The sequence below is a fragment of the Nomascus leucogenys genome, chromosome 16 (assembly GCF_006542625.1).
Source record: "Nomascus leucogenys isolate Asia chromosome 16, Asia_NLE_v1, whole genome shotgun sequence".
Classification (NCBI taxonomy): domain Eukaryota; kingdom Metazoa; phylum Chordata; class Mammalia; order Primates; family Hylobatidae; genus Nomascus; species Nomascus leucogenys.
In genome coordinates, this window is record NC_044396.1 from 77,062,823 (window position 1) to 77,639,538 (window position 576,716).

General features: G+C 42.3%; 4 protein-coding genes across 10 annotated transcripts; 3 read left to right on the forward strand and 1 right to left on the reverse strand.

The window, feature by feature from the left end:
* The first annotated feature begins 6,233 nt into the window (after positions 1-6,233).
* On the forward strand, positions 6,234-30,656 carry SQLE (squalene epoxidase). The gene is made up of 11 exons (XM_012508233.2): positions 6,234-7,424; positions 10,891-11,143; positions 13,235-13,415; positions 15,046-15,142; positions 16,664-16,777; positions 16,864-17,035; positions 19,216-19,311; positions 26,369-26,511; positions 26,936-27,032; positions 29,157-29,244; positions 30,131-30,656. Exons 1-11 carry the CDS (start codon positions 7,134-7,136, stop codon positions 30,321-30,323), a joined length of 1,725 nt encoding a protein of 574 aa, XP_012363687.1. The 5' UTR covers positions 6,234-7,133; the 3' UTR covers positions 30,324-30,656.
* WASHC5 (WASH complex subunit 5) lies at positions 11,058-100,712 on the reverse strand. Of its 5 annotated transcripts, none has more exons than XR_004026218.1 (30): positions 100,486-100,712; positions 92,590-92,899; positions 91,991-92,136; positions 91,262-91,346; positions 90,540-90,640; positions 87,297-87,489; positions 84,894-85,046; positions 83,564-83,677; positions 81,725-81,896; positions 76,191-76,318; positions 72,108-72,237; positions 69,661-69,773; positions 67,952-68,118; positions 67,798-67,873; positions 66,427-66,537; positions 65,535-65,675; positions 64,449-64,529; positions 59,499-59,600; positions 57,945-58,124; positions 56,128-56,252; positions 53,517-53,679; positions 52,972-53,074; positions 52,804-52,883; positions 48,754-48,857; positions 47,731-47,860; positions 46,134-46,230; positions 40,625-40,778; positions 36,984-37,071; positions 32,830-33,030; positions 11,058-11,208 (listed from the first exon to the last, which is right to left on the reverse strand). XR_004026218.1 is itself a non-coding variant. In XM_030795267.1 (29 exons), the coding sequence occupies exons 2-29, from the start codon at positions 92,773-92,775 to the stop codon at positions 32,974-32,976; spliced, it is 3,480 nt and encodes a 1,159-aa protein (XP_030651127.1). In that variant the 5' UTR covers positions 92,776-92,899; positions 100,486-100,712; the 3' UTR covers positions 32,619-32,973. The 5 variants fall into 5 exon arrangements, 3 of the variants coding, with proteins under 3 accessions (XP_030651127.1, XP_030651128.1, XP_030651129.1); XR_004026219.1 differs by lacking the exon at positions 11,058-11,208 and adding an exon at positions 18,473-18,515; XM_030795267.1 differs by lacking the exon at positions 11,058-11,208 and having other exon boundaries at positions 32,619-33,030.
* On the forward strand, positions 100,695-388,816 carry NSMCE2 (NSE2 (MMS21) homolog, SMC5-SMC6 complex SUMO ligase). 3 transcript variants are annotated; one of them, XM_003256196.2, is made up of 8 exons: positions 100,695-100,830; positions 110,890-110,985; positions 111,156-111,326; positions 165,952-166,058; positions 197,016-197,169; positions 378,784-378,884; positions 379,277-379,383; positions 388,459-388,816. In XM_003256196.2, exons 3-8 carry the CDS (start codon positions 111,170-111,172, stop codon positions 388,574-388,576), a joined length of 744 nt encoding a protein of 247 aa, XP_003256244.1. In that variant the 5' UTR covers positions 100,695-100,830; positions 110,890-110,985; positions 111,156-111,169; the 3' UTR covers positions 388,577-388,816. The 3 variants fall into 3 exon arrangements, with proteins under 3 accessions (XP_003256244.1, XP_030651130.1, XP_030651132.1); XM_030795270.1 differs by having other exon boundaries at positions 100,701-100,830; positions 110,853-110,985; XM_030795272.1 differs by having other exon boundaries at positions 100,722-100,772.
* A 58,744-nt stretch (positions 388,817-447,560) lies between these two features.
* On the forward strand, positions 447,561-455,662 carry TRIB1 (tribbles pseudokinase 1). Its single transcript, XM_030795253.1, has 3 exons — positions 447,561-448,502; positions 450,555-450,847; positions 453,251-455,662. Exons 1-3 carry the CDS (start codon positions 448,143-448,145, stop codon positions 453,714-453,716), a joined length of 1,119 nt encoding a protein of 372 aa, XP_030651113.1. The 5' UTR covers positions 447,561-448,142; the 3' UTR covers positions 453,717-455,662.
* Positions 455,663-576,716: the final 121,054 nt, after the last annotated feature.

A 576,716-nucleotide genomic window follows, 5' to 3' on the forward strand; every position in this document is an offset into this window, starting at 1 on the left:
ATACATTGTTTTCAAGGCATATTGCTTAATTACTTTCAGAAATTTTATCAATTTAAATTACCCCAGTGAAGTAATTTTGTTAAATCCTTTTGGGGAGAGGGGGAGAACAACAACTAATAGGTAAATAAATTACATATTATTGGAATTCATGGCCAATATATTAATATGATGAAAACCTTCTTTTAAGGCAGATTTTTTAGTTAATCTTTTTCCTCCTCCTCACTCCCTTTCTCCTTGGCTTAGGATCAGCTGAGATTCACCTTGCATTGAATCATTTTAATAATTACTCTGGCTTTTTCTTTTGCTGCCCTTGGCACAATTCCAGTGGATATCACTAGGATGTGCTCCAGGAACTAGGGAAATGAGCCAAGGCTCAAAGCCCGAAGTGCCAAGAGGAAGAATGCTTGAGGAAGAGGCTGGCTAGTTCAATATATATTGCCACCCAGTTCAGAAAATGAAGTGCACTCCAAATCTAGGAGACTAGGTTCAACTCTGATTTAGCAAATGAATATTTTCTAGTTTTTAAAATCGATATTGTGAAAGTTGAGTGTACAAAATGGAGTCAGTCTTGTCATTAGCAACTAAAATAGAGTTCATAGGTCATACGAAAGGGCACCCAGTTCCCATACACCTGTTCCATAAACTATTTTTGCAATTCAACAAAAAACCCGCAGAGACCTACCTGTGGCTTTAAGATTATGTCTTACCTGGTAACTGCTGCCACTTCATCAAGCAGAACTTGCCAGCTCCTGCTGGCACCAGTGAACTTTCTTTCAAAACAGTGTACCTTCCTCAGTTTCCCAATAAAACCTCAGCCTTTCCCTTTGTTCTTTGGACACACCCAGGTGCTGCCCAGGTCTGGGTGTCCTGAATTGCAATTCCTGCATTTTCCCAAATAAACTCTTTCTTAGAGATTGACCTTTATATATTATTTCAAATTAACAATATTGAGGAAAAAAACAGAATGGAGACTTATAGAAAGCTACCAAATAAGACTGCTCAGAAGAATAGAACCTTCATCTTTCCAATCATACTGCCATCAAGAGTAAAAAACTTACTTTGTTGGCTGTATACTTAATGTTTTAGTAAGGGGAAAGGGAAGAAGAAAGGTAAGGTGTGATCACTGACATTGACAGAGGTTATACCTGCCTACCCCTACTAATTCTTCAAACCTAACTTAAAAGTAACATCTTCTGGTAGGCCTTTCTTGGCCTTTAGTTTTGTTTATAGCTTCTTACCCTCCAGAGCAACATCTGCTTGCTGGTGGTGCTCTTCTCCTTCTTTCTTCCTCTTCCTCTCCTCTTCCTCCTCCTCCTCCTCCTTCATATACATGACATCTGTAATTACTTGTTCACTGCTGTTTTCTCAATACACTCTAAACTCCAAAATGACAGGTACCATGTCTGCCTTGTTCACTGCCTGAGTCCCGGCACCAAACACAGGGCCTGACACAAAGTAGACACTTCTTACATAATTACATTAAATTGGATTGATGGTCACTCTAACTATGGTTTTATGAGCCATAAAGGAGAAAAAGAAAATGAAAACAATGTTCCAAATTAATACTGTTGGCTCCATCACTTGCAACTAGAATTTGCAAAAGATTATGTAAGTGCTGAGGGGATGTCCAACAATTACATGATTGGGGTTAAAAGTCTTTGGATGAGGTAAATGGTGAGTGATAAAAAGTTTTGAAGGGCTGGGCATGGTGGCTCACCCCTGTAATCCCAGCACTTTGGGAGGCCAAGGCAGGAGGATTGATTGAGGCCAGGAGTTGGAGACCAGCCTGGGCAACAAGGCAAGACCCCGTCTCTATGAAAAATAAATAAATTAGCCAGGTGTGGTGGCACACATCTATGGTCCTAGCTACTTCCGAGGCTGATGTTGGAGGATGGCTTGAGCCTGGGACATCAGGGCTTCAGTGAGCTATGTTTCTGCCACTGCACTCCAACCTGGATGACAGAGCAAGACCTTGCCTCAAATAAAAAAATAAAAAATAAAAAATGAAAGAAAATTTTGAGAAGACAGTTACTTCATTTGCTACCAAAACAATGGGATAACATTTTTAAAAAGAAAGATTGTATTCAATACATTGAGGAAATGCTTACCATATGCCAAATACTGAGTATACAACTGTGAATAAGACATGGTCCTTGTCTTAAGGAGTTGAATCCCTTGTGTTAGGGAAGCAGGAGCCTAGGAGAGCCAGAGTGGCACCACTTTAAAAATCAGCTCCATCTTGAGACTAACAAGCCACATACCTTTTCGGGCACAACCCATAATCATAACACGTTTATAGTTGAGGAAACAGCCTAAAGATACCTACAAGGACACACTCCTGCAAAAGCAGAAAGCCCAGATGTCCCAATACCCATAACAATATATGTTTTCAAGATAATTACAGTTAAGCTTTGATGTATTCACACACTAGAATATCAAGGATAGTTATCTTTAAATCAATAGAATAATTTGTAATGCTGTCTGCTCACCTACATGTAGACACAGCTTAGCTTTTTACATAGATAAGACCTCTGTATAAGGAAAGCTTAAAGACAAGACATGCCTCCTCTTGCTCTCTGGGGATGCCCTACTTTGTAATGGAGTAGCTTTTAATAAACTCTCTTCTCACTGCACTCTGCTACTAGCCTTGAATTCCTTTTTGCATGAGATCTCAGAACCCTCTCTTGAGCTCTTTTTCGACAACTTGGAAAAGGCATTGTGAATAGATAATTATAGTACAAATTGGTAAGTGACTGCTACAACAAAGAGGTGGAATTATGAAAACTTGAGAAAAAAAAAGATGATTAATCTGAGGTCTCAAAGCATGGGTAGTTGAGGAAAGCTGGGCGGGACTTTTTCTGGCATTGAGAATGGCACTTAAGACACAAATCTAGCCTGGTGTGCCACACTAGGCTAACAGTGAAAACTCAAAACCTTAAGCAAGAAAGAGATCAGATGTGCTTGTTTGTTTCAAGATAACTAGATCTTTGTGTGGGGAGAAAAACCAAAAGTCACACATTCCTAAATTCCTCACATACATTTTCTGGGCTTGGATTCAGACTCTGCTAGTCACTAGCTGTGACCACTTCCCTGTGCATGAGTTTTCTTGTCTGTAAAATGGGGCTAAACAAATAGTATCTTAGCTGGGTGTGGGGGCTCACGCCTGTAATCCTGGCACCTCGGGAGGCCGAGGCGGGCTGATTGCCTCAGCTCAGGAGTTGGAGACCAGCCTGGCCAACACAGTGAAACCCGGTCTCTACTAAAATACAAAAATTAGCCGGGCGTAGCAGCCTTCGCCTGTAGTCCCAGCTACGCGGGAGGCTGAGGCAGGAGAATCACTTGATCCTGGGAGGCGGAGGTTGCAGTGAGCTGAGATCAGGCCACTGCACTCCAGCCTGGGTGAAAGAGCGAGACTCCATCTCCAAAAACAAACAAACAAAAAAGTAGTATCTCCCTAAAAGTGTTGTCAGGAAGCCAAGACGAGCTAATATATGAAAAGTATTTAGAACGCTACCCGTACTGTATGTGTGAGCTCTTGTACGAAAGTATTTCTCATGTACCTGCTTGATAGCATTATGGCTTTCTGCCAGTAAGCAGCTGATTTTGTCTCATCTTTCATAGCTTTTGCTTCAGGTCTCAATGACAGATTTCTGTTTTTGAATAAATGAACCATGGCAAGATTCAAAAATATTTAAGCAATGCTTATATAACATTTAATTCAGTTCAGAAGATATAGGCATTCAGAGTGTGCTCTGCGGTAGGTATTACAAATGCTCTTTTCGCCCCAAATTCAGAAGTGGATCTTGAACTGCCTAAAGGATTGAGACCTGACATTGTAAGAATGACTTTGTGAAGATAAAAACATGAAGAAAGTTGCTTTCCAGAGATTAAAAAATTATCTACTTAATAAGAAAAATTCCTTTAATGATAATCTTGAGTACAGAGTAAGCAGGTAACAACCATCCTGGTGATAACCGTATTCCCATCTGTAAGAGTCAGTTGGCCGGGCTTGGTGGTTCATGCCTGTAATCCTAGCAATTTGGAAGGCTCAGGCGGGAGGATCACTTGAGGTCAGGAGTTTGAGACCAGCCTCGCCAACATGGTGAAACACTGTCTCTACTAAAAATACAAAGATTAGCCAGCATGGTGGCACGCGCCTCTAGTCCCAGCTACCCGGGAGGCTGAGGCTCGAGAATCGCTTGAAGCTAGGAGGCGGAGGTTGCAGCGAGCTGAGATTGCACCACTGCACTCCAGCCTGGGCCACAGAGCAAGACTCTGTCACAAAAATAAAATTTAAAAATAAAGAGTCAGCTGCTCCTCTATTATTTTAACAAAACAGAACTCACAGATACCAATAAGCAGTTTATTGAAGAATTCTCTTCAGGAAATGATTTCCCATACATTGAACTGATTCTCTTTTCTTGAGTCCTTTTAAATTTGATGTACAGTTCAGACAGCCAAACTTACTGATAACAGTGAGGAATATTGTAGAGGAAAGAATAAAAGTCTTGGAAAGCAAGGCAGTTATTGATAATTATGCATACTGGGGAACCACAAGATTTGGAGACCAGGACTTTGACTTTTGGTTTCATCATTACGATTTAATCACAGCTGTGATTTAGTCAAGCCATTTAACCTCTTTAATTTTCATTTTTCTCATTTTAAAAATCAAAGTTGTTTTGAGGGTCAAATGAACGCCTGTGCAGGTGTTTTACCAAATAATTATTTTATTAGCAGATAAAACATAATATTGGGGTGAAAAGTTATGAGAGGTGCCATGTTTTTTTAAACCCTGCCAAGTATCTGATATAGAATTGCAAAGGATGTTAGACTTCATGAAGAAATTGCCTTCTCCCCACAGAGGCAGAGTGACTTGTAACATCTGTAAAAGGTCACAAGCTGGTTAGCGGTAGCCAGAATCTAGGTCTCCTAACTCTAGTTGCCTAGTCTTACTTTTATACGCCAGTGTTGTTCATCATTCATTAAATACATGTTATGGAGGACAAATTAAGGGCAGAGCATTGTGGTAGGTGCTGTGGGTGATCTTATCAGACACAGATCCTTCCCTTAGGGAATCTAGAGATTAAAAAGTATGAATAAACAGTTATGTGACTTGGTGAAGGTCAGTGGCGATTTGGTGGAAGAGGTGACAAAGCAGCCACGCTCCAAAAGGCAGAAGGGATTTGCACCTATTATCATAGGGGTTAAAGAAGGCAGTCTAGAGTTAAGAATGAGAGTTAAGGATGAGCAAAGACATTGAAGTCTTAAGCCTCAATAAATTTTAGGTAAGTTTCATCGTAGTATAATAAGGGCTGTCTCACTCTGAGACTTTTGCACACTTTTGCTCCCTCGGACTGCTTGTCCTGGACACCGTGTAACCTCCCCCTGGGCGCCTCACCAGACTCCTCCAGGCCGAGGGAAGGACCACCTCGTTTCCATGGCTCCCTCTCTAACAACCCCCTTCTCAGGACACCTGTGACACAACTATTTGACTTCTTTGCCTCCGAGCCCCCACCCCCACATTTCTGGTCTTGAGAGAACAGGGGCTGGGCGCATCAGTGTGTCTCTAGCCTGAGCACCTGGAGCGTCCTCTCCTTTTCTTCTTAAGGCAAACGACTACTCAATTCTTCCAGCTTCAGCTGGAACGTCAGGCTCTCCACGCACTCATGGCCCTCCCTTCCGCCCTCTCCACATACACAGGGCAGGGAAGCTGTGTCTGATTCCTCTTTCGGACTCCAGGGACTGACACATCATAAGCGCTCAGTAAGTGCTAGCGGAATGTATAGAAACGTTCAGACCCGAGGCAGCGGATCACCCCAGGCTTCTCCTCAAAGCGAGCACACCTCAGTCCAGGGAGGGCGCAGGAGCTGGGGCTGCTACGGTGAACCAACCCCGACCCCGACGCCGATCCCGGCCCCAGCGCGCCTCCTAGGCGACCCCTGGCCCCACCCACGCCGAAGCCGGCCCGCGCCCATCTCCACGCCCCAACCGACACCACGCAACATCGCCCTAGCGCCTTTCGGGGCGTCGCCGCGCAGGTTGCGCCGCCTCCGATTGGCCAAACGCGGCATAGCGCCATCTCGGCCTACCGCGCGGTGCGCGCCCTCATTGGCCGGCGGCGGCAGGAGCAGGGGTGGGGGGCGGGGCCAGCACGCGGGGCGCGCGGGACGGGCGGACTCGCGCCTGAGCCCCGCCTCTGGTACCTCGTCTGGGCCGAGCCCGCCCAGGCGGCTGAGACGCGTGGGGCCCGGCGGCGAGCGGGGGCGCGCGACGGTTACTCTGGTTACTGGGGCCGCGCAGCGCTGGGGAGAGCCGCCGCCTGCGAGGGATGCTGGTGAGGAGGCCGTCGGGAGCCGCCGCCGCCGTCTGAGGGAGGTACCCTGGAAACCGCCTTTCATAGGTGGGGAAGCGCAGTCGCGGTGGGCGCGTCTAGGGGGCCAGCGAAGCGGGAGGCCTCTAAGTCGCGAGGTTGGGGCTGCACTGCCCTGGAGCCGCACTCTTGAGTCCGAGGCCATCTTTTGTTGGAGAAGGCGTCGGCGTTTTTTCGAGGTTGGGCTGTACAGTGTCTCCGTCCGCGGAAAAAGAAGCCTCTGAGCCCGCGCCGGCCCGCAGTCCCCGTGCCTTCCGGCCGCTGCTCGCCATCGCTGTCGCCAGAGGCGAGGCCACGTTTCCCCCAGTGCCGAGGTGTCTTTGTGATCCTCGCTCCACTCCCATTCCCTTCTGAAAGGGCACCTGCTCTTGGTGAGAAAAGAAATTATAGCACGAAGAGCCAGTATCAGAAGAGTATCCATCACCCGCAGCAACCGCTCAGGGAACACCATCAAAAAAGAAAAAAAGGGCATATCTGGATTGCCTGGGCGAGGAGGAGCAAGTCTGCTCGGGAGCTGTTGCAGCAGGCGATTTTTAAATACTGCTTTCTACGTCCTATACAACTTGGCTTCACATACTTTTACACTAACTTTATATGATTTTTAAAAACTGGTCTGATCGGACTTCTCGTCCTGGGACACTGTTTACTGGAGTCTGGCCGGCTTCCCGTGCTCCTCTTGGTACCGCATTTTGGGGAGAACCTTAAACCCACCCGAGCAGAGAATCTCCGCCTTGACCGGTGCCATCAAAGAAGCCTTGGAACCATGTGGACTTTTCTGGGCATTGCCACTTTCACCTATTTTTATAAGAAGTTCGGGGACTTCATCACTTTGGCCAACAGGGAGGTCCTGTTGTGCGTGCTGGTGTTCCTCTCGCTGGGCCTGGTGCTCTCCTACCGCTGTCGCCACCGAAACGGAGGTCTCCTCGGGCGCCAGCAGAGCGGCTCCCAGTTCGCCCTCTTCTCGGATATTCTCTCAGGCCTGCCTTTCATTGGCTTCTTCTGGGCCAAGTCCCCCCCTGAATCAGAAAATAAGGAGCAGCTCGAGGCCAGGAGGGTAGGTTGATTTCAAAGCGGGCAGATGAATGAGTGTCTTATTTAGGAGTAGGATTGGGTTCACTCAAATGTAAGTTTTATTTGAATTGCAAAAGGCGGCAGGTTAGATGCTTGTATAAATTCTCATGTTATTTTTTATTTTAAACTCTTTGCTATGCCTTGGTTACATCTTTGACCTTCTTAAGAATGAGTGAAAACATTTGTTTCATTTAGCATTGGTTGAGCCTCAGATGGAGGTTGGATATTTGATTATGAAAGATGGAACGAAATGTTAGAATTTCATTTTGAAGGAGAACAACCACTTTTCATGATAAAAAAGTTTTTTAAAAATTCTTGGGTAAGGATTGGATTTGTGCCTGAGGAAGAAAGAAACGTGCTGCGGGTAAGTCCACTGCTTGTAAGAAGTGACAGCTGACTGGGGAAAGTGACAGAACAGTTTGAAAAGCAGGCAGAAGGAGAATTCTCAACATTTTGAGGCGTTGGGCTCAAAGTCCTCCTCCCCCGAATATTGGAGCATTGAGTAAATGCTTGTAGTAATGTCCTAACATAAAGGCCAGGTCTTCAAATAAGGGTGTAGTTGGGATTCCTGCAAAGGGAGCAGAGGCGGCCAGTGGGAGAAGATGAGGGGGAAGAGTTTAGGCCAGATCATTTAGGGCATGTTGGCAATGAGTGTTTGGGCTTTTTCCCAAGAGTTCTCCCAAGAGCACTGGAGGATTTTAAGTATGGGAGTAACTTTATTTGATGTTTACTTTTAAAAAAATTTTTGTTTTTTTGAGACAAAGTCTCGCTCTGTCACCCAGGCTGGAATGCAGTGGCGTGATCTCGGCTCACTACAACCTCCGCCTCCCTGGTTCAAGGGATTCTCGTGCCTCAGCCTCCCAAGTAGCTGCGATTACAGGTGCACGCCACCACTCCTGGCTAATTTTATTTTTTGTATTTTTGTGGAGACAGGTTTCACCATGTTGGCTAGGCTGGTCTCGAACTCCTGACCTTAAGTGATCCGCCCGCCTCAGCCTCCCAAAGTGCTGAGATTACAGACGTGAGCCACCGCGCCCGGCCTGACTTTTACCTTTTAAAAAGAACATTGCAGTTGCTGTATGGAGAATGGGTTGTAGGCGTACAAGAATGGAAGCAGGGCTATCAGGCAAGAGACTATAGCAGTAAACCCACACTTGCTTTTTAAATTTTTGCGCCACCATTTCTGAATGTGAGATCTTTGGCAAATTGCTTAATTTCTGTGAGAATCTGTTACCTTTCCCATTAGACGGGAATGGCACCACCCTTGCCGGTAGTTAATACCTAGTCTATAACCGCCTGATAATAGTAGCTGTTAATATTGGCCTAGAGGTAATATACATCTCTTAGGATGAGCCTTATGAATAGCGCTGAGTTCAGTGACATGGTGCATGGGTTTGAGGAATGGGAAAGGAGGGAGAGAGAATCCTTAATGTTTAATTTGAACTCCTTCGTATTGTGGTCTGAAATAATTTCCCTTAAGGTCACTGAGCTCTAGTTCAGGTGGCTGGAATGCTGTTCCTGTTTTCATGCTGTGTAGAGAAATTTTGGAGTAGGAAAATTGGGTTACCAGCAATCAATATTGGTTCCATTTTGTGAACGCCCCAGGCTTTCTCTTTATTTTTTTGTGAACCAGGGAGTTGTTAGATTGTGATCTATTGAGGACTAAGCTCCCATTAGTGCTTACTCTACTGATCAGGCTCTGCAAGGCCTGTTTTCCTCCAGAGCTCTCCTCTCAGGGTGTGTGTGTGTGTGTGTGTGTGTGTGTGTGTGTGTGTGTGTGTGTATAAAACAGGAAAAACTTATGAAGAAGCACATTTTTGGTTAAGATGACAAAAGGGGCTTGTCTTGCCCCCTACAGTAATTTAAATATAGTCAGTTCTGGCCATTAAGACATACTAATGGGAAGAGTAGAATATTGACATCTTTCCATAGTAAAGGACAGAAAAGTATTTTTCTAAGAGAAATTTAAATAAAAAGAACAGACAAATTCCCAGTCCACTATAGAGGTAAAAGAATGCTGGGTGGATATTAGAATCACAGAGTAAAGTTCTAAAGGATTTTAGGCTTCATCTTCCTTTTTGCTTGATTATTTTTTAAAAACCCCTTCAAATGGCATTTAGTCTTACCTTAATCATTAAGGTCAGAGAACTTAAGGAAGGTGGTTCCATGCAATTCTGTATCTGAAATGTATTCAAATGTGTGAATCCACCTACCAAGAAGAAATACTACAAAATTGAATTGTTCATTTTAAAAAGCCAGTGTGCACTATTGTTCTTAGTGGTTATAAATCTCTCAAAACAAGAGTTTGCATCTTTTTATGATCAAAGTTAAAGTTTTGTTGTCAGTTCGGCCAGTGATAGGTTTAATGTTTTTCCTTGTTCCTTTTTTGGGGACCAAATGTTTGACTAGGATCTCTTAGAGTATCAGGATGGGGAAAAAGGGATAAATTAAATATGTGCTTATATGTTAAGGACCAAAATTGTAAACAAGTCAAATCTAAGGGTCAGCATGAGTTATTTGTTCTCTTGTAATTTTGTTTAGATAATCTTCAATTAATAGATTGGTAGGCAGGATTTGACAATCCTTTTGTCATATAAAAGTGATATTAAGATAGATTTTTCAAATGAAAATCCAGAAAGAGAAAATAAAGATGAATAATGAAAATATCTAAGGCCACGCGCGGTGGCTCACGCCTGTAATCCCAGCACTTTGGGAGGCTGAGGCAGGCAGATCACCTGAGGTCAGGAGTTCAAGACCAGCCTGACCAACATGGAGAAACCCAGTCTCTACTAAAAATTAGCTGGCCATGGTTGCACACGCCTGTAATCCCAGCTACTCTGGAGGCTGAGGCAGGAGAATCGCTTGAATCCAGGAGGCGGAGGTTGCAGTGATCCGAGATTGCGCCATTGCACTCCAGCCTGGGCAACAAGAGCAAAACTCAGTCTCAAATAAACAAACAAACAAAAAAACAAACAAAAAAAAGAAAATGTCTAAAAGGTGTTGAATAGTTTGTAACACGAAGTCAAATCAGAAGTTGTAAGTGATTTGCATCTTGTCAATTCCCAGGATATATTTGAAGAATTTAGTTATTAATGGTACAGTTTGCCCTATAAGTCGTCTTTGAAGCCCCTTATGAGCATTTATTATATTCGGCCCAGTGTGGATTTCTAAATATGTCTGTATAACATTTTCCAAATATCACATTTAGAAAACAGTAAATATTTAATTTTACTGGGATAATATGACACACTTTTATTTAACGAATATTTTGATATCATTGATTTTTATATATTATCTAGATTTTAAAATGTAACAATTTGTTTGGTTTGATAATATTTAGTATTTAGCTTTAGCCTAGTATGCAAAAGTCCAGTGTGTCCACATAGCAGTAGCATGATTTGAATCTAGCAAATCTGGATACATAGTTTACCTTTCTTTTTTTTAAACAGCGCAGAAAAGGAACCAATATTTCAGAAACAAGCTTAATAGGAGCAGCTGCCTGTACATCAACATCTTCTCAGAATGACCCGGAAGTTATCATCGTGGGAGCTGGCGTGCTTGGCTCTGCTTTGGCAGCCGTGCTTTCCAGAGATGGAAGAAAGGTGGCAGTCATCGAGAGAGACTTAAAAGAGCCTGACAGAATAGTTGGAGAATTCCTGCAGCCGGGTGGTTATCATGTTCTCAAAGACCTTGGTCTTGGAGGTACGTTCATATTGATTTTCAGGAGAGTTACATGGTATAAACAAGCACTCTTCATTTAGACCATCCTATGACCAGTAAGAAGGTATTCCATTTTACTTTCATTTATAAAATTTTCTATACTCATTTACCAACAAATTTGCATGAAAATGAGAGCAAAGGATAAAATAAGCATTTAATAGTATGATTAGATGTGAATTAGACTTAATGAGATATAATAAAATGGCCAAAAGATTGTAGTGGTCAAAATTAAGGACTGGAAAATCCTAGAATGAGGGCATTAAATTTTGTGAAAGGCAAAGGGAACTGTCATTTGTAGAGGGTATGTTGTATACTTGTTACGGTGTTATTACGTAGAATCTTTTATTTAAGCACCATTCATCCATTCAACCAGTGCTTTTTAAGCACTGACTATTCATTTAGGAAATATTTATGCACTGTCTACTTTGTGTGGGGATGGGGTGGTGGGGTGGGGTGGGGTGGGGAAGGTGGGAGAGAGACAAAGAAGCAAGCCCTCCCCTGTCTTTTTTTCCAAGGGCACTAATCCTATCATGAGAGTCTACCCTCATGGCCTAATCACCTCCTAAAGGCTCCATCTCCAAATATCACATTGGGAATTAGAGTTTTAGCTTAGGAATTTTGGGAGGACACAGACATCCAGTCAATACCGTATTTGAACATTTTATGTCACTAATATATATACTAGAGTCCACTTTTTCACTTGACAGAAACATATTTCGAATACTGTTAACCATTGTTTATCATTATCATTTTAAGCCCAAGCATAGTTGTTTTTCAGTTGACTTCATAATGTACTTGACTTTTCAAACTTAGATGAATGTTTAGGTTATTTTCAGTTATCCTTTTTTAGATAACCCTATAGTGAACCTATTCTTGCATGTAACTTTAAAGATTATTAAATATTATATCTTTAGGATGAATTTCTTACATGGATTTCCAAGAGTAAGATTATTACATCGAAGGATGCTAATTTCTTCATGGTTCTTGATAATTATTTTTATATTTTCTAAAATATAATATTAGTTCATAGTATCACCAGTAATATATGAATTTATCAGTTTTATCATAATCTCGTCAGTGATTTTGATGGTGTCCTATTGTTTCAATTTTTACTTAATTTTTTTATCGTTTGAACATTTTTTCTGATTTGTTCACTGTTTCTATATTGCTTTATATGAATCATCCATACATGTTTTTGTCCATTACTATTGGCATCTTAATATTTTTCCAGTGGTTTTTAATGAGTAAATTTTATTATATATACATGTATTAATCTTTTGTTCTATTTCATATGTCTTTCCCCAAGTATTGTTTTAGTTTTTATTTTTAAAATTAATTTTTTAACTTTCTAATTTTCAGTTGGCACTTTAAAAATGTTATATTTTCTATTGAAAGTTTTTTCTTTTTCAACTGCTTTTGCTGCTTTAGATTTAAGAAAGCAATTTTTACATGATTCTGATGAATTCAATGTTTTGTTTGCTGCCATTTAAATTATTTGATGTACTAAAAAGTTCTTTGCAGTTTGTCCTGAGTCAATTTTGATGGATAGTATGTAATCATCAACAGTTGGGGGATAACTCTGCCCTCTCCATTTGGTTTGGAAAATCTACTTTTTCATATATTCAGTCATTATATATAAATTGGGGTTTTTTTTTTGAGTTTCCATACTGGTTTTCTTTTCTTTTTATTTCTTTTTGGTGACAGATCTACATATTGATACATCGAAAGAAGTGTTAAGAAGGACTGAATGTGTTCCTATGTCTTTATGGCAGAACAGGTTTACTCAGGAGAGGATTATGGTTTATTTCATGTTGCATTTTCTTTCTGAAGTGAAGTGGAATTACAGACCTGAAATAGTTATGTTTTTATCTTTAAATGATATTACAGATTTGCTAAGACTCTCATTGACTTCCAGAAGCATCATGGTTTCTGAAATAGTTACATTAGTTTTGTTCAGTTCTCCAGATTTGAAGGCAGAGACTCATTTTTGATGTGTGTGTGTCCTCTTTGGTTCTTAGTTTAATGCTGGGTGTGTTAACAGAATTGATTGTTTTGAACTCGATTGCTTTGCAGATACAGTGGAAGGTCTTGATGCCCAGGTTGTAAATGGTTACATGATTCATGATCAGGAAGCCAAATCAGAGGTTCAGATTCCTTACCCCCTGTCAGAAAACAATCAAGTGCAGAGTGGAAGAGCTTTCCATCACGGAAGATTCATCATGAGTCTCCGGAAAGCAGCTATGGCAGAGCCCAAGTAAGACCACAGTTTCAAATATATAATTACTAAAGAATCAATACATTTAAATTTGACCTTTGTACAAATAAGATTTTATAGATTTTAATGAATTTTTGGGGCATAGTTCTAGAACATATGTATATTAAAATAAACTGTCAGAAGAGTGTTAGATATTCAGTGCTTTTGTTAAGAATATCATATAGAGAATTTTCCTTTGACATGGAACTATGAAGAGTTCTCCTTTGACTAAATGAAAATTACATAATTTTTATGTGATTGGAATTTAGAGGATATATTTGTAACTAGGCGTAAGTCCATTTGTGCACATTTTGGAGTTTGGGTTTGTGGTTATGATACTTTCTATTAGAAGTCAGGATACAAAACTGCAAGGAGAAACCCGTTTCATTCTCACTAAAGACCCAGTCTGTTAGGACTGGCTTCTTCTCTTGTTTATTAACTTATATTTACCAATAACCTTTAAAACACTAACTGAAGAAGTTTTAAGCATGAGAATCCTCGTGTGACTGACACAGACTAAAGTATTGACAAAGCAAATGAAGAAGTCAGTGGACTTATCCTTCGGACTAAAAAGACTTGATATCCATGGAAGAAGAGTATGTTCATGGTATGAAAATGGAAAAATCAGCCAGGCGCGGTGGCTCATGCCTGTAATCCCAGCACTTTGGGAGGCTGAGGTGGGCAGATCACGAGGTCAGGAGTTCGAGACCAGCCTGGCCAATATGGTGAAACCCCATCTCTACTAAAAATAAAAAAATTAGCCAGGCGTGGTAGCACGCACCTGCAGTCCCAGCTACTTGGGAGGCTGAGGCAGGAGAATTGCTTGAACCCAGGAGGTGGAGGTTGCAGTGAGCCGAGATAGCGCCACTGCACTCCAGCCTGGGTGACAGAGCAAGACTCTGTCTCAAAAAAAAAAAAAAAAAAAAGAAAATGGAAAAATACTCCCAAATATAAAGATTATAAAAATTACCTGTGATCTTTCTGACTAGAAATAATTAGTCTTTTTTTTTTTTTTTGAGACCGAGTCTTGCTCTGTCACCCGGGCTGGAGTGTAGTGTTGCAATCTCGGCTCACTGCAACCTCTGCCTCCTGGGTTCACGCAATTCTTCTGCCTCAGCCTCCCGAGTAGCTGGGATTACAGGCACATGTCACCACGCCTGGCTGATTTTTGTATTTTTAGTAGAGACGGACTTTCACCATGTTGGCCAGGATGGCCTTGATCTCCTGACCTTGTGATCCGCCCACCTTGGCCTCCCAAAGTGCTGGGATTACAGGTGTGAGCCACCACGCCCGGCCAGAAATAATTACTCTTAACAGTTTGCAGGATGCATTCCAATTCTTGTTTTCCCCTCTGTGTATGAGGGTATGTAAAGTTTCTCTGCCTATATTTTATTTTTTAACAAATTAAGATAAAAATCCAATGTTACTTTTTAAGATATTTTTAAAATCATTACATTAGTAATATGTATTAAATGTTGATAAATTAGAAAATAAAAACCACACATTGGACACGTGTTTGCACACACATGCATGTCCAGTTTATATGGATAAACTGGAGATAAGGAATTTATATTTAATTTAAATTGCTGAAGTGTGCTGCTTTAGAAATGTATTTTTTTTTATTCTTTAGTGCAAAGTTTATTGAAGGTGTTGTGTTACAGTTATTAGAGGAAGATGATATTGTGATGGGAGTTCAGTACAAGGATAAAGAGACTGGAGATATCAAGGTGAGAAATGCCAAATGTCACCTCTTCCTAAGAGATGTTGTTTTTCCTGCCTTTTCACTTACCCCTTTAAAAAAGTAGGCTTACCAGTTTACATGTTGAGTATCTCTTATCTGAAATGCTAGGGATCAGAAGTGTTTCAGATTTTTGATTTTTTTCAGATGTTTGCATTATACTTAACAGTTGAGCATCTCTAATCTGAAAATCTGAAATTTGAAATGATCCAATGAGTATTTTCTTTGTCACATTGCTGCTCAAAAAGTTTTTGAGTTCAAATTTTTGGATTAGAGATACTCAGCCTGTGTTATTTAACAGATGGACTGAGTTCTTTCTAAGCCCTATGCAACAGGATGGGTTTCAGATTGCAACACATTGTTCTTTAGAGGACCTCAGAATGCTATGCAAAAACTTTTTAAACAGAACTAATATGAATAGTTTTTGAAACTGAGTAATACATCAGCAGAGAAGCAGAGGGGAACTAGCAGGGGAAAGAAGGCAAGATTCAACAAAATAAATGATTCAGGTAAAATGAGCAATTTAACTCAGGCAACAGTACGAGAATCTTTTTAAAAACAATTTATCCTTTTATTTTATTTTATTTTTTATTTTATATTATATTTAATTTCATTTCATTTATTTTTATTTTTATTTTATTTTTTGAGATGGAGTTTCACTCTTGTTGCCCAGGTTGGAGTGCAATGGCGCGATCTCGGCTCACTGCAACCTCCACCTCCCGGGTTCAAGCGATTCTCCTGCCTCAGCCTCCTGAGTAGCTGGGATTACAGACATGCTTCACCGCATCCGCCTAATTTTGTATTTTTAGTAGAGACAGGGTTTCTCCATGTTGGTCAGGCTGCTCTTGAACTTCCAACCTCAGGTGATCTGCCCACCTCAGCCTCCCAAAGTGCTGGGATTACAGGCGTGAGCCACTGCGCCTGGCCAATTTTTCCTTTTTTTAAAAAAAATTTATCATAGTAAAAAACATGTAATTCTGGACTGCTCCCCATAGGGTTACTACCTCTTAGAAATTGTACTCTAATGAAGGTGACTGGAATGTTCTCTCTGCTCATATTGTAGTATTATAAATACATGTAGTCATTTGTACAAAAATTCTTCTAAGCCCTAGCTGCTGACTAAAAGCACTATATGAAGTTCGAAAACTTTAGAATGAAAGAATCTGGCTAGTCCCTGGAATTTGTAATGAGAGTCACTGCTCTGTGTTACATGCCTGCCTTGTAGTTGTTTCCCCCATTGTCTGTCAAAGTGGAGAGTAATCCCAGATGGTTTGCATGGGAGGGCTACAAAGGGAGATCATCCTCAGGGACTCAGAGGAAGTGTCTAAACACTGCTCATGCGTTATCTGAAGCCCACATAACAGTTTCTTCAATAGTATTATCTTCAACTACTCTCTATAATGCTATCTGATAATATATCTAAATCTCTTCACACACATTTTTTAAGAATGGCTTTTTTTTACTGTGTGTTTCTAACTACTAAACTGAGTAGTCTTCATTTCTGTTATAGGAACTCCATGCTCCATTGACTGTTGTTGCAGATGGGCTTTTCTCCAAGTTCAGGAAAAGCCTGGTCTCCAATAAAGTTTCTGTATCATCTCATTTTGTTGGCTTTCTTATGAAGGTACTGTAGGAGTGTGTTATTGTAATTTCAATAAAAGAAACTTGAAATTTGAAAATTATTAAAGCATTTTCTTTTTATTTTTTTAGAATGCACCACAGTTTAAAGCAAATCATGCTGAACTTATTTTAGCTAACCCGAGTCCAGTTCTCATCTACCAGATTTCATCCAGTGAAACTCGAGTACTTGTTGATGTTAGAGGAGAAATGCCAAGGAATTTAAGAGAATACATGGTTGAAAAAATTTACCCACAAATACCTGGTAAGAAATACCATCTTCAGTTCTTACAAAAGCTGTGTCTAAAATAGGCCAGAGATAAGGATGGCAGGTGAAACATTCATCCAGTCAACCAGATAGTCTGGAACTGAACTATTTAAACTAGCACATAAAAAAAGCAAAACAAACTCCCAAATTAAAAAAAAAAGTTTCGGGCTGGGCACAGTGGCTCATGACTGTAATCCCAGCACTTTGGGAGGCTGAGGTGGGCAGATCACCTGAGGTTGGGAGTTCAAGACCAGCCTGACCAACATGGAGAAACCCCGTCTCTACTAAAAATACAAAATTAGCCAGGTGTGGTGGCACATGCCTGTAATCCCAGCTACTCAGGAGGCTGAGGCAGAAGAATCACTTGAACCTGGGCGGCAGAGGTTGCAGTGAGCCGAGATCGCGCCATTGCACTCCAGCCTGGGCAACAAGAGCGAAACTCCGACTCAAAAAAAAAAAAAAGTTTTGATTTGTTTTTGTCACATAATAGCATAATTTTTAGAAAAATTGTTTTTATTGGCGTATATGGTATTTTTAAAGGTAGCCTCTGGACAGGAATCTGTCTCTGAATTCTTTAAATATCTCTTATACCTAAATATTTTTGTGCTTGGTTTTTGTAGTAATGATAGCTACCATTTCCTGAATGCTTACTATAAAGTGTTTAGCAAACATAATTTCATTTAATCTATGTAACCACTCTGTGAGGTAGGCATTATCATTCTCATTTTACAGATGGGAGAACTAAGGTTCAGAGAGATTAGTTAGCTCCTGCAAGTATAAACTATTAGTAGTGGCAGAACCACCAGGGTTGATATCAGGTCTGTCTAGCTCATATGTGCCTGTTTGAATAGACATGTCCTGTCCGCAGAATGTGAGAATTGTAAGGGATCTTCAGGATCATGTTAGTTTTGAGTTGAATATAAAGGCTTCATGAGATTTAGATAGCTTTGTGAAAACATTAATAAAAATTACTTTTTCACAAATCTAAAGTTTTCAAGGTACAGTTTTTAGGATCTTTTTTTGAGAATGCGATGATATAGGAAAGAAAGGTAAAAAAAATTTAAGAATTTTGATAAAATTGAAGGGAAACCCTGATTGTCAATTATGATATGATTAGAGTAATAGGAAACTATTTTTGGTATGAGTACATTCTGTTTAAATATTCCATTTTTTTCACGTTATTTTTTAAACTAAGTGAAACCACTTTAGTAACAAATTATTAACAGAAATGAAGTGAAATGAAGTGGGCAAACTTAGATTTTAAATAATGTCATTTTCAACATGTACATGGAAACATTTCAATAAATTTTCATTTAGTTAAGCCACTTTTGAAGCTTTAAGATGGGGAAATTACAAATATTTATGAAAAGGGTCATCCATTACCTGATATTTTTAGCATTTATTTTTCTTTTATTGTAAATGTGGTGGTTTTTCTTTTTCTTTTTTCCAATCCAGAGGTTAATTGGAGTAGACTGCCCTGAAATTATGGAGAGAAACCATTGGTAGGTTTATATTAATATTAGTTAGATTACCAAGATTCTACTCCTTAATATGAATGGAATAATTTTTAACAGAGGCTTCTTCTGCTCCTCTATTCCCAGATCACACTGGGAATTGTATGACAGTTCATTTTCTATGTAAGTAGCACAGAAATTTAAAGCTTGCTTGGAAGTATCTCAGAGATGAGCTGATCCAACCATTTCATTTTTATAGATGAAGAAATTGAAGCTCAGAGAGGTAGGGCTGGCCTCAAATTCTTTTTCTAGTGTACATACCCTCCTGCTGTTTGTGAATTGGTAGTGTATTTCATCTGATTACAAGAATAATACATATTAAATATTAAATGTGACAGTAGTCTGTTAACATTTGGAAGAAAGGTAGGTGGTTTTCTCCCTGTTTCATTTCATCTGAATTTGCCTCATTGTTTTTTCATTCAGTTGTATGTATGTTTATATTAATGTTCTCTTAGATTCCTTAGTCGTTCCTTAGCATTAATAGCTAAGTGCTCAATAATTTTATTAATGAAATAATTAGTTCTTGATTTATCACAAGGGATATATGTAACAACCATAACAGATGTATAGTAGGTATTTGTTTATACTTGATAAGAAAATATGTGATACTTTGAAATTAAAGTGTTATAACCCATTTCTTTGGGTGGGTGGGATTTATTGCAGATCACCTGAAAGAACCATTCTTAGAAGCCACTGACAATTCTCGTCTGAGGTCCATGCCAGCAAGCTTCCTTCCTCCTTCATCAGTGAAGAAACGAGGTATTACTTTTTGGGCTTATTTTATAAAGGAATCAATATTCCAAATGACAAATGCATGATTAAATTTATACTGTTAGGAATAACATCTGGGACAGATAGTTTGTTACTGTGGATTAGTGCATCATTAATACCAAAATTAGTTTTATGATCTATTTAGTTATTAACATTGAGTGTATAGAAGTACTATGCTAGTCAGGGAAACAACAGGTAAAAAACTGACCTTGACCTAGAGAAGGCAATTTTCTTTTTTTTTTTTTTTTTTTTGAGACGGAGTCTTGCTCTGTCACCCAGGCTGGAGTGCAATGGCGCAATCTCGGCTCACTGCAAGCTCCGCCTCCCGGGTTCCCGCCATTCTCCTGCCTCAGCCTCTCCGAGTAGCTGGGACTACAGGCGCCCGCCACTGCGCCCGGCTAATTTTTTGTATTTTTAGTAGAGACGGGGTTTCACCGTGGTCTCGATCTCCTGACCTCGTGATCCGCCCACCTCGGCCTCCCAAAGTGCTGGGATTACAGGCGTGAGCCACCGCGCCCGGCCGAGAAGGCAATTTTCTACTTAGGAATGTAGACAGATAATTTTACAACACTGTTGATAAATTTTGTAATAAAACCCACAGATTCAGTGTCAAGGAGTGTGCAGAGCAGGGAGGGAAGCTTGTGAAATGGGAGGGGTAGTTAGGGAGGATGTTGTTCAGGAAACAGTGGAAACAAAGGACCTTGGACCTGGAGGATGAGTGGGAGTTCATGAGGTGGACAGTAAGATGAGGAACTTCTAGGTAGATGGAATAACATTGCCAAGGGATGAGAAATGGTGGCACTTTCAAGGAACTCAAGCAGTTTCCTATGGCAGGAGTATAGGGTGGGTGTCAGAGTGGTAAACAGACCATTAACATTTAATCTTACAGACAATGGAAAGTCATTTGAAGTGTTTTCTTGTTACTAACTTTATTGATATGTAATTCACAAATCAGTTTGCCCATTTAAAGTGTACAGTACAGTGATTTTTTTAGTATATTCACAGTGTGTGCATCACTACCACAATCAAATTTAGAACATTTTTATCTTGCCCAAAGAAACCCTGTACCCATTGGTATTCACTCCCCATTTCCTCCCAACACTCAGCCCTAGGCTACCCCTAATTTACTTTCTGTGTCTAGATTTGCCTATTTGGGATGTTTCCTAAAGGCATTGTATAGTAAAGCCCTTTGGAACTGGCTTTTCCTTTAGCACAATGTTTTTGAGGTTCATTCATGTTGTAGCATGTTTCAGTTCTTCATTTGTTTTTATGGCCAAATAATCTTCCATTGTGTGGCTATATTACATTTTGTTTAGCCATTCATCAATTGATAGATATTTGGGTTGTTTCTACTTTTGGTTATTACAAGCAATGCTGCTATGAACATCTATGTGCGAGTTTTTGTGTGGACATATATTTTCATTTTTCTTGGGTATATACCCAAGAGTGGTATTCCTGGCTTACATAGTAGTTCATGTTTAACATTTTGAGGAGCTGCTAGACTTGTTTTCCAAAATAGCTGTCCCAGTTACATTTCCTTTCAGCAGTGTGTGAGTTCTAATTTCTCCATATCCTTGTCAGTGAACACTTGTATTATCATTGTGTGCATAGCCATCCTAGTAGGTGTGAACTAGGCCTTTTATCATTGTGCTTTTGATTTGCATTTCTCTCATAGATAATGATGTTGAATATCTTTTTTTTTTTTTTTTTTTTTGAGACGGAGTCTCGCTCTGTCACCCAGGCTGGAGTGCAGTGGCGCAATCTCGGCTCACTGCAAGCTCCGCCTCCCGGGTTCACCCCATTCTCCTGCCTCAGCCTCTCCGAGTAGCTGGGACTACAGGCGCCCACCACCACGCCCGGCTAATTTTTTTGTATTTTTTAGTAGAGATGGGCTTTCACCGTGGTCTCGATCTCCTGACCTCGTGATCCGCCCTCCTCGGCCTCCCAAAGTGCTGGGATTACAAGCGTGAGCCACCGTGCTCGGCCTGAACATCTTTTCATATGCATATAGGCCATTTGTTGTTTGGAGAAATGTATATTTAGACTTTGCATATTTTTTTAATTGGGCAGATTTAACATTTATTTATTGTTGAGTTTCAAGAGTCCTTTATATATTTTACATACAAGTCCCTTATTAGATATGTGATTTGCAAAATTTTTCTCATTCTGTGGGTTTTCTTTCCTTTCTTCTTGATGGTTTCCATTGAAGTACAAATGGTTTAAATTTTCATGTTTATTTTTTCTTTTGTTGCTTGTGCTTTCGATGTCATATTTAGGAAGCCTTTGTCCAATCTAAGGTCAAAAAGATTTACTCCTATATTTTCTTTTTCTTTTTCTTTTTTTTTTTTTTTTGAGATGGAGTTTTGCTCTTGTCGCCCAGGCTGGAGTGTGATGGTGCGATCTTGGCTCACTGCAACCTCCGCCTCCCAGGTTCAAGCAATTCTCCTGCCTCAGCCTCCTGAGTAGCTGTGATTATAGGTGCTCGCCACCATGCCCAGCTAATTTTTGTATTTTTAGTAGAGACGGGGTTTCACCATGTTGGTCAGGCTGGTCTCAAACTCATGACCTCAAGTGATCCACCCACCTCAGCCTCCCAAAGTCCTGGGATTACAGGCGCGAGCCACCATGCCTGGCCCGTTACTCCTGTATTTTCTTCTAAGAGTTTTATAGTTTTACCTCTTAAATTTAGGTCTTTGATCTATTTTGAGTTGAATTTTGTGTTTGTTGAGAGGAAGTGGTCCAGCTTGATTTGTTTGTGTGTGGATATTCAGTTGTCCCAGTATCATTTGTTGAAAAGACTACTTGTTCCCCAGTGAATTTTCTTGCCATTGTGGTCAAAATTCCCTTGACTGAAAGGTAAGGGTTTCTTTCAACAATATTTTGTAATTTTCAGAGTGTAAGTTTTGCATTTCTTTTGTTAAATTTATTCTTAAGTATTTTACCTTTTTTGATACTTTTGTAAATGGAATTGTCTTAAAGAGGCAGTGGTGTGATTAGACTTTTATTTCAGGAATATACTCTGACATTTTTGTGGAGGATGGTTTGGAGGAAAGTCCAGTAAAACATATACTAAGATTAATTATTCTGTCAGTGATGATAAAAGGCCAGAACTAGGGTTGTAAAATGAAAGGTAATGAATAAGTTTGGGTAATATCTAGGACTAGGATGTAGAATGTACAAAACGTGATGATTTGGATATTGTAATAAGAGAGTGAAATCTCTTGATGTAAATTCTAGGTTTCTGGCTTAGATAGTTTTGCCAGCCATTTGCTGACATAGGAACAGGAAAAGGAGTTAATTGGGTTTTCTTTCTTTTTTCTTAGTTTGTCTTAAAGGTTTGCTGATTTTATCTTTTCAAAGAACCAACTTTTCATTTTGTTATCTTTTGTATTTTTTTCATTTCATTTATTTTGGCTCTGATCTTTTATTATTTTCTACTAATTTGGGGTTTGGTTTGCTCTTGCTTTTCTGGTTGAGATGCACTGTTAGGTTGTTTATTTGATGTTTTCCTGCTTTTTTGATGTAGGCACTTACTGCTAAAAACTTTCCCTTTAAGTATTGCTTTTGCTGTGTCTCACAGGTTTTATATAGTCTTTGCATTTTTATTTCTATCAAATTTTTATATTTACTTCTTAATTTCTTCATTGACCCACTGGTCATTCAAGAGCATATGGTTTAATTTCCATGTGTTTGTATAGTCTCCAAAGTTCCTCATAGTACTGATATCTAGTTTTATTCCATTGTGGTTAGAGAAGATACTTGATATGATTTCAATTGTTTTTTGAATTTTTTAAGCCTTGTTTTGTGGCCTACCCATGATCTATCCTTGAGAATGATCCATTTGCTGAGGAGGAGAAGAATGTGTATTCTGCAGTTGTTGGATGAAATGTTCTGTGAAATTTGTTAGGTCTGTTTGGCCTGTAGTCCAGATGAAGTCTGATGTTTCTTTGTTGTTTATCTGTCTGGATGATCTATCATTGCTGAAGGTGGGGTGTTGAAGTCTCCAGCCATGATTGTGTTGGGGTCTATCTCCTTAGCTCTAATAATATTTCCTTTATATATCTGAGTGCTCCGGTATTGGGTGCATATATAATTGTTACATCCTCTTGCTGAATTGACTCCTTTATCATTATATAATGACCTTCTTTGCCTCTTTTTATAGTTTTTGTCTTGAAACCTATTTTACTGATGTAAATATCACTACTGCTCTTTTTTGTTTTCCATTTGCCTGGAATATCTTTTTCCATCTCTTCATTTTCAGTCTCTGTGTGTCTTTATAGGTGAAGTGTGTTTATTTTAGGCAACAGATCGTTGGTTCTTTTTTTAAATCCATTCAGCCACTTTATGCCTTTTGAGTGGAGTTTAGTCCATCTACATTGAATGTTATTATTGGTAAGTTCGTACTATTGCCATTTTGTTATTTGTTTTCTGATTGTTTTGCTGTCTTTTCTTCCTTCCTGTTTCCTTTTTGTGAAGGTAATTTTCTCTGGTAGTATGTTTTAATTTCTTGCTTTTAATTTTTTTGCCTACCTCTTGTAGGCTTTTGATTTGAAATTACCATGAAACTTGCAGATCATATCTTATAACCCATTATTTTAAACTGATGACACAGACAAGCAGAGAAAACTAATAAAAACTCTATACTTTATCCTCCTTGCTTTTTAACTTTTGTGAGTTTTGTACCTTCATGTAATTGCATACTGCTCGTTAATGTCCTTTCCTTTTAGATTGAAGAACTCACTTCGGCATTTCTTGTGGGAAAGTCTGGTGTTGATGAAGTCCCTCGGCTTTTGTTTGGGAAAGTCTTTATTTCTCCTTAATGTTTGAAGGATGTTTTCACTGGATATACTATTATAGGATAAAAGTTCTTTTCCTTCAGCACTTGCAGTGTGTCTTGCCCCTCTCTCCTGGCCTGTAAGATTTCCACTAAGTCTGCTGCCAGACATACTAGAGCTCCATTGTTTGTTGTTTCCTTTCTCTTGTTGCTTTTAGGATCTTTTCTTTATCCTTGACCTTTGGGAGTTTGATTATTAAATGGCTTGAACTAGTCTTGTTTGGATTAAATCAATCACCAATCCTTGCTTGGTGTTCTGTAGCCTTCTTGTGCTTGAATATTGATATCTTTCTCTAGATTTGGGAAGTTCTCTGTTATTTTTCTTCGAATAAACTTTCTACCCTGATCTTTCTCTCTATCTCCTTTTAAAGGCCAAGAACTTAGATTTGCTCTTTTGAAGCTATTTTCTAGATCTTGTAGGTGTGCCTCATTCTTGATTATTCTTTTTTCTTTTGTCTCTTCTGTGTATTTTCAAATAGTCTATTTTCAAGCTTACTAATTCTTTCTTCTGCTTGATCAGTTCTACTGTTGAGATTCTGCCATGTTCTTCAGTAACTGAATTTTTTATCTCCAGAATTTCTGCTTGATTCTTTTAAATTATTTCAGTTATTTTGTTAAACTTATCTGATAGCATTCTGAGTTCCTTCTCTGTGTTGTCTTGAATTTTGCTGAGCTTCTCCAAAACAGCTATTTTGAATTCTCTGAAAGCTCACAGCTCTGTTACTCTGGGATTGGTCACTGGTGCCTTATTTATTATTGTTAATTTAGTGAGTTCATGTTTTCCTGGATGGTTTTGATGACTGTGGATGTTCGCCAATGTCTGGGCATTGATGAGTTAGGTATTTATTGTGGTCTTCGGAGTCTGGGCTTGTTTGTATTCATCCTTCTTGGGAACGCTTTCGAAGTATTCAAAGGGAAGTGAGTGTTGTGATCTAAGTCTTTGGTCATAGCAGCCGTATCTGTATTAGGGGGCACCCCAAGCCCAGGGAACATTGTGACCCTTGCAGACTTGTAGAAGTACCGCCTTGGTGGTCTTGGGTAATATCTGGGAGAATTCCCTGGATTACCAGGAAAAGAACTCTTGGTTCTCTTCCCTTACTTTCCCCCAAACAAATAGAGTCTGTCCTTCCATGCTGAGCTGCCTGGAGCTGGGGGGGGACGGGTGACACAAGTATGCCTGTGGCCACCACCACTGGGCGTGTGCCGAGTCAGACCTGAAGCCAGTACAGCACTGGGTATTGGCGAAAGGCTTGTGGCGATGACTGCCTGGTCACCGCTGATGTTCCCTCAAGACTCAAGAGTTCTACAGTCAGCACAAATCCAGCCAGGCTTGTGCCCTTCCCTTGAGGGCAGTGAGCTCCTGGGGGCCCAGGACTGGTCCAGAAATGCTGTCTGGGAGCCAGGGCCTGGAGTTGGGAACCCTAGGAATCTACTTGGTGCTCTATTCTACTGCAGCTGAGCTGGCACCCAAACCTCAAGATATATTCCTTCCCACTCTTCCCTCTCCTTTCCTCAAGCAGAAGGAGCCTCTCCCCATGGCCACCAGTGCTCCAGGCCTGCAGTGAGTACTGCCTGGCTGCTGCTGGTGTTCACTCAAGGCTCCAGGGCTCTTCAGTCAGCTGGAGGTGAATGCCGCCAGACCTGGGTCTCTCCCTTCAGGACAACGGGCTCCCCTCTCACCCAGGACGGATCCAAAAATGCTGTCCAGGTGCCAAGACCTGGAATCAGGGACCCCAGGAACCCACTTGGTGCGCTGTCTCACTGGCCAAGCTGGTACCCAGGCTGACTTTTGGTTCTTACGAAGGTGCTTTCCTGTGTGGGAGGGGGATGATCGCCAGAGGACTTGCTTTGTATACCTGGATACCTGTAGATTCTTTTTATTTTCTTCATATTTTAAGGAGGCCTTATAAATGTATTGACATTGTTGGATTTGTCATTAGGTTTGTATATGAGCTTCATGAGGGCAGAGGCCATACTCTTGTTATTACTGTATCCCCAGTGCCTGGCCACCTATTAGGTACCCAATATTGATTCAAACAACTCTTGAATTTTTGCCTCAGCAAATTTTAATAATGATTTGTTTCCATGTATTTTCACATTTTTCTTATTATTAGCTTACATCAGTAATCTTTATACATTGAGTTGTCCTTTTCTCTTTGTTTTGTCTCAAGGGATGCTCTAAGATAAAATCTTCATTACCTCTCTTCATAGGTGTTCTTCTTTTGGGAGATGCATATAATATGAGGCATCCACTTACTGGTGGAGGAATGACTGTTGCTTTTAAAGATATAAAACTATGGAGAAAACTGCTAAAGGGTATCCCTGACCTTTATGATGATGCCGCTATTTTCGAGGTAAGATCAATTATTTTGACAAAAATGTCTCAAAATGGATTTATTTCTGGGGGTTAAGAGCAGTGGGGCTCTGATGGGGAGATCTGTACTAAGGAACCTGATGCTTTATAATAGCTCTTAGGCATCTTGCTTAGGCTTAAAGAACCTGACTTGCAACCTGCGAATCTTAGAGAATTTGTAAATTTGAATATTATGTAACACTCGATTGCTATGGGCCACTTAGCTCATAGTGGTTGTAAATTTAGCTTCAGTGTCATATAACCCATTGCTCTGAAGGTGATTTTTTTTTTGTAAATGATAAACATAAGGCAATATTACTTGCAGATAGTCCTTAGAAGGATAACTATCAGTTTGAGGGGATTATAAACATCAGTTTGTGCTTTTTTATCCTTACCATATAATAAATGAGCTATTTCTTTTTTAGGCCAAAAAATCATTTTACTGGGCAAGAAAAACATCTCATTCCTTTGTCGTGAATATCCTTGCTCAGGCTCTTTATGAATTATTTTCTGCCACAGATGGTAAGTGTAGACACTTTATGAATTATTTTCTGCCACAGATGGTAAGTGTAGACAGAGCACCAGTATTACTCAATTGCAGACTTTTAGCATAGGAAAGGAATAAACAAGTTAGTGATTTGTTCAGAAATAAAAATGTTACCTGAGTTTGCTAACTCCCAAGTTGGTGGTTTTTTAAAAATTCCATTTTGAGCAATAGTTGTAGTTTTAGTTTTAGTTTGGAAGGCAGTGGAATTTCCTTAGACAACATTAATAGCAATGCCTCAGTAACATGCATTATTTTGAATTCCTCTGGTGCAGACTAGATCATGCTTGTCCCCACACACAAAAGATAGTGATGGAAGGTGTTTTTGGCCATATATTAAAAGGCAATGTAGTCTTTTTCTTCCTAACACTAGTTTCAATTTCTTTTTAAAGTAGTATTTTATAATGAATACAAGCTGTTAATCTTGTCCCTGTTAAAAAGCACAAGTAACAATGCATTCATCCTTTACTTATTTGGACTATTTTGATGCTTTTGTTTCTGTTTCCATATTATAGAGAGGTCACGGTCAATGTATATATTAGAGAAAACACAACTTAGCAGAAGCAGTGTTAGAAATGGAGGAAAAGAGGCCAGGCGAAATGATTCATGCCTGTAATCCCAGCACTTTAGGAGGCCAAGGCAGGAGGATCACTTAAAGCCAGGAGTTTCACAGCAGCCTGGACAATAAAGCAAGACCCCATCTCTACAAAAAATTAAAAGATTAGCAAGACATGGTGGAGTGTGACTGTAGTCCCAGCTATTTGGGAGGCAGAGGTGGGAGGATCACTTAGGGCCAGGGGTTTGAGGCTACAGTGAGCTATATACAGTGAGCTAAATACAGTGAGCTATATGAAGTGCCACTGCACTCAGCCTGGGCAACAGAGTGAGACTCCATCTTCTAAAACAAACACAAAATTAAAAGAAATGGAGGAGAAAAGGCAACTGTGCCACCTCCTCACCACAGCAGTGTACACATCAGTTTAATAGTAGGTTAATGAAACTAGGCTTTTCAGTTTTCAAGAATAAATACTGACTCAAATGCCACTACTCTAGTATATTTGCAACATAGCTATTTGTTTGATCTGGCTGAGGCCCTAGTGATAAGTGCTGTGGTTATAATTACAAAAGATGATACAATAAAAATGCTTTCTGTAGCCTCTATAACCATTAACTCTTCCTAAGGAAAAAAAAAAAAAACCCCACCAATCTCACTGGTTGTGATTTTTCCAAACAAATTTCTCTTGCTAAATTGGCATAGAGGTTAAAATGGCTGGTTGGGCAAATGAAAGTAATTAAGTTTAGAGTTTTGGGCAAATAAAAAGAAAAGAACTAAGTTTAGAGTTTTGGGCAAATAAAAAGAACTAAATTTAGAGTTTTTCTGAGCTCTTCTTTCTAAGCTTTTCTAACTTCTTGAGTTCTTACATTATGAATTTAAATCTACCAACAAAACAACATTTTTTAAAAGTTACAAGATTGGAGGAGGAAAGACCTTTATTGGAGCAAAAGTTTACCTGTTGCATCCTTTACTTTTTAAAACCTGTTGTAAAGAAAAATCTGGGCATACCTGAACAGAACATTGATTCTAAATGGTTAAAAAGGTTATCAATTGATTACACTACATTGTGAGGGTTTTATGAGTTACTTTGAAAGGTATTAAAAACTTTATAGATATAAGGAATTATTATTTATCGCTACTCACAGCTCTTTTCTCTTGATAATTTACTGCTTAGAGATACTGGTTGGACATCTTAGAGACTGGGAATTTGGTTTCTAGAATTGTGTTAAAAAGAGCTTCCAAAGTATTTTGCATCACTTAATGCATTAACAGCAAAATCAAGGAAGTACCTTTTAAACAACTCTTCCAAGAACTAAATATTAGTAGTTATTTACTAACAGAAAAAAGTTTATTCATATTTATATTACTCTCCATAATGCTGATTATGGAATTTAAAAGAAATCCTGGTTGTTGAAATTCTAGGACTAGATATTTAAAAATTATCTGCAAGATGTAGCGTTTGTTATTTCTCATTTTTTCTGACATATCATTAGCATCCTACATAAGTGTGTACACATATTTGATTTATTTTACAATTTTGTTTTAGATTCCCTGCATCAACTAAGAAAAGCCTGTTTTCTTTATTTCAAACTTGGTGGCGAATGTGTTGCGGGTCCTGTTGGGCTGCTTTCTGTGTAAGTTGTGATGGCACAGAGGATACAAATCTGCCAGATTTTCTTAGGACTGTTCAGTTGATGAATTACTGCAAATCTTTCTTCCTTACACATTTTGATATTTTATTATCTATATTAGTATCCCAATGAGAAGGTGGCCCAAAGAAATGAAGAAACGCAATATTTAGTACTGTTTTCTTTCTAGGTAACAGCAGTTAAAGATGGTGGTAGAGGAAGCTATAACCCTTGATTAAAATAGAAGCTTGTTTTTTGCCTATGGATGTATCCGTTATGTTCTGGTCTGTGGGAGCCAGGAATAATTGAGAAATTTTAATTTAAGAATTAGTTTCATTGAAGTACAGGGACTTATACAACCCAGTATTAGTTTTGAGCGTACAGACATATGTGGAACTGTTCTTGGAAGGTCTACAAAGTGAAATCTATCGAGTTATTTCACAAAGTGATCCTTTGAGTCATTTCTCATGAACCTATAATCTGAATGTTAATACTGGTATTTTTAAAAGCCCTACATCCCAACAGACCAGGCCATCTAGGTATTTCAGCGTGGTGTCTCAGGTTGAGTAAACAAAACAGCTACAAATATATGACTTATGTAAACTAGAGTTACAGGAGTTATTAGCTTCTCTGAAAGGGATATAGTCTAAGTATTATTTTTTTCTTTAAAAAAAAAAAAAAGCAGGGGGGGGGTTTGCTCCTGCCATCAAACTTAACATGCAGTCATATTTGTAAAGTCCTCTAAAATGTAGAATGTTTGATACAGAATTATGATGCTTGGGTAAAAAAAAAGTAGGATGTTTGTTGAGCTTCATAGATTATATGTAATGGGAACCTTTGGAGTAAATTTTAGTTTCTGAGTCTTACCAATATGTATTTTTTTCTATTACAGATTGTCTCCTAACCCTCTAGTTTTAATTGGACACTTCTTTGCTGTTGCAATCTATGCCGTGTATTTTTGCTTTAAGTCGGAACCTTGGATTACAAAACCTCGAGCCCTTCTCAGTAGTGGTGCTGTATTGTACAAAGCGTGTTCTGTAATATTTCCTCTAATTTACTCAGAAATGAAGTATATGGTTCATTAAGCTTAAAGGGGAACCATTTGTGAATGATATTTGGAACTTACCAAGTCCTAAGAGACTTTTGGAAGAGGATGTATATAGCATAGTACCATACCACTTATAAAGTGGAAACTCTTGGACCAAGATTTGGATTAATTTGTTTTTGAAGTTTTTTGTATATAAATATGTAAATACATGCTTTAATTTGCAATTTAAAATGAAGGGGTTAAATAAGTTAGACATTTAAAAGAAATGATATCATAAATTAGTGCTAATACTGAGGAAAACTACAGTTTTTCTTTTGAATTTAGTATTTGAGATGAGTTGTTGGGACATGCAAATAAAATGAAGAATGAACATCCGTGTCTTTGTTTCTTGTGGGCTCGTTTACATAGCTTCATGATAATGAAAAAGAAAACCAAAGTGGGATGAAAAGTGCAGAGGGAAACCTGTTCTATTAAATAACTGGGGAAGTTGCCTTAATGTCTTGACCTTGATTTCCTCATCTATCCAGTGAAGCAATTTGATAAGGTTATTTTCTTTAAAAAAAATTACTTATTTATTTTATTTTGGGGCTGTGACTCAGATTTGAACCAAAAGGTTCTTTGCTGAGTTCTCTGAAAATACCAGATTCTGACAGGAAAGGCAATCAAGGGCTTTATAAAAGTTCCACTGTATAACAACATTTATAAAGCAGCCCAGGATGACATCAAGAAACAGTGACTGAACAAATAAGCACTTGTAATACCCGGCATAATACCTTAAAATCCATTAGGATTTACTGAGTTTATCTACAGTAAATTTGAAGAGCCTATGGATGTTCAAAGGGTATCATAAAAGTTCAGTAAATCTCCAAATACCATGAAAGTAAATTGTTACTTCTGAAAGAGCAGTAAAATATAACCTGGCAAATTAAGTTACTACTTGAGATTCTAACAGGGCTAATATAACTTATAAAGCTTTTACAATAACAATTTCAATTTTTAAGTTCTTTCAGTTGAGAAGAATTCTTCACTGGCCAAATCACTAGCAAAATCAGTTTCAAACATCACTGCCTTGTTTTAGCAGAGCATATGGTGGACCCATTTGCTTGGTTTCGTAAGATTCCCATCTAACTGACCCTAAACTTCTATTTTCTGGTTAAAAACTCACTTTCCCAGATCTGGCCTTCTTAGCAGTTAGCTTTCTTTTTCGAGAACAAAGATCTCACTTCATGTGGTTATTGTTAACAAGATTACAAATGAAAAATAACAAGGTATCTTTGACATATAGATGTTCCCACACACCATCTTTGCAGGGGTTGAGACTTCCAAGCTCCCTACATACCAAGCAACAGTCCTCTTAAAATTCTACCCTGGCCTCGATGCTCTCATGGCCAGGATTCCAGGTTACCCTTGTTCTCCACTGAGACTCCTTTAAAATCCTTTCTACTATGATAGTGAAATAATCAAAGCCTGTAAAGTCTTTTCTTCCCTTCAATATCAGAATTTGAGGCCTTCTGACAAAAGAAATAACATGAGAAAACTGAAGGAACCTGAGAAATCCTTTAGTCTTAATTTTACAGATAATGCCAATGGGCTGGCTTGGGACAAGGTGTAGCTTGTGGCAGAACCAGGACTCAAACTTTGCCTCCTGACTGCAAATCAATACATCTTCCCCCACCACTAGCAAAATGACTGTCAAACAGATTTTGGCTTCTGGGTTTGGTTTGGTTTGTTCCTTCCTCTCCAGGGAAGGACATAACCATAGAGATCTAGGGTGGAAACATCTGTCTTGCTCTCATCCAAGTTGTTGATACCCAAGTTACCACAGTAGGATGGCAGTGATATGGTGTGGCTCTGTGTCCCCACCCATACTTCTTCATAGCAATGTGAGAACAGACTAATATAGGCAGCTTCCTTTTCAGGGTAATTTTCATGCAGAAATGATTTATGATTTTGAGGGAGTTAAGCTTATGGCAAGGCTATTACCAAAAAGGACTGGATAATGATACAGTTGTGGGGACTTGGGGCAGGACTCAGGTTGCTGAGGAAGATACTAGAAGGAGCAGCTTTGTTAAGGAGTCCTACAGAAGGAATGCTGTGGACCCCCTAGGGCATCTGGGATTGGAAGAGGATGGTGAGACACCGAGAAACTTCAATGGTACATGACACAGATTGTGTGGCCACTACATTTGCCACTAGTCTGGCTATCACCACGTGCCTGCCAGCTTGTTGGGGGTGAGCTATTACACCTAGCAGAGTCATCTCTTAACTCCAAACAGGGTTTTTTACAGGGTGAATACACAATTTTTGAATCATAAGCAGAGATGACTTTGGGTACTAGTAATACTATTTTACTGAAAATCTGGAGTTGCACAAATAGTTCTTCAGAACATAAAACTAAATGGATTTATACATAACAGTTACATTCGGCATTTATGAGAGGCAGTACAAAAATTTGTTCTGCTTCTACATGATATAAATTGCATGTAATACCATGATTTAAACAATATCAGTTATATTAACTAATGCCATGAGATACATCTTACCCGGAACGTCTGATGTTTCCCATAATAGATGGCAAAAAATGCAGTTATATGAGCGACTGAGTTTCTTTTCACCTTCAAATTCATTTTAGTGATGGTGGGAAGATCTAAGGACAATCCTTCCATTGAAGAAGTAGGAAAAAACAGTTATAGCACTGTTCTGAACTCATCAAAAATGAAATTAGGCACATGTGCTTCAGCAACCTGAAAAATAAAAGAATTAAATTATTCATGGTGTTATAGTTGAACAATTACAAAATTTTCATACGAAAAAGAAAAGGTATCCTTGGAGCAAGGTGAATAGAAGAGGAGACTCCCATGGGCAGATGACTCCTTGAAACAGCCCCTTTCTGCTTCTGGTGCCCCCCTGGACTAGTGTCTTATTTCTGGGCACTGCTAACATTTGAGGGGATGCAGTACAGCTCTCCTGCCTCCAAATGTGAGCTTCTTGGCTCTTAAAGGTACCTCGATCTGTGAGGAATGTTCATGCCTCTGGGAAGTACCGACAAGTACTCAGGTCACCTAACACACTTTATTAACTGATGACCAACAAAGAAGAACAGGATGGCTGGCAAGTGATGGGGTTGGAGAGGTAGGGGAGGGCAGGAATGAGAATGAGATACCAAGGCCAGAAGGGGAAGAGCAGGAAGGCCCTCAGAGGCATGCATTCCTGAACTGTTCTTAGGCAAAGTCCTGAGAAGACTAAATTGGGTTGAGTTGGGTAGAATGTAGAGGTAGGTGATCTCCAAGTGCTGGAGATGAGTATTTTTTAAAAGCAGTGTTTAATTTTTTTTCTGATCATAAAGGTATCACCTGCTAATGAGAGGAAATTTAGCAAATGCAGAAAAGTATAAAAATTATTTTTACAGTGGGTGGTAAGCAAGGGGAGGGAGAGTATTAGTACAAATACCTAATATATGTGGGGCTTAAAACCTAGGCTGGGCGTGGTGGCTCACGCCTGTAATCCTGGCACTTTGGGAGGCTGAGGTGGGTGGATCACGAGGTCAGGAGTTCAAGACCAGCCTGACCAACATGGAGAAATCCCATTTCTACTGAAAATAAAAAAAATTAGCCGGGCATGGTGGTACACGTCTGTAATCACAGCTACTCAGGAGGCTGAGGCAGGAGAATCACTGGAACCAGGGAGGTGGAGGCTGTAGTGAGCTGAGATCTCACCAATGCACTCCAGCCTGGCGACAGATGGCACGTGTATAATACCTATGTAACAAACCTGCACGTTCTGCACGTGTAGCCCAGAGCTTAAAATTAAAAAAAAATTTTTTTAAATCTTAATCCCTTAGAGAAAATAAAAACTGGTAACTTTTGTACTGAATTCTTCCAGTTTATTTACATATGCAAACACACACACACACACACACACACACACACACACACACATAATCAAAATTAGGATCATATAATATTGTGTCCTTCTTTACCTCTGCTAAATCTTACATTATGAACATCCTTGTGCACATATCTTGGTAAACCTTTGCACATATATCCAGCAGGTAAAATTCCTAGCAGTGGAATTGCTGGGATCAGGGTAAGTATATTACAAATTTTTTTAAAAATAGATAAAGCTAAATTGCCCTCCTCAAAGGCTGTCAATTTACATTCCAATTAACGGCACTTACAAGTCCCATTTCTCCAAATGCTTCCAAATAGTGGGGGCCCAACATTTTACTTTCACCACCCTGATAAGTGGAAACAGTAATTTTCTTATTCTTTGGATTTTTGTCCCTTGAATCCAAAGGTTTGTCATTTCTATTTCTTTTCTTGAAAACTGCCTCTTAATTTCCTTTGCCCTTCCCCTGCTTTTTTTCTATTGGCTTGGACATCTTTTTCTTACTGAACTTGAAGATTTGAAGAGCACACTATAAACCAAGAAACTAGTCCTTTGTTGGTATTTCCTCGTTTGTCTTTTGTTTTTTAATTGAGACGCTGACACAGAATTAATTACATTCAGCATTTATAAAAAATCAAATCTCTAAATCTTTTTCTTTATGGTTTCTTCTTTTGGTTTTATACTTAGGAAGTTCTGAGAGCTGATACCTATTTGCCTAAAATTTCAGCTAATTTATTTGTTTCATATTTCACACTAACCCTTTATCTGTAATTAATTTTGATAACACAGGAGATGTAAAGGGGACTAAGTTGCTATTTTTTAACTGTGTGAACTTACATCTATTGACTAATATTCCCTTTCTCCCTTAATTTGAGATGCTACTTTTCCTTATGTACCATTGTATGCATAGGGTGTGTTTCTAGGCTATATATTCTTGCTCATTGTTCCTTCTATTTAGTTGCATACCAGTACCACCCTATTTTGGTTTCTACAGTTTTACAGTGTTTCAGTACTTGATATAATGTTTTTAAAATGTTTTTTTAAAAAAAGGACTTGCCTAAGTCCTATGACATTTTAAAAAATATATTCTTTGAAGTTAAAAAAGTACCTGAAATCTCGATTGTAACTGCAGTAAACCTATAAACTAGAAAGAACTGTTATCTCTGTAATATTAAAGGACCCTCATTCAGAAACATGGACTTTCAAATTTTATATTTAAAATTTTTATAGTTTTTTAATAAAGTGTTCTTTCATATTTCTTGTAGAGGTTATTCTTAGCTATATTATTTCCCTGTTATTTCTGTGAATAGGTCCTTTTTCACACTGTATTTTTTAATCGATTAGTGTATTTATTTTATACATTTATTCTGTAGCCAGCTTGTTTTCTGATCTCTGTATTATTTTGATAGTTTTTCACATGATTCTATTGGGTATTCAAGGAAGACAGTTATCCAGCAATCCCACTACTGGGTAACTACCCAGAGGAAAAGAAGTCATTATTCAAAAAAGATACCTGCACATGCATGTTGACAGCAGTACAATTTACAATTGCAAAATCGTGGAACCAACCCAAGTGTCCATCAATCAGTGAGTGGATAAAGAAATTGTAGTACATACATACCATGGAATACTACGCAGCCATAAAAGAATGAATTAACAGCATTTGCAGTGACCTGGATGAGACTGGAGATTATTCTTACAAGTGAAGTAACTCAGGAATGGAAAACCAAACATCGTATGTTCCCACTGATATGTGGGAGCTAAGCTATGAGGACGCAAAGGCATAAGAATGATACAATGGACTTTGGGGACTTGGGGGGAAGAATGGGGGGGGTGAGGATAAAATACTACAAATATGGTGCAGTGTATACTGCTCAGGTGATGGGTGCATCAAAATCTCACAAATCACCACTAAAGAACTTACTCATGTAACCAAATACCACTTGTATCCCAATAACTTATGGAAAAATAAAAAAGGAAGACAATTAATCTCAAATAATACAGAGTTTGCCTTCTTTCTAATATGCATTTTATTTTCATTTCATTTCTTACTGTCTTGCACCTGTATAACAAAAGTAGTTGCAAGAGTCTGTATAATTGTCGTGACACTGTGACAGTCCTGACTTTAATGGGAATGCCACTAACATTTCACTATTATGTACTGACATTGCTAGTTAATTTTAAAAGTTCATCTTTGGCTCATGTTGTAAGAAAGTATCTTTGATTCCTTATTAATTTTTAAAAATCAAATGATTTTCAGTATCTACTGAAAGTTGTATTTTTCAGTATTGAGCTCTCCACTTTGAGCTAAAATTTAACGAAGTGGAATTACTAATGAGAAAGGGAGAGGAAAGAATGTCTTGGCAGGTAAAAAGTAGTCTGCCATTTTTGGAAACAGTGCTCATATATACATTCAGTTGTGAACTTAACTGTACTTGCTGTGGGAACCAGGTCAGTGGAGAGAGAAAGAACAAACCACCATGATTATTTCTTTCCTCTGGCCACTTAAGGAATCTCTCCTGGCTTGCCTATTTCACTTAACTCCTGAACCAGATGAGCTGCTGACAGGAGTACATGGTGGAGAGGAAGAAGAGGCGGGAGGGGCATTGTGTTAAACTCTGCAAGGCACTTCCCATGGTGGAAAAGGCAGGGACGTTTCAGAGCTGGGGGTAGAGCAGTGGCGAGAGGCGCAGAGGCATCTGCTGTGAACGACCTATTGGACTTCACTCCTGATGAATCCAGGGCCTCTATTATTAGCATCTTTTTACAACTAGGTCATTAATATTGTTCTTTACTATCTATCACTTACCCTCCTGGGTAGCTTTGTGTACCGAACATAATCCTCCAGGAACAGAAGGGCACCCACAACATCTGCGGGAATTTCAGGTATCTTCTGGCTGTGATAGAGAACAGTTTAGATCAATTAACTGCTTTGCACATCATAAGCCCTTTTGGTCAGAATCCTGAAAGACTAAATTACCAACAGATCACCTAATGAAGTCAAAGATGAACAAAAACACTAAGCATGCTCTTGATTCCTGTCAAGTTGTTACCTTGCTCATGTGTTTCCAGGAGCCTACCTTATAGGGTAAATGTGAGCTTCTCTATACAGTTTCCATGAGTGTTTACAACACGATCCCTGCTATCTATCCAGACTCATCTCCCTCTGTTTACATGATTCAACACCTAGCAGGTCCCATACTTTCCCATCCCTGCACACTTTTTTTTTTGTTGTTTTTTTTTTTTGAGACAGTTTTCACTCTTGTCGCCAGGCTGGAGTGCAGTGGCATGATCTCGGCTCACTGCAACCTCCGCCACCCGGGTTCAAACGATTCTCCAGCCTCAGCCTCCTGAGTAGCTGGGATTACAGATGCGCACCACCAGGCCTGGCTAATTTTTTGTATTTTTAGTAGAGACGGGGTTTTACCATGTTGGCCAGGCTGGTCTTGAACTCCTGACCTCAGGTGATCCACCCGCCTCGGCCTCCCAAAGTGTTGGGATTACAGGCATGAGCCACCGCACCCAGCCTGCACACTGATTTGAAAGTAAACTTCTAGACATTGTTCAAGTCTCAGCTTGGGTACTTCTCCTGTGGAATCCTCCCTGATTCTCCTGGGCTCTCATAATAGTTAGTAGCATTCTCCAAGTCTCTTAATTTTTCAATTGTGTGCTGGGTTCCCATCAGCAATATAAACTCCTTGAGGGCCTGGGTCATATATTCGTCTTTGTTTCTCCAGCATCTGGAAATGTGCTTGGCATGTACTGCATATTTGAGGGTATCAAATAAATACAGCATCTAGCAATTTTTCATATGGGATTTTACTCATGTATTCATTCATTCAGCAACTACAGTGCCAAGCACTGTTCCAGAGCTGGGAATACAGCAAAGTACATGCCAGGCTCCTTATAGAGCTAACGTTCCTTCTTGTTTACATCAAAAGGAGTTTTTAGGTGTTAAAATGATTTCCAATTCCTGTACCAATTGGCATTTTCTAATTAACAAATAACTTTTAGTACTATTAATACATTACTGGTTAATTTTGCTGATGAACTGTTGCTTCTGAATGCGTTAAGAGTGACTGTACCTGGAAAAATTCTCCTTGCTCTCAATCTTTCAATCTGTGACCAGGGCTATATTTGCTCTGCTTGGAGCAAGAGAAAGGAAGGAATTCCCGTGCATCACAGGTTCCTTAGATTCCTTTGCTCTGCTGAATCAGAAAGCCTGAGTTACAGCTGGTCTCCTGTAGCCTGATCACCACCCTCAGGGTTGCCAATAACATGCTGGACTAGAGCCACACTTAAGCCTTTACTGCCATTAGTGAAAAAGAAATAGAGGAAGAAGGACCTGTCCAAGTTGACAGCTAGGGAGCTATGATTGGGACAGCCAGGTGTGTGGAGGTTACTTGCTAATCACCCCCGCACCATGTGAGCTGGAGTCCTTCACCTCCTCTCTGGGGTCCTGGGCCAGAGGCGCTGGGTTTTTATGAGCCTACTGCTTTCCTTGCCAACTGACCTCACTTCGTGATTGTTACAATTTCATTTTTGAGACTTTATCTTTGAGTTCTCTTCTATTTTTCAATTGTTAAAAAAATCTGTTTCTGAAGCAAGTCTCAACATCTATTCCAGGAAAACACCAGTGTTTGTGGTTCGATTCATTAACTAAGAGGAGGAGGAGCTGGCCTGACTGCAGCTCATGGGAAAGAATGACATTGGGGTTTAGAAAGAATGCAAAATCAGTATGAGCCACTGGTATGCACTGGATGTCAAGAAACCCATCATTGCAAAGCCGAGATCATGCCACTGCACTCCAGCCTGGGCGACAGAGCAAGACTCTTATTAAAAAAAAAAAAAAAAAAAAAAAGAACTAATCACTGCAATTGTAGCTGCTCTACTGTCCACAGAGGGCCCAGAATGAAGACGTGTAATACTCCTCTGTGCCACAGGGAGGGCTGTGCTTGGAATCTCACTACAAGTTTGGGAAGCCACATTTTAAGATGGTCAAAAACAGATTGGAATACCCAGAAAAAGTCACTCGCTATGGTGAGTAGCCTCTAAACTGCAAGACATCGGGAACAGGTGGAAGGGGCTTATCTAAACATGGAGAAGACCTAAGACAACAGATGCACACAAAATCGGAAGTGATGTTGCAAAGGAGGGAGGCTGCATTATTCTGTATGATTTCAACAGGTAGGAAAAAGTTCAGCGAGTGAAACATCCAGAGACACAGGTTCTAATAATCACAATCAGGAACTTTCTAATGAGAACAAGACTTAGCCAGTGGACTGTGCTGCCTAGAGAGGTGGCACGAGCCCCCTCCGTGACAGTGTTCCAGCAGTGGCTGGATGACTACCTGTCAAGGATGTCCTAGAGCTCATTCGTGCACTTGGTGGGAGGTCAATTACATGACCTCAAAAATCATTTCCAGTTTTAGTACTTAGTAGTATTTTGTGTGGACTTAGAAGATCGCTTTGGTTCGTTTTATTTTTTTTGAGATGGAGTCTCGCTCTGTCACCCAGGCTGGAGTGCAGTGGCACGATCTCAGCTCACTGCACCTCTGAGGCCTCCTGGGTTCAAGCAATCCTCCTGTCTCAGCCTCCTGAGTAGCTGGGATTACAGGTGGCCACCACCATACGTGGCTAATTTTTGTGTTTTTTTTAGTAGAGATGGGGTTTCACCATGTTGGCCAGGCTGGTCCTGAACTCCTGACCTCAAGTAATCCACCCACCTCGGCCTCCCAAAGTGCTGGGATTACAGGCTTGAGCCACCGCGCCCAGCTGCTTTGATTCGTTTTTTACATTATAGTGGCAAAAATGACCAAGCAAACATGACAGCAAAGGTTATTTAGCCAGGCTGACCCTTTAGGATAGCAGAGGAGGAGGCACAGGACCCAGCATCTCATGGAAATAACTTTTATTCTTTATCCCAGAAAAGCCACATTTAGGGGCAGGGGAAAAGAACTGGCAGGAATTAAAGCTTTATAAGCATTGTATCAAATAGCAACTCCTGTGAAATTTGCTTCTCTACATGCAGACACTGCCCAGGCTTTGACACACTGACATGTTCTCTGACTCCCACTGAAGTGAGTGGAATCATCTCTTGGCAGTGGCCCAGCAGGAGTGCAGGGGCCCGCTGAGATTGAAGAGCTGCATCCAAGAGTGCAGGGGAACAGGGCTGCACTTTCCTCCCCATGGTAATTACTAATCTGGGTCCTGAGTCCCTCCTGGAAAATCACTGTGAGTAGACCGGATGGAGTTCTCCTGGCAGGGTGACTAAGGATGGGCACACCCGTAATTGCTCTAAACAAGCAGGTATGCCCTGACTTGCTTTACAGAGAAGGGTGAGCAACCATTTCCCATCTCTGTTAGGGCGATAAGAGGAATTTGGCAATGCGAGGTTTAAGTTAGGTTTTGTGACAAGAAGTCCCATGTAGTCCTGGTTGGTCTTCTGTACCTTGTACACTGCTCCACCGTGGAGCAGATAAACTGGCCGATCAGTGCCAGGAACTGCTCGGTGTACCGGGAATGGAACTGCTTCAGTAGAGTGAGCAGTCCCAGGACAAGGGGCGGCCAATCAACCGGGTCGGTTGGTTTTCGGCAGACCATTCCTGCAAGGGAACAAGTTGCAACACCATATGAAGTACTTGCCTTCGGCAACATTCATTAAATACCAACGCTGTGAAGGTCAAAATGTTTGGGGCCCATATCCTTGCTGGCAGATGATATTTTGGAGGGAATGACAATTCTGGGCCATATTTTGAATTAGCCACAGGATTGGTAGGGCATTCCAGTGGTTTGAAGGATTCAAAACCAATAAAACAGTTACTAAATTTTGTAATTATCATTACTGGTTCTTTTGAATTACTCAATTAATATATACTATTGTAGCAATTTTTAAAGATATAGATAAATGTAAACGAGAAAAAAAATCACTACAACTGGCTTCTGTTAACAGCAGCATGACATACTAGATACCCTGAACTACTATCTTAAGTGAAAAGCTGGATAAAATACTTTTAGAGTATCTTTAAACAAATGTTGTTATATACATATATATAATCTAGATCTAGATTATATAATATATATAATATATATAATCTAGATCTAGATTATATAATATATATAATATATATAATCTAGATCTAGATTATATAATATATATTATATATATAATCTAGATCTAGATTATATAATATATATAATCTAGATCTAGATTATGTAATATATAATCTAGATCTAGATTATATTATATATAGATTATATAATATAATCTAGATCTAGATTATATTATATATAGATTATATAATATAATCTAGATCTAGATTATATTATATATAGATTATATAATATAATCTAGATCTAGATTATATAGATTATATATAGATTATATATAATATAATCTATATATAATATAGATAATCTATATATAATATATATTATATATTATATCTAGATTATAAATTATATATTCTATATAGATTATATATTATATATAGATTATATAATATATATAATCTGCAGATTATATATAATATATATTATATATATTATATTTTATATATATATTATATATAATCTGCAGAAATTAAGAGAGTGGAAGAAGGACATTTATGAAGTGAATGAGTACCAAAGCTAGCCTTTACACTAAAGATTTTTTTTAAAATTGGAGATGGGGTCTTGCTATGTTGCCCAGGCTGGAGTGCAGTGGCTATTCACAGGTGCAATCACAGCACATTATAGCCTTGAATTCCAGGGCTTGAGCTGGGACTATACGTGTGTACCATTGCACCTGGCTCTACACTAAAGATTTCTGCCAAAATGTGGAGACCCTCACCTCTGCCTGGATGGCTGCATGGGAAACCAGAGATGGAGATTAGGGTCTTCCAGAAGAAACACAATGTTGAAAAAGAACAGTGTTGGGAAGGTTTTAGGCTGCCTGATTTCAAGCTCTCTGCACAGTTTCAATAATCAAGACACTATGGCATAAGAACAGACAAATAGATCAATGGAACAGAATAGAGTCTAGAGATAGTCCCACCCTTCTATGAGTACTTGAATAGTCACAAATATGCCAAATAATAAAAAAAGATAAATCTTTTAACAAATGGTACTGAAACTGGATAGCCTTATGGGGGAACAACAAACCTTGACCCCTATCTCGTACTGTACACAAAAAACAATTAGAGATGAACCACTGGCCTCAATGTAAAAGCAAAGACTACAGAACTTTAAGAAAAAATATCAAAGATATCTTTGTGACCTTGAAGAAGGCAGAGATTTCTTTTTTTTTTTTTTTGACATGGAGTCTCACTATGTCACCTAGGCTGGAGGGCAGTGGCACAATCTCGGCTCACTGCAACCTCTGCCTTCCAGGTTCTAGCGATTCTCCTGCCTCAGCCTCCCAAGTAGCTGGGATTATAGGCGTGCGCCACCACACTTGGCTAATTTTTGTGTTTTTAGTAGAGATGGGTTTCACTATGTTGACCAGGCTGGTCTCAAACTCCTGACCTCAGGTGATCCTCTCGTCTCGGCCTCCCAAAATGCTGGAATTACAGCCACTGTGCCTGACCTGGCAGAGATTTCTTAGACAAGACAAAAAGGAATAATTATAAAGGAAAAAAATGGATAAATTGGACACCATCAACAGTAAAAACTGCTCATTAAAGTTACCAGTAAAAAAATACATAGATAAGCCACAATATTCTCAAAACATGTATCTAATAAGGAACTTGTATCCATAATATATACATAACTACTACAACTGTGTAATAAAAAAACAATTTAGAAACGAGCAGAAGACTAGAACAGGCACTTCACAGAGAAGGATATAAGGAATGGCCAATAAGCACATGAAAAAGTGCTCAAATCATTAATCATCAGGGAGGCAAATTAAAGCTGCAACAAGATACCATAGATACCCATCAGGATGGCTAAAATGGGCTGGGTGCCGTGGCTTATGCCTGTAATCTCGGCACTTTGGGAGGCCGAGGTGGGTGGAACACTTGAGGTCAGGAGTTCGAGACCAGCCTGGCCAACACGGTGAAACCTGTCTCTACTAAAAATACAAAGATTACCCGAGCATGGTGATGCATGCTTGTAGCCTGTAATTCCAGCTACTCAGGTGGCTGAGGCAGAACTGCTTGAACCCAGGAGGTGGAGGTTGCAGTAGGCCGAGATTACGCTACTACACTTCAGCCTGGGTGACAGAGTGAGACTCTGTTTCAAAAAAAAAAAAGAATGGCTAAAATGAAAATGACTGACGCCACCAAATAATGGCGAGGATGTGGACTACACATATACTCACTCTTGGTGAGAGTGTAACTGGCACAACCACTTTGGACAAAGGGTTGGCAGTTTCTTATCAAGTTAACTGGTTAGACAGACCCTCAGATCCCATATTTGAGTTCTTGTGAAGACTGGGAAATCTCTTCCCCAAACCACAGAAGCCTAAACAAGTGATCCTGAATAACCTAACCTAGGCCTTGGCAATTCAGAACATGGAGGAATAATCCTAACAGGACTCAATATGGAGAAATAATCCTTTCCAGGTGGAAAGCAAGAGTGATGTTAACAAGAAACACTTCTACAACTAGCTCTACACCACGAAGCTCCTTTCTTCAAACACAGACCAAGCCAGGTATGCATTTCTTAGGTCAATGTTGACAACGGTGTTTACAAGGTTAAATAAATGTTTTTCGGATATACAGTTTCAAGGCTCTCTTTACAGTTTCAATAATCAAGACATTATTGGCATTAGAAAAGACAAACACATCAATGGAACAGAATAGAGAGTCTAGAGATAGTCCCATCCTTATATGAGCAACTGAATATCCACAAAGGTACCAAACAATTGTTCCTTCCTCAGTCCTACTGTAATTTAGTTCCTGCACTAACACATCAGTCTTATTGATGAGAAGAATTATAGTCAGTTATAAATACTACATTTCTAGGATACGTAAAGATTTTGTTGTGTTATGTTTTAAGATCTGGGAATTCCAGGGAGAGTGATACTTTCCATAAGCAGCTTTACAATCAAGGTGCCAGGCCCTAATCATATACATAACGAAAAAAAATATTAGAATGAGAAGTCAACAAAGTTATTCTTTAATGAAAAGAAGATTCTTTCTGCAGTGACAGTTCATTATCAAGAATCATACATTCCTATTGAATAATAACATAGGGAGAACAGAGAGAGAACATGAATCTCTGAATCTTCAGATGAACCTTTACATTACACTTGGGATGGCCCTTTAAATTGATTTTGACCAATATATAGAAAGGGACTCAGCACCTGTTGGGCACTCAGTTTGCAGTAACTTGGCCAAAGTCACATAGGTGATAAGTGGTGAAGCCAGATTCCAAACACACATTGGTTCCCTCCCTCCTACAGCAAGTATTGATTGAGGAGATCATGCTCTGCCTTCTGTGACAATCACAGGCATTGTCATGGAAGCAGTGTCTAGAATTAATGATTACTTTTGAATGAGAATAAAAACATTAAAGAGATTCCACATTTTCACCCTAAAAAAGCTTATGAAATAGGAAAATACTGTAAGGAAGAAATATATTTAGGAATCTCTAGTTAAGAAAAAGTGATTACATTTGTAGAAATGCTCTTATAATGCTTTTAAAGTAAACTAAAGTCTATAGTGGATTTTTAAAAATGTCATTTAGCTGGATACAAAGTTTGAAGGCAGAGGAAACACTTTGGTATCTATTATGTAACTACAAAAATATTCTGACCAATGACAAAAATAAATTAGGGTTATATTCCTGGAGAGAACAGACATATTGAAAGGCTTTGGTGTCTCTTGTTTGTACTGAATATTCTGACATATAATCATACATAAAGTATTAAATATTCATGTATAAATATTAGTCTTATCTCCTTAACTATATTGTTACTTTTCCCATCATGGTTCCAGATACACAGCTGGCACATGCATCTTGTTGAAAGAACAGAACATCAACCAAAAGAAGTTTCTTTCGCACCACAATTAGCTGCCTAAACACTGAAGAAGAGAATCAAAATAAAGGTCCCTCACATTCTACAAGCTGGACAATGAACCCTTACTGAGGTAGACCATACTTTGTTGATTTTAAATCCACTGTCCAGGGCTGGGCACAATGGCTCACGCCTGTAATCCCAGCCCTTTAGGAGCCGAGGCAGGTGGATCGCTTGAGCCCAGGAGTTGGAAACCAGTCTGGGCAACATGGCAAAACCCTGTTGCTACAAAAAATACAAAAAAATTAGCTGGGCATGGCAGTGTGCACCTATAGTCCCAGCTACTCAGGAGGCTGAGGTGGGAGGATTCTTGAGCATGAGAGGTCAAGGCCATAGTGGGCTGAGACTGTGCCACTGTACTCCCATCTGAGTGACTGAGACCTTGTCTCAAAAAATAAATAAAATAAAATAAAGAAATAAATAAGTGTACTTAAAAAAAAAAATAAATCCGGCCAGGTGCGGTGGCTCACACCTGTAATCCCCAGCACTGAGGGAGGCCAAGGTGGGCAGATCACCTGAGGTCACGAGTTCGAGACCAGCCTGGTTAACATGGTGAAAACTCTCTCTCTACTAAAAATACAAAAATATTAGATGGGCGTGGTAGTACGTGCCTGTAATCCCAGCTACTTGGGAGGCTGAGGCAGGAGAATTGCTTGAACCTGCGAGGCGGAGGCTGCAGTGAGCCGAGACTGTGCCATTGTGCTCCAGCCTGGGCAACAAGAACAAAACTCCATCTCAAAAAAAATAAATAAATAAAAATAAAAATAAATAAATCCACTGTCTACAGTTCATAAGAGGCATTGTATTTCAAAGGCATAAAGACTCGAATTTCATAAACATGAATTTAACTAAGAAAAGATCTCATATCTGACATAGGCATTCGATACAGAAAGCTATTTAGTTAGATGTTAATCTGTTGGTATTGTTACTCATTGCAAATAATAAATGTCATACGTACCCAGATTTTTGTTGTATTGAAGTTTTGGCAACTGAGCGATTAAAAATAGAAAGTTTACAATTGGAAAATAGGGTAGGCGCTTTGTTGTTATGTATATCTGGAAAGAGAAAGGTAAGAAAAACGGATGGTTAATTCACATTGCACAATACCACAGAACAGGTTTCCAAATGAAAACCTTCCATTTTACTTCAATTTGCTCTTTGGCCTTCCTGAAATGTGGATGGTTCCATATTAATTTGCTGCCTTCAGAGTTTTATTTAACACACCTGGCCCTGGCAACATAAATACCTGTATCATAATTTGCCCTTCTGGAAAGAAAACAATTTTGCTTAGAAAGACTTCTCCCCTGAATCCTGTTAATGTCATTAATAAAGGGAGGGAGGAACGAGTGATGAGCAAGAATGGGAGGGGAAGGCAAAATGAAGAGCAGTCGAGGCAGAGCTGGAGGCGAATATAGGGGGAGTGTGGGAGGGAGAAGAGAGAGAGAGGGAAAGAGGGAAGAAGGAGAGGAGGAGGGAGAGTGAAGGGAAAAGATCCATGTAGCAGTGAGTGGTGGCATCTAAGTAGAAAGACAGCAAAGTTCTTCTTGTCATTTGCTGTCCCCTAGGCAATGTCACAGAGCAGTCTCCCAGATGTCACGGCAGAAACTATAGTCAGGACGTACACGGCCAGGTCGAGACTCCCAGCTGGCCGATTCCATAGGAGACAGGGTAGCACACGGGTCAGAAGCAGGGGCTCTGGTCAGACTGCCTGGCTCCTCCAATTGCTAGTTGGCCTCTCTGAGCCTCGGGTTCCTCAACTCATAATGGCGTATTTCATAGGGCTTGTTGTGAGATGAAGTGAGATAATCCACCATCAGGGTTAAGACAGTGCACTTGTTATGCAGTAAATATTCAAGACATTAGCTACTATTCAGGTTTATAATCTTTTATCCAAAACACAAGGGATAATACAGATTTCAGATTTTCAAATTTTACAGATTTTAGAAAGATAATATAGGGGTTGGGGTAATGCACTATAATCAAAGTTACTATAATCAAAGTCTGCAATAAAGTATAAGAATGTTTACAGTAAGGAAGATAAATAACTAGTATAAACAGCCTTATGTCAGCTCAGGACAGATTTTGCCATGCAAAGAGATTTGGCACCGAGTTATGAAAAAACTTTCAGTTCTTAGAGGTTTTCTGAGCTCACAGCTGCAGGGAAGAGTTTGTAGCTTCTATGATGACTGGGATTACTGTCAGCCACAAGGGGGAAGCACCTTTGGCAAGACAGATCAATGCTACCATTTTGGGTCTGTTGGGCCTTGATGATTGAACGGCAAACCCCAGTGAAACCCAAAACTAATCTCTTACACGGATGCAGCACCTTCCCCTTTGTCATGAGCTTTCACCAGCGCTATAGCACTTGATTCTCACAGACCTGAGCCAGGCGGGGAAAGTGTGATGATTGCTTAGAAAGGGCAGGGAACTGAATGGAATGAAGGCTCTGGGGTCTGAATCCAGTTTCCTCTGGTATTTCTGCACAGTAATCTGTACCTGGGCCAAATACCATTCTGTACCCCCACCCCCTGCCATTAAATATTTTAATTATTCACCTTATTCAGTGGGTTGTGAATGCCAGCTGCCTCCAGATAGGCTGTGATTTCATATAAAAGTGTGTTATCTTCTTTGGGGTAAGGAAGTGAAGGGTCTTGATAGTGGGCTTCAATGTCTGCTAGGAGAGCCCTAAATGAAGAAAAACCCCAGAGATAAACATTAGTGAGTAAATGAATTTATACAAGAGTTAATATAGGGCAGTGATGTAATCTTTTCTAGCCTCAGTTTCCTCATCTGTAAAATGAGAGCTTGATCCCGCTAATTCTCAATCCATGCCTGTGATTGGTTTTAAGTGGAAAATTTGACCTAGAATTACTTTATCTTTTGGAATCAACCTCAATCAAATGCATTCACCATTCAAATTTTCATGTATTGACTGAACTGTTCTTAATACCTGCTTTGTCAAAAGCACTGACTTGGTGAGTGAGAAGCACGGATTATTTATCTGTAAGTAGGCAGCCTCAAACGACAGCAGGTTGCTGGTGAGGCGGAGGATATGAGTTCCCTTTAGGAACTTTAGGCCTCCATAACCACTCTCGGTAATCAACACACTTCCAACTGCCCTCTGGATGATGAGTGATCAGCCCTGTAAAAAGCCAGTTGTGGATTTTGGTAATAATTGCTTTCTAAAATCTGTGCAAGTATCTAGCAGTGTCTGGTGTGTCTCTCACTCACTCTCTCTAATGAATTCATTTATTCAGCTGACATGTATTGAATCATGTGATCACTCTCTCTAATGAATTCATTTATTCAGCTGACATGTATTGAATCATGTGATCAGTACATGTCTGCTGAATACAAGAATCCATTAGAGAGAGTGAGTGAGAGACAGAGATAAATGGAGGGACAATACTGAGGAAAGAGGCTCCGAAGACAGATTTGATTATCCATGGCAAGGAAGCCTGTAAGTTCAGACCTCCCACCCAAAAATAACTTAAAAGAGTAAGAATTGAAGAAACTGGGGTGCGTAGATGATAAACAATCCAAGCCCACGGATGGCTGTTTCAAACCCTGGCACTTACTTATTGAGATTCTCCAGAGCAGCTGCCAGATGTTTAGAATCAAACCGACAAGAATAATTTAATTCATTGGCAATCTGTTGTCTCAGAATCTGCATCTGCCCAACCTGTGCACAAGCAAGAGAAAGAACAGGTAGTGCACTCAAGCATTTCAGAGTGACAGTGAGGAGGTAAACACAAAGATGACAATTCTTCACTGGGCCTTCACATCACTCTACAGGAAAAAAAAATAAGGATTTCCTGAATTGATCTCTTGGCTAAGACCAGCACTGGACCTAATGGAGCACCAGAGGCCTTTCAAGGAATGTCTGGATGGACTCCCATACCCCAGCCTAAAAATACCCCAAAGTCTATGATTCACAAAGTGATCTATTAATGTTCAGTTGTTCATGTATCAAAGGTGTCTTTTTTGAAGCTATATTTTTAACCTTTTGGAATAAGTGCTCCAAATTTAGTAGCTGCTGTGAGAAGTCTTACTTACTTCCTTTTATTTATCCTAAATGGAACTTTCTCAAGCTCTAGGAATGCCATTTCACACTAGTATTCTCAAACTGGGTGAATATTAAGTCTGTCCACATGCCACTCAGGATTATAGGTTCCATAATTATCTGGATTAAAAAATAATCTACATAAAATCTTTCACGAAAATTTTAACAATGATAGCCCCTTAATCCAGGGTTCTTAATTTTGTGTGTGTGTGTCTGATATGGTTTGGCTGTGCCCCCACCCAAATTTCATCTTGTAGTTCCCATAATCCCCATGTGTCGTGGGAGGGACCCAGTGGGAGGTAATTGAATTATGGGGGTGGTTACTTCCATACTGTTCTCGTAATCGTGGGTGAGTTCTCATGAGATCTGATGGTTTTATAAGGGGCTTTTCTCCTTTCGATTATATTTCTCTTTCCTGTTGCCATGTGAAGAAGGACACGTTTGCTTCCACTTCCACCATGGTTGTAAGTTTCCTGAGGCCTCCACAGCCATGCTGAACTGTGAGTCAATCGAACCTCTTTCCTTTATAAATTACCCAGTCTTGAGTATGTCTTTATTACGTGAGAATTGACTAATACAGCCTTGGACTCCTTTGGGAATCTGGTGAAGCCTATGGACACTATTTCAGAATAATGTTTTTGAATGTACAAAATAAAACATAGAGGGTAACAGTGGAAGCCAGTTGTAATGAAATACAATTAACCATTCAAAGAACAAATCTGTGATATAGAGTTATGCTAGGATGGTGGATTAACTATGGTACTTTAAAAGTAGCTATGAGCATAAATGATATTTGGAGATTATCTGCAATGGTTGGATGATAGGAAGCGATCTTTGGGTCAGGCTTGAGAGAGTTCAGTTTGCCCTCATAATGTTGTCTGCATCATAAGGTCAATAGCACACTCTAACTTTTTCTGCCTATAAATGTCTTCTTTTCTACTCTAGACAAAGTATTCCTGAAAGACTGGCAAAGGGGAGTGAGGGAGGTGGGGAGAGGAGGGAAGCCAGCATTATAATGCAAGCAGCAATAAGGTAGAAATAAACACATTTCCTCTGAGTTGCTGGGGGCAGAGAAGAGTTAAGGAAAAGACAGTGGCTCACACCTGCAATCCCAGCACTTCAGGAGGTCAAGGCAGGCTGATTGCTTGAGGCTAGGAGTTTGAGACCAAGCCTGGCCAAAATGGTGAAACTCTGTCTCTACTAAAAATAAAAAATTAGCTGGGTATGGTGGTGGACACCTGTAATCCCAGCTACTTGGAAGGCTGAGGCACGAGAAACACTTGAATCCAGGAGGTAGAGGTTGCAGTGAGCCAAGATTGCGCCACTGCACTCCAGCCAAGGCGACAGAGCGAGCCTGTCTCCAAAAAAAAAAAAAAGAAAAAAGAAAAAAGAAAAGGAGGGTGGCCTTCTCTAAGAACAAAAGTTACTTAGCTAAATGGAGCTTGTAATGGTCAAAAGTATTAAATGACCTCAGATGCATTATTTTTGAGCACTATTCGTACAAGACTATTATTCTATTTATGTGAAAAATATCAATCCAAAAATGCTATTTATAAATAGGAAGTGTTTTAATTTATAGAGTAGCATTATTTAAAAATTAGAATGCAGCAAATCCAAGAAAACAGTAGGTTCTTTCAGGCCATGTAAAAATGTCCCTGAAACCCTGTATCTGGCCCATATAATTCTTTGCTTAATTTTCTATGTCTAGTATACTCTGTGTCAAGGATCCTCTTGAAACTATCAATCTAGAACTGAAAGTAGAAATAAAGTCAGTTTAATATAACTTGCTCTCGTTTAATGCACAATGAGTCATTGTTAGTGACATTTTCTATTTTTGGTACTCACGTACTTCAAGCTTTAATAAGCTGCTGAAGAGGCTAAGGAGCCTGGGATGGATGAGAAACTTATTCTACCTACTCATTTGCCTCTTTGGAGATATCTGGCTTATTCTTTCTCCAAGATTTTTCTAGAGTTGCACTGTTGAGTACAGCAGCTCCTAGCCATGTGTGGCTATTTACTTTTAAATTAATATGAAATAAAATTAAAAATTGCATTTCACTGTCCCACAACTCACATTTCATGAGCTCAATAGCTACACAGGGCTAGGAGCTGCTGTCATCATCGAATAGCACAGAACATTTCCATTGTTGTTCCAGATCATTAACACTGGCTCAGTGACTGTAAGCACCCTAATTCAAGACAAAAAGACAAATTTGTCCTTGGGGGCTTTATTTAAAGATCACTGACTCAGACACAGTCACGTGGCTGTTACTGAATTACTGGCAACTATAACCAATAAGGGTCTGTAATAGCTACTGGACTGAGACCCCTCCGGTGAGCAAGGGGAAAAACCTTCCAGTTTCTTGGAAGAATCCCTGTAATCCCCCTAACGCCTCCTACAGAGTTGGGACTCACACCTGTCCAAACTCGGGTGATTTCTTATTCCTCCTAATTTTTTCCAGCAATTAGAAACTTGGCCTGGGAAGCGCTCAATATCTGACAATCATGAGGCTAGGGGAAGGCAGACCCACATCACCATAGGACATCTAGCAGAGCCATGGGCTCCTTGCCTTACCCATTCTGTTTAGTGATCCAAACAACAACTACTACTACTCCTCTTCCTCACCAAAATTATGGGAAATACATTGTGAATTTGGCTGAGATACCAATGAGTGCTGTCTCAAGAGAAACTTATATAATTGGGAATCAGAGACTGGAACTTTTCAAAATTCCCTTAGCACTCTAGAATTCTAGACTTTTCTACTGCACGTGATACTTTTGACCACAAATCATAGTTTTCCACCGAGAAGTCTATTCTTTCCTACTAGATTGTGAGTCGGCTTTCTGAGGAGACCAGTCGTGTTTCATTTAACTGTCTCTCACAGCAACTGACAATACCCTGGGTATAATGGGTGTGCAAGAATGGGCCGTTGATGATCTCGGATTATTAGATGATGAAAGAAGACTCGCAGAAGATGCAGGGGTCCCTGGGAGCTCCTACTGCTGAGTAAAGGCAGGAAAGTAGGCAGCTGGATTCTAAAATAAGTTAGACTTCCATCCAGCAAATTAATCTCTTCGTCTTTCTTATTCATTTCCAAAGTAAGAGTGCTTTATGCATAGTATAAGGATAATTTATGCCCCAAAGAACCTGGTTTCCTAATATCTATGCAGACACAAGAGGGGAGAGAGACAATGTTCTGTTCTAACAGCAGCTTGGAGCAGATGAGGTGTGTATAAATGAACTTGGTTATGTAAGAAGGGAGTATTACTGTGCAAGGAAAAGTTCCATTTTCATATACAAAAGCACCTCTAGCCAAAAGGCATTTTACAAAGAGCCAGTTTTCTTGAACAAAAGGAAAACGCTAGGCTCCTAAAAAGCCTAGTCAAGAACAGATCCAGAAAGGGAGATAAACAAAATGAATTTTAAAATGATAAACTGAAGTATTAAAATATTTTTGATTTAATGATGAAAGAAGAGTAGCTTTCTCTGGGCAACAAAGTTACAAGAAAATTAAAAATTAAAAAATGTAAGTATTGACTGTACACCCTCTCTTCTACAACATACCTTCATTATAGCCTCGAGATACGCAGTCCAAATCTTCTGTGTTTTGGCAATGGCGGAAAAATAAATTTTATTTGAATTTGCTGAAAAGTTAAAACATAATTTTCTCTTTAGTACATTCGTAAAGGCTACAGTGTCATCCCCGCCTCAGGCTAGTTTCAGGACACTCACCTACAATACTTTTTAGGGGACTGACAGCATTCATGAGGGTTTTTAAAGTGTCCTGAACAGTTCTGTCTCTCAGGATAATTTTCTGAAACATACTGAGGAAATTCTAAAAACAAGAAGGCATGGTCAAAGAACCAAACATAATGAATTAAATAAGCAAATACTCCAGTTACCTAAAATGCTATGCAGAACAGAGGCTGGGCCTAAGTCACACAAAACCTCTAAATAGGATGACAGCAAAAAAAAGCAACTTCAGGTTCCTATTAGAAACATCCCTTGCTAGGAAAAGTCACTGGCTTCAAGGATTAAAAAGTCTTATCTTCCCAAACTGAAACTCACAAGAACAGTCTAGTCCTGAAAGTACTATGCTGGCCAAACAAATTCTAGTTTATTCCCAACTCTTATCTACCCAGTAGGTATCATATGCCTAAAGTCACCGTTAAGAAATCATGGAAGAAAGGTTAGGTGAGTTCAAACCACCCAGTAAGATATGTTCTTGCCTCTCCCCCTGGGTGGCAGAAAACAGGCATGAAAGTCAAAAGGCTCACCTGTAACTCTTTTACAATCATAAAGCACAGAAGCCTGTCTAAGCCATTTAGACCAAAGGTCCCCAAGGTGGTCTGGATTTCTGAGAAGAGGCGGCTGCTGGTCACTTCCTGATGAGTTTTCATATCATACCAAGTGTTCAGCTGGTCTACGTGACATGTCATTCTAAAATGAAAACAACACAAAAACCCCAGAACGGCTCAGAATTCATCCTTAAAGAGATGTTAGGACTCAACAGGGCATGCGGCACCAAATACGAAGAACAGGAGTTACATGATCTGTGTTTTCTAACCTCTGTATTCAGGCACCCAATGCGTCTTCCCAGTGACCACCCAATGGAACAGGAAGGTAAAATTCAGTCTGATCCCCTTTTCCTGCCCTATGCCATATCATTGGTTTCAGTCATTTATTTCCACTGAGTTAGGGTGTTGACTTGGAGTCATGCTGAGAAGACAAGGTTAGGTTCAGCTGTCAGGCTGGAAGACTTTAGAGCCCATTTGTCTCTCTATGCAGCCTTCCTTTAAATTTCCAGTTTGGAGACAAAACAAGACCTTGTGTAATTTCCATGTGGTAAAAAAGGAACCTAGAATCTCCATACACTACCTAACATTTGAGACTATGACGACAAAGCAATTTGCTTTTTCCATCCAGTTCCTCAAACTTGTAGATGCCATTTTCTGGTCTTCTCCAAATGATTTAGACTCAAAAGTGTGACGATGACAGTGACAACAACCAACCATATTTACTGGGCACTTATTATGCACCAGGTGCTGTGTGTGCTAAGACCTTTCCATGTGTTATTTCATCCTCATAACAGCTCTGTGGAATACAAACCATTTCATCCTCATTTTATAGATAACTGAGGCTCTCATAGGTCTGACCACCACCCTTAACCACCATTTCAATGGTTTTCAAATATTGAGAGAGGGACCCTGAGTCCCTGGTAGAGCTTGTTTGAAATACAGATGCCCAGCTTCCATTCCTGGAGAATCTGATTTAACAGTTCTGGGGGAGAGCTCTGGCCTTTGCATTTTCAGCAAGCTCCACAGATGACATATCCTACTGTCCAAAGCCACCACATACCTTTACCAGAAGGGGGCGTGAGAAGGAGTTGAAAGAGCCTAGAAACCAGGGAGGTTTTAAATCAGGAAGTAAATAGGGAGAACATAACAAGAGGATTCCCAAACTGCTTACAACTTCCATCTGCTTGCTTCAAAGACTCCTTTTGCCACTGAGTACACTCTGATGTGTCACTGGGGAGGCCCCCAATACTGATGATAAAATTCATATATGATGTGGAAATTCTGTTCAAACTTAATCCTCTCTGCCTGCACTAATAGGGCACTGGGTGGACAGTTTTATAAAAAGGCTTCGGTGATTCAAGGGTACCAAGAAAGAAGGAGCTATAGAACTTTTTGAATCACTTACTCTTTTTGTCCCATGAGCCAAAATTCCTTATTTCTGCTAGAAATTTTGGAATAAGGTTATATATAGTTTCTCAACTTTCATAAGTTTCGAAGGACAAAATACGCCTGGATTAGAAAGAAGATAGCACAAAGGATCCACGTCCTAAGAACATTTAACTCACACAAGATCAACTACACGTGCCTGGGTGGTCAGAGAACAAAGATAATCGCTTTTTTCCTGGGTAATTCCCCCAACCCTTCTGCTCAGTGAGCCTGTGCCCAGAGGTGGACATGAGAACCTGCTCTTCCCCAAGCTGATCTTAGTTGGTACTGAGTTCTCCTGAGGCTCAAATGAAGAAAAAGGAGGAAAACTTGCTCAACTGGACTTACTAGAGGCAGCATGCTAGTCTCTGCCGTGGTGCTCACCTAAAATATTCTCAGGAGCAGTTTTAATTAAATGAGATTTTCACGCAGTTACTGCTGAACATAGAGCCCAAATGACCCATCTGTAGACTGTGATTGGCTGTATACAAAGCTATGCAGTCTGCCCTTCACAGTACAATGCCTAGGAGCTGGGCTCTGGAGTCAGAGGGACTGGAGTGTATTCTGGGTCCGTCATTTATTAACTGTGTGATGCTGGGCAAATGAGTAAGCTTTTTTGTGCTTCAGTTACTTCATCTTTAAAATGGGAATAAGAATAATGCCTATCTCATAAGATTGCTGTAAATGGGTTAATGACTGGATGTGTATAACGTGCTGAGAAGAGTGCATAGATAAGTGTTCAATAAATATTAGTTGTTGCTATCAAAAGTGCTTGTGTGTTAAGGTAAGAATCGTTTTGTGGAGACAGGGGGGCGGGGGAGAGATTAGATTCTTCTAAGGAGCGCGCAACCTAGATCCCTCACATGCAAAGTTCACGCTCCTAAGAGAATCTAATGCCGCCACTGATCTGACAGCAAGTGGAGCTCAGGTGGTAATGCTTGCTTGCCCATCGCTCACCTCTTGCTGTGCGGTCCGGTTCCTCATGAGTGATAGACCGGTACCAGTCTGCAGCGCAGGGGTTAGGGACCCTTGCCCTAAAGGGTCAGAATATGAGTTGACAAGTGCAGGACCCCCGTGATTGGAATAGGGGCTGTGCCACAGGGCCACAGGTGCAGATGAGACTGCCTGCAGTATTCAGGGCTCTGTAGAATTCAGGTACACCTACTTTGGGTCTGTGATCCGCAGGATTTCTCTGCAGAGTCGACCAATAAACGTTACAGACTCATCCACAGGGGTAAACTTGGGTATGGGAATATGAGTGGACTGGTACATGCTTTGCCAATCTTGAATCTAGAAAACAAAACCATCAATATTTAGTAAACCTTTGATAAGATAACCTAGTTATCCCTTTTCCACATAATTTTACAAAGATAATATTGCATAAAGAGTGACAATAAAGGTTCTTTGTTTTGTTTTTTTTAGATGGAGTCTCGTTCTGTCCCCCAGGCTGGAGTGCAGTGGCGTGATCTCGGCTCACTGCAATCTCCACTCCCTGGGTGCAAGCGATTCTTTTGCCTCAGCCTCCTGGGTAGCTGGGATTACAGGCACCTGCCACCATGCCTGGCTAATTTTTGTATTTTTAGTAGAGATGGGGTTTCACCATGTTGGCTAGGCTGGTCTTGAACTCCTGATCTCAAGTGATCCTCCCACCTTGGCCTCCCAAAGTGCTGGGATTATAGGCATGTGCCAGGTCTGGCTAATTTTTGTGTTTTTAGTAGAGACAGGCTGGTCTCAAACACTTGATCTCGGGTGATCCACCTGCCTTGGACTTTCAAAGTGCTGGGATTACAGGTGTGAGCCACTGTGCCCGGCTTGGTTTTTTATTTTAGAGACAGGATCTTGCTCTGTTGCCCAGACTGGAGTGCCGTGGTGTGATCACAGCTTGTTGCAGCCTCAACCTCCTGGGCTCAAGCAATCCTCCCTCCTGAGCCTCCAAGTAGCTGGGACTACAGGCATGAGCTACTGTACCTGGCCTGTTTCTTGGTTTTGAAGAGGAAACTTCTAAAACTGCATTAATAATAGTCTCCCAGAAATAACACATAAAACATTTATAAAAAACATTGTGAAAAGGTGAGGTGACAAAGGAGAAGCGAGAACTAAGATGAGACATGGGAACTTCCGGCTTTCTGTCTTATGAGTTGACATGCATCCATGTAATATAAAAATCCAAAATATCATAAGGCTGGAATAGACTTAAACTTTTGAAAATGTCACCCAAATCATGTCAGTTCCCACATAAAAACTTGCAGAGAGGCTCCTTGTTAACCACTTACTAAAATCAAACTTCTCAGTTTTGGCACTTAAGCATTTGGTATTCTTTTTTTACCCAATTAAAGAAATGGGCAAAGGACTTTTATGCATATTTTTCCAAAGAAGACATACAAATGGCCAATAAGCTGTTCAACACCATTGGCATTAGAGAAATGCAAATCAAAACCATGATGAGATACCTTCATGTGCACTAGGGTGACTATAATTTTAAAAAATTGAAAATAACAAGCATTGGTTAGGACGTGGAGAAACTGGAACCCTTGCACACTGCCGTTGGGCACGTAAAATGGTGCGTTACTACGTAACACAGTTTGGCAGTTCCTCAATAAGTTAAGCATAGAACTACCCATTATAGGTCCTAGTAATTCCACTCCTCAGTATGTACCCTGTCGAACCCAAACAAAGGAGTCCTAAAAGTCTTTTGAACTGTTAATCACTTGGGTTATAACAATTACAACAAACAGCTTCATTCTGTAGCCATTTAATGGTGTCTGCCTTCTTAGGACAGTGAGCTCCCAGAAGTTACGTGCCATGTCCACTTTTCTGCAACCCTCCTGGCTCCTGAAAGTACTCTGAAGGTACTGAGACTATCTAGTGTTTACAGATTTTTAGTAAATAAACTTTCTTGTTGACATTTCTGAGGTTTGGGATGTGTACTCTAAACATGAGAAATAACAAATATAGTCAAGAATTTTAAAATTTATTAGATACCTTCGTTCTTAGGAAGTTATTACACTCTTGCTCCACGTTGTAATTTATAATACGAGATACTTCTTCCTGCCAAATCTTCAGACCATAAATGTTGACATAGTCCTGTATGTATTCAAAAGAACGATGGAATCCATCCATGGTCGCTCCCAACTCTTTCAGCTTGGGCATCAGTTCACTTGGCTGTGGAAAAGGGGAAACATAAAGCTCTTACACTGGAGTAGATTGCCAACTATTCATTCTAATATCTAACTAGACTTTAAATAGTATAGCAGGCCAGATGCAGTGGCTCCTGCCTGTAACCCCAGCACTTTGGGAGGCTTAGGCAGGAAGATCACTTGAGGTCAGGAGTTCAAGACCAGCCTGGCCAACGTAGCGAAACCCTGACTCTACTAAAAAAAATATAAAAATTAGCCAGGTGTGGTGCGTACCTGTAATCCCAGCTACTTGGGAGGCTGAGGCAGGGAATTGCTTGAACCTGGGAGGCAGAGGCTACAGTGAGCTGAGATTGTGCCACTGCACTCCAGCCTGGGCGACACAGCCAGACTTAATCTTAAAAAAATAAAAAATAGGCCGGGCTCATGACTGTAATCTCGGCACTTTGGGAGGCTGAGATGGGCGGATCACTTGAGGTCAGGAGTTCAAGACCAGCCTGGCCAACGTGGTGAAACCCTGTCAAAAATACAAAAATTAGCCAGATATGATGGCAGGCGCCTATAATCCCAGCCACTTAGGAGGCTAAGGCACGAGAATCGCTTGAACCCAGGAGGCGGAGGTTGCAGTGAATCGAGATTGTGCCACTGCACTCTAGCCTGGGAGACAGAGCAAGACTTTGTCTCAATCAGTCAGTCAATACTACAGCAGCTAAGAGACCACTGTCATAGTTTAAGACATACTTTAAGTTTTAGAAATACTCATTTCCTACTTCATCTAGGATGACTGACAACTGATGTCAGACATTCAGCCAAGAAATGATTTCACTCATTTAGGAAGGAAGCCTCATATAAAGAAATAAAAAAAAGAATGACTGTGGTTTCTCTGTCATTTAATAAATCTATCTAGTCTCAGAATACTTAAAACATTTTAAATTGAATTTACTACGATAATAAATATCCTAAATAGAGATTTCAGGCCTATTATTTTTCTCCTGAGAAAAATGAACATATTCCCTAGCAGATAAAGCAAAATAAAAAATTATAACCTTTATAGTTCCTATCTGCTTTAGGGTTACCAAATTCTTTTAACTATAAGAAGTAATTCTGAATCATAAAATCAGTTTAATTCTGAAATGGGATCAATAGGTGGAGGAAAGAAGCACTGGTTTTAAAAATATGAACTTTTAAATATAAAATCTAAATTTCATATTTATAATATAAATTTATAATATGAATGGATTATAAGATCCAAAAGCACATCAGTTGTTTGTGTTGAAAATCACATATTTGATATACGTTAGCTAGAAGGTAAGGTCTTGTTCGCGATAGTTAAAAATGGCATTCTAGTCCATGCCTCAAGCTGGGTGGAGAAGAGGACGGGCCCACTCTGGTCGCTGGGTACCTTGGCTCGAGGGTTGAATATCAGTCCCCTATGCAGGGCAAAGGCAACGCGCTTCACAAGCTCTTTCCTTATTCCATCTTCCAGCAACTGCTTTGGATCCACCTAAGTGCCAATCAAAAGTATTAAATGATAGTTACGAAAAATTCAGTCCTGACGAAATTCAGAGGAAAGATGGCTTTCAGAATCTACAGTGGGGCATTTTCCTACCTCCTCACTAAATGATTTGAATTTTTTTCCTTTCCTGCCCCTGTGATCTTGCACAGCTTGGATGGAATTATTAAACCTCTCACCTTTTTAGGACTCTGTTTATTTCAGCAAAGTTCATGATGATAATTTTACAACATGACATTTCAAAGATGATGAATAAGGAAAGTTTTAAATGGCCTCACATTCTAATTAATGCGTTAACAGTAAAAAGTGCCTTTTTGGAAGGGCGGGATGAAGGACCTATGACTGAATTTACAGATGCATGTTCTTCCTTTACATTTTATTTCTAGGCACTTTATATCCACATGAGCAAACTGAGATTTGAGGTCGGCCCACTCTGTAAATTGAATAATTATCTTTTCTTTCAGCATTCTTGGAATTAGGGAGATAAAATAGGAAAGCAAATCTGCTATCTAACTCTACAAGCTTATTTTGCTAATTATTTCTTCTATGATGAAAAGGCTTTTGTTATTCCTTAAAAAAGTCTCTTATTAGATCCATAAAACATCAAATGATTTTACATACTCCCTTGAATTCTCTGAGACTTGTTTCTTTTACTTTTAATTTGTAAAGAACCATTATTTTAAAAGGTCATAAAGGCAATTAATGGGTTCCATCCGGTTTTGATTATACTTAAATTTCAAATAAGACAACTGCAATGGGGGTTACAAAAACACAAAGCCAGAGAAACAGTTAAACTACGTCAAGATCATTCAATCAGGGAAATCCAGACTGTGGAGCAACTGAAGGTGAAAGGCCCTATGTTCTTCAACAGATGAATTATAGGGAAAGAAAGGAAGGAGGGCTGGGTGTGGTGGCTCACACCTGTAATCCCAGCACTTTGGAAAGCTGAGGCAGGTGGATCACCCAAGGTCAGGAGTTCGAGACCAACCTGACCAACATGGAGAAACCCCATCTCTACTAAAAATACAAAATCAGTCGGGCATTGTGGCACATGCCTGTAGTCCCAGCTACTCGGGAGGCTGAGGCAGGAGAATTGCTTGAACTCAGGAGGCGGAGGTTGCGGTGAGCCTGCACCATTGTACTCCAGCCTGGGCAACAAGAGCGAAACTCTGTCTCAAAAAAAAAAAAAAAAAAAAAAAGACTTAAAAGACATAACATAGTTTTTCAAATGGGCAAATCTAAGCTATAGTCTGGAAATTAATGACATATAGTTTCATTGGATAATAAAACTATACACGGGAGGCCTGAGATGAGGTCAGGGTGCATGAGGGGGCTTTCAGGAGTGGGGCTGGCTAAATCCTATTTCTTAAGTGGTAGTCAGAATGACTGGTGCCTACATCATTCTTTCTTTAGTTTTCAGCATCTGTGCTTTATTATACAATAAAAAGGTAAATTATAAAGATATAATCAATGAGTACAGAATCAAAGAAGTATCATGAAGCTTTCAAAGAAATATTCCTTACAAGAACAGACTGAAAGTGTTCAATGCTTTCGTGAATCTAAAGGTCTCATGTGGCTCTTCTAACCCTTCCCAGATTCCACTAATATGTGGAAGTGTTCATAGCTAAGAGAAAGCCATCTTCACACAGCCCCTTCCTCACATTTCTATTCCCTTCCCCTGAAGTTAACAACAGTAACTGTTTTCATATGGATCATCCAGACCTTTCTCTATTCGTTCATATACATAAATATCCATCCTTACACATATATTTAATTTCAAAAATCTAAATGGGATCATATACACGTATATGTACAGAGACACGCATGTATATCACACATGTATTATGCATATATATACACATAGTTGCATGCATGTATATCACACACACTATACATATATACACAAACACACACATACACACACATATACACACATACATGTTTTTCTGCAATTTGCTTTTTTCATTTTCCACCTTGGAGATTTTCCAGTAGTAAATTCTTTTTGAATCACTCTAGACCAATCCACAGTACGAATGCACCACGGAATATTTAACCATTCCCCTACTGATGGATGTTTACATTACAGATGCTCCTTAAGATGGGGTTACATTCCAATAAACTCATCGTAAGTTGAAAATATCAGAAGTCAAAGATACACTGAATATACCTAATCTACCAAACATCATAGTTTAGCTTACCCTACCTCAAATGTGCTCAGAACACTTACGTTAACCTACAGTTGGGCAATATCATCCAACACAAAGCCTATTTTATAATAAAGTATTGAATATCTCATGTAATTTATCGTATACTGAAAGTGAAAAACAGTACAGGTATCATCATGAAGTTGAATCATTGTAAGTTTGAGATGATCTATATTTCTTTTTTTTTTTTTTTGCTGCCTTTAACAATGAATGCTTATATATCTGTGTATATCTCACTTGTTTTAAGTCATATCAACCAAACTGAACCTACACTTTTTATAAGTGTTTGAAATACAACCTCAACACTCTGAGGTTAAAGATCAGCGAGGGCCACAGGATTACTTTTAAAAGCCCTTAGTTGTTATTGGTAGACTAGAGAGTCTACTGGGTTGAATGGAGTTGGTCAGCAGGCTATTCCTTCTGCTGTTATAATCTGAAAGATTGTGGGAAAAGATCAGTATTTTACCAAGAAGTCTTTCTTTTGATAATTGTTGTTAATTACCCGTAATAGGTTTTATTACATCCTTCTTATAGTGGTCACTTTGCAGTCCTAGGATTTATCATCCTGTGTGTAAGAAATGACTAAAATGCATGTACATTCTCTACACATCAACTGAATTCACCTGGGATCAGGCCTAAAGCATGTTTAGCAAATTCTATTAATATTCTAGGAACTACCATGGTATTTCTTTTAGCATACTTCCAGAAAACACATACCAAAGTTCCATTTAGGTACATTTCCTCTATTTTCTTTGATTTTAATAACGCAAATATTAATATGGCAATTAGGAATGTTGAGATTCTACTGATGTCAGATATATAGAAAAATAAAGAAAAGCACCATAAACTATATGAATGGACCCATCACTACTCACCATAGCATTCCAAATTAAAAAAGCAATGAGATACTTTATACCTCTTGGGAGAACAAAATTAGAAAGTGGATAATATCAAGTATTGGCGAAGATGTAAGCCGTTAAGTCCCAATGGCCTTCTGACATTTTCAATTTGTGATGTAACACCATTGTAAGTCAAGGAACATTTGTATCTCAACATCCATCAGTAGTGGAATAGTAAATACACCATGGTGCATTCGTACTATGGATTGGTCTGCGGCCACTTGAAAAGAATGTAGATTTCAGAGGAATTCTTGCACAGGTCTGGAGTGGGGATATGCTCAGAGACGTTCATCATGACACTGGTTGTGATAATGGGGGGCACAGGTGTCTGTCCCAAGCTGGATGGTTAAGAAAAATGTGGAATTCTATGCAGCAGTAAAAAGTAACCTACTATCTGACCTATAGCAATATAAATAAATTGCAAAAGCAATAACCAGTAAGAGAAGTTGGAAAAAGAATGAGACTTAGAGCACAATATGGTTGAGATAAATCAAAAGCACATGCACACATCAAATAATGCCATATGCTAAAAATAAGAATACTTGCATATTTAGGAACATTTACCAAACACACAAAGTTGGTGCTATGGGTAATGGAAATGGAATCAGGGATCCAGGAGAAGAAAAAACCAAAAAACAAAAGATGAGAGGAGCTTGCATGCCCCAGTGATGACAGTGGTCTGTTAAAAGAGGGATATGGACCGGGCGCGGTGGCCCACGCCTGTAATCCCAGCACTTTGGGAGGCTGAGGCGGGCAGATCACGAGGTCAGGAGATCGAGACCACGATGAAACCCTGTCTCTAAAAAATACAAAAAATTAGCCGGGCGCGGTGGCAGGCGCCTGTAGTCCCAGCTACTCGGGAGGCTGAGGCAAGAGAATGGCGTGAACCCGGGAGGCGGAGCTTGCAGTGAGCTGAGATTGCGCCACTGCACTCCAGCCTGGATGACAGAATGAGACCCTTGTCTCAAAAAAAAAAAAGAGGGATATGATTATTTTAGCTCTCTGTACCTGGGGTGTGAAATAAAAATACTAAAAATGAAGGAAGGAAAACAGAGAGAGAGAAGAAAGCAACTTTGACTAAGGAAATTGAATTTTTGGTTTTTTTTTGCTTTTCCCAAAATTCAATCAAATATATTTTTCTTAGATTTAAACAACTCTTTGGTAAAACGGTACTAGCACCACACATTTTCTGCAGAACTACAAGATAAGGAAATTCCCACTACCTTCAAGTATTAAGAGAAACAAAGATTACAATGCTTTCTCTTCCTCAATCAATAAGTGAGTAAAATGGGCCGGGCACCGTGGCTCACGCCTATAATCCCAGCACTTTGAAAGGTCACGACAGATGGATCACTTGATGTCAGGAGTTTGAGACCAGCCTGGCCAACATGGTGAAACTCGTCTCTGTTAAAAATACAAAAATTAGCTGGGTGTGGTGTTGTATGCCTGTAGTACCAACTACTTGGGGAGCTGAGGCATGAGAATCACTTGAACCCGGGAAGTGGAGGTTGCAGTGAGCCAAAATTGCACCACTGCACTCCAGCCTGGGCAACAGAGAGAGAGACTCTGTCTCAAAAAACTCAACTAAAATAAAATAAATGAGGAAAATGAAGACTGAAATTTGAATGTCAAACAGCAGATGATGTCATTCCCTTTTGCACACATGATAATTACCACAAAAACCCAAAGAGCTAAGAGTCATGGTGCGAGGCCATACAGACTAACAAAACTGTTACCTTGATGATGCCAACCAAAGTCGTTTTCATCATTAAGATGCCTTCAGTAAAAATGGAGATAGCATGAGTAAGCTTGGCAACCTATAACAAAGAAAAAGAGGTATGAAAAATCATTGGCTAACAGTCCTGGAATGAGCAAAGATAACAGGAAATGAACTTGTAGCTTTAGGACACCTGTGTCCACATGTTCTGGACAGAAGTGAGGCTCTATGGTACAACTGAAAGCCCACTGTTAGACATATTGGGTAACACAGTCAGAAGACATCAGTTCATTCTTTCACGTTTGACAAAGCATTTCTCCTTTAGGCTTCATTTTCTCATGTCTAAAATTTGGGGCAGAATTCAATGATCTAGACGGGCCCTTTTGGCTAGAAAAGACTATGAGACTGAGAAAGCAACCTCCCCTTCCCTGGCCTCCCCATTATTTGCAAGCAACACCAGCAGACATTGATAAGGCAGGCAGGTTCTAGCTATATTGTTGAATCAGAATAAACGTGGAAATATCAAGCTTGATAATCTAAGTCCCTGACATATTTCTTGGACTTGTGTCAGAAAGGGAAATTGACACTGTATATCATATTTTCAATCTTCACTTGATTTTACTTTTGATGTCTTTAAATTCTAAGCTCAGGGAGAAAAAAACCAGAGGTGCTTGGGGAGAAGAACCTCTGAGGCTGCTGAACTATTATTGAGTGAGCTTAAAATCTGCCCAAAGGAAATGGTTAATGGAATATAGATTATTTTGAGCTGCTCAAAAAGGAACATGAATATGAAAAGTCAGGTAATCTAGCTCAAAGAGAACAAGGGCTGCTTTAGCAAGACTGTTCTAGGAAAAAGTGACCAGCTAAGCCTCATTTCCCCTGAGAATTCTGAGGTGAATAAGGCCTTAAATGATACCAGGAAAATGTCAAGAATAAAAGGTGTGATTGTATTAAAATCGTAAAACACGTTTACCATTGCAAACGTGAGAAAACAAGTCAGAATTGGTCTGGTGGTCCCCAGAATACGGCAGGTGACACAGGCCTGTGATATTTCTTGACTGTTAGTTTTTAAGATGAAAAGGCAGAAGTCAGAGGGACACAGCACCTCGTATCGTGGGCCCAGCTGAGCATAGTCCCTCAGCTTGTCTTTGTCCAGGCGCGTAGGCACTTCAATAATGTCGTGGGTCTGAAGCTTTATGATCTTTAGAAGAGACGTAAACATGCTTTCTGGGATGATCTGCAAAACCTTCAGTGGAAAGCAAAGGAGGAAACGCAATGAACATCTGTTTTACTTTTCTTGGCTGACAAATATTAGGATGCCAGTAAACGACAGCAATTTGTCTATGTAGGGGGATGCTGAAAAGTGTAAAAGAGCTGTTTTAATAACTGCTGGCAGGCACAGGGCTCCATTCCTTTAAACATTAATTGCTTACAGAATATAAAGCTAATCCTTCTAAAAATGCTGCAAAAGACTGTATCATTCCCATTTTACAGATTTTGAAAAGATCGAGGTTCAAAAATGTTAAGTAACATCACTATAGAGGACTCGGCTAGAATGCGACACCAGTAAATTTTGAATTCAGGCCGGTCTGGCTCCATGCTCCATCAGAATTTATTAAAACAAGAATAAAAATTCCCATGAAAACCTGAACTGGGCTCCGACCGGGAGATGCCGGATCTAGATCTGGCTCTTTTACCAGATATGGCTTTGTGATTTTAAAGAAACTATTATAATCTCTGTTTCTACATCCATAAAATAGATGTGAATACCACCAACACTTAAAACACAGAAATAAAAGTTCCTGGCAAGTAAAAACATCTGTACATCCACAGTAGCAATAAGGATAAGTTTATTTTTAGGTGTTGCAAATTTCTGGAATCAAATTTTTAAAAGGGGAAGAGACACAGATATACTTTTGGGGGGCCTAAGCGTACTTTTTGTATTTAAAACAGCAGTTATCTGGTAAGAGTAAATATCACCCTGATGCATTTCTTACTTTTCTCACATAGGATACCAACTCTCCAGAATAGTACTGCGACACGCTGAGCAGATCGGGGCTATTTGCCTGATTAATACGAAGAAGGGGCAGATCGAGGGCAGAGGCAAGCTGGAAGAAAAATAAGGTATATCTGTTTCTTGTTTCAAAAAGAGTCCTAGAAATCTCTCTTTCCAGAAAATGTAACATACAACAAAACATTTGGGTTTTACCCAACAAAGGGCAACAACCACCGAATCTCATCAGTATCATTAATAGTTTCTGACAATACAGTTTTTGAAAAACCCATGTTAACTGTGATGGCAGTGGTTCTTAAACTGTGCTCCCTGGACCAGTAGCTTCCGCATGACCTGGGAACTTGTTAGACATGCAAATTACTGGGCTCCACTCCACACTGACTTAGTCAGACACCCTGGGGGTGCGGCCCAGCAATCTGTGTTACAACCAGCCCCACAGGTGATTCTGATGCATGCTCAAGTTTGAGAGCCACTGTGCCACAGAAGAGGGCTACTCCTGTGTGGAAATCAAGACGTTCTGATTGACGCACTACCGAATCTGTCCAATCTAATATGCCGTCAAGTGTAAGAAGTGCCATTATTTTATGTGCCACTCAGAAAAAAATTAAATGCTGACAACTAAACTATGATATGCCATCAATGATAAAACCCATCCCCAGTTACAGAAATGTTAAAATATGAAAAAAATTGTAGTAGCCAGGCGCAGTGGTGCACGCCTATTATTAAAGCTACTTGGGAGGCTAAGGCAGGAGGATCGCTTGAGCCTGGGAGTTTGAGACACAGCCTGGGCAACACAGTAAAACCCCATCCCCCTCACTCCCACCTCCCAAAAAAAGGTGCATCTCAGAATTGATGTACATGGTACATGGTAGCTCTGTCAGAAGACACTGAGTAGGCTGGGCTGGGGGCTCACACCTGTAATCCCAGCACTTTGGGAGGCCAAGGCAGGAGGAACAAGGCAGGAGGTTAGGAATTCAAGACCAGCCTGGCCAACATGGTGAAACCCCATCTCTACTAAAAATAGTAAAAATTAGCTGGGCATGGTGGTGAACACCTGTAATTTCAACTACTTGGGAGGCTGAGGCAAGAGAATCACTTGAACCAGGAGGAGGAGCTGCACCTAAAAATAGTATTCCTGAAGACATTCCAACTTACATTAATTAAAACTTTCAATATTTCTGGCATCTTTGAAATTATGCTCTCATGGAAAAACTGCTAACAATTTCAGTCTATAAAAATATTGAAATTATTTACCTTCCTAAAAGGATAAAATCCTGGGCTGAATTAATGAATGAGGTATGAATGAAGGCCAACTCTTTCCTAGCAACAGAGAATCTCACTGTTTTTTGCTTACCTTTAGGAAGGTAGCTCTGAGTTTAGTAACCATGGATGGATTTACCCTTATGCTTTCTTGCATGATGGATGTGAAACTGTAAAAAGAAAAGAAACGGTAAGAAGATGTTACTAGGGCCTTTCATCTACAGCAAATGTCAGGCTGCCCACGTTACCTGTCAATCAACTGCCAAGCGAAAGAAAGGTCCCCAACGATCTGCATTGTGATCAGAACCTCCTCTTTAATGTTAATGGTTCTGATCATCTGATGAAGAAACTTTCGAGTATCGGCAAGAAACTGACATACTTGCAGATTGGATTCCAGCTGGTGGAATTCTTGAACCTGTGTTACAGAAATATACTTAATTTAAAAATCCTGAATGGACTCTATGGTGCTCATTTGTTCTTGAAAACACTTCAAATAAAGCACACTACTTCTGACAATTTCTTGATAAAGTTTTTATTTCAAATTATAAATTTCAGAAATATGTGAGCCAAGCTATTAAAAAATGCACAAGTTTCTAGGATTAGAAAATGTTCTGCTGCTCATTATTCTGTACATCACAACCATGTGTTGGCACTTGTATATTATTAAGTTCTTTTGATGCGCTTTTAAAAACAAAACAATGATTCTACAATGTCTTGAAATTTTAATGTATATAACTGAAGATGCCTGGGTTATATGACAAAATAAATCAGGCAAATGATAAAAAGCATTTGAGATTTACAAAGTTGTTTACGACCATATTATAGACTAAAAAAATCCAAACAAGCAAAGTAGAAATAATACGAGTGTGCAATTGTTCTGGAATAAGAAACTTTGGTAGAATTATTTTACTGTGTTGCTGTTTATAGTGACCATCCTAAAAACCTTGCAGAAATAAGAAAAAGCCTGTAAGAAAATATTCCAAGTGAAAACAGTATTAATTATATCTCTAAAAATATATAATCATACCAATTGGATAGGGTTATAGATTATGAGTAAAAATGATGTTTTAAATAATAGAGTTGGCCGGGCATGGTGGCTCATGCCTGTAATCCCAGCACTCTGGGAGCCCGAGGCAGGTGGATCACCTGAGGTCAGGAGTTCAAGACCAGCCTGGCTAACATGGTGAAACCCCATCACTACTAAAAATACAAAATTAGCTGGGTGTGGTGGCAGGCGCCTGTAGTCCCAGCTACCCAGGAGGCTGAGGCAGGACAATCGCTGGAACCCAGGAGGTGGAGGTTGCAGTGAGCCAAGATCATACCCCTGCACTCCAGCCTGGGTGATAGAACTGGATTCTGTCTCAAAAAAAAAAAAAAAAAAAAAAAGAGTTTATGGTTATTTTTCTGCTGCTTTTAGTTATCATTTTAAATCTAGTTAAATACACAATTAAAATTTAAGAGTGGTGAGGTATAATTTTTTTGGTACAATCATTTTTGATTTGAAAGAAAAACAATAAACTATTCTTTCAGAAAAGAAAATATACCACTTATAAGCATACGACCATTATATAATTATTTTCATTTTTGTGTATTCCTGTCTGGTTTTTTCCCCCAAGGCACACACTTTTTTACAACCCTAAAAATGGTATACACATGCAATTTTGTTTTTGCTTTTACCTCCTTATCACAATTTGCCCAATGTTTCCATATTATTTTTATAATTATGTTTCTAAGATTACATGTTAAAATATCTTAATTTTTGCTACCATTCTCTTCATACTAGTTATTTATTTCCCCAAATTTAGGACAGTATACATTACAGGAAACATATTAATTCACATTGCTTTTACTTCTGATGAAACAGTCTCTCAGCTATATTTACAGGAACAGACTGTTGGGTGGGTCATAAGGTGTGATTCATGATCCAAGAACCTTCATTTAAAAAGCGTTTCCTTACCTCCTCCAAAGCTTGTATCAGTTGTACAGTTTTTCTGCCCGCAGCAGTAGAATCATCATAATTTAAAGACAATATTTGTTTTGAGATCTCTCTGAACCAAGCTTGAAGGTTTTCTAGTAATACAGAAATAAGAAAATACTGAAATTCTCGAATTCCTGTAGCTGTGGCTTTGAATTTAACTAAATAATCTTTTATAAATTCAGTTCTTCAGAGCTTTAACCATGGGCCTAACACTAGGAATTTTCCAAACGACAAAAATGCCTGGAGCATGCGACATAGTAGAATAAACTTTCTACATAAATAGCTTAGTCTACAACACTTGGCAGACAAATACTAAAGGCTCAAGTACATGCTATAAAGTGTAGAGGTGGTAGTGGCAGTGGAGAAGAGTTGGAAAGGAACTGAAGGATGTCCCTAGTTACCAGGGAGAGTTTTCTGGAGAAGCGAGGAAAGGTAAAGATCGGATCATCGGAGAGATGAAGAAGGGTATTGTATCCAGATGAAAGGCAGACACAGGCAGAGGCTTCAGGGCAAGAATGACAAGAGAATATCTTGGAGGGCAAAGAAGAGACCAATATGACAGAAGTGTAAGGTGTGACTGGTGAGTCACAGGGATGTCTGAACAATGCAGGGGGTGCCATTTGCACTTAGGAACCGGCAGACATTTCATACAGTAGAGAAAGAAAAGGGTGTCCACATGCTCTGATTACCCTCAGTGTGTCAGGCAAAGTTCTAAGTATCTGATCTTCACAGCAATATAGGGGGGTGGAAATTGTTAGCCATTTCCCAGATAAAGAGGCTAATGCTCAGAGAAACTGAGAATGCTATACAGGGTGACACAGTGACTAAATGGCAGAGCCAGGACTTAACAATTATCTGTCCAGGTTCAAAAACTCTGTGCTCTTTACCTCCCCAAGTTGATCCCCTAAAGTTTTTTTTTTTTGTTTATCAATGGGGTGGTCCCACATTATTAAAAGGCCTTAATGACTTACGATCTAAGTTATTTCAAGGATTGGCATGATGAACATTCATAATTTTGAAGATTTTTGTAGGGCTGAGGGGCAGCGATGGACTAGTAGAAAGAGCATGAAATTTGGGGTCTGAGATGAGTGAGACCCAGGCTCTCCACCTTTGTACCTTCAGCAAATGATTACATTTTTAAGCCTCAGTTTCCTTATATATAAAATAAGGATTAAGATGTGTATCTTACAGGGTTGTAAGGATGAGAAAAAATTGTGAAAGTATGTCCTAAGCTGTAATTAAACTATACAGCTGGAAAAAAATGTAAAATTGTTATTTCATCTCTGAAACAAAGTTGGTATTTGTAAGGGCCTAAAGGAAACTATCACAGAGATTAATGCACTAATTCTAGGCAGCTAATCGGGTCAGATTATTACACGTGATTATTTTGCAGGTCACAATATGATAACCATAATATTCATTCTAGACTTCAGGTTTCATATCACAATATGGTGACCTGAAAAACATGTTTCTAGTTTATATCATATCATTATACACTGGCTGGCTTTTCCCTATAGGAATAATAATACAATTTGGAAATATATTTTTGACCAACCACTCAGCATCAAAGAAATAAACAAAAGCCAAAATACAGTAATCACAAGCTCATACTGATTAAAAATAATAGTTTTTAAACAAGAAGCTACACTACTAAGCAATTCTACAGTATAATTAACTTCATCAGAAATCGATCTGATAGGTAAAACAAAATTAAGCATTAAAAAAATAGTTTGTCACCATAAAATTCAGAATGGTTTTTTGGGAGCAGTTAGAAATTTCTTATTTATAAAAATTTGAAATGATGCCAGAACTTTCCTATAAATAAAATTTCCTAGAAAAAGTAGGATCAAAATCATTAAAGTAAAATTTGAGTTTGTGTTTTTTGAAAACTAGTCTGCAGTACCCTCTTCTGCTACTAGATAGCAGGTGCATTGGTGAACAAGAATCAAGCAAAATCAGAAGAATTTTAGATATCATCTATGCTGGTAGACTACTGACACTCTTGGGCGACGTATCCTTCTTAAGAAGATCATGAGAATTATAGATCCTTTCCCCCCTTTCCCCAAATCACATAAACTGACACATTAGTTTTGCATACCATGCAGGTGGAGGCCAACTGGGACTCTCTAAACTCTTGTCTATGAACTGGAGTTACCAAAACCCCCGGTTTGGCCTAACCTCACATTTCAAAGATAAGATATAAAACCTGAACTCTAAAATGAATATGAACATTGCCCAAGAGAGCAGAAAGCTAGATACAGCCAAAACTAACCTTCAGATCTTTATTAGCAACACTAAAGAGAAGAGGGAATATCCTAGGATACAATAATGAGAGCATAAAGCCTTTTTAACCTGCTAGTTTCCAAGGTTTCAAATAACCTGTGCATACATTCCAAACACACCAGTATTTCCTCTTCAGCAATTACCATTTTTCTCCACTCTGGTTAGGGGTTTCACTCCTGAAAAGACATCAGCAAGCTCAGTCATCCGCTCCGAACCCTCTTTCTTGTAATGCTCCCATTTGGTTTGCTTTTCTGAAAGCATTTGCTTGAACATCTGTTGAAGTGACAGAAAATATTTATTTACTTAAGAGAAAAATCCAGACTAGGCAGCTTATGAAGAGAGCTTGAGGAAACCCAATTTAAATTTTAAATAAGAAGCTACACTATAAATTAACATTGACCCTGATGTCATCCCCTTAGGCACTGATACTTTGTAGAAATTCAGGGACAAAGCCAGACCACCTCCAAAACAGTAGTTCTCACACCAACACCAACTGCACATAAGCACGACCAGGACGCTTTAAAGTTTTCAGATTCCCAAGGCCCACCCCTAAAGATTCTCCTTCAGGCAGTCTTGAATAGGGCCAGAAATCAGCATTTTTAATGTGAGATTAAATTTGTGACCACTGCTCTATGGTTCCTTCTAGGCAACAATGTCTGCAATTCTAATGTAAACAGTCAGGGACAATTTGTGTGTTATCTTCTCCGATGACTGGGGAATGAACCACATTACCTACAAAAGTTCTTTGTTTTATTATACAAGTTTAATTGTTTATTTTTATTTATTTATTTATTATTATACAAGTAATTATGTTTATTGTTATTTATTTATTTATTTTTTGAGAGACAGGGTCTCACTCTGTTGCCCAGGCTAGAGTGCAGTGGAGTGATCATGGCTCACTACAACCTTGAACTCCTGGGTTCAGGTGATCCTCCTGCCTCAGCCTCTCAAGTAGCTAGGGCTATGGGCATGCACCACTACGCCTGGTTCATTTTCTTATTTATTTATTTATTTTTTTTGCAGAGATGGGAGTCTTGCTATGTTGCCCAGGCTGGTGTCTCAAACTCTTGGTCTCAAGTGATCCTCCCTCTTCAGTCTCCCACACTGTTGGGATTATAGGCATGAGCCACTGTTCCGCCTTAATTCTGTTTATTAATTCACTCCTTCATAACATTTAAATTCTACAAAGTCTTGGGCAGAGAAGAAAAGGGTGAAACTCAGGGTTGGTTTTTTTTTTTTTTTTTTTTTTCTGAAACAAACTTAAAAAACATACTTATTTCTCACTGAAGGACATGCCATCTCAGACAAGGGTAGATGGTCTTTTACACTGGGCTCTTAGGAGGTAAACAGGCACGAACCCTGATTTCTCGCTTAAGAAATTCCTCACTTGCCAGCATCATAATGAATCTTGAAAAGCTGAGCAATGGGATAGGGAGACTCCATCTGCAGGTGGAGAATTAGGGCTCTGTGGAATTTTGCGGGGCCTGTAGAGGAAGAATCTTAGTGATCTGGACAGAATGACTAATCAATAAAATGATGAGGGAGAGGATGAGGAATAATGAAATTATTTATAGAGTCTAACCTAACTTTCTGAGTCCCTCGGATCAATCAATGCCATTTGACAATGGCAAAGCAACAACATAAGAGCATGAGGCCTTTGTAAGAGACTACATGGCGTCAAGCCCTTCAAACATGCATTCACATGAACTGTCAGGTTTCACATCTCGCAGGATGGAATTTGGGATAGGGGATGGTCCCTGAATTAGGAAATGCACTGTCATATAAAGATGAGAAGAAACAAGGGTCCAATTACTGTGTCTATAGGATAGTCAGAAAGTGACTCTATAAACAGTGCAGGATGGAAGTAGGAGAGAGGAAGCACAGGTTAAAGAACCAAGCTGAAATGTCAGAAATTCAAATGTATCATTTCTTTGAGCAATTTGTATTGGGTACTTTTTTTTTCTTTTTACCAGAGCTTTCCTGAAGACCTCTCATGAGTTGGTACTCCTTTATGCTGTCTTGTTTCCTGTCTACCTGGATAGACAGAAGGAAGCTGCCCATTCTGTTTTAACAGATTCCAGAGAACAGGCTTATCATTAGAAATAGAGGCTTGGTCAGTCAGATAGCCTAGGTCTGTCCTGATTTCCACTCAACAATGCTGAACTACATATTATCTATAGAACTCTTGGGTCCCTGGGGCTCCAGTTCATTATTCTAACTGGTCTGAGAGCATTTCTTTCATTCTTTTTTTTTTTTTTTTTTGAGACAGAGTCTTGCTCTGGTGCCCAGGCTGGAGTGCAGTGGCACGATCTCAGCTCATTGCAACTTCTGCCCATGGGTTCAAGTGATTCTCCTGCCTCAGCCTCCTGAGGAGCTTGGAATACAGGCACACACCATTGCGCCCAGCTAATTTTTGTATTTTTAGTAGAGATGGGGTTTTGCTATGTTGGCCAGACTGGTCTCGAACTCCTGACCTCAGGTGATCCACCCGCCTTGGCCTCCCAAAGTGCTGGGATTACAGGTGTGAGCCACTGCGCTCGACTGGGCATTTCTTCCTTGCGGGCATTTTTTCACTTGCCTTTGAAAGGCCACTTTTCCTTTGACCTGGTTCCTGTTCTTGGATCTTTCCTGTTTTCTCATCTTGGCCTAATCTGTCTTTCTTCCCCCACTATACTGACAGGACACCTCCTAGATTGTAGGGACACACTTTGTTCATATTTATATTTCTAGCACCTGGCAAAGAACAGAGTAGGTATTCAATAACTATTTGCTATTCAGAGGTAAACCATTAAAATTATTAATAGATCAAAAAGGAGCAGCATTTATCTGATTTGATAAAATTATACCCAGACAAATCACTGAAAACACTCAGCACAGGTATTATCATTGTGTTAGTAGTCAGTATCTACTTTTTCTGAGCTACTTAGTGGGGGAATATAGTGTCCTCAGACACCTAGAAGATAAAGAAACATCTAGTATACTAGTAATCAAACTGAAGCAAGATGAGGATCTGTTCCGAATGGGTATAAATGTCTGGGCTAGTTCCTGGGCCCATCTGATCCAAGACCCCAGGGTTACTGGTTATAAAACCTGAGCATTCCCAGGTACCCATCATTTTTATTATGCCCATACAGGCTTCTTCAGAGGTAAGACTAACCTCAGCATTTCCTTCAGTGAACTCAGATGCCTAAAAGTCCTCAAGACGACCTTGTACAAATGCAAATCACCCACCCCACTTAATCCCTTTCCAGCAGTTCTCATGGCTCTTAGGATAAAGATCAAAGTCCTGCAAGGCCTAGTATGGGCTGACTCCTGCCTACCTTTCAGCCTCATTTCACACTAACTTTCTCTCACTCTCTCCCCTCCAGCCAACTGGTCTTTCAGGTCTCTGAATTGTTTATGTGCCTCCTCACCAAAGATGACTTGATATTATTCCTGTCACTGGAATGTTCTCCATCATGCTCCCTACCTTTGTCTAGCTAACACTAACAGATCCCTTCCCCAGGCCCCTTCAGAAGCTCTTGCATCTCTTCTCATGGAAGTCTACCAGGATGCAACAGGATACTTTATTTTAGGTACTTGGAGAACTACATTCCTTTCCTTCAGAGCAAATATCTGAGTTTGTATTTACATTTTTATTAGTGTGTTGTTTTTTGTTTTTTTTTTTTGAGACAAGTTGTCATTCTGTTGCCCAGGCTGGAGTGCAGTGGTGCGATCTTGGCCCACTGCAACCTCTGCCTCCCAGGTTCAAGTGATTCTCATGCCTCAGCCTCCCCAGTTGCTGAGACTACAGCCATGCGCCACCATGCCCGGCTAATTTTTGTATTTTTAGTAGAGACGAGGTTTCACCAGCCTGCTGGGAGGCAGGTCTCAAACTCCTGACCTCAGGTGATCTGCCCACCTTGGTCTTCCAAAGTGCTGGGATTACAGGCATGGGCCACTGCACTTGGCCTAGTGTGATTCTTTGATTAATGTCTATATTCCCTATTAGGCTATAACCTCTACCATCTTGTGTACCTTTCCCTATCACTGTATCCCCAGTGAAAGGAGGCATTACATGCTTGTTAAATGTTTATTCTTGTCCTTTTACTATAAGAACTATCTCAACAGCTCGAATCTGTACCTTGAATCAAAGACAGAGCAAGCAATCCTACTCTTTTTTTTTTTTAATATTTTTAAGCATAAAAAAGCTAAGACTGTGGTGATATTCATTCAAATATTTTTACCTCTTTGAGTATAAACTCAAATTGTGCAGTATCCAATAGCAGCTGGAAGAGGATCCTGGGATTGTACCGAGAATCTGTTAGAATCTGGTCCTTGATTTGACGAAGGCGTTTGTTGTTTGGGTCACAGGCTAGAAATAGGAAAAGTGTTACCTGCTTACTAAATGTGTAGAAAATATCTATGAAATAAGATAAATTCTTAAATATTTTCCTTCATTTTAACCATTTAAAAAGTAATAAGCAAAATGTATTATCAATAAAAGATGGTGAAATATAGTACATCTATGCCATGGAATACAATTAAACTGTTAAATGACAGTTGAATCTGACATGGAGTGTCATCCTTGAAAGACTGTTGAATGAAAAAAAGCAAGCTGCAGAACACTGTTTCCAAATTTTGTGAGCATTCTGTGGTTCGTTTATAGCAACTGTCTAAAATGAATGGGCAGAGCCTCCTTCTACTACTTCATAGCTGAGTGGCTTTCTCACGTCCTGTCTGTTTGGAGTTGCTTTTGCTTTAGGCATTGATCCCTGCCATTCAGTAATGGACTGCTATCCCTAGAGAGGCTTGTTTGCAAGGCTGGCTCTTGGCTGGCATCTGGGAACTTGAATTTCACGAAGAGCTGCCATCGTTTTGAGAACCCACAAGATCAGCTCACTAAGCCTTAAATGTTTGTACAAACAACGTTTTCCTTCTGGAAGTCTGGAATTTTGGTACATGCTGGGCAGAGGCTACCTATGTAAGCAGCCCCAAATAGAAACCGAAGGAAGCTGAGTTTAATGAGCTTTCCTGGTTGACAACACTTCATATGCATTGTCATGACTCACTGCTGGGGGAATTAAGTGTGCCCTGTGGGACTCCACTGGGAGAGGGTGCTCAGAAGCTTGTGCCTCATTCCTCCAAATTCACCCCGTGTGCCCTTTTCCTTTGCAGATTTTGCTTTCTATCCTTTTGCTATAATAAATCATAGCTGTGAGTACTACCAGATGCTGAGTCCTCTGTGTCCCTGTAGTGAATCACTGAAGCCAGAGTGGTTGTGGGGAATGTCCGACACAACAAGGAAGGGTTCCTCACACAAAGATGAGGGACCCCCAAACAAGAAGCAGCAGACCTCTGGCCATCCTGCTCCTTGTAGAGGCCAGAGGGCATGGCAGGCACTCAGAGTTTTCTGAATTATCCACTACCCAGGCACTAGGCCAAGGTCACAAAATTAGGCAGTGATTGACCCAAGGTAAAAATACTGGATGTCCTAATTCTTAGATGATCCTATCAGCCAAGCTAAACCATTTCAAATGAAATAAACGCCAAGTTAAAGAAAAGAATAAAAAATATTGATATTTGCTTAGATTGGTTTATAAGGCCAATTACTTATCTAAGAAAGAGTAAGTAGAATAAGGCAAAATACTTACAAGGCAAAGCTACTGCTGTGGTTTCAATGTGTCTTCCAAAAGTTCGCATGTTAGAAACTTGGTTGCCATTGTGTCAGCGTTAAGAGGTAGAGACCTTGGCAGGCAATTGTGTTATGAGGGGTCCACCCTCATGAATGAATTAATGCCATTATCTTGGGAGTGGGTTAGTTATTCCAACGGTGGCTTTGCTATAAAAGTGAGCTCTCTCTTGCACCCACTATCTTGCCCTTCTGCCTATCCGGCATATATTGACCCTTGCTAGATGCGGGCACCATGCTCTTGGACTTCCCAGCCTCCAGAACTGTGAGCCAAATAAACTTCTTTATACATTTCCTACTCTGTGGTATTCTGTTATAGCAGCAGAAAATGAACTAAGACAAATAAAGTCAAAGTCAAAATAAAAATTCTAAGACTTAAACAGACTTTGTCAAAAAGTTCACAGCTGATAGGTATAAGGTCCATGGTAGTTACACTAGTATTACATGTGCACCCTCCTGCCTTCCTAGTCCTGGCCCCCATCAATATCTCAGATGTCTGGCAGGTACAGAACAAAATGTTGTACAGGTGTATGTCACCGGTGATTTTGGTGCTTTAGTTATGATGAAGCCTGTGGAAGGTCATCTTATATGCTTATTTCTAAGTTACTCCATCAGGAGGAGATTCATGACAACCTGGAAAACAGGCTCAGTTTTCATGGGAAACCACAAAGTTCTGATTTTTCATGAATTTGTCAGAACTGTCTGGGAAGAAATATATTGGAACTCGTGACACTGATTACACAAAGAGAAAATTTCCAGCTCCATATTTACCTAACTAAACAAAAATCAAACAAACTCAGAAGGAGTTCTAGTTGTCTTTATACTAATTTTAATTAAACTAGAAATCTCCTGATTTTAATCTGCTTTCATGTTTGCATAGGCAATGTAAGTACCCAGTTGTTGGACAAACACTCTATATTCCTCAATGTGCTTTAACATTTAGCTTCCTGGTATAAACCAGGTTTGCTTCTGGGGTTCCCAGGGCCTGACCATCTCTCTCAGATCTGACCCTTAAGGATTCATACCCAGAGAACTTCAGAGCCATCAGAACTTTGGGGTCAAACTTCAGTAGCCAGCCAGCCTTTCTCATCCCTTATTTCCTCAGAGAATATTTCTTCACAAGGTTCTGTACAAGCATGCTAAGACTGGGAAATGCCTCCAGCAACTCAACAAGAGGCAATGAGACTAGGCCTGCTTTTCTGTACACTATGACTGAAATTCCATAAAAGTTAACTAAGCAGTTGCTTTTCCCATGTGTGACTCACAATCAGATAGGCCAATCATTTGTTTCTGGTAAATTATGACCCTGTGCAATCAGGTCAGACAATTGCCAGGCACAAACGCGAAAGACAAATGTGGCTGAAGATAAAACCACAGACCTCTGGCAAGCCAAGGTTGTCCCTGGCATGGGTGCGAATTCAGGAGACTGCTAGCTTTCTGAACATAGGCAGGGCCGTCAGGGAGAGTCACACAGAAGATGAAGATGAGGCTGAGTCACTAGAAAACCCCAGTTGGTTTTACGACAGGATAAAGTGAGGGCTTGAGTTGTTTATACGCTTGTGAATGCAAGACTTTTGGTAAAGAAGATTAAAAGCTGAGTCAATGTAGTAAAATCCTCAAATTAGAACTGGAGTTTATGTAAAAAATAAACTCAACTAATTAAAAACAGATTCAGGGATTAAAAACTTCAGCCATCGTGTTCATACTGTGGGTAAATTGTAAATGGATATAGGCCAACAAGCAAGATGATGAAACAAACTGGAAAGCAGCTCTCAGGATAAAGGTTTAAGAAGCTGGAGAGAAGGCTGAGGGGAAACTCCACACATTTTCAAAGATACGAAGGATGAGGAAGTCCAACTGCTGTTTTCACTGTGGACCACCCTTAGGAAGTGGAAGCAGACGGTAGCTAGAGGGACTGTGAAGTCATCTTGGCTGGAAGAGCTGTGAGACAGGGGCTACCATGTTACAAAGGGAGGCACAGGTTTTTAAAGAGACACAGTCTTATCTGGAAGAACAAAGAAGTGCTGCACACAGTGCCTGTCTCAGAGTTGGTCCTCAAGGAAAGTTTGTTGAGTGAAAAACAAAAAGAGAGGGCTTCAAAGGCCTGCTGAATGACATACCTCTTAGGGGTGGGGGTATATAGTCCTGGATGAGGGAATGCATTGGTTAATTAGTGTTGATCCAGCATTTACTAAGAATAAGAAACTGTGCCAGCCCTGAACAAGCTCAGAGATGTGAATTCAACTTACTTATTTTTCTACCATTAAACCAGAGGTTGAGGCATTTCTCACAATCTGAACTTGATGGTCAAACTGTGTGAACAGAAGGTCTCGGAGGAGACCATGACTCATAAAAAGCTAAGATCCAATCTACCTTAAATAAGCACTCTGGTCCAGCCAGGTCATCAACTCAGTGGGCCTGTATGTTTTTCTGTACTTTCAAAATCGTATCACTTATTCCATCATTTCTGCAGTCTAGAATTTCTTCTGCTTGTTGCTTCAAAACCTCATCACATCACAACCTGGTTGGCTCCTGATTCCTGTATGGGGCTTTCCTGACCTCCTCTGCTCCCCTATCCCAAGCAATGTTTCCCTCTTTACTCTGAACTCAAATCACACCAAGTGTCTGATTGACACACTTGGTGTCTGTTTACTGCCTTGGACCTTGAATTAGTTTCCCATTGCTGCTCTAATAATTACCACAAACTCAGTGGCTTAAAACAACACAAATTTATTCTCTCACCACCTTAGAAGTGACAAATCTGAGATGGGGCTCACTGGGCTAAAATCAAGGTGATGGCTGGGCTGGGCTCCTTCTGGACATTCTAGGAGAAAAGTCTGCTTTCTTGTTGTTTTCAGCAGCTAAAGGCTGCCTGTATTACTTGGCTTGTGGCCCCCTCCATCTTTAAAGCCAGCAATGGCCAGTCAAGTTTTTGTCACAATGCTATCTCTCTGGTTCTGACACTTCTGCCTCCCTCTTCCTGATTTAAGGACCCCTATATTTAAAGGCTGGGCGTGGTGGCTCAGGCCTATAATCCTAGCACTTTGGGAGGCTGAGGTGGGCAGACTGCTTGGGCTCAGGAGTTTGAGACCACCCTGGCCAACACAGTGAAACATGTCTCTACAAAAAAATACAAAAAACTTAGCCAGGCAAGGTGGCACACGCCTGTAGTCCCAGCTGCTTGTGGGGATTATGGAAGGTGTATTGCTTGAGCCCAGGAGGTGTGAGTGAGCTGAGATTGTGCCACTGCACTCAAACCTGGGGAACTTGAGATCCTGTCTTAAAAAAAGGTGGGGGGGGGGGGGTTATTTTATTATTCTTTTTTGAAACATCGTCTTGCTCTGTTACTTACGCTGCAGTGCAGTAGCACAATCTTGGCTCACTGCAGCTGCAACCTCCCAGGCTCAAGTGATCTTCCCACCTCAGCCTCCCCAGTAGCTGGGACTACAGGTGTGTGCCACCATGCCCAGCTAATTGTCTTACTTTTTGTAGAGATGGGATCTCACTGTGTTACTCAGGCTGGTTCTGAACTCCTGGGCTCAAGCTCTCCTCCTGCCTTTGCCTCCCAAAGTGATGGGATTACAAGTATGAGCCACCACACACAGCAAGGACCCTTATGATTACACTGAGTCCACTGGGATAATCCAGAAACATCTCCTTCCTTTAAGGTCAGCTAATAGGCAACCTCAATCCCCCTTTTTCATGTAATATATCTACCGGTTCAGGGACTAAGGCATGAACATCTCTAAGTGTGGGCTGGAAGGCATTATTCTGCCTACCACAGATCTGCAGTTCTGTTTTTTCATACGTCTACATTTGATCTCCCCATTCTGATCAGTGACAAGCTCCTTGAACACGAGAGCTAAACGTCCTCTTATTCCCTAGCACCTAACAGTACCTGACAGGGGAGAGCTTTTCAGGTATGCTAGTGGCCTATCCAAGTTGACAAAAAATGACTAACTTTAAAAAGCAACTGATTCTCATCCAAGACCTCTCTCCCTGCTAAACCACCCTGCATCGTGAAGTAGGTCCTGATTCGGAGAGTCTTTGTGGGGAGCAATATAAACGGCCACCCCTTTTGTGCATTACCTGAGTCTGCTGTATGAAGCATCAGCCATCGGATGGCAACATTGCAGTCTCTCAGGGAGTTCAGAAGCTTTGGGATATTGTCCAGAACCATCTCCTCCCTTAAATAACCTTCTTTTAGAAATTGCTGCACTTGAGCATGCACTCTTTCACTGACAGTAGCGTATCTGCTTGCCTTGACCAATAAGAAACTTGAATTACATTTAAAAAGTCATTTATCTTGAAAATAAATCATATTCAAATGAATTCACTGACAAATAGTAACATTCTATATAGGATGAATGACATATGGACTACAGTTATAAGGCTCGAAGATAACATTTCTATAAGATGAATGACATATGGACTACAGTTATAGGGCTCAAACATTAACATTTTTATATAATTTCTGTACAAGATGAATGACATATGGACTACAGTTATAGGGCTCAAAAATTAACATTTTTATGTAATTTCTATATAAGATGAATGACATATGGACTATAGTTCTAGGGCTCAAAGATAACATTTCTATATAAGATGAATAACACATGGACTATACTTATCAGGCTCAAAGACAACTGGCTTATTGAACATATTTGAAAAAAGCACTGGACTTAGAATTCTGAGACTACATCCTAGTTCTGGCTGTGACTAAACTTTGGTGTGACTTGGGGCTTAACCCCTGTGTATTGGTTTCTTCAAATTTCAAACGGAGACTTGGACCAGGTGGTTCCTCAGAACTCTTCTATTATTAACTTAGATGAAAAAGAAAATAAAGACAGAAGTTCAACTGCCTGTTCTTGCTAATACTGTTGACAAAGAAGGCAGAACAGAGCAGAAACACTTAAAATATAAGACTTCTTCTACAGGCTTATGAAAGCTTAACAAAAAAATACACCTTAGTATATCAAAAATGAATTTCCAAACCAGCTTTTTGGAAATTTTGGTCATTCTGCTTTACTTAAAGCAAGTCAAATGTTAAACATCATTAACCTCGTCAAATTAGTTGAAATCTATGGTATCAAGAAACCTCTTAAAAACGTCGCAAATGAGAAAATACAATTTTAGAAAGAGATTTTAGCAATGAAAAATTAATGTTCTGATGTTCCTAAGTACAAAAGTGCCACTTTCTCTAATATATTTCTAGGAGATGTGCCAACATTGAAATTATTTTGTGCATTATTTATGGAATTCAATTTATTTGAATAAAACATGATGTTTTTTGAGTCAATATTGTTTTATCCACACAGGAAACTCAGTAACTGAGCCAGGATGAGGAACATAACCATTTAGAAATATCAAGTGCGCTCCCCAAGATTTTATCTTTATTCCTCTGCTTACTTGGATGTTCCCTTCTGCCTTGTGTAAGAACAAAAGAGATAGAATGTAACCGTTTAAAATTTAAGATGAATGTCTTGAGTCTTGTTGCTCACTTAGCACATCACAAATGATAAATTTAAATTACAGTGACAGGACATATTATCCATATTGTTACCATCTTCAACATTCATCCTACTCATAAAAACATATTAATTCCAGCTATTGGTACAACCAACTCTGGCCATGAGAATACAGTCTTTAAGCAAAAGTAAATTAAGTCATTTAGGGCACACGCCATGCTTATTTGTCTTAGGGTACTGAATCTTCCTTAGGATCCTAATCTTCAATTTACATATACCATATAATAAAACCTACGATTACCTATCTTACTCTAACCTATAAAATTCACCTTTTATTAATCATTGCATTAAATTTCTAAGTGATTATCTTCCAAATTCCTTGGGAAATCTACTTAGCTTATTTGCTACTTCATAAACTAGGACTGCAGTTATTAGAGAATGTCCCCAGATTAGAACCTACCTGTTCTCTGACATTTGAAAGGTCCAGGGTATTATTTAAAGCAGTTTTTGCAGCTTTGTAAGGTTCCCAAGCATCCACTAGATTAACTGTGATCCCCATGTAAATACTAATTACCTGAAAGAGGAGACATTCAGTATTTGTTAAATTCCTACTCACTTCAAGGCAAAGGGTTGGATACTAAAAAGTTATAGAAGGCAATACCCACTGCATGTTTAAATTCCATTCCAATGAAAAACCAAGATTTTCCAAATATATAGGTAAGTGTTCCTGATTGTTAAGTAAGTGTTCCTGATTGTTAATTCAGTGTAAAGAGATCTTTACACCTATTAACGTTTCTTTTTGAAATTCTCTATTGTGTAATATTAATGTTTTCTCACCAGTTGTTTTATTGGTTGGCAATTGCCTGGGATATCTTTTTTAAAATCCCTTCATTTTCATTGTGCCAAGGTATTTTTTCAGGTGTTTCTTATGGGTTTCATGTAATTGGATTTTGGTCTTTCTTAATAATAAATATGTCTTTAATTATAGTATCATGGTCAAAACTTCTTTATTAAACTTAGGAACATGAAGCCACACCATCAGTGTTTTCCTATTGGTTGCTCAACTCTGAGCTCACTAATATGATTCACGGTTGGCCAGGAACCATCACTTCCTAATGCAGGCTGTTCTCATACTACCAATAAATTGAAGACCACTTATAACAGATAGTTAATGTGATTCAATACTGATATAGAAGCAGAACAAAATCCACTACCTGTGAATATAATCCAACTCCTTGCATTTTGTTAAAGCCTCTTTGTTTTCATATATTTCATTTCATATATATTATGAAGCAAGCTTTATTCCTATAAGAATATTTTTAAATGAAACAATGCTTATAAAGGTACAAGCATATCCTTGCAATAATATAAACTTTAGTAACCCCATTACAGTTAGCTTATAGGTAAAACTTTATTATTAAAGTGAAATTCCTATTCACAAAGTGACAAATTAGATGAATTTGGCTATCTTAGATTCAGAAAACAGAAAAGAATAAACAAATTCTTCTACCACTTAGTTGTAATCTCAGTAGCTAAAGCAAGAGACATTTTAATAAATGATTTAATCTTCAGAGTATCCATTTTAGAAAAAGACTAGTGGGTTCTTCAGGAAATTTTACTGACTTATTTATTCCTTCAGTTATAATTATAAAATTCTCAAAGCAACTTTACCTAAGTGATATTATGTCCCATTATTTACAACATTACAACCTCTGGGCTAAAGACCAAAAGAATGGGAAGTTAGTTCGCTAACACATTTACTGTAGAGGAAAAAAATTAGCAATACTTGCCCAATTATCTGGAAAGTATTTATCCACTATCTCTCTCATTTTTGCTTGATGGGTGTGAAGGATGGAAGGCTCAAAGTAGAGAATCACGTACAGCATGGCAGCTTGGTTTGCCAGGGCTGTGCTGCGATGCTCCGGCAAAGGATACGCTGAGACCTGCAATGTCAAGACGACACCCCGAGAAAGCTGTTGGCAACATTTGCACGTAGACATGCTCAAATTAAACTCCCTGGTTGTAAGACACATCAGTTTCTCCAAAGCCCATCACCTTTCAGGATGCTGGACACTGGAAGCCCTTCTCACACCATACCACTGCTTGCCAAGGTCTTCCTTCTTATTCCTAACCCCATAATATTCTCTTCTTCTAGCCCTTGACTGCTGCAATTCTAAGTCTTTTCTTAAAAAAAAAAAAAAAAAAAAAAAAAAAAGGCCTATCCCTGTGTCTCCCACCACTTCTCCATTTTTGTATCTTTCCTGTTGGAGACAACCCTTAGAACTGACAGGCTCTACTCACTGTTGCTATTTTCTCACTTTCTGTTTATTATTCAACTCACTGAAATTCAACCTCCATCATCATCCCAGTGGAATTCCCTAAGGTCGCTCATGACCTCACAACCATCCAATTCGATGGCTTCTTTTTAAGACTCTCACTTAAATTCTCTGAGGAATGAAATCTCTCCTCCTCTGGTTTCCTAGATACCACTCTCTCTTCTCAGTCTCCTTTGCTGAGTCCTCATCTTCTGCCTTTTAAATGCTGGTGTTCCCCAGGGGTCCATCCCCTCATGTACTAGAAATCTCTGGATGCACAAAGCACATATCACCTTGAGCTACCACAAGCAAAAAGGAGAGAAATTGTTATAAAGACAGACATAGCCATGTCACATGAAACCTGCAGGCAGGAATGTGGCCAGGCCACAGGAAGGGGCTGGGGCTGGGAACCGGAATGCCTTCACTCTTTCTCCCCTTGATGTGTCGGCCCACCTTTTCTCTCCCTCCAGGCTACTCTCCATATACACAGCAGAATGAGGCTGCCCACAAACTCCCAATTTTGCATGTTGTGGATAAACTCCAATCCAGAAACTGTTTCTCAGGCCCAGTTCCAAATTACCTGGAGACAGAATCTGATCCATCAGCCATGACCAGGGATGGGGGAGACGCAGGACAGAGTGTGGGGTGGACACACAGCACAACCACAGCTTAACCCTTGTGCTAATAAAGATCACGGGGCAAGGAGGAAATGGAAACACATTGCCTTCAGAAGGACGTGGAATGAGAGGCAATCAGGAATGAGATGCTCTGAATTCACACAGACCAAATTCAAATTATGGTTCTGCTACTTAGTAACAGGAACTTGAGGAAATTATTTAAGATCTCCAAGTCTTATTTTTCTCAACAGCAATATGAGGATAATACCATCTACTTTACAGGGCTATTGTGAGGAACAGAGAAAATGGTATGGGAACAAAACCTCCTTTGTGGCTGGTTTGGACTGAATTCTCAATGAATGGCAACAATTATTATGGAGACCTGGCATTTGTGGGTAGCTTCTGATATTGAATTGTCTTAAAACAACAACAAGAACAAGAACAACAACAAAAACCCTCTTATTTATACTTGACGTATTCACAGAAAAAACTAACAAGCTACCTAAAGAACTGCACAGATTAGGTTCATTCTGTGATAAATGATATCCACAGTTATCACAGGCCTCTTTACTCCCTAATCATAATTTTTACAAATATTTAAAAATATAACATCTAAAATTACGTTTTCTTCAGAACAATGAAGTCAAATGGTGATTTTCTTTGGTGTTTTTTAAAAGGAAGTGACTACTACACATACTGGCAAGGGGAGTGGGATGATTTTCAAATGCTGCATGATCTTTACAGCCTTGCTCAGGCTGCCTCCTTTCCTGGCACTCCTCTTACCTTCCTTTTGTCACCTGTTGTGACCTTGCTGCCACTGCTGCATGCTCTAGTGGCACCCTGTGCTTCCGCTAAGATAACACCCATCTTGCTTTACTATAATCCTGTTATGGGCCTTTCCTAAGCTACAAGCTCAGTATGGGCAGGGACGTGGCCTGCCTTCTTCGGTGATGGGTCCCCAGCGTCGAGCATGTGAATGGGCACCTAACACACACTCAACAACTATTTCTTCAATGAATGACTAAAAGAACGCATCTTCTTCCCAATAGCTCAAATTCCAACTTCTCCCTGAAATATCTCATTCTGGCAAAATTAATAACCCTCTTTCCTTTATCATCCTGGGGCATAGCTCAAAAGGTTTTAAAAGGTTCTAGCTGCTTTTACTTTTTTGGGAAAGAAGGAAGGAAAGGAGTAATTAAAGAGGGAAGTGAAATCAGTCTGTTAAACTGTCTTAACAGGTCTTAATAGATTTAATTCCCACCTGGTTGTAAATATCATCAGATCTCAGTCGACCAATGACCATACTGATGAAGGATTCGTTGATAGGCACTCTCTGGAAATAGCTCTCGGGATAGTTGGGTGGTCTTTTGGCACCTGGTTGGCTAGAATAACCTGTACTTCGAAGCAGCTTACAAATATCGTCCATATTTGAATCAGCAGAAGATCGAGCAGCACTGAGTCATATTCACAATGGGAAACAAAGGCCCAAACCACACATATTAGAAACTGAAAAGACCAATAAAGGAGAAGAATTCCTTTGTACTTTGACGCAATACAGTTTCAGATATGACCACAGGTCCATCTATATCCTCAACTATATCCTCAATATATCTTCAAGATTCAAAATTATGTGTATATATCTGTGTGTGTGTATATATATATATATATATATTTTTTTTTGAGATGGAGTCTTGCTATGTATGTATATATAAACTTTTTTTTTTTTTTTTGAGATGGTGTATTGCTCTGTCACCCAGGCTGCAGTGCAGTGGCGTGATCTTAGCTCACTGCAACCTCCGCCTCCAGGTTCAAGCAATTCTCCTGCCTCAGCCTCCCGAGTAGCTGGGACTACAGGCATCCGCCATCGTGCCTGGCTAATTTTTGTATTTTAGTAGAGATGGGGTTTCACCATGTTGGCCCTGGCTGGTCTTGAACGCTTGACCTCAACTGATCTGCCCACCTCATCCTCTCAAAGTGCTGGGATTACAGGTGTGAGCCACCGTGCCCAGCCTCAAAATTATATTTTTGAAAGCCTGTTAGAAGATGAGTATTCGTACTATGTAAAGGTCCATAATCCCTTTTCCAAAATCCTTGGGACTGGATTTGTTTTGGAATATAGCATTTTTCAAATATAAGAGTCATATGGCATATAGATCATATACAATATAACATTCCAGCAGGGTCTGAATTGGCATCCCATGATCAACATAAGTAAATAATTCTGGAGGAAAATTTATAAATATTTACAAAAGTGAAATAAGTGAAGACTATATATAGCATCACACCTACTCCAGGCAAGTTTTGACTCCAAATGATTTCAGGTTAGATTAGGTTTTGCTGCCAAATGAATTACTATGTATATGTACGTGTGTGTTGTATGTGTACTCGTGTATATATATTTTTTCAGAGCTCTTTGAATTTGAAAATTGTGGGTAAAGAATGTGAACCTGACATTATACAAATTAAAAAATAATTAAAAAATATGTCAATTTAGGCCGGGCGCGGTGGCTCACGCCTGTAATCCCAGCACTTTGGGAGGCCGAGGCAGGCGGATCACGAGGTCAGGAGATCGAGACCATCCTGGCTAACACAGTGAAACCCCATCTCTACTAAAAATACAAAAAATTAGCCAGGCGTGGTGGTGGGCGCCTGTAGTCCCAGCTACTCGGGAGGCTGAGGCAGGAGAATGGCGTGAACCCAGGAGGCGGAGCTTGCAGTGAGCCAAGATCGTGCCACTGCACTCCAGCCTGGGCGACAGAGTGAGACTCCGTCTCAAAAAAAAAAAAAAAAAATGTCAATTTAAAGTAAAATATATCTAACTTTTTTCTTGGCAAGCTGTTCCTTCTACAGAGATCTAATAAAGAGGTCTGTGATTTTTCTGTGTGGAATAGTAAACTCTGAAAGAAATGAACTAGATTCAAAGAATCTTAGACTTGGAGATGACCTGCTATTTGCTGTAAGGATCTCTTTTGCCACGACTGTGACTTGGAAGTGTTCAGTGTCACTTCAATAATAAATGCTCACATTCTAACGAATTAGCTGTTGTACCAAAGGGGACAAAGCCATATTTTCAAAACTGGGCTTGATAAGCCAATATTTTTTTCTTCTTCTTTACACTGTCTATACTTTTTGTTTTTCCAGGTACTCTCAGAAATATAGGAAAGGCCATTTAAATCTCATTTTTAAAAACATGGATGTTAAAACATCTTGGTCAAACTGACATGAGTGAACACTGCTAGAACACTCCCTTCACACACTGATACAGCTGAAAGGAAAAGGCTAGCTGAGGAGCCTAAGATTAATTTCCTGCTGAGGACGCAGTAGTACCTGGTATTGCCAAAAGTATAATGTCCCCAAAGAACCCCCTTCTCCTTGTCTATTTTATCCTAATTTTTAAGTTTGAAAATGTTAATTCTACTCCTTACATCTTTAGCTCAAGCTCCTAACTGACTCCTCCTTATTGACACTTTCTTCTCTGAATCTTGACTATTTCCAACATTGACCTGGTATTCCATTTTTAGCTCATTCAACAAATTGAAAACCTGTACGCTTGACACTAAAATTAAAAAGTTGGTTAAGGTGGCTCCTGTTTTCAAGACCTTACTTCCTGAAGAATCACAGTTCTGTATAGATATACACAACAAATTATTTGTGGATATGTGCTGTTGCTTGATTTGTTTTTGTTTCTATGTAAATATGGGAGAGAATTCACTTTCAACCTGACTCTGAACGACAACTTTTCAAAGTCATCAAACTGAAAATGACAACAGAAAGCACACTCAATTCCTTATATCTGCCAAGGAGTAATATTTGAAAACTTAAACAACAAAAGCAAAAACAACCTTCATTAGATTTATAAGATTCTTTGAAATTTAGCCTCAAGGTAAAGAAAGTTCATAATTCAGACTCCTTTTTAAAATTGGAGTTATCATTAGGGACAGCATAATCCATACTTCTAATAATCTATAATATATAGAATATTTTATATGTAATATATAGATTATATAATCTATTATTATGAAATATAATATGTAATTGTTATATTCCTACAATATGCTCACAAGAGATAAGAATCTTAAGTTTTTTTTTTTTTTTTTTGGAGACATAGTCTCGCTCTGTCACCCAGGATGGAGTGTAGTGGCATGATCTTGGCTCACTGCAACCTCCACCTTCCGAGTTCAGGTGATTCTCCTGCCTCAGCCTCCTGAGTACCTGGGATTACAGGCGCCCACCACCATGCCTAGCTAATTTTTGTAGTTTTAGTAGAGACAGCGTTTCACCATGTTGGCCAGGCTGGTCTCGAACTCCTGACCTCAGATGATCTGCCTGCCTTGGCCTCCCAAAAGTGTTGGGATTACAGGCGTGAGCCACTGTGCCCGGCCGAATCATATACTTTCTTATCTATTCTTGGATTACTGCTGTTTACAGTAGAAGGAATATGGGGACATATACTGCATTTTACCAACAGCAGCATTTCGGAAGTGGAGTCCTAGCCCAGGAATACCTGTATCGGTAGTAAGAAACCAGCATCCTCTCTCTGACTTCTCCTTCAATCTTTTGGTCAATGACCAGTAGCATAACTCCATATAAGTACAGTGCTTCACACTAAGAAGAGAAGAGGACAAAAGCCAAAATCACTAGATTATACATTCTTAGGGAGTAAAGTCGGTAATCATGAAAAATATCGCTTTGCTCACACTTATCCAAAAAGTTTTAGATTTCAAGGAAAAGGTAGGTTTCCTCCAAGGAGCTCTTACCTTCTTGCAGAATAGGCTTTGAAAAGTTCACATGAAACAGATTTTAATTCATAGTGATAATCTTTCAGTTGACCTATTTTGGCTATTTTGCTTGGGACACCAAAATAGCAACCCAACATTGTGAATACCTCTTCATCATAAAGTCATTCACTTATTCAATAAGCATTTCTTAAATGGTCAGTATGTACTAGGTACCAGGACAGATGGCTGGGATGCAAAAAGTAAAGAAGACAGAATTCTTACACCTAGGAGGCTCATAACTTCCACATAACTTTTAATTGTTTTAAATTCTGTTCAAAGTCTATGTTCTAAACTCAGATATGGACCTGCCAGTTAGAAGATAATTAAAAGCTCATTTCACTTCTCTTTAAAGAATGGTATTTCGTATATATTTGTGACTTAAAAGAAAAAAAAGTGATACGAAGTTTGATATTCTCGAATTTCATTTTAAATAATCACTACTACTTACTAGAAGTTGTTTTCCATCTTCATTGAGAAGCACAGTTTCTAAGGTTTGCTGAATATAAACCCCTTCATTGAGATCATCTAGATATCTAGAAATAAAACCCCAGAGCAAGTTATTAATTTATAATAGAAACTTTAACATCTTTAAAGAAGGAAAGATTTTTAAAAGATAAGGCAGGATGCCAGGCATTCTGGCCTTCCGCTAGTTCATGGTCCTTCATGCTCTTAAGAATAGAGTCTTATAAACTGATTTAGGGCCACAGTTTGATATTTATGGCTGTTCCAAGTAAAAGAAATATTCCCTAGTCCTGATTTGTGAATTACAAGTATCTAGGAGTAAAGGCAGAAGAACATGGAATATCTAGTTTAAAAGTTAATGAGTAATGAATTCTTAAGAACTGTATAAGAGATAGAAAGTTAATGATAAAAATAAGTTATTTTTCCACTTTTCACATATCATACACTAGAATATGATAATAAATAATAGGATTGGAAACTATATGACTTCATATAAACTAAGTTTATTATGACACCTCATAAGAGCAGGACATTATAGTAAAACTTTAAAATTCTTAAGATGACCAGTGCCACAGGAAGGAAAAGACAACTACATACAGTATAAACTAAATTAGGAAATTTTATAGTAACTCAGAGAGATTTACACGTTGTTGTGTGTCCTTTTCCCTCTCCACTATTTACTACCAGAATAAGCTATTACTAAATTGATCAATACCTGTTTAAGTCTACAATATATTTATGCACACTCTGAAATGCTAAATAAAATCTGGTCACAATTTCTATGTTGTTTTCACGAAATTCTTCATCTAAATCCTGTAGCTCTGGCTTAGCATCCAGTTTGCTTTCCCATAATTCCGGACCCTAAGAAAAAAAAACATTATGTGAAATGTCAGTAAAAGCATACTTGTTGGTGACAATTTCTAAATAGTCTTTTAAAAATTTCTTCTTATGTTCTTAAACATCCTAAACTTAAAGCAGAGCAACAGAAAGTAACGAAGATAATAGAAGCCTAGATATAAAATCCCTTTGAGAGAAATGAATTTGAACTGGATCCAAGATTAGCATGCTTTTAAGTATGGGGCCCTTCAATGTGAAATATCAGTTATCTTTTAAAAATACAATTATATTGCGTTAGGGCTTTGACATAATACTTTTAACTTATTTTCAAGTTAGTAGCTAATATTAAGTTTAGTCCGAAAGCTTTTCTCTTTAGCTTTTTCCATAATTACTTAACCTTACAGAGCTTCATGGTTCCCAGAGAAAACATGCTTTTGTAGAAAAGACAACAATAAAAATGCTATAGAGGAAGATTACCTTAAAATAGCTGAAATCAAATATGATATCTCCATATTTCTGTTGATCAGCTCTGTCTTTTAACCTGAACACAGCAGGAATAAACTCAGAGAGCCTCAAAAGTTCAGCAATGATGGCATTACCACAGGAAACAATCCTTAGGATTGCTTGGCCACAGAGGTTGTTCTCGGCTAGAAAGTCCAACATTGTGAGGAGGACCGACTACTCTGTGCCTGGACACTGGGGATGATTAACTGGCCTCAGAGCTGGTGTCTGCAGATTATTAGATGAAACCAGGTGTGCAGAGAGATTGGCTGCTCCATTAAAGAACCTGTATCCCAAAAAAAAGTGTGAAAATCTCAATTTGTTTAAGGAAGCACATGTGTACACATAAGAAACACATTTTTCTCCCAAACTCACTAAAAAAATTGTAAGAAATAATCAGTTCCGTTATAGGGGAAAGGGTGTTTATCTGTCACTCTTCATATTTTCAATGTGGAGGGACTTTGCTAGATTAACACTCTTGGCCTCGTCTTCAACATGTTAGTCACTTCTCTTGAGAAAAAGATACGATACAGCTCATCCCTGAGCTAGGGAGAAGGAACCACTGGGCATGTGTGGTTCAAATGTACCCTAATTATACAAGCTATCTCCTACTATTCAATATATTAGCAAATAATTTCAAACACTATAAAGAGAGCTCAAAGACAAATCCCTGTACATCATTTTGAGGCATTTGTCCAATTATTTCCCAGAAATGGAACTGCAAGCTTAAGGTATGAACATGTCCAAGATTCCTTTTAAAATTACAGATGCTAGGTTCTACAAAATTCTGTGAAGATGATTTATAAATACTAAATCAAACTGGTCGAAAAGTCTCATAAAATTCAGCACTTAGGTGTCTAGCACTGTTAGCAGAATCCATTACTTGCTTCTCTTGTATTCCAATGCACTCTCTGAGGATGGTTAGATCACTTAGCATGCTGAATATTATTGTTGCTTACAGCTCATTCTGAAAGTTCTTGAAGGCAAGGATTGATCTTTACCCAACCACTCCTTGCTGAATACCTCTTTGCCAGGCTGGGTATGAAGATGTTTAAACAATTCACCTTCTAGTCCAGTGGTTCTCAAGCCTGGCTGCGTAAGGGAATCACCTAGCATCTTAGAGTTTCTGGTAAGTAGGTTAGAGGTAGTCCTAAGCATCTCTGTTTTTAAGAATCTCCCCAGATGATTCTGATGTGAAGCTAGGATCATTAAAAGAGTAGAGAATGACTGGTCTTATAGAAAACTGCAGCAGGCAAACAGGAAATTAACAATATTTATCTTTGTGCCCTTTGTGCTGAACTCATTCCTTGGCATTGACAAGTATAAGGAGTGCATACATAACAATACTAGGGTTACAAGAGGGGATGTCTGTCCTCTCTAGCTGCCTGCTATACTGCTGGAGATAAGTCCTGAAGAAAAAAAATCAGAGCGATGAAGTGCTTGAGTGTGTCTTTACAACAAAGAAATAAGAAGTGTAACATACATTTAATTGTCAGTGTGGAGCGTTTATTAGGTGTTTTGTTGGGAAAGGTATTCTTATACTGGGTGATCTTTAGTAAAGTGACATCTAGGAATTCAGGGCTAGAAAAAGAAACCTAGCATCTAAAAAGAATGACCTATTTTAGTATGTAACACTTAAAAACTTTTCCATGGTAAATGACTTAGAAGATGGATTTGAAATCCAAAGGGCACACACAGGGTTGATTTCTAAAACATGCAAAGGGATCTCACAAGCTGTCAAAGAGAGAACAGGGAGAGAAGGGGAGGCAGGAGCCAAGTAAAAAGGAAAAGGGAAAAAAAGATGTCACTAGGAATGAAAACCAACCAACCAACAAAACATACATGTGATGTTTTCCTGTACACGTAAGTCTTTGAGCACGTCACTACCCAGGCTGTGCCTTCTAAGCATCTTCTGTAACAGAGACTCTTGATAAAACTGCTTCCTGACCCATCCCTTTCCTTCCCACTAGCTTCCTCCTACAGCCAGTGCAGATAGCAGAGGTGAGCAGATGGTGGAAGGCAAAGGGCGACTGGAGAAGGAAGCAAGAAAGACTTACACAAATGAAATAACTCCTTGGACTTGATGAGGTTTCAGAAAGTTCTTGAAGTAGGTAATTTGTCTAATTAGGCTACTACTTCTTACATTCCCCCTCTGCCCACAGACTTGAGTACCCTTCTTGTTCAGGCCTGTGTGCCTTCCCCTGCAACAATCATTTTTCTTGGTTCTAGGGGCTAGGAAAGCAATCTGATTATAATAATGTGGTAACTGGTTTCCAGAGATGGCTCCCAACAATTCCTTGCCATGAAGTCAGCCCATACAGCACCTTAAGTGAAGGGCTGAACCTTATTTTCCCTCTTAATGAGTCTGGATTGCGTTTTATTAGTTTGCTGGGCTGCCATAACAAAGCACCACAGAGTGGGTGACTTAAACAACCAAATTTATTTTGTCACAATTCTGGAGGCGAGAAGTTCAAGATCAAGGTGTTGGTAGGACTGTTTTCTTCTCAGGCTTCTCTCATTGGCTTGTAGCCGGCTATTTTCTTCCTGTGTCTTCACATGGCCACCCCATTGCTCATTTCTTTTTATAGAGATGGGGGTCTCACTACGTTGCCCAGGGGAGTCTCAAACTCCTAGGCTCAAGCGATCCTCCCATCTCAGCCTTCCAAAGTGCTGGGATTACAGGCATGAGCTACCAAGCCTGGCCCTCCTTTGTAAATTTCTGTGTCCAGATTTCCTCTTCGTACAAAGATACCAGTCATATTGGATTAGGGCCCATCCTAGTGGCTTCATTTTAACTTAATCACCTCCTTAAAAATCCTGTCTCCAAATATAGTCACATTCTGAGGTACTGAGTGTTAGGAATTCAACATATAAATTTTGGGGGGACCCAACTCAGCTCATAACAGCTTGTGTCTTCCTTCCTTCAACCCAAAGAATACTGTAGAAGTAACTGTCTACCAATTCTAGGCCTAAGCCTTGAAAAGGTCTGGCAGTATCTCCTTTTGCTCTCTTTGGGTGTCCGAAGCTGCCATGTAAGATGTCTGGGTATCTTGCTAGAGGGATCACAGGAGTTACAAAGAGGAAAGACCACGCTGAGAGGGAAAAGTCCTGACACAGAAGAGAATGAAGAAAGCCAGCAGACAGCAGAAACTGAAGAGCTGACGTGTGACTTGGGTTGACCTGGTCCACTCAGCCCCCAGCTCTTTAAGTCTTCCTAGCTGAAGTGCTAGATACATAAGAGAAGAGGCTATTTGGCTTCTGCAGCCAGCCAAGCCCTCTGTGCCTTTTCTTGATTCCTAACCGACAGGATCATGATAGATTTTAAAAATATTGTATTGTTTTTGGCAAATAAGTCTTGGGGTAGTTTGCCATAGTGCTGAGATTCAGTTTTGAGGACTAACAGTACAAGTTGTCAATTTAAACAGCATGCTGATGCTGTTATTGTGATATTTCATTTTCTATAATGCTGTGCAATATAGTCATTGCTTTTGTATAATAATGTCCATGTAGCTATTTCTGTATTGTACTACTGCATTTTCCTCCAATCCCCATCTTTTCAGCTCTCTGCTTCTGCTGATTATTACAATTTCCTTACAGGAATTGTGCCATTTGTCTTATCTTTGGAAAAAGAGAGCTATGTCCTAAAAACCACCAGAAGTCAGTGAGGGAACAAGTAGGTGAGGGAACAATCTTTAGAAATGTTTTTAGGCCTGGCAACGGTGGCTCATACCTGTAATCCTAGCACTTTAGAAGGTCAAGGTAGGAGGAATGCTTGAGCTCAAGAATCCAAGACCGGTCTGGGCAACAATAGCGAGACCTTGTCTCTACTAAAAATCAAAAGAATATCAGTCAGGTATGGTGGTGTGAGCCTGTAGTCCCAGTGACAAGGGAGGCTGAGGTGGGAGGATTGCTTGAGCCCTGGAGGTTGAGGCTGCAGTGAGCCATGATCGCGCCACTGCACTCTTGCCTGGGTGAGAATGAGACCGTCTCAAAAAAAAAAAAAAAAAAAAAAAAAAAGGTTTTCTCACATGTCAAGTATAGATTCTTGCTATTAAGAATAGTTCATATCTGAAAAATGCTAGAGTGATTACAAAATACGGAAAAACATTTCATAAAAAGGAGAAGAAAAAGTTTTGATTACAAATGTATCTTGAAATTTGTGAAAGTGAGCTTTATATATCAGGCTGTGATAAATGCCGTGAAGAAAAAGCATAATAAAGGATGGGGCATATGCTAGTCTCCATAGAGCACCTAGGGCAGAAGTTAGAAGGAAATGAGAGAGCAAGCAGTATGGATATCTGGGTATGGTCAGCAGCTTCTCAAGTGGTCCCTAATGATCTCTGCCTCCTGGTATTCATGTTCTATGTAGGTTCCTTCCCTTGAGTATAAGCTGACTTACTGATTCTCTCCTAAAGAGGAGAATAGGGCCAAGTGTGGTGGCTCACTCCTGTAATTCCAGCACTTTGAGAGGCTGAGGCGGGCGGATCACCTGAGGTTAGGAGTTTGAGACCAGCCTGGCCAACATGGTGAAACCCTGGCTCTACTAAAAATACAAAAATTAGCCAGGCATGGTGGCAAACACCTGTAATCCCAGCTACTTGGAAGGCTGAGGCAGGAGAATTGCTTAAATCCAGGAGGCAGAGGTTGCAGTGAACTGAGATCACGCCACTGCACTCCAGCCTGGGTGACAGAGTGAGACTTCATCTCAAAAAAAAAAAAAAAGGAAATAGGATAGAAATGAAACATACCACTTCTGAGATTAGATTTTGAAAAGACTAACTTCTGGCTTGGTCACCCTCTCTAGCTTGCTAGTCCAGGGGAAGCAATGTATCATGGTGTGAGAGAGCCCTGGGGAGAAGCCCACATGACAAGGAACTGAGGCTTGCCAAAAACCACGAGTGAACTTGAAAGCAGATCCCTTATAATCCCAGTCCAGCCTTCAGATAAGACCATAGCCCCTTGTTCCCAGCCTGACTGCAATGTTCTAAAAGCCCCAGAGCCAAAGGCAGCCAGCTATGCTGTATCCTCCTGACCATAGATACTATAAAGCTTAATGTCTTAAGCCACCGGGTTTTGGCATAGTTTATTATGCAGCAATAGATAATGATCCTAATAATGGCATCCCAAGCAAAGGTTACAAGTAAGTGCAAAGGCCCCAGGGCAGGAATGTGCTAGATGGCTAGCAAGGTGGCTAAAGTGGCTGGAGCCGAGTCAGCTAGGGGCAGAAACAGAAGTAGACTGGATTGGATCTGAGAGCCAAGAAGCCACTACAGCTGTCTAGAACTCTCATGAAGGTATCCTCTAATACACATTAAGGCATACATTATTAACAAGTTCTTTTAGTTTCCTCTGTGATACTTGCTTGTTAAATCACACTGATCTCTAACAGGCTTAATTTCATTTCATTTTCTGTATGGATATGGTCTGGCTTGGGAAAGCAGAGAGGGAAAGGGGAAATAATGGACAGTGGGCAAAACAGTCACCTACTAAAGCCCTCTGAAGACCACCAAACTAACCCAGAAGGTCTAAGTAGGATGAAACTTTACATCAGGAGTGTCCAATCTTTTGGCTTCCCTGGGCAATATTGGAAGAAGAATTGTCTTGAGCCACACATAAAATACACTAACACCAAAAATAGCTGATAACCTTAAAAAAAAAATCGCAAAAAAAATCTCATAATGTTTTAAGCAAGTTTACAAATTTGTATTGGGCTACATTCAAAGCCATTCTGGGCCACATGTGGACTGCAGGCTTCAGGCTAGACAAGCTTGCTCTAGACTCATGAAGAGGAGGACAAGCTATGATTAACAGGTCCAATGGCTACCCGATTTTGGATACCATGACAGGGCAACAATGTGGCCCTGGGAAAAACATCTTAAAACAAAGTAACATTACTTGCCCTTTACTCTACTCTCTCCCAACATACGGAAGGACAGACAGACTTAGCACCTGCATGCACACATTCGGGGAAGCTTCAGTCTGGGATAACGACAGAGATCAAGACTTTCGTGTGTCAATCTCTTGTTTTAATCCTTAGGCCCTTACTCAAGAATTACACTGTAGACAACTTTAAAAGAACATGAGAAGGATAATAATAAACAAATATGTTCGGCAATAGTAAAACAAATATTATGGGTCTTTATTACCTAGGTAAATCGCCTTTCTAAAATTCTATATACAAACTTTATATTAAATTTTTAATGCAAAAGCAAAATATGAGTTATATTTAATATACTTTTACTGAAAGGAACTCGCTGCTTGTAATCTGTTTTGCCCCATGAAGCGCACTTGTGTTTTCTGTTTCTAATAATGCAAGCATCTCCTGCTAAGTTTTTGAAGACGGAAGAAGTTAAAACAAGATTAACTGAAAGAAGGAAATCACTTAGTTACATTTTATGTACTAGACCTCCTAACCTGGACTAGTTATATTTTCCATGTAACAAATGGAATTTCCATAATTTGTACAAATATAATTTGGCTAGAGTATTTGGTAAACAGCCCCCTCGTTGGCTGAAGGACTGGTCCTGAAGAACAGAATCTAAGAACCATCATTAAAAATGCCTAATCAAGTTCCAGCTAAGAGGTAGGTGGATGGCTTTACAAAGTGTTAAGACTCAGTTAAATCTTAAAAAACCGCTTTAGAACTAGGTCCAGATAAGCGCTGTAGAAGAAGCTATGTTAAATTATCCTTTCAGAGGTTCTCTTGGTGCTAGGGATTAAGAAAACTTGAAGATCAGTTTTCTCAATACAGGCTATATTATTATTGGCATGAAATCCAGAGATCCCACTATATTTTCTTATTTTCTTTTACAAGTGCCGGTAACTTCATTTTTAACAGTTTGGCGTGGAACTGTGATTTTCAGTTTGGGAAGTAATCCTAATCAAAAGACATGCTTTCAAGAATGAGACATGGCATCATTACACCAATTACCCAGAGTACAGAATAATATTTCTTAAGGAAATCGAATTGTCGTGGACAAACAGTTTACCCTCTTCAGAGGACAAAAGAAGGCAGGTCTATTTCTAGCCTTTCGCAAAACCTCAGTTCCAGAAAGGAAGCACTGGTCTCCACAAATCCATTATCACAAACAAAATATAATGGTTGCTGATCAAGACAAATGCAAGCTGCATTTATTTTCCAGAAAAGTTCTGAAATGAGGCTGAACCTGAAATCCTGGGAAAGGCAGGTGAAGGACAATTAGAGGTGTCCCTTGTTGTGCACAAAGACAGTAAAACTTCTCCCTCACTACCCCTCACCTATGTTTGAGGGCGCTCCATGCGCTTGCAATCAGGAGACCCAGTTTTACGGCTCTGTGACTTTTTTTCTTTTTCCTGTCCGATCGTAATCCTGATTCCGATCCCAGGAATCAGGGCCCTGGGAACTTTTTTTTTTTTTTCCCAAAATGCAAAGGATTTTGACATTAGTATGTCACAGGTGAAGGCATTAAGGCGCAGCGAGCAGCAATGACTTGCCCAAACTCACAGCCCATGGCATAACTAGAATGCAAATCAAGGTCTGTCAGCCTGTAAAAGTCCTCACTACTAGCCTTTCAGTTTTCTCAAAAGCAAAGGGAGAAATAACGACGACATACATACAGCAGTGTTCCCGGAAACTTGGAAGATGAGATTCGGACCAAGCAGCTGAACGGTGCTTCCTAAAGCGAGGAAGGGGTGTGCAAAATGATTTCCCCCTAAGCGGAGACGAAGAGCTGGATTACAGCTCCCGCCCCAGAAAGCCCCTAAGCCCTCCATCCCGAGTCCCGCATCCAGGCTGCACGCGAAGCTGCAGACCTCCCCGTGGCCAGCGCGGCCCAGCGGGGAGGGGAAGGGGGCCATGCAAAAATGGGGGGCGCTCACCCCATCCCCACTCACCTGTCAGCCGGGCCGCGCCAGCGGCGCACGCGCAGGGCCAGAGGTCGCGCGCGGAGTCGGCACCCAGTTTCCACCCCTCCCTCACGGCGGCGGTCCTCTTCTATCCGCGGTCCCGGACCTGGAGTGGGTCAGACCCCGACTTCCGCCCCTGACTCCTCAGGCGGTCACATGACCGAAGCGGCGGGGAGCAGGGAGGGGCATCATGTGACCATTCGCCGGCGAGAGCTGATGACGCAAGAGCCCGCGCTCACTTTTCAGCGGCAGGCGAAGGGGGCTGAGGAAAGGAGGTGGATCCACGTAGGGGAAGTTGGGGTGCCATCAGACGGAGACAGCTCGGACAACCAGGTAGGGAAGAAGCAGGGGACGGCAATGGGGAGGGTGGCGGGAGTTTCGCCACCCTCAGGGACACTCCACGGGGACCCCGAGCCGGGGGTCCGTCGACCTGGATTATGGTTGTGGAACTTTTCACGCCACAGTAGTGAGTCTGGGACAGTTTACCCTCCTGTCCGAGACGGCATCTCTCCATCCTTTAGCCTCAAGTGTGTAAGGGCAAGATCACGAATTTTTGATCCAAATAGATCTTGTTTGAACTGACTTTAAAAGTAAGGCCACGGGAAGGTCGTTTGAATAAACCCTCTGGACCTCAGTTTCCTCTTCACTTACGTAGATTGCAGTGAGAATTAGCGATAAGGAGAATGAAGTGCCGGGATACCAGTTTATGGCATTCTGTAGGTGACCGAGAAATGATGATGTCTGTTGTTATTTTTGTAACTGGCCAAATCTTTATTGGTCCCCTATTTTGTGTGAGGAATTGCTTTATATGCAGTAGAATATGTCAGGGTTCTAGTTTAAGGAGCTGTCAGTTTAAAGAAGTTGCAAACATGCGAGCAAATAGTTGTGATGAGTTTCATAATAGGAGTGTGTTGTCTACATGTGCATGTGATAGGGATAATGGTAGCATGAGGGAGGGAAAAGCAATTGTATGGGAAGGATTCAGAGAGAAGGGATTATCCTTGCATGTTGAAAAAGGAGAGGCAGCTCTGGCTGACTTGCACAAGGCTCCCATGGATTTAAAGGAAGTCAACATATTGTCTATAAATAACATGCAGAGAAAAAACTCAGGAAATGCACAACTTGTTCTAAACTTTCTTGGAGATCATAGGTACCGGGAAGAAAAGATCAGTGTTATTGGGGAGGGATCCAAGAGAGACTGATTTAAACCAGTTATTCTCAACTGATGCACTATTGACATTTTAGGCCAGATAATTTTTTGCTGTGGGGTCAGGATGAGGTCTGTCCTGTGTTTTGTAGGATGCTTAAGAGCATCCCTGGCCTCTGCCCACTAGATGCCAATCACAGCATCTACAGATACTGCTAAATGTCCCTTGGGAGAGGGGTAAACTCTTTCTTGGTTGAGAACCACTTAAACCAAGACATGAAAGATGGTGTCTTAGTCAATGTGGGCTTCTATAACAGAAATGCCATAAACTAGGTAGCTTATGAACAACAGAAATTTATTTCTCACAGTTCTGGGTCCTGTTTCCTGGTTCATAGGTGGCTTCTTGCTGTGTCCTCACATGGTGGAATGGCAAAGCAGTTGTCTGGAGCATCTTTTAAAAGGGCACTAATCTTATTCATGAAAGTGGGCCTCATCACCTCCCAAGAGGCCCCACCTCCTAATACCATCACCTTGGAAGTTAGGATTTCAACATATACATTTTGGGTGACACAAACATTCAGACTTTAGCATATGGGTAAGATATGGGCAGATAGAAAACTGAAGAGAGGGCCTGACACAGTGGCTTATGCCTGTAATCCTAGCACTTTGAGAAGCCAAGGCAGGCGGATCACTTGAGGTTGGGTGTTTGAGACCAGCCTGGTCAACATAGCGAAACTCCGTCTCTACTAAAAATACAATGAATAAATAAATAAATAAATAAAATAACTGGTGTGTCCTGGCGCACACCTGTAATCCCAGCTACTCAGGAGGCTGAGGCAGGAGAATCCCTTGAACCCAGGAAGCAGAGGTTGAGGTGAGCCAAGATCATGCCACTGCACTCCAGCTTGGGCGACAGAGCGAAACTCTGTCTCAAAAACAAAAAATAAATAAAAAAGAAAACTGAAGAGAAGGTTTTCTCATGGTGGGAGCAGGATGAACAAAAGTCCTCTTTTTCCTTTTTGGAGACAGCATCTCACTCTTATCGCCCAGGCTAGAGTGCAGTAGCATGATCATAGCTCACTGCAGCCTTGGACTCCTGGACCCAAGGAGTCCTCCCACGTCAGCCTCCTGAGGGGCTAGGACAATAGGTGCAAGCCACTATGTCTGTGTAAGTTTAAACTTTTTTTTTTTTTTGTAGAGATGAGGTCTCGCTGTGTTGCCCAGGCTGGTCTTAAACTCCTGGCCTCAAGCAGTCTTCCTGCCTTGTCCTTTCAAAGTGCTGGGATTATAGGCATGAGTCACCACACCCAGCCTGAACAAAGTCTGGAGCTGAGATTAAGAATATTGGGTATGAAGGGGAGAAGGAAACAGGAGAGCTGTGCATCTGACTGAAGCAGACAGTTTATTTATTTATTGACTATTTTCAGAGCACTCGCTGTTTGTGAAGCACTGCAAACATCTTGCAAGATAGTCACTAACAAAGTAGAGTGACTATAATTATAATTATATCAAAGAAGGTGCTGTTAGAGTCAGAGAAAGGAGTTGTCTTTGACTTGTACTTAGCTGTATTTATTGGGAGAAATTGAGAAAAGTATGTCTGTTCCATCTTTCTGCACCATCCATTGTCTTTGGTTTTCAATTCAATCTCAGTCTTAATCTTTTCCTTACTCCAGAATTACAGAAGAGCATGATCGTGTTTTCCTGGTCTTCTGCAAGAGTGAAGTTTCACTAAAGTAATGTGAGTTTTGCATTCAAACAAATAGTGACAGCTACTGTTTGGTAGATACTTTCCATTTATACTGGATTGCATTAATCTTCATAGATATTGTGTCTTTGTTCAAGCTACCATAACAAAATACCATAGACTGGGTGGCTTAAACAACAGAAATTTATTTCTCACAGTTCTGGAGCCAGAAGTTCAAGGTGAGGTTGCCAGCATGGTTGGATTCTGGTGAGGACTTCCTTCTTGGTTTTTAGATGGCTGCCTTCTTTCTGTGTCTTCACGTGGTAGGGAGAGAGAGAGAGAGCAATCCCTGGTGTCTCTTCCTTTTCTTTTCTTTTCTTTTTTTTTTTTGAGACGGGGTCTCGCTCTGTTGCCTAGGCTGGAGTGCAGTGGCGTCATCATGGCTTACTGCAGCCTCAACCTCCTGGCTTAAGCGATCTTACCACATCTCCTCCTGAGGAGCTGGGACTATAGGCCCGCACCACCACATCCAGCTAATTTTTTATTTTCAGTAAAGACAGTCTCACTTTATTGCCCCGGCTGGTCTCAAACTCCTGGGCTCAAGCCAACCTCCCACATTGGCTTCCCAAAGTGCTGGGATTATAGGCGTGAGCCACCTTTACAGCCAGATTTTAGATAATCAGTACACATGTGCCTAGTGCCTATCATATTGGACAGTGCAGATTATAGAACGTTTTCATCACAGAAAGTTCTATTGGACAATGCTGCTCTAGACAATTTAGACTTACACTACAATCAAGACTGACTAGAAAACAGAATACTTCTGCCGATCATGGTATCTCATGCCTATAATCCCAGCACTTTGGGAGGTCGAGGTGGGAGGATGGCTTGAGCTCAGGAGTTTGAGACCAGCCTGGGCAACATAGGGAGATGGTCGTCTCTACAAAAAATTAAAAAAAAAATTGGCCAAGTGTGGTGGCACATGCCTGTGGTCCCAGCTACTTGGGAGGCTAATGTGGGAGAATCACATGAGCCTGGGAGGTTGAGGCTGTGGCGAGCATGATAATGTCACTGCACTCCAGCCTGGGTGACAGAGCAAGACCCTGTCTCAAAAAAAAAAAGAAAAGAAAACTGAGGCCAGGCGCAGTGGCTCACACCTGTAATCCTAGCACTTTGGGAGGCCGAGGCGGGTGGATCACTTGAGGTCAGGAGTTTGAGACCAGCCTGGCAAACATAGTGAAACCCCATCTCTACTAAAAATACAAAAATTAGCCTGACGTGTTGGCGGGTGCCTGTAATCCCAGCTATTGGAGAGGCTGAGGCAAGAGAATTGCTTGAACCTGGGAGGCGGAGGTTGCAGTGAGCCAAGGTAGTGCCATTGCACTCCAGCCTGAGGGACAAGAGCAAAACTCCATCTAAAAAAAAAGAAAGAAAGAACGAAAGAAAGAAAACTGAATACTTGAATTATATCATTTGGTCCTTGCAGGTTTGTGTTTTTTGATTAATAATTAGTACTGTAACAGGTAAACCCCACAAGTCTAAATGGCTTTGTCCAGTTGAAGTTTCTTTCATGCATGGAGCCTGATAGGTGAGAAGTTTTACTCCAAGCAGTGATGTAGGGCCTTGAGCTCCTTCCACCTAGTAATTCTCTATCATCGGTGTGTAGCTTTACTAAGGTCACTATGCTTGCCTGCATCAGGGTTTTTGCAGATTAGGCCTGGAAATGGCTCACATTTCATTGCCTTGGGTGCAGTCATAGGCCACAACTAACTTCAAGGAAGGCTGCAAAATGTGGAGCATATATAGGCATATAACTGGGTTGAAGAGGAAATGGTTTTGGTGGGCACCTGTCCCGTATTTGTCACAAGTGTTTTGTCCTTACCTGCCCTGAGAAATAGTCTCAAGAAACAGTCCTAGAAGTTTGCTATTGCATTTACTATAAGGATATTTTCGAGGATTATTTTTTTCAGTGTAACTCATTATCTCATATATGATGATCCATACTTGCCTTTATTGCCATGGAAAGCTTTATTTTTTTCTTTAGTTTCTAGTGTTTTTTTTTTTTTTAATGGAGAAAGTAAATGTCACTTTTTGTTTTGATTGTTAGGAAGCTCACTACCAAATGTGTATTACTAGTACTGTGTGGAATCCTTTTTTTTTCATACGGAGTCTCACTTTGTGATCTGAGCTCACTGCAACTGCTGCCTCCAGGATTCAAGCGATTCTCCTGCCTCAGCCTCCCGAGTAGCTGGGACTGCAGGTGTGCACCACCATGCCCAGCTAATTTTTGTATTTTCAGTAGGCATGGGGCTTCAGCATGTTTGCTGGGCTGGTCTTGAACTCCTGACCTCGAGTGATCGACTGCCTCGGCCTCCTAAAGTGCTGGGATTACAGGTGGGAGCCACCACACCTGGCCCCCTGTGTAGAATCCTAAAGTGTGCATGACTCCATTATAACTTTCTCATATGCTTGGTTTGCCCTTAAATTTCTGTTTTTTGATCCTGGTGTTTCTGAATTTATATTTTTCCATCTTTTTGTATATGTTTGTATTTATATTGTGTAAAATGTCTCAACTTGTTTGGTATAATACAGTGAGATTGTAAACAGGCAGTCTCTTTCTATGCAAATGTTTGAAGATCATCATTGGCTTTTATTCCTATTTGTATTTTTTCTTTTTTGGTGTGAAACTGTAAAATCCCAGAAAAGAACACAACAAGAGCCCTTGTTTCATCACCCAGATTTTAACATCTTTAACATTTTGCCATATTTGTTTCAGGTCTTGATTTTTAAGGTAAAGTTTTGAAAATACATAGAGCTCAAATTTCCATGATGACCCCTAGACCCAACTGGAGTGATTCTTTTTCCTGTACTTAAGGCCCTCTACACTATATTCCCGAAGAAGGAAATCCAGTTATCTTCCCATTCCTTTGCACCTGTGTGCCAGGCAAAGGGAACTCATCTCATAGTTTACTACCTTATGATCTTTTTTCATCTCACTGCATCTGTCATCCGAACAGCTCTCCCTGATAATTTAGACCTTTCCAAATCCTGAATACCTTTTATGGTCCAGCTTAAGTGCCTTCATTTCCGTGAAGCCTATGTCTCCCCTGTTGTGCCTATAATCCTTTCCTTTCTTGAACATCATAGCGTGGTGGGTTTGTGTAATTGCCTTCTTTTTTCAACTTCATAGTACTTGGTTCATTCTTTTAATATGGAACTTGTTCTCTGCCAAGCCTGTTTCGAGGGGTTGTGGCAGAAAGGAGTTATGTTTATTCTGGAATATCAAGTAGTTAAGGTTATGTGAAATGTATGATTTAAGTCTTGGTGAAAAGTAGAATCTCTGATTTGAAAAGCGTGTTTGCATTATATTGTAGAAAGCTTTGGATACTGTGCTAATTACGTTGAATTTTATTATATAGGCAGGAGGGAGTTAAGACCAACCCTTCCTGCTTTTTTCTGTCTTTATTACTGGCATCTCTGTCTTATTAGCAAGCTCAAAGACCTTCAGGTGAAGCATGCCTGGCTTATTAAAGGACTAGCAAAGGCCAGATAATGTAGAACAGTGGTCTTCAAAGTGTGATTCTTGGATCAGCAAAATCTACATTACCTGGAAATTTGTTAGAAATGCAGATTCTTAGGTCCCTTCCCAGACATACTGAATTAGAAATTCTGAGGGTGAGGTCCAGCAATCAGTGTTTTAATGGGCCCATCAGATGATTCGATACACTGACACTGCATGTCTCCTAGATACATCAGAGTTAGAATTACATAGAGGACTTGTTAAAACATAGATTGTTGGGGCCTGAGAATTTGCATTTCTAACAAGTTCATAGGTGATGCTGGTGACACTTGGTCAGGAACCATCTGGGGAACCACTATTGTCAGTTATTATGAAGCTCTTTGGCCATTACACCTGGTGAGTCAGGAAGTCCTTAGGAGTTTTTGAGCAGAGGAGTCACATGATCTTACGTACATTTTTCAAAGGTTTACTCTGGCTGCTGTGTTGAGAATTGGGTGGAAGAGGCAAGATTGAGAGCAGGGAGACCAGATAGGAGACTGCTGGAGTAATTCAGGCAAGAGGTGATGGTTTGAATCATGGTGTTATCAGTAGAATTGGTGAGGGTGGTTGGATTCTGGAGATACTTTGACTACAGAGCTGGCAAAATTGATTTTGAGTTTGGTATAGGATATGAGGGGAGGAGGAGAAGGATCAAGTATGAACCAAGAGTTTTGGTTCAACAAATGGAAGGATGGAGTTGCTATTTAGTAAGATGGGGCAGGTTGTAAAAGGAGTAGGTTTGGGAGAGGGGTAGGGCGGGAGAGAAGGAACGTGGGCCTTCCATGTTGGACATTTTAAGTTCTGGAGTGATCTTGCCAATGGTATTTAGATGGAATGGGTCTAGTTGGGAACACTAGGTGGATGGGAGAGGATGGAAAAGAGAGATCAGAGCACTGAGCCCTGGGCATACCACCTATACTACAGTTTTGGAGACATGTGCTGTTTTAGGTGCTGGAGATACCTAGACAGTATTACATTCATTCCTTCTTTCAGCAAGCCTTTGTTGAATGGCCACTATGTGCCATGCATTGTTTTAGGTGCTTGGAATACAGCAGTGAACAAAACAGAAAAAGTCAAAAAGTCTGTAAGTTTAAGGAACTTACAGTGTAATTGGGGACTAGACACTATAAACCTAATAAATACAAGAATGTTTTTTGGCAGTACCTGCCTTGAGGAAAGATAAAAAAGAAGCAGAAGGGTGGGAATGCCTGGGGGTGGAGATTGGGAGGGCTTGCCGTTGTATATCAGATGGCCAGGAAAGGCCTTACTGATGAGATGATACTCAAAAGGAGACCTTAGGGAAGTAAGGGAATTGACCTAGTAGATATCTAGGGGACAAGTATCGTGGCAGAGGGAAGCAAGAAGGCATAGCCCTGACACAGGGCTGTATTTGATTTGGGTATAGAAGGAGAAGAAAAAGAAGCTTGGATTCTGAACCTGGGACCCTACAACATATGGAGCTCAAGGAGATGGAGAGGAAACAGAAAGGAGAATGAGAACAAGAACAAGGTAGGCAGGTGCAGAAAGTGCATCAGGAAGGGAGTGATTAACTGTGTTGCATACTGCTGGCTGATATGTCGAAGGAGATAGGGCTGAGCATTGATAACAAATTTAACATTAAGTCTTGTCAAGTGACCTTGACAAGAGCAGTTGCAATGGAGTGATAGAGATGGAAACCTAGTGGGGGTGGGTTCCAAAGGGAATGGAAGGAGAGGATTTGGAGACAAATGTAGACAAATCTACAACGAGTTTTGCTCTAAGGCTGAGTAGAGAAATGGGGCTGGTAACCAGAGGGGTAAGTGGGAGGAAAGTCGGAGGATGTTTTTGAGATAGGAGAAGTAACGGTGTATTTGTTTGCTGAAGGGAATGATTCAGTAGAGAGGGAAAATTTAATGATGCAGGAAAGCAGGGAGAATTGCTGGGAGAATGTCCTAGGGTAGGGGGGGAGGGATAGGATCTAGTGGATAATTGGAGTGGAGGTGGCCTTGTCTAGGAGCAACAGTTTATTCATTTTAACAGGAGGGAAAGCAGAGTGTATGAGAACTGATGCTGATAGGTGGAGAGGTAAGCGGTGGGAGCTTGCAAAATCTCTCTTCTGACTGCTTCTGTTTGCTCAGGAAATTAGGAAACGAGATCTTTCAGTGAGAGTGAGGATAGAGTTGGAAGTGTTGGAAGTTTGTAGTGAGAGGAGTCATAAAAGAGCATAAAGAATCAGGAAAAGTCAAGTATTGTCTTGAGTTATGTGCTCTGCAATGATTGTGCTCTTCATTCCTACCTGCCTTTTCCTTTGCCTGAATGCCCTTCTCCATTACCCTTCCATCTGTTAAACTTCGTCTTTTATCTTTTAAACTTAGTTCTATGTTCCCTTCTTTGATCCGGTCAGGCAAAGTTGAGCATTTTCTTATCTGTGCCTCAGTTTTGCAGTAACTCCCAAGTTGCTTTAATTATCAAGTTTATGTTTTATCTCTGTCTCTCCTACTCAGTGGTGAGCCCCTGGGAGTAGAGGCTGAATTTTTTTTATTTTTATTTTTTTGAGACCGTGTCTTGCTCTGTCGCCCAGGCTGGAGTGCAGTGGTATGATCTCGGCTCACTGCAACCTCCGCTTCCCAGGTTCAAACAATTCTCCTGCCCAGCTTCCCGAGTAGCTGGGATTACAGGTGCCCGCTACCATGCCCTGCTAATTTTTGTATTTTTAGTAGAGACAGGGTTTTGCCATGTTGGCCATGCTGGTCTCGAACTCCTGACCTCAGGTGACCCTCCTGCTTCAGCCTCCCAAAGTGCTGGGATTACAGGTGTGAGCCATTGCGCCTGGCCAAAGGCTGAATATTTCTAGTGCCTAGGATAGTGCCTGGCTCATGATAGGTTTTCATCAAATTAGAATAACAAAATAATGCTTTAAAAGGAGAGTCTTAAGAGTGCTCATCTTGAAAACTGTGGTATTCTCATGCTAAAGGAAGTGCCTGGCACTTAAGGAGATACTAAATATTTGAATTGACAATGAGTTGTGCTGTGGATGTTTGCGGTAAACAAACACTTCAAATTAGAAATCTTATGCATCTCTGTGCATCTTATGTGTCTCTATACCCTTCTCTTTTTATATCCTGTGGATTTTTGAATGGGTCTCATGATTGACATGGTAGGTACTCAATACTTGTAGTGAATGAATGAATGAACCTAATTAAAAAGGACTAATAATGGAGAAACTACAATAGTAGTTCAGCTGTGAAATGAAGGTGGTAGCAATGATGTGGTTGGAAATGCCAGAGATACTACACAGTTCCCCACTTAGGAAGGGCAGAAGGGAAGTCTCTAATGCTAATTAATTGTGTACTGTATGCTGTACCATACCATGATTATTCCTTTCCATTTTAAAGATGGTAAAGCTGAGGTTCAGAGATGTTTAGAAGTCTTCATGTTATGTCTATCTGATACCATGAAAATACCCCTTTTTCTGCTGCCATACAGCCTTGTTAATAGCCCTCCCATCCCTTTAAAACTGTGAATTCTCCCCGCTTTTCTAGTTGGTTTCAGTGGATTGAATTTCAAATGGCTTCTGAATTAAGCAGAGATGTCCTTTTGTAGGCAGCTTTACATTGCTTTACTAAGCTGAAACAAATTGTGGTTGAAGATATAGATTAGGAAGTGTTAAATACGAAGGTAATAACTGAAACTGTTATAGTGGATGTGCTGCCAGAAGACAAGTTTATAGGGAAATTCTGCTTTCACTGACTCTGGGATCTCACCAAGTCTACTAATCTGTTAGAAGCCAGAGGAACTGGCAGGAATATATATTTTCTCTCTTTTTTTTACAGTTTCCAGAATTCAGTATGCATATATGTTGGATAGTTTAACGATTACAGGTTTTCAAAATAGTTTACTAATAAACTATTTTATTAGTATTTTTTTCTCTTTGGAAAATTACATCATATGAGTGGTCTACTTTTTCTAACCCATTTATCTTGTAGGCTTTTAAGAACTGTGCTGTTGTTGACTTCGTCACAGAATCAAGCACTCTTTTGGAAGAGGAAAATCTCCCTCCGAAAACTGAGGACACTTACCTTCCCCGTATATTGAGTCCAGCTGTGTTTGGTGGCCCAGGTGAGTGGCACAGTGATTTGGTGTCTTCTCTATAGGATATACAGAATAGTGTGGCACTTACGAGATATTGGATACATTTGTTTGAATGTTTACAGCAGTTTTATTAATATTTTCCTGTGCACTTATTATTCTGACTTATGAATCTTGTTTTATTGTGTTTGAAAACTTAGGTACTAATTTCAAGATGCCAGGACGTTCCAGTTCAAATTCAGGTTCAACTGGTTTCATCTCCTTCAGTGGTGTAGAGTCTGCTCTCTCCTCCTTGAAAAGCTTCCAAGCCTGTATCAACTCTGGTATGGACACAGCTTCTAGTGTTGCTTTGGATCTTGTGGAAAGTCGGAGTAAGTAAAATTAAACCTCTTTTGTGTCTACTTTGAGGTAACACTGTGTGGTGGTATTTATCTGGGGGTGCCTTTTGAGTATCCTTGGGGGAATGATTTAACCCCCTAGGCATCTGTTTTCTCATCTTGTTCTACACACCGCAGCAGGGTACCAAAGGTGAAATAAGATTGACTCATTCATGTGTGTTCAGACAGTTAAGTTCCATGAGAAACTGCGCTAGAAATGTATGGGCAAAGATTTGAAGATCCTGACCCCAAGGAGCATACAATCCAAAGTATTTGACATTTGTGAAGTGTAAGGTATATAAATTTATTATGATATTGTTATTTTCCATTAGTTTATACTTTGGTCATATTTGATTACCCAGTAGATAGACTAAGCTTATGCTAGGGATACCAGCAAAGGAAGGCCTCAACAAAAATGAGAAAAGTTCAACTTTAATGAATTTTACCTACATTTGTTCAATCAAGAAGATCTAGAAAGATGTGATTTGCAGGCCGGGTGCAGTGGCTCATGCCTGTAATCCTAGCACTTTGGGAGGCCGAGGCGGGCAGATCACAAGGTCAGGAGTTTGAGACCAGCCTGGCCAATATGGTGAAACCCCCTCTCTACTAAAAATTACAAAACCAACATGGTGAAACCCCCTCTCTACTAAAAATACAAAAAATTAGCTGGGTGTGGTGGCAGGTGCCTGTAATCCCAGCTACTCGGGAGGCTGAGACAGGAGAATCACTTGAACCCGGGAAGTGGAGGTTGCAGTGAGTCGAGACCGAGCCACTGCACTCCAGCCTGGACAACAGAGCAAGACACCGTCTCAAAAAAAAAAAAAAAGAAAAAAGGTGTTATTTGCTTTCTTTGGAGTAGAATCGTTTTTATTTTATTTTACACATGGAGTCAGAGGAGCAGCATGATCCTTTTGTTTTGTTTTTAATGGCATAGGTTTTGAGCAATTTGTGATGTGCCTTGGTGTGATTTTTTTTGTCCTGACTGATACTGTTTGAGATTTATGGATCTGTCAGCTTATAGTTTTTTGAATCAAATTTGGAAAAATTTCTGCTGCTATTTCTTCAAATATATATTTTTTTATTCCTCCGCTCTCCTTTCCTTCTGTGTGACTCACATTTCATGTATGTTAGATGGGTTGATATTGTCCCATAAATCGGTGGGACTTGATAGATTTTTTCCAGTCTTTTTACTCTTTAGCTCCAATTTGAATAATTTCTATTGCTAAGTTCATTCATCTTGTCTACTGCAGTGTCTAATCTGATAATTCCATTTAGTGAATTTAAAAATTTCAGTTATTGTATTTTTAATTGTTGAAGACATAACAAAGAATTAAGTGGAATCTTTTTTTTAGTCTTCCATTTCTTTCTTCATTGTGTCCATATTTTCCTCTACATTCTTGAGTATATGGAGCATGTTTATAATAGCTATTTTAATATCCTTGAATGTTAATTCTGTGTATTACATTGTTGAGTGTTTGGATTTTGTTGTCTTTTTTTTTTTTTTTTCAGATGGAATTTCACTCTTGTTGCCCAGGCTGGAGTGCAATGGTGCGATCTCTGCTCACTGCAACCTCCGCCTCCCAGGTTCAAACGATTCTCCTGCCTCAGCCTTCTGAGTAGCTGGGGTTACAGGCATGCGCCACCATGCCCAGCTAGTTTTGTAATTTTAGTAGAGATGGGGTTTCTTCATGTTGGTCAGGCTGGTCTCAAACTCCCGACCTCAGGTAATCCACCTGCCTCGGCCTCCCAGAGTCCTGGGATTACAGGCGTGAGCCACCGCGCCCTGCTTGTTGTCCTCTTTTAAATAGTGTTGGAATTTGTTTGGTAGGCAGCTAAGTGATTGTGGATTGATTAGGCTGATCCTTTCCAGGCTTGTCGTTAAGCTTTATTAGGGCAATTTTAGTATAGCCTTTATGTTAGGGCTAATTTAGCCTTGTTACAAAGCATGGCCCTTCTGGAGTCTCTGTTGATTGCCCTGAGGCTTCAGTGAGATAGCTCTACTCTGGCTGGATGGAATTTGAATGTCTCCCGGTTCTAGGTCCTATGTGACTGAACCTGGGAGTTGTTCACTTTATAGCTGTCAGCATTTGTTCCTCAGCATCTTACGACTCAGCATCAGACTCAAGGGGACCCCAGTGCAGATTCCTAGAGCTCTTTATCTGCATAGCTCCCTCCCTCTCTTGCAAACCCTGCTGGCTACCTCAGCCTCCCTGAACTGCAGTCTCTGTCTCCTCAATCCTTCAAGACTGCTGTGCTAGGCTGAGTGTGGTGGCTCCTACCTGTAATCCCAGCACTTTGGGAGGCCGAAGCAGGAGGATCACCTGAGGTCAGGCGTTTGAGGCCAACATGACGAAACCCTGTCTCTACTAAAAATACAAAAATTAGCCAGGCATGGTGGAGGATGCCAGTAGTCCCAGCTACTGGGGAGGCTGAGGCAGGAGAACTGCCTGAACCTGGGAGAAGGGGGTTGCAGTGAGCCGAGATTGTGCCACTGTACTCCAGCCTGGGGATCAGAGTGAGACTCTGTCTCAAAAACTCCCTTGGATTCCTCCTCCCTTGTGCAGGGAGGAGGCAATTGGAAGACTTTTCCCAGTTTTCCCTTATTGCAGTAATTACAATCCTGTCCCTCCTTTGTCCTACTGTCCCATAGCTATTGTTTCATATATTTTGTTTAGTTTTTCAGTCATTCATGGCAGGTGGACCAGCTCCATACAGTTACTCATTTATGGCTAACAGCAGGTGTCACTCATAATCTTTTTAGTGGGTGGCCTCCAAATGTTTTAACCCTGCCTAGTCTGTTTTTGAGTATGTTTTTGGTGATCATAATTTGGCTTTGATAGATAGGCCTGGATAAAAGTCATAATAAAATCTTAAACCATAATAGAGAAGACTGGAATATAACCCCTTGGGAGATTGTATCAGTTTTTTTCAGGATTCTCTTTGAAGATTCCTGAGAGTTTTAGCTACAGAGTTCTTTTTTTTTCTCTTGGTTTTGTTTGTTTTGTTTTGTTTTAAATAAGAAATATATTTTGTTGTAAAATACAACATACTTTGTGCAATTTAAAAAGAATTATAAACATCATTTTTTGAAAGGTCATGCTCTAAAGCAGAAGTTGGAAGTTTTTCTTTTTTTTTTTTTTTCCATTCTTTCTAAATTTATTTATACATTAAATGCACTTTCAAAATTTCAGTCAATAGTTGTTGTTTTTTTTTTTTTTTAATTATACTTTAGGGTTTTAGGGTACATGTGCACAATGTGCAGGTTTGTTACATATGTATCCATGTGCCATGTTGATTTCCTGCACCCATTAACTCATCATTTAGCATTAGGTGTATCTCCTAATGCTGTCCCTCCCCCCTCCCCCAACCCCACAACAGTCCCCGGAGTGTGATGTTCCCCTTCCTGTGTCCATGAGTTCTCATTGTTCAATTCCCACCTATGAGTGAGAACATGCGGTGTTTGGTTTTTTGTCCTTGCGATAGTTTACTGAGAATGATGTTTTCCAGTTTCATCCGTGTCCCTACAAAGGACACGAACTCATCATTTTTTATGGCTGCATAGTATTCCATGGTGTATATGTGCCACATTTTCTTAATCCAGTCTATCGTTGTTGGACATTTGGGTTGGTTCCAACTCTTTGCTATTGTGAATAGTGCCGCAATAAACATACGTGTGCATGTGTCTTTATAACAGCATGATTTATAGTCCTTTGGGTATATACCCAGGAATGGGATGGCTGGGTCAAATGGTATTTCTAGTTCTAGATCCCTGAGGAATCGCCACACTGACTTCCACAATGGTTGAACTAGTTTACGGTCCCACCAACAGTGTAAAAGTGTTCCTATTTCTCCACATCCTCTCCAGCACCTGTTGTTTCCTGATTTTTTCATGATGGCCATTCTAACTGGTGTGAGATGGTATCTCACTGTGGTTTTGATTTGCATTTCTCTGATGGCCAGTGATGATGAGCATTTCTTCATGTGTTTTTTGGCTGCATAAATGTCTTCTTTTGAGAAGTGTCTGTTCATGTCCTTTGCCCACTTTTTGATGGGGTTGTTTGTTTTTTTCTTGTAAATTTGTTTGAGTTCATTGTAGATTCTGGATATTAGCCCTTTGTCAGATGAGTAGGTTGCAAAAATTTTCTCCCATTCTGTAGGTTGCCTGTTCACTCTGATGGTAGTTTCTTTTGCTGTGCAGAAGCTCTTTAGTTTAATGAGATCCCATTTGTCAATTTTGCCTTTTGTTGCCATTGCTTTTGGTGTTTTAGACATGAAGTCCTTGCCCACGCCTATGTCCTGAATGGTATTGCCTAGGTTTTCTTGTAGGATTTTAATGGTTTTAGGTCTAACATATAAGTCTTTAATCCATCTTGAATTAATTTTTGTATAAGGTGTAAGGAAGGGATCCAGTTTCAGCTTTCTACATATGGCTAGCCAGTTTTCCCAGCACCGTTTATTAAATAGGGAATCCTTTCCCCATTTCTTGTTTTTGTCAGGTTTGTCAAAGATCAGATACTTGTAGATACGCGGCATCATTTCTGAGGGCTCTGTTCTGTTCCATTGATCTATGTCTCTGTTGTGGTACCAGTACCATGCTGTTTTGGTTACTGTAGCCTTGTAGTATAGTTTAAAGTCAGGTAGCGTGATGCCTCCAGCTTTGTTCTTTTGGCTTAGGATTGACTTGGCGATGCGGGCTCTTTTTTGGTTCCATATGAACGTTAAAGTAGTTTTTTCCAATTCTGTGAAGAAAGTCATTGGTAGCTTGATGGGGATGGCATTGAATCTATAAATTACCTTGGGCAGTATGGCCATTTTCACGATATTGATTCTTCCAACCCATGAGCATGGAATGTTCTTCCATTTGTTTGTATCCTCTTTTATTTCATTGAGCAGTGGTTTGTAGTTCTCCTTGAAGAGGTCCTTCACATCCCTTGTAAGTTGGATTCCTAGGTATTTTATTCTCTTTGAAGCAATTGTGAATGGGAGTTCACTCATGATTTGGCTCTCTGTTTGTCTGTTATTGGTGTACAAGAATGCTTGTGATTTTTGTACATTAATTTTGTATCCTGAGACTTTGCTGAAGTTGCTAATCAGCTTAAGGAGGTTTTGGGCTGAGACAATGGGATTTTCTAGTTATATAATCATGTCATCTGCAAACAGGGACAATTTGACTTCCTCTTTTCCTAATTGAATACCTTTTATTTCCTTCTCCTGCCTGATTGCTCTGGCCAGAACTTCCAGCACTATGTTGAATAGGAGTGGTGAGAGAGGGCATCCCTGTCTTGTGCCAGTTTTCAGAGGGAATGCTTCCAGTTTTTGCCCATTCAGTATGATATTGGCTGTGGGTTTGTCGTAGATAGCTCTTATTATTTTGAGATACGTCCCATCAATACCTAATTTATTGAGAGTTTTTAGCATGAAGGGTTGTTGAATTTTGTCAAAGGCCTTTTCTGCATCTATTGAGATAATCATGTGGTTTTTGTCTTTGGTTCTGTTTATATGCTGGATTACATTTATTGATTTGCGTATGTTGAACCAGCCTTGCATCCCAGGGATGAAGCCCACTTGATTATGGTGGATAAGCTTTTTGATGTGCTGCTGGATTCGGTTTGCCAGTATTTTATTGAGGATTTTTGCATCAATGTTCATCAAGGATATTGGTCTGAAATTCTCTTTTTTGGTTATGACTCTGCCAGGCTTTGGTATCAGGACGATGTTGGCTTCGTAAAATGTGTTAGGGAGGATTCCCTCTTTTTCTGTCGATTGGAATAGTTTCAGAAGGAATGGTACCAGTTCCTCCTTGTACCTCTGGTAGAATTCAGCTGTGAATCCATCAGGTCCTGGACTCTTTTTGGTTGGTAAGCTATTGATTGTTGCCACAATTTCAGAACCTGTTATTGGTCTATTCAGAGATTCAACTTCTTCCTGGTTTAGTCTTGGGAGGGTGTATTTGTCGAGGAATTTATCCATTTCTTCTAGATTTTCTAGTTTATTTGCATAGAGGTGTTTGTAGTATTCTCTGATGGTAGATTGTATTTCTGTGGGATCGGTGGTGATATCCCCTTTTTTGTTTTTTATTGCATCTATTTGATTCTTCTCTCTTTTCTTCTTTATTAGTCTTGCTAGCGGTCCATCAATTTTGTTGATCTTTTCAAAAAACCAGCTCCTGGATTCATTAATTTTTTGAAGGGTTTTTTGTGTCTCTATTTCCTTCAGTTCTGCTCTGATTTTAGTTATTTCTAGCCTTCTGCTAGCTTTTGAATGTGTTTGCTCTTGCTTTTCTAGTTCTTTTAATTGTGATGTTAGGGTGTCAATTTTGGATCTTTCCTGCTTTCTCTTGTGGGCATTTAGTGCTATAAATTTCCCTCTACACACTGCTTTGAACGTGTCCCAGAGATTCTGGTATGTTGTGTCTTTGTTCTCGTTGGTTTCAAAGAACATCTTTATTTCTGCCTTCATTTCATTATGTACCCAATAGTCATTCAGGAGCAGGTTGTTCAGTTTCCATGTAGTTGAGCGGTTTTGAGTGAATTTCTTAATCCTGAGTTCTAGTTTGATTGCACTGTGGTCTGAAAGACAGTTTGTTATAATTTCTGTTCTTTTACATTTGCTGAGGAGAGCTTTACTTCCAACTATGTGGTCAATTTTGGAATAGGTGTGGTGTGGTGCTGAAAAAAATGTATATTCTGTTGACCTGGGGTGGAGAGTTCTGTAGATGTCTGTTAGGTCCACTTTATGTAGAGCTGAGTTCAATTCCTGGATATCCTTGTTAACTTTCTGTCTTGTTGATCTGTCTAATGTTGACAGTGGGGTGTTAAAATCTCCCATTATTATTGTGTGGGAGTTTAAGTCCCTTTGTAGGTCACTGAGGACTTGCTTTATGAATCTGGGTGCTCCTGTGTTGGGTGCATATATATTTAGGATAGTTAGCTCTTCTTGTTGAATTGATCCCTTTACCATTATGTAATGGCCTTCTTTGTCTCTTTTGATCTTTGTTGGTTTAAAGTCTATTTTATCAGAGACTAGGATTGCAACCCCTGCCTTTTTTTGTTTTCCATTTGCTTGATAGATCTTCCTCCATCCCTTTATTTTGAGTCTATGTGTGTCTCTGCACATGAGATGGGTTTCCTGAATACAGCACACTGATGGGTCCTGACTCCTTATCCAGTTTGCCAGTCTGTGTCTTTTGATTGGAGCATTTAGCCCATTTACATTAAACGTTAATATTGTTATGTGTGAATCTGATCCTGTCATTATGATGTTAGTTGGTTATTTTGCTCGTTAGTTGCTATAGTTTCTTCCTAGCCTCGATGGTCTTTACAATTTGGCGTGTTTTTGCAGTGGCTGTACCGGTTGTTCCTTTCCATGTTTAGTGCTTCCTTCAGGAGCTCTTTTAGGGCAGGCCTGGTGGTGACAAAATCACTCAGCGTTTGCTTGTCTGTAAAGTATTTTATTTCTCCTTCACTTATGAAGCTTAGTTTGGCGGGATAGGAAATTCTGGGTTGAAAATTCTTTTCTTTAAGAATGTTGAATATCGGCCCCCACTCTCTTCTGGCTTGTAGAGTTTCTGCTGAGAGATCAGCTGTTAGTCTGATGGGCTTCCCTTTGTGGGTAACCCGACCTTTCTCTCTGGCTGCCCTTAACATTTTTTCCTTCATTTCAACTTTGGTGAATCTGAAAATTATGTGTCTTGGAGTTGCTCTTCTCGAGGAGTATCTTTGTGGCGTTCTCTGTATTTCCTGAATCTGAATGCTGGCCTGCTTTGCTAGATTGGGGAAGTTCTCCTGGATAATATCTTGCAGAGTGTTTTCCAACTTGGTTCCATTCTCCCCATCATTTTCAGGTACACCAATCAGACGTAGGTTTGGTCTTTTCACATAGTCCCAAATTTCTTGGAGGCTTTGTTCATTTCTTTTTATTCTTTTTTCTCTAAACTTCCCTTCTCTCTTCATTTCATTCATTTCATCTTCCATCAGCGATACCCTTTCTTCCAATTGATCGCATCTGCTACTGAGGCTTCTGCAATCTTCACGTAGTTCTCGAAACTTAGCTTTCAGCTCCATCAGCTCCTTTAAGCCCTTCTCTCCATTGGTTATTCTAGTTATCCATTCTTCTAATTTTTTTTCAAAGTTTTTAACTTCTTTGCTATTGTTTTGAATTTCCTCCCGTAGCTCAGAGTAGTTTGATCGTCTGAAGCCTTCTTCTCTCAACTCATCAAAGTCATCCTCCATCCAGCTTTGTTCCGTTGCTGGTGAGGAACTGCATTCCTTTGGAGGAGGAGAGGTGCTCTGTTTTTTAGAGTTTCCAGTTTTTGTGTTCTGTTTTTTCCCCATCTTTGTGGTTTTATCTACTTTTTGTCTTTGATGATGGTGATGTACAGATGGGTTTTTGTTGTGGATGTCCTTTCTGTTTGTTAGTTTTCCTTCTGCCAGACAGGACCCTCAGCTGCAGGTCTGTTGGAGTTTACTAGGGGTCCACTCCAGACCCTGTTTGGCTGGGTGTCAGCAGCGGTGGCTCAAGCAGAAATGCAGAAATCATCCGTCTTCTGTGTCGCTGGGGCTGGGAGCTGGAGACCGGAGCTGTTCCTATTCGGCCATCTTGGCTCCACCCCCCGGAAGTTTTTCTGTAAAGGGCCAGATAACAAATATTTTCAGCTCTGTGGGCCATGTGGTTTCTGTCACAACCCACTGTTGTGGTGCAAAACCCACCATAGACGGTACGTAAATGAATGAGCATGGCTGTGGTCTTATAAAACTTTATTTACAAAAACGGGCAGTGGGCCGAATTTGGCTCACAGGCCTTAGTTTGTCAACCTCTGCTTTAGTGCCGCAGGTTGTCATTAAGTAATTTTTAAAAGAAAGATGTATTTATTTTTTAGTATTTGGATTAATTTTACAGCAAATACTTGATTTTGCATTTACCAAAAAAAGTTAATTTAAGAAAAATTTTGAGCAAGTTATATGGGAAAAAAAGTGAACTGAACAACTTAGACAGATACAGAGTCACCAGGAGCCTGGACTTCTTATGAACTCAATACGTATATGAATACATATATTCATATACTTCTTATGAACTCAATACGTACGTGAATACATACACACACACACACACACACACACACATATTTTAACTAATACCAGGAGTCAGAATAACAAAGTAGTCAACATAAACTTACCCAGTGACTATTCTGTGTATAATTCAGCTCTAGGTTTTAAAGAGGACGTAAACAAGTATTAAGTAGTTCTTCCCTTCATAGAGTTTTACCATCTTAGTGGGAAGACAAACACATATTAAAATACTAGAACAATGAGAAAACAGAACAGATGTTATAAAGCTGCAAATAACTAGTATCACCACTGATCTTATCAGAAAAGTCACACGCTCTCAAATTTATAATGGTGAACACAAATTTTTCAAAGTTCTAATTTTTTCTTTAAAACTTTCATTTTGGGCTGAGTGTGGTGGCTCATGTCTGTAATCCCAGCACTTTGGGAAGCCGAGGCAGGCAGATCACGAGGTCAGGAGTTTGAGACCAGCCTGACCAACATGGTGAAACCCCATCTCTACTAAAAATATAAAAATTAGCCGGGCATAGTGGTGTGCACCTGTAATCCCAGCTACAGGAGGCTGAGGCAGGAGAATAGCTTGAACCTGGGAGGCGGAGGTTGCAGTGAGCAGAGATCCCGGCACTGCACTCCAGCCTGGGCGACAGAGCAAGACTCCATCTCAAAAAAAAAAACAAACAACTTTCATTTTGGCCGGGTGCTGTGGCTCACACTTGTAATCCTAGCACTTTAGAAAGCCGAGGCGGGTGGATCACCTGAGTTCAGGAGTTAGAGAGACCAGCCTGGCCAACATGACGAAAACCTGTCTCTACTAAAAATACAAAAATTACCTGAGCGTGGTGGCGGGTGCCTATAATCCCGGCTACTCGGGAGGCTGAGGCAGGAGAATCGCTTGAACCCCGGGAGTGGAGGTTGCAGTGAGCTGAGATCACGCCACTGCACTCCAGCCTGAGTGAAAGAGCAAAATTCTGTCTCAAAAAAAAAAAAACTTTCATTTTACCATTAGCAACAAATGCTGTTAGTTGTTGTCTTTGAAATTACGGTTGCACAGGCTCACTTTCTTCATTTTTGAGAAAATGTCTTTCAGATAACCCAAACCTGAATAACCATAGTTTGTCTGTGAATTGTTCTATATTGTACTGTTTTATCAAGGACATTCTTTTTTTTTTTTTTTGAGATGGAGTCTTGCTCTGTCCCAGGCTGTAGTGCAGTGGCACGATCTTGGCTCACTGCAACCTCCGCCTCTTGGGTTCAAGCTATTCTCCTGCCTCAGCCTCCTGAGTAGCTGGGATTACAGGCACGCACCACCATGCCCAGCTAATTTTTGTGTCTTTAGTGGAGATGGGGTTTCACCATGTTGTCCAGGCTGGTCTTGAACTCCTGACCTTGTGATCCACCCTTCTCGGCCTCCCAAAGTGCTGGGATTACAGGCATGAGCCACCGCGCCTGGCCTATCAAGGACATTCTTAAATGAAACTAGCATTTGTTTTACTATGAGTGCTTGGTAGAGAGGAATACAGTGATCTATTAGAGTGCAACAGTTTGGTGCCACTGCTCTGATTTTTGCTAAGGCACCAGCAGTTTTTTCCACAATTGCTTTTGCACCTTTAGTACAAATGTCCAACATAGTTAAAAAAGAAAAAGAAAAACAAACAAACCCAGACAAATAGCATCTTAAAATTATGATGTAAATAGGCTAGGCCTGGTGGCTGACACCCATAATCCCAGCACTTTGGGAGGCCAACCCGGGCAAATTGCTTGAGCTCAGGAGTTTGATACTAGCCTGGAGCAAACCCTGTCTCTACAAAACATACAAAAATTAGCCAGGCATGGTGGTGCACACCTGTACTCCCAGCTACTCAGAAGGCTGAGATGGGAGGACAGCTTAAGCCCAGGTGGCAGAGGTTGCAATGAGCTGAGATCACATGACTGTACTCCAGCCTGGGCAACAGGGCCAGAGCCTGTCTCCAAAAAAAAAAATTATGATGAAAATAGTTTGCACCCGTGGATCCCCCCGAAGGGGCCCAGAAGAAATTATGATGAAAATAGTTTTGATCCACGGACCCCCTGAAACAGCTCAGAAGACCACACTGAGAACAAATTGAGTTTGATTGCTTATGAATAGGAGGTAGATGACATGAGAAGTCCTCTGCAGAGAGAAAGCCAAGGGCAATCACTCCCACTGGGGTAATTCAGCAAGAGCTTGTTGGGGGGCAGTGTTAATGTGATACCAGACTGAGGTGCTGTCCAAGGACCCAGAGAGTAGGAAAACACTGGTTGTTTAAGGAAATTGGAGGGTAGCTCAGCCTGTAACAGTAGATGAAAGACTTGTAGAAGGCAGCCAGTAAGTACTAAGGCAGCCAGTATCAGCACTTAAGTGCATGCTTGCTATTGGGTCCAGTCCTAACTTTGTCTTAAGTTCTGTAACTTTGAGTAAGGTACCTAACTTCTTTCAGCTTCTAATTTCTTACCTGTGAAATAGGATTAAAATGCCTGCTTCATAAGATTGCTGGGACTAAATGAGATAATATATGCTAAGCGCTCTTAGCCACAGTGTTAATTCAATAGCTATCATATATGACAACCAGCAATTAGTAAAATTTGAGGGTCAGAACTTAGAAGAAGGGCCTGTGATCTGAAGAGGGTAAGAAAGATGGATGAGTTTGGAAGTCTGTTTGAGTCCAGCTAAGTCACTAATTCATCAGATATGTTAGCCAAAACTGCAAAGATAAATAAAGATTTCTTCCTTTGAGTTGTTTACAGTCTAGGTAGGAAATAAGACATATACTTGTTATTCAATCATTAAGTGAACATTGATTGCCTGTAATGTGATGCTTTGCCAAGGAGTTTGAACCTTATCGTTGGAAGGTTTAAAGTAGAGGAAAAAATATGGTAAGATCCAGTTTTAGAAAGATAACTGCCTATGGCAGTACTGAGGAAGGAGAGACTTCAGGTGGCCAAAGAGGAGATTATGTCAGTAGCTCAAGTGAAAGAGAAAGTAACTTTGACTAAGGTATTGTAACTAAGGTAAAAAGGATTTGATTTGTGTGCTATGTATCTTATACCCTCATTGTAATACAGGCATAATAGTGTAATAGATGATTGCTTGGGTTCTTATCCCAGTGCCCTCACTTATCCTTGTGACCTTGGGCAAATTCTCTACCCTCCATTTGCTTCAGGTTTCCTATTTATAAAAGGCATTATTGTGGGGATTAGTGAGATAATATTTTACAAATTACTTAGAATAGTACTAAGTGCTCAGTAATTGTTAGCTGTTATTAGTAATTTGGTGTGCATTTGAGTTTGAGTTGACTGGTGGGTGTGTTGGACAACAGCGAATGGATAGGGAGAGATTAAAGTGCAGAAGAGCAAGTGGGGAATTTCATGGATTATCTCAGAACAGAAATACTCTGTTTTCCTTAGTTTTATGAGATCGTTGACTTTTTGGGTTGCCTGATTTCATCTCAAATCAGAGTGAACTTTGATAAACCAAATGATAATGATCACATAGGTATCATTTTATCACTTTGCCGTGAAATTATCCTGTTGTTGTATTATTAAGTTATTGGTAAAGGAGATTCTTGCTCCCAAGAACTAGGGTGGTGATGTGTTTTATTTTGTTTCTTATTGGTTGCAGATTCCTAATTCCTATACCAGGTGTTTGTCCCTGTTCAACTTTCTAGCTTATTTGAAATGATCACCTTTGCCTGTGTTATGTTAGAATATATGGTGTCTAGGCAATTAGACTCACCCCTACCATGTTTATTCATTTTTCTCTAAATTTGTTGATATTTTAGTATTACCTTCTTTATTTGACCTAACTGGGAAATGAAATTTGTTACATTAGGAGATTTTTTTTTCAGATTACCGAAGCTTATTTTTTTCAGGTTTTTGAGTTTATTATGTACTTTTCTGCCATCTTACACAGGATATACTGACCTAATTAACTGGAATTATTTTTAAATCATTTTTAAGCAGTTTTAGTAAGCTCTTTAGGTTTAGTCAAGTAAATTTGAGGAATCTCCCTTCTCTAAAATGTTAATGTACCTCAAAGATGTAAACTACATCTTTGTAGTTTTCAAAGATGTGTCCTCTCTTCTCATGCCTCTCTGCCAGGGCAAGTCTGTGAATGGGCTTCAGAGGTTTGGTTAATGCTCTGCAATTCTACAAAACTGTATGTGCATGAGGATTAAAAGTTTTACCAGATTCTTGCTAAATATTTGATAGCAACATTTAGAAGTAAAGGATTAAAGTTTTCTCTATATATTGCTTTTCTTTCTGTGATTTTGGAGCTATAGGGCAGAAAGATTACAGTTACTATGGTCAGGCAGTTAATTGGATATTTGTTGAGCTATGCTAAAGTATGGTGATGATGATGAATTTGTTACATGCTTAACTGGTGCTCTTTTTACATGTGCTATCTCATTTGATCCTAACAGTAATCCTGTGCAGTAGGGACTGTTGCTGTCCCCACTTTACACGTGAGAAAAATTGAGGCTTAGTGAAGTTACATGTATTTTTTAAGGTCACAAAGTTAGTTAAGTGTTTGAGTAGGGATTTGATTATAAGCAGTCTGACTTCATAGTTACTGCCCTTCACCATTACACTTCATAAAAAATGTATTGTGCCAGCGTCATGGCCTGTGCAGTCAAATAACATTTAGCGATGTTTTGCTTAGATAATTTTGGGTTTTTTTTTTTTTTTGAGGATAATGTTATCTGATTTTTTTTTTTTTTAATACCCAAATGAGGTTGCATGCCTTTTCTGAAACATCCTCTCATGGAGGTCATGTATGGTCATGGGGGGAAGGAGCTGGGACCTTTCAGGGCCTTGTTCTGACCCTAGACTGTCTACTTTCAGTTCTTATAATGGCAGGAAAAGAAACCCCTGTTTGGCTAAGCAACAGCTGTCATGTTTGCTCTTCTTTGCAGCTGGTTACAGTCCTGACTCATGGAAGTGATACATCAAATTGATTGAATGATAGTCTGTTCTTTCATATATCCACAATTTGTGTTCTGGCTAAGAGTCATCACCTTTTTAGATCTAGTTCCTTTTGTCTTGCCTTAGTCCCCACCTAGGCAAAAAACAAAGTTTTCGCTGTGTGGCAGTTACTTCAGAGTTCATGATAAGTAAAAAAAAACCAGCAAAGTGAAAAATTACATGGTCAGGGACATACTGCCCTCATGAATAACTGACCTTTTACGTTTGCAAATGTTAAGCATTTCCTTGAGAGAATAGTTTTAAATCTGGGTGCTTTGGGGGTAAGATTGTAGTTTTGTTGCTGAATAAGACATTCTTAAATCTAGAAATTTGGTAAGTATGGGTGAAAAAAAACTCCCAGAAAATTGTGATCATCCATAACCCTATCACCCATCACCTTATTTTATGAAAAAGGGATAAGCATTTTGCTTAAACCTTTTATGTTCAAAATGTTTTGAGGCTGGTTGCGGTGGCTCACACCTGTAATCCCAGCACTTTGGGAGGCCAAGGTGGGCAGATCACTTGAGGTCAGGAGGTCCAGATCAGCCTGGCCAACATGGTGAAACCCCATCTCTACCAAAAATACAAAAATTAGCTGGGTGTGGTGGTGCGTGCCTATAATCCCAGCTACTTGGGAGGCTAAGGCACAAGAATTGCTTGAACCCAGGAGGCAGAGGTTGCAGCAAGCCGAGATCACACCACCGCACTGCAACCTAGGCAGTAGAGCAAGACTCTGTCTCAAAGAAAAAAAAATGGTTTGAAAATTACTTGATAATTTGATATGCCAATATAACTGACCTGATATTTTCAGGGCTTGATTTTTTAGAAAGACTTACATTCTGGATTTTTCACTGTGTTGTGATATATTTCTCCGTTAGAGCACTGCTTTTTGTTATTAGGAGTCTAGTTGAGTTGGGGAGATTTCTTTTTGACCTTGTTCCTGTCTTTTATTTCATAATTATTGAATAGAAGGAGTAACTAGAAGTAGGTGGTTTCTACTGGTGAGTAGTGGCCACAATGATAATAAAAATAACAATAACCCTAAGAAGCCAATGTTTGTGTTCTTATACAGCTTTTATAACTGGAGCCAACTATACAAGCAAAATAGCATTATAACTTAAATTAGTGAAGATTATTGAACATATATACTTAATTATGCTGTATGTAGTACTAAAAGTAAAAGGCAATGCCTACACCAGGAAGTAGAGAAAAGGGAAACCCTTATGTATTGTTGATGGGAATGTAAATCAGTACAGTCATTATGAAAAACAGTATGGAGGTTCCTTTAAAAATTAAAACTAGAACTACCATATGATCTAGCAATCCCTGTAATGGGTATATATCCAAAGGATGTATGTTAAAGAAATATCTGCCTTCTCATATTCACTGCAACATTATTCACAATAGCCAAGATACAGAAGCAAACCTGAGTGTCTCATCAATGGATGAATGCAAAGAAAACTGTGTTGTGTATACATAATGGAATATTATTCAGTCTTAAAAAAGAATGAAATACTGTCATTTGCAACAACATGGGTGAATCTGAAAGATGTTATGCTAAGCAAAATAAGCCAACCACAGAAAGATAAATAGTGCATGATCTCACTTGTATGTGGAATCTAAAAAAGTTGAACTCATAGAAGCAGAGGGTAGAATGATGGTTACCAAGGGATTGGGGATGGAGAGGGTGGGAGGACTGGGGAAATGTTGGTCAAAGGATAGAAAATTACCATTAGGAGGAAAGAGTTCAAGAGATCTATTGTACAGTATGGTGACTATAGTTAATAACTATTATATACTTGAAAATTGCTAAAAAAGTAGATTTTCAGTGTTTTCACTAGCAATAACTGATTTAAATATGTGAGGTATTATTAACTAGCTTGATTTAGCCATTCTACAATGTTTACATATTTCAAAACAAAATGTATACCATAAATATATTTAATTTTTGTCAATTAAAAATAAATTTAAGACCGAATATTTATATATTAACAAAAAATAAAGGGGGGGTGGTGAGTCAATGCCTACAGAATAGAAAAATCCAACTTTCGAAAACTCAGTTCTTTTTTGCTGATATCTTTGTGTGTCCTAGGACTGTGTTTATTTGTTCATTTTAGTGTTACCTTTATAGTTAAGCAAAGAACTGTTGTGGTGGCTCACACCTGTAATCCCAGTGCTTTGGGAGGCCAAGGCAGGAGGAGGCCTTGAGGCCAGGAGTTTGAGACCACTCTGCACAACATAGTGAGACCTTGTCTCTACCAACATTTTTAAAATGAGTCAGGTGTGGTGGCATGCACCTATAGTCCTAGCCACTCCAGAGGCTGAGGCAGGAGGAGTTCAAGGCTACAGCAAGATATGATTATACCACTACATTGAGCCTGGGCAACAGAGCAAGACCCTGTCACTAAAAAATAAATAAATAAAAATATGTAGTTAAATGGATAAAAAGAACAACTTATGAGAAATACATTTCTGGAGGAAGAGATTAAAGTATACTAATATAAAGAATCGCAAGGAAGATTTTCACAGTGATGTGGATTAGAACCTGAACACAATAAAGTGTAAAACAACCTTTCAACACCAGTTTAGGCGTGCAGAAAGATTTACCAGAATGAAATTCATAATTCTTTTCCGCTGTCATCCTCTACTTTCTCAGCAGTTATCCACCATGTTCATATTGATGATCTGTTAATGTCATCTTGATTCTGAAAGGGACCTTAGTGGTTAGGTAATCTCTCATAAATGCTTTTGCCCATTGGTTGTTCAGGGAATGGGAGCTTTTCAGAATGACTGAGGTTTAGCAGATTCTAGGATTGGGTAGAGGGTAGAGGGGTAGTGTGACAACTACTCCTGTGAATTTGATAGGATTCTCCTCCCTTTGGTTGTGAACCAAAAAAAGTAAATTCCCAGTTATTAAGATGAAATCTAATTAGATTTAGATTCGTTTTTAGATTGTATGCTCAAGAAGTTACCTATAAGCACATGATCTTCTGAAAATCTGAACATAAATATTTTGCCTGGTTTGTCTAGGCCCTTGAAATTTAGAATTGCAGCATGTCCTTCATCTCACTCCTTTCAGAATCTCTTACCCCCTTCTCTGCTTTATTTTTCTCTCAACTATTTAATACTTACCACTACCTCACTTTCTAACATACTGTATAGTTGCTTTATTAATGTTATTTATTGTCTGTCTCTGCCCTGAATGTACGTTCTGTGACAGCAGGGGTTTTTGTCAGATGCCCTTACCCACTGCTATTGCCTATAGGTACATGATACACAGTAAGCACTCAATAAATGAAGGAATATGTTTAAAACCTAACAGGAAAATTACTATAAAAATTTCATCTGATTGTCTAACTCATTTATTCATATATACCCACACCCGTGTTCATGGATTATATATGCACTCCATGCCTATACCCCATCCATATCCATATATACATACATACGTACATATGTATATACAGCAGTGGGTGATTTTGCCCTCCAGGGTGGCAGTGTCTGGAGACATTTCTGGCTGTCACAACTCGGGGGGTGTGGGGAGCGTGTGTGCCCTGGCCTCTAGGTGTTCAGATGCTGCTAAACAGCCTTCAATGAATAGGACAGCCCTTGTACAGCAAAGAACTGTGCAGCCTAAGCTCTCATTAGTGCTGAGGCTGAGAAACTCTAATACACACACTAATGTATGCATACATACATACGTATACACATACATGGTCACTGGTTAAAAAAATCTACTTAGAGAATTTAAATTTGAAGTAGAAAGCATAGGCAATACTAAGGGTTCTTTAGATAAATAATACTTGGACCTTTATTGCTCTTTTCGCTGGCAGTTAAGGCTTTTCCTTATTTTCAGAGTTGATAGCATTCCTCATGTTTCCCTTATATTTTATGTTTCTTTATGTGTTATATTTCCCTCACTGGACTGTATGTCCTTGAGATTAGGATTCCCGTATAGCCATCCTCATGCCCCAACTCTCAGAGCTTGGCAGTGGACTTTGTACATTTTAGGTTTTTAAATGCTTTTTGAGTGAACCAGTCAGTTAACCAAGTAACTAAGAAATTTGGGTGTTGGATTGTAGAAGCCACGGTAGGAATATTGGTACCCATAGAAATGGGCAAATGTCACAAATTATACCCTTCCCAACAACTGGAGAGCTGGTTGTGAAGTAGTTACCAGCACACCCCTGTGCATATCTGACATTGGAGCAAATTTGCATTTGGTAGACAGGTTTGGGAAAGTGCTCTAAAGGTAACAAAGCCTATATATTTTGGAGGAGCTTCAGAGTCATCCTTTTTCTCCACCAGTGAGATTCCATGTACGTTGATTTATGTCTTGGAAATACATGAAAGATGTTTTTATTAAATCTTTCAGGCTGGGCTCAGTGGCTCACGCCTGTAATCCCAGCACTTTGAGAGGCTGAGTCACACAGATCACCTGAAGTCAGGAGTTCAAGACCACCCTGGTCAACACAGTGAAACCCTATCTCTGCTAAAAATACAGAAATTAGCCAGGCGTGGTGGCAGATGTCTGTAATCCCATCTACTTGGGAGGCTGAGGCAGGAGAATCACTTGAACCAGGGAGGTGGAGGTTGCAGTGAGTCAAGATTGCCCCACTGCACTCCAGCCTGGGTGACAGAGTGAGACTCCATCTCAATAAATAAATAAATAAATAAATAAATAAATAAATCTTTCATGGCCATTAGTATATTGTTTAGTCTTGACCTGGGAGATGCTTGCTGATGCAACTGTTTACAAAAATGTTGAAGTAGGTGAAGAAAAGGGAGCTGTCATAGCCTACAATAGGCAAATATGAAATAAAGGTGTATGTTATGGAAATCACTGAAAGAGTTCAATATCCTCATCCTCACTCCACAGAAGGGGAAATTAGGCTCATTGGATTGAAACAACTTACCATAAGGCACACACCCAAGTTGCAAATTGGGAATTTGCATTTGGACCCAGTTTGCCCAACTCTAGCCCCATGACCTAGATTTATCTGTGGTCTCTTTCCTTTCTTTCCTCTTTCTGCTAACCATGGATGAATGGCAGTAATCCTTAACAGCTGTTAGTGATATGTCAGACATCCAGTTCTTATTGCAAATATATGAGACTTGTAATATGAATTCTATTTTACAAATGACAAAACTTAAAGCTCAAAAAGTTAATTTTTGGACCGAGGTCACAGCTAACAAATGGCAGAACATTTGAACTTGGCAAGGCAGTATGGCACACAGGCTCATACACTGCTCACCACAGGTCCTTCAGTGCAATGACAATGACAACAAAGAGTTCATTTTTAAAAATGAGATCAAAGATTTCCTTTCTTATGTTAAAAAATTCTTATTATTTCCATTTTACTTGACCCAGCTTTCTATGACTTATTTTTTACTAACATTTCTATGTACAGGGAAGGTTTGGAAGAAAGTCTTTTGTCAGAAACTCATCCTGTTATGGGTAGTTGCTTTTATAATGTTAGAATTAATTGCTCTGTGTGTGTGTGTGTGTGTGTGCGTGCGTGCACGCGTATGTGTGCACACATGGGAGTGTCTATGTTTTGAAAAGACAAAATAAAAACTAATCAATAGAGCAGGTCTTTGAAATTCCTTAACCTACTTATGTCATTGGCAGTAATGTCTGTGATGTTACCTGTCATGGAGGCTTGAGCTTGCAAGGCTAGCTTTTCAGAGGTGATTTATTTTCTTCTAAGTTATATGTTTGCAGTTTGAGCCACAGAGCAAAGCATAGTGCCTAATTATCACTATATGGGCCAGTGGCCATACCGAAGATATATCTCTTGATCCAGTTTTTTTACTTAAGCATATAACTCTTTTTTTGTTTGAGATGGAGCCTCTCTCTGTCACCCACTCTGGAGGGCAGTGGCATGATCTTGGCTCATTGCAACCTCCACCTCCTGGGTTCAAGCAGTTTTCCTGCCTTAGCCTCCCAAGTAGCTGGGACTACAGGCGCTCTCCTCTAAGACCTAAATGGAAAATAAACAATTTAGCAGAACTTCATCAGATTTGCTTTTTTCTTGATTACTTTATAATATAGTTATACAAAGCAGATGTATACAGTGGACTTGCAGTGGTGTCTGTTAGCATTAGGGTAGCTGCTGCTTAATTTTAAAAATCACCAATATTCAGCCTCTTTGGCTTTTTTTTTTTTTTCCTTTGGGACAGAGTCTTGCTCTGTCACCCAGGCTGGAGTGTGGTGGCATGATCTTGGCTCACTGCAACCTCCGCCTCCCAGGTTCAAGTGATTCTCACGCCTCAGCCTCCCAAAGTGCTAGGATTACAGGCATGAGCCACTGCTCCCAGCCTTCAGTCTCTTTGGCTTTTTGTGTCTTTCCAAGTAAGTGTTCCTCCTTCCTAAGATACCATGATTTGCCATGTCTCCATATCTTGATATCCTGATACCAGTTAATGTGTTTTCTTTGTTCCATGGGGCTTTTTGTATTTATACCTTTTTTATTTATTTATTTTTTTAAGAGATGGTGTCTTACTCTGTCGCCCAAGCTCACAGTAGTCTCTACTGCCCTGGCTCAAATGATTCTCCCAACTCAGCCTCCCAAAGTAGCTGGGACCAGAGGCGTGCACCACCATGCCCAACTAATTTTTTTATTATTTGTAGAGACAAGGTTTTGCTATGTTGCCCAGACTGGTCACAAACTGGTCTTCCCTTTTAACTAGGTTTCCTGAGGACAAAGATCTCAGTGTGTTCATCTGATGTCTTCAGAGTCTGGGACTTATTTAATGCCTGTTAGGTGTTGAATCCATATATAAATGTGTTAGTAACTGGCTTTCAAGACTGTGTTCTCTTAATACAAATATCTGGATCAAGAATGTAGAAAGTTACTTTCCAAAATGAGAAAATAAGCCCTTTTGTTAATTTTTGAACCTAATTTTTTTTTTGTCAGTTCATTTGTTTTATTTATTTTTTTTTCTTTTTTTAAATTATTATTATACTTTAGGTTTTAGGGTACATGTGCACAATGTACAGGTTTGTTACATATGTATCCATGTGCCATGTTGATTTCCTGCACCCATTAACTCGTCATTTAGCATTAGGTATATCTCCTAATGCTGTCCCTCCCCCCTCCCCCAACCCCACAACAGTCCCCGGAGTGTGATGTTCCCCTTCCTGTGTCCATGAGTTCTCATTTGAACCTAATTTTTAAAGACCGCATTCCATTTTTGTGTATGGAATGTCTTAGGCAGAGGTTCTCAAACTTGAGGGTGCATCAGCATCAATTTAGAGAGCTTGCTGGGCTGGGCATAGAGAAGGCTCACAGCTGTAGTCTTAGCACTTTAGGAGGCCGAAGCGGGCGGATCACTTGAGGTCAGGTGACCTCAGCCTAGCCAACATACCCAAACCCCATCTCTACTAAAAATACAAAAATTAGCTGGGCATGGTGGCACACGCCTCTAGTCCCAGCTACTCGGGAGGCTGAGGTGGGAGGATCACTTGAACCGAGGAGGCAGAGGTTGCAGTGAGTCAAGATTACACCACTGCACTCCAGCCTGGGTTACAGAGTGAGACTATCTTAAAAACACACACACACACACACACACACACACACACACGCACGCACCACGCACGCACAGATTGCTGGACTCTGCCACTAGAGTTTCAGTAGGTCTCGAATGAGTCTAAGAATGTGCATTTCTCATGGATACATATGTAACAAACCTGCACATTGTGCACATGTACCCTAAAACCCTAAAGTATAATAAAAAAAAAAAAAAAAAAAAGAATGTGCATTTCTGAGAAGTTCCCAGGGTCTGCGGGTACACTTCGAGAACCCTTCTCTAGTATTTCCCATTTGGTAGGAAATACCACTAGGTGGCACCAGAACACTTCTTATGAAGTGGCTATTGGCTTTTTGAACAGTGCTTATTGCACAGTTTAAGATTATATAAAAGATACAATCACTAAATTACTGGAATTTGGAGCCTGAATTATTTCATGTATATAAAAAGTAAGAATGTGTTGATTCTATTAGACCAGAGAACTATAGGACTATTAAGGTTACATTTTGAGATCGACTCTTCCAGGAATGAGGACTATACCTCTCAGCTTTGCTGCTCTCATTTTCAGTTGTGTGGGTTAATCAGTTTCATTTGCCAGTGATTGATGCCGATCCTTTCACAAAATAAAAATAAACATTTCATATGAATCATAAGTATTTATTCTTCCAAGTTAATGCTTCTTGATTTTGTTTTTATCGATTACATTTTAAAACCACTTTTAAAAGACTTACACATATTGTGTGCATAAATTTCTTGTAATTTTGTCCTTCCTCCAGTGGCCCAGTTGTATTTGGGACAGTTTTAGAATGTCAAAAAGGGTGAAATGTGCTTTCCTATTGGCTTCCTTAGTCAGAAAGTTGAGTAGTTTCCTTTTTAAGAGCTATTGAGAGGAAAGTTTTGGCTGCTGTTCACCTCACCTCACCTCCTGTTACCGTGGAATCTCACTCCATAAATTTCCAATCATTCCAACACCTCCAGATTTTCTTTCCTCCACCGACTGTAACAACCTGAAAGTTGGCATGGTTTCTCCACATGATGGCGTGTGTGGAAATAATTACTTGCTGTGTTCCCCTGTTTGCTAAGCTCTCCCATTCACATTAGGATGTCACTTTGTGAAACAGTAAATGAGTCACTTTTTAGTTTTTAAAACAGTGTGTATAGTATCTGAATACCATCTGGGTTTTTCTAGAATCCTGAGAATAATTTTTCTATTAATTCTGCTTTTTTGTCTTTGGAGCTGAAGCTTGGTTTAGGTTTCAGTGACCTAACGGGGTTTGAAAATGACCACCACAGAAAAAACTGAATTGGAGTCACTCAATCAGATTTAAAATTAGATTAGCACTTTATTATATATCTTTGATAATTGGAAATAATTGAGACTCGTTTAATGCTAAGCAAAGATGACAGCTTATGGAAGAAGTAGATAGAACAGACTTTAGGATTATTTTTGAGACATCAGATTCCTTTTTAAAAGACATAAAATTTTACATCTTCTAGTAAGCAGAAAGGAGCTTTTTGTAGATTGGTAATTAACATAACTAAACTGACTTGATTATTCTAGGGAAGATTATTTTATTATCCAGACCTATTTTTTCTCCCTCTTCTTTCTGTACTTTATAAATGAAATTATTTGTTATATATAAATGTAAAGCATTATTTATATATAGCAGTCCTGTCCAATTAAAGTATAGTGTTAGCCACAAGTGTAATTTAAAATTTTCTGCTGTCCTTATTACAAAAAGTAAGAAGAAAGAGGAAAAATTACTTTTAGAAATGTTTTATTTAAACAAATGTGTCTAAAATATTTTAACATATGATCAATATGAAAGTTACTAATATTATTTTGTCTTTTTTGATACTAAAATTAGAATCTTACAGTACATGTCAATCTGCACTAGCCATATTTCATATATTTAGTAGTCACATGTGAAAAATGAGTACTGTATTAGATAACAGCACATATATAGGTTATTTCATTTGTCAGTGACTGTGTCAGAGAAGGGTAAGAAAGTGTAAGGATATTTAAATCAACTCATCATGTAACATTTTAGAAGTTTTGGAGAGTATTCAAATCAAACCAGTCGGTAAAACGAGTTATTATCTGTTGATTTCTTTTGTGTTTGTCACTTTTCTACCCTAGGTGTGATTCGTATTTTAATACATAAAATACCAATTTTAAAAATAGTTTAGTCAGCCTAAAATGACTTACTTCTGAGGATCCTGCTAATATTTGCTTCTGTTTGAAATGTCATGATCATTTGAATCCATATCTACAATACTTTCATCTTTTGTGGCTGATGTGGTAAACTAGTTTCTTATGGTATTGGGCAAGCCAGAGGTTAAGCCTGTTAACTTCAGCAGCCAGTATACTGTACTCTAGTTGCTATAAACAATTAGGCCTGTCAGCAATTGACCTTGGAAATGCTAATTTGCTTTTCCCTGGGTGCTGCCTCAGGCACTGGCTTTCTCTCTGTGGGTGGGAGTTATGAACCTAGTTTGGAGGAGAACTTAAGGCATTTGGGGCAAGCTCCAAACAGATGTGCTTCTTGCTTCATTTTTGCATGTGACCAAGTCGCAAGAGGCGCATTCCTTGCATGAATTTCTTTGAAGGCCTTGTGGAATCAGACATGTATGCCTAAAGTTGAGAGGAAGCTTTATTACTTTTGAATTTACCCTTCCCTCTTCATTCTGCTGCACATCTGCCATAACGAAGGTTGATTAAAAAATGCTACACAGTGATTTTCATCACTATTTCATTGTATTTCTTAAACTTATTGAAAAAGGACTTGGAAGGCATCTTTTATTAACTCTTCTGGTTTTGTGTTTATTACTACTATTACAATAGAGCCAGGAGAAAGTGGCCTGAATAAGTGAGGAGAAAGAAATGTTAGTTGGAAAAGCTATACATACATGGTGAGAAGTTACAGGTAGCATACTGAGTAGATGAAGAAGGGAAAGAGAGAATATTTATAAAATTCAGAGTTACTGTCTTTTTAAACTGGTGGTGACAGCAGTGGCAGTTTTTACTCCAAGACAAGGATTTGCGCTTCCTCTTCTTTTGGGCAGGTAATTTTGGACAAGTTAATTTTGTCCCTTTATTTTACAATACTGATTCAAACATTTATTTGAGGTTGGTTGATTGCCACTGTTGTTAGGTAATTGTTAGCATTTTATGTTGATCAGTCACCAATTATTATTGGCTCATGCCCTCAAAAGGCTAATAATTTTGTTAGCAGATAAGGCAAATAGGTATACATGCAAAGATCAGGAGAACTACATGGTAGTAAGTGATGTGTGCCAAATGAGGAGACTGTGAGTCTGTATGTCTCAATCAAGAACCTGAATGAATTTTTACATTTTATGACTTAGCAGCCTGATTCTGTATCCCATGGGCATACATCTTTTGTAGACTCTACTTTAATAGGCAACTTAATAATAGCCAACTTGTGATGCTTTTTGTGTACCTGGCATGTTATAAATGCCTTATGTGTATTCATTCATTTAATCCTTACAAAAATACTGTCAGGTAGGTAGGTATCATTACCATTATATATATGAGTAAACTGAACCTTGAGGTTGACCAAGGACTATATACTGTATCTCTGAAGGAGTGGTTTTTGTTTTTTAACCACAATAATGGATTTCAGATTGGAAATATACATTTTAATTATTTACTCCTTACATATTCGCACCCATCATCCTTTGTAACCCTAACCCCTTCCCAATTGCAGTAAGCTCTGAGATAAGTTCTCTTACCTACTCATTATTGACCTAGGCCTGTGCTCAGTGTAGATAGCTCTTTTGCAGAGCTCTGACACCGTTATGCCTGAAGATGAATTCTTCATTAAAACCATTTATAGAGTCCATTCTATGCTAACCGTGATGATTGACTTAGAAGGTTCTCCAGCTGAGCTAAAAAAAAAAAAAAAAGCTGCCTATTATATGAAATGTACTATGCTAGAAATACAAAGATATGAAGATACTTCAACAAATCTGTAGATCCTCACTAGGACTATAAGTCTTGATTACTGTGAATTGACTTCTTGGATCATCTTTGTTTGATTGTTTCTCTAGCCATAACCAAAGCATCTGGCGTTTGCTTCCCATAAAATGGTAGTTACTACCTTCTACAACTATTTTAAACCCTTGAGCATAACTTACAGAAGGTGCATGATGTCACTGGCTGTATCCCCTTATACTCTATATACTCCAGTCATGGAGCCTGGGTGTAAGTGCCATCAACATAAGCTCTTTAAGCCTCTTTTCTCTGCTCACATGACTTCCTCTCCCTAGAATGCCCTTTCTCTGTTGAGTGCTTTGAGGGCACCAATTCATCTTTCAAGGATAAGCTTAAGTATCATCTTTTTTCTGCAGACATTCCTCTCCCACCCAAACCAAATTGATCTCTTCTTGGGTTCCTCTGTGTTTGCTGTACATTCATCCATCAAAACAACAGAGCACTTCTTTGCACTCAGTTGTATTTCAACTATATACTATATATATATTTCAACCTTATACCTTAGCATAAGGTATTCTTACCACTAGATACAGGGGTTTGAAAAGACCAGTTAATAATATCCTGTTTCCCAGCCAAGTTGGGGCCTTGTGTTCCAGTCTGTGTTGCACTACTCAACTCTGCCATTTTCACTCAAAAGCAGCCATAAACAATATGTAAACAAATGGATGTGATTTGAACAGTAGTGGGCTGCACTTTACTCATCCGTGGTCTAGAGAAGTTTGATAGTTTTGTCTCATGTCTTTAAAGGCTAAGAATGGGTTAAAATTTCATAAAATCAAAATAAAAGTGATACCTGAAAAGGGATTATAGGGAAGATAGCAGAAATGGTTCTTGCAAATATATATATATATATTTTTTCTGGCCAACTCATTAAATGACTGGTAGGAAATAATTTTTACAAAGAGTACAATATAAGCCTTGACAACTTCTATATCATGGGTTACTGAAAAATCTTACCTATGAAGTTCTCTTAGACTCAGGTGTGTTTATAATAAAGTTTATGTTTTAGTTTCCTCCTTTCCAAAAGCCCTTTACATTTTCCGAAGTTAGTTCCACAATATTTACTAAGTTCCACAATATTTACTAAGCACCTTCTCTCTGAAATATAAAAAGATATGGAGATATCACTCAACAAATTTATAGATCTTATTGCAGTTATTTCTCTCTCTTAACAATCCTATGAAAATGAAGGAGACACTTGACAGATGAAAGAGCTAAAGCTCGAAGGGTTAAGTGACTTATCTGAAGTCACAAAGTTTGAGATGCTACTCACATCCAGAATATCTTCTGCAATGCTAACCTACATGTATACATGCGCACACGCACAAAAATACACACACACACGTGTGCATCTTGTGTACATCAGCATGTCCTCTGCCAGTCCTATTTGCCGTTATATGTAGAGCTATTAAGTTTGGAACATTAAGTAAAGAATCCCTCATTATAGGATGCAATTTTGCTGTAATGAAATTCATTTCAGCAGATAATTAATTCAGTATTTAATCACCTTAAAGTCTTCTTAATAGTATTTCACCTTGTTTTTTTAAAAAAATTCCTCGCAGTTAGTCACTCCCTCTAAATTCCGTTAGCTTTTTAATTCTTTTATTTGGTGACAATAACAACTTTATTGAGGTATAATTCACCCATTTAAAATGTACAATTTTGTGGTTTTCAGAATATTCAGAGATATATAATCATCACCACAGTCAATTTTAGAACATTTTCATCACTTCAAAAAAAGAAACCCTGTACCCCTTAGCTATTGCCTTCCTGTTTTCCCATTCTCACTACTCCTAAGAAGCCACTATTCTACTTTCTGTCTCTATAGATTTGCCTATTCCCAGCATCTCATATAAATGGAGTAATGTAATATGTGGTCTTTTGTGACTGGCTGTTTTCTTTAGCATAAGGTTTTCAAGGTTCATCCATGTTGCATGTATCAGTCAGTAAGTACTTTATTCCTTTTTATAGCTGAATAATATTTCACTGTACTTCTGTTAAATTTATTCATAAACATTTTATTTTTTTGATACTATTATAAACGGAATCGTTTTCCTAATTTCACTTTTCAATTGTTTATTGCAAGTGTATAAAATACAATTGATTTTTGTGTATTGATCATGCTTGCATTCTGAAACTTTGCTGAACTCATTTATTTGTTCTCATATGTTGATTTTTTAAAGTGGATTCCTCTGGATTTCTCTCTCTCTCTCTCTCTCTCTCGGCAAGGTCTCACTCTGTTGCCCAGGCTGAAGTTCAGTGGGGTGATCAACAGCTCACTGCAGCCTCAACCTTCTAGGCTCAAGCAATCCTCCCACCTCAGTCTCCTGTGTAGCTGGGATACAGGCTTGCACCACCACACCTAGCTAATTTTTGTATTTTGTAGAGACAAGGTCTTGCTATGTTGGATCGGCTGGTCATGAACTCCTGGGCTCAAGCGATCCTCCTGCCTTGGCCTCCCAAAGTACTGGGATTATAGGCATGAGCCACTGCACCCAGCCTCCTCAGGATTTTATTGTTGTTGTTGTTGTTGTTTGAGACAGAGTCTTACTCTTTTGCCCAGCCTGGGGTGCAGTGGTGTGATCTCAGCTCAGTGCAGCCTCCACCTCATGGGTTCGAGCAATTCTCCTGCCTCAGCCTCCTGAGTAGCTGGGACTACAGGTGCCCGCCATCAAGCCCGACTACGTTTTATATTTTTAGTAGAGGTGGGGTTTCACTATGTTGGCCAGGCTGGTCTGGAGCTCCTGACTTCAAGTAATCACCCTGCCTCAGCCTCCCAAAGTGCTGGGACTACAGGTGTGAACCCAGCTAGGATTTTCTGCATACAAGATCATGTCATCTGTGAATGGAGATAGTTTTATTTTTTCCTTTCCAATCTGGATGCCCTTTATTTCCTTTTATTGCCTAATTGTCCTCGATAGAACCCGCAGTACAATGTTGAGTAAAAGTGTCAAGAGCATACATCCTTTTTACTGATCTTAGGGCAACAGCATCTTGCAATATTAAGTGTAATGTTAGCTGGAGAGCTCCCTTCCTCCTGCAGTGGCCTTCTAAGGCCCTTTATTGAGAAAGCTTCACATCATTCTCACTGTAATGCTTCAAGCAGTCCCATCTATTATCACAGAGCGGGTATTGAAGGGTGAATTTTGAGCTGAGAGGCAATTAATTGATAACTGGCACAGAACATGAATAAGCAAGTGGAATAAAGCTGCGAAGGTGCTGTGATAGAAACCTAATTGCAGGAAACAGTGAAGGCACCATGGAGTTAGTGGGCAATTCTAGCAGAGGACCTTTAGTAGAAATTCTGTACTGGGAATGAGGACATTAATGATGAGTAGGCATTCCCTAGACAGTGGGAGAGGGTGTTTCTGAGGATAGCAAAGATGAGAAGAGCTGTGAGCAGCTTGGTGTCAAGATCCGTGGAAGCTAACAGGTTAGTCTGCCACAGTGTGGCAGGATGTTGGCAGAAGGTGAGAGCTTATGAGTCAGAGACAAAGGTCTTTATCACTTGTTGCATATTGCACATCAAACAGTGTGAGTATCATAGTTCACCTTGTTGTCCCCTCTGTCCCACGTCCTACGTTGGTGAGGAAGGGCCCAGGGTGATACTGCAGAGGGTTTGTGTCACAACTGAGGAACGTGGGGTCTAAGGGACCCAGATTTTTGTAACGGGCAGTAAACTTGCCTGACCTTTGCCATGGAGGAAGACATCTTATTATACTGCCCTCTGATGTAGAAGGAGGCACAACCTCAATCTTCCAGGGTTTTGTTCATTATACAAACATCCTTGAAAACTATAAAAGGGCAGTTAGTCATCCAGGCGTGGTGACTCACGCCTGTAATTCCAGCACTTTGAGAGGCCAAGGCGGGCAGATCTCTTGAGGTCAGGAGTTCGAGACCAGCTTGGCCAACATGGTGAAAACTCCATCTCTTCTAAAAATACAGAAATTAATCTGGCATGGTGTTGGGTGCCGACTCAGGAGGCCGAGGCAAGAGAATCACTTCAACCCGGAGGCAGAGGTTGCAGTGAGCCGAGATTGCGCCACTGCACTCCAGCCTGGTTGCTGGGTGTCAGTGTGAGACTCTGTGTCAAAAAAAGAAAAAAAAATGGGGAGACAGTTATTGTCTTTGCTTGCAAGATGTGAGGAGATGTGTGAGACCATGAAGAATAGTGTCCCAGCACCTGGCAGGTTCAGGGAACTGCATGTTAACTTCAGGTTAGGCCTTTCCAAGAATTTTACCACCACATATTATAGCTTCAGCACTTACTACCTCAAGAAGATGTAGTACCTTTCTTGATGCACAAAAGTCCTATTTGCTGCTGGATTTCTTCCTTCCCTTTTTGGCAAAGAGGGCATCATAGTACTTCTGTTGGCTAGGCAGAATAACCTCGAGCTTTCAGAAACAATTTTGGAATCAGGTCGCTAGGTTCAAACACAGCTCTGGCAATTATTAGCATTGTGTAAGTTTTGGTTCTCTCATTTGCAAAATGGGGATAATATTGTAAAATAGCAGTTAACATCTAGTAAGTATTTAACTTTGTACCCACACACATCTCCCTTATTCTCACCTTATTTAGGGTTGATGTGAGAATTAAATACTGTATATAAAATGCTTTTCACTTGGCACACAGTGTTCTTATTTTATCAGTCAGTTATTTTGTTTTGCTTATAATTATTTGGGTCTTTTGCAGGTGAGAGAGGTGGATGCTTTGGAGCTTTTGGCTCAGAATTGACAGTGTGCATAATACAGGCAGCAATGAGTTAAAATGCAAGTTCTGCTATCTGCTAGCTCTGTGAGTTTGAACCAATTACTTCACTTCTTTAGCGTTCTTTTCCATGCATGAAAAATATGGACATTATCTCCTTTTCATGGTTCCTGGCTTGATGAAAGAGTTACATGCTTTGCTGTCCAAGATTTACTTCTCAACTTGGTTGGTCAGCCTGTAAATGCTTGCTTTGGTTATAAAGGGAATTAGTGGAAAAAGAATTTAAAGTGTATGTCTTACTCTTAGGATGGAGAATGGCACTGAGAATGTGTGCTGAGGTTGGGGGAGTACAGGATAGTGAGGGCCATGTGTGTTTCTGTGTGGGGGGAGATTGTCTTCTTAATAGGAAAAAATGACATTTATGATATGGCTTAAGAAGTAAAAGTATGTTCTAGTTTTAGAAAAATTAGTATGGGATTTCATTTCAAGCAAAAAAAAGATGAGTGCTCCTGTGGGATAGACTAAAATAGACGTTTAAACCAGTTAACAAAGAAAGATTATGTAATGTGTTACATAGAAGATGCAGTTTTCGTTAGTTCTCTCCCTCTCTTCTCCTGGAATGGAGCCTTCCAGAGTTCTTGGGTCGTTCTGGATTTTGTTGAGCATTACCCTGTATCTGCCTTATCTTTGTTTTCTGAGTGGTAAGCTTATGAGGGGTTTGGAGTCTTGGCTGAAACTTAATAATACAGGTTGAGTATCCCTTATGTGAAATGTTTGGGACCAGAAGTGTTTCACATTTCAGATTTTGGAATATTTACATATACATAATGAGATAGCTTGGGGATGGGATCCAAGTCTAAACATGAAATTCACTTATGTTTCATATACACATAGCCTGAAGGTAATTTTATACAACATTTTAAGTAATTTTGTGCATGAAACAAGGTTTGTGTTAAGTACTTATGTGTGGAATTTTCCACTTGTGGTGTCATGTCAGCGCTCAAAAAAGCTTTGGATTTTGGAGCATTGAAGATTTTGGATTTTTGGATTGGGGATGCTCACCTTTATTAGAAATACAGCATTGACTAAAATAGACATGGCCATTGTGCTTTGAGCAGAAGCTGGAGAGACTAGGAGAGGAACAGACTAGTGGTAGTAGGCTCTTATAAGTCAAATTAAGAAGCTCTTACTTTAGGGCAATGGGAAGGCATTAGAGAGTTTAAAAATAGGAATAGGTTAATTTTATTTTGCATTATTCTCTGGCCGTAATGTGGGAAATGGCTTCTTAGGAATGTGCCTGGAGGTGTGCCTAACAGTTGGGAGGTTGTTGTAGTAGTTCCAGCTATTAGGTAGTAGTGACTTGGACTAGAAAGGTGCTAAAGGATCGATGAGAAGTAGATCAATTTATAAAAGACAAAGGAGGAGTAATTGACAAAACTTGATGGTTTATTGAATATGGAAATTGAGGAAAAGGAAGAAGTCAATGGTGATACTCAAATTTCTGACAGAAGCATCTATGTTAATGGAGGCCCCATTTTCTAAGGTGGTGTGATGCTTTGCTATTGCCGCTGGAACAAAGTACCACAAACTTAGTGGCTTAAAACAATACAAATCTCAAGCCTGAAGTGAATCTTACTGGGCTAAAAGCAAAGTGTGGCAGGGCCGTGTGCCTTTCTGGAGGCTCCAGGGGAAAATCATTGTCTTGCCTTTTCCAGCTTCTAGAGGCAGCGCACATTCCTTGGCTTATAGCCATCTTCCATCTTCAAACCTGGCAATGACCCATTGAGTCTTTCTCATCCTGCATCACTATGACATTGACTAACCTGCTTTTCTCTTTCATTAATAACGGGCCTTGTGATTACATTAGGTCCACCCAGATAAGCCTGGATTCTCTCCCCACTGCAAGGTCAGCTGATTAACAATCTTATTTCCATCTATAATCTTAATCCCCCCTTTCCATGTAACATAACATAATTGTGGCACTGGGGGATTATTAGAGGGCCATTAATCTCCTCACAGCAGATGAGAACACGTTTTAGAGAGGAAATGAATTTAGTTTTAGAGATGCATCCAACTGGGGATGACAAATAAACAGTTGGTTTTTGAGCTTGGGATAAAGCTATAGATATGACAAAAGCCTATACATGAAAATTGAAGCCATAGAATGAATGTTTGTTTCTTAGGTGGGGAGGGAATATGTGAAATGACAAGAAGGCCTGGGCCAGTGTCCTTAGGGTTTGGGTAAAGTTACAGGTAATGAGATTGAGAAGGAGCCACTGGAGGGTAGGAGGAAATCTAGAGGAATTTGGTTTTAAGGAGGTTAGTAATGACCTTTATAGACTATTGTGTGTTTGGTCTGAAAGGATACTTAAACATCTTTTTAAACCTATTGCTATTACAGATCAGGAAATTGAGGCCCAGAGAGATGAAGTCACTTGTCTAAGATTGTATAACTAGTTAATAGAAGTGCTTCTTCATTCCTACTTCAGTTTATTTGCCACCCTGCAGCCCGGGTCCATTAAATCTTTTCATTTTGAAGATAGTGTTAGGAAAAGATTTGGCTGTGTGTGTGTGTGTGTGTGTGTGTGTGTGTGTTTCATTGATATTCTGAATACTGAGAACAAATTGCTGGAATAATGTCTGACTGGTGCCTTATTTACATGCAAGTTAAAAATTGTTTATACTAAATAGAATTAATAATTATTTTTTAAATCATGTAAACTTTTCTAAATGCAACTTCATCTCTTTTTGCAGTTTCTTTCACCTCATTTTGCAATCTCTCTCTATCCTTTTTATTTTTTCGATAAGTTTTTTATTTTGGAATGATGTTAGATTTACAAAAGTTGTAGATAGTGGAGTTCCCATATACCCTCTCACAGTTCCCTCAGTTGTTAAGATCTTATACCACCATGGTACATTTGTCAAAACTAAGGAACAACTCTGGTACGTTCCTATTGACTAAACTAAATAGTAAGCTCCAAACTTTATTTGGATTTCACTGATATCCTTTTAAAGAACATTGTCTGGGATCCAATCCAAGATATCACATTGCATTTAATCATCATCTTCTTAGACGCTTCTTAGTTGGTTTCGCTTTTTTTTTCTTATAATCCTGATGGTTTTGAGGAATCTTGCTTAGGTGTTTTGTAGAATGTCTCTCAGTTGGAGTTTGTCTGATGTCTTATTATGATTAGATTTGCGTTACAGGTTTTTGGGAAGAAGAGCACAGAGGTCAAGGGCCCTTCTCATCACGTCAAATCAAAGCTAGTGCAAGTCATCAACATGGCCAGTAAAGTCAACCTTGATCACCTGGCCCTAGTAGTGTTTGTCCGGTTTCTTTACTGGAAAGATACTTTTTTCTTTCTTGTCCCTCTACACACTGTTTTTTGGAAGCAAGTAGCTCGCTGTATCTATACTCAAGGGGACATAATTAAACTCTACCTCCTGGAGGAGTAATTATCTACATAAATTATTTGAAATTCTGTAAAGAGTTTTATTTTTTCTGCTTCTGCCCCTGCCTTAGGATCAGCTATTTTTCCAAGGGCCCTGGTTCTTTTTGATTGGAAAGTGGTATTGAGAAACCAAGATCTGGGCTCCGGATGTGCTTGCTGCTACCAGAAAGTGACTGCCTCTAAGCCCTTTCAGCAGACAGAGCTAGGAAATATGTGTATGTAGGCTAATGTATGTGTACATACATACCTGTCACTTGTATGTGTATTCATCTGTATCTATATTAAGGGGAACATGTGTTCACACCATTACCTTCAATGCTAATCTAGTGCTACGTGGTTAAATTCTTTTCTTTTTCCCTGCTGATTTGTAATTTCCCTCACCAACATTAAGAAACTGGACTCCCACCATCCACTGTACATTTGCTTCAGTGTGTGCCTCCAGTATACATGTAAAGCATTTTCAGAATTATTAACCTGTGCTGCTGTGACAAACAAGTTCATCAGCTAGCTTAGGGTTTATGGACAGTTCTTTTGCCTTTAGTGTTATGGTTTTCAGTCAGAACACCATTTCCAAGGTTACTTAGGTCATTTCCCCTTGTTCCCCACTCCCTTCAGTGACATTTGTCATGCATTTGCAATACAGTTACATTGTTATCATAGTCTGGATTCTATTACAGGATCCCCTCATTCCTGATTGTTGGCATTGTGGTAGTTTATTATTTTTTTGGATACATTATAATTCTTTGTGAGTGAAATTTACGTGGGTCTTGACATACTGCAATCTCTTTTTGAAAATATATACGTACTTGGAAAATATACGCACTGAAGACATACTAGAATGTTTGCTGGCAGCAGTGTAAGGCTAAGACCGGAGCAGTGAATGAAGCTGCAGTCAGATTTATAGGTCAGCAATCAGGGTTAAAGATGTTCTGCTTTCTGAGGTCAGAATTCACTCATATATAACAAAACTTCAGTAGGCAAGAGCCTAGAGATGCTTGGGTTTAGAGAATGAGACGGATCTCAAATATAAGGCCAAGAGTTGAGTTACATCATTACATCAGGATATAGATATTGGAACTTATGCACACCTTACCCAGCCAACAGGTGCAACACCATGGTAGCTTTGCATTGAGTTCTAATATGGAAAAAAAATGCTTGGAGATTGTAAGTACTTGAGAGGAGAGATTATGTCTCTTTGAAACCCCTATAGAAATGTTTCTTAAACTGCAGTCTTAGAGGCACCTGGGATGTGTATTTTAAAAATGCAAAATTGGAGCTTCTGAAAGCAGAGCCCAGAAATCTGCATTTTAAACAAGCATTCCAAGTAATTCTGATACATCCTGAAGTTTGAGAGCCCTATCCCCTCACTTTGAATGGTGAGGTGCCTTGCACAAGTAGGTGCACCCTGTGTGTTTACTAACTTGAATTGCAGATAAGTAAAAGTTCTTAAGTTCCAGAATTCAAATCTGGGCAGCCTGTCTCCAGAGTCTATGTTAACAACATTGTAAAAGCTTTGCTTTGGGGGATTCATGTCATGCATCCCTAGAGTTTCTCAGGTAAATTAAGCCAAGAAATAATTGCCATTTTGGTGTTTCAGCAACTAAAAATATATGTGTATTCATATTCTTCTTCTTCTTATGGGGAGTTGGTGGGTACAGGATCTTGCTCTGTTGCCCAGGCTGGAGTACAGTGGCACAATCATAGCTCATTGTAAACTGCCACTCCTGGGCTCAAGCCACTCTTCCACCTCAGCTTCCTGAGTAGCTGGGACTACAAGTGTACACCATTGCACCTGGAAAATTTTTAAAAAATGTTTTGTACAGACAGGGTCTCACTATGTTGGCCAGCCTTAAGCAATTCTCCCACTTCTTTGGCTTCCCAAAGTGTTGGGATTACAGGCATGAGCCTCTGTGCCCGACCTGTTCATATTCTTCTGTGTTCAGCTCTCTAGGAAGCAGTGTGATAGCAGTGTTCTTGAATCCTAAGAAGAGGCATGTATCTTAAGACAATTTTTAAATTAAAAAAAAATTTTTGTTTGTTTTTTTGAGACAGGATCTCATTCTGTTGCCCAGGCTGGAAGTACACTAGTGCAGTCTCAGCTCACTGCAACCTCCACCTCTTCAGGCTTAAGCAATCTTCCCACCTCAGCCTCCCAAGTAGCTGGGACTACAGATACACGCTACCACACTCGGGTCATTCTTTGTATTTTTAGTAGAGATGGGGTTTTGCCATGTGGCCCAGGCTAGTCTTGAACTACTGACCTCAAGTGATCCACCCATCTCGGCCTCCCAAAGTGCTGGGATTATAGGTGTGAGCCGCCTGCACCCAGCCCAATTTTTAAATTGTTAAAAATGGATATAATACTTAAGAAATAATTTGGCAATGTCATATGAATGTAACAGTACAGTAACATAGAGCATGAGATAAGACTAGATTTATAGACCCTTAGGCCTGAAATGCACTTTACAGGTCATCTAATCCAACTCACTCTTAAAAATAAGGAAACTGAGCACCAGTAAGATTAAGTTATTAACTCAAAGTCTCAGAGACAATTGACAGTTGCAGACATCCTGATTCAATCCAATATAATTTCCACTTTCATTCTGCTTCTATCTTCAGTGTCTCTATGAAACAATTAAAAAACTTATTAATTAGATTTTAAAAATCCATTTTAAATTAAAAACTGCAGATATTCACTAGAGGATGATAATTTGTAGCTGAAATTAGAAGCAAATCTAGTAAATTTAGAAGGAATATTCAGTGCAGTTGCAAAAAATAGATGTGAGTAAATGACTAGGATATTTAAGTAGAAAAGTTTGTTTTAAAACAAACATTTTTATGGAATGCTTTATTTGGGGATCTTACATCCAGTTTTGGTTTTCTAGCTTAATGAAAGACTAAAATAATCCAGGGGTATAAAATGGGAAAACAGCTGGTTGAGTTCTACATTTGTTGAAAACATTCATTTGAAGTAATAGTTTATTTTTGTCTTTAAATTCAGCCAGGCATGGTGGCTCATGCCTGTAATCCTAACACTTTGGGAGGCCGAGGCAGGTGATTCACTTGAGCTCAGGAGTTCGAGATCAGCCTGGCCAACATGGTGAAACCCTATCTCTACTAAAAATACACAAAATTAGCGAGGCATGGTAGCTCACACCTGTAATCCCCCCAGCTACTCGGGAGGCTAAGGCAGGAGAATTGCTTGAACCTGGGAGGCAGAGGTTGCAGTGAGCCGAGATCACGATACTGTACTCCAACTTGGGCAACAGAGCAAGACTCCATCTCAAAAAACAAAAAAAAAAAGGAGAAATTCTGTGAAATCAGAAAGAATCTCAGAGAAAACGCCATTTATGATTTTTAACTTTATATCATACATTAGAACAGTGGATCTCAAATTTTATCACTAATCAGAATCACTTGGAGGACTTGTTAAACTACAGATTGCTGGGCTCCACCCCAAGGCTTCAGATTCAGGCCTCTGGGGCAGGACTCGAGAATTTGCATTTCTAACAAGTTCCCAGGTGATGGTGATGATGCTGTTAGTCCAGTCCAACCACACTTTGAGAATGACTAGATTAGAGAAAGCAAATTATAGTACAAAGCAGTCAGACTCTGGTGAGGGGATTATACATTAAAAGCTGGTTTATTTCATATTTGTTATGTAAAAAATCTGTATTGATGAATGTTTTCATACTTAACAGAAAAACCGTAATGAGGACGCTCAGACATTATATTATGAAGACTTCTGAGTCATTATGATGAGATTTCATTATATTAAATGTGGTTTAAATTATATAGTTAAAAGTGCTTTTTTAGTAATAGAGTTACTATTAGAAGTGGAAGTGTTATGGCAGGTCTGAAAATATGGGATCTATGTGTGGAGTATATTAAGGGAACTCTATAGTCACTCCCCATCCTTGTCAACACTTGCTACAGGCAGTCTTCTTACTTTTAGCCATTCTAATAGATATGCAGTGGTATCTTATAGTGGTTTTAATTTGATTTTTCTAATGATCATTAAAATTGAATACCTTTTAATGTGCTTATTTGGCATTTACCTTTTTAGTGAAGTATCTGTTCAAATCTTGTTTTCCCATTTGTTATTGGACCAGTTTTTTAATCATTGCATTTTGAGGGTTCTTTGTATACTCGGAATACAAATTTTTTATCAGATATATGATTTGTGAGTATTTCCTTCCAGCCACTTTGTTTTTAACAGATTCCTTTTTTTTTTTTTTTAAGAATCAGGGTCTTGCTCTGTTGCCTAGGCTGGAATACAGTGGCATGAACATAGCTCACTGCAGCCTCTACCTCCTGGCCTCCAGTGATCTTCCTGTCTCAGCTTCCTGAGTAGTTGGAACTATAGGCGTATGCCACCATACCCAGCTAATGAATTTTGTTTTGTTTTGTTTTTGAGATGGAATCTCACTCTGTCACTCAGGCTGGAGTGCAGTGGCTCAATCTTGGCTTATTGCAAAGTTCACCTCCCAGGCTCAAGCAACTCTCCCACCTCAGCCTCCTGAGTAGCTGGGACCACAGATGCCACAAATGCCAACCTCTATGTCTGGCTAATTTTTTGTATTTATTGTAGAGATGGAGTTTCACCATGTTGTCCAGGCTGGTCTCGAACTTCTCAGCTCAAGTGATCCACCTGCCTCGGGCTCCCAAAGTGCCAGGATTACAGTTGTGACCCGCTGTGCCCGGCCTAAAAAAGATTTTTTGGGGGACAGGGTCTCTCTCTGTTGCCCAGGTTGGTCTCAAATTCCTGGCCTCAGGTGATCCTCCCACCTCAACCTCTCAAGTAGCTGGAATTACAAGCTCGAGCCACTGTGCTTGTCTCAAACAGATCTTTTGAAGAACAGAAGTTTTTAATTTCCGTGACATCCAGTTTACCAATTTTTTCTCCTGTGGATTGTGCTTTGCTCTTGTATCTAAGAAATCTTTATCTAACCCAAGTTCCCAAAGATTTTCTTCTGTATTTTTCTGGAAGTTTTGTAGTTTTAGGTTTTGTATTTAAGTCTGTCATTCTTTCTGACTGAAGTTTTGTATATGGTATAAGGTACGAGGTAGAGATCAAAGTTCATTATTTTCTTTTTTTTTTTTCTCTTTGCATGTGGATAGCCAATTGTCCTAGCATTTGTTGATGAAGACTGTGTTTTCTCAGCTGAATTGCCTTGGCACTTTTGTCCATTTAGTTGTCCATATAGGTATGTATCCATTTCTGGGCACAATTCAATGCTGTTGATCTCCTTTTCCATCTTCATGCCAATACCACACTATCTTGATTACTGATGCTTTATGATAAATCTTGAAATAAGCTAGTGTTAGTCCTCCATTGTTGTCTTTTTCAAGGTTATTTTGGCTATTCTAGGTCCTTTGCATTTCCATGTGAATTTTAGACTTGGCTTGTCAATTTCTACAGGGAAGTCTGCCAAGGTTTTGATTGATATTGCATGCCTTGCAGCCTGGAAGCTCTCTCAGGATACTAAGGTGGGGCATTTATACGTCTTACCTCATGTGCTTCTAGTCATTCTCGTTCTTTCCTCCTTGCATGATGATGTCTAGTATCTTATAAACCTTTTTTAAAACGTTTTTTAATTTTTATTTTTTTGGTTGTTTGAGACAAGAGACAAATCTAGCCCCTGTTAATGGCCAGTGGGAGTATTATGGCAGGTTTTTGATAAACAAGAGAGTAACACCAGACTTGTACTTGAGAAAGAGAATTGGCAACAACATGGAAGAACTATTAGAGGGAAAATAAAAGAGATTGGAAAAGGAAATGACTGAGGAAACAAATCAATAATCTGAGGAAGAAACAAAGATTAAAATTAAAGCAGCTGTAGTTGGAAAGGAAATACTAGTTGACTTTAGCAGGCAGAATAGACAGACGTTTGTGACTAGTTAGATGTGGAGGACAGTAAGAGAGAGGAGTCTAAGATGACTTTATGTTTTAGGTCTTGCATATAGTTTGGTTCTGTTTGGTTGCAGAGACTAGGTGCCTGTATGTGGGATGTGATTGACTGGAGCCTCCCATTTTATAAATAGTGCTGCGATGTTATAATTGATACCCTGGAGTTCAGAACCAGTTACTCAGTGAATATTAATAGTTCTTTATTTCTTAGTTTGAAGTTCATTATAATTGTCATCCAAACACAGATACACTAGTGGGTGCTTATTCCCATTATAGAAGTAGTTTACTTCACTCAACAAAGAGTTCTTTTGAGGCTTCTAGTAGGTTTAGGTGTTTATGAATTATTATTATTTTTCAACAGGAAGCTTTTAAAGATGGAAAAATAATCTTGGACGTCACTGATGATTTCAGTCAATTAAATTGAAAATAAAACATCTTTAAAATGTCAATATAAGTAAGGAAAAAATAAAAATTACCTTCTAAAATATGAGACATCTTTTCAGAAACTTGCAGTGTGTGGAGGTGTAAATATAAGGAGAAATGCAAATTGAATGGGATAAGTATAATGATTTTTGTAGTAAATTATGATAACTTATTTTTTGTTGGTGTCAGTGATTTAAATTTTAAAGGATTGATTTGCTATTGTTTTCATGAAATCAAATTTTTTTTTTACTTTCCAAAAATAATCATAGAAATTTTTCTCCAACAGATAGGAATATGAAATGAAGTTGTTCCCTCCTTTTGTGATCGTGACACTTCTACTCTTTCCTGAAAGAAGTGTTTCTCCCCACAGAATACTTGTCATTTAGATGGGCATTTGAGAGTTAGGTAAATAACAGAGATTACAGCCTGTCATCATGGATCTTATAATCCAATCAACTTCTTGTCAGATATCTTGGAATCTTAATGCTTATAGGGCTGATTTGTTTAATTAAACTGTTCCTTCATTAACTTTCTATTTTAAAGAAGGCTGACCCTATTCGTATCTTTTTCTTGGTATAAATGTGTTTAAGTGTAGAGATATGCTAGTCTAAGGCAGTTGCTATCCACATGCAAGCTAAAGATAATTAACCTTTTTTGAGTGGCTATCTCATTTATGAACTTACTTGGTATTTTTGTTCTTGATCCCCCTAATTCTCTCCTGCTCTTTTTTTACTGGTGTGGTTTCTCTGGCACAGTAGGCATGTTTTCTGATCTAACATGCATAAATCTTGAGTGAATTTGACAAAGTCTTATGACATAGAAATGGTTTATGCCCAAAAGGTGGTGATTATTGAGGTAGTTAGACGAATGGACTGTTATTTAATAGGTCCTGATTTAAGTCCTGCTTCTGCAGCTTATTACTATATGACTTTTGTTCAAGGTACATAACCTCTCTGAGCCTGTATTTTCTTTCATAAGATGGCGGTAATGATAATGTCCTCTTCACAGAGCTGTTGTAGTAAGGATTAAATGAGATGATGCATGTAAATTGCTTAGTATGATGTCTGGCACATAGTATGTGCTCAATAGATGTTTGCTACTTATTTAACTTCCTGACAGAAAACCAAGAAAATTTATGTCAAATTTATGTGTCACAGAAAATCAGGGAGACTAGCTGATGAATTAGATAGCAGACTGAAATTCAGAAAGACCTTCTTTTTACCTCCTGAATGAAATAAAATGTCAGATTTCAAATTCATGAAATCTGATAGTCTTAAGTTTTACATTTTAGATTGTGAAATTCAGCAGTACTAATATAGGAAGGGAGAGATCTGGCTTAATAGTACTTTTTGTTGAGTTTTTTTCTTTTTAAATTTATTTTCTTTTTTAGAGACCTGGTCAATCTCTGTCACTCAGGATGGAGTGCAGTGGAATGATCATAGCTGTCTGCAGCCTTGAATTCCTGGTTTCAAGTGATCCTCCCACCTTGGTCTCCTGAGTAGCTGGGACTTTACAGGTGCATGCTACCGTGCCTGGCTGATTTTTTTATTTTTAGTAGGGGTGGGGTCATGCTTTGTTGCCCAGGCTGGTCTCGAATTTCTGGCCTCAAGTGATCCTCCTGCCTTGGCTTCTCGAAGTGCTGGGATTACAGATGTGAGCCACTGTGCTTGGCTGGTTTTTCTGTTGTTGTTTTTTTAATTGACAAGGCCAGTGTGTGATCAAGTAGTACAAATGTAATAGTAGTATTATCATAGTCTTCATTGTTTAACTTATGGCTGTAATTATTGCTTTTTATTCTGAAGTTCATCTTTAAAGTGACAAATGAGGCATGTTTAAGTAAGGCAGGTCAACTTGGTCAAAGGAATTTGATGATTGTTATTTATCCTGGGAGGCAAAGATTCGCAGGGTAGGAGATATTTAATGGCTACCTTCAGATCTTTGAAGCACTGGAATCTGGAAGAGACTTGAGACTTTCTGTTTGACCCAGGAAGTAGCTCTTCGGTAGCTTTGGAGTAGAGGACCAGAATTTACGGCCTGCTTCTGATTTTGAGGTGGAAGTAGTTAACCTCTCTGAGCCTCAATTTCCTCAACCATATAAAGTAGAAAATAAAATCACTCAATGCAGAAGTTATGTGGTGTAAATAAGTTAATGTGTGTGAATGAGCAATTGGATTTATTGTTGTCGTTGCCTGGCAATGTTCTAGGGAGGCGCTGAATCAGCTCTCTCTTTGGAAGGACTCTAATAAATAGAACTGTTCAGCAGTGGAACAAGCTTTGCCATCACACTAAGAGCCAAACAAATTCCAGATAGTTATATCAGGGCTTTTTAGGAAATTTTACATGGAGTAGCAGTTTGTAAAAGCTCTTTGGGAGAAGATAGTGTTTGCCTTATTCACCACTGTGTCCAGGGCACCCTGTACAGTGTTAGGCACATGGTCTGCTCAGTAAATATTTGTTGAATGAGTGAATGGAAGTTCCTCCACTAACACTCATATTCTTTGTTTAGCATCACTCTTTTTTTGTTTTTAATATAGTGTGTGTTGTCTTCTGTATTAGTCTGTTCTCATGCTGCTAATAAAGACATATCTGAGACTGGTAATTTATAAAGGAAAGAAGTTAATTGACTCACAGTTCCACATGGCTGGGGAGGCCTCCCAATCATGGCAGAAGGCAAAGGAGGAGCAAAGTCATGTCTTGCATGGTGTCAGGTAAGAGGACGTGTGCAGGGGAACTCCCCTTATAAAATCATCAGATCTCATGAGATTTATTCACTATCACAAGAACAGCACGGGAAAGACCTGCCTCCATGATTCAGTTACCTCCCACTGGGTCTCTCCCATGACACGTGGGAATTATGGGAGCTACAATTCAAGATGAGATTTGGGTGAGGACACAGCCAAACTATATCATCTTCCCACATGTATTTGTTTGCCCTTATGTTGTTATTTTATAATGGAAATTTTGTCATTAAACTGAACCAGACACTCACTTTTCTTTCTGTTCACCTACACTTGCTGAAAAGTAGAGCACAGAGGTACAATTTTCATCGTGAACTTCCTAGGAGTAGTTTCTCCTCAGGTGTAGATGTTTTTAATTTATTTCTGCTGTTTCTATAAGTATTTGAATTTCTGTAGTCCTTTTTAAAAGGGATGCCTTACACATGGAATATTTCCATGGGATTACTGTCCCAAGAACCTCACAGCAATGGTTGCCTCTAAGGAGAGCATTTGGGGATTGGAGATACCACATGATTGTACTGTTTGAATTTTTCAACCATATGCTTGATTACTTTTTTAGTCATATGCTTTATTAATTTTAAAAACATTTTTTAAGTGGGTGGGGAGACCCCATGATTCAGTAGATACTAGCTTAAGTGAAGAAGATTTGTATTGGGAATATTGCAAAGTACAGTTAATACAGCAAAATACCCCCATTTGTTAAGAGTCTCCTGTGTTTGAGGCATTGAGTGCTTTACCTACATTCTCATTTGATTTTTTTCAATAATCATATAAAGGCCAGGCACAGTGGCTCACACCTGTAATCCCAGCACTTTGGGAGGCCGAGGCGGGAGAATTACTTGAGGTCAGGAGTTCGAGACCAGCCTGGCCAACATGGTGAAACCCCATCTCTACTGAAAATATAAAAATTAGCTGGGTGTGGTGGTGGGTGCCTGTAATCCCAGCTACTCAGGAGGCTGAGGTTCAATCGCTTGAAGAGGTTGCAGTGAGCCGAGATCGTGCCACTGCACTCCAGCCTGGGTGATGGAGCAAGACTCCATCTCAAAAACAAACAAACAAAAATCATATGAGATTTAAGGCTCACTTTCTTTTGTCTTGGCTGCACAAATTCATGCAAGAGCTTTGGTATTTGGTCAACGCCAGGCTCTGTTTCTTAAGCCTCTTGGGTTTCCAAGTCATGCAACTGTAGGTAAGACTTGAGCACAGCCAAAGACTTGAAGACCAGAGAGAAGTGGCAGTTGTTGAAATTATGTTACCTGGGAAATGCTCTTGTGGCCTTAAATTCACAGTTTCTTTTCAGTCTACCAGAGATTAGATAGAAATGGACAAGAAGGATGTGGACAAAAGATAAGTCAAATGAAAGACACCTGGCTGTGAAGATTTGGAGGCTTTAGGTAGCCAAAGGGGGTCTGTGCATATGCTTTAAAATGACAGATTGCCATAGCCTGAGTTTCCATAGTGCTTTTGATGGCTGGCAAGGATTGATTTCTATGATTTTTATTAATTGAATTTATATAATTTATTTCAAACAGTATTTTGAATTATACCACTCTCACGGTCATTTATAGAATATTAACATACATTCTAAGGATGTATCTGTCTATATAATCAAAGATGTCGTGGTCTCCATCACTCTGAGGTAGAGCAATTTATTTCAGTCAGTCTCACTTTCACTTTCTCTCCTAAAAGAAGGTAATGTTTAGGAGACTTCCTTTACTACAGAACAGATTATTCATTACTCCCTGACTTTTGCATGAAGGGTATATTATTGATTTCTGTGTAGTAGTCCAGACACTGGCATGTGCCTTCCATGCTGACTTTGTCAGTCTTGAGGTCAGTCATAACTCCATCATTTATTAACTATGTCATCTGGGGCAAATGATTTAGTGTCTGTGAGCATCTGTTTCCTTATCTCTACAATATGTTTAATAACACTGAATTCACGTTGTTGTAACAAAGGACTGGATAAGGTAGTAGGTGCAGAGTTCCTGGCACGGACTCAGTGCTCCGTGAAGATTTGTTCTGTTTTAAAAATCTATGTCCGCCCGGGCGCAGCGGCTCACACCTGTAATCCCAGCACTTTGGGAGGCTGAGGCGGGCGGATCACAAGGTCAGGAGATCGAGACCATCCTGGCTAACACAGTGAAACCCTGTCTCTACTAAAAATACAAAAAATTAGCTGGACATGGTGACGGGCGCCTGTAATCCCAGCTGCTTGGGAGGCTGAGGCAGGAGAATGGCGTGAACCCGGGAGGTGGAGCTTGCAGTGAGCCAAGATGGCGCCACTGCACTCCAGCCTGGGCAAGAGTGTGAGACTCCGTCTCAAAAAAGAAAAAAAAAAATTCTATGTCCTTCTCCTCTCTTCATTCCCAAGTGTTTTTGTTTGACCATTTTAACTCTAACGCAGTCTCTGTGGAGAGGAGTGAGGCATTTGTTTAGCCTCTACCCCAGTCCGGTGAACATCTGATGAACACTTACTCATCCTTCAAGACACAGTTCAAGTTTGCCCTCACCAGCTAAACCTGTTCTTTCTATAGGTAGTGTTAGCTGCCCCTTCTTGCTTTGAAACATTTTTCCCCTCTGCCTAACATGTGGTGAGTGCTCAATAAGCATTTGCTGGGCAAATGAGTTTCTGAACTTGGGGGAGGAGTATGGTGTTTACAATGCTTCTTATGGAGCATTGCAGTCTTGTGAGTTCAGTCTCATGCTTTAGAAGTTAGTAAAAACCACCCAGAGAGCTAAGAGAGCTAAGAAGATGGTTTTCACTTGCTACCTTTTGGTTCCAAGGGCAAAGTGCTTTCAGTATTTAGACTAATTACACTGGCAGAATAGTTATCTATTCTGTAATAATGATAATGACAAATATTTTGTTAGTGCTTACTGTGAACCAGGCCCTGTGCAGATCATTTTACCTACATTATCTCATTTAGTCCTTGTATCAGCTTTCTGAAGTAGGTACTGTTATTGTACCTATTATATATAAAAAGAAATTGAGACTCTAGTAAAATGACTTACCAAAAACTACATAGCTAGCATGTAATTTCATAAAGCCTAGATTTGAATGAAGTCTAATTCCAGAGCTGGCTTTTTTGATTACTGTATTACGTCGTCTCTCTTCTATGTCACGATGATGAGGGAATTGTGTTGGCGGGTAAACTAAACACGACCATAAAGGTGACTACTTCTTGAGGATTTCTCCCATAGTCACTGTGTTTATAAAGAACCCCTGACACTTACTAGCTTGTGTCATGTACTGCTAACACTCTTCACTATGATTTCTAGTGGGTGGCAGTTATAAAATGTGTATTCAGGTTTTTTTTTTTGAGATGGAGTTTTGCTCTTGTTGCCCAGGCTGGAGTGCAATGGTGCTATCTTGGCTCACTGCAACCTCTACCTCCCGGGTTCAAGAGATTCTCCTGCCCCAGCATCCTGAGTAGCTGGAATTACAGGCATGCACCACCATGCCTGGCTAATTTTGTATTTTTAGTAGAGACAGGGTTTCTCCATGTTGGTCAGGCTGGTCTCGAACGCCTGACCTCAGGTGATCCACCCGCCTCAACCTCCCAAAGTGCTGGGATTACAGGCATGGGCCACCGCGCCCAGCTGTATATTCAGTTTTAATTTTGCCACACTAATATCTATGTGGAGGAATAATTACAAGTTCAAAGTGCAATGTAGTGAGAAGTAACCAAGCTTCTATTAAATATTGCTCAAGGAGTAAGTCATTAAATTCAACTCCTGATAAATATGTGATTACTTAACATCAGGCTCCCAGGGCACCCCCCGTGCGAGCGCGTGCACACACACACACACACACACTCATAGAGGTAGGTGCATGTACAGATGTGTGTTGCTAGAGATAGTTGAGCTATAGTTTCAGAGAAGAAGGGTTTTTTTTGTTTTGTGTGTTGCATTTTAGTGGGTGGGGTCGGGGTATGCTTCATGCTGTGATTTGTTTTATTTTATCCAAAAAGAATAGATGTCTTATTTACAAAATATAGAAAAATCAAGTTTTAATTTGAAAAGATTAGGAAATACTCACATTCTGTTTCAGAAAGTAAAATCTCCCAATATACGTCCCATTTATTCTAAGAAATTTAAAATACAATCAGGCAATCCCTTGCCGCCTTTTCTTCCTTCCTCCTTGCCAAAATGGACATATGTACTTTATGACATTTAATATTTATCAGAGTCTTCTGAGTATATGAGTCATGTTGAATTGGAGTCAGCAACCCCTTAAGAACACTAAATGTCTACTTTGTCTTAGCCTGGTATTTTACTAATAAAATGCATGGAGTTGAATTTAGTCCACTATATATAATTGGTGGTGTTCCTGTTCAGACATGCCTGTACATGGCTTTGTAGAATAAAAAACACCTGATTCTGTGATTTTTATTTGTTTAGGACCAAATTTCAGGAAACAGCTTGGCCACGGGCAAAACTATACAGTTGAATCAGAGATATAAAGTTGGAAGGAATAAGTAGGTGAAATTTGTCTTGAGGGTGTGCCTCCCTAACACACACATACACACACAGACACACATACATGTGTCCCAGTTGTAAAGGTAAAGAAGTTTTATGGACCCATAAGGTATGAAGTGTTTGGTTCTGTTCTGGAGATTAGGGAGGATTCTGGAAAAGGACCTTGTGGCTGACATCATAGGAAATAGCAGAGCAAAGCAAAATGATATCTGGTAGTGTAATGAAGTAGTATAGAGATAAATGTGTGTGGATGTGATAGGGAAAAGAGCAGGGGAAAGTGTCTTTATTTTCATGTCTGGTTCATTAAAGGCAGTTCTACTGAAGACCTGGGGGTTGCTGAGGGATCTTATTTGGCTCTGGATACCATGTGCTACAGGACCTGTTTCATCTCTGCTTCCCAAGCCTCAGGCCTGGGCCTCAGGGATTCTCTCCAGTGCATGCCTTAGGCTACAGCTATAGGGCAGCTGTGGTTAGGGAAGGGCCCTATTTAGAATAGTTGGTCAAAAAGCACATCTGTCCCTTTCTTGCAGAACTGGTTGCTGCTCTGGAATGAAAGTTTGATTGGTTTATTAGCCGTGCCCACCTGGATTTGGGAAAGCCAATAGAAAGAATCTTCTGCTTCCCCATCTGCTGTTGCTTTTTAACCTGTGGCCTAGAAAATGGCATTATACTGAACAAATAGGATATGAACGGACCTTAGACAATGCTGGAACTGGCGCTGGATAAACTCATGAGTCCATGCTGTGCTACATAAGGACCGTATTGCTACAGGCTTGCTACCTACATCTCTTAGCCACAAAGGACCTGGAATTGGTCTTGCTTGAGAGTCTACATCTATAAAAATAGCTAGTTTGTTCTCTCCCTTCCTTTCCTTTCTTAGACGATCCTTTCTCCTTCATTTTGCCCCTAGCCTTTCACATTTGAGATAACCAGCCTTGCTTTCATTCTTTTATACTTGTTTGTGCCTCATTCTTCATCTTCTTCTCATTGAAGTCTCATGAATTTTAAGTTGAATTTGATCATAACACAAAATCACCCATTTCTGCTTAATGTTCTGTTGATCATATAACTTTAATGCCTATTCAACACCTCAAAAAGAGAGAACAGTAATGTAGTTATAATATTGCTGTTAGTGGGTTTTGACATTGAGTAACAGATGACGTGTCTAATGAATAGTGTGGCTGCTTAGATTGCATAATTATAGGTTTGTTTGACTTTAGGAAAATCATACGCAGGCCAACTTCACCCATTTAGAGACTTTTTGTATTATATAAGTATTAGAGCACTTCACTCTAGAAAGAAACCCCCTCCTTCAGTGATAATCATCCTTTGTTTTTCCAGGGTTTGCCACTCAATAGGAAAAAGCAAAATGAAATAGAAACCATCTTTAAAGGATGGATTTAATTTAGTAGCCTTTCCTGGTTTGAATAACACTTCAGTCCACAATGGTTTGGCATTGTGCTTGTGACTGGGGTCATTGGGTACAGACATGCAGGTTTATAGGATGACAGCCCTGGCGCTGGCATACTTACAGAAACAGCTAGAATTTTATAATGTAAATCAGGGATTATCTGTGCCCTTTGGACTTGATTTTGTGGGGTGGTAGTGCGAGGGGGATAGCTGGTTATTGTACTAACTTCTTGCAACAGTTTCTTTTGACGTATCAGGTGACAGGTCTCACAGAGTCACCAAGGCCCCACTGTGATACTTCTCCATGTATTTATTGCCCTGTAAATGAATGTTCAAATATATCACTTAGGTTCATTTGATTAACGAAAGCAAGGGCTGGCTGTAATAAATAAATACTCACAGAATGGCTCAGTCAAGGAATTTGAATATTCCTAGCCTCCCAGACTCCGCTTGGCAGGGCTGGGGGTAGGGGGAGTCAAATGTGTGGCTAATAACAGTGATTTTTGACTTTCAGCTCTATTCAGAAGTAATTCTGCAACATGAAGCCTTCCAGTACTTTCCCTTCCCCTTGAACATTTCTCTCCTGCTGCTCTTCATTTGCTGCCTGGTAGTCAGTCTGGAGCTGCTTTCATCTCTGTTGCTGCCAGTGCTCTTGGCCTAGTGCAAGCTTGACCTCTTAGCAGCTGGAGTTGACTTAGTTATTCTCCTAGCATTCTCTGAGTGACTTGGTTGCTCTTACAGCACTTCAGATTAGCTTTGCTGATGTGAAAGGTCAGTTTTCACCAGTATTAAAACTTATTACTCTTCAAAAGGGGAAAAATCATTTTCTTTTTGTTATCGGATTCCTTAAGGAATTTAGAAAGAGCTTTCCAGAACTATGTCTGATGGCCTCTGAGTAGCATTGCCTAGTGTCCTCCTTGGAAGTGTTGTTTTATGCTAACAGATTGCCAAGGGAGCTGAGCTGAGGTTCTGGGTCTTTGACTTTCTCCTACCTGAAGGTTTGTTCCCTGGATATTCATGGAGGAGTCAGAGGTGCTTGTTCTTCTCCTTGTGTTTAAATACCTTTTTGCACAGGTGGGCAAGTATACAGACTCGGCAGTTAGAAAGCCAGAGTGGGAGGCCTGGCGCTGCTGCTAACTACCTTTGTGGCCTTGAGCAAGTTGCTTCAGTTTTCTCATATGTAAAATGGAAATAGAACTACCTAACTCTTTATAGCAGCATGATTTATAATCCTTTGGGTATAACATGCACACATATGTTTATTGTGGCACTATTCACAATAGCAAAGACTTGGAACCAACCCAAATGTCCAACAATGATAGACCGGATAAAGAAAATGTGGCACATATACACCATGGAATACTATGCAGCCATAAAAAATGATGAGTTCATGTCCTTTGTAGGGACATAGATGAAGCTGGAAACCGTCATTCTCAGCAAACTATGCAAGGACAAAAAAACCAAACACTGTATGTTCTCACTCATAGGTGGGAATTGAACAATGAGAACACAGGGTCACAGGAAGGGGAAATTAACACACTGGGGCCTGTTGTGAGGTGGGGAGAGTGGGGAGGGATAGCCTTAGGAGATACACCTAATGTTAAATGACGAGTTAATGGGTGCAGCACACCAACATGGCATATGTATACATACGTAACAGACCTGCATGTTGTGCACATGTACCCTAAAACTTAAAGTGTAATAAATAAAAAAACAAACTACCTAACTCTTATGTTGCCCTGAGATTTGATGTAAGTATGAAGTGCTGGCACATAATAGTGTTCCCTAATTGTTAGCTACAGCTATTATATATACATATATAATCATTGTCATTACTTTCCATGTTTTATCATCTGCACTAAGCTTCCCTAATGCCAGACTTGCAGAAGTGTTGTACAGCAATGCTTTTCTCTCTGGAGTCATCATTCTGTGAATTTGAACATCGTTGTGTGATTTCTACCCACCACCCCAGTGCTGGTGCCATCTCTTTTCCTATAGAAAAGTCACACTGAAAATATAAAATAGGCAAGTGAAGTTATATCATATGTCCTCTTTTACATTCTAATTCAGTTGAATCTCTTTGATAGGACAATTTATATTTTAGTGAAAGTTTAATTTTCAGATTTATGAAATATAATGGCCTTAGAAGAATATCGAAGGAAGAGTTGCTATAATTCTTTGTTGGATCCTAAGAACACTAAGGCATCATTCTTGTCCTCAAATGGATTAAAATCTCTTTGGTGAAAGGAAACAAATGCAGATAAGAAAGGCAATATTGGTCGTGGTCCCAAGATATCAAGAGTGCAGGTGTTAAGGCAAATTAGGTGAAGAAGGAAATCCTTCTAGGCTGGTATAATTTAAAAGCCGGTAGGGCCTGAGCTCAGCCCTTGATGGGTGTGTAGGATTTAATTTGGTATATATTCTCAAAAAGGGCTTTCAGTGAAACAGTGGGAGAATTTTGATGGTGGGAAGATATACTGTGGAATCAAGTAGCAGGGAGCCTCTGCCTGATCAGTCCCTCCACAACCACCCCAACCCCCATCAACTTTTTAGTCAGTAACTAACTCTGTGTTTGTGTGTTTATCCCTTTTTTCCCCCTCCAAAGTCAAGAGGTTTTTACTGCAGTCGGGAAGTAAAGGTTAACAAGAAGAACAAAAAAGAATTAGAAAAATCATCTTAAAATTGCTGTGGCGGGTTGCTACTTGACATGGACGTTCTCATGACCTGTCTTCAAGATGCTCTTGTGGGAGTCTCTTCTAGTTCTCATCATAGGTCTCTGGTCTCTCAGCCCCCTGCTACAGCTGACCAAGACCCTCTGACTACAGTTATCTGACTGGGCACGGCTTCTAGGTGTGCTGTGATCCTGTTCTTTTTAGAATTACCCTTCTGATCTCTTCTGGTGTTCCCCATTCCCTTTGTTGCTTGGGCTGCACCAGTCTTTGCTAGTGTTCTTCAGCAGCTTGTCTCAATATTCTTGGGCCCTGGAGCCTGAACTGAGGCTGCCTGTAAGCCAGTTAGGCTCCGAAGATTCTTTCCTTAAGCTTCATGCCATCAAAACTGACCCAAGCCTTGCCCATTTCCTCCTTTGCAGGAAGGTCTCTTTGGCTTTGAACCAGGTTACTATCTGGCTCAGGTCTTAGCAGCATATATGGGACCCTGTTAATGAGAACTTATCATCTCATTTATTTCATTTTGCAGCTCTTCTATAGCATTTTGAATATCTTAGGCACATTCTGAATGCTTTCAAAAATTAACTCATTTAATCCCAGAGGGAGATTGCTAACATTATATCTATTTCCACTGATTTAAGCCCCTTACAGACTTTCATTTCTTATGCTTCAGACTTTTGCTCCCAACAGATACTTTAGTGAGTGTCTGTTTAGTTTTGGGGTACCTCTAATCATTAGAATTTTGGAAAAGCAATTTATACTGTTAGTCTTTGTTCAAGTTACCAGCTTTACCCACTTTTTTGACCAGTTCCAGTATCAGAATCTAATACTCATAAAATATACTGATCCATTGAGGAAACAAAGCAAAACAGTACTTTCCTTTAACTAGATAAGGCTAGTGTGAAACCAGTAGTCTGTTTTTCATTATTTTAAATAGAAAAAAAATAAATTATAGGTTAACTAAAACCCCTAATCAATTTACTGAAATGTAACTAAGTACAGTAAAATGCCTAAATAAATTACAAAACATCCATTACATTAGGATGTAAATTGTTTAAAATTCACTTCTTTATCATGAAACAATATGATTTTTAACAAACAGTTGCTGTATATATAGCAACATGTATATGTTGGTACCAAGCAGTATGTCCATTTTGTTGACATTCAGAAATTTTCAGAACAACAAACTGTGACTCTGATAGTCTAACAATTTTATCTGGAGTATGACCTGAGCCTTTTCTCACACACCGTTTTGTTAAACATATATTTACTTTGGGGAATGTAAATACAAATTTTTCTTATGTAAACAGTATACCCGCCCCGACTCCCAAACTTACGTTGAGATATATGTATATTCTGTGCTGCCTGGATAGTAAAAGCTGAAGGGTCTTCTACCAGAAGCATGTTAACCTAGGAGATAGTCTATGAAATATGCTTACAAGTAACTATTGTAAAATTAAAGCATATGTTTTAAAAGCCAAATGTGAATGGACTTTATATTATTTCATTACTTTGGAATGATCTGTGGTATTATTCTTCAGAGTAGAAAAGAAAAACTGACATTTGTCTGCACTAAGGTATTTGAATGGAGAGCCTTTGAGCAGGTTCATTCCCAATGTGATTAAAGAAAGCTTTATTTTCTTTTCACTTAGTTATCTTAAATTCAAAGTTTTTAGTTGAAATTTTTATGATCCTGTGTTAACTGTCTTTTCCTAATCTATTAAATTATGTTTAGAGCTTGAAGAAACAGTTTAAAAGCACTTTTAACAACATTACCTTGCTTTTCTAATTTGCTAATCCCTTTTTATAGACTCCTGTTCCCTGAGGATATTTTAATTTTTTAAACATAGTAAACATAGTTGTTTCTTATTCTGACTAATATAAATAGTTACAATAACTGAAATATTTGTGGATCTGTTTCTGCTGATTGTTATTCTTAGTGGCTTGTTTTCTTGTGTATTATAGGTATGTAAGGTTTTTTTGTTTGTTTTTATATTTATTTTTGTTTCAGCCTTTTCTCCTGTGATCTGCTCATTCTTAAAAAGTGTTTGTAGGGATTATTTGACACCTAGATTAAGAGTGTCTTCTCCAGAGGGTAGTTATATTTGCTTCTGCCAGATACCTGTGAGTACTATCTGCCTGAGACCACCTCCCACCAAGATCAGAGACTGGGGTCTCTGGATCACTCAGGTTAGGGGAACCCAGGCTGCTGCAAATCCAGGAGGACTGCCTTATGGCCAGTTTTTCTGAAACAAGTTTGTTTTCTCTTCCCTTTTCCCTGTTCTGCTTCATGGCCGAGGCTAACCTCCCTTCAGTCCCAGGGAGCAGGGAGAGATTACTTTTGGTTCATCTTTATACAAAGAGTTGGGATCTCAGCTTACTGTGGGATAGTATGACTTTGGCATTCTGTTGCCCCACTTCTCATTTTTGTTTTATTCTAGATTTTGCCCTGGTTATTTCTTATTACCTTGTGACTCTTGTTTTTAAGATTTTTTTTTTCTGCTGTATCTGATATCTTTGGTTGTTTTCTTTTTTCTTTTTTTTTTTTTTTGAGACGGAGTCTCGCTCTGTTGCCCAGGCTGGAGTGCAGTAGCATGATCTCAGCTCACTGCAACCTCCATGTCCTGGGTTCAAGCAATTTCCGGCTAATTTCTGTATTTTAATAGAGACGAGGTTTTACCATGTTGGCCAGGCTGGTCTTGAACTCCTGACCTCAAGTGATCTGCCTGCCTCGGCCTCCCAAAGTACTAGGATTACAGACGTGAGTCACCGCGTCCGGCTGCTATCTTTGATTGTTTTCATTAGGAAGATTGGTCCAAATAATCTAGCTCAGTGTTATTAAAAGTGAGAATCTTCCCTATTTGACCTTTAACAATCCTTCACAGTTTATGCAACAGATATAAGACTGAGCTGCTTAATGGATGAGGGAACTGAGGCTGGGAGAAGTGTAGTGATTGATTTAAGATCATGTAAGTAAGGGCACAGCCTGGAACTCCTGAATACAAGTCTTTTCTTCTTTCCAACCTACCACTGCCTTTGAGCTGTCTTCTACCGAGTGTATTCTTAGAATTTTGAATGAAGCATCATATGGTGAGGAGGTTTTTTTAAAAGATGTAATACCTCTATGAAATTATTTAGACCATTGACTGATGTAGATTATATTGATGCAACTTTTTCCAGATATGGCATTTTAAGTGGAAAATAATAATTGCAATTTTTTTTTCTTTCAGCTGAAGTGAGTAGTGAATATAGTATGGACAAGGCAATGGTTGAATTTGCTACAATGGATCGGCAACTAAACCATTATGTAAAGGCTGTTCAATCTACAATAAATCATGTAAGTTTATGCCACTCCCTGGTTATATATTTGGTTACAACTCACTGACTGAGAAGTAGAAACACAAAATCAAAATTCTTCTCTAATCTTTAATGTTTCCTTATCCTTAGTGTAGCAGCTATTAAATTCCTCTAAATTTGGAAGTCTCATAAAATTGGAATCCTAAGTATTTTCCTGGCTAGGCCACTTAGGTTGATTAGCATATTAAATCTATTTTAGATTGCTTGCAATTTTTTGTCTCAAAATTTTAGTGTAAGCCTCCTTTGAATGTGAGGAGATTTTTATAAAATCCTAAAAATTGCATGTACCTTGTTTTTATTGTTCTATTTGCTTAAACATACAATTGAGACCAGGTTTAGTTACTCATTCTCTAACTTTAATATGCATCTATTGCCAAATTCTTAGAATCAGTTAATATGGAAGAGTTTTAGAGCAAGTTTAAAAATAAAGAAGATCAGTATTTTGGTTTTTCCAGAAGCCAAACTTATCGTTGTTGACTCCAGCTGTCACAGGAACAACACATAAGGCAGTTAAGGTGGGAACATAGCAACATCCTTTTCAGTAGTACTGTGTTGAGTAAGAAATGAGCAATACGATTGCAGTAATGTTTCTGAGAAGTCCTTTGTCCTCTGAGCAGTGGAAACTCCCTGTTGAACTGATTTTGTATACCTGTGTAATAGGGTGTCTTGTATTTCTGGTTTCGTTATTTGCCTTTTCTTACTTACAGCTATGGGAAAATTCCAAAAATCAAGTATTTTACAAGATCGGTGATCACTCAGTAGAAGATACATTTTTAAATAATGTTTAATACCTAAGCCAATGAAATGAGCATTATATAGTTATAGTAAGCTTTTTTTAATGGTTAGTATTTAACTATAGTATCTGACTAACTTTAAGAATATCACCTATATCCAAATAATAAACTCATTCAGCTTGTAAAATTTTGATGTTTCTGGCTATTGTGACTGTTAGTCCTGGTCTTATGAATATTTCTTCCATAGGAAAATATGACAGTGCTGTTATGTTGACATCATATTTGAAACTGGATGGCACTTAGACTAGAGGCTTTCAATTTCAGCTGAGCCCTAGAACCAGCCAGTTTCTGAACTCTCAGAGATTCTGATTTCATTAGTCTGGAGCAGGATTGGGACACCAGTATTTTTTAGAAACTCATTCTAATGTGCATTCAAGGGTGAAAACCACTGACTTAAAAGAACAAGGCGGACTTTATAGAAGAAAGTCAAGTGTTTACTGCCAAAGATTAGAGTTAGGCTTGTTGTATGGATCAATCTTGCTTTGACCCTTACATTATGTGGCACTTACTTGATAAGCCTTTCTATCTTTAACTTTCATACTGTGCAAATGCAATAGCATAGTGTATATTACATATAAGAAAACAAGATTTTGGAGTCAAAGAACGTTATGTTGATTTTTTTTTCCCTATTAAACTCTAGGATTTGCAGATACTTAAGGTATTTTTACATCAAGAATTGAACTCTTGGCTGGGCGCGGTAGCTCACGCCTGTAATCTCAGCACTTTGGGAGGCTGAGGCAGGCGGATCACCTGAGGTCAGGAGTTTGAGACCAGCCTGACCAACATAGCGAAACCCCGTCTCTACTAAAATACAAAAATTAGCCAGGTGTAGTGGCATGCACCTGTAATCCCAGATACTCAGGAGGCTGAGGCAGGAGAACCGCTTGGACCCAGGAGGTGGAGGTTGCAGTGAGCCGAGATCACGCCAGTGCACTCCAGCCTGGACAACAGAGCGAGACTCTATTAAAAAAAAAAAAAAGAATTGAACTTTTCCCCCTTCAGGACGTCGAGTCACTCATTTAAAAAAAAGTGTAAAACTTCTCACTCTTTCTCACATTCAGTAGTTAACAACATTTCTTTCATCTTGAGGTTTCATCTCATTATCCTCGAACAAGGAAGATAGATTTTATCTCACTTTTCAGCCCTCACCTCACACTAGAATAGACTGGAACAACTTGGATTTAGTGATTCTGTTGCTTATCAGGAAGGTCTCTGTTCTTTTATAGGAGGAAAAAACATATTTATTTTTCTTTTATGATACAAAGGTATGCTTTCTATGCAAGCTGGATACCAGACCAAGAATAATAAATCACAATTTCATAAGGTTTCTAAGACTTGATATTGTATGGGGATATGACCATTTTGAGGGAAATGTTTTACATCACTTTATGTACTTGAAGCTAAGGGTACTGCTATCCTATTGCTTGTTTTGGTGAGGGATAAGAATGAACAGCAGCTTGGGAGGGGCCAGGATAATATACTTGTTTAGAAACAGCAATGATCTAGGGATCTGAAGCTTTTCCAGCCCTGGTTCTTCTACTTTCTAAGTTATGATCCCTGGTCAAGAAACCTAACCTCTTGAAACCTCATGTTCTTTGTCTGTGAAATTCCTGGCCTGTGTATTTCACAGAACGATTATGTGAATCAGATTAGATAATGTAAATCAAAATGCTTTGGCATTCATCAAATTTGATGGGGCTGTAAGATAATATATTATTGCAAACTCAGATTTCCAAACAGAACTCCTTGGAGAGATGGAACAAAATCTTCTAAAAAGCAAGTATTTTGTTTTACTCACTTTATTTCAGGGTATTTTTTTTGGCTTTGACCTGTCCTGTTCTGGAATTCAAGAGTCATATAGGATTAAGTATAGGCTACTTAAATTATTGCACGAGGTGTTCATGGCCTCTAGAATGAATGAGTTGTTTAAAATAAGATTATTTTTTTAAAAGGCAAATAATGGGAACCAATACAAGTTCCATTTAACCCACTGCTCTGTCATAGACCTTTGCAGACTGCGATACTTCCGTTACTATAATATTTGTCTAGATTTGAATCTACCCTGTGGTCTTTCTGTTTATGAATTTTTACATAGTCATAGAAAGTTGATTTAAAAACTTTTTTAATCATTAAAGAGCATTTGAGTTTATTATTTAAATAGACATCTCTCTTCCACTCTCATCTTCCCAGAATTCTAAAGATTATGCTCCTTTTGAAAAGTTTTGGAAGTTTTCTTTGGAACCTCAGAGGTATGGGTCAACTTACCAACAATCCCTGGGAAGTCCCTTTGGCAATTAGCAGAAGTTCTTGGGTTGCCTTCCATTGTCTCTCAAGAAAACAGGACTACTATAGTCCACAGTGCCCAAAGATTTTGTTTGGAACTAGCATCTATTTTAGTGCTCTGAAAGTTAAAAAAAGGACTTCATTCCAGCTAATTTGTTGAGAGAATATTATGCAGTGAACACTAAAAGAATTCTCAGATAGTCTCTGAGTCGTTTATAAAAACTTTCAGGTTAAATGGGTTTTATACCTGTCACAATTCTTTAAAAACTGCATTTAGATCCGCAGAGAGTTCCATATGAACTTTTTTGATATTTTCAGTCATAAGACCAACATGTCATATTTAGAGCTATAAGACAGTACACAGATACATACTTTTTTTTAATCACTATTACTGCCACGGAAAAACTGTTTTCTCAGTTTCATATTGAGAACAGAATGATGTTCTGAACACTAGACTTCTGATGACCTAATGTTTCCTCCCTTGCTTTCTATGCTTTTATTGAGTACATTGAAGAGACACTATTGGCTGGCTTTTTGTTTTTCAGTTTTCATAAATAAATGAATAAATTTATGAACATTTGAATAAATACTCAAATAAATGTTTGAATAAACATTTACTGAACAGCCATGTGCCAGGCACTTCTAGTTGCAAGAAATAGGAAGTCAATCAGCAAAGTCCATGTGACCTTGACCTCAGGATATGCGAAATCCAGAACAGAAGACAAATATTTTACAAATGTTATTTAATTACTGCTGTGGTGTGTGCTACAAATTAAAAATAAAGCATTCAGGGAGAGTTAATAACCCAGGGGCAATAATGTCTTCAGGGCAGGGAAGAATTGGGAGACTCCTTCTGGAGGAAATGATATTTAAGATTCAAGTCAAATGAGTCTCAACATGGGAAATATGATATATTCTGTGTAACTTTTGCATGAAATGGAAGCATCTTATTTCTGATTGTCTTGATGCCAGCTTCAGAGTGCCTTAATCAATCCAAAGACTTATTGTGAAAATTAGGCCAGAGAAGGCCCTACCTTTTTATAGAGAAAGTTAATGTTTATAGAATAGTTGAGTAACCTATCTAAGATTGGTCAGTGATTCGTTTATTAATAGATTTTTGAGTGCCTACTATGTGCCAGGAACTATGCTTAGTAATGCAAGTCATGGCAGTAGTTGATTTAAGAATTATTTTATTATCAATATCCTACTTCTTAAACAGGGGTTATCTTTCTTAAAATGAGACTTTTTATTGACTATTGAATAAAACCAGTGGTAGTACTGTGTGTTTCTGATTATATGTTTATGATTGTTTTAAACTAAACCTATAGTTCCAAACTGTGGGCTTCAAATTGCTCAGGGTAGGTTTGGAGAGTGAACACCAGTTTAGTTCAGGGAATCCTCACATCCATTTTTAGGTATGTGCTTTTTCAAATAAGAGGTGACAAATCCAACCACTATCATGGCAGTAGTCCTTGCAATGTTTTTCTAACCTTAATTCTCGCAGGGAAAATGGTGGGAATGTAGCTAAATGAGAATGGCCCAACAAGTTCAGAGATTACTGTCATATATATTTAGCAATTGATGATAAAATATATATCCTCTCAGCTAGGTGTGGTGGCACACGCCTGTAGTTCCAGCTATTTGGGAGGCTGAAGTGGGAGGATCACTTGAGCCCAGGAGTTCAAGATCAGCCTGGACAACGTAGTAAGACTCCATCTCTTTAAAAAAAAAAAAAATGTTTTTGGTGACCAGTATAGTCTCAGAGTTTAGCAAAAGTAACTAAAGCTTGAGAGTCACATTATACTTCAGCGTTTATTGTTTTCATTATGATCCTTAGTTGTGTAGTTTTACTTTAAGACATTTTATCTCTTAAAAGAATTTTCAAAAAGATAAAGAATTTTCAGAATTTACCTGTATATTGTTCTTTTGGTATGTGCTGCTTCTGGATGTTAATTTATTGAAAAATCCAAGTATGTCTTCACTTTCCTCTAGTACCCTCTTTTATGCTCTTGCATCTTATAAATTGTATAAGATTTTAAAGCATTTATATTGGATTACAGCTACATATTTGTTTTTTTGTTTTTTAAGTCAGTATTTTATAAGAATTCCTACTAGAAGCCTGGTGAGGGAGAATATTTTTCTTCTTAACTGGAGCAGGTAGGTGCTAGGTTGGTCCATTTGTATTGTTTTTTATAAATCCGTTCATGGATATGCCCTATGTAGTGTGGTTTTTCACTTGATATGCTAACCTGAACATTTTATATGCCTTTTAAAACTAATGTGTTGAGAGCTAGAAGAGAGGAAATGTACTTGATGTATGCTATTGAAACCAAAGCAATCTTAGATATTATAAAGGAACAAGGTGGGTCAAAGGTATAGTTTATCTGAGCTCTGTCATTATGCAACTAGTTTTGACTGTTTTTGACATAGCACTTCCCTGTGCCTCCTTGCTGTTCACCCTTCATCACCTGGTAAATTGTGCCTTTTTCTTACTGTGCAGTTACCTTAATATCCACCACTTTAACATGAAATCCTGTAGGGTATCTTGCAGGTTGGAAGTTACCATTTTAGTTAAACCAAATTTGGGAAGAATTTCTCCCTTAGAAAGCTAATAATTTATTTTATGGTACCTGAGAACAGTTCTAGGCCACAGGATGTAACCTATTATATGTGACCACTTACTGACTGAATATAAGAATATACCCCACTCTATTAGGCATTGTGAATCGTTGACAAAAGAAGGAGGGGGAAATTCGTTCGGTGGCTATAAAATTTGAGGACAGAAGATTCCTGAGCATGAGATAAATTGCTGTTGTCAGCAGAGTAGCAAAAAGGTAGGAGGTGACAGGAGAGTGAAATTAGTGAAAAGCTCTTCGAACCAGAGGGGAAAGTACTGGGAGACTCACCGCTTCTCTACTCGCTGCATGTGGCATTCTACAGTGATAGACAACTCTTAACATGTTTCTTATCAAAATTTTTCAAATGAGTTATATATGAGCTTTTCATCTGTAGGAACATTGCTCAGGTGTGGAAATTAACCAGAGAAAGAAAGTTGACTTTAGTTATTCACTCTTCAGACACTTGGAATGTGTCTATTTCTGTGATTACTGGTAATTAACTTCTATTTCAGTGGTTTAGAACTCCCTGTACAGTTATTCTCAAATTAAGGTTGTGTTCGGTAACATTTTGCCTAATAAACAGAGATTGAGACAATTAGTTCTGAATATAGTATCCCATTAATTGAATTACCTCTATAAGAAATAATCTAGATATAAAATTTCTTAGGTTTTGAAGTAACATAGCTGCTAATAGGTGAAAATATGTTATATTGAGACTGATTTTCATGGTTACTTCATAGAAATCCATCATAGTGTTTTGGAGTTATTAAATGTTGGGTTTTAATCAGAATTATAAAACTGTTACTGGGCCTTAATGTGCCTCTAGTGCAGCATTTTCAAGAGTTTGCTCCGTAATACTAATTAATCAGGATGTGAATAAGTATAATAGGAGAATAGGATTTTGTGGTCAAATAAGTTTGGGGAATGCTTGATTAAAAGAATTTCCTTAAAGACTCCAAAGCCTTTAATGTGCTTTTATGCAACGTGATTCTCCAAAGGAAGAGGATATTTAGAAATGTTGTAAACTTAGTTAACTAGAACATCTCTCTGGAGGAGGGACTGATATTCTTCAGAACCCACTTTGGGAAGTGCTGCTGTAGTTTCAACCCCCTAATTTTATGAAGGAGGCTATGAGATAGGTCCAGCACTTTGTGGCAGAGTTTTTTGTGGCATCCAGAAAACTGGGAAGTATGTCAAACTCCCTTCCAAAATGAGCCTTAAAGATGTTTCCATGTTGAAGGTCAGGAAAGGGCCAGGCCCTTTCTCCATTGCATTTCTCCAACAGTAAGGAAGGGACAGTTTTTAAAAACATGCAGTGAATGCTTAGTCTGTGTTTGAAGCAAAGAAGACCCCTCTGTGCAGTGATGATATGAGAGAGAGGAGAGAAGGAAATGTTTGAGAGGAAAAGAAGAGAGGGGCTTACAGAAGAGGCAGGAGACACACAGGAGCAGCAGAATGGGCAGGAAACGCATATGGACCTTTGAAGGGCCAGGCTTGCCACAGCACTCCAGGTAGGCACTGAGGCACCCAGTGTGATTATTAAACACCTTAGCCTCAGTGGCACCAGGCCATCCTAGCAGCTAATTCTTTGAATTACCCAAATGATATGAATGTTCCTTAACACAGCAAACTCCTGATTATTTCTGACATTGTACATAGTCCACATACAGCATTAAACCCTCATTTTAGATGTCAATTTAGCTTCCTTCCAACCTCACACTTTTCATGTAATTAATAAGTATTAAAAAGCTTGAGGTTTAGGCCTTTCCCCACTAATTGGCAGTGGTGCTGAATAGGCTAACTGCAGAAGAGAGATGGGGAAATAGACTGAACTGGGACTGGGGAATGGATCAGTAAATGTTAAGATTCAGTGTAAAATGAATGCATTTTTCAGCGTGGAGTTGAAAGCACAGTAGTCACTGGTTGTCTACAGTTTCACTTTCCACTGTTTCAGTTATCTGTGGCCATCTCTGGTCCAAAATTATTAAACAGAAAATTACAGAAATAGTTCAAATAAATAAATTAAATAGCACCTCGTTCTGAGTAGTGTGATGAAACCTTGTGCCTTGCTGCTGTGTCCTGTCGTCATCACAAGAAGAAAGATGAGTACAGTACAATAAGACATTTTGAGAGCAAGAAAGATTATATTCACATAACTTATTACAGTATACTGTTATAATTCTATTTTTCTACTAGTTACTGTTAATCTCTTGCTGTGTGTAATTTATAAATTAAACTTTATTGTAGGTATGTATTTGTAGGATAAAACATAGTCATACAGTCATGAACCACATAACAATATTTCAGTTAACGAGGGGCCATACATATGATGGTGGTGCCGTAAGATTATAATATCGTATTTTTACTGTACTTTTTCTGTGTTTACATATGTTTAGATACATACATAGTTGTCATGTTACAGTTGCCTACAGTATTCAGTATAGTAACATGCTGTACAGGTTTGTAGCCTAGGAGTAATAGGCTTACTATAGAGCCCAGGTGTGTAGTAGGCTATTCCATCTAGGTTTGTGTAAGTACACTCCGTGATGTTCCACAACATTGCCTCATTTCTCAGAAAGTATCCCCATCGTTAAGCAGTGCATGGCTATACAGGGTTTGGTACTATCTGGGGTTTTAGGCATCTACTGGGGGTTTTGGAATGTATCTCCTGTGGATAAGGGTGGACTGCTGGAGTTGCTTATTAGTCTCAAATTGTTCAGTTGGTGGATCACTTGAGGTCAGGAGTTTGTGACCAGCCTGGCCAACATGGTAAAACCCCGTCTCTACTAAAAATACAAAAATCGGCTGGGTGTGGTGGCATATGCCCATAGTCCCAGATACTTGGGAGGCTGAGGCAGGAGAATCGCTTGAACCCAGGAGGCAGAGGTTGCAGTGAGCCATGATCGCACCACTGCACTCTAGTCTGGGTGACAGAGTGAGACTCTATCTCAAAAAAAAAGAAAAAATTGTTCAGTTGGTGCCAATAGTATGTTTAGTCCAATAAAGATACAAAAGCCTCTTGACAGATGTAAACAAATAGCTGCGAAAAAATTTTAACGGTGAAATAGTTTGACAGAGACAATAAAAACGTGCATAGGAAATTCAGAGTAAGGGAAAAGAGTCTTTGCTTAAGTTCTGGCTTTTATGCACTCTAACTCTGAGCCTCAGTTTCTTCTGAAAGTAGGGATGATAATTTAGGTCATAGAGTTCCAGTAAGGATGAAAGTGATAGCATGAAAGCACCTAAAATGGTTCTGTCACACTAATTTATAAGGTTGCCTAGAACGTTCTGTAAAGAACTCATTTCCCTGGACCAAATTCAAATACTGTCTGAAAGAGAATTTTGAGTTCAAGTTTGGAGAGTAGAGTGGGCAGCAGGAAACCATCGGGAAAGGCTAGAGATGATGTTCCGAGATAGGTTGAAGGAAGGGCCTCTTTCCTTGGAAGGGATTGGGGGTGGCTTGGGGTATGGAACTTAGTGCTCATAGTCAGCACTGTGACCAGAAAGGATTGTTCAGAATCAGGGGAACTAGGCCAATGCAGAGGCCAGTGAACAACGTGACATTTGGCCAGCTGCGTTTGAACTTCCCTGATAGTCACCCTCCCTATGTCTATAACAATGAAAAAGATACTGCACCCTTTAATATGTGATCATTAATAGTGATGAGGGGGTTATTCTAGAGATAAGAACCAGACAACAAGTAAACATTCACAGTTTTTAATTCAGGAATAACTTTCAATGTTTTCTTAGACATTTTATTTAAATGAAGACTGAGGAAATTCAGCCCTAAAATGTATTTCTCTCTGTATACGAGTACACAATCATGCTGTTTATTAAACTATCTTGCTTACATCTTTAAGTATTTTTTATTTACTTTATTAGTAACACTCATTTGAAAAAGTAATTTGGAGAGAAAAATGTGTTGGATTTATGCCTCTGATGTATCACATGCAGGTTGTCAGCTCTGGTTCAAGTGTGTAATCTCTATACGTTGCTGACAAGCGAGAGAGCAAGAAGGATATAAATGGAGAGTATGTGAATGGATTTTATTTTTTCAAGCCCCTGTGTGAGTTTGCAACTGTGCTGGTAAGGAAAAGTTCTTTCATTGTGCAGTGGAGCCAGTGCCCAGTGAACTGTCCTTGGGAGAATAGAGAGGATTTCCATTGTTTCTCTCTCACAGCATCAAGTTTCTGGTAATGGTGGCACTTTCCTTCTTTTGTGTTGTGGCCAGTGTGATATTTAAACCACTAAAGCTTTAAGAATTTTATTTTTTTCTGGACTTCCTTTTATAAAAAAAAGTCTAATAATACAGCACTCTTTAGTGAAAATCATTATGTTTATTTATCATGGGATGGAGTAATGCAGTCAGTGATTATGAATAGTTTTAAATTTAATGATCTCTTTTATCCTTTATTTCATCTTCAAATAATCATTTAATCATCTTCTCGTGGAAGCTGATATTCAGAAAGATCAAGTCAGTATTACTTAAAATTGGAAACAGTAAAGGCTGGGTGTGGTGGCTCACACCTGTAATTCCAGTGCTTTGGGAGGCTGAGGCGGTTGGATCATCTGAGGTCAGGAGTTTGAGACCAGCCTGGCCAACATGGTGAAACGCCACCTCTACTGAAATATAAAAATTAGCCAGGTGTGGTGGTACATGCCTGTAATCCCAGCTACTTGGGAGGCTGAGACATGAGAATCGCTTGAACCCAGGAGGCAGGGGTTGCAGTGAGCCAAGATTGCACCACTGCACTCCAGCTTGGGTGACAGAGTGAGACAATGTCTCAAAAAAAAAAAAAAAAAAAAATCGGAAACAGTAACCAGGAATAGTAGAATATGATTGCACCACAGGATTGATTTCCAGACATTCTGACTTGTTGGCTTTTTACCTTACCCTTGGCTGATACCTGCAAGGTCTCACATGCTTCTCTGCCTACCTTCCAGTTGCCTCGGCTATTTGTGGTTCTTGGAGTGCTGTTGGTACCACGAAGCAAGTCCTCTCTACCCATCAGGTCACTCTCTGTCACCCTGAGGCTTATTTTAGCCCCCTATATGAAACAGAAGCCCACATGAAATACTAAATAGGAACTTTAAGTGGAATAAATTCTGGATGTGCTCAAACAGTTCTTTTGCAAAATCAGAAATGGAATTTGACACATGAAGTATAGTTAGGCCATGTTTTGAAAAGCTGTAGCAATACTTCTCAGAAAGTTGGTAAACAAAATTTTTAATTGTTTAAAAATAAAAATTAAAAGCTTCAGCAAAAACATCATATGCTCAATTTTCTCTTGGAAGAAATTCTTAATGGGTGCAGCACACCAACATGGCACATGGATACATATGTAACAAACCTGCACATTGTGCACATGTACCCTAAAACTTAAAGTATAATAATAATAATAATAATAAAGAAATTCTTGTTACTGCTTAAAGCACCTATAAATAATGTAGGTGAAACTGAACATGTTATACTACATGTTTATAGTAATAATGGAACTGCTCTCAGAATATAGAATTAAACTGTTTTGGCTTTATAATGTAAAGTGTCATATATGGTCCTATTACAATGGTAAATTGTCCAGTGTTAGAGTTAAATTTAATTAATGAGTTTTTTTTTTCTGTGCCTGCAATAGCTGTGTGGCCATAAGCAATTTTCATAGGCTCTATGCTCGCTTGCAAAATCAGCTTAGTAATAATATCTGCCCCTCCTATCTTAAAGTGATTTCTTGATTAAAAAAATGAGATAACATTATGTAAAAGTACTTGGGAGGTAAGAGTGCTATATAAGGGCAAGGTCTTACTGTTCTGTCCTGTTAACTTTTAACTTCTTTCTCTTACCACAAAAACACCTACCACAGGCTGATTTAAATTGGTGAACTCCTCTAAACCACCTAAACTTGGAATAAATGGTGATAAACTTTCCTTATATTTATTTTCCCAACTCACAGCTTAAACTGGAAGGAAAAAGTATATAAGATTCACATTTACCTTTTGACTTTAGTCATCTTTTTCGTAAAGGTTTATTCCTGCCTACCATCCTGCCCCCTCAGAATTTTGCATAAATCTCATGTAACAGTTCAACAAGTGACTGGTGTAGACTGGGCCTGCTTTGTCACTGAGTCACTTTATTATGAAACACTTAAAGTTGAATATCTGTATATAGCAATGAAGAAATAATGTTAAACAGTGTATACATTCTAAGGCCAGGCTTGGTGGCTCACGCTTGTAATCCCAACACTTTGGGAGGCTGAGGTGGGAGGATTGCTTGAGCCCAGGAGGTTGAGACTAGCCTGGGAAACATGGAAAAACCCTGACTCTACAAAAAAATTGAAAAATAAAAGTAAATAAACAATTTAAAAATTTATACTTTCTGATCTGATGGTTTTCATGACTAACTCATCAGACAGCAATGAAAAGTGAAATTAATAAAAATTCACAGAGCCCGATATAATTAGTTAAAAATAAAGTCTGAATAAGCCATAATCACCTTTACTTCCCTCTTCCCATTTTGTAAGCAGTTGATATTTGCTTGATAAGCATGTCCAGCTGGGAAATAAAGATCTGGCTTCTAAGCCATGTTCTACAAGGCTGTGACCTTGGACAAGTCACGTAACTTCTGTATTTCAGCTTCCTCATTTCTAAAATGGGGTAATAATAGTACTTGGCCTACGTACCTCATTGGGCAATTGTAGATAAAACGAGATTGTAGATAGGAGTGTTTTGACTACCCCCCTGCCCCACAAAATTGAAAGGTGGTTATATAGTTACCACATACAGTCCTCATCTGACAACCTGTATCTGAATGGCCACAAAAATGAAGAGTGAAAAAAACTTCCTGATTCTACCAACAAGAATGGGAAGGGAGTCCCTGTTAGCTCTTGGAGGAGGAAAGATACATTCCCAGTGTTTAGATCTCTGAATCAAATTCTGGAACACAGTTTCCCACAGAAATGACAGTCAGTGATTGTGTTTCCGGCTAGCCAATAAAAAAGGAAAAAAGAGATTTAACCATAAATAGTTCATTGTGATCCAATTTCTATAAAGCTGTTAACAGCCCATTAGCTTGGTGTTTGTTTCAAGTATGTTGGAGGCCTTAGCCCAGGTCTGGATAAGATAATCCACCTCTCTTCTAGCTTCCCCACTTATTTAATATTTGCACAGGGCTTGCTTAAGCCAGATTTGTAAATATCATCAGTTCATACTCCAGTCTCCTGGCCCTTTGACTGAAATTCTGAAACCAACGTTCTTTCCCTCAGTGAAAGGGTGAGAAGCCCTTTCAGGTCCCCAATCCCTTTAATAAGCACAGTGACCTTACAAAGTTAGGAAAGGTGGCTATTGTTGACTCTGAGCCTCAAGAAGTTTAAGGGACTTGCTCAGATCACTTGGTTAGTCTCAAGAGGTGAGACTTGAACCTCAGTGTTTTGACATGTATTCAAGGCTGTTTTCATGACAGTTCTGTTTCAAGATGGATGCTGGTCATTGAATTCACTTTGAGTTGTAGTTTTCACTTGAGAGTAAGAATGTTTTTAGGGAGTCTTGGTTATAAAGTATATTTATGATTTTGTACATCTCTTATTGTAAATTTTCCAAAGGTAAAGTTTTGGGAAATTTAGTCAAAACAAAAAGTGACTCCCCACACTGATGTGGCATGTGTTAGAGAGGGATTCTATTAGCATTAAAGAACTATTTGAAGCAAAGAATATTGTTATATGTAACGGTTATATTAAAAATAAAAACTTTTGAAGAGCCAGTATTATTCACTCCTTTAAAACTTTCTGTTTGTGTTATATTTTTGAAGTGGTAGTGGTGTGAATATGAAGGAATTTTAGGAATTTAAAGTAAAATAAAAATGAAATAAACTTTTTTCTAGTTTTAATGATATGGCTTATGTTTATATTTATTAAAATATTCAGTTCTTGCCATAATAATAGCAAGCCTAGCTAACATATCTCCAGTGCTTGTTATGAGCCAGGCAGTATTCAGTTATCTCCAGTTGAATAATTGTTTTCTTCTTGCCGGGTTAGCCTACAGATTTGTTCATGATCAATTCTTACAAGTAGTGAGGGATAAGTCTCCATGATAGATAGAAGACAGTGATAAGGTCTGTATGTGGCATTATATGGGACATGTAAAAATGTTTCACTGAATAGTGAAAAGGATACTGCAATTGGAGTCAGAAGACCTAGCCTCCTCCTTGTTCCTCCCTGGCCTAACAGTGTGACCCTGGGTTAGTGACTTGTCTTCATAAACCTTCAGTTTCCTTATCTGTAAAAAGAGAACAGTGATTCCTCATAGGGCTGTGGCAAGGATTAAATGAGATAACTTAGGTAAAGTACTTAATTTATGCCTTCAAAAGATGAGGCCTCATGTAGCAGGCATTCAGAAAATATTAATTGCCTCTTTTCATCTTCATGCACAAGGTAGTTGTGAAATTAAATTGGAAAACAGAATATGAAAGCTGGTTTAAAAACATTTAAATGTCATTCTAATATAAGATGGTATTTTCCAATGAGTGGTGCCTTCTTCAGCACTTTCAGAGTAAAATATATGGGAGAATTAAGGAAACTGGATTATAACTAGAAAATCTGGATTTTACTGGGTGGCCATCACATCTGGAAACATAGTGGTTTAATGATATTATCTTACAGCGCAATATGAAATAGTATTACCTATTTGCAGACTTGGTGGCCACACTGTCTCAGTTCCGTCATCTATCGTTTGGCTTGGAGAAGTAATTTAATCTCTCTAATCACTGAGAATCAAAATTATATACATTATTTTCAGAAGTACTGTGTATGTTAGGAAGGATCTAAGTGTGGTTTTTATTTTATTGTTCTATTTTTTCTATAATACAGCAGTTTTTTTATTAGGCTTATGATGGATATAATTCATTTTCATTTAGTCAGAAAATCTTTCTAAATGGAGGAGAATTAGAAGGCAAAAGGCAATTTGGTAGGTGTGCTAGTGGGAAGTAACTTCAAATATCAGGAAGCCATATTAATTATAGAGAAAGCAGTGCCAGAGAATTTGATAGGCTGCTAGATGGGAGTGAACACAGCAGGTAAAGGATAAAGAGCATTAATAGACTGATGGAGTATTAATAATTTCATAATCTTCATTGTGTTGGCTGAGATGTGATAACAGGGAAAAGATTCAGCCTCATATGCTTGGATTGCCCTCATTCTGGGCTGTAGACATGAGGTAGAGTGTAAAGACAAGGGATTTGAAATCAGACTTACTATTTATTAGAAAACTCATGGCACTTTGGAAGTTAATTAATTCATGGATTTGAAAAAATGTTATGATCTCAAAATAGATGTTTTTGCTTATCTTTTCAGTTACTGTAGTCACACTAAATAGGTTTTGTTGTTGTGTTATTTTGAGACAGAGTCTTGCTCTGTCACCAGGCTGGAGTGCAGTGACAATATCTCAGCTTACTGTAACCTCTGCCTCCCGGGTTCAAGAGATTCTTGTGCCTCAGCCTCCCAAGTAGCTGGGATTACAAGTGCATACCACCAAACCTGGCTAATTTTTGTATTTTTAGTAGAGATGGGGATTCATCATGTTTACCAGGTTGGCCTCAAACTCCTGACTTCAAGCGATCTCCCTGCTTTGGCCTCCCAAAGTGCTGGGATTACAGGTGTGAGCCACCACGCCCGGCCCTAAATAGATTTTTTTAAATGGATGCTTAGCAAGAACAGAAGGAAGAAAACAATTCACATTTTCCTGTCTTTTTGGTGAATTCGTTCTTTTGATTCTTAAGATCCTCTAGTTGTGGAGGGTGTGACCAGAGGACCCAGGGAAGACACTTGTGCTGCCATCTAGCTGGGGTACTCCTCGTGGTCCCAGCTATGGAAGGCTGGTCTTCCTGGTTTGGAGTGCCTCAATAAGAAAGGACTTCCATGAGAGTTAGCACTATTCCATCTCCATTCTCCTGCGAAGTCTTTTATGTTCCTCAGGATAGATAACACAGTTGGCCAGGCCTGGTGGCATGCACCTGTAGTCCTAGCTACTCATGAGGCTAAGGCAGGAGGATCACTTGAGCCCAGGAGTTTAAGGATGCAGGGAGTTACAAAGGTGCCACTGCACTCCAGCCTGGGTGACAGAGTAAGATGTCTCAAAAAAAGAGCACCATGTATGTGGATTCATCCTCCACTGTCTCCCACCTCATCTCCCCTCCACATATACTCTCACACAAAGACTGGAGCAAGGCAGACTTCTTTCACTGTGCCTTTAGTAGCTAACTTTTGATTCTAGTGCAAGATGGCTCTTTACCACCAGATAAGCTTTGGTATGACCAACCACTACTGAGTTGTGTAGTAAAGGGAGGTTTATCTAAATATGTAGAAGAAAGTTGAGATTCTCATTGGTTAGAAATTTGATTGCTAGAAATCTTGAATTTGATGTAAAACAGAATAAGCAGTTAGGGAAGGGAACATAATGTAGGGTTTGTGTATTGAGAGTTGCATTAAAAGAATTGCGAAGTCAAGGCCCGGCATGGTGACTCATGCTTGTAATCCCAGGACTTTGGGAGGCTGAGGCGGGCGGATCATGAGGTCAGGAGATTGAGACCATCCTGGCCAACATGGTGAAACCCCATCTCTACTAAAAATACAAAAATTAGCTGGGTTTGGGAGGCCGAGGCATGAGAATCACTTGAACCCAGGAGGCGTAGGTTGCAGTGAGCTGAGATCGTGCCACTGCAGTTCAGCCTGGCAACTGAGCAAGACTCCGTCTCAAAAAAAAAAAAAAAAATTGCAAAGTCAATCCTAAGGCAAAGAGGCTATGAAAGAAATTATGCTAAAGGGATGGGAATAGTTTAGGCTAGACTTGGGGGAAAAATCAGTGGAATTCTTTTTTTTTTTCTTGTAAGATTTTTTTTTTTTTTTAATTTTAGGGAACATGTTTTCTACATTAGAAATGCAAGCATTGGGGGAAGTTTTCTCACTTCCACATGCTGTGATGTCTTTGAGGAGGTGAGGACAGGAAAGGGTAGACAGAACTTTAATCCTTGATAGGAAAATATATGTTGAATGCCATCTGGGAAACTTCTCTCTGACTCATTTTGTCAATGTCAAAACCAAGCTGAAAGTCAGTTTGGTTGTTCAAAGGTCTCTGTAATCATACAGTTCGGGTATTTCATTTGATAAACATTACCTGGCTTATCATTTCAAAACCTGTTGGAAGAACTTTTGAAATCACTAATCGATGGGTTTAATTTCTGTGAAAGATTTTGTATTTTTTTGTGGACTGCTCATGAGTTTAAGCTGCCTCTTCCTAAGAGCATAATGTCTATATCACAAGCTCATGGAGACTGTAGTGAATGGCAGGGAAACACTGTTCTTTGTATAAATGCTGAGATATGCTTAAATAGATTCCATTGACAAGCTCTTGGGAATTTCTGTGTTATAAGCTGCATTTAGAAGGAGTGAGAAAGGAAATACTGGGAGGAGGGTGGAAGAAAATGAAGAAGACTGTCTAGAGTCTTTTCTTCCAGTTGCCCTTTCTCAAAGACAAATGGACATTTGTCTTGGTCCATTTGGCCTACTGTAACGGAATACCATAAACTGGTAGCTTATGAACAACAGACATGTATTTCTCACAGTTCTGGAGTCTGGGAAATCTATGATGAAGTTGTTGGCATGTTCAGCATCTGTGAGGGCCTAGTTTCTGGTTCTTGGTGGCACCTTCTGGCTATGTCCTCACAAGACGGAATGAGCAAACAAGCTCTCTGGGGCCTCTTTTATGATGGCACCAGTCCCATTAATGAGGGCTTTGCCCTCGTGCTCTCATCTCTTCGCGGAGGCCTCACCTCCTAATACCGTCACCTTAAGGGTTAGGATTTCATCCTATGAATTTGGAGGGCACACAGGCTTTCAGACTGTAGGTATAGTTTGGTGCTTTTCAACCCTTGTTCTTCATGTTACTTTGGCCTGCCTGTCTGACAAACAGAAGATATGTGGTAATAAGAATGAAGCCTATTTGTAGTGCCTAGTATGTCTAACACTGTTTGAGGTGCTTTATACACATTACCATGTATTCTCAACCAAGGTATAGTAGATAATAACAGCATTTTTCTGTAGATGAGGAAGCTAGGGCTCACAGTTATGTGACTCACCCAGGGTTACATACCTAGTAACAAATCCAGAGAATATTGTTCAGTTGCTCTCTTATTTGACCTCTCTGCTATTGACAACTGCTCCTTCCTTCCTGAATTTTTGTTTTCCCCTGATTTTCATGACAACACATCTGTTTTTTCTTCTAGCTTCTGGCCACTCCTCCATAATCTGTTTGGTAGATCCTACTTCATCTCTTCACTCAGTAAAGCTTGCTATTCCTACCCGTTCTTTGATTTTCTCCCTTTCTCACACTGCATACTCTTCCTGAGAAATAGCGTCTATGCTCATAACTTAAATTGCTGTCTTTATGCTGCTGAGTCCCAGATCTTTATTTCCATTCTAGATTTCTCATCTGAGAACCACACACATAAACTTAATGACAGATTTGACATTCTCTACTTAAATGTGCTATAGGCTCCTTAAATTCAGTGTCCCACAGTGACGTTTTCCCCATGGTTTTCTGCTGGGATTCTGTAACTTCGTAAATGGTAATGTCATCCACCTAGTTTCTCCTATCAGAAATCTGTTGTCATCCTTACTTCCCCTAGCTCCTCACATTTTACATTCCATCTCCAAATTTTCCTGCTTCTCAAATTAATTCACCTACCTCCATTCCCATGTTCACAGTCTTCAGTCCCCTTGAGCACACTGGCTGTATTTCTTATCTGGTAGAGTCCCCTTGGGCACTCTTCTCCTGTATTTCTTACCTGGTAGCCCACGAGATCTTTCTAAAGTGAACATTTGATTTTTTTTGCCTGACTTTTCCATAACTTTACCTTCTTCAGTTTTTCCTTGTTACTTTCAGATTTAAGCTCAAATTTCTTTACATGGTATACACTCCTCCTTACCTCTCTAGTCTCATTTTGTACCATTCTTTTACACTAGCTCTTTGAATGTTCTCTTGCCTCTGGCCTTAGCACACACTATCTGCTGGGAATGCTTTTTTTTCATTTCCAAATAGCTGACCCTTTCTTACTCTTCACAGACTGAGGCTAGCTCCTTTCTTGCAGCCTGCTCTGACACCATCCCACCTCTGTTTGCCAAGTGGATTACTGTCATGTGGTCTCATAACATCAGGAAGTTAATCATTTTTCATAGCATTTGTAGCTGTAACCTAGTCCTCTCTCCAAAACCACATCCCAGACGTGTAACTGTCTTCTCTTCATTTTCACTTTATTTCATTCTCATAGGCATTGCACATTTAACCTTCCAAAACTAAACTCTTGTTTTTCTCCAAAACCAGCTGTTCCTCCTGACTTCCCCATCTTAGAAAATGGCAGTATTACTATTCCATTTTTAATTCGACCAAAATCCAGAGTTGTCATTAGTTCCTTAATTTTTTCACAGCCCATATCCAGTCCATCAGTAAACCTTATTCTTTATTTATTTATTTATTTATTTTTAGACAGTCTCGCTCTCTTGGCCTCTTGGGCAGGCTGGAGTGCAAATGGCGCTGTCTCGGCTCACTGCAAACTCTGCCTCCCGGGTTCAAGCGATTCTCCTGCCTCAGCCTCCTGAGTAGCTGGGATTTACAGGCATGTGCCACCATGCCCGACTAACTTTTGTGTTTTTAGAAGAGATGGGGTTTCACCATGTTGGCCAGGCTGGTCTCGAACTCCTGACCTCAGGTGATCCACCTGGCTTGGCCTCCCAAAGTGCTGGGATTACAGGCATGAGCCACTGCACCCAGCCAACCTTATTATTTCTACCTACAACATGTATTTAGAGTCTGACCACCTCTCACTGTTTCTCCTACTGTCACCCTAATCCATGCCATCATCACCTTTTACCTGGATGCCTGCAGCAGCCTACTGACTGCTCTCCTGCTTCTGCTCCTCCTCCCCTAAAGTGGTTCTCATCCTAACAGCCAGAATGACCCTTTTAAAAAGAAAATCAGAAGTTCTTACTACTCTGTGCAAAACCTTCACACATCTCTCTCAGAATAAAAGCTAAAGCCCTCCGTCATCTGTCCCACTTCGCACCCTGCTTTGATTAATACTTCTGACCTCATCCCCTATTATTCCCCAAACCCTTTTTACTGTGACTCCAATTATATGGCTCACCCCCTCATTTTCTTTAGGTCTCTTGTTCAGATGTCATCTTTTCATTGAAGCCTGCCTTGACCGTCCATCACAGAAGAGCTCACTCATTTCCACTCTGCTCAATTGTTCTCCATGGCACTTATTACCATTTAGCTAGTTACATATTTTCTTATTATTCTTCTACTCAAGTAGAATACAAACTCCACAGGGGCAGGAACTGGGTCTCTTGACTACTGTGTTCGCAGCACCTGGAGCAGTGTGTGGCCCTAATAGGCTCTAAGTAAATAGTTGAAGTCTAGGGTAGTAGTTATGTCATGGACTTAGCGATACAACAAACCTGCTAATGCAGTGAGTCCTAGCTCCAACACTGAGCTCTTCAACCCCTTGTAATTAGACCGCTCCTTAGCTTCAGTTCCTAATCAATAGCATAGCATGTATTCATTCTTACCTCTAATGTTATTTGTTTGGGGGAGGGTTAAATAAAATAATCTGTATGAAGTGCTTACCTCAGTACCTTGCCAATAATAAATCGTTGAGAGCAGCTGCTGCTACTAATACTGCTAATTCTGATCAGATTATAGCATTTAAATTGCTTCTTACTTGTTCATCTCTTCTACCAGATTTTGTCTGGCTACATCTTAAACTTGCTATAATAATAATAATAACAACAATGTGACCATAAGAATACCAGTAATAATAATAATAGCAGCTGTTATCATTTGAGTGCTTACAGAGTACTAGAAAGTATTCTCTAAGTCAGCACTTCCCAGTGCCTCTTCCTGCAGTGATGGAAATGTTCTGTATCTGCTCTGTCCAGAGTGGTGTGTTAGTCACTAGCCACATGCAGAGAGAGCTCTTGAGCACTTGAGCACTTGGCAGTGTGACCGAGAACTCAGTTTTTAATTTTATTTAATTTTAATTAATTTAGATTTTAATGACCATGTTGGCTACTGTATTTTAAAACTCTAAATTCTTTACCTACATTAATTCATTTAATACTCAAAGGTTAAGTAGATTATAGATGAAGAAATTGATTTTCTGAGTGGTGAAGAAACTTGCCCAAGATTACACAGCTAATACAAGGCAGAACTGGGATTTAAAGGTTGAAGACCTAGATAATCTGGTTCCAGGGTCTGTTGCCAGCACCCTCTGTGCTGCACCTCCCTTGTGTCATTCTCAAGAATTAAAGTCTTACAGACAAAGGACTGAGGTGGCATATCTGTATTCTTGCTACAGGGAAAGCTGAGAGAATTTCTGGTTCTTACTGCAGTGAAATATCACTCCTAAAGTGAGAAATTCCCAGATTTAGGATAAATGTTCAAACAGTTCTAGACAGGTAAGCTTGGCTACTCAACCTCTGTGTACACTTTTTTCCCAGACTTAAATTTACAAATATAGTGGCAGCAACAACAAAATGTTTCCTCCTAAGGTGTTGCAGCTATTTTTCTAAAAGTGAAAAACATGCTTTCCCCCTCCCCAAAAGGGGGAATGATACATCTTACTAGGTACCGTTTCCAGCTTGAAGTCCAAGATATCTGAGCTGAGCTTATTCCTTTTGTTAAGGTTCCCTTATGTCACTCTACAACTAGTGAGCCAGCAATTTATTTTTATAAAACATTAGGAGAAAAGGAGAAGGGGAAATTGATTAAAAACATAAATATGTTTATGTCAGACCAAAGAATAAATATGAGTAGATACTTCAGTCTTAGCTTTTGCTATTGGTTCTGAATCCAAAGTTGGTATTTTTAACTCTCTTCCTCCACTACTCATTCCATGTTCTTTTTGCCCTCAGCCAGCTCTCAGCTAATTGTAGATTTTTATCTGACTGACTTTTATCTGACAACACTTTAGACTGTCATTCATAGGGGTGGGGAAGGAGGCTTTGAGTTGTTGGTGGTCCTGCCTGTATGGAGTTGTTTCTATCTTCCATTACCTTTTACCGCTAGATGTGATCAAACCAAGAGGTGTTCCAGGTTCCAGACACACACCTCCCTTCTCTCATTCTGTTGCAACAATCTTCTTTACCCTTGATAATCAAGATTCATTAACACAACCAATTCTGTCACCTCCCTTTTTGTCCCTGTTCTGTGTCATGAGGAGTTCAGAATTGCTAGGTTGCAGTTTAAGCTTCCAAATCAGTGGAGGCATTGTTGAGTCCCTTGGTGAAATCATTCTTCACTTGGGTGCTGAGACTGTTAAACCAGCAGAACCAGAGTCACAGTGATGGGGGAATTGCAAGTTGGTCATTAGGTGTGATGAGGGGGAGGAGAAGATGTGTAACTAATTCTGCTTCTGTCCCTTGGTTGCTGGGCCCTGTATTATGGCTGTGGGAGAAACAATGTTTTCTATTATTCACTGGTTCTGAGCATCTTGGGAGACACCACCCTATCTAATTTTATTTGGAACTGAATCTTCAGAAGATGATTTCAGCATTCTGAAAGATGATCTTCTAGATGATAGGGTATGTGGTAAGAACAGCAATCCCATTAGCATCATTCCATCGTTGTACTCTTTCACTGTTAAGTCTTGAGTGAGATACCATGGTGATGAATGAGGCATTCAGTCATTCTGTGGATGGCAGAGGTGTGGTGGATAGGAAAGGCAGTTTCATATTCAGAATGTGTGTCTTTTCATACGAAGACTGACAAGTGGCCACTAAAAGTTAGGATGTATGTCTGAAATCATGTATGTTTTCATAAAATTAAACCTATTCTGTGTTGTTACTTGGAGGCACAAGCAAAGTAAAACATTTAAGGTGAACGGGGGTTTGAGTAAGTTGAAACTGGCTGACACTGACTCACTATGACCTTGGGCAAGACGCTTAACTACTGCGAGCTGCCTATTCCTCATATCTGTGAAATTGGGATAATGATATTTTTGTGTATATAAGGCTTTGAACCACTCAGACGAAAGGTGCTGTGTAAGTGCAAAGTGTTGTTAACAACAATACTAATAATCCTCATTTCACCTTGCCCTCAGTATGACCTGTGTTTAAGTTGAGCACTGTTAAAAAGATTGCCTGTGAAATGGTATCCTGAATAGTTATGTTGCTATATGTTCTCCCAGCACTTGATATATTTCCTTCCCAACACTTTTTATAGTTTTTGATAATCTGCTTGATTATTTGAATATTTGTTTTCCCCACTAGATCCAAAAACCTCTGAGCACAATGGCGACCACTTTAGTCTGTTTGTTATAACATCTCCAAGGCTAGCATGGTTCCCACATGTGGTAGATGTTCAGTAAATATTTATTGAATGAATAAATGAATAAATAAATAATGTATGTGTCTGTGAATTTCTGCCAAAACAACACAAAAAGCCAGAGATGTAAAATCAGTTTGGTTGCTTTTCCACCAGTACGGGAATCCTAATGCTGTATTCTGTGTAAATAAACCATTCTGGTTGGTCATTGTCTTATAGTGGGCATGGTGCCATGGGAAATTTATTGGAGTAATTTTTAACAGCATAAATGTTTAATAACAGATGCACATAGATGGCAGGTTGCCTCATTCAGCTTTCATCTGTTAGACAACTGTTCTAATAAGACTGGTCCATTAGAACTAGACAAATAACATTCTTACCTATGTTTAAGCTTATTCATTTTCACAATTTTTCCGAAAGGCTCGAAGGAGGAAAGGTGTTTCCATTTTGGTTGGCTGCTACTTAATAATAGTGTATTACAACACCTTGGCAAACCATGAAGTCCACTTGATGTGTCGTAATGCTCAACAAGGAAGTATTCTCTCTTAAGTGTTTTGTCAAAAGTCAAAACCATGCTAAATAATGGCACTAGGAAACACACTCAGCTACAGATAATTTGGTCCAATAGAGTTCAGTGTAGGTTGTGCAACTGGCAACAGAAACTGGCATGAGATGAAGGGGTATGATCCATGCTGGTCATCATTAGTATGTGTGATTTTTAAATAGGACAGAGGCAATATACTAAACTCTAGAAAAATATAGTGTGTCCATATGTACATGCAATTAGGTTATACCCAGTGAAAGCATGATGATTCTCAGTTTGGGCATGCCTTTTAATGACAACTTTACCAAGTTTTTCTTTGCTATATAAAGGTGGAGACAGTGTTGGCCTATATAAATTTACCCTGTGCATGACGAATTGGGTTGGTGGTGTGTCATTAAGTGTGAGCCAACTTCCATAAATGTCTTGGTGCTTAGCATAATGCCTAGCACCCAACTGGGACTCAGTAATTATTTGTTGAATGAATGTTCTAGGATCAATTGAGGCAATTCCCTCTGGATTTCTAGCATGAAAGCAGTCCCATAACCTTAGATCACTATGAATTAAAACTTGGAATAAAAAGTTGGAATACTTAGAGTACTAGTACTAAGCAGAACACAAAGCAAACTGCTTATCACTAGTATGTGTCTGTGATAAACTTTTGAAGGCTGTGTCATTTCCAAAATGTAAATCACTGGGTATGTGTTATTTTGGGAGGCAGACATCTAACAATGGCTGTTTTGGAGAAAGTCAATCTATCTGAATCTTGGTTCAGTTACAGGAATGACTAATTTTATACTAGATTCTCACATGATTCAAAAAGTGTGTGAATGACTCAGCTCATTAATATCCTTAGCTCCTGTGATCTCCCCTCCCAGTGAAACGATGGTTATAAGGCAATAATGATAATTGGAAGAGGAGGAGACTTTGACTTTGCCCTGTGGCAGTAAAATGACACACTTTAATTACATATGCATACAATATTGTTTGAAAGAAATGAGTTGTATTATCATCATATAAATACATTTAATATTTGTGTTAAAATATGGTGAAAATAATATGTAGTTTCAGCGTGGATGAGGACTGAGTTCTGCTTTTTGTTTCTACCATTATCTTTTTTCCTAAAACAACAAGCCTCTCTTTATATGGACAGAGCCATTTGGAGGCCTAACTTAGTTCCTAACAGTCAACTCATTGATTACCTTCTCCTTGCTGGCACAGAGAAATGTTGCAGTCACAGGGGTGTTGGGTTCTAATTACACGTAGCTAAGTATTCACAAGTGATTTTGAGCTAAAATGAGCGATTCATTGAAGAGTCTGTGGAATTTCTGGGGATTTGCGTGTTTCTTCCTGTTACTGTTTCCTTCTTTTTGCAGCAATTTATTAAACAAAGACCTGGATATTTGGAGTCAGCCTTTGTGCATATGTCTGCTCTTGCTAGAGTCTCTAGTGACTCAAAAATCTAATGCACACTTTTCACTTCTTATTTAGTTTGACTTCTCTGCAGCATTTGACAGATCTTGAAATTCCTTCCTAAACTTTGTGGATATTTTCTTTTGGTTGTTTCTTAACTCTTGTACTTTTTCTTTTTAAACTCTTCCAGCTGCCCTTAAAATGTGATATCCTCCAGAGTTCGGTCTTGGTCCTTTTTTTTTTTTTGTTTCTATTTATTCAGTCTCCTTGGTGATCCCATTCATTTCCATGATTTCCATTAAAATCCATACACTGGTTCCTCCAAGTGGGTGTTTTTATGTCAGTCTTGATGAGCTATAGGCCTGTGTATTCAGCAACACTGGAGATATATATAGATAGATAATAATAGTAACAACAATACTAACAGCTACTCGTTATTGAATATTTTCTGCATCAGACAGGTGGGCTCTTTATTGCTTCATTTATTTACCTCACAGCGACACTATACATTGTCTTAAAAACCAGAAAAATGTCCCATAAAGATCCCGATTTCTAAGTGTCCTGGAAAAGCCTGGGCTTGCCTTCTTACCTGGCAGCAGGCATCGGCAGCTGAGTAACAGCTTTCCTCTTACCTGGGACTTGTACCATCTACTTCACACAGTCCTCACCACTTCCTATTGGCCTGCACTTACTGTGAGTTTCCTCATATCCTTGCTGGTCTAGTCCCATAGGCATTTCTGACACCTGTAAGGACAATTGACATGCTTTCCCAGCTGGTTGCAGACTTCTCTATTTTTTGCCCTAGTACTGGAATGGTTTTCTCAAATGAAATTTGTTACTTGCTTTCTCTTAATAGTTTTTTATGTATGTTTCTTCATCACCTCCTCCTCTACCCACAACTTTGTTAAAGTCTCTTATGCTGAAGTTAGAAGGAAAAGAATAAAAGTTTTTGATCATTTACTGTGGGCCAGAGTTAAACACAGGCTTGGTTTAGTTAAGTCTTCACAGCACTGAAGTGGGTGTTCCTGATTCCTAATTAAGAGATGAGAGAATTTCAAGACCCAGGGGATTGTCTCAAGATCCATACCCAGAGTGGATTCAGATCTGTCTGATGCTGAGCTCCAAGTTTTTTATCCTCCATCATAACAACTTCTAGCTCCTGTTCCTCTATACAAATAAACAAGTATCTTTAGCACTCTCATTCCCATGATCTGCTTCTCATCTTGTTCTTCCTTTCCATCAAACTGTATTCATCGGTTCCCACACAACTCCATTAACCCCCTTTCTCATCTCAGCACAGTGTAATTTAGCCTTCAGGTAATTTACTCGTTCACCCACATCATCTGAGCACCCACTGTGCAACAGGCAGCGGGCCAGACACCAGGGACATAACCTTTGTCTGAGAGAAGCTTCATGGAGCCATAATTCCAGTGCTGTGTGCAGAATGCCTTATAATTAAATCCACTGGATTTAAGGATTAGCCCTTTTCTTACTTAAGCTCACTTGCATCATTTTCCCCAAAGGACAAGCACTTCTCTAATGGAAATTTTCTCTTTCCTTTCTTCTGTAGCATTCCTCACTGCTGGTTTTCTTCTTTAGTTTTTCAGAGTTCCTTTTGCATGTCTCTTCTTTTTCTTCCCATGCCCTCATTTTAAATATTTCCAGCTTCGTACTAGGTAACTTCACTTCAAAGTCTTACAGTTTCAGTGATTTCTGCTGCTTTCCTCAAGACAATAGCATTTGACTAGTTGTCCACATTAAATATCTTGGAGGCATCATTACTCTCTTGTCTTCCTCTCACAACAAGAGTTGGTGATTCTGCTTCTCAAACAGCATCCCAGTTGCCAGCCCCTCTGCCATTAGTTAACATATGGCAGCAACTGCCCTCTCCCTCCCTGTCGGTTGTGTGTCCTCCAGGCATTAATGATAGTAATCATTTTTTTTAACTCTTATTATCACTTTACCCCTTGAAATCTGTAGTGTCTTTCTCGCTGCCTGTTGGGTCAGGTCTCAGTTCTATAACCTGGCTTCCAGGGCTGTTGACCTTCTGCTCCTGATCCACCCTTCTGGTCTACTCTCATTTTAGCTACAGTGCTTAGCACATAGAGAACACTCACTGAATACTGGATGAGTAAGCGAGTGATACAGAAAAATCTGACCTTTTGTTGTCAAAGGGCAGAGTTAAATTTTTATCATGTAAGTATGGTACCTGTTATTTACTTCTCAGTAACTTCTCTCATTTTTAAATTATAATGATATAAACATTAATCCAGTGTATTGTGTTTCTCTGAAATTCATATGTTGAAGTCCTAACCCCTAGTAGGACCTCAGAATTTGACTGTATTTGGAAATCAGGTCTTTAAACAAGTCATTAAGTTGGCTGGGCATGGTGGCTCATGCCTATAATCCCAGCACTTTGGGAGGCCAAGGTGGGCAGATCACGAGGTCAGGAGATCAAGACCATCCTGACTAACACGGTGAATCCCCGTCTTTACTAAAAATACAAAAAATTAGCCGGGCGTGGTGGTGGGCGTGGTGGTGGGTGCCTGTAGTCCCAGCTACTCAGGAGGCTGAGGCAGGAGAATGGCGTGAACCCGGGAGGCGGAGCTTGCAGTGAGCCAAGATCGTGCCACTGCACTCCAGCCTGGGCAACAGAGTGAGACTCTGCCTCAAAAAAAAAATAAAATAAGTCATTAAGTTAAAATGAGGTCAGTAAGTGAGCCTTAATCCAATATGACTGATGTCCTTAAGAGGAAATTTGGACACAGACCTGTGTAGAGGGAAGACCATGTGATGCCACAGGACCCAGCCCTGCCGATGCCTTGATCTTGGACTTCTTGATTCCAGAACTGTGACAAAATAAATTTCTGTTGTTTAAGCCACCTAATCTGTGGTACTTTGCTATTGCAGCCCTAGTAAATTAATATACCTAGTATCTTTTAATTCACTGAGATTCTAAGTCCTGTATCTGGGAAGACTTTATTATTGGGAAAAGGATGGACCTAATAATCTAGTAGATCCTCTCCATCTCAAATTTCTTTGAGGTATTTGAAATTTGACCAAGGAAGTTAAAGGTTACAGTAAACTGTGATCGCACCACTGTACTCCAGCCTGGGTGACAGAGCCCAACCCTGTCTCTTTAATTTAAAAAAAAAAAAAAAAAAAAAAAAAAATTATCCTGGGAAAAGAGGGGCATCTTTATCTTTTTCATACTACATGATCAGCCGCTCAATTTTTTTCCTTTCATTAATGTTTCTCTTAGATATTCAAACAAAGCAAGAAACCATTAAAAAATAGTGCCCATTTATTTTATTGATTTAAAGAGATAATGAGTTGAATGTTTTTAAATTTCATTTTGATAGCTAGAGTACAGTCAGTTCTCTTTGCAATGGATGGCCATGCAGACTCAAACTTTCAGAGAAGACATTTACAGCAGTGAATTTATGTGCTTTACAGCAGTTTTCTAAAGGTTCTGGTTATGGGGAGAAAAACACAGTGAATCACTAAAAATTTGGTTTATTCAGCTTTTCCTAGTCATATTTCAGGTTGTTGTTGTCAGACCTCAAAATGCCTCTCCCCTCCGTCCTCACTGCCCCCACTCCCTACTCAGTCTTCACCTCCTCAGCAATGGTTGTAGTGGAACTGTGGGAATTAAGTAGGTTGACTGTATTAGAGACTTTGTTGGAAAACAACATTCAGATTTTACTTATCATCTGCTTAGATCATCCCAGATTACATAATAATTTCAGACTGATTACACCTTGACAAGGCTCACCTGAATGCCTTCCTATACTGTTACCATTAACATCTTAGGTGGATGTGAATCCATTTTATTTTATAATTCCAGAAAGAGAGCCTATAATCCTTTTCTAAGAACCAGCAATTTATTTTCTAGGTCTGCTCTCAATTCTTCATGGTACAGTTTTGAACTTCTTGCATTTTCTATTATGTAGAGGTAGAGGATAGCTAGTTACCGTGTATAATAGCTCTTATTCTTGAGATATAAGGCACTATTAAATTGCCTTTCTATCTTCTCTTTTCCAAATTGAGCTTTATTGGTTCCTTAGCTGTACAGTACTTCTGTTAAATCCTTAATTACATATAACACTTGTCATTAAAGCCTCTCCATGTTTTCTAAAACTCTCTTTAATGGTGAATCCAGCACTTGGGGGTTAGCAATACAAGAAGACAGTTCCTACACTAAAATATAAATTTTAGACATTTTGGTTTCATGCTTAATTCTCATTTTCTATTTAGTAATCAAAATGCATAGCAATTAAGCAAAAGAAGATTATGTTTTTTCTCTGTGACAAAAGTTAAAGCAGATACTTTGCAGATAATCTTTTGAATTCATATGCATTGATAACTCAGATTCAGAGAGATTAGAAATATATGCCACTGACTAGAACCAATATCAAGAATTTTCTGTATCTAACTTGTAGTCTTAGCATTACCTCTGACTAGTTGGATGTAGAAGATAAGTCATTTGACTTCTTTCTAAATCATTTTATTTATTTGTGAAACTGAGGAGAGGAGATCAAGATTAGATTATCTCTAAGCTGTCTTCCAGCCTAGAAACTGTACTGTATACTAATAATAATGGCAGCTAATAAATTGTGGCTTTTAGTGGGTAGGTATATTTGGAGCTAATAAGATTAACTTATTTGAAATACACGTTGAGTACTACCTACTGTGTGCTGGGCACTGGTAATACCGTGATAAATCAGACATCTTTCAAGGCGTTTATACTTTATTAGGGGAAAGAGGCATAAAAATAAGCCATTGAATATTCCTGGAGTGGTGGTAGAAGTCTGTCTAAAGTGTATGGGGCACAATAGAGAATTTGGTGAGTTTTGCTTGGCAGCAGGAGCATCAGGAAAGGGCCAGTGATGAAAGGGAGCGATTATGAAGGCCTGATGGAGAGCAGCTGTGGCAAAGTGATGAGGCAGCAGCTTGACTATAGTGGCTAAAGCTGGAGGATGAGAAAGTGGAAAGAGTGGCTCCCTTTTTCCCCCAGGGAGGTGGAATATGAACAGAAAATAACTAGGGTCAGGGAGCTGGGATTATAAGAGGTTGTTTGTTTTAAAAAAAAAAAATGGGTGTGAAGAGCCTGTGTAAAGGTTCTTGAGAAAAGAGCCCGTTTAGAGGAAAGTTTGTTGTGAAAGAGATGAAGATGTGATTAAGAACAGGGTTGAGAATGGATAGAGAGATAGATAGATGGATAGATATGTGATAACACACACAGAGCAGAATGTTAATTGTGGCACCTAGGAAGTAGATGAATGAGTGTTCATAATATATACTTCCTTCAACCTGTCTGCATATTTGAAAATTTATAATATTGGGAAATAATTTTATAATATTGGGGATGGAGGAGAACATGGGTTGAGAATTTAGCCTTGAACAGAACCAGGGGGCACTTATTCCTTGGCATGGCAGGACATTATGGAAGGTCAAGGCTAAAGCCCCAGCCACTTTTGTAAAGTAGAAGTGACTCTTACCTGCTACGGTGGAGGGCCAAAAAAAAAAAAAAAATGTTGAGCATGCAGGATGGAATAACCACTAGTGAGTGTGAGAGAGGACTGAGCAGACTTGGGTGGTGATGCTCAGGTCTGGTGAAGTTGCCACATTTGTGATTTTCCCTGGTAGTTATCAGAAGACAACAAGTCAGTAGGATCACTGAAGGGCCACTAGCTTACGGAAGCCAAAATAGAATGAGTAGTTGGCATGAATGAGTCCCTTCAGTATTTGCCAGCAGTCTGTCCTAGAACATGTCCCAACCTCTCTGGTGCTTTGTTCAAGAGATTGTTTTCAACCTCACTATCTTTTGCTTTGAATTATCTGAGATAAAAACAATGTTGTAAAACTTTGTTAACACTATTATTGTTAACATTTAACTCAGGTAATTTTGTTGCCTCCCTTAGGTAAAAGAAGAACGTCCAGAAAAAATACCAGATTTAAAATTATTGGTAGAGAAGAAATTTTTGGCTTTACAGAACAAGAATTCTGATGCAGACTTTCAAAATAATGAAAAATTTGTACAGTTTAAACAACAGCTGAAAGAACTAAAGAAGCAATGTAAGTCAACATGCTTTGCTTTGGTTCGGCTTTTTGAAATTAGGGAACTGACTTGATGAACAGCCCCAGTTAACTGATTTTATAAAGTTTGCTTATCTGCTTGGCTTGATCCTCTTTCTAAGTTGCTTTCTATTGTTGTTGCAGTTCTGTATTTTGTCTAATTTTTGGTTCAAATCAGCCTGCCCATTTCTGAAAGCCAACAGTTTCCACAAAGTGCTCAGAAAATTTCCCAGCAGCTAGTTATGTGTATTGTCCCATTGCTGGGGAGGGGAATTGGGAAAACAAAATAAAAGTGAAAACTATTTTTTTTAAATAACAATGATATTGTTCAAATTTTAAACTGCTCTGCCATGCTTTAAAATAACCATACTTTGATTCTGGTTTTGCCGCTTTGGAGTAATATTAGCTATGTTTTCTCAGAAGACCACTTTATCTTCTCAACTATAGACCAAAATCTCCTTGATCCATTTTAGCATTGTGGTAGTATAAATTCCATGTGGTTTTTAAAGTTGTTGCCTTCTTAATAAACTATTACATTCAGGTTTTTTAGTGGACATAATTTTGACCTAAGAATTGGAGCAGGCAATGTAATTTTTTATACCAAAAAAAATTTTTAGACAGTATTTACCAGAAATAATATATCTTTTCTGCACAGTAAAGTATATATGCCCTTTGTTTTCCCATTCTTCCATGTGGTCCACATACCAATTTTATATAAATTGATTTTTTCACATTAGCATCTATTTAGTCCTATAGTCTTTGCTTCTTTTAGGATTGAGACGCTTGTATTTCTTAAAGAAGTGAATAGTGAAGCAAATAACCTTTTCTAACTTTAGTCTCCCAACACCTTCATTTACACACACATGGAGCAGGAGTGTTGTATGATATGAGACATAAATTTACCTCATGTCCTTATATGTGCTTAATGTAGGGATTTGTATTTTGAAATAGGCTTTCTTTTAAATATAAGCATTTTCTTTAAATTGATGCTGAGATCTCAAAAAATGACTGAGGAAGCTGCTTCACTTTTGTCTATTTTACAAATAACTTAAGTTACACAATTTGGAATGTTTTGCAATCATGATGAGACTTTTGTTTTTACTGTAGATTTAACCAGCAAGCATTTTCCCCATATTTTAAGTTTATGTTTTGTTCTTTGTTTAACATCACAGCTCCCAACATTCTTCTAATGTATTTTTCACTCTTCCCTCAAATGATTAATAATTTCCCAAAGAGATAATAATTTGCCAGTGGTTTTCTGATCTTAAAGATGCTAGTGAATTAATTGTATAGCCGTGAGAATTAGACATTATTCCCCTTAAATATATATAGGCCATATAGTCTTTATCTTTTATCCATGATATTTATTACTCAGTGGTGTGTGTGTGTGTGTGTGTGTGTGTGTGTGTGTGTGTGTATGTATAGTATCTGGCACATGGACCTGTGATTACCAGCCTGAGGCCAACAAATCCCCTCAGTTGGGATGTAGAGATTAAACAAAGCTTTTAAAAGCTCACATTATATGACCTCAAGGTTGTTTACCTGGTCATCTCATGGTAATTAGAAACTCTGATTGGCAGCTTTCAATTTCTTGATTAAAAACCTAAATAAACTGATTGTTATAGGCATTTTTTCAAAGGCGTTCTCAGTGAAAAGACCGAGAACTATTCTATTTGGTGCTTAGTGAAAATATTTTGAACTAATGTATGTACCAGTTATTAACATTTCTTTATTAAATGCAATAGTTTTTTGTCAAATAAATAGCAATTTTTCAATCTTGAAAAAAAAGATGCTAATGAATTTCAGTTTTGGTGTTGGTCTAAGTAGCCAAATTTATTTTATTTGACTATTTGGAGCCAGTACTCATAAATTGTGGCAGACTTAGCATCCAATCACAATTCCTGAGTTTTAAGTAATTTTATAATACAAGTTGAAGGACAAATATTCAAAAATATAAATTGTTTCTTCTTTTGTTATTGTTTACAAAGTTATTATTCCACAAGGTAAAGGATGAAGACTTTTGGAATCATATACTCATGGAGAAACACTTTCTAACTAAGAACATATAATTCAAAAAAATGATAAATATTGAAATTGTGGCTATTACTTCTTAAATCTCTCTAAAATGGGGTTGGAAAAAGAAAGAAAATGTTTCCTCAGGCCACCAGTACACATTATTTGGATAGACAGTCAAACTTTATGTATATTTATATTGAAAGAAATACTTCCTTACATAAAGTTTCCCTGTATATTGTAACACTGGAATTAAAATAACTTTCCCCTAAAATAATTAAAATAAAAAATTCCCCTAGAATTTTATTTTTAAAAGTTTTTAAATTTCAAGTGACAGAATAAGCAAAATATTCTATAAGCTCTGTATACCTTACTTGCAAAATGTAATTTTAGTGCAGTAGTATTAGTATAATACTTGTATTATACTAATACAAGTTTATACAAGTATAAACTTGTACCATGTCTAGTGGATTTTCTTTCTTTAGATTTAACACTGCTGTGAGGGTTCTAATTAGGATCAGGCTCCCACAATATTTGTGAGGTCAAAGGTACACTATTATATGTAAATGAGCTAATGATTCTGTTTTGAGATATGTTCTGGCGGCAAGGAATTGCAATAATAATTTTTTTGTTTTTAAAGATTCGAAAATAGAGGCCAGAGAGAGAAACTTGCTTCTAGATGCCTGTTTTGACAGAGTAAAGGCTGAAGTGCTTTTATGGTCTACATAGATCCAAAGAGTTCTTTTATGAAAATAACCACCATGTCTTCACTAACTTTATTATGTAAGAACATAAATACATGGGATTACATTTGACCAAATCAGGATCTAATCAGAGAAATGCCAGGAATCTTTTAGGTGGGGAGAGGCCAAGATAGAGCTTGCAATGAAGTTGTCTCCCAGGTGGTTTTGTCTCAAGGGCAGTGCACCAGCTGTAAGTTAATCTATCTGTGGCTCAGCAGCTGTCCTCAAAGTTTTTGGTCTTATGCTCCCATTATATTTTTAATTTTTTTTTTTTTTTTTTTTTTTTTGAGACAGGGTCTCGCTTTGTTACCCAGGCTGGAGTGCAGTGGTGCAGTCCTGGCTCACTTCAACCTCCGCCTCCCAGGTTCAAGTGATTCTCCTGCCTCAGCCTCCCAAGTAGCTGGGATTATACGTGCACGCCACCACACCCAGCTAATTTTTATATTTTTAGTAGAGATGGGGTTTTGCCATGTTGGCCAGGCCGGTCTTGAACTCCTGACCTCAGGGGATCCACCCGCCTCAGCCTCCCAAAATGTTGAGATTACAGGCGTGAGCCACTGCACCTGGTCACATTCTTAAAATTTACTGAGAGCCCCCAGAGAGCTTTTGTTTATTGGTTATATCAACTGACATTTATCATATTAGAAATCAAAACTGAAGAATTCTAAAAATATTAACATATGAAAAATAAGACTATTACATGTTAATATAAACAGTATTTGATATGGGATACCACTTAACATTTTATAAACATAAAGGAAAAATTATTGAGAAGAGTGGCATTCTTTTACATTTTTGTCAATCTCTTCAATTTTTGGCTTATTTAAATAGAAGGTAACTAGCTCCTCATATTTGCATCTACATTTGATCTATTTTGTTGACATACACAAAGAAAATTTTGTCTCACACATTGGTAATTGAACTTGCTGAAAAGATCTTGCAGACTACCAGAAGTTCTCACTTTGACAACTCTAGATCTAGGCCTGGAGTCAGTAAACTCTGGGCCATGGACCAAATTCAGCCTGCCTCCTGATTTTCTATGGCCTGCAAGCTAACAATGGTTTTTATATTTTTTAATTGTTGGAGAAAAAAATCAAAGAAGGAGTAATATTTGGTGACTTGTGAAAATTATACGAAAATTCTATTTCAGTATCCATAAATGGTTTCATGGGAACATAGTCATACTCACCTGTTAATGAGTTTTCTGTGGGTACTGTCACACTGTCATGGCCGGGTTGAGTGAGTGCGTCACAGATCATCTGGTTAGCAAAACTTATCGTATTTATTATCTGGCTTTTTACAGTAAATGTTTACTGACCCTTGATCTAAATTATATTCAGAAATAACAGCAGTTTTTATTTTTTTAATTTTATATTTTTTTCCCTAAATACCATCCATTTGTCTCAAGTACATTCAGAACACTTTGAGGATTCACTGTGTATGAATTACTACAGTTGAGGCTCTGAAATAAATAAAAAGCAAAAAGCAGGAATCTGTACATGCAGAAGACAGTGTATACAAACATTATATAAAATGAGAACCATTAATAACAAATACCAACTCAAAAGCAAACATCAGAAACAAATGTTATACAATGTGGGACCTAAGTGAGGAGAGTCAAAACAGGAATGCCATGCCAGTCAACTCATATGGGGCTCTCTGGAGCAGTAGGTACAGAAAGATTTTGAGGCTGGGTTCAGCTCCAGTAGGAAAGAATGTGCTAAAAGATAACAGTGGGAAAGGAGAGGGCAGTACAGATGTCTAGTATTTACCATCCCCAGAATACAAACCTAACAGATATACTACACTCATTTAGAGATACTGTTATTCTAAAGATAATATATTTCAGTTACACACAATGATTTTCCTAATAGTTATGTCTTATAGATATTACTAGGCATTAGATAAAACATCTTTGAACAAAGAATTTTATCCTTTAGATACCCAGTGTCCTGTATGTTAGAAATAATTACGTCCGCCTCAGCTTACATCTCAGGGTCATTACCAAGATTAAATGAGATACTGACTCTGCTAGCTCTAAAAGCTTTAGATTTAAGTTATTGAGGAAGAGCTAGTACAGCATAATGGAAAGAATGTGGCTTAGCAGACGGAAGACTTGGATTTGAGTCACTTAATAGCAGCCTACTCTCCCTTCAGATACCACCTATCTTAGATACTTCTAATTCTTGGAGTCACAGAATCAAGATTGATCGAAGATAACTTCTACACTTCTAGACAAGATGACTAGGATAGTGATGGTGGTGATAACTGAGTTACGGAACAATTTCACAGAGCAGAATTTCTTAAACAATAATCATATTCTCACTAACCCAAGTTGTGAAATGAAACAATATGATTTGGTTTAAGGCAGACATAACCAGACTTTCTTGGGTGAAATAATTTTAATTTAGCTAGACAATATGGATAATTTTCTCTTCTCCTTGCCTTAAACTGCCTTCAATATTACAGCTCATGGTTTCTTGCAATTTTAACATCAGGAGAACTTAATTAGAATGTGTGAACTCCTCTGTATAGACACTTCTCAAGTCATCAAGCAATCTTCCTGGCATCTTTTATTCATTTACCTGTTACGTGACTATCAGGCCCTGTAGATTTTAGTGTACATCAGCAAAGGCAGAAATTGAGGGCAGTTGAAAAAGCCCTTATGTTTTGAAAGTTTCTAAGATTGAGATTTAGAAACTTTCAAAACATAAGGGCTTTGCTTTATGTTCAAAAATAGAATTGAATGTGAATCTGAAATTTTAAGTGTTAATTTAATATGCAATATAATTTTGTTAGTACATTTAAATGCTAAGCTTAAAGGAGAACGTATCATATTATCTTTTAATGAAAAAATGCTTATCTGAAAAGGTTCACCACAAATTTAGACAGTATATTTAGGTCACTGTTATATATAGAATATATGGTATGGAGATAATTGCAGCTATGAGTGAAGCTTATAAATCATTTTGAATGACAATGATATTTGTATCAGACATATAGAGACATAGGAATTCACACTGTAATCTAGCAATTAATATGGATTCATTTTAAGCACACCCAATCTAGATCTCAAAACTGATAAAAGGAGGGAGTGGCCATTCACTTTACAAAAGGATTCTCTCAAGGATACTATTAAGTGTTCTCAGAACATTAGAACACCTTCGTTTTACTATTTTTAGTTGGTGGCTTTTCCGTCTCCTTCAGCATCTACTCAAAACCACAGTGTAGTTGCACAAGGGTAGTAGGGATTTTTATGTTTTGCTTACTGCTGTATTCCTTGAACTCCAGCATGCGGCCTAGGTACAGTGTAGTATTACCATAGCACAGGTTCTTGATGGTCACAACAATCTTCCAGAAAACCACCATGTCCTTGAGAGCTTCTGTGCTACTGAAAGGGGACACCTGTCACCCCTGCCAGCCTATTGTTGCTGTGAGTGGGTGTGGACCCACTGTTGCCAGATCTTCAGGTTGTTTTAGAAAACTCAGAAATCTGAGTTACTAGATTTTTCTGTTTTTCAGTTACTAAATTTTTGAAACACTGTTCGAACAAAACTGTTAGTTTGTAACCTTTGGCTTTACCTTCTCGTAATATAATTTTTTTAGTGCCTTATTAGACACTTTAATGAGAGACGGCAGCCATTTAATTTACTGTTAATTTGTGATGTCTTCAGAAGAGTCAATGGTTTTGCTTTCAGGATACTGTGAACTAAGGCCAAAATGTGCAGTTTGCTTCATTTGGGAATGTGTATTGTAGAAACCTGTTGGGTTCTATTGAAAAAGCAGATGGGGGTTTTGTGATAGGGGGCCAGGTATGGGAGCCCCCTCATCCAGATGCAGGTGAACAGTGTGGTTCTAGAGAAGACTAGTGATTGGAAAGGTTATGTGTGAGTTTTGAAACTTGGAAGAAGAAAGATGAGAAGTAAACCAAGGTAGTGCCAAGAGGGAAAATATTTGACTTTTCCTAGAAATACATTGAGTGCATTTAAACTGGGCAAAGTATGGACCAAGTTGCCTTCATCCTGATACTATTCAACTTAGAAATTTTTTACTTTGTCATAAGGTATAACTGTTGTTAGAAACAGATAATCAGTGTCACGAAGAAAAGTCAGCACAGAGACAAAGGACCTCTCAGCAAGGCAATCTTTACTTTCTGCAGAAAGGGTGCTCCACACAGATGGAACAATGGCAAGAGCACACCTGAACAAAGGAAAGGCAGACATGTTTATCCCTTATGCATTTGGGTCATCCTTACTGCTCTGTCCTGCATCCATTGGCTGGAGCTGAACCTCACAATCTTAAACTGATACTCGATTTGCTAATAGCCTAAAACTTTCCTAAATAGGTAAGTGCAAGGAAGAACAAAGAAGGAGAGGAAGTTGCTTATGAAAGGTTTAAGGCTAAGACTTGCCTGGGCCTGTCCAGACATGCCTGAGTAAGCCAAAGCAACTAACTGGGCTAAAGTGTGAGAACTAATAGTTGATAGGAGGCTTTAGAGTAAGGAACTATTATTCCTAGAACAGATTTATTCAACTGATCAGATAAGCTGCCTAGAAAAAGAGGGTCAGAACCTAGTTAAGGCAGTCTGATGATAAAAATCCCTTTCCTCTCAATACATCATCAGTAAGGAAGAGAATAAATAGAGGACAAAAATTAGCATTTATAGGGTTGAGATCTAAAATCAGTAGAAAAGGTTAAAAATTTGTATTGTCTTTGAAAATTCCTTAAAATGCTCAACAAAAGTAAATAAATAATTTTGTGTATATAACCCTTTACAATGATATGTTGGCACAAACATATAGTATATACAGCAGTACACATTTTTTAATATCACAGAATATGGCTTAAGTCACTTAAGTGTGACTGCTTAGAACATTCAAACAAATTGATGAAGTTTGCTGGCTCTTCTATGGTTTTACCGTCTCTGTGCCTCTCAGCAGGTCTTCATTTTTTCCTTAAAGATGTTGATGAAGCCATTGCCATTAACTTGCTGAATAACTGTCGGGAAGTGCTAAAAATCTTAAATGTCACAACCAAGATGGACTTTTTCAGGCTGGATTGCATCTTGAGAGCTTATGTTCATTGAGTGAAATTTCTGCCCTATACAAATGTTTTATTCTTTGAGTATTTGCCTCTCTCCTTTTTCCTTCTCTCTGAGTCAGCATTTGTCTGACTGTCTTTTTTGTTTGTCTCTTTCCTCCCTGTTGCTTTCTTTGTCTCACACTCCATAAGTTTTCTCTTTTCCGTAAATCTTAATTTACATCATTGCAACTGAAGAGTGTTATCCCCATCTTCATGATGAAGCAGCCTCAGAGAGGTAAAGTGATGTGCCCAAGAACAACAAAGCTAGTGAACAGTAGAACCAGAAGACAGACAATGCCAAGGATGAAGAGAAAACATTGGAGAGAAGTGTAGCTACTCTCCCTCTTCTCTTTTGTAAAGCTGTTACTTTTTAGGAATGTTTACATTTCAAAGCAGATTTGGGGGACCAAATAAATAATTAAGTTAAGAAAAAGATTAATTCAAATTAAAGGATTGATTCCATAGTGGTGGAGTTTTAATCAGGTCATTAAGCTGTCCAGGAGTTATTTTGTAGTCAGAAATTAACTTTTTCTACATGTCCTTTATATTGTACAATAAAAGCACTCATCTACTCTGCATTCATCTTAGGTTTGCCCTATTCCTATTGGATGATAGTTATAATACAGGTCATAGGCACACTTTGTATAATGCCTAGCACCTAAAGTACTCAGTGAGTGCTGGTTGAATTAATGATTAACAGCCGACATTGTTTGAGTGCTTACCTATGCTCAGGCTATTGTACTTGCAGACTTTATGTACATTATTATGATTATTTTTTGAGATGGAGTTTCACTCTTGTTGCCCAAGCTGGAGTGCAGTGGCATGATCTCGGCTCACTGCAACCTCTACCTCCCAGGTTCAAGTGATTCTCCTGCCTCAGCCTCCCGAGTAGCTGGGATTACAGGCACCCACCATGCCACCTAGCTAATTTTTTGTATTTTTAGTAGAGACGGGTTTCACCATGTTGTCCAGGCTGGTCTTGAACTCCTGGCCTCAGGTGATCCACCCGCCTCAGCCTCCCAAAGTGCTGGGATTACAGGTGTGAGCCACCACGCCCAGCCATTATGGGCATTATTTCTTTCTTTCAGCTCTATTAGATGGCTGTATCCATTTTATAGATGAGAAAATAAACAAAGAGATGTAATATAACTTGCCTAAAATCCTGATGCTGAAATTCATACCCCGGTTTAGGTGACACCAAAGCCCATGTTCTTTCCCACGTACCACACCAATTCTTGAGAACACTTTTGTGTGTTTTTTCTTTCTCTCAATTCGAGCATATCGTTCATTTCTTGGAAAAAAAATTGACCTTTAATAGGACTCTTGAAGAGTGAATCATCTCTTTGGATCTTCCAGATCATAGAACTGCCTTGATGTACTTTGATGACACTGGAGGAATCTGCTTCATCTAGCTGAGAGAGAATCTTTTTCGGTCACTTGCATTTAGAGATTAGGGAGTAGTAATGATACCAGACATTACATAGCAGTTCTTCTTTTCCAGATCCCCATGGTTTTGGCAATTCATTTAGAATATAGTGCCTAAGAATGGTGTTTCTGGTGGAATAGTTGGTGTGTTATGGCAGAGAGGAGGAGGATATTTATGGCATCCCAAGTTTAGAACAAATTCCATGAAATTTATTTCAAACATAACAACAGTAATCTCTTGCACATACATCATCGCGCGTAATCTTTACAACATCCACATGCAGGAAAGGAATGAATGAGAAGTACAAGTTCTGTTTTTAGCAGACTGAACACCATGTAATAAGAATCTTGGAGGTGACATATTTACCCAGTGTCTCACAGTCAAGAGGCCACAAGGATAGCAAATACGTTCACGAGGAAAGGGGAAGTTTTAAAATGACAGATAGCTATAATTAAAGTTAGTAAAGAAAGGTTCAGTTATCAAGGGACAAATGAGTCAGCAGCAAGTTTAAACACAAACTGTGAACTCTGGGTGTTTCTCTCGTTGTGACTTATTTTAAGAGAGTATGATGCCATCCACACTCAGAAAGTAGCCTGAATCTAGATTAGGAAGACCAAGTCTTAAGTGTCCCAGAGATGACGTTACATCATACCTAAGAAAACAATTATCTTGTCAAGTTATAATTCCTGAAGTTAGAATGATTTAAGTGTTATATTTGTTAGACATACTGGAAGTTTCAGGCAAAGTTGTTGAGCATTTCTGTCTACTTCTACTTCATTTTTAAAAGGTTTTTTTTTTTTTGGAAAGAAAGTTTAAGTAGAATTTTGGCAGCTTAGTGCGTGGTGTGTTATTGTGTGTATAGCAAGTAGACATGGTTTACTCATTAACTATCTGAAATTTTGAAGTCAAATGAAATGTTTCAAGTTAATATTATAATTTGGCTTTATAAAGCAGCTATAATTGAATATTATATGTATATGGTAGCAATTATATAGGGAAAAACTGCATATAGAAATTCAGAGCTACTTGTATAGAAATGCATTGTTGGTGAACAACATTTGAAATCCAGCAGAGTCATAATTTTACACATTCAAATAATACTAATAACTTGCTACGTTTCATTTCAATTTAAGATTTTAGGAGCATTAATGTGGTATCACAAAAAGGGTACAATAATGGAAATTGAAAGACCTAACAGATATCAGTGAATGGATTCTACCCACTCTGGCAATTCAGTTTCTGTCTCTGGATCTCATGTCCTCACATAGGGGAAAGGCTTCATCTCTAAGGCTGCCTTCCGGATGATGATAGATGATGATGACGTGCTCTACTGCTAACATGTGCTGTCTTTTCAGTATCATTCTAATATGTTTTCTTTGGAATTCCATACTTTAAGGAGATGTTCTGAAGTAATGAAGCAAAAGTTATTTACAAAGATATCCTTTATGATATTATTTGTAATTAATATATTAACACTAACGTATAATAGTTGAAGGCTAGTTATGTAAAATATGCAACATCAATTCAATGAAATATTTTGCAGTCATTAAAAATGATGTGAGGAGTTTTAATAACATCAGGGAATAAATGCTTATGCTATTAAGAGTTAACAGGGTATAAAATTGGGTATTCAATATGATTACAACTAGGTTAAATACACATTTATGTAAAGTAGACTTCATCAAAATTAAAACCTTCAACTTATCATGACAGATATTAAGGTAATGAATGGACAAGCTACAACATAGGACAAAATATTCACAAAACATGTATCTTACAAAGAATATAGTGCATCCAGACTGTATAAAAAACTGGAACTAATAATAAGAGACAACACACTTCTGTTTAAAAATTAGCCAAGATTTGAACAGACTTCACAAAAGAAGATAAACAAATGACTAATAAACATATGAAAAATATTTTTTAAACCACATTCATAGAATAAACCCTGCTGGTTGTAGTATTATGCTTCTACCTGGACTCTTTCTTTACCTTCATTTTTTAAAATGTATTTATTCTTCACTAGTTTTCTATAAAGAGGCTATATAGTTTTATAATCAAGAAACCAAAATCCCTCAATTTACTGAGAAAGAACTACTGGTTAGGAGTGACAAGCATGCTTGGGAGGGTATTTTCTTAGAAAAGAGGTAAGTGTAAAACAAAACAAAAAGCATATTTCTTCTTCTAAGATTTTAGAAGAATTGAAAGAAGAAAGGTACATGGATGCTTTATCTTCACCCCCAGTTTTATCCTAAGTGTGCCCCTTCAGTCTCTGCCTATCACTGAGTCAGTCTGGTGGACATTGAGAAGCAGCCTCATATTTACCCTTTGTTATTCTCTGTTAATTCTCATCATCCCCATTAACTGTATGTTGTTGATTTATTTGCCAGGTCCTTGTCACTTTGTCCTTGAAATACCAGAAAGTGTTAGTGGTTCTTGTGGAGAGTGTTGCCTCTTTGTATATGTTGAAAGAGGAGGAGGAATGTTTGCAAAATGTATTGTATGCATGACTATATTTCATAAGGCATATTTTAGCTTACAAAGCACTCTCCCATCTATTATCGTATTTAATTTTCACAACAACTTAGTGTGGTAGGTAGATAGTATTAATCCCATTTTACAGGTGAGGTTCTGCACAATCAGTTGTCCTGCACAGTTCTATCAATCAACCCCCAACAGATTCTCCTGTGCCACTTTGTAGTTGACACCTCCCCCCATTCCCAGCCCCTGGCAACCACTGTTTTGTTTTTTCTATATATAATTTTAATTTTTCCAGGATGTTGTATAGGTAGAATTGTACAGTGTATAGCCTTTTGAGTGGCTTCTTTCACTTATCAGAGTGCATTTGACATTCATTAACGGTATTACTGGTTATCTGCAGTTTGTTGCATTCTATTGCTGAGTAGTATCTCATCGCATGGATGTACCATGTTTATTTATTCATTTACCAGTTGAAGAACATCTCAGTTGTTTCCAGCTGGTGGCCATTATGAATAAAACTGCTAGAAGGATTCATGTACAGAGTTTTATGTGAATATGTCTTAATTTATATTGAGTAAATATCCAGGCATAAGATTGATGGCTTTGGTAAGCATATGATTGCTGGGATTAATAAGTATATGATGTTTAGCTTATAAGAAATGGACATTTTATCGATATTATTTATAAAATTTAAAAAAAAAGAAATGGACAAACTGTTTTTCAACGTGCAGTGTATGAGAATTGCACCCTCACCAGCACATGGATTATTTTTCGTTTTGTTTTTCATTCTGCTATTCTAATAAGTATGTAGTGATATCTCATTGTGGTTTTATTTTATGTTTTTCTAACCTTTTTTATATTTAAATTTTTCATATAATGTTCATGTTTGTTTATTTGCATATCTTCTACATTTATTCTTTAATTCATTCCAGAAACACTATAGGTGACCTGTAGCAATGGTTCTCAGAGTGATTCTCATACCAGTAGCATGAGCATCACCTAGAAACTTATTAAAAATACAAATTTTTAGGTTCTACCCTAGACCTACTGAATCTGAAACTGGGAGAGTAAGACTGAATTTTCAGCTCTCCAAATGATTCTCCTGTAACCCAAAGTTTGAGAACCACTGGTCTACAGTGGAGGTGCTCACCCATCCCTAGGCGTCAATATCAACTGTGAACATTAAAAAAAGAAAAGAAAATCAGAGTTCAGTCTCTACCCCAGAGATTCAAATTTAGTTTGTGTCTGGTAAGTCCACAGGCATTTTTTTTTTAATGTTCTCCAGGCAATGCTAATGTACAATGAGGGTTGAAAATAATCTATTAAAAGTTGTTTACTAGGCACTCTAAAGGATATAAATCTGACACCAATTCCAGATCTGATGCAGCTTATTATTTAAAAGGGAGGATCCATACAAACGTATCTTAGCATAGTCATAAGCACATACATATAAGTTACTTAGTAATTACCTAATGAATTAAATTGTACTTGGTGTCCTGGTTTTAAATATAAACGAACTTCATTTACCCATATCTCAGAGCCTCATTTTGAAACTCGATGTTGTACTTAGCATTCATTCATTCAACAGATGTTCATTGAATATGCTGGGAATATGGCAGTGAACAAAATAGACAAGTCTCTATGCTCATGGAGCTTACATTCTGGCACTGACCATCAACTCATTTTACAGTATTTTGGGGGAAACACATTTCTTTATAACTGTAAAACAAATATGTCTATTTGTTGATAGTCTTAATCATGATATTTGTGTTATGCTCAAGTACTGTCTTTCAGAGTTATTTGCCTTGTATTTGTTAAAATTTATGTTAGTCATTACATTCTTTTTTCTGGATAACTTTTTTTTTTTTGAGATGGAGTCTCATTCTGTCACCCAGGCTGGAGTGCAGTGGTGTGATCTCGGCTTACTGCAACCTCCAACTCCTGGGTGCAAGCGATTCTGCTGCCTCCCCAGTAGCTGGGATTACAGGTGCCTGCCACCATGCAAAGCTGATTTTTGTATTTTTAGTGGAGACTGGGTTTCACCATGTTGGCCAGGCTCCTAGTCTCAAACTCCTGACCTTAGGTAATCCTCCTGCCTTGGCCTCCCAAAGTGCTGGGATCACAGGCATCAGCCACCAAGTCCAGCCTTCGATAACTTTTTTTTCTTTTTTTTTTAATACTTTAAGTTCTAGGGTACATGTGCACAACGTGCAGATTTGTTACATAGGTATACATGTGCCATGTTGGTTTGCTGCACCCATCAACTTGTGATTTACATTAGGTATTTCTCCTAATGCTATCCCTCCCCCAGTACCCCTACTCCCCGACAAGCCCTGGTGTGTGATGTTCCCCGCCCTGTGTCCAAGTGTTCTCATTGCTCAATTTCCACCTGTGGGTGAGAACATGTGGGTTTGGTTTCCTGTCCTTCTGATAGTTTCCCAAGAATGATGGTTTCCAGCTTCATCCATGTCCCTGCAGAGGACATGAACTCATCCTTTTTTATAGCTGCATAGTATTCCATGGTGTATATGTGCCACATTTTCTTAATCCAGTCTATCATTGATGGACATTTGGGTTGGTTCCAAGTCTTTGCTATTGTGAATAGTGCCACAATAAACATACGTGTGCATATGTCTTTATAATAGCATGATTTATAATTCTTTGGGTATATATCCAACAATGGGATTGCTGGGCCAAATGGTATTTCTAGTTCTAGATCCTTGAGGAATTGCCACACTGTCTTCCACAATGGTTGAACTAATTTACACTACCATCAACAGTGTAAAAGCATTCCTACTTCTCCACATCCTCTCCAGCACCTGTTGATTCCTGACATTTTAATGATCGCCATTCTAACTGGCGTGAGATGGTATCTCATTGTGGTTTTGATTGCATTTCTCTGATGACCAGTGATGATGAGCATTTTTTCATGCGTCTGTTGGCCGCATAAATGTCTTCTTTTGAGAAGTGTCTGTTCATATCCTTTGCCCACTTTTTAATGGGGTTTTTTTTTCTTGTAAATTTGTTTAAGTTCTTTGTAGATTCTGGATATTAGCCTTTTGTCAGATAGGTAGATTGCAAAAATTTTCTCCCATTCTGTAGGTTGCCTGTTCACTCTGATGGTAGTTTCCTTTGCCATGCAGAAGCTGTTTAGTTTAATTAGATCCCATTTGTCAATTTTGGCTTTTGTTTCCATTGCTTTTGGTGTTTTAGTCATGAAGTCCTTGCCCATGCCTATGTCCTGAATGGTATTGCCTAGGTTTTCTTCTAGGGTTTTTATGGTTTTAGGTCTAACATTTAAGTCTTCAGTCCATCTTGAATTAATTTTTGTATAAGGTGTAAGGAAAGGATCCAGTTTCAGCTTTCTACATATGACTAGCCAGTTTTCCCAGCACCATTTATTGAATAGAGAATCTTTTCCCCATTTCTTGTTTTTGTCAGGTTTATCAAAGATCGGATGGTTGTAGATGTGTGGTGTTATTTCTGAGGCCTCTGTTCTGTTCCATTGGTCTGTATATCTGTTTTGGTACCAGTATCATGCTGTTTTGGTTACTGTAGCCTTGTAGTATAGTTCGAAGTCAGGTAGCCCCCAGCTTTGTTCTTTTTGCTTAGGATTTTCTTGGCAATGTGGGCTCTTTTTTGGTTCCATATGAACTTTAAAGTAGTTTTTTCCAATTCTGTGAAGAAAGTCATTGGTAGCTTGATGGGGATGGCATTGAATCTAGAAATTATTTTGGGTAGTATGGCCATTTTCACTATATTGCTTCTTCCTATCCATGAGTGTGAAATGTTCTTCCATTTGTTTTTGTCCTCTTTTATTTCATTGAGCAGTGGTTTGTAGTTCTCCTTGAAGAGGGCCTTCACATCCCTTGTAAGTTGGATTCCTAGGTATTTTATTCTTTTTGTAGCAGTTGTGAATGGGAGTTCACTCATGATTTGGGTCTCTGTCTGTTATTGGTATATAGGGATGCTTGTGATTTTTGCACATTGATTTTGTATCCTGAGACTGCCAAAGTTGCTTATCAGCTTAAGGAGATTTTGCGCTGAGATGATGGGGTTTTCTAAATATACAATCATGTCCTCTGCAAACAGAGACAGTTTGACTTCCTCTTTTCCTAATTGAATACCCTTTATTTCTTTCTCTTGCCTGATTGCCCTGGCCAGAACTTTCAACACTATGTTGAATAGGAGTGGTGAGAGGGGGCAGCTTTGTCTTGTGCCGGTTTTCAAAGGGAATGCTTCCAGTTTTTGCCCATTCAGTATGATATTGGCTGTGAGTTTGTCATAAATAGCTCTTATTATTTTGAGATATGTTCCATCAATACCTAGTTTACTGAGAGTTTTCAGCATGAAAGGCTGTTGAATTTTGTCAAAGGCCTTTTCTGCATCTATTGAGATAAGCATGTGGTTTTTGTCATTGGTTCTGTTTATGTGATGGATTACATTTATTGATTTGCATATGGTGAACCAGCCTTGCATCCCAGGGATGAAGCCTGCTTGATCGTGGTGGATAAGTTTTTTGATATGCTGCTGGATTCGATTTGCCAGTGTTTTATTGAGGATTTTCATATCAATGTTCATCAGAGATATTGGCATAAAATTCTCTTTTTTTGTTGTATCTCTGCCAGGCTTTGGTATCAGGATGATGCTAGCCTCATAAAAGGAGTTAGGGAGGGTTCTCGCTTTTTCTATTGATTGGAATGGTTTCAGAAGGAATGGTACCAGCTCCTCTTTGTACCTCTGGTAGAATTAGGCTGTGAATCTGTCTGGTCCTGGACTTTTTTTGGTTGGTAAGTTATAAATTACTGCCTCAATTTCAGACCCTGTTATTGGTCTATTCAGAGATTCCACTTCTTCCTGATTTAGTCTTGGGAGGGCATATGTATCCAGGAATTTATCCATTTCTTCTAGATTTTCTAGTTTATTTGCGTAGAGGTGTTTATAGTATTCTCTGATGGTAGTTTGTATTTCTGTGGGATTGGTGGTGATATCCCCTTTATCATTTTTTTATTGTGTCTATTTGATTCTTCTCTCTTTTCTTCTTTATTAGTCTTGCTAGTGGTCTATCAATTTTGTTGATCTTTTCAAAAAACCTGGATTCATTGATTTTTTGAAGTGTTTTTTTGTGTCTCTATGTCCTTCAGTTCTGCTCTGATCTGAGTTATTTCTTGCCTTCTGCTAGCTTTAGAATTTGTTTGCTCTTGCTTCTCTAGTTCTTTTAATTGTGATGTTAGGGTGTCGATTTTAGATCTTTCCTGCTTTCTCTTATGGGCATCTAGTGCTAGAAATTTTCCTCTGCACACTGCTTTAAATGTGTCCCAGAGATTCTGGTATGTTGTATCTTTGTTCTCATTGGTTTCAAAGAACATCTTTATTTCTGCCTTCATTTCGTTATTTACCCAGTAGTCATTCAGGAGCAAGTTGTTCAGTTTCCATGTAGTTGTGTGGGTTTAAATGAGTTTCTTAATCCTGAGTTCTAATTTGATTGCACTGTGGTCTGAGAGACAGTTTGTTGTGATTTCTGTTCTTTTACATTTGCTGAGGAGTGCTTTGCTTCCAATTATGTGGTCAATTTTAGAATAAGTGTGATATGGTGCTGAGAAGAATGTATATTCTGTTGATTTGGGGTGGAGAGTTTTGTAGATGTCTGTTAGGTCTGCTTGGGTGCAGAGCTGAGTTCAAGTCCTGGATATCCTTGTTAAACTTCTGTCTCGTTGATCTGTCTAATATTGACAGTGGGGTGTTAAAGTCTCCCATTATTATTGTGTGGGAGTCTAAATCTCTTTGTAGATCTCTAAGGACTTGCTTTATGAATCTGGGTGCTCCTGTATTGGGTGCATATATATTTAGAATGGTTAGCTCTTCTTGTTGAATTGATCCCTTTACCATTATGTAACGGCTTTCTTTGTCTCTTGATCTTTGTTGGTTTAAAGTCTGTTTTATCCGAGACTAGGATTGCAACCCCTGCTTTTCTTGCTTTCCACTTGCTTGATAGATCTTCCTCTATCCCTTTATTTTGAGCCTGTGTGTGTCTCTGCACATGAGATGGGTCTCCTGAATACAGCACGTTGGTGGATCTTGACTCTTTATCCAATTTGCCAGTTTGTGTCTTTTAATTGGGGCATTTAGCCCATTTATATTTAAGGTTAATATTGTTATGTTTGGATTTGATCCTGTCATTATGATGTTAGCTGGTTATTTTGCCCATTAATTGATGCAGTTTCTTCATAGCATCGATGGTCTTTACAATTTGGCATGTTTTTGCAGTGGCTGATACCGGTTGTTCCTTTCCATGTTTAGTGCTTCCTTCAGAAGCTCTTGTAAGGCAGGCCTAATGGTGACAAAATCTCTCAGCATTTGCTCCTGTGTAAAGGATTTTATTTCTCCTTCACTTTTGAAGCTTAGTTTGGCTGGATATGAGATTCTGGGTGGAAAATTATTTTCTTTAAGAATGTTGAATATTGGCCCCCACTCTCTTCTGGCTTGTAAGACTTCTGCTGAGAGATCCGCTGTTAGTCTGATGGGCTTCCCTTTGTGGGTAACCTGACCTTTCTCTCTGCCTGCCCTTAACATTTTTTCCTTCATTTCAACCTTGGTTAATCTGACAATTATGTATCTTGGGGTTGCACTTCTCAGGAGTATCTTTGTGGTGTTCTTGTATTTCCTGAGTTTGAATGTTGGCCTGCCTAGCTACGTTGGGGAAGTTCTCCTGGAAAATATCCTGAAGAGTTTTTTCCAACTTAGTACCATTCTCCCTGTCACTTTCAGGTACACCAATCAAACGTAGGTTTGGTCTTGTCACATAGTCCCATATTTCTTGGAGGCTTTGTTTGTTTCTTTTTACTCTTTTTTCTCTAACTTTTCTTCTTGCTTTATTTCATTAATTTGATCTTCAATCACTGATATCATTTCTTTCAGTTGATCTAATTGGCTATCGAAGCTTGTACATGCATCACGAAGTTCTTGTGCCTTGGTTTTCAGCTCTATCAATTTATTTAAGGTCTTCTCTACACTGTTTATTCTAGTTAGTCATTCGTCTAACCTTTTTTCAAGTGTTTTAGCTTCCTTGTGATGGGTTAGAACATGCTCCTTTAGCTTGGAGAAGTTTGTTATTACTGACCTTCTGAAGCCTACTTCTGTCAACTCATCAAAGTCATTCTCCGTCCAGGTTTGTTCCGTTGCTGGCGAGGAGCTGCGATCCTTTGGAGGAGAAGAGCTGCTCTGATTTTTAGAATTTTCAGCTTTTCTGCTCTGGTTTCTCCCCATCTTTGCAGTTTTATCTACCTTTGGTCTTTGATGTTGGTGACCTACAGATGGGGTTTTGGTGTAGGTGACCTTTTTGTTGATGTTGATGCTATTGCTTTCTGTTTGTTAGTTTTCCTTCTAACAGTCAGGTCCCTCAGCTGCAGGTCTGTTGGTGTTTGCTGGAGGTCCACTCCAGACCCTGTTTGCCTGGGTATCACCAGCGGAGGCTGCAGAACAGCAAATATTGCTGCCTGATCTTTCCTCTGGAAGCTTTGTCCCAGAGGGGCACCCACCTGTATGAGTTGTCTGTCAGTCCCTACTGGGAGGTGTCTCCCAGTTAGGCTACACAGCATTCAGGGACCCACTTGAGGAAGCAGTGTGTCCATTCTCAGAGCTCAGTCGTCGTGCTGAGATAACCACTGCTCTCTTCAGAGCTGTCAGACAGGGACGTTTAAGTCTGCAAAAGTTTCTGCTGCCTTTTGTTCAGCTATGCCCTGTCCACAGAGGTGGAGTCTATAGAGGCGGTAGCCCTTGCTGAGCTGTGGTGGGCTCCCCCAAGTTCAAGCTTCCCAGCTGCTTTGTTTACCTACTCAAGCCTCAGCAATGGCGGACACCCCGCTGTCCCACACCCCGTCTCCCCGCCCTCCTGCCAAGCTTCAGCCTTGCAGGTACTCAGGCTGCTGTGCTAGCAGTGAGCAAGGCTCCGTCGGCATGGGACCTGCCAAGCCAGGCACAGGAGAGAATTTCCTGGTCTGTTGGTTGCTAAGACCGTGGGAAAAGCACAGTATTTTGGCGAGAGTGTCCCATTTTTCCAGGTACAGTCTGTCACAGCTTCCCTTGGCTAGGAAAGGGAAATCCTCTGACCCCTTGCGCTTCCTGCATGAGGCAATGCCCCGCCCTACTTCACCTTGCCCTCTGTGGGTTGCACCCACTGTCCAACCAGTCCCAATGAGATTAACCAGGAACCTCAATTGGAAATGCCAAAATCACCAGTCTTCTGCACTGATCACGCTGGGAGCTTCCTACTGGAGCTGTTCCTATTCAGCCATCTTGGAACGGACCAGCCCTGGATAACTTTTTAAACTCATTTATTTAGTCACCTATGTATGTTGATAACAGTGGTACAGATAGAGACTGTCTAAGCCATGGAAAGATAACTGGAATCTGAAATGAGAAAATGTAAGTTCAGATAGTGGCACAACCAAGTAATAGTTTGTGGTTTTTAAAGCACATCAATGAAATTATATTTTTATGCAAAGTATAGTAATATAATAATAATGCTAACTAGCCCACAGAGTTCTTTATGGGTTAAATCGAATATTATATGTGAAAAGTGTTTTATAAACTGTCATATACTCCCCAAATATTAGTTACCTGATCTTTTTGAACTTGTTAGAGGCATTTACTTTAATAATTTTCATTTATACATATACTTAAATTGTATAAGGATAAACATGTTAAAGTTATTATCAGTTGGCATGAATTCTTAAGCATAAAGAAGCAGTGTTTTAATAATTTTGTTACTGTGTTAAAGATCTTAATGAAGGATAAAATATTGCTGGACTATCAAGTAGTTAAGGAATGTTCTGTAATTGGCAAGGGTGGGAACAAAAAAATGTTGATAAGGTAACACATCATTTTTCAGTACAATATTGGTTTTGACAACCTTTTCTTGATAGGAAGACAGAAACTGAAGTGTCAGGAATTGCTCTATTCACAATGAACCTTCCTATACTCTGATGAAAACATGAATATTTGTTATAAGCAAATGAAATGGAGCTGCAGCTATCACTATGTGCTTTGTGAGCCTTTAATACAATAGGGATTCTTTTATGGATATACATAGATTTAAATTGAAAAAAATGGTCTTTGCTGTTTGAGCTCAGTTGTTTAGTTAGCCTTTTTAAAAAAAAAAAAAAAAATCACCAGATAACTTATTGTAAATGGTGTGTGTGTGTGTGTGTGTGTGTGTGTCTGTATGTATATATATAATTTTTTTAGTACCCTCATCTCATGTCAATCTGTTTGCCAGATTATAGGCTGTATCATACCCATGGACCTTGCATAACTAATATCTAGAAAGAGGACGGGAAGGAGGCAGAAATGGCTTCCTAGGGAGAAGCTTTTACTGAGAAGTAAGCCACATGGCTCCACAGCCAGCCCCGTAGGTCCTTGAGATACATACAGCCCATGCTTCATCCTACCCCTACCTTGTAAATGTTAATAGACTTTATTCTTAAATAATTATTGTTAACAGACTCTTTTTTAAGAACAGTTTTAAGTTCATAGCAAAATTGAGCATAAGATACAGAGATTTCCCATATACCCGACGTGTGCATAGATTTCCCCATTATCAATATTTTAGTGAGTAGGCCCCTACTATATTCAGAGCACTGCTAGTCACTAGGAATGTAAGTAAGTAATTGATGTATTGGAGGTGAGAAGGAGACTAGTCTCTTGAGATTACAAGGTCCCAGAAATTTAACATGCAAAATCTGGAGAAGATAGAGAGTAGGGTGGGGTTGATGAAAGGTTTTTAGTAGGGTTTTCCAAAGTAAACATAGGTTGTTTTAAAAAATAAAATATAACTTGTTAGCTTGAAAGTAGGAGAAAAACATTTAAAAAAATAAAATTTCTGTGTTAGATATATTAGTCAGTTTGCTTTCCTATGGGATTCCCTAGTTCTTATTGTGTAATTTACATTTGGCTAGAATGTCATTGCAGTGAGACAGATGCTTGTCTGTCTTTTTTTTTTTTTCTTTTTTTTTTTTATTATTATTATACTTTAGGTTTTAGGGTACATGTGCACAATGTGCAGGTTTGTTACATATGTATCCATGTGCCATGTTGTTTTGCTGCACCCATTAACTCGTCATTTAGCATTAGGTATATCTCCTAATGCTATCCCCCCCGGCTCCCCCCACTCCACAACAGTCCCCGGAGTGTGATGTTCCCCTTCCTGTGTCCATGAGTTCTCATTGTTCAATTCCCACCTGTGAGTGAGAACATGCGGTGTTTGGTTTTTTGTCCTTGCGATAGTTTACTGAGAATGATGTTTTCCACTTTCATCCATGTCCCTACAGAGGACATGAACTCATCATTTTTTATGGCTGCATAATATTCCATGGTGTATTTGTGCCACATTTTCTTAATCCAGTCTATCGTTGTTGGACATTTGGGTTGGTTCCAACTCTTTGCTATTGTGAATAGTGCCGCAATAAACATACGTGTGCATGTGTCTTTATAGCAGCATGATTTATAGTCCTTTGGGTATATACCCAGTAATGGGATGGCTGGGTCAAATGGTATTTCTAGTTCTAGATCCCTGAGGAATCGCCACACTGACTTCCACAATGGTTGAACTAGTTTACACTCCCACCAACAGTATAAAAGTGTTCCTATTTCTCCACATCCTCTCCAGCACCTGTTGTTTCCTGACTTTTTAATGAGGGCCATTCTAACTGGTGTGAGATGGTATCTCACTGTGGTTTTGATTTTCATTTCTCTGATGGCCAGTGATGATGAGCATTTTTTCATGTGTCTTTTGGCTGCATAAATGTCTTCTTTTGAGAAGTGTCTGTTCCTATCCTTCGCCCACTTTTTGATGGGGTTGTTTGTTTTTTTCTTGTAAATTTGTTTGAGTTCATTGTAGATTCTGGATATTAGCCCTTTGTCAGATGAGTAGGTTGCAAAAATGTTCTCCCATTCTGTAGGTTGCCTGTTCACTCTGATGGTAGTGTCTTTTGCTGTGCAGAAGCTCTTGAGTTTAATTAGATCCCATTTGTCAATTTTGGCTTTTGTTGCCATTGCTTTTGGTGTTTTAGACACGAAGTCCTTGCCCACGCCTATGTCCTGAATGGTATTGCCTAGGTTTTCTTGTAGGATTTTAATGGTTTTAGGTCTAACATTTAAGTCTTTAATCCATCTTGAATTAATTTTTGTATAAGGTGTAAGGAAAGGATCCAGTTTCAGCTTTCTACATATGGCTAGCCAGTTTTCCCAGCACCATTTATTAAATAGGGAATCCTTTCCCCATTGCTTGTTTTTGTCAGGTTTGTCAAAGATCAGATAGTTGTAGATATGCAGCATCATTTCTGAGGGCTCTGTTCTGTTCCATTGATCTATGTCTCTGTTGTGGTACCAGTACCATGCTGTTTTAGTTACTGTAGCCTTGTAGTATAGTTTGAAGTTAGGTAGCGTGATGCCTCCGGCTTTGTTCTTTTGGCTTAGGATTGACTTGGCGATGCGGGCTCTTTTTTGGTTCCATTTGAACTTTAAAGTAGTTTTTTCCAATCCTGTGAAGAAAGTCATTGGTAGCTTGATGGGGATGGCATTGAATCTATAAATTACCTTGGGCAGTATGGCCATTTTCACGATATTGATTCTTCCAACCCATGGGCATGGAATGTTCTTCCATTTGTTTGTATCCTCTTTTATTTCATTGAGCAGTGGTTTGTAGTTCTCCTTGAAGAGGCCCTTCACATTCCTTGTAAGTTAGATTCCTAGGTATTTTATTCTCTTTGAAGCAATTGTGAATGGGAGTTCACTCATGATTTGGCTCTCTGTTTGTCTGTGATTGGTGTACAAGAATGCTTGTGATTTTTGTACATTGATTTTGTATCCTGAGACTTTGCTGAAGTTGCTAATCAGCTTAAGGAGATTTTGGGCTGAGACGATGGGGTTTTCTAGTTATACAATCATGTCATCTGCAAACAGGGACAATTTGACTTCCTCTTTTCCTAATTGAATACCCTTTATTTCCTTCTCCTGCCTGATTGCTCTGGCCAGAACTTCCAGCACTATGTTGAATAGGAGTGGTGAGAGAGGGCATCCTTGTCTTGTGCCAGTTTTCAAAGGGAATGCTTCCAGTTTTTGCCCATTCAGTATGATATTGGCTGTGGGTTTGTCATAGATAGCTCTTATTATTTTGAGATACGTCCCATCAATACCTAATTTATTGAAAGTTTTTAGCATGAAGGTTGTTGAATTTTGTCAAAGGCCTTTTCTGCATCTATTGAGATAATCATGTGGTTTTTGTCTTTGGTTCTGTTTATATGCTGGATTACCTTTATTGATTTGCGTATGTTGAACCAGCCTTGCATCCCAGGGATGAAGCCCACTTGATCATGGTGTATAAGCTTTTTGATGTGCTGCTGGATTCAGTTTGCCAGTATTTTATTGAGGATTTTTGCATCAATGTTCATCAAGGGTATTGGCCTGAAATTCTCTTTTTTGGTTATGTCTCTGCCAGGCTTTGGTATCAGGACGATGCTGGCTTCATAAAATGTGTTAGGGAGGATTCCCTCTTTTTCTATCGATTGGAATAGTTTCAGAAGGAATGGTACCGGTTCCTCCTTGTACCTCTGGTAGAATTCGGCTGTGAATCCATCAGGTCCTGGACTCTTTTTGGTTGGTAAGCTATTGATTATTGCCACAATTTCAGAACCTGTTATTGGTCTATTCAGAGATTCAACTTCTTCCTGGTTTAGTCTTGGGAGGGTGTATTTATCGAGGAATTTATCCATTTCTTCTAGATTTTCTAGTTTATTTGCATAGAGGTGTTTGTAGTATTCTCTGATGGTAGATTGTATTTCTGTGGGATTGGTGGTGATATCCCCTTTTTCATTTTTTATTGCATCTATTTGATTCTTCTCTCTTTTCTTCTTTATTAGTCTTGCTAGCGGTCTATCAATTTTGTTGATCTTTTCGAAAAACCAGCTCCTGGATTCATTAATTTTTTGAAGGGTGTTTTGTGTCTCTATTTCCTTCAGTTCTGCTCTGATTTTAGTTATTTCTAGCCTTCTGCTAGCTTTTGAATGTGTTTGCTCTTGCTTTTCTAGTTCTTTTAATTGTGATGTTAGGGTGTCAATTTTGGATCTTTCCTGCTTTCTCTTGTGGGCATTCAGTGCTATAAATTTCCCTCTACACACTGCTTTGAATGTGTCCCAGAGATTCTGGTATGTTGTGTCTTTGTTCTCGTTGGTTTCAAAGAACATCTTTATTTCTGCCTTCATTTCATTATGTACCCAATAGTCATTCAGGAACAGGTTGTTCAGTTTCCATGTAGTTGAGCGGTTTTGAGTGAGTTTCTTAATCCTGAGTTCTAGTTTGATTGCACTGTGGTCTGAGAGACAGTTTGTTATAATTTGTGTTCTTTTACATTTGCTGAGGAGAGCTTTACTTCCAACTATGTGGTCAATTTTGGAATAGGTGTGGTGTGGTGCTGAAAAAAATGTATATTCTGTTGATTTGGGGTGGAGAGTTCTGTAGATGTCTATTAGGTCCACTTTGTGCAGAGCTGAGTTCAATTCCTGGATATCCTTGTTAACTTTTTGTCTCGTTGATCTGTCTAATGTTGACAGTGGGGTGTTAAAATCTCCCATTATTATTGTGTGGGAGTTTAAGTCCCTTTGTAGGTCACTGAGGACTTGCTTTATGAATCTGGGTGCTCCTGTGTTGGGTGCATATATATTTAGGATAGTTAGCTCTTGTTGTTGAATTGATCCCTTTACCATTATGTAATGGCCTTCTTTGTCTTTTTTGATCTTTGTTGGTTTAAAGTCTATTTTATCAGAGACTAGGATTGCAACCCCTGCCTTTTTTTGTTTTCCATTTGCTTGATAGATCTTCCTCCATCCCTTTATTTTGAATCTATGTGTGTCTCTGCACGTGAGATGGGTTTCCTGAATACAGCACACTGATGGGTCCTGACTCCTTATCCAGTTTGCCAGTCTGTGTCTTTTAATTGGAGCATTTAGCCCATTTACGTTTAAAGTTAATATTGTTATGTGTGAATCTGATCCTGTCATTATGATGTTAGTTGGTTATTTTGCTCGTTAGTTGATGCAGTTTCTTCCTAGCCTCAATGGTCTTTACAATTTGGCATGTTTTTGCAGGGGCTGGTACCGGTTGTTCCTTTCCATGTTTAGTGCTTCCTTCAGGAGCTCTTTGAGGGCAGGCCTGGTGGTGACAAAATCACTCAGCATTTGCTTGTCTGTAAAGTATTTTATTTCTCCTTCACTTATGAAGCTTAGTTTGGCTGGATATGAAATTCTGGGTTGAAAATTCTTTTCTTTAAGAATGTTGAATATCAGCCCCCCACTCTCTTCTGGCTTCTAGAGTTTCTGCTGAGAGATCAGCTGTTAGTCTGATGGGCTTCCCTTTGTGGGTAACCCGACCTTTCTCTCTGGCTGCCCTTAACATTTTTTCCTTCATTTCAACTTTGATGAATCTGACAATTATGTGTCTTGGAGTTGCTCTTCTCGAGGAGTATCTTTGTGGCGTTCTCTGTATTTCCTGAATCTGAATGTTGGCCTGCCTTGCTAGATTGGGGAAGTTCTCCTGGATAATATCTTGCAGAGTGTTTTCCAACTTGGTTCCATTCTCCCTGTCATTTTCAGGTACACCAATCAGATGTAGGTTTGGTCTTTTCACATAGTCCCAAATTTCTTGGAGGCTTTGTTCATTTCTTTTTATTCTTTTTTCTCTAAACTTCCTTTCTCGCTTCATTTCATTCATTTCATCTTCCATCAGCGATACCCTTTCTTCCAGTTGATCGCATCTGCTACCAAGGCTTCTGCAATCTTCACGTAGTTCTCAAAACTTGGCTCTCAGCTCCATCAGCTCCTTTATACCCTTCTCTCCATTGGTTATTCTAGTTATCCATTCTTCTAATTTTTTTTCAAAGTTTTTAACTTCTTTGCTATTGTTTTGAATTTCCTCCCGTAGCTCAGAGTAGTTTGATCGTCTGAAGCCTTCTTCTCTCAACTCGTCAAAGTCATCCTCCATCCAGCTTTGTTCCGTTGCTGGTGAGGAACTGCGTTCCTTTGGAGGAGGAGAGGTGCTCTGCTTTTTAGAGTTTCCAGTTTTTCTGCTCTGTTTTTTCCCCATCTTTGTGGTTTTATCTACTTTTGGTCTTTGATGATGGTGATGTACAGATGGGTTTTTGGTGTGGATGTCCTTTCTGTTTGTTAGTTTTCCTTCTACCAGACAGGACCCTCAGCTGCAGGTCTGTTGGCGTTTACTAGAGGTCCACTCCAGACCCTGTTTGCTGGGTGTCAGCAGCGGTGGCTGCAGAACAGATTTTCTGCGGATTTTCGTGAGACCACAAATTCAGCTGTCTGATAGTTCGTCTGGAAGTTTTGTCTCAGAGGAGTACCCAGCCGAGTGAGGTGTCAGTCTGTCCCTACTGGGGGGTGCCTCCCAGTTAGGCTGCTCAGGGGTGAGGGTCCCACTTTAGGAGGCAGTCTGTCCGTTCTCAGATCTCCAGCTGCGTGCTGGGAGAACCACTACTCTCTTCAAAGCTGTCAGTCAGACAGGGACATTTAAGTCTGCAGAGGTTCCTGCTGAATTTTTGTTTGTCTGTGCCCTGCCCCCAGAGATGGAGCCTACAGAGAGGCAGGCAGGCCTCTTTGAGCTGTGGTGGGCTCCACCCAGTTCGAGCTTCCTGGCTGCTTTGTTTACCTAAGCAAGCCTGGGCAATGGCGGGCGCCCCTCCCCCAGCCTCACTGCTGCCTTGCAGCTTGATCTCAGACTGCTGTGCTAGCAATCAGCGAGACTCCGTGGGCATAGGACCCTCCGAGCCAGGTGCGGGACACAATCTCCTAGTGTGCCGTTTTCCAGGCCCGTTGGAAAAGCGCAGTATTAGGGTGGGACTTACCCGATTTTCCAGGTGCCGTCTGTTACCCCTTTCTTTGACTAGGAAAGGGAGCTCCCTGACCCCTTGCACTTCCCGAGTGAGGCAATGCCTCTCCCTGCTTCGGCTCGCGCACAGTGCGCTTCACCGACTGTCCTGCACCCACTGTTTGGCACTCCCTAGTGAGATGAAACCGGTACCTCAAACAGAAATGCAGAAATCACCCGTCTTCTGTGTCGCTCAGGCTGGGAGCTGTAGACCAGAGCTGTTCCTATTCGGCCATCTTGGCTCCACCCCCTCTTGTCTGTCTTAATCTGTTGTAACCCTAGTGCCTAAAACAGTACCTGTCATGGAACCAGTGCTTAGTATATATTTGGGAAATGAATGAAGGACTATAGAAGGGGGTTATGACTTAGTTCATGGGACCTTTTTTCCCACATGGGACAAATATTTCATGACAAATACTTTGACACATAGTAGTCCTGGGAATAAAAGATAGGGCAAGGCCCTTTTTGGGAAGGTTACCTTGGCAGACCTGGGCAACAACTACACTCTAAGCACAAAGTGTGGCTACCTGTTAGTTGGAGGTGTTCCCAGTCTTCCTGGCAACCTTCCTTGCCCAGTTTGACCATTGGGTCATTCCTTATAGAAGGTACTTCCTTTCTCTTTCCCGAGAGGACACTATACTGTGACTTCACTTCAGTTGCCTAAGGTAGGAAACTTACAAATTAGACTCAAGAACTTTTAATTCCTTTCTCCAATCATCAGCCTTAATAACCTCCATCTTTCCTTTATGTGGAAGCATTAATTTTTCCCCATACACAAAGTATTAAGTTGACCATACTTCTTATATTTGATAGTTGTGTGGAGTCGAGAAAATATAGTAGTAGCTTGTTTATGTACATTTTCCTCCTGCTTTAGAGCACAGGGGTTTTACTTTACATTTACCAAAAGCAAAAAATTCCTACTGCAGAGATGGGTAAGGATTATGCCATTCAATAAGATATGCTGTCTAGTCCCATTCCTAAAAGTCTAGCCCCATTCCTAAAAATCCCTACCAGTCCCCTCTCCATTACTTTCTGCCCCCACTACTATTGCTGCTCTACTTCTGATCTTGCTGTCAGCCTCCTATATTCTCCCAGCTCTAAACTCGATCTGGCCAGTTTCTACCAGAATGATCATTCTACAGTATATACCTGGTCATGCTTGCTCACAGGAAACTGGCAAGAGTCAAGTAGGGCATGGGCTTTCCATGGCTCCCTTCAGCCCTTCTGGCTCCAGGCTCCTATTTCACCTTTTCACTGCTCTCCCGTCTAGCCCTTTGAATCCAAACACCTAACATTCCTAGAAAGTACTGTGTTCTCTTTACCTGTAGACTTTCACTCTTGCTGATCTCTTCATGGACTATTTTACCCCTCTTTCTCTTCCCTTGTTTAAGGCAAGTCCCTCCTTCTGCCTCAATGCAGAAATCACTGACTTCAGGGAGTCTTCCCTAAGGTATAGCAAGTGAATGTCTACAATGTGAGACCTTTAAAGAAGCTTTCACCTGGAGAGGAGTATCTAATGACAAAGATTGGGAAAAAGTATGTGCTTGGCAGGAAGAGGGATTTGAGGCAAATTTTATGGTAGCTTTGAAATATCCTAATTATTTTATTTAAATAGTGTACTAAATGGAACCCCAAACTGAAATATTCAACTCATAATCTAATATTTGACATGCATTATACTGCCCCTTATCCATCAGTAAAATGTTCTGTATCTGCTGCTTTTGGTGATGGTGCATCCCAGGAGACACACTGACTGAAATACATTAACCTTCTCTCTTGACTGACTCATTTGATTAAAATAACAAGTTCCCCCATGACCCTACTTCAAAAACTAGAAAGTATCTTAGTCCGTTTTCAGAATACCAAGTTTTGAGAAGCAGCGAGCTATTCTTTGTTTTTGTTACTCTTTGTTTACCATTGACCTAGGTGATTACCTGGGCTGGAGGCTGGAGATTGAAGCAGGGGAGTGGGGGAGGAGGACCTGAAGGAGCAGAGGGTTGAGAAAAAAGTGTTAGAATTATAGGTTGTAAATACCAGCATTGTACTTAATAAAATACGCTAACTCTGATGGTCAAGTTTAAGCTTTTATAATGCAATGATTTAAGATAATTATAATCAATTGAATTTTAAAGATACAAAATGTGTGCCAAAACTCTTTAATATATTGTCCTGGTAAGTGTGCTTTTGGGAATCACTTCTAATATGATAGTCCAAAATTTAAGTGTTTTATATACAGAGATTTCTGTGTGATATTCAACAAGAAACTTGGGAAACAATCAAGAGCTTTGTGAAAATCATCTATAAAATGAGATGTTCAGAAAATGTTTTATCATATAATATTAAATGTTAAAGCAGTATAAATATTTATATGTATTCTGATCACCATGACCAGGTAAGGAAATACTGTAAGCCATGAACAGAAATAGAACAGAAGTCACAGGACTTGAGGAACAGCAAATAATCCAGTTAGATCAGATCATATGTATATGGGAGAAAAGATTAAAAGAGTAAGTTGGGACAGATTTATGGAGTTACTTGTTGCCTTGAATAGGACAGTTTGATTAATAAGTAATGGGGAGGGTTACAGGTTTTTCATTAGCTGAGACATCTGATTAGATTTGAACTTTAGGAAAGCAAGTCTGATTGTGGTATATAGGATAAGTTGGTATGGGAAGAGATCTTGTTACGGTGGTTTAGTCACGTACTGATGATATGCTGAACTGCCGTGGGCTAATTGGAAAGGAGAGAATGAATGCAAGAAGTGTTGTAGAAGTAGAATCTATAGGATTTGTCAAATATTTCAAATAAAGTAGACTTAAGAGAACAAGGAGTTGAAGTTGGCCATGAGGTTTCTAGTTTGGGTAACTGGAAAATGGTGATACCATTAAAAGTTTATAGACTATCTCATGGAAGAACTGGTCTTTAGGTGGGGAAGGTGACTTTCATTAATGTCAAGCATATTGAATTTAAGGTGCTGGATTTTGGTATAAATCTTCAACAAGTGGTTGGCAGTGAAAAGGTTTCGTGTAAGACCATGGCTAAAGAGAGGGAGAGAAAGGCTTTTCACTTGCTTCCAGGTGATAGTTGGAGCTCTAGGAGTGGATGACCTCTGTAAAGGGAAGAGAGAGCCTAGGGAGAAGAAGAAGAGGCAGAGCCAGCAAGGAGTGCTGCAGTGAGGGGAGAAGGACCAAGAGGCTTATGGGCCAAAAAACATTAAAGGGAGAAAGTTTGTCTTCTTAGTATCATGTTCTTATTTTAGTTGAATTTCCTGTTACCAAGGATGCACACATTTCTGAGTCCTAAATAAAATTATTCATACTTTTCATATTCAAAAATTCAAAAACTAAGTTCCATAACCTAGTAAGATTATGGGGGCAGAGGGATGGAATTCACCAGTTTTTTTTTTTTTTTTCTGCTTCTACTTCATTGGTAGTATTGGTTAACAGTTTTCTTCCATAGCTTCTTCTTCCTCTCCCAGAAATTGATATTTAAAGCAATAAAGAGTAAAGGTCACACCTGACTTCTCCTATCTAATTTTATAAGCAGGAAACACACTGTGTAGTTTAAAAAAAATTCTCATAGCACATAAAGTGATATAAATGAGGTATACACATTTATTAGATAATATTTTTAAAAATCAGTTCATCCCAAAGCTAGCAATTACTTTTTATTTAGAAATTTTACTTTAATCATAATTTGATTTTTAAGGTATTTTAAAATAAATATTAAACATGAAAGAATGATTTTCAGTGGCTGTAGTTCAAAACTGCTGTGGAATAGAAATTAGTATTGTGACACCATTTAAATGTCCAGTTTTTAATTAAATGGTGATGAGTTTCCAGCTCTGTTAGTTTTTATTGTGGAACAAACCACCCCAAAATGTAGTAGCTTAAAATAACCATTTATTTGGCTCGTGATTATGTGGCTTTGTCATTTGGATGGGGTTTAGCTGGGTGAGTCTTCTGCCGATTCGGAGGGGCTTCCTCACACTGCCAGATTGGCTGGGAGCTTCTGCGCCTAGAATGTCTTCAGCTGGGACAGCTGATCCCTGCTCCATGTGGTTGCAGCCTCCAGCAGATGAGTTCAGATTTGTTCACATGGTAGCAGTGGGTAGGCAAGAGCCTCTAGAGCCGAAGCTGAAGAGCTCTTGAGGCCTGGGCTTGGAAATCTCACAGTGTAACTTTTGCCAGACTTTTGGTCAAAGAAATTACAAGGCAGCCCAGATTCTAAGGGTGGGAGAATAGGCTCTGCTTCTTGATGGGAGGGTGGTAGAAAATACTGTGGCCAGATTGTCAGTCGGCCATACCAGCTCACATTCATTTGTTCATTTTGAATACTCAAATACCAGTTTTTAACTGCTGAAACATCATTGACTCTGTGTGTGTGTTTCATTCATCCTCTTTTCTCAATACATTACCCCTGCAAAACAAGGAGGTATTTGAAGTAATCTCACTCTTCTGACTCATCTGTTTCATGAAAGACATGTTTGTTTATTCACTTATTAAAGCAACTTGAAAAGAGAATGTAACATAAATAAAATAAAACTACAGCTGGTTTACCTATACAGTATTTGTTAAATATCTTTAACTGTCTGTTTTGTGCCTGGCACTGGACTAGATGTATAGGAATAGAGAAAAAGAAACATGGGACATAGTCTTTTCTTTCAAGAAGTTTATATGCTTATAGCATGGGTAAAATTTATACCCAACAAATAATTTATTAATGTACCAAGGACTATGCTTTAATCAAAGGTAGTACATAGATGGATATGACCTAGTCCTTTTAGTGGAAATAGATATTTAAAATAGTTATAATTCAAAGCATGAGAGAAATATAAACTGAGTGCTGTTGAATTAGAAAAAGAAAAGGAGGAGGCAAATGATTGAGTGCCAGCGTAAGTGATTCATACAATTAACACCTGAGAAGGGACACATCTTCGAAACCAGAGGGTGATGGCTTCATACAGAAAATGAGTCTTGAACCAGACTTTGAAGAAGAGGTAGAATTTGAATAAGTGGAGAGGTAGGAATCCTACTCAATTTAGAATTGAGTTGTTTTCCCAAGAAGGTAATTATCTAATTAGAGTCTTTTCAAGTGGCAACTATTAAAGAGCATGCAATAACATGACTATAGAAAGACTGTAGAAAACATTATGCTGGGAAGATTGCTGTCAATGTTTTTTTCCTCTCCAGTGGTGCCAAGGCTTAATTTTTTTTTCTTTTTCTCTTAAAACTTTTTTAGAGATGGGGTCTTGCTGTGTTGCCCAGGCTGGTCTTGAACTCCTGGGCTCAGATGATCCTCTCGTCTCAGTCTCCTGAGTGGCTGGGACTACAGCCATGCACCACTGTGACCGATCTGATTTTCTATCATCAGCTATTTGTGTACTTTAATTAGATGACTGAGTAAAGAATGGTTATTTTATAAGGGAAATGCACATTTTGTTTTTATTGAATAGTACTCTGTAGCCATGTATTGATTGAAAAAAAAATAGAAACAAATAATGTGTATCTCTGCTGACGAAGAAGTACAACATTGACAAAAGTAAGGAAACCCCCACTGAGTGATGTCAACTGGGTACTTTCTACAAGTATATCTGGCTTTATTTAGGGACTAAACCGGTAGAAATAATTGGGGAATTTCCTTTCCTAAATTTGACAGGTAAGTTTGCTTTTCACACTTTCTGTTTTAGTTGCTCATATTTAGACTATTTTGAGAAAGAGAAGGATCAATTAAAATGTATTTTATTTAGTGCTAATCAAATAGTACCATGTTTAAACGTATGCCAATTTCCAAAGTACTTGATGTAACTATATATAATTAGTAATAGAATATAAGAATCATAATTTTTATTTTGGTAAATTAAAGGTAGTTTTTCTCTGTTAAAATGGGATTTAAAACACCATTATGAATGAATCCCTTTATCTAGTTTATCATTGCCTTTCCTATGAAAGTAGTGATACTTGACTAATATTGTCTATCTTAATTGCTATCATGTGGTGAATTTTAGAGAATTCTTTAGGGGAAATTTTTCTACTACCTCATTTATTTTCAGTGACAAGAAATTGGGAGAATTTATAATAGCTCTTATCACTTCATGTATTTTAATAGCTGGAATATATGTCCGGTCCAAAGAAAATCTATCACAGAATGATCATAAGTTGAAATGAGATAACACATGAAAGTATTTTGTAAACTGCAAAGTCCTGTGCAAATAAATGTTAGGTGATACTATTGTTCTGAGATTAGCATTTGTTCTTTCAAGGTCTCTATAGAATAGTCATAGTTCATAGCTTAGACTCTAGAGCCACGTGTTCTGAGATCAAGTCTAGGTTCAGCCCCTTACTAGCTCTGTAACCCGGGATAAGTTTCTAAACCTCCCTATACCTCAGTTCCTCTGTTAAAATGCCATAATAATAGTATACCCACTTCAAAGGATTGTTGTGGAGATTCAATGAATTTATATATGAAAGTCATTTGCAACAGTGTCTTGGCACACAATAAATGTTATGTGTTAGCTATTCATTACTGTCATTATCACTACATCATGTAGAATAGATAATTGCTTTCTGATATATGCTAATCATGTTTTTCTCTATGGAATTCTTCCTCTACTCTCCTAGTTTTGCATTTTCCTGAAAGAGAGCTCTTTGAGGATGATGACTGAATCTCATCAATTTTTATGTCCTCAGCAGCTTATGATAGACGTTCAATAAGTGCATGGACTACATTATACACACATGACCATTTAAGAGAGAAATACTATAGAAGAACTGTAGAAAGGGAAGTAGCATTCAGCATCTGCACAATGTTAGTCTCTTTCTCTTTCTGGTCCACCTTACCCTTTTCAGCCTAAAAATTGCCTCATCTTATTCCTTTTTTTCTCACCGATCTGGCCTCAAGGATGCCTTCCCAGTCTTAACTAGCCATCTCTTCCCCAGGTTGATTTCTTTTATTTTTTAATTTTTGTTTGAGACAGGATCTCACTCTGTTGCCAAGGCTGGAGTGCAGTGGCGTGATCTCGGCTCACTGCAACCTCCACCTCTGGGGTTCAAGCGATTCTTATGCCTCAGCCTCCCCAGTAGCTAGGACTACAGGTATGTGCCAATGTGCCACTATGCCCGGCTAATTTTTTTTGTATTTTTTGGTAGAGATGAGATTTCACCATGTTGGCCAGGCTGGTCTTGGACCCCTGGCCTCAAGTGATTCACCCGCCTCGGCCTCCCAAAGTGCTAGGATTACAGGTGTGAGCCACCATGCCTGGCCTCCCAGATTGATTTCATTCCCACTACCTTTTGTGGGAAACCTTTATTAACCACTCCTGCCCAAGACAGTCTCTTCTGTTCTATTATACATTTTATATGTGTATGTATAATAACATTATTATACATATATATTCTCTGCTCCTCTTTAAAGTTTTTATCTTTTTTATTAGGTGATACATGCACATAGTACAAACTTCACAAAGTGCAAAAGGCTGTGGTGAAAAGTGGGCCTCTGCCGCCCTGGAAACAGTTACTCTTACCAGTTCCTTACATATCCCTGCGGAAATAGTCTCTGTGTTGCACAGCTTGCACATGTGTTTTAATGGTAGCATATTGGATACTCTGTTCTACTTTGCTTTGTTCACATAATATATTTTGAATATTCCATATCAGTACATATAGTACTGCCTCACTTTTTAATGGCTATATAAAATAGTACTATAATTTTTAACCAGTCACCTGATGGTGGGCTTAGTAGTTATTCTGTGGCTGTTACCAACATCACTGCCATGTGCACTGGTACACATACAGAAGTCCACACAAGTAGGCCTATATCTGTAAGGTAAATACTGGTGGAATTACTGAGTCAAAGGATACGTGAATTTTTAGATTTTTACTATGAAAGACAAACTGCTCTTTATGGGGATTTTATTAATCTACAACCCCATCAACAATGTATGAGAGCCCATTTTTCACACACTTGCCAACTCAGTATGTTATTAAACCTTTTGGTCTCTGCCACTTGTATATCCCAGATCAACTTCTAATTCTGCTTCATATTGTTTGCTATCCTTTAGAATATTTCTGTCCTACCTCCCTTCATTACAGTAGCTCTTTGCAATCTTAGATAATCTTATATTTTCATTGACTTTATATTCCTTAACTTCCAGGAGACTCCTAGTTTCTGATATTCTGTTCCATTGGCATGTTCTTGTCAGATCAGGTATCCTCATTTACTTACATGTCATAGTGCTCTGTAAACGTTTATGGATTGATTAGCCTAAGTGGGCAAAGTCCATCTGTCTCTGTAATTTTGAATAAGAGAGAGCCATTGCTTCCTAAATATTTTTTATTAGTTTCTGCCTTTGTATTAATTAGTGTAATTAACATTGTCAGTATCTGTTACTACACATGTGAATCTCAGTGTTCAAACTCAGCCTCTTTGCTACCGACTTTTACCTTGTTAGCAAGGTGAACACATATTCATTTAAAGGTACCAGTAAGATTTTATGACCTGTTTTCTAGTAGCCCAGGATAGAGTCTTTCTGGGTTCACTCAGCAGAGCTGGGTGAGTTAGGTGGGAAGAATCTCAAAAAAGATGCCGTCCTGGGGTAATAGGGGAAGCTCAGGGACTTGGTTGAGTTAAAAGTGTGCCCTCCTAGAGCTGAGGCAGTGAGAGCCCAGTATGTTCAGGAGGCTTTGTTCATGGCCAGACTATTGTGGGAACCTCTTGAACAACAAGGTGGAAAGAGCAAAATAGGCAAGGAAGTTGTGAGCCAGGCTGTGGTTTGAGTGGAGGGTTCACGTACGTGTTCAGTACCAAACCGTTGAAAGTCATTGCCAGAGTATTAATTATTTTGACATTTTAAATAGTTTGTAAATTAGGGATGGTTGATCTAGAAAGCACTGAGTCGGATAATCTAAATAATTTATTAAGATAACATTTTTTAAATGTAGGATAGGATCAGTTCACTGTGTACAGTTGCACAGTTTATTATGTACTACATAAAAGCACCTCACTAAGGAGGCAGAGGGTGACTAAATTTCAGCCTGGGTTCTAATCACCGAGGCATGTACCTGGTATGCCTGGAGGAAAGTGTACCTTTTTCTGATTAATCTGCTAATTCAAATATTTGGGGTGGGCAAGGAGAGGCCTTGTTCTCTTTGTCTCATATGTTGTAGACTTAATGTGAAGAATATCCTCTAATCTGTTAAAAAATCAATATGTAATAACATTTTCTGATCCAAAAATTATATTGAGCAGTAAATGATGATTGGTTACCTTTAATTCTCTTTTATAAAATGAGAATAGGGAAAAAGAAAAAAAGAAATTAAGTATTTGGCTTTGAAAGAGTAGACCTGTATGAAAAAGAAATGTTGAACATTTGTACCCTTTTTTCTTTTTAAGCTTTTATTCTCTGTTGTGAGATTTTCCCCTTTGAGGACACTGAAAGCAAAATGAATCATGCCATTGGAGAATGCCCTGTAGATCTTCATGGGGTTATCTGTAGCCAGCAGCATACAGGAAACTAGTCACATTATTAATTGCATTCTCTCTTGGCCAAAGGTTTAGCTGTTTTAAAATGTGATTTCACTGCCCGTATAGCTCATATGCCTAAGTTTCTTTGTTACTTTAGTAAATATATGTTTGTGTGGAGTGATTTAGCTCAAATTTAGTGTATTAAATGGTAGTCTACCTAAGGCACCCATGTCTCGTCTCCTCTCCCCTCCCCTCCCCTCCCCTTCCCTTTCCCCTCCCCCCCTTTCCTTTCTTCTCCTCTTTCCTTTCCTTTTCTTTCCTTTCCTCTTCTCTCTTTTTCTTTCTGTCTTTCTCCGTTTCTCTTTCTCTCCTCTCTCTTTCTTTCTCTCCCTCCCTCCCTTCCTTATTTCCTTCCTTCCTTCCTTATTTCCTTCCTTCCTTCCTTATTTCCTTCCTTCCTTCCTTCCTTATTTCCTTCCCTCCTTCCTTCCTTCCCTCCCTCCCTCCCTCCCTCCTTCCCGCCTGCCTGCCTGCCTGCCTGCCTGCCTGCCTGCCTGCCTGCCTGCCTGCCTTCCTTCCTTCCTTCCTTCCTTCCTTCCTTCCTTCCTTCCTTCCTTCCTTCCTTCCTTCCAACTGTACAGAGGCTTGGAGGTCTGCAGGCCACCCATTCTGAAATGTGAGTTTTCTTTGGCTCACACAGTGTTGGGATTTGTTGGGTTTCAAATGTGTTTAGATAAGAGTTGTGCCTTTCCATTAGTCACTATTCTGACCATTCCCTTTTGTTTTATATCTGATCTACTTCAACTGTCTTTCCTGCTGGCATTCCAGTTTGTAATTCTTACTTTGTATCTGGATACTCTGAACACAGAATTAAGGCAGGAAATTAGAAGGTAGAATAAAATCTGCTTTTAAGAAGCAATTTACATTAAATAACTTTTATTTATAGTATTAATAAGTGCTTTCAAATATTATAATTATATACCAATATCATTCCGAACCTAAGTACTCTTCCCATTTAATTGCTATTAGGCTGGGCTGTGCCTTCCAGCAAGATAAATACCAGGTTGGTAGGCAAAATTAGGGAACTGTATCAAGGTTTAGAATACCAAGGGTCAATAGCAGGCCAGTCATTGGAAGGCAGAATATACACAAACACTAAGGTCAAGACAAGTCATAAGTCAGAGCAAGCTGGACAGACTAGGGAATAGCAGTAGCATCCAGGGCCCATGGGAGTAGGAACATCAGATCCAAGCCTCTAGGATCAGGAAATCCATGAGCATTAAAGGAATGAGATCAGAATTGGCAGGCAAGGAGGCTGAGTCATGGGGGCTCACGGTCTCAACAAGGAAATGGGTCACTGGTGGGGTCAGTACAGGACCCTACATGAAAGTAAGGAGTTTGCCACAGACCAACCCCTTTTGCCTCTGCTTAGAATTTTTTAAAATTAATAGACTATTTTTTAGACCGTTTTTAGGTTAACAGAATGGAACAGATAGTGCAGAGTTCCCAGATACCACCTTCTCCCCCAGTCCCCTCACACACCAGTTTCCCCTGTTTTCCTATTTTTAATATTGTACATTTGAATGATATATTTGTTGCAGTTGATGAACCAGTATTGATACACTATTATTGAGTTAAGCCCATTTTTTACATTAGGTTTATGCTGTGTATATTTTTATGCTGTGTATATTTTTATGGGGTAGGTGTTTGTGTATTAACATTTATATTTCATAAAACTTACTATTTTGACCATTTTTAGGTGTGCTGTTCAGTGACATTAGGTACATTCACATTGATGTGCAACCATCACCATTAGCCATCTCCAGAACTTTTTCAGTAACCCTGATGGAAACTGTACCCATTAAACAGTAACTCCCCATGTCCCTACCCTCACCTTTGGTAACCACTGTTTTTTCTGTCTCTATGTATTTGACTATTCTGGGTACCTCATATAAGTGGCATTGTACAGTATTTGTGCGTTTATCACTTGAGCCCAGGAGTTTGAGACCAGCCTGGGCAACATAACGAGACCCTGTCTCTGCAAGAATGGTGTGTTGGCACACACCTATTGTCCTAGTTACTTGGGATCACTTGAGCCTAGGAGGTCTTGGCTGCAGTGAGCCGTGATTGTGCTACTGCACTCCAGCCTGGGCAATAGCACAAGACTATATCTGTCTCTTAAAACAAACAAACAAAAAATTGTCCTTTTGTGTCTGGCATATTTCACTTCCCACAGTGGCTTTAATGTTCACCTATATTGTAGCATGTATTACCATTTCATTCTCTTTTAAGGCTGAATATTCCATTGTATGTACCACATTTTGTTGATCCACTTATCTGTCAATGGACATTTGCATTTTCACCTTTTGGATATAATGCTGCTGTGAACATTCAGTGTACATATATCTGTTTGAGTTTCTGCTTTCAGTTCTTTTTTGTGTATATACTCAGAAGTGGAATAGCTGAATCAAATGATCTATGGGTCCGGGCGCGATGGCTCATGCCTGTAATCCCAGCACTTTGGAAGGCCGAGGCAGGCAGATTACCTGAGGTCAGGAGTTCGAGACCAGCCTGACCAACATGGAGAAACCCCCTTTCTACTAAAACTACAAACTTAGCTCGGTGTGGTGGCACATGCCTGTAATCCCAGCTACGTATTGAGGCAGGAGAATTGCTTGAACCTGGGAGGCGGAGGTTGCGGTGATCCAAGATTGCGCCATTGCACTCTAGCCTGGGCAACAAGAGCGAGGCTCTGTCTCAAAAAAAAAAAAAAAAAAAAAAAAAACGGTCTACGGGTTTTTGGCAAATGCACAATGTCATGTGTCCACCATACAGAATAGTTTCACTGTCTGAAAAATCTCCTGCTTCAACCATTCTTCACTCTCTCACCTTTGCCTCTGCTTAGGTTTTAATGTTCTTTTTGTAGACATTTAAATACTGTTTATATTCCAACCTGGAATTTTCAGGTAAAGACGAGTTAGTGAAATCAGTGATCAAGGGAAAGTAAGATGTTCTCGTAAATTATTTATAGTCTCTTAGGCTTTGAGATTTTGAAAGTTACTTACACAGTTAACGTACAGGTAACAAACAGAGCTTTAGAATGCAGTGGCTTCAAATAGGATGATTTGTGTGGATGCAGTTATATATTTCATCCATTTATTCCACAAGATTTATTAAGCATCTATACTATATGCCAGGCCCTGTGCTAGATGCTTTCAATAGGAAATAAAGATTCCATTAAGATAAGTTAGACTATTTTAGGAGTTTCTACCTTTTTACCACCCCTTTGATAGTTGTTCCCCAGGAGGCATGTGTTTTGAAAGATACTGTCTATTACATATTATGCTTGTGCTAGGCTTTCTCAGAATATTGAAAATAGCTTTTGAATCTCCACTATAATTTTCAGTGAGTCCTAGAGGTCTAGAGATCTTCATAAGAAAACTGATCACTTTTTATTTATTTTATTTTATATTATTTATTTATTTATTTATTTATTTTGAGATGGAGTCTTGCTCTGTCACCCAGGCTGAAGTGCAGTGGCGTGATCTCGGCTCACTGTAAGCTCCGCCTCCCGGGTTCATGCCATTCTCCTGCCTCAGCCTCCCGAGTACCTGGGACTACAGGCACCTACCACCACGCATGGCTAATTTTGTTTTTTTGTATTTTTAATAGAGATGGGGTTTCACCGTTTTAGCCAGGATGGTCTCTATCTCCTGACCTTGTAATCCCCCCGCCTTGGCCTCTCAAAGTGCTGGGATTACAGGCGTGAGCCACCGCACCTGGCCCTCACTTGTTAAATTCAGAGCATGAGTCTTCGATTAGGCTGGTTTGTGTGACTGTCACTGTGCTCAGTCCTGTTATTACAGCTGTGCCGAGGTACTTAGTGTGGCTGTTTTCCAGACTTGACTTGCTCAAATTACCATCTCTATCTTCTCCAGTTGCTTGCTGACCCAGCCTTTTCCACTATACTTAGTGGCGGTGACCATCTAAATATGAAAAAAAAAAAAAAACCGTTGTACTAGGGTAGAAAATAAAGAGACAAGAAGGACAAGAAGGCTCAGGCATTTGTGATCATTAAAGCAGAAGTCTCTATGCTTTTTTATTTGTTACTATCATATGAGCCTCCTGATAATTTGTTTATTCGTGTTTGTACATATTCTGCATAATATCAGTATGTGCATTATTAGTGAAACCTAATTTTTCTCCTTTTTAAAATAAAAGTTAATTATAAATAGAAGTTCTGAGATTTTGCATGTACCCTGAGCTGCATGCATCCCACTTTAGAAACCTCTACTGAGAAAGCAGACTGATATTTTTTACTGACCAAAATACTAACCACCATGTCTACTATAGCTTAGATTATTCTACAGATAATGCTGAGGATTCTGACATACAGACAGGTAGGTTTAATTAGGGAAAAGTTCTAGAAGCAGTTCCCCAAGTCACTGTGCGATTCAAATATAAAAACTCCACATGCATTTGGGATAAAAATAGCATATTCTGAAAAGTTGAGGGTTTTGTTTTTTTTTGCTTTTTTTTGAGACAGAGTCTCGCTCTGTCGCTCAGACTGGAGTGCAGTGGCATGATCTCGGCTTCCTGCAACCTCCGCATCTTGAGTTCAAGCAATTCTCATGCCTCAGCCTCCCAAGTAGCTGGGATTACAGGCACCTGCCACCATGCCCAGCTAATTTTTGTATTTTTAGTAGATATGGGGTTTTGCCATGTTGGCCAGGCTGGTCTTGAACTCCTGACCTGAGGTGATCCACCCGCCTCAGCCTTCCAAAGTGCTGGGATTATAGGCGTGAGCCACTGCGCCCAGCCAAAAGTTGAGATTTTTAAAAAATAAATTAGTATAGAGAGTTTCAGTTTTACTAGATAAAGTTTTAGAGATCTGTTTCACAACAACATGAATAAACTTAACACTAATGAACCATACATTTAAAAATAGTTAAAGTGTTAAATTTTATGTTACATGTTTTAAACAATAAAACAATCAGTTAGATATTGGTGATTTATCCCCTGTAACCAATATTTTAACATCTACTGTATAAGGATTCCGTTTGGTCTCTGCAGACCAAATTTTCTGCAGTTTTTGCTAGGTACTTTAAGCATTTTAGTCCCCTGTGGTTACATTATCAGAAAAATGTGAGTGCTTGTGATTCTTAATATAGAGCCAGATAAAATCCATGAACACCAGTCCACTAAAGCAACTTTAATGGGATAAACTTTTAAATGAACCATTAATAATATACTCCACATATTTGCTATTTGGGGTCTGGGGAGGCAGATAGACAGAAAGAGATGGAAGAAAAGCCTAAGTTGACTTTCGTACTTTCAGTGTTCCAAAGCCTGGATATAAATGAAAGATAAGCATTTCTACTTAATTTATCTGGCTGGATTCCTGTGCCTAATGGCTGCATATATACTGTGCAGAAGCAACCATGGAAACACTTGTTTTCTTGTTGGGCTAAATTTACTCTGGATTGAATATTAACACAGTGCCTGGCAGTACTTTAAAAGCAAAAATAGCTTAAGCGTGATTCACTCTGAGTCATTTACTGCTGCTGCTGCTGCTATACTGCCTAGAGCTCGACATTGAACAAGTTGGCAGCCTGTATTGCTACATTTTTTCTAGGAACTCTGAACACATTTCATTCTTGTGAATTTGCTTGTGCAACGATATTAAATAGAGTAATATATTTATTTTGTTTCAAAGTCAAATGAATTTGAGAATGGTGAAACTGAATTATTTTTCTTGGGCTTTCTGGAAAAGCTAGATTCTCAGAATTCTCCTGTGGTTATAAGACTTACTCTATTTTATAAAGAATTAATAAAATGTCACTGAAGTTTTGTTTTAGACACTTTGGGCTTTGCTGATTGAAAACACCACGGCAACTGAAAAATCATTGTGAAAAAGAACCTGGTAGTACTGTCAGTATCAAGTAGGATTCATTAATTTTCTGACATTACTGGACAAGATGGTTCGTGCCATTCAGAAAGCTCTTTTTCTTTCTTCTTCCTTCCTAATACAGTGAGGCATACAACGTACGTAGCCTGCCTTATGGTTAAGTTGGGTGTATGACTTGTAAACTTCCCTCTTGCTATTAAAGATTATATAATGGGAAGTTCATTGGTTTTGAAAGGCAGACCAAACCCACCCACGGGATTTCTATTGGCTTTTTAAATGTATTGCATTTCTCTGAGTAAACCCATGTGGCTGAGAAATAGTGAGTAGCTTGTTGGCTGACTGTGGGAAAACCTATGAAGGATCAGTTGATCTCATTTGGGCAGGAGTCAGAAATGGCTGAGAATCTAAAACTATATATATGAGGATGGTTTTCTCTTGATGTTGCAATCTTTATTTTAACATGTTTTTGTGTTTAGCTTTTGGAGTTGCTTAACAGTATAATTTCAAATGAGGTTTAGTTTCAGCCGTTTAATTTTAAACTGTAGGGGACATGATTTAAAAAAATTAAGGCATTATCATTTGCCTTAGAATTTTAATGATTTGTAAGAAAGAGTTTTCCTGTGGCAGCCTAAAACAAAAATGAGCCTAACCTAATTCTTGGTATTATTTGAATTGTTTTACCATAAAATTCTTACATTAGAACATGTAACTCTGTCAGAGAATTTCAACATAGTTGCATAAATTGTGTTTCATATTACAACTTGTTCTCTGCTTGACTTCATTGAAAGTAATAAAAGGACTCTTTCAGAAGGATCTGGTGAGTTAACATCATTATTAAAAAAAAAAAAGTAAAGAACTTACTCATAATGTATCCTGTGTTGCTAAGTTTTCAAAGTTAGCTATCTCAGCCACACCCAAAAGCCCTTTCAGAAGATTGAAATCCACTTATTCATTTATGCTGGCTTAGAATTTTCTTCCTAGTAAGAGCTGAGATCGATATAAATTTTCCATGAAATATATGATGAATGCAAGAAAAACTAACATTTGGAATTTGAGTTGCTGCCAAGTCTTGTGTGTAATATATAGTTCTTTATTCTGTGGTTAAAGAGATTTGTTATAGCAGGGCTTTCTCTAACTTGGGCCCTGTGGGTGCTAAAAATATCTCAAAGGTATTTTTTATGTTCCAAAGGGATACTGTCACCCTTCCTCAGAGCTAGAATATAGGATACCAGTCCTGCAGTAGCATTCCCCATATCATGGTCGTACCCACCCTCTACTGCTACATTTCCAAGGCATATAAAATGAATTTTTCATATGGCTTGAAAATTAGCTCAACAAAGTTTAAATAACCAACCATGTCAGGTTGTAAACTAAAGGGGATAGTCTAAATGAGTCTCAGCATAGCCCAGTAGCCACTGTGTTATTAATGCCTTTACACAGATGTGTCTCTTTTATTGAGACAAGATCTCACTTTGTCACCCATGCTGAAGTGCAGTGACGCAATCGTGGCTCACTTCAGCCTCAACTTCCCTCACTCAGGTGATCCTCCCACCTCAGACTTGAGTACCTGGGATTACAGTTGCATACCATCATGCCTGGCTAAGTTTTGTATTTTTTGTAGACACAGGGTTTTGCCATGTTGCCCAGGCTGGTCTTGAACTCCTGGGTTCAAGCAGTCCACCTGCCTCAGCTTCCCAAAGTTCTGGGATTATAGGCATGAGCCACTGTGCCCAGCCAGATATGTCTTATCCATGGACATATTATAGGTTGCGTATCCCTTACGTGAAATGCTTGAGACCAAAAAGTGTTTCAGACTTCAGGTTTTGGAATATTTGTATATACATAATGAAATATATTAGGGATAAGACCCAAGCCTAAATGCAGCATTCATTTATGTTTCATATATAGCTTACACACATAGCCTGAAGGTAATTTTATACAATGTTTTTAATAATGTTGTACATGAAACAAAGTTTTGACTGCATTTTGACTGCAACGAGGTGTGGAATTTTCCACATGTGGCAATGTGTCAGTATTCAGAAAGTTTTGGATTTTGAAGCATTTCAGATTTTCGGATTAAGGATGTTCAACCTATAAATGAGATGATGTGAAAGTCTTCACACAGGGCCTAGCATAAAGTAGGCACTCAATAAAAAAGCTCATTAAATCAGAATTTATATTATAAATATTCACCTTATTTGGCCTGGACATTTTCTTTCTTTCTTTTTATTAATGTGTATACTCATTTGTCAAACTTGTATTATATGCCAGAAGCTATAGGATATTTGAGACAAATTAATAAGCCTTCAAGAATTACATTATTAACTTGAAAAAGCAGACATGCAAATTATTAAATATATTAATCATATGCTTTTTAAAAAGATTAGGTACAAGGATGTCATTGCCTTAAAGTAGGAACGATTTTCTAAAATTTTTTAATTGAGAAATAATAATTGTGTATATTTATGGAATACAGTGTGTTTTGATATATGTATACATTGTGGAATAATTAAATCAAGTTAATTGACATCTCTGTCACCTCATTTACTTTTTTGTGGTGAAAACTTTTGAAATCTCCTCTAAGTAATTTTGAAGTATACAAATACATTATTAATAATGTGATTTTCGTGCTGTGCAATAGATTACTAAAACTTACACCTCCTGTCTAACAGAAACATTGTAGTTTGGCCAACATCTCCCCATTTCCCCAACCCCCTCCCCCTTCCCCCAACCTCTGGTAACCACCATGCTATTCTCAAAGTCTATGAATTAGCCTGTTTTAGATTCCACATGTAAGTGAGATCATATAGTATTGGTCTTTATGTGCCTGGCTTATTTCACCTAGCATAGTGCCCTCCAGGTTCATCCATGTTGTTGCAAATGACAGAATTTCTTTTTAAAGGCTAGCTAGTATTCCATTGTATATGTGGTACATACATAAATCTGTTCATCGATGATAGACACTTAGAGGTGGGGCGCAGTGGCACGAACCTGTAATCCCAGCACTTTGGGAGGCTGAGGTGGGTGGATTGCTTGAGCTCCGGAGTTCAAGACCAGCCTAGGCAACACGGCAAAACCCTGTCCCTACAAAAGGAAAAGAAATAGCCAGGTGTGGTGGTGTGTGCCTGTATTCCCAGCTACCCAGGAGGCTGAGGTGGGAGGATCGTTTGAGCCCTGAAGGTCAAGGCTGCAGTGAGCCAAGATTATGCCACTGCACTCCAGCCTGGGCAACAGAGTGAGACCCTGTCTCAAAAATAAAATAAAATAAGCACAGTGGTTCACACCTGTAATACCAGCACTTTCAGAGGCTGAGGCAGGCAGCTCAGGAGTTTGAGACCAACCTGAGCAACATGGTGAAACCCCATCTCTACAAAAAATACAAAAAAATTAGCCAGACATGGTGGTACACACCTGTGGTCCCAGCTACTTGGCAGGCTGAGGTAGTAGGATCGCTTGAACCCCAGAAGCAGAGGTTGCTATGAGCCAAGATTGCACCACTGCACTCCAGCCTGGGCAACAGAGCAAGACCCTGTCCCAACAAAATCAAAAATAAAATAAAAGGTAGACACTCAGGTTGCTTCCATATCTTGACTATTGTGAATAATGCTGCAGTGAATGTGGGAGTGCAAAAATCTCTTTGACATACCAATTTCAATTCATTTGTATATATACCCAGAAGTGGGATCATATGGTAGCTCTATTTGTAGTTTTTTGAGGAACTTCCGTACTGTTTTTCCTAATAGCTGTAGTAATTTACATTCCCACAAATGATGTACCAGGGTTGCCTTTTCTCCACATCCAAACCAATACTTGTCTTTTGTCTTTTTACTAATAGCCATTCTAACAGATGTGAAGTGATATCTCTTCGTGATTTTAATTTGCATTTCCCAGATGGTTGGAGAAGTTGAGCATTTTTTCCATATATTTCTTGGCCACTTATATGTCTTTCTTTTGAGAAATGTGTGTTCAGGTCCTTTGCCTTTTTTTTTTTTTTGAGTCAGGGTCTTGCACTGCCACACAGGCTGGAGTGTAGTGGCGCAATCATAGCTCACTGCAGCCTTGATCTTCCTGGTTCAAGAGATTCTCCCACTGTAGCCTCCCTGGTAGCTGGGACTACAGGTACACACAACCATGCCTGGCTAATGTTTTAAAATTTTTAGTAGAGAGGAGGTCTGGCTGTTTTCCGGGCTGGTCTTAAACTGCTGGGCTCAAGCAGTCCTCTTGCCTCAGCCTCCCAAAGTGCTGGGATTACAGGCATAAGACACCATGCGTAGCCCTTTGCCCATTTTAAAATCAGGTTATTTGTTTTCTTGCTATTTAGTTGTTTGAGTTCCTTATGTATTTTGGATGTTAGCTCATTATCACATGTATGCTTCGCAAATTTCCTCCCAGCCCGTGAATTGTCTTTTCATTCTGTTGTTTCCTTTGCTGTGCAGAAGCATTTTAGTTTGATGCAATCCATTTGTCTATTTTTTACTTTTATTGCCTGTGCTGTTGGGGTCATATCTAGGAAATTATTGCTCAGCCCAATGTCGTGGAGCTATTCCTAGTTTTCTTCAAGTAGTTTTACAGTTTCAGGTCTTAAATACTTAAGTCTTTAATCCATTTTGAGTTCATTTTTGCATATATGGTGAGGTAACAGTCTAATTTCATTCTTCTGCATGTGTATCTACAGTTTTCCCAACATTATTTATTGAAGAGATGTTCTTTCCCCATTGTATGCTCTTGGCACATTTGTCAAAAATCAATTGAACATAAATACATAGATTTATTTCTGGGCTTTCTATTCTATTTCAGTGGTTGGTGAGTGGTAACAATTTTTTTTTTAACTAATATCGACTATTGACCTTTGAGTACTTCCTGTGTACCCAGCTCTATTTAAGGTGCAATAAGGTAGGTAGATAGTGTTATCCCCATTTTACAGAGGAGGATATTGAGGCTCATAAGAGGTTGAGTAATTTGCCAAACTTTATATTTACAATTCAAACCCAGGAAATCAAGCTGCAGAGTCCATGCCTTTTACTATTACGTAAACTGCCTCTTGTTGATTGACTTTATTGAGGAAAAAGAAAAACTCTTAGAAGTTGGAGGAAATGGGAAGTCAGTACAGCAGTGATAATGTGATCTGTTTTGTAGGACATTAGATTTTTTCAAATTAGTGATTATTTTGGAGTACTTTTGCTAAAGTCTATGTTTCTAAAACAAAGTGCCTTCATCCAGTGGGCTAAATGTGAGAATAATTTATCACATATTTGGCATATCTTTCTTAGGCTATATGTGCTAATCCCTAACATGAGCTAAGTTTGAGAACTTAATGTTTTTACATATTACCTCAGAGACTGAAATCAGTTCTTAAACCAGTGTTGGGTTTTGCCATTCAGAGAGGCACCGTGGGGCCATGCCAAGAAACAAATTAGCTAAAAGTAAGGCTTTCCTTCAATTGACAACAGTGGGTCTCCTTTCATCTTGTGGCTCTTTTAAGCTCTCTAACAACCTCTTTCTGTCCTTTCAACTCCATTCACCTCAAACCCAACAGTTCTTTTTTATAGTCAACACTGCTAAATAGTTATTCAGAGCCCTGCAGCTCTCATTTCATTCTTGGCTTTGTCTAAGTTCCTGAGAGAACTGCAAAAAGAGGTTGAAGAAGTGAAAATCATCAGCTCACCCTGTTTGCATATCCTGCAGTTTGCCAGCACCCCCTGAGAAAGTTCAAAGTCTAAGGGTACAGTGAGCAGAGAAGCCTCTCCAGGGAGGTTCCCAATAGCTTGTTTGTTTCACATTGTGCTCTGGGGTATATTTGTTTTTATTCAGGAAGGTATTGCCTTTTTATTTCTTGATATATTTTATAAGAAAATGTTTTCTCTTAACATGAGAGCAAATTATACTTATTTGCTGAACAAAGCAAAGCTATCTGCAAGGACATTTTAGTTTTCACTTCAAGCATCATTGCTTTTGGCAATTGTAGACAAATTATCGTACTGTTTGATGAGGTGTAAAATAACACGCTTTAACTGGAGAATGAACACATTTCCAGATACAATATTATCGGTCTCTTCTTTTTCAAGTAATAATTTCCAAAAGATGAATTTTAATGGACTTTTCCATTTAACCAAAGTGAATCCTTGAGTCTCTGAAGTTGCCCCCACTTAGCACCCGCATATATAACACTTAACAATTATTTACACTTTTGATTAAATTCAACCTTTACGTCTATTTGCAAAAAAGAATACATACAATTTGCTTCACAAAAACCCCAGTGTCAGACATTTTGTTTTGATCTTTTTCTTGGCATATTAAACTGACATTGGGCACCAAGATGATGAATTATGGAAATACTGCATTCCTCCCCAGAGGGCCTCATGACTTTAACTAAATATTCTCATGGCCCAGTCATTGTGTAGATTTGCTTTTAAACATGTCCAGTCTTCGCATTTTAAAATAACATTTTAGAAATTCACCAGGAAAAGAAGGTGACCCTACAGTTATCAGATGATAAATTCTAATCATGGGACATTCGCGTGGGTCGTTTGTAATTGAAGACAGTGCATCCTTTGTAACTGAAGCTAGTGCAAATGAGGACAGGGGTGGAGGGACAGAAAGTGGAGAGGTGTACAGCTGCTCTCCTTGCACTGTACCCCTCGTATCTGCAGCTGGGATCAGTCTAGATCTCATTCGTGATGCTTGGGTGCCTTGGGGGCTTGGGAAGCCAGCTCAGGCCTAGTGATCCACTCGGATTAGTGTTGTCCAGGGTTCTCACTTTCTGACTCCTAGAGGACGAAATGCCACTTGTCTGAGAGGGAGTGGGAGTGATTCTTGAGAATGAAAACATGATTTGGGTAGTGAAGAGGTGGAGAGGAGAGGCAGAGGGGATGTGGAAAAGAGGTAGAAGCAGGGAAGTAAGCATGAATAAAGAGTAAATTGGGCAGGGAGAACAAGGAGGAAGACACTTTCTCTCTTCCCCTTACTCCTCCCTGTTTGACAGTCTGGCTATTTCTGCTTTCTCCCTTAGTTTCCTCTTTTCTCTCCCCCTTTCATGGCACTGCTCTCCAAAACTTGTTCTGTCAACCCTCTGCCTCATCTTTATGTGTCCTTCCCCAGCCCCTCTCTCCACCCACCAGCCCAGTTCACTTCTTTTAGTTGCCCCAGCCCCCTTTGCCTAGGGCCCCACCAGGGAGTGCCACATTCACAGCCATGTCTGGTGCAGTCTGAAACACCTGAGGCCACTCAGGGTCTGTATTAGAATTAACCTTTACTAACAGGTTTAACCAGACTTTCCACGTTCCTTTTAAGTCAGAATGAACCCCTGCCTTGACCTTGCCCATCCTCAGGTTGGGGGGCAGCCTCCAGATCCACAAGATATGAAAAGCAGGAGCAGGCCTGCCACGTCCCTGACATGGCGGTAGAGATGTTATGAATGGTAGTTCAGTGTCTCCATCAGTAGTAGCTGATGGTAGTTCAGTGTCTCCATCAGTCCTTCAGACAGCAGTGAGAAGATGTGGGCAACAGCAGTGTCCCTGACTTGTCGGTAGAGTGACTGCAGCTCAGAGAGCAAGTCATGCCAACCAGGGCCTTCCCCTCCAGAGCCACTGCTTCACTGCCTTACCTAATAACGAATCAAATGTTTCTTTCCTTTACTTTCTGTTTAGAATTAAGGACAACTTTTATTAGCATCTTTGTCTAAGCTATAGCATTAACTCCCAGTTTTTAATTACATCTTCTTCACAAATGTATTGCAATTAATATTAAAAATCAGGAAGCGGCCGGGTGCGGTGGGTCACGCTTGTAATCCCAGCACTTTGGGAGGCCGAGGCGGGTGGATCACGAGGTCAGGAGATCGAGACCACGGTGAAACCCCGTCTCTACTAAAAACACACACACACAAAAAAATAGCCAGGCGTGGTGGCGGGCGCCTGTAGTCCCAGCTGCTCGGAGAGGCTGAGGCAGGAGAATGGCGTGAACCCGGGAGGCGGAGCCTGCAGTGAGCCGAGATTGCGCCACTGCACTCCAGCCTGGGCGACAGAGCGAGACTCCGTCTCAAAAAAAAAAAAAAAAAAAAAAAAAAAATCTGGAAGCCTTGTATTTTGCTAATAAACTCTGGTGTTTGCAAATCTGATTAAGCTCTAATTAGAATTCCTTTATATTCAATCTTTCGAATTACTTTTCTGACTATAAAAATGTGTATATTATAAAAGATTCAGGTAATATAGAGGGCAAAATAAAAATCACCTGTAATCCCATTACCCAGAGATAACCACATAATAACATTTTGTGGTTTATTTTAGTCTTTTTTTTCTGTAAACTATATATTCGCAAAACTGAGATCAGTTTAGTGTCATTTTTTTCAGTCAGTATAGTGTGAACTCATTAAATATTTGAAAAACATGATTTTAAATTGATTTCTAATATTTCATTTTATGCATGTGCCATTGATTTATTCCTCTTTGAATCATTGCCCTCTATTACTGTTACATGCACTGGTTGTCTTTCAGTGGATAGCAGTTGATATCAATTTTTAAAGTCAGTTTGATAGTTAAAAAATAGTATCTTATACTATGTATTGAGTCTTAAGTATCAAAATTGCCTAATTTTTAGATCATTTTTGTTACTTTTATTTATGAATTATAAAGATTAAATAAAATTATGGTATATTTTTCGGGTAAAAATTATTTCAGAAGTTGAAATAAGTGGTGTTTGTTTTGGTAAAATTTTACTTCTTTCTAAAGTGTTTTGATGCATTTATTCATTCAGTCAGCAGATATTTATTCAATTCCTTCCAGTACAAAGTGTTAATTGGTTAGAATAAAAGAAGAAAAGTATGCTTTCTGCCTTCTAGAAGCTTACAATTCAGTGATGGTAACATATGTAAATATGTGGTAATGTAACACAAAGAAATAAATATTAAAATAAAGCTGCAAGAAGGGTGCTAGGAAAACACAAAAGGAAGGTGATGAATTTTGACCAGCAGAATCAAGGGAAGACTTCCTGGAAGAGCTGACATTTGAGCTGAGCCTTGAAGCATGGATTTAATTTCACTGGGGAAGGCAGTACAAGGCATTGGAGGCTGAGAGTATAATATATTCAGAGCCAAAGAGGGCTGAGAGCGTATGTCATATTTGAGAAGAGTAATGTCCCAGAGATCCTGGTGTGTTACATGCCATATGGTGGTCAAGTGTAAAGGGGGTAAGGCAGAGAGTGGTTGTAGCCAGTGAACCTACAGCAAGATAATCGATTCATATGTGCCTGGCTCTGTGCTAAGCTCCTTCTCATAAGTAGCTTAGCTCATTGAATTCACGTTACAATCCTGTGAACTATGTATGTGGCCACTCACAGATGGAAGTAGAAACTCAGAAAGCCTGAGTGATTCCCTCTAAGTTACAAAGCTTGTAAGAGACAGAACCAGTCCTGAAGTCCATGCCTTTTTTCACTATACCAGATTGAGGTAAGATGATAGCCTTGAAAACTGTTAGGGTGTTGGGACTATTTTATATGTGTTGCTGTTTGTTTGTTTATTTTTAATCAGTGCTAGCATATGATTAATGAAGATACTTCTAGTGGTAGAATGAAGGATGATGAGTCAGAAAAAAATGTTGCAGGAAGCAAGACAAGATAGAAGACCACAACAGAAGTCCAAGCAAGACATGGAGAACCTGAACTACTGCAGTGGTAATGGAAATGAGAAAGAAAAGAGAGATGCAAGAGACTGGGAGAAATAATCTAAGCACTTAGTAGATCGATGAACTGAAAGCAGTGAAGGCAGCCTATATTACATTAGATTCGTAGTCTCAACTTTTTTTTTAATCACACATCCTTAATAGTAAAATATTTTTGAGCATGTATCCTGTACAGAATTTTTAATATTTTAACCTCCTTTCCAGTGGATTTTCTTGTGACCCATTTTAGAGAGCACTGGAATTATTTAAGAATAATGAGGGTAGGGATTGCCAGGAAGAAAGGGTGGAAGAGAATCTCAGTTTGGTTTGGGTCATACTGAGTTTAAGATAGCTAAAGAAGTACCGACATTTGAAGATGCTTCATACAAAGTTGGAAGTGGTATTAAAGATTTTAGGAAATAAAATGACACCAAGCTTATGTTCTAGATGAAATTCAGTCTTATCTTCAAAATAGAGTCTGGTTTCCCCAGTTCTACTTTGTGTATAAGGGTAATTATGGATTAAAAAGCCAGGAGTCTGTTTTATATTACTTTTAGCTACATATCTTTAGTTGATTGTTTTAGTGTTTTATTATTTGATAGATGATAAATGATGATTTATCATTTGATAAATTTTTAAAATGTTAAATTTTATTTTACCTTTATTTTATAGAATTTTTGAGGGAAGAAATCCTCAGGACTGTTAACTGTAGAATAAACCATGTAGTCTCAGAGAGAAGCATTAATTATATATTTTAAAAATTTAATTTTCAAGATCTGTAAATATTTAGTTGAGAATCAAATGATAAAACACTAAAACGATTTTAGTTTTAATTTTGAAAATGTTAGAGAAAACTCTTAAAATAGATCTTTTGTGTAGCATATAACACAAATATCTTTGAAAACCTTGCAGATTGTATGTAGTTCATTGACTTATTCAGATTTCTTTGGAACATTCAGAGTTATCAAACCTAAACGTGTCTTCCAGACAAAGAGATTCATCCAAATATCAGATATCTTTACAAAAGGCTCATGCTTTTCAGTAACTTTTTCAAAGTGTAATTCTTATTTCCTCCTGGACAACCCTCTATTACTGAGCTAATACCTATAAAGCCTTACCCAGAACCCTTTCAATTTAACAAGGCCTTACAATTATATGATTAAAGACACAAGGGCTGATGGGTGTTTTGGGTTTGGTTCAATTTCGTTTGATTTCAATTAAGAATGATTTTTTAAAAACCTTCAGCCACCAAAATCATTATTGATGTTCAAAGCATGAACATCTCTTGGGGAAGTGGGAATGAGAAACAGCTGTAGTTCCTCTGTATCTCATGAAATCCAATTAACTTTCTTCCTTTTGTCTCTTTTCTGTTCAGTTTCAACACTGTTCAGTATCTTCAGTGAATTTTTATTCAACACCAGATGAATAGTAGTACTATTGTAAGCTGATCATATGCCAATGAGGAAAAACACCTTTTCTTTTTTATTGCTTAATGGATAAAAGGTACAAAGAAATTACCAGTCTAGGTCAAGTTCACAAAATGGGCAAAATAGATTTGCAAAACAAATACCTAAAAATGGAAAACATTCCTAACGGAGGAAATTGCAAGGAAAAATCATCTTCAAGATTTTGCCCCTGTCTTTCTTAGCATGAGATACTAGTACAGGTAGACAAATTAGGGTTTGCTAACTCTTCACTGAACTCTACATAGTAGGTACAACTGCCTTGGATCAAAAACAATTTTTAGAGACCCTGATAGAAGACTAATGCATTAAACAAAATCACAATATAGATTGGTGGTTGATTAAAAATTCTAGTATCTGATTTTCTATCTAATATATATTATTCTGGTTTCTTACTTGGCAAGCCTTTATTTTACAGAATTTTTGAGAGAAGAAATACTTAGGACTGTTAACTGTAGAATAAACCTTACAGTCCTGGAAAGAAGCATTAATTATATGATATATTAGTAAAAGATGATTATAGTTGTTTTACAGGTAGCAGTAGGGTGATCTAATACACAGGAAGTGCTGTGCCACATAATGAGGATTCAGTAGTTGTGATTAAATGATTGCTGACATCCCTTCAAGACAATGACTTGTCTTCATAGCTCATCAGTGAGTTCACAGTCTATTGTTCCTTTTTATTTGGCCAGCATAAAATAGCACAGTTATTGCAAGAACAAAGGGATTAAAGCATCTGAAGACCTTTGTTTGTGTTCTGCCACTTTAATATTGATACATCTCAGAGATCAACCTCTTTAATGCCTGTCTTTGTTCCCTGGAACAGAGTTTGTGTTTCTGTGTTACAACAGAACTCTGGTCATTCCTACCATAGCACTTTTGCACACTATAGGTTGCAACCCACAGTATTTTACTTAAAAGATGCTGAAAAAGTGGATTAGAAAACACCAGTGTGTATCATGCATAGGAAGAATACTGTTTCATGAAATTTTTTTCACTTAAACATACAGTTGTATATACTGGGTTATGATAAAAATATGTATATATTTCTTGCTGCAGATCATAGTAAAAGGAATTTGGGAAAACACTTAACTGTAGCATGGATGACATCATCAGGTAGTTATCAGTTTATAAATCTGTTCCCTCTACCATGCACCTCTTGAAAGAAGGAGCCACATTTTCTTTATCTCTCTTTTTAACACTTAGGACAGGTCTGCCTAGTACATGGTAGTATTCAGTATATGCTGGCGTACTGAATAAATAAATTAGTTAATGAAATGAAAGTCACCTGACTCCTCTGAACCTCGTGTTTATTTTTCATAAATTAGAATGTCACCCACTGTATCTCATAGTATCATCTTGAACATCAGTCGAGATGATGAACATGAAAGTGCTGATGCCGGGCACGGTGGCTCACGCCTATAATCCCAGCACTTTGGGAGGCTGAGGCTGGTGGATCACCTGAGGTTGGGAGTTCGAGGCTACCCTGACCAACATGGAGAAACCCCGTCTCTACTAAAAATACAAAAAAATCAGCCGGATGTGGTGGTGCATGCCTGTAATCCCAGCTACTCGGGAGGCTGAGGCAGGAGAATTGCTTGAACCCAGGAGGTGGAGGTTATGGTGAGCCGAGATCGTGCCATTGCACTCCAGCCTGGGCAACAAGAGTGAAACTCCGTCTCAAAAAAAAAAAGAAAGAAAGTACTTTCTGTAAGCACTGTGCACATGACAAGAATTATTATCTGGCATAGTTTTTGTTATTGTTGTTGAGCAAATTAGCTTCAGGTGCTTTTAGAATCTTAACTCAGTATTTTAAAGATGACACATTTATTACCATACTATTAATAGTACTGTAATGTTTCTTTTTAGGTATAGAGTTAGGAGACAATCTTGAAAAATTAGGTAAGAAGGAAATTATGATGGAAAATTTCAAACATATATAAAGTAGGCCCAGTAGAATGTTGTGCGTACTCATCCCCACCTTCAACATTGGGCAACTCCTAGCCAATTTTGTTTCATTTCTACACTCTCACCTCCCCTTTCTTATGTTATCATAAAGCCAACATGTATTTCTTTTCTTCTTCTTATTTTTTTAACCTTTTCGGATATGTAGACATACTCTTAATATTCTTTTAAAAATCTAATTATAAGTACTAAAAAAGATAGGTTGGTAGTTGAGACTAAAGGACTGTTATGTGAATGAGTTATTCTCTGACAGGAACTAGCAGGTAAACAGGATATTTTATTTCTCAAGATTTTCATATGATGGTGACCAACTGCATTGCAAAAGAATGGTCACATTCCAGGGTTGTAACTAGTTCTGGAGGCTTCGTTACGCAATTGCCAACTCTGTCATCTTCTACAGGGATGTGACCTTACAGAAAAGTAAGGAATCTGAAGCATGGCAGATCACTTTGAAGCTTTCCCAGTTTTTGCATGTTATCATGTAATAGTGCTAAAACTTTTTGCCCTCCAGCTAGGCAACATAGGTATGTAATTTAGACTTTGGGAATACTGTAAAGCTGTGATAAGCCCTGCTTTAAGCTACATTGGGATCATAACATGTAATTTAGAAGTCAAAATCCACTTAGAAGAAAAGACTTTTTAAAGCACAGTAAATCAGAACCACTTTTGTGATTAATTTTTATTGATCTTTTTAAATTTTTCATAATTTTATGTTCTGGTTCTCATAAGAACACATACAAATAATTTTAAACCCTAAAGGTGTTTAAATCTGTTAAATATTTTATTTATGTAGGATTTTTATTCCTTAAAGTCACATGTAGAGTTTTTTATTTGTAACAAGATATTGGTAAGTTTTGCCCACTGCAATAAATTGAATATATAGTAATTTTGTATGTCTCAATTATTTTAAGGTTTTTATGCATGCTTGAATTTTTTTCCAAAATTAAATGAATGTAAATGCACTTTTGTTTTAAAATATTCCAAGACATCTTTCTATTAATACAAGGAAGGTTGTGAGTTGGGGCAGGGAAAACAGAGATGGAGGAGATGAAACTCATGATAAGATTGTCGTAACTCCCAAATATATTGTAACCACAGATCTAGGTTGGTTTCTGTCGGAGACATCACCATTCCACCAGTCTCCCTTCCTGGAAACCTAGAAATCTTCACTTTTCCTGCTTTCACTTTCTACATCTTATAAACAGATCCCTGTTGATAATTTATTTAGAAAAATCTCTGACCGGGCACGGTGGCTCATGCCTGTAATCCCAGCACTTTGGGAGGCTGAGGCAGGCGGATCATGAAGTCAGGAGATCGAGACCATCCTGGCTAACGTGGTGAAACCCCGTCTCTACTAAAAAAAAAAAAAAAAAATACAAAAAATTAGTCGGGTGTGGTGGCAGGCACTTGTAGTCCCAGCTACTCGGGAGGCTGAGGCAGGAGAATGGCGTGAACCCGGGAGGCAGAGCTTGCAGTGAGCCGAGATCCTGCCACTGCACTCCGGTCTGGGCGACAGAGTGAGACTCCGTCTCAAAAAAAAAAATCTCTGGCCTTTATCTTTTCCAGGTCCTTGACTAGGGTATAAGTTCTGATTTTTATCAACATTCATCTAGACTAATAGCAGTTGAGAAGAAATGAACAAATACATTTTGACCATACCATTTTATGTACATTTAATCCTTACAGTAATCTTGTGAGTTAAGACAGTTATCTGTATTTTTCAGATTGTGAAAACTAGGCAGGCTTTTTCAAATATATTACCCTGCAAAGGTATCTTCTTGCTCTGAGTCTTTCTTGCTCTGAATCTTTCTTGCTCTGTAATACATTTCATACAAGAATGCCAGGATAATCTCCCTAAAGTGTAACTTTATTATAATAACTTAATAAAACCTGTAATTACTGGCAAATTACCAGGGATTTTCACATGTTTTGTCTCATTCTATACAAACTACCCCATGAGGTTTATATTATCTCATATACACCTTGTAAAATGACCTGTAATGACTTTTGTTCCCCATCAAACCAGTTATAAACTCTTAATATTGATGATGTTCCACATTTTCTGCTGTGGCTTTGTTATGCCCTTTCAATCAACTCTCTCAATGTAAACTTGGAGCTAGCGTTAGCCAACTTCCTTTATGGCCCTCTTCAGATACCATTTTTATTTCTTCCCTAAGGTCTACTCAAAACACAACTCTTGTCCGCCTAATCCCCACCCCATCCCCCACCACCTCTGTCCTCTAATTTAAACACTGCCAGTCCTACAGGGCACATTTCAAGTCTTGCCTTTTCCAAAAAGCTTTTCCCTGGCCAGGCATGGTGGCTCAAGCACCCTAGCACTTTGGGAGGCCAAGGTGGGCAGATAGATCACTTGAGGCCAGGAGTTCGAGACCAGCCTGGCCAACATGGTGAAAACCCACCTCTACTAAAAATACGAAAATTAGTGTGTTGGCACACGCCTGTAATCCCAGCTACTCAGGAGGCTGAGGCAGGAGAATCACTTGAACCCGGGAGGCAGAGGTTGAAGTGAGCCAAGATCGTGCCACTGCACTCCAGCCTGAGCAACAGAGTGAGACTCCATCTCAATTAAAAAAAAAAAAAAAAACCTAAAAGCTTTTCCCAAGAATTTATATCTTCCTGCATTTTTTCTTCTTGATTTCCATTATCATATCTATTTGCCCTTGAGCATATATTTCTTAATATGTTTTCTTCCTAACTACAAAAGTTATATATGCTTGTGGCAAAAATATTATATAGGATATTTGAAAGTGAAAAGATAACTCCTCTGACCCCAATCCCAGTTTGTAGAATATGTGTCATTTTTCTGTGCATAAGCAAGAATATGCATAGCCATGCATACACCCACACCTGTGTACACATGAGAGGTTATATAGAGATGTATATATAGATACATAGAGTTATATTTTATACACGTGTACCCTTCTATGCCATTTGTTTTTACTTCAAAATATATGGAAATCTTTCCATGTCAGTGAATACAAAGAATTGTGTTTAAATATACCTTTTTATTTCCTCAAATTGTTTCATGTCAAATTGTTTTATTCATACACATCTTACTTCCTTTGGAAAAGAAAATGGAAAGTCCTCAAGAGCAGGAATGGTTACATACTCATTCTCTTTTCCATTCCATTATTCTCTACTCTTGGTGCATTTATTGCATATTTCACTATTTTTGCTGTGGGAAATAAAGGATGCTTGCCTTCTAATCCCTAAGGAGTTATGACCTAGTAGGTAAGAGTCCACATTTTTACATATAATGTTAACACAGGAAGAAATTGAGAAGCAACAGATTTCTATTCCTGGAAATATGGCAGTTAGGTTATTTGAACAATCTTCTTGCTGAAAAATAATCGAAACTGTTGAGTATTTATAAGAAAACATCCTCAGAGCAGCAAAGGGCTGAAAAGAGAAGGAATTAAAGGCTAAAGTCTGAAGGCAAGTGAAAATTCAGAAAGAATTGGAGAACTGAAACTTTTTGCACTTAACATAGAATTCAGCACAATGATTTGGAGGTGGTGAGGTCAGGGAGTTTCTAGGGTGCTCAGAAGTTTCTAGTTATAGACCTGGTGGTAGCTGTACAGGATAATTATTTTCTAAATTTAAAGTGTATATTTTATGCACTTTTCTATGTACGTGTTATAATTTACAACAAAGGATTAAATGTAAAAGGAGTTGCAAAACTATATATATATATCATATGATCCCATACATGTGTATTTCATGTAAATGAATGTGTGTGTTTGTGTATTATGTAAATAGGGGTCTGTAATATAGACATTTTACACATTTACATAAGTATATAAATTTATGTGTATGTATATATAAATGTGTGTATGTTGGGAATGGAAATGTTTACATATATGTGTTTCATATACATAGAAAAAGACCTGGAGGTACTCACTAAACTACTCACTGAGGGCATCTCTGAGAGACAGGAAGGGCATGGGGAAGGAGCGAGGAAGGAACTCAGACTTTTTGCTTTATACCGCTGCAATTAAATTTTTAAACAATTGTCATCATTTAGTGTGTTTTAAAATCAGATTTCTAAAAAGATTTGACTAACATCTCTGCCCACTGATAGAAAAGTACTCCCTCTACCATGCTCTATACCACTTGATACAGTACCTTTCTTTTCTTTCTTTCTTTTTTTTTTTCTGATCTTTCTCCTTTGCTAGACTCTTAAAAGGAACAAGACCTGTCATGTTTATTTTTACATTTCTTGTACCTACTAAATATTGGTACATAGTAGAGGGTCTATAAATACTAGTGAAAACTGAATGAGTAAATGTACCTTAAGTAGAACAAAGGGCTATAGGCACCCAGTAGTTATACATTTCCTCTGAGGCTCTTGTTACATTTTTTAATACTCTTCTGTACCTGGCACAGCAGTGAGCATAAAGTTGGCACAGTAAATACAGGTTGATTTGAATTTAAACAACACTTTGTGGAACCGTAGGCAAATGTGGAGTTCACCATGTGGTGCCCCTCTTGATCCCAGGCAGCAGGGACATGAAATTACCCTCTGAAAAGTAAACTGAGAAGTGAACACCTAATAGATTAAGGTCAAGAGAGGCAACATAATCTTAAGAGACATAAAGACTCTTTGGGGAGTAAGGTTTTTACTATAACCTAATTGAGGGCATTGACATCTTAAACACACTCACACAGTCTCCATCAGGATAGCAGTTTTTCTGTCTCTAAAACAGAGAAAAAGTAAAGCTATTAATGCCACTGTTATGGTTCCCAACAAAGCACTGTCAGATCAACAACACCTGCCAGATTGAGGCAAGCATTCAGTCCACCTGGCAGATGTCTAACCCCTGTGGCACTGGAATCCTACATAATTAACTCCACTTGCTGTGCTTCCAAACACACCAAGCTTCCCTCTGGAAATTGCCTTCTCAAGGAGATAATTCACTATCAGGCTGATAGAGTAATTCAGTTATCCCCTATTCTTCTATTGTTCACTCTGAATTAATAAAGTCACATTCTTTTTTTCTCAATACATCAGTGTCTTGTGAGTTTTATTAGCATAAATCTGCATTCCTGAGTCCAGTCAGTGAGACTGGGTATCAGAGTCTGCAAGGCTCATCAAGGTAAATACTACCTTGTGGCCATCTGTTGGCACAGACTGCTGGATTCCCCAGGTGATTCCCGTCTGCATCGTTGTGTGCCATGTTTCCTTTCCATTCCGCACTAGAGTTCTCAGAAGTGATATGTTAGGAACTCCCTAATAATGTGCACATTCCAGTTAGAGAGTACTAAGTTATATTACCCCATGACAGTTGACCTCTTCTGGGTGAATATTATCTGATTGATTTTGCAAATTCCACACCTGTATGGATGAAGAGAATATATATTGTAGATGCTAGATCATGAGGACTTCCAACACCTCATTTCTAGTCCTGGCTTCACAGCCTCTTCTGGTCCTCACTGTCAGCATTGATCCTGCCATCATATTCAAGTCCCCTCCTAACCCGGGTCTCTCTTGAGACAGTGAAAACTAAAGAAGATGGAAGACACAATAATTTCAACAAGATTAAGGATAAGGATGCAAGTAGAGCAGGCAGGGAACAAGGTTATAGAAACTTTTTATTCCATTTCCGTCTGTCTCTCTTTCCTCAAAACAGTCCCAATAGCATTTCAAAGGGTTTCAAGTTCCATGTAAGTTATAGAAAAAAATAAAGCACAAGTTCTCTCTGACGTGTTCAGCTTATCTATGAATATAACGGAACTGAAACCATATTTCAATAAATTATTAACAGCAATCCCTTGCCAAGAAGGATATCAGCATAGATAACAGGGCAAATCCATTATAACTCTTAAGCAAATCATGGAATTTTAAAAAAATTGAATAGTGTATCAAATAAGTGCACTGTTAGCTGGGACTTCGTTAAACAGCATTTTTTTTTTTCCTTTCTTAACTGTTTCCTCCCCCCTTCCCACCAGCTCCCAGCCAGAATAATTGATAACTAAATCTCACCATGAATTTGTTGGGAATTTACCCAAAATAGTTCTCAATTTATTTTAAGATTTAAAATAATATATTTTAAATAGTAGATTAAGACTTTACAGAAATTTCAGATAGGATAATACAGAAGCTTGAAAAGACTTATTTTTTACAAACTTCCTTAAAAATTCTTAATTGTTGTAACAGTCACAGTTTTGTTTATGTATACAATTGGAGTTCTGCAGTAAGACACTGTGGGGTTATTAGTACATATATCAAATTCATGAGGCTCCTATTCCTGTACATTGTTACAGAGCTGTTCTTGTATATTGATGTTTAATGATATGGGGCCGAATTGTTATTCAAATAATTACAGACCATTCCTGATTATTTAGATGCTGATTAACTAGTCAATGACTTATTCCCTTTCACAAAATTTCCCACCCTCTGGCTTTCCTTTGATGTTAATGAGGAAGAGGATCCAGTTTTCATCCCATTTGGCAAGGTTGGTTTCATGGACTAGCCACCCTGGATGTAAGATCAGTAGCTACTCTGTAGGCTTTATGGTAATGGAAGTTAGGTTAGGTTGCATCAGAACACTCAAAGTCAAGCCTATCACCATATTTGAGAAGAAACTCACAGTATTTGATACACCTTAGTGGATTTGAAACATCTTATGATACAAAAAATTAGCATTTTAAAAATCAGGTGAGGCACTGTGGATCACTCCTGTAATCCCAACACTTGGGGAGACCAAGGCGGGCAGATCACTTGAGGCCAGGATTTCGAGACCAGCCTGGCCAACATGGTAAAACCCCATCTCTATTAAAACTACAAAAATTAGCTGGGCATGGTGGTACACGCCTGTAGTACCAGCCACTCGGGTGGCTGAGACATGACAATTGCTTTAACCCGGGAGGCAGAGGGTGCAGTGAGCCAAGATCATGCCACTGCACTCTAGCCTGGGCGACAGAGCCAGACTCTGTCTCAAAAAACAAACAAACAAAAAAAAAGAAAACAAAAATTCAGACCAGGCAGTATTAAATGTTATGTGCTGATACAAAAAATTACAAATTTAAGAAGAAAAATCATACTTCCTTCAATAAATAATTAATCAGAGGCTGAACATAATCAACATTTGTAAAAATATACCCAGAATTTTCAAAACTACCTGTATTTTTCAGAACTTACATATATTTTACCAAAGTGCATGAGATAGTATCAAGATTCCTGCTAATAGAAAAATATATAACCTGTGCTGTAAATAAAGACAAAAGAGTAGAGTGAGTCAGAGAGAGATGATCACCTGAGAAGTAAGGAAGTGTGTCGCCCACTCTGATCCCTGCCCCTTCTTGCTCATTGCCAAGGCCACTGTCAGCCTTTGTTTTCTCTTTCCTACTGTTGAGGGTCAGGGTCTAAACAGAGATTCACTGGACTGAACTGAAAAGACAACTAGATTGTAGAACAGAATTCTCCTGAAGTTGGGCAGCATTAGGGCAAGCTGAAGTGTGCAGTTTTTCTTTTTCTTTTTGAGACGGAGTCTTGCTCTGTCTCCCAAGCTGGAGTGCAGTGGCAGATCTTGGCTCACTGCAACCTCCTCCTCCCAGGTTCAAGCCATTCTTCTGCCTTAGCCTCCCGAGTAGCTGGGACTACAGGCACAAGCCACTACGCCCGGCTAATTTTTGTGTTTTTAGTAGAGATGGGGTTTCACCATATTGGCCAGGCTGGTCTTGAACTCCTGACCTTGTGATTTGCCTGCCTTGGCCTCCCAAAGTGTTGGGATTCCAGGCTTGAGCCACCACGCCTGGCTTGCAGTTTTCATAATTACATTACTGTCTTCAGACACTGACATACTTTATAATGAAGCCCGTCTTTCATATACTGGCAGCACAGGGACCTTGTATAAATGGCTGAGCAAGCAGAGGTAACTTTTCTCCTTCTATTCTGCCTTTCTAAATTCTTTTTCTGCATCATCTGTTCTTCAGTCTTCCTGCAGCCCTCTAACTCTTCTGATTTTTGTCCCTTTTTGGCAATTTTACCATAAGGCTTGATAGCATTAAGTAAATCCCTGCATGTGTGTCTGTGTCTTGTAATGGTTTTTTTTTGTGTTTGTTAGTTTGTAATGCACTTAGCATATTCCTGTCTAATCAAATAACCGCCAACAGTAATATTTCTTAAATTTGTAGAATTACTGTTTTTTGACAGCCTGAAAATCATCATCAAAAAAAAGGTGTATAAACACAAAATGTTAGGAACGACTGCGTGGTATTCATGGACCCCTGGTACCTATTTATGGATCCCAGCTGGGTTCAGATCCCTTTCCCATTTTGTAGTTTCAAAATTAGCAGCTTCCATGGTCACTGGTGGTACAGGTTGAGTATCCCTTATCCAAAATACCTGGGACCAGAAGTGTTTTGGATTTCAGACTTCTTTGAATTCTGGAATATTGGCACTATTCTTACGGGTTGAACATCCCTAATCTGAAAATCTGAAGTCCAAAATGCTCCAATGAGCGTTTCCTTTGAGCACAAGGTTAGTCCTCAAAAAGCTTTGGATTTTATGGCATTTCAGATTTTGTATTTTCAGATTAGGGATACTCAACCTGAATTTGGAAGTACATTTATTCATCAGATACTCATGGAATGCTTACTATGTGCCAGAAAATGTGCAGGGCACTGAAATAGAGTAAAAAAGACACTGGCCCACCCATGAAAATGTATAATGCATTTGAGGGGAGATAGGCAATCAAATATACAATTATAATACAGAATACATTCAATAATAGTGGAAGTACATATACTTAAGAGAGCATGTCAGATGAGTATTTAAGTCAGCCTTAGGGCATCAAGAAATTCTCCTTACAGTTATATCTGGGTTGTTTTCTGAAGAAGAAGGAATGCTACGTTTAAAGTTAAGAGAGTTACAGACTTATGTGTCATATTGAGAAATTTGGATTTGATTTTAAAGGACCTTACATTGAAGGTTAATAAGAATTGATCTGTAACTGAAAAAGATAATTGTAGCATGGAGGTAGGTTGGAGGAAGCAGAGTCAGAGGTTGGGCCCATAGTAAGCCAGGTAAACAGTAGCGGTGATTTTAACAAAAGTAGTAATAGTGTAAGTTGAAAAGAAGTGAATGAGTTGAAAATATAAGAATTGGAAATCACAGAATTTGGTAATTGAATTTATTCCTTCCACAAATATTGTTGAGCTGCTATGTGTTAGGCATTCTGTTAGATATGGTGGGGAACAAGAGAGACACCCTGTCTGTCCTCAGTCTAGTAGTATTGACATCAGGGCTTTTAGAGTGGACAGTTTCAGTGGATGATGATGCCATTTACCAGAAATGGAACAGACAGGTGTCTCAGACCAAAGATCCCCAGATGCGAGAACTGCTTCTTTAATGCCCATTTTGAGATTTCAAGGTGTCCATGTGATTGAGAATCACTGTATCTAATGAAAGTGTATCTCTATGTAAACAATATTTAGGGGGGGAGTTTGAGAACCACTGTTATAGGTGATAGTTGAAGCCAGGAAGTAGATATTACCCAGGAAATATATGTATAAAGAGAGGAAAGGATGGCTGAGGATTGAACCTGGCAAACCCATGGAGAGAAAAGAGGAACCTGAGGGGAAACCAACAGAGTATAAAGAATCTAACATATTTTCCAAGATGGAGCCCTTAGAATCAAAGGGAAGAAAAGCAATATGGCAGCAACAGACAGCTGAAGGGCATATTGGATGGGCTCCTGGTTCAAGGTGTTGACCTGAGCTTATATATGAGACACCATATGTTCACCACCACCTCCACCATCCCACTCCAGTTGTATCACCTCTAAAGTGTCTGAATGAAATTAGTAGGAAAAAGTCTTTATCACTGCAGACCACCAAGAAAAGGTGCCATGCAAATGCCTAGCTTAACAAAACTTGGTTCCAGCAAGAACTGTTAGCTTACGGTTCATCCCATGCTAAGGAGGACCCTGCCTGGAAAGTAAACAGAGGGGCCTCTGACCAGTGCTCACAAATACCCTTCAGCTTACAACAGCAGAAGCTAGAGACCTGGGTGAACTACAGAGTAGTTGTGGAAGAGGAGGGGGGACATATTTTGAAATGTCTGGAGCCTCTGGTAATTACATAGGTACTAGAGAACAGAGTCCCCCACCCACAGCACAAACACATACCCATGCGATGGCTCAGAACTCTCACCTGGTTTACTCTCGCAGAGTCAGGCTAACTGCAGAAGAGACAGTGCTAGCTGCCTATGGGTCATGGTGATAGACAAGGACAGGAGAGTCATCTTTAAGCTGCAGCCACTTTTTTTTCTTTTGCTAGAACCTAAAAGTTTTTATTAAAAACCCACAACATTTTTGATAGAATACTCACAATTCTCAATATTGGTTACATGTAGACTCTATCTGGGTAAGCAATGTGGAAAAAATCACCAGACATGGAAATGTCTTTGCCAGAAACTATGCAGGGCACTGAGATAGAGTGAAAAAGACATTGGCTCACCCCTGAAAATGTATAATGCAGTTGAGGGGAGACAGGCAATCAAATATACAATTGTAATACAGAATACATTCAATAATAGTGGAAGTACATATACTTAAGAGAGCATGTCAGATGAGTATTTAAGTCAGCTTTAGGGCATCAGGAAATTCTCCTTACAGTGACAGGATTGTTTGTTCTCTGAAGAAGTAGTGCTATGTTTAAAGTCAAGAGAGTTACAGACTTATGTGTCATATCGAGAAATTTGGATTTGATTTTAAAGGGCCTTAAGCTGAAAGATGTTCCAAAAGGAAGATCCAAAAGGATCTGTTCCAAAAGGAGAAGATTGTGAGCAACCATAGCAAATGGGCTGCTTTGAAGCAACCTTGCAAAAATAATAATTAAAAAAAAAAAAACCTCTAAATTTCTAATGTGTATTGTCATTGAAAATTGAGGAGTGATTGTGTTGATAAAATCAAGAATCATATCTCAATGTTATTAAATAGAAAGTAATGATGATTTAGTCTTAAACATATTCTAACAAAATTATTATATTTTAAGGAACTATAAGAACTATAAAGAACTATAAGCATCCAAATGTGTGCGAGTCGGGTAAGGTGGAGTGAGGGAGGAGATGGTTATCTCAAAAGAAAGAGAATTACTTTGTATCCAGTTACCTAATAGTCCCGCATGCTAAAAATAATGGAGCATCCGTCACCTTAGGCATTAGAGGGGAAAAGGCTGTTGCTCAAATTTTACAGCTTGCTGAGGCATCTTTTCTTCAAAGAGCGACAGACAGCAAGATCATCTTTGACACTGAAAGATTCACAACATATCCCACTTCTGTATAAATCCCCCGAAAAGCAAAATTTATAGAGGCATTCTGGAGCCACACAAGTAATTAGTCAGAATAAAGAACTCAAGAAAGGGAAGATTTAAGAGTTGTTTTTTTTTTAAGTAGCATAGAATTAATTGTGACTAGCAGCTGTTAACGTAGTGGTGTGCCATAAAGCTAATGATAAATGATTCCTCAACAAAGAATAATGTAACAGACTAATGGCAGGGATCTACAATTATAGACTGTTTCTCAACAATTAGGCAGGAGGAAGACAAAAGAGTCCAAGGAGAGTAAAAAATGGCTGTTTTATAATTAGCATTGATTAAAAAAAAATACAGGATAAAGAAAGTTCAAAGTTGAGCAGTAGCAGAGTAAAAATAGGATGAATAACTTCCTAAGTTACTCATTCTGTTCATTAAAGAGAGGAGGGGAAAAAACTTCTTAATCAATATGGCTAAGGGGAGAGGGAACTTCTTAATCTATATGGCTACGGGAGGGGGAAAGAAACCATTCTGGAAGCATAAAAAAACTAAATATAGCTTTAAATTAAAACCGCTGGGCACGGTGGCTCACGCCTGTAATCCCAGCACTTTGGGAGACCGAGGCGGGCGGATCATGAGGTCAGGAGACTGAGACCATCCTGGTTAACACGATGAAACCCCGTCTCTACTAAAAATACAAAAAAATTAGCCGGGCGTGATGGTGGGCGCCTGTAGTCCCAGCTACTCAGGAGGCTGAGGCAGGAGACTAGCGTGAACCCAGGAGGCAGAGCTTGCAGTAAGCCGAGATCACGCCACTGCACTCCAGCCTGGGTGACAGAGCAAGACTCCGTCTCAAAAAAAAAAAAAAAAAAAAAAGAGAAAAGAAAAAAAATAAAAAAAAAAACACCAAACATTTATTACCATGCAGTGACTACCCTATGTTGTTAAAAGACAAGGATTCAAATTGGCTTTTAAAAAAAATTCAACCACTATATGATCCAAAGGTACATCTTTAAAAATATAATAATGGAGAGGTTGAAAACACGTACCAGACAACAAACTAAAAAATTTGGGGTGCTACTGTTGAATTAGAGGCAAAAGTATTATACCGTGCAACTTTATTATTTTTTGCTGTTAAAAATTCAGTGAACACTGGCAAAGCAATCCTCATAAAACTTTCATCCTATCAGAATGCATTTAGAAGTACAAGGATTGGAAGAAACACAACTGCTGCTGCAATTTGGACTTTTTTTTCAGAGTAAATGAACATTCGCACACAAAAAAATATATAGAGGAGTGACTGCTCAAAGCTTAAACAAATAACTACACATTGTACTTTGTGTGCTACAGAAAGTAACTTATAAGATCAATTAAATATTTATAAGATTTATACTGGCCACAAAGAGAATTTTAAGGGATTTTAAACATTGAAATTGGCCAAGCGTTGTGGCTCACACCTGTAATCCCTACACTTTGGGAGGCCAAGGCAGCAGGTCACCTGAGGTCAGGAGTTCAAGACCAGCCTGACCAACATGGTGAAACCCTGTCTCTACTAAAAATACAAAAAATTAGCCCAGCGTTGTGGCAGATACCTGTAAGCCCAGCTACTGGGGAGGATGAGGCAGGAGAATCACTTGAACCTGGGAGGCAGAGGTTGCAGTGAGCAGATATTGTACCACTGCACTCCAGCCTGGGCGACAGAGTGAGACTCTGTCTCAATAAATAAATAAGTAAAGGTAAGCATTGAAATTGGACTTGCCACATTCTCTCACCATAGTGCTGACAAATACACATTTATATCAAATATTAACTGAAATAATAATTTGAAATTTAAAAAAGAAACTTATCTATAACACAAGTCAAAGGCTACATCAAAACTATAGTTAAAAATGATTCACAAGTTAATGGCAAGAACATACATAACTTATCAAAATGTGTAGGTGGGAAGAGGGTTTATCAAAATTAGAGGAAAATTGTTGCCTTATTAAGCTAGATAGCATAAACATAAGTGAGTTACATAGCGATGCAAGGAAAAATCTAAAAAAAATACTAAGGATAGAAAAATGAAAGAATAATGACAATAGCAGCAATTAATGAATTAGAAAAGCAGAAAAACAATAAAATGATAAATCTAAGAGCTGAATTACTGAAAATTGAAACAAAATTAAGATCAAAAGAAAATATGAAGGCCAGCCCTGTGGCTCACGCATGTAATCCCAGCACTTTCGGAGGCCCAGGCAGTGGATCACCAGAGGTCAGGGGTCAGCCTGGCCAACATGGTGAAACCTCGTCTCTACTAAAAATACAACAACTAGCTAGGTGTGGTGGCAGGCACCTGTAATCCCAGTTACTCGGGAGGCTGAGGCAGGAGAATGGCTTGAACCCAGGAGGCGGAGGTTGCAGTGAGCCAAGATTGCGACACTGCACTCCAGCCTGGGCAGCAGAGCAAGACTCCATCTCAAAGAAAATATGAAATTAGGAATAAAAAAGGTATATAACCATAGACGTGTTGGGAATTTTTAAAAAATATATTTGAAAAGTTATATTTTTAACTCTGTGACAATTCAATTTTAACTCTGTGACAATTCAATCTGCAAAATGAATCTTTTCTTTTTTCTTTTCTGTTTTTTTTTTTTTTTTGAGACAGAGTCTCACTCTATCACCCAGGCTGGAGTGCAGTGGTGCAATCTCAGCTCACTGCAACCTCCGCCTCCCAGGTTCAAGCGATTCTCCTGCCTCAGCCTCCTGAGTAGCTGGGATTACAGGCATGCATCACCATGCCCGACTAATTTTTGTATTTTTAGTAGAGACGGGGTTTCACCGTGTTGGTCCGGCTGGTCTCGATCTCCTGACCTGGTGATCCACCCGCCTCCTCCCAAAGTGCTAGGATTACAGGTGTGAGCCACCGCGCCTGGCCCCAAAAATGTTTCTTAAATGACCAAAATGAGCCTCAAATGGCTAACAACTATAAATGACATTGACAAAAACAGAATTTAAAGAAAGACTCCTCCCTCCCCCAAAATGCAAATTCCAGGCGTATTTATCACTCGATTCTGTCAAACTTTGAAGGAACACAAATGTCATATGTTATCTAATCTATTTCAAAGCATGGAAATGTCTTGTGAAACTTTGCATTTTGTTTTATGAAGCTAGGATATCTATGACCAAATTATTTTTTTCCTCATCTTTATTGAGGTATGATTGAAAAATAAAAATGTTATGTACAAGTCTACAACTTGATGTTTCAATATAGATATAAATTATGAAATAGTCACCGCAATCAAGGTAATTAACATATCTGACACCGCATAATTACCATTTTCTTTTTTTTCTTTTTCTCTTGTGTGGTTAAAATACTTAAGATCAGCGTTCTTCAGTATTTCAAACCAATCTCAAGTATACTGTATAATATTGTTAACTATAGTCATGTTGCTTTACTATGATTAAATTCTGTATTTTTTTTTTTTTTCTTAAAATATTAAGAGACCTGGCATGGTGACTCACACCTCTAATTCTAGCACTTTGGGAGGCTGAGTGGGGCGGGATTGCTTGAGCCCAGGAGTTAGTGACCAGCCTGGGCAACATGGCAAAACCATGTCTCCAAAAAATAACAACAAAAAAAATTAGCTGGGAGTAGTATCGTGCGCCTGTAGTCCCAGCTACTCAGGAGTCTGAGGTGGGAAGATTACCGGAGCCCGGGAGGTCAAGGCTGCAGTGAGCCGTGTTCATGCCACTGCACTTGAGCATAGGCGACAGAGTGAGACATTGTCTCCAAAAAAAAAGTTAAGAACACTTCCACTAAAACCACGTATAGGAAATCTTAAGTCAAATAGCAAATATTAATAAAATCTGGCAGAATATTGAAAGATTCCTAAATGTGATCAGTTAAGATTTGGCTCACGCCTGTAATCCCAGCACTTTGGGAGCCCAAGGCCAGTGGATTGCCTGAGGTCAGCAGTTCGAGACCAGCCTGGCCAACACAGTGAAACCCCGTCTCTACTGAAAATATAAAAATTAGCTGGGTATCGTGGCAGGCACTTGTAATCTCAGCTACTCGGGATGCTGAGGCAGGAGAATCGCTTGAACCCAGGAGGCAGAGGTTGCAGTGAGCCGAGATCGCATCATTGTACTCCCACTGGACAACAAGAGCAAAATTCTGTCTCAAAAAAAAAAAAAAAAAGATTTGTCTCACTAATGTAGCATTTGTTCATCATTAGAAAAATCCATAAAATGGTAATCACATTAAGAGATCAAGAGGAAAGCCATTTTCAGTCATTATTACCAAGACAAGCTGTAATATTAGAGTAATAGAGTGCTAGTGAACAAGCAGTGAACTAAAGTGACCACTTTCCTTGTGAAACTTAAGTTCCAATGGGAGAATGACAGTAAACAGACAACTATTAAAATAAGTGCATGGAAGATTTTGATGTATGTTAGATTTTCAAATCTGTGGAGAAAAGTTGGCTCATTCAATAAAAATTTTGAAACCATTGATTAATGTCTTAATAACTATATGTTAAATCTAAAATTTATACTTTAGATTTAAATATGTTACAAATGAATTGAAGATTTTAACATTAAAAATTGAAACTAAAGTGTGAAAAGAAACAGTCCAGGGTATTTATATTACCTTATGTTCTGTTTGACCTTTTCATTCATGTTAGAAGGAAGCATGCTTGGGAAGAATTATGAGCTGAAGGATAATATTGCCCTACTTCTGAGACAATAAAGACAAAAGCAATTGCTTCAAACTTGCAAGCATTCAGCAAAGCATAACATGGTTGCAAGATGTATTATATTTGAAGATTTTACATACAAAGAACTGAAACTGCAAGGGGCAAAATTAATATCATTAGGCTAAGGCAGGCAGATCACTTGAGGTCAGTTCAAGATCAGCCTGGCCAACATGGTAAAACCCCATCTCTACTAAAAATACAAAAATTAGCTGGGCATGGTGGTGCATGCCTGTAGTCCCAGCTACTTGGGAGGCTGAGGCAGGAGAATTACTTGAACCAGGGAGGCGGAGGTTGCAGTGAGCTGAGATCACACCACTGCAGTCCAGCTGGGCGACAGAGTGAGACTTCATCTCAAAAAAAAAAAAAGTCAACAACATTCCTTGATACATTAAGTTTTTTTTAGAGAAAGTCCAGCTATACTAATGAGACTTACTAACATTTTTCAAGTGTATTCTGTGTATTACCTCATGCAGTACTGAAGACAGTCATTGGAAGTATACAGATAGGGTTTTACAGGGAAGGATATGGAGACACAGAGGATCATAGTAGCTTGCCCTAGGGCACTCAGGTATAATAATTGGCAGAGCCAGCAGCCAGGCACGGTGGCTCACGCCTGTAATCCCAGCACTTTAGGAGGCTGAGGCAGGCGGATTACTTGCGGTCAGGTGTTCGAGACCAGCCTGGCCAACATGGTAAAACCTTGTCTCTACTAAAAATGCAAAAAAATTAGCTGAGTATGGTGGCACACGCCTTTAATCCCAGCTACTAGGGAAGCTGAAGAACAAGAATCTTTTGAACCAGGGAAGCAGAGGTTGCAGTGAGCCAAGATCATGCCACTGTACTCCAGCCTGGGTGACAGAGCAAGACTGTCTCAAAAAAAAAAAAAAAAAAATAGGCAGAGCCATGAGTGAAATTCAATCTTGTACCAGAGTCCACTTTATTATACTGTTTCAAACATGGTTCTGAATTTTAAAGATCTCAAAAAACAGGTTCCTTAAGATGAATTCAGAGAGGGAAGAAATTTCACTTAATCTGCTTCAAGAGTAAGTTTGGATGATAGCATCCCCACATCACAGCTGGCAGTCCATTTGGAGCTTGTGAGAATCCTTTTCTCACCTACATGCAGTCTTTGCCAGAAAGATGTTCATGGGGAGTGTTCAGGACTCAAGTTTCATTCAGTTGACAAAATAACTTCCAGAAAATCACTTTGAAAAAATTTTGGGCAAAACATTTCTCTGTTTACTCCAAAACAAATGAGTGGACTTTGAATGCCACCTACTCACTTCACCAACATACATTTTTAGAGCTGGTTTTTCTCCATTTGTAACTATAAAAGGAAAGCACTGCAATCAGCCTGGCCCACTTTGAGTTCTCCTTCCCACACCCAGTTTGATTGAAGGACACAAGATTCCTTCAAGCAAGAATACTCAGTGCTTATGTGGGCATCGCATGATCAAAGTTTCTAAGCAAAAATATTTCTTTTTCCAAAACCTGACATTGTTTTAGGTTTGAGATGATGATGATCGTTATTATTATTATTTCAAACATTAAAGGCAGACCTGAGATTTTTAAGTTTCTTTAAGGTGGTGTGAACTTTTGAAAACATTCAGAAATTACCAGCTGCTATTGGGAGGAATTAAAAATAAAAAAGGAAAAAGAATTGGGAAACAGTATTTTATGATTTATTTATTTACTTATTCGTTTATTTATTTTTGAGATGGAGTTTTGCTCTTGTTGCCCAGGCTGGAGTGCAGTGGCGCAATCTAGGCTCACAACCTCCACCTCCTGGATTCAAGCGATTCTCCTGCCTCAGCCTCCCAAGTAGCTGGTACTACAGTCATGCACCACCATGCCCGGCTAATTTTTATATTTTTAGTAGAGATGGTGTTTCACCATGTTGGCCAGGCTGTTCTAGAACTCCTGACCTTGGGTGATCCACCTGCCTTGGCCTCCCAAAGCCACCATGCCCAGCAACACTATTTTATATGTATTATTTTTGGTATAGAAATGTAAAGATACTTAAAATGTTTTTTGTTTTTTTTTAAAAAAAGCATCCTTTCATCCACCCAGATTTTTCTAGCCTCTTACTTTTACTTTAATTAATCCAAAAAAGATGTGTTATAGCCTATTAAGGTTAGACTACCTCTATTGATATATTGCTGTGGAAATGTTCATAGCATTAAACAGCTACTATTTCCTTACTGTAAGTGACATTTATTAACTAAAAACAACCTGCTTTTACTTGTTTCACTTATATTCTCATGAATTCAGATTTGTCTTAAATTTTTATAGCTATAATTTCATCCAGTTCTTATTTATTTGGTCATATGTCTCTTGCAGACATTTCTTAGGATTTGTTTTGTTTTGTTTTTTAAGAGATGGGGTCTTGTTCTTTCACTGAAGCTGGAGTGCAGTGGTGCCAGCATAGCTTACTGCAGCCTCACCCTCCCCAGCTCAAGAGATCCTCCAACCTCAGCCTCCCAAGTAGCTGGGATAACAAGTGTGAGCCACCACACCCAGCCCTTTTCTTAGTTTTTATGTTTTAAATCAGTCTGAATCCTGATCTTTACACAGTAAGATTTATGTTGACAGTTGATAATAATGTTGATTATAACATTAGTATTAACCTACATTCACTAAATCTTTACTAGGTGACAGTAAAACAACATGCACAATATGATATGTATTTTTTATAAAATATATATATTTTTTACAAAATATATTTTATTTTATGATATGCTGTGCAGAAAAGTTATATACGCAGCCGTTAAAAGTAGTTGTCTTTGATGGTAGGACTGCAAATGATCTGAATTTTTATATGTGTGTTTAAAATTTCTATAGTAAAAGCGTACTGGTTCCATAATTTAAAAGTTTAATAAGGGAATAATATAGTCAGCTATAGGACAAAGCAGATAAATGTCAATAGCTTTCTTATATACTACCCATACCTGTTAGAAAGTTTCAGGGAGATGCAGGGAACAGAATAAATAAGCAAACAAAAATTCCATTCTCAATAATGACATAATACATAAAATGCCCACAAATGAACTGGAAAAAAAAGTATTTTCAAAAAGAAAACTTAAATTTTTGAGAGATCTTTGAAACAATGGAAAATTATATCACGGGTCTTAATGGGAAGACAGTGATTTTTAAATGGGAGAGACTTGAATATGATTAAATATTAATGTAAAAGAGGAAACTTGGAGTTTACGTACAACAGAAGGAATAGTTTTTCAAGTAGACTCAGTGAATATGAGTAGACATGGAGTTTGAGTGAGAGCTAGAAAATAGATTTTTTTCAAAACCTGACATTGACTTTTCCAAGTTTCCAGCATATATTCCTGGGCAGAAGATCTCAATAATAGCAAAAATAGCAACCATTTATTGGATGCCCGTTTTGTCTTAGACAACAGAATAAATGTCAGAGCTGGAATTTGAACTTAGACCTGTAGTCTAACATCTTTTTTCCCTACAGTATACTGCATTATACTGCCACCATAAGACCTGGACCTCAGAAGGGGAAGCAGGCTTAGGGTTAGACTTTTTAACATGCTGAATCTAAGAGATTTACACAATATCACTTTGGTGATAAACCATTGAAATATGGTCTGGAGTCTGAGGAAAGAATCAGCTGAAAATGTACTTACAGATGTCATCTGGAGATGGTTGAATCCTTGTAATCCTAGCTGAGATTGCCCAGGAGAGTGTAGTCAGCAAAAAGAGGATAGCACCAATTCTGGGAACACGAACTTTTAAGAGACTAGTAAAGAGAAGCTAATGTATGAGACTGGAAAGGGATGACAGATAGAAAGAAGAGAAGCAAGTGTGTAAAATAACACATCCCTACCGGCCAGGCACGGTGGCTCATGCCTGTAATCCCAGCACTTTGAGAGGCTGAGGGGGGGCAGATCACAAGGTCAGGAGATCGAGACCAACCTGGCTAACACGGTGAAACCCCGTCTCTACTAAAAATACAAAAATTAGGTGGGTGTGGTGGCGAATGCCTGTAGTCCCAGCTACTTGGGAGGTGAGACAGGAGAATGGTGTGAACCCAGGAGGTGGAGCTTGCAGTGAGCCGAGATCCCGCCACTGCACTCCAGCCTGGGTGACAGAGCAAGACTCTGTCTCAAAAAAAAAAAAAAACCTGTTTCATCAGTATTAAGATTTATATTTTCTTGCATTTGACTATCTCAAAAATTGGCATGTGTCTTATTATCAATGAGGTCTTGTAATTGGCAGTACACAAATTAGTAGTGCATAAATGGGACATCTTATAACTGGAAGAATATTTTAATCTGGTAGTTGATGGTTTAAAAACCAATCATGCTTATCCATTTCTAAATTATTTTAGAATGAAAGCATACGTTTAACTTTTATAAGCCTATTTAAGCAGTGCATAGATTAGATTAAATGAATGGTTACCTGTTAGATGGGTAGTTCTGGAGTTAAGAGCGCAAGCTCCAGAAAGAGCCAAGGTTATTTAAAGTGTCCTCACCTACCAGCTGAGTCCTATGGGTGAAACTCTTTACTCCCTTAAGCCTAAATTTTCTTACCTATAGAACACAGATTAAAAGTCTCTATTTCTTAAGATTGTTGTAAGGATTAAATGATATAGTACAGGGGGGGGGGGGGGGGGGGGGGGGGGGGGGGGGGGGGGGGGGGGGGGGGGGGGGGGGGGGGGGGGGGGGGGGGGGGGAGGATGACATGGGTAAAGAGATTAAAAAAAAAAAAAAAAAAATGATATAGTACATGTAAAGTACTTAGCACTGTGCCTGGCAAATGGTAAGCTCTCAGTCAATGATAGGCATTCTCATGATTTCCGATTGGAAAGAAAGTGGTGCCCTTCCCATCCTACCCCAGGGTACTGCCATTTCTCTTTAAGTAAAACTAGATTATATCTGAAATAGGCAAATATGGAAGTTTATATACACTTAACGGGAGCTACATGTTCCCTTCTCTTGAAGGATATTAAACTGTAGTATCTGCTAGAGAATTTCCATTAGCAGGTGTATGCAGATTCTGAGCCTTTTTTGTGCTCAGCTCAAAGCCTTGACCATGCTTGAATACATAACAAAGTACTGATTGATAATGTTTAACCCCTAGGGGCAGGCTTTCTTTTCGCCCTGAGCAAAAATGATGCAATCTTTGTGGATGGGTGTTTGGGGAATTCCTGCAATATATCTTAGATGCAGAGTTTTGGGTGGAGTTTTGTTTTTATGTTTGTTTGTTTTGTTTTGTTTTCACTTTCCACTTTAACTGTGATCCATTCCAGGGGATTTTGTACTTTCTCAGATGTTACACTGGATGAAAAGTAGTAACTGCATACAGATAATGTTATAAATCTTCATCTTGGTTTGTATTGTAAAGGCAGCATCTCATGTGACTTATCTTTATATGGAGTTGCTAAATTAGTATTGTGCCTTTCCTCCAGAAAGCTTAAAATGAAGTCGTATAGGCATCCTGATTTAAAAGATAATTACTATTCCATTTCCCAAATGTTCTACCATGCAAGAAGAATTTGGAGGAAAAAAAAAAGTTTATTCCTTTGGGGAAAATTAATTTTACTTTGTCTTGGTAAAATGCTACCACATATGCAGTTAAATGACAATTCCCCCAAGAAAAAAATTTTTTGGCAGTCATAGTCATGATGACTTCTCCTACAAGATTATCCTAGTGCTCAGGATGCTCCTCAAAAGGCCTAGAAGATAGCAAATATTTTTTTAAGTGTGTTTCTTGGGGCTGTAACTAAGCATCTCTCTTAATTCAGCAAACTACCTTTTTTATTCAGTCAAAATTTACCTTTTAAATTAGGCTTGTAATTTGATTTTCATTAGTATCAAAGCATTCTCTTTTGACTTCAATATTACATTTAATAATTCAAACTCTAATATCTGTTGAAACACTCTGCGTTTCAGTTGTGTTTGAAGATGTCTAAAAAGAAAAGTCTTTTGCATTTTTCATATTCTATTTAATGGCTGGATGCATGTCAGTGCATAGGATTTGAGTCATTAGTGTGCCACAAAACATTTTACCAAGAAATGGTGCGTCATCAAATAATTGAATTACTATGGTAGCTGTAAATGGGACCCAATTTACAAAAGTAAATAGTGTCCCCTTTTACAAGAAAGAAAATTAACCATGCTCATTCAGATTCTGAAGTTTAATTAGCTTTAACTTGCTAAAAGAAAGAAATTGAGCAAGTAAATAGCACGTACTTCACCATATATAGCCAATCCTGAGTCACTGCCATTTTTTATATAACTGACCCACGTGGGTTCTTTGCTTTTTCTTTTATCTGTTTACCTCAGATTTTTTTTTTAATAAAGGACTATAATTTGATTGGCTTATAAATTCTTCCCATTTCTAAAATGCTGTAAGACTTTAAGCCTAATTTCCTTTGAGCCTTAATCCTCTTGCTAATTGATGTGACTGAGTTGTCTGGAATCAACCTCCTTGGTGCAAATGACTGAGACTGTGACGTTCTATGGAAGCAGTTTGGTCCGGGAATGAATCCTTTCATTCAGCAAACACATGCCACGCCAGCTGAGTCCTGAAAGAGCTCATGGTCTCGTAAAGGAACCTAGTTGTTTTACAACATGGCCCCCAAAATTATTTGACACTCTTCTCATTAACAAGATCCTTCCACTTGGATCTGGACTCTGTAACTGCCTGCCAATAGAATATGGCGGAAGTGACGCATTGTATCACTTAAGAACCTAGCAGCGTCCACTTCCTGTCTCCTTGTATGCTCACTCTTGGAACCCAGCTACCATGCTGTGATGAAGCCTAAAGACCCAAGCAGAGAGGAACCAACAGCCAGTCCCAGCTTGTCAGCTGTATGAATGAGCCATCTTGGAGGTGGATTCTCCAGTTCCAGGAGAGCTGCCCCAGTTGATGCTACATGAAACAGAGACAAGTCATCAGTCATCCATCCCCACTGTGCCCTGCCGAAGTTTGTGAGCAAAATAAATGACTGTTGAGTTAAGCCATACATAGAGTTTAGGAGTGATTTGTTGCTGGAACAAGGAGGTAGACACATAAACAATTTTGAAGCAATGTAGGTTACAATGACAGTGATATGTACTGTGTATCACAGGAATACTGAGTCGAGACACCTAATCCTTCCTTCATAATCAAGGAAGACTTCCTCAATGAATGAGATGGCAACTGAACTGAATCTCAGGTTAACCAGGTTGGGGAATAAAGGGTGGCGTGTTCTAGGCAGAGGGGACAACAGTGTGATCACAAGCAGAGAGGAAGGAAACAACATGGTGTGCAGAAGGAATTATGAGCACTTAGGTGTTGCTGGAGCTTAAAGCTGGAATAGGAAGTACTAATTATGTAGCCAGAGATATTGGCAAAGGTTGAATCATGAAGGCCCTTGTATGCCAAGTGAAGGCATATTGTGTACACACAACTTGTTATTTTCATTATTGTTGTATTGCATTTTTGGATTGGAGCTGTCTGATCAGGTTTGTGTTTTAGACAAATCCTTCTATCAGCAGTGGGGAAGGTGGATTTCAGGGTATGAATCCTGAAGCATGAAGACCAGTCAGATGGCCATTGCAGCAGTTCAGGCAAGGACAATGAGGCCTAAATTAAGACTGCGATGGTGAGGATGGGGAAGAGAAACTAGATTCAAGAAATAGGTGGTTTTAAAAAGAAGTATTTAGAGGGTAAAAAGAATACTAACTGGCCGGGTGCGGTGGCTCACGCCTGTAATCCTAGCAGTTTGGGAGGCTGAGGCAGGTGGATCACAAGGTCAAGAGATCAAGACCATCCTGGCCAACATGGTGAAATCTCTGTCTCTACTAAAAATACAAAAATTAGCTGGGCATGGTGGTGTGCACCTGTAGTCTCAGCTACTCAGGAGGCTGAGGCAAGAGAATCACTTGAACCTGGAAGGCGGAGGTTGCAGTGAGCTAAGACTGCACTGCTGCACTCCAGCTTAGGGACAGAATGAGACTTCGTCTCAAAAAAAAAAAAAAAAAAAACAAAAACAAAACTAACTGATTATAGGGAGGAAAGAGACAGTGAAAGAGGACCCTCAGATTTCTAAGTTAGGTGAAAGCTAGATGCCAGTGCCACCAGAAGGGAGTGAGGGGGACTATAAAGAGGATAACGCAGGGGCAAAGGTAGAGAGTACAGCTTTGATGTGCTGGATTTGTAAAGTCTCTGGCATCCATGTAGCGATGTCAGTGAGGCAGTTGGAAATACATGTCAAAACTTACAGATTTAAGCTGTAAGAAAAGATTTGGCAGCCATTGTCACAAAGGTGCTAGCTGAAATTATGAATAGACAAGCTCACCCAGGGGAAGAATGTTCATTTAAAAAAGAAGAGGGCTGTCGGGTACAGTGGCTCACGCCTGTAATCCCAGCACTTTGGGAGGCCGAGGCGAGTGGATCACGAGGTCAGGAGATTGAGACCATCCTGGCTAACATGGTGAAACCCTGTCTCTATTAAAAATACAAAAAATTAGCTGGGCGTGGTGGCACATGCCTGTAGTCCCAGCTACTAGGGGAGGCTGAGGCAGGTGGATTGCTTGAATCTGGGAAGTGGTTGCAGTGAGCCAAGATTGTGCCATTGCACTCCAGCCTGGGCGACAAAGCAAGACTCTGTCAAAAAAAAAAAAAAAAAAAGAGGGCTGAAGGTGAAACTCTGGGAGCACCCTGACATGTAGAAGTTAGTTAAAGGAGTCCGGGCCTGTAATCCCAGCACTTTGGGAAGCCTAAGCGGGCAGATCACTTGAGGTCAGGAGTTCGAGGCCAGCCTGGCCAACATGGTGAAGCCCCATCTCTACTAAAAATACAAAAATTAGTCAGGCGTGGTGGCACATGCCTGTAGTCCCAGCTATTTGGGAGGCTGAGGCAGGAGAATCACTTGAACCCAGAAGGCAGAGGTTGCAGTGAGCTGAGATTGTGTCACTGCACTCCAGCCTAGGTGACAGAGCGAGGCTCCATCTCAAAAAAGAAAAAAAAAAAAGACATTTAAAGGAAAATTTGCCCACAAAAGAGATGGGAAAAGAATGATCCAAGAAGTTCCAGGAGAACCAAGGAGGAGTCATCTCAGAAACCGAAGGCGGAGAGTTGAAAAAGGGGGTAATCTCCTGTGTCAAATGTAAACAGTCAGTCCAGTAAGATAAGGATTGAGGAGGGGTCATTGGTGACTTTTGCCAAGCTGGACAAAATCAAATTTCTTTTTTTTTTTTTTTTCTGAGATGGAGTCTCGCTCTGTCGCCCAGGCTGGAGTGCAGTGGCGCAATCTTGGCTCACTGCAAGCTCCACCTCCCAAGTTCACGCCATTCTCCTGCCTCAGCCTCCTGAGTAGCTGGGACTACAGGGGCCCACCACCACGCCTGGCTAATTTTTTTGTATTTTTAGTAGAGACGGGGTTTCATTGTGTTAGCCAGGATGGTCTTGATCTCCTGACTTCATGATCCGCCCTCCTCTGCCTCCCAAAGAGCTGGGATTACAGGCGTGAGCCACCGCTCCCGGCTGGACAAAACCAAATGTCAATGGATAAGTGCATGGAAAGTAAGAAAATAGACACCAGTGGTACAGCCAAGGCAATGAAGAGTAGCTAGAGAAGAACACAGGAGCATGAGAGGGTGGTGGTGGTGGTTTTGGAGAGATGGAAAATACGTAAATACTTTTATGACCCAAATAGCTCATGCCATTAAAGGGAGGAGATTGAAGAGAGAAGAAAAAGAAGATGTGATTCATGTAGTAGCATCTATTCAGAGGTAGAAGGGCAGAGAGTCAAGGGCAGTCTTTTGGGATACAGTAAGTGTGGGTATAGATGTAAATAGTTTTGTAAGAGTAGGGCAGGAGATTGAAGATTAAAGCTGATGGACTTAATTTTTTTCTGTGAAACAGGAGACAAGTTTGTTCACTGAGGGAATGAGTATAGCAGGGATTGATAGCTGTGTTAAAGACAGTGGTGAGTCTTAGAGTAGTCTTTTAAGAAAATGGAAACAAGGGCTAGCTCACAAGAGGCAAGAAGGATTGTTGGTGACCCAGAGGCCCAGTTGACATTGGAGATTATGGTCTTATACTAGTAATCTGCATAGTTGAGGGCTTTTATTCAAGGGAATGCCCCACCCCCATCCCATTCACCCCTCCCTCCCCCCGCCCCACTTTCCTGGCTCCCCTGAGTCAGGGAGAATGGGCAAGCCTCCATAGGAAAGAAACCTCAGCCTGAACAAAAGCAAAGTTTTGTTTAAGACAACAGATGGAGCATTCTGTGTGCAACTGGAGGGTGGCTTGTTTTGTTTTTTATAATGGCATGAGGGTTCTATAAAGTAAAATAATAGAAAAGATTAGAAGGGACTCAAGAGTGAGAAAAGCCACAGATAAGAAAACACAGAGGAGTAAGAGGATGAGGGTAATGGAGAGAGGTGGGGGGGTTATGGGAGTGGCAACGTGATTTGCTTCTTATTTAGTCGCCAGAGGTTACTTGAAGGAAAGACTTGGTTGGAAGCTATTGCCTGACATTTCCTTGATACAAGACATTGTGGTCACACAACTGACCAGTGGTCCTTAGCAGTTTCTGGCCTGCTCACAGAGCTTTGTCTTCTGTTTTTGAGATGGAGTTTTGCTCTTGTTGCCCAGGCTGTAGTGCAATGGCACGATCTCGGCTCACTGCAACCTCCGCCTCCTGGGTTCAAGCGATTCTCCTGCCTCAGCCTCCCAAGTAGCTGGGATTACAGGCATGCGCTATCACACCTGGCTAATTTGGTATTTTTAGTAGAGACGGGGTTTCTCCATATTGGTCAGGCTGGTGTTGAACTCCTGACTCAGGTGATCCGCCCACCTCGTGCTGGGATTACAGGCATGAGCCACTGTACCCAGCCTACTGACAGAGCTTTGTAAAGAGAAAGTGAGAGTCCTGTGCCAGACACAGATGGGCTCCTGAGTGAATGCTGCCAGCCCCAGAGTTTGCAGTAGAGCAGGAGTTCCCAGTCCGTGGCCTGTTAGGAACTGGGCCACACAGCAGGAGGTGAGCAGCCCACAAGCAAGCATTACCACCTGAGCTCCACCTTCTGTCAGATCAGCAGTGGCATTAGATTCTGATAGAAGCATGAGCCCTATTTGTTGTGCACTCCTTATGAAAATCTAACTAATGCCTGATGATCTAAGGTGGAACAGTTTCATCCAGAAACCATCGTCGTGTCCTCCCTACCCCCGCCCCCACCACACCCCAGTCTGTGATAAATTGTCTTCCATGAAACCGGCCCCTGGCACCAAAAGTTGGAGACAACTGCAGTAGCATACTTGCTTGAGTTATCCCATAGAGTTGTGGAACAGCAACATCTTACCCTGTGGCCTACTCTTGTTATTGCAGTACCCACAAATTTAACAGTAGTAATCATAATATAAACAATAGCTTATATTTATATGGCTTTATGTTTATTAAATGTTGCTTTCAACAACTCTAAAACAGGGTAGGTAATGTTATCTCATTCATAGGTCAGGAAGCCTCAATCTCAGAGGTTAAGGTCATACTGCTAATAAATGGATGAAATAAAAATAGAAATCAGATCTTCTGACTTCTAGCTCTTTTCAGCTATGCCACACTGCAGTTTTGGAGCTGGAAACTGCATTGGGCTCATGTAATCCAACTTCTTCTCTTATAGATGAAGCAACTGAGGAAGCAGCCTGGTGAAACAAAAAGAAAGCAGATATTGCAGGTTGGATATTCTGGGATAAATATTTTATTTAAAAATCTTTTAATGTTCCAGAAAGGTTCAGTAACTTTCTAGTGGCCACAGTCAGTGTCGAAGCCAGAGCTGGAACACACCCTACTACACGACTCTTGGAATTGGGTTTCAAATCAAGAAATGTGGGAGGATGTATCTCTGATGAGTCAGAGTAGTGGAAGGGAGTGGCCCCAGAATGTGACTACCTGGAAGAATCTGGTTCCTTAGGCTAAGTCACTAGTGTTAGCCCAGTATAAAAATGTGTTTTTCAGAATGGAATCAGGAGGGTAAAATTAAAGATGAAATCATCTGAATAGCAGTTCTCCACCAAGACAGCACTTTAGCTAAAGGATGATTACAGTGTAGGGCAGTTCATTTTGATTCACCGGGGCTATAGCTCTATACTTTTGTGTGTGGTGGTTGCTTTCCCCACTAGATCTGGGTTCTAGCCCTCCCTGCTGGCTCCCTCACTTAGTGGACATTGAACCATTCACTTTCCTTCTCGGGGCCTGAGTTTCCTCAATAAAAAGAATTTGGATATAGGTAGCCCTCTTCTTAATCTATTGTGGTTTAATTCCCTAATTTCATTATATTTATTTATTTATTTTCTTTTTTGAGATGGAGTCTTGCTCTGTTACCCAGGCTGGAGTGCAGTGATGTGGTCTCAGCCCACTGCAACCTCCGCCTCCCAGGTTCAAGTGATTCTCATGCCTTAGCCTCCTGAGTAGCTGGGATTACAGGTGTGCACCACCACACCCAGCTAATTTTGTATTTTTAGTAGAGATGAGGTTTCACCATGTTGGCCAGGCTGGTCTTTAACTCCTGACCTCAGGTGATCCACCTGCCTTGGCCTCTCAAAGTGCTAGGATTACAGGCATGAGCCATCATGCCTGGCCAAATTTCTTAATTTCAAATATACCCTATGGCACAGATATTTTAAGGCAAAACATAGGTATATTATGCCATACATAAGTGTATTGGATGAAGCTGACAGAGAAAAGTATATAATCATTATGAGAAAAGAAGCCTCAATATTTACATTTCGGTGAAAAGGGGGAGAAAATTACTGTTTTGCGAGTCAACCAAAGTACTCCATAGTCATTACAGAAGCATGTACTTACCTGTAATTTTTTGTGGAATTGTTCAAAGTTTATTGTTTAACACTTACTGACAATCACTATTATGCTGGATACTATGAGAGCAAGTTTATGCAAGCTCATCCCCTGCTGTGTTAATCTAGGGAAAGAATGGAACAGTGATCAAATTTGCAAGGTTAGAAATGCTAAAGCTCTTGCTTTCTGTCAGAAAACTCCAGCTAGGTATTCAAATTTTGTCTAGATCCAATATCAGAAAGCCTTTATTATTTATTGAAGCATCTGCTCTTTCTACTTTTTCCATTTGGCTTCTGTGCTCTGTGGTTGCTATTCTCAGGTAATTGGGGGTATGACTTCAGTCACTTTTGAAATATTGCAAACCAAATCCTCTCATTGGAGATTCAGCACACTTCAGGCATTTTAATAAAACTCTAGTATCTTGAATTCTGGAAATTTAATTAGTATACTTACACTTTGAATTTCTTCTTGCCTGAACCATTGCACATTTTTACAGAACAAATATTTAATCCTTAAGATTTCATAACCAAGGGATTTAAAGATTAGCTTTGAAAATAGGTCAGGGAAAATATCCACTTTGGTTAAAAGCTAATCATGTAAAGAAGTAAAAAAAAAATAGCTTAGAAGCTTTTGAAAAACATTTTTAAAAATCTGTTGTATTGGCTAGGCACAGTGGCTCACGTCTGTAATCCCAGCACTTTGGGAGGCCAACGTGGTCATATCACCTGAGGTCAGGAGTTCAAGACCATCCTCGCCAACACAGCAAAACCCCATCTCTACTAAAAATAGAAAAATTATCCAGGTATGGTGGCACGCACCTGTCATCCCAGTTACTCGGGAAGCTGAGACAGGAAAATCACTTGAACCCAGGAGGTGGAGGTTGCAGTGAGCCGAGATTACACCACTGCACTCCAGCCTGGGTGACAGTGAGACTCCGTCTCAAAATAAAATAAAATAAAATATAAAATAAATTGTATAGTTCAGGTGTGATGGCTCACACCTGTAATCCCTGCACTTTGGGAGGCTGAGGCAGGTGGATCACAAGGTCAGGAGATTGAGACCATCCTGGCTAACATGGTGAAACCCCGTCTCTACTCAAAATACAAAAAATTAGCCGGGCGTGGTGGCAGTTGCCTATAGTCCCAGCTACTCGGGAGACTGAGGCAGGAGAATGGCATGAACCTGGGAGGCAGAGCTTGCAGTGAGCCGAGATCGCGCCACTGCATTCCAGCCTGGGCAACAGAGTGAGACTCCCTCTCAAAAAATAAATAAATAAATAAATAAATAAATAGTATGCAATTTTGTGAAAGTATATGAGTCAAACTTTCCTTTAGTTTGCCACTCATTCATTCATCCATTTACTAGTATTCATCCATTTATTGTTCATTCATTCATTGATTCACCAAAAATTGTTCTAGACACTAGGGTAGCAAGAATAAATAAGACAGTCAGAGCTTACTATGTGCCAGGCACTTTGAAATTTGGAGCTCAATGCTTTTAGCTCCACAATCTGGTGTCATGGTGTAAGCATTACACTGGAAGTCTAGTTTTTTTTTCTAAAAACTAATTGGTAGGCTGTGTGGCTTTAGGTGAGACCCATTCTGTGTCAGTTTCCTCCTTTCTGCAATGGTATTGCTCACTCTATTTACTTCATAGCTTTGATGTCAGAATCAAATGAAATGGTGGTTTTGAAAGAGTTTTGGAAGTCCCAGGTGTTATATAAAGCAAGTAGTATTCTTGCAAATGTGGCAGTGGTTTTGACCATTTCAGTGCCTCCGCGAAAAAGGTTGAAGATGAGTATCTTTATATTGTTCTCTTGAATTAGATCTAGATCTATATGTTTATGCTGGTCAGTCTTACCATTTCCTCCACTTCCTGTGCAGGCGACAGGGACCTCATAATGAGGTAGCTGGGGGAATGATGACTATAGTGAATGAAACTCATTTAGAAAATATTATTCAATTTATACATTGCATTAAATCAGCAAGTAATGATTAAGTGCTCAGATTAAGGGAGCAGAGAGAGAGATAAGGTAGAAGATGGCACCTGTCTTCAAGAAGCCTAGACTTGGATTTGAAAATTCAAAGCGATTGAATATAAATCATTACCTAATTGCCATTTCCAAGGGATCTGTATAGGTATGTCAGTTTGGTTCTATAATGTTTGTAGGGGTCCTCTCTTAGACATTGGAATACTCAGTTATACCTACTGGCTCATGGAACAGATGTTCTTAGGAAGAAACTAGAAGGTTACTTCTAGCTTCATGTTAATTTTACTGCTGGATCCTAGGTTTACCATGTTCATGCTCTAGAAAGAAGTAAGAGGGCCAGCCATGGTGGCTCATGCCTGTAATCCCAGTACTTTGGGAGACCAAGGCGGGCAGATCACCTGAGGTCAGGAGTTTGAGACCAGCGTTGCCAACGTGGTGAAACCCTGTCTCTACTAAAATACAAAAAATTAGCTGGGCATGATAGCACGCGCCTATAATTCCAGCTACTCTGGAGGTTGAGGCAGGACAATCGCTTGAACCTGGGAGGCAGAGGTTGCAGTGAGCCAAGATCATGCCACTGCACACCAGCCTCCGTGACAGAGCAAGACTCCATCTCAAAAAAACAAAAAAACAAAAAAAAAAAAGAAGAGGCCTGATATGACCTAGAATAAATTTAATCTGGGACTAATTCAGGAATCCCTCTCAAATATCAGCTCTAGAGTGTAAAGAGAGATTTTTGTGTTTTACTCACTGCTGTCTCCCCAGTGCCTAGAACAATTCCTAACACCTGGTACTCACTGAAAATGTTTTTTTTTTTTTTTTTTTTTTTTTTTTTGAGACGGAGTCTCGCTGTCGCCCAGGCGGGAGTGCAGTGGGCGATCTCGGCTCACTGCAGCTCCGCCCCCAGGTTCACGCCATTCTCCTGCCTCAGCCTCTCCGAGTAGCTGGGACTATAGGCGCCGCCACCTCGCCCGGCTAATTTTTTTGTATATTTAGTAGAGACAGGGTTTCACTGTGGTCTCGATCTCCTGACCTCGTGATCCGCCCGCCTCGGCCTCCCAAAGTACTGGGATTACAAGCGTGAGCCACCGCGCCCGGCCTGAAAATGTTTTAAATGAATGAAAGCTGCAGTCCACTGTTTAGAGTTTTCCTACTGTTCTCATGTCTCAGATAGATAGCTCCTTGAAGACAAGGACTATACATTATGAATCTTCAGATTTCCCATGTCAGGCACGTAACTGGCCCTCTGAATTTTCTCCAATGAACATAGAGACAAGTGTAATCCAGGTCCATGAGGAAGTCTCTCCCTAGAGTAAGCCCTAAAAGCAGTAGATGTGCTTGTTCCCAGGGAGTCTGAGGCATAGCCCAAAGTGGACTGTCATGAGTGTGAATTTCATTGACGTTTCTTTTTTAATCTTAGCATTTCTGTTTATTTTTGAGTTTGTACTTCATTCATATTCCTTTAAAAAGGTTATAACCCTCAAAAGGATGGAGAACATATGCCTTGTGTATAACCTCTGTGGAGTCCCATTCATGCCTGTCACTCTCAGCAGCGCCTGTCCCAGGACAGGGCAGGCTGTTCTTTTTTTTTTTCTTTTTTTGAAACGGAGCCTCTCTCTGTTGCCCAGACTGGAATGCAATGGCACGAGCTCGGCTTACTGCAATCTCTGCCTCCTGGGTTGAAGCAATTCTCCTACCTCGGCCTCCTGAGTACCTGGGACCATCTGCGTGCACCACCATGCCTGGCTAATTTTTGTATTTTTAGTAGAGATGGGGTGTTTCACCATGTTGGCCAGGCTGGTCTCAAACTCCTGACCTCAGGTGGATCAGGGTGGGCTGTTCTTGAAGCTACTTCAGAACCGTGTAAGAGCTGAAAGACCCAGAGAAAATTATCACAGAGTAGGAGAGAAAAGTAGGACAATTCGCCAGACTCATTTTCTGGGAGTTTTCTTACATTTTCTGGGAGTTTTCTTATACCATCTTGCAGCCTCATTAACTCTTCCAACTCTTTGTAAAATAATAATACTGAAAAATGGCCTTATATCTTCTAGTACCTTGACACATGCAAATATCTCATGTAATCTTCACAACAACCCTGGGAATGTGGCTTTTGTTTTGTTTTTATTGTTAGTACTATACAAATGAGAAATCTCAGACGAGGAGCAGGCTGGAACTAGGGTGAGAGTCCTCACCTCAGGCACAAAACTTAAGGCGATGCCAAAAACTCAGTAATCAAGTAATATTTTATGTAGTATCTTAAAAATTAAAGTTGATATACAGTCCAACAGGGCCAGGATTAAGGAGAGGCAAGTGAAGTGAATTATGCCAGCTGCAAGGTTGGATCCTGGCTTTATTTAATTTTTTTTTTTGTACTTCATGAATTTTTTGCATTAACTTTGTTATTATTATTATCATTACTTTTTTTTTTTTTCTTTTTGAAACAGAGTTTCACTCTTGTTGCCCAGGCTGGAGTGCAATGGCACGATCTCGGCTCACTGCAACCTCCACCTCCCAGGTTCAAGCGATTCTCCTACCTCAGCCTCCCAAGTAGCTGGGATTACAGGCGTGCACCACTATGCCTGGCTGATTTTATATTTTTAGGAGAGACAGGAGTTCTCCGTGTTGGTCAGGCTGGTCTCGAACTCCTGACCTCAGATGATCCACCCATGTCAGCCTCCAAAAGTGCTGGGATTACAGGCATGAGCCACTGCACCTGGTCTTTTGCATTAACTTTGACTTTTAAATTATTGCATTAAAATGCTGCTATCTTTATTCAGTTTCTTGTTTTTTGTACCCTCTTAAATTTTGCCCCTCAGGCAGGTGGCCGCCTTACTTTACCCTAGTCCAGGCCTTGCCTTAGAGATTTAATTCTGTAGGTCATATGACTTGTAAGAAGCAGAGCCTGCATAGAACCAAGACTTCTGACTCCAAATCATATGCCCTTCTCATCATACCACATAGCCACTTAAAATGCCTAGTTTTCTTTGTCTCTGAACATCTACTGATCCTTAGTTGTTTTTTAAATTTTCTTAGACTTGTAAGCCCCATTATTTGAGAATGACTTTAATGGTTCCTTTTAACCTTTCTGTACTTTTTTTTCCTGTAAATGTGTATCATGCACCCTCTGTTATTTTAAGTTATTTGATGTGTAAGCATTTCTGGATGAATTGTCTCTCAAGGGCACACTTCAAAATAGTTGCCTTACCTAGAACAAAATCCTGTGACCCGAATGAAGAACAAATGAATATAGCTAACCATGTGTGAGCTTGCGGGGCAGGTCAATTTTTTTTTTTTTTTTTTTTTTTTTTTTTGAGATGGAGTTTTGCTCTTGTTGCCCAGGCTGGAGTGCAATGCGCAATCGCGATCTCCGCTCACCGCAACCTCCGCCTCCCAGGTTCAAGAGATTCTCCTGCCTCGGCCTCCCAAGTAGTTGGGATTACAGGCATGTGCCACCATGCCCGGCTAATTTTGTATTTTTAGTAGAGATGGGATTTCTCCATGTTGGTCAGGCTGAGGTCTATTTTTTAAACCCCATCAAACTGTAGAATGAAATAGTGGTTAGAAAAGCAACTGTGAATTCAGTGGCATGTCTTACAAAGTCAGAATTCCTACAGACTTTACTCTTCAGTGAAGTTTCTTGAATAATGAGAATAGTTCATAACAAGAACAAACACAACACTGTCTGTATTCACCTTCGGGCGGCGGGGGGACGTGCATCAGACTATATGAAGGCATAAATCACCTTTTTCTGTTAGGATTTTGTTTTATACAATGTATTATGAATTTGTCCTGCAATATAGTTGGAGAGAATAGAATGCTGTCTCCAACTGATCATTTGCCTTATAGTTGACCTTACTCCTGAATAAGGTTCAGGCTTTTATGAGAATTTCAGGTCCAGTATACCTGTTAGGGATGAATAGCAAAAGAAAGTACTAGGAGTTTGGGATTAGAAACAGAAGATAAGGCCAGGCGCGGTGGCTCATGCATGTAATCCCAGCACTTTGGGAGGCCGAGGCGGGCAGATCACGAGGTCAGGAGATCGAGACCATGGTGAAACCTCGTCTCTACTAAAAATACAAAAAATTAGCCGAGCGTGGTGGCGGACGCCTGTAGTCCCAGCTACTCAGAGAGGCTGAGGCAGGAGAATGGCGTGAACCCGGGAGGCGGAGGTTGCAGTGAGCCGAGATCGCGCCACTGCACTCCAACCTGGGTGACACAGCGAGACTCCGCCTCAAAAAAAAAAAAGAAACAAGATAAAAGAGCAGTAATAGACTTGTGTTTCTTTGCAATTCAGGCTTAGTAAAGGAAGTTGGAGGCAAGGAAACTTAAACCTTCGAATTGTACTCCAGTGTCTGTTAAAGAGGAAGAAGGAGAGATGTTCAGAATTACTATGTCCCTGGGAATATCACAGGACAAAAACTTTATTTATAAATAAAGGTAATCTGAACATTTGGTTTGAGCATCAGGCACAGAAGCAGAAAAGCATAACTTTTTTCTTTCTTTTTGAGACAGAGTCTTGCCCTGTCTCCCAGGCAGTAGTGCAATGGCACGATATTGGCTTACTGCAACCTGTACCTCCTGGGTTCAAGCAATTCTCTTGCCTCAGCCTCCCAAGTAACTGGATTACATATAGGCACGCACTGCCACGCCCGGTTAATTTTTGTATTTTTAGTAGAGACAGGGTTTCACTGTGTTGGCCAGGCTGGTCTCGAACTCCTGACCTCAGTTGATCTGCCTCCCTCGGCCTTCCAAGTACTAGGATTACAGGCCTGAGCCACTGCGCCTAGCCAAGGGTACCTTTTCTAAATATATGTTCTCTTTATTGGTTTACTCTAGTGAGACAAATATGTGTAAAGGCTTTCGTTGGTATGTATTTTTATGTGAGAAGTAAGGCTAGACAGTGAGGACCAAATGTGAGAAGTAAGGCTAGACAGGATACACTGCTAAAGGAGTTGAATGCTAGGCTGAGAAATCAGTACTTTGCCAGGCATGGTGGCTCACACCTGTGATCCTAGCACTTTGGAAGGCTGAGGCAGGAGGATCACTTCAGCTCAGGAATTCAAGATCAACCTGGGCAACATAGGGAGGCCTGTCTACAAAACAATTAACCAAGTGTGGCTGTGCACACTTGTAGTCCCAGCTACTTGGGAGCCTGCAGTTGGGAGGATCACTTGAGCCCAGGAGGTCGAGGCTGCAGTGAGCCAAGATCGTGCCACTGCGTTCTAGCCTGGGTGAAGAGCGAGACTGTCTCAAAAAATAGCAATCAGTACTTTATCTCATAGGTCATGTTGAACTATAGAAGACTTCTGAGTGGGAGATGGCCTCATCAAACTCATTTTTCAAAAAGTTTAATCTGGTAGAATTAGGAAGGAAAGAGAAAGCAGAGAGAGTACTTATCCATGCGTAAAAACAAGTATTTTTTGGCTGGGTGTGGTGGCTCACATCTATAATCCCAGCACTTTGGGAAGCTGAGGTGGGAGGATCCCTCGAGGCCAGGAGTTTGAGACCAGCCTGGGCAGCATAGTGAAACCCTCATCTCTATTTAAAAACAAAAAAAAATTAACTGGGCATGGTTGTGCCACCTGTAGTTTCAGCTACTCCAGAGGCTGAGGTGGGAGGATTTTTTGAGCCTGGGAGATTGAGGCTGCAGTGAACCGTGATCACACCACTGCACTCCAGCCTGGGCAACAAAGCAAGATGCTGTCTCAAGGAAAAAAAAAAAAGTATTTTTTGAGAAGGTCAACATTTGGTTAGTGAAATTAGAAAGGAAAGGAAAGTTGTGACATATGTGGCAAAGGAAATTGGCATTGTCACTGGCACTTCTATTGGTCATTTGAAGGAGAAAGAAGTTAAATAAAAGAGAAAAGGATCCCAAGGTTTTATCATGGGCTGCCTAGAGAATGATCAATCCATTAACAACAACAACAAAAAGCAAAAAGAACTATTTGGAGAATAAAGGAAAAGATGGTATATTTCATTTTAAACATTTCTTTGAATCAATGGTGTGATGAGTAATTAAAATATCCCTTAGGTTGCTGGGGATGCAGTCCTGGAATCTGAGAGAAAAATAAGGGCTAAATATGAATTATTTAGAAATTACATATCCAAATTTAATGTTGATGTTTCAGCAGAAACAAAAGAGAGAGCTGAGATGCACATACACCCATTGTCTAGAAAGAGAAAGAGATGCCCTGGGAGGAATGGCCTGAGATGGAGGAGGTGTAAGATCCCGTAGCAGTGCATGAGCCAAGAGAGGAGGTAATTTTAGGAAGAGTGGTATGGCCAGCAGTATGAGAGCCTGCAGATCAAAACTCATGAGTAATCATAGGAGTAGTCTTGAGCTTAGAAAATACAAATTGAGATCTTGGAGGAGCAAGAGTGTCAAAAAGTAGGAATTTTAAAATTTGGCAGGTATTGACTTTTTAAAAAATACATTGTTTAGTTTCTTGATTCTCTTTTTTATTCCACAAAATATGAACTCATGCATAGCTATTTTTGCTTATTACCCAAAATGGATTAAGATATATTTGACTCTTTAACTTCGTTTTTTGTTTTTTTGAGACAGAGTCTCACTCTGTCACCCAGGCTGGAGTGCAAGTGAGACGATCTCGGCTCACTACAACCTCCTCCTCCTGGGTTCCAGTGATTCTCTTGCCTTAGCTTCCCATGTAGCTGGGACTATACGCACGTGCCACCACACTTGGCTAATTTTTGTATTTTTAGTAAAGACAGGGTTTCATCATGTTGGCCAGGCTGGTCTTGAACTCCTGACCTCAAGTGATCACCTTCCTCTGCCTCCCGAAGTGCTGGGATTACAGGCGTGAGCCACCGCACCCAGCCAACTCTTTAACTGAGTAAAAGAAGCTGGTTCATATATGGCTAATTTGGTCTTTAAAATACTGTTTAACTTTGTATCTATGGAGCAAAACCATGCCACTATAAAATGACACTCCTCTGTATTCTGCTCACTGCTTGATTAATTTATTTCCTGTGCCTATCATGACTTGGATGAAGAGAAGTTTTTTACAGCAGGGTCTGATAAATGTGAACATTCAATGATCATAGCTTTCTACAAGATCATTAAGATCCTTGTTTTAAGCTTTGAGTATTTGCCTCTTGGCAATAGTTCATGGAATCTGATTAAACCTGTAAGCTTGGAAAGCAAATCGTTTAAGTCTGTGTTGCAGAGGATAACTTACTTCACATGAATCTCAATAATAGGTCATCCTGAATCAGTCATCATCAATAGTTAACAACATCAATCAAGTTAATTGCCCAAGAGCCTTTTACCAAGCTGAGAGTGTAACAAAGTTAAGCTAAACATAACTTGTTAACTTGTCCTCTGGAAACCTTCATTCAGTCAGTCATCCATTTAACATTTATTGATTACACATGTACTTTATGCCAGGCTGAACTAAAGGACAAGCACGGCCCTTATGGTTCTTTAGGACTAGTCTCTACAAATAATGAGAATTTCAATACAGTTTTGCAACTGTAGTAGCAGTAAGCATAAGGAGCTATAAGAAGAGAGAGGGTGTAGCTAGAATATAAGGAGAGAGGTAAAAAATGAAGTTGGAGACAGTATACAGGAGATAGATTATGAACATCCTTATATGACTTACCAAAGAATCTGAAAGGTCCAGGTGCGGTGACTCATGCCTGTAATCCCAGCACTTTGGGAGACCAAGGCAGGATGATCATTTGAGGTCAGGAGTTTGAGACCACCCTGGGCAACATGCTGAACCTCCGTCTTTACTAAAAATACAAAAATTAGCGGAGCATGGTGGCAGGCACCTGTAAACCCAGCTACTCGGGAGGCTAAGGCATGAGAATCACTTGAACCCAGGAGGTGGAGGTTGCAGTGAGCCGAGATCACACCACTGCACTCTGGCCTGGGCGACAGAGCAAGACTGCGTCTCAAAACAAAAAACAAAACAAAATGAAAAACAGAATCTGAATGTTATCCTGAAGGCAATGGCATGTGTTGAACTGCTTTAAATAGAAGCAAGTTATGATCACCAGTGTGTTATATCCTGGGTAGGGTAAAAGATAGGCCTAGCTGGGTGCAGTGGCGCATGACTGTAGTCCCAGCGACTCAGTAGGTTGAGATGCGAGGATCGCTTGAGGCCAGCAATTCTGGGCTATAGTACAGTATGCTGATCGAGTGTCCACACTAAGTTCAGCATCAATATGGTGACCCCTCAGGAGCAGGGATGCACCAGGTTGCCTAAGGAGGGGTGAACGGGCCCAGGTTAAAAATGGAGCAGGTCAAAACTTCCGTGCTGTTGAGTAATGAGATCACACTTGTGAACAGCCACTGCACTCCAACCAGGGCAACATAGTGAGATACCATCTCTTAGGGGGAAAAAAAAAAAAAGAGTAAATGTAAGTGGGAGGGAAAAGTGGAGGCAGGGAAGTCAGTTTAAGACTGCTCTAGGCCGGGTGTGGTGGATCATGCCTGTAATCCCAGCACTTTGGGAGGCTGAGGCAGGTGGATCACGAGGTCAGGAGTTCAAGACCAGCCTGAACAACATAGTGAAACCCCATTTCTACTAAAAAATACAAAAATTAGCCGGGCATGGTGGTGCGCACCTATAATCCCAGCTGCTCAGGAGGCTGAGGCAGGAGAATTGCTTGAACCTGGGAGGTGGAGGTTGCAGTGAGCAGAGATCATGCCATTGCACTGCAGCCTGGGTGACCGAGTGAGACTCCATCTCAAAAAAAAAAAAAAAAAAAAAAAAAAATACTACTCTAGTGATGAGGTAAGTAGTGAGGGGGGTCTAAGTTAAGATACTATCAAAGTGAACATAAAGGGGAGGAATTGAATTTGAGAGAAACAATTAAATTTGAAAGATATTTGGAATGTTGTGGTAATTACTTGAATGAAAGAGATAGATGGAAATAAGAGACAGAGTAGAATCAAGGATAAGTTTCGGCTTAAATACCTAGGTATTAAGGGTACATAGGACTGATGTCAGCCTTTGGTTATCTCGGACATGAAGGATTACAATAGCTGAGTCATCAAAGGCTGATTCAGTCCCTGACATGAATCCTAGCTATTCATCTTTGAAACCAATAATGAAATGGCTTTTGGCCCCTTAAAACTGAGACCTTTGGAAGAATTCTGAATAGGTATGAATCAGGTTTCATAGGCAGGAGCTCCTGTGGTTTCAACATCAGAGTTCTGGAGGATGCGTGCTTGATTTTATTGCTTTTGATACTGTTTTTCACTCATGCTTTTTAATGACTCTGTAATCATGTGTATGTTTTATGTTTCACCTTGAGAATGGCTATTATACTTAGCACTTTATATCATCAAAGAATTCAGCAATATTAAATAATCTGCATAATATCTCTGTGAGTTTGTAGATGGGAATCATTGCTCCGTTTTTCAGGTGGGAAAACCCAGAGATATTCGGTGACTTGCCCAAGGCTATTTAGCCTTACATTGACAACCGAATTTTGAATCTGCAGTTTCTTTTTTTTTTTTTTTTTTTTTTTGAGGCGGGGTCTTGCTCTGTTCCCCAGGCCGGAGTGCAATGGTGCGATCTCGGCTCTCTGCAAGCTCCGCCTCCCGGGTTCACGCCATTCTGCTGCCTCAGCCTCCCGAGTAGCTGGGACTACAGGCGCCCACCAGCACGCCCAGCTCATTTTTTGTATTTTTAGTAGAGACGGGGTTTCATTGTGTTAGCCAGGATAGTCTCGATCTCCTGACCTCGTGATCCGCCCACCTCGGCCTCCCAAAGTGCTGGGATTACAGGCTTGAGCCACTGCGCCCGGCAAATCTGCAGTTTATTTTATCACACTTACACTGGAAATTTAATGTCCATCTTATTATGTCACGTTTGCCTTTTCACTTATTCAAAAATCTCAGCATTCAGATCTAGAAAAGGACATACAAGATACAGAAAAGAGTGGAGGTGACCAAATGACTAACCCGGCACATGGGGACAGAAGGAGTGTAATGTCACTAGCTCTCAACTAAAAGATTGTTTCTTTTCCAGTGGAGCTATGACATCATTTCAGCTAACAGACCAGTCAGTCATTGTGTTACAGAGCATCCTGTGACATTGTAGTATAACCTTAACACTTTATACTGCCGTAATAAAACAGTTATAGAAGTTGCCTTATTTTTTATATATATATATATAAACCCAGCTACTCGGGATATATATACACACATATATATGTATATATACATATATATATACACACACACATATATGTGTATATACATATATATACACATATATGTATATATACATATATACACACATATATATACATATACATATATATACGTGTATATATATGTATATATATAAAAGGCTGTGTAATATGGTGGAAAGAGAACTAACTTGGGAGCTAGGCCAGGGTTGAAACCCCTCCCAAGAGGGAGCTGGGTGACACAGGGCAGGATCCTGATTCTGCAGCAGTGTGGAAAGGATTAGATCTTGATGTATGTCAGCCGCCTATCATGGAACCTGACAGTTACTGCTTCATAAATGGTTGCTGTTACTTTTATTCTCATTCAGAGACAAAGTATAATACTGAAAAGGCCAGTGACTTCCTTGTTGAAAGTCAGGACCAGGTAAGTTCAGCTGTTGAGGTGTTACAGCCTATTAAAGACGCCAGTGAGACATTTTGGTATTGAGTCAACCAGATACTGATACCATCCCTTGTTCACTGACAAATATGGGAAGGTAATTTCAGTAGGTCAGCCATCAGTGTGTGCCTTCCAAAACATTATAGTCATGTTACAGTAAACTTTTTATATTTGTTGCATCACAAAGATTTATTGAAGTGATAAAAGTTATTATGGAAAACAGTGTGCGGTAACTATGGTAACAGTTATTTGATCTCACAGTAATTAGCTAAGCATTTAGTTGCACAATACTTTCACAATGCCTTCCTGGTTAGTTCATTAAACAAAATTAGCTTTTGTTTGAACTGCCTTCCTACAGCGTCCTAAATTTGATTTTAGTTCAAAAGGAATTGGAAAGTGTATTTTAAAACTACCTTTCCAACTTACAGTTTATGGACATATTTGAGGTTGCAACTGGCTTTTAATTCTTTATTTATACTACACTATGATAATGATTCACTGGATTATCCTCTGAATTTCTCTCGGAAATGACCTAAGAAATGAACAATAAAGTTGGAGACCAGTGCCTTAATTATGGCCCTGTTCCTCACTCATATTGCAGATTGGGGTCAACAGGTGTCCTTCTCAAGACTTTGTTTTTATACCTGTGAGTTTGGGGTGCTGTATAAATGTTAGAGTCCCAGGATCACACAAGTGGAGTCATTTCTTGATCATCTGCATACCTCCTGCTGGGACCTGGAGCTAGCAGGTGCCCAGGCTTTTTCTAAAGCCTCCCTCCTCCAGGTGCCTCCTCTGCCCTGCTCAGCGTAGCTTGTGCTGTGTTTAGCACCTCTTTTTGCAAGGTGGAATGTGCTGCAGATGATTCACCTAAATGATGATGTCATCCTCAGAGGACTTCAGAGCTCTTGAGACAAGGGCCTCTCAGACTGTTTCTACTCTGCACCCGCTCTCCACTCACTCCCAGCAGACAGGGAAGCTTAACCCGTACTGATTGGAGATCCCAAGCACAAAAGAAAGCTTCAAGCATTCAAGATTTTGAAACAGAAAAATACAGAAAATGAAACAAACAAAAAAGAACTTTTTAACTTATTTACTAAACATGAAGGGGTTCCAAAGTAAATTAGTGAAACAGGATTTTTAAAAATCCAATCAATGTTCCTTGTATTAATTGCATTTTAATTCCTGTCACCTCAGTGATTTAGTTCATTTAATTATTTTTAAAATAATACTAGCTTTTAAAAATGAATTGCTTTCTGAGTTGTGAGTCAAGCTCTTCTCTCAGTTAACTCCATGTCACCTACCAGTTTTCAGTTAGACAAGTTTTTTTTGCATATGGTCCGTAACATTTCCAGTTCTATGCATTTTTATTTGCCTAATTAGGTCATTATTTTCTAGGTAGGAGAGATGCATCTTCAGTTTCACTGACAAGGAATAGAATTCTAGTAAGTAACTATTTGAGGCCGGGCACGGTGGCTCATGCTGGTAATCCCAGCATTTTGGGAGGCCAAGGCAGGCAGATGACCCGAGGTCAGGAGTTCGAGACTAGCCTGGCCAACATGACGAAACCCCATCTGTACTAAAAATACAAAAATTAGCCAGGCATGGTGGCGCATGCCTGTAATCCTAGCTACTTGGGAGGCTGAGGCAGGAGAATTGCTTGAACCTGGGAGGCGGAGGTTGCAGTGAGCCAAGATCGCGCCATTGTACTCCAGCCTGGACTTCGGAGGGAGACTCATTCTCAAAAAAAAAAAAAAAGAACCTATTTGTTCTTGAGTAGTCTTGCAATTTTTCAGGACAATCTGAAGATGATAATAATAATAATAATAATAAATAGAATAATAACTTATCCCAGGTGGCTTCAGCACCTGACCTCTTTTTCCCCCATCTTCCCTATCCCTGCTTTCATCCGGTATGATAGTCACGTGTCAGCTGATATCAAGGCCCCTAAAACTCTTCACATCCCCCTTCCATATCCTTTTCCTGTCCATAGGAGAATGTCTTTCTCTCACTCCATTTGGAAAACATTTGATGTCCTTTGATGCAACTCTCATTTCAGCTTCTGTGAAACTTTCTGAATTTCCCTCACACTTCATCCTGTCTTCTAACCCTCTCATGTCATTTGTACCTAATTCTTAGCCACACATCATTATTAATTATAATTTGTGGTTAAAAACTATCTTGCCAAGTGGGCTATGAACTCCACTAGAGAAGTGCCACTCTTTATCCTTCCCTGTACCCTCCCATAGTATCCAGCAGGTAAGAACGTGCCCTGTGGATAGCCAACCAAACCACTGAGTTCTCTTCCTCTCACTGCCCTCTAACTTCCTGAATTCTACTCATTTGTATTTCCTCGTTGGCTGCCCAGTCCAGCCACACTGGATAATCACCCTCTCAACTCTCCCAATTTTGATTCCTTTTCTCTAGACCTAATGTTTTATGTAGGGACCTCCAGCCACTTCAGGGAAAGAGGAAACAAAGTACTATTTATTGAGTCACCTAATGTGTTTTCGATGCCATATGAGGTGTTTTGCTGATTTCCACAATCCTATGAATAAATATTAATATCCAGATTTTTTTTTGTCATGAGAGACTAAGGTTCAGAATGATTAAGTGACATAATGAGCTAATAATTGAAAGAGCTGGAATTCAAACCCAGAACGCTCTGCCTACAAAACCCAAGTGTCTTCACTTTTTCCAGTCCAATAACTCTGTTTTGTCTTTAGCCCGACCTGAATTCCAGCCTTAGCCAATTTCTTAGAGTAGTCACTGGCACCCTATATTCCTTTGATCTCATGGCCTTCTTCTGTGCCATCAGTAAGCCAGAGGTCTGCCCCCCACACTGGGTCTTCTGTCCTGCTGTAGTGCTCAAGATGTCTGCCAAAGAAATTCAGAGATTCTTCCAGAAGTGGCTTTTTACAAAGACAGGATACTCAATTTCATTTAGACAAAGAATGCCCAGTCCCGCACTCACATAGCACCCCAGCCCCTGTATTGCCCAGGGCCAGCATTGACAATCATGAGTACATTCTCAATATAGCCTTCCAGGAAGCCCTTAGCCAATCAAACAGAATGGAAACCATAGATTAAATCTATTTCCCACTCTTATTTGCTTCCAACTTGCTGTTGCTGTGCAGTTTTCCTGCCCTTCTTTGTTGGTCTTACCATGCATTCTTCACACCCTAAAACCCCTCTTCCTTACTCCGGACTAACTGGAGGACTGATTGTATTTTACTTTGCTTACTGATACCTTTTGCTTTGCTTTTTCCCACACTAATTTTTCTACTTGGCCTACCTTCCTCCTATCACTGATTGTAGAATAATTAATAATGGAATAGCCTCATTTGAGTATAAACTTCATAAAGGCAGACGCATATGGTTATTATCTCTGATTGTATGTATATACAGTCCCTCATAGAGTGTCTGACATAATGGTAGAACCTCCATGAACCTTTGAATAAAGAAGGAAGGAGAAAGGGAAGGAAGGGTGGATTTGGCACAGGTATTATGCTATATACAGATGTATTTTTGTTTGTTTGTTTCATCCTAATAACCCAATGAAGTTAGTGTTATCCCTATTACAGACAAGCAAATGGAATCTCATAGAGGTCACTCTGCTAGTAAGTGGAAGAGCTTCCTGTTTTTCACTGACCTGCCAAATGCTATCTCTTCTGGAAAGCCTTTTATTATTCCCCCACCTTGACCACTGCATTGCACAACTGTGGGGGACACCATTCACACAGATGACAGTGTGAATGGCTCCCCCTGGAGTTGTGTGGTTGGTGGCCTTGGTAATAACTTGTTCACTGGTGTCCTGATGGCGCATGAGATCTTTCTTACAGCAGTGTTCATACTCTGCCTTGTATCCTGTACTCAAGTCCTATTTCCTCTGCTAGGTTATGAATTCCTTGAAGGAAGGGAAAGTGCTTTCTTCATCTTTGTGTCCCCTGCCAGTAACACACAAAGGGATTGTTGAATGGTCAGATATCCTATCTGCTGGTTTACTGAGTTTGAGGCTCTGTGACATGGGTTTATCAACCATGCTTTTCCTCACCTAGGCTTCCCTCCCGCTGTGCTCACCCTGCATCATTCTTGCTAGTTCCTGAGGAAGGCATCCCCTCCTCAAATCACCTCTCTGAAGTCAAGGCCATGATATTCATTAGGCACTAGAGGCACAATGACTAAATAATATGGTACTTTTCAGGACCTAAACAATTTTAGAGATCTCAAAAGAAAATGGCTTTAAAACACAAAAAGGCACAGGATCGAATATAAGTGTTTGCACAAAGATAAAACCAAATAATTTGTCATCTTCTTTTTTTTTTGAGACGAAGTCTCGCTTTGTCGCCCAGGCTGGAGTGCAGTGGCGCGATCTCAGCTCACTGCAAGCTCCGCCTCCCAGGTTCACGCCATTCTCCTGCCTCAGCCTCCCAAGTAGCTGGTACTACAGGCACCTGCCACTACGCCCAGCTAATTTTTTGTATTTTTTAGTAGAGACGGGGTTTCACTGTGTTAGCCAGGATGGTCTTGATCTCCTGACCTCGTGATCCACCCACCTCGGCCTCCCAGAGTGCTGGGATTACAGGCCTGAGCCACTGCGCCCAGCCTGTCATCTTCTTTAAATGTTAAATTTAGCAGTCATTACTGAGAAATCATAGGAAACTGTAAATTAAATGAATAACCAGCAACCAAATAATTTTTTAAAAAAGATGCAAAAATTCTTTCAAAAACGTTTTGGGCAGAAAATTATTTTTAATTGGGTATGAATACAACTTTTAATATGTTAGATACGATATCAGTATCTTCAGTGGGATATCTTCAGTGGGAGAGCCTCCAGAAAACGAACATACTTGGGATCCTAAAAATAAACTGTCTGGGTCCAAAATGCTGTGCACATAGCCCGTGAAATATTTGCTGGATTTTAATTGATTATAGTTAAATGATGATGGTCTTTTTTGTTGTGGAAGGAAGGAAGCGTGGGTATTTTACATTATTTATTTTGTTTTGTTTTATTTGTGAAAAGAAAAAGGAGTTAAGGGAATTTTCCCAGCTTAGGTGGAATGAGTGCCGCATTCCTGCGGAGATATTGAGCAATATTTGGGGCCCTTGAATGGCACCAGTAAGGCCCTTCAGAGCACTCTGTCCTGGCCCTGCTCTTAGGTTTGCTTGCCACGCTGTCTGGTTCCTTCAGAATGTAGGAAGTTGGGGGTGGCACAGAAGCCCCAAGGGCAGTATGCTAGTGCAAAGGAAGCAAAGGCAAGCCACTGCCAGGTGCTGCCAGCAGAGCAGAGCATGTGCTTTCATGAGGCATGAGGGAACTGACCTTTCCACTTGCCCTTCACACTCAGGGTGACTCAAAGTGCTGACCCATTGTTTTAGGTACTGATTATACAGCGAACATGTTGATATGGTAGAGGTATTTCCTCAGCTATGAGTGTTGAATGTTTAAAGTCAGGTAGATTTTTGGTATGCTTTGGCTTCGGTCAAGAGGGTCTTCTTTTTTCTTTCTTTCTGTCTTTTGGATATTGTTTTGGTTTTCATTCTGTAGTATAAATTGCAGTCCCAGAAGCTGAAATTCACTTCCACCTGTTCAAAAATTGCTGTAGACTTTAGTGCTTTTACTAACTGTGCATAATACTGATATGCCCTTGCTGCTGAAATTTTATATCTAAGATTGTCTTCCTATTATCTAGTCAGGATTCAACTCACACCGAGAACCAGGATGGGATTGGAATTAAGGCACATTCAGCTGGAGGTTAGAGCCATAGTCAAATGTGAAAATATAAAGCATATTAAATATATCGTGTTTGTATAATCATTATATTAGATCAACTATAACCACCACGAAGGGAAGTTTTTTAAATAAGTGGATTTATGTTATCTGCCATCTCCAAAAGTTTAGAGTTGCCAGTTAAATACATACGTATTTTTCAAAGGAAATCATCAAAAAGGACATTCCACTCTTATTACAAAGCTATTTCGGATAAATATTTTGATAGATGTGGTTCAGTGAACCTGGGAGCTGAGACATGGCTGAGCCTGGAGCAGTTAGCACAGATGGAGCACTGAGATATAGCAAGGGTTGGTTTTTTTCTTATACATATTGCAAATCATTGACTGAGATAGCATGAACATTACATTTTCCATGCCACTCAGGAAAGTAGCTTCCTTATGAGAAATGATCTTCTTAAGAATGATAGTGATAATGACCATACTAAGACTTCTCTCACAAGTAAATGTATAATGGTGTATGTTACAATATGAGCATTTTGTTAAATAAGAGTACTAATTAGAAGCAATTCAGTAGACTGGGGTGAGTAAGGTCAAGTCTGCTTAACTTTGTGTCGGATATAATGTAAGTGTTTGGGGTTAGGATATTTACTGGTCCTAAGTGGCAAAATGCAAAAGATAGAAATGCATTAAGATAGAAAGATTGCTACTTTGATTTTTCTCTTTTTTGAAGCTGAGTTGAACCATAACTTATAATTTATTAAAATAATCAAGTGTGTCATCTTGATTATTAGGAAATAAGCGTCCTTATTTAAAACGTTGACTGTTCCATACTTGCCTGTCTTCTTAGTGGATGGATTGCTTGTTAAGTGACATTATAAAATCGTAACATTTTTTCCCCCTTTGAGCCTTAAGTTTGCCCTTAAGAAGGTGGCATTATTTTCATTCCTTTGTTATTAGCAGAGGAATGACTTAGTAACCCCAGCGCAGTCATCTATCCTGTCTATCAATTAGTAAGAAATAGTGTGAACCACGTAACAATGTGCGTGTTTTTTATTTGTCATTTTTTGTTTTCCTTTTGGACTGTAAATTCCTCAAGGGCAGGGACCATCTTTATGTTCTCATGTAGTGGTTATCAACCAAATGTTGGAGGACTCACTGCCAAGAAAGTGATGATTTTCTTTAACACCCCAAAAGCTGTCAGTAAACAAATGGAAAAGATGATTTTTTAAAGCTGTCTTTATTAACATAGGCAAGAACGTGGATAATATGAGCTAGTTAGAAGAGTTACAGCTCCCTCTTCCCTGCCTTTGCTGGAAGTTGGTTCATTGTAAACTTAGTCTTGTGTTTATAACTAGAGAGAAATAGACCCAAATACATCCTCAGAGAGAGATTCCATAAATTCAGCAACTGAATTGGATTTTCCAGAGTGTTTCTAAACTAATGAAATGTCCTTTCTAAACCATTTACCTAAAATGTTCTATGGTTGCAACATCTGCTAAGCCTATTACATTCTTTTATTAAACAGTTTTACTGTCCTCTGTGCAAACTGCTTATTTGAAGCAGTAAAGCTGAGTTGACTCTGGACTTTCTAACAAACAGAATTGTTTTTTAACAGTGAGAAAAACTACATATTCCCTATCATCATACTTAGTTTTGAAACCATCTGTTCAGAAATGATCCTATTAATTTAAAAAAGAAAGTATTTGAAGTCCAGCTGATTATAATAAAATTGATACTGATTCTAGCAATGCTTTTGACCTCTCATACACCTTTAGTTTTTTTGTTTGGGTCCCAGACAGGAGAAAGCCTTTAAATGTCTATAGATTCTTTAAGGCACAGGAGTCAATAACGATTCACTGACTAATGGAGGAAATATTTTTATCACATAAGATTCAAAGTTTGGTAAGGGAAATCTCATTATAAACTGGTGTAGTTAATCTGTAACTATATTTGGATTGAATAAACATGTTAGCAATTTCTCAAATGCATACTTGCCTCCCTGCCTGCTGCCCTACAAACCTACAGTCTTCCTGAATGGTAGCACAGCTGCACAGACCACAGAGGTTTTCAGGAAGAAAACTCTGCCTGCCTATCCAGAATTGGTCGGTGAATGCAGATGTCACCTTTTCTTTTTTGTCTACAACTTTTGTAACAGTTATAAGCCGATTAAGATAGCTTTAAAGCATTCAGACTTTGCCACTGACTGTCTTTCTTCCTTAAAACACATGAGAAAGTTATAGCTAGCTCTTTTCCCAACTGTGCAGAACACTGCAAACAATAGCATGGGTTATTCATCTTGAAGCCATTAAAAGGATATTGGCCCAATTTGTAATTTTTGTGGTAGTGCTTTAATATTGGAGACATTCTAGTTTTGGAGACAAAATCAATTTGAGATGGATCTGTCAGTTTACTTTGTCAACTGAGGCAAAGATAAAAGTTCAGTCACTAAATGACTAAAATTTCAACGCATTATACAGCAAGGTTGCCAGAGGAGACCATTGGGTGTATCGAGAGGGTGATTTTTTTTTTTTTCTAGAGAGGGTCTTGCTCTGTTGCCCAGGTTGGAGTGCAGTGGCACAATCTCAGCTCACTGCAGCCTCTGCCTCCCGGGTTCAACCGATTCTCTTGCCTCAGCCTCCTGAGTAGCTGTGATTACAGGAGTGCACCATCACACCCAGCTGATTCTTGTATTTTTAGTAGAGCAGGTATTTTGCCATGTTGGCCAAGCTGGTCTCAAAACTCCTGGCCTCAAGCAATCTTACCTGCCTCAGCCTCCCAAAGTGCTGGGATTACAGACATGAGCCACCGTGCAAGGCCATAACTTTTTTTTTTTTTAAAGAGATGGAGTCTTGCTATGTTGCCCAGGCTGTTGTCAAACTCCTGGCCTCAAGCAATCCTCCCACTTCTGCCTCCCAAAGTGCTGGATTACAGGCCTGAGCAACCACAACTGGCTAAGTGGGTGATTTAAGAATCTTAGAAGGCTCTAATATACTTCCTAATTTCCCTCCATGCTCTGTCTAGCTCGTAGCTTGCAAACTCTAACTCCTACAGGGGCCAGGAAGGGAAGGAAATGGATAAAACTGGTCCCATTGAAATTGGTGAGCTAGAGAGCAAATACCCTGTCTAGTGTTGCATCTTCCAGTTTTTCTAGAGAAATTGGATGTTTGGATTTTTTAATGTCATTCCTTAATTGTTTTTTTTTCTTTGAGAAGGAGTCTTACTCTGTCACCCAGGCTAGAGTGCAGTGGCATGATCTTGGCTCATTGCAACCTCCCCCACCCAGGCTTAAGCGATTCTCCTGCCTCAACCTCCCGAGTAGCTGGGATTACAGGCGCATGCCACTACACCCAGCAAATTTTTGTATTTTTAGTGGAGCTGGGGTTTCACCATGTTGGCCAGGCTCGTCTCGAACTCCTGACCTCAAGTGATCTGTCCACCTTGGCCTCCCAAAATGCTGAGATTATAGGTGTGAGCCACTGCACCCAGCAAGGTCCCTTAATTTTTAAATATTAGCTATTGATTGAAATTTGAAATGCAACGTTTAGCTAAACAAAACCTATTTGCAGGCTACATATGGTTGATGCATCGCATATTTACGTCTGCTCCACTTACTCCTTTGATTTAAGAGTTAGAACTTGTGCTTTTGGCTTGGGGCTTTTGTCTTTTAATTTTCAAACAGCTATAACCTGGAGAAAGGGTGTACTTCAGACTGTGTCAATGAAGAGTTGGTAATTTCCACCGAGTTCAATTCAAGACAGTTACTCCCCGTCGTCTGTGTATAATATATTGTGCTTGGGCACCAGTAATAATGCTACACAGCTTATCCCTTCAAAGTATCTGTTGACCGTGCAAGAGCAGGGTTCCCTGACACCAGTGACCTGTGTTACACACAATGCCATGTGTAACAGTGTACAGCCCTACTGGGCAGTTCTGGACTCTACTTGAAAATATTTTTACCAAACTTACGGATGGAAACTGTGAGAATCATTCTGATGAGGGCAGAATCTATGCTAATTGTAGGAAGGTAGTCTAGCATAATTGTTGAAAGAGCAAGTCATAAAGCCAAACTGCCTGGATTAGAATCTTAATTGTGCTTCTTGACAGCTGTGTGACCTTGGGTATATTATGTAACCTCTCTGTGGTTTCATTTTTCACATCAGTAAGTGGAAAGAGTAATAATATCTACATCATAGAGTTATGATGATGATTACATAAGACAACCTTCTATATAAAGCTCTTAGCACAAGGTCTGATATATAGTAAATGCAAAGTAATTATTAGCCACTTCTGCTGCTATTGTTTTTAGTTAAGAAAACACTGGGCCGGGCGCGGTGGCTCACGCCTGTAATCCCAGCACTTTGGGAGGCCGAGGTGGGCGGATCACGAGGTCAGGAGATCGAGACCATCCTGGCTAACACGGTGAAACCCCATCTCTACTGAAAATACAAAAAATTAGCCGGGCGTAGTGGCGGGCGTCTGTAGTCCCAGCTACTTGGGAGGCTGAGGCAGGAGAATGGCGTGAACCTGGGAGGCGGAGCTTGCAGGGAGCCGAGATTGCGCCACTGCACTCCAGCCTGGGCGACAGAGCGAGACTCGGTCTCAAAAAAAAAAAAAAAAAGAAAACACTGAACTTAGAATCAGGAGATCTGGGGCTAGGCATGGTGGCTCATGCCTGTAATCCCAGCACTTTGGGAGGCTTAAGCAGGCGATCACTTGAGTCCAGGAGTTCAGAACCACCATGGTCAACATGACGAAACCCCGCATATACAAAAGTTAGCTGTTCGTGGTGACCTACACCTGTAGTCCCAGCTACTTGGGAGGCTGAGGTGGGAGGTGGAGGTTTCAGTGAGCCAAGATCATGCCACTGCACACCAGTCTGGGCAAGTGAGACTTTGTGTCAAAAAAATAAAAAAAGAATCAAGAGATCTTGGTTTAGGCACCCATTTTGCCTGTTAGTGTCTCTAACCAACTGGAAACTGCTTAATTAACCTCTGTGAATATCAATAAGATCAGGATAACATGAAGATTAAATGCAATTATGTATCAAGACACATAAAGCAATGCACAAATGAAAGGTATTGTTTGGTGGCGGGGAGGGCTGTCCAGCTGGGGAGCAGGCAGTGCCCTCATGACACAGCACAGTCAACATGTAGACCCTAGAGGAACCCAGGGCCCATTTTGCCTCTTTGTTTCGACTCAGGCACTTGATCCACAGCAAGCATTGGACTATTAATGGCTTTAGAATGACTCAAGTAGGCCGGGCGCGATGGCTAACCCCTGTAATCTCAGCACTTTGGGAGGCCGAGGTGGGCGGATCACAAGGTCAGGAGATGGAGACCATCCTGGCTAACATGGTGAAACCCCGTCTCTACTAAAAATACAAAAAAATTAGCTGGGCGTGGTGGTGGGCGCCTGTAGTCTCAGCTACTCGGGAGGCTGAGGCAGGAGAATGGCGTGAACCCGGGAGGCAGAGCTTGCAGTGAGCTGAGATCACACCACTGCACTCCAGCCTGGGCAACAGAGCGAGACTCCAAAAAAAAAAAAAAAAAGAATGACTCAAGTAAACATTTAGAGAGTAAAAAAAAAAAAAAAAAAAAAAAAAATTTGAGTTCTGCCACTTTGTTTAAAAAAAAAAAATCCCTGAAAGAAAGAGTATGTATTTGACTCTCACAACTCCTTTATTAGACTTGCTTTGGAAGAGTTCCAAACTGTGGCTGAGAGGATGGCATACTGAGGCACAGCTAAGGCTGCCATCCACTTCAGAGAAGGAGGGATTCTAGCGGAGTCACATGGGGGTTTGAGACTGACCAACCCATTGGTCTTTGTTTCAGAAATGAGGAAACAGAACCAGAGAGGTTCTATCCTTATAGAGGATTGTTCAACTGCTGACCTTTCCCCTACCCTAAGATACTTAGACTCAGCTGTATTCAGGATTTTCAGTTCTTTCTCTGATTTCTCACATTTCCAAAGATATGCCATTCAAATTTGTTTAGGTATTTTTAAATCACTTGGAAGAAAATGACATAGTGGATCTGAAAGCACTTACAGCATTTCTGCACCATGTTCAGTACTTGAATCTGAATCTAAAGAGAGGGCTTTATTGGATCACTATTCTGGGATAATATTGAAATAACTACTAACAATAATAACAACAATTTTTGTTTTGTGAAAAAATAATACAACCAAATGAAAATCGATTAATCAAAACAGTGAAAACCCTGTCCCCTTCTCTGAGCTTACAAAAAGAGAACCTAATTAGTAGGCATTCTTTTTATAGCTAATGTGCTAATTGCCTCAGGGATAACACCTGTGTAACTTATTTTTAAAACTCTTATGAAAATCTACATCTTAGTGAGATTCTAGAAAAGAATAGCAACAGCTGGGCCCACATCTGTTTGAATGATGCAGCATGAAAAGGATTCTAAATATAGTCTGAATTAGAGGCAAATGTACGTTCATGCTGTAGTACAAAGTATCAGTTGAACTAGATCTGAAGGAGCTTATCATTAAAATAACCTAAAACTAAAATGGTACAGTTTGCTTTGGAAAGCAACAAATATTTACCTTAAGCAGTCTTTGTTAGCAAACTTGAAATATAACTGGTCCATTCCCACTTGCCAGATGGAGAGAAAGATTATACCAGAGCTTAGGAGAATAAAAATAAGTCATATCGACACAAGAAAGTGACTTTTTACAAGAAGTTTTCATCACATTCAATGGCTTGGGGTGCCTTGTTTCTATTTTTCTTAGTTCTTGAATTTTATAGAGCCTGAGTTAGCAGCTCTCAACAGCTCTGCCTTCCTCCCTCCTCCCCTCCCTCCCTTCCTTCTTTTAACAAATACTTACATGCCCATTCTGTGCTGGGTATTTTTTTTATATACCCAGATAAGAATAGGGTAGACATAGTTTCTGCTCTAATAGGGTTTTGAAGACTGACATAACAGATGTTTTACTTTAAACATGTGCATTTAGGTAACACTGTACCTATAAAGCTCTTAGTAGTGTCTGGCACATATTAAGTATCAATAAATAACAGCTACATGTGAAAACAGTTCAAGAATCTGTGAAACCTGTAATAGCAGACCCAATATAATAGCTAGCATTTATTGAGCACCTACAGTATGCTAAGAACTCTTCATACACACACACACACACACACACACACACACAAAGCTATACACACAGTTGTATTTAATCATTACAACATTCCAAGGGTACATCATATTACCCCAGTTTACAGATGAGGTAACTGAAGCTTGGTGAGGTTGAGTTGTCCAAGGTCACATGCATGTCTAAGTGACTGTGCCAGGATTTGAATTCAGGTTTGACCTGACCAAAACTTGAGCCCTTGGCCATTAGGATGTACCTTGGAATCCCGTTTTTACAGCCTCCATTGCCACACACTACCCCCGAGAACAGTCCACTAGCAGCACTTGTTTCCCTACACTCCAGTGCCTGGGAGAGTTAATTTGCACACCACTCTCAATACCTTACCTTCAGGGCCCCTTCTCAGGATCACAAGACTACCAGAAAATCAAAAGGAATTAATCATCAGTGAAAGCCAAAGGTTTTTACTTCAATATGTATTTTCCTTTGTGTTGATATGTCTTTACAGAGATAACACCATCACCAAAAACCTATCCAATTGTCCATCTCTTCCAGATTTGCCCGATTTTCAGAGACTCCAAACAACATCTTTTTTTTTTTTTTTGAGATGGGAGTCTTGCCCTGTCACCCAGGCTGGAGTGCAATGGCGCAATCTCGGCTCGGTGCAACCTCCGCCTCCTGGGTTCAAGTGATGCTCCTGCCTCAGCCTCCCAAGTAGCTGGGATTACAGGTGCCCACCACCATGATGGCTAATTTTTTGTATTTTTAGTAGAGATGGGGTGTCGCCATGTTGGCCAGGCTGGTCTCAAACTCCTGACCTCAAGCAATTGCCTGCCTCGACCTCCCAAAGTGCTGGGATTACAGGCGTGAGCCACTGCGCCCGGCCCAAATAATGTCTTCTATGTGCCATCATACACATACATATATTTAAATTAAGCATTATATTTTACAGGCCACTTTCATGTCCATGAACTTGCTTAAGCTTCACTAAGCCTTGTTTATAGCATCTCTTCTCCATTTTGTAGATGAAGAAACTGAAGCCTAGAGCAAAAAAAAAAAAAAAAAAAATTGCCCAAAGCCAATAGTTAATTTCCAGCAAACCTGGGACTTCAACTCAGCTCTGGTTCTTTTGCATCCTAAGAAAATCATATGTGTGTAGTGATTGTAATCCCCTAGATTGGGGGCTGTGTTTGATTGTTTATCTCTGAACTTCAGTAGACGCCAATTGGGAGGTGAACTTCTCCTATCTCACTATAACGTGCCTCCTCTGTAGGGTGGTTTTACCACACATGTAAGCAGCCTTCACATTAATAAAGTACAGAATTTGGCTAGGTGTGGTGGCTCACACCTGTAATCCCAGCACTTTGGGAGGCTGAGGGGGACAGATCAGTTGAGGTCTGGAGTTTGAGGCCAGCCTGGCCAGCATGGTGAAATGCCATCTCTACTGAAACTACAAAAATTGGCCGGGTGTGGTGGCGGGCGCCTGTAGTCCCAGCTACTCCAGAGGCTGAGGCAGGAGGATCACTTGAACCTGGGAGGTGGAGGTTGCCGTGAGCTGAGATTGCCCACCTGCACTTCAGCCTGGGTGACAAAGTGAGACTCTGTCTCAAAAAATATAAAATAATAAAATAAAATACAGAATTTGCCTCCAGCTATCTGGAGTTGCTGCAAGCCCAGTGCCATTGTTTCGTGCCTGCTGCTACTGTTCCTTTCCACAGATGCCTACCCTTGGGACATACACTGCTTGACTGCTCTCCTAGCTAGAGACAACCAGAAGCTAAACCTTGTTAAAATAAATAACCTAAGTAAGGCAACTTTCTCCTCCAGGACCTTGCCCTTTAGTTATCTCTTCTTTCCATATCATCCATATCATTAGTCTCTGCTGGCTTTCCATTCAGGCTACAAACCCACTCAACCTTTTAAAATGAAACAGACAGAGGAGAGAGAGATTGTCCTGTGTCTAGCTAATGCCCTTTTTCTCCTTTGCCCGTCTTAAAAGAGTGTTCTGACTACCCAGGGACCACTTGTTTACTTCCATTTACTCCTTAACATTGGCAGCCTGATCTCTTCCACCATTCCAGTGAACCCTCTCTACAGAATATCTCCAGCGACCTGCACATTGCCAGTTTTCCAATCTGTATCTTCCTAAGTCTCTTTGTGCCATTTTAAATTTTTGACTACTCGATGCTCCCAGATACTCATTACTCCCTTGTGTGGGATCCTTCTCAACTGACTCCTGTATCTACACCTAAATATAACTTTTTAGGATTATCTCTATTTTTCTTGTGGAGACAGGGTCTCGGTATGTTGCCTGGGCTGTTCTCGAACTTCTGGCCTCAAGCGATCCTCCTGCCTCAGCCTCCCAAAGCACTGGGATTGTAGGCGTGAGCCACCATACTGGCCGATGTTTTAGGATTCTCATTCTGGGCAATTGTGCTTCTTTCTACTGACTTTTCTTTTGTCATTTCATTTATTATCACGGCTGCAGCTCCCACACTCACCTTTATGCTGCTGCGTGAGCTCCCTCACCATAATCCTGTCCTTACTGCTCCTCTGGCTGCTGGGACGTAACAGGAGGCCCTCAGCCTTAAGATAATTTTTTTTCTTCTGATATCAGCTCTTCTTCCTGCATTCCCTCCCTCAGGTAGTGCATCATCCACTGAAATAGAAAACCTAGTCATAATTAGACTAACCCCCTTCCTTCATTCCCAGTAATCACATTTCAATTATTTTGCCTCTGAGCTATTTCTGTTGATTGATTGATTGATTGCCTTTATCTCCTCAAATTCCTTTTACCAGGGATATTTCTCAAATCTGGCCTCTCTCTATGTCCTGGTCCTTTTTCCTGGCAAATCTCTGTACTTATACTGTTCTGTGTATCTGAAACGCTTCTCTCACTTTGGTTGTTGTTACTGTTGACATTTATTCATTCTTATAGACTTATTTCAGGCCTCATTACCCCTTTACTTCTATGCATGTGTCTTTCTTAACACTCTAGATACTGTGTACCTGTGTTCCCCACTAGGCTAGGAGTTTTTTTAGGACAAGTCTTTTCCCCAGTCTTTATTTTTTAAATTTATTTGTTTTTATTTTTTGAGACAGGGTTTGCACTCTCACCCTAGCTGGAGTGTGGTGGCTCAATCTTGGCTCACTGCAGCCTCAACCTCCCAGACTCAAACCATCCTCCCACCTCAGCCGCCCAGGTAGCCGGGATCACAGGCATGCATTACCACCATGCCCAGCTAATTTTTTGACTTTTTATAGAGATGGTCAGTGTTGACCAGGCTGGTCTCGAACTCCTAAGCTCGAGCAATCCTGCCTCAACCTCCCAAAGTGCTGGGATTTACAGGCATGTGCCACCACACTTGGCCTTTTCCCCCAGTCTTTAATTCATCTTTGTACTTCCAAGGCCTACAGCAGTACCTAAAACTTACCACATCCTCAATAAATATTTGTTGAACTGGATCATACTTACTTCCTAGAGTAATCAGAACACATGAAAAGCATTGGAAACGGGAACTTTGGAGGAAAAATATAGGCAGTTATCCAAAGTATCACTCATGCAGCTGTTGCAGGACAACTGGATGTTAACATGTAGACTCTCTTCTGCCTCCCATCTTTGTGTTTGAACATGTAGTGCTAAGTGCCCCTCTCTCTCAGCCAATCTGTCTCTGTCTCTGCTCTCAGTCTGCCTAAGTCCTGCTTATTCTCTTGGACTCAGCTGTTGGCCCACCTCAGAATGGGTTAGAGGCCTTTCATCCATGCTGCTGTGTCTAGCAGGGTACTTATCAGAGGGCATTCTTGTTGTCAAAGGGTTTCCTGTTTCCTTGTCTGTCTTCCCCAGTTAACTGTGAGCTCATTTAGAACAGAGACCAAGTTGTGCTCCTTTTACATTTTCAGTGCCTGACATGGCTCCGCTTATTAAATGTTTGATGAATAATGAAGGAATATACTTTAAAAGTAGCAGATGTTTGTGGGTGTGCTGTTACCGAAACCCCCACCCATCTCGAATATAAAGCTTAGGTTACCTTTCTTGAGTAGGACCTTAAAAGTCATGTATTTTAGTTTAGGTGCATTCAAATTCTGGTGTCTCCAGTTAGCAGTTGTTAATCACACTAGCTGATCAACTACTGGTCTTAAATCAAAGCATTTATTATCAAAGCCTTTTTGTTTATGAGTACAAACACACCATTGATGTTTATAAGAATAATTATTTTCTCCCCTGAATGTTAACTAGCCACAAAAGCTGGTGTACACATGTGATAGTGTTTTTCATGGAGTTTAAAGAATGTTGGCCTTTGATGTTCTGCCCTTGAATGGAAATGAGTCTGTATTACAAAATCACTAGTGAGGAAAATGGGGAACTTCTAGACAAGCACCTGAGAAGCATTATTAGAATTCCTGAGTGTTAAAATCCAACAGATGCATTTTTCATGACGTTAAAAAAAACTCCACTTTCTGGTAGTAGCCCATGTCTTATGCTATGAAAATGAATGAGATTAAGTAGAATATGTTAAAATCATATTAAGTAGAAGTGTCTTAGTCAAAACTTGACTGAAAGGAAAAGACTAATACAAGGTAGCATTAGCAAAAATATAAATAAATAGAAAAATTTTTAAATAAGCTGTAAGGAAAAAGGGGTGTCTCATGAGAAAAGGGACTAGGAACAAGAATCTAAAAGCAGGCCCTTTTGGTCTTTCTCAGACCATAAAATCTCTCATCTCTACTTCTTTGCATGACTTGCATTTTTTTTTTCTTTCTTTCAGCCTGGCTTGCTCAGTTTGCCTGACCACCTGGCAGAAGGTAGCTACCTCATAGCATTCTAGGTTGTATATCCTCTTTCAGTTCAACTAAAGAGCCCAGACTGAATTAGAATCTCAGTTACAATTCCAGCCTCACAGAAGAGAAAAGTTGGTTGAGGCAACATAGGTAGGTCACAAATCCAGCGTGGTCCAGGCAACTGTGATCAAGGAGACAGAGCCACATGACACAAATATGGTTACCATGGCACATGTCCGAATGCAAAGAGACAGTTCTCAGACAGGATGGGCTATCATGAGTTAGACAGACAACTCCTACCACCACCAAAAACCAAAGGAAGCATAAAGTAAAAAGGACAATGTAGTAGCACTATCTCAGTATAAATTATTTATAGATTTATTGTCTTTTTCCTCCACCAAATTATGTGTACCATGAGGTTAGGCACCATATTTATGTTTAGTTCTCTAGTACCTAGCAGTGCCCGACAATAGGCATTCAGTAAATATTCAGTAAATATTGGATGAACAGAAACTAAGGTAAGCTCTGCCTTCATGGAAATTATAGTCTGGTCATGAAAGCAGGCAGAAAACAAGCAAATAAAAAGATGTAATTGTGGCAAATACTAAGAAAGTTAAAAGGGGGAGAGGGGTAAAGGAAGGGTTACCAAACTACAGCAGAAACTTTCAGAGGTAGGTGATGGTGTTAAAACCCAAGGTAGCTGTACTTGGGTTTTGCTTATTCATCCGAAGAGACTGGAGGTGGTAATCATAAAAGATTCCATTTACATTTTGTTCCATTCATCATTTTAACACATAAAAAACTGTAGTTTACATTAGAGCATGGGTTGCTAAAAGGTTGCTATAAAGAACTATATAAAATTTTAATAAATTTAATTAATGCTTGCTGATATCTTTTCATTTTTATCTTCCGTTTTTAAATTGGTAAACTCTTAGCCTGGAGCTCGATGTAATTATATAACAGTTCTATGAGCTGGTCAATGATTAATCAAGTGCACAATAGGAGATATACATTGGCCAACTCTGCAAGCAGATTTGGATTAAGATTACAAATCACACAATGGGAAAGACATGTTCTCCAAAAGAGAATCAAGCAGGATCAGATGATACACGAGGATGTGTTTTCAGTGTGATGGAAAGATTGTTTCCAGTGATCTTAGTGATGGTAAAGATAGAGGAGAAGGCATCTAAGAAATGTGTTTTTCTGGAATTATATTAGTATTCTTGTTGCCAGTATCTAATAGTGTTTCCAGAACTATTCTGGAAGCAAGCCAGATCTCCTAAACAATAATTAACAGAGCTTTTTACCTAGCTTTATTCATTAGAGTAACTAACAGGAGTTTCTATATAAACAACTCCAAAACCCTAGTGGCTTATTAAACTGTAGATTTTTTTCCTATGTAAAGTTCAGTGCAGATAAAGGGGGTGTTTGTTCCATAAATTTATTCAGGGACCCAGGCTCTTTCCATCTTGTGGTTCTGTCCTCCCGCACTCAATTCATTCAAGCTGGTCCATGGGGAAAGAATGAGATTGGGCCAGGACTACACCAGGAAGTGCACATCACTTCCACTCTCATTTCATTAGCCAGGATTGAGTCACAAGTACCACACCTACCTACAAGGAGCGCTGGACAAAGGTATAGTTGGGGACTCAGGAAGAAGAGAATATTAGTGACTATTCTCAGTGTCTGCCACACTAGCAATATGTAGATTCAAGAAACTATGAGAGGAAAAAAAAAAGGAGAAGGAGAAGGAGAAGAAGAAGAAGAAGAAGAAGAAGAAGAAGAAGAAGAAGAAAGAAGAAGAAAAAAAAAAAAAAAAAAAAAAAAAAAAAAAAAAAAAAAAAAAAAAAAAAAAAAAAAAAAAAAAAAAAAAAAAAAAAAAAAAAAAAAAAAAAAAAAAAAAAAAAAAAAAAAAAAAAAAAAAAAAAAAAAAAAAAAAAAAAAAAAAAAAAAAAAAAAAAAAAAAAAAAAAAAAAAAAAAAAAAAAAAAAAAAAAAAAAAAAAAAAAAAAAAAAAAAAAAAAAAAAAAAAAAAAAAAGAAGAAGAAAAGAAGAAGAAGAAGAAGAAGAAGAAGAAGAAGAAGAAGAAGAAGAAGAAGAAGAAGAAGAGAAGCTGTGGGAGGCTGGGGGGAGCAGTGGCTTACACCTGTAATCCCAGCACTTTGGGAAGCTAAGGTGGGTGGATCACTTGAGGTCAGGAGTTCAAGACCAGCCTGGCCAACATGGTGAAACTCCATCTCTACTAAAAACACAAAATTAGTTGGGTGTGGTAGTACATGCCTGTAATCCCAGCTACTTGGGAGGCTAAGGCAGGAGAGTCACTTGAACCCAGGAGGCAGAGATTGCAATGATCTGAGATCACGCCATTGCACTCCAGCCTGGGCAACAGAGCAAGACTCCATCTCAAAAAAAAAAAAAAAAAAAGAGGCTATGGGAAACATGAAAAAGAAAATATTGTAGAAAAGCCCTTTGTATCTTCAAAAGAATTTTGTTGCCAAAATTTGAGATCATTTCAGATAAGTTATCTTTCCAAAAGCTTCTTACCACAGGTAGTGCTGTTGGCTTCTACAAACCACATATGATTCCCTGGTTCTGTCAGTGCTGGAAAATTCAGAAGAAAAATAAAAGCAAATTGATTCTGAAAAGTAGTTATCTAATCAGAATGGTGGTAGTGTGTGCCTTCCCTTCCAAAGGACAACTGTGAGTTGCCCATCAAAGCCTATCATCATCTCCTCTAGGAGTGTTCCCCAACATGAACGAGTTTCAAATGTTGGCAGGTCATACTTGTTGAAGACTCCCTGTAGTCTGGAGCAGTATTTCCCCACCAAGAATTTAGGAAAGACTGTAATTCCATAATTTTACTTAAATCTGTCCCAGGGGGCCTGGTTTAGGTCTGATACCATATGGACTACTTGTCCATGATGACAGTAGCTGTGCCCCAGCTCTGTTTCAGGGATTCTGCAAATTTAATTCTACAACAATAATAGCTTACAGTGTTGAGCACTTACTATATTCTGGATACCATTCTAAGAATGCTATTACTATTATACTCATGTCCGGGAAATAGGATGCTGCCCCACCTTGCACTCTCAGGGATCTTGTCCATTACTCCACACTGGAAGTTACCCCTGCCCAGGAAGTTTATCAAGGGAGATACAGACTTGGCAGTTTAAGAGGATGGTTCTTATTGTTATAACCAGGACTGACGAAAATTTGAAGGACATAATTGTATTTTTAGATGCCTCAGATTTAGTTTGGCAAATGGCTGTTGTAGTGCTGACCAGCTTTCCCCATATAGAGCAAAGTATTCTTTGTTTATTTTTATTTACTGACTCCCATGGGTTAATTTTAAAATTTATTTGAACTCTGTTCAATAAATGATCACTGAGCATCCACTCTGTGGAAAGCTCCATGCTAATTATTGTAGGGAACACAAACAGGAGGAAGGTTTAGTCATTAAGCATACTGATGAATAGAGGTAGCAGGATTACCTAAACATTATGAGGTTGCTGAGACTTTTGAAGACCATCCTGTAGGTCTTGAACCCTTAGCTGATAGGTTAAACACTGAATGCTGTGAAAGATGATGGCCTTGGGATCCCAAGTTAGACAGTTATATCTCCTACTATCTGATGTGCTAATTTATAACAGTTTTATTAAGATGTAATATATATATACCATACAACTCACCTACTCAAAGTGTGCAGTAGACTGGCTTTTGTTTTGTTTTTGTATATTCACAGAGCTAGGCAGCCATCACCACAATCAATTTTAGAACATTTTCAAAAAGAAATCCTGTATCTGTTAGCATTTACTTGCTATTTTCTCCCAAGTCCCCCAGCTGTAGGCAACCACTAAATCTACTTTCTATCTCACCACTAAATCTACTTTCTATCTCTAATTTGCTATTTGGGACGTTTCATATAAACATGCATATGTGGTCTTTTGTGACTGGATTCTTTCACTTGGCATAATGTTTTCAAGGTTTATCCATGTTGTAGCATGTATCACTATTTCATTCCTTTCTAGTGCTGAATAACATTTCATTGTATGAATATACCACATTTTATTTATCATTCTTCAGTTGATGGTCATCTGGGTTGTTTCTGTCTTTTGGCTATTATGGATAGTGCTGCTGTGAACATTTGTGTACAGTGGACATTTGTTTTTATTTCCATTTCTCGTGGTATTTATCTCACAATGTAAGTACTGGGTCATGTGGTAACTCTATGTTTATCCTTTTTAGGAACTGCCAGACTGTTTTCCAAAGGGACTGCACCATTTTACATTCCCACCAGCAGTGTATGAGGGTTCCAATTGCTCCACGTCCTCACCAGCACATGTTATTGTCTCTTTTTTATTGTAGACATCCTAGTGGGCGTGAAGTGGTATTTCATTGTTTTGATTTGCATTTCCCTGATGGATTAATATTGTAATATTTATTTTACCAATCTAGGGCTAAACTTGCGATCGTATACTTTCTTATGCACGTAATAGAAACTGTCTCATATTACTGGATTGACTTTCTAAAACAAAACCATAGTTCTTTACAAAATGAATGTCATTTATGGGGTTAGAATTATACCTGAAAAAACATAAAGTGAAATGACATGGAGTTAAGATTGCGCACTCATCTGGGAAACTTGTTTTGCAGTATGAATTCATTCACAGTGTTCCGAGGCCTTTATCTGAGCTACTCAAGTACTACTATGTGACATTTACTGGATAATCCAGACAGCACTTTGGTTAAATCCACAGTGTGATGTCACCCAGTAAACACTTGAAAATGGAGATGTGTGTCTCTTCTGGTTTTATCAGTCAAGATTAGTGGTGGTTCACAGCACAGTGAACTTTTTCTCCTCTGTGATCCATCAGTCTGTGTCTCATTGTGGGCCAATAATCTGTCACCTGAAACTACTTAAAATAGGTCGGACTTTGTTCAATGTCGTGTTGCTGTGATGACATCGGGTTTTGGCTGCAGAAAGGAAAGAACCTTTTTATAACTTTTGTTTGTCTCTGTATCCCTTGTTTCCAGTAAAAGCACTGTGATTTTTAGCCCCTTGCTTATATATGTAGACTATTTTCTAAACTAGTTTTTCATCCATCCCTTTACCTTTTGGGGCCCCTAATCTGGTGACCTTTGTGTTTCTGTCAAAGAAAGAAAATGACATGGGGCTTGGAAGGTGGCAGAGATTCACCATCTTGGTTTGACCAACTAGCAGACAGGTAAAAACAGCATCCAAAAGGGCCATTTGATAATAAAATTAAAAAATTAAAAGTTGAAGAGAATTCAGAGGATGCTTTCTTCAGAGAAGTGCTTAGGAGTTCTCAGAAATCTTCCCAGAAAAGAGCCCTTAACAGTAGACTGATCATCCTTTCTGACCCACTGAGAGAATAACACACAGGTCAGAATTCTCTTCATTGGGCTGCACACCCCTGTCTCTGCTTAGTACAGCTTTGGGAAGCTCTAAGAGGGACAAAGCGGGCAAAGAACTGAGAGTGGATCATTAACCCTTCATAATACATCATCCTATGTTCTGCCTCATTGGTTCCTCAACTTTTAGTGTGTGATTGTGTGGCTCAGTTGGAGAATAGTTGGAAGGAATAGTTAGAGCTTGAATTTTGTCTCCTCCAAAGTAAAAGGAAGCAACAGCTTTATACATTTATAGAGCTGGATTTCTTTCTTTCTTTTTTAAGCTCTAATGAATTCTGTTTTGAGCATTCTATTAACTAAAATATTATTTTGGATGAAACTGAAGCATATCATGACCCAATAATAACCGTTGCCCCTACTGAAGATCTTAAACTACTGCATAATCCTGATCCGTGTGTCTTCACAACTATTAAACAAGAAATAACTAATATTTATTAAAGTATGAGTAGGAATTACAGCTTACAGCGTAGATTCTGATCTTTGCACTGATTAGCTCTTGATTAATTAAAAAAACAATAGCTAGCACTTATTGAACATTTACTACATGCTAGGCATTATAATGATAGCCTTGCATAGATTATCTCATTTAATACTTTCCATGGCCCTATGAACTAGGTACTGTTATTTTCTTCTTTTTACAAACTGAGGTAAATTTAGTGTTGTCATGTACAGTTTGCACCCTTAACTCCCAACACTCACTTCTGTTGGGTACATGACATATTGAGTGAATACTATGTTTGTAAGAGAGAGAATATGCATGAATGAATGAGAGATAGCATACCCAAACAGGGAAGCAAACTGATGGATTTGGCTGTAGTCAAATTGTTGTTGCCATGGTAATTTTTTTTTTTTAAACTAGAGTCTTGCTCTATCACCCAGGCTGGAGTGCAGTGGTGCAATCTCAGCTCACTGCGACCTCCAATTCCCAGGTTCAAGTGATTCTCCTGCCTCAGCCTCCCTAGTAGCTGGGATTACAGGCATGCACCACCATGCCAGGCTAATTTTTTTGTATTTTTAATAGAGATGGGGTTTCACACGTTGGCCAGGCTGGTCTCAAACTCCTGACCTCAAGTGATCCACCCACCTCTGCCTCCCAAAGTGCTGGGATTACAGGTGTGAGCCACTGTGCCCGGCCTGCTGTGGTAATTTTTAAGAAAGCTGTTAACATTTCCTTTTCCTCCTTCGTATTGTTGCTTACAAACATAAGACAATAACTGCTGAGGAGAAGCAAACTCAAGGCTGGGCATTCCTGCAGGAAAATGGCCAAGGTGTACTTTCATGGAACAAAAATGGATCAGAGAATTTGCTAATTTTTTCCTTGTAAGAAATTAGAATAAAAAAGAATATTGCTTATACTGATTTTTCTTTAAGAAATCGAATACCTCTGATTACTTATTTTGCATAGAAAATATAGAGTATACTTAGAAATTCAGGAAGTATTTTCTTTCTCATTGCAAACATTAAGTTATTCTTAGTCACTTACTCAAGTTGTTACGGTCACTTCACTGGGCCATTTTACTGTGAGATATCCTAAAATCAATGAATTCATAACATCTCTGTCACAATCACACACCCATTTTTAACAACCTCTATTTCATATTTTCATGCTTTTTAGTCAAGGTAAATGCCTGAATATAATGTAACTAAAGCTACATTCCTATAAAAATGCCTGGCCAAAAGGTAGCTCTTCAAGCCAGCAGTCATCTCCAGGATAATACATCGAATCTGTACAGCTTATTTTACCCAGTTTTTTCCCTCCCCTGCAAAGGCAATTCTTTAATCTGCTCTATAAAGTCTCTATCTACTAAGAAGTCATCTTTGGTTGAGGGACCTCCTGGGACAGGCAGCTCATTCCATTTTCAAATAGTTCTAAATGGGGGAAATGATTTCCTTTGTTTAGCCAAATGTTGTCTTCTTTAAGGCCTGCTTCTCCACATTAGCTCTTCCTTCTGGAATGAGACACAGTAAAAACTAGGGTGAAATCTCTTAATTAACGAACACTTGGCCTGTAATCCCAGTACTTTGGAAGGACTAGACAGAAAGATCAGTTAAAGCCAGCAGTTCGAGACCAGCCTAGGCAACAAAATGCGACCTTGTCTCTAGAAAAAAAAAAAAAATTAAAGCCAGGCATAATAGCGTGCGCCTGTAGTCCTAGCTACTTGGGAGGCTGAGGTAGAAGGATCACTTGAGCCCAGAAGTTTGAGGCTACAGTGAGCTATGATTGTGCCACTGCACTCCAGCCCATCAACAGAGTGAAACTCTGTCTCAAAGAAAAAAAAAATTATTGATTACTTTTACAATATGCAAAGCAATTATGAAATGTATCAGAAAATGAATACATATACTTCATAATATTAATGTGGACGAATAAACACGGATGTTGAAGTCACATAATAGCATAAATAATGCTGACTGGGCCAGGCACAGTGGTGCATGCCTGTAATCCCGGCACTTTGGGAGGCTGAGGCAGGTGGATCACCTGAGATCAGAAGTTCAAGACCAGCCTAGCCAACATGGTGAAACCCCATCTCTACTAAAAATAAAAAAATTTGCCTGGTGTGGTGGTACACACCTGTAGTCCCAGCTACTGGGGAGGCTGAGGCCAGAGGATCGCTTGAACCTAGAAGGCAGAGGTTGCAGTGAGCTGAGATTGTGCCACTGCACTCCAGCCTGGGTGACAGTGAAAGTCCATCTCAAAAAATAAGTAAATAAAATAGTGCTGACTACATGCCAGGCACTGTTGCAAGTACTTTGTTTAAGTTAACTCATTGATCCTGACCATAGCCCTTTGAGGCGTGTACTACAAAAATCCCCATTTTGTAGTACCCACGATGTGGAAACTGAGACACAGTTAAGACACTTGCCCAAAGTCACCCAGCCAGTAAACGTGAGATCCAGCGTTTGCAGTCAAGCAGATTGCCTGGTCCCTTAGCTCTGCGGACCCAGAGCCAGATCTTCCAGTGCTGATGCTGCACCTCATTAGCAGGATAGTGCGGGAAATTTACTTAAGCCATCTCCACTTTTGTTTCCTCATCTGTATAAACAGGCAGAGTTGTTATAGTAATTAAATGGAGTACCATTGAACGTGACCAGTGGTTCTTAACAGGGATTGCATATCAAATTCATCTGTGGGTTTTTTTGGGTTTTTGTTTTGTTTTGTTTTGTTTTTTTCAGTTTAGGTCCTACCAGGAACTTCTGATTCATTTAAATACTATGTGGTTTGTTGTCACCAGTTTGAGACTCATGTCAACATTGGTTCAGAATAAGCAGGGTGGTTTTTTAAATGAATCTTCTTAATAACTGCAAAACTCAGGACAGTGTTAGCATTGATGGGATTAAGTTTGGGGTGATATTAAAATCTGATTTCAAAATCCCATAGTAGTTGTTCCTCTGATCCTTAAAATGAACTTCCTTGCCCCCATTTATTGCTGAAACATTTTTCTGCATGCATACCCAAGGTAGCACATTTCATGAATAGTTGATGATGCTAGTAAAAAATAATGTTTTGTTATTTTCTTCTGTTTTTGATAACTCCTTTACTGTGACCCAGTGAACCATTCTGAAAGTAAACCTTTGAAGTATTTTTATAGCATCACCTACAAATAATTTGTATTTTTAAATCTGTATGTAGTGAAATGCACGAGGTTATCAATAGTCTAGTTGATACAGGATTCTCATCACCAAGTATATTGGCTGAATCAAGAGGAGATTCTTTGTCAGTGTGCTCTGTTTTTAAAAAGAAAGGAGCACTGTATTCGTTTCTTTTCACACTGCTATAAAGAATGACCTGAGACTGGGTAATTTATACAGAAAAGAGGTTTCATTGACTCACAGTTCCTTGTGGCTGGGGAGGCCTCAGGAAACTTAAAATCATAGCAGAAGGTAAAGAGGAAGCAAGGAATGTCTTACATGGCAGCAGGAGAGAGAGCGAGCAAGAGGGGAGAACTGCTACACACTTTTAAACCATCAGATCTCAAGAGAACTCACTCACTATGACAGGAACAGCATGGGGGAAACAGCCCCCATGACCCAGTTACCTCCCACCAAGTCCCTCCCTCGACATGTGGGGATTACAATTTGAGATGAGATTTGGGTGGGGACACAAAGCCAAACCATATTAAGCACCCCTAAGGAAAATGTAACAACCCCTTTAATGTATTTATTTATTGGGAGGTTGGCAATTCATTTCACTGAGAATAACCAAAGAGCTTTTGGCTTATGGAAAGAGAATGCCATGTAGTTTGAAGACTATTACCTTGACCTCATAATTTTGGCTTTCTTTTTTTTTTTTTTTTTTTTTTTATCTTGAGACAGAGTCTCACTGTCACTCAGGCTGGAGTGCAGTGGCAGAATCTTGGCTCGCTGCAGCCTCCACCTCCCAGGTTGAAGTGATTCTCCTGCCTCAGCCTCCCGAGTAGTTGGGACTACAGGTGCACACCATCATGCTTGGCTAATTTTTGTATTTTTAGTAGAGACAGGGTTTCGACATGTTGGCCAGGCTGGTCTCAAACTTCTGACCTCAGGTGATTCATCTGCCTTGGCCTCCCAAAATGCTGGGATTACAGGCATGAGCCACTACACCTGGACAATTTTCGGCTTTCTTGTACTGGAAGTGGGTCACTTCAAGGGCTGTGCCTCTTTTTTTTTTTATTTTGAGACAAGTCTCACTTGGTCGCCCAGGCTAGAGTGCAGTAGTGCCATCATGGCTCACTGCAGTCTTGACCTCCCAGGCTCAATTGATTCTCACACCTCTTTACCTCACCTCCACCTCACCTCCACCTCCTGAGTACCTGGGACTATACCCGGCTAATTTTTTTGTTTTAGTAGAGATGGGGTTTCACCATGTTGCCCAGGCTGGTCTCAAACTCCTGAACTCAAGTGATCCTCTTGCTTCGGCCTCCCAAAGTGCTGGGATACAGACATGAGCCATCACGCCTGGCCCTGGCTATGCCATTTAGACCTCATTCTAAGCCATATCAAATGTGACAAGGCAAATTCAGAGATTAAGAAGTTGTGGTATCTCACTAAGTTGGCACTGTTCCATTCAACAGTCATTTATTGAGCATCTCTTATTTGCTATGCCATGGGGGTACAAAGATGCGAGGAACATTGTCCCTGCACTGAAGTTTACAGTCTGTGGGCAGTGGAGTAGGAACAGGTGGTCTCAATAAAGGTCAGCAAGTGTGTTATGGTGGAGGAGGTACAAGGTGCTTTAAGAATAGAAAGGAAGGTGGCCTGATGTAGCCTGGAGAGAGAGGAAGAAAGGAAGGGGCTCGTCTGCAAAGGCTTTCTGGGGGCAGGAGTACTGAGATGAATGTTAAAGGATGGATTAATGCTAGCAGAGTGAAGAATGGATGGAAGAACATTCCACCTGGGCTCTGCAGCCCGCTGAGCAGTCTTGAATCATCCTACCCAACCAGTGGTCATCTCAGTTCCAAATAGTGTCCTGTCTGACTCACTGACTTTCCATCCTATCATTATTTGACTGCTCGATTATTTCTGTGTCACAATCATTAACTATTTTTGTGAAGTATGGCTTCAAAGAGAAAACAAAAAAAACTTTGAGCCATGCCTTTTTGTCCCTGAAATGAACAATCTGTGTGACCCATTTAGCCTGACCTCCATCATAACTTGAGCAGGATTGGCTGGGAAATGTGCTAGAACCCCAGCAGCACAGGCTGGTGGGAAAGGGGGCCTGAGGAAAATCACCTGCCTATACAGTTGGCATCCAGAAGGGGTTGAAAAACCAGCAAAAGTGGGACAGCAAACAGCGTCCCAAGTAGTCATCTAACCTGAGGTTTCCCTGGCCAAAGGTAATAGAATGCAGTGGCTCATGGTATCCAGCATCTGTCACATACTGGCTTTGTGACCTTTGCAAATTCACCTCCCAGTGCTTGGTCTTCTCTAAAATAAGTAATAATAGTCGTACCTCACTACATGGAGGTGGCGGTGGGGTGGTGGTGAGGATTAAGTGAACTTATTCACCGAACTTACTCGGAAGACTTTCTTGTTAATTGTTAGGAGACAGAGTCCCAGTCCTTCAGAAGGGGACCCAGTCATGGTGTCAGGACCTCTGCAGTTAGTGAGCTCCCATTCTCCACAAGACATGAGTTTTCCATACAAGCCTTTTTTTTTTTTTTTTTTTTTTTTTTGAGACAGTCTCCCTCTGTCACCTAGGCTGGAGGGCTGGAGTGCAATGGCACAATCTCGGCTCACTACAACCTCCGCTTACTGGGCTCAAGCGATTCTCCTGCCGCAGCCTCCCGAGTAGCTGGGATTACAGGCACCAACCAACCACGCCCGGCTAATTTTTGTAGTTTTAGTAGAGACAGGGTTTCACCATGTTGGCCGGACTGGTCTCGAACTTCTGACCTCAGGTGATCCACCAGCCTTGGCCTTCCAAAGTGCTGGGATTACAAGCATGAGCCACCGCACCTGGCCCCAATTTTTTTTTTTTTTTTTTTTTGAGACCGAGTCTCACTCTCTTGCCCAAGCTGGAGTGCAGTGGCACGATCTCAGCTCACTCAAATTCTGCCTCCCAGGATCATGTGATTCTCATGCCTCGGCCTCCGAGAGCTGGGATTACAGGTGTGTGGTACCACACCCAGCTAATTTTTGTATTTTTAGTAGAAATGGGGTTTCGCCATGTTGGCCAGGCTGGTCTTGAACTCCTGGCCTCGAGTCATCTGCCCGCCTCGGCCTCCCAAAATGCTGGGATTACAGGCATGAGCCACCACGCCAGGACCCAATTTCTTTTTTAACACATATTTATTGGATGTCTCGTATGTGCTAGGCACTGTTAAAAGCACTGGGGATAAATCAGAGGAATCAGTCCTTGCAAAGGCCCTGGTGTGGGAGTTGGCCTGGCACACGTTCCAGGAGTGACAAGGAGGTTCCCATGGAATAAGTGAGGGAAAGGGAAGTAGGAGATGAGATCAGAGAGCTAACAAGGGGTGGATGACACAGGGCTTCCCAGGCCAAAGTTCCAAGGACTTTAGCTTTTACTTAGAGGTTAATATGGGGTGAGAATTGAGAGAAGAATGATAACTACTGCTGATTATTGAGCTTATAGAAGATAGCTGGCACTGTGCTGAGTGCTTGACCTGTGTTATCCTTCTTAATCAGATAGAACAAGAAGATTAGAACAATGATGTAAAGCAAATGGCCTGTCCTGAGAAAGGACCCTGAGACAGAGGGGTTGGGGAGCATGCAGGGGCAGTATTCAAACCCAGATCTGAGTGATTTCATGATGTCATACTGTCATTTAATGAATATAGACATGTGTTTGCCATCAGATTGCTGTAGCAAGACTAATCTTAACCTCCACTTGACCACTCTGCAAGACCACTGCTCAGGAACTGGATAGGAAGTTGGTGCCTGTGCCAAACAACTCTGGGAATCCGGGGCAAAGAATCTGAGCACACATCATGCACCACACACACATTTTCCCCAGGGCACGGAGCAGGGTAACGCAATGTCCATGCTGCAGCTCCACACTCCCCGCATCTTCTGTGTTGCAAGTGAAGAGTCCTCACTCTTTCCATATTTAAAGACTCAGTGTTTCTGAGTGCCTTTTAAGGGCAGGGTAGAATCAAAGCCCAAAATACCAAAGGTTCAGTTTCCTGTTACTGACCACAGTAGACCAGAAAATGAAGCAGCTTTCAGAGTAGCTGCCTCCCTCTGTGAACCTGCAGTTCAGCTTTGACTCAGGAGAGCCTGTGGGAACTGTCAGACTCCTTAGTCTGCAAGATGTTGTTCTCAACTGAATGGACACACCCTAAGTCAAGTTGTGTATTCAAGACCAAACTGCAGTGCAGAACATGAAGAACAGACAGAATTCTTTGGAACTCTGATTCATTTGCAGGACCAAATAAGGACCTACCCAATAATCATCTTAACTCATGCTGCACAAATTTGAAGTTTGTGATGAGCATTGAAGGAACTAAACTGTAAAATAAAAGGTCAGGGGTATCCATTTTTTCCAATAAGTATGTAAATTAACTGCCTATTTTGTGCGAAGTATAATACTGGGTGCCAAGAATGTCAAAATAAGTGGCTTCTGCACCCCCTCTCGCTGTTTAGGAAAAGGAGGTAATTTATAAGTACTTGCAGTGCACTGTAAGTACTATTAACTATATATTCCAATTGCTGTACAGAAATTCAACTCCACATACTCAACAAAAATGGAGAGTAAAACAGAGAGGAAATTTAAATACTACAGGTAATTTTGTCCACCAGTCCCACACTGAGCATAAGATGACAGGGATGAATTCATGATTCCCTCAGTTGCTCTCAGTTTCCCTATTGCTCTCATGGTGTAAAATTTCATTGCATCAAGTGTGATTGTAGTGTTTAAAGATACACATTGTTTGTGTAACACGTCCCTAATATGCATGTCACCTACTCGTGCTGGCTAAAGAAACAGTGTTCTTTCTAGTGCTAAAAGAAATCCTGGCTGTGTTTGACCTTTCTAAGAAATTGTCAAATTGGCTTTGTCATACATGAGATTTTCATCTTATGCTTTGACTTTAGAGTTTATTCTCTACATAAGATATTAATTCATTGTACTGACATATATACAGGATAAAGTCAAACGTGGCTGTGAATTTCAGTTTTTGGCTGATTTAGACTGTGGAAAAGTTATTTGACTTCCCTTAGTGCTTAATGATTGGCCTCATTTGACTCTAATCTATAAAACTAAGATACTTAAACTCATTTCATTTGCATTGTTGTGATGATTACATGAATAATATATATAAAGATCCTAACAAAATATTTAGCATAGTAAGTGATAGTTGCCACCTCATTCCTAGTAGGTGAAGATGTGTACTTTACCTATGGGAGCCTGTGAAGGTTTTTAGCAGAGGAGTGACATGATCCATGTAGGTTTCAGGAGAGATGACTTCAGTGCCCCATGATGTATGGGCTAAAGTGTAGAGAGACCTGGGGCAAGGAAACGAGATAGCAGGTAGTTACAATGGTTTAGACAAAGTTGAGGGCCTGCCTGAAGGCAATGGAGGTGCAGAGGAAGAATCCAGGTTTGGGAGTTTTAAAAGTAGAATTGAGGCTGGGTGCGGTGGCTCACACCTGTAATCCTAGCACTTTGGTAGGCTGAGGCGGGCAGATCATTTGAGGTCAAGAGTTCAAGACCAACCTGGCCAACATGGTGAAACCCCATCTCTACTAAAAATACAAAAATTAGCCAGGCATGGTAGCATGCGCCTGTAATCCCAGCTGCTTGGGAGACTGAGGCATCAAGTCTCATCATTGATTTTCATTAAGTGATGAGAATCGCTTGAACCCTGGAGGCAGAGGTTACAGTGAGCTGAGATCGTGCCACTGCACTTCAGCCTGGGCAAACAGAGCCAGACTCTGAAAAAAAAAAAAAAAAAAGAGAGAGAGAGAAAGAAAGAAAAAGAAAGAGAGAGAGGAGAGAGAGAAGGAAGGAAGGAGGGAGGGAAGGAAGGAAGGAAAGGAAGGAAGGAAGGAGAGAGAGAGAAAGAAAGAAGGAAAGAAAGAAAAGGAAGGAAAGAAAGAAAAAAGGAAACAAGGAAGGAAGGAAGGAAGGAAATAAAGAACTGATAGAACTTGGGGACTATTCGAAGTAAAAGAGAGTGGGAAGATCTTCAGAAGTGAAGGATGTCTTTATGTTTTCCAGCTTCAGAGGTTGGATAAATGGAGATATTAAATTAACTGGTACAGAGAATAATAAAAGGTACTGTTTTACTTCAGGCTGAAACTATATACCTGGCATTAAGCTAAGGAATTTAATAGATTATTTGATTTAGTCATCATGATAACCCTGCAGAATAAGTAGTATCATTGCCATTTTACTACTGTGAAAACCTAAACTCAGAGGATCCCAGTGTCATATAGCTAGTCAATGTCTCCCTATGATCTGAACATGGATTTGTCTGACACCAAAGCCTCACTTTACACCACAGCAGTAAATAAGCCCTCACTCTGGAAGAGGAGAAATGGAGTAGGGACAAGAGGCTGAAGAGAAATCTTAGTTCTGGAAGCGTTAAGCTGTCAGGCAGAGATATCTTGAAGGCAGCTGGAAAATCAGACCTGTAGCTCAGGGGTGGATATGGGGAAATAAGAAAATGTGGGTGTTGCTGGCTTATGGTGTTGGAGAGTGAATGAGGTCACTCAGCAAGGAGTATATAGTTGAAGAGAAACAGACCCTCAGTAAATGAAGGTTAGAAGGGGGATGCCAACCTAGTTTAGAAACTCGTATACGTGCATACTCAGTTTAGGAGTTTAGAAACGCTCATATACCTATACGCAGTGTAATTTTTTCTGACCAAAGTATAGCCTTGTGCTTAGGTGTATAAATTTTTAGTCAGCTGAGTATTGAGAGTTCCCTGTTAAAGCTTGGGCCCTGCCCTCACAGAGCTTATAGTCTACTGGAGAGGCTTAGTAAAAAAGCCATTAAACAACAATAACAATCAGTTGTAGTACAGGCTAAATGTTATTTTAGGGTGCTGTTACAGGATGCTGCATAAGATTCGCCCCAAAGCCAGACTTGAGAGTCAATAGCCAGGGAATTAGGATTACAGGTCATAGTATTGAATAAGTTTATACTTGGCCAGACGCGGTGGCTCATGCCTGTAATTTTAGCACTTTGGGAGGCTGAGATGGGAGGATTGCTTGAGCCCAAGAGCTCAAGACCAGCCTGGGCAATATAGTGAGACCCCCCATCTCTATAAAAAATTAAAAAATTAGCCAGGTGTCGTGGCATGCGCCTGTAATCCCAGCTTCTCGGGAGGCTGAGGCGAGAGGATGGCTTGAGCCCAGGAGGTTGAGGCTGCAGTAAGCCATGATCGCCCCACTGCACTCCAACCTGGGCAACAGAGACCCTGTCTCAAAACAAAACAAAAACAAAAAGCTTATATATATTAAAAAAAAAAAAAAAAACACTGAGCAACAGCTGTTTTCACCTCTCATAGTCCCATCTTGGGCCCTACTGCCCAATTTAAATTTCTCTATCTCTCTCTCTCTTCTCCCCACTTCCTCCCTCCCTTCCCAACACAGTGAGGAGATACGATGCAGCTCCACTGTAACAATATTTGAGTCAAATGTATACACTGAAATTTCTTAGTTTTTTTCCTGAACACATAATTGCTTTAGGAGACCTGCACAAAATGTGAAAATAGCACATTTCTTTTCCACTGACCATCAGAACAGAGAATTCCCAAGCCTTCATATTGTACAGTGAATAACCCAGTCTCAATTTATGGCCTTTATCTTGGTATCCAGTCTTCATTTTGGTAGGTTATCTAGCGTAATGGTTAAAAGTACAGGTCCTGGAGCTGGACTGTCTGGATTTGAATTATTGTTCCACCAATTGCTAACTGTGTGACCTTGGGCAAAATACTTAACCTCTCTGTGCTCGTTTCCACATCTGTAAGATGGGAATATAATGATATTACCTACATCCTTAGCATTATGTGAGGAATAATAAGTTAACACATGTGAAATGCCTAGAACTATACATGGCATATATAGAGTAAGCAATTTATAGGTTCAATGTTAGTGCTACCACTGAATTATGCCAGTGGATAAAACTGTGTTAAAATGGGAGCCCAGCCCATTGTAAATCACTCGCAGATCAGCTCCCTGTTCACTTAACATGGAGGAAAGAGTCCAGCATTTGTTTCCTTTTCCTGTCTTTTAACATTGTGGGTACTGGTCCCTGGTAGATTTAGTGGGTAGTCAATTTCAAGCCCCATAGCTATAGAAAAGGAAATTTTTTTTTCTTCAAAATAGAAGTCTCCTTCTTTCCAATCACATGTGCAATGCCTATGTTTAGAAATCTTCCAGGAGCAGTCTGGGAAGATAGCTGAAAGCATGGTGTATGGCGAGATGCCTAGTATATGATAAGGAAGATAGGCAGGCGGCCAGCCAGCCATCGTGTTGTCTGTTTCATAATGTGTTGTCAGATCAGGAAAGGAATGTGATTCTTTTCTCTGTAGCTGAACTTTTCCATCAGTCCTGTTGAGCTGCCAATTGGAAGACCCTAGTTGATACATCTCCTGATCCCATTTGTCTGGAGTGGCAGCAAAGAACAAATCACAGATTTTACACCTTGTTGTGAAGCCACTGAACATCATTCTCACTGAGCACTTCCCCTAGCTTGCCCTAGAGATCTCAGAATACCTTCCTTCTTCTAAGAGGAAGCTACAGGGTTGTAGGCTTGATACTGTTAATGGAAGAAATTCATCAACGTCTTGAACCTGCCTCTAAAACCCCACAAAGTAGAGGTATAAAGGGATTTTGACTAAGCAAGTGTCGTTTACTCCCTGGAGGATGTGTTAGCTCTTGTTTCTTTTCAATTGCTTAAGAGTTAAAAACGATTACTGTGGTCTCAGAGGACAGACACCAGCACTGTGAGCTGGATCTCACCCACAGATGTGTTTGGCTTGGCCCACATAGTTGTATACGCATATATCAGTTTGTTGCAACATACAAAAATTGGGGGGTTTCACATAAAAATCTGCATTTTCAATTTCTTTTTTTTAACTGCCAAATCTGACAACGCTGTGTCTTCCCTGCCTCCCCTGTGGAAACAGTCTGTCTGACTGGGTAACAGTGGCTCCCTGGTCCCCACACTTTACCAGTCTCCACCTGGCCCACTTCCTCCACTCTTGTTTGTTTCCTAGCCTTGGAGGCATAGGAGTTTATATAACCTTCTCTTAGAACCTGGTGCCATGTTCTCTACAGTATAATCCCAAATGAAAAGTGAAAATTCTCATTACACTCCTTGACCTAGTTTTAACAAGATGCTAAATACTGAGTCTCAGGCCTTTGCTCTTTGATTTAAGATAAAAAATCCTAAGTATTTTCTCTGGATGTTTTGGGGGGAAAAATCCTAAGTAAAACCTTTTTTGTGTCATTTATTTAAAAATCACAATTGGCAATTATCCTCGCCTAATGGTCTTCTTGAGTCAGGGAAGTCTTTTTCCTTTGACCTTTTCCATGGTAGCATTTTACGCTATTCTGGTTACTACCAGCAATACAGGCTAAACAACAACCCAGAGTTTGACCATCTGGCCTCGTCCTTAGTCACCTATTTTTGCTGCTGATAGATTTGAGACTATAGGTTGTATCTGGGGAAGGGAGCATGGAGATCTAGAGAGGAAATAAGTTACCTGTTTAACTTCCACAAAGTTGAAAGCTGAGTCATGGGGCCACACGATACAAAGGGTGATACACACAAAAGCATTTGCAAATTGCTTTTATTGGGAAGCCATTTTCCTCCCCTTTTTCAAGCCACATGGCCAACCCACCCCCTGAGATTCTGCAGGCCTCCCATTCCGGTGAGTGTAGCTCGGTTGGTGAAATCTGCCCCAGCTCAAGTTCTTCCCCATCTTTTACTGTTTCCTTATTCTGAAGATAGATGAAGAAGTGCATTTTCCTTACCCCCTGGCAGCCATCTGAGGACAATTTGAGCTTGATAACATGGGGACAGCGTGCAGCTGTCCATGAAAGAACTGTGTTATGAGGCCGGGCACGGTGGCTCACGCCTGTAATCCCAGCACTTTGGGAGGCTGAGGCGGGCGGATCACCTGAGGTCAAGAGTTCAAGACCAGCCTGACCAACATGGAGAAACCCTGTCTCTACTAAAAATAAAAAAAATTTAGCCGAGCATGGTGGCGCATCCCTGTAATCCTAGCTACTCAGGAGGCTGAGGCAGGAGAATCGCTTGAACCTAGAGGCAGAGGTTGCGATGAGCTGAGATCACGCCATTGTACTCCAGCCTGGGCTATAAGGACAAAACTCTGTCTCAAAAAGAATTGTGTTGTGAAACCACAGAGTATAGTTACTGCATTGTAGAAGTTTAATCAGCGTATAAAAATTCATTAAGCACTTTAGGAGCTTTGGATAAAAAGTCATATGTGAATATTAGTCATTTATTTTATTGCCATCATTGAGTCACTTTACCATAGAAGTGTTTTATTAAGCTCATGCCTGTAATCCCAGCACTTTGGGAGGCCAACGGGGGAGGATCACTTGAGCTCAGGAGTTTGAGAGCAAGCTGGACAACATAGTGAGACCCCTGTCTCTACTAAAAATCAAAATAATTAGCTAGGCATGGTGGCACATGCTTGCAGTCCCAGCTACTTAGGAGGCTGAGGCAGGAGGATTGCTTGAGCTGGGGAGACCAAGGCTACAGTGAGCTATGATCACGCCAGTGCACTTCAGCCTGGGTGCAGAGTGAGACCCAGTCTCAAAAAAAAAAATGTATTAATTTGTTCAAATTTCCATGACTCCAGTTTCACATGAGGTCGTGGACTTCTCAGTCAAAAAGTTTTTAGTAGCTTCAGTAGGCCTGAAATTTCAGAGTATTGAGCAAGGCCTACACTGAGCTAGAGCATGATCTAATAAGATTGGACTGTCAAAACAAGAAGCACCAGTCTGTGGTCAAAAGGTTTTTAAGAAGGAAATGTTAAAGCTCTGCTGTGAGAAAGTCAAGAAGATCATGAAACATGTAAGCTGGCAGGCTGTTTCTTTCTCATTTCTACTATGATGGGGGGACCCTCATCCTAGGTAAACAGAGACACTGAAGCAAAATTAGGTGTGATTAAACAGAAACAACAGATGGTATCTTTCTATTGGGAAACTAATCGTTTGTGTAACTGGCAGGATGAAACATCAGAAAATACTTGAAACATTTTGCTAGAGTCCTAAAGGGCGCCTAGAAAGACTGGCTCCAAAATGTCAAAATAAGGAAAATACATAACTCAAGACTGGAGTCAGACAGAAGGGAGTTCCATTCCCAGCCCACCAGCTGTCAGATTTGGGGCAAGTTATTTAACCTTTTTTGCTCCTCAGTTTTTTTTAATCCATAAAATGGGGATTGGAATTGGAACATTATAGGATTGTCATGGAAATTCAAAGAAATAATGCGTGGAGAGAAACAGTACCTACCATATGATGAGTGCCCAATCAATTGTAGCTATTGCAATTACGTAAAAAAGAAATGTGTAATAGCTTTTTGTCTGGTGTATTCAATATGGCTTTCAAAATAAAGACCAATATCATAAAGTTTTATTGCTCTTTCTCATAACTACATTTAAATCCCTAGTTACTTTAAGCCCCCTTTTTTTTGTCTTCTGCATACCTACAAGTATCTCATCCATTCTCCCGTAATATTTTCCTCCCTTAGCCAATACTATTCCAGTGAATAAATGCTTAAGACCAAATGTGAACAGAGGTTTAGGCTGACTTTAGTACTGAGTCACTGTGATCTGTTTCAGCCTCCTGGAGCTCTTTTCTCCTCCCTGCCCATTTACTGATGAGTATAACGTTTGCATCATACCTGCTGTTGAATTACCATGTAACAATTAATGAGATATGTTTATTAACAAGATATGTTTATGAAATGTCTTATGTTTGTGATCACTGGTAATAAAACATTAATAAAGAATATGGTTCATTGATGAATATATTAGATCGCAAGGGGGAAAACCCAGTGCTAATGATGATCTCACTTTTAATATGTTAGATAATTACTCCAACTGAAACCGAATTGATTTTTATCAGATAAATTGGGGGTCAAAGTTACACCGCAGTAATTACTGCTTTCAAACTGTGTTTGTATAACCTGGGGGAAGATTTTGCTCTGGGGACCATATTGAGGCATTTGCCCTTGCCACTAGCAGAGAACTTGGATCTGTGTACACACAGCTAGAAGCAGAAGCATATATTTCCTTTCTTTTACCAAATAATAGAAACCATGAAGAAAACCACTCTCTTCAATACTGGATGAAATTAGACACCAAAGAATTCCCTTTCACTCAGTTCTCTGCTTCATTTAAAACCTAGAATCTTTGTAGAAATCTGAAAAAAAAAAATGCACAAATTGTATAGTTTCCTTTTCCCGTAAAATCTCCAAAGAAGGAAATCTTATTTTTACCTTGGACTTTCAAAAACAGAGATAATAAAAACATTTCATTTGCTCTAACATAGTTTATGATGTCACTAGAAGTTCTTGATAAAATTGTCAGCATGAGTATGCCACTGAATTAATAAGCCATGCTTTATTCGTGGTATGTTGTGCAATATGTCAGTATTTCCCCTTTCTTTCCTGTAAATTGTAACTTTTCTGATGACTAGCATTTAAAGTCTTTTCCTGATTAAGGAATTGTCAGCTGAAATCATCAGGGATTTCCCCTTAACTATTTTGGAAGAAATCTGAAGAATGTAATGTGTTGCTTGGAAATTAAGAAATTTGGAATAATTCATGTGAACCTAAATGGTGAAATAGAATCAAGAAATGATAGTTTTCTTAAAAATAAGATGGCTAGGCACGGTGGCTCACGCCTGTAATCCCAGCACTTTGGGAGGCTGAGGCGGGTGGATTACCTGAGGTCAGGAGTTCGAGACCAGCCTGACCAACATGGAGAAACACCCCGTCTCTACTAAAAATACAAAATTAGCCAGGCGTGGTGGCGCATGCCTGTAATCCCAGCTACTCGGGAGGCTGAGGCAGGAGAATCACTTGAACCTGGGAGGTGGTGGTTGCAGTGAGCAGAGATCAGGTCATTACTGCACTCCAGCCTGGGCAACAAGAGCAAAACTCCGTCTCAATTTAAAAAAAAAAGAAAGAAAGAAAAGAAAAGAAGATAATGATAAGGTCACAGAAAGAATAATAAAAACTGTAGAAATAATGAACTCTTTGAGACATTTAATAAACTTTAATGTCTCTGTTCTATGCCTTTCAAAAGATTTGTTACATTCTAAGAGCTAAACTGAAATAGAAACATTAACATTTCAGATGCTTAGAAAATGGTTTTTAAATTTAATTTCTCCAATTACTCAAGGTTAACAGAAATTTCTTTTATAAATGTGTATTGCGGCCGGGCATGGTGGCTCATGCCTGTAATCCCAGCACTTTGGGAGGCTGAGGCGAGTGGATCACAAGGTCAGGAGTTCAAGACCAGCCTGGCCAACGTGGTGAAACCCCGTCTCTACTGAAAATACAAAAATTAGCCGGGCGTGGGTGGCACATGCCTGTAGTCCCAGGTACTTGGGAGGCTGAGGGAGGAGAATTGCTTGAACCTGGGAGGCAGAGGTTGCAGTGAGCCAAGATCGTGCCACTGCACTCCAGCCTAGGCGACAGAGTGAGAGTGTGTCTTAAATAAATAAGTAAGTAAGTAAATAAATAAATAAATACGTTGCATCCACAGTGCCACTAGAACAAGGATAGCAGACTGAGGTGGTAGAAAGACTCAACAGGGCAAAAGGCAAGAGATCTGTTTCAAGTGCAAGGGCCTTGAGCCTTTTGTCCAGTGGCAGGATGGGGTGGGGTGAGCAGGAGACAGCTGGCTAGTGTGATAAAGAGTACCGGGCTGGTTGGAGAAGAATCATTAGAAAAAGCCTTTCTGAGGAAGTGACCTTTGAGCTGAACCAGCACGGGGAGAGCACAGAGAAGAACTCAGCAAATACACAGAAAGCACATATCACATGCAAAGGCCCTGGGGCTAGAGTGAATTTGATGATCAAGAAACAGTGAGTAGCGGATGGGTCAATAGGTGCAGCAAACCACCACGGCACGTGTATACCTGTGTAACAAACCTACACGTTCTGCACATGTATCCCGGAACTTAAAGTAGAAAAAAAAAAGGAAGGAAAGAAGGAAGGAAGGAAGGAGAAAGAAGGAAGGAAGGAAGGAGAAAGAAGGAAGGAAGCAAGGAAGGAAGAAAAGGAAGGAAAGAAGGAAGGAGAAAGAAGGAAGGAAGGAAGAGAAAAAGAGAAGAAAGAAAGAAAAGAAAAGGAAAGAAAGAAAGGGTGAGAAGGCAGGTATAGCTAAAGCACAGGGGGAGAGTGGTGAGATAAGATCCAAAAGGTAGGAAGAGGCAGCCCTGATAAAAGTCAAGTATGGGGAGAAAAAGTTAACAGTTGAGTTCATTTACTGTGTTTTAGAATTATCCCAATTCTAAAAATGGCACGTGGAAAACACTTTAAAGAAGGAAGGATCTGTGTGCCAAATCTCAACCAGCTGTAAGCTCCAAATTTGTATTTGATGACAGACAGGCCTTACTCTTGGTAACTCCTAGAAAGAGAAGGACCTCACGACTTGCCAGCTTAGCTCTTTTGTTGTCACCTTCCACATAAACAAAGGAGACTGAAGCAAAGGAAAAGTGTCCTCAAAATCGGTCATCCTGTGCCTTCTGCATCCACCCTCAACCCCCATGTGTGTGTTACACACGTCCTGAGAGTTTCCTTGTTCCCCATACTCCTCCGTGGACAAAGTGTGACACTGTTCAGTCTGGTAGCAGAGAAGGAAAGGAAAAAAAGAAACAGAACTTTACTTTTCTTCTCTCAACAGGCATTGCAGAACAAAGTGAAAAATCAAAGGGACCCAAAATGATAGATCTGAGATTCAGTCCACCAGCTATTACAACTATATAGTGGCAGAAAGCAACTGATGCTTTCTTACTCTATCTTCCAACCAAGACCCCCTAGAAAGCCCTGCATGAGCAACTTTAGGCTATCCGGCATTTCCAGGATAGTTATTTAGAATAATGGAAAGTGAAAAAGACTGGCATGTGTTTTTCAAAACCGGTAATCAAATAGGATAGCAAACATGCAGAGATTTGAACTGAATGAATGTAGGAGATGATTTGTTCAAAATAATTTAGCAACTAGAAGCAAAGTCTTTAATGCTTAAGTGGATATCTAAGCAGCAGACCAATTCCTCCCAGCCATTAAAAGCTTATACAAATCCCATAAATCAGTAATGTGCTTTTTAGGTTTGCAATTTCCTTTCAAGGAGCCTTGTGTTTTGTTTTGTTTTGTTTTGTTTTGTTTTGTTTTTGTTTTGTTTTTTTGTTTTGTTTTGTTTTTGTTTTTTGAGACAGAATTTCACTCTTGTCACACCCAGGCTGGAGTCCAGTGGCACGATCTCAGGTCACTGCAACCTCCACCTCCCGGGTTCAAGCGATTCTCCTGCCTCAGCCTCCCAAGTAGCTGGGGTTATAGGGACCCACCATCATGCCTGGCTAATTTTTTGTATTTTCAGTAGAGACGGGGTTTTGCCATGTTGGCCAGGCTGGTCTGGAACTCCTGACCTCATGATCTGCCCGCCTCAGCCTCCCAAAGTGCTGGGATTACAGGCCTGAGCCATTGCGCTTGGCCAAGCCTTGCATTTTTAGACACTCGATCACTCCCTGAAAACAACCAAGCCAGGTGGTGGTTGACTACCAGTAATATTTTTGCACACCTCTAGAAGTGGAGCTGTGATCCTGCCAGTAGCTTTCTTTCTTGATGTAAATACTGTGAAGGGCTTGCAGGCTTTCGTTCAATCTCTTTTCATTCATTCATTGTGCACCATGCCTGAGCAGTGTGCCAGTTGTTGGTGATACAGCAATTAAGTAAAATGCTGGATGAGGCCCTATGGGGAGATGGGCAAAGTGTGAGAAGTACTAGAATAGCAGAGAAGTAAACAAAGCGAGATGTCGGGTGGAATGGGAGCAACTAATTCCAGCGAGGGAGGGTGAGGATCAAGGAGGACCTCAAAGATGTAACTAGACTCACACTGAAGGGTTTAAAGGAAGAAGATATAATTAGGCACAAAGAATCACATGAGGCGAAACAGACACAGAATAACCCTGCAGAGCATGTTTTCTTCATCATGACTTTTCTCATTGACTAGAATCTTTTTTTCTTTTTTCTTTTCGTGTGTGTTTGTGTGTTAGGAACAGAGAGAGGAGTTACAGGGATAGAGTGGTAGGGACAGGAGAAGTAGATGGGTAAGGAATGTCAGGCCCCAAGTACCAAACAATAGTATATGAGCTTCAGTGTCAGAAAGACCTGGGTGGGCCTTAGGCTGTTCCTTTACCTCAGAGCTCCAGCTTCCACCTCAGCAAAGTGGGAAAGCTTCCACTTGGGTTGCTCTGAGAGTGAAATGAGGTGCACTGTAGCACAGTGAGGGGCTGAGTTTTGAGTCAGACAGACCTGCTTTCAAATCACACTGACTTCTTGTATTAGCTGAGTCATCTTGCATGTCAAAACCTCAGTTTTCTCATTTATGAAATGGGAATAATAGTATCTCCCTCATGGGCTTGTAAGGATTCAACTAGCTAATTCATGAAAAGTGTTTATTAGTACAGGGCTGGGTGCACGGTCAGCAATGTTAGCTTTCCCTCTCCTTTTAATAGAACCTTGCTAAAGGTTAGTTCCTTTCCCCTAAGGAAATGTAAGAGTTTGCCATTTTAAGTCCTTCAGTAATTTATTCACTGTAACTGTACAAAGAATATGACCTTTTTAGCAATTATATTTTCCATGGAGGAGTCTTCATTCAGGCTCACCACATTGATATTCCTTTGTTGGTACCCTTTTGTTTTCCTCTCTTTTTTAAAGTCAGGATCTCACTCTGTCACCCAGGCTGTAGTGCACTTGTGCAGTCATGTCTCACTGCAGCCTCAACCTCCTGGGCTCAAGCAATCCTCTTACCTTAGCCTCCTGAGTAGCTGTGACCACAGGCACATACCACCACATCCAGCTAATGTATTTTTTGTATTTTAGCAGAGATGAGCTCTCACTGTGTTGCCCAGGCTGGTCTCAAATTCCTGGGCTCAGGTGATCCTCCCATCTCAGCCTCCCAAAGTGGTGGGATTATAGGCATGAGCCACTATGCCTGGTCTAAACCTCATTCTTATCAATACATGATGATAACAAATGCCATCCCAGGGCAATCCAGTGAATAGCATGTCTTCTTTTTCGATTCTAGTCTCCTAATTGGAGGTAGTTTCTACACAGTTTTCTTACCTTCAACAGCACATACTTAAGAACTCAATTCAGAACAACTCACCTTCTATATATAAGCTTAGTATTGTGAGAAGCATATGGTCCAAGGCCTTGCTCTCAAGCAGCTAACTGCCTTCTTGGGAAAATAGAACTTCCAGAAAACAGTTAGGCAACAATATGAAGAAAGTATATGACAAGGTACAAAGTCTATTCCAACTATGTTTATGACACTACTGGCAGTACATGCATTGGTCAGAAGCTGGAATTTTCAGGGCAGGCTCCAGACTTTAGGAACTATGTTATGATCAACCAGCAGGTCTTAGAATAACCATTGTCCTTCTTTCCTTTTTTTCTTTCTTTCTTTTTCTTTCTTTCTCTTTCTTTCTTTCCTTCTTTCTTTTTCTTTCTTTTCTTTCTTTCCTTCTTTCTTTCTTTCCTTCCTTCCTTCCTTCTTTCCTTCCTTCCTTCTTTCCTTCTTTTCTTTCTTTCTTTCTTCCTTTCTTTTTCTTTCTTTCTTTCTTTCTTTTCTTTCTTTCTTTCTCTTTCTTTCTTTCTTTTCTTTCCTTTCTTTCTTTCTCTCTTTCTCTCTGTTGCCAGGCTGGAGTTGAAGTAGCATGATCACAGTTCACTGCAGCCTCTACCTCTCAGACTCAAGCAATTCTCACACCTCAGCCTCCCGAGTAGCTGGGACTACAGGCATGTGCCACCACACCCAGCTGATTTTTCATTTATGGTTTTTTTTTTAAGAGATGGGGTCTTGCCATGTTGCCCAGGCTGGTCTTGAACTTCTAATCTCAAGCAGTCCACCTGCCTTGGCCTCCTAAAGTGCTGGGATGCCAGGCTGGCTCACCACTCCTGGTCTATTTCTGATTTCACATAATCACTCTACCTTCCCAGAATACCCTAAAGATGAGTCCATCCTGGGAAAAAAATAAGACTATGATTTGAAGTCAGTGGTTCCCTAAATCTCTTTTTTTTTATTTTATTTTATTTTTTTGGAGACAGGGTCTCACTCTATCACCCAGGCTGGAGTGCAGTGATGCAATCACAGCTCACTGCAGCCTCGACCTCCTGGGCTTAAGCGATCTTCTCTCCCCAGCCTCCGAATAGGTGGGACTACAGGCACATGCCACCATGCCTGGCTAATGTTTGCATTTTTTGTAAAGACGGGGTTTTGCCGTGTTGCCTAGGCTTGTCTTGAACTCCAGAGCTCAAGTGATCCACCTGCCTTGGCCTCCATAAGTTCTGGGATTACAGGCGTGCACCACCACACCTGACCAAGATTCCTTTTTTAATATGTACTTCCTCCTCCATGCCTTGAAATTCTTCCCTACCAAATTGCATTTACACATACTAATTTTTATCTTCCATCTTTTATTAATCAAAGACAGTTGCCTATCTGAAGTCTAGGTCAGCATAAGCCACCGTGAACTCAGTATAGTAACACTATTATCTGATTCCAGGTTACAGGGGAGAAAAGAAACCAGGGTATTTCACTTGTTAATTATGCGTTTGAGATATAAAGCCTTGCTAATGTCATGTATGTATACATCCAGAAAATATGCAAAATCTAGAAACCATGCAGAGAAAGATTGATAATTTGAACTACATCAAAGCAAAAATGATCAGACCAGAATGCCAGTTAAATTTTTAAAAAGTTAAAAAATTATTTATGATATTTTTAGATGCCCTCAGTAAAGTCAAAAGACAAACTATCAACTAAAGGGGAAAATTGTAATTTATGTGATAGAGGATTAATTTCCTGCACAAAATCTTACAAATCAATGTGAAAATGACAAACCAATATTCTACAAAATCAAAGCACATAGTTTCAGAAAAAGCAGTACCAATCACCAATAGGAATATAAGATGTTTAACTTTACAAAAGAAATGAAAATAAAATAGGGCCGAGTATAGTGGCACACGCCTGTAATCCCAGCACTTTGGGAGCCTGAGGCAGGTGGATCACTTGATCTCAGGAGTTTGAGGCTGGCCTGGGCGACACAGTGCAACCCCATATCTACAAAAAATACAGAAACTAACCAGATGTAGTGCCTGTAGTCCCAGCTACTTAGTAGGGCTGAGGTGGGAAGATCACTTGAGCCCGGGAGGTTGAGCTCTTGATAAGCCAAGATCGTGCCACTGCACTTCATTCCAGCCTGGGTGACATAGTGAGACCCTGACTCAAAAAATAAAATAATGTTTACCTATCAATTGGAAAAGATGTACACTTTTGATAATATTCAGTGTTGCAATCTATATATGGGGAAGTAGCCACCTTAAATAATTTATTCAACATGTAAGTCTGCACATAGTTTCAAAAGTATGTATACAGTGATGTTGATGGCAGCATCTATCGTATCAGCCAAAAACTAGAAGCAAACCTTAAGCTTCTGATCAAGATTAAATAACAGGGACCACATTGAACTTCCCTCCTAAAATAACAGAGAAAAAAAAAGGAAAACAAAATCTATGAAACAACCACGGTACTCAAGGCATTGACATCAGGCATGGAAAGGCAATGATCCTTGAAGACCGGAAACAAAGGAAATGGGTCCCATGCTTGTTCCAGCTTACTGTTGAGAGAGTTTTCAGGCCATAGTACAGGGAAGGGGAACCTAGGCAGATCCTTGTGATCTCCCTGAATGGAGGAAATATAACTAAGAGTCCAGGGAAGCCAAGATAGCTAGACTAGAGTAGAGAGATGCACAAAGAGAGAAATCTGGAGATGTGAGGAGGTCTCCTGAATACTGATGAGCACATGCATGTGAAGAAACTACCCAAGGCCAGGGAAAGAGCTATCTAATGGATTAGAGAGAACAGTGCCTGGAACTCACACAGGGATGAGAATAGTACCTGTTCTCAACAACCAGGAAGGAAAGAAATCCATAATTCAGAGACATTGGTTACTTTTGCTTCAGTAGTAGAAAAAAATTAACCATAGATTGACTACCACTCTGGTCATCCTGAACACAACTTTAAAATAAGACCCAAAAGCATCAAACTGTTTCCAAAGAAATAACTGCATCCAAGAACAAAACTAAAGAATGCTTATAAAGAAGATAAAAATAAACAGCACCCACAATGTCTAGACTCCAGTTAAAATTACCAGGCAAACAGGTAGCAGGAAAATAGAACCCCTAATAAGGGAGGGAAAATCAACCCATCAAAACTGACCTAGAAATGACACAGGTATAAAAATTAATAGGAAAGGCATTAAAACAATTATTGTGATTGTATTCCATATGTTCAGAAAACTAGAAAAAAGATTGCCCATGTTAATTAGACACATGGAAGATAGGTGTGTGTGTGTGGGCAGCGGGGGGCGGGGGGGTGTATGTCTATACGTATGTAAAGACCCAATAAGATGAAACCTACGATGGCTGAAATATTTGAAAAGATAAAACACACACAGTGGATGGGATTAATGGCAGCTTAGACACTGCAGAAGAGAAGAATAGTGAACTGGACAACACAGCAGTGAAAACTACCCAAAAGGAAACAAAAAAACGAATCTTAAAAAAATGAACAGGGCACCAGTGAACTGTGGGACAGTCTCAGGGAGTCAAATATATGTTTTAGTGAAGTCTGGACAGTCTCAGGGAGTCACATATATGTTTTAGTGAAGTCTCCAAAAGAAGAAAGCTATGAGGAGACAAAAATATTTAAGAAAATAATGGCTGGCCAGGCGTGGTGGCTCACGCCTGTAATCCAGCACTTTGGGAGGCCAAGGCTGGCGGATCACCTGAGGTCAGGAGTTCCAGACCAGCCTGACCAACATGGTGAAACCCCGTCTCTACTAAAAATATAAAAATTAGCTGGACGTGGTGGCATGCACTTATAGTCCCACCTGCTCGGGAGGCTGCAGCAGGAAAATCACTTGAACCCAGGAGGTGGAGGTTTCAATGAGCCGAGATCACACCACCGCACTCCAGTCTGGGCAACAGAGGGAGACTCCATCTCAAAAAAAAAAAAGAGAGAGAGAGAGAAAGAAAGAAGAAGAAGGAAGGAAGGAAGGAAGGAAGGAAGGAAGGAAGGAAGGAAGGCAGGCAGGCAGGCAGGCAGGCAGGCAGGCAGGCAGGCAAGGCAAGGCAACGCAGGCAGGCTGAAAATTTTCCAAATTTCATGAAAACTGTGAACCCACAGTTTTCAGATTTAACAAACCCTCAAAGAAAGATACATGGGGAAAAAAAACTACACCGAGGGATCTTATGATCAAATTGTTTAAAATGAATGATAAAGGGAAAACAGCAACCAAAGGGGGAAAAGAAACATTATGTATAAAATAACAAATATAAAGTTGACAGCAGATTTCTCAAAAAAATGTGTAAAGTAAGGTAGAAGACAATGGAATGAAATTTTTAAGTTCCTGAAAGGAAGAAAAAACTTTCAGACTAGAATTCCATACCCAGCAAAAATATATTTTTTTTAAAAAGTTGAGACATAAAGATTTTTTCAGACATACAAACAATAAAAGAATTCATCACCAACAAACGTGCATTACAAAAAATGTGAAAGGGAAACCCTTCAAGAAGAAAGAAAATGATGCAGTATTAGTTCGTTCTCATACTGCTGTAAAAAAAAATACCTGAGACTGGGTAATTTCTAAAGCAGAGAGGTTTAATTAGGCTCACAGTTCAGCAGGCTTTACAGGAAACATGATGGTGGCAACTGCTCAGCTTCTGCGGAAGCCTCAGGAAACTGTAAATCATGGCAGAAGGCAAAGTGGGAGCAGACATATGGCCAGAGCAGGAGGAAGAGAGAGGGGCTACACACTTTTCAACCACCGGATCTCACAAGAACTCTATCATGAGAACAGCACCAGGGGGATGGCGCTAAACTGTTGGAAACTGCCCCCATGTTCCAATCACCTCCCACCAGGCCCCACCTCCAGTATCAGTGATTACATTTCAATATGAGATTTGGGTAAGGACATAGATCCAAACCATATCAGATACCAAGTGGAAACCTGGATCTACACAAAGAAATAAATGATAAAGATCATCATAAATGGTAACTACATGAGTACACACAGGATTTTTTTCTTAATATTTTAACCTCTTTAATCATTGAGTTTTTCAAGCAAAAATAATACCAATGTTTATATCATATGTAAAAGTAAAATGTGTGACAACAGCACTAAGGCTAGCAGGGAGAAATGGAATTATACTGTTTTAAGGCTCTTAACACTATAGAGCCCAGGCAACTGGCTTCATGGTGAATTCTACCAAGTATTTAAGGAAAAAGTAATACCAAGTCTACAGAAACTCTGACAGAAAACTGAAGAATAGAAAATATTACCCAAAACATTCTATAAGGCTAGCATTACCCTGATGCCAAAACCAGGCAAAGTTATTGTAAGAAAAAGAAAATTACAAATTAATATCCCTCATAAACATAGATGCAAAAATTCTAAATAAATTTTTAGCAAATGGAATCCAAATATATGCAAAAAAGATAATACATTATGACCAACGGGGGGTTATTCCAGGAATGCAAGATTGGTTTGACATTTGAAAACTAATCTGTATAATTCACCATATTAACAGAGCAAAAAAAGAAAAATCAGGCCAGGCACAGTGGCTTTTGCCTGTAATCCCAGACATGATGGTCAGTTTTTGTTGTTGTTGTTTTTGTTATGTTTCCTTAAACTTTAGCCATCCTAATAGGTGTGTAGTGGTATCTCATTATGGTTTTAATCTGCATTTCCCTAATGACTCAGGAGGTTGAACATCTTTATGTATGCTTATTTGTCACTTATGTATTTTCTTTTAAGTGTTCATTCACATCAATATTTTTTGTTTATTTCAATATCTTTTAAGATCTTTTTTCCGTTTTTTTGATTTTGAGTTTTGAGAGATCTTTTTATATTCTGGATATGACCTCAAACTGACCACTTTGGGAGGCTAAAGTGGGAGAGTCGCTTGAGCCCAGGAGTTTGAGAGCAACCTGGGCAACGTAGCAAGACCGTGTCTCTATAAAGAAATTTTAAAATTAGCCAGGTGTGGTGGTGGGTACCTCGAGTTCTAGCTACTCGGGAGGCTAGGCAGGAGGATCACTTGAGCCCAGGAATTGGAGGTTACAGTGAGTTATGATTGTGCCACTGCACTGCAGTCTGAGAGTGAGTGAAGCAGAAAGAAGGAAAATCATATGATCATCTCAATAGATGCAGAAAAAGCATTTGACAAAATCCAATACTGATTCTTGATTTTAAAAATGCTCATCAAACTGAGAATAGAAGGGAACTTCTTAAATCTAATAATGAGCCTCTATGAAAAGCCTACATATAACATCATACTTCATGGTGAAAAACTGAAAGCATATCCCCTAAGGAAACTAGCAAGGATGTCTACTCTTACCACTTCTGTTTAGCATTGTACTGGGGTTCAAACAAGTACAATAAGGTAAGAAAAAGCAATAAAGGCATCCATTGGAAAAGGAGTAGTAAAATTTGCAGATAACATGGTCATCTGTGCTGAAAATCCAATGAAATCTACAAAAAAGCTGCTAGAACTGATAAGTGAGTTTAGCAAATTTGAAGAATATAAGACTAATTAAAAATAATTGTATTCCTATATACTTTGCAACAATCAGAGTTTAAAAATTTTAAATGCCATTTATTATATCATCAAAAATATGAAATACTGCCAACATGGCAAAACCTCATCTCTACTAAAAATACAAGGAGTAGCTGGGCGTGGTGGTGCATGCCTGTAATCCCACCTACTTGGGAGGCTGAGGTGGGAGAATCGCTTGAACCCAGGCTTCACAGGTTGCAGTGAGCCAAGATCATGCTGCTACACTCCAGCCTGGGCAACAGAGTGAGACTCTGTCTCAGAAAAATATATGTATATATGAAATACCTATCGATGCATCTGACTTAAAGGTGTGCAAGAACTGTCTACTGAATGCAAACTGTGAGAAATCAGAGATCTAAATTAATGGAGAGATATACTATGTTAATGAATTCGAAAACTCAATATACTTAAGATGCCAATTCTCACCAAACTGATCTGTTGATTCAAAGAAACCACAATCAGAATCCCAGCAGGGGTTTTTTTGTAGATATTGACAAGATTATTCTGAAATTCCTATAGAAACACAGAGGACATACAGCATCCAAAATAACTTTGGAAAAAAAAGGAGAAAGTTAGAGAACTTATTCTACCTGACTTCAAGACTTAATGAAGCTATAGTAACAAGAGTTGTGTAGTAAGATAGACGACAGTTAAATAAATCAGTGGAATAGGATAGAGTCCAGAAATAGATCCATGCATAGGCAGCCAATTAATTTTCTACGCATATGCAAAGACAGTTCCGTGGTTTTCCACAAACATGCAAAGATAATGCAGTGAGAAAAGGACAGCCTTTGCAACAAATGGTTCTGTAACAATCAAATATTCATATATTCAGAATATAAACTTTGAACCATATCTCACACCATATGTAAAAATTAACTCAAAGTGGATCATAGATCTGAATATAAAACCTAAAACTATAGAAGCCCTAGAAGAAAACATAGGAGAAACTGTGACCTTGGTTTAGGCAAAGAGCAATCCACATTTTTAAAAATTATAATTTAGACTTCATCAAAATTAGGAACTTCTGTTCTTCAAGAGATACTCTTAGGAGAATGAAAGGCCAAGTGACAGTCTGGGAAATGTTATTTTCAAATCACAAATCTGATAAAGGGCCTGAATCCAGAATAGTAAAAGATCTCTCAAAACTCAATAAGAAGAAAGCACTCCCAAAAATGGAAAAAAGATTTTGAAAAGGTAATGAAATGAACAACAACAAAAAAAACTAACATGAACAGACACTTAAAATATATAGATGACAAGCACATGTAAAGGTGCTCAGCCTCTTTTAGTCATTAGGGAAATACAGATTAACACTATAATGAAATACCACTACACACCTATTAGGATAGTTAAAGTTTTTAAAAACACAACAAAAACTGATCATACCATGTGCTGGCAAGTCTAGGCAGAATCTGAGTCTCTTCACACTGCTGGTGGAAATGTAAACTGATACAACCACTTTAAAAGTTAAACATATATGACCTAGGCATCCCACTTCGAGATATTTATTCAAGACCATTGGAAGCATGTGCCCATAGAAAGACTTCTACTACACAAATGTTCATAGCAGCTTTATTTCTATTAGTTCAAACTGGAAACAAGCCCAATATCCCGTAACTGATAAATGAATAGACATTGTATGTCATGTCCACAGAATACTACTCAGCAAAAAAAAAAAAAAATGAGGACTATTGATACATGCAGCAAAGTGCCAGACCAAAAAAAAAAAAAAAAAGAGCATATCCTATGTGATTCCATTTCAATAAAATTCTTTACGATGCAAATTGATGTTAAGGTGTCAGAGAACAGATCAGTTGTGTTGGGGTGGGGAGTAGAAGCCTGAAAGTGCAGATGGTAGGGATTACCAAGGGCACAAGGCAACTTTGTGAACAATCAACATATGTTCACTCTCTCGATTGTGGTAATGATTGCACAGATGTGTACATTATCAAATTATATACTTTATATGCATAGTTAATTATATATTAATTATGCCTCATTAAAGATGGGGACAGGAAGCTACTTACTTAAATGCTTATTATAGTCTCAGCTACTCAGGAGGCTGGGGCAGGAGGATCACTTGAGTCCGGGAGTTCAAGGCTTCAGTACACTATGATAGTGCCTGTGAATAGCCACTGCACTCCAGCCTGGGTAACATAGCCAAACCCCGTTTCTATTAAAAAAATAAAATAAAATAAAATATATATTGTCAGGAGATTAATTAGATGAATTCTGGGGTCTCACTCTGTCACCCAGGCTGGAGTTCACTTCAGCCTCCTAAGAAGCTGGAACCACAGGCACATACCACCACGCCTGGCTAATTTTTTTGTGTTTTTGGTAGAGACAGCATTTTGCCACGTAGGCTGGTCTTGAACTCCTGAGCTCAAGCAATCTGCCCGCCTCAGACTACCAAAGTGCTAAGATTACAGGTGTGAGCCACTGTGCCTGGCTTAAGCAGCAATTTTTAAAAATGAAGTCGGGTGCAGTGGCTCACACCTGTAATCCCAGCACTTTGGAAGACCGAGGCAGGAGGATCACCTGAGGTCAGGAGTTCAAGACCAGCCTGGCCAACATGGTGAAACCCCCATTCTATTAAAAATATAAAAGTTAACTGGGCATGGTGGCAGGCACCTGTCATCCCAGCTACTTGGGAGTCTGAAGCAAGAGAATCACTTGAACCTGGGAGGCGGAGGTTGCAGTGAGCCAAGATTGTGCCGTTGCACTCCAGCCTGGGCAACAAGAGTGAAACTCTGTCTCAAAAATAAATAAAAATAAAAATACCCGGGCACGGTGGCTCACGCCTGTAATCCCAGCACTTTTGGGAGGTCAAGGCGGGTGGATCACGAGGTCAGGAGATCGAGACCATCCTGGATAACATGGTGAAACCCCGTCTCTACTAAAAATACAAAAAATTAGCCGGGTGCAGTGGCGGGCGCCTATAGTCCCAGCTACTCGGGAGGCTGAGGCAGGAGAATGGCGTGAACCCAAGAGGCAGAACTTGCAGTGAGCCGAGATTGCGCTACTGCACTCCAGCCTGGGCAAAAGAGCGAGACTCCATCTCAAAAAAAAAATAAAAATAAATAATAAAAATAAAAATAAAGTCATCGTATATATGACAATAGGAAATGATCCCCCAAATAAATTATTAGATATAAAAATGCAAGGTATTTGCATATCTCTGAGTAAAAATAGGCATTATATATATGTGTGTATTTGTAGATATGTATGTATGTTCCTGTTTACATATATGTATATATAGTTTGTGTATATACATTGTGTGTATGTGAGGGATTTCTTGAGCATATACAAAAGCTTACAGTGGTTGTTTCTGAGAATTGGGATTGTGGACTTGTGGAAAAGAGAGCGAGGACTTTACTTCTGATTTTATTCACTTTCGTTGAATTTTTTGAAAACCATATATGTGCATATTCTTTTATAAGTTTAAAAAGAAGATTGGTTAAAAAGATAAAAAAGGTGGGCCAGGTGCGATGACTCACGCCTATAATCCCAGCACTTTGGGAGGCCGAGGCAGGTGGATCACCTGAGGTCAGGAGTTTGAGACAGGCCTGGCCAATATGGCAAAACCCCATCTCTACTAAAAATACAAAAATTAGCCGGTCGTGGTGGCGGGCACTTGTAATTCCAACTACTTGGGAGGCTGAGGCAGGAGAATCACTTGAACCCAGGAGGCAGAGGTTGCAGTGAGCTGAGATCTCGCCACTGCACTCCAGCCTGGGTGACAAGAGGGAAACTCCGTTTCAAAAAAAAAAAAGAGAGAGAGGGCCAGGAGAGGTGGCTCACACCTGTAATCCCAGCACTTTGGGAGGCCGAGGCAAGTGGATCACCTGAGGTCAGGAGTTCCACACCAGCCTGTCCAACATGGTAAAACCCCGTCTCTACTAAAAATACAAAAAAATTAGCCGGCGTGGTGGCGAGCACTTGTAATTCCAGCTATCCGGGAGGCTGAGGCAGGAGAATCGCTTGAACCTGGGAGGCAGAGGTTGCAGTGAGCCAAGATCACACCACTGCACCCCAGCATGGGCGATAAAGCAAGACTCCATATCAAAAACAAAAAAAGAGAGAGAGAGAGAGAAACCAAAATTGGGAACTATCAATTGAAATATAATTACTGAATGAATGTAGTATAATTACCAATTGAAAACTATATGATTGAAACAATCCAGTTTGTTTATTCCTTTGAGTAGCTGCTGTCTTTTTAGGAGGCTTTAAGATAATTCTGGGTTAGAAAATTGATGTTGTGGGTTTATCCCAAATAACTAAAATATTTTACACCTTATTTCTTGATCAGATTGAAGTAAGAGAGTGTTTTTTTTAAGTCTTTAATTTGAGCTAAAACATCTACCATTTTGTAGTCTGTGAGAGCCATAGACAAGAGAGAGAGTAGGTACAGAACTAAGGAGGCTGGAAGTCTTTGTCCATACAGGTGTTGGGCACAGAATATAAGGAAATAAAAGGTGTTAAAAGTAAGATTTCTTTAGAATATTACAGGACTTGAAGGTTTGACCTGAAGTACTCCATTTCTCCAATATAGTATAAGTAACCACAAAATATATGTATACAATTGTTTTAGGATTTAAAGGCATAACTGTATTAGGTAACTAATTACCATAGGAATTATCATGAATGGGTTTACAGAGATTCTTGACATCTCTAAATGGATCTGAATAGATTAATATCAAGGTAATCTGGGAACTCCCTTTGAACCTTTGGAGGTTAGTATATATTAAAGAGCTCCTCCTCAATAAAAGATTGCCATATTCAAGAATTATCATAATTATGGGTGAGGTTTTCTAGCATAAGGAAAATCATTTTTTAAAACTGTTTGCTTTAGTGAGACTAACATTTGAGGAAATAGTACTGGCCGTTTTCCAGGTTGTATAGTCACCTTTAAGAGGCAGGCATCATCCAAAGACTTCTCACTGGCCTATTTTTTTTTTTAACAGATTCTTAAGTTATGACATTGAAATTGACAGTCAGAATCATGTCCACAAGGAACAATATTCTAAACTTGATGTATGAATCTTCATGATGCCTCTGTCTTTAGAAAATTTTTGAATTATTTATGAGGTCATGGGATGGAGCTAAGTATAATAACTGTAGTCTCCATTTAAGAATCAATTTCCATGCCGGTCTCATCAGAGTCTAGTGAAAGAATAAAAGAAAGGTGTATAAAAGCACATGGAGAGCTATGAATGTGCAAATTACTGAGCACCTCAAGGGCCTGGATTGGGTTGTGTGCCAGGCACAAGGAGTATCTTAACACACGTTTTCACTGGAGTAGATCTGGACACCAAGGCCTGCTGGTTTCAGAATTTGCTGCCAAGCCAGAGGATGAGTAGTTCTCTCATGAGAGCCCAACTCAGGGATTTTCAGAAATGTGGTCTTGAGGATTCTCCACATGATTCACAGACTGGTGCACAAATTCTCAATGTGTAGTGTTTTATTTCTGGCATGAATCAGTGATTTGCTATCCATCATCAGTGTTTCATCAGAAACAGTAGCAACTTTTTCATTCATCCCTGTCATCTGGGTCTCCACTTTCTGTTTTTTTCTGTTTTATTTTTAGTGGCAGGGGAGTTATAATCTTAACATGTCACAGCTAGAAATAATATCCAAGGTCATTTAGTCCCAACCCTCTCAGAGATGAGGGAACGTCTAGTCACTGTTTCAGTGAGACCCGAAGTCAGAACTCCTGGCCCCCAGTTCAGCACCTTCTTGGCTGCCTGCATCAGGCCTGTCCCATCAGACAGTCTGCAGACCAAGGAAATGTGAGTGGCACTGTCCAGACTCATCCAAGACTGAGTTGTGACCAAGACAGCTACTATATTAGTTAAGATGTGAAGAAAACCACCCTTGAATCATGTTGCAGCAACATCAAAGTAGGACCTCATGCTTGGTAAAATCCCCACCTGGGAAACCAAGATCTGAATGACAGCAAGACCAGTCTGACCTCAGTCCCCAGCGGCAGGGCATCCTTCCTTACTGGGTTATCTCAGTGAGACTGTAATTAGGATGTTCTTGGATGTGTTTAAAACCTGGCACAGCCTTGCAGTTTCAGCCCAGGTCCTTTCAATCTGGGGACAGCAGGAGCTCCCACTACAGGAGCTTTTGGCTGTGAGCAGGGCTCCTATCAGCTTGGCTCTTCAGAGCTGTCACAAAACCTGGAGACTGCCATTGTTTTTTGATATCCTGTTTCCTTTCTTTTTAGTTACCAAGAAGATTTCCTTTTGAACAAGCATCATGTTTTGTTTACATTGAGGGTTAGGTGTTTATGTTGATGTTTTAGTTGGAATCCACGTCTGCCTTTGGTTATAGACAACCTCATTGCCAGCAGATCTTAGTCCTCAGCAACACACCTGTCTAGCTTGTTCCGATATCCTGGGACAAACCTTGAGAGTCTGGGGGCCATTTTTAATCTTGTGGCTCCATCACAGTAGAGAGAGTGATAAGTATGGCCTCTGGGATCAGACTTATTAGCTGCCTGGCAAATATCAGGCCAGTTTACCTCTCTGGACCTCGGTTTCCTCATCTGTAAAATGGGGATAATATTTGCAACCTGCCTCATAGAGTTGTTGTGAGACACATTGTGAATTATTTCACACAGTGTTCACTCAGTTCAAGGCCTGGTAGATAGTTAGCACTCAATAAACTGACAGGTGGCCGTGGAGGTGGTGGTGGTGATACCATGTAGTAAGAGTGGTTGTTATTTTTTTTTTTACTATCACTTCTCTCCAGCCCCCTCCGAAAGAACCATAATTACCTAGAATCATTGACCCTGAGGTTGGGAGTTAAAGCCAAAGCTGGGTAAGCTACAGGAGGAAGGAGGATGACCTAGGAATGGGAGGGAACAGGTAGCTTTACAGATTCGGGGCACATCGCTTTCAAAAGGATGGAAAAAAGGCTGCCTTCTTGTTAGGGAAAAACAGAACTAACTTTTTCTTTTTTGGTTTTCTTCTTTTTTTTTTTTTGAGACAGTCTCTCTCTGTCATCCAGGCTGGAGTGCAATGGGACGATCTCGGTTCACTGCAGCCTCCATCTCCCGGGTTCAAGCGATTCTCCTGCCTCAGCCTCCCAAGTAGCTGGAATTACAAGCATGTGCCACCACACCCGGCTAATTTTTGTATTTTTAGTAGAGACAGGGTTTCACCATGTTGGCCAGGCTGGTCTGGAACTCCTGACCTCAAGTGATCTACCCACCTCAGCCTCCCAAAGTGCTGGGATTACAGTCACCGTGCCCAGCCTCCAGAACTAGTTTTTGGACACACCATGAAGAAGCGTGGAAATCTCCTGCCCTCTTGACAATCCCTAACCTCAGGGAGGAAGGCTACCCTTAGAGAAACACAGATCTGCTCTGAGGAATGCATGGGCCAAAAATAAGCTCGCACCTGGGCAACTCCAGATTTCATTCCATGCCTAATTACGTTTATTTCTTAAGCCTTGAATGTACACTAGGTACTAAAGAAAACAGAATTTAGAGCTAGCGCTTCCCAATAAGAAGCAAGAGGAGTGGGAAATGCTGGAGGCTTTGGAGGAGTGATGATCACCCGACATTGCCTCCCACAAGCATGTGGCCTGGAACACTTACCTCTCTGTAGGCCGCAGCTGTCAAGTGCAGGGTTTGGACTAGGTGACCACAGCTCCTTTCAGTTTTAATGTAATGCAGAGTCCACTGAAAGAGAAACTCAAACTTTGTTTCCTTTACTCATTAGATTTTTGTGTTACCACCTCTTTCACACACATGGTGTGAAAAAGGTGGTATTGTGTCATATATTAAGAAAGAAAGGTGACCGGGCGCGGTGGCTCATGCCTGTAATCCCAGCACTTTGGGAGACTGAGGCAGGCGGACCACGAGGTCAAGAGATCGAGACCATCCTGGCCAACATGGTGAAACCCCGTCTCTACTAAAAATACAAAAATTAGCTGGGCATGGTGGCATGCACCTGTAGTTACTCGGGAGGCTGAGGCAGGAGAATTGCTTGAACCGGGGAGGTGGTGGTTGCAGTGAGCCAAGATTGCGCCACTGCACTTCAGCCTGGTGACAGAGCGAGCCTCTGTCCCAAAAAACAATAATTGGCCGGGCATGGTGGCTCATGCCTGTAATCCCAGCACTTTGGGAGGCCAAGGCCGGTGGATCACAAGGTCAGGAGATTGTGACTATCCTGGCTAACACCGTGAAATCCCGTCTGTACCGAAAAATACAAAAAATTAGCCAGGCATGGTGGCGGGTGCCTGTAGTCCCAGCTACCCAGGAGGCTGAGGCAGGAGAATGGTGTGAACCCGGGAGGCGGAGCTTGCAGTGAGCCAAGATCACGCCACTGCACTCCAGCCTGGGTGACACAGCAAGACTCCGTCTCAAAAAATAAAAAATAGTAATAATAATAATTTTAAAAAAAAGGTTTCTCATAATTTTGAACAAGTCATTAGATGTCTGTGACTGTTTCCTCACCTGTAAAATTGTTATCAGTACTCAGGGCCCTCCCTCATAGGGTGCTTGTGAACATTAGATAATAAAAAGATTGTAAAGCACTGTGTAAATGTCAACTGCTAGGTAATGGGGAAGAGTAACCGCAGGCAGGGTAGGAAAACTTAGCATGGGAAAGATGAAAACTATAGATTTTCTCCTCCCTGAAGTTTAAAGAGATCTTTTTTTTTTTTAACAGAAAATAACCAGATTCTTTGTATACACTTTTCTCTTAATGCTTCAGAATAGCACAGTTTGGGGACTGCCTTCAAAATCAGACCACATTGTTAGAAGTTATTTCACTGCTTCAGAACCCAAATCCCCTGCAAGGAATGTAAGAGCAACTTTCTTTCAAATTTCAGTCAACGGTAAAGTTTCAGTGTATAGCATGGTCCACTTCTTGCAATCACAAATTTACTTGCAGGGCTAAAATTTCAGAAGGAGCAGTGGAAGAAGTCTGGTCTCCAGGGTACTTCTTGTAAACTTCAGTCAGATATGGCCTGTGCAAGGGCAAACAGTAGTTCCATATTTCATTTATTTGGCACTTTCTCTAAGGAGATCAAAGCTGCTTTGTGGACTTAATCTGTTTAATTCTCACAACATCCCTGCCATGTAAGTAGCTACTATCACGCTCCCTCTGCTGATATGAAGCCCACAGCCAGATATGAAAACTGGCTTTTCAAGGGCACAAGCAAATCGACATCAAGAACAGGAGTTGGACTCTAAATTTTATTTATTATCCTCTTCCCATTTGAATAAATACTCCTAAATAAAGCAAATTTGAGAATTCTTTATTTTGCCAGTCACCAATGCTAAGTCAAAATTTGAGAATTCTATAAAGGGCATACTTTTGTCTCTAATTCATAGATTCTTAGAAAATTGGCAGATTTGCTGAGCCTTCCTCTTCACTGTTAGATATTCTAGAAATTTTGACCTTAGATACATGAGGTAGTAAGACCATGCTAATAGTATTGTATGGTTTATGGAGTCAAATATACCTGGGCTTGGCTAGCTCTGTGAACTTCAGTTTTCATTAGAATGTGAATAATATAGTACTCGCATCAGAGTTGTATCAATTAAATGGTGCAATGCCTATAAAATAGCATAGAAGCTGGTGCATAGTAAGCCTTCAGTAAATAATAGTTCTCATACTACAAAACAAACAGGTTCTTAGGTTAGTTCTTTCCTTGTTAAGATTTTCATTGAATATTTAAGCTCTAGTCAAGCTAATCCAGATATATTACAGGTTTTCTTTTAAACAGAATGCTTCGTACGCTGCTATAGCAAGCTTGTTCCATTTTTCTGTCCCCTGTCCCCTTCAGGGTTCCATTTTGGTTACAAGAAGCTTGCTCAGGGAGAGGTTCCTGCACTTTAGCTTGGATTTCTGTCAAAACAAGATTACCTCTTTAGTTGACCCTGTGAGAAGCCATTTAGTCTTATGAACCAACCTTTGATTTCAAAATTCTTTGAGTTGTCCTGAATGTGGTAAGCTACCCTGCAATGTGCTTGGAAATCATCCAGTTTGGGACCTCAAGAGAGAGGGATAAGATGATCTAATCAGTTTTGGAACTTGGAAGAGACAGAGTTGTCTGAGTGGAACACTGAGCTGTGAACCCAGTATCATAGACATTGATTGTTGCCAGTGAGCTTCATTCCCAAATGGGGGACCCATACAGAAAATAAAGGTGTCCTGGTCCCCACTCCAGACCTGCAGAATCAGAATCTCCAAGAGTAGACCTAAGAATCTAGATTTCTTTTTTTTTTCTTTTTATCTTTTTTTAGAAACAGAGTCTCGCTGTGTCGCCCAGGCTGAAATACAGTGGCACTATCATGGCTCACTGCAGCTTCGACCTCCTGGGCCCAAGTAATCCTCCCCATTCAGCCTCCCAAGTAGCTGGGACTGCAGGCACATGCCACCATGCCTGCGTAATTTTTTATTTTTTATTTTAGAGACAGGGTGTCACTAAGTTGCCCAGGTTGGTCTGGAACTCCTGGCCTCAAGTGATCCTCCTGCTTCAGCCTACGGAGTCACTGAGATTACAGGTGCAAGCCACCACGCCTTGCTAGATTTCTTTCTAATGTAGTTTTCCTGGTGGTTCTGATACCACCAAGTTTGGAACCACTGCGAGGCCATTTTCCAGATGAAGAAAGTAAGGACCAAGGAGAGGAGTACCTCCTCCAAGATCAGTGGCATGCTGAACTCATGAATGGCAGAGGCCTGCCCAGAGCTCAGGTCACCCTCACAGTCAGTGCAGGTTTTTTTCCACTACTCCTTCATGCTCCTGGGTCTGCTGTCGACTCAGGATAAACAGACAAAGTTCTCTGTGTCTGTACTTTCTCATCTGTATTGTAGAGATAATAACTCCTGACCTTAAAGGGCCATTGTGAGGTTAAATTAGTTAAAGGGTGTTCAGTTCACTTTGTCCTTTACTCAGAGTCTGTTCTTTAGACAACTGAAAGGGTGCTAAATTAAGCCATTTTGCAGAGAGGTCTGAGTCATCTAGTGGCAGCTGTCTGTGCCTCACTGGAGGTGCTTTGATCATTGTCATCTAAATGCATGCGTTAAGTACTATCTGTAGCACAGCGCTCCAGGCTGTGCTAAGTGAGTTACCCAGATAATGGTCTCTGCCCTTGAGAACAGCGCTGAGGCAAGGGACATAAAGGTTATTCACACAGCAACAGAACAGGGGATCCATGAACGTTGAATTCAGAAAGCCTAGAAGGAGCATGGGGGCACCCATTCTGGGCGCCCCTGGCTTAGAGGACTGAAGTGCTGCAGCTCAGGTCACATGGCACATTGAGAGCAGATGTGTGACCCACCCAGGCTGAGTCCTTCCCACCTCCCCCTGCTGGAGGGTAATTGTTTTTCTCACAGGTTGGAATGTAGCAAGTGTCCATTATAGTCAATCTGGAAAGGCTTTAGTTTGGAGTTGGTTTCAAGGATGTCTTGAAATGAGGCGGTTAGAGCTCAGAGGATGGCTCTGGGGATGGTGGGCAGACTATGTGTACGAAGGATTGGGCCAAAAAACATTATGAAGTATCTTTTTTTTTTTTTTGAGACACAGTCTCGCTGTGTCACCCAGGCTGGAGTGCAGTGACCTCCCAGGCTCAAGCAATCCTCCCACCTCAACCTCCTGGTAGCTGGGACTACAGGATGTACACCACCACACCCGGCTAATCTTTTATTTTTTTGTAGAGGCGGAGTCTCACTATGTTGCCCAGGCTCATCTCAAATTCCTGGCCTCAAGCAATCCTCCCACCTCAGCCTCCCAAATTGCTGGGATTACAGGCGTGAGCCATGGTACCTGACCAGATTGAGAAGTATCTTGAAGCAATCTGGAAAGAAGTCTTGAAGCAGTTCTTGAGGGTGTTCTGTACCACAGAGTGAAGTCCCAACAGGACTCTGAGAAGGAAGCCACCCACTCAGAATTACTGCCAAGGGAGGGGCTGTAATGACATATGATGGAGTGAGGAGGTATGGGAAGCAGCTCTGGAGGGTTAAGGAAATCATTGCCACCATTTTTAAACAGCGATTATGTGCCAAGCCCCATGTTTAGCATTTTACATAAAATGCCTTTATCCTCAGAGCAGCCCTACCAGACAGGTATTTTCATCCAGACAGGTGTTTCCCCTGTGCGTATGACAAAACGCACTCAGGGTGATTAGGTAACTTGCTCAAAAACACAGAGGGACTGAGGAAGGCAGTATTTAAGCCCCTGCTGGATCCTTCCAAATCTGTCTGCTACACCTTAAGCCCTCTCTAAGAATGTTAGAGATAGTTATGGATAGCCAGCCAGGAGGTAGCTAAAAATTTTCACTATTGTCTATAAACAAACAAAGAAGCAAAATGGGGGTGATACTCCATCCAGTGAGGGGGGGAAACCACACAAGCTCTCTCAGTGTTCTGAATTATGCCCAAGAAAGGATGAGCAGAAAATGACTAAGTTTCCTTATTTGACAGATCATTGACATGGTGACGTGACCCAGTGAGATAGAGGAGATGAAGAATCTCTAAAGGAAGATAAGCATATGTCATTTATAGTAAGAGTTACGATGATTAGGGTGTTTAAGAACTAGGCATTGCTCAACCAAAGGGGAAAGTTCCAAGTGAATAGGTAAGTTGGTGTGCCATCTAAAGAGACGATACAGTGTCATCGAGTGAGATAGAGCCTCAGAAAACATCACTTTTGAATCTGTGTATGTATGACATTGTACTAAGACACTGTAGCATGGAAGTGAATAGATAAGAATTAGGAAAATTACAAACTAGGAGAGGACAGATGTTATCACACAGCACCTTGTAATAAAGGGAGAAGAATAGGGAAAGTTAAGCCTGACAGGACCCCACTCCTGGTAGAAAGGAACCATTGATGTGGCTTTGAAGATAGGAAGGACAGAGCATTGAGGCAGAATGTAAAAGCAAACACCTCTAGTATCATGGAATCCAGGGAAGAAGGAAAGGAAAGGAAGAGAAGACCTGTGAGCATTTTATTATGTGCTGGGCATATTAAATAATCAATTACTCAATTAAATTAAATTCAATACTCAGTTAAATACTCACGCTTTACAGTAGTCCTGCCAGTTAAGTCTTGTCCCATTTTACAGATGGGGAAACTAAGGCTCTGAGAGGTGGTCATTTTCCTGAGATCAAACAGCTAGGGGAGGCAGGATTGCCCCAGGTCTGCCTCTGAATCCCTTGCTTCTGCCACACTGCTTCAGCCAGAAGTTGGAGAAGGGCAAGGAGGATTGGTTATATGCAGAGTCAGAAGCTATGAGAGGATGATGAGGATCAGAGTGGATTTGGAGAAGTGATGAGGATATGGGTGGCTTTGTCGGGTGATACTGCTGCAGAGTAGAAATGGGAGAAGTTGGCCACAAGGAAATTCACATGGTTGGGTTCACAGTTTCATCTGCCATGTGTGGCATTTTACTACCTGGTATATGGAAGATTAAATATTAGCTGCATTTAATTCTCTCTTTGGAGAACTGTGAGTTCCTTTTTGAACAAATTCTTTGCAAGCTACTTTTAGTCTACATAGTTGGGCTTCCAGGTTGATGCATCTTCAGATTATAGTTCCAAGAAAAATACTGACTCCAGTGGGTGGTTTTTCACATTTTTAAACTGATCGTCCTATTGGCAACATAGACATTCATCCATTCATTCCCATCTGGGAACTATGGGAATCTTCTCCTCCAGCTAACACTGTGATTTGGTCATCTGTGTTTAGTAATATCCCAACAACTGATCTTGCCTTTTTCAGTGACATAGGCTTCTTATTGTTTGTGAAATTATGGATTTGCATGAATTGCAACTAATGGTAGAGGTCTTTGAAAAAATAATTATAATTTGAGAAAATGGGGTTAGCCTATGTTAGGTTTCTGTAGTCCTGAGGTACGGAAAGAAGAATGGGCAAACATTTGCCCTTTAAAGTAGGTAAGAGTCCATAGCACAGTAAGAAGGCTGTTTCCTCTCACTGGGAAAACATATTCCAGCCACTGATTTAACTTCTCTTATTGTTGCTGACTTGCAACCCTACTCCCCCTCTAAGTCTATGACAGGTCTGAACATAATTCTTCTTTGTAGTCCATTGACTCTTATAAAATAATGCTGTGATTATAAGGTTTCCTGAATACAATTTTCAGAATGTTAGTAATAACCACATTGCACCTACCTGCCATACTTGGGCAATTATCTCTGTTGCTCAATTTACTTAATATTGGTCATAGTGAAACATGTTTTCATCACTTGAAATCCAAATTTTATTTGCCAGATTACTAATGGCCACCTATTTCTGTAACATTAGGTAGAATGTTATGCAAGTTTGACTTGCAAATACTGTATGTTGACTCTTGAAAACAACAGGTGTGGCCGGGCGTTGTGGCTCAAGCCTGTAATCCCAGCACGTTGGGAGGCCAAGGCAGGCGGATCACCTGAGGTCAGGAGTTTGAGACCAGCCTGACCAACATAGAGAAACCCCGTCTCTACTAAAAATACAAAAATTAGCCGGGCGTGGTGGCGCATGGCTGTAATCCCAGCTACTCAGGAGGCTGAGGCAGGAGAATTGCTTGAACCTGGGAGGTGGAGGTTGCAGTGAGCCGAGATCGCGCCATTGCCTGGGCAAGAGCGAAACTCTATCTCAAAAAAAAAAAAAAAAAAGAAAGAAAACAACAGGTTTGCCTGTTATAGCAGTATAAAGAGTCATTTGAATTGACAAAGTATTCATGAAAATTTCTGTTTCTTTTTAAGATAGTCTGATTCCTCTCAGGATAAAATGTTGATAATGATTGAAAGGATAAAGCATTTAAAACTGGAATGGATTTTTGATACTAGAGAGACCACCCTCCTTCTAATTCTCATCCCTTTTCAGGCTGGAGAGGAAACAAGGTGGAGAAAGATGGTATACCTGATGTGACCTCCCAGGTCACATAGCTGACTAGTGGCAGAGCCAGGAACTTTCAGTCATTCTGGTGCTCTTTCCACCAAAGCACCATTTTTTTCTAAATGGCAAATAGTTGTCTTGAAGGCACTGTCTTTTTCTACCTAGATGTTGGGTGGAAAAAAAAAAAGCTGCCTTTTATATAGAAGTTCTTGGGAATATTTCTCATATAGTGAGATCAACAGAATGCAAAAGTTTCTTCCTGCGGGATCTCCCAAAGTCCTCTTGGCTTGAATTTTCTTCTCACTTTTCTTTTGAAAAGCTTTGTTCCTTTTGCACCTTGGAAAAATAAATCTTGTTTGTCCTGACAGCAGAGTGCAAGCATCTATTGCATCAAAATTCCCAAGTGGAGTAGAAAACCAATGGTCCTTTTCTGAATTTCGTTAGCAGTAGCAACAAACATTTCATCATAACCTCAGAAGCAATACAGAGAAGAAAAGAAAAATCAAGTTAGCAATTACAGCTAACATCATGCAAGATGAAAGCCTGGCATTATAAAATCCTTACTCTTGTAAACTCTACTTTACTTCTGGATCTGTCTGCAGGCAGCCTACCCTTTCAAAATTCAATATCTGTTGTCAGTAATTGAGTTATAAATGAAATTTATTCTAGGAGTAATAAATATGGTATGCATGATGAAACTGAATGATTATGGAAAAGGTTTCTTGACAAGGACCGAATTAGGCTATCATGGTGCTTCTGACATCTTAGCATCTCAGTTTAGGCCAAAGATTTCTAAAGGATTCCCTGAAAACTAAATTCAAGCTCTGCCCTAGATTTACAGTTGACACGAAGGTCAAGGATGACAGGCCGGGGAGAGCACAACGTGCCTCATCACAAGATGTGCCTTACCCTGAGACATCCTGTCAAAACTGTTCTATGTTGGTAATTCACATGGGGAGAGGATACGTTTTAAAAAGCTCTCTGGCACCTCGTTGCTGTTGGAGGAAGGGTCACTGCTCTGCAGTGTCTTCTGTCAGGTCTGCCTTGAGTCCTGTCCACCCTCAATTTTCTCTCCCCAGCTTACACTTCTCCAAATGCACCTGGCCTCTCTCCTTGGGGGCTGGAGTGAGCTCCCCACACTGCTTGGGACGGTCCTTTTCCTCAGGGGTCCACTGCAGAAGCTCACAGAACTTATCCCTTGTATGCTAATGGCACTGTCTGCCCCAACACTAGACTTGAGTCCTTTGGATTGGGGGCTCTGTCTTGTTTATCTTGGTGTATGCAGAACCTACCACACATGAGAGGCACACAGTGGTGGGCTGGAAGAGGAAGCATGCAGGCAAGCTTCTGTGTAGCTTACATTTCAGGAGACATTTAAATAATCATAATCCTGGGAAAATATTAAGTAACATTAGAAAAGCTGCCTTTCAGATGCTTCTATTCCCTAGTGTATCATAATGGACATAATGAGGCATTTGTACTTATCATTAGAATTGCTGCCTTCAAATCCCTCCACTAAGAATGGCAGAGTGGCAGCCATGCTTTCTCTCACACTTTTGCCTTTGCTCATCCTACTTCCTTCTCCTTCAGGATTCCTCCCGCTGTCACTGTGCCTCCAGTCATTTTAAGAAGTCCCTGGTGAGTTCCCATGGCCCCCTGAGCTTGCCTCTCTCCTGGTGCCCGTCACACTATGCTACAATCGTGGGTTTCCTTGTCTATTTCAACCCCATCCTCTGTGCCTAGGAAATGGGAGGTGGTCAGCAGACATTTACTAAAGGAAAGTTGCATGAGTCATATCTTGGGCTCCTGAATGAGGAAGAGAAAATAAATTTTCTTTAAATTTTGCTCCTGATCCTGGGAAACCATAAGCCTCCGACGCTGTAGTTTTTTAATACAGTGTGACGTTTGACCATATTTAGGGCTGCAAGTTTGAGTTATCCAACCACTGTGAAAATGCTACTCGACTGTCATTGTGAAACTAGGTTAAAATTTCAAAGCCAATGCTCTTTACCGTTTAGTGACAATGGTTAGTTACGTTTCTTGGCCGTCTTGGTATTACTTCTGAAAAATAAAATACCTGAATTAGCTCTGAAAAATATGAGAAACAAGTCCCATTTTTAGTATTCCCTTCTCATCTATAAATCTGTTGTAAATTGAACATATTTGACTGCATTTTATTCTTGTTACTTGTTCCTGCTTTGCCATTTTGATCTCCTTAGATGCTGAGTTATATTTTTGGAATGAAATAGTCATCGGCTTTTTTATCATTAGCTATTTTACTATTTAATTTGGAATAAAGGACAGAATGATAAAATTAGATACAAGAGGCCACTGTGTGTCATCAAGTAACCTAATCTACTTTTGGTAACGAAAATAAAATTCTCTTTAAATAATTGCTAGCTCATTTTGAACCAGCTTTGTTCAGATGAATAGCCCTCAGTCTGGGTGAAGAGGATGAGAAACTCATCTTTCCCTCACAAGGTCTTTCCGACAATTAAAATTATCCTTTTCTCAATTTCATTCTATTGCTCCTAATTATGACCCTGATAATTAGTGTGCTAATTACATCCCCTGCATAATTTCTCTGCCTCCTTGATGTTCACCTTTCATTTATTTTTAGCCTGCCTCCTTTATTTGCTCCTGAATTCCCTGCTTACCTGTTCCCTCACTGGGCGTGTGGTCCGGGGCCTCAAATTCAGAGAGAGGCTTTCCCAATCACTTTAACCAGTCACCTCTCCATATTTTTTTTTCTTTTGTCTTAAGGGAATTTTTAGCTAAGGAATAAAAGTGTAGTTAGAGTAACTGGAGAGCCGCAATCCAGCCTTGTCCTTCTGCGATGCTGCGGGAGGGGCACTCATTACTTGGTGCGCGCTCACTACCTACTGCAAGACCCGGATGTCATTCACATGCCAGGCTGCAGATTATGCTAGTGACCCAATAGCATCATCTTCATTATCGGGTGAGGAAGGTCACTATTTGGGATCTTTATATTTTCCTGTAGAATTCATAAAGCAAGTTCTGAGAGTCTTTTTCTTCTCTCTTTTTCTCCTTTCTTGCTTCCTCTGTTTTGTCCCGCTTACAACTGCAGGTAGTATGTACACTGTAGTGCTAGGAGTCAGGCCCGTAGGCTTTGAAAATGCAAAGCAAGATCAACCAGTCACCCTGCCTTGCCCTTTCAGGAACTATTTCCAGAGTTCTCCTTATGTGGTTTTTGTTACTGCATTGATTCATTTATTAGTTTTTTTTTTTCCTCTAATGAGGGCAAAACACTTGATCCCATCTTCACAGTATCCTAATGATACAGAGAAGAAGAAAGTGATAGCCTACAGGAAATTTGACACCTATCCCCCAACTTATGGTAGAGTCAAGGTCCAGACTTAACCTACCCTCCCGAAGTCCATTCTTGTGTGAAACTACGGAACAGTTGTCTCTGGGTCTTGCAGAGCACTCCTTTACTCCTTTGCAGAAGAGGTAGAGAGTGGGCAGAACCAATTTGAAGCTACCAAGGACCCTTTAGGATTGAGAGTCCATGTGCAATGCACTGGGGATCTAGAAATGGAAAAAAAAAAAAAAAAAAAGACCTGTCTCCGCCCATGGAGCTTACAGATTAGTGGGGGAAACAGCCACACAAACAGATAATTATGAATGATGTGTTTGATATGTTAATTGCCTTGGGTGCTGGGGGGGTTAAAGGGAGACTCCTGGAGACCCCTGAGTGAGAAGTTTTCCTAGAGGAAGGCAGTGGCCTTGACAAAATGCCCTCCTGGACTGCTTCTCAGCACTCTATTTCTGTGTGGCACAGCCTAGGCTCATAGACATCACATTCTCTGTAGTTCTACTTGTGCTCACTCATAATTGTCACCTGCCCTGGAATATGTGAGCTTTCAGTGAGAAAGAACATCTGTCCCTCTTGACACCTTTGGGTGTGGGTAAGGAAAAGAGTAAATGTTCCATGCTAAGCATATTGTCAAGCACTGTGAATGTCATGAAGGAGGAAGTTTGAAAAGTGTGATTTCTTCATGTTTACAAAATGAACAAATGACTCAGATCTGTTGTACACATTCACAAGAGCTATGTCCTAAGCTGATCCTGATTTTGAAGTCATGTGTCTTCCTTTGCATGTGGGGAGGATTTTAAAGGGATGGAAAGTGGACAAGGAGGGGGTGGGTGAGAGGAAGGAAGGCTTAGAGGCAAGGACTTTGTTCTACGATGCTGACTCAGTGATGCCTTCCCTTGGGCTCTGCAGAAATAAAGATTTTCCTCATCTTTTAGCTCCTTCCTTCCCTCCTCCCTCCCTCCCTCTTTCCCTCCCTCTCTCTCATTTTCATTTTATTTCTTCCTTCCAGTCAGCAGGTTTTTGTGGGGTATGTTTTCTGTTAGGCTAACTTCAGACAAGACCCTGAAAACTAAGTACAGATGTCATCACAGATGAGTGTCCCTTCCTCTTGGAAGTTCAGGTAGCCCTGCCTCGATTGGCTCGGACCGCTTTGTCAGGCTGTGGAGCTGAGCTACATTTTGGGGGTTTCACCCACATTGTTGTTCACAGGATTGTTAGGCTTCACTAGATTTGCACCCTTGGGCTTTGATCTTTTTAATTTCTTCCAGATTGAATACCCTTTTGGGATTGTTCTCCTGACTTTTTTTTTAAACGAGTATATTGTGCCACTAGAAAGAAGAATGTTTAAATGGATCAAAAATAAATCTTGATACTCTCTGTCAAATGCATGTAAAAAGGAAAAACAACCATGTTTCATTAATACTAAGATTCCAGGGCATCTGGTAATGACAGCGCTGAGTAAATCCTTTGGGGTGACATATTTGATTAGATTCGGGGTCAGTGGGTGAGGGGACGTACTCCAGTCATTACAATCTGAGGACAGCGCTGAGCTGTGACAACTTATAACACAGGTACTTCCTCCTTCACTGCACTTTATCCCAAAATAGACATCTTCAGAGGTTCTTTACCTTTTAGCCTTAAAAGATTTGAGAAGCTTTAGAAAACAAATTATGATATCAGGGCTAGATTTATTTTGTTATTAAAGTCTCACATTCTCTACAAGTATTTTATTATTGTTTGTCTAGGCCTCTGAAATTAGAAGAGACAGAAGAAAACATATTATATAAATTTAAAGTATGAATTAGCCAGGCGTGTTGGCATGCACCTATAGTCCCAGCTACTTGGGGAGCTGAGGTAGGAGGATTGCTTGAGCCCAGGAAGTCAAGGCTACAGCAAGCCCAGATTGTTCCATTGCACTCCAGGCTGGGTGACAGAGCAAGACCCTGTCTAAAAATTAAAAAAGAAAAAAAAATTAAAGTATGACATATAACCTTGTAAAGGATCCAAGAAGTTTAAAATATTACAACTGCTGCCGGGCACAGTGGCTTATGCCTGTAATCCCAGCACTTTGGGAGGCCAAGGCAGGCGGATCACGAGGTCAGGAGATCAAGACCATCCTGGCTAACTCAGTGAAACCCTGTCTCCACTAAAAAATACAAAAAAAAAAAAAAAAAAAAAAAATTAGCCAGACGTGGTGGCAGGCGCCTATAGTCCCAGCTACTCGGCAGGCTGAGGCAGGAGGATGGCATGAACCTGGGAGGCGGAGCTTGCAGTGAGCCGAGATCGCGCCACTGCACACCAGCCTGGGGGACAGAGGGAGACTGCATCTCAAACAACAAAAAAAATTACAACTGCTTTTAAGATAATACATCTAGAAAATAGAAGGGATTGAAATGGTGTCATAGCCCCATCTTACCCAAATTGAAACGTTGCAGTTTTAAAGTTGAGCAATTGTAAATCTTAAAGTTCCCTTTTTTACTATGATGATCTTTGGACTTTATTTCATCATTTGTTTCTATTTGACTAATTGAATAAACAAATCCATCCACCCTCATTGTCATCAGTCCTACTTACCTCATCAATATTATTTGGTCTCTTGAAGAGTACTAGATATAAAAAGCTCAAGCTAAATAATTACTCTCCAAATATCTCAGAAATCTTGATTCCTCTACTCCTAGTGCAAATGTGCAGTAGTTATGTCACCCACACAGGATGGACTGCAACATTTTATCATCTATTCCTTCAATCTTTTTTCTATATACCATTGTTTAAGATGAATCATGGCCAGTCATGGTAGCTCACACCTGGAAGCCCAGCACTTTGGGAGGCTGAGGTGGGCAATCACCTGAGGTCAGAAGTTGGAGACCAGCTTGGCCAACATGGTGAAACCCTCTCCCTACCAAAAATACAAAAATTAGCCAGGCGTGGTGGCATGTGCCTGTAGTCCCAGCTAGTTGGGAGGCTGAGGCAGGAGAGTCGCTTGAACCCAGTAGGCAGAGGCTATAGTGAGCCAAGATTGCACCACTGCACTCCAGCCTGGCCGACAGAGCAAGACTTCATCTCAAAAAATAATAATAATAATAATTGTACTACATATACATTTTAATTTCAGTTTTTTCACCTCATGTAATGTAAGCATTTCCTCATGTTGAAGATTATTTTTAATAACTATCAGATTTTTTAAAACCAAGAAAATTCTAGAGAAACAGATTTTGTGAGTCATAATTCTACAGTTCTCTTAAATTCTCAGTCTATCAGATACCTATACTTCTCCAATGTTTCTCTATTATAAAAATAACAGTAATTGAATGTCTGTCCCACCTTGGTAAAGTCAACAAATTAAAAAAAAAAAAACCTCCACATTTTTGACAGCTGATTACTACTGTACTTCTGTACTTTTCTGGGGACATAGATGGTTTCTAGCCAGCGAATAGAATCAGAGGTGATCTGAATATATATGTGGAGTAGTTTATTTCTTACAGCAATATGACCTCCATCATCTTTCTTTTTGGTAATTTGCTTTTGTACAGAAGTGGAACAGAGAATGTACAATGGTATGACCTACACGGTATAATGTGGCTTTCTTTCTGGAAAATCAGTAATTAGCTCAAGGACCAAATTGTCTTATTCTAAGATGTTTGTCTTCAATACAATCCTCTTCACTATTTTCATCTTCTTATTGTGGTAAATTTGTACATGATAGTATTCAAAACATTCCCTTACTTCAGCAGCCATTCATTTACCAAACATTTATGAAGTTCCTGTACATTGCCTGGCTCACTGAGAACATGAAGCTGAATCAGACAGTTCCTTCCCTTAAGGAATCCACATTCTGGTAGGGAATATAGAGAGGTAAACAAGTGATCACAGTAGGTACAAAAGGTACCCTGGAGTCCTAAGGAGGACTCACCTCTGCTTTAGCACCTCACAGAGGAAATGCCTAAATTGAGTCTTGGAGGGTGGTCAGAGATTGCTAGGTGAAGAGATAGCAGCAGAAGCACAAACTAATGTGCTAAATATGGGTGAACTGTAGTCAGTCTGGGATGGATATGGGGCATAGGATTGAAGTGAGTAGAACAGGAGATGAGAATACTTACTCTGGGCCAACTAGCGAAGAGTCTTGTCATGCTTAGAAGGCTATGATCAGCCAGGCATGGGTAGTTCACGCCTGTAATCCCAGCACTTTGGGAGGCCAAGGCGGGCAGATCACCTGAAGGCAGGAATTCGAGACCAGCCTGCCCAACATGGTAAAACCCCGTCTGTACTAAAAATACAAAAAATTAGCTGGGCGTGGTGGTACATGCCTGTAATCCCAGCTACTCAGGAGGCTGAGGCAGGAGAATCGCTTGAAGCCGGGAGGCAAAGGTTGCAGTGAGCCAAGATCGCACCATTACACTCCAGCCTGGGCTACAAGAGCGAAACTCCATCTCAAAAAAAAAAAGAAGAAGGAGGCCATGTCTTAGAAAGATGACCAGCTGGAATAGAAAGAATAGACTGGGGAGACTGAGGCAAGAGATGAATAAAGAACTTTTTTCAGTAATCCAAATTGGAAATGCTGGGGGTTTGAAGTAGGACAGCAGCAGTGAAAATGAAGAGGAGGAGACAGAATCAAGATAAAGATGGAGAATGGACAGGGTATACGAACAACTTGCATGTACTGTCTCAGGTACCTGCACAGGTGGTACTTACAACTCTCTAAAATAAGAGAACGTAAGAAGATGAGTGCAAAGGGCGCTCCTTACCTTCTGATCTTTGCTTTCTTCAGACTTTACTAAGGATGTAAATAATGGAAAATTGTAGACCTTCTCAATGCTGGCTAATCAGACTTTCCCTATTATTTGGTTTTCCTAGTTCATTACCCAGATAAAAGAAATAGGATGTGTGCATTAGATTTTCTGCTTCCGCTTGGTGACCTAGAGATGATCATCAAGCCTTTTCTTATAAGAGGTATTAAATGCAGGTGCTCAGTTTGGGAGTATTTCCAGTATTTATTGGTTTGAAGTGGATATTGTATGACCAAATCTTAACTGACTGATTTTTGTCCCACCAGTTGAATGTGCTGGGTTTTGATTATTTTAAACCTAATATTTGGACAGTATTTAATAGCTGGAGGCAAATTAATAACATGATGTCAGCTGAGGACAAAGGACATGTCTGCAACAACAGTAGATAAATTATAAGCACATGATAACATGAAAGGGTATATCTTACTAAAATGTCAGCTCATTTGGAGGAAACTCTTCATTCAGTTTATTTTCAAAATCTTCAGAGGAGTGTGTCGAAAGAGCCATGGAAGTGGAAGCAGACAGAAAAAAATGAAGATGTTGATAGTGCTGTGTCAGCTATCTACAGCTTGCTATTTGCCAGGAACCATGCTAAGAACTTTTCATACATTAACTCACTTAATCCTCAGACAGCACTATGAAGTAAGTACCATTAGTATCTCCATTTCATAGCTAAGAAGATTGAGACAAAGAAAGATGGAGTAATTTGCCCAAGAGCACCCTGCTGATAATGATAGAACCAGGCAAATCCAAGCAGGCCTGTTTCCAGAGCCCACGTTCCTAAATACTGTAATCCTCATTGCCTCAATATCCTTCCCTCTTCTTATCACACCTCCCTGGAGAGCCTGGCTGAGTCATTACCTTCTTCTAGGAGGTTCACCTTGACTCTTCCCCTATCTCCAGAGATACTTTTGTACTTTGTACAAAATGTATATATTTCACTCATCACACAGGATATAAATATTCATATCTGTCTCTCCTACCAGACCCAATCTTACTCCTCTTTGTATCTATACCTGGAATTTGGTGTAGTGCATGGCACAGAGTAAGTGTTCAATAAATGCAAGTCTAGTTGAGTTAGCTTCACTTAAACACACAGTGCTTGTCCTCAAAGAGCTTTCAATGTATCAGGAAAAGAAAGTTCCATTCACATGAAATAACAGAATAAGAAAGAAGTTTGAGCTAAAAGAGTGTGGGTATAGACAGTGGATATTATGAGATTTCAACGAAAGGAGATTGGCTATGGAGATTGTGTTGGGTGGATTGAGTTGCATTGGGTTAGACTGGATAGAGATAGCTTCTCCACGTACATAGAATCTGAGATAAGGATGGATTATAGTTAAGAGAAGAAAAGGAGGAAGAACATTGATCAGAATGTTGACCTGAGGTGGTAGTGAATGAAATGCTGACATTTAAGGGGGCGGTAGAGTTGTTTAGAAAATGTACGCTGAAGGATCTTCCTCATTGACCCAGATCAGACATCAGCTCCTTAAAGAGGCTAACCCTGTTCTCTCTCGAGACCTTCCTTCCACAGTATCTCGTATATGTATGACCTTCACAAGAACACTTTGCTTTGTAGGTGTCTGTTCTGTGTGACTGAGCTCCCTGAAGGCAAGGATTATTTTTCACCAATACCAAGCATGTCTAGCACATAACAGTGGTAAAAATAATAATAATAGCAGTAACAATTTTATAATTACAGAAGTATATAATGTTGATTTTAATAAATACCTATACAAAATAAGTAACATATTGGATCCTTATTGTGTTCTAGCCATTTTTCTGATTACATTATATTAATTCAATCTGTGTTCGAGTATTTTTGTTGAAATTTATGTTTGTTGAACTTTGCCATCCTGTGAGGTTGTAACATCTAGGGAATCTTTCATTGTGTAGGCGCTGTTTGATCATGATCTCCGTCGGAATTCTGCAAAATGTCTTCACATACAACAGAGTCTTAGCTGGTACCAGGGAGTCGAATTGGAACTGATATGGTTTGGCTGTGTCCCCACCCAAATCTCATCTTGAATTGTAGCTCCCATTAATTCCCACGTGTTGTGAGAGGGCCCCAGTGGGAGATAACTGAATCATGGGGGCGGTGTCCTCCCTAATTTTCTCATGGTAGTGAATAAGTCTCATGAGATCTGATGGTTTTATAAGGGGAAACTCCTTTCGCTTGGTTCTCATCTCTCTTGCCTGCCACCACGTAAGACATCCTTTTGCACTTCCTTTGTCTTCCTCCATGATTGTGAGGCCTCTCCAGCCATGTGGAACTGTGAGTCCATTAAACTTCTTTCCTTTAAATATTACCCAGCCTTGGGTGTGTCTTTATTAGCAGCACGAGAACAGACTAATACAGGAACCTAGGATTCAGCTTCCTGCAGAAGGCAAATGGCAACATGGCCCAACCAAACAGCTGGCAGTCAGGACAGGCCACCAGTCCCATGAGGAAACTGAGGTACAAAGCTGGACACCCAAGAGTACCAAGGAGTGGATCTCAAAGCAACACACACACACACACACACACCACACACACACTCCACAGAGCTCTTAATTCCAAACCAAAAGAACTGAGCCTGCTGAATATCTCTTTTTCCACTTAGAGCCTAAGATGTGTCTGAGTCCACAGGTGGGGTTACTGGTAGCCCCAGCCATAGGTTACTGAGTAGGAGAAACAAATCAGGAATCGGCACAGATACATACTCACATGCTATAACTAAAGAATTTCAAACTTGGAATCAATGTGCTTTTGCACATTAGCATGGCCCCCAAATTTTCCAAGCACCAGCTCAGCCTTTCCAAATAAACTGTCTTTGGAATAATGCAAGTAAAATAATATGGGCAGCCTAATAAGCATTTCAAGCAGGCAACAAATATTTGTAAAGTATTTTCTTCATATGCTACTTTCATAGTTTCAAGAGAAAAGTGCTTTTAGGAAAGTGTTCAGGCTTAGGCCGGGCATGGTGACTCATGCCTACAATCCCAGAAATTTGGAAGGCCAAGGTGGGAGGATCCCTTGAGGCCAGGAGTTCAAGACCAGCCTCAGCAACATATTGAGAGCTTGTCTTTAAAAAAAAAAAAAAGAAAGAAAGAAAAGAAAAGAAATGTTCCAGCCTAATTGAAAAAGTACATAGCAATCAAATTTTATTCCCAGCTGGCATAAAACTTCCTAACTGGTAGCCAAATTTGGGATGCCTGAAGACAGACAAGTGACTAATGCTAGAGCTGTGTGTGGCCAGTACCAAATGTATTTTCTGACCACAAGACCATGTCTGGATTCTCCTTTGTAATTACCACACAGCCTACTGTAATTTTCAAGCTTATATTTACTTCCTGCCTTTGACATGTAATTCAGAGTCCAGGACTGCACCCCGAGCGAGAGTGAAGTCCTCTCTGTCATTTAGCTGAAACCTATAAAATCATCATTGTGTGAGGATGTGTGTATGTGTTTGTGTTGCCACGTCTGCTAAATATGTTAAGTGTAAGCTTGTGAAAAATATGCCCACTCCTGTCTTGTTGGATGAGGCACTTTGCTTGTCAGATGTTTATTGAACACCTACTACCCTATGCCAGGGACTATTTTAGACTCTAGGAAACATCCGTGAGCAAGAGAATGAAGGCCCTGCTTTCCTGGGAGAGAACGAGGGAGGGGGAGTGGGGAAGAAAGACAGACAGAGAAATAGCACTTATGGACATGTGCTGTGCAGAGAACAAGAGTGATGTGATAGAGAAAGTCTGTGTGGCTTCTTTAGCTTGGGACATCAGAGAAGGCCTCGCCAAGGAGATGACATTTAAACTGACATTTTAAAATGACAAGAAGGAGTAGGACAGGCACAGAGCAGGAGGAAGAGCATTCCAGACAGGTTAGTGTTAAGGCCTATAGACAGGAGGAGCTTGGCATGTTCCAGAAACAGAAAAGGCCAGTGTGCCTTGAGCATGGTGGGAGACAGGACAACTGAGCAGAGAGGTTGCGTATTAATCTGTTTTCATGTTTCTGATAAAGACATACCTGAGACTAGGAAGAAAAAGCGGTTTAATGGACTCAACATTCCACATGGCTGGGGAGGCCTCACAATCATGGCGGAAGACAAGGAAGAGCAAGTCACATCTTACATAGATGGTGGCAGGCAAAGAGAGAGAGAGCTTGTGCAGGGAAACTCCCCTTTTTAAAACCATCAGATCTTGTGAGACTTATTCATTACCACGAGAACAGCATGGGAAAGATCTGCCCCCATGATTCAGTTGCCTCCTATCGGGTCCCTCCCACAATATGTGGGAATTCAAGATGAGATTTGGGTGGGGACACAGCCAAACCATATTAGGTTGTCAGGGACAGAGTCACACAAGGCTGTCTAGGCCACTGCAAGAGGCGGACATGGGCGGTTGTGGCCCTTTGTGAGGGACACTAGTTAGGAAGCAACTGCAGTGGGCTGGGCAGGCGGCAGTAGTGGCTTGGACCAAAGCATGAAGTAGAGAATGAGAGAAGGGGCTAGATTTGGAATATGGTATAGAACCAGTCAGCAGAACCTACCAGTGGATTGGATGTGAGGAATGAAGAAAAGGGAATAACCAAGAATGATTCCAAAGGCTTTGGCTTTGAGCAACTCGGTGGATGGTGACTGAGAAGAGGAGGACCAAAGGCAGAGCTGCTTGGCTCTTCCCTGAGTCATAACTGACTAGCCACAAAAATTGGGAACTTACATCGTGGGGTCCAATCAATGCCCTCACAACACCTCCCATCCAATTTTACATTGCTGGACTGTATTTGTAGACCTTTGGAAATACTACTTCAAATATATCCAGGGTTTCTCCTTCCTTTTGGTGTTCATTTTGTGACATAAAAAAAAAAAAAAAAAAAACATATTCAAGTTACCTAACTCTACCTTGCTCCATCCCTCATGGGTGCACTGTAAATGTTAGTTCTTATACAGGCTTCCTGCCTCAGCAGAGTTCTGGGGCACCCTGGGCTGGGGCATCTGGAGGTCAAGTAGAGGTCTGAGACCAGTCCATTGGTCAGAAGTTGGACAGCTGGCATATGCTTGTAACAACATCGTCTATGTATATAGAAAACAATATGACTAGTTTGCTTGTTTTTCTACTTATAGTTAGGAAAATTTTGTAACCTCTTTACTAAAGATTAAACTGATTTAATCCAATTGTTGCTTTCTTATAAAGCAGATATTTTCTACATTTGCCTTAAAAACATTGTGGGGTTGGCTGGGCATGGTGGCTCACACCTGTAATCCCAGCACTTTGGGAGGCCGAGACAGGCAGATCACTTGAGGTCAGGAGTTCGATACCAGCCTGGCCAACATGGTGAACCCCCATCTCTACTAAAAATACACAAAATTAACCAGGCATGATGGTGGGCGCCCGTAATCCCAGCTACTTGGGAGGCTGAGGCACGAGAATCACTTGAACCCAGGAGGCAGAGGTTGCAGTGAGCTGAGATTGTGCCACTGCAACTCTAGCCTGGGCAACAGAGCAAGACTTCATTTCAAAAAAAAAAAAAATATATATATATATATATAGTGGGGCTTTTGCTACACAATAGGAATAACAATATAGTTATTCTTCATGAGTATTTTGTTAGGAGTAAATGAAATAATGTATATGACATGCTTAGCACAGTAGCTGCTATATAACATTCAGTAAATTTGAGGTATTATTATCAATGAAATAACGATTTGGGGCCGAGCGCGGTGGCTCATGCCTGTAATCCCAGCACTTTGGGAGGCCGAGGTGGGCGGATCACCTGAGGTCAGGAGTTCGCGACCAGCCTGACCAACATGGAGAAACCCCATCTCTACTAAAAATACAAAATTTGCCGGGGTGGTGGTGCATGCCTGTAACCCCAGCTACTCGGGATGCTGAGGCAGGAGAATCACTTGAACCCGGGAGGCGGAGGTTGCATTGAGCCGAGATCATGCCCATTGCACTCTAGCCTGGGCAACAAGAGCAAAACTCCGTCTCAAAAAAAGAAAAAAAAAAAAAAAATTCGGAGCAGAGGAGCTCCCAGAACCAATACACAGATATTAATATCCAAATGAACCAGTCAGAGAAAATAGAACAACACATTGATTTATTAAATTCCTGCATCACTTTGGACAAAACCTACACTTTCTTTGTATCTCACTTGTCTCAGGTAAATGCGAGACTCAAGATAGATAGATAACCTCAACTTTAAAACTTATGTGATTCTAGTAGATGATCAATATTTTCTCTCCCATCTTCCTTTTACCAGACTTATCACAAAGTTTTGTCTTTGCGTCATCTAAATCAGTATAAGTGATATTTATTGCCAGATGCGACCTTTTGTTAGCACACTGGAGAATCCCAACGCTAATGTCAATTTCTATAAATATAGATTGAGAGTGAGGAAATGTTCTGTCTCTAGGGAAGTTTAGCTATTGAGAGTCTTTCTCTTTTTAGACTCTTGGTCTGTGGTCTCTTACTCACTCGTGACATTCTTCCCCAGTCTCACTTTTGTTACCTTTTTCTTTCGTGATCACTGATGCTGGTAGCCACCTACAATTTTGAAGTTCCCCACTCAGCCTTCTCTAGTGGTAGGCATTGCATTTGAGTTGTGCTTTCTTACTTCCTCTACCTTTTGAAATTTAAAAATAGGAAATAGCAAACAAACCCACAGTCTTTCACATCAGCTGAACTCTGTTATTCATCCAACAGATTTTCTGGTGAATTCTCTGGTACAATGTATACAGTCAGAAACCAGCCATCAGTTCAGAATAAATGGTGTACAAAATTAAGAAAGAGCTACTTTTATTTTTACTCTTAAACACACGATCAGAAATGAGAGGCAGCAGCCCATAGGAGGAGGCTTTGAAAAGTGAATCCAAAGGAAAGACGGCTCCTCGCCTTCTCCTTGACTTTTCTCCTTACCTGTCCAACTTTCCCGAGCCATGGTGAAGAGTCAGTGGATTGATAAAGGGACTCTCTTAGGAGTCTAACTCTTGCACTATGAATACCAAAGACAGGCCCTGAGAAGCATGAAAACCCATCATGGCCATGAGCAATATAATTTCCAGAGACCCCACCCCACAGCAAACATACTATAATATGGTACCTGCCCTATTAAATATCATTTTAGGACGGGTGCAGTGGCTCACGCCTGTAATCCCAGCACTTTGGGAGGCTGAGGCAGGCGTATCACAAGGTCAGGAGTTCAAGACCAGCGTGGCCAACATGGCGAAACCACGTCTCCACTAAAAATGCAAAAATTAGCTGGGCCTGGTGGCGGACACCTGTAATCCCACCTATTCGGGAGGCTGAGGCAGGAGAATTGCTTGAACCCGGGAGGTGGAGGTTGCAATGAGCCAAGATCGTGGCATTGCACTCCAGCCTGGGCGACAAGGGCAAGACTCCATCGCAAAAAATAAAATATATATATATATATAATTTTATTGATGTCAATTTTTTTTTTTTTTGAGACAGAGTCTTGCTCTGTCACTCAGGCTGGAGTGCAATGGCATGATCTCTGCTCACTGCAACCTCCACCTCCCAGGTTCAAGCAATTCTCCTGCCTCAGCCTCCTGAGTAGCTCAGGTTATAGGCGCCCACCACCACGCCCAGCTAATTTTTGTATTTTTAGTAGAGAAGGGGTTTCACCATGTTGGTTAGGCTGGTCTCGAACTCCTGACCTCAGGTGATCTGCCCACCTCAGCCTCCCAAAGTGCTGGGATTACAGGCATGAGCCACCACACCCAGCCTTGCTGTCAAAATTTTGAAAAAATATTTGTATAATTTTGCTTTGGAAATAGGTTGGCTACCAGTAACTGATTTAATTTGTAATTGACTATTAGTTTCAGCAATTATCTTACCATACTGGGAAATTTTTATGAAGTTTATGAAGAAATAAATCCAGCCCTACATATTACTTCCAAATTATGTATTTTTGATTACCGGATCAACAATTAATGAAGTTAACTTCACATTTGTCTAGACCTTTAACATTTAGTCATTTCAGTACTATTGTTACTCTGTTTTGAAGCCAATCAATGGTTTTTAAGGTCTCAGATGTTTGTTTAGCTCTCTGAAAAGCTGGAAGCCCCGAGGCACTGCACCTTAATGCACAGTGGTTAAAAATGCTCTGACTGGTTATGCCCAAGCTCTGAGATCTTCACTGCCTTCTTCAAAGAATAAAAGCTGGTTTAGGGGCCAGCAAGCTGGCATACAAATACACCAGTCTACTCCAAGGAGGTGACTCTAAGAAAAACAAAGTAATTAGAGGCAGAATCTCTGTGTTGCAATTAATTCGCTAGGTTACCTTGAACAAGAGCTCTGCAGCCCTTTCCCTGCCCCTCAGTACAGCTTGAGCATCCCTAATCCCAAAATCCAAAACCCACAATGCTCCAAAATCCAAGACTTTTTGAGCACCTACATGACGCCACAAGCAGAAAATTCCACATCTGGCCTCATGCAACAAGTACACACGAGTGTTAAAAATACTGTATAAAATTAGCTTCAGGCTATGTGTGTAAGCTTTATATGAAACATAAATGAAATTCATGTTTAGACTTGGGTCCCATCCCCCAAGATATTTCATCATGCTTATGCAAATATTTCAAAGTCCGAAATCCGAAACACTTCTGGTCCCAAGCATTTCGGATAAGGGATACTCAACCTGTAGTGCCTTTGCAAACAAACACCTCATCTGGCCTAGGTGATGGCCCACAGTCATCAGTTCTATGGAACCGAAAGGTATGCCACACCATCTGAACCAGAAACAAGGGCTTCCTCTCACACATAAGAGGAAAGCCATTTTTATGTCTGTATTATTTTGCCAAAATTAAAGAAGGAAGGGAAGGGAGAAAAGAGTAGGGAAGGGAAAGGGAAAGGAGAAGGAAGGAGAAAGGACTACACCATCAACACATGTTTAGAAAGCTACTGATCTTTTGGCCAGGCCCCGTGGCTCACGCCTGTAATCCCAGCACTTTGGGAGGCCAAGGCGGGCAGATCACCTGAGGTCAGGAGTTCGAGACCAGCCTGGCCAATATGGTGAAACCCCATCTCTACTAAAAATACAAAAATTAGCCAGGCGTGGTGTCACGCACCTATACTCCCAGCTACTCAGGAGGCTGAGGCGGGAGAATCACTTGAACCTGGGAGGCGGAGGTTGCAGTGAGCCAAGATCACGCCATTGCATGCACTCCAGCCTGGGCGACAGAGCAAGACTCCATCTCAAAAAAAAAAAAAAAGCTATTGATCTTTAACTTCTGTGCAAAATTACAAGTATCTTTTCTTCAGAGAGAATGGTTTTCATGTGAGATACTCCCATCATCCCATTCAAAGGTTGTTTATCATCTGTTTTTGATTTTGTTTTGTTTTTCAGTTGGGGGCAAATGGGATGTAATGCAAAGAACATCAGTTTCAGAAGCAGCTCATGCTCTGTTCAAAGCCAGTCCTGTCACTATCACTCAGCAGTTCTCAAAGTGCAGGCCAGGGATCTCTAGGGTGCTCCAAGGGTCTTTCAGAGTGTCCATAAGGTCAAAACTGTCTTTATAATAATAGTATGATCTCATCTGCCTGTTTCACTCTCATTCTTTTCATGAGTGAATTTTCCCAGAGACTACAGGATATGTGATATTGTGACAGATTGAATGCATCCAAATCCAACTGGCTGCTGTGAAGCCAGACATTCGAGATATTTATAAAAATGGAAAACAATGCCATTCTTCTCATTATGTATGTCTGTGTGTATGGGGGGGTGTTCTGGAAATATAATTGTAACTTTTAAAATGTTGTTTATGGTAACGTAGTGGGATTATTATTGTTATTTTTAATTTTTTTTTTTTTTTTTTTTTTTTTTTTTTTAAGACAGAGTCTCGCTCTGTCACCAGACTGAAGTGAAATGGCAGGATCTCGGCCCACTGCAACCTCCACCTTCTGGATTCAAGTGATTCTCCTGCCCTAGCCTCCCGAATAGCTGGGACTACAGGCACATGCCACCATGCCCAGCTAATTTTTGTAGTTTTGGTAGAGATGGGGTTTCACCATGTTGGCCAGGATGGTCTCGATCTCTTGACCTCGTGATCCACCCACCTCAGCCTCCCAAAGTGCTGGGATTAAAGGCGTGAGCCACCGCAACCGGCCTTATTGTTATTTTTTAATGAATTTTAAATTTCTCAATCTTAATGTCTAATATGCTAAATATTGATAAATATAACCCACATAGAAAAAGCTTAAAGGAGTTCATACCTATCTATAACTAAAAAGTTTGAGAAGCCCTGCACTACCTAATTGTAATGACTGTTTATCGATTATTGCTTTGTACCATGAGCTGTGCAAAGTGTACCACATTCTTCATCTCTTTTAATCTTTGCCACAAGGCTGTAAAGCAGGGGCTTTAAAAAAGGGCACCTTGCTAGCCCAGCATCTCACCACTGGACAAGAAAGAGATCACCAAGTCGGTTCTCTGACTCCAAAGCCACACTCTTGGTCACTTTCTCTATAATTTTAAAAAAGATTTTTTTAACTGCTCTGAGCCTCAGTTCCCTTATCAAAAATAGTCAGAATGAGGTACCCCGTAGTGTTCTCTGAAAAGCAGAAGAGTTTCTATGCATTCAGTCCCTACATAGGGGCCAACACCAAATGCACCCCCAGAAACTCTTCACCTCCCTTCCTTCCATTCCTTCCTTTTCTTTGACGTTAGACCAGAGAGGCTTATCAACTCTCCATTTTCCTCTAGGTGGTCTTCAAGCTGACAGAGAAGCTGACGGAACAGAAGGAGTGGATGAAGATATAATTGTGACCCAAAGTCAGACCAACTTCACCTGCCCCATTACAAAGGTACCGCTTCCTCCTACTTCCCCTGAAAGAAATACGATTCACTTCACAGAGGCAGAAAGGTTCCTGTTTGTTTTCTGGTTTGATTTCACTTAGGGAGTTAAGGAGGGAGTAAAGAAAAGTGCTGGGGATTGAAGAGTATCCACGGGAGGTTCCTGGGCTGGAGAGAGCTGTCAGTCAATCATGCCCTTAAGGATCCGGGACTAAAGTCATGGCCTACAGGCCAAATGACAGTACTGCCACTGGATTCCCTGCATTTCCTTATCTAAAGCCTAATAATTATCTAAAGCCATGAGAATGGGAAGTTAAGCATAGAAAGCTCAGGACTAGGACAAAACAGCTACTGGAAGTTGATCATTATCATTCCTGAAAGCCCAACATCTCCTTGATTACAGGAGGAAATGAAGAAGCCAGTGAAAAATAAAGTGTGTGGCCACACCTATGAAGAGGACGCCATTGTTCGCATGATTGAGTCCAGGCACAAGCGGAAGAAAAAGGCCTGGTGAGTGGACGCAGGGAAGGAAGTGGAGCCTTCCCTAGTGGTAGTCACTCAGAGGTGGCGTGTTCACGCTAGAGGAAAAGACACTTCAATGTCTCTTCTAAATTCCGTTCACCTCCTGAATACTGTAAACATGGAAGTGAGCTTTCTGGAAAAACAATACATGAGGGAAAAATTAGTAATCTGTTCAGGAAGAAGCTGAGGGAACTTCAACCACACCAAAACAGAATAAGGCCAGGCGTGGTGGTTCATGCCTGTAATCCCAGTACTTTGGGAAGCCAAGGTGGGCAGATCACCTGAGGTCAGGAGTTCGAGACCAGCCTGACCAACATGGTGAAACCCCATCTCTACTAAAAATACAAAAATTAGCCAGGCGTGGTGGCAGGTGCCTGTAATCCCAGCTACTCGGGAGGCTGAGGCAGGAGAATCTGTTGAACCCAGGAGGCGGAGGTTGCAGTGAGCGGAGATTGTGCCACTGCATTCCAAACTGGGCAACAGAGCTAGACTCTGTCTCAAAAAAAAAAAAAAAAGGTTTAGGTAAATTCATGGCTAACTCATGAATGATAAATTCTTTTTTTAATTGGAAGTTTTGCAGAATCTTTATAAATATACATAATATATATTATATGTTATATATTGTTTTATATGTATATCATATATTATTTATCTTTAAATAGATATAATATATACATACACACATATATATATCTCACCTTCCTTCCCCTCCTCCCACAACCATGGAGAACCATGCTCTGTTCCTGTGATAACATAGAATCCTGAGTTAGCCAGACTGACTGGCGTTGACTTAGTTTGGCATTTCTTGTGCTCTTATCATGGATTTGTTGCAGGAATGGAATTGCAGGTGTGACTAGTTCTCAATTGACTTCTGATAACAGTCCCTTTGATGTGTGGCTTGCTTCTCCATTGCCCAGAAATTTGCTGGTCCAGACCTAGAATTGGAATTCCCCAGCACTCCTCATCTGGGTGTGGACTTAGAGATAATATATTGGAGACTAAAGATATCTTGATGGTCATTCAGGCAAGTAACTTATCCTATGTATTCTAGAAGAATAGTGGCTTTGCTGCCTAATGGTTGCAAAATGTAGACATTCTTAGTACATTTTGATCTGTTTTGAGTATTTGAGTTACAGTTGAAATGTCAGATTTCGGCCAGGCACGGTGGCTCACGCCTGTAATCCCAGCACTTTGGGAGGCTGAGGCAGGTGGATCACGAGGTCAGGAGATAGAGACCATCCTGGCTAACACGGTGAAACCCCATCTCTACTAAAAATACAAAAAATTAGCCAGGCACGGTGGCAGGCACCTGTAGTCCCAGCTACTGGGGAGGCTGAGGCAGGAGAATGGCGTGAACCCGGGAGGCAGAGCTTGCAGTGAGCAAAGATCATGCCACAGCCCCCAGCCTGGGTGACAGAGTTATACTCTGTCTCCAAAAAAAAAAAAAGAGGGAGGATTCTGGGTTGTTAAATGGCATGCTTTCTTGCTTGCTTTCTTTTTTTTTTGAGACTGAGTTTCCCTCTTTTTGCCCAGGCTGGAGTGCAATGGCGTGATCTCAGCTTACCGCAACCTCCATCTCCCAGGTTCAAGCGATTCTCCTGCCTCAGCCTCCTGAATAGCTGGTATTACAGGCATGCACCTCCACGCCGGCTAATTTTGTATTTTTAGTAGAGATGGGGTTTCTCCATGTTGGCCAGGCTGGTCTCAAACTCCTGAGCTCAGGTGATCCACCCGCTTCGGCCTCCCAAAGTGTTGGGATTATAGGCATGAGCCATCGCACCCGGCCATGGCATGCTTTCATTAGTTTCCTTATCCATAAATGAATGACAATCATAATCACCTCATTGGCATATTTGAAATTTAAATAAGATACATGCAAATTACTTAAAGTAGCTGGTACACAGTAGGGCTCAGTAAAATTATCCCATCATCATCTTCAAACTTGAGCCACTATCAACATCCTCTTCGTTTTTTTCCACCATTGCTCTATAGGCATGGGAGAGGAGGACAGTTTTAAAGGAGTAAGATGAGCCAACCTGGAGTTTAGGAAGTTACTCCAATAGCAATGCAGAGATGGATTAAGGAGGCATGAGGCAAAAAAAAGTCAGTGGATTAAGTTATAGAAAATTAGGGCATAGAGATGCAAGAGTGATTGTGGAGGTACAGTTAACGATATTCGACGACTGACTGAATGTAAGAGAAAGGAAGAAGCAGCGAGGGGTGGCTGACATTTCTCATCTGGGTGTCTAGTACTGTCATTTGCTCATTAGCCTCCAGAGAAGGCATGAGAGAGGAACACTCTTATTGGAGGATTGTGATAGACTCAGCTCAGGTCATCCTAAATTCAAGGTCCCAGCAATATAGCCCCGTGGAAGTGTCCAGGAAGTGCAGCAAATGTGAGTTTTGCAGTCAGGGGAGGACTTAGAACTATCGATGTGGATTGGGAGGTTATCAGTGTAGACGAGTGAACCCGCTCAACTACCATCGCAGATGCAGCTCTGAAACAAATGCATTCACCAGCAGAGAGCCAGCAAGGCAGGACCCGCGACTCCCCTATGATCTCCACAAGGCCAGAGCCCGACTTCGTTCTGCTCACTGTGATGCCTCAGCACCCTGGTGCCAACCCTCAAAAAACACTTTGTTGACCAATGAAAAGATCAATCAGCAGAAGAAGACCCCAGCAAAGCAGTCTAAAATATAGCCAGGAGCCAGGAAGAGTGATAAGGAGTGGAGGCTCATGAGAACTTGTGGGCGGGGTGGGCAGGGTTCTGAAGGCCAGGTGCATTTGGGCAGCAGTAGATTAGAACTCAGGGCCTTCTTGAAACCGACTCCAGAAGTTTCTGATGAAGCATGAAGTCGTGTCATTTCCCATGATGCACATTAGAGTGATGAGTATTTCTGGGTTCGCTTTGTTTAGAAATGTCCATGACACATTGTCTCATTTCTTCCTCCTAGATTGTTCTAGTTATGTTTGTTTTTTTAGACTGGAATTCCAGGTCCATTGTGTTCTGGGCACTGCCTGAATTTTACTGTGCAAGCTTCAGGCCCTGGGAAGGCCTCTCTGCACTGGCTTGAGTCAGAATAATATTGTTGAGACTTTAGCCCCAGCCAAGCACAGTAGTTAGAATAATTTCCTAAAATATATCTGTTAATAATAAGCCTATTTATCCGCGTAAAAATAAAGCTGCCTTATGATTTCCTTTTTTTTTTCTTTTCTTTTTTCTTTCCTTTTTTTTTTTGAGACAGTCTCACTGTGTCTCCCAGGCTGGAGTATAACCTCTGCCTCCCAGGTTCAAGCAATTCTCATGCCTCAGCCTCCCAAGTAGCTGTGATTACAGGCACATGCCATCACACCTGGCTAATTTTTGTATTTTTAGTAGAGACAGGGTTTCACCATGTTGTCCAGGCTGGTCTCGAACTCCTGGCCTCAAGTGATCTGCCCACCTTGGCCTCCCAACCTTATAATTTTCATATGTTAATATTTCTAACTTGACCACAGTCACTTTTTTGCTTTTTTGAGAACAGGAAACATATTTTTAAAAGTCATATTTAAGAGCATGTAATAAAATGAAGTTGAATAGAAATGGGTCATTCGACAGCAGAACTCCAGCTTTGTGCTTGGAATTCCTGTTTCAACACTTACAATAAGCCATTCAACCTTTCCGCCTCAGTTTCCTCATCTGTAAAGTGGAGGTAACATCAGCATCTCACAGCATTTCAGGGGCCAAAGAAATGGTAGGGAATTCCATTCTAGGTCTGGACCAGCACATTTCTTGGCAGAAGAGTAGCAAAAGCACTTAGTTGAAAGCTCTTTTGGGAGCAAAGAGCGCTAAACAAATAGCTGTAGGGTTGTTAAGACTGAGGCTGATAGAGTTGTTATCACTCCCTATGCCGCTTAGTGACACATTATTTGATTCAGGGGGTGTAAGATAGAATTACTGTCTGTGTTGAGGTATGACAGGAATCCCTCCCACTCAGATTTCCAGAGGTCTCTATAGACCTTCTGTCTATAGCTTGTAGACTAAACCTTGGAATTCTTGGGACCCAGATCCAGGAACTCCCAGAATCGTGTATTCTTGAGCATTTGCAGAGGCCAAGGTTCCCCACAGCCCTGTGGGACCCCAAGACCCAGTTCCCTTTGCTCAGCAGTCACCTTTGTGCTTGCCCCATGCTGCAGCAAAATGCTCTGCCCGGGTAGTGCCTGGAGGTGGGGACCCAGCCGCTCCTGCGAGGCCTGAAGGGCTGCCTCCTGCACAGCGATGATGTGGCAGCTGAAGATCGGGTATTGCCACACTGAACTCGCACACCAGGATGTCGTGGGATTAATGCCGAATGCTTACGGAGACAGTTGTTTCTCCACAAGAGGCATGCCCTGATTCAGCACTGTGGCATGATGGCCTTCTCTTATCCTTTCTGCTTTAAAAACTTGTGTTTATTGGAGATGAAGTGAGAAACAAGGTCCTTCCCAGTTCCAGCATCAACCTCGCCTCCAGGAAGTCTTCCCTGAGCCCTTATTCATGCTGGACAAAATGTCGTTAGCACCCCATGTCATGCCAACATTGTCAGTGCAGCTGGCTCCTCTCCACGAGCTTCTTGAGAGCGGAAGCGGAAGCTGTGGACTAGGGCAGGGACTGGTGCACGGCAGGACCTGAAGTGAACTCCCCAGTCCTTAACACACATCAGCCTGCTTATTTCTCAGCCTTATTTGACAGGCTTGTGGTCTGCCTTCATGTTCTTAAAGGGAAAAACTGAGGCACAGAGACTTTAGTCACTTACCCAGAGTGACACAGCCAGGGGGTTTAAGCCCAGGTCTTTCTCACTGTTGGGCCTGCAGTTCTGTCAGTAGGCCATCCAGCTCCCTTTGGGAGGGCTATTTGGTTCATGCCTCTACCATCAGAGTCTATCTCCTCAGTGAGCTCAGACCTCGTTTGACATGGCTCACCCTGGGATCCATCCCACTGAAGCGAAGGTGGGCGCCTGCTCCGCAACTGAGTGTGTGGTTAAGTCCATCAGGCATTCTCAGTGTGCTCTCGTGCACTGACTAAAACCATGATGTCATCAGGAAGTCCTCCCCACCTCACTCTCCACTTCCCTCTCTGCTTATTCACTGTCTGGCTATGAGAGTTAAGGCCTTTGCTGGGTACAGTGGAAGAGACCAAGGCCAGGCAGTCCAAAGCAGATATTCAGGGTTATGTTTTAAGGGAGGGTCATCCCAGCAACCTACTTGGAGTTGCATTTCAATGTCATGGAAGCCAAAGTTATGATACTTGGCTTTTCTAGTCACAAAAGTGTCTGTATCCTCTTCATGATCTTAGCTGCTTGTTTTCATACTTACAGACATAATTCACCAGGCACAGTGGCTCATGCCTGTAATCCCAGCACTTTGGGAGGCCAAGGCAGGTGGCTCACTTGAGCTCAGGAGTTCAGGACCAGCCTGGGAAACAGGGTGAAACTCTGTCTTTACCAAAAATTTTTTAAAAATTAGCCAGGTGTGATGGTATGCACCTGTGGGCCCAGCTACTGATTGCTTGAGCCTGGGAGGCAGAGGTCACAGTAAGCAGAGATAGTGCCACTCCAGCCTGGGTGACAGAATGAGACCCTGTCAAAAAAGGAAAGAGGAAAGAGGAGAGAGGAAAGAAAGAAAGAAAGAAAGAAAGAAAGAAGAAAGAAAGAAAGAAAGAAAGAAAGAAAGAAAGAAAGAAAGAAAGAAGAAAGAAAGAAAAGAAAGAAAAGAAAAGAAAGAAGAAGAAGAAAGAAAGAGAGAGAAAGAAAGAAAGGAGGGAGGGAGGGAGGGAAGGAAGGAAGGAAGGAAGGAGAAGAAAGGGAAGGAAGGAAAGGAGGGAGGGAGGGAAGGAAGGAAGGAGAAGAGGGAGGAGGGGGGAGGGAAGGAAAGAAGGAGAAGAGAGGAGGAGGGGGGAGGGAAGGAAAGAAGGAAGGAAGGAGAAGAGAGGAGGAGGAAGGAGAGGGGGGGAGGGAGGGGAAGGAAGGAAGAAGGAAGGAAGGAAGGAAGGAAGGAAGGAAGGAAGGGAATTCGCTTTGAGAGTTCAGCATAGGGGAACAGGCTGGGAAAGAAATACAGATTTTTAAACTAGTGTAAAACATTTCTCCAGCCTTGCCCTAATGCAAAGCCAAATCATCAAAATGATGCATACCTGGGCCAAATCACCCTGATCCTCTTTCATATAATTGCCTTTCTATAATTATGATTTAACACATCATGTACCTGAGTATGTAGGGCACTTTTTTTTTTTTTTTTTTTTTGAGACAGAGTCTCGCTCTGTTGCCCAGGCTGGAGTGCAGTGGTGCAATATTGGCTCACCGCAATCCCCACCTCCCGGGTTCAAGCAATTCTCCTGCCTCAGCCTCACGAGTAGCTGGAATTACAGACGTGTGCCACCACGCCTGGCTAATTTTTGTATTTTTAGTAAAGATGGGGTTTCACCATGTTGGCCAGGCTGGTCTCAAACTCCTGACCTCATGTGATCCACCCACCTCGGCCTCCCAAAGTGCTGAAATTACAGGTGTGAGCCACCGTGCCCGGCCATATTTTAATATTTTAAAAATAAATACTGTTATTAAGCATATTATATTTCATTGATTAATGCCCCTCTAATGTAAAGACTCCTTGATCCACAGATCAGGGCCAAGAAATACTTTCTTTCATGTTGGACTGTTGGGCTCCCTATCACTAGACAAATTGGAGCTCCCATGACCAACTTTCTTTCCTTCTGGTTTGCATCTTTACTGTGGTTTGCATATTTATTGTTTTTGGTCTTAATATCCTGTGCTTTATGGAGAGCTGTCTCAGATCACTGGGCCAGAGCTCTGTGTGAGCAGGAACCATATATTTGTATTTCACAGTTGCATGCTTAGAACCTAGCATAGGGCTGATCCCTAGAAGAGTCAATTAATGCATGAATGGGTGCATGCCTGTGTGGGATATATGCAAGATAGAAATAGATCCAGAACTTTACAACTTCTTGGAAGAATGATGATTAGGGAACACATGATAGTCACAGGGGATCTGGAAGGGAATTAACATTATTGAGCACAGGGGATCTGGGAGGGAATTAACAGTATTGACTGTCACCTTGGGAAATAGGGGTTCTCTCCCCATTTTAAATCAGAGGCAAGGGAGGCTCAAGAAGGTTATTGTGAATTGCCTGTGGTCTCACAACTAGCAAGTAGGTGGTAGAGAGAAAATTCAGACCTAGGTTAGCTTGACTCCAAACATTGGGCCTCTAATCTACCAAATTTGGTCCACTTTGAGAACCAGATTCTTTGAGAAGAAATAGGTGATTGCATCCAGCCCACTGCCCTCAGAGAAGACCACATCAAAGCAGAGCCGTGGCTTGTTTCCACCCCTTTCAGGGTGACTCACACTGATGTCTTCAGCTGCAGCCTTTCCACTGAGTCCCAGTGGCCCACTCAGTCTCTCTTCTGGGAAGGCTACTGGGCATCCATTCCAGAGGAAACAGATACCAACCAGGACTGTGGTTCTGTGCTGCAGCCTGTTTTGCCCCATCATTTCCCACTGTAATAAAGGGCACTACCAGTCACTGATCTGCCCAGATGAAGCTCGCTTCTTGCCTTTCGCTTATGCTCCACAGCCACTCCGTCGGCAAGTCCTATAGGTTCTATGGTCAAGCATGTCCTGAAGCTGATCGCCATACCACCCTCAGCCAAGTTGCCTTCACCTCTCTCCTGCACCCTGCAGGATCCCCCACACTATTTTCCCCGCCCCTCTCTTACCTCCCTGCTTTGTGTTCTCCATAAGCAGCCAGAGTAACATTTTCCAGATGTAAACCAAACACACTCCTCCTCCATCTCAAAACCTTCCAGTGTTTTCTCTTCATATTTAAAATAAAATCCAAGTCCGGGCACGGTGGCTCATGCCTGTAATCCCAGCACTTTGGGAGGCCGAGGCAGGTGGATCACTTGAGGTCAGGAGTTCGAAACCAGCCTGGCCAACATTGTGAAACCCCGTCTCTACTAAAAATACACAAAATTAGCCAGGCATGGTGGCAGGTGCCTGTAATCCCAGCTACTCAGGAGGCTGATGCAGGAGAATTGCTTGAACCCAGGAGGCGGAAGTTGCAGTGAGCTGAGGTCACGCCACTGCACCCCAGCCTGGGTGAAAGAGTGAGACTCCATCTCAAAATAAATAAATAAATTAAATTAAATAAACTCCAAAGCCCCATTGGCCCACTGACCTCACTTCCAACTGCTCTCCCTCTTGCCTGGGTCGCTGCAGCCACATAGAGCTTGCTGTCACTCCAGGGCACCAAGCTGGACATCCTCAGCACTGCACTTGCTACTGCCTCAGCCCAGACCATGTGCAGACTTGTTCCACATGCCTCATTCTGGGTCCTGCCCAAGATAAGATGTGTTCGGTGAGGCATGCCCCGAGTCCAGCCAATCAAGCCGTGGCCGCAGCACTCTCTCTCCTTGACCCTGCTTCATTGCCCTCATAGCCCATAAGGTGACCCGAGCTTACAGCAAGCATTTATTTGGTTCCCTAGTGGTTGCCTGTCTTCCTCATTAGAAAGTTAGCTCATAGGCCGGGCGCGGTGGCTCACGCCTTGTAATCCCAGCACTTTGGGAGGCCGAGGCGGGTGGATCACGAGGTCAGGAGATCGAGACCATCCTGGCTAACATGGTGAAGCCCTGACTCTATTAAAAATACCAAAAATTAGCCGGGTGTGGTGGCGGGCTCCTGTAGTCCCAGCTACTCGGAAGGCTGAGGCAGGAGAATGGTGTGAACCTGGGAGGCAGAGGTTGCAGTGAGCCAAGATCGCGCCACTGCACTCCAGACTCCATCTCAAAAAAAAAAGTTAGCTCATGATAAGGCAGGCACTACTCACGTATCGCGTGTGTCCCCAGCACCCAGACAGGGCCTGGCTCAGGTAGGGACTCAGTGAATAAATGAATGAGCGCACCTTGGTCCTGATTTTGACACTTTTCCTTTTTCAGTAAAATGTCTTACTTAAACACTTGAGTATAAAAGAAGTTTCTGCTTAAAGCAGTAAAGGGGACTGACTTGATGTTCTTTCTCTCTCACAGTTGCCCTCAAATTGGCTGTAGCCACACGGATATAAGAAAGTCAGATCTTATCCAGGATGAAGCACTTAGAAGGGCGATTGAGAACCATAACAAGAAAAGATATCGTCATTCCGAGTAGGAAAAGCCACCTGCCTGCAGGGACACCAGCAGCCTACCTCCTACCCCAGCCGTCTGTTGAGAGCAGTGCTGACCCCAGCAGTTAGGGACTGGCTACATAGCATACTTGTTGGGGGTAAAACTTGATGCTTTTATGTGTGCTTGAAAACATTTTTCAAAGTTACACAACAGAAATGCAAGCATATTGTTTATTTTTAAGTGTTCTATAATGTTAAATAAAACTTTGATCATCTGCCATGTCCTCCCTGCATGCCTCCTGATGTATGGATTGTTCCAGAGGTGCAGGCTTTTCCATTTCAAGGACATCAGACTGATTTTTATAATAGTTTTGACTAAAGAATGTCTTTCAGCCAGGTGCAGTGGCTCATGCCTGTAATCCCAGCACTTTGGGAAGCCGACGTGGGCAGATCACTTGAGGTCAGGAGTTCAAGACCAGCCTGGGCAACATGGTAAAACTCCGTCTCTACCAAAAATACAAAAATTAGCCAGGTGTGGTGGTGCACACCTGTAATCCTAGCTACTCGGGAGGCTGAGGCAGGAGAATCAGTTGAACCCAGGAGGCGGAGGTTGCAGTGAGCCAAGATTGCGCCACTGCACTCCAGCCTGGGCGACAGCAAGACTCTATCTCAAAAAAAAAAAAAAAAAAAAAAAAAAAGAATGTCTTTCAAGTGATATTTGAAATTAAAACATATAAAAACACCCCTATTGCAAGGCATTTTCTATGAGTATAGTAAATAATAGCATTCGGTTATAAAGCAAAGTCAGTTTGCTTTCTTGTATTTACATTGTATATTGACAGTTCCAAACATGTAAATGCTTTTATTGTCGTTCTGAATGGAATAGAATGCTCCAATGACTGGCTAATCAGTGCATTGCAGTGGTAATTGATGCCTGTAATGAAAACTTTGCTGCAGCCCTCCAAGAGCCTAAAGTACCATCAACAGTAACCACATTCCAGCTGCTCTCTGTTTATCTAGATGGCTCACTGCAAGTGACTTCATCCCCCTGGATGTTGGTGTCTTCAGCCATAAAGTGAAGGTGTTCAACAAGATGCTCTCTAATGTCTCTAATCAACAAGATGCTCCCTAATGTCCTGTGACCCCTGAGAGTCTATGGACTTACACCAGCAGGGTCTTTAAGTCGAATGTCTTCAGTTACATTCTAATTGTGTGATGAGCACCAATCGGTTGTCTCCATTAGCAACCTTTTATCAACCTTACTATTTAATTAAACCAAATTCGAAGCATACCCTGATGGCACTGGAAAACCAAGAATAGCTAATAATAGCTAACATTTATTGAGTACTTACTGTATACCAGGTGCTATTCTAAGTGCTTTACATTATATTAACTCCTATAATCTTCATAGCCCAATGAGAGAAGGACAGTTCTTACAGATAAGGAAAAGTAGGCACAGAGAAGCGAAGTCACCCATGGAAAGTCAGAGATGGAACTAGGAAATGGCTGAGCTGGGACCAGAATCTGGAGAGCCCAGTCCTAAAATCTCCATTCTTAACTCCATACTCTCCTCCTCCCTACTGACATAATTTAGAAAATGAAAATATATTTGAAGCCCACATTTAGAACCAAAGCTTTTGTAAATAAACTGTGTGTGTGTGTGTACAAAAAGTCTAATTAAAATGGAGGCCTATGCACTATGCAGGAGGATCACTTGAGCCCAGGAGTTTGAGACCAGCCTGGGCAAGATGGCAAGACCTCGCTTCTATTAAAAAAGAAATAAGGCTGGGCACAGTGGCTCACACCTGTAATTTCAGCACTTTGGGAGGCCAAGGTGGGTGGATCATCTGAGGTCAGGAGTTCAAGACCAGTTTGGCCAACACAGCAAAACCTCATCTCTACTAAAAATACAAAATTGGCAGGGCACAGTGGCTCAAGCCTGTAATCCCAGCACTTTGGGAAGCTGAGGCAGGTGGATCACAAGGTCAGGAGTTCAAGACTAGCCTTGCCAACATGGTGAAACCCTATCTCTACTAAAAATGCAAAAATTAGCCTTGGTGTGAGCCTGTAATCCCAGCTACTCAGGAGGCTAACATATGAAAATTGCTTGAACCTGGGAGGCAGAGGTTGCAGTGAGCCGAGATCATGCCACTGCACTCCAGCCTGGGCAACAGAGCTCTGTCTCAAAAAAAAAAAAAAAAAAAAAAAGACCCACCCCCATAATTCAGTCACCTCCCACTGGGTTCCCCCAATGACATCTGAGAATTTTAGGAGTTAAAATTCATGATAGGATTTGGGTGGGGATACAGCCAAACCAAACCATCATTCCACCCAGCCCCTCCCAAATTTCATGTCCTCACATTTCAAAACCAATCATGCCTTCTCAACAGTCCCCCAAAGTCTTAACTCATTTCAGCATTAACTCAGAAGTCCACAGTCCAAAGTCTCATCTGATACAAGGGAAGTCCCTTCTGCTTGTGAGTCTGTGAAATCAAAAGTAAGCTAGTTACTTTTACTTCCTAGATACAATGAGGGTACAGGTATTGGATAAATACAGCCATTCCAAATGGGAGAAATTGCCCAAAACAAAGGGGCTACAGGGCCTATGCAAGTCTGAAATCCAGTGGGGCAGTCAAATCTTAAAGGTCCAAAATGACCTCCTTTGACTCCATGTCAAATCCAGGTCAAACAGGTACAAGAGGTAGTCTCCTATGGCCTTGGGCAGCTCCACCCCTGTGAGTTTGCAGGGTGTAGCCCCCCTTCTGGCTGCTTTCATGGGCTGGCGCTGAGTGTCTGCAGCTTTTCCAGGCACATGGTGCCACGATTCTGGGGGTTGAAGGAAGGCAGCCCTCTTCTCACAGCTCCACTAGGCAGTGCCCCAGTAGGGACTGTGTGGGGGCTCTGACCCCACATTTTCCTTCCACACTGTCCTAGCAGAGGTTCTCCATGAGGGCCCCGCCCCTGCAGCAAACTTCTGCCTGGGCATCCAGGCATTTCCATACATACTCTGAATCTAGGCGGCAGTTCCCAAGCCTCAATTCTTGACTTCCGTGCACCTGCAGGCTCAACATCACATGGAAGCTGCCAAAGCTCGGGGCTTCCACCCTCTGAAGCAGCTGCCCAGCTGGGACACAGGGCACCAAGTCCCTAGACTGCACACAGCAGAGGGACCCTGGACCCAGCCCATGAAACCATTTTTTTCCTTCAAAACCTCTGGGCCTGTGATGGGAGGGGCTGCTCCAAATGTCTCTGACATGCCCTGGAGACATTTTCCCCATTGTCTTGGTGATTAACATTTGGCTCCTTGTTACTTATGCAAATTTCTGCAGCTGGCTTGAATTTGTCCTCAGAAAATAGGATTCTCTTTTCTATTCCATTGTCAGGCTGCAAATTTTCCAAACTTTTATGCTCTGTTTCCCTTTTAAAACTGAATGCCTTTAACAGCACCCAAGTCACCTTTGCTTTGCTGCTTAGAAATTTCTTCTGCCAGATACCCTAAATCATCTGTCTTGTTCAAAGTTCCACACATCTCTAGGGCAGGGGCAAAATGTCGCCAGTCTCTTTGCTAAAACATAACAAGAGTCACTTTTGCTCCAGTTCCCAAAAAGTTCCTAATCTCCATCTGAGACCACCTCAGCCTGGATTTCATTGTTCATATCATTATCAGCATTTTGGTCAAAGCCATTCAACAAGTCTCTAGGGAGTTCCAAAATTTCCTACATTTTCCTGTCTTCTTCTGAGCCCTTCAAACTGTTCCAACCTCTGCCTGTTAACCCAGTTCCAAAGTCACTTCCACATTTTCAGGTATCATTTCAGCAGTGCCCCATTCTACTGGTACCAATTTACTGTATTAGTTCATTTTCATGCTGCTGATAAAGACATACCCAAGACTGGGCAATTTACAAAGGAAAGAGGTTTTATGGACTTACAGTTCCAGATGGCTGGAGAGGCCTCACAATCACAGCAGAAGGCAAGGAGGGACAAGTCACGTCTTACATGGATGATAGCAGGCAAAAAGAGAGCTTGTGCAGGGAAACTCCCATTTTTAAAACCATCAGATCTCATGAGACTCATTCATTATCACGAGAACAGTGCAAGAAAGACCTGCCCCCATAATTCAATCACCTCCCACTGGGTTCCTCCCACAACACGTGGGAGTTGTGACAGTTACAATTCAAGATGAGATTTGGGTGGGGACAAAGCCAAACCATATCACTAGCCAACATGGTGAAACCCTGTCTCTACCAAAAATACAAAAATTTAGCTGGGTGTTGTGGCGTACACCTGTAATCCCAGCTACTCATGAAGCTGAGAGACAAAATTTACTTGAACCCAGGAGGCGGAGGTTGCAGTGAGCCAAGATCGCACTACTGCTGCACTCCAGCTGGGCAACAGAGTGAGACTGTCTCAAAATAAAGAAAAGAAAGATAAATGAATTTTTTTAAATGCAGGAAATAACTGAATTTGACATCTACTGGGCAGTAAAAGCCACTAAATAATAACATATTTGAGTTTAAAAGCATAGTCTAACATGGTTGAATTAATTTTGAAAGCACTTTTATGGAATTCAGAAAGTAGTATGACATTCAGTTGTCTATGAACTAAATGCTTTTGAATTTCCTAAGATGCTTTATCTGAATCAGACTTTATGGAGGAAATGATTGTATTTAAGCCAGAACAAACATACTTTTCATGGAATGTGGTCATTTTGTGAAATACTTTGCTTATTAAACAGATAGGGGTAAGCATAAAGTGCATCCCAAGATTGGATTTCCATTTTTCCCAACCCTAAAGAGAATTCTGGAATATTTGTATGGGTACCAATACCAGTTAGAAAAATGCAAAATAACAGTATTTCACTTTTGAAAAGGTATGGTATTTATATCTTCTGAAATCTTTCCCTTCTTTAGCCTTCAGAAACTGTTTCATAAATTTGTCTAGCCATTCAAAGAGTTTGATGTTTTACACAAAATTGATTTTCATCTTTGAAGGTCTGTCATTTGATTGTTAATATCAATCTGGCATATTATTAGCTTTTTTTTCTTTTTCTTTTTTTTTTTTTTTTTTTTTTGGGACAGTGTCTGGCTCTGTCACCCAGGCTGGAATGCAGTGGCGCAATCTCAGCTCACTGCAACCTCCTCCCGGGTTCAAGCAATTCTCCTGCCTCAGCCTCCTGAGTAGCTGGGATTACAGGTGTAAACCACCACATCTGGCCCAATCTGGCATATTTATTAAGTTTCTGTTATAGGAGTTTTTTTTTTATAGAAACTTTTCTTCAGTTAAAATTATATTCATCTTCTTTAGTAACCCAATATATAAGACAGTTTAAAGGGGAGCAGTTCTAGTCAAAGAGGAGGTGGGAGTTGCAGCTCTCCTTTTCCCAGGACAATCCCAGAGTCCTATCTGAGATTACCCCAAGGCCACAAGTGGCATTTGAAAACTGCACTAGACATTGTAGCGAAATAGTTTTTCAGATATGACTGATTTAAGACTAGGACAATTGTGTGGACATGGCATTGTTTTAAAATGCTAATAATATTAAGAAACTCAACTAGCACATTTAAAACATTACCACACAGCCGGGCACGGTGGCTCACACCTGTAAACCCAGCACTTTGGGAGGCCGAGTCAGGCAGATCATCTGAGGTCAGGAGTTAGAGACCAGCTTGGCCAACATGGCAAAACCCTGTCTCTACTAAAAATACAAAAAAATTAGCCAGGCATGGTTGTATGTGCCTGTAATTCCAGCTACTTGGGAGGCTGAGGCAGGAGAATCGCTTGAACCCGGGAGACAGAGGTTGCAGTAAGCCAAGATCACGCCACTGCACTCCAGCCTGAGCGACAGAGCAGGACTCTGCCTCAAAATAAATAAATTCATTAATTTTTTAAAAGTTACCACAAACTCCAAAAGATAATTTCTCTCTCACCTTATATAAAACTTCAAACATGGAGTGTCCAGCTTGAAGCAGTGTCTGAGGGGAGTGCTGCTTTTAGCTGGACACACCCCGACGGAGGTTTTATGCAAGGACAGAGATAAATTACAGGACTGAGAGGAACCAAGGCTGGTGTGAACTGACTGCTTGCCATGCACCAGGCTCAGGTCTAAGTCCCTTAAAAGTATCCCCTAAGCTAAGTCTGAACCCTCGTTATTACCCCCATTTTACAGATGAGGAAACTGTGGTTTAGAGTCATCAAGTGATTTGCCCAGGGTTACACACTTGTGCGCAGTCAGTCCTGTCTTGGAATGGAACAGTGAGTGAGCAGAAGCACTCTGCCCTGCTGGTGGGCTCTTTGCCCCAGGGCCATGGAGGGCACATACAGGGTCAGCAGACCTGCACTTCTATCCCATCTTCCTTATTGCTGTTACTGAGACCATTTCCCAGGTTCGCAGACTCCAGTTATCCACGAATTTAGCATAGCTGGGTGATCCTCCCCTCCCTTGTTCTCTCTGCCAACACCACCAAATCCAGGGCCTCCCTCCTTACTTCACACCAAGACTATTCACCGGCCTCCCAGCTGGCCTCCTGACTCAAATCTTGCCCCTGTCATATTAACCTACTAGAATACTGATTGGGTAATTTCACATCCTACCCAAAAGCCTCCCTTTCCTACAGAATGATGTCCTGTTCTGGCGTTCAGGATTTTACCACATAGCAGCCCCCTTCCTCTCTGCAACACTTCCCTCTTTTCCCTCTATTCCAACACCCCCTCTCTTTCTAGCAAAGTTTCTTCCAGGAAGGGAACTAACCCTCTGTGTCCCTGACTAGCACATAAAGGTGATATTGGTCACTTCCCTACCCCAGGCCTCAGATTTCCCACATAAACTAAAAGACTTGGATGTCTCCCTAAGTTTCTTTAAAAGCTGTAAGATTCCAGCCGGGTGAGGTGACTCACTCCTGTAATCCCAGCACTTTGGGAGGCCAGGGTGGGAGGATCACCTGAGGTCAGGATTTCAAGACCAGCCTGCCCAACATGGTGAAACCCCATCTCTACAAAAATACAAAAATTATCCGAGCATAATGGCGGGTGCCTGTAATCCCAGCTACAGGCTGAGGCAGAATTGCTTGAACCCGTGAGGCGGAGGTTGCAATGAGCCGAGATCACGCCACTGCATTCCAGCCTGGGCGACAGAGTGAGACACCGTCTCAAAAAAAAAAAGAATAAAAAGGAAGTGAGATTCCATGTCATATTGTCAATGACTAGGTCCTATGGGAAGTAGAAGGCCCTTTGGAAGGACAGCAGATTGACATGGAAATTAGTACAAACACACACACACATACCCTGTCTATTTTAGAGACAGGGTCTTGCTCTGCTCTGCCACCGAGGCTGGAGTACAGTGGCACATTCATAGCTCACTGTAACCAACTCCTGGGCTCAAGTGATCCTCTCACCTCTCAAGTAGCTGGCACCACAGACACGGGCCACCATGCCCAGTTAATTTTTTTTTTATTTGTAGGGATGGGGTCTCGATGTGTTGCCCAGGCTGGTCTCAAACTCGTGGGCTCAAGCAATTCTCCCACTTCAGCCTCCCAAAGAGCTGGGATTACAGGCATGAGTCACAGTGCCTAGCCACAAATTAGTATATAATTGACCAAAATGTGTATATTGAATCACGATGGTGGGTGCCTGTAATCCCAGCTACTCAGGAGGCTGAGGCAGGAGAATTGCTTGAACCTGGGACATGGAAGTTGCAGTGAGCTGAGATCACGCCACTGCACTCCACCCTGAGCAATGGAGTGAGACTCCATCTCAAAAAATAATAATAATAAAATTAAAAAAATAAAAATAAAGGCCGGGCATGGTGGCTCACGCCTGTAATCCCAGCACTTTGGGAGGCCAAGTTGGGCAGGTCATGAGGTCAGGAGATCAAGACCATCCTGGCTAACACAGTGAAACCCCGTCTCTACTAAAAATACAAAAAATTAGCCGGGCATTGGCCGGGCACGGTGGCTCACGCTTGTAATCCCAGCACTTTGGGAGGCCGAGGCAGGCGGATCACGAGGTCAGGAGATCGAGACCACGGTGAAACCCCGTCTCTACTAAAAAAAAATACAAAAAAATTAGCCGGGCGTGGTGGTGGGCGCCTGTAGTCCCAGCTACTCGGAGAGGCTGAGGCAGGAGAATGGTGTGAACCCAGGAGGCGGAGCTTGCAGTGAGCCGAGATTGTGCCACTGCACTCCAGCCTGGGCGACAGAGCGAGACACCGTCTCAAAAAAAAAAAAAAATTAGCCGGGCATGGTGGCGGGTGCCTGTAGTCCCAGCTACTGGGGAGGCTGAGGCAGGAGAATGGCACGAACCTGGGAGGTGGAGCTTGCAGTGAGCCGAGATCACGCCACTGCACTCCAGCCTGGGCAACACAGCAAGACTCCATCTCAAAAAATAAATAAATAAATAAATAAATAAATAAATAAATAAATAAAAATTAAAAGTCTGGAACCCTTTGGGAGACAGGGTGGGGTGACTCATGTGGGTAGATTACCCGGCTGTATGAAGATTTTTATGTTTTGGAAATCTGCCTTCTAGCTGTGTCAGATTTGTGGAGGGGGAATGACGATTCTGAAAAGAAGGCAGGTAAAACTGAAGGAAACAGGAACGCTTTTACATTGCTGGTGGAAATGCAAGTTGATGCAGCCACTTTGAAAACTGTTTGGCTTTTTAAAAAAATGTTAACGCACTGCTGGGCGCAGTGGCTCACGCCTGTAATCCCAGCACTTTGAGAGGCTGAGGCAGGCGGATCACAATGTCAGGAGATCGAGACCATTCTGGCTAACATGGTGAAACCCCGTCTCTACTAAAAATACAAAAATTAGCCGGGCGTGGTGGTGGGCGCCTGTAGTCCCAGCTACTCAGGAGGCTGAGGCAGGAGAATGGCATGAACCCGGGAGGTGGAGCTTGCAGTGAGCTGAGATCATGCCACTGCACTCCAGCCTGGGCGACAGAGCGAGACTCCATCTCAAAAAACAACAACAAAAAATGTTAACACACAACCCAGCAATTCCATTCTTATTCCAAGAGAATTAAAAACATGTTCACACAAAGCCTTCTGTGTAAAAGTTCAGGCCGGGCACGGTGGCTCACACCTGTAATCCCAGCATTTTTGGAGGCCGAGGCAGGTGGATCACCTGAGGTCAGGAGTTTGCAGCCAGCCTGGCCAACATGGTGAAACTCCGTCTCTACGAAAACTACAAAAATTAGCCAGGCATAATGGCATGTGCCTGTAATCCCAGCTATTCAGGAGGCTGAGGCAGGAGAATTGCTTGAACCCGGGAGGCAGAGGTTGCAGTGAGCCATGATCGCGCCACTGCACTCCAGCCTGGGCGACAGAGAGACTCTGTCTCAAAAAAATAATAATAATAAATAATAAATTAATAAATAGTTCATAACAGCACGATTTACAATAGCAAAAAAAAATTGGAAACAATACAAATATTCAGTTGGTGAATGGGTAAACAAAATGTGATAAATCCATACAATGGAATACTACTTGGCAATATGAAGGAATGAAGTCCTTTTTAAAAAACCATTGGCCGGGCACAGTGGCTCATGCCTGTAATCTCACCAGCACTTTGGGAGGCCGAGGTGGGCAGATCACCTGAGGTCAGTAGTTGGAGACCAGCCTCAACATGGAGAAACCCCGTCTCTACTAAAAACACAAAATTAGCTCGGTGTGGTGGTGCATGCCTATAATCCCAGCTACTCGGGAGGCTGAGGCAGGAGAATCGCTTGAACCTGGGAGGCGGAGGGTGCGGTGAGCTGAGATCGCGCCATTGCACTCCAGCCTGGGCAACAAGAGCGAAACTCCATCTCAAAAAAAAATAAAAAAAGATAAAAACCCATGTGTGTTGAGGTCGGAGTTCGAGACCAGCTGAGGCAGGCAGATCACCTGAAGTCAGGAGATCGAGACCAGCCTGGCCAACATGGTGAAACCCTGTCTCTAATAAAAATACAAAATTTAGCCGGGTGTGGTGGCAGGCACCTGTAATCCCAGCTACTCAGGAGGCTGAGGCAGAATTGCTTGAACCCAGAGGCAGAGGTTGTAGTGAGCCGAGATCGTGCCACTGCACTCCAGCCTGGGTGACAGAGCAAAACTCTGTCTGGAAAGAAAAAAAAAAGTGTGTGTGTGTGTGTGTGTGTATTATGTGTTGAGAGTATTTAAGATCTACTCTCAGTAAATTTCAAGTATGCAGTACTTTATGATTAACTGTGGTCACCATGCTATACATTAGATCAGCTGATAACTGCAAGTTTGTACCCTTTGACCCACATCTTTGCATTTCCCTACCCCAGACCCCTGGTAACCTCCCTCCTACTCTGTTTCTGTGAGTAGGAGTGAAGCACATATGGATGTGGAAAGAAAGTGAAAGAAGCCAGTTATAGAGATCACATGGGCTATGAATCCTCTCGCACAAAATGTTCAGAAAGACAAATCTAGAGGGACAGAAAGATTAGTGGTGGCCTGGTCTGGGGGTGGCAACTGAGAGGGAATGCACGAGGGACCCTCTGGGGGTGAGGGAAATTGGATTGTAGTGGAGGTTGCACAACTCTAAATTTACCAAAACTCATTGAATCCAGTACTTTTTTTTTTTTTTTTTTTGAGTCAGGGTCTTGCTCTGTCACTCAGGCTGGAGTGCAGTGGTGTGATTTCGGCTCACTGCAGCCTTAACCTTCCAGGCTCAAACAATTTTCCCACCTCTGCCTCCCTAGTAGGTGGGACTGCCAGCGTGCACCACCACACCCAGCTAATTTTTTTGTTGTTTGTTCGTGGAGACGGGGTTGTGTTGAGTTGCCCAGGCCGATCTTGAACTCCTAGGCTCAAGAGATCCACCCTCCCTCAGTTTCCCAAAGTGGTGGGATTACAGGCATGAGCTACCATACCCAGCCCAGCCTGGAGAGCAGTGGCGCGATCTCGGCTCACTGCAACCTCCGCCTCCCAGGTTCAAGCGATTCTCCTGCCTCAGCCTCCCGAGTAGCTGGGATTACAGGCACGCGCCACCACGCCCAGCTGATTTTCTGTGTTTTTAGTAGAGACGGGGTTTCACCATGTTGGTCAGGCTGGTCTCAAACTCCTGACCTCGTGATCTGCCCGCCTCGGCCTCCCAAAGTGCTGGGATTATAGGCGTGAGCCACTACTCCTGGCAGATTTCTTTCTTTTTAACGAACAAATACAGAATTGGTTTTAAAACAAAAACAAAAAGCAAGATATGATTATGAAAGGAAGCAACTCAAGGATCATCTTTTGTCACAAACACCACAGTGCTGTTAAGAAACGAGTCCGCATGCTGCTGGAATATATAGAAAAGGCTGCTGTACAGTCAGGAAGACAGGCCATGAGGCTCTGCGTGAGGCCCAGAGGTGAGTTTTTAAGCTATTTATGGTGACCACAGTTCACAAAGAATGTGAAGACACTGATTCGTCCAGAGAACAGCATAAACAAGGCTATTTAGGGATAGTAAAACTTGGATGCTATACTGAAAAGAACTGGGATGTTTTTGCCCACAGAGAAAAAAACTTAGGCTTGTTTTATAGAAAATATGGGACTCTGGCCAGGTGCAGTGGCTCAAGCCTGCAATCCCAGCACTTTGGGAGGCCTAGGCAGCCGGATCACTTGAAGTCAGGAGATCCAGACCAGCCTGGCCAACTTGGTGAAACTCTGTCTCTGCTAAAAAATACAAAAAATAGCTGGGTGTGGTGGTGCACACCTGTAATCCCAGCTACTTGGGAGGCTGAGGCAGGAGAATTACTTGAACCCAGGAAGCAAAGGTTGCAGTGAGCCAAGATCATGCCACTGCAGTCCAGCCTGGGTGACAGAGTGAGACTCTGTCTCAAAAAAAAGAAAATATGCGACTGTGTCAGGAATATGCCACAAGGCGATTAACAATATGTGCCATTAAAGGGCCAATTAAACAGTCTTTGAGACTTAGAAGAAGAAAAACTTAGCCTAAAGGGTCTCATGCAGGGACCCCTGGTCGACTCCCAAGGGACTGTGGGTAAAATTCAGGAAGTTTATAAATTGACGTGGGGAGAAAATTGCTTCGTTACTAACCTGTAATTGGAATTTAGCATCTCCCACAATTCTGAATATAGGCAATGAACTCCAATAGAATTAGCAGTACCTGTGACTTTATCACTAACAAAAGTGATAAATAGGCAGGGTGTGGTAGCTCATGCCTGTAATCCCAGCATTTTGGGAGGCCAAGGAGGGAGGGCGGATCACAAGGTCAGGAGTTCGAGACCAGCCTGGCCAGTACGGTGAAACCCCGTCTCTACTAAAAATATAAAAATTAGCCAGGCATGGTGATGCGCACCTGTAATCCCAGCTACTCAGGAGGCTGAGGCAGAAGAATCCCTTGAACCCGGGAGGCAGAGGTTGCAGTGAGCTGAGATCACACCACTGCACTCCAGCCTGAGTGACAGAGCAAGATTCTGTCTCAAAAAAAAAAAAAAAAGCCATAATATTTTCATATTACATTACTGTTATGGAGATAAAATTACCATCATTTCTTATAAAATGCATTACTTAGTTTCTTGCAATTACAGAATAACAGAAATTGGATTGATCTTCCCACCTTTAACAGCTAAAAATCTAGATGTCATTGATGAAACAGTGGTTTTCAGACATTAGACAACAGGTAGCACAGGCCAGTGATAGGGAAGGGAAACAAACAAACCAGCTCAGCCCAATGACTGCTCAGTGCCCAGAGAGTGCCCAGGCCACCGTAGAGCCAGGGAAGCCCATGTGGGCCTGCCGGTCTGTCTGCGCTGAGTGGACAGAGTTGACGAAGGAGGCCAAGCGGCTAGAATTCGCAGGGCAGCACTGAAAAGAGAGAGCTGCTCAGCGAGCCCCTGGAGCCTGCAGCTGAGTCATCATCAGCATGTGCCTGTGAGGAAACCACCTGAGGCTGAGAAAGAACCACAGAGGAGGAAAGGTAACAAAAACTGGGGCTCACACAGACCAAAGAATAGTTCCTTTTCCCACCAGCCAGAGTAGAAAGCCTCATAACTGATGAGGCATTTGGTAGAGTGGAAATCTAGCGCTAGACTAAAGGATGTTCTTGTACTGCTTAACGATGCTTAAAGATACACCTCCAGGCCGGGGGCAGTGGCTCGTGCCTATGATCGCAGCAGTTTGTGAGGCCAAAGCAGGTGGATCACCTGAGGTCAGGAGTTCGAGACCAGCCTGGCCAACATGGAGAAACCCCATCTGCACTAACAATACAAAAATTAGCCTGGTGTGGTGGCGTGCACCTGTAATACCAGCTATACGGGAGGCTGAGGCAAGAGAATCACTTGAACCTGGGAGGCAGAAGTTGCAGTGAGCCGAGATTACATCATTGCATTCCAGACTGGGAAGAGCAAAACTCCAGGCAGCAAGAGTGAAACTACATCTCAAAAAAAAAAAAAAAAAAAAAAAAAATACACCTCCGAAGCAGGGGTAGCAAAACTGTGTGAAGGACCAGAGAGTGAATATTCTCAGCTTTGCAGGAGGACATACAGTCTCTGTTGCAGCAACTCAACTCTGCCCTTGTAGCATGAAATGCAGACAATATGTAAATGCATAAGAGTGGCTGTGTTCCATAGAGTTATTTATAGACTGAATTTCTTAAATTTAATTGTCACTTGACACAAAATATTATTCTTTTGATATTTTCAACCACTTAAAAACGTAAAAAGCATTCTTACCTCATGAATCATACAAAAGCAGAGGTGGGCAGGGGGCAGATTTGGCCTATGGGCTGTAGCTTGCTGACGTTTTTTTCTTTTTTGAGATGGAGTCTCACTCTGTTGCCCAGGCTGGAGTGCAGTGGCGTGATCTTGTCTTACTGCAACCTCCGCCTCCCAGGTTCAAGCAATTCTCCTGCCTCAGCCTCCTAAGTAGCTGGGATTACAGGCACTTGCCACCACACCTAGCTAATTTTTGTATTTTGAGTAGAGACGGTGTTTCACCATGTTGGCCAGGCTGATGTTGAACTGCTGACCTCAGGTGATCCTCCCACCTCAGCCTCCCCAAGTGCTGGGATTGCAGGCGTGAGCCACTGTGCACAGCCCACTTGCTGACCTTTGATCAAAAAGATTGAAACGTTTCTCATTAACTGTGTACCAGAGCAAGGCTCAAAAATATTTAAAAGAATACAAAATAAACAAATAAATCTAGCACCCAACAATGTCAAATTCACAATGTCTGACATCCAATCAAAAAGTTCCAGCTATGTGCTGGGAGCAGTGACTCATGCCTATAATCCCAGTGCTTTGGGAGGTAAGAGGATTGCTTGAGCCCAGGAGTTTGAGGCTGCGGTGACCTATGATCATTCCACTGCACTCTAGCCTGGGTAACATAGCAAGACCCTGTCTCTAAAAAAGTAATAAACTAATTTAAAATTTTTTTTAAGTTCCAGCTATGCAAATAAGCAGGAAAATATAATCCATAATAAAAGGAAGATTTGTGCAGTAGTAATAGACATAGATGACAGAATTAGTAGATGAAAATATTAAAACAGCTATTGAAAATATATGTCAAGGGCCAGGTGTGGTGGCTCACGCCTGTAATCCCAGTACTTTGGGAGGCCGAGGCGTGTGGATCACGAGGTCAGGGGTTTGAGACCAGCCTGGACAACATGGTGAAACCCTGTCTCTACTAATAATACAGAAATTAGCTGGGCGTGGAGGCATGTGCCTGTAATCCCAGCTACTTGGGAGGCTGAGGCAGGAGAATTGCTTAAACCCGGGAGGTGGAGGTTGCAGTGAGCCAAGATCACGCCATTGCACTCCAGCCTGGGTGACAGGGCAAGACTCTATCTCAAAAAAAAAAAAGAAAGAAAGAAAGAAAGAAAATATATGATGTCTAAAAGGTAGAGGAAAGCATGAGATGTGATGGAGAAACATGGAAGATATAAAAATGACCCAAATCAAATTTCTAAAAAAAAACAAAATACGTCTGCAATGAAAAACATACTGGGTGGGACTAACAGTAGATTCAACACTGTATTAGAAAAGATTAGTGAGGTTGAAGACAGAGCAAGAGAAACTAACCAAATTGAAGCACAGGGAGAAAAAAGTCACAGGAAATAAAAAAAACCCACAGGAAAAAAACAGTAAACAACATCAGTGAGCTGTGGGACATCAAGCAGCCTAATATACATGTATTTGGAATCCCCAAAGGAAAGAAGATAGAAGAGGACAAAAAAAGAAGAAATAAAATACAGTACTTTCTAAACCTGCTGCTAGATCTTATTTACTGTGTGAATTAAAAAGCATACATATTACTAAATTACAAATATATTTTTCAAAATGTCTCAATATAATTCATTACATTTCAGTATAATTGGGTTCCTTTGTAATCTTGTGCTTTTAAAAGCATTGTTCTGAAAAAGGGTTCGACACTTCACTAGACCACCCACTGGTCCAAGGCCCAGTGAAAGTCAAGAGTCCTGTTGGCACTTGTACTCCCCTCTATGGCGGACCTGGCTCTCTGGCTGCTCCTCATTTATATTCCAGCCTCTGCTATGTTTCCAGGACATTCTGTGATAGAGCCTGCTATAATTCATATATTTCTGTCACCTAGCACAAAGCCTGGCACCTTGCAGTTGTTTGCTGATCATCTGGTAAATAATGCATTTTTTGAAATGTTCTCTTTGTCCTCAGAAGATTAAATAAGAAGAAATAAATATACATAATGCAGATGAAGTTTCTCCCAGACAAGCGGTAGTTGTCAGAGCTCATCAGGCATATTTTGCATGCCCTAGTCCATTAATCCTCCCGACAGCTATGGGTGCAGATGAAGAAACTGATGCCCAAAGAAGATCAAGTCTTGTCCAAGATTCCTGAGCCAGTGAGTGATAGGCCAGGAGGACTGGAACCAGACCCCACCCCTACCTCTGCCAAAACAGCCCCACTGAGCCAGGCAGATCAAGTTCTAGGTCAGACCATGGAGTCAGTGTGGGAAGTCCTTAGCAGTTCTGATCCTCTCAGAGGAGTCCCCAGGTTCTTCTAACACATAGGCCTACTTCTTTTTTCTTAAAGTGAATTTATATCATAGTGTCTCAGTCCATTTTCTGCTACTATAACAGAATACCACAGACTAGGTAATTTATAAAGAAAAGAAATGTATTTAGCCCACAGTTCTAGAGGCTGGGAAATCAAAGAGTACAGTGCTGGCATCTGGTGAGGGCCTTCGTGCCCCATGATAAAACCGTGAAGGAGGGCATCACTTGGCGAGAGGGCAAGAGTATTTCAGCTCAAGTCTTTCTTCCTCTTCTTATAAAGCCACTAGTTCCATCATGGGCACCCCACCCTGATGACCTTATCTGGTCTTAATTACCTCCCAAAGGCCTCACCTTCAAATAACATAAACATATTAATTTGGGAATCAAGTTTCCAACACATGAAATTTGGGGGACACATTCAAACCACAGCACACAGGTACTCTAGGAGGAGCAGTGGGTGGTGGGGAAATGAAGGCACAGTGAGAGGATGTCTCCACTCTTGGCCCTGCCTTAGCTACGCACAGCCTGTCTTCAAAGGGTTCTGCGGGCATGTTTCTTGATTCTGTTGATAAGTAGAAAGGGTGGGGTCTTGGGAGGCTGTATTTGTTTTACGCATTACCTCACAAAAAGCCACACTCTTTCAAAAGATCACAAGTTTTTGCAACTAGCGTGTGACTTCCAATATCCAAGACAAATAATGGGAAATTTTTCCCCACTACCCTTCAACAAAAGGAGAGAGAAGATCCTACAGCATTGAAATGATTCTTCTGTTAGATGTAGAAGTAATACTATGAATAAATAATTTCGAGTAGGTTGGAATACAACAAGCAAAAATATGCAACCTTCAGAAGCAGAGGGTCAAGCTGCAGCACCCAAGGGTGTGGGTGGTGGTGGTGAGAGATGAATACCAGAAAAGTCTATTTAGACCATCCTTCCCCAACTCACCTACCTTAAAACAAAACCCCTCATGCATCTTATGGAGATTTGTGGCATGAACAAACACCTTCTAAAAAGAAGACACTAGCCGGGTGCAGTGGCTCACGCCTGTAATCCCAGCATTTTGGGAGACTGAGGCAGGCGGATCACAAGGTCAAGAGATCGAGACAATCCTGGCCAACATGTTGAAACCCCGTCTCTACTAAAAATACAAAAACTAGCTGGGCACAGTGGCACGCGCCTATAATCCCAGCTACTTGGGAGGTTGAGGCAGGAGAATTGCTGGAACCCAGGAGGTAGAGCTTGCAGTGAACTGAGATCGCGCCACTGCACTCCAGCCTAGGCGACAGAGCGAGACTCCATCTCAAAAATAAATAAATAAATAAATAAATAAATAAATAAATAAAAATAAAACAAAATAAAGAAGACACTATCCTTGGAAAAAATTCCTCTCCCTCCACCTGTCTGTCTATCCATCCCACCAGCCATGGGTCAGTCCCATTCCAGCCCTAGTTCTGTGCTAGACACTGAGCTTAAAGATGACCAAGACCCAGATCCCACCCTGAAAGGACGACTTCTCGCTGGTCAAGGACACAAAATAACGCAGCTTATTATCAGAGCAGTGCATGAGTGCAAGAGGCACAAGTTGTTGGAAGCAGTTTTGCCCTCCTTGGAGCTGCCTTGCACTGCATTTCATATTCTCCCACTGCACTGGGTCCTTTCTACTTTGTGAGTTATTGTAGGCGTCTCATCTGCCTCCCTTGGCTGTGCTCTCCTCAGGATGGAGTCCACGTCTGAGTCATGTTTCCCCCCTACGCATCAAGGTTTCTCAAAGTGAGGTCAAGGCTCGCCTTTATCAGTCGACCGGAAAAGCTGGTTAAAATGCATATGCCTGGCTGGGGGCGGTGGCTCCCACCTGTAATCCCAGCACTTTGGGAGGCCGAGATGGGTGGATCACCTGAGGTCGGGAGTTCAAGACCAGCCTGGCCAACATGGTGAAACCCTGTCTCCACTAAAAATACAAAAATTGGCTGGACATGGTGGCAGGCACGTGTAATCCCAGCTACTCTGGAGGCTGAGGCAGGAGAATAACTTGAACCCGGGAGGCAGAGGTTGTAGTGGGCTGAGATCGTGTCACTGCACTCCAGCACGGGCGACAGAGCGAGACTCTGTCTCAAAAAAAAATTTGTTTTAATGCATATGCCTAGGCCCACCCTAGATTGACCCTAGACTGACTAGACTGACTGAGTCAGAATCCTGGGAGGAATTATGCATTTTAACAAGCTTCCCAGGTGATTCTGTTACAGGACTTTCTCCTTAGTTCAGCTAAGCGCTGGGTCCTTGTCACACGGCCAAGAAAAATTAGGCTCGCCGACAATTTGAAGGGTGAGAATAATAGAATTTATTCGGCAAAAGGGAAAAAAAAAAGGAAAGAGGAACCCTCTGCAAAGCCAGGGTCCTGCTAGTGTGTTTCCCGCCCCACAGATTGAATCCCAGTTTCCACCCAGGAAAAGGAGGGACCAGGCTTCTCCCCACTGTAAACGGCATGAACTGCTGTGGCTCCACCCCAGGGCACATTCCTCCCAGGGAGCAGGCCGGCTGGAGTTTTTCTGGGGACCCCTTCCCACCTGGCTGTTTCAATTCTAATTCATGCCCTATGTGAGGGCCCTGTACCTGATGCACCTCGCATATAAGGAAAAACCCAAATGAATTAATGTTTGGTTCATAAAGCCAAGCAGAAAAACATATATACACACTATAATTTTAGCTATTTAACATATCCTTAAGCAAAAAGCTCAAAGAAGACCATAGATGTATTTTGTACAAAAATGTAGAAAGTTGTACATCTTTTTCTTTCTTTTCCTTTTAATATTCTACCTGTGTACCTGAGGGCCCATTACATGATACAGTGTTGATTATCACAAACCGACACACAAAAAAACCTCTCATTCCACTTTACCCCACCAATCTAGATGTCATATGTGTTGGAGGCTTGGGAATGGGCTAACGTTGTTTCAGAGAGAGGTCTCTAACCATCTGCTCAGCTAGAGCGAGGCTCAGTTGATATTTTTGGCATGAATATTGGATTCTCCAAGAAAGCAGCGCTTCCCAAACTCCAAATGCTCAAACTCCGCTATCGAAGTTTCACCATATCCACCTATGGCCTGTATTATTATTTGCTGAATTTTTTGGAATTCAGCCTTCTCCTAAATAATAAAATGCCTACAATCATGAGTTTGATGTGCTAAGTATCCTTAAATACATTGAAATCGATATGGAACATTAAACGAAAAGAAACGCATGTTTTTTTCTTTTGTTTGTTTTGAGACAAAGTTGTTTTGAAACAACTCCGTTGCCCAGGCTGGACTGCAGTGGCGCCATCTTAGCTCTCTGCAACCTTCCACCTCAGCCTCCCGAGTAGCTGGGACTGCAGATGCGCACCACCACGCCAGCTAATTTTTGTATTTTTTGTACGGATGGGGTTTCTTTCACCGTGTTACCCAGGCTGGTCTTGAACTCGTGAGCTCAAGAGATCCGTGTGCCTTGGCCTCTCAAAGTGCTGGGATTACAGGCATGAGCCACTGCACCTGGACGAAACTGGTGTTCTTAAAGCCCTAACAGCATCCTGGGTGACCCTTTGGGAAGCTGCTGCTGGAGCGGGGCGGGGGGCCCTGGCCGGTGCCCAAAGCCTTCCCACATTCTCCAGTGTTCTCCTAAGAACCTTCCTCCACGCTGCCCAGCATTGAAATGAAGAAGTCCCTGCAGAGCATGGCGACACCAGCACGAAGCTTCGGCTATTAATCATCAAGGCATACCCGCCCGCCCACTGGGGTTGGGATTTCAGCATAGACTGTCAGAAAGGACAGGCCCCCAGTGGCTGTGCTTACCAGCAGATCTGAGTTTCACAGGAGAAGTGTGAGCTGGGGCTCAGACTCCCCGCGCCTCGGTGCTGCCATCCCAGGTCACACCCACACAGCTCAGCCAGGCGTTCCTATTGCTCCCACGAGTCACCAAGCATGAACTCCCCAACATGTCCCCATCTGTCTCCTTGAAGCAGGTGACGTCCCTGTCAGCCCTGGGAGTCTGAAGGAGAAGCCTGCTCTTGGCCGGGGAGACTTCCATTCTACAAATCTATTTTTCCTGTGGGCCTGTTGGCCTTTGACGCCACATATGTCCCGCATCCAACCACGTGTCAGAGGTGGCTGTTTAATGCCAGCCAAAGAAAACAAGCCTTCCCACTGCCCTGCGCTAAAGGTGAGGTGACAGCTGGCAGATGGTTAGTGACTCACCCCGGTGGACGCCGACCCACAGATGCGTTTTGAGGGGCTGCCACCAAGGGCACATATCAAGCCAAAGATGGGAACCCGGGCTTTGCTGTTGGGTGAACAACGAGGGATTGCAACACCTTTTTAGCTAACCTCAGCTCTGCAGAGACAGGCGCTCAGGGAGTGAGGTTTAGGGAAGTCAAACACCCTCCGTGTTTTTCCCAGAACAGCTGGACGTGTCAGAAGACCCGAGTTCCAATTTCACTCTCTTTCTTACTAGCTCCGTGACCTGAGGTGACTCACAGTAACTTCTCCGCACCTCAGTGCCTTCACCTGTGAAAAGAAGGTGGCCCCAGCTCTGCAGGGCTCTCGGGGCTGTGTCGAGTGAGCTCTCACCCCAGAGACGCTGGAACATTTGGCAGGATTCCCTCCTCAGCGGGTAGGAATCAAGCACGCAGGGGAGGGGCCTGCCTGGCTGCAACCCCGGTGAGCCTGGGATGTAGCAGCCTCTGTTCCTGCTTTCGGGCAGTTGCAGCCTATTTGAATGCATGTGAATGCATGAAGATTAAATAACAAAAAGCACCAAGCAGTCTCAGAATGAATTAGCTTGGGGGTGGGTGGAAGTGGGGAGGAACCAGGATGGAGGGTGGTGGGGTAGTTAATTTTTCTAAAATGCTATTCCTGTCTTTACAATTAATGTAGTCTTTCTCAAGATAATTATAGAGGGTCACATTGTGCCACCAGATCAGTGAGGCAGGCAGTAACCCTTCAGGAGGTAGGACTGGGAAAGTCCTCAGGACACAGTGGTCAGAAAAGACTTCACAGGCCAGGGGAACTTCCTTTGGGTAATGAGAAGGGTGCCAGCTCGGACAGGTGAGAAGCAAAGTCCTTCTCTTACAGGAGCTAACGCCCAGAGGTGGGATCCCAGAGGGACAGGACTGAAAGGAGAGGGGAGGGCAGGCCCAACAGACCCAGATTCTACTGGGGACTCGAGCACAGAGGGATCCACTGGATGGACGCCAGGTCAGTGTGCACTTACTGTCCAGTATTCAAGGCCTGTACATAACGAATATTAGAAATGTTAGTAGTTGGGGCTGGGTGTGGTGGATTACGCCTGTAATCCCAGCACTTTGGGAGGCCTATCACCTGAGGTCAGGAGTTCAAGACCAGCTTGGCCAACATGGCAAAAACCCCACTCTACTAAAAATACAAAAATTAGCTGGGTGTGGTGGCAGGCACCTGTAGTCCCAGCTACTCAGGAGGCTGAGGTATGAGAATCACTTGAACTTGGGAGGCAGAAGTTGCAGTGAGCCGAGATCATACTACTGCATTCCAGCCTGGGCGACAGAGTGAGATCCTGTCTCAGAAAAAACAAAACAAAACAAACAAACAAACAAAAAACAAGGAAATGTAGGCTGGGCGTGGTGGCTCACACCTGTAATCCCAGCATTTTGGGAGGCTGAGGTGGGAGGATCACTTGAGGTCAGGGGTTCGAGACCAGCCTGAGCAACATGGTGAAACCCCTTCTCTGGTAAAAATACAAAAATTAGCCGGATGTAATGGTGCCCCACCCCATAATCCCAGCTACTGCGGAGGCTGAGGCATGAGAATCACTTGAACCCAGGAGGCAGAGGCTGCAGTGAGCCAAGACTGCACCACTGCACTCCAGCCTGGGCAACAGAGTGAGACTCTGTCTCAAAACAAAACAAAGAGATGTTAGTACTTGGTTCCTTTAAGACACAATGGAGAAAAAAGAAAAAGAGAGACAGACTCTCACGTTTAAAGAGAAAAAAAAAAACAAAAGCCAAACCCTAAGCAAAAAGACCCAGGGAGAGTTAAACCACAGAAAGTGTAGAAAGAAGCTGTGCTGAGGGATTTAATAAAATTTCCGAATCTTAAAAGTACACTGGGCGGGGTCTGGGAAGTGAAAGATACAGTCATCAGTATCATCCTTTTCTCCCCCAAAGAAACCAGCAAAGAGCCATTCAGAACTGAGAAACGTTGGCTGATGGGGGAAAAGGTAGGGGAGCAGCCCTGGCGCCTGTGCTGAAATCTGGCTTCTCTCCACTCAGATGGATGAGCTGGGAGGCGCAGCTTCAGGAGCGATTTGCAAGAGATGTAGTCGGAGCTCAAGATGGACAGCAGCCTGGCCAACAGCTTCTCACCCTCTCTGGGCAACAGTCTTTCCCAAACAAATAGTGGACAGAACAAGGCTTTGGGGGCTGGAGTCCCAGACTGGAGCTCCGCCCACCCTCCGCCTTCCCGGAGCCCTGAGACCGTGAGACTGTGAGACCGTCGGATTCCATGTCAGGCTGTAGGATTCAGAGCAAGTCCCTGACCTCTCTCAGCCTCAGGACCTGTTGTGAGATGAGAGGACACCCCTGCACCCTCCAGGACAGCTGCAAGGTGGGAGGATGCAGGGTCCTAGTCAGTGTCCCTCTATCTGTCCATGTAGTTTATTCGTAGCACAAATAAGAAACTTGGACACGCCATGGCCGTGAGAGTGGGGGCTCCTAGGAGGAAGCACGCTTTCTCTGTCAGTTCCCCCACCAGCAGCCTCCCATCTGGCTCTCCTAGATTCTTGGCGTTGAGGCTCAGTGTGAATTCAGGAAGGATGCGGGAGTTAACAGGCTTCCTGGGGCTAGCCTGGGAGCCACCCCACACAGGCCGTGGGAAGGTGCATCCCCATCTCAGGAGTTCCACTCAACAGATTTACCAGCAAACTCACGATCCACGTCTGTGAGTGGGAGGTTTCTGCCAATAACAGCCAATGCCACCACTTTGGCAAATCTGCCCTCTGAATTTGAACGTCTAGTTGCTGGAATTTGATTTTTAAAATATGTGCTTGTGCGCATGGTGGGGAGGGAGTTAAAAACACATGCCCTTCCTAGATATTGTCTATTCTTGGAAATGCTAAAGCCATCCTCCAGAAGGAACTCAGCAGCAGCAACTGCAGATGCCAAATCTAAGGGCTTGAACCCCAGCTCTGCCACTTAGTAGATGTGGAATTGGAGCAACTTTTTTGTGTGTCCCTTGGCCTCAGTTTGCTCATCTGTAAAATGGGAGTTATGTGTGGATAAACGAGAGAATGCCTGCAAAGTGTGAAGGCTGAGTCAGGTGCATTGTTAAGTATTAAATAGGAGAGATTGGCCAGGCGCGGTGGCTCACATCTGTAATTCCAGCACCTTGGAGGCTGAGGTGGGTGGATCACTTGATGTCAGGGGTTCAAGACCAGCCTGGCCAACATGGTGAAACCCTGTCTCTACTAAAAATACAAAAATTAGCCAGGGGTGTTGACAGGTGCCTGTAATCCCAGTTTACCTGGAAAGCTGAGGCACGAGTATCGCTTGAACCTGAGAGATGGAGGTTGTAGTGAGCCAAGATCGCACCACTGCCCTCCAGCCTGGATGACAGAGTGAGACTCTGTCTCAAAAAAAAAAAAAAAAAAAAAAAAGCGACCGTTAACCGTTTTCTATTCCATAAATACTTACTGAGTCCAGCATTTAGGATCCCAGGATATGGTGGCAAAAAAAAGACACACACACAGAAGAAGTAAGAGGAGCTACACAATGTGAGGCAGGCAAGTAAAGTGCTGGGGGAAGAATGGTGATAAAGGCCATGGAGAGAAACGAGCCAGGCAGGGGGAAAGAATGGGAGAAGTTGCAATAGGGCAATTAGGAGAGCCCACTTCAGAAAAGTGGTATTGAGGCAAAGACCTGCAAGAGGTGAGCAAGCTAGCCATGCCATACTGGGAAAGCGTGTTCCAGAAAGAGAGCCCCCACGCTGCTGCTGCTGCTGCCACCACCGGACCTCCCCTCCCACTAGGGCTGAGGGAGGCAGGGGTGCCGCTCTGGGCAGTTCTCAAAGGGGCTGCTCTTGGCTTTGTCTCGGCTGATAATTTACTCACTCCCAAGACCTCCAATGCTTCCTGCGGATGCCCCTCACCTTGGTGGTCGTGGTGGTCTTGGTCGGGCACCAGCTGTTTATTCCCTTCTCAGGCCCTGCCCGCCCGCCAGCTCTGTCCCCATCTGCCCCTTGGCTTCCTCATCCCTCTGCCTTTGAGCCACGAAGAATGTTGTGCCTTCCTTGAAGCTCTGAGGCTCTCACCTGTCTGTGGCCTTGGCGGGAGCCGTTCCCGTAGCCCAGACTCTTCCTTGCACTCTCAAATCCGTCCCTTTCCCCCTCAATTCCTCCTTCTCTGCCAGGTCTCAGCTTAGCCACCCTCTCCTCCCCCGGGTCTTTGTTGACTCCCTAATCCCCACCCTGCTGTCTGCCCTGGGTGCTTTATCCACTGCAGCCTCTACCAGCCCCGTCATAGCATTTAACACAGGGTTGCACTAGACCCCATGCTACTGAAGGCCGGGGACTGGCACTGTGCCACCCTATGGGAAGCAAGCCATGAATATTTGCTAAAGGAACAAGTAAAAGTGGGGATATGTCTCCTCCTCCCAACCACTCCCCGTCACAAGTCACAAGCTTCTCCCCTACCCCCACCAACTCCACTCCCCGGGACCCAGGTGAAGCTTATCCCTTCAGGGTTGTGCACTCTGGGCAGAATTTCCCCTTCTTTCCAGAAGCTTCCTGACAATATAAGTGAAAGAAGAAGCACAATCTTCCTCCCTGGAGGAGTGAGGGTGGGAGGGGGCTTTTTTTCTGGGGGCACTAATCAGTTATCTGGTCAATGAATCAGCCAAGGAATTCTTTTTCTCTCTCGTTTTTTTGTTTGTTTTGTTTTGTTTTTGTTTTTGTTTTGTTTTGTTTTTGAGACAGAGTCTCGCTCTGTCACCCAGGCTGGAGTGCAATGGCGTGATCTTGGCTCATTGCAACCTCTGACTCCCAGGTTCAAGCGATTCTCATGTCTCAGCTTCCCAACTAGCTGGGATTACAGGTGCCTGCCACCATGCCTGGCTAATTTTTTTTATTTTTAGTAGAGATGGGGTTTCACTGTGTTGGTCAGGCTGGTCTTGAACTCCTGACCTCAAGTGATCTGCCCACCTCAGCCTCCCAAAGTGTTGGGGTTACAAGCGTGAGCCACCATGCCCCGCCTGCCAAGGAATTCTTCCAACCACCGCGGGTGACATGAAAGAAATCACTAACTTCTAGAATTACCTTGTCTTTCATTAGTATCAAAGAGGTCCTGAGTATTGGAAATGGAAGCAAAAGCCCAGAAAAAAACTAGAGAGTGAGAAAAGAAACTCTAGATGTTGATATTTTTGCACTGACATCATTTTCACTCTGCTCTTCCTAGGGTGAGCCGATAATGGACTTATTGCCTCCCAAGGGGCTCCTGGAGGTGCGTTCCTGGTGTTCTAAATGGGGACACCAGAGGCCTGATCCCATGGAACAGTGAAGAACTAAGGAAGGGCTTGAACTAATCTCTGTCCTTGTAGTGGATATGCGGGAACCCGCACCCCAGTGCATGCTTCCTCCAGGATGAAGGAACTTATTTTTCCAGTGGCCAGGAGCGTGGGCTGCCAGCCAGTCCCTCTCCTTTCCCTGGGGCAGCCAGCACCTAATGACTGGTTGATAGGGGGTTACAAAGGGACCAACTCTTCAGGCCGAGGTCCCTGTTGCATCCACGTTGCCCAATCGGCTTCCTGCACACCCCATGACCTTGTTCCCAAGAGCACCTCCCACACACCCCTACATGCAAATCTTCATCTCAGGAACTGTTTCCAAGAGAACCCGACACAAGACAAACCAATATTTCAGAACTGTTAATACAAAAATTAGCTGGGCGTGGTGGCACATTCCTGTAATCTCAGCTACTCAGGAGGTTGAGGAAGGAGAATCAGTTGAACTCAGGAGGGGGAGGTTGCAGTGAACCCAGATCACACCACTGCACTCCAGCCTGGGTGACAGAGTCTCAAACAAACAAACAAACAAACAAAACAACAAAAGAAACAAAAACAAAACAAAATGCAAAAACAACTGCTATGTACACTGTATGTCAGCTCCATCATGGGTCCCACTGAGAGGTGTGGGCTAGCCCTGGAACCTGTACCTGTCATTGTGCACCTGGGGGAATGCATTGAGAGGTCAAACGACTGATTTCCAGTGACCTTTGAGGACAGAGAGATTCGAGGCCATAGCTAGCCCCCAGAGAGCGGTGGGACCTCAGGATTCCCAGGCTGGAAAAGTTCTTTTCTGGCATTTTAATCCAGGGCTTGGCAGCCTTCACCATTCGGAAGTTCTTCCTCACTTCAAAACCGGAATCCCCCCTTCTGTAGTGTGTCCCTGTTTCCTCTCCCTTTTCCTCCATGGAGCTGTGTTCTTGCCAAAAAAGAAAGTTAAAAGGGAACAAAGGCATATGGTTTTTCCATTAAGACAGACACCCACATTTTAGGGAAGCCAGAGGAAAGTGTTCAAATAAGGGCAACGGAAATACATTTGCATGACACCAGCCTTTGAAACTGAGTTTTAAAAAGGTAACCACAACAATGAATGCCCCTCTTTGCCCAGGTTATTACATTTAGGGGATAGTAAGAATGTATTGGAGACCCCCTACTCAGAGGCAGGTTATTGCAGGAGAGCCCTGGATTTGGAGCCTGACGACATGCATTCAAAACTTGTTTCTGCCACTCACTAGCAGTGTGATCATAAGGAAAGGGGTTTGTCCTTCAGAGCCTCAGTTTCCCTTATTGTACAATAGGGGACATCAGCTACACCATGCTCATCTGTGTCACAGATTTGTTGAGACTGTTAAGTTTAAGGGAGGAAAAAGTTTAGCAAACCATGAAGCACTGTAGAAGTGTTAATAATTAAGATTGAAGTCCAGAACAACTTCCTGAGCAACTACTAGGTACAACGTCCTGTCATATAAATATTTTTTTGAGAAATTGACAAACTAATACTAAAATTCATATTAAAATGCAAAAAGACTTAGAACAAATAACTTCAAAAAAAGAACAAAGTTGGAAGACCAGTGCTACCTGATTTGAAGTCTTATTATAAAACTATAGTAGTCAAAACAGTGTGGTATTGGCACAGAGACAGACCAATAGATACATGGAAGAGACGAGCATCCAGAAACAACAGATCTACACATATGAATAACTGCCTTTTCTTTCCTTTTTTTTTTTTTTTTTTTTTTTTTTTGCAGAAGCATAAGGGAAATCGCATGGAGAAAAGAGATACTCCTTTCAACACATGGTGCTGAGTTCGAGACCAGCCTGGGCAACATAGCGAAACCCCCATCTCTAAAAAAATACAAAAATTAGGCCGGGCGCGGTGGCTCAAGCCTGTAATCCCAGCACTTTGGGAGGCCGAGGCGGGCGGATCACAAGGTCAGGAGATCGAGACCATCCTGGCTAACACGGTGAAACCCCGTCTCTACTAAAAATACAAAAAATTAGCCGGGCGTGTTGGCGAGCGCCTGTAGTCCCAGCTACTTGGGAGGCTGAGGCAGGAGAATGGCGTGAACCTGGGAGGTGGAGCTTGCAGTGAGCCAAGATCGCGCCACTGCACTCCAGCCTGGGGGACAGAGAAAGACTCCGTCTCAAAAAAAAAAAAAAAATAGCCAGGCATGGTGGTGGCAGTGCATGCCTGTAGTCCCAGCTACTCAGGAGGCTGAGGCGGGGGGATCGCTTGAGCCCAGAGGTCAAGGCTTCAGTGAGCCAAGATGGTGCCAGTGCACTCCAGTTTGGGCCACAGAGCTAAACACTGTCTCAAAAAAGGAAAAAACAAACAAACAAAACAAATGATGCTGGGACAATTGGATATTCATCTTCTAAAAAATGAACTTGAATCCATGCTTTGTGCCATAGAAAAAATTTAACTCAAACAGATCACAGGTCTAACTGTAAAACCTAGAACTACAAAACTTCTAGAATAACAAACATAAGAGAAAACCTTTGTGACCTTGGGTTAGACAAAGATTTCTTAGATGTGATCCTAAAAGAACAGCCTATAAAATAAATGGATAAATTGAACTTTATGGAAATTTTAAAACTTCTGCTCTTTAGGAAATACTGTTAAGATAATGAAAAAATAAGCCACAGATTGAGAGAAACTATTTGTAAATCACATATCTGAAAATGGACTTGTAGCCAGAAAATGGAAGTAACTCTTTTTTTTTTGAGACGGAGTTTTGCTCTTGTTGCCCAGACTGGAGTGCAATGGTGCAATCTCAGCTCACTGCAACCTCCGCCTTGTGGGTTCAAGTGATTCTCCTGCCTCAGCCTCCCATGTACCTGGATTACAGGCACCCGTCATCATGCCTGGCTACCTTTTAAAATATTTTTAGTAGACATGGGGTTTTTGCCATGTTGGCCAGACTGGTTTCAAACTCCTGATCTCAAGTGATCCACCCACCTCAGCCTCCCAAAATGCGGGATTACAGACGTGAGCCACCGTGCCTGGCCAGAAATAACTCTTAAAATTCAATAATAAGAAAACAACCTCATTACTTCTTTAAAATGGGCAAGATAGGCCAGGCACAGTGGCTCACACCTATAATCCCAGCACTTTGGGAGGCCAAAACGGGCGGGTTAATTGAGGTCAGGAGTTTGAGAACAGCCTGGTCAACATGGTGAAACACCGTCTCTACTAAAAATACAAAAATTAGCTGGGACTGGTGGTGCACACCTGTAGTCCCAGCTACTCAGGGGGCTGAGGCAAGAGAATCGCCTGAACCCAGGAGGTGAAGGTTGCAGTGAGCGAGATTGCACCACTGCACTCCAACCTGGGCAACAGAGCAAGACTCCATCTCAAAATAAATAAATAAATAAATAAATAAATAAATAAATAAATAAATAATGGGCAAGAGATTTGAACAGATACATCACCAAAGAACATACACAGAAGTCAAATAAATATATTCAAAGATGCTCAGGGTCGTCAATCATTGGAGAAATGCAAGTTGAGGCCACAGTGAGACACCACAACACATCTCTTAGATTGGCTGAAATTAAAAAGACTGACTATACCAAGTGTTGTCAGGGAACACGTGAACATAGAACGTGGTACAACTACTTTGGAAAACAGTTTGGCAGTTTCTTTAAAAGTTAAATGTATGCCTACTACAATTTGGCTCTTCTTGGCCGGGCGCGGTGGCTCACGCCTGTAATCCCAGCACTTTGGGAGGCCGAGGTGGGTGGATCATGAGGTCAGGAGATCGAGACCATCCTGGCTAACACGGTGAAACCCCGTCTCTACTAAAAATACAAAAAATTAGCCGGGCGTGGTGGCGGGCGCCTGTAGTCCCAGCTACTCGGAGAGGCTGAGGCAGGAGAATGGCGTGAACCCGGGAGGCGGAGCTTGCAGTGAGCCGAGATCGTGCCACTGCACTCCAGCCTGGGCAACAGAGCAAGACTCCACCTCAAAAAAAAAAAAAAATTGGCTCTTCTTCTAGGAATTTACGCAAGGGAATGAAAATATATGCCCACACCAAGACTTGCTCACAAATATTCATAGCAGCTTTATTTATAATAACCCAAGGCTAGAAATACCCAAATGACCATCAGCAGGTGAATGGAGAAGCAGCTGCAGCGGCCAGGGCTGAAGCCCTCTGAAGCATGCGCTAGGCTGGAGGCTTGGGAGCCTCTGGGCAGGGATGTTGCTGCTGGGCTGACTCTAACCTAGAGCTGGCCAGTCCCACTCACCTGGTCCCTCTAAGGCTGCCCTGGCAGCCGTTAGGGAGTCTGAAGCCTGGGTTTTGAGCACTCACCTTGCCACTGCTTGCCGTATGACGTGGAGCTGAACAGAAATACGAGGCCGCCTTCACTATCACTTACTCTGGAATTCCCCTTCACCTCCTACCCTCCCGTCAGAACCTTCCCAAGCTGGGCTCTTTCTGCTCCATGAGGACAGCGACCTGCTCGTTCACTTGGCACACAATAGGTGTTCAATAAGTGTTTACCTACTGATTGAAGCACCTACTATGTGTTAAGCATTTGGCATATAACAGCTCATTTGATTTCTTTTTTCTTTCCTTTTTTTTTTTTTTGCAACACTCAAGCTGAAGTACAGTGGTTTGACCATGGCTCACTGCAGCCTCCTGGGCTCAAGTGATCCTCCCATCTCGGCCTCCCCAGTAGCTAGGACCACAGATGCACATCACCACGTGCAGCTAATTTTTGTATTTTTTGTAGAGACGGGGTTTCACCATGTTGCCTAAATTGGTCTCAAACTCCTGGGCTCAAGTGATCCTCCCGCCTTGGCCTCCCAAAGTGCTAGGATTATAGGCATAAACCACTGCACCTGGCCCAGTTCATTTAATTTTTTAAACAACCTTGCACTGTGGGTTTAATCATGCCCATTTTAGAGATGAGGAAACTGAGGCTGAGTGAGATGACTTAAGTCGTCCAGAGACACACAGCTTTTAAGAAGTGGTGCTGGCATTTGTTTTGTTTTGTTTTTGAGATGGAGTCTCGCTCTGTCGCCCAGGCTGGAGTGCAGTGGTGCAATCTTGGTTCACTGCAACCTCCATCTCCCAGGTTCAAGCAATTCTCCTGCCTCAGCCTCCCAAGCAGCTGGGATTATAGGCACCTGCCACCACGTCTGGCTAATCTTCGTATTTTTAGTAGAGACGGGGTTTCACCATGTTGGCCAGGCTGGTCTCGAACTCCTGAACTCAAGTGATCTGCCTGCCTCAGCCTTCCAAATTGCTGGGATTACAGGAGTGAGCCATCATGCCCAGCTGATGCTGGCATTTGAACCTGGCTTCTTAGTGAGATTCTGAAGACCCTGAGCCTATTGCCAGGGTCCACATTGGATTCTCTGCGCCTGTAATGTGAGGACAACCTTCCCTTTCCCTCCCAGGGCCCCGTAGAGCAGAGCCGAGAGAGTGCCGCCAAGCTCTCACTTTGCCCCCAGCGCTGCTCCTGTGCCCCTGGAGATGAAAGCTTGTGACCCCAAATGGGGTGAGCTCACCTGGTGGGGTGGGGTGCAGGGCTGGTGGTTGGCTGGTGGCCTCACGTTTGCCCAATTGGTTCATATTTGGGATGTGCCACCTGTGAACCCGGTTGGGTTTCTCATAGGTTCCCACGGAGATCAGCCTCTTCTGGTAGGTATTGGATGCTGCCTTTCCTCGCTGACCGGGCTACGACTCCACTCACCCCTCCAGAGGCCTTAGTTGTCAACCCGACAGGATTACTCAGGGGAAGTCAGAGCTCATAATTATTTGACTAATCCTCATGTGGCAACACACCGGAGGTTGTTTTCTTAGCACGAGGCAGGGCCCGAGTGAGAGCTTCTCCCACTGCAGGCTTGCCTGTCTGGGTCTGCAGGCTGGGAGCAGGGCGCCTCCTTCCTGGGAGCAGGGAGATGTGGAAATGTCAATGGGAAGCTGCAGAGCTGGGTCTCCGAGCCCCTAGAAACCTGCATCTCTCCATACATCAGCTTCCTAGGGCTGGTATTCAATGACTTGATGGTTTAAAACAAGAGGAATATATTCTCTCACAGTTCTGGAGGCCAGATGTCTGCGATCAGGTGCCAGCATGGTCTTACCTTCTCTAAAGGGCTCTAGAAGTGATTCCTCCTGGCTCTTCCAGCTTCTAGTGGCTCCAGGTGCTCCTTGGTTTGCGGCTGCTTCACTCCAGTCCCTACCTCCAACTTCACGCGGCCTTCATCTCTGTGCCTCTCATAAGGACACTCATCACTGGATTTAGGAGCCATCGGGATAGTCCAGGATGATCTCCTCTAGAGATCCATAACTTAGTCACATCCACAAAGATCCTTTGTCTATATAAGTTCACAGCCACAGGTTATCAGTAAACAAATCTTTCTTTCTGGGGGTTGCCATTCAACTCACTACACCCTGGAAGCTGCCTTGCCCAAGCCAATTAGTGGCCCAGACATTTTCCTGCTTGCTAGGTGCTTCTCTCATTGTCCTATCCTTTTTTTTTTTTTTTTTTGAGATGGACTCTTGCTCTGTGACCCAGGCTGGAGTGCAGTAGTGTAGTGGTGTGATCTCGGCTCACTGCAACCTCTGCCTCCCAGCTTCAAGCGATTTTACTGCGTCAGCCTCCTGAGTAGCTGGGATCACAGGCATGTGTGCCACCACACCTGGCTGATTTTTCTATTTTTAGTAGAGACGGGGTTTCATCATGTTGGCCAGGCTGGACTTGACCTCCTGACCTCAAGTGATCCACCCACCTAGGCCCCCCAAAGTGCTGGGATTAGATGCGTGAGCCACCTTGCCCAGCTCTTTTTTCGTCTTCATCCCCACCTCCACTGCCCTATACAGGTACTTTCTTCTCTCGCTAGGACTGGTGCAGTAGTCTTCCAAGCTGCCCCAGTCATTCTCCCCCTTTTCTCCTCTCCATTTCCTCTACTGCTCCACAGTGATTTTTCTAACCCTCAAATCGCCCGGTACCCTTCCTTCTTCAGACGCTTCCAAGGGAAAGGCCAGTCTCCTTGGTGTGGTGTCCAAGGCCCTGGCTGGCTGCTCAGCTTCTTGTCCAGGTTTCTTCCCATGTCTTCCACTCTGACTGACCGACACTGTAAGGCCTTTAACAGACTGTTCCTCTCAGTCGAGGGGGACTGGTTTGTGTCTGATGCAGAATGCATGTGCAGGGAAGGGGGCTCCTCTCATGGCTGGGAGACTCTCAGTGTGGGTTTAGGGCAGTGGTTGGACTCTGGGCTCTGGGTGGTGGTAGACACTTTTCCAGCAAGCAGAAGAGATGAGTTCTAATCCAGATTTCCAGACCTGTTCCTGTTCTCTGGCACCTATGCCAAACCACTGAGGGGGGAAGAAGGGATCACTGTTGTCCTTTCCTCTCTCTGATTCTAATTTGGGGGACATCGTGCAGGGATGGATGCTGGGGTGTTTAAGGACTCTTAGGACACAGTGAACTCATCACTCGTGGTAGCTGTCCACACCCTTGATCTAGGCCCCAGGCTGCCCTTTCTTTTTTTCATTTGTATGGTTTTTGTTTTGTTTGTTTTTGTTTTTCTTTGAGACGGAGTCTTGCTGTGTCCCCCAGGCTGGAGTGCAGTGGCCTGATCTCGGCTCACTGCAACCCCGCCTCCCAACTTCAAGTGATTCTCCTGCCTCAGCCTTCTGAATAGCTGGGATTACAGGCACGCACTGCCACATCTGGCAAATTTTTATTTTTTTTTTTTTTTTTTTCTTAGTAGAGACGGGGCTTCTCCACGTTGGCCAGGCTGGTCTTGAACTCCTGGCCTCAACTGATCCACCCACCTCCACCTCCCAAAGTGCTGGGATTACAGGTGTGAGCCACTGTGCTCACACAGCTCCCAGGTTGCTCTTTCTCTGCCTATGCAGCCAAGCCGGCTCCCTCCCACCTGGCTGGACTGGCCCCGTGCTTGTCTATGGTGTTGCTGAGCAGAGCCAAAGTGCTACAAAGCCCCGAGCAAGGGCTTACCCCCTGCAGCTTCCTTACATACTTTCCCCCAAGATTTTTTAAAATTTTTATTTTAATTAATTAATTTATTCATTTATTTTGAGACAGAGTCTTACTATTGTTGCCCAGGCTGGAGCACAGTGGCGCCATCATAGCTCATTGCAGTCTCAAATTCCTGGGCTCAAGTGATTCTCCTGCCTCATAGTAGCTGGGAATATAGGTGTGTGCGACCCCATACTCAGCTAATTTTCTTGATTTTTAGTAGATAATGGGGTCTCACTATGTTTCCCAGGCTGGTCCTGAACTCCTGAGCTCAAGCGATCTTCCTGCCTCAGCCTACCAAAGTTTGGGGATTACAGGCATGAGCCACTGTGCCCGGCTCCCCCAAGGTTTTAACCAAGCTGCAGAATGGGTTCATGGTTGGGCTGTGGCAGCCAGAATGAAGAGGCCGTGTGACACTGGGCAGGTCCCCTTTCCTCTGACCTTCGTTGATAGGATCCACTTCCCAGGAGCATCCAGAAAGATACCCAAATGGGGATGTGTCACCTGCGTGTCCGTGTTGGTTTACTGGTTTCTCTGTTTCCATCACAGGCTGCAGGCTTCATGTGGATGAGGCTCCCCAAATCAAGGATCTCCAGTGCTCTGGATGCACTGGTAAATGAAACGGACATGGCTGCTAGTCTGACGGCACTCGTATCGTGTATGGGGAGTGTCAGGCACTAAGCAAATAATTGCACAAAGAATTTTCTTATGATGGTCAGTGATGCAAAGGTGACCACTGGGAGCAGGAGTAACAGTGGTCCAGCTAGTTCAGTGTAGGGGCTCAGGGAAGTGGCACTGTAGCTGAAACCTGAAGGGGAAGTGGGAGTTGGTGGGGAGAAGCAGAGGGGTGGGTGGTGAGGAAGAGGACCCTGGAAGAGGACTCTGTGTGTGCAAAGGTCCTGTGGCAGAAAGTGCCTGGCACTATCACATAGAGAAGAAGGCATGGCTGGAGCATGATGGTGACATGAGGTTAGAGTGAGCAAGGTCAGGCGCAGCAGCCTAGAGGGGTTTGGATTTTATTTTATTTGATGAGGATGTGGCATGTTTTGGGAAGTCAGCTCTGGGAAGTCACATTGGGCTGCTCCACTGAGCCATCCCATTTCATTCCCTGGGGTCCGGCCAGGCGAGTGCCCTTGATGGCTCTGTGCACACAGAGGGTGCCCTGACTTAGAGACACATTTGCGTGTCCCCCATGTCTGAGACACGGGGGGTGTTCAGAATCCACTTGCTGAGCATCCCCGGGTGCTGGGCAGAGGCCCTCGGGCTCTCTCCCTCTCTGTCTGCCGCAGACAAGGTGGAGCTCTGCCCTCCTGGCTCTGGAAAGACACCTCATATTCCCCAACCCACGTCTGTGCCTCTACCCGGGAACTGCCCCCTTCAATAGCCTTTCTGTTCCGCAGTTACTCACACGGATTCCTGTGCTGGGTGAACGACAATGGGCCACAATCCACCTAGTGCTTCCCGGGAGGAGCTGGCAGAGGGGCTCTGAGTCACCTGCAGGTCAGTTCCACAGGAGGCTCAGCTCTTCCTACCCCGCTCAGGCCCCTCCTGGGAAGTGCACTCAGACCCCACACCACTTCCTGGCTCTCTTCAGGGCAGAGGGGCCAGAGCACATGGGGACTAACAGGGTTTAAAGCTCTGGCTCTGCCGTCAGACGGATACAGGATACGGATGGCTACAGGATACGGATGGCTACGGGCAGGGCCCTACTCTACCCTTCCAGCGGCTGTGTGGCCTTGGCTGTGTTACTCACAGCTCTGAGACTCCTGAGAACGGAGGGAGCGAGGAGTCCACTTTAAAGGGCTTTGTGAGATCTGAGTGTCTGCCAAGGGCCTGCCACAAGGAGGGAGCTCAGAACATGCAGACAACATGATGACAACGATGCTGATGATGAAGGTGTTTGGAGCAGGGCTCTGCAGAAGTGGGAGGTGACCAGATGGCCCAGGAGCCTCTGGGAATGTTCTCAATGCCTGCCTCCAAGTCTGGCTACTGCCCCAGTTCAGGGGACTGTTGTGTAGTGAGTGACTTAGGACTGCTGGCACGGGTCTTGGCAGGGATGGATGGATCCCACCTAAGGAATATGAAACAGCCAGGGAAATGGACTCCCTGGGCTGGTCAGAAGGTGGGGGAACTGCTGCTTCTAGCTGCCAAAGATAAGATTCAGGGGCACCCCCTCTGCTACCTACTCAGACTGTCCACAGTTTCCTCCAATTCCTGATGAAGCATCCACTAACCGCTGGTATATGGGGGACATCCTCCCTGAGGAGGTCCATTTTTGAGCAGTTCCACTAAAAACAATTATCAAAAACTTACGATATCAGGCCAGACACTGTGGCTGTACTTTGGGAGGCCGAAACGGAAGGATCACCTGAGGTCAGAAGTTCGAGACCAGCCTGGCCAACGTTGTGAAACCCTATCTCTACTAAAAATACAAAAATTAGCCAGGCGGGGTGGTGCACGCCTGTAATGCCAGCTACTCAGGAGGCTGAGGCACAAGAATCACTTAAACCTGGGAGGCAGAGGCTGTGGAGAGCCGAGATTGTGCCACTGCACTCCAGCCTGGGAGACAGAGTGAGACTCCGTCTCAAAAAATAAATAAATAAAAAGAAAACTTATTATGTCCATTTCTCATTTCATTATGTGGACAACTCTGCAACAAGCCTATTTTACGGATGAGGAAATGGAGGCTTAGAATTAAGGATTTGCACCTGTGGCAGAACTTGAGCTTGATCTTTTCCAGCTCCTCCTACTCAACCTCAGAACTGAGCTTCCCCTTTGGTAGAGACAGGGTTTCACCATGTTAGCCAGGCTCAAACTCCTGACCTCCAGTGATTCGCCTGCCTCAGCTTCCCAAAGTGCTGGATTATAGGTGTGAGCCACCATGCCTGGCCGAGCTCTAACTTAAATCTCAATGAAATAACAGGAAAAAGATCCTCATATTCATTGGAGCTCTCCCTATAGAATCTTGGTAAACTTTATTTTATTTTTATTTATTTATTTTTTATTTTTTATTTTTTTGAGACGGAGTCTTGCTGTGTCACCCAGGCTGGAGTGCAGTGGTGCGATCTTGGCTCACTGCAAGCTCCACCTCCCGGGTTCACGCCATTCTCGTGCCTCAGCCTCTCCGAGTAGCTGGGACTACAGGCCCCTGTCACCACACCCAGCTAATTTTTTGTATTTTAGTAGAGACGGAGTTTCACCGTGTTAGCCAGGATGGTCTCGATCTCCTGACCTCGTGATCTGCCCGCCTCGGCCTCCCAAAGTGCTGGAATTACAGGCATGAGCCACTGTGCCCGGCCTGTCTTGGTAAACTGTAAATGATCTTGCCCCTGGACGTTAACTAGGCTGTCCCCTCTTACTGGAATTCCCTCCCAAGGTGGGAACATCCTACTTAGCCCTCAAGATTTTCTGTAGGTGTCCCTTCCTCCCCAGAGAGGCCAAATGAAGAAACCTTTGGAAGAAGCAGCAAATGGAATTGTCTGAACGTGGAAACTCTCTTGCCCAACTTATAAGAGTAAAAGATGGTGGAAGGTCCTGGAGCTACTGGGGTTCCACAGCTCTCTCCCCGGCACCCATCCCGCCACTGCACATGCGTTAAATGCAGAGACTGTTGTTTGCTTCCCTGTCCTTGATCCTGGTGCCTGGCACATAGTAGGTGCGCAAGAAATGTTTGTTGAATAAATCCCTGGATGGGTGGGTGGAAGTGGACTGGCGTCCCAGCTCTGTTCCTGGCTGCCTCAGCCCTACTGGCTTTTCCCAAAGCACAGAGGACAGTACCCGTGTGATGTGGAGAAAGCAGGTGCACACTGCTGTGTAAAAACCAGTTTATCAGAGAGCCCCCTCTAATCTGAGAGGAGTGCCTGTGGACAAATCAGTGGAAAGCCTCCATTCACGCAGAGGGAACATCTTTCTCCTGGCTGTGGGGTTTTCACACCCTCTATCTTTTCCACTCCCTATAGCAACCCAGTGAGGGAGGCAGGCTGAGTGTTTGATACCCATTTTACAGATGAGGAAACCCAGACCCTGAGAGGCTAACATAAGACTTGTGCAGTCACACAACTAATAGCTGGTAAAACCCAGGGTCCTACACAATTATTAGTTAATATACTTATACAATTCATACCAATTAACTGTATTTCTTTTTTTTTTTTTTTTTTTTTCTTTTGAGGTGGAGTCTCGCTCTGTCGCCCAAGCTGGAGTGCAGTGGCGTGATCTCGGCTCACTGCAACCTCCTCCTCCTGGGTTCAAGCGATTGTTCTGCCTCAGCCTCCTGAGTCGCTGGGATTACAGGCGTGCTCTACCACGCCCAGTAAATTTTTGTATTTTTGGTAGAGATGGGGTTTCACCACGTTGGCTACACTGGTCTTGAACTCCTGGCTCAAGTGATCTGTCCACCTCGACCTCCCAAAATGCTGGGATTGCAGGTATGATCCACCACGCCGGGCCAGTTAACTATTTTTCTAATTTGTAAAAAGAAGTACTAATTAGAGCTTCAGGCCTGGCGACTCCAAGCCCCTGTGCCTATCAGCATCCTGGGTGGCATGGGACAAACACCCCTGAATAGTCCGTGGAGGAAGGAGAGGGTGCTCTCTGGAGGAGAAGGCCTGGCCCTCACCTTCCCCTGGTCTGCCACGTGCAAGCCCAGACCTCAGCTCCTTCTCCAGGCTAGACCCCCACTGTGCTTCTCTTTTTCTGAACTCCTGGGACGAAGCTTTCCCCTTCCCTTAAGATGCACCTGGGTGGCTGGGCACAGTGGGTCATGCCTGTAATCGCAGAACTTTGGGAGGCCAAGGCGGGTGGATCATCTGAGGTCAGGAGTTCGAGACCAGCCTGATCAGCATGGTGAAACCCCATCTCTACTTAAAAATACAAAAATTAGCCAGATGTGGTGATGCATGCCTGTGATCCCAGCTACTCAGGAGGCTGAGGCAGGACAATTGCTTGAACCCGGGAGGTGGAGGTTGTAGTGAACTGAGATCGCACCATTGCACTCCAGCCTGGACAACAAGAGAGAAACTCTGTCTCAAAAAAAAAAAAAAGATGCTCTAGGGCCAAGCTTCAAGCCTGACACACAGGTGTCCACTGGATTACTGAGCCCTGGATCCATGGTGGCTGCACCGGGTCTGACCCCGAGCAACCTGCCCTACAGACTGGAACTTGAGTTCACCCCTGACTATTTCATGTTTGATCGTCACAACTCTTTAATTATGTTTTTTTGTATGTTCTTTTAATATTTTATTATAAAATAACTTAAGTATATATATGTATATATGTTTGCACACACTCATATATACACATACATATATAAAAACTCTCTTTTTTTTTTTTTGAGACAGGGTCTCACTCTCGCCCAGCCTGGAGTGCAGTGGTACAGTCACAGCTCATTGCAGCCTCCACCTCCTGGGCTCAGGTGACACTCCCACCTCAGCCTCCCAAGTAGCTGGGACTACAGGAGCGCACCACCTCACCTGGCTAATTTTTGTATTTTTTGTAGAGACAGGGTTTCACCATGTTGCCCAATGTGGTCTTGAGCTCCTGAGCTCAAGGGATCGATCCACCTGTCTCCCAAAGTACTGGGATTATAGGTCTGAGGTGGCCTAAAAATCCATTTTTTAAGTTGTAATATATCCATTTCATCTCTCTACTTTCTTTTCTTTTTTTTTTTGAGACGGAGTCTCGCTTTGTCGCCCAGGCTGGAGTACAGTGGCACGATCTCGGCTCACTGCAAGCTCCGCCTCCTGAGTTCATGTCGTTCTCCTGCGTCAGCCTCCCGAGTAACTGGGACTACAGGCACACACCACCATGCCCAGCTAATTTTTTTGTATTTTTAGTAGAGACTGGGTTTCAACGTGTTAGCCAGGATGGTCTCAATCTCCTTACCTCGTGATCTGCCCGCCTCGGCCTCCCAAAGTGCTGGGATTACAGGCATGAGCCACCGCGCCCGGCCTAATCTCTCTACTTTCAAAAAAGAAATATAGGCCATGCGCGGTGGCTCACGCCTGTATTTTTTATATCTCAGAAAAGAAATATAGAGAGCAGTGGAGGGAGAGAGATAGTTGCCTATGGCTGCTGCAACCAACTACCACAAACTTAGTGGCTTAAAACAACATCAATCGATTAGCTTACAGTTCTGATGTTTTGGACTTCAGAAGACCAAAATGGGTCTTACTGGGGTAAAATCAAGGTGTTGGCAAGATTGCATTGCATCTGGAGGTTTCGGGGGAAAAGCCATTGCTTGCCTTTTCCTTTTCTTGGCTCACGGAATGCTTCCATGCTCAGTCTGACCTGTGCTTCTGCACTCACGTCTCCAACAGCCAGAGCCCAACACCAGAATATGTGAGTGAGACTACCTTGGACAAGGCAGCCTCCACTGAGCCATCGACTGATTGCTGTTGCACGGGTGAACCTGGTTAAGAGTAAAAGAACTGCCAGCTGATCTCACCCCAAAATGCTGACTCTCAGACTTGTGAGCTAATAAAGACTGTTGTTTTAAAGCCTCTAAATTTGGCCATGGTCGTTTGTGCAACAATAGATGATTGACATAGGAACAGACACCAACAGCACCACCATTTTGTGCTCTTCTCTCCTTTTTTGCCTTGAGAGTGGATGTAATATGTGGAGCTGCAGCAGCCATCATGCAACCTTGAGGGAAAGACCAACAGAATCATAGTATGATTGGCTTTGACGTCACCGTGCTGCCAAAAAAGCAAGAACAGTTCTTCTGTTCTGAATTTCTTTCAACGTGAGAAAATAAACCCCTATTTATTATAATACTGTAATTTCAGTTACTCGCAAACTAAAGAATTGAATGAATACATGGCAAGTTGCCAGGCCTCTGAGGCAGCTGGGAAAGGATCTTCAGTGGCCAGGAATTAAGAAGACAGAAATGATGTTTGATGAGGGAAATTTGTAACCTGGGTCCAGGCAGGTTCTGTTCCCTCTTCTGAACCTTGACATGCCTTCAGCACAAACATCCAGAGCACATCCTTCCGGTGGAGAGAACTTGGAGCGGACTCCAGTGAAGAATGCCTGGAAAGGCACTTCAGTCCACCCTCACTGATAGGACTCAGAGCGCTTGTCCCTCTGCCATGTCTTCTGTGAAGGGAAGTGACTCACGGCAGTTATGAAACTCCAAGGCCAATGTGTATTTACATTTTTGCCCTCTCACTACCCTGGCCAGGAAGATTTCCAGCTTGAGGTAATTCTCCCAAGGGAATCTTTGCAGGGAGGGAGGAGTGGCTGAAGGGGGTGGGACTGAACTCAAGGTAGAGTGAATAGAGCATAAAGGTGAAGGCCAGGTGGGTGCTACAGAAGGAAATATCCCAAAGCCGGCCCAGGGCCAGCCTGGGTCCCCTTACCAGGATTCTTTCTCCTTTCTGGAAGATTCCAATTCAATCTTTGGAGGGAGAGCTCTCCTGCACTTCCTCTCAACCACACCCTCCCCCATCCCCCCAAATGTGCTGTTTCCTTTAATTTACAAAAGCTCTTTTTTTCTGAGACAGAGTCTCTCTGTGTTGCCCAGGCTGGAGCGCAGTGGCGCAATCTCGGCTCACTGCAACCTCCGTCTCCCAGGTTCAGGCGATTCTCCTGCCTCAGCCTGCCAAGTAGCTGTGATTACAAGTGTGCGCCACCACACCTGGCTCATTTTTGTATTTTTAGTAGAGATGGGGTATCACCATGTTGGCCAGGCTGGTCTTGAACTCCTGACCTCAAGAGATCCACCCATCTTGGCCTCCCAAAGTGCTGGGATTACAGGCATGAACCACCACACCGAACCTACAAAAGCGCTTTTCTGGCCGGGCGCAGTGACTCAGCCAGTCTTTGAGAGACTGAGGCAGGTGGATCATGAGGTTGGGAGTTCAAGGCCAGCCTGGCCAAGATGGTGAAACCCCATCTCTACTAAAAGTACAACAGTTAGCTGGGCATGGTGGCAGGTGCCTGTAACCCCAGATAGTCGGGAGGCTGAGGCAGATAATTGCTTGAACCCGGGAGGCAGAGGTTGCAGTGAGTTGAGATCATGCTACTGCACTCCAGCCTGGGTGACAAAGCTAGACTCTGTCTCAAACAAACAAAAACAACAACAACAAAAAACAAAAACAAAAGCTCTTTTCTTATCTATTTTGCAGATAATATTAAGGGTTAATATTGATTAACTGTTTACCATAAGCCAGGCGTACGCTAAGAGCCTTACTTGCATTAGTTAAGAAAATCCTCACAGCAAGCCTATAGGTGGGTTTTAAAAGGGTTATTCGACAGATAAGGAACCTGAGCCACAGAGAGGTTAAGCGACTTGTCCAAGGTCACACAGCTTAGCCTGTAAGTAGTGCAGCCAGGATTACAACCCAGCCATTCTGACTTTGGAGTGGAAACTCTTAACTATCTCCCTGTCCCCCCTGTGGAGGAGGAAGGCCCAGAAAGGTTAAGTGACTTGCCTGATGCTGCAGAGCCATGATTTGCACTTGGGTCAGTCTGGCTACAGGCCCCTTGCACTTGCTCTCTTCCTGTCACCTCTGCCATTCTCTCGCCCCTCCTAATAGCATCACCCATTGCCTCCAGTGTAGGGCCCTAACTGTGGAGAAATGAGCACTAGACCAGGAGTCTGAAAGTCAGAATCCTCTACTTATCCAGTGACCTTGAACAAATCAATGTTCTCATCTGTGAATTGAGACTTGGGTTTGCTTCTCCCACCTGAGAGGACCTTGTGGAGCAAACGGGATTAGGGGCGTGAAGAGCTGGATCCCCGTGGGGTTATTGTTGGTGCTCCCTTCGTTTCTCTGACGCCCGGCCTTGGGGTAACTGTTCTTCCCTGTGGTTTGACCTGGAGGACTGTGTTCTGGCACCTGGGTGAGTTTGGGATTTCCTGGTGCCGCTTAGAATTACCACCCTCCATAAAACGCTCAGGGATACGAGGGTTTTGCAATCAGTTATTGCATCAGGAAAACTCTCTGAATAGCTTCATTCTACCCTCTTCCCCGCCCAGGTGCCGGCTTAGCCAACGGGAGGTTGGGCACCGAGGGGAAGGACAGAGATTTCCTTTCCTATCACGCAGACAGTGCCTGTGGCAGGAACTTCGGGACCTTGGATCTACCCCAAACAGTGCTGGGGAAAGTGCTAGTCCTCTGGAGGGACAGGAGAGACCAGGAACCAAAGGTAGACTGGGGAGTGAGGTGGGGAGGGGGGTGCATAAATGAGTTGGGCAGCAGCTCTCCTGCCCACCCCTCCAATCCCAAGGAGCTCTCAGTCCTGCCCTGCAGCTGTAACACAGCACACAACGCATCCCCTCCTGGAGGCTGGGGTTCCTCATCTGCAGAGTGGGAACCACAGTTTATCCCTATCTCATAGAGCGGTGATGAGGATTGAATCAGCCTACATGCATGTACATCCTCACTTCCAAAATTAAGTCCTCAGGTCAGGCATGGTGGCTCATGCCTGTCATCTCAGCACTTTGGGAAGCCGAGGTGGATGGATCACTTGAGGTCAGGAGTTCGAGACCATCCTGGCCAACATGGTGAAACCCCGTCTCTACTAAAAATACAAAAATTAGCCAGGCGTGGTGGCACACGCCTGTAGTTCCAGCTACTTGGGAGGCTGAGGTGGGAGGATCACTTGAACTCAGGAGGCAGGGGTTGCAGTGAGCCGAGATTATGCCACTGCATTCCAGCCTGGGTGACAGAGTGAGACTCTGTCTCAAAAAATATATATAAAAAACAAAATAAATGAAAGAAAATTAAGCTCTTAGTAAATACTAGCCATGGTCATTTTTATTATTCTATGACTCCATGTGTCCTATGTGACCCCGGAAGCACCGTGGAAATCCCACGCCTGCCACTGTGACCTTGAAACCATTTCTCCGACCTCCCTAAACCTCATCTTTGTGACGAGACTACGCCCACTAAGTCCGTGGGGCAGTGGTGTGAATTCAATGAAAATTGAGTCTGGAGGACCCAGCCCAGTGCGGGGTGCAGAGGAAGTGCCCATCAATGGTGGCCTTTATCCTGACTCCAGCTTGGATGGGACTCTGAGGGAAGCTGAGCTCTGGAGCTCCAGGAACAGAGGAAGCGATTGTGCAGAGGTGAAGGGGGGAGGGCCCCTCCTGGAGAGGGCAGTGAGAGTCCAGCAGAGTCCTACTTCCACTTATTATCCACGGTGGCATTCATCCTCCCAGCCTGGGAACAAGCGAAGGAGGGGATCTTTCCAGGACATGGCACCCCAAGATTTTCCCATGCCCTCTGTTTGCACACAGGTTCCCACCCAGGGGCTATAACGTATTTTTAACCCTCTCCTACCCTGTGAGCCATTTTCTCGTAAACATCATTTGCGATGTGAGCTCAGAATAGATGATAAGAGACTGGCCGTTGTCACCACTGAAGGCAATGCAGAGGTGCCCCCGACGCAGCGGTGTGTGTGCTGGAGCTGCCCATCTCTGTGCGCACTGACCTCACGTGAGCAGATTCAAATCGGCCAGGGTGGGAGCATTTACACCGTGGAAATCGGCAAACGCTGCCACCGGAACCAACTGTTCTCACATTCACCAGCACACCCCTGCTGCCAAGAACTTGGAAATGAGGTTGCTGTCAGAGTTAAAGCAGAAATCCCTCCTCCAGGGCATGTGATTGTCCTTCGGTGGGGGAAACCAGGGGGCTGACCATAGGGTGAGAGAAGGGTTGTGAGAGCACCCCAAGCTCTTAACTCCTATCAGGGTAAACCAGAGCAACTCCTAGATAAAGAACTGGAGAGTGGGCCGGGCGCGGTGGCTCATGCCTGTCATCCCAGCACTTTGGGAGGCTGAGGCGGGTGGATCACCTAAGGCCAGAAGTTTGAGACCAGCCTGGCCAACATGGTGGAACTCTGTTTTTAATAAAAATAAAAAAATACAAAAATTAGCTGGGCATGGTGGCGGGCACCTGTAATCCCAGTTACTAGAGACAGAATGGCTTGAACCCGTGAGGCAGAGGCTGCAGTGAGTTTTGCTCTTGTTGCCCAGGCTGGAGTGCAATGGCGCGATCTCGGCTCACTGCAACCTCTGGCTCCCGGGTTCAAGAGATTCTCCTGCCTCAGCCTCCCCAGTAGCTGGGATTACAGGTGCCCACCACCATGCCAGTCTGATTTTTTGTATTTTTAGTAGAGACAGGATTTCTCCATGTTGTCCAGACTGGTCTCAAACTCCAGGACTCAAGCGATCCGCCCACCTCGGCCTCCCAAAGTGCTGGGATTACGGGCGTAGAGCCGCCACACCCGGCCAGGGTTGGTTAATTCTTAGGTCTCTCTTCTTGGCTTGTTGATAGCATCTTCTCCCTGTGTCCTCCCAGGGTCATCCCTCAGTGTGTGTTGTTGTCTGTGTCCTAATCACCCTTTTCTTTTCTTTTTTTTTTTTTTTACTAAGGACATCAGTCAGATTAGATTAGGACCCACCCAGATGACCTCATTTTACTTTACCTCTTTGAAGGCCCTATCTCCAAATGTAGTCACCCTGGGGCTTAGGATTTCACCATATGAATGTCGGGGCGGGGCACGATTCAGCCCATTGCTCCAGTAACTGGCTCAGACATGTGCATGTGACCCACATCTGGCCAAAGTGCTGGGATTACAGGTGTGAGCAGTGGGAAGATTTTGGCTCACTGCAGCCTCCGCCTCCCGGGTTCAAGCCATTCTCCCGCCTCAGCCTCTCTAGTAGCTGGGATTACAGGCGCCCGCCACCAGGCCCCGCTAATTTTGTCTGCTGGAGGGGAGTGCTGGCCGGCCTCTGGGGAAACTCTCTTCTTTCCTAAGGGAAAGCACAGAAAGAGCGCTCTCCTCCTTCTTTGAATGTTGTCATGTTGAGATGTGATACTGGACCCACTGCAGCCAAGCTGAGGCCCACCTGAGTGGGGAGCTGACCCACTGGAGATGAAGTGGCGAATCAGCGGACCCTGAAGCCTCCTGCAAGCTGTCCTGTGGGTTTAAGCTGGTTTAAATGAAGGTTTTTTTGTTTTTTTTTTGGACAGAGTCTCACTCTGTTGTGCAGGCTGGAGTGCAATGACATTCACTGCAACCTCCACCTCCTGAGTTCAAGCGATTCTCCTGCCTCAACCGCCTGAGTAGCTGGGACCACAGGCGCGCACCACCACGCCTGGCTAATTTTGGTATTTTTAGTAGAGATGGGATTTCACCATATTGTCCAGGCTGGTCTCAAATTGCTGAGCTCAGGCAATCCGCCCACCTCGGCCTCCCGAAGGGCTGGGATTACAGGCATGAGCCCCGGGGCCTGGCCCTTTAAGTGGAGGTTTTGGTTACACCTGCAAACATCACAACTGCTATCTGAAGCAGAGACAGGTAGGGGTCCACCTACACCTGCTCTCTGCGTCTTCCTGGGCTCACTTCCCAGCTGGCCTTTTTGCTGGCTGAGAACGTGTCCTCACTCCCGTGAGAAATGTAAACGTGAGTGGAGGCTCTCCGTGCCATTGCCAGGCCAAGTGGGCATGCCTCCCTCATGCTCTAGTCCTCTGCCAGCCAACTGGGACCTGGATGTGGCTGAGACCTGGGCTTGATGGTGCAAATGGGATGCTGGAGCCATAACATGGAAAGAGACTACGTCCCTAAATTCCAGCAATTGGGAATGGCCCCCTCAGAAAGTGACAGGGGGGTGAAACAGACTTTTGCATCCCTTAAACCACTTTTTTTGGGGCTGTCTTTGTTACCGCAGCAGAGCTGTGCTTTAACCAATACACCATCTGTGCTCTGTAGAGTGGAGGGATTCTTGCCAGCGCTAACTTAGCCAGAACTGTATCCTAGGATGACTTTCCCTTTAGAGATAGAGATGGCTTCAAGCTACCCTGGCTACAAAATACTTCCCAATATCCGCCACATTTGCAGATTCCGTTTGTACAATTAACTTTCTGATAATGCGGCTTCCTGTGGGTGGCTCATCTGGGCAAAGTGAATGTTTTCATTGATCGGCTGATGCGTACATCCTGGCCTGCCGGATGGCTGCCTGTCTCAATGTGATTCTCGCTGTCTATCAAATTCCAGGAGCTGCTTCAAGTGAATCTTTCTTGGACATGGCTCCACTCTCAACAAGGACAACCTCACGTTCCAGGGGCTGGTCCATGGGGGGCTTTCTGGCAGAACTGACCTCTCCTGTGTCCCTCTTCTGGGATCCATTTCATTCTTCTCATCCTACGATTCTCTGTGCCCTTCCTTTCCCATTCCGCCGTGAGTTCACAGAGGACAGGGCTGCTGTTTACTTCTCTACTGCCGGTGTGGAATATGATGCTTGGCACACAGTAGAAGCTCAATAAATGTGGGCCAAAGGACAAATGACTCTGGCCCAAGGACAAGGATCCCTTCCAGAGCCCGGTCCAGGTTTGTCCCAATATACAAAAGGTCTTATACAAACAAGTTTTGATAATTGAATTGTGCTGTATGTGAGCTAGGTAAGCCCTCCCTCCAACCCACAGGTGAGGCCATATGTAATCTCACTTAAGCAGTGCTTATGCAGAGGCACTTGCGGGGCAGTTTCCTAAGGAGTGGAGCAAAGAGAAAGCAAGCCTGGGAAGGAAGTGGAGAGAGGGGAGAGGGAAATACAAGTGTCTTGCTATGGGCCAACCTGGGGTTTGCGTGAATCCTGACTTCCAGTCTTTTATTTTTATTTATTTATTTTTTGAAACAGGGTCTTGCTATTGCCCAGGCTGGAGTGCAGTAGCATGATCATGGCTCACTGCATCCTCGACCTCCCAGGCTCAACTGATCCTCCCACCCTAGCCTCCTGAGTAGCTGGGACTACAGGCGTGTGCCACCACGCCCTGCTAATTTTTAAAGTTTTTGTAGCAACGGGGGAGGGGGGGTCTCACTACGTTGCCCAGGTTGGTCTTAAACTCTTGGACTTGAGGGATCCTCTTGCCTCAGCCTCCCAAAGTGCTAGGATTACAGTATGAGCCACTGCGTCCAGCCCACTGGCTCCCAGTCTTTTTAGCTGTGTGACCTTGGGAAAGTGACTTCGCCTCTCTGAGCCTCCCTTTCCTCAGCTGGAAAATGGAGATAATAGTAACCACTTGCAGGGCTGTTTCGAGGATGGATGCGATAATGCATACAAAGTACAGCAAGTGACATTGAGTCAGTGCTCAGCATCGGTGGGTTCCCTTCCTCAACAAAGACAAATAATCTGTGACCACACATCCTCCCAATGAAGGAGGCTGCCTGAATCTACAGGCTGTGTGGACGACTCCGCCTCTGCAATCTTTCACAGAAAGCCAGATTTTTGTCTACCAGGTTTGCATAAAGTGAGGTACAGCATCTGTGAACGGAGTCTGTGGCTTCTGAGCTCGCAGTGGCCATTACTCAGCCCAGAGGAGAAAAGACTTCTATGCCTCAGACGCTTGGTGATCTGGTATGATTTGGCCCTGGCCCACTTCATCTTTCAGTTCACGGTCTGCAGCCCTCCTCGCAAATATTGCAGAAGAGCCACCGGCTGAGAGTATTTTTAAATGGAAACCCCAGAAACCAAACGGTCCTGTGCTTGGGGCTAGCTTTGTTCAAGAATGAAAGGAGACAGTCTTGGCGGGCTGAGTGAGGGAAAATGGTCTGTTTGAGAGGGAAAGATGAATTACTTCAAAATAGCCTGCAGAACTTGGAACAGATCATGGTAAGGTGGGGACTTCTTTTTGTTTTTTTTTTAAATAAGAAAAAGGAAAAAACAGCTTGTGGATATACGTGTGTGTATGTATATGTTTTTTGTTTGTTTTCTGTTTTGTTATATTTATTTATTTATTTATTTATTTTTGGGATGGAATCTCACTCTGTCACCAGGGCTGGAGTGCAGTGGCCTGATCTCGGCTCACTGCAACCTCCGCCTCCTGGGTTCAAGTGATTCTCCTGCCTCAGCCTCATGAGTATCTGGGATTACAGGCACCCGCCACTATACCCAGCTAATTTTTTGTATTTTTAGTTGAGACGAGGTTTCACCATGTTGGCCAGGCTGGTCTCGAACTCTTGACCTCGTAATTCACCTGCCTCAGCCTCCCAAAGTGCTGGGATTACAGGCGTGAGCCACTGCGCCCAGCCATTGTTTTTTATTTTTTGTGAGATGGAGTCTCACTCTGTCTTCAGGCTGAAGTGTAGTGGCGCGATGATCTCGGCTCACTGCAACCTCTGCCTCCCGGGTTCAAGTGATTCTCCTGCCTCAGCCTCCCAAGTAGCTGGGACTACAGGGTCGCACTACCACACCTAGCTAATTTTTGTATTTTTAGTCGAGATGGGGTTTCACCGTGTTGGGCAGGATGGTCTCGATTTCTTGGCCTTGTGATCTGCTCACCTCGGCCTCCCAAAGTGCTGGGATTACAGGCGTGAGCCACCGCGCCCGGCAATGTTTATGTTTTTGGTGAGTGCTTTCTGTGCTGAGATGACTCACTGGTGCAGCAGAGCTTGTAAGGTCTGAGCACAGGGACCTTCCTGAGACTTGGGAGGTGCTCATTGGGATTGAAGGGCAATTGTATGAGTGTTTAGAAAATGACTTTTCCTTTCAGCTCAGCTCACACTGATCCATGCAGGACAGGAGAGGGCATCTCAGGTCGGCAGGGCCCTCTTGCATATGGTTGTACAGGGCTGAAATCCAGCCTGCTCTCCGCTGGCCAAGCCCTCTGCCCTGCTGTGGGGGCTACCTGTGCCCTGCTGCAACCCATCCAGAGGGTAGGGCACCCTTTTCTATCTAGCACTGAAAGGTGTCCTATAGGCTGAAGAGGCTCTGCCTGTCGGACTTTCTGACTCATCTGGAACAGTTCCAGAATGTTGTTCTGGTTGTCTATGGCTGTGTAACAAATCACTCCTAAGCTTGGGGCATAAAGCCATTCTGTGGGTCAGGCCACACAGGACAAGGGGCGGGGGAGGCAGGGGTGGGGTGAGGATGGCGCTTGTCTGCTCTGTGGTATCTGAAGCTGGAGCATTCACTCCTAGGGTGGCTTCCTCACTCCCTGTGTGGTACCTGGGCTGGGACAGCTGTGGGACGGGCTCAGCTGAGTCTGTCATCTGGAAGGGCTCCCTGTGGCCTCTCCAGCATCGTGTTCTTAGGGGAGAGGGGATTCTTACCTGGCTGCTCAGAGCTGCAACTGCCAGTGTCCAACGCAACCAGGCAGAGGCCGCACGGGCTTTAATGACCCAACTTGGAAAGTCTCAGAGTGTCCCTTTCATTGTGACATTGGTCAAGACAGTCATAAGCCCACCCAGATTCAAAATACTCCCGCCTTTTGATGGGAAAAGTGGCAAAGAATTTGCAACTGTATTTTTAAAACTATCACAGTGGTGCTGGGCATGGTGGCTCACACCTGTAATCCCAGCACTTTGGGAGGCTGAGGCAAGAGGATCACTTGAGGTCAGGAGTTCAAGACCAGCCTGGCCAACCTGGTGAAACCCCGTTTCTACTAAAAATACAAAAAATTAGCTGGGCATGGTGGCGAGCACCTGTAATCCTAGCTACTAGGGAGGCTGAGGCAGGAGAATCGCTTGAACCCGGGAGGTGGAGGTTGCAGTGAGCCAAGATCGCGCCACTGCACTCCAGCCTGGGCAACAAGAGTGAAACTCCGTCTCAAAAAAAAAAAAAAAAAAGAAAGTTGCAGCAAAATAACTGAGAAAGACATGAAGGGTGTGTCAGCATTTGACCCAAGGCAGGCATGGTGCTGTGTTTGCCCCTGGATCCAGGAAACCCCCAGCTCTGACCTTGAGAAGCTTCCAGTCTGGCCACCCCTACAATGCCTGCAAACAGCCATGCATGAAGACAAGTGATAGACTGTCCATGGCCCTCCAAGGCCAGCTCTTCTAAGAAGTCTCCCCTGATCCTTCCTTCTTCTCCCTACTAAGTGATTCTCTTCCTTCTCAGCACTAGACTGTAGGTAGCTACTTGTCCATGTTTCTGTTAGTGTGCCTTTCTCACTATAGCTCGTTCTTTGGAGGGCAGGTATTGTACTAATTACAGATCTGATCAAGAAGAACATTTTACAAGGGTCAGGAGTGGTGGCTCACACCTGTAATCCCAACACTTTGGGAGGCTGAGGTGGGCAGATTGCTTGAGTCCAGGAGTTCAAGACCAGCCTGGACAACACGGCAAAAACCCGTCTCTACTAAAAATACAAAAAGTAGCTTGGCATGGTGGCGCACGCCTGTAATCCCAGCTACTCGGGATGCTGAGACAAGACAATCACTTGAATCCGGGAGGCAGAGGTTGCAGGGAGCTGAGATCTCATCACTGCACTCCAGTCTAGGTGACAGGGTGAGACCCTGCAACAAAAAACAAAAACAAACAAACAAAAAACATTTTATGCTGGGCACGGTGGCTCACGCCTGTAATCCCAGCACTTTGGGAGGCCGAGGTGGGCTGATCACGAGGTCAGGAGATCGAGACCATCCTGGCTAACACAGTGAAACCCCATCTCTACTAAAAATACAAAAAAATTAGCCGGGTGTGTCGGCTTGCACCTGTAGTCCCAGCTACTTGGGAGGCTGAGACAGGAGACTTGCTTGAACCCAGGAGGCAGAGGTTGCAGTGAGCCGAGATCAGGCCATTGCACTCCAGCCTGGGCGACAGAGCAAGACCTTGTCTCAAAAAAAAAAAAAAAAAAAAAAAAACATTTTACAAGTAAGAGACCGCAATGTGCATGTGAGGAGGGAGGAGAGAGGGCCTTGGCAAAGTGCTCTGGAATCCCTCCTGGTGAACCAGTACCTCCCTTAGACCTGGGCAATCCAGGCCCTCCCTGGTCCTCCAGGAGTATCCTTTGCACTGAGCAAGGGCCGGGGCCTACACAGAGCCTGTGCCTGCCTTTCCAGACCCAATTCCAGGTACCCAGGACCCTGGGATTCCCTGCCCTAATGGTTTGGAACCTGCTTTTGGGACTCAGGAGTCTTTTTCCTGGGTCCCATTTTCCCAAGATGACCTGCTGACTCTGCTGTGTGGACCTCTAGGCCTATGGGTGGTCAAGAAAGGGCCAAGGGATGTGTGTGTGGTGTGTATGGGGATCGGGTTTGGATGTGTCAGCTGGGATCTCCAGGGCAGGCCCTGGAGGCCCTACATGGTGAGGACTGAAGGAGGGAAGAGACGCTCAGGAGGGAAGATAAGGGAAAACAGGTCACAGATCAGAAGCCTCTGTTTATACTCTTGTTCAGGCCTCCACAGATGTTAGGCCTGTGCAAATCTAAGGCTTCCTGTGCTCTTAAAGAAAAAGAAATGTTTGGATAGAATTTTTCTTCGTTAGGAGATTGAGGCAGTGTATAAAGCAGAAAAGGCATGGCTAGGATTCAGCCCTAAGAGGGTTCAATTCAACTTTGCCACCTTCTGGCTGTGTGACCTTAGACAAATTAATCAGCTTCTCTGAGCCTGTTTATGCATCTGTAAAAATGGTGGTAATAACAATTTTTTTTTTTTTTTGAGATGGAGTCTTGTTTTGGCACCCAGGCTGGAGTGCGGCAGCATGATCTTGGCTCACTGCAACCTCCGCCTCCCGGGTTCAAGCAATTCTCCTGCCTCAGCCTCCTGAGCAGCTGGGACTACAGGCGCTTGCCACCATGCTTGGCTACTTTTTGTATTTTTAGTACAGATGGGGTTTCGCCATGGTGGCCAGGCTGGTCTCAAACTCCTGACCTCAAGTGATCTGCCCGCCCCAGCCTCCCAAAGTGCTGGGATTGTACAGGTAAGAGCCACCGCACCCAGCTTGCTTGCTTGCTTGCTTGCTTGCTTTCTTTCTTTCTTTCTTTCTTCTTTCTTTCTTTCTTTCTTTTTTTCTTTTTTTAAAAAAGGTCTTGCTACATTTCCCAGGCTAGATTTGAACTCCTGGGCTGAAGTGATCCTCTTGCCTCAGCCTCCCGAGTAGCTGGGACTACACGTGCGTGCCACTGCATCCAGCTCAATAACTATTTTCCATGATTGTTTAAACATTAAATTAAACAACAGGAAAGTGTCTAGAATTGGCAGGAACACAATACATGTTTTTGTCTTTCCTAACTTTTGATATATTGTCTTCCCTAAGTACGTTCCTTTTTTTTTTTTTTTTTTTTTTTAAGACTGAGTCTTGCTCTGTCACCCAGGCTGGAGTGTAGTGGTGCAATCTTGGCTCACTGTAATCTCTGCCTCCCAGGTCCAAATGATTCTCATGCCCCAGCCTCCCGAGTAGCTGGGACAACGGGCGTGCACCACCACGCCCAGCTGATGTTTTGTATTTTTAGTAGAGACGGGGTTTCGCCATGTTGTCCAGGCTGGTCTTGAACTCCTGTCCTCAAGTGATCTGCCTGCCTCAGCCTCCCAAAGTGCTGGGATTATAGGAGTGGGCCACTGCGCGTAGCCCCCAAACTTTTTAATTCATTTTATTTTTTAGAATGTAAGGTCAGGGAGCATAATGCACTGGAAGAATACCCTCTGTGTGTGGCTACAAAGCCTCATGTGCCATGAGACAGGGAGATGGAAACTGGGGGCGCTGGCCTCTAAGGATTTCTATTTTAGAATTGGTAGAACACTCAGAGCCTTCCTAACGTTGCTGCCATGCATCTACCTTGGCATGAATGAAAATGAATCAAGCCAGAGGTCATCAGCAGTCTAACCTTGTCCAAAAAAATCGATACAGGTTTCCCCATGTTACGTAATACATGAGCTCCTGAAAAGTCAGAGTTAAATCAATTTTCTCACAGTTGGACATGTACTGAGCATCTAGCATCAGCTGAGCATTATGCCGAGGCATGATCAGTGGTGATTCTGGCTTTCAGGCCTCATCATAAATGCACCAGAGGAGCTTGTGAATGGCATCACTTGGTAGAGACCTTTTAATATGGGAAGAATGACTTCCTAATTACCACCCTATTTATTTAGATATTTGTATTTGTCGATTTGGAGTTTCATAGTACAGGCTTTTTGTTTTTTTTTTCAATTCTCACATATAGCAAGTCTTTAACGAATATTTATTGACTAAATGAATACTGTTCAAAATCAAGGCACGCCCATACCTGATAATCTCCCCCATTTGGGTCTGGCTGGATGATCCGAAAGTACTTTCCACATATTTATACTTCCTCATTTCCATTAAGAACTGTGTAGGGGAGGAAGCCAGGCTCAGTGGCTCACACCTGTAATCCCAGCACTTTAGGAGGCTGAGACGGGAGGATTGCTTGAGCCCAGGAGTTCGAGACCAACCTGGGCAACATGATGAAACCCCATCTCCACAACGAAACTAAACTGTGTAGGAGGGGAAAACCAGGCCTTTATTACACCCATTTCACAGGTGAGACAACCGAGGCTCATAAAGAGCCACTGGCTTCCTCAAGTGAGTATCTGAAAAGTCCGAGGGAAGTTCAGTCCAGATTTTACCAGTAGGGAAGCCCTCCGCAAAGAAATTAAGACAATTTTAGCTGCCTTGTGCCTTGGCCTGCCTGATCTCGGGCCTTGCCAAAGGTCCATGTCCCTCTTCCCCGACTTGCAGGCTGGGAGCCCCACAAGCCCCTGCTTTCCCCAACACCCCACCTCCCATTACCTCTCCAGGGCCAGACGTCTAACTCCGAAATCCGTGCCCTGCTCTCCAGCCTCTGTCTCTGTCTGAAGTCCAGTGTTCCCTCTCCATCTGTCATCTTAGGCTCTCCTTGTGGGTGACGCTCTGCCCCAGAGTGCATTTATTCTGTTGACACTTACTAAACCCCCCCCGCCCTTTTTTTTTTTTTTTCTGAGATGGAGTCTTGCTCTGTTGCCCAGGCTGGAGTGCAGTGGCACGATCTCGGCTCCCCGGAACCTGGACTTCCCGGGTTCAAGCGATTCTCGTGCCCCAGCCTCCAGAGTAGCTGGGACTACAGGTGCCCACCACCACGCTTGGCTAATTTTTGTATTTTTAGTAGAGACGGGGTTTCACCATGTTGGCCAGGCTGGTCTCAAACTTTCAACCTCAAGTGATCCATCTGCCCGGCCTTTCCAGAGTGCTGGGATTATAGGCGTGAGCCGCTGTGCTTGGCCTAAGTCCCTCTTTTATAATGGACACTGGGCTGGGGGCTGGATGAACATGAATGAACAAGACACAACCCTGGCCCTCTGGGAACACAGTTGTGTGGAAAGGGTCGGGAGAGATAGTTGGACAGAGGACTTGACAGCATTTGGTAAGACACTGAGATCTGACTGCAGGCGCTGGGGAAATCCAGATGGTGTTTTGAAGGATGAGTAAGAGTTCCTTTCCTTGGAAAAGGAAGAGAGGGAATTCCAGTGGGAGGGAACAGTGCAGGCTGAAGTGCAGAGATGTGAATTGACAGATAGACGAGTTTGGGGCCCTGCCAGGAGCTGGCATGGGTAGGAAAGAGGGGAGGAGGCAAGAAAGGTGAGGCTTGGAAGGGAAGTGGGCCTGGAAGAGGGCCTACTTTTCCATACTGTGGTGTTTGGATTTTATCTGGGGGTGGGGTCCCTCCAAGGTTTTAGGTCAGTACCTTCTGTGATCACATTCGGATTTTAGGAAAGTGACTCCACAGCTGTGTGGGGGATGGATCAAGGGGATACAGGACATACTGTGTTTTGTGCATCACTGTGTCTCCAGTGCTTAGTGGGTGCTGACACCAAGTAGGGGCTCAATGTTTGTTGAAGGGATGAATGAGTGGCTCCATTGAGAACTTACTGCAGGAATCCAGGGGAAGGTTGTGAACTAGGATTATGGGAGTGGAGAGAGGGCCAAACATGGGAAAGGGAGAGGGTTTCTATTAGACAGGGTCTGGGTAGGAAAATGGAACTCAGGCCAGGAAGTTCAGTGGAAAGAATTTATGTGGAAAACTAGTTACAAAGGCATAGAAAGGGCAGAAACAAAACAGAACAAAACATGGTGCTGGGGGCCACCCAGAGATTAGCAACATCTGGAAGCCGCTGCCACCCTACGGCTGGAGGGACAAAGGTGGTTTCACCTGCTCCCAGAAGCCAGAGTCCCTGGAGTGAGCTCGGACCATGAAGAAGGGGTTTCACGGGTTGAACTCCCCAGGAAGCTGACTCTGAGAGGCAGGCCAGCCTCCAAGAGGTTTATTAGGGGATTCCGTGGGAAGAGGGGGAGGAAGGAACAGGATTGGGCAGAGGAAAAAGCTGGGATGTGATGCAATTTTAGGAAGGCCTCAATTGACCCAATCTGGGACCTCTGAAGCTGGGATGCCTTGGACAGGTGGCCCAAGTTGGGACAAGGGGACCTTTATTCTTCCATGATCAGCAGTCACTGGATGTGGACCCTTGGGAAGGGAGTGTGACCTCCGGCAAAGTGGCTCTTCTCAGTCAAGGCAATTTCCAGAACAGCTCCTGATATGCACTCCCAGCAGCCAGGCAAACAGATCCTCCAGTTGGGCAGCAGGATCTGGGCAGCAAATCGCAGCAGCCATGCGAGGGGCTGCCTCCTCTGGAGCCCCAGAGGAGGTGTGGCCGCTGCCTGAAGCAAATAGTAGCCTGGGCATTCTCTTCTTCCTCCTGCCTTCCAATCTCCCTCCTGGACCTCCCACTGGGCAAACTGGGCTGGAAGCCAATGGGCAAGTGAGCCTGGGAAGTAGCGCTAGCGAGGGCCAGCCCCAGGGAGCTGAACAGTGCGGGGTAGGGCCCAGCACTGAGAGCTCACAGGTCTAGGGTGGGCTGTGGGAGAAAGGAAAAAGGCAGATTCAAAGGGGAGCCCGCGATGAGTGCCTGTGATCCTGGCCCCTGGGTGGGCGGAGCTGGGTGGATGGTGGCATGCCTTTCTCTCAGAAGAGGCAGAGAAGGAGGCACACACCTGGGAGGAAGATGCTCAGTGGCCATGCTGAGTTTGCCATTCACGTGCTGGAAGCTCAGTGGATCTTACATTCTGGCACAGAATAATCTTCAAAGACAAAAAAAAATGTAGGTGGGGCCAGGCGTGGTGGCTCAAGCCTGTAATCCCAGCACTTTGGGAGGCTGAGGTGGGTGGATCACTTAAAGTCAGGAGTTCGAGACTAGCCTGGCCAACTTGGTGAAACCTCGTCTCTACTACAAATAAAAAATGACCCGGGCATGGTAGCGGGCACCTGTAATCCCAGCTACTTGGGAGGCTGAGGCAGGAGAATCACTTGAACCTGGGAGGCAGAGGTTGCAGTGGGCCGAGATTGGGCCACTGCACTCTAGCCTAGGCGATGGAGGGAGACTGTCTGAAAACAAACAAACAAACAAACAAACAAACAAACAAACAAACTCACTCTTCGGTGGGCTCTCCTCTGGACACAGGACCAAGTGCAACATGGCTTTCAAGCCCTTCCCAACACTGTCCCGGGTGACCTCTGCAGGCTCAGCTCCCACCACCCTTATAGTTTCTCTGGCCTGCCAGCCCTGCCCTTCCGTACACCCCTTGCCTGGCCCGGCCTCCCACCATTCATACTCTCCCTTGAGCAACTCCCTCATAGTCCCCACACATCTCCCAGGTCAAATGCCTTCTAGAGTCCTCCCTAACTCCTGTTTTCCCCTACAAATTGTAATCTCTCCTTCCAGTCGCCATAAATGCTTCGGAGCTTGACCGCACCACCCCTTATGAGCTACTTAACCACAGCAAGTAACTTCATCTTTCGTTCTCGCTTTTTAAAAATTTTTATTATTATTATTTTTTGTCTTTTGAGACTAAGTCTCACTTTGTCCCCAAGGCTGGAGTGCAGTGGCGCGATCTCGGCTCACTGCAACCTCTGTCTCCCAGGTTCAAGTGATTCTCCCACCTCAGCCTCCCCAGCAGCTGGGATTACAGGCGCTCGCCACCACGCCCAGCTAATTTTTGTACTTGTAGTAGAGACGGGGTTTCACCATGTTGGCCAGATTGGTCTTGAACTCCTGACCTCAGGTGATCCGGCCACCTCAGCCTCCCAAAGTGCTGGGATTACAGGCGTGAGCCACCACGCTTGGCGTAACTTCATCCTTCTAAGGCTTCAGTTTCTTCCCTGTGAAATGGAGCAAAAAATAACCCCATAGTGTGGTTGGAAAACTGAAGTAATACATGTAAAGTGCAAAGAACAGTGTCCGACACATTGTAGGCCTTGATTCATGTTAGCTATTATTATTATTTTAATTTTCACCTTCTAATTCCCAGTGTTTAGCTCTTGGTAGATGCTTAATTAGTATTTGTTGAATGAATGGAGAATTAATAAGGAAAATGATTTATTCTTGGGGCTCGACCTGGTTTTAGAAAATTAAGTATTTAGCAGAAGTGCAAGGAAGGGCTCTCTGATAATAGTTATATTGTTGGGTGCCCAGGGACTCCAAACTGACCTGGTTCACTCAAGAAAGAAAAATGACAGATTCCAAGTTGTTTCACGCACAACTTTCATGCTCACCCAAATCACACGGAATGAATGCATGCGCAGCACCAGGCAGGGCTGCCCAGGTGCAGGCGGTATCTCTGGCAGCGGCCAGAATGACTTCCACCAGCCTACCCACCTACCAAGGTTGGCACTCAGGCCCTAGACCCTGCGGCGCGTGTGGAGGCTGGGGAGGGAGTAGGAATCCGGCGGCAGCCACGTGGGCCCCTTCCGCCCGCTCCCCACATCCTTTGTTTCCCACCGGCCCTGGCTCAGGAAGCTCTTTCTGCGAGTCACCGCGAAGGGGCGGCCCGGGAGCCTGGAGAAGCTATTTCCGTGCAATCCGGGCGGGCGGCAGGCGCGGGGGGGTTGGGGGGGCGTGGAGGTGGAGGCAGCGCAGAAGGCCCAGTGTTTGCTTTTATTTCATCCAACAGAAGGTTCTATTTGTGGAAGCGAACAGACGCTAGGGATTAGAGCTGGGAGGGGGCAGGAAAAGGGAAAAAAAAAAAGCCACATCCACTACCACGCACAGGTCTTCCCCGGAACTACCGCGTGGGGGTGAATGACTGATTCTGGAATTCATCACCTCCCTATCCCTCTCCTTCCTCCGCTGCAGCCGGGCCTCTGCGGAGCCCACGGCTCCAACCAGAGCTCCCCAGGCGCTGGGCGGTGGGGGGATCCCCGGGGCGAAAGGCGTCGCCGCGGGGCTGCAGCGAGCGGCGGGTGCAGAGAACCGTGGTGCGCGCTCCCGCCTCGCGCCCGCAGCCCATTGTGCTTGCTGTGAATGAGGCGCGCGCACCAATCAGCGGTCGCTTCGCTCCCCGCGGCCCCGCCCCTCCCGCCCACTTCCTCGGACCCTTACGTCACGGCAACTTTTCCTCCGCCCCCTCCTTCGGCTTCTCCGCTGAACTGGGGGCCTGCCGGAGGGCGCGCGCGCCGCATTCTGCCCAGCCCAGCCCAGCCCGGGGGGCGTGTGCGCGCGTCCAGACCGGCCCGGGACGCACCACCTGCGCCCGAGCGCGCGCTGCCCGGAGCATCCCCAGCCCTCAGTCCACCCCCATTCCCCCCACCTCCTGCTCCCTCTCCCCTCCCCCCAGTCTCCTCCCTCCGCTCGGGAGACTGCTCGCCGGGCGGCGGGGCCGGAGTCGTCGCAGCCACCTCATTGCACAACCCGGCTTCCCAACTGTTTACACAGCCCGGCCTGTGAGTGTGTGTGTATACAGCGTGAGTCACCGGGAGGCGGAGGAGGTGGAGGAAAAGGAGAAGGAGGAGTGCACTGGCCGGGATCGGTGCAGCGCTCACACTCACTCACAGTCACTCTCTCTGAGCGCGTCTCGCTCCCTCTCATACACGCCCGGAGCCCAGGAGCGCGCAGGATCCCGAGCGCCGCGAAAAAGTTCTCCCGGATTTTGCTCGAGACTCATCGCTTTGGGAAGTGCATTTGCTTCGTGGCTCCGCTGAGCCTGCTGAATCCTGTCCTCGCGGCTCGGGACCCCGGGATCGCTGGCCGCTGCCGCCGCCGCCTCTGCCTCGCGGACTGTCGGCAGCCTCGGCAACAATAGTGGCGGCCGCCCCCAGCGAGGCTCCGGGAGCCCTTGTCTGCGGGGGTCCGGGGACTCCAGCCGGCCTCCGCCCCCCGGACGCACAGCCAGCGTGGTCCCCGCGTGCAACGCGAGCGCCGGGGAGCGGCTCCTGCTTTGCCCCTCGTGGGGGCCGAGCCAAGACCAGTCTGCAAACTCCATCCCGCCAGCTGGAAGAAGTCGCGGAGCCGGCGCCAAGCCCGCAGCGTCTTCCCGCGCGGATCCCGGGACTTAAAAAGCCGGGGCCACCCCGGCCCAGGACGGGATGCGGGTCGGTCCGGTGCGCTCTGCCATGAGCGGCGCCTCGCAGCCCCGCGGCCCGGCCCTGCTGTTCCCAGCCGCCCGAGGCGTCCCGGCCAAACGCCTGCTGGACGCCGACGACGCGGCGGCCGTGGCGGCCAAGTGCCCGCGCCTCTCCGAGTGCTCCAGCCCCCCGGACTACCTCAGCCCCCCCGGCTCTCCCTGCAGCCCGCAGCCCCCGCCTGCCGCTCCGGGGGCCGGCGGCGGCTCCGGGAGCGCGCCGGGGCCCAGCCGCATCGCCGACTACCTGCTGCTGCCCCTGGCCGAGCGCGAGCATGTGTCCCGGGCGCTGTGCATCCACACTGGCCGCGAGCTGCGCTGCAAGGTAGGTGCTCCCGGGCCAGGACCCGGCTGGGGTCGAGGGCGCGGGACGGGGTGGTAGGCAAAGGTCCTTGGGGTCCGGCCAACGCTTGGGCTGGGCACAGGGCGGATCAGTAGATTGGGTCAGATAAGACGCCATTTGACCAGGTTCACGTTTTTGTGGATTGAGGGGTTTCCCATGGAGTGGTATAATGGGGGCGCCTAGAGGAAGTGCAGTGTTCAGTGGCTTTCTCTATCTGTTCCTTTCCTTAGCGCCCAGTGTAGCGCGTGGCGTTCCATATAAGTTGTGGAATTGAAACGGATTCCAGGGCCATGCCATTCCCCTTTTCTCATTCTCCTCGCTCTCCACCTCCCCCCGCCCCCGCCATGTCCTGGAAGGACGGCCTGCAGTAGGTGCCTCCTAGGAGCTTGGAGCAGCTGGCAGCTCTCTTGTCGGGCTTGCACGGCACCCGGGCTCAGTTGTAGGTGGTAAGGGGGCTGGAAGACTGTGTCCGGCTCCTGCCTTGGGGATTCTGAATTGAATCCGCGCTGGGACTAGAACACACCCTCCCAAGGGAGCAGTCCCAGAGTCATCTGCCCGAGGCGGAGGAATCTGCTCGGAGTAGAAATGTTGAAAAGCCCACACCGGCCAGGAACCCTCGCTTCGATTCACTTTATTTTCCAGCCAGCGATTTTGCTTTGAACATAGGGATCCCATCCAGGAGGAGGAGACACAGCTCCTAGAAACAGGATCCCCCGGGTCCTCCTCCTGCGCGGGTAGACGCAGAACGTTCCCACAGTCTACTTTATGCGAGCGTGACACCCCTGCTTGAGGCACCCCAGAGCACCCTCGGGCTGCTCCTTTTCACCCGAAAGATAGGATTACCCCCCAGTTAAGTCGCTTCTGGGTTTTCCGCAACTCACCTGACACTCCCAACACCCCGACCCCGTCCCGGGGCTCGCTGCTGCCACCTACTGCCCAACCCGAATGAAATTTCAAACGCATGATCAAGCCCAGTTTAATAGGGAGAAAAAAAAAACCCTTTTCTTCTCCATGACTGGGACTAAGAGCTGTTCTGGGACAAGCATGTGTGTGTGTGTGGTGGGATGGGATGGGGTGGGAGGAGGGGGCAGCAGGGGATTTTTCTAGCTGGTGCCAGAGCAGCCAGGCCTCTTAGAGGTGGGGTGAGTCTGGCCATTGTGCAACCCCTTCCAGTTCCTCTGAGCAGATAATAGCTGAATCCAGATGGTGACAGCCCGTGTGTCACCGTTTCCAGTTGAGTCTAGGATATGAGTAACTGGACTAAACAAAAGGTCTTTAAAGAGACCAGCCAGCTTCCTAGAAGAGAGGAGATTGCTACTCATTTCTAGGGGTGGGGTCGGGTGTGGGGGGATAAACAAACAAGTGAAAAACCCATTCGCAGGATCCCATACCCCTCCTGTGAGAATTGTAACTCAAGGCTGCTTACATTTGAGTCGGACTGTGGGCAGGTTGCTTAAGGCTGCATTGTCCCAGCCTCCCCCTCCAAGTCATCTGTTCCTTCTGATTAATGACAGCTTTGCATGTTCTCTGGCCCCTGCTTCCCCTTGGAGGCTGCAGAGTCACCACATTCTGTGCCCTTTCTGTGTTGAGCACTTTGGGTCTGCAGGAGGCACATGTACGTCCAGGGACTGCTTTTCAGCTCCTGGACAGGCCAGGGGCCTCCTTCTATCAGCCACTCAACTAGTGTGGCCTGCAAACAGGAAAGGGCCACAGAGGGTGGGGGGTTTGCTTAGCTCTCAGGGGCTGATGGAAGATGGGAACATGTACACGAGACAGTTCTTTCAAATCATCTGTGTGAAAGCGGGTAACCCTCTGGGTATTTGCAAGTCTAGAGCTCTAGGTGTTACTGGTTTTAAAGGTGTCAGGGGCAGCTGGGGCTGCGTAAGGTAAGGTGGCAGAGGAAACGGAGTAGGTGAATGGAACTTACTCACATCCTAAGCCCAAAGGTTGAGAACTTCTGCTCAGCTCCCTCAGGGGTTTGGGAGGCCGCCTTTGCTTTTCTAGCCCCCTAAATGGGCCCCCTTCTCTCTACAGGTGTTTCCCATTAAACACTACCAGGACAAAATCAGGCCTTACATCCAGCTGCCATCGCACAGCAACATTACTGGCATTGTGGAAGTGATCCTTGGGGAAACCAAGGCCTACGTCTTCTTTGAGAAGGACTTTGGGGACATGCACTCCTATGTGCGAAGCCGGAAGAGGCTGCGGGAAGAGGAAGCCGCCCGGCTCTTCAAGCAGATTGTCTCCGCCGTCGCCCACTGCCACCAGTCAGCCATCGTGCTGGGGGACCTGAAGCTTAGGAAGTTCGTCTTCTCCACGGAGGAGAGGTGAGCGGCCGCCACAGCTTCTCCTGTGGCCTTTTGGAACCAAAGCGAAGGTGCAGGTTGTGTAGTTAGGTGCTGTGTGTTGGTGCAAAACAAAGTCAAGGGCTTATATGTCCCAGATTTAGTATTTAGAGCTTCTGTTCCTGAGGAGTCACAGCCAAGGTTGGTTTATTCTGCATTCTCTTGGACGGGGTCTGGGGACACTGTGGCGCTTCTGTGGGATGGCACGTGTTGACAGGGCGCCCTTCCTCTCCTACCCCAGGATCAGGTTCATTCCCCATTGTTGTCAGAAAGGTCAGTTGTCTGGGGTACACATATTAAACTGCCCTTTACAAGATTGCCTTCTGAAGGAAGTGTTCAAATCTTCGCTTATGCCAAGTGCTGTTTTTGTACCTGGAAGGTTTCACAGAGCTAGTGAGACTGTCATATATGCAGAATTCCGCCCTCTTGTTTCACACGGCATTCCTCTCCCATCCCAGGCCGGGTTCTCTGTAACGTCACATTCTCTGGTGACTTTTTAGACAGCTTGTTTGGATCCGTCTTCAGAAAATAGCCACATTGAATAGTAGATGGAAGTTGGTTAGGATGGCTTGCTAAATATAGATCATAGCTTACCTCATAAAGAACAAGATGAGCTTGATAAGAGAGTAATGAGGCATTAAGATTCAAAGCTGAGGTTTCAGCTAGAGAATTCAGGAAGCCGCATGAGATAGACCACACTTGATTTTAAGAGCGAGCCACATCCCTTGTGGAAAGATTACGAGCAGTAAGGCTGTAACATTGTAGAGGTGAGAGTGAGTGAGTTTGTTGTAAGAAGTGGGCTTATCTCACCTGTGCATTTTTACCTTTGACTCCAGAGCATACGAAACAGTACAGGGTTGAGCTGTCATAAAGCATGACTTTGTATCTGACCTCGCAATAATTATTGGAGCACACTGATTAGCAAAGAAAAGCAAACTGTTGGCAATGAAGAAGTTTGTAATTCCTGGAACATGCTCCTTTGATATGGTGATGCATTTTCTGAAACATGCCTTACACACCTCCTTACTAGCTTTTGAAATCTGCATTGCACAGGAGAATATCATGGGCATGGGGTTTGGCAACCCGGGGGTTAAGCAATGTCAGGCTGACGCTATTCGTGTAACCAGCACAGGTGCAGGGTTTTAGTGCTGTAGCAGCCAATCAGGGACAGACAGTGTGGGTTGAGTCATATTTTCCGTTTACAGAACCAATGGGTATTTTACATAACGACAGGGAGGTCACGCTGAGGACATACTGAAGTTAGCACATGTATACTACACTCCAGGGAACAGGAAGGCAGGAAAAAAAAAAAAAGCAGACCTTTGAGAGGAAAAGGAATTGACCCATCAGCCAGTACCAAATGTTTGTATTTAACTTCACAAGTGACTTACTGAAACAGGGCTATTTCAGAGAAGCAGGCAGAGACAGGGTGTCACCGGATATTAGAGCTTCCCCACCACATGGCTTTGAGTTTTGGGGGATCCAGGAGACTTGGGTGGCTGGTTCTGAATAAGGAGGCACCTGCAGCTTCATAAGAGAGCCTTTGACTGAAGGTGTTTTCGACTTTAGTTGTTACCTGAACAGAGACCCCCCTGTAGAATACATATGCTCACATGTTGATGTGCCATCCCAGGGGGAGTGTGTGTCCCTGTGTAAGAATTTCAGGGGCCCTGCGGCCCTGAAATTCATCAGCCACTTTTGTTTGCTCGCATAACCTCTCTGTCCAGGAAAAGTGTTCTTTGCAATTAAACACCCCAATAAATGTAATTAACATTCCTTGCAACTTTCCCACTCGAATTGTTGCAGCCTGGGCCCAGGTGAACAAAGTTCTCTCCATGTGCATGTATCAGTGTGGGCACCGGCGCTGATGACCTGTGTGCAATAGCAGTGACTTTCGGCTCCGTGTTCTGTAATGCAGTGTGGGTCCAGGTAGCCCCGGCAGTCATAAGAGAGAAGATTGGGTTCGTAGGATGTTCAGGCCCTCCCTGAAGAAGTAGGATATGCTGCTTTTCCCTGATAGCTTTTGTAGAGAATGCAGCATTCTGAGACAGGCTCCCAGTTCTGCAATGGGAACTTAGTAAATTGCGTAACTCCTATTAGGATATCTCTTGTAAGCTCTAGCATTATGAATACTATTTGGGGCTTTGCATCATACCCTCCACCCCAGGCGCTCTGTCGATACTTTGCAAACATTTATTGCAGTTCGTGTTGGTTTGTGAAATCACGAGTGCCCTCGGTAGTTGCAGGGCACTGCTTATTGGACGAAGGGGTAAATAGCATTCCTGGAGCCTTTGCTGTTAGTGCCTGTGGGCGCTGTTATTGGGAAGGCTTTGTTTTTCATAGCAGCTGGTGTGGAAATAATGGCTTGGTTCCTGTCTCTTGCAGAACTCAGCTCAGACTAGAAAGTCTAGAAGACACACACATAATCAAGGGGGAAGATGATGCTTTGTCAGACAAACATGGCTGCCCAGCCTACGTGAGCCCTGAGATCCTCAACACCACTGGGACCTACTCCGGAAAGGCTGCGGACGTTTGGAGCCTGGGGGTGATGCTCTACACCCTTCTGGTTGGACGATACCCCTTCCATGACTCAGACCCCAGTGCCCTTTTCTCCAAAATTCGGCGTGGACAGTTCTGCATTCCTGAACACATTTCCCCCAAAGCCAGGTGCCTCATTCGCAGCCTCTTGAGACGGGAGCCCTCCGAGAGACTCACTGCCCCCGAGATCCTACTGCACCCCTGGTTTGAGTCCGTCTTGGAACCTGGGTACATCGACTCAGAAACAGGAACTTCAGACCAGATCGTTCCAGAGTACCAGGAGGACAGTGACATTAGTTCCTTCTTCTGCTAATCCCAAAAACCTCAGAAACCTCATAATTCTTACACCTGGCATTTCCATTTCTAAAGATGGACAGGCCCTTTGGCGTGGTACCAACCAGATAATGACTGCATCAGGATGAAAGCTGCTGAACTCGGCATGGCGCCTCCTCTTCTCTGTTGGGATGAGTGACTTTATTGATTTGAGCAGCATATGCTGTGATTGGCTGCCCTGCAAAGTTGTTTCCCTTAAGGAACCCTCGCCAACTATCTCTGCTGGATTTGGGAGTTCCGCATCTTTTATGGAGGGCAAAGAGTATGGACATTTTACACCCGGTGGTCAAGTGTGTAATAAACTTGAGCATTCGAATGGGAGAAAAAGCAAATCGCACAACGACATATTTTGGGTCATGACCGTATTTTTAACAAGGTGACAAATTGGGCCGATAAATCTGCCATCTTTGAACTCATCTTTGGTGGCTAGACATGCTACCGCAGCTTCTCTGATGGGAAAGTTCCTTTTTTGGCTTAACACTCACCCTTTCTTCACACTCACATTTACCAATGACTCTGCTCCGTTTTTGGAGCAGACTGTTTTAAGTTGCTCAGGAGCCTGACGGAACCATGAACCCAGACTCTCCGCTGTTTCCTGCCAAGACCTCATCTGCACTAATGCCTTCTCCCCGACCTTGACACTTTGCCCCTTTAGCTATAAAAGCACTTACCAGCCGAACGTGGAACAGTATCACAAAAGATTCCATCTCCCAATGATTTCAGAACTCTGAGCTCAGACAGAGAGACTCCATATTTTAAAAAATAATTTGAGTGCTTGGAAACTATTAGCTTTTTAAGTTCCTTCCAAATATGTTAGTACCTACCCTTTACTTTTTCCCCAAGACCATCTCAGGGTGGAGCGTTCTGTCTAGGAGAAGAAAGATAAGGAGGCTCCCACCCACCTCTCCCAAGAGCAGACATTAAACATCTTTGTGCTTTGAAGAGAGTGAATTTTGGATAGTCTTGTGATTCTCAAACTCACTTCCAGAATTATACTTTAACCCCTCCCAGATATGGTCCGCCTCTGGCATTGTATGTGCATCTGCAGTTTTGCATGATGGGTTGTTAATATTTCAAATGTGTGGTTTATGAATACGTCTGTATTATCGGCTTCTGGAGTGAAACAGCAAACCCCAAATCTTCAAAGTTGGAAGGAACTTTAAAAATCATCCGGTCCAATCTCTTTCCTCCTTCTGCCACCTCCCAAGGCAGAAATCCCCTTTTCAGCTTCTTTCGTAGGTGGGAATCCGGCCTCTGTTAGATATATCCGGAGATGGAAGCTCACTCCCCTACAAAAGATAGAGCTTAATGGAGAAATTGCAACTTTCATTAAAAAACAAGTTCAGATGAAATATCAGTAACTGTCTTGGACAGTGCTGAAATCAGGTGGTTAAACGGGTAAACAAAATATACTGTATTTTGAGAAATGGCACAAAAACAGGCAGTCATCTTTAAGGGCTACGCCTAGGCAAACTACTAACATGCATTGTGAGAATGCCGTGTATACCTCACGTACTGTGTACTTTGTACATATATTTTACCTTTTATACCTATGTTCGATTTTGTTTTGTTTTGTTTTGTTTTGTTCTGGCTTTGAGGCTTGTTTTGTTGTCTGTGTCTGTCTGAATAACCTGCGTGTCTAAAACCACGTGAAATGTGAATGATTATTGGCAATATTACCTTGACAGAATCATGGGACTTTGAGAAGAGGGAGGACAGAGGCCTCTGTCGCACTAACGCTCTCGTGGTTGCTCGACTGTTGTATCTGTGATACATTATCCGACTAAGGACTCTGGGCTGGCAGGGGCTTCTGTCGGGAAAGCTAGAAACACTAGGTTCTTCCTGTACATATGTGTATATATGTGAACAGTGAGATGGCCGTTTCTGACTTGTAGAGAAATTTTAATAAACCTGGTTTCGTAAATAGGTGTGGTGAATTTCTTTCGAGCTCAATCTGCTTTGCCTTTTGCAATTTCATGCAGAGGTTGCAAAGGTCTCTGGCCTCAGGGCTTATAGTCTAGTTGGGGGTGGGCAGCAAGGGGAAGGTGGAAGAGTAGAGATGATGAGGATCATCAGTGACCTTTGGCAGACTTGAACCCATTTGATTTTTTCATTTCAGTGGGCAAATTTATTTTGATGGATGAAGCCCATTGGGTGTTGATGCGTGCTTTGTGTTGAATTTAGACTCGGGAAACATTTTTTATTTTTTATACTCTTTCATAGCAGAATCAGAATCAAGAAACGTTTGAAGACGAGCATTCATAAATTAACCTTGAGTTGTAAAAATCAGCTTGTCTTTTTTGGGCCATGGACCCTTGAGAATTTGATAAAGCTATGACCACTCTTGAGAACAGTGTCACATGTATAAAACAAAATTTTGTTATCATTGCAGAGGTTCACACAGATCTCTGGAGGCATCATGGGACTTCGGATTGTGAACCAATCCCCCTTCATTAGACTTAATTAAAATGGCTAAGCAAGCCGTTTTCTTTTTTTATTTTTTGAGACGGAGTCTCGCTCTGTCGCCCTGGGAGTGCAGTGGCGCAATCTCGGCTCAATACAACCTCTGTCTCCCAGGTTCAAGTGATTCTCCTGTCTTTGGCCTCCTGAGTAGCTGGGACTACAGGCGCCCGCCATCATGCCCAGCTAATTTTTGTATTTTTAATAGAAACGGGGTTTTACCATATTGGCCAGGCTGGTCTGGAACTCCTGACTTCCTGATCCACCCACCTCAGCCTCCCAAAGTGCTGGGATTGCAGGCGTGAGCCGCTGCACCCGGCCAAGAAAGGCATTTTCTTTCTTGTACTTTTTTCTTTCTATAAGTGTGAAAATGGAAATGGAAGCAAGGAAAATACTAAGGTGACATTAATTTGAATCACAAAAGTAGAGAAAGGAAAAGGGTTTTTTATTGTTTATAGCTTAACTATTTATAGCTTCACTTCAGAATCTAGTCTAAATGAAGTAAATTTGTATCCGGATTGATTTTTAAAAATACTTCACATTGTAAAGCGTAACAACAGAAAAATGCACATGTAAGTGTGTAGCTCAGTGAATTTTCACAAACAATACACAGGCATAACCAATAGATCTAGAAAGCAAAACACCGGGAAGTCCTCAGGAACCTCTGCCTGCCCTTTTCAATTTTTGCCTGGTGCCTGCTCTAAGCGTAACCACCATGGGATGGAATTTTAATTCTAACCTGTATAAGTTAGGATGAGGACCAACTCGTCAACTCTGGACTCACACGAAGAGGCGGACAGAAGTTAGTGATGACACAATTACCCTTTTTTAGGACTCAGGCTGAGATCAGCCAGGAAAGCAGACGTATGACACTGAAGTTAGAGCAGCTCAGGCCTTGTGACCCAGGAACTTAAGAAATGTAAAAATCATCTCAGAAGCAACGTGGGAAATGGCCAAATGCCTGGGTAGCTTAGGAACTCGGAAGTTGGGGATTGGTCTCTGGCCATCCCATGAATAGGACTTTAAACCCCAAAGTTCCTGAAGCAGGCCTCACAACAGACCTTGTTGCCTGCTCCAATGAACCCAGACGAGGCTCAGCGTGACTTCTTGGGCATTCAGGATGCTAATACTATGGACTTCATCGAGGTTTTAATCTAAGGATTTCAAAAGACTTTGCAAGCAATTAAGGTTATAACACCTCTTTGTACTGTTGCATGCACCAGATGGACAGAAATATGGGTCAGGATTGGCTGGGATGACATGTGATACCACAAATCCATACATTTAATCTCTTCTAAGGTTGGAACAAATCTGGGGCAATTGCAACCAGTTCAATTATACAAGGTCAGAATGAGTGTGCTGAAAAGCTGGCTGCTTTTATTTTCCCTTGTGTCCTCAACATACTTGTCATTTGAGGAAGTCATCCAAGTAACATCTCAATAACCTCTTATTCGTGTCATATTTTCTGGAAGTTTCTCCTCTCCTCCCCAGGGAGTCACAGCACATGAGTGAAATAGGCAAGTCAAATATTTCCCTGAAGTTGAAAAAACTGAGGCTCAAACATCTTTCAGTAGCTACTCAGGAGTAAGCAGCTCAGAGCTGGGATATGAACTCGGGTCTTTGGATTCCATGCCCAATGTTGTTGCTGTGTCTACACGCCACCACACAAAGTCTCCTGGTAAGAATAATGATGAGAGAAAGTGGTTCAAGACAAATACAAATACTGAATTTTTAGCTCCACAAATGTCTTCAAATGACCCAGTATGTCAATTATAAATGTGTAGGCATTATGGAAGATGAGCAATCCATTATTCATTCAACAAACATTTACGGGGCACCTACCATGTGCCAGACATTGTGGTAGACCCTTGGGAAATAGATGACTGAGGCTCAGTTCTGGCTCACTGAATGGAAAGCTCCAAGAAGTCAGGGAATGTGACAGTCTTGTTCTCCCCTGGCTCCTCAGCACCAGCACAGTGCCTTCCACAAGAAATTTGTCAAAAGCCACCATGGGCTGGGTGTGGTGGGTCACACCTGTAATCTCAGCACTAGCGCTTTGGGAGGCCAAGGCAGGAAGATCATCTGAGGCCAGTTGGAGACCACCCTGGGCAACAACAAAACCTCATCTCTATTATTTATACACACACACACACACACGTGTATATATATACACATATATATTATACATAATATATATATTATATACATATGCATATGCATGCCAATTGGATGCATCGGTGGGTGGGTGGGTGGATGGATGGATGGATGAGTGGACTGGTGGATGGATGAGTGGACTGGTAGCTGGATGAATGGCTATCCCCTAGCAGCTGAGTCTAATGGACCTCTAAGTCAAAGAGCCAAGGGCACAAAAGTGAAGTCTTGTGACTAGGATCTCTTCCTAGTTCCAAAGTTTTTTGCTGTATGACTGTGAATGGGCAGTCTGCCTGGTTCTTATTTGCTCATCTATTTTTAATTTTTAATTTTTTGAGATGGAGTCTCACTCTTTTCCCAGGCTAGAGTGCAGTGGCATGATCTCGGCTCACTGCAACCTCTGCCTCCCTGGTTCAAGTGATTCTTTTGCCTCAGTCTCCCTAGTAGCTGGGATTACAGGCACCCACCACCACACCCAGCTAATTTTTGTAATTTCAGTAGAGACAGGGTTTTATCATGTTGGCCAGGCTGATCTCAAACTCCTGACCTCAAGTGATCTGCCCGTCTCAGCCTCCCAAAGTGCTGGGATTACAGGCATGAGCCATTCTGCCCAACCAAGTGCCACATACTTTCAAATGACCAGATCTCTACCAGATCTTGTGTGAACTCAGAGCAAGATCTCACTTATCACTAAGGGGATGACCCAAAGCCATTCATGAAGCATACACCTCCATGATCCAAATAGCTCCCACCAGGCCCCATCTCCAACATTGGAGATTACAATTCAACATGAGATTTTCACGGGGACAAATATCCAAACCATATCAGGCATTGCAGCAATGAAGATTATGGAGTTGGCTTTTCAGCATGGCTTTAACTGGGAAAAGGAGGATCCCCACCACCCCCAGAAAAGAGGAGCAGGATTTCATTACTAACTCCTGGCAACTGCCCACATCAGATTTCAGTTGATTCTCTAATGATTTGATTGCAGTCAACAACTTAGTGGTCCTGGAAGCATTACCTCTCAATCCTGCTAGATGTTTTGCAGTACGCATCTTATTCTACCCTCTCAGCAACCCTGTGAAGAGGATGCTTTGTCCCCATTGACCAGATGTTGGTGCTGAGATCCAGAGGCTGAAGAATTTGCCCAAGATCACACAGCTAATGAGTGGGTGGGTGAAACTCTAACCCTGAAGTGCAAAACTTTAGATCTTTGCCTTTTTCTCCCCTGTGCTTTCCACATTGGGTCTGATGTGCTAGGCCAGCAACACGATGTCTTCTTTTTGGAGCAGCCATTTTGCTGGGAGATTTTTTACTAAGGAGAGTACAGCATGCTGGGTCAGCCCTGATTTCTGTGTGTGATTTCTACCAGTGGAGAGACACCAAGAGAGTGATCACGATGCACTAAGGGCCCTGCTAAGTGCCTCACATAAATTATTAGCAAGTGATAACCTCACAGCACACTTTGACGCAGTACTGTTATCATCCCCCTTTTGTAGCTTAAGACACTTAGAGACACTGAGGCTCAGAGAGGGTAGGTGGTTTGCCCAAAGTTACACAGCACAGCGTTCATTTTCTACCCTTAACGTGAAGGCTTACTGCTCTTTGTTTTTAGAACTGGGAGCGGAGTGCATAAATAATTTAGTGCTAAGTGCAATATGGTGTCCTGCAACAGAGAAAAGGACATTATTGGAAAAATGAGTGAAGTCAGAATGAAGTCTGGAGTTCAGTAATAATGCATTAATGTTGGTTTCTTAGTTATGATAAATGTACTGTGGTAATGTAAAATGGTAGCCTTAGAAGAAACTGAATGAGGTATATATATATATATAGGCACTCCCTGTACCATCTTTGCAACTTTTCTTTAAAAATTATTCCAAAATAGAAAGTTTATTTTTCAATTAATTTATTCTTTTTGAGATGGAGTCTAGCCCTGTTGTCCAGCCTGGAGCGCAATGGCATGATCTCGGCTCACCGCAGCCTCTACCTCCCAGGTTCAAGTGATTCTCCTGCCTCAGCCTCCCAAGTAGCTGGGATTACAGGTGCCCACCACTATGCCCGGCTAATTTTTATATCTTCAGTAGAGACGGGGTTTCACCATGTTGGCCAGGCTGGTCTCAAACTCCTCACCTTAGGTAATCCACTTGCTTCGGCTTCCCAAGGTGCTGGGATTACAGGCGTGAGCCACCGCGCCTGGCCAAAAGTTTATTTGTAAAAAGATATTTAGTTTGCACTTCTCCCTTTTTCAGCCAGGGGAAGCTAAGGCTGAGACTGGGGAAATTAATAGCCAAGTAGCTGTAAGCTACTCCTGACTCAGCACCCTCAGGCCTTCACCTGAAGCTCGAGCTTCCTGGGTGCCTGTTGGTGTGATCTGAGTGACCTTCTAGAACGTGGCATGAGATGAGTGTATGCATGGTGCTTCCATGGAATGTGTCAGAAACTTTTCTCGACATGGGACATGGCATTTTGAAAAATCAGCTCATAGGTCTGACCTTTGGATCAGTGACCACATGAGTGTCTCCATCAGCTTCGTCATGCAGTCATCACTCTCGGTCAGCCACAGGACAGGGAGCCAGTCTGAGGGACGTGCCATGCACTCATGCATTTTCATGCCATGCCTCATTAGCTAGGAGACAGCAGGAGCAAGTTGGGAAAAATGTCGCTGCCAGCAGGGCCTGGCCTCAGTTTGAAGAGGAAGGGATTTAGGGGTTAGGGCTTGAGTACCCGCCAAAATAATTTCTCATCCAAGCTCCATTCCAAGAGGTTGTGTGGTCTGGGAGGTGGAGACACCATGCGAAAAGCTCCCCGCCTCACCAGGAGGGCTGCTCTGTGATAAGGCAGATGGGGCCAGGAAGCAGGTTAGTTTACACTCCTCCCATTTTACAGATGGGGAGCTGAGTTTGAGAGAGGGGAAAGAACAGCCAATGTGCGGCCAGTGCTCGTTTTGTATTTGTACTTTTGTTGCTCTGTAGCTGGTGTTTAAGCTGGGTTCTAAATTCCTGATGATTGACATCTTTTTTCACTTCTACACTGCAGAACAGAATTGGTGAGTGACATTTCATAGGCAGCCCCCTAACGCTCAGTCTGTCTCAGACACCCTGCTGGATGGCCTGTGCCTACTGGGAGCGGAGAAAAGAAATAATGACAATAATAACGATGATAGGAACCCCCATGAATTAAGTACTTGCTATTTGTCCAACCCTGCCTTTGGTACTTTGAAAGCGTGTCTCATTTAATTCTCACAACAACTCTGTGGGGAAGATATTCTTATCTGCCCCATTTTACAGGTAAGTCCATGAAAGCCCAGAAAGTTTAAGTAACTTGCTCAAGGCCAGGCATGATGGCTCATGCTTGTAATCCCAGCACTTTGGGAGGCCAAGGCAGGCGGATCATCTGATGTCAGGAGTTTGAGACCAGCCCGACCGACACGGTGAAACCCTTTCTCTACTAAAACTACAAAAATTAGCCAGGCATGGTGGTGCATGCCTGTAATCTCAGCTACTCGGGAGGCTGAGGCAGGAGAATCACTTGAACCCAGGAGGCGGAGGTTGCAGTGAGCCAAGATGGTGCCACTGCACTCCAGCCTGGGTGACAGAGCGAGACTCCATCTCAAAAAAAAAAAAAAAAAAAAGAAAGAAATGGAGTCTTGCTCTGTCACCCAGGCTGGAGTGCAGTGGTATAATCTCGGCTCAGTGCAGTCTCTGCCTCATGGGTTCGAGTGATTCTCCTGCCTCAGCCTTCAGCCTCCTGAGTTGCTGTGACCACAGGTGCACGCTACCAGGCCAGGCTAATTTTTTGTATAGACAGGATTTTTCCATGTTGCCCAAGCTGGTCTTGAACTCCTGAGCTCAAGCAATCTGCCTGCGTCAGCCTCCAAAAGTGCTAGGATTACAGGTGTGAGCCACTGCGCCTGGCCAACGTTTACCTTTCGTATTATATTCCCACAATTAAAGCCTTATCTTGTCAGTGTCTCTGGGTGGAGACCCTTACCTCTTTTGGGGGAAAACGCCAACACCTCAAGGAGCTGGCAGTAAAGAGCAAGGACCTTGAACTTTAGGGCTAGAGAGACCTGGTATCAAATCCCAGCTCTATTGCTGTTAATCAGCTGTGTGACCCAGACAAGTCACGTGACCTCTCCATGCCTCAGGCGTGGTAATAACTGAAATGCCAGGAATACTATCTACCCCGTACAGCTGCGGCTGTGAGGATTCCATGAGTAATGCATAGTCCAAGGTGCCACATAGTAGGCTTGAAATTCAGACAAAATCCTTACAAGTGGGAAGAACCCAGCTGGGAAGTCAGACAGACCTGGATTTGAATCCCAGACTAGCTCGTTCTTTGCTCTGTGACCTTCAGCAAGTTGCAACATCTCTCTGGCCCATTATTGTCTCATCCATAAAATGAGAACCTAGTAATGGGTGTTCTGCAGGGCTCTGGGGCTGCGGGCAGCATTGGTGATAAAACACGCTGAGGGCCTGCTTTGGAGGGGGTGCTCATCTGGGATTGCAGTCAGAGATCAGTGTCCTTGTCATAATTATGCATTTTCCCCTCTCTCCTTTGTCTCCCCTGCTCTTTCTCCGCTGCTGTGCAGGTTTGCGGAGGCCAGTGTTGACTGTTCCACAATGGCTTGGAGGGGAGGACAGTGGCAGGGAGCAGAGCGGTGCCCAGGAGCCACAAAACCATGGCAGTCAGGCAGCCTTCTAGCCTCCTGCTGCCCGAGAGTCAGCTGACCTTGATCTTAGTTCAGGGGAGCTGAGAGCAGTCTGCCTTCTCTGACCTTATCCAGCCATCAGCACCTCCCGTGCTCAGAAACTCCTCTTGTGGGGAGAAGTGGTTAAGTGAGAGGGCTGGAGTCACAGAGGCCCTGAGTTTGAAGTGTAGCTTTAGAACTCACCTGCTGAGGAAATGAACTGCTTCATCCTCACTTGTCTTATCTGTAAAATGGGTGGTAAGAATTCCTGCCTCCTGAGATCATTTCGCAGTTTAAATCGGATCATACCTGTAAAATATTTCCCACACTCCTGACACATACAAAGTGCTCAGTGAATGTTGGCTATCAAGAATTTGGGTCAAAGAAGGTCAAAATCAACGAGTCGATTCATTACAAATGTGCTAAACTGTGCTTCTCGTAAGTAGGGCTGGGGGATCTTGTTAAGATGAGCATTCTGTTCATCAGGGCTGAAGTGGGGCCAGAGACTCTGCATTTCCAACCAGTTCCTGGGTGAGGCCGATGCTGCTGGCGTTCAGACCACAATTAGAACAGCTCAGGGTTGAAACCGCTCCCTCCTTCTCTCCTTTCCTCCTTTCCTCCCTCCCTTCCTTCCTTCCTTCCTTCCAGGATCCAGAGTGCAGTGGCATGATCACAGCTCACCTCAGTCTCGACCTCCTGGTCTCAAGCAATCTTCCCACCTCACTCTCCCAAGCAGCTGGGACCACAGGCCTGCATCACTACACTCAGCAAATTTTTGTATTTTTTGTAGAGATGGGGTTTCGCCATGTTGCCAGGCTGGTCTCTAACTCCTGGGCTCAAGCGATCAGACTGCCTCAGCCTCCCAAAGCGCTGGGATTACAGGCGTGAGTCACAGAGCCCAGCAAAACCCATTTTCAAACAGTGACCTGTTAAGGCTTGGTTCTGATGAGCTAATTCCTGAAAATCGGTATATTCGGGGTAAATCCAGGAGAAAGGGAGTGGAGAGGAGCTGGTATGATTGAGTAGCTGCTCGGCGTTGGCATTGTTGAATGAATTATCTCCTGGAATGTTGACAGCCTCCCTGAGGGATATTACCATTTCCATTGTACAGATGGGGAACCAAGACTCAGATGTTAAGTGACTTGCTCAAGTTCACACAGCTATACAGAGGTGGGGCTGGGTGAGGGCTTGGTCTCTCTGCCTCCAATCCCATCATGGTCCTCTACCTTGGAAGCAATGGCAGGAGCCTGAGAACGCAGCCGAGAGGATCTTAGGCAAGCCACCTCCTCTCTCGAGACCACGGCTTCCCTGTTAGCAAAATGGGTGGCCTGGGTGTAAATGACCTCCAAGCTCCCTCCCACCCTCCTGTTGGAAGAGTTTGTGCTATCTAATCTTATTCAGCATTCATCTGGCTGCATCCCCACTCTGCTTCCTAATTTGGTGCTGACATTCTGGTTGCAGACATATCAATTTCACCCTGTCATGTCAGTAACACCAGCAGAACTGCTGGACGCAGTCATCTTCCCAACAGCAGATGAAACGGTGTAGCAGTGACCAGAATAAACTCAGCACTTGGGCCAGACAGAACATTCTTCCATACCCGGAGATGAGCCTTTCAGTGTCCGCAGGTACAAAATGCCACTTGCATCAGCTCAAAGTCACATGGAATCCAGTTTCACCTGGAGCCCAGTCTTGGAGAGGCAGGAAGAGGGGCCTGCATTGCTAAGATGGGCTCACGTGCACCTGCTGAGATCGTACACCAGAGGCTAGAACTAGGCAGGATTTCTTACTGGGTTCAGATCCAGCTCTGCCACTCCTTAGTGTATGACCTTTGGCAAGTTATTTCACTTCCCCAGGTCTCAGTTTCCTTGTCTCTAAAATGAAGCTAATGGCAGTAGTTGTCTTGTGGGGTTGTGGTAAGAATTAAATGAGTTAATACATGAAAAGCTCTCAGAACAGTGCCTGGCACATGATAAGCACTCGTTGCATGCAAGTCATCCCATAAAAGTGAAATCCATCACATTTATCTGTTTTGCTTATTGTTGGATACCCAGTACCTAGAATGGTGCTTTATAGTGGTAAATATGAATATTTGTGTAATGATTAAATCAGGGGGTTCTAGTATATGTGCTGCCAAAGTGAGCACTAAATCAGCAAGGTTCCAGAGTGGTAGTTTTCAAACTGTGTTCCAAGGAACCCTAGGTTGCATCCCACTGTATGGTGGGATGGAGGGAGTGAAGAGAAACACTTGAAAAAGCATCATTCTGCTCTTTTCTCCTGCCCAGAGCCTCGCTGATTTATATGCTTTGTATGTTTATTTACACGGTTTACATGCCACCGAACCATGGCAGTCAGGCAGCCTTCTAGCCTCCTGCTTACAGGCAGAGAGCAGTCTGGCTTCTCTGACCTTGTCCAGCCATCAGCGTCTCTAGTGCTGAGAGAAACGGGTTGGAGACACTATTTTATATAGAATGGCAGAGAGAAGGCCTCTTCTGAGATGACATTTGAGTAGCGACCTGAGGAAAGTGAGAGGCAGAGTCTTCCAGGTAAAGGGATCAGCAAGTGCAAAGGCCCTGGAACAGGAAAGTGCTTTGTGTGTGTGTTGGGGACAGCAAAAGCGAGGCTTAAATCAGACACTGTGTATACGTTTTTTGAGACTGTGCCTGAGACACATTGGCTGTGACTATCACTGGTGTCATTTTATCTTCATGATGAGAAGGGCAGGTCCCATTAGATTCACATTTTATTTTATTTTGAGACAGAGTCTCGCTCTGTCGCCCAGGCTGGAGTGCAGTGGGGTGATCTCTGGTTCACAGCAGCCTTGACCTCCTGGGCTTAAGGAGGGCTCAGGCGATCCCCCGGCCTCAGGCTTCTGAGTAGCTGCGACTATAGGCATGGGCCACCATGCCTGGCTAATTTTTATAGAGACAGGGTCTCCCCATGTTTCACAGGCTGGAATTTTATGTTACATTAAAAATCATATTTATTGATGTAGAATTTCACTATAATAAAATTAATCCTTGTCTAGTGTACAGGTGGATAAGTTTTTTTTTTTTTTTTTTTATCACTCTGTCACCCAGGCTGGAGTGCAGTAGTGCGATTACGACTCACTGCAGCCTCTGTTCCCTGGGATCAGGCAGTCCTCCCACTTCAACCTCCCAAGTATCTGGGACTACAGGTGTACACCACCACACTTGGATAATTTTTGTATTTTTAGTAGAGGCAGGATTTTGCCATGTTGCCCAGGCTGGTCTTGAACTCCTGACCTCAAGTGATCCGCCCACCTTGGCCTCCCAAAGTGCTGAGATTACAGGTGTGAGCCACCGTGCCCAGCCAGTGATTTGAATTTTAAAGGATTGATTTGCCATTATTTTCATGAAATCAAATTTATTTTACTTTCTAAAAATAATCATTGAAATTATCTTCCAACAGATAGGAATATGAAATGGAGTTGTTTCCTCCTTTTGTGATTATGACACTTCCACTCTCTCCTGAAAGAAGTGTTTCTGCCCACAAAACGCTTGTCATTTAGATGGACATTGGAGAGTTAGGTAAATAACAGGTTACAGTTCCTGTCATCGTAGATCTTATAATCTAATAAACTTTTTGTCAGATATCTTGAAATCTTAATGCTTATAGGACCATAGAGACGGGTTTTCACCATATTGCCCACAGTGCTTTTGAACTCCTGGGCTCAAGTGATCTGCCCACCTTGGCCTCCAACATGCTAGGATTATAGGTGTGAGCTACCGTGCCTGGCCTGCAGGTGGATAAGATTTGACAAAGGCATCCACTCGTTTAAGTCCCACCAGAATTATAATATAGACCATTTCCATCACCACAAAAAAATCTCTCACGCCTGCTTATAGCCAAACTCTTACCAATAGCCTTTGGCAATCACTGATATAATTTGTCTCGAGTTTTGGAATTATACATTGTGCATATTTTGTGTCTACTTTCTTTCACTAGGCGTGATGCTTTTGAGATTCATCTATGCTGTTGTATGTACAGTAATGTGGCCATTCTTACAGCTGAATAATATTCCATTGCATAAATGTACCACATATTGTTTATTATTTATTTGTGTATTTATTTTTGAGACAGAGTCTCATTCTGTCACCCAGGCTGGAGTGCAGTGGCACGATCTCGGCTCCCTGCAACCTCTGCCTCCTGGGTTCAAGCAATTCTCCTGCCTTAGCCTCCCGAGTAGCTGGGATTACAGGCATGTACCACCCCATCCAGCTAATTTTTGTACTTTTAATAGAGATGGGGTTTTGCCATGTTGCTTAGGCTGCTCTCAAACTTCTGACCTCAAGTGATCTGCCCGTCTTGGTCTCCCAAAGTGCTGGGATTACAAGTGTGAGCCACAGCGCCTGGCCCCACATATTGTTTATTTCTTTACCAGTTGAACGACATCTGGATGTCTCCAGTAGGAGGTTATTTTAAAGCTGCCACAAACGTGTGTACATGCCTTTGTGTGGACATATGTTTTCATTTCTCTTGGGTAAATACCTAGAAATAAGACTGCTGGGTCACTTTTTTTTGAGACAAGGTCTTTCTCTCTTGCCTGGGCTGGAGTGCAGTGGCATGATCATAGCTCACTGCAGCCTTGACCTCCTGGGCTCCAGTGATCCTCTTGCCTCAAATTCCCAAGTAGCTGGGACTACAGGTGTGCGCTACCATGTCCAGCTAATTTTGTTTATTTTTTGTAGAGACGAGGTCTTACCGTGTTGCCCAGGCTGGTCTTACCTCCTGGGCTCAAGCAATTCTTCTGCCTTGGCCTCCCAAAGTGCTGGGATTACAGGTGTGAGCCATCGCACCCAGCCATATGTTTAACTTGATAAGGAATCACTGAATTGTTTTCCAAAGTGGCTGCACCATTTTGCATCCCCATGAACAATATATGAGAACTCTAATAGCTCCACATCTTCACCAACACTCAGCATGTCAGGTTTATTTAGTTATTTATTTATAGTTTAGCCATCCTAATAGATGTGTATGGTATCTCATTGTGGTCTAATTTTCATTTCCTTAATGACTAATTAAAGTTTAGCATCTTTTCAAATGCTTATTCTCCTGTCTTCTTTTTGTTTTTTGAAACAGAGTCTTGCCCTGTCATCCAGGCTGGATATGCAGTGGCGCAATCTCAGCTCACTACAACCTCTACCTCCCGGGTTCAAGTGATTCTCCTGCCTCAGCCTCTTGAGTAGCTGGGACTACAGGCATGTACCACCACCCCTGGCTAATTTTTGTATTTTTAGTAGAGACATGGTTTCACCATGTTGGCCAGGCTGGTCTTGAATTCCTGACCTCAAGTGATCTGCCTGCCTCGGCCTCCCAAAGTGCTGGGATTACAGGCGTGAGCCACTGTGCCCCGCCAGGATGTTGATTTTCTTATTGAGTTGTAGGAATTCCTTTTATATCCCAGATGCAAATTCTTTTTCCAATATATGTTTTGCAAATAGTTCCTTTCAGTCTATAGCTGGTCTTTGTATTCTTTTTTTTTTTTGAGATGGAGTCTTGCTCAGTTGCCCAGGCTACAGTGCAATGGCGGGATCTCAGCTCACTGCAAGCTCCACCTCCCGGGTTCACGCCATTCTCCTGCCTTAGCCTACCCAGTAGCTGGGACTACAGGCACCCGCCACCACGCCTGGCTAATTTTTTTTGTATTTTTAGTAGAGACGGGGTTTCACCGTGTTAGCCAGGATGATCTTGATCTCCTGACCTCGTGATTCGCCCATCTCGGCCTCCCAAAGTGCTGGGATTACAGGTGTGAGCCACCGCACCCGGCCTATGGTCTTAAAGGGTGTCTTTTGAAGAAGTAAAGTTTTATACTTTTACTAAGTCCAATTTATCAATGTTTTTCTTCTATGGTTCATGTATTTGTGTATTTTCTGTTCTTGGAAATTTTACCTAACCCAAGGTTACCAAATTATACCCCATATTTATTTTCTTCTAAACGTTTTGTAGTTTTAGGTTTTACATTTAGGTCAATGATTCATTTGAGTTAATTTGTACATATGGTGTGAAGTAGAGTCAATATTTTTTTAATATTAATTGTGTAATTGTTCCAGCAGCATTTGTTGAAAGATCTGCTTCACAGATAGCAAGACAGAAAGGTGCAAGACATCGTCCCCCGCTCTGTGTCAAATAGAATATCTAGTGCAGTGTGAGTGTTGGCAGAGAAGGGGTGAAGGTACAGACTGGGGGAGTCTTCATGTGAGAAATGGGGCTCCAAATGGCCTACCAAGGTGGCCCTCATGGTAGCCAACAGCAAGCACCTCCGTGATGAAACCACCAAGCCGAAAACAGCACGCAGGTCGGCCAGGGAGGTGCCTGGTGGGGTGTTTCTCTTGGTGTTCTCAGAGATTTGTACTTCTCTTGCGTAAGCTGCAGATTAGGAAAGCATTAGGTAACGACAGGGTGGCCGGAGCGTATTATACACCAGCCTGGCTTGGGGCCACGGAATGTGGCCTGCGGGGATGGCCTTGCCTAGCAAGTCAAATATAGCTTGATCCAGAAGAGAGATGGCTTCCTCTCTCCCTGCTGCAGCCAGAATGATATTCCGCTGGTCTCTGGCACCAGGAAAACAGGGTCTCTTGAGCCTCCTTGGTGTCGCACAGCCTCCGGAGGTAGAAGTGGGGAGGGAAGCCTGGAGTCCTTGGGAGCTGCATCACTCGTTCCACTTTAAGGAGTCAGACTACAGAACCTTTGCCCAGGGGAAAGTTAGCAACAAATAACAATTCATGCTAACCTCCTGCCTCCTCCAGTTCCAACATGGCCCGACCCCCACTAAGGACCACTTAGATGTTGATCTTCACCACCCCAAACCAGGGACCAAGGAGACTGCTCCTTTCACGTAGTACTGTCATGGCTCAGATATTTGTCCAGCATCTACTTATTTTATTTTATTTATTTATTTTTTTGAGACACAGTCTCATTCCGTCACCCACACTGGAGTGCAGTGGCGTGATCTCTGCGCACTGCAAACTCCGCTGCCCTGGTTCAAGCGATTCTCATGCCTCAGCCTCCTGAGTAGTTGGGACTACAGTTGCACGCCACCGCGCCTGGCTAATTTTTTTGTATTTTTAGTGGAGATGGGTTTTCGCCATGTTGTTGTTGCTTACCACGAGACCAGGCTGGTCTCAAACTCCTGACCTCAAGTGATCCACCCGCCTCGGCCTCCCAAAGAGCTGGGATTACAGGTATGAGCCACCACACCCAGCCAAGCATCTACTTAAGAGCTCACAAAGTTTCTCATTCACAGGACTTAGGCTTAGTCCCTGCCCTCTACGTGCCTACACTCAAACAGTGGAAGATGTGACTTCAAAGTGTATTGAACGTGGAAAGAAACTAAACGTCACCGAGGGCCTCTGCTGTGTCAGACACTGTCCACAGTCTTCAGATATTGTCAGATTTATTCTCACAGCAACTCTGCAAGAGTGGGATGGGCATCCTCATTCCTTATGTGGAAATTGGAACTCAGAGATGTTAAGTAACTTACCCATAGTTGCACAGCTAGTAAGCGTTGCAGCCACTATGTGAACTCAAGACCGTCAGGCTCCAGAGCCTGTGAAATTTTACTAATCACATTGCCATACTATGTGTCAAGAGCTCTTCTGGAGGCTGTGGGAGGCTGTGCTGGGGGCTGCGACAGAGGGGAATGAGGGACAGTGTCTAACTGCAGGCCTTTGCTGTCTGATGAAGGGCAAACAGAAGCAACCATGACACTGAGATCATGGGAACAACCTGAGCAGAAGCTCAGTGGTGGGAATAATAATAATAACACTAAGCCCAGCTACTGGCGTGCACCCAGCCTTCTTGTGCTTTGCACACGTTAACTCATTTAATCCTTTCGACAGACCTAGGACGTACTTTTCTGTTGTTGTTGTAGTTGTTGAGATGGAGTCTTGCTCTGTTGCCCAGGCTGGAATGCAGTGGCACGATCTTGGTTCACTGCAATCTCCATCTCCCTGGTTCAGGCGATTCTCCTGCCTCAGCCTCCCAAGTAGCTGGGACTACAGGCCCAGCTATTTTTTTTTTTGTATTTTTAGTAGAGATGGGATTTTACCATGTTGGCCAGGCTGGTTTCGAACTTCTGACCTCAGGTGATCTGCCCGGCTCAGCCTCCCAAAGTGCTGGGATTATAGGCGTGGTCCACCGCACCTGGGTGGACGTAGATACTTTTATGATCTTTGTTCTACTGAGGCCTAGAAATGGAGGCCCAGAGAGGTTAAATAACTTGCCCATGCATACACAGCTGGTAAGTGATAGAGCCAGGTATTAAACTCAGGCTCTAGAGGGGGAGGCAGAGTCAGCCAGGGGCGTTGTGTTTTTGGGGGCAGCATAGTGGAGTGTCAGCTTGGAAGGGTAGGTTGGGGAGGGCTGAAAGAGAGTTTGCATGCCAGGCTGAGGGGTCTGGCCCTTGTCCTGTGGCCTTTGTGAGCACCGGGAGGTTTCGGAGTAGGGGAGTGATGTTAGCAGACCTGTGTGTAGGCAGATGACTCCGGTAGGAAGGTTGGGGATCCAGGAGGGGAGGCAAGGTTGTAGCTAAGAGAAGGGCTGGAAGGCCACTGTCCTGATCCCAGAGGGCACTGGTGGTGGCAGCCTGCACCAGGGCTGGGCAGTGGGAGAGAAGACTTGCTAGCCCCAGGCTCTGGCCTTGCATGCAGTGGGTACTGTCAGTGCTACACGAGCTGTGACATGTGCTCAAATCACAAAGAAGGCCAGTACCACATTAAAAGCTGCGGTGTGGGGTGTCAAATGGTGCTGGGATCCTGAAGATTCAGAACACTTTGGTCTGGGCCTGGCTGAAAGGCAGCTCCAGGGCAGAGGACAGAGCTGGGCCCCTGCCTAGGGGTCAGGGCAGATGGAAGGAGGAAGCCGACCAAGAAGCCTGTGTAGAAGAGGGAAGAGCACGGCCAGAGGCTGGCAGGCCAAATCTGCAAGGACCCCATGCATGTGGGATCTTCTCTGGGATTTTTCTGGGAAAGGATGATAGCAGGGATGCTGTGGATGCTAGGTTGAAAAGGAAATTTGGGGCTGGGCGCGTTGGCTCCCGCCTGTAATCCCAGCACTTTGGGAGGCTGAGATGGGTGGATCACAAGGTCAGGAGATGAAGACCATCCCGGCTAACACTAAAAAAAGAAAAAAAACACAGAAAATTAGCCGGGCGTCGTGACGGATGTCTGTAGCCCCAGTTCTCAGGAGACTGAGGCAGGAGAATCACTTGAACCCGGGAGGCAGAGGTTACAGTGAGTCGAGATCGTGCCACTGCACTCCAGCTGGGGTGACAGAGTGAGACTCTGTCTCAAAAAAAAAAAAAAAAAGAAAAGAAAAAGAAAAGGAAATTTGGCCAAAAAGTTGAGGCCCGCTGTTTCCAGAGGAGGAGACTTACCTCCCTGGAGCACTGCCTGCTTTTGATAGCTTCAAACACCACTCCGGACTCTCAGATGTCTGTGTTCAGCCCAGATCTTATTCTCCAACTCCAGGCCTGTAAATCCGATACTACCTGGGTGAGTATCAGCTCCAACTGGATGACAACTGTCCCAGCTCAGACTCAAAAAGCCTGAAGCTGAAAGCATCATCATCAAACTGAAAGCTTCTCGGGTTACCAGCTGTCTTAGCTTGATGAGACATAGCCATTCGCCCAGTTAGTTGGTCAAACAAAAACCTGGGAGTAATTTTAGACTCTTCCTTTTCCAGTATTTCTCACATGCAATGTTCATTAAGTCCTGTTTCTGCTAGTTACCTCTGATGTTGACCACTCAACAAATATTTATTGGTCCCTCAACAAATACTTATGAGACCCCACTATGTGCCAGGTAATGAGCATATAGCAGTGAATAAAACTGGCAAAAATTCCTGTCCTAAGGTGCTGATATTCTAGTGGCATGTTGGAAACCACTGATCTGTTCAACGAGACCTTTGTCATTGCAAGCCACTGGGAATTGGAGGCTGCTTGTTACTGCAGCATAACCTAGTCCACTCTGACGAACACTCCAGTAAGCAGTGCACCACAGAAGTGAGGAAAGAGCTGGAAAAGGAATGTGTAATGTTCTGTGGGAATGCAAAGGAGGGGAGGAGAGAACAGAGATTAACCCTATAGGAGAGGTCTCTGAATGGTTTCTACTTTTCATCTGCATCCCCCTTGCTTTTCCCTGGCTCAGGCTTTCCTAACGTCTTGCCTGGGCTTTGTCAATAATCTTAATAATCTTGTCATTGAACTTCTCCCTGTGAGCTATTCTCTACCCTTCTAAAATGTAAATCTGATTGTGCCACTCCCTTGCTAAATCTGATAATGATACCCTGTTGCCCATAAGAAGAAAGTTAGACTCTTTAGCTTGGCATACTGTGTTCCTCATGATGTGGTCTCTGCAAACTTCCCAACTTCCCAAATACTGGGCCTAACTGATAACTTGGGATTCTTTGACCATCTGTTTGTTCTTCTCTCCATGCCTTTGTACACCCTGTTCCCTCTACATGGAATATATTCTCCTTTTCCTCCTGGAAAACTCCTACTCATGTTCCAAGGCTCTGATCAAATGTCCTCTCCACCTTGAAGCCTTCCCTGATATCTCCAGGCAGAATTAAGGCCCTCGTCCACTGTGTGCCTGAAGATTCCTGCTCATCTTTATTTCCCAGTGCTTTGCACACTGAAATTGCTGCTAGCCCGAAAATCCCTGGAGAGCAGGGACTGGACTCTGTGCCTGACACCTAGAGTAGAGGGGGTATCTGACACATAATAGGTGTTCCAATCATGTGTGTTGAATGAATGAATGAGTGATTCAGTGACAAAGAACGCTATATTCTACCCACTGAGCAGGATTAGGGCTGGGGAAGGGAGATACTCCACACTCAGGTGATGAGGTGACTGTGGGTGAGGTTAATACAGAGATAAAGGCAGTCATGGTGAGAAGCTGTGCAGTATTAGAGAAAGAGCACTGCACTCAGATTCTCAGGTTATGGCTCTTTCTCTTCCCAGCTGCATGCCCTTGGGCAAGTCACTTTCCTTGGTCCTTTTAAAAAAATTGTGGTAAAAAATATACATAACATAAAATTTACCATCTTAACCCTTTTTTTTGAGACAGAGTCTCACTCTGTTGCCCAGGCTGGAGTGCAGTGGCACGATCTCCGCTCACTGCAACTTCTGCCTCCAGGGTTCAAGCAATTCTCCTGCCTCACTCTCCTGAGTAGCTGGCATTGCAGGTGACTGCCACTGTGACAGGCTAATTTTTCTATTTTTAGTACAGATGGGGTTTCACTGTGTTGGCCAGACTGGCCTCGAACTCCAGACCTCAGGTGATATACCCATCTTGGCCTCCCAAAATGCTGGGATTACAGGCATAAGCCACCATGCCCAGCCCCATCTTAACCATTTTAAAATGTACAATTCAGTGGTGTTAGATACATTCCCATTATTGTGCAATCATCACCACCACCCATCTCTAGAATTTTTCTCATCTTCCCAAATGGAAACTCTATACCTGTTAAACACAAACTTCCAATTTCCCCTCCCTCTTTCCCTGGACGACTACCATTTTACTTTCTGTCTCCATGAATTTGACTACTCTAGAAACCGCATATAACTGAATCATAGAGTGTCTGTCTTTCTGTGATTGGCTTATTCACTTAGCATCATGTTCTCAAGGTTCATGCATGTTGTAGCATGTGTCAGAATCTCCTTCCTTTTTAAGCCTGAATAATATTCCATGGTATGGATATACCAACATATTTTGGTTACCCATCCCTGGGCACTTGAGTCGCTTCCACATTTTGGCTATTATGAACAATACTGCTACGAACATGGATGTACAAATATCTGTTCGATTCTCTGCTTTTAGTTCTTTTACATATACCCCCAGAAGTGGAATTGCTGGATCATATAGTCATTTTATGTTCACTTTTCTGAGAAACTGACGTTACTGATTTCCACAGTGGCTGCACCATTTAAATTCCCACCAGCAGTGCACAGGGTTCCAATTTCTACTTCACTGTCTTTTTGTCTTTTTTGAGATAGGGTCTCACTCTATTGCCCAGGCTGGAGTGCAGCGGCATGATCATGGCTTACTGCAGCCTCGACCTCCTGGGCTCAAGGGATTCTCCCACCTTAGTCTCCTGAAGAGCAGGGGCTACAGGTGCACACCACCACACCTGGCTAATTTTTGTATTTTTTTTGTAGAGATGGGGTTTCATCATGTTGCTCAGGCTCGTACTTCACTGTCTTGATGGCCTTATCTTCCTCCTGGGGGTGTTGTGAGCTATGTGCCTCCTGAGGTCCACAGGAATGTTTTGAAGGTCAAATGAAACAACACTTGTAAAGCACTTGGTGAATTACTGTTATTGTGCCAACACACAAGTGAGACTTGGTCCCCTGGGCAGCAGCTGGCACCTTTGGGAGTTTCCTCCTGCCAGCAGACACACTTTCTTCTGGTGACCTGGCATGGAGACCGCTTGTCTCTTGGTGATGATGGGTTCACTCCCCTTTCTATGGGAGAGGTGACCAGAGGAAAGCTTTCCACCTTGGGGCAGAGTAAACCTAGATGCTCCAGGCCAAATTAAAGAACCCTCAACCTTGCTTAATTCACCAAACCTTGGGGGTGCTGTGCCAGGCATGGGGTGTGGCTGTGACTAGTGCCCAGATCTTGCCTTCCAGAGGCTCTGTTTAGCGGCAGATGCAGCCCAGTTGTGATATAATATTACTATCCACCAAAGTTCACTGCTCCTCCCTTTAAAAGGATGGCAGATCATGGCCATGTTCAACAAGGTGTAGTCATTTAACTTGCTTTGAACAATGAAATGTGAAGAGAATAAATGTGTATTACTTCTGGGCAGAAGCCTTAAGGCCAGCACCTGGTTTAACATATTTCTTTTCTGTCTCTCATGACAGCCAGCAATGCCCTCAGAAACAGGCTGCACTGTTCAATTGGGCTCCAGAGTGACAATGATGAGTGAACAGAACAGCAGTCAACCTGTGGTGGACATGTAGGGTGAGTGAGAAAGAAACCTTTGTCATTGTAAGCCACTGGGAATTGGGGGCTGTTTGTTACTGCAGCATAACCTAGCCCATCCTGACTAATACACCAGTAAGCAGTGCACCATAGCAGTGAGGAAAGAGCTGAAAAGGAATGTATGTGTTCTGTGGGAACACAGAGGAGGGGAGGAGAAAACAGAGATTAACCCCACAGGAGAGGTCTCTGATAGTGTCTACTTTTCTTTTTTTTTTTTTTTGAGATGGAGTCTTGCTCTGTCACCAAGGATGGAGTGCAGTGGCATGATCTTGGCTCACTGCAACCTCCGCCTCCTGGGTTTAAGCAATTCTCCTGCCACAGCCTCCCATGCAGCTGGGATTACAGGTGCCTGCCAACACACCCAGCTAATTTTTGTATTTTTAGTAGAGACAGCATTTCACCATGTTGGCCAGGCTGGTCTCGAACTCTTGACCTCAGGTGATCCCCTGCTTTATCCTCCCAAAGTGCTGGGATTATAGGTGTGAGCCACTGTGCCCAGTCAGTTTCTACTTTTCATCTTGTACTCAATTACTCCTTCCAACAAATGAGAGAGGAATTATTATCCTCGTTTTTCAGGTAAGGAACTTTCAGCTCAGAGATGTTAAATTTCACAGTGTCCTTCAGCTTCTCATGCATGGGGTTGGTATTCAAATTTAAGTCTTGGTGATACCTACACCCTAGATTTTTAAAAGAAAAATGATTTTAAAAATAGCTAACACTTATGTAGCACTTCCTGTGTGCAAGTGGCTGATAGTGTGCTAAGAGCCATGCATGAATGAACACATATAACCCTTATATCAAGCCAATGAGGTAGGTATATTTTTATCCTCCATTTTACGGATGAGGAAATTGAGACCAAATGCCAGCTCCCACATCACACAACTGGCATTTGAAGCCCAGAAGTCTGGCTCTGGAGTACATACTCTTAACCACTGCACTTAGCTGGTTCTCCCAGGCTCATGGGGGAGAAAGGTGAGCACTCAGATAACTCCACCCTCTGTGTGCTTTGCTCGGGTGATCTCACCAACACCATGGCTTCAACCATTACATATCAGTTTCCACATATTCAGCATGGATCTTCTTCTACTTCCTATTAAACTCTGTATCTGGATGTCTGGTGGGCATTACAAACAAGTTTCAGTCCTCAGTAGGTCACTGTCAGACTCCAGTGCACAAACTACAAGGGATCCTTTTGCTGAAAATCTTCCTGTGTCTTCCCATCATCTTCCCTTAGCACAGGACCCTTGCTGTTGCTGTCTATTTCTCCAGCCTCAAATGGAAACCACCCAAATGTCCATCAACTGGTGATTGTATAAACCAACTGTGGTACATCCATACAATAGAATACTACTCAGCAATGAAAAGGAACACACTGATACATGCAACAGCATGGATGAGTCTCAAGAGCATTGGACTAAATGAAAGAAACTAGAAAAAAAAAGAGTATCTACTGTATGATTCCAGAAACTTCTAGGAAAGGCAAAACCATAATGAAAGAGAACAGATCAGTGGTTTCCAGGGGTTAGGGGGTGGGTGGCAGGAATTGAGTGCAGAGATGCACAAAGGACATTTTGGGGGTGATGGAAATATTCTATACATGATTGTGGTGGTGAACAGGTGTACACATTTGTCAAACTCATAAAATTTAAAATGTACACTTAAAACAGAGGCATTCTATTTATGTAAATGACACTTCAATAAAGCTGGTGTGTGTGTGTGTGTGTGTGTGTGAGATGGAGTCTCTCTCTGTTGCCCAGGTTGGGGTGCAGTGGCACGTTCTTGGCTCACTGCAACCTCCATCTCTTGGGTTCAACTGATTCTCCTGCCTCAACCTCCTGAATAGCTGGGATTACAAGAGCCTGCCATGATGTCTGGCTAATTTTTTGTATTTTTGGTAGGGACGGGGATTTCTTCATGTTGGCCAGGGTGGTCTTGAACTCTTGACCTCAGGCGATCGGCCTGCCTCGGCCTCCCAAAGTGCTGGCATTACAGGCGTGAGCCACTGCGCCTGGTCCAATAAAGTTGATCTTTTAAAAAAGCCTCTGTTTGTGGGTTCTAGTCCTGGGGTGCCTTGCAGGCCACCGCACTCCCCCCAGTGTATTTCCACAGTCTGTTTTCTGGTTTGTGTCTGGCACTAGACCTCAAGCTTCTCCAGCCTCTTTTCCCGCTGTAATTGCCATCAATTCCACTGTAGCACAGTGGCTGTACTCCCTGGATGCTCAGGGAGCGATGGGCTAAGAGTTATTAGTGACTTGCCAAAGTCATGCAGCCACTGTAAAAAGTCTTTCCTTGCCTTTAAGACAAATTTCAAGCCCCTAAATACTTGGGCTGGAATACTTCTGGCCAGAATGCCATAGGCTGTATCCAACCGCAGTTCATCAGCTCTCTGGTCTGAAGAGAGATGCAGACAGAGGATTCGGAGGGCTCCCGACCACCCATCACTGTTCCTGGCATGGACTCTGGGCAGAGGTTCTCCTGGTCACTGTTACCTCCATAGCCCTTTACTGGTTCAGCTGTGTATCATGCATCCTAGAAAGGAACGCTAAGCCCCAAGGAGGGAAGGGGCTGTGTTTGTCTTTCTTGCCAATGTTTCTCTAATGCCTGGCACAGTGCTTGGCGTGCAATAAAATCACAATATATGTATATATATATATATAATTTTTTTTTTAACACAGATTGTGAAGTTTGGACATCTGGAATAAACATGTTGTTAGTTTGTAGCTGAAAATATTGGAGTCATTTTTATTTATTTTTAAACATTTCTGTTTATTTTTTATTTTCTTTTTACAGATGAGTCTCTCTGTGCTACCCAGGCTGGACTCAAACTCCTGGACTCAAGTGATCCTCCTGACAGAGCCTCTTGAGTAGCTGGGACTGCAGGTGCCTGCCACCCGGTGTTTCTATTCTTTTTTTGTTTGTTTCTTTTGTGTGAGACGGAGTCTTGCTCTGTTGCTTAGGCTGGAGTGCAGTGGCGCGATCTCGGCCCATTGCAACCTCCACCTCCTGGAATCAAGAGATTCTCCTGTCTCAGCCTTCTGAGTAGCTGGGATTATAGGAGCATGCCACCACACCTGGGTAATTTTTGTATTTTTTAGTGGAGACAGGGTTTTGCCATGTTGGCCAGGCTTGTCTCGAACCCCTGACTTCAGGTGATCCGCCCGCCTAGGCCTCCCAAAGTGCTGGGATTACAAATGGGAGCCACTGTGCCTGGTCTGTTTTTATTCTTGAAATGATGAATCCAACATTACATTTAGTCACTGTGCCCCTCAGGGTCCCCTGGGCTGTGACAGTTTCTCAGACCTTCTTGTCTTTAGTGACCTTGACAATTTGGAGGAATGCTTTGCTGAAATATTCTGTACGGTGTCTCTCAACTGGGATTTGTCTGATGTCTTTCTCATGATTAGACTGGAGGTCATAGGTTTTCGGGGGGGATGTCCACAGAGGTCAAGAGCTGCACCTATTTTTCAGATCTAAATGCAGCTTATTAGTTTAGATGAAAATGTGTTGTGGTTGACCTTACATGCTTGCGAAATTGCCATGCTGATAAGGGATAGGAGGACTTAATCTCCAAATAGAAAACAAAATGAAACAAAATTACACAAATCCCCCACTTACCCCAACTCCCAAATGTTTTCCACCCTTGACTTCATTTTCCCCCACAAAGCAATAATACTGCCATTGCTGGATATTGGTAGCTCTTTCTTTTTTTTTTTTTTTTTTTTTTTTTTGAGACAGAGTCTCGCTCTGTCACCCAGGCTGGAGTGCAGTGGCGCGATCTCAGCTCACTGCAAGCTCCACCTCCCGGGTTCACGCCATTCTCCTGCCTCAGCCTCTCTGAGTAGCTGGGACTACAGGCGCCCGCCACCGCGCCCGGCTAATTTTTTGTATTTTTTAGTAGAGACGGGGTTTCACCGTGGTCTCGATCTCCTGACCTCGTGATCCGCCCGCCTCGGCCTCCCAAAGTGCTGGGATTACAAGCGTGAGCCACCGCGCCCGGCCAGCTCTTTCTAAATGGAATTGAACTGACTCAGAAGAAACCAGGAAGCAGTTGCATATTCAGCCCACTCCGGATCAACCCCTATCTGCTTCTGTGCTTTCTTTCCAAATAAATCTTTTTAGAATCAGAAGGGAGGGAACTGATTCTGTTCTCAAGGATCTACCCGGCCAGGCGCGGTGGCTCATGCCTGTAATCCCAGCACTTTGGGAGGCCGAGGCGGGCGGATCACGAGGTCAGGAGATCGAGACCATCCTGGCTAACACGGTGAAACCCCATCTCTACTAAAAATACAAAAATATTAGCTGGGCGTGGTGGCGAGTGCCTGTAGTCCCAGCTACTCGGGAGGCTGAGGCAGGTGAATGGCATGAACCTGGGAGGCGGAGCTTGCAGTGAGCTGAGATCGCGCCACTGCACTCCAGCCTGGGTGACAGAGCAAGACTCCGTCTCAAAAAAAAAAAAAAAAAAAAGTATCTACCTAGCTAGGGAGCCTCTCCCTCTGTCCCTTTCTCCCTTACACATTTAGTCCCTGCTGTGTTCCAGGAGCCACCCTAAGCTGAAAAGTTGACTGAAACAGGGCTCTTGTCTGGGATTGGGAAGGAGAGATGCCCGATGTATGAGCACCGCCCGACGTCATAGGTGTTGGAGAGGTGGATATGTACCTGGCATTGTGTGGCCCAATGGAGGGAAGCTTATTCTTTTGGGTCTGCACGAAGCATGCCAATCAAACGGAATTGGGCAGGAAAGGATGCCAATCAAATGAGCAGATTAATGAGCAGGGTAGTCCCCCACCTGTCAGGGGACAATAAAAGCAAGATTTAACTTGGCCCATTCTTTCTCAGATACCATTGACCTTTGGGTGAATGTGAAGTGACTGTTCTCTTCCAAAGTCGGCCTTTGTGATGGCAACTGGCTTACTTTGTACCCAGACTCGCCTGAGGGAGGGAAGCCAGCTTATCCAGAGGCTGTGCTGTGGTGTACCAAGCCCTAATCCTTAAATTCCTTGGCTCTCTTCCACACAGCACATGTCAAACCAATCCCTAGGAGTGGGCAGGACGGCGCTTTGCAAAGCACTCTGAATCTCGAGCCAGAGGTTTGGGTTTGATTTAATATTAATGAAAATTGCCTCTATTGGGGCTTATACAAAACTCCTGCCTAAGTGCCTTATGTGCATCGTCTCATCCAACCTTCCAAACAGCATACAATAATGATGGCACTAATAAGATTTACCAGTTTTATTTATTTATTATTATTATTATTTTGAGACAGAGTCTTGCTCTGTCACCCAGGTTGGAGGGCAGTGGTGTGTTCTTGGCTCACTGCAGCCTCTGCCTCCCAGGTTCAAGGGATTCTCCTGCCTCGGCCTCCCGAGTAGCTGGAACTACAGGCGTGTGCCACCGTGCCCTGCTAGTTTTTGTATTTTTAGTAGAAATGGGTTTCGGCATGTTGGCCAGGCTGGTCTTGAACTCCTGACCTCAGATGATCCACCCACCTCGTCCTCCCAAAGTGCTGGGATTACAGGTGTGAGCCACCGTGCCCAGCCAGAGTTACTAATTATTGAGCATTTATTATGTGCCAGGGTTGTTTAAAGAGCTAGAGATGGATTACCTCATTTAATTTCACAATAGCCCTGTAAGTGCAAAAATCTTAAGCACAGAGCTTAATCAATTTTTACCTATGTGTCCCCATGCCTCCACCACCTGGATTAAGCTATAGAAGTTTTCCCCAAGCCTTCCTCATGGCCGTTCTCGGTCATTACCACCACCCTCTCCTCAAGAAGGTAACCACTATTTTGATTTCTAGCATTGTTGATGAGTTTGGCTCACTTTCAAACTTAATAACTTAATTATTTTTAAAAATTAAGGTGAAATTCACATTTTTTACAAAATTAACCATTTTAAAGAAAATCCAGTGACACTGAACACATTCACAATATTGGGCAATCACCACCTCTATCTGTCTCCAAAGCATTTTCATCACCCCAAAAGGAAGCCCCATTCCCACTAAACAGTTGGCTTGTTTTTGAACATCAGATAAATGAATCATGCAGGATGTGCCTTTTTGGGTCCGACTTCTTAGTTTTTAACATATGTCTGTGAGAGTAATGCACGTTTTGTGTGTGGTGGGTACAAATATTATCCTCATTTTATAGATGAATAAACCAGGGCACAGAGTGGTTAAGTAACCAGCCCATGATCACTCAGCTGGTAAGTGGTTGACCTAGGATCCCTGTCAGGGTGGCCCTGGAGCCTTGTTCTGGAAGCGTGTGCCATATTGCAGAGGAGGAAACAAACTCAGACGGTAAGGTAACAAGCTGAGGGGAGCCAGTAAGGATTTCAATGCAGATTCTTCTGACTGCAAGACCAAGCGTTGACCGCTAGCCTGTTTTCCCCTTGACTAACTTTGTGTCTTGGGGCCTCTTTCTGGGCCTCAGTTTCCCAGTCTCAGTAAAGCCTTCTGAATTTTCCTTGCTGGGGTGGTAGAAGGCTTGGTTGAGAGCCTGTGTGAACCTCATGGTGCCATGTTAACATTCACGAGGATGTAATTGATTCTATGATGTTGTTGTGGTTCACTGGAAACTTGGCAGGGGTGGGGTAGGACCCTGAAGAAAGCTGGCACTATGTCAAGTGGCCAATGGGAGCTCAGCCCTTCCTGTTCTCTCTGAGTATTTGTAGCTCTTTAGTATTTCCTGTGCTCAGCCCCATCCAGAGATCACCACGTCGAACACCTAAAATCCAGGGTCCCTGTGTTTGAGGAAGTTTGCATTCTAAGATATTCCTTCCCAGCCTGGTACCCTAGAATATCATCATTCCATAGGCTGCCTCTGTCATCATTTATGAAATTTGTCAACTGTTGGTCCAGACGTCTGATTAGGAGGAAAAGAAGAAAGTCATGTGAGTCCAGCTGCGGTGGCTCATGCCTGTAATGCCAGCACTTTGGGAGGCCAAGGCGGGCAGATCACCTGAGGTCAGGAGTTCAAGACCAACCTGGCCAGCATGGTGAAACCCCATCTCTACTAAAAATACAAAAATTAGTGGAGCGTGGTGGCAGGTGCCTGTAATCCCAGCTACTTGGGAGACTAAGGCAGGAGAATCGCTTGAACCTGGGAGGTGGAGGTTGCAGTGAGCTGAGATTGCACCATTGCACTCCAGCCTGGGCAACAAAGCAAGACTCCAATCTGAAAAAAAGAAAAGAAAAAGAAGAAAGTCAAGTGACCAGAGATAGGAGAAGTGTGCTCTCCAAGGGGCTGGTGCTTTGTGGAAATGTGTCTCTGTTATTTATCTGGTGCCAGAAAGCATATTGTCATCCATGAAGCTGGCCTTATCGTTTGAATCCTATGAGTGAACCGAAGTCCTATCATGGGTTGTCATAGTGCTCCGCGGGGCTTCCTTTGAAAGCCCTGAGTGTGTCTTCCAATCCCGTAGCCACTCTGCCTGTACATGGGGAAAATGGACCTGAGGTGTGGCAGCTTCAGTGTTTGGCTCCATTATTCCCTCAGGCACGAAGTCTTCCTCTCTAGACTTGTTTAAATCTCAACACTTCCCTTTCCAAATGATTTCTAAGGGGAAACATAAAAAGAATGTTCCAGAATACTCTGTTGGCCCAGGGGTGATTTGCCCGAGCAGTTTCCTGGATTACGGCCTCTTCCCCCATCAGCAAATCTTGTGAAACAAACTACTGTCAGCTGTAAACCCTGAATGTGGGAAAAAGAGCTGACACACAGGGCCCACTTTCGTAAAGCTGACATTTCTCATGAATAGCGAATTCCTGAGTGTGGGCAGTAGACCAAGGCCAGGAATTCTCATTAGCTGGTGATAATCAGGCATGACTTGGACTGTGGAAGGCAGCTGGGTGGAGAGGTCATAGGTGTGGGCAGGGGCGACCCACAGCTGATAGCTGGGGGTGATCTGCCTGGACTGTTACTGAAATACTAACATGCTCTTTTATTTTTTTTATTTTATTATTATACTTTAGGTTTTAGGGTACATGTGCACAATGTGCAGGTTTGTTACATATGTATCCATGTGCCGTGTTGGTTTGCTGCACCCACTAACATGCTCTTTATGGGTTAGTAACTCCCTTCACCTCCCCAACGGCTCCCACCCGCTGGGACCTTCACCTCCCCACGATCCAACAGTGAAAGATTTAATGCCCACATGACAAGGGCCTTCCAGACGTGGTCCAGCTGGGGTCTGATGGTGGTTTGGATAGATCCACGGAAAACTGGTGAGTAAATATATTAAATGCCTCTCCTGGCTGTGGGACGACCGTTCCCTCCTTGGGCCCCAGCCTCCTTCCTGCTTCTGAGACCATGGCCTCTGATCTCACCTCTTTAGAGCTGAAGGACATCTAGGACATGAGCTCAGCTGATTGTTTGCCATTCAGTGGCTCAATCCTACCCCTTTCACATCCAACCTCCCTGAAGTCAGCATTCACTGTTTTTTGTTTGTTTGGCTTTTTTTTTTTTTTTAAACCCTTATCTCTGTAGCATTTCCTCACTTTCCTAAACAGAGTTAGTCACTTCCTTCTGTGTGTTCTCATAATACTTACAAGCCACCATATCTCTATGATCCAATTTTATGAACACTGTGATTTTCTCTTTCAGACGTATGAAAGATTGTGAATATTTCTTTTCCTTTTTTTCGCTTTGGCTTCTGGGAAGCTCAGAGCCCAATTTGTAGCTTCCCTCAATTACGCAATCTATGTAGGCTTTGTGAATTCACTTTGTCTCTGGCTTCATGTTAAGTTCAGCCTTTCTTTCCTCCATTTCTTTATTTATATATATTTGTATTATATTCATCTCTGTGATTCATCTCAAATGCTAAAATTATTTTTTGCATTGTCTTATTTATTTATTTATTTATTTGAGACGGAGTCTTGCTCTGTCACCCAGGCTGGAGTGCAGTGGCGCGATCTCGGCTCACTGCAACCTCTGCCTCCTGGGTTCAAGCGATTCCCCTGCCTCAGCCTTCCGAGTAGCTGGGACTACAGGCACATGCCACCACGCCCAGCTAATTTTTTGTATTTTTTAGTAGAGACGGGGTTTCACCATGTTGGCCAGGATGGTCTCCATCTCCTGACCTCATGATCCACCCGCCTCGGCCTCCCAAAGTGTTGGGATTACAGGCGTGAGCCACTGCGCCCGGCCCTTGCATTGTCTTCTTTAATGAAGTATAATTTACAAAAATAAAATGCATCAATTTCACATATGCAGTTTGATGTGTATACCCATGTAACCACCACCATAATGCCATGGGATACATTTCTATCACTTCAAATTTCCCTTGTATCCTTTCTCAGTCAATTCACCACCCTGCCCTGATCTCAGGTGCCACTAATCTGTTTTCGGCTGCTACATATTAGATTCACCTGCTTCTACAGTTTCATACAAATGGAAGCCTATGTATGTGATCTTTGGAGATGCATCCGAAGACATGGATGCATCATGCCAAGTGATACTTTTGAGATGCATCCATGCTTTTGTGTATATTAGCATCTTTTGAGATGCACTCATGTTTTTGTGTATATTAGCGTCTTTTGAGATGCATCCATGTGTCTGTGTATACCAGCAAATGGTTCCTTTTTATTTCTGAGTAATATTCCACTGTATGGAGACATCACAATTTGCTTCTCCATTCACCTGCTGATGGACATATGAATGATTTCCAGTTCTGGGCTGTTTTGAGTAAGTAAAATCAGGAGAGTGTAGCAGGTGTTGGGCAAACAACAAACACGTCTGCTAGTGTGAAATTCACCGGCAATGCCTTAGCATGGTGTCTAGCGCACAGGGTGCCTAAGAAATGGATAGTCGGGTTGATTTTAACAGCTCCCTGGGCTGGGGAGACAGGGTTGGACCTTGAATCACAGAAACATGAATTTCAGTCACAGCTGTGCCATTTCCAGCTATATGATCTTGAATAAGCCACTGAACTTTTCTAAACCTCAGTTTCCCCCAATTCTGGAGAAGGGAACTAATTCTTCCTAAATGAACACAACTGTCAGTGAAAGCACTTTGCAAAGGATTAAGACAAATATTAGGCGAAACTACCATGACCATGGAATTTCAAAAGACTAGGATTTCTCTTCAGATCTCGAATTTTCTGCTCTTCCTTACTGCTGCCCTCAATGGCTGATGAGGACTCCAACATTTCAGGGAAGAATTGAGATCACGTCCAAGCTCCAACTTGGACTTCATCCTCACCTCCTTCTGAGCCTCCCGTGGCCAAATGCAGTGATTCCCCAACTCCCCTGTACCCCGCCCTGCCCTTAGCACATTTCTAGACCCTGGAACATTGGGTGAAATCCCATTTATCACACTGATCTCCCTTGGCCACCTCCTAGCACTGTGACGCAGTGTCAGCAAGGCTGTTCACTTCTCTGCCCTTGTTCTCTATCACTCATGAGTCAAAGTTCTCTGAGCTCATTCCGTGTTGGTGGCCCCCTGTGACGGGTTTCACCAAACACCACTGTGGCCTGGGTGCTGGCTTTCACCCACTGACCCAGTGCAGCTCCTGGCTTCTGACTTCTTTCTGTTCCTCTCTGGCCTTATTTTCTCCTTCTCCTTCCTGTGACTGTTTAATATACCAAGATGTTCCCTGTCTTGATGCTATCACTTGACTCCACTGGCTTTGGCTTTTTATTGTACTTCCTTTTCTTTTCCCTCATTCGTAACGCATTCATCCACCTGCATCAACGTGGCTTTGTTCTCTATCACTTCTCAGCAATAACTGACCTCCCAAAGGCCAAGCACCCCAGCATGGCTAGGTCTTCTCTTCCTGATGCTCCTCATGGCTTCCATATTTTCCCTGAGACTCCTTGGGGCCCCCAAGTCACCTCCCCTCTCTTCTCTTCCTCCAGCCATTTCTTTTCATCTTCTTTAGCTGTCACCTCGTCTTCAATGCTGGCTCTGTCACCCAGGCTGGAGTGCAGTGGCATGATCATGGCTCACTGCAGCCTTGACTTCCCGGGCTCAAGCGATTCTCCCACTTCAGCCTCCTGAGTAGCTGGGACTCCAAGCACACATCAACACACCTGGCTAATTTTTTATTTTTTGTAGAGATGAGGTTTCCCTATGTTGCTCAGGCTGATCTCCAATTCCTGGGTTCAAGTGATTCTCTTGCCTCAGTCTCCTGAGTGCTAGGATTATAGGAGTGCACCACCACACCTGGCTAATTTTTGTATTTTTAGTAGAGATGGGGTTTCATCATGTTGGCCAGGCTGGTCTCAAACTCCTGACCTCAACTGATCTACCCGCCTTGGCCCTCCAAAGTGCTGGGATTACAGGGGTGAGCCACCATTCCCAGCCCAATCACTTTCTTTTTCATTATACTGTGTATCTTTCTCTTTAAAAATCTAGATTCAAACGAATAGCCTTTTAAATTCAATTAGTCCAAATCTGGTGACCTTTTATGCAGTCTTTTGGGACAGGGCCCTGATGGGAATACCTGCAGCTTGGGCCCATAACAGCAGCCGGCACGAACGCTGTCTCAGATTAGACTGGGTCAGCAGTTGCAGGCTTGGTTGTAAGCAGCCATATAATGTCATGCAATGTCAACCCTGAAATACCTTGGGCTGACTCCAGGGAGATCCAGGGCCAGCAGGACACTGAGAAAGCCATGGAAAATCTGCCATCGACTGTTGTTCCTTCCTGGTGAGCTGGGGCGTGCATTAGTCCGGAAAGATCTAATTGATTATAACTGCAGGGGAAGGAAGGAAGGAGTTAATTCCTGGCTGGGCCTGTTTGCAGGAAGCCATATGCTTTAGTTATTAAAGTCTGCTCAACGTGGGAGGGAATAAATTGGCCCTTCCAGGAGCTTGGTTAAGCAGCAGAAATAGTTTTCTCTTGGTCAAGCACAGGTTGGGGGGTGGGGTTGGAGGACCACCCACAGGTTTAAGATGTGGCCCGTGCCAGGACCATGGGTCTTGTCTGCCACATTCTCCTGCTCACTTGGTAACACTTTTTCCTCTGTTAGCACTGTAGCTTTGCTTAAGAAAGACACCATACTGGACACTTGACATTCAAAGGGAATTTGTCCTCAAATCTTAGTTCTCTCAATTTACAGTCACTCTTCTGCTGAGTCTTGTGTTCACAAAACTTCTGAACTGCTTTTTCAAATCACCCTAATTTTTTCTGTCTCATATGGTAACCATTGTCATAAACAAAGTTTTTTTAAAAGCCACAACACGCCAAATAAAAACCTAGCCCCTTGCCCCCAAAATAAATTCTGATGTTAAATTTAACCTTCTAAGATCATCCAGTTTCATCTTGCAAAGAGTTTGCTGGATGAGGTATAAAACTATTTTAAATCATAAAAAACAAGTGATAGCACAAACCACAAAATAAAAAATAGTGCACTCTACTTCATTGAAATGAAAACTTATGCTCTGTGAAAAACACTATTAAGAAAATGAGTTGATAAGCTACCGACGGGGAGAAAATATTTGCCAGACAAACAATCCAATTAAAAATGGTCAAAAGATTTTTAATAAATGCTTTACCAAAGAATATATATGAAGGGCCAATGAGTATGTGGAAAGAGGCTCAATATTTGTCATCACAGAAATGTAAATTAAAACCACAATGAAATACCAATACATACCTACTAAAATGTCTAAAATGAAAGAGACTGGGCCAGGCATGGTGGTTCATGATTGTAATTATAGTGCTTTTAGAGGCTGAGGTGGGAGGATTGCTTGAGGCCAGGAATTTGAGATCAGCCTGGGCAACATAGAAAGATCCTCGTCTTTACAAAAAATAAAAAAAAAAATGAGCCAAGCATGGTGCCACATGCCTGTAGCCCCAGCTTGAGCCCAGGAGTTCAAGGTTGCAGTGAGCCATGATCATGCCACTGCACTCCAGCCTGGGTGACAGAGCGAGACCCTGTCTCAATTAATAAAATAAAATAAAAAGACTGACAGTGCCAACTGATGATGAGGATTTGGTGCAAATGGAACTCTCACACACCGTTGGTGAGAATACAAAATGGAAAGCTGCTTTTTAAAAAGATGCTAAAAATGTTTAGGCAACTGGACTTAGTTGAGATAATCCCAATTTGTTGGCAATGTCCAAAGCTTTGTAGCTGGGGAGCAAATGCATGCCTTCTTTATGCCATTAGGCCTGATCAGAGTATGGGCTTTGGCCCGTCAAGGTCATAGGGCTCCTTCGTAGCCTCTTTGAGCTGGTGCTTGTTGGCCTTGATGTCCATGATGAACACTAATGTGACCAGCATGTCCTTGCCATTGAGCTTCATGGCCAACTTCATGGTAATAACGGCTAAGCTCATTCCTCCTAGGGACCTCTGTGTGTCCATTTCGACATTTATAAAATGGAGTGTATTGGTTGGGGTAGGCTAATTACTGTAACAAATAGACCTGAAATATGTCATGGTTAAAGACAGGTGTTACTGGGTCACATAACAGTCTAAGGTAGCTCTAAGTTGGAGGTGGAGCAGAGCCTTACTGCTGACTTGGCAGCTCATCTTGGGACTGTTTAGTCAGCAAAACCTCAATATTGTTTAAGCTATTGCATTTTAGGAGCTCATTGTCACAGCAGCTGAGTCTTAACCTCACTAATGTGGTCAGACTCTGTCAATTGGTAAACATCTTGCCTCTCACACAGGCCTTACTGCTCCTGCAATTCTAATCTGAGCTTCAGCTAAATTCAAAATGGCTGTGTGTCAGGGGACTTCAGGGTTGCTTATGAATAGTCAAAACTGCTGATTTGTGGAAAATGCCAAAGGTCCCATCAATCAGTCATGGATCAGTCAGATAACATGCACATAAAGTGTTTATTTTCAGAGTAGAAACAAGGAAAATGCAGCTTAGGAAAAGGAGGAGGGAAGGAAGGAAGCACCTCTTCTGAGCACATCCATGTAGGAGGTGCTGGGTTGGGCGTTTGCATATGTTATCCCATGTTGATTATCAAGAGTCCTACTGCAGAATGGTTATCTTTTTTTTATTACATTTATTTATTTATTTATTTAGACAGGATCTCACTCCGTCACCCAGGCTGGAGTGCAGTGGCACTATCACGGCTCACTGCAGCCTCTACCTCCACGGGCTCAGGTGATCCTCCCACCTGAGCCTCCTGAGTCACTAAGACTACAGGCACACACTACCAAGCCCAGCTAATTTTTGTATATTTCTGTAAAGACGGGGTTTCGCTCTGTTGCCCAGACTGGTCTCAAACTCCATGGTTCAAGTGATTCACCGACCTTGGCCTCCCAAAGTCCTGGGATTACAGGCATGAGCTACCACTCCCGGCCAGAACTGTTACTTTTACATTGCAGATGGAGAAATTTTGGTCAGAGAGATGAAGCAGCTCTGCCAGTACACAGCATGGAATTGAAAGCAATGGGCCTGGCACTGACTGAGAGGTGCTCACAGCTTGGGGCAGACTCCCATTTGGAGATGGGATACTGAAGAAGCCTGGATGTTTGTGAGGGCAGTCAGCAGAGCTTCCAGAATGGTAAATCTGATCTTTTGTTTACAACTTTTCAAGGGGCCCTCATTGCCTTCCAGGTAAAACGTCCAACCCTCAGTAGCTTAGCCATCAAGTCCTTAGTCACCTGACGCACCATCATCTGTTTCATTTGTGTCACATCCCCCTTGTATAGGCTACAGTCTCTTTTTCTCTTGGCCATTGCCCCTTCTGTCCCCTCTTCTTAAACACTCCCTCTGTCACCCCTTTGCTGACTCATCCTCATGCTTCAAGATGCAGACATCACCTCCTCTAGGAAGCCTTCTCTCCTGATGAATCCTCTGCTCCCACTCAGTTCCACTCACCCCCATCTGCACTTCCCTCCCTCAGAGCAGTTTATTAACAGTGTAGTTCTATTATATAACCTGCTTAAATTCCTCCATCAGTACAATGGCTATGATAATAATCATACTTATAACACAGCAGTGCTGCAAAGTGGAAAGAGACCATCCCTGCAGAGCCCTTTGCATGGGGCCTTGCTCAGAGTATGCACTCAATGCATGTTAGCCAGTTAGCACTCTTTAAGTAATTCTCTGTTGAAGCCTCTGCCTCTTGCCAAAGACACCATGCAGCCCTGTATCTCCAGCACCTAGCCCAGTGCTGAGACACAGTGGTGTTCAATAAAGGTGCGGGAACCAAAGCTTAGGCACATCTCTACCTATGTTTTTTCTTTTTTCTCTCCCCTCAGCAAAGGAAAAGGAAGGGTTAGGTAGACCAATTATGTGAATAACTTAATTGGCATTGTGTTTCACTAGCAACTGTGGTTTGAAGATGTGCAGTGACCTGCCCAGTACCACACAGATCGTATTAGGCAGAACAAGGACTTTTGTCCTCTTCCTACCTAGGCTACCTCCTACACGGCTACCTGATGGACTAAGGAAGGGGACTTCTAAATTTTGAGGTGGGAGAAAGACAGGAGAAAGATGGTACCAAGAGTGAACTCTTATCTTTTTCTTTTTCTTTTTTTTAATCTGTTGCCGAGGCTGGAGTGCAGTGGCACAATCTCAGCTCACTGCAACCTCTGCCTCCCAGGTTCAAGCGATTCTCCTGCCTCAGCCTCCTGAGGAGCTGGGATTACAGGTGCCTGCCACCATGCCTGGCTAATTTTTGTATTTTCAGTAGAGATGAGGTTTCACCATGTTGGCCAGACTGATCTTGACCTCAGGTGATCCACCTGCCTCAGCCTCCCAAAGTGCTGGAATTACAGGCATGCGCCACCGCGCCAGGCCAAACCCCTGTCTTTATTTGGTTCTCTATAGCTGGTGTCTGAGACTTGGCTCTTTAAAGAGATGGTGAACTCTCAGAGAACAAATTCATGTACTGACAAGAGCAATACTAGCTCACTACGCTCCAGCCCCTGTGCTGGGCCGAACCCTTCATGGTATCATTGTGTTTATGTGCATAGAAATCCTTATAGGTGGGAACTATTTTAATCTCCATTTTATGGATGAGGAAACTGAGATTAAGTAATTACCAACGTTACCCTTAGTAAGTAGCAGGCCTGGAATTCAAACACAGGCCATGGGACACTAAAGCCCATGCATTAACCTCTGGGCAGTGCTGTCTTCCGTCTTTCCAATTCAAATCACGTCAATTACTTGGCACAAGTTTCCTGGGCACCTTCTGGTATAGGCATTATGCTAATACAGAGACACAGTGATTCCCAGAGGAAGAAATCAAGGAAGTCTACATACATACTGATTAGTCATGGCCAACACGAGTTTATGGAGAATTGACTTGTCCTAGGTGCAATCCTAGAAACCATACAGGTATTACGTTTATTTAATTCTCACAGCAAACCTTTGTAATAGGTATTAGGGTTCCCCCCATTTTACAGATTGGGAAACTGAGGCTAATAGCATGCACAAGGGCACAGAATTCTTAAGTAGTAATGTCTGGATTTGAACAGAGTCACGATGCCATGCTGCTTTGCAGGGTGGAGTAAGGCCAGAGGTCAGCATTTGGAATGGACTTTGAGGGGGAAAAGGCCAGGGGGAGCTGGGTGCAGCCAGGAGAGTCATCTAAGGAGAGGGTACCCTGCACACCCTTACTGACTGGAAACCCTTATTGACTTGAATCCATGTGGCAATCCACGACCTGGGTCTGATATCATCTCTGGGAACGGGCCTGGAACACCCATGAGAAACAGAGCACAATGGTTGAGCAATGCAGCCTCAACTCTTAGGAAATGGAAAATTCTGAAAAGGAAGGTTCTAGGAGCTTGGAGAGGCACAGCCACAGGTCTGAGAGTTGCTTCCATTTCCTCGCTCGCCCCTGAATCTGTCCTGCCTGTTCCTCCACTCTGAGCCTTTGCTGTTGCCTAGGTCTGTAAAATGCAGCCCCTTCCCTGCAGTCCTCCTCTGATCCCTGTTTGCCCATCAGGTTCCCTCACTGTCTGTGACAGCCCTGTCCCTCCCAACCAGTGCAGAACTGGCTGTGGACACCATTTCCAGCATCACTCTTTTTTGTTTGTTTTTCACTTACGTGATTAAAAAAATTTCAACTTTAATTTTGGATTCAGGAGGTACATGTGCAGGTTTGTTACTTGGATATATTGTGTGATGCTGAAGTTTGGGGTATGAATGATCCCATCACTCACCTAGTGAGCATAGTACCCAATAAGCAGTTTTGCAATCCTCACCCTCCTTCCATCCCCCCCCACTAGTAATCCCCGGTGTCTATTGTTGCCATCTTTATGTCCATGGGGACCCAATATTTGACTTCTACTTTATAAGTGAAAACATTTGATATTTTGTTTTCTGTTCCTGTATTAATTTGCTTAGGATAATGGCCTCCAGCTGCATCTATGTTGCTGCACAGGATATGATTTTTTTCCTTTTTATGGCTGTGTAGTATTTCATGGTGTTTATGTACCAAATTTTCTTTATTCAATCCACCGTTGATGGGCACCAGTTGGTTCTGTGTCTTTGCTATTGCGAATAGTCCTGCACTACTCTTGCAGGGCCAGCAGAGCCTGGGTTATATCTGGGCTCTGGGGACAGATCAACCTGGATTGAATCTGGCAGAGTAACTAAGACAGGGACCTAGCGAGCTCTAGATTTCACCAGGATCAGAAGCTCAAAGAGGTGAAACAAATCTCCCAGGCCACACAGATTGTTATTATTAGAGCATTCTTGTCCTGGTTCTGCTTGACCAATCTGAGCCTTTAAAATGGGGCTAGTGATACTTGTGTGAACTAGATGAGATAATGCTTACTAAAGGGTGTGGAACAGGGCACTCAGTCAACGGCGACATTAGCCCAGCTCCCCACCCACCCCATGTATCTCTTCAGATGTATGTGTCTTTTTTCTACAATGAAATCATAGGAAATTGAAGGTCAGAGAGTCTTCTTTAGCATATTTCAGTAACCCCTTGTGGGGCCTTGCCTATTGAAAAAAGGGCTGAAAAGATGTTGGTTAACAAAACAGCCTTCCAAAAAATGTTCAGAACCCAAAGCAAGGTCTACAGTCCCTGGGTCTGCCATGTCAAAATGATGTCCTTGTGGCCGTAGGGGTCGGGTTTCTGGAAAAACCTGTCCTGGAGACAGAGCCCAGCCCAGGAGAGTAGGGTACTAGGCAGCTGTCCCGGAGGGAGACCCCATTTTTCTCTGCTCAGCTGGTTGGAAGGGAGCTGAATAATCATTTAGGTGTTCGTTGCGACAGGCTGGGGTTGAGACAGGCAGCCTCAGACGGCCTGGATATTAATGTGGCTAATTACGTGGATTGCTTCACCAGGAGATGGGAGATAGAACTCCCCAGGATTCCCAGTGGGAAGGCCCTATGGGACCCAGCCCTTGGTGTGCTCATTGCTGCTCTGTCTGGGAAAGCTGAGGTGCCCTGGCCAGTTCCTGAAGTGGCTGGTCCCTCCCAGCTGCTCCAAGTGACAGTCTGCATCTCTAGGATGATCTTGGTGTGGCTACAGAGGGAGAGATGGGGCCTCCGGGAGGAGAAAGCCAGGGCCAGGTAGAGTGGTGCTGACAGATGGCTTGATAATGATCAAAAGGTGCACCTTCCAGGCAAGGAGGAAAATGCTGCCCCCTGGAAATAGAGAAAAGAAAACTGCTGAGGATGTGTCTTTGTCAGGTACTATATTTGATCCAGAGAGGGGGAGTCTGGCTTTACCTTCTCTTCTGGCTCTGCAGGAAATAAAGGTTTGGGTTCTATTTCCTGTTCCCTATGGTTGGAATTGAACACACCTATAAAGTCCTATCAGGATTAGAGTTTATATCTATCTATCTATCTATCTATCTATCTATCTATCTATCTATCTATAATCTATTTTCTTTGAGGTGGAGTCTGGCTCTTATTGCTCAGGCTGGAGTGGTATGATCTTGGCTCACTGCAACCTCCGTCTCCTGGGTTCAAGTGATTCTCCTGTCTCAGCCTCCTGAGTAGCTGGGATTATAGGCACCCACCACCACGCCCGGCTAATTTTTTTTTTTTTTGTATTTTTAGTAGAGACAGGGTTTTGCCATGTTGGCCAGGCTGGTCTCGAACTCCTGACCTCATGAGCTGCCCACCTCAGCCTCCCAAAGGGCTGGAATTACAGGCATGAGCCACTGTGCCTGGCCTATTTGCATCTATCATCTATCTATCTATCTACATATATATATATATATATATATATTTTTTTTTTTTTTTTGAGGCGGAGTCTTGCTCTGTTGCCCAGGCTGGAGTGCTGTGGTGCAATCTCAGCTCACTGCAAACTTCACCTCCCAGGTTCAAGTGATTCTCCTGCCTCAGCCTCCCGAGTAGCTGGGATTACAGGCACCCACCACCACACCCAGCTAATTTTTGTATTTTTTTCAGTAGAGATGGGGTTTCACCATGTTGGCCAGGCTGGTCTTGAACTCCTGACCTCAGGTGATCTGCCTGCCTTGGCTTCCCAAAGTGCTGGGACTACAGACGTAAGCCACTGCGCCCAGCTGTCATCTATATTTCTATTTTCTTTCTTTCGATCAATTGAGCAATCTATCTAGCAATCTATCCGTCATGTACCTACGTATCTACCTAACTTTCACCTATCAACATACTATCTCATGTTGGGACTTAAAAAAAAAAAGAAGAAAACCAAATATCAGTGCCATTTATAAAGCTGTTGATGGTATTTTACAGTGGATCAGCAACTACAAATTAGCAGAACAAATCTGGCTTATTTTTTGGTATCTCTCCCCTCATTACACAAAGCTCGTTGCGTCTTCCATTCAAAGACGGTGGATTTGAGATTTGAGCAAACTCTGCTCAAAAGCAAGTCATCACGCCTAGTCAGTTAAGCAGAAATGAGCCCAAACTTTGGAAAGCGCCTCCAAGCCCACTCTCACTAACAAAGTGCTGTATCTGCTAACTGCTTTTTAATTTGTTCCCTGGCTTTTTGTAAGCATCTTTGACTTCAGGAAACACTTGCTGTGTTTACACCTGTTAAAAATTTTTTACAAGTTTTGAGAAAGCACTGTGTTGGCTGAAACTGTCATTTCTTTGGTGGTGTTTCAGGGGGATGAGGATGAGGGATGCGCAAACCCAAATGAACTTGGCTTTCTCCTTTTGGAGCTGGAGAGCCTATTGCTTTTTGAGGATAAGACACTACAAGCTCCTTTATCATGCTAGACTGGAAAATGTTTCTCCTTCCTTTGTAAGTTTCTTCCTCTCTCCAGCTGTTAGATGAGGCAAAACATGAAGCTTTAAGCATGATGATTCTCAGTCTCCAGGAGATGCTAAATAAACGCCACCTTCCTTCTTGTCTCTCTTTTGTTGCCTGATCTCTCCTCATCATCACGACAGCATATCTCCCCACTGATCGACTGTAAGATGCCATATTGATTTATTAACAGCCTTTATTTATTTTTGGCAAGGTTGGTGTGTGTGGTGGGGACAAATATTGATTGTACGTGGTACCCTGATTTCAGCAATGTAGAGTTCAGAAACAAATCACGTATCTTAGAATCGAAGGGACTCAGTAGCATTTTCAAGTGGACTCAGAAGCAATGTTGTTCAGAAAAAGAGGCACAGGTCAAGGTCTTGGTAGCACCTGGTTTGTTGTCTGGGGATGTTTTCCTCCCGTGGCTTCTAGGACACAATTCTCTTTTTCTCCTACCTTGTTACTGATGTCTTTTTTCTCCATCACCTTTGCTGGGTCCTCCTCCCCTTTCTGCCTTCATGTTGCAGTGCCCCAGGGCTCGGTCCTGAGCCCCTTTCTTCTGTGTTTGCATAATGTCCTCCGATGATCCAATCCCGTTTCTTGGTTTTTAATATCATCTATACACGGGATGACTCCCAACACTTTTGTCTTGACAGCTTCACTTGGACATCTTAGACACTCCTCAAGCATAATATAATCGGAAGCAAACTTTGGGTCTTCCTCTACTAACCTGCTTCCTTCTCTGTGTTGCCTTTTTCAGTTAACGGCACCCAGGGGCTCAAGTCCCAAACCAAAGAGCTGTCCTGGACTTACCTCTCACATCCAACATTTGAACCACCAGCAAATTCTATCAATTTCGCTTTCAGAATATAGCCCCCCACCTCTCTCTCTCTCTGTGTCTCTGTCTCTCTTTATGTGTGTGTGTGTGTGTGTGTGTATAAAACTAAAGCTCAGCGCCATTCACAAAGCTGCAGATGGGATTTTACAGTGCCAGCCTAGCCCCAGATGTCTTTAACTTCCATCTAGACTGCTACGGTGCCTTCTAATGGGGATCCCAACTCCCATCCTCACCCGCTAGAAGCCACACAGCAGGCAAAGCAATCTTTAAAGACAGAAATCAGATCATGTCACTCCTGATTCCAAGTCCTGCCTGGAAAGATTGGTCTATGGAGAGGACAAAAGTATTATTTCATAAATGTTTACAATGTTTTATACTTTATATATTTTTAAGGCAAACTTAGCTATTTTGTGCTAATTTTTATTGATGAATATTGGATTATGTAAACCAAAGGCTCCTGGATGCCTGGCACGATGCCTGGCACAATAGTAGGTGTGCAATCAAAGTTTTTTTTTTTTTTAGACAGAGTCTTGCTATGCCGCCCAGGCTAGAATGCAGAGGCACTATCTCAACTCACTGCAACCTCTGTCTCTCAGGTTTCAGTGATTCTCCTGCCTCAGCTTCCCAAGTAGCTGGGACTACAGGCATGCACCACCACACCTGGCTAATTTGTGTATTCTTAGTAGAGATGGGGTTTACCATGTTGGCCAGGCTGGTCTCAAACTCCTGAGCTCAGGCAATTCGTCACCTCAGCCTCCCAAACTTCTGCAATTACAGATGTGAGCCACCGCGCCCAGCCAATAAATGGTTGTTGAAAGGATGAACAAGCAATCCTGACTCAGATTCTAATTTGTCATGTGACCTGGGAGTGTCTCTTTTTTTCTCTGGGCCTGAGTTTTCTCCTTTGGTAAAGTGATTGCTGTGATCCATGATGCAGCCTGATATTTTCATTCTCTTCTGTTTCATGTAAGAAATGGCTACTCATAAATGACCAAAATGATTCCATGATTTGCTGATGTGTGGAGATCCAGTGGACAATGCTGTCTGGCCGTGTCAGTGTTGCCAGGCTCTGCAGATTGCTGAGAGCAGGCCGCGTGTTCTGCAGATCGGAGAAGCGCTACCATGCAGTGGCTCTGGAGCCAGACCTGGCGCTTCTTTGCTGTGTGATCGCGGGCGAGTCAGCCAGCCTCTCAGAGCCCTGGTTTTCTCATCTACAACTTGGGGAGTCTAACATTTTTCTTTGACAGCCAGGGTTCCAGCTGACCTAGTATGATGCCCAGATCAACAGCTAACCTTCATTGTGTGTTTACTGTGTGGGCTTACTGTGCCGTGTGCTTTACAGAATTGGTTCAGTGGTTCTCAGCCCTGGTTGCATATTTGAATCATGTAGGTAAAAAATATGAATGTCCAGGCTCCACTTGATATCGGTGAAGTCAAAATTTGTGGGGTCAAAGCTTGAACACTGGAATTATTTAAAAGCTCCCCAGGTGATTCGAATGTGTAGTCAATGCTGAGAATCATTGTATTAAGTCAATCAATTCTTTTTCTTTGACATGGAATCTGGCTCTGTTGCCCAGGCTGGAGTGCAGTGGCATGATCTCGGCTCACTGCAACCTCTGCCTCCCAGGGTTCAAGTGATTCTCCTGCCTCAGCCTCCCGAGTAGCTGGGATTACAGGCAAGCGCCACCACGCCTGGCTAATTTTTGTGTTTTTAGTAGAGACGGGGTTTCGCCATGTTGTCCAGGCTGGTCTCGAACTCCTGACCTCAAGTGATCCACCCACCTCGGTCCCACAAAGTGTTGGGATTACAGGCATGAGCTACCACACCCAGCCAAGTGAATTCATTCTTAACCCTATGTAGTAGGTACTAATGGTATGTACACCTGTGTTTTAGTTAAGTAAATTGAGGCACAGAGTTAAGTTGCCTTGGCAGGCATTCAAACTCTAGCAACCTGTCTTGACAGCTTCACTTGGACACCTTAGAGAGTCCTCAAACATAACATATTCAGAATCAAACTTTGGGTGTTTTTTTTTAAAGAAGTAAATGTTTTATTCTTCCAACTAAATTTCAGTACTACAAGGGCAGTAAAACAATGATACACCAGAAAAAAATGCAGCAATAGACATTTGTTTAAATGGCTGACAGAATAAATAAAACTACCAAAAAAAAATCGTATAAACCCATTCTGAAATCCCAAGACGTCCTGGAATACAGAAATGCCCTCCTCCATCACTATTTCACAGGATGCACTGCAGGCTATTTGCCCAATATTGTCCTGGGATTACTTTCTTTTTTGAGATGGAGTCTTGCTCTTGTTGCCCAGGCTGGGGTACAATGGTGTGATCCTGGGATTACTTTCTACAATTAATAACTGCTTACAGCTTGGTTGTAGCCCACAATTAAAATCACACTAACTTCATCTGAAGTTAGTTTGGGAAGACGTATTAGAATGAACATTCTGCTGGTAAGGATATCGTAGAGCTTGAAAGATTTGGAGGCTGGCCTGAGGTCACTCAGTAAGGTTTTGGCAGAGATGTGGGGCGAGCACTCAGGAATCTTGGTCCCTGTTTAGGCAAATTGCCTCTGCAGTGGGCTACCCTATTTCATCCAATATAACATACCATCAGTTGTGAGATGCTGCTGTGGGAGGGATGTGACATCTGTGAAGAATGTATGGACCATTCTGCTCCACTCTGGACTTCCTTGGGCTGCGAGGGTGGGGGCTGGTGCTGGGGAGATGGGGACCCACATCGGGGAGGCAGGTGTGAAGAGAAGCAGGCCCCTCTGGGACCCACATTTCTTCCTGCTGCCTTGGTCACCAGGCTGAGGGTGTGTTGGCTTTGGCATGGTGCTTTCCCTCTATTCCACTATTAGAATTAATTATTATTATTATTATTTTTTGTGGTGAAAGAGTCTCACTATGTTGCCCAGGCTGGTTGCAAACTCCTGGGCTCAAGCAATCCTTCCACCTTGGCCTCCCCAAATGCTGGGATTACTGGTGTGAGCCACCGACTCTGGCCTTTATTAGAATTTTAAGTGGCTAGGCGCAGTGGCTCACGCCTGTAATCCCAGCACTTTGGGAGGATGAGGCCTGCAGATTTACCTGAGTTCAGGAGTTCAAGACCAACCTGGCCAACATGGCGAAACCCTCTTTCTACTAAAAAATACAAAAATTAGCCTGGTGTGATGCCTGTAATCCCAGCTACTCGGGAGGCTGAGGCAGGAGAATGGCTTGAATCCAGAGGTGGAGGTTGCAGTGAGCCAGAATAGTGCCACTGCACTCCAGCCTGGTTGGCAGAGCAAGACTCTGTCTCAAAAAAAAGAATTTTAAAAAATAACACACGTATATTACTTTTGTAATAGTAATGATGATGATTTAAAAATGTCCCACCAACCTCAATGAAGTGTTAGGAAGACAGGTAATGAAATAGACGTGAAAAGCCCCTAATACCAGGCTCATAGAAGGTCTTAGGCCAATATCAAGAAATTCTAGACATATCTGTCATCTTCTCATCCCAAGAAGGGGGTTGGCATGGGAAAGGGGAGGGTGATGAGCCGAGCAGTGCCACTTCCTCCCCACTGCACAGGTCCTGCACCAGCTCCCTGCCTTTTCTTAGGCGGGGTAACCTGCCTTTTTAAGGCAGCAGCACATGGTGTCCCAGGGATGGGGGAGGGGAGAGCCCTGCTCAGACGGGCTGTGGCTTTCCCACCTCCACACTTACGTTGACTCAGTTTCCTTTACTAGGATGCCCTTCCTTCACTTCCCCTTGTTGCAATTCATTCATTCATTCATTTATTCATTCATGCAACAAGCATTTATGAAGCACTCACAAAGGACCAGATATTAGCTATCAGGCCCCAGGCATGAGAATAATCGTGAGTCATGGGTCTTCCTTTAAAGAGCTTAGAACTCAGAAGAGGAAAACAGATGTTTGAACCAGTAAGTGTGCCACAGCGGTGTAGGTACATGGATGGATGGATGGGGAAAGTGTACATCCATGTATGGGGAAAGTGTTAGCGGGCCCTTCTGTATTTTATTTTATATTTTTAGAGACAGGATCTCACTGTGTCACTCATGGAGGGCAGTGGCACTATCTTGGCTCACTGTAGCCTCGACCTGCTAGGTTCAAGTGATCCTCTCACCTGAGTACCCGAAGTAGCTGGGACCACAAGCCTGTGCCACCATGCCGGGCTAAATTTTGTATTTTTTTGTAGAGATGGGGTTTTGCCATGTTGCCCAGGCTGGTCTCGAACTCCTGAGCTCAGGCGATCTGCCTGTCCCTCTGTATTTAATTTCCTCCTCTCTAAAGTAGCGAGGGTAGAAGTGCCCCTCTCATTGGGCTGTTGTGAAAACTGAAATGAGTTCCTGACTGTTTCAGAGTGCTCAGAGCAGCAGGAGCTGTATCAGTGCCAGCAGGCCCTGGGACCCGCCACTGCTGGAAGGCAGTCGCTTTAGAGGCTGGGTCTCCTCCCACTGGCTTCTCTACCTGGTGCCTCCAGCGAGTTATTCATATTTCATTTTTTTTTTTCTGGGCTCACACAAAGTGTTCCCAAACCCTGTGTACCTGGTGGATCCTTCTAAAATATTTGGTGGAAGGAATAAACATCTCTGTGCCTTAGTTTCCTCAACTGTACAGTGAAGAAGATATAATATGCCCTCTATACGTCATGGTGCTCTTGTTGAAATAACATGAGGGCAGTGTGGCATTAATCCTATGAAACAGGGAGGGGGCCAGGATGTTCTACCATTTTACCAAAGAGAACACTCCCTCAGAGATGTTTAGTGAGCTGTCTAATTTTGCACAGCCAGCCTGAGGCAGTTGGAAAATATTTCTCTGAACTTTGATCTAGTTTCCCTTCCCTCCTGCGCCCTTCTATCCCCCAACAGATAAGCCATGGACAAGACCGCTTTCTAGTTTCCCCTCCAGGGATTCTGTTTCCTTCGTTTGGTACTGGTAAGGAAGCTTGGGTAATGTGGCTGGCACTCAGGCAGCCCACCAGAACTCAGTAGCTTTCTCCCAGCCTCCCATCAGATGCCTGAGGCCCCCTCCCTCCCCCACACCCCTGGGCTCTTTTTCGAAACACATAGAAAAGGGTCAGGAAGATGGGTTCTCTTCGGGCTAGAGATGTTTACTGGGTCAGGCTGATGGATTGCAAAATGGAGATTGGGAAAGGGTACAGAGGGCAGGACCCAGGATCTCAGGGCTATGGTTGGACCCCAGCAGACCCTAAGGCCATGGCCCAGTGCCCTGCCAATCTAGATGATAGGTGTTCCTCAGATCCCATCACTTCCGAGGGCAGCGAAGCTCTGAGGGCCCCTTAGAGCCCACAGCCCAGGTGGTTGCGGGGCTTGAGGCACATAGAGCGACGCCTGGCATTTAGTGAGTGCTCGCCCATGCTGGCTCCCGTCATTACCGAGTTCTCTGTGGCTGGCATTGCCATCCACCAGCTCCATCAGAACACGGCCCACCTGCACCCGGGCGCTGTCTCCCTCGGTGACTGGTCCCACCACGCACCCACGGGAGGGTAAAAGTGGCTCTGCGGACATCCTGACATCCCGACATCCCGAGAGGGGCAGGGGGAGCTCTCAGGCCCTAAAATAGCTGCTGGGCAAGACTTGGCTTCTCTCCTTTGGGTTGAGAGTTTACCGGGCCATTTGGAGACGCTAGAGTCTCCACTGAGCAGGTTTCAGCAGTAAAATGTGTCCCTCCATTCCAGGAACCGAGATGTTGGAATGGTGGCAATGGACATGGACAAATGGTGGAAGCAGGAGGCGGAAGAGAACCCGCTCAGAAGTTAAGAGGCCTGGACTCTCATACTGATCACATGACTCACACCTTCAGTTTCCGAGAATAGCGGCCACAATTCCTGCAGAATCCCTCCTGAGGGGTCTTGGAAAGATGCAAATGATGTAATGAGCAGAAGCAGGGGATTGACTTCCAAGCTCTGCCACTTACTAGCTTTGTGGTCACTTACGCCCTCCCCAAGCTCCAGTGTTTTCACCTGTACAATGGGGGATTACGATAGCAACTGCCAGGGTGGATGCAGGTGGCGTGCAGACTCTAATCACAGCAGTGAATGCAAGAAGGAAGGTGGAAGGTGGTGGCGAGGTCCTGAAATGGGCGTCCATGTGGACTTGCACGCACCGTGACAACCTCAGAAAATGGTTAGTGTTTTACACTCCTTCATCTGGATTTAAGAGCCAGTCGAGCATGAGGTGTCACTTTGCACTGTGTTTAGGAGTCTCCCTGGTGAGACTGGTCTAGCACCAGACACTCAGGCAAATGCTGCCCAGTAAACCACAGTGGTCAAGAACGTGGATTCTGGAGCCAGACTGCCTAGGTTCAAATCCCGGCTTTGCCTCTTTCTAGTTGTGTAACATTGAGCAAGTCAGTTAACCTGTCTGTATTTTATTTCCTAATCTCTAGAGTGGGGGAGGAGCAGTGCCCTCCCCTCTCCCATAGGGCTATTGTGAAAATTGAAATGAGTTAATGAATGTTTCAGAGCGCTTGGAGCAGCGAGTTGTATCAGTGCTTCGTAAGTAAAATAAATGACAGGTCATCCTGGGCCCTTCCTCAAGGCCCAGCTCCCTGTGTCTAGGGACTATCAGGGGGTGTAGACAAGGAGAAAGTAGGCTTTTATTATTTGTTTATTTTTGAGACAGAGTCTCACTCTGTTGCCCAGGCTGGAGTGCAGTGGTGTGATTTTGGCTCATTGCAACTGCTGCCTCCCGGGTTCAAGTGATTCTCCTGCCTCAGCCTCCTGAGTAGCTGGGATTACAGGCATGTGCCACCAAACCTGGCTATTTTTTTTTTTTTTGTATTTTTAGTAAAGACAGGGTTTCATCATATTGGCCGGGCTGGTCTCGAACTCCTGACCTCAAGTGATCTGCCCGCCTCGGCCTCCCAAAGTGCTGGGATTATAGGCACGAGCCATGGCACCCGGACTTATTTTTTATTTTTATTCTTGTAGAGATGGGGATCTCACTCTATTGCCCAGGCTGGTCTCAAACTCCTATCCTCAAATGATCCTTCTGCCTCGACCTCCCAAACTTGGGATTACAGGCGTGAGCCACTGTGCCTGGCCAGAAAGCAGGCATTTAATCACTGTTATCCTCAAATGGTTAGATGAGAAAAAGGGAGGAAGGTAGAAATGGCTTGCCTACTTTGGGCTTTAAAGAAATGAGGTCTGTTTCCTGCACCTACCACTTTGGGAAATATTTGTTTTTTGGCAGCAGGTAACCGGAAACCAGAGCCGGTCAAACTGGGGCACACACACACACACCACCCTGTCCCAATCTCTGGTTTAAGCTCTTCTGGCCATCAGTTCAGGCGGGGTGGGAAGATTTTCACAAAGCAGGCAGGTCCCAGGCCCCCCAGGCCCCAGGGGCTGGCCTTAGAGTCCAAAGACCCGATTCTGGTTCTAGGCTAGTTTTGGTCCTGGGACAATGTCCTCAAAGCTCTCTGAGCTTCCGTCTGCCCTTTGGTAAAATGGGGATTGTCATTAACACCATTGGAGATAGCAGATGCAAACGTGTTGTAAACAGGAAATCTCAGTATGTTCAGAACAGTGGGTAAGGGGTTATTGGTGAGTAGAACTTCCAGGGCAACAGGCAACTGTCTGCTGAGAGATTTCTGCACAGCCTGGCCTCTGGAGGTGTCCAAACCTTCAGCTCCTGGTGTTGAGGTTCAGGAAAACCTCACATGCTGGAACTTGGCAGGCAGATGACTGGCCATGGGCATTGTTGGGTGAGGCCATAGCCATGATCTGCAGTCAAGAGACCTGAGTTCTTTTCTGGCTCCTGCCACTGTGTGGCTTTGGGCAGGTCACTTCTTTGAGCCCCATCTCATCTTCTGCGAAATGAGAGGATGGTGGCAGGAAGCAATGCAGTCTGGCAAGGTATAGACCAGCGAGGTAATATATGTGAAATAATTTTGCAGACCATAGGGGTTACAGCATGGAAATAGCCCTGGTCAGGAGTTTGGGCTCTAGCCCTGCCTCTGGAGCAAGCATGCTGTGTGATTTTGGGCAAGTCACTGCTCCTCTCGGAGCCTCATTTTCTTCATCTGTAAACTGAGAGTCTGGGACTACATCAGTACTTCCCAAATTGGATACGCATTAGAATCAACCTGGGCCAGGTGCGGTGGCTCACACCTGTAATCCCAGCACTTTGGGAGGCTGAGGTGGGTGGATCACTTGAGTGTAGGAGTTTGAGGTCAGCCTGGGTAACATGGCGAAACCTTGTCTCTGCAAAAAATACAAAAATTAGCCAGGCATGGTGGTACTTGCCCGTAGTCCCAGCTACTTGGGAGGCTGAGGTGGGAAGATCGCTTGAGCCCAGGAGGCCAAGCCTGCAGTGAGCCATGACTGCACCACTGTACTCTAGCTTGGGCAACAGAGTGAGACCCTGTCTGAAAAAAGAGAAAAAAAAAAAAAAAGAATCAACCCGAGAGGATGGATATAAGAGATGCTGATGCCCCCGCTCCATCCCAGAGCCACTTAATCAGAATATCTGGGGTGGGGCGTTTTATAAGCTACCCAGGTGTTGCCAGTGTATAAACAGGATTGGGGATATCTGGTGCAGGTGATACAGGAGGTTCCTTTTGGCTTGAGCTTGTTTGATTTCTACGAAGTTCTTGGGGTATAGTGGTCACAGATGCTTCCAACACTGAGGCCACCATCCTCCTCCCTGCTGAGAATGAGAAATTCCTGCCCAACCATGGAGCCTATGATCTCAACTCTGGCTGTGCACTAGAATTTCCTAGGAAGCTTTTAAAAACCTTCCATGACTTGACCCCACCCAAAGCAAGTTAATACAATCTTTGCGGATGGTTCAGCCCTAGTTTCAAAAAGCTCCCCAGGTGATTCTAATGTGCAAAGTGGAGAACCACTGCTTTGAGAACAGCCAATGAGCCAAGAAAACAGACAGCCCTCCCCCTGGCCCCTTCCTTTTCCTCCTCAGAATGCTCATAGTCTGATACGGGTTGTCGACTTCCTTACCCTGGACAGTGTGCTCTGAGTGAGGCACATATTTAAAGGCTAAGAGCGTGGACTCTGAAGCCAGGTGGGTTTCAGTTCCAACCCTATCACCTTATTAGCTTGTAACTTAGGAAAAATCATGTAACCTTTCTGAGCCTCAGTTTCCCTATTTGTAAAATGGGGCTTATGATAGTATCCACCTATCCACCTCATGGAGCTGTGGAGATTGAATCGGTTCACGCATAGGAAGTCCACAGAACAAGGCTTGGCCCATGGTGAGTATCAGCTATAATTTGAGAGAGGGTGTGCATCTAGTTCATGTCCAGACCCCAGTGTTAGAGTGTGATAGCTCCAACACTGATCTGGATTTAAGATTGGATTTAAGAGGAGCCTATCTGTAAAAGATAGGTAGGCTCATGACCCATATTTCTAGATATCCTGCCTGACCTTATTTCCCATAACGTTTGTTTGCTAGTCCTGCAGTTATTAATCTTGGTTGTGGATCAGAATCACTGGGACAGCCTTTGAAAATGTAGATTACCAGCCCAATCCCCTCCCACTTCCCCATCCCAATCAAAATTCTTATTCAGCAGGGATGTGGGATTTGGACATGCTGAAGTAACTTTAATATTCAGCCAGGGCTGAGAAACACGGCACTCACTATATAACTTGGTATGAGCCTGTTGGTTCACCTTTGTCCACACATTCATGAATCGGAGGGAAGACCTTTGTCAGTCTGGGACTGTGGATTGTTGATTCAGAAAATATAACTTTACCAGATTATTTTCTATGCTGGGAAGTTTTCCATGGAGGCATTTATACTCTTTTGCCTTGTAGTAGCTTGAAAACTGTATTTTTTGGCAATTCTTATCAAGAGGCAGAGCCTGTTTCCTTCTTCTTGACCCTGTGCTGGTCTCGTGAGTTGCTCTGACCAGCAGGTTCTGTGGCTTTCAACTTTTTGGGAGGCTCTCCTGAGACCACTATGTGAGGGAAGCATTTAGCAGACTGGAGGATGAGAGACCATGTGGAGGAGAGCCGAGGTCCCCAGCCAATAGCCAGCACCGGACTCATGAGTGAGGCCATCTTTCACTTTCTGACCAAAGTCACTTGCACTGACCACCCAGAAAAGTACAGCCATGTGAGTGAGACCAGCCAAAATCAGCAGAAAAACTGTCTGGCCAACCAGCAGAATTGTGAGAAATAAGAAATAGTCATTTTAAGTGAGTATGTTTGGGTTTGTTACATAGTAATAGATACCAGAAATAGACCTTATCCACCCCTTTCATTTCCCAATCTGTATCAGCAGGAAAGGTAGCCAGAATAAGTGGGTAAAATGGGTGAAATGGAACAACACTAACTCTCTCAACCCCCTGGGGGTTGAACCTGTGTCCCAGGTTAGCCTAAGAAGCTACATAGCCCCAGATGCCCGCGTGTGGATAACTGAGGCCAAGGTGATGCAGACCTCATCTGCCTGTTGGCCTTTGGAAGCCTCATTTTGTAGGTGACCCGAAGCTCCAACTGTCCTCAGCATCTTCTGTTTGCATTTGTGACAATATCCGTTCTGTGGCCCTTGGGTCTTGGGAAAACATGGCGCAATCATAAATGAGTTAAATGCTATCTGATCATAAGCCAGAGGGCCTGTTTTCATTTTCAAAACTCCGTGTGTCAGTGGCTGTAATGCAATGTCCAGCAATGTCTTGAGCAAGTGACCGGCAGGGGACAGAGGATGCTGTTTACTCAAGATAGCCCCATCACGCAAAAGCAGCTTGCCTAACCGGGTTTGTAAGCGATTGTTACGAGACCACCGTTGCAACAGGGATTGCCCTGGGTGATGGTCCCAGGAAGGGGCTGGTCCCCTCAGGCCAGATTTGGGGCTATCTCCCTCTTTCTGGAGCCCTCTGGGACCCTGGGCCTCTGGCAAAGAGCAGAGAGAAAGCATCGTTGGGAAATCCCACTCAGATGTGGAGTTGTCCTCGTATGGAAGGGTGCCCTGGGGAGAAGGGCTTCATGCTACCCTGAGAGGAGACAGCCCTCCTGTGTCAGAGGAGGCTGGAGGGGTGGCTAGGGACCTGCAGAGGTGGAGGATGGTGTGGTATGGTTGCTGAGCAAGAACATGGTGACTCGGGCTTTTGAAAGGCTTGGTCTGGGTGATGGTTCTGAGTTTGGGAGTGGTCATCGTTTCTCCAAAATTATGGTGGCTGGGTGACCACATGCATCTGGCTGACCCCTATGGGTATTTTCCTGAAGGTCAAACTATTAAATCCTTTATCCTTTCACCCCTTCCCTCTTGGCCAAGATCTGAGTTACAACCACCGTCACCACCACCACCACCACCACCATCACCATCATCACCACCACCATATTCACCTCTTTATCTGAACAGCTTCTTAAGATTTAAAAGCTCTTTCACATGGTTTCTCAATTAATCCTCACAACAACTCCAAGAGATAAGCATCATGACACCCATTTTATACCTGGTGAAATCGAGACGCAGAGACATTAAATGTCTGATGCAAGACTCTTGGTCGGTGTGTCCCATAGAAATATAAAGTGGGCTGGAAATGAGAGCTGCATACATAATTTGACATTTTCTGGTAGTCATAATTAAAAAGTAAAATTAATTTCAGTAATATATTTTAACCTAATCAAAATTTTTATCATTTCAACATACAATCAATGTAAAAATTATTGAGCAATTTTACATTTTTCATATAAAGTCTACGAAGTCTGGGGTGTATTTTGTACTCAGTACATCTCAATCTGGACTAGTCAATTTTAAGTGCTCAGCAGCCATAGGTGGCTAGTGGCTGCTGTGTTGGAAGACACAATTCTAGATTTTTTTTTTATTATACCTTAAGTTCTAGGGTACATGTGCACAACATGCAGGTTTGTTACATATGTATACATGTGCCATATTGCTGTGCTGCACCCATTAACTCATCATTTACATTAGGTATATCTCCTAATGCTATCCTTTCCCCCTCCCCCCACCCCACGACATGCCCCAGTGTGTGATGTTCCCCACCCTGTGTCCAAGTGTTCTCATTGTTCAGTTCCCACCTATGACTGAGAACATGTGGTGTTTGGTTTTCTGTCCTTGTGATAGTTTGCTCAGAATGATGGTTTCCAGCTTCCTCCATGTCCCTACACAGGACATGAACTCATCCTTTTTTATGGCTGCATACTATTCCATGTTGTATATGTGCCACATTTTCTTAATCCAGTCTATCATTGATGGACATTTGGGTTGGTTTCAAGTCTTTGCTATTGTGAATAGTGCCACAATAAACATACATGTGCACGTGTCTTTATAGTAGCATGATTTATAATCCTTTGGGTATATACCCAGTAATGGGATGGCTGGGTCAAATGGTATTTCTAGTTCTAGATCCTTGAGGAATCGCCACACTGTCTTCCACAATGGCTGAACTAGTTTACACTCCCACCAACAGTGTAAAAGCGTTCCTACACAATTCTAAATATTTTTGTCCTTCCTCAAAGCTTCTCTGCTCTTCCACAATATGCATCATATTTTCTCCATTTCTAAAAGGGGGTGTTTGGGCCAAGTGTTTCCAAGGTCTTTTTCAGTTCTAAGGTTTTCTGATTCCAGAGCAAAGGCAGAATTTTGCCCAGGCTCCGCTTAGCCCTATGACACAGAGGGTCCCAGACATATGGAGAAAGAACTGTGAAAACGTTCACACTAGGAGTGTGTGTTTCTTTCCCCATGGTCTACAGGGGCAAACAGTGACAGATACACAGACACACGGACAGGAGGACTCCTAGGCTCCCAGATACAGTTGCATGACCCACAGGAACGAAGACACAGACACAGCACCCAGGGGTGTGTTCTGAGAATGTTCTTTGTGTTCTTGCACGTGTAACCCTGATATTGCGGGGAGTCATCCTGCCCCTTAAGGGCCAGATGAAGTTGCCACAGACACCCCAAACCCCAACTCCAATCCACCTCCTCCATTTTGTTTCTTTTATATGTAGATATGCATGTGTGCGTGTGTGCACACAGGTCACCCTCTATGTGTGGATATTGTGTCACTGCAGAAAAAGTGTTTCTGACCGTGGGCTGTGGTTAAGCAAATTTGACTCTCCCAGCTCAAGAGGATCCTCATGGCCCCTGCCCAGCCACCTCTGTGACTGCCTCCTCAGCCACTTTGATACTGCCTCCATTCTCCAACTGTCAAATGGTGTTTTTGTTCCTTACAGCCAATCTCACAAATCCTCCATTTCTCTCTCTCTCTCTCTCTTTTTTTTTTTTTTTTTTGAGATGGAGTCTTGCCATGTCACCCAGGCTGGAGTGCAGTGGCACAATCTGGGCTCACTGTGGCCTCTGCCTCCTGGGTTCAAGCGACTCTCCTGCCTCAGCCTCCCAAGTAGGTGGGATTACAGGTGCCTGCCACTATGCCCAGCTCATTTTTTATTTTTAGTAGAGACTGGGTTTCACCATGTTGGCCAGGCTGATCTCGAACTCCTGATCTCAGGTGATCTGCCCACCTCAGCCTCCTGAAGTGCTAGGCTTACAGGCATGAGCCACCATACCTGGCCCACCCTTCATTTCTTTTCTCTTGACACTACAAAGCTCTCCCAGGATTTTTTTTTTTTTTTTTTTTCCTTCCACGTGCACCCTCATAGATCCTTCTGTGGTCTCTGTATGTCATAAATCCCCAGGAACTTCAAACTTTAGGAGATGCTCCTGAAGATTTTCTGGGCGTTTTCCTTTCCCTCCCACTGCACAGCTCCTCCCTGATTACTGTAGACCCTCCAGGTTCCCTCCCAGTCTCATCTTGCCTGCTGAGTAGCTATCAAGGGATTTATAATCCCTTCAGAGTACCTTGCCAAAGGTCATGCAACTCTGCCCTGGTCTGCTCTGGTCTTCCTCCCCTCTCTTCAAGACTTCCTGGTCTGGGTCTGTGCCCAGTGGCCAGTTCTCCATCAGCAGGGCAGAGCTGTGTGTGGAGTAGATTCTTCCCTGGGTAACAGGTAATGTAGACAGATAGAAGGCCAGGATCTGGATGCAAAGGGCAGAGTGACTGGTGGTGAGGCACTGTGCTGTAGAGTGGTGAGAGGGGCTGGTCCGAGCCTTTCGCCCATTCCACCCCATGGCAGCGGCAACTCATGCTATCTTCAGGGCAGGCTGTTAATTAATTATGAGGGACTGTGGCCTTAGAAAGAAGGGTGCTGGGTCTGAGTGTCTGGACACTTTCTCCAGTTCCCTTGCACCCATCTAAGTGAGGGAGCCTGGCTCAGCCACTTCAGAGTCATTGGTCACCCTGATTAGCTCACCCTGGATGAAGGATGTTCCCTGAGTGTCTCTCTTGGCCCCTGGAGGCATTGCCTAACACCATGTTTGCCAAATGATCCACATGGTCCAGTGTTTTGAAATGAAGTTTTTAAAGAGAAGGCAAAGGCAATTACTTTGCGGGGGCGGGAGGGGCGGTGGTTGTTTTGTTTTCTTTGTTTTCCCCATAGAGCAGAATTTCTTTGCATCATGAGAGGGTTGTGCCATCTCAGGTAGATAAATCTGTCCTAACTCAGAAAGGAGAAGTGTGACTAGACTCTCACTGGCCTTCAGGAGAAGTCAGTTCTCTTCCCAAAGTAATTGCATGATGATGGAAGTGGTTTCTGAAGCTCAGTTTATGAAGTGGAGAGGGCGAGGGAAGAGGCTACTGGGTCCTGAATGGTGAGGACTTGTCAAAGGGCAGCGGATAATAGAATAAATGCTTCAGCCAGCATTAGGATTAGGGGTGGGTGCACACAGTGGATGCTGGCGTTAGAGTGGGTTGTTCTTAGGGGTGTAGGGAGTGGGAGAGTGTTATACAGGGCAATGGTATTACACAGTGGTGCTCAGGTGGGACTTGGGGTGTACGTGTGTTTTGTTTGGGTTGTAGGATTAGGATTTGAATAGGGTATCAAGAGTGCATTCAGGCCAGGTGTGGTGGCATAGCCTATAATTCCAGCACTTTGGGAGGCCGAGTCAGGCAGATTGCTTGAGTCCAGAAGTTAGAGACCAGCCTAAGCAACATGGCAAAACCCCACGTCTACAAAAATAAATAAATAAATAAATAAATAAAAAATAGCTGGGTATGGTGGCATGCACCTGTGGTCCCAGCTACTGGGGAGGCTAAGGTGGGAGGATTGCTTGAGCCTGGGGAGGTAGAGGCTGTGGTGAGATGTGATCATGTCACTGCACTCCAGCCTGGGTAACATAGTGAGACCCTGTCTCAAGAAAAAAAAAAAAAAGTGCATTCAGCAGCAAGCAATAGAAAACCCAGCCCCCAGCAGCTTAAATAATTAGGGCATTGTTTTTCTCACAAAACAAGAAATTTGGAGGTAGACAGGGAAAAGCTGGTACAGAAACTCAACCATGGCATTGAGACCCATTGTAGAGTACTGTCCCATTGTAGAGTACTGACTTTCATCTTTCTGGGAAGGGGCTGCTGTACCTCCAGGCATCATGGCCATAGGCGAGGCAGGAGGAAGGAGCAGTACATCACACCAGCTGGGGCTGTTTACTTTTATTGGGAAAGTCATAAACTTTCCCAGACGCCTCTTCCCAGCAGACTTCTGCTTATATTTCACTGGTCATGACTGGGCTGCACGGTGACCCTTCACTGCAAGGGAGAGAGGAAAGATGAATATTTAATTTTCTAGCCTTCTAATAGAGGAGGACATGGGAGAAGGAGATTGGGGGTGGGCAGGGCATGGATGGGCCAAACTCCAGTGCTACCCTGAAGGGGAGATTGAAATGCACGTGGGGGGAGGGTTGCAGGCAGGTGAGAAGATTAGGAAGGTGGTCTAGCAGAAGAAACAGACATCATGCCTCTAACTCTGCCAGCCACCAGTCCTCAGCAAGTTACTCACCTTTTCTAAGCTTTGATCTCCATGCATGTCTGTGTCTTCCTCGCAGGGCAGATGTGCTGGTGTGTGCAATGCTTAGCCCACCACTTAGTAGGCACACAGCAATGGTTATTATTGTTATTCTTTATGTGAATGTATGTGGGGGATTGTGGGTGGGTTTAGCAAGGAGGGAGGGGTATTCAAAGTCAGGCTCCCTCCGTCTTTTTTTTTTTTTGAGACAGAGTCTTGCTCTGTCACCCAGGCTGGGGCGTGATCTTGGCTCACTGCAACCTCTGCCTCCTGGGTTCAAACAATTCTCCTGCCTCATCCTCCTGAGTAGCTGGGATTACAGGCAAGCACCACCATGCCTGGCTAATTTTTGTATTTTTTAAAACAGAGATAGGGTTTTGCCATGTTGTCCATGCTGGTCTCCAACTCCTGTCCTCAAGCGATCCACCCGCCTTGGCCTCTCAAAGTGCTGGGATTACAGATGTGAGCCAGCGTGCTCATCCCTCCATCTATCTTGATTAAAACTTGGTCTGTACAAGCTGTAAAACCCTGGGTCCCTCTGTCTTTGTGTTTAAGGCAGGGTCTCCCCAAAGTGCTTGTTGTGAGGGAGGTGGTGGTATTTGGCCTCTGAGTGTGGGAGAGGCAGCCGGAAGGGGTGGGGGCATTAGGAGTGGGGAGCTGGCGAGCCACATGCACCTTTCCTTAAGAACCAGTGGGTACCAGGCAGGGGCACTTTCCTCAGGATCTTGGGGTTCCTCCAACAGACCTAGAAGGTAAATCTGTCGTGAACCTCACCCGAAAAACCAGGAAGCCAAGGCTCAGAGAGGGGGAGTGAGTTGCCCAGGACGCCGCAGCTTTCTGAGTGTGGGATCTGGGAGCACAGAGGAGAGCCCAGGGCTTGCCAGGGGTGGAGAGTCAGCAAGGTGGGGGGCCGCCAGCGTGGGCCAGGCATGGAGACCAGGAGGGTGAGACAGGAGGCTCCCAGCTTCTCAGCAGGGGCCTTGAGGAGACTGAGGTGACAGCAGTGGCCCTGCCTTCGTGTCCTCTGAAGGACACTGCAGAGATTAAGACTCCGTGGCTCATTTCTTTTTTTTTTTTTTTTTTTTTGTGGCAGGGTCTCACCCTATCCTCCAGGCTGGGGTGCAGTGGCATGATCTTTGCTGACTGCAACCTCCGCCTCCCGGGTTCAAGCAATTCTCCTGCCTCAGCCTCCCGAATAGCTGGGATTACAGGCGTGTGCCACCACGCCCGGCTAATTTTTGTATTTTTGGTAGAGATAGGATTTTGCCATGTTGGCCAGGCTGGTCTTGAACTCCTGACCTCAGATGACCCACCTGCCTCAGCCTCGCAAAGTGCTGGGATTACAGGCATGAGCCACTGTGCCCAGCCCTCTGTGACTCATTTCTACTTGACCCACCAGCTTTTCCCTCTGCGAGTTCTGGGGCCTGAGCACTGTTGGGAACCCTTGCTCAGAAGGTGACTTCAAAGGCCTCCCCAGGGCTGGCCTCCCTGTAGCTGCTGTCGCTGAGCTTTTGTGTCATTTCAGCCCTGAGGTGGCCTTCCCTCCTTCTCATGAATCTCTGCTTTCAAAAATGTGTCACAAACCTTGTTTCCACCTGGAAGCCTTCTTTGATTGCTTCCACTCACTGCACAGGCCTGCTACCGATTGGCATTTAGAGGGAACTTGGGTTCTGCAGGTGGGTCCAGCTTTACAAAATAGCAAAGTGCAGATGCTCATAGCAGATGAATGAAGGGGCTGTTCTTCACTTTACCCAAAGGTCCAGTACTTGCCTTTGCTAAATATCAATCATGCGTTAGAATTTGAGACGTGGAAATTAGATTTACACCAAGATCACTATTAGGGCCTCAGATGAGGAGCATTTACGTTCGTATTCAATCATTTACATGCTTTTTGGAAAACAAGTTGCGTTCACTTTTCCTCCCTCTTTTCTTCTTTTGATGGGAAAAACAACATAAAAATAACATGAAAGATTTCTTTTTTTGGAAACAAGAGAGAGAGAAAAAAACACTTTTCCACCCATAAGCCCTCTTATTTTTGAACATTCCATCCTCTGTTCACATGCATGTCGACTTAAATAGCTGCGATCGTGGAACTTTTGCTTGGCTGCTGGGCTGTGAACTTCCGGAAAGGAAATAGAGACAGATGTCATTCCCCTGGCAGCTAGCAGAGTGCCAGCCGATGGCAGACACTGGGCATGGGTTATTGTGATTATTGCTACTGCTACCAGCTTGTTGAGTCGGCGGGGCCGCTGTCTTCATTTGGCAAGTGTAGGCATAGCCCTTGTCATTTGATCTCTACAACAGTCTTGCAGTATAGGTATTATTCTCTCCATTTCACAGAAAAGGGAAGCAAAGTAAGTGACCTGCCTATAGGTACAGAATTAGAAAGCGGCACAGCTGGGAGTTGAACCCAGTCCCCCTGAGATTAGAATCCATATTCTTTTCATTGCACTAGGGTTTCTCAGCCTCCCCAATATTCACATTTTGGGCTAGATAATTTTTTGCCGTGGTGGGAGAGGGGCTGTCCTGTTCCTTGCAGGATGTTACTGGCATCCCCGGCTTCTTATCCCCTGGATGCCAGTAGCCTCCCTGCTGCGCCACATCCAAGGTTGTGACAACCAAACATGTCTCTGTACATTGGCAAATGTTCCCAGAGGACAAAATACCTCTATGTTAAGAAGCGCTGCAATCCAGCCATGAAAAGCAGGCCATGCTGCTTGTTTCTTGGGTGTCCTTTTCCAGGGCATACACTGGCTGTGCATACAGTGGGTGCCAATCCATGTGGTTGCCTGCCATCACTTGCTAGGTCTGTAGTTGGTCTAGAGGTAGCCCAGGCTATGTAAGAGGATCTTGGTCGGGTATGGTGGCTCAAGTCTGTAATCCCAGCACTCTGGGAGGCTGAGGCGGGTGGATCACTTGAGGTCAAGAGTTCGAGACCAGCCTGGCCAACATAGTGAAACCCCATCTCTACTAAAATACAAAAGTTAGCTGGGCGTGGTGGCATGTGTCTGTAGACCCAGCTACTTGGGAGGCTGAGGCAGGAGAAACGCTTGAACCCGGGAGGTGGTGGTTGAATTGAGCCGAGAATGTGCCACTGTACTCCAGCCTGGGCCACAGAGCAAGATCCTGTCTTAAGAAAACAAAACAAAAACAAACAAAAAAACCCCAGAGGATCTGAAATGTGGATTCATGTCCAGGCTCTGAAGCTCTATCTGCTGGCTCAGCCCAGGGGATTCTGCAGCATCTCCTGGCACCCTCTCCAAGAATTTGGGACTTGCCTGTCCCTCCCCACACCCAGATGTGTTTGGGAGACTCACATCTATGGGGTAAGGCCGTGGCAGCTGCTGGCACACCCAGCAGCATTGTGCAAATCAGAAAAGCGCTCCCTTCTTCAGCCCTGCTCCAGGGCACAGGCATGGTGAGCAGAACATGGGTTAGCACCATCTGAGATGTTTTTGCAGAGTCTGCAACCCGCACAACCGTTCACAGCAGCCCTGATCTAGAAAGTTTTACTGACTTTCCTATTCCCCTTCCATCTCATGGCAAGGACACTTCTGGATAATTGAAGTCCACAGACAAAGTTCAAACTTGCTTTTAGACCTAAAGACTTGACCTTTTTCTCCCCTCACCCAGCTTTGGTGAGCCTTGCTCATTTATTCATTCAGCAAACATGTTAAGCATCTACTTTGTGTAAGCAGAGTTTTAGGAACGTAGGTTTCAGGCATCAGAAATGAAGTAGTATGATGTAGTGCAGTGATTCTCAAAGTCTGGTTTAGGAACCCTTTTCATAAGGTGAGCTCCTAGGATTTTCTTCATATACTTTAATGCAAACAGAGTATGGCAACATATTGAATACAGAAGCAGATGTGAAAATCCGGCTGTTTTCTTTTAAGTCCAAGATTCAGGAGGTTTGCAAAGGGTAAAACAATGCCATCCTTCTCACTTAGTTTTGTTTTGTTTTGGAAATAAAAAAAAAATTATTTATTTTTATTTTATTGTTTTTGAGACGAAATCTCGCTCTATTGCCCAGGCTGGAGTGCAGTGGTGTGATCTTGGCTCACTGCAACCTCCACCACCTGGGTTCAAGCTAGTCTCCTGCCTCAGCCTCCCGAGTAGCTGGGACTACAGGCATGCGCCACTGTGCCTGGCTAATTTTTGTATTTTTAGTAAAGACGGGGTTTCACCATGTTGGCCAGGCTGGTCTCAAACTCCTAACCTCAAGTGATCTGCCTGCCTTGGCCTCCCAAAATGCTGGGATTACAGGCATGAGCCACCACTCCCGGCCTTTATTTTTTTTTTAATGAAAAGATATTGTTTTTATTTATGTGTAATATGTTTGTCATTGTTATTTTAAGTGAATTAATAAAGATTAAAAATTTCTTATTTAAAATTTTGAATACAGCAAATATTGATAGATATAATCCATAAAAATAAAGCTTGTTGCAGGCCGCCATAATTAAGGGTATAAAGACCAAAAGCTGGAGAGCTGCTCACATGGTAGATAGAGGCCTGGGTGTGGAGGATGACTAGCCCAGACTCCCAGTTCCACCCCTGTTCATCACTAGCTGGTTGTGAAACTTGGGCAAGTTTTTAAATTTTTCGGAACCTCAGTTTTCTCACCTGTAAAATGGGAGTCTCATGCCCTGCTGAGAGGGTGACTGTGAGAATTTCAGATCCTTGGTTGGAACCCGTGTCCCGCTGAAGGGTGGCTGGCTCTGGGGGAGAGCTGGAGGTGGCCCCCCGGGGGTGTGCGTTTAGTGGAGCCCAGCCACAGGGGGTGGGGCTCTGAGTATGTTACCAGCCTCCCCCGCAAGGTAAATATGTGAGGATTGGGAAAGTTGGTCAAAGGAAAGGAATTTAGTTTGTGAAATAGCTTCAAAGGGGAATTGGAGGCAACGTGTTTTGCCTTTGATTATTGGATCGCAACCACTTTTAAGTTTTGTAAAACTCTGTTTACTGACTCTCTCTCTCTCCTTCGCTTTTTAATGAACGAAGAGGCATTCTCAGGGTGCAGACGAGCTGTCGCCTGCTGGGCTGGGGCCCATTCAGGGGAGATGGTGGTCATGTCTGTGGAGCACACAGCCTTGGGAGTCTCAAGGCCTGGATGTGGCTCTGACGGCTCAAGGGGACCAGCATTAGTCTGACCAGTACAGTTGAGTGGGGAGCTTTGATGCTGTGTATACTGTCCTCGGGCAGCCAGATAGCTCTTCCATCAGCTTGACATGCCACCTCTATTTTTACCACATGAGGTCTTTTCCTTTGGGCTAAGGCTCTTATTTACTGGAAAACTTCTACCGAGGTATGAATAATAGAACAATTTGTCACTAGCTACTGACACTCATGGTGGACTTACTTATTTGATAGCAAAAAGCAAGGCTTGGGGCCATGTAACACACGACAGATAAGTGTTGAATGCCACAGGTCCTACTGAGTTTCCAGCCTCCATGTCTTTGCTCTTCCTTCTCCAGGGGGCTGCTTTAACCCAGCCCTAGTGTTAGGACCAATCCTGGAGATGACAGGTCTAAGATCTTTAAGTCTCAGCATCAGGAACTTAGCATCAGTTCTCCCTATCACTCAGCTCCCATAACTTGGCATTTGTTTTATTTGTCCCAACTCTGGGTCCAATTCTTTTATGACCCAAGCTAAATGAACGCCACTTGGTTAAATTCTGAGAAATGCCAAGCTGGAAATTTGTGTTGTAATATTCAGGAGCTTGGGTTGACCCTGAGACTGTCCTAATCTTGATGATGCTGTTTCTTTCTTTCTTTCTTTCTTTCTTTCTTTCTTTCTTTCTTTCTTTCTTTCTTTCTTTCATCTCTCTCTCTCTTTCTCTCCTTCCTTCCTTCCTCCCTCCCTCCCTCCTTCTCTCTTTCTTTCATTATTATTATTATTATTATTATTTTGGAGGCAAGAGTCTGTCTGTCGCCCACGCTGGAGTGCAGTGGCGTGATCTCAGCTCACTGCAACCTCCGCCTACCGGGTTCAAGGGATTCTCATGCCCTCAGCCTTCCCCGTAGCTGGGATTACAGCTGCCTGCCACCATGCCCGGCTAATTTTTTGTATTTTTAGTAGAGATGGGGTTTCACCATGTTGGCCAGGCTGGTCTCGAACTCCTGGTCTCAAGTGATCCACCTGCCTCGGCCTCTCAAAGTGCTGGGATTACAGGTGTGAGCCACTGCACCTAATGAATTTCTGATTGTTGAACTGAGGGTTTTAGTTGGTGTAGTGGGCAGAATAATTCCCCGCCTCCCAATGTTCATATCCTAATCCCTGGAATCTGTGAATATGCTATCTCATATGGCACTAAGGATTTTGCAGATGTGATTAAGTTGAGGATCTGGAGACGGGGAGATGATCCTGGGTTTTCTGGGTGGCTCCAATGTCATCACAAGGGTCCTTATAAGAGTGAGGCAGGAGAGTCAGAGTCAGAGGAGGAGACGTGGTGATGGAAGCAGAGGATGGACTCATGTGATTGTTGGCTTTGAAGACGGAGGAAGGAGCCGTGAGCCAAGAATGGCAGGTGGCCTCTAGAAGCTGGAAAAAGCAAAAGGACAGATTCTCCCCTAGAGCCTCTGGGAGGGAACACAGTCCTGCTGACACTGTGATTTTAGCCCAGTGAAATTCATTTTGGACTTCTGACCTCCAGATTTGTCATAAAATAAGTTTGTGTTCTTTTAAGCTTCTAAGTTTGTGGTAATCTGTTGCAGCAATGATAGAAAAAGAATACAGTTGGGAGTAGGGACTATCAGAAGCTGGTAAAGCGGCAGGTAGATACCTCTAAGAGCGCTATGAGGTCTCTGGGTGTAAATAATGCGTGGGCTCTCCTCTCCTGGAGCTTACAGTCTAGCAGTGGCACTAAGATGTCATGCGAATGACCCCAAGGAATGGGGTAAAGTAGAAAGCACTAGGAGGAAGCTGCAAATGAAGTGCAGAGGAAGGACTTGCTGCCTCTGGTCCGTGGGTTCAAGGGAGGACTCATATAGGGATTTGGGTATTTGAGGGAAGGACAAGGTTCCCAGGTGGGCAGAAGGAACCATGCCAAAAAGAGCACAGAAGTGGGAAAGTACAGTATGAGCCCAGAACTCAGGGGTGGTCTAAATTTGGACCCAGGGGTTGGATGAGGATGTCTGTTGGTTACAAGCTACAGAAAGCCTCAACTCACTTCAGACAGGAAGACATCCTGAAGTTGAGTGTTTTGAGGTTGGCCAATATGGTGCTCAATGCTCTTGCCAGGCACTCAGTTTCTTTCTTTCTTTTTTTTTTTTTTGAGACATGATCTTGCCCTGTTGCCCAGGCTGGGATGCCGTGGCGCGATCTTGGCTCAGTGCAACCTTCGCCTCCCGAGTAGGTGGGATTACAGATGCCCACCTCATGCCTGGCTAATTTTTGTATGTTTTTCAGTAGAGATGGGGTTTCACCATGTTGGCCAGGCTGGTCTTGAACTCCTGACCTCAAGTGATTTACCTGCCTTGGCCTCTCAAAGTGCTGGGATTACAAGTGTGAGCCACCTCACCCGACCAGAGACTCAGTTTCTTTCCCTCTGCACTGCCACCCTTAGCCCACAGACTTGGCCTTGGCCATGTACCCTCGTGGCCACAGAAAGGCTACTGCTAATTCAGGTGTCACATGCAGGCATGACAGTGGCCAGCAGAGGACGAGGGATTGTCTCTTCACAGGAATGTCTATTTATCAGCAAAGAAAGCTTCCCTGGAAGTTCCCACCCCTTTCTTCTCTGTATGTTTCCAGGGCCAGAATTTCGTCTTCTGCTTATTGCCAAAGGGAGTGGGCTAGGGAGGCATGTGTATGGAAGATATATTGCATTCCCAGCACATTCTACGGTTATCAGTTATTCTTTTTTCCTCTTTTATTTTATTTTGACATGGAGTCTCTCTGTCACCCAGGCTGGAGTATAGTGGCATGATCTCGGCTCACTGCAACCGCCGCCTCCTGGGTTCGAGTGATTCTCCTGCCTCAGCCTCCCGAGTAGCTGGGCTTACAGGCATGCACCACCATGCCTGGCTAATTTTTGTATTTATAGTAGAGATGGGGTTTCACCATGTTGGTCAGGCTGGTCTCGAGCTGCTGACCTCGTGACTTACCCGCCTTGGCCTCCCAAAGTACTAGGATTATAGGCGTGAGCCACTGGCCTCCCCTTTTATGTTTTGTTGACATGTAATAATTGTATATATTTATGGGATACAGAGTGATATTTATGGAATACAAGTATAATGATCAAATCAGGGTACTTAGCATGTCTATCACCTGAAACATTGATCATTTTTTCAGTCTTGTGAACATTAAAAATCCTTTCTTCTAGCTTTTTAGACATGTACACTAAATTATTGTTAACCATATTCACCTTACAGGGCTACAGAACCCTAGACCTTCTTCCTCCCACCTAGCTTCTCTAGTAATTCTCGAGAAGTACGAGCAAGAAAGTGAGGAAAAGTCCGTCAGTCCAAGGCCACCCAGAAGCCTATCCTGCATCTGCACATAATCCATCCCCACGTCCTGTTGGCACCATTGTCCACTCTCTTCATTTCTACAGCTGACACCCTAGTCGATGCCCCCTGTGTCTCCTGCCAGGTTCTGCCCCAGGGCTCCCTCCATTGGTTGTGTGTAATGTGTGTGTGGGGTTTCAGAGGGGCGGGGGAGAGTGCTGCAAGGACCATGGCTCTTATTCCTTGGAAGTCAGGGGCCATCCTGACAGCTTGGTGGCCCTGCTGCCCGGATTCATGGGACCTCTCTCACCCGTGGTGGTTAGAGATAGCCAGTTGGGAGTGGTTTGAGTTTTTCACAATGACAGGTTCCTGAAAGTCACCCCAAGCTCTGGGCTGAAGATAGCTGGGTACAGCCAAGGGGGGAAGCATAGAAAGAGGAAGGAACTTCCTGTTAGAAAGCAAACGGCTGGGAGGTAGAGGTGAGGGGCAGCCGTGCACCCTGGACCCTAAACTGCAAGGGACTGTGGTGAGGCCTCGGCAGACCCCGGATCCCCCCTCCATTCCCATAGGCGGAGGGCTGGCATGACCTCCCGTGGCTGGGTCTGGCTGGACCTGTGAAGGTTGGCCTGCAGAACTCTTTCCTGTGCTTCTCCTGGTCCTGACTCTGGGCACTGCCTCCTGTCCACTGCGGCTGGGGTTGCTGCCTCTCTCAGTGCACTGCTGGTCCTTAGACCCCCCGGTGGCTGCTTTCGAGCCAGTTTAGAAAAAAAAAAAGGAAGGAAGCCAAGGACTTCCTTCTCAGAGAGGCCATCGCCCAAGGGGGCCAAGCCACGCAGAGTGGCTCCTTCTAGCTCCCTTGTAGCTCCAGGAATGAGAGGCCTTCCTGGCTATGCAAGACCCTTTCTGCCCCGATCCCATGGAGCCCTCTGCTCTCCTGGGCTGCCCCTGGGCTCCTTTTCTAGCGAGGGTAATTCTTAAAATATCTAGTAGCCAGCTTGCCACGGGCACTGCTCTGGCACAATGAACAGACAGCAGCCACAATCTCCTTTCCAAGGTGAACTGGACCAGTTGACGGTTCACTCTGCTTTTGCCGTTTTTCCCTCAGGACATGGAGCCTATCCACTCACCTGTCTCTTGCAGTTGCCTGTTAGAGCAGGTTTTTTTTTTTTTTTTTTTTTTTTTTTTTTTTTTTTTTTTTTTTTTTTTGAGAGTCTCACTCTGTTGCCCAGGTTGGAGTGCAGTGGTGCAATCTCAGCTCACTGCAACCTCTGCCTCCCAGGCAATTCTCTTGTCTCAGCCTCCTGAGTAGCTGGAACTACAGGTGCCCACCACCATGGCTGGCTAATTTTTGTATTTTTAGTAGAGATGTGGTTTCACCATATTGATCAGGCTGGTCTCGAACTCCTGACCTCAGGTGACCCACCCGCCTCGGCCTCCCAAAGTGCTGGGATTACAGGCGTGAGCCACCGCACCCAGCCCTGGAGCAGGTTTTATCATGGCTCTGAATCTCTCAGATGGAGATAGAATACTAACATCTTCTTTTCAGGCTTGATATGACCATTCAGTGAGGAGAAAGCTCTTGTCACTCTGTGGGGCACATCACAGCCTCATGGTTTGTGTGACCATGAGTCCCAGTAGGCCAGGGACAGCCTGGTTTGTGCTCATTGTCTCAGTGTAATTATCAATAACACTGCTTTTCATTCTTGAAAGTGTACCGGTCCGGACAACAGATGATTTACTTGCCATTCTTCTCTTAATTGCTGGAGTTCTTCTATTGGCCCAGTGACACCCAGTGTAGAGGCAAAAACACAAGGTTTGCTCTGGATTCTTGTCCTGGCTCTGCCACCAAGCACAGTGCGGCCTTGGATCAGTCAACTCCCGAGCTTCTGTCTCCCCAGCTCCACCCACCTGGAGGACAGAGCCTTGTGTTTTTCTCGTTGGCATCCCCAAGGCCTGGCAGACAGTAGGCGCTTAGCGGGCTGATGATGGACTAAAGAACATTTGCTAGGGTTGAAGGAGGCACTCCCATTTCCACGCACAGGGATCCCGCTGCTCTGGGTCCCTGAACCAGAAGCCAGTGTGTGTCTGTGGTTAGTGTCCCAGAGGCCCCACCCACTCACCTCCCCAGCCCACCCCAACCAAGGCAGAAGAAAAGGCCCTCGCACAGGCCCTGGCTTGATTTTAGTCACCCCAGACTGTTTCCCTGTCTGCTCTGAGCACCTGCTTCTTCAGCCTTAAGCTGAAAGATTGGGAAAGACAGTCTTTCAACCTGCTGCCAACTCAAGCCAGGTTTCTGGCCTCAGGCGTCACATTGTCATGGGCTTATGGGACACCAAGAGATCCTGGCTCTGCCTCTTAATAACTGTGTGACCTCAGGCAAGTCACTCAACCTCTCTGGGCCACGATTTTCTCGCATGAGAGAAGTCAATCAGATGGGTATGCGAGGCCTTTGCACAGGGCCGAGGGAACTGAACAGACACTTAATAAACATCTGTGTCTCCACCAGGCTTTGCTTGTGACAGGAGTGTGGGTCTCCCTCTCCTCCCTACCACCTCTTGGCATTTCTTCTGGGCAGGGAGGTCAGAGCCAGGTGTTCCCAGGAGGACCACGAAAACCTAGTCACCCATAATCGCCATACTTTCTGAGTCCAAAGTTGTATGTCGTGTGGCCTAACAGATATCAAATGCAATTATGAAGATGAGATGATTCAATAAGCCACTTTTACAGAAAGTATCCAGTGTGGACATTGAGTTGAGGTAGTCCTGCACGTGGTACTCCTCACTCCTTAGGGAGGAAGCAGGACAGTCCAGGGCACACATTTACTGAGCACCTACTAGGTGCCGGCATGTGCACTCATGTGCTTTCATTTTGTCATCACCACAACCCTGAGAAGTGGGCATCTCTCTTCTCACTTCAGGATGAAGCTTGGCGAGGTGGCAACTTTAAAAGTAGTCAAGTGTGTTTACTTAAAAGGAAAAGCTGATCACACCTCACATCCAGTTATGACCATCAAAGAGTCACAGGAAGTTGCTGACTTATTCCCAGCAGAGGAGAGATTTGAACTCAGTTGTGTTCCCCACCTAAGGTTAAATACCTTCCACTACCTTCTCCTCTGCAGTCCCCAGGCATGCATTCCCAGCCCTCTCTTTGCCACACAGGTGCTTGCCTCTTGAGCTACCTTTTCTCCCTCCCCAAAACCTACAACTTGCCTCCCACCTGCTTCTAGGGATGCTTTGAAGATGGAGGAGGATGTTTTCCCAAAGCTCCCAGGGCCCCCTGGGGCCTCACCAGGGCAGCATATTATTAGCTAAAGCACACGACAGCAGCAACAGCAACTCTAATGAGTGCTCTCCCAACATCCTGTCGCCGAGGTCACTGGCAGGCATCATTAGCCCCATTTTAGAGATAGGAAAGCTGAGGCCCAGCGTCACCATTTGTGACCTGCCCACGGTGCCATGATGAGTCAGTGGAGGCCCAATGCAAGCTTGCTGTGCCTTTGTTCTCTTTCCTGCCTGAGAAATGGAGGGTAAAAAAGAGCTGCAACCCTGGGAACCTCTGGCCCTTCCTTGGAGAGGGAAAGGTGCAGCCAGACTTGATGGTTCCAGCCTGACAAAGCCTGGCGTTGGGTAGGGGTAGAGATAAATGAGTACATGGGGTCCAAGGCCCCTTCCACACTGGACACCAACCGTAGGTGGCATTGCTGGGACATTGTCCCCTGCAAATGTCTCTAGCTGTTACTTTGCAGCTAAGACCTTGGCCAAGATGGTGGTGATGGTGTTGGTACGTGTGTTCTGGTTTGAGCCTGAAAGGGAAGAAATTGATATGGAGGAGGGGGGAGGGGAGGGACAGCAATGAGCTCACATTTGCTGAGTGCTTTTCATGTGCCACCTACTTTACATGCAGTTTGCCATCTCATCCCCACTCTACAGAGGAGGAAACTGAAGCCCAGAGGGGTGAAGCAATTCTGATAAGAGTTTCAGAAACTGAAATGTGAAAGAAAAAAAAGTCAGGATGTTAACCAGGATCATTTGGCTTGAAAGCTGTCGCTTTTGAAGTAGCCCACCCTGCCTCTTTGGAATTTCTTTGAGAGAGCTGGGGTCTACAAAGGTCAGCTTCATGGGCATGTGACCTGTGTGATCGCACAGGGTCCCACACTCAGAAGGACCACCCACTTGGTTTAATTGGCTCTGCTATCATCATCTTGAAATTCCTAATGATTTTTGAACAAGGGGCCTTGCAGTCTTTTTTTTTTTTTTTTTTTTTTTTCACGAGGCCTTACCTACAAATTATATGGCTAGTCCTGGGTCTACACACAGAAGCCAACAGGACCAGATGCCTCTACCTTGCAGAAGGCCTTGGCCCGACACTTCCCCAGGAGTCTAGGTGAAAAGGCACAGGCCTTTCCAGCTTTCCCAGTCACAGAGCCTGATGAACAAGGGCTTGGGGAAGACCTCCTATAGAAAGAAAGGCCTGATGGAGACAGAGCCTGGGTTCATCAGGGAAGAACGGGTACCTGACAGAGCTTTAGAGTGAGGGGCTGGAGACCACAGAAAGGGGACCCAGGAGCCCTCTGGGCTGCTGTAGGCTGGTGGAAGGCCCCTTGCTCCAGATATTAGTCACAGGAAGTTGCTGAGAAATTGTTGACATATATAATCGTGACTCTTTAATGGTCATAACTGGATGGGAAGTGTGATCAGCTTTTCCTTTTAAGCAAACACACTTGGACTACTTTTAAAGTTGTCACCAGGGGAGACTGTGGACAGTCTTTATTCCAACGCTGTTGCCGTAGGAGATGCGTTTGAAGCTCTGCGGCACATCCTCTCGGCCTGTCTCTGGTTTTTAGCTGAATCTGAGGTGGGTGGATGGTTCCTTATGAGTTCAGACGTCTGCTCACAGCCTCCCACCTAAGGTGCTGGAGATGCGTGACTCTCTGATTTTCTGCCTCAGGCTGGGCTTCGGGAGCTCACTTAGCCTAGTGCAAGCACAGCTGGGAACTCAGAGGTTCCCAGAGAATCTAGCTCTGTGCCTAAAAGGGTGACTTCAAAAGTGCACACTTAGGGCCAGGCGCGGTGGCTCACACCTGTAATCCCAGCACTTTAGGAGGCCAAGGCGGGAGGATCACTTGAGGTCAGGAGTTTGAGACCAGCCTGGCCAACATGATGAAACCCTGTCTCTACTAAAAATACAAAAACTAGCTGGGCATGGTGGTGTGTGCCTGTAATCCCAGCTACTCGGGAGGCTGAAGCAGGAGAATCGCTTGAACTTGGGAGGCAGAGGCTGCAGTGAGCCAAGACTGCAGCACTGCACTGCAGCCTGGGAAACAGAGCAAGACTCCGTCTCAAAAAAAAAAAAAAAAAAAAAAAGTGCACAATTGCATTGACTTTCCTCTTCCCCAACTCACTGCCCCCAACTCTCACTCCTGCTTCTTTGGGTCATCTCTTAAATAAATGGCTTGAACCCTAGTCCTTGTCTCAGGGTCTGCTTTTGGGGAACAAAAGCTGAAATAGGTGGGATGGCTTAGAGCATCACCAGTTCCTCTTCTGGACTGTCTTTCAGAAGCTGAGGCCTGATCTTTTGTAGCTCTTCAAACACAGCAAACCTTCCATCTTCCTGGAGGAGGAGATTGATTCCTGCCAATAGCCAGATGCAATCCAGAGCAAAGCTTGGTATTAAGCTTGGGTGGTAAATCACGTTCCACGTGCAGCGACAGCTGGACTGGAGGCCAGAGTGAAGGGCTAGATTTGGCCAAGACTTGGCTTCAGGTGTGATGTTGGTCACATCCTTAGCTGTGTGGTCTGGGGCTGGTGACGTGACTTTTCTAGGCCCCAGGGGCTTTGTCTGTAGAATGAAGGACAGTAACACCTAGCTCCCTGGTTTACTGTGGGAACCGAGCATATTTGTGAAATCATTTTGTGATGGATAAACAGCTATACGTACATGAGCTATGACTGGTTGAAAACAAAATGGTGGCTGCAGATTAAAGAGGTGGGGGCCAGTTGATTGTGAAGGCCAGGCCCCGTGGGAGTCTGAACACATTTTGGTCAGTGGTAGCATCATTAGAAGGGCCTCCCCAAAAGGCTCCTGGGCTGGGACAACAGTTTTCTGACTGTGATTACCCCCATATGCTGCTTACGAAGCAGTCCTTGGTCCTTCATGGGTGTGTCTTAGAGATACTGTTTGTGCTGAGAAAGGATTGGGGTTCTGGTCTTGTTTTGTGGCATTCGTGAGCTGGTCCCTGAAGAGAAACATGTGACCCTGGGGATGAACCAAGAGCTGGCACACTGGGCTGGTCCAAGAGCTGGCACACTGGGCTGGTTCAAGAGCTGGCACACTGGGCTGGTGGGGTGTGGGGCAGGGATGTTGGGATTCCTGTGAATACTGCAGGGTGTCATCCATGCATCTCACAAATGTGTACTGAGCAGGTGCCACGTGCCAGGCACTGAGCCAGTGCTGGGATGCAGCAGGAGACAGAGCCTGACCCTGCCGGGGCTCACATCCCATGGGGGACAAGGCAATAAACAAATAAAGATATAAGGTCAGGCTGTGCCATGAAAGAAAATAAAGCCAGGTGGGGGAATGGAGAGTGATGGAAGGGCCACTGACTTGGAAGAGTGGCCAAGGAAGGTGGTGTGAGGAGCTGATATTGGGACAGAGCCTGGGATGATGGGAGAGGTGAATCACCGTTAGGGGTAAAGGTAGAGGCTACGGTCAGTACAAATGCCCTGAGGCGGGAGGGTGCTTAGTGTTTGAGCAAGGTGGAGGAAGGTGAGGGAGAGGGAGAGAGAGGGACAGAGAGGGAGAGAGACAGAGAAGGAGAGAGACTGAGGGAGGGGAGAGAGAGAAGAGAGAGAGGAGAGTGAGAGAGAGAGGGAGATAGAGAGGGAGGGAGGGAGACAGAGAAGGAGAGACAGGGAGTGGAGGAAAGAGAGGGAGTGAAGGAGAGAGGGAGATAGAGAGGGAGGGAGGGAGACAGAGAAGGAGAGACAGGGAGTGGAGGAAAGAGAGGGAGTGAAGGAGAGAGAGGGAGATAGAAGAGAGAGAGAGAGGAAGAGAAAAGAGGAGAGAGGAAGAGAGGGATGGAGGGAGGTAGAGAGAGACAGAGAGAGAGAGAATATCAAGTCAAAGAGTCCAGAGAGGTGTTGGGGAGGTCAGATCATGCATAGCTTTGAAGGCCAGTGTAAAGTTCAAGTCTAATCTTTGTCAGTAGCTGCTGTGTGACCTTGGGTACATCCATTCCCCTCTCTGGGTGTAGTTTCTTCATAGGCAAGCGAGAGGCTGGACTAGTAGTTCCCACCCCTACATCTGCTTTAAAAAACACCCATGCCCAGGCCCCACTCCAGTGATTTGAATCAGAAACTCTGGAGCTGGGGCCTGAGCATTGTGTGTGTTCCAAGCTCCCCCGGTTGACTCTGTGAGCAGTGGGAAGTGAAACGCTGGAGGAATGGGAAGGTCTGAAGGGCAGCAGGGGTGGAACCAACCTCTCTATCCTCTCCATCCATCTCTGCCTCTTGCCTAGGCTTCTAGCAGCGTCAGCCTGTCCCACACCAAACACCCGAATCTGCAGAAAGAGCAAATCAGCCCTGTCCCCTTCTTCCCTTTTACAGACCCCTGCAGCCAGAGGGCAAGAGGCAGGGGTGACCCTGGGCCCTGGGAGATTTTGTTTATGATGCATATTTCACTTCTACAGGATCCTCACAGCTGTGATCTTGCCTCATCGCAGTTGCCAACACTGAGGGGCTGCCTTCACCCCGTTTGCCAATTCCCCAAGTTCCTCTTTCGGGCATGTTCCTGTCCTTCCATGTTCCCGTGGCCGCGTGGAAATGGACCGAGGCCCAGAGGGTGACTCAGAGGGGAAGCCCCTGTGCTGCGAGGCTCCCAGCAGCTCCTGGATTGCGTAAGGGCTATTTTTGAGGAGATTGCAGACGATCTGATGAATCATAGCAAACACACATGGCTCCGGTGGGGGACAGCCCTTCCTCATGTTGCTGTGGAAAGTGGAGCTTCTCAAAATGAATCAGCAGAGCCTGAACCCCAGGTCTGTGGGAGGAGGATGAGGGTGTGAGTTACACATTTCCAAAGTACTGGGGTGCGGTTGCCTGGGCCTGGGAGCGGGGGCTGCAGGGACCCGAGTCTTTGGTTTTCTCAGTGACTCAAAGATCCTCTGTCACCCACCTGAGCCTGCCACTTGGAACCTCCTGACCCTCCATCAGTCTGGAGCAATCACTTGCATTTCCTGGGATCCAGGGAGAAAGTTAGGGTGGGCGCAGCCTAGTGTAGCTTCTTTCAAGTGGTGGCACACAGGGTCTGAATCCAGAAATCCAGAGGCCACCCCTTCTCTGGGTTGCCCATGTGAGAAATTCCTGACCACGAGGAGAAGGCTCAAATTACACCTGCTAGGGGTAGGGGAGGCCCTCCTTGCTCCCCCAAGCTCAGCGGCATGAGAACTAAGGGGGAGAGTGGAAGGGTGGTTGGGAGTTGTCAGGCTTTAGAATTGGACAGTATTGGATTTGAGGCCCCAAACCAAAACCACAGCTTGGAAAAAGTCCTAGGACATAGCTGAGCCTCAGTTTTCTTATTTGTCAAATCAGGTAATAATATCTAAACACATGAGGATTACCCAAGGCAGCCGGATGTAATGTAAAGAACCCCCACTCTGCAGCCAGGGGCCTAGGCCTCGGTCTGTTAATGATCAGCTGTGTGTTCTTGGGCAGGTCGCTGAACTGTTCTGTACCTCGGTTTCCTCCTTTTTAAATGAGGATAATATAATAGTGCCTTCTCATAGAGTTGATTAATAAGCTAATAGATGCAAAATTAAAGGAAGAGTGCGTGGTGCATAATACATACTTGGTAAGTGCTAGCTATTGTTATGTGAAGTGAGCATCATAGCAAGGTATGATAGATTTATTACAGTCAGAGCTCAAGAAAATGTAGTTGCCATCATCACCGTCATCATCATCATCATCAATCATTTTCATTATTTCTTTCTAGAGAGCTGAAGTAGATTTGGATAAAAGCTGGGGGGCCTCAAAGGACATTGGAGAGAGGAAAACCTGAAGTCACTGTCTATGTCAGACTTTGGGTCTCCTTCATAATGTTGCTTAGTTTGGCCCAAAGCAGAGGGAGATTTTGCGATTAGCTGCACAGCAGGAGAAAGACAAGGGGGACAGTCTGTCTTGGAGAAGACTGAAGTTCCAGGGTTTCCTATTTATCTCTCTGCAAAGATGGAATGACCTTTGGGATTGCCCAATTCATAGTGTGCAGAGAGGACACGGAGGATGCACCAGCAGAGAGCCTGGACCCATGGCAGCATCAGGTATTGAAGCTGAGAGATGAGAGTTTCCATACACACACTGCTCAGAACAACATGCCCTGTTGGGTAATGGCTAAAAATTCAAGAGATTTTCTGTGGCTGCTGCTGTTGGTGAACCTGCTCCCTTACAGACAGACTGTTGGGATTCTAGGTTCTGGCTGGTATCTCTTCTATGCATAAGCCTTACAGCTGAGCTTAAAGTTAACCTATTTCTATAACCAGGATGTGGTAATACTGTGTTTCTCACTCCTGGCTGCAAATATGAATCACATAGAAAGCGTTTACAAATAATGGTGCTTGGGCCCCACCCCAGGCCAGTTGAATCTGAATATCTATGGGTAGACCTGAGCATTATGTGGCATAAAAGCTCTCCAGATGGTTCCAGTCTTCTTCTCTGAACTGAGTTTTTTTTTTTTTTTTGCTTCCTTTTATCTTGAACTACCTGCCCCTCCCTGTCCCACCCCAATCTAGCTGATTCCATTCTATCTTTTCCTTTTGTTGAAAGATTCAATCATTCAAAAAGTATTTATTGAAGGCCTACTGTATACCAGAAACTGGTCTAGGAAGGGCAGATACAGTAGTAAACAGGAAAAGACAAAGGCCCTGCTTTCATGAAACTTATGTTCTGTTTTTTTTTGTTGTTGTTGTTTTTTTTTTTTTTGCTTCCTTTTATCTTGAACTACCTGCCCCTCCCCATCCTACCCCAATCTAGCTGATTCCATTCTATCTTTTCCTTTTGTTGAATGATTCAGTCATTCAAAAAGTATTTATTGAAGGCCTACTGTATACCAGAAACTGGTCTAGGAAGGGTAGATACAGTAGTAAACAGGAAAAGACAAAGGCCCTGCTTTCATGAAACTTATGTTCTGGTTTTTTTTTTTTTGAGATAGAGTCTTGCTCTGTCACCCAGGCTGGAGTGCAGTGGCATGATCTCAGATCACCACAACTTCTGCCTCCTGGGTTCAAACAATTCTCCTGCCTCGGCCTCCTAAGTAGCTGGGACTACAGGCACAAACCACCATGCCTGGCTAATTTTTATATTTTAAGCAGAGACAGTGTTTCACCATGTTGGCCAGGCTGGGTTCAAACTCCTGACCTCAAGTGATCCACCCACCTCAGCCTCCCAAAGTGCTGGGATTACAGGAGTGAGCTGTCGCGCTTGGCTGAAACTTATGTTCTTATGTGGGGAAGACAGAAAATAAGCCAAATATATATGAATATTCATGGTAGAGATCAGAAAAATAAATCAGGGAAGGGGATGTGAGAGTGATGGGTCATCAGGGTTGGTGATATTTGACCAGAGAATTGAATGAAGTGAAAGACCTACCATATAGATATGTGAGGTAGAACATTCCAGAAAGGGAAGCAATTATCAAGACCCTGAGGAGTGAATGCGGAGCACATTCCCTTCCAGTGCACGCCATTCTACTCCATGTTACCCATTACAGTGTATCCTATAAATATCATCCACCCAATTCCAGTCCTAACTAGTTTCTTTGGACTTGGCTTAGCCAACTGCGTTACTGACCTAATATTGGGTAAGAGGTGGAGATACAATAAATGCTAATTCAGAGTATTGCTGATGGAAATAGTGCTGTCTCAGTTTGGCTCAGCTCAAATCTGGATGGGCGTTCTGCCTGACAACCATGTGTTAAAACCATGTGCAGGTTTAGAGAGAAATTAGGAGCTAGTTGTCTCAGATATATTTCCCCATGTGTAGCTCTATTGATCTCATGGATCTTTTGTTTCATTATATACTCCAAATTCAAGGTCAGTGGACATCAGAAACCCAGCAGAATTCAAAATATGTGTCGCGTCTCCTTACCCGCCACAGTGTCTGTAATTGCCTTATTTGGATCACTCAGTGAGAGGTCTTCCAGAGATGAACCTATTAAACAAGGTTCAGGTGTTCTGGCATCTATTAGGATCCCTGAGGATCTTGCACAGACTGAGATCTTGAAGGAATAGGACATGGGGCAGGCAAAGTTTGATTGAAGAGAAGAGGGAACTAATAGGATAAGATCTGGGACCATTGTGTCTCAGGATGGCATGAGGGCACTGAGGTCGTGGAGATGGGGCTGGCAGGGAAGGCCAAGGCCACAGATGGCTCTGTCATATTCTACTGAGGCCTGGTGTGGCAGTCTTCAGACAAGTCTGCAAATTCATTGACACTTCTCCCATTAACAGGAGAGATCTATGTCTCCTCCCCTTGAATCTAAGCTGGCCTTAGTGACTCATGAGCAATAGAATCAGCAGAGGTTTTGCTCCATGATCCCTAGTCTGGGTCATAAAAGCCCATGGAGCTTCTGCTTGATTCTCTTGGGTCACTGACTCCAGAGGAAGCCAGCCAGCTTGCTTGGAGTTCAGTAACCCCAAGACTACCATGCTGAAGAGGCACATCTGAGTACCTACCCAAGAGCCAGCCTCAGCTGCCAGCCATCTTGGACTGAGATTTCATGTGACTGAGCAAATCGAGATGTCCAGCCCAACTGAAGCTTCAGATAAGCGTACCAGCTCTGACTGGCATTCATCCAAGTTCGTGAGAGGCTCCCAAGCAAGGGCTGCCCATCATGCCCTTTCTGAATTATTGACCTGTAAATTCATGAGCGAAATAGAATGGTAGTTGGTTGTTTTACACCATTAAATGTTGGAATAATTTATTTCATATCAATAGTAACCAGAATACCTTGGATCCAGCCAGCTCTTGGTAGCTTATATTTATGGGCCAAACAAATGATCATAGCAATTCAGAATGGGCTGTCCCTGGATAGCTGGAAGAGAGAGAAGGCAAGAAAAAGGATCTCATGGAAAAAAAGGCCTATAGACTTGAAAATGATTTTAGAGATTATCTTGTCCAAATCCTTCTTTTGAAGGCCGAGGGGAATAAGTTGCCCAAGGTCACTGGGATTGTTTGAGAAAGACTCAGGACTGGGATCCAACTTCCAACATCTGGACTCCTATTTTCCGTCTTCAGTTTTTCTTGGCCAATACAAGACTATGGGGATAAGGGGGTGGTAGGGCAATTAATTCGGATTTCCTTGGCATGGGTTTGGATTCATAAAGTTAAATGTCATTCCGGATCTCCCTGGAAATGACTCTTTATGGAATTCCTTGCCTAGAATGTCCTCCCTCTGTCCCTTCCTGCATGTCTAGATTCTCCCCAGGCCATCTTCTTTTTGATGTATTGAATGATTTAATCCATATGTATTTATAAGGCACTTCTTACATGCCCAGGGCTGTAGTGAGCCCTGGGGCTCCTTTGCTGAGCAAGGTAGACTTGCATCCTGCCCTCGGGCACTACCTTGATCTCCACAGTTAGAAGGAACAGCTTTCATCTTTGGACTCTACTTCTGTTGTCTTTGGTCTGTGTAGGACACCACCCATTTATATACTAATTGGATTTATGACTCATTTCTAGAATCTAAGCTCCTCCAGGGCGGGATTAGTGCCCAATTCATGGATGTCTCTTCTAAAGCGTGTGGCTCAGCACATGACCCAGCTGCCCTGGCTGCTTTGTAAGGTAGTGAGCTCCGTGTTGCTGTCAGCCATTGGCGGGGAAGGATACATGGGTGATGGGTTAGGGGTGGAGGAGATGAGGGTATTAGAGGCTTAGACAAGGGATCCTCATTCCTTCTGCTGAGAGTCTCAGTTCCTCATGTGACATCATATCAACCTCTGCCTTTTACTGAATGCTCGCTATGCCCAGCTATGTTGCTTTGGGCTTTATATATGTTTAATCCTCACATCCACCTTCTCCAGCAGGTGGGATTAAAACCTCTAGGTTACAGACTGAGAATCAGAGGCTGAGGGCCCTGCTTAAAGGCACTCAGCTTGGAAGCAGCAGAATCTGAATTCAAACCCAAGTGGATTTCTATGCCCCTATTTTTCAAACTGGAGATTGTTAACTATTGGGTTGTGAAAGCAATTAGTAGATCATGATCATCATTTTAAAGTGAATAGAGGCTGGGTGCAGTGGCTCATGCCTATAATCCCAGCACTCTGAGAGGCCGAGGCGGGTGGATAGCTTGAGGTCAGGAGTTTGAGACCAGCCTGGCCAACATGTTGAAACCCCATTTCTACTAAAAATACAAAAATTAGCCAGGCTTGGTGGCATGCACCTGTAATCCCAGCTACTGGGAAGGCTGAGGCACAAGAATTGTTTGAACCTGGGAGGTGAAGGTTGCAGTGAGCTGAGATTGTGCCACTGCACTCCAGCCTCGGTGACAGAGCGGGACTTCATCTCAAAAAAAAAAAAAAAAAAAAAAAGAAAAAAGAGAAAATAGAATATTGGGAGGCCGAGGTGGGTGGATCACCTGAGGTCAGGAGTTTAAGACCAGCCTTACCAACATGGCAAAACTTTGTCTCCACTAAAAATACAAAAATTAGCTGGGCTTGGTGGCGCATGTTTGTAATCCCAGCTACTCAGGAGGCTGAGACAGGAGAATTGCTTGAACCCGGGAGGTTGCAGTGAGCTGAGATTGTGTCGTTGCCCTCCAGCCTGGCCAGCAGAGTGAGACTCCGTCTCAAAAAAAAAAGAGTAGAAAAGCTAACAGTGCATTACTTGTGGCAAACCCTAAAGATTGGTTTCTGAAAAATTTGGTTCATGTATACACACACACACACACACACACCCTGGATTCATATATTTGCACACACACACACATACGTACACACATACACACACCCTGGATTCATATATTTGCACACACATGCATATATACATGCACATATATAATGTGTGTTCTGTGTCACAATGTAAAATACATTTCATGGCCAAAAGTGGTTGGAAAACCACTCTTCTAGGCTGTACTGCTCCAAACTCATCAACAATAAATAACATTTTATTAAGTGCCTAGGATGTGCTGGGAATCCTCTTGAAACAGAATAGTTTCTTCTGTGGAAGCAAAGTCACTTTGACAAATGGCCATGCCCTCACCCTTCCTGGCTACACTCCATTACCACTCCCTAGCTGCCTCATCTGCCTCCCAGGAAGGCTGCAGTAGAAACCAGTGGGCTGGATTTGCAGTGCTTTCCCCAGAATGTCCTGTCTGGACAGCCCTCACTGAGCAGTGTGGTAGGATGAGGTATGATGGGGACACCTTGTCAGGCCCCAGGGAATTCTGGGCCAGCATCCCCACACCTGCCCCAGGTGGGAGTTTACCCAAGCTGCCAGGCAGCAGTGACTCTCATTGTTTTAGGATGTCTTTATTCATGTATATCTATTCATTTTTTTTTTTTTTTTTTGAGACGGAGTTTCACTCTTGTCGCCCAGGCTGGAGTGCAGGTGGCATGATCTCGGCTCACCACAACCTCCGCCTCCTGGAGTAGCTGGGACTACAGGCATGCACCACCATGCCCAGCTAATTTTTGTATTTTTAGTAGAGATGGGGTTTCTCCATGTTGGTCAGGCTGGTCTCGAACTCCTGACCTCAGGTGATATGCCTGCCTCAGCCTCCCAAAGTGCTGGGATTACAGGGTGAGCCACCGTGCCTAGCCTATATATACCTATTCTTGAAGTACAAACACATTGATGTGTTTCTTCAACTGCAGGGCAGGTGCTTGTAACAGGAGCCATAGGAAGAAGGGGGAGAGGAGAGGAGAGGGAGGGAGGGAGGGGAGGGAAGGGGAGAGGAGAGGAGGGGAGAAGAGATGGTGCCTTTGCTCTTTCTCTGCATTTTCAAGTTGAGGGTCACAGAGCAGTCAAGAGTCTGCTGTTTTTATAGTTGGGGTAACTGAGGCCCAGAGAGGGGAAGGACTTTCCTGGACAACCCCAGCCTGGCATGTGGCCTTCATCTCCCTTCTCCCCAAATCTGCAGGCTGAGCTGGGCCACATCCTGGGGATTGAAGCCCTCAGGGCTGTCTTCGGGGACTTGGCCCTATCATCCTTGCTGCTAGTCTGGCCCTGGCTATCCTGAGCTCTGGCACTGGTATCCTGTTGTTCTGCGCTCCTCTGAGCACCTCGGTCTTGCCTTGTTCTTCCACTTCCATTTGGGGCCAGAGTCCTATTCAAATATTAAACAAGCCATTTGGCACAGGTAGTGACCAATTAGAATGAACACTGGCCAGATTCTAGAGTTCCCCTTCTGGGGTACGCACTGGCCCTTTGAGTGCTAAAGGTGGGTGGTCTGGGGGTGCTGGGGAGGGGACAGAGTGGCTGGGATGGACGTCGCCTTTGCCAGGCTTGGGACAGTGGCAACTAGCCACTTAGGTATGAGAGTATGTCATTATTTTAACACCTTTACAGGTGCGTATTGGTTGAATATCAGCCTGCGTCTCATCCTTAAACCCACATCCCTGAACCGACATGAGGTCTTGGCATCTGATCACAACCTCCGTGATGCCACCTGCTATTGTAGATTTCCAACGATCACCCCCATCAGATTCTTTATTGCCAGCTTTGCCTGAAGAGGGAAGAAGGAGGGGGTCTGTGCTTGTCACATGATGTCTTAGTGCCAGGCCTTGCGGTAGGGAGGTGATTAGTCTCCTAGGGCTGCAGAGGATCACAGGCTGGGTGGCTTAAACAGCCATGCAATCTCTCATGGTTCTGGAGGCGAGAAGTCTGACAGTGCCTCTCTCCTAGTTCCTGGTGGTTTGCTGGAAATCTTTCACATCCCTGGCTTGTGGACGCATCATCCTCTCTGCCCTCATCTTCACATGGTGCTCTCTTCGTGTCTTCTCTGTGTTCACTTGGCCCCCTTTTATAAGGATACTGGGGCCCATGCCAATGACCTCATCTTAACTTAATTATCAACAAAGACCCAAATTTCCCTATTTCACAGTCACAGGTACTGGGGATAGATCTCCAATATCTTCTGGGGGCATACGATTTAGCCCATATCAGGAAGATTTACTCATAATATCTCCTTGTGAACTCTGAGTATGAGATCTTTTTGATTAAAGATTATAACTGCATGTTCCTCCTTTCCTCCCTCCCTTCCTTCCTCCCTTCCTTCCCCGTCCTAATCCCTCCTTCCTCCCTTCCTTCCCCTTCCTAATCCATCCCTCCCTCCCTCCTTCCTTCCTTCCTTCCTTCCTTCCTTCCTTCCTTCCTTCCTTCCTTCCTTCTTTTTCCTTTCACCTTCCTTCCTGCCTTCCTTCCTTTTTTCCTTTCAGCCTTCCTTCCTGCCTGCCTTCCTTCCTTTTTTCCTTTCAGCCTTCCTTCCTGCCTTCCTTCCCAGCCTGGGCAACATGGCAAAACCCCATCTCTACCAAGATTATAACTTCCTCCCTCCCTCCCTCCCTCCCTCCCTCCCTTCCTTCCTCCCTTCCTTCCTTCCTTCCTTTCTTCCTTTCTTCCTCCCTTCTTCCCTCCCTTCCTCTTCCAGAATTTATTTTATTCAGATGACACATTTTATAAAAATCTTATAGATTAAACATGTGAAGGCTGATTTTAGCTGGTTGAAGAGGGATAGGAACCCCTAAGGTGCCAGGAAACACATTTTGGGAACCACTGAGTAAGCTTCTTTCAGGTCTCCCTCTAGCTCAGGCATTCCATGGATCCTTCTCACCCTGGTTTTGGCTCAAACCCAGGTCTATATGGTCTTATTTATTTTAGGTCCAATTCTGCTTGTGATTTGTTCATGTGCCTTGCCAAGGGCTGCCCAAGAAAAGGTTCCCCACTGCTTTCATCCCTGAAGTTCTGGCTCAGAATGGGCTGAATGAGAGTGCCAGCAGGGCCCTTGCCAAAGTGATTCCAGTCAGAATAGGAATTGTGGATCTTTTCCATAACTCTGCCCTTTGTTTTGTCTGCAGAAGCCTAAGTTGTCTTAGTTTGGAAAACTCAGTGTCCTCCCTTCTTGCATAGAGGTGGGGTGTGTGGAAATTCCAAACTGTAGCTTAGTTGCCTTGCCCTGAAACTTGTCTCCTCTGGAGATACAGGGCTAGGGCAAGGCTGAGGGAGAAGAATCTGTCTTGGTCAATCCTGGTGCTCTGGAAGAAAACCTTGTGTGATGGTCACCTCTAGTTGGTAATCTGATATAAGTTGAGTTACCGACAGAACCCAGCTGAGGAGAATGACTGGTCTAGGCCCAGCATGGCTTTCCTGCTCCCTTTGCTAGGTGTGTCATTTCCCAGCTTCCCTTGGAGAAATGACACTGCCATGATTGTGTTACAGAGGACCTCCATCTAGCCAGCACGCTCACACCCCTTCCCTGGATCTCTTTGATGAAGCAGGCCTCCATGTTGGAAACTGTCTCATGGAGAGGCCCAACTGGCAAGGAACTGAGGAAAGCCTCTGGCCAGTGAGGAGCTGAATCCTTCCAACAACCACTGAGAAAGTTTGGAAGTTGGTCCTGCCCCAGTTGAACCTTCAGATGGCTGTGGTCTCAGCTGACATCTTGATTATAGCTTTGTAAGAGACCTTGACCCAGATGACTCAGGTAAGTCACAGCTAGATCCTTACCCACAGAAACTGAGATAGAAAGTATTTCAGACCTGCCAGGCACCATGGCTCATGCCTGTAATTCCAGCACTTTGAAGGCTGAGGCAGCTGGATCACTTGAGCTCAGGAGTTTGAGACCAGCCTGGCCAACATGACAAAACCCCATCTCTACAAAAAATTCAAAAATTAGCTAGGTGTGGTGGCATGTCCCCCTAGTCCCAGCTACTCGGCAGGCTGAGGCAGGAGAATTGCTTGATCCCAGGAGGTGGAGGTTGCAGTGAGATGAGATTGTGCCACTGTGCTCCAGCCTGGGAGATGGGAGTGAAACCTTGTCTCAAAAAAAAAAAAAAAAAAAAAAGTGTTTCAGATCACTAAGTTTGGGGCAATTTGTTATGTAGCAATAGACAACTCATACAGGGGGCTTTGATTTTTGATAAAAGAGATAGAGGAAGCTGGCACCCCTGTTTTCCACCAGATACAATGATCATCTTATGACCATGAGGCAACAGGCATGATAGTCCCATCCGTATTAAGCTTGGCAGAGCAGAAAGATAGAATGACCCAGGGTTCTGACAGTATCTATAAGCAGCTGGGTCACTGCAGCAACCACATACCTTTGGACTTCTTATGTGAAAAAAACATACTCTCATTTAAGTCTTTGTTGATTGAGTTCTGTTACTTGCAGCCAAAAGCCTTCCTAAAAGTAAATTGATTCCTCTTGTGGAATCTCAGATACCTGATCAAACCAGTGGGATGGATTAAATCATGTCTAAGGTCTCAGCTCATGATGGGCACTTCCAGCTACATAGTCATGTGATATTCTTTAGTCAAGTGCTCTATTTCTATTAGGGTCCAGTGGCACACCAGGAGCTGCAGATATCACGTTTAAAGCCGTGATATCTGCCAAAACCCCATGAGTGCACATTGTGATTCTCCTGCTGAGGCTTGCCATAAACTCCTCACAGCATCTTTCCCCCTTCAGACTTACCTGTAAGACCATGGGTTTTAACTGGGCTTATGGCTCCAGTACTGGGGTTACTTATACCATAACCAGGATCTACTGCATAACTTTTTCTGCACTAGGCTCCATTCAAAGCTGGAAGTCTTCTGTGTCACTTGGTAGTTGGCATGGGGCATTACTACAGTGTGTGAAATATGCTAAATCTAGAACCCAAAGAGGCTTATCAGGTACTGTGCTTTTTCCTTTGTGGTGGGAGGTGCAAGATATAATTTGCCCTTTACTTTGGAGGGGATATCCTGGTCTTTCCAAGAATCCATTAAAGCTGATGTGGCAGGACCCTGAATCTTCACTCTCATCCTCTGGAGTGCTTATGTCTTGTCAAGACCTCTAGAGAAAGCTGGGTGCAGTGGCTCACGCCTGTAATCCCAGCACTTTGGGAGGCTGAGGTGGGCAGATCACCTGAGGTCGGGAGTTTGAGACCAGCCTGACCAACATGGTCTCTATTAAAAATACAAAATTAACCAGGCATGGTGGTGCATGCCTGTAATCCCAGCTACTCGGGAGGCTGAGGCAGGAGAATTGCTTGAACCTGGGAGGTGGAGGTTGCCGTGAGCCGAGATCACGCCATTGCACTTCAGCCTGGTCAACAAGAGCGAAATTCCGTCTCAAAATAAATAAATAAATAAATGAATAAGTAAATAAAACAAACCTCCAGGGTACTTGCCACTTCTTATTCATTACTTACTCATTACTTTCAAGGTACTTGCCACTTCTTGCTCGTTACTTACTGATTAATAGGGTCATATTAATAAAGCTGACCAATGCAATGTTTTGTGGAATGTCCAGGTGGTCATTCCAGGGTGGCACTGATGTTTACCATTCCCTCATGATGCAATACTGATTTTGATTTGTTAGGTTGGTGCAAAAGTAATTGCGGTTTTTGCTATTACTTTCAATGCAAAATCTACAATTATTTTTGCACCAATCTAATACTATCTTTGTTAGTGGGGGGTGGGTTGAGGCAGTTACCCAAGTTTCACCTTCGGAACCCACTCTCCCCACCTTGATAGCTCTTGTCTCATAAGCCGTGGGGGTTTTGCCAATTACTGAGTATGTTTATTTCAGTTGTATACCAGGGACTGAGGAAAGACTACTGGGTGAGCCCATGGACCTGGCTGTGACCTGGACTGGAGCCTGGACTCCATTCATTACCTGGCTTCCATACACTCCCATTCTAACAAGGGCCAAAATAATATTTTGGATCTCCATGTATCAACTCAGACCCTGTATCCACAGTCCTCAACATTTCTGACCAGGAACAGACTAAGAACTGGGAGATACTTTGACATGGTTGTGCAGAGTCTTTCTACCTGGAGGTTTGGTCTTTTCTTCAGTCAATGGGTTTCATGTCTGAAAATAGGTTCAGGTCTAGAAGCTTGGCATGGGATCCTGAGTCTTGGTTTATTTTGACTGCATAGATTGAGCAATTCCCTTGTTAGCTGCCTGTCTAGCTAGCCTTCAGGAATGTCGTGTTCTATTAATCATCTCCATAGCTCTCTGTGGGTCAGGCCCCCAGCTGCTTTGGTGACTTAGCTGCTCATTACAATATTTGCAATCATCTTGCCTCTGATAGTTATGTGCCATCTGGCATCTATTATTTTGGGATCCTATCATCCCCCTTGCTATCACAGAAGTCTACCAGGCCCAGTATTTTCTGGCTGGATGATGTTATAACTTGGCTGTAGTTATGGGTTTGGTAGTCAGAGGTAAAGTGGGGTCTAAACTGAGAGGTGAAGGGGGTGTTTATTTTCATGTAACATAGAAGCTTCTGTATCATTTTTAAGCTAGGAGGGAGTGCTAGTATTTACTAGGAGTCCTGGGACACTTCTGCAGGCTCAGAGAGTCCTGAGTATCTGTGAGTTTAAAGATTCTTGAGGGCATGAACCCTAATGTCCCTATCCAACAGCTTAGGGCCCCATTTCTTTCTAATCAAAGCCCTAACCCTGGTATGGCAGAATTACCCAGGTTGAGAATTTTCTGGTGCTCTTTTACCCTCATAATTAAGACCTGGGCTTGCTTCTGGGCCTTTTCTGTCCTTTGGATGCAGGAGAGGGGAACTCTGTACATGCTACCAAAGAAGCCCTCTGACTTTGATGCTTTGCCTAACGCTGGCAATTTCCATTGCCTTTCTGTAGCATGTTAGTAGCACTCAGCAAGCCACCCAATTTTGTTGTCATTATAGTTAGTACTTCATCCAAACCTCTCAAAAGCCTGAGATATTGCACCCATTGGTTCATTCCCTTCCCCAAGTAGTCCATCCCAATTTACCACCAGTGAAAGGCTTCACATTTATGTCACTCTGTCACCCCAAGGGCTGTTCATACTCCACCTACCACCATCCTGTCACCTCAGTGATGTCCGCCAGCCAGTGAGTGGATGATCCAGTTATAAAGTCTCATTTAGTCTGCTTGTTAGACCACTCTACTTCTGATACCAACTGTCTTAAATCTTATATCCCAATAAATAAACTTTGAGACAGAAACCTAGATCCTGGGTACTTGTTGGGGAGTGCTTTGGAAACAACACCTGCAAGGGGGTGAAGAATCTCAGATTGGCCAGTGGGAGAAGTTGAACTCTGACGCAGAATTCAACTCTCTGATGCAGTCACAGAAGAGGCCTTAGTCGACTGCATGGGGGACCCTGAAGCTGAGATGATCCTGCAGAATTCTCTCAGATTGAGGCCTCTGAACTTCTGCATTGCTAGTGGTGGGTTGCCAGTGAGGGGACATGACTTTGGGTGAGGCAGTGACCTTCAGTGAAGGGCGCTTCCTGGGGAGGGACTGGGCTCTGAACCGTTAGCAGCCAACACTCCCGGGAGCTGAGCCAGCCTTTGTCCCTGAGGGAGATTCATCTGGGTAGGGCACCACAGCATCCACTATAGCAGTGGTTCTCAAAGTGTGGTACTCAAACCAGCAGCATCACCATCACCTGGGAACTTGCTAGAAATGCAAAGTCTCAGGCTCCACCCCTGACCTACTGAATTAGAAACTCTGAGTATAAGATCCAGCAATCTGTGATTTAACAAACCTTCCCAATTTGATGCAGCTAAAGTTTGAGGTCCACAGCACTACATGGAGCAAGATCTAGCAGAAAAATTCTGCCCCAGGCCAATTTCAATAAATATTCTCAGAGCTATGTTTGATTATGGGAAGTATACATATAGTAGTATCTATTTATAAATGGTTTCCTTGATCTATTTTTTTAAAAAGTTGTTCATTTATTTCTTTTTTTAAATAATTTTTAAATTTTTTTTATTGAGACAAGGTCTCACTATGTTGTCCAGGTTGGTCTTGAACCCCTGGGCTCAAGTGATCCTCCTGTCTCAGCCTCCCAAAGTGCTGGGATTACAGACATGAGCCACCGCACCGTGCCTTTTTATTACTTTTTAAAAAGTGTATTTCCATTCGTTTTTTTTTTTTATTATTATGCTTTAAGTTTTAGGGTACATGTGCACAATGTGCAGGTTTGTTACATATGTATACATGTGCCATGTTGGTGTGCTGCACCCATTAAATCGTCATTTAGCATTAGGTATATCTCCTAATGCTATCCCTCCCCCCTCCCCCTCCCCCACCCCACAGCAGTCCCCAGAGTGTGACGTTCCCCTTTCTGTGTCCATGTGTTCTCATTGTTCAATTTCCACCTGTGAGTGAGAACATGCGGTGTTTGGTTTTTTGTCCTTGTGATAGTTTGCTGAGAATGATGATTTCCAGTTTCATCCATGTCCCTACAAAGGACATGAACTCATCATTTTTTGTGGCTGCATAGTATTCCATGGTGTATATGTGCCACATATGCTTAATCCAGTCTATCGTTGTTGGACATTTGGGTTGGTTCCAAGTCTTTGCTATTGTGAATAGTGCCGCAATAAACATACGTGTGCATGTGTCTTTATAGCAGCATGATTTATAGTCCTTTGGGTATATACCCAGTAATGGGATGGCTGGGTCAAATGGTATTTCTAGTTCTAGATCCCTGAGGAATCGCCACAATGACTTCCACAATGGTTGAACTAGTTTACAGTCCCACCAACAGTGTAAAAGTATTCCTATTTCTCCACATCCTCTCCAGCACCTGTTGTTTCCTGACTTTTTAATGATGGCCATTCTAACTGGTGTGAGATGGTATCTCATTGTGGTTTTGATTTTCATTTCTCTGATGGCCAGTGATGATGAGCATTTTTTCATGTGTTTTTTTGGCTGTATAAATGTCTTCTTTTGAGAAGTGTCTGTTCATGTCCTTCACCCACTTTTTGATGGGGTTGTTTGTTTTTTTCTTGTAAATTTGTTTGAGTTCACTGTAGATTCGGGGTATTAGCCCTTTGTCAGATGAGTAGGTTGCAAAAATTTTCTCCCATTCTGTAGGTTGCCTGTTCACTCTGATGGTAGTTTCTTTTGCTGTGCAGAAGCTCTTGAGTTTAATTAGATCCCATTTGTCAATTTTGGCTTTTGTTGCCATTGCTTTTGGTGTTTTAGACATGAAGTCCTTGCCCATGCCTATGTCCTGAATGGTATTGCCTAGGTTTTCTTCTAGGGTTTTTATGGTTCTAGGTCTAACATTTAAGTCTTTAATCCATCTTGAATTAATTTTTGTATAAGGTGTAAGGAAGGGATCCAGTTTCAGCTTTCTACATATGGCTAGCCAGTTTTCCCAGCACCATTTATTAAATAGGGAATCCTTTCCCCATTGCTTGTTTTTGTCAGGTTTGTCAAAGATCAGATAGTTGTAGATATGCAGCATTATTTCTGAGGGCTATGTTCTGTTCCATTGATCTATCTCTCTGTTGTGGTACCAGTACCATGCTGTTTTGGTTACTGTAGCCTTGTAGTATAGTTTGAAGTCAGGTAGCATGATGCCTCCAGCTTTGTTCTTTTGGCTTAGGATTGACTTGGCGATGTGTTTCTTAATGGACTGATGTGTGAGGGTAACTGGCTCATTTGTTTCATCTGCTTGGAACTCATGGTGTTTCCCAGAGAAACTGCCAGCAGCTTTCAGTAAGTGCTAGGTCTGGACTTAGCAGCTTGGGACTGTAGGGCTATCTATGTAAATCCAAGGCAGCCCAGTGGAAAGAGTTTGGGTGCTGACCTTGATTTGGAGACTAGCTCCCCTAGCACCTCTCGCTGTGGAAACTTAGGAGGTCACTTTCCCTTTCTCATCTGAAAAAAAAATGGGGTTGATGTGACGATGAAAAGGAAATCACACATAGTAACTGCTAAAAAGCGTGAGCTCTACTTTCACTTCCAGCCGCCTGTGTTCCAGTTCCTGCTCTGCCACACCACATGGTGCAATCATGGGCACGCCCATTCCCATCTTGTGCACATCCCTTCCCATCTCTGGGCTGTTACCCATCTACAAAGTGGAAGGGCATTGATCTGGACAGACTCTGCGGTTCCTTCCTGTGCCTGTGAGCAAGAGTTGTATTGGTTACCCTTGTCCCCCAGGCATTTGGGACCCAAGGCTCCAGGAAGGGAAGGATCCTACAATGTGTTTAAAATCTCCTTCCAAATCAAATTCTAACTCCTGCCATGTCCAGCATGACCTGGCACCTAGAGGCGTCTCAGGCCTCACCCCTCCTCCTCACCCTGCATACGCCAGCCCTTCTTAATCTTTGAGCAAGCCAGCCAGCCTTTCTCACTACCTTGTGGACTTTGCATTGGTGGACGTTTTCTGGAAAATTCTACCCCCAGCTCTTTGCACTGCTGGCTTCTTCTCATCTTCTGGGGTTCAGCCCATTGTCACCTCCTCAGCACCCCACTCAGCATTCCCCTGCCTCAGTTACAATCGTATCAGCACTTTTGTTTCCTGCAAAACACCTTTCACAATCAGAAGCGCTCTTGTTTGATTATAAGTTTAGCTGGCTATTGTCTGTGTGATTTACTAGAATGTGCGGCCGTGAGGCTGAAACTTCTGATCTGGCCTTAATCATGATAGTATCCCTAGCCAATGACCCTAGCACATAGTGCTCAAAAAATAGGTTGGCATGAGTCGGTGAATAGAGACTTGCTCTTAGGAATGCAGGCTGGCTCCATCTCTGTTTGTCCAGCCTTCTTGGGCTCTCATGGCTGAGAAATGGGTTTCAACTGGCAGGCCTGTTTACCCATGCCACCACCTTACTGCATGCATCTCGTGCCTCATGCCATCTCGCTTCAGGAACCCATGGGATGTGCCAGATGGGCTGGGCCTGGCTCTGCTACATGTGTGTCCACTCCTAGCTCCTGGCTCCCAGCAGTCTTCCCAGGCTTCCAAGGCAGAGAAAGAGAGAAGAGAAAAGGAGGCTGGACTTGGCTTTGCTCTCCAACAAACCAGCAAGCAAACAGAGTATCTGGTTTCGAATTTCAACAAGGATGTGTCAGCAGAGCCTGGGTTACACCAGCCTGGGTGGGGGGAGAGACTGGAGGGGTTATGTCACTGGTGAGGTGTGGTGGTGCAATGCGGGTGACAACATCACGCAGGCCCGGATGTGGTGTCAACAAACCCGGGCTCGAGCGGGGCTCCTGGCTGGGGGCATGCGGAAGTGTTGGGGTGACCCCTCGAGGAAGGAAAGAGCCACGGTCATTTCCTGAGCCTGTCTGCCAGGTGCTTTCGAGTGAGAATCCCACGAGAATCCTCTCACCTCCCAGGAGGGCCCATGTTATCAATGTCCCTTTACAGGTGAGGAAATCGAGTCTAGGAATTGAAGTGACCCGCCCGTGATCATTTGGCCTTGGTATAGAGCTGGGAACCAAACACAAATCCAGTTTTGTCTCCTCTTCCTGGGTACTCTGGGTTGAAGTTGTGCTCACCTGTTTCCTGGTTTTAGGAGGCTGGTCAGGCTTCCCAGCCTCCCCATCTCAGCCTCCTCAGTTACAAAATGGAAGTGTCATTGCCCTCACTCATTCGGTTGGGGTGAGGTTTGAATGGACGATGGTGGCAAAACCTTTAGAAGACCACCTGGCTCTGTGTGCCCCAGACCTATCTTCCTTCTTCGTGGGTGCAGAAGTCCCCGCCCCCTGGGGAACAAGGAGGCTCTGGTGGGCAATAACGTATCCTCGGAATGGCTCCAAGGGAATGGAACCAGCCTTTGGACCCCCACGCATTGCCAGCTCTGGGCGTCCCTTCCTCTCAGGGCCTGCTCAGTAGATGACTCTGTCCCCAGGGTGTGGTGATGCCTGGGTCAGGCTGTCTCCCCACTTCCTACTCTGTTGCCTACAAGAACAGGGGCAGCGATGGCTGAGAGTCCAGACAAAAGCTTTTAGCGGAACCAGGCGGGGAGAGGGTGCCCACCGCAGACCAGGCCCTTTCCATAGCTCTTGAGATGCCCAATCTCATTGACCTCTTCCCCAAAACCTTGACAAGTGACATAGTGTGCTTCTTCTTCTTTTTTTTTTTTTTAGAGATAGACAAGCTGAGGATCGGAGAGGTGAAGTCAGTGCAGCAGTCCCACAGCACACCAGAACTGGATTTGAACCCAGGTGCATTTGCATGGCTTCTGTCTCCTCTGTGGACTGACAGGCTGTGTGGGCCAGCGCTTCCCTTCTTTGGGACTCAGTTCTTCCACTTATAAAATGAGGGGGTTGGACCAGATGACTTTAAGAGTCTTCCCATCCTTGGCATTCCCTGAGTCGCCATCTTGGAAATTCTGACCTCATTCCTGCTTTGTGCAGCTGTTTATTTGCTTGTCTCTCTTATACTGTGGAGCTAGGAGGGCCCAAATGGTAGCAGCTCAGGCCAGTCTTGCTGGGGTAAAGGCACAGCTTCCTCTGTGGTCTCTGGGTTTGAGAAGGTCTCCGAGAATCCTCACTCCACAGAGGACATAGCATCTTTTTCGGAGCCCTCCCACTGGCTCGAGAAGGAACTTGTAATTTCGTTTTATTTTTGGTTCTCTCTCTCTTGCTCTTTTTACTGGAGTAAAATATACATAATATAAAACTTACCATTTTAAATATTTTCAAGCATGCAGTTCAGTGGCATTAAGTACATTCACATTATTATGTAACCATCACCATGATCCGTCTGAGAACATTTTCATTATCCCAAATGGAAACTCTGTACCATAAAACAGTATCATCCATTCCTCTCTCCCCCCAGCCCCTGGTTGTGATGTGTTTTTATAGCAAAGGCTCCATGATATTTAAGAGTTGATGTCATCCTCCTTCCCCTCCCAGGTTCTAGGGGAGGGAAATGGACCTACAATACCACTGATTTCCAAAGAGTCTAGGACGTGCTTAAGCACAGGATAAGGAGGGCGTGCATGAGGTTCCCTGGCTTGAGTAGCACAGTACAACCTTACAGCCTCAAAATATCTCTGCCCCAAAATGCATCAGTGCCTCAGGTTGCACAGTCTTCATTTATTGCCCTTTCCCTGGGGTTGTTTCTTTCAAAGTATCCCACCCCTCTGCTCCTTAGCTCTTGGGAGCGAACACACAGCTGGTGTTAGGAGAAATATATTGGGCGACCGTGGGACAGGAAACCTGCTTTCCAGTTCTGCTACTGCCTCTGATTGCATGACCTTGAGTAGCCAGCATGACCTCTATAAGCCTCAGAAGGCTAAGTGGTGCCAAGGACTCTCTCACCTGTCAAGTGGGTAAGGATGCCAGCTCTTTCAGGGCACTGCATGAGAAAGTGCAAGGTGGAGTTCAAATGAAAGAGAAGATAGATGCTAACTCAGTGGCTAGCCCATGGCTTTCTCCTCACTTCAGGAAGATGCTCTGGTGGAGATGGGGTGGTGACATCTGACCCCTATGGCTGTGGAGGGCTCCAAAGCCCACAGGTTCTGGAGATGACTCATGGCAAGTTTTCCCGAAGGTCAGAGCTGGTTGTCAGACTCCCTCTCTCTTCATCTTCCCCATAGGCTTGGGAGTTTGCCAATTCGAGGCAACATTTTTCTTATCTCCCACTAGGCCCTATGCTCATGGATTTGTTAGGGGTGGGAGCTGTTTTTACTCACAACACTTCTGACACCAAATGTGTGGGTTTTCTTCTCACACCAACTAACTCTCCAACTCTCTGGATACCCACTGGGCGTCCTACATTTCAATTCAATTTGGACACTAACGCCGCAGGCTTAGGGACTCAGTCCCACGAGACTGCCCTCCCTTCAGATGCCAATCACAGCACCAGTTCCTCAGGTGATCACACTGCTGTCCAACTTCGCTACAAAGTCTGGAAGGTTCACACAACCACCTGCGCATTTCAGGTTTGATGATTTGTTAGAATGGCTCACGAAACTTCAGAAAACGCTTCACGTACCATTTTTGCTTTATTATAAAGGAAGCAAATGAACAGCCAGATGAAGAGGGACCTAGGGCAAGGTCTGCAAGGGCCCTGAGCACAGGAGCTTCTGTCCCTGTGGAGCTGGGATGAGCTGCCGATTCAGCTCTCCCAATCCTGTTGTTTAGGGGTTTTTAATGGAGATTTCATTACATGAACACAATTGACTAAATCATTCACCTTTGGTGATGAACTCACTCTGTATTCCTTCTCTCCTCCCTGGAGGTTGAAGAGGCTGAAAATTTCAAGCTTCTAATCAAGGCTTAGTCTTTCTGGCAACTAGTTCCCATCTGGAAGCCATCTACGGGCCCACCGAGAGTTGCTTCATTAGAACAAAAGGGGCTCCCATTACCCTTATCACTGAGGAAATTCCAAGGGTTTTAGGAGCTCTGTGCCAGGAATTGGGGACAAAGACCAATACCTCTCTATAGCACAGACAGTAAGAGGGCCCTACTCTGTTAAACACAAGGTTTAGCAAAATGGATGTGGGATGTTATCTGAATAGTGTTTCTTAGTAAAACCACTATCCATCAAGGTCATAATCTATGGGCATACTGAGTTCCTGCTCCCCTTCCCCGTGTGTCAAATAGGGATGTATTAGTTATCTATTGCTGCATAACAAATTACCCCAATGCCTAGTGTCCCAAAACAAATGAACAAAAATTCTTGTCTCACAGTTTCTGTGGGTCAGGAATCTGGGTGGAGCTTAGGTGGGGCCTCTGGTTCCAGGGCTCTCATGATAGCTGCAGCTAAGATGTTGGCTGGTTATTCGCTGGGGAAGGATTCACTTCCAAGCTCACTAATGTGGCTGTTGGAAAGGTCCAATTCCTTTTGGATTATTATATGGAGGCGAGGACTCCAGTTCCAGGCTGGCTGTTGGGCAGAGGCCTCCTCCTTTCCTTGTGCAGTGGGCATCTTCATACCCATCGAGGGCAGCTCACAGGATGGCAGGGTGCATGAGTTAAAGGCAACTGAGGGAGTGTGAACAAGATGGAAAGCATAATCCTTCATGACTTTGATATGGTTTGGCTGTGTGTCCCCACCCAAATCTTACCTTGTAGCTCCCATAATTCCCACGTTTTGTGGAAGGGATCCAGTGGGAGATGCCTGAATCATGGGGGCAGGTCTTCCCCATGTTGTTCTTGTGATAGTGAATGGGTCTCATGAGATCTGATGGTTTTTAAAAACAGGAGTTTCCCTGCACAAGCTCTCTTTTTGCCTGCTGCCATCCACGTAAGATGTGACTTGTTCCTCCTTGCCTTCCAGCATGATTGTGAGTCCTCCCCAGCCACATGGAACTGTGAGTACAATTAAATCTCTCTCTCTCTCTCTTTTTTTTTTTTGTAAATTTCACAGTCTTGGGTATGTCTCTATCAGCAGCATGAAAAAAACTAATACAGACTTGATTTCAGAAATGACGTCTCCTAACTTTTGCCCTGTTCTGTTTGTTAGAAACAAGTCACCAGGCCAACAGTCAATGGGAGAGAATTACGCAAGGGCATGAATACCAGGATGCCAGGATCACTGGAGACCGCTTTAGAGACTGCCTCCCACAGGGCATAATAATAGCTACCTTAAAGGGTTGTTATGGGGATAAAACATGACAGTGTATGTGAAAACAGCATCTTTGAATATTCCAAAGCACTAGGTAAACATTAGTTATTTTTGTATTATGAATCATCTATTACATACAATATTAATGATGCTGTTTAACTTTTCAGTAATAAATACAACTATTGGCAGAGAAGACAAATCATAGCCCATCAGAGCTATCTAGACTTCAGAAACCACCTACTACAACCTCCTCATTTTGCAAATGGTGAAATGGTGCACTCAGTGTCATTCGGAGAGTGAGTGCCAGAATCGTAAACAGAAGGCAAGTGTTCCCATTACTTTTTTGTATCCACAAAACCTAAAAATGTACTTTGTCCAGTACTCTTTCCACTTTATCACATTGTCTTTAGGTAGGGTATTAAAAGGAAACAAAATAGACACATAATTTCTTATGATGAAAGGGTCTTTAGGGTACTTCTTGACATTTTTCCTACGTGATGATGTAAGTTTAAATAAATAGAGGCCACCTGTTAAATCTGTGAATGGTGCCGGGGCTGGGATTCATCAAGCTGGCAATGGTAGGATAGTATGTGGTTCTCAACCTTCACTGCACGTCAGAATCACCTGTGAAGCTTCAGAGATTCTGAGTTCATTGGTTTAGGATACAGCTTGGGCACTGGGAGTTTTACAATTTCCTCAGGTGGCTCCAACGTGCAGCCAACAAGTAAGAGGACCAGTGGGATCATCTTTATTCAGCTGGAGGAATACTCACTGAGCACAGCCATAAATTCTTTGGAGGCAGAATTAGAGCCACCATTTGTTTTTGTAACTGATGTTTCATGGGGATGCAGTCATGCTCATTCAGTTACTAATGTCTGTGGCTGCTTTTGTGCCCCAATGGCAGAGTGGAACAATTGTGATTGGCACTGATGGTCCACAAAACCTAGAAATGTACGATTTGTTTCTGTACAGAAAAAAATGTGCTGACCTCTGAGTTAGGAGATGGAACAGTGGGAGCTGTGTGCATGGCTCAGAAGAGTCACTTGGCATTGGATAAAAACTTGGGAAATCATTTCTAGTGTGGTGAGAGTGTAAGCCAAGTCAAGCCCTGAACAGATTCAGCATTCCAGTGGGGAGGGGGTGGGAGGCAGTAGCACAAGCACAGAGTTGTGGGAAAGATGGAAGCAAAGTCAGGAGAGGAACCAAGAGGAATAGCAACATTTCAGGTGAGGGTGGAAAAGGATCATCAAAAAGACAGAGTGAGAGAGCGTGGTCAGAGAGGTGGCAGATGACCCTGGAGAGAGTGACGTCATAAAGCCAAGGGAAGTAAGCACTGGGGTGGTTGTTGCAGGAGAGACGGTGCCCAGCAGGAGAGATGGTGCCCAGCAGGGCCTGGCATAGCAGAGGCCAAGGAGGGAAAGGCCTGAGGAGGGGCTGAAAAATTTGGCCACTGAGAGGTGATCATTGCACCTTAAAGATATACAATAAAAAACAAATACATTAATCAAAAGAAAAGAGTGAGAGAGAACAAAGATGAAAGAGAAAAAGTAAAATAAAAAATATATAGGTGACTGTCTAAAATCTTTGCTATATAAGCAAAATAGCAATAGAAATTTTCAGAAAGGAAAAAATTTATTTGCACAAAAGTGAAATAAAAAGAAGGCCACTGGATTTTTCAGAAAAGAGCATGACCCCAATTTTCAAATAACTGGGCTGCTACTTTCATAAATCATTTTTGGGGGAAGGGGATATTATTTATATTTTCTGATGCAATCCACCAAATTGAAACCTTGTTATCTTCTTGTTTTTTTTCCCTTTGTCTTATCTCTGCTGTCTTTCTGTGGGTCCATAGATACACATGTGCACCTAATTATACATATCACTTGTTGACTTAAAAAAGTGATTTCATATTTGCAGTTGTTTCTGAAGGAGACAGGTGTGTCTGCATGACTAATCTAATTCTGCAGATATCACTTGCTACACAGCAATTGACCAAATGCCAGTTGATTCAGGCATCTCTCATAGCTTCCTCACCTTCCCTCCTTTCCTCTCTTGATAGTTTTATAACCCTTGTTCTGAGGCTGCCTTGTGAGGTGACCTTGGGTGAATAAGCCATTTCTCCCTGGGCCTATTTGCTGCCCAGAAGTTCAGGCAACAGAGTGCTGACCCACAGACCAGGGGACTAATGAGGAAGAAAAAGTGACTGGTGCTTGTGTGGCCCGAGGCAAGCCCATTAAGGATGGCAGCTCCTTAAGGGGCACAGTCATGGAGAGTTCAGCCAGACTCTTGAGAATGATGGAAAAGAGTAGTATGATTGGGATTGCCTTGGAAAACCTGATAGGCATGGCTATCATTGTGCTGATGGAAAGGAGGAATGTGTTAAAGTAGGTCTGATTTCCCTGCATGTGTAAGTGGCTATTCTCTTTGAGCAAAGCTATTGGTTATTACTAATACTACCCCTTACTGAGTACTTATTGTGTGACATGCTCTGTACTGGAGCTTTACACGTTTGATCTCACTTAATCCTCATGACAACCCTGGAAGGCCAGAGACTGAGGTTAAATCAGTTGCTGGAGGTCACTGGCTAGGAAGTGGTGGAGTTGGGATTTGAAGCCAGTTCTGCCCATATTGTTTTGATCATGACTCCACAGTGTCTTCCATAAGGGCAGGGACATCCATAGTCACCACTGTATCCATAATGCCTTGCACCATGCTTGTATATCATAGGAACCCAATGAATAAGGTATTGATTAACTGCTATATTAACTATAAAACAATGCTGTAGAAAAAAGGAATCCTTCAAAATTTCAGTGGCATTACAATAACATAAGTTTATTTTTCCCACTTTTGGGTCTGTGGATTGGCTGTAGTTCAGCTGATCTAGCTTTGCCTTGGCCAGGCAGGCTCGACTCAGGCCTCTAGTTTAATTTCTTTCTCTATGTCTTTATTCTGAGCTTAAGCTGAAGGAGCAGGGGCTGCCTGGGACATTATCATTTTATGGTAGATTAAAGAAGTGCAAAAGGTAAAGGTAAAGCAAAATCATGCAGAGACATTAAAGGCCCTGGCCCAATAAAATCTGCTATTATTTCATTTCCCAAAGCTCTTCACATCACCAGGCCCATCATCAATAGGCCAGGGAGATACATTCCACCGACTGTAGTGGGAGGTATTGCAAGCCCCAGGGCAAGAGTTTGTAGAATTCTATAACAGGGAGCATAGAAAACCAAACCCAACTCTTCACACTCACTATCAGTTGGGATTAATTCATCTGTGAATAAAGGTAAAACTCCAGGAACAATGGCTTACACAATATGGGAATTTCTCTGTCATGTTAGTCTGGATATAGGTAGTTCAGGCCAGGCAGGGCATCTCTGATCTGTGAAATCCCTAGGTGCCCAGGCTCTTTCTATCTTGTTGCTCTGCCTGGCATGCCTGGTCCCCTCATGGGGCAAGGTGGTGTTCCAGCCAGCACCTCCATGCATCACACAGCAGTTGGAAGAAGGAGTAGGGACTCAAGTCAGCTACCTCTTAGAGCAGCAGTCCCCAACATTTTTGGCACCAGGCACTGGTTTTGTGGAAGACAATTTTTCCATGGACTGGGGAAGGGGATGGTTTCGAATGATTCAAGCACATTACGTTTGTTGTGCACTTTATTTCTATTATTGTTACTGTATTAGTCTATTTTCATGCTGCTAATAAAGACATACCTGAGCCTGGGTAATTTATACAAGAAAGAGGTTTAATGGACTTACAATTCCACATGGCTGGGGAGGCCTCACAATCACGGTGGAAGGGATAGAGGAGCAAGTCATGTCTTAGATGGATGGCAGCAGGCAAAGTGAGAGCTTGTGCTTGTGCAGGGAAGCTCCCCGTTATAAAACCATCAGATCTCATGAGACTTATTCACTATCACAAGAACAGCATGAGAAAGACCCGCCCCCATGACTCAATTACTTCCCATTGGGTACCTTCCACAACACGTGGAAATTGTGGGAGCTATAATTCAAGATGAGATTTGGGTGGGGATACAGCCAAATCGTATCAGTTACACTGTAATATATATTGAAATAATTATACAACTCACCAAAATGTAGAATCAGTGGAAGCCCTGAGCTTGTCTTCTTGCAACTAGATGGCTCTATCTGGGGGTGATGGGAGACAGGCATTAGATTCTCTCTCTCTCTTTTTTTTTTTTTTTGAGACAGAGTCTCGCTCGGTTGCCCAGGCTGGAGTACAGTAGCGTGATCTCAGCTCACTGCAACCTCTGCCTTCTGGGTTCAAATGATTCTCTTGCCTCAGCCTCCTGAGTAGCTGGGACTACAGATGCATGCCACCATGCCCAGCTAATTTTTGTGTTTTTAGTAGAGATGAGGTTTCACCATGTTGGCCAGGATGGCCTTGATCTCTTGACCTCGTGATCCACCCATCTCTGCCTCCCAAAGTGCTGGGATTACAGGCGTGAGCCACCGCACCTGTCCTAGATTCTCATAAGGAGCATGCAACCTAGATCCCTCACATGCGCAGTTCACAATAGGGTTCATGCTCCTACAAAAATCTAATGCCACTGCTGATCTGACAGGAGGCGGAGCTCAGGCAATAATGTGAGTGATGGGGAGTGGCTATAAATACAGATGAAGCTTCTCTCCTTTTCTCTGCCACTCACCTCCTGCTGTGCAGCCTGGTTCCTAACAGGCCACAGATCGGTACTGGTCTGTGGCCTGGGGTTGGCGACCCCTGTCTTAGAGAAGGTTCTTGAAGGTTGCTATGTGCACCACTGCTAGTATCTTTCTGGCCAGAATTAGTTTCAAGACATACCCACCTATAAGGGAAGTCTGGGGAATGTAGTCTTTATTTCAAATGACCATGTGACCAGCCATAATTTCCAGTTTTATTAAGGAAGGAGAGAATGGACATTTGGCCATGTCAATCTCTGCCACCCCACTCTGTTGGTTATTAGACATGTGGATGCAGGAAAGGGTGAGATATGGTGCCCCAGGCATAAACTTTGAGGTCAAGCAGATCTGGCCCCAAACATGACTCTTCATACAGCCATGTGGCCTTGTGCAAGCCACCTAATCTTACTGAGGCTCAGTTTCCTCAGTTGTAAAAAGAGGGGAAAATGATCCAATTTCAATGAGTTATAAGAATTAAACAACTTAAGACATGGCCTATCAGGGTTAATATGTTACTCCAGGAGATTAACATCTAGAGGGGAAGATGTATGTGTTAATAGGCAGTGATGAAAAAAAAATCCTCTTGTTATCCCCACTACCTGTTCTTAACATCCATGGAACTTAATTACTGACATATGACAGACTGATACATCATTGACCAAAAAACCATGATATTTTTCTTACCTCAGTTTTATCATCTGACAAATTGGTATCATAATAATAGCTCCGTTATTGGGTGTTATGAGGATGACGTGACCTCCTGCATATAAAATATTCATAGTCTTACCTGCTGTATGGCAAATGCCTTCAGGTAATGCTACATGTTATGACAATCTTTGGTTTTCTCATGCCCTGAGCAGGACCTGGCATGTGCTAGGTGTTCAATAAATGTTCTTCAGTTGAAGGACAATTAAATGAAAAAATGGTTCTAACTTAAACAAAAAGTTTATTCAAACAAGAAAAAAAGCCCTCAAAGCAAAAGCAACCCAAGACCAGTAACCATCTTGATGCACTATGTGGGTTTTAAGTTCTAGATACCAAAGCCAAGCCGAAGGTTTCACTGATGACAGGCATCTCAGACCACAACAATCCAACCTGGCCTCTGTATACCTTAGAGGTCTCTTAAAGTTCCTCTACATCCCTTTGCTTCTCTATAAGCCAGGGCAGGGGAAATTGTTATTCTCATTTTACAGGTAAGAAAACTGAGGCTCAGGGAATCAGGACTGGACCCAAGATCACAAAACTAACAAGGAGTCTGTGTGGATGTTCTGACTCTTAGTCCTGTGCTCTCCCCATTAGATCAGAAAGACCATCTGGTTGGTCCTAATACTTTTACAGCCTGGAGGCCCAGCAGGGTTAAGTGACTTCCTCAAGGCCACACAACAAATGGGCAGAACAGGTGAACCCTCTGACTTGTCTCCAAAGGAAGTGTGGGCTGTTTGCTGTAAACAGTGCCTCCAGGGAATCACTTCTCAGCACCCAGCTCCTTGATGGCAGAGACTTAGGCCTGAAAGCTTGCTTTGCTTGGAAACAGCCCAAGCCTGGCCAACAGAAGGACACGGGAACATCTTTTTTTTTTTTTTTAAAATTATACTCTAAGTTCTAGGGTACATGTGCACAACATGCAGGTTTGTTACATATGTATACACGTGCCATGTTGGTGTGCTGCACCCATTAACTCCTCATTTACATTAGGTATATCTCCTAATGCTATCCCTCCCCCACCCCCCCCACCCCACGACACGCCCTGGTGTGTGATGTTCCCCTTCTTGGGACACAGGAACATACTTGATGACAGCTATGATTCTGTCAAGATGGCAGGAGATGCTTTGATCAGGATTGTGACGTGGAAGTCTGTTTCCTCTGGAAAGAGTCACGAGAAAGAGAAAGACAGGAATCATGGGGTAGACGATGAAGCTTGAATTTGAATCCACATCTGTTTGACTCCATAAGACAAAGGTGTGGAATGGCATCCAGGCTGAGTCTGAAATGTGAAGTGAACATTTCCTCCTTGTCTGTCTCTATTATCACCCCATCTGTCTCCTGGGACTCTGTGTCTGGTGGTACAGTTTGAATATTGCACAAAGGCACCTGGATTCTATGTGCATCCCGATAATCCCAGCACTTTGGGAGGCTGAGGCAGGCAGATCACTTGAGCCTGGGAGTTCAAGACCAGCCTGGTTAAAATGGCAAAAACACTGTCTCTATAAAAAATTTAAAAATTAGCCAGACGTGGTGGCATGTGCCTGTAGTCCCAGCTACTCAGGAGGGTGAGGTTTGAGGATACTTTGAGCCCAGGAGGTCAAGGCTGCAGTGAGCCGTGATTGTGCCACTGCACTCCGGTGAAGATTTTAGTACCATGTATTGTGTACTGCAACCAGGAGGATGTCTATTTATCCATCTGTTTATTCATTAGCAAATGCCTATCAGAATTCTTACCATGCGTAGGGCACTGTACTAGGGGATGGGCATAATGCAAGGACTAAAACAGACCGAGTTATTGGCCTCACTAGAGTCCATAACTTAGCGCTCTAGTCTTTCTCTAAGAAGTTGTGAATGTGTCCATCATCCATCCATCCATCCATCCATTGTCCACACACTCATTTAATTGACTCACATATTCAGGCATTATTTTTTTCACGTGCTCCATCATGAATATTTTGTTTAAATCATTAATAATTTTGTTACTCTTTCCTCTCATTTATTCATTCATTTAGTCACTTAGAAGTTTATTCTTTTACAGACTTATTTATTTACTAACTCTGATTCATACTTTTCTATTTATTCTACTCACTAAATTGATCCATTTAATCACATGCTAATTCATTTATGCTTTCTCACACTCTTAAAAATCATTTAGTCATCAAACATTTACTGAGCCTATTCTGTATTCCAGGGGACCTATGATGCAGTCATCTTCAAGCTCCATAGGAGGGCTGTGGGTGAGCTTGTCTCGTCTGATAAACCACTGAAGAAGAATGCTGTGTATCTATCTAGTGGGGCCTTCTGGGGAACTACGGGGGGCAAGGGCAAGTTCATTAGCTTGTCATTACTGTTTCCTAATCTGGGGAGCCTCTCAGGTGAGGAAGCACATTTTCCCACAAGATGTCACCTGTGGCCACCTCCCAAGAAGTGGTCAGCTGGGAGAAGCTTTCAGCTTTCTGTATCTTTCTTCCCTTCCCCCTCAGAAAAGACTCTCCTGAAGCGATTGGTCTTCTCTCGCTCTGGCCAGGGGCTGAGGAGTGACGCTGGGTGGAGGCAACACCCAGGGAGATAGGAAGCCTGTTCTGTGGGGCTTATCTCAGGACTGTGAGGCAACTGAAGACAGAAGCCATGAGAGGAGGAGAAGCTTGGTAATCTCATCTGCAATTGTTGTTTTTGTACTTATCTAAGGATGGGGGTGGAGATGGAAGGGTGGGAATGGGCTTGAGTTGCAGCAAAAGGAATTTAGATTAGACACCTGAAAGAACCTCCCAATATACAACACTGTAAGGCCAGAAGGAGATAGTACAGTTGCCTTTTATCTTGATCCATGGTATAATACTTAAGTTTAGGTGTTCAATAAGTACTGAACACACAAGACTAGGAGTCTGGAGAGTTGGGCCAAAAGCTCTTATTTGTCCTTCATTCCCACTGGGGACATTTCTCCTCTTTATTTCACTCTCTGAGCCTCTGTGTCCTTGTCAGCCTCGTAGGGCTGCGATGAGAATGAAATGAGACAATATGTGAACGTGACCAGTCCAGTGAATGCCTAGCACATACTACATGCTTAAGAAACACCTATGTCATCTGGATTCTGGAAATCCTGTGCACCATGGTAGTCCAATAAAAATACACCCAATGAATCATTAACATGATTTAATTTATAAGGGGCACAAAAGGTTCATTAATGTTAGTTAACAGTCAATAAGTTGGAGTCAGATAGACCTGGGCCATATTTAGAGCTGCATTTGAGATTGGGAGTGGAATAGAGAGAAAGAAGAGGAAATGGACTAGAAGAGTTGATGAAGAAGTCAGGAGGACCCAGCCCACTGATAGGAGAGGTTTGGGAGAGAGAAATAGCTACAAAAGGGTATGTGTTCAAATTTTGCTCTTCGCAAAGAACATGCTGGTTACTAAGAGAGATCAGAGCAGGTACAAGGAGTTCAATGTGGAGGCTCTGGGAGTGGTCCAGGTGCGATGTCTAAAGCAAGGGACTGTGGTCAAGGGTGAGCTTGAGGTGAGTGGGTCTTAGCTGCCTTAGCTCTTTGTGGAGGGCAAGTGGAGAAGGTATTGGCAAGAACATTAGAAATTGTTCTAGATGCTCTCCTATGATGCTATGACCAGGATGCACTCTGCACTCCTTTTGATGAGGAGTTTGGTATCACATCCAAGGCCTTACCTGTCTCCGTTCTCTTTAATCTAGTAATTTCACTGGAAGCCAGTTCAAGGAGATTATCTAAACTGTGGAGAAAGGTTTTTGTCAGTCAAGGGCTCTTATTGAGCACTTACTGTGTGCCGGGCTCTGAGGGTACATCGGGGAGTGTTAGAGAAACACACGTGGGAGAGATTTTGAAGGGCTCCTGAGATCGTTCATGTAGTCAGGCAATCAAAAAATATTTACTGAGCACCTGTTATATGTCTGACATCATTCAAGGCTCTGGGTTTTCAACAAGGACCAAGACAGATGAGGATTTCAGAACTGTGGACAAGTGAGGGTTAGCAGGCCAGCAAAGTCAGAATGTTTATGCGAATGCAGCAGGCTTCTCTGATCCCCCAAATTATGCTCGATCCTTCTCATATATGCTGTTTCCTACCCCCATATTCACATAGATGAGGACCTCAAGTTCTTTTCTCGATTTCCACTAAAAGCCTTTACTCAAGGTCTTTGTATGTGTAGCAAACTTTATGAAAGGTTTATGGCTATGGAGAGAGTTATATGATGAGAATGCAAATACATTAATTTTGAGTTGGTTAAATGTCATTTTTTTCAAGATTCTCCAACTGCCCAACAAGTAGCTTGCTGCCATCTTCCCCCCACTTTCTGCATCTCTGCTTCCTTCCTAAACCATCTTTCTCAGTGGCAGTGGGGTTCCAGTCATTTGCAGTCGTAAATAGTATTTCCCCCTCGGTCACACTTTAATCACTTGTCCGAAGTCTATTATTTCAGCTACGTTGTAAGCTCCTTGAAGCACCTAGATCAGGGCCTCACTCATAATAGGCATTTCAAAAATAGTTATTCAGTGAATAAATGAACAGATGAATGAGACATCCTTCAGATCCCTACAGGAAAATTGTACTACCTGCATCTTTGCAAGAAAAAAAGTGAGTTAATTTTTTTCAATATGATGCCACAGGGGATTCTGAATTACAGGATGAAATCTAAATATCTGAATTTGATATCTGCCCTTTTGTCTCCTCTACATGGCATAGCAAAATGGGAGACAACATGGGCTTTCAAATCAGATGTTGATTTGGCTATTGGCCCTTGTGCTGTGTATCCTTGGGCAAGGATTTATTTCTTGTAATGCCTCAGTTCCCTTATCTGTATAATGGGCACATTACCAGCACAAATGGTATCATGGTTAAGTGTAGACTCTAGTACTGAACTTCTGAATTCAAATCCCAGTTTTCCACTGACTCTGTTAATCTTGTGTAAGTAGCTTATTTTCATCATCTTCATCTGCAAAATAGGAATATTATTTACTTTATAGGGCCACTGGGAAGATTAAATGAGTTAATATATACAGGGTACTTAAACAGTGTCTGGCAAACAGTAAGCATGACATAAGGTTAGCTCATGTTATTATCTACCTCAGAGAGCAGATGGAATAAGATAACATATATAGGGTGTGTACTTAGCACAGTCCCTGGGATGTTTTAGCTGTTCAATACCTGTTAGCTGTCACTATTATGCCATATCTTATCAAGTTAAATGCACATTCATTTTCTTCCTATCATCTCTGAAAATGGGATGCATCTAATAGTCACTTTTGGGAAGGAGGCATTCATGATATAGCTTTCATTTTATGTACGATTAATCTGGCAGAATGATGTCAGTAGCTTGGAAGAAAACCCCAAGACAAGAGCAAGAGCAAAACACTCTGTGAAGAAGTACTGCATCCTTCCTGTGATCATCGCTGGGTCCAGATGGCTCAGAGGGTGGCGTTGTGGGGAAAACGTTGCACATAGACAGCTCTGAGTCAAAAAGTGACTCAGAGGAGCTGGATTCTGAATGTGACTAAGTTTTAGGAATACCTTAAACAACTTACCTCACTTCTATTTTCCTTTTCATGCATGCATGAAGCTGATATAGAGTAAAAACCCATTCTAAATAAAATTAAAAAAGCTTTTAGTAAATGCGAAATACACATTCTGTGTAATCAAAATCCATGTGTCATAATTGGGTAGGTAGCATGTTTTTCTTTCTTAGAGGTACGTAAAATAATGCTGCATCTTACAATCACCAGCATCTTAGACGGATGAATTATGGTGCTGTGCACATCCATCTGTCATCAGGCGTTGTCTGAGCAGCCAGCCCACTGTGGCAAGTGCTGTGGGAGGAGAGTCAGAGGAGGGAGGAGGAGAAAGAGAGGCTAAAGTCCCTGCCTGGAGCTGGCTGCAGGGCCATCCTGCAGAGTGGGTCATTGACTGGGCAGCCCAGGCCTCCCATGGTCCCTCCTCAGCATTCTGCTTCCAAACTGACCTGCTCTGGGCTTTCCTGGGTGTCCTGGTCTTGGCTCACCCTCACCTTTCAGGCGAGACAGTTTGCTTCACCTGGGCAAGTTGCAACTGCCTGGGCAGAGCCTCGCCTGTGACTGTACAAGGGACGGGTCTGGATCGGGCAGCCAAGTAGGTCTGATAAGGAGGATGGAGCAATTTCTTGCCAGCACCACCTTGTAGGGAGTTTGGGCTTCTTACCCAGGGCTCAGGGAATGGGCAAGAGAAAGAAGGGTGGGGACTCGGATCCAGTGAAAATACCAGGTCTCCCTGAAAACCACTGACACCCCAAAGTAGGCACATCCTCCTGTTTCCCTGTGCCAAGGGCTTATAAGAAATCAGGCAGTGATCCTTGCCCCCACCTCCCAAGCATGGAATTCTCTAGGCTTGCCCCTTGGGTTTCTAGAGGATTCTAGAAAACGAGGTTTCATTTGTTAAGAAGAGTAAGTGACAATCACTTAGTTTGGTGACCTTGGGTACAGGTGGTGACATGTGGATGTTAGGGCGGGAAGGGCCCAGGATGAGGTCACAGGTTGAAGGAGGTGGCTGATGGTAGCCAAGGCCCATATTACAAGTTGGGGAGAATGATTAGCCCCCACTTATTTCCAAAAATCACTGCCAGGATGATTTTCAGAGTTTCTTTACCAAAGTCCAAGTTCTCTGGCTAATAAATGATATTTTGAATTCACTATGTGCAATGAATTCACCTCCCAGGAAAGAGATAATTGACTTGGTTTGGCCATTACTAGTTGAAAAACAATCAAAAAGAAAAAAGAGAACTAAACAAAGAATGAACATCCCTAAAGACAGTTACTTTCTGTGTTACAACTGTAGGATACTGCCATGTTGCCATCATTTATTGGTTTGTTGACTGGTTTTTTGATTGACTGCTCTATTGAGCAAGTATTTATTGAATGCTTGTGATGAGTCAGATGTCGTGCTAAGAACGAGGGGCATATAGTGATGAAATAGAGAATCTCTGACTTTAAGAACTTCCAAAGTAGTAAATGAGCAAATAGTTATGATATGAAGCATTGCTTGAGTCACTTGGTTTTCACAACCTCCCTTTGAAGGAGGCACTGGTATCTATTTCACAGATAAGCAGACTAAGCCTCCAAGAGGTGAAGAGATAAGGGTGGATAAAGGGCTGGGCGAGTTCAGAGTGGAGAGGAATGATTTCCACTTGGGAGTACTCTGTATAAGCTCTGGAGGGGTGGCCTTTGAGATTGAGATGAAGGCAGAGCTGGCCATAGCAGGTGGAGAGCAGGGGCAGCCAGCACCTGGCTGTGGGGCACAGCCAGACCATGATGAGGGGAGGTTTCACTGCTCATAGAGCAGCCAGTGAGCCATCAGCTAAGCCTCCACTCCTGGACCTTTCAGTGGGGGAAGTGCAGTTCCATGAAAACAGGTCAACATCCCAGCCAGACAAGGAGTAGTCCCTGCAAAGCTGCATTGCCTGGAGTTGCACAACTCTGATGGGATGAACAGTTGTGTTTGGAGGGAGAGCTCAGCACTGGGAACAGCACAGGCAAGGCTTTTCTGCCTCATGAGTATCTTCTCTGAGCAAATCAGCTCAGCTGCAGGGCCCCCAGTCTATGGAAATCTAGGTGGCTGCTAGAGAAAGCCAGCTGTAGGCAGGAGGTTTAACAGAGACTGTGGCTTCTATTGCTCATTCATGCATTCCACAAATATTTACTGTGCACTTACTGTCTGCCAGATGCTGTGCTAAGAGATAATTAAGACAGGATCTCTGCAATCACAAACTTAGTCTAGTGAAGGAAAGGACAAGAGAACAGCTGATGACCATAATAATAAAAATCAAACACTTGCTATGTGTCAGGCTTTGCTTTCAGTGCCTTTCATCATCACAATAAAGGTTGGCTGTGTTATTATTTTATAGAGGGAGAGACAGGGACACAGAGAGATTAAGCAACTTGCTCTAGGTCACAGAGCTGGTAAGAGACAGAGCCAAGACTTAAACCCAGGCAAACTGGCTGCACAGCCCAAGCCTTTAACCACTGTGCTATACCACCTTGTCATCCAACCAAATCAATTATAATTCAGTGCAGTTCTGCTGGAGGAAACACAGGATGCTACAAGAGCAAAAAGAGTGGGTTCCTAATCCAGGTGTTGAGGAACGGGTGCAAGGAGGACTTCCTGGAAGAAATGAGACTATGCTGAAGCCTGAAGGATGAGAAGTGGCACCCCTAGGCCGAGGAGAATTTGGGAGGAGAGGTCTGGGCAATGGAATGGAATCAGAAGGAGCTGATGGTAAGAGAGAGCACAGATGGTTTCAGGAACTGTGAGGCACCCATGTTGGCTGGAAGGGATGTGGGGCAGTCCAGAGTGGAGGAGGAGACAGTCAGGTGTCATGGTTTGGGAGGTGGTACCCTCTAGCCACCCTGTGAAGATACAGTCTGGTAATACCTCGGGTTCCCAAGAACTCCAGGGCCTGTAAACATGCCAGTCACACGTGGGCCTGCTTAGAAGGCCGATGGCCTTTGAGTAAAGAAACAACACCTTGCATAAATCTCTGCACTTTGAGTGGCAAAGATACCTACTGAGGCCATTCCCTGAGGGTGACTTGGGAAACCAGAGGTGCAGTGACTCAGCCTTTCTGAACTTCAGTTTTGTCATCAACAAAATGGGATTTTGTAATAACCCTTTATGCACAGCAAAGGTGGAGCCTGATAGGATGTTTGTTGGGGACCCAGATTCCCTAATCTTGTTATTGGCAGATTTCTGTATGAGGGGACCTTGACTAAGCAAGTAAGGAGGTTTAGAGCAACAGCTTTCAAATGGGGGTTGGAAAAAAATCTCAGAATGTACGGAATATGTTTATAAAAACAACATGATAATTTCCATTATGCCACCATCCTCTCCCAGAAACAGTGTCCAATTGTTATCAGGGTAGCATGCCTTAGAACTAAGAGTTCAGACTGGAATATCATCCATGACAATCTATCAACAGGAGTAGGTCATTCTTATAGGTGAGATTGGATCAATTAAACACCTCCTGTCTCTCATCTTGCACGGTCAACTTCTTCAAATGCCACTGGTGCCTTCCTTCAAGGTCTATCCATTTGGTTATCAGGTCATTCTTAACAGCCATCACGGGCAAGTGCACTGAATAGTATGTTTTTAGATGCTACAGAATAGGAATAAACATTCCTGCTAGGTCTAGCAATTGGCAGCATTGAAGCAAAATGCAGTCGCTCAAGATATCGGCAGCACGTTTGTGAAGCCCATGTGGAATAATCCCATATTGGTTACATTGATGTGGTTGTGAGGGAACTAAATTTTGCATAATCCTTATGAAGTTATGGGGCCATATTACACCATATGTTCATCTATACGCTTTTTTTTTTTTTTTTTTTTTTTTGAGATGGAATCTTGCTCTGTGGAGATTGGAGTGCAGTGGCACAATCTCGGCTCACTGCAACCTCTGTCTCCTGGGTTCAAGCAATTCCCCTGCCTCAGCCTTCCGAGTAGCTGGGATTATAGGTGCCCACTACCACAACTGGCTAATTTTTGTATTTTTAGTGGAGACAAAGTTTCACCTTGTTTGCCAGGCTGGTCTCAAACTCCTGACCTCAAGTGATCTGCTCGCCTTGGCCTCCCAAAGTGCTGGGATTACAGGCCTGGGTCACCGTGCCCAGCCAATATTCTTGAAAATAGTTGCTTGTTGTTTCACTTACTGGTGTGTTTCATATACGTACATATCTATGTATATACACATACAAAAATCTCAGAATTTGTATATTTTTGTGCTCATGCTCTTAAAATATGATTGAATTTCAGTAACTAAGAATCCAATCCTTAGTAATTAACATTATTTGTCATACTGTTTTCTGAAAGAGAAAGAAAGGCTATCTAAGCCCCTAAGATTTGTTTTTTTTTCCATGATTTTTAGGTATTCATTTGCAAGTATGATTGATTATTTTTTGGCATGAGTCTTCTACTCTGTCCTAAATAGTTTTGAAATGTTTATCATTTTACTTAGATGATAAATAATGAAGAAAAAAAGGTAGTGAATATAGATAATTCATTCTGAAGCTCATTTGAAAGAATTCCTGAAATTCTTAATATGTGACACATTTTAAACACAGGATAAATTCAAATTTGGAAATCAGATTCAGTACTCTGCTCAACAGATAGACACTTGGTCTCTTAAATATTATTTCATACCATTTTCTATTTTCACCGATCTTTGTAAAGGAGTGTATTAGTTCATTCTCACACGCGTTCTGCATGGCTCATGGTTCTGCATGGCTCATGGTTCTGCATGGCTGGGGAGGCCTCAGGAAATTTACAATCATGGTGGAAGGGGAAGAGGCACCGTCTTAGATGGCGACAGGCAAGAGAGAGCAAGTGTGTGAAGGAACTGTCAGACACTTATAAACCATCAGATCTTGTGAGAACTCACTCACTATCATGAGAACAGCATGGGGGAAACTGCCCCACCATGATATAGTCACCTCCCACCAGATCTCTCCTTGGACATGTGGGGATTATGGGGATTACGATTCAAGATGAGATTTGCATGGGGACACGAAGCCTAACCGTATCAGGGAGTTAAACCCAAGTGGACACATCATTGATAGCTCAAAGACATTTTCAACAAGCAACACAGCTTCTTGTGCGCTGATCTTCACTCTGCATAGAAATGTTTTAAAACACCATCAGCCCTTTCTTCAATGCAGGGATTGATAATATTGGAAATGCTCTTATTTCCTCACTCACAAACCAAAACTTATTACTACTGACTCCTAAACCCAGGTGTAACCATGTATGTGTGAAATGGTTAGCTCTCTTTTCATCAGCTTCACTGCAAATCCGGTAAGCTTTCTACTCTGGGTAGCAACATTATGATAGACCTGGCCAATAATTTGATTCAAATCAATTCCATGCTGCAACCCTGTGCTAACTGGTCCTGGTTTTTCCTTCAACCTTGATGAGAGACCTTTCAGCCTTTCTTTGTTTATGCCGTGCTTTGAGGTCTTCTTGGATCTCTTTTGCGCAAGTCGACAAGTGTTCTTTCATTGTCGATTGGCTCATCACATATTATTGACTAAGCTGAGGAAACACTGATCTCATTCTTTACGCCTTGAAACATTTCATTCTTCATTGTTCATTTAAAGATTTCATTTTTTTTTTTTTTTTTTTTTTTTTTTTTTTTAGACAGAGTCTCACTCTGTTGCCCAGGCTGGAGTGCAGTGGAGTGATCCCGGCTCACTGCAAACTCCACCTCCTGGGTTCAAGTGATTCTCCTGCTTCAGCCTCCTGAGTAGCTGGGATTACAGGCACCCGCCACCACACCCAGCTAATTTCCGTATTTTCAGTAAAGATGGGGTTTCGCCGTGTTGGCCAGGCAGGTCTCAAACTCTTGACCTCAGGTGATCCACCTGCCTCGGCCTCCCAAAGTGCTGGGATTACAGGCGTGAGCCACCGCGCCCAGCCAGATTTCACTTTTAAAATATGTGTTCTTTTATAGTGATCAGCTAGTAAACTCCTCAGTCTGGGTAGGTTCTGTGAGGGCCCATACTTTTGTCTGTTTACTTTTGCACAGCTATACAGTCCCTGGCACACGGTAGGTTCTCATTAAATATTTGTGAAATGAACAAATGAAGTTTTTCTCTTCTTTCGTTGTCCACTCTAATTTTAAACATACTTCTAAATATTGTTTTGGTTTCCAGCAAACAGATTCATGTATTAAACCAAGGGCTCACAACAGTTTTCTGTAAAGTACCAGATAGTAAATATTTTAGCTTTTGTGGGCCACAAAGTCTCTGTCATAAGTACTCACCTCTACCATTGAAAGTAATGCAAAAGCAGTCAGAGACAATACATCAATGAGTGAGCATGGTTGTGTGACAATAAAAATTTATTTACAAAAACAAGTAGTTGGCCAATGTGGCCTGTGGGTCAAAATTTGTCTCTTGTTTTATTTTAATTTTTTATTATTTTCTGAGACAGGATCTTGTTCTGTTGCCCAGGCTGGAGTGCACAGGTACGATCATGGCTCACTGATGCCTCACCTCCTGGGCTCAAGTGATCCTCCCACTTTGTCCTCCTGAGTAACTGGCACCACAGGTATGTGCCACTGACTAGTTTATTATTTTTTTAAATCTTTGTAGAGTCTAGGTCTTGCTATGTTGCCCAGGCTGGTCCTGAACTCCTGGGCTCAAGCGATCCTTCTGCCTTGGCCTCCCAAAGTGCTGGGATTATAGGTAAGAGCCACTGTGCCCAGCCTGGCCCCTGTTTTAAACTACTTTAAAAAAATAAAAAAATCTGTTCTATTTCCTTCATCTTATTTTGGCTAAGTAGGTGATACTTTCCCCCCAGTAGTTTACTATAAGTCACTTCTAAATCTGTAATTGCAATATTATTTCTCTCATATTTTCTGAAAAATTTCAGTGTTTTTTTCCTAATAGAACTAGAAAGTTCTCTTTCCCACTGCTCAGTTTTCCTGGCAGCACAATGAATCTGAAAAGAGAATGCTATTGAACTCTAGCCTTCAAAAGTCTGTTATCCAGAATCTTTACACTTTGTAAATTGGCCCTGAACGTTCTGTACTTTGAAGGCATATTTTGGTTGATACAGTGTAGCTATTTCTTATGTTCTGAATTTCAAATCACATTCAGGGTCTTAAGCTGAGATAGCCTTGTATCCTGTCTCCATATTGATCCCAGATGTCCCCTCATGTATTATCTGTGGTGATGAAGTTTCCTGTCATTTAATACCAACATTATCTGTCCTACCATTTGGCTTGATGTGTGAGCTCTCAGCAAGTTTTGTGAAGAATGATTACACAGGCTTTTAAATAATTACAGGTATCATGAAAGAAAACACAGTTTAACACACTTAAGACATCAAAAGTCTATAGAGAGTAAGTTTTTTAATTTTTAAAAATTTTAGTGAAAGAGGCAAAGTGCTGATGGGAATTAAAAAAAAAGCATGGCCGGGCATGGTGGCTCATGCCTGTAATCCCGGCATTTTGGGAGGCCGGGTGGATCATGAGGTCAGGAGTTCGAGACCAGCCTGCCAACATGGTGAAACCTCATCTCTACTAAAAATGCAAAAATTAGCCGGGTGTGGTGGCAGGTGCCTGCAATCCCAGCTATTCGGGAGGCTGAGGCAGGAGAATTGCTTGAACCTGGGAGGCAGAGGTTGCAGTGAGCCGAGATTGGGTCACTCACTGCACTCCAGACTGGGTGACAGAGCAAGACTCCATCTCGAGAAAAAAAAACAACCAAACATATGGTGGAACGATTAGTGGGCAGCACCCAGGCCTGTTGAAATGTCATCATCAGTTGACTTATGTCAATGTGCTCATAGTTTTTATTTGTTACAGTGATGAAAAAGTAGATTAACAACATCATGGATCAAATAAAACAGTGATGTACATTTCTCAATTTGGAACTGATTTCATATAACAACATGGTTACACTTGTTATTTGCTACGTGCCAGGAACTGGACTAGACTCTGGCCTGGATTATCACATTTAATCCTCACTCTAGCCCTACCAGATAGGCACTTTGGTTATTCCCAGTCATCTGTACTTTAGAGACCTTCTGTATCTTGCCCAAGGTCACAGAGTTAGCACATGTGGAACTGGTGTGTGTGTTTTGGATGGGTACACCTTTTCCTTCCTTTGAAAAATGGTTGAGGGAGAGAGTTGAGCAGGGAACAGGGAATTTTCAACTCTAAATGGACTCTCTACTGCATTCTGTCAAGCCCTCAATCTGTTCCTTCTTTTGCAAAGATTAAAAAATCGAGAAGAAAAAGTTCCAGCTTGGTTATGGGGGTAAAGAAGAAGTGGGGGCAGAAGTGGAGTTATAAGGACACCACCAGTGAGTTACAACCATGACAGACCAGCCAGCCTGATGGGAAGGGAAGACAAAGGGAGAAGAAGACATTGGAGGCCGGGCATGGTGGCTCACACCTGTAATCCCAGCACTTTGGGAGGCTGAGACGGATGGATCACTGGAGGTCAGGAGTTTGAGACCAGCCTGGCCAAAATGATGAAACCTTGTCTCTACTAAAAATACAAAAAATTAGCTGGGCATGGTGGCACATGCCTGTAATCCCAGCTACGTGGGAGGCTGAGTCAGGAGAATCGCTTGAACCCAGGAGGTGGAGGTTGCAGTGAGATGAGATCACACAACTGCACTCCAGGGTTCGGGCAAGCTGAGAGATTTTATTTTAGTTTTTATTTTTATGTATTCGGGAGGTACAAGTGCAGGTTTCTTACATGCATATATTGAGTAATGGTGAAGTCTGGGCTTTTACTGTACCCATCACCTGAAAAGTGAACATTGTACCCAATAGAAATTTTTTCAATCCTTGCCCCACTCCTACCCTCCTACCTTTTGGAGTCTCCAATGTCTATTATTCTACTCTAAGTCCAAGTGTGTACCCATTGTTTAGCTCCCACTTATAAGTGAAAACAATGTGGTATTTGACTTTCTGTTTCTGAGTTATTTCACATAGGATAACGGTCTCCAGTTCCATCCATGCTGACCTCATTCTTTTTTATGGCTGAATAGTATTCCATGGTGTATGTACACCACATTTTCTTTATGCAGTTCTCCACTGATGCACACTTAGGGTGATTCCGTATCTTTGCTATTGTGAACAGTGCTATGATAAACATGCAGGTGCAGGTGTCTTTTTGATCTATTGCTTTCTTTCCCTTTGGGTAGATAGTAGTGGGATTGTTGGATGGAATGGTAGTCCTATTTTTAGTTCTTTGAGAAATCTCATACTGTTTTCCATAAAGGTTATACTAATTTACATTCTCACCAATAGTGTACAAGCATTCCCCTTTTTTCTGCATCCTTGCCAACATCTGATATTTTTAGACTTTTAAATAACAGCTATTCTGATGGTATAAGATGGTATCACATTGTGGTTTTAATTTGCATTTCAAGCTGAGAGATTTTCAAAGCTGATTTAGAGAACTGGCTAACTTAGGACTTACTAGTACAGTACTCGATCATGTTCTGGAAACGTGGTGCGTCTTGAGTGGGGAGAAAACATTCAAGGAAGGTGCTTCAAGGGGAAGATGCTGACCAGGGGCTTGCTGCTTTAAAGGAAATCTGGTGTGCACTAGAGTTTTTCTGTGACTAACACCATTAACCAGTTCATGACCACTCTGTCAAATACCCCATAACCACACTGCCGAACGTCTATTGTCATCAACCCCACTTCCCAATTTGCAGACAAGAAATCTAAGACTCAGAAAGGTAAGTGATTTGCCCAAAGTCACACAGCTAAGAAGTGAGAGACTCAGGATCTGAAGACAATGCAGGAGAAATCCCTGTGATTCACAGGGATGCATCTTGGTTCAATTCTCTGCTGACCCGTGATGGGCCAATGTGTTTAGACCTCTGGAGGGTTAAAAAGCACTTCGACATCTGTTAGTACATTTAATCCACGTAAGTCTGTGCTGTGGTTCTTTTTATTGATCCCATTTTACAGATGAAGAAGTGGAGGCTAAAGTTCTTTTGTGGTCCAGCTTTCTGTGAGTTGAGATATCCAAGCCATGCTCAAACAAGCATAGCAAATAAATATGGTTAAGAGCAGATAACCCAAGGCTGACTTGGAACCCTGATTTTCCCACTCCCGGCTGTATGGCTGGAAAAGAGGTAAGTAGGGAAGACAGGATTTGAGAAGAGGGTGAAGCACTTTCTAAGCAGAGAGAAAGAGGGCCTGCCTAAAACAGTGAGGGGGCAGTAGAGGCCTGTGGTAAGGAACAAGGGTCTTGGAATCATTTATTTGCACTTCATCTTGCCTCTTATTCATTTGTGATCTTGGGCCTCTTGGAACCCCAGATGCCTAAAACCGGGCCAAATAAAACCTATCTCAGAGGGTAGTGGTTATGAGCATCAAGTGAAATAAAGTGCTCATCCCAGTGCTCAGCGGTGGTCCAAGCCCTACCACGGAAGGCATCATCTGTGTAGAGCCTGGGCTGGCCCAAGGGGCTGGCCTGGGTGAGAGTCTGAAGCCACTGGAGTCTGGGAAGCCCAGCAGTGCCTCAGGGACAGCTCTTGGGTCAGGGGTGATGAGATCCACATGACTTCTCAGGAGCCACATCTGGGCTGGGGTCACTGAGCCTGGGGCACACTGTCTGAATGTTACCCACGGCCAAGGCTTCACTCCTGCGGCCCACAGACACGGGGCTCCTGGTGTCCCTTCCTTAGGAGCCGTCTTCACTCTTGGCAGGACAGGCTTCATCCTTTGCGGGGCCCAGTGCAAAATGAAAACGTGAGGCCTCTTGTTAAAAAATTATTAAGAAATTCAAGATGATTATAGCAGAACATTAAACCAAGCGTGGGGCCTTTCTAAGCAGGGACTCTGTGCAACTGACCAGGTCACAAAGCCAAGAAGCTGGCCCTACACTTGGCCATACCATCTCTTTCTGGACATTTGAATAAACTCCAAACACCTCATTCAATGGTGTAGGTAGTCTGGTTCACACAGCAAACAATTGGGGTTTGGAAACATCCATTCTTTAACATATTCTTTCTTAAAGCATTTATTAAGTGCGTTGGGAGGCATTGGCAAGATTAGTACTTTCTTCAAGAAGTTCAAGGTCTAGTGGGAGAGACAAACACATATAAACACACACAATAACTAGCATGTTAATAATTCCTTTTTTTTTTTTTTTTTTTTTTGAGACGGAGTCTCGCTCTGTCACCCAGGCTGGAGTGCAGTGGCGCAATCTTGGCTCACTGCAAGCTCAGCCTCCCGGGTTCATGCCATTCTCCTGCCTCAGCCTCTCCGAGTAGCTGGGACTACAGGCGCCCGCCACCACGCCTGGCTAATTTTTTGTATTTTTTTAGTAGAGACGGTGTTTCACCGTGGTCTCGATCTCCTAACCTCGTAATCCGCCCGCCTCAGCCTCCCAAAGTGCTGGGATTACAAGCATGAGCCACCGCACCCGGCCCTAGCATGTTAATAATTCTACCCATTTAGTCAACCAATAGTTATCACTACGTAGCAGGCCAGGCAGTGTGCTGGGGATCAGAGACACAGACATGAATCAAATACTGTTAAGAGCGCAGGATTTGAGGCCGAGCTGTTGGGGGTAGAATCCTGATTCTACCATTTACTGCCTATATGACCCTGGGCAAGTGACTTAACCGCTCTGTGACTCAGTTTCCTCATCTGTAAAATGGGAATAATAATAGCACTGTCCTCTTAGGGCTGTTCTGTTATGAGTATGAATGAGTTAATCCTCATAGTAAAAGAGCTAATATGAGAAGATTTTTAGAATAGTGCCTGGCATATAGGGTGTGCTATGTAAGTTGTTATTTCTTCAAGGAATTAAAAGTCTACTGTCAGATAAAGACATAACACACACCCAGTGACAAAGTTATTATTACTATCTTTTAAAGACTTTTTTTTTTAAGACGGAGACTTGCTCTGTTGTATTTTTAGTAGAGATAGGGTTTCACGAAAAAAAGAAATAAATAAATAAAAAAGACAGACTGGATTTCATCATGTTGGCCAGGCTGGGCTCGAACTCCTGACCTCAAGTGATCTGCCCTCCTCAACCTCTCAAAGTGCTGGGATTACAGGCATGAGCCACTGCGTCCAGCCCAGTTATTAGCTCATCATGTCTACCATGTCTCACACTCTGCGTGTGGCACTGGGGGTCCAGAGAAGAGTGGGATGTTGTCTCTTTCCTTCCCAGGGCTGTGGGTGCAGGGCAGCCCAGCAGGACCCTGTTAGGATCAAACTTCATTTCAAAATACGTTCTTACTACTTCTCTATTTTGTGCTCTGTTGAATGACTTGGGGTGAACAGATGGGCCGTGGAGGAGTTTACAAGGTTCTCAGTGCAACACAAAGTGCCACCCACTGGCCAGGGAGAGGGAGAGGGAGAGGGAGAGGGAGAGGGGCGAGCGGAGGGTGGAATAGTTTCCCCTTTCCATCAGGGACCTTGCTTTCATGTGGAGCAGACATAGCTTTCAGCCTCTGGCAGTGCGCATGGCAAGACCGAGCAGAGCAGAGCCCCATATTTGGCTGGGGAGAAATTCACTCCATCACACACCCTCTGACTCACCTCCCAACCCAGCACCCTGGGGCTGAGCTCACAGGCCTCTGACTCAGGCACCGTGGGGCGTCCTCCTTGGGGGGGAAGGGGAGGGGGCTGTCCCGGCGCCCGTCCTTTGGCCTCCCCCTCCTCCTTGGCCTCTGCATTTCACGGTCTGAGCTCTTTGCTGCCTCCCCCACCTTCCCCTGGACCCCTTTCCACAGAGCACTACCATCCACCCACGTCCAGACGCAGATTCTGCAAGGGCTGACTTTTTCACGGAGAAATTCATCCTGGCCTCTCCTCACAAAAAAAGCCAGGATGTGCTGGGGTTTGGATGGGTGGGTGAAATTGCTCATTAGGGGAGGTGAGGCAGTGCTGTGCAGTGGAAAGAAATAGAGATGTGGGTGCCTTTCCTGGCTCTGTGTGACCTTGGGCTGCTTATGCTCCTCTCTGGGCCTCTGCTGCTAGAAGCATTGATGAGTTTCCAAGGACACAGGAGCTGTCCAGGCCAGCCAGTGAGGCTGGGAAGAGCACATGCTGATGAGGAGCTGTCTTTTGGCCCCTTGCCTCTCGATGTGTGGTCCTGGGAAGGGCAGCACAGGCATCAGCTTGGAGCTTGTTAGAAATGCAGAATCTCGGGCCGCACCCTGACCCACTGAATCAGAATCTGCATTCTAACAAGATCTGCTGATGATTCCTGTGCACACTGAAGTTGGAGAAGCCCTGCAAACTTGGCTGCACATTGTAATCTGGGGAGTTTTAAAACATTGTGATGTCTGAGACCCACTCCCAGAGATTCTGATTTCACTGGGCTGAGGTGTGTCCCAGGCACCTTCAAAGCTCCGCAGGTGATTCAAAGGTGCAGGAAAGGTGGGGAAGGCTTGCCCTAGTGAGTCAGGATGATGCTGATGTTCTGGGTTCCACACTCAAATGCACACAGTGTCCTGTCAGGTGCAGAAATGAGCCAAACAGGCTGGGGTCAGTGCATGTGAGCACGTGGTATGATGGGAGGGGGCTGCAGAGGATGGAGGACTGTTGCCAGGACGACAGAGACCAGTGGCTACTGAGCTGCCACTGACTGCCCCCATGCCTGAACGCACACACACCCAGGGACCAGATCATCCAACTTTTCAAGAAATGCCAAAAATACAGCTGTTAGCATGATGCCTTCTGATTTTAAAATGTTGGCTCAATTTTATTTCAAAATACAGTGTGGTCTAAACAGAAAGCTGGATGTGGCCCAAGACTTGCTGGTTTGTAATGTCTGTCCAGCCAGGGTGACCAACTGTTTCAGTTTGTCTGGGACTGTCTTGGCTTTAGCACTGAAAGTCCTGTATCCTGGGCCAATCAGGATATAGGTCTTGATGTAGTGTAGCTTAATTTATTTAGGAGACTTGATTTTGGAGTTCCCTCTCCCAGGTTTGAATCATGGCTCTGTCACTTACTTGGTCTGTGATCTTCGTCACCTCACTTAATCTCTGTATGCCTTAGTTCCTTCATTAGTCAAATGGGGATAATAAAAGTATCTACTTCTAGGCTTGTGTTAAGAATTAAGTGAATTTCTATATACAAAGTGCTTAGAACAGTACCTGGTGTTCAGCAGATGCTATGTGAATGTTAGCTATTATTATTCGGTCTTAAAAGTCAGAGGACTGAGCAGGAGAGAGTAAATGCTCAGTGTAAAACCATCTAACTTCACCAACTTAAAAGTCTATCAGAGATCGTGCAGTGAAGAGACACAGGTGAGAGGTAAGGATACAGAAGACCTGGGCTTATAGTCCAGCTCTGCCACTTAATGAGCTGTGTGACTTTAGGCAAGTCCCTTAACTTCTCTGTGCTTCATTGCCTCTGTTTTAAGTTGGAATAACCACAACTACCTTCAGGACTTCTGTGAGGACAAATGAGGTGATGTGGGTGAATGTGGGGGCCCACCCTGGGAGAGGAGTGTTTCTGGTAGTGGGTTGATGCTGCCTCTTCATGCCTCAGGAATGTCCAAAAAGAAAAGTTCAGGGTGATTTTTAAGGAGTGGCTTCATTGTCAAGATATATGAATGCTTCAAGAAATTTAATCAATCACTTATTACTACATGTTGTATCATCTCATAAGGAAGTCCAATATGTATTGTGCCAGGGTGAGCTTTGGCCGTTCCTGTGGTCAGAAAGCTAAAGCCCTTATAATGTTCTTATTAGTGTCTGCTGTCCTTTTCAAAAATCAGCCCTCAATTTTGATCTACTTTTCATTTTAAAAAATGGCCCTTTGAAAATCGTTGGTTGTGATTTTTCTGCAGGATTTTTACCTTTTTATTTTTCCATTTGAAAAATCACATCACAGTTGAGCACATTGTTTAGGAGCCATGTGACTAATATAATTTGTATTTGTTAACCATTGTTGTGTAATGAACCATAAACTACCTAAAACTTAGTGGCCTGAAATAACAGCTACCTCTTTAGTCCTTGATTCTGCCAGACAGCTCTCTAGTCTATGTTAGGCT

What these genes read in the sequence shown, in the direction of transcription:
- SQLE (XM_012508233.2), top strand. Translation starts at nt 7,134, where the DNA reads ATGTGGACTTTTCTGGGCATTGCCACTTTCACCTATTTTTATAAGAAG. An exon ending in ATTATTTTCTGCCACAGATG is followed by an intron (nt 27,033 to 29,156) that starts GTAAGTGTAGAC and finishes ATTTTGTTTTAG; the next exon opens with ATTCCCTGCATCAACTAAGA. An exon ending in CCTGTTGGGCTGCTTTCTGT is followed by an intron (nt 29,245 to 30,130) that starts GTAAGTTGTGAT and finishes TTTCTATTACAG; the next exon opens with ATTGTCTCCTAACCCTCTAG.
- WASHC5 (XM_030795267.1), bottom strand. Translation starts at nt 92,775, where the DNA reads ATGTTGGACTTTCTAGCCGAGAACAACCTCTGTGGCCAAGCAATCCTA. An exon ending in TTGAGTTTATACTCAAAGAG is followed by an intron (nt 72,238 to 76,190) that starts GTAAAAATATTT and finishes TCACTTCAACAG; the next exon opens with ATGTTCAAGCAAATGCTTTC. An exon ending in TATTCAACCCTCGAGCCAAG is followed by an intron (nt 58,125 to 59,498) that starts GTACCCAGCGAC and finishes CCTTTTCCACAG; the next exon opens with CCAAGTGAACTGATGCCCAA.
- NSMCE2 (XM_030795270.1), top strand. Translation starts at nt 100,714, where the DNA reads ATGACGCAAGAGCCCGCGCTCACTTTTCAGCGGCAGGCGAAGGGGGCT. An exon ending in GAGACAGCTCGGACAACCAG is followed by an intron (nt 100,831 to 110,852) that starts GTAGGGAAGAAG and finishes TTTATCTTGTAG; the next exon opens with GCTTTTAAGAACTGTGCTGT. An exon ending in GGATCTTGTGGAAAGTCGGA is followed by an intron (nt 111,327 to 165,951) that starts GTAAGTAAAATT and finishes TTTTTCTTTCAG; the next exon opens with CTGAAGTGAGTAGTGAATAT.
- TRIB1 (XM_030795253.1), top strand. Translation starts at nt 448,143, where the DNA reads ATGCGGGTCGGTCCGGTGCGCTCTGCCATGAGCGGCGCCTCGCAGCCC. An exon ending in GCCGCGAGCTGCGCTGCAAG is followed by an intron (nt 448,503 to 450,554) that starts GTAGGTGCTCCC and finishes TTCTCTCTACAG; the next exon opens with GTGTTTCCCATTAAACACTA. An exon ending in GTCTTCTCCACGGAGGAGAG is followed by an intron (nt 450,848 to 453,250) that starts GTGAGCGGCCGC and finishes TGTCTCTTGCAG; the next exon opens with AACTCAGCTCAGACTAGAAA.